Here is a 576,716-nt window from a genome sequence, read left to right as displayed (position 1 = left end):
CTTCCTCCCTTCCTTTGGAAAGGGCTCTGGCCTGTCTGACATGCTGCCCTCCTGTTGGGTGGGGCCACCCACTCTGTCCAAGCCAGGTGGCTGGTAAACTTCCTCCAATAATCCTCAAAGTTAAACAAAAATGGTGCCCAGGACCAAAAGGTACTCTTTCCTCAATTTAAAGAAACAGCCTTTAAGCATCCTGCTTTACAGGTTTCAAACGTTAATAGCACAACTTCTGGAACATATTGATTCAGGTTTAAAAGGAACCACCTGTGTCCAACATTTACTCAATGGAATATTCTGTAAGAACAGAGTAACTCAAGTAGAAAAACAATGTTTTGGTCTCTTTAGTCTATCACTAATCTCGGCCAAATCGACCGCTCCTGAATACAGTGTCTGTAAACAGGGAAACACAGTAAGACCACTAAGAGCAGGGGCTGGGTGCTGCCGGCATGTGGAGACACTCAAAACGTTGCTACCTGAGTGAGCTCTTGAAATCACAGGGAGTGTTCCAAGGGATATGGCTAAGAGGACAAATAATATCTCTTAGATGCAGAAAGACCCTCCACACTTCATAACTTTCCCATGGGGGAGCTAACAACATCAAAAGATCCTTCCAGCACCTAGACCTAAAGAGGCTCCAGCTCCAGAAAATCCGAATTTCTGGGTCTCTAATAGAGAAAGGAATGTGAAACTGTGTCTTTCTAGAACTGCCCCTGCCCTTGCCCTAAGAAGTATTTAACAGCACAGAAATGATTTAACAGGCATGCCAGCCAGAGAGCACAAATAAATAGTTCCACTTTCCAACAAAGGGAGTTATTTAAAGTCTCCATGGAATATCATAAAAAAATCAATGTCAGGAACAACACAGGCAATATTTTGGACATGATCTCAGAGCACTGTTTCAAACTCTGTTTCTCCCTGTGGTGGAAAGGACTGGCCACTATTTAATTGAGTGGCCTTGGGGGGAAAAATCACTTTGCTTCCTTGAGTCACTTTTCTTCAACCACAAAACAGGTATAAGACACATGGCCACCTAACCCCAAGGATTCTTGTGATGGTAAAGTGCTGAGAGTGAAATGTCTCAGAGAATGGAAATATTCTCAGCATAGAAGCCGTTAGTAAAATCTTGTATTCCTGATTTTGGTAACCCTATCTAATTGCTCAGATTTTAAGTTATCACTCTTTTCATTACAAAATAAAGACCCCTTTTAACTAATTTCTATGGTATGGGAACGGGTAGCGATTTTATTCTGCTGACCTATACACAGAAAATCTGCAACCACACAACGTTGCTATTATACAAACAGAAAAGTTCACGGCAAAGTTGGAATGGCAACAGCGGGACGGTGAGTATGAGATTGGAGTGGACCATGTCCTCACTAATAAATGTCAGTGTGATTTGAATTACTTGCTAAAGTACAGCTTAGACAAAGCCAAAAAGGAAAAGCAAAGCTTTCTCGATAAAATGGAATCCCAAAGCATAAATAAAAGATTCCACCTGAGAAGAATGATTTATTATTTCTCACTCAAGAAAAGGATGCACAGTCAATTCTGTGTGACCACGTCTCTTAAGTTGTTTGCTACTGGTTTATAAAAAGCTCACGCTTGTGTGTGCGTACGCACACACATACACACACCCCATGGATTCATAAATTTAACTAAAAGGAAAACTAGGTTATATACTGGTTACTTGAAATAAAAGTAGGAAAGCTTACTCTTTTCAAGAATTGACACTTCTTTGTCCCTTAAAAGGCAAATTACCTCATATTCAGGTCAGAAATACTGATGAAAGTTTACATTGGCCACAGATTTTGGGATTCAGGGAACTGAGGTTATCAGTTCTTGAGCATCAAAGTGAGGCAGAAAAGAGACCTAATGTCCAAACTTAAAAATCTATCATACTTACCATGTGTATGTGAATGGATTTATTCCGCATCAAACGAGTTTGAATCATGTCTAGTTCTACTCCTCTAAGCTATTTGATCAGAAGTAATGAAAATAATCATTTTACAGCACAAAGCCCTTCCTTCTCCGAGTTCTTCAAGCCACCAGAGATATGACACTATGAAAAATATTTACGTTTTTGTGAGGAAGACTCCAAGTACCTTTTCTAAGAGCAGCCATCTAGAAATGAAAGGCTACAATATATTTTCCTTTTTTTTTATCATACATGAACTAAATTCCCCCTTTTTTAAACAGAATTTAGACAGTTTTACAAAATCAATATCAGATTTCTGAGGAATTTTTTTTTAATGCACAAGTTTATTGCAGACACTCGACAGCACGGACAAAAGGAACGGAGATGCTGATGCGTCCTTGAGAATCACCCATGATTGGAATTTCAAAATTGCTCCCAGCCAGGTCCGTTTATCCATCACGATGCTTTCTTTCTTTTGTTTCCTCTTCTCGTTTTCTTCCTTTCCTTTCTCAATTTCAGCAACATATTTCTCAATTTCTTCAGGATTTAAAATCTTGAGCTGCTGGTCACGCCTCATGACAGCCCGCTAGATGTTTTTACCTCCTGACTGCACCACCTGGGGGGCGGGAGAGAGAAGAGCCTCAGACAGCCTTGCCCACCTCAGGACCAAACGAGCTTCTTAAATGGGCACCCAGGCACCCAAACCCAGCCCCGACACACTCGGGGACAGACCAACACACTGAAGTCCCAGCACCCGCAGCCTCTGCCAGATTTCTGAGGAATTCTTAAGGTTCTTATATTTATGAATCGTAAGTTGTGCCCAGCTCACTAGGTGATCACGCCTACTCTATAATATAGACAGGTAGAATAATTGGGATAAAATATTGGATCAGTGGAGAAGTCATTTGAGGGCTCAATGAGCATCTCTGTCTTGCATTTAAAAAAGCTAACCAATAAGAAGCAAATATTTCAAATATTTGTTGCATTAAACAAATACAGCCAACAGTTCACCATTTAAAACCTAGGTTACCCACCCACCATACAAACCCACCTGAGGAGCTCTAGCATACCTGTCAAGAACACAAGATTTCAATTTTCTAGAAGGGTTGACACTTAGAGGTGTAAACTGTGAAGAAATGTTGTCACCTCCCACACACACCAGGAAGCCTAGGCCCATCATGCCCCAGGCTCTGTTGCTCTGAATTCTCCTAGCTTGGCCTGCACAGGTGGACGTTTACATTCTGACTAGCGTGAGGATATCTGGCAAGTCCCTCTCTCCCCCACCTGGGATGTGAATCATCCATTTGTCCAGAGTCTCCACCCAGAGAGGCTCCCTGTCCACTAGTCACTTAGTAGCTGCTTCTTTCATCATATCAACTGTTGATGTGTCTCAGTGCTTGTATTCAAGTAACCCTTATGTTACTTCAAAACGGCTCCAAAGCGCAAGAGTTACTGATGCTGGAAGTTCAGATAGCCAAAGAGAAGTCCTGAAGTGCTTCCTTTAAGTGAAAATATATGTATATACAGGCATCCACTGGGTTTCTTGGAACATACCCCCTTGGATAAGGGGGAACGACTATATTTTCCCTTTTTATAAGGACACCAGCCATACTGGGTTAGGGTTCACACTGATGACCTCTTGTTGACTTATCTCTCTAAAGACCCCATCTCCAAATGAGGTCACAGTGTGAGGTACTGGGGGGTAAGATTCAATATATGATTTGGAGGGACATGGTTCAAGCCATAACACCATGCCTCTGGGGACCTTTAAAAAGAGGACAGGTAGCCTATGACCAGAAATGTCCTGGTTTAATCCTGCAATGTGACCATTTGAGGATATGCTTTTACAAAACAATTACAGGTCAAATCAGGACTCCCAGCATGCGATGTAAGGTGCAATAAAAATCTTGATTTCTTAACCCAGAGACCTGACTTGGTCTCATAAATTACAGCGGTAAAGGGGCAGAGCAAAATTTTGGCTACCTCCTTGGTCCATTTTCCAGTAGGGGGAAATACCTCATCATGACCCCTTCCAGGCTGCATTCTTGTTGCCTCAGCTTTTCATTTTTTTTATTTTTTTGTTCCACAAGTCCCAAGTACATCCAAGACAGCAGTACCTATGGGAAAATAATATTCTTTAACCTCTGGAACACTGCAAACTTTTTCCATCTTTATGTCATTTTATCTTCCCAGAAATTATGGAGACTCTGAACCTCAAATAGTCTCATGCTCATTTCCACATGAGGGAGCTGCAAGGCTAAACGTTCAGTCTAAGGTCATGTAATTAATTGATGGCAGTGCTGTGATTAGGTTTAAGTTTCCTGATAATCTATCAACTACAAGTCGATTTATTGAGCATCTCTTATTTGTTTAACATTATGCTAAGTATTGACAATTGAGACCTGGTGTCAGTCTAACTCAATCACTGATACTCCCGGTTTTCAATTAGAAGCCACAACACTCAAGGCTGGTGGATTCCTGCCCACTCTTAACTAGGCCATGGCCATCAAAGATCCCAAGACTTTCTTCCCCTTTATCTTGGCACAGTTACCGGCAGATCACCCAAAGGCCTTCACTGCAACCTCCCACGATGAACATTTTGAATTTCTGTATCCCTGCTCTTTGCTAGAACTGACCCCTCAACTCTCCTTGCTGTACCTCAGCAAGTGCTGGAGACTGTCTCTGCCCTCCCCTCCATACCTTGGAGGTGATGGCACTACAATTAGGATTAGTCATCTTGCCACAGAAAGCAATGTTTTAGAGTTTTCCTGTGTTCTCAAACCACCTTTACTTATTAAACTCAGGAATCAACTCAAAAAACAGCAGGGGTGCCTCTCTCATTTGGCCAAGGGCAGCCTTGTTCAGTGAGTGCAACAGTCAGGTTTGCTGCATAACAACCAACCACAAAAAAACCTCAATGCAAATCAACAAAAAGCTTTCTTTTTTCTCAGACATCTATGAGTTGGCAGGGGTTTGGCTACTGATGGAGGCTGAGCTTGGCTGGGCTTGGCTCCACCCTCTGGGTTGGGGTTAGAGCTCCTTCACACATCTCTTGCTTTCCCTGGACCAGCACTTACTGGAGGCATGTTCTTTCCATGGCTAAAAGCAGGAGCATAAAAGGGAAAACCTAGCCTCATAAGTCTGTTTCAAGCCTATGCTCACATCACATCCACAAACCTCCCACTGGCCAAGCCTAAAGTCAAGCAGTATCACATCACACCCACCAAAAGGCCATGGCAAAGGTATACAGATATACCTACAGGTATACACTGTGATGCTACTGCAAGGTAGTGCTGAATCAAACTTACAGTTGATCTACCCTGGTGAAGCGAAGCCCCAGTTCTTCAGGTTGCCCAGGATGGCTCACCCGCGGGGCACCTGCCCTTCCAGCAGCAGAGCTTTATCTTTGACCATGGAGCCGTTCCCCCTTCCCCTCTCCTCCCCAGATTCCATGACACCACCTTTTAAAAAGCGGTTCCTCCCTCCTCGTGCTGCTTTATTAAAAGCTTTCTGCCGGGCCAGGAAATTGAAGAATCCCACCTGCATCTAATCTATGATAATTTACTGGTAACCCAGCACAATTTGCTTTTTTCTCACTCTGTTGCTTGCCTGTTGCATTGTTGTTGGCCAAGTTCCAAAAATCATAACAGGAAAGGGGGAAAAGCAACTATTTAGAAGATGATTATCCAAATATCCAAGCCTTTCTCCAGGTAATGAATCCATATTGAGTGAGACCAGCATTTGGAACAATAATGTAAGAAGAAAATAAAATAAAAAATTCCCATCAAAGTAAATAGGTCCTACAAGTCTATCTTTGCAGGCCCACAATATGGAGCCTCATAGATTAAATCATTCACACCTCTCCCATATTTTCAGAGCCATTAACCATTGTGGACTTGTCAGAGTTTCAACAATGTAATTGTTTAGCTATAAATTTCCCTGCTGGCTGGGGCCTGAGGTTTCCAATAATCACAGGCAAAGGCCAAAGTCAAAAGACATAGAGCATGGGGGAAGGGAGAGAACACAGCTTGAGGATTTATTGAGGTGGGAGGACCTGAGGTGGCATAGAGAGAGGGAGAAGGCTGCCAGAAGCTAAGGATGGTGAGGAGTAGGGCACAGGACCACAGGGGCTCTAGGTGAGACTGCAGGTAAGGTTTCTGCTTCCCAAAAGGGTGAGAACAAGACTGAGCTGCTGGATCCCTCCCACAGAACCAATCCGGAAGAACCACAGAAAGAAGAAGCAAGACTGGATTTGGGGAACTAATATAAACACTATGGGGAACCCCTAGGTCAACTCACTACATGGTGGGGACCAACCTGGGACAGGAGGTATCAGTAAAGTCATGGAGAATAGGTTGAGGGAAAGCGGTCAAGTCCTGCTCGTGCCCGAATAACCTCGGGAGGATAGTCTCCTGTCCCACTACAGAAAGGAAGCCAGCAGCATAAGCCAGGTGGTGAGTGGGAGGTGGGTAAAACCAGGGCAGCGCCAACACCCTGTGGGGTGAGGAATTCATGAGAAAATGTGGACTGACCAGCTGGCCTTGAGCATTCACTCCTATCTCCTCCATGGCCCCCTCACCTCAGAATTCATGGATCGCAATCCAAAGCTGTGTTCTTCCAATTGATTTTGACTTCCACTCACAATGAGAAAAAACGTTTTACATGGTGACTCAGTAACTTATGCAGCCTTGTACACATGAGTGTCACAGATAAATTGTGTTTACTGTTGGGATGCCCTTTATATTTTTCAACATTTCTATTCTATTCTATTCTATTTTTTCTATTCTATTCCATTTTATTTCTTCTTCCTTCTTCTCCTCTCCCTTTCCCTATCTCCCCCTTCTTTTCCTTCCCCTTCTCCACCTCCCCCTCCCCATTCTCTCTCCACCCCCCTGCCTCTCTCTCTCCTCTCCCACCCCATCCTGGCTGACTCACTAAATTGATTTCATGACCTATTAATGGGTTATCACCCAGAGTTTGGAAAATTTATTCATAAAGATTATTTTCTAGGTTGCCTTTACAAGGCATTTAAGGGAGGATGCTAACCAAAGTTGTGGCCTAATGGAGGGGCAAAATATTGGGGTGGGGGGCTATCGTTCTGTGGGACCTTGAGCACTCTGCTTTGGAGCTCACCCCTACCCCTCTTCTAGGAGCTGAGTTTGAGCCCCTCTATCAATACAGATAAGCAGACATGATAAATCTTACCCCTAAAGGAAAGAACAATTTTAATACAGAATTCTATATCCACCCAAATCATGACTTAAATCTGGTGGCTCAATATATATGTTCTTAAGCATAGAAGGCTTTAGCAGGTTTGCCACACAAAGAACCATACAGAAAATTCAGGTAAGGAGTAAAACCAGGAGGTTTCTAAAAGAAATATGGGGAACAAGGGAATTCAAATAATTTAGTACAATTAATTGCTGTCTAAAAAATTAAGAAACAAATGAGTGTATCTATAATAACCCAGAACAGAAGTTTTAAACAATATCAAGAAAGAAATAATGGAAAGGGATGAGAGCACAGAGATATGAGAATGAGTTAACAGGTCCAACTTGTTCAAGATAAGGTTATAGGTGGATGCTAGGTGATAAGTAATAGGTAAGTGATAAATGGATAGAATATAGACAGATCCGAGATAGCTATAGGGATAGATAAATGTATAGGAAAGACAGAGGCTCTCAGATTAGCTAAAAATTGTTTTTGCGTCTATACCAACAATATGCAATCTCTGAGATTAATTAAAAGAAACATAAAGGTGGTTCTGGACAAATATGAATCCAAGGTCAGAGTATCAATTTCGGCATCTGACAATGGAATTCAAGACCAAAAAAACGAATATCAAGACAATAAAGCAAGCCCCATATAACCATCATTGAACTATATGAACCTCACAATGTGGATTATATATATCACAATATGGATTATATATCTATAATATATATAAAAACAATGATAAAACTGAGAGAAAGAAAACAAGGCAACACCCCCGACACACAAAAAAAATGATGCAGTCACATTTGTAGTTATAGCATTTGGTGGCTCCCTGCTGTCCTCAGAACGAAGTCTAATGCCAGGACTTATGAGGCACTACGTGATCTGCTCTTTCCAGCCCCATTCTTCCTGTGTCAGTCTCCTTAATAATTCCTGTAATGTTTTTAATTTATTTTTGTTTTTTATGTATACCTGTTCTCTCTTACTTCCAAACCTAATTAACATTTGTTGTTCTTCTACCTGGAACATCTTTTCCGCCACTGTACCTGGTTAATTCCTACTTATCTAAACCACCTGAGATTAGATGTCACTTCTTCCACAAACCCTTGAAAGCATTTGTTTTTTCACAGCACTCTTCTCCCTTGTAAATATCCTGTTTGACTGGGCATCTCCCCCACTAGACTGTAAACACTGTGAGGGACAGACAGGGTCTGTGGTGGTCACCGATGCCTTCCTAGTGCCCAGGACAGTGACTGTCATAGGAGGGAACTGAAAAAAAGTATTTGTACAGTAACTGAATCCAAAAAAGTACTTGTTTAGTAATAACAGATTTTTTTAAAAAAGGAAATAAGCCCAACTTCTGGTTCAACAAGGCAGAGTTAACGTGTGTGTTTATCTGCTTCTGGGATCCCCAATAAAATTCTCTAAAATTCCAGTAAAATGATTTTTTAATGCAGAAATCCTCCAGAACAAGGAGAATGTTATTAAAGATCGCTTATCGAAGTCAATAAAGATAAAGCCTGACTGGACAGAGTGGGTGGGCCTGGAAACCAACAAGAAGTATGATGGAAGCACAAACAACAGGGAAGGTCAGTAACTGAAGGTACAGAGTGTTTCAGAATATGGGGGCGGGTAGAATATAAGGCTGAGCATAGGGGGCCTGATTGACAGTCTTTGCAGAAAATATAGACGCCCCTGCCCCCCATCCTTCATTTAGCCCATTGATACCAAGAACCCACTCTACATCCAAGTGAAAGAAGAGGCTGACACTGTGGCTAGATTGTTCCAGAAGGGCCCTCAACTTAGAGGCAGGTAAAGCTGAGTAGCATTGAGATGCTATACTGAAAACCAGAAGATGAAGTGAAATTTTGAAGCCCCTCTTTCCAGTCAGTCACTTTCCCACTTTTTTCACCTACCTCAAACAGGCGACGGGGAGAGGCAGAAGAGTGCAGAAACCAACAAGTCCAGCAGAAAAGACCTAGTTTTTCTCATACCAGAGTGACTGTCAGATCACAATTTGATGAGGTCCACCACTCAACAGCCCCACCTCTGCACACTGGCTTTTTTCTTTAGCTTCTGCCCTTCATTCTTAAATTTAGGTAAATGGAAGAGGTTTCTACTCTTAGGCACTCGAGAAAAACCACAAACCTAAAATAAAGAGACCTAAAAGGAATTCACAGGAAGTAGAAATAAGGTAGGGAACAAAACAAATAGTTTTTAATGAGTATAATATTCTAGAAGAAATAAGAGAAGATTCTACATCCATGAAACAAGAACTGAGTGTCTGTGAAAGGGTTTTCAATAAAAAAGCAAGAGCTCTTGGAATTTAAAAATACAACTGACAGCTTTCCTGTGGTTTGGGACACACTCGCGCACGCGCACACACCCACACACACACAAATATGCTGTCTTACCCCAAATCGTCTCTCTGCTGGCCTTTGCCCAGAACTCCTAAACCAAACCTGAGTGTGTGAACGCTTTTGTACGTCAGGTGTGCTATCATGAGGAGGAGGAGGCACTGTGGGCCTGCTTATCCACCCGCTCCCAGCCCCTCATCTGTGGTGTCGGTCCCAGGCTCGGATTTCCACTCCAATCTGTTCATATCATTGATACTCCCGGGAACCCTCAGGAAAATAGAGATCAACATGGATGGACCTAGCAGGTATTATTACATGTGAAGTAAGTCAGACAGATAAAGGCAAATACCATATAATTTCACTTATATGTGGAATCTAGAAAACAAAATAAACAAAACAGAAACAAACTCATATACGCAGAGAACAAACTAATGGTTACCAGATATGAGGGAGTTGGAGGAATGGGTGAAAAAGGTGAAGGGACGGAGAAGTACACATTAGCAGTTACAAAAATAGCCACAAGGATATAAAATGCAGCGTAATATTGTCAACATTGTCAATATATGTTGACAATATATAGTCAATAATATTGTAATAACTACATATCATGTCAGATGGATACTAGAACTATGATAACTTCATAAATATATAAATATCAAATCACTATGTCATATACCTGAAACTAATATAATATTGTATGTCAACTGTAATTGAAAAATAAAAAACAAAAATGCTTGACCAAAAAATAATAAGCTTAGAAAGGTGAAGTGACTTGCACAAGATCACATAGGTAAGGGACAAAGACCCTAAATCCTAAGTTTCCTGATATCTCTTATTTGCTCATTGATCTGTTCATTTAAGAAACATTACAGCAGGTATAAAAAGATAATCATCTTTTTATCATCTTTTTATACCTGCACTTAGGTAACTCACAACCTGGAGAGCAGAGAAAGAGGTAAGTCCGGCTGTTCCAATCTATGCTAAGATGGAGCTCTACTCAGGGGGCTATGATAGCTCAGGAGGGGCAGCCAAGAGGGTATTATGCCTGAGCCGAGTCCTAATGGATGAAGACAAGAGAAGGAGAAGGGAATGGAGAGGACCCAGAGAGAGGTGAGAATGATCACTGTGCTTTGGGGGCACTACTGTGGGTCATGATGTCTGGACACTAAAGATAAAAAGGTGACAGAGAGTTGAGACTGGAGCATCAGTCAGGGACCAGATCAAGCAAGAGCTGGTGTGTCCCACTAAGGAGCCTGGACATCATTCCACAGACAGACAATAGGGAGACTTAAGGGTTTTGAACAGGTGAGTGACTCTTGTCCGGTATATAATCAATTTAGTGATAGAGAGTCCAAAGGCTACACAAGTAAGAAAAAGACGAGACCATTACATGCTGGTGATTATGTGTAAAGGAGGCAGATGATTTATGCTAATGAAGTAGAAGGAGAGACCATTTGAAAAAGGAGATGGTAATATGAAACAAGGTTGGGAATCAGAGTGTTGAGTTCAAAGGAACAACCAGAAGAGGCCTCTATCTCCGGGAAGTAGTGAGAGACAAGGAGAACGGTAGGGGAGAAAAGAACTAGTTGAGGTCGATACCAAATTGAGGAGGTTAGACATGACTCTACCTGTTGGTATTCTCTTAACTTTCCTCCTGATGGCAGAGGAAAAAGGAACCCAGAACTCTTGGTCGGTGGCTGAAAGTGAACCTCTACAGTCAGTCTCAGGACTTCTTTGAAATTTATGTTTCCTCTTTAAAATTCATGTGGATTCTACTTTACATAGAATCCATGTTTTAACACAAAAATGTTTTTAACTACTTTCTGGTTAAAACACTGAACCGTCCACACCCAAGAAACCCTACAGTCCAATTAGTATTCCAGAAAGACACCCCGTGGCCTCTCGTGGCCATGGCTGGCAATCCCTGAGGGGCATGGTGAGGAGCAACAGGAAGAAATGTGTTTTCTTCAGGTGAGCTGTGAGGTGAAAGAGGTATTGGGGAAGTTAAATAAAAAGAAGGGTGCCGGATGATGGGACAGTTTGAAATTGGTGTTAAAAAGCCAGGTAAAGGGGCTTTTGAGATGATTGTGATAGGTCTGAGACCAGAGGATGGGGGTGGTTGAAGAAAAAATGACACACACACGAGAAATTTTTGAAGATTTGATGGATGATTCAATATGGGGCAGGAAGGAGGAAAAGGAATCAAAGATAATTCTGACTTTGAACTAGGGGGACCAGATGGCAGGGCTGAAGAAGAGGAAGGGGAGAAGGGGGACTGTCTTCTTCCCAAGGATCGGAAGGAACATATTGACGTCAGCCAGCTGTGCATGTCCATGTGCATGACACACGTGTGGAAATGTGTTATGGATGGCTGGGCACGAGGAACAAGATCTAACTTGGAGCCACGAATGCGGGATCATTCCCACAGAGGCTGCCACCACAGGAGTGGATAGAAAGCCTGAGTGAGGGAAAGAAGAAACCACAGAACGTGAGGACTTAACTTTGGGAGATATGCATAGATGAGTGATGGAGAAAGACAGAGGGACCTCCAAGCCAGAAAGACAAAAAGGTGTATCAACCTAACATACAGACATAACACTATCAATTACAAGTAGCAGGAAAGAGAATCAAACTGGACAAAAAGGGGGAGTGAGAAATTTCTGGGTTAATACAATTGAAGAGTCCAGGAATGGACCCTGGCCTGGTATTAGATCCCAGAACTTAAATTATGCCACCAAAAGCCATCTCTATCCATCTCATCTCTCTTCTCCCCTTTCAGTGGCTTCACTTTCAGGCAGATTTTCTCATCATGGTGGCCCCCAAAAGCTCCAGGCTTTTATCCTCTCATCTGTCTCACCAACCCAGATGAATGGGAACTTCTCAGTTCCAGAAGATCCACCCAAAATTTCCAACATTCTGATTGGACCATCTTGGCATCTTTAAACCAAATACAATGGCCAGACATGGATCACATGCTCCCAAATCGCCACACCCAAACCTACATAAATAAGCACTGGGGAAGGGGGCTTCCCTAAATGAAAGACACTTAAGCAACAGAGAGAAGTTTCAATGAGACAGAGGAAAGTCTTAAGAAGCTGGAGGGTGGAGACAGGGTGGCCAAACATGTGAAATGTTATACAAAGGCCAAAGTGGGTGCAATAGCGACTCCACTGCCCTTGGGTAGATAGAAAATGGGGCAGCTCTTCTCTGATCTACATCTCTCTCCTGCCTCAGGAGCGCAAGTCTGAGGACAGTGATGCCCCATCCCCAGCTTTCCTCCCCCCTCACTCCCAGTCTGGCATCCAGGGCCCTGGTGCACAGCCCCCTACCACCACACCCTGCCAGAGTCGTGCCACAGCCACCTTGGCTGGGGCCCACAGACCTCTCGAGCAATAAAAAAGTCCCTCTGGCTTGACAAAGCAGCCTGGTAATATGAGAACCAGGTCCTTCCTGGCTGGACTTTCCTGCCACACACATCATACGATTCCTTCTTTCTCAGCAGGTAATTTTTCCAGGGAAAGAATTACCCCTTCCCTGTCCTTTGCCTCTGACCCACCAATCATTTGCAAAGGCAGGAATAAGAACGCTCCTTGGCTGGACTTCAGAGTTCCAATGCAGGCAGAGGAGCTAGGCTGGGATTTAACCAAGGACCCTGAGGGGGCTCATGGTATATGAATCATCACCCCAGCGCGCCCAGACATCAAACCACACTTCACCCCTCACTCTTTCCCAACCACTTCAGCTCATTGGCGGTTAAAGCAACATCACTGGCAGCAGCTCATCTGGAACATCCTGGTGTGCTCCCCTTTTCATGAGAGTGAACACCCTTTACCTCAGAGAGCAAGGAAGAGAGTCAGACAGAGACAGACAGATGAACAGGGAGAGGGGAGTCCAGCAAACAGATGAATATGGATTTTGAGCTACTGCGGAGGGAGGGGAGCCTGGGCAATCACGTTCAAAGCTGCACTCCAGCTCGGGATGGACCAACAGCAACTCCCCGTAGGAATCTGAGCGGGTCCCTTCTTGTGTGGCGTTGTGAAGCGTGTCAGCATTCCTGGGCACTGTCAGCCTCCTCCAAATCACCTGAGTAGGGGTGTGAATAGCAAGCTCTCACCGCCTTGGGCTGTGCAGATGGAAAAGGCTGGAAATGCTGTTCCAAAGGCTTCCTTCCAATGTGAAAAATCAAGGCAGAAATGCCTCAGCCTCAACTCCTCAAATTCTCTTGAAGATCAAGGGGCTGATAGCTAATCTATTATAAATTCTAATGCAGTAGACTTCCCTGGCCAGAGCCTCATCTCCTTCGGTGCCCCGAGCGTTAGCCAGTATTTCATCAAAACCAGCTCCCTTCCACAGGCTCACATCTGCTCCTCCCACTCACACAAAGAAGCTTCCAGCTGATGTCTTCTCCATGCATGTGGTACGCTTGCACACAAACATGTATACACATGCACACACACATGTACCCACACATGTGTGCACACATATGGGTACACTCACATACTTCCGTATGCATACACACACGTGTACATATATACACACAGCCAGACCCTATTCTCCTGTCCTGATTTATGACCCTATCTTGCCCAGTCTGGCTTAAAATTACTTTTTTCACTCTCAGAACCCCACAAAAGGATGCTTAACACCACCAGAATGGTAATATACATACACACACAGAACCCACATCAAGGAGACTCTGGGAGCTTTTCAGAGATATTTGTCTCCGAGAACTTGTCCCCTCCTGAGTTCAGCCTTGCCCCTTGCTGCACGGAGGCCTTACTCCCGAGTGTAATAAAGGTCAATCCCAAGCTCAGGAGCAACCCAGTCACTTCTACGCCGGTTCATTCACTATTCATTTCTCCACAGTGAAGATGTCCACCTCATCCACTTGGACACCTTGTACCTCGGCTTCAATACCTTCCTAGTCCTAATTCTCCCTCCTGTGAAATGGGTCTAATTAAACCCTGACAGGAGTCAGGCTGTGGGAATCCGTGTGAGAATACTGCCAGACCCTTTTGAAGAGGAGCGCGCGGTCGTCACCCTCAACCCCGCTGTGCTGATCCAGGAGGAGGGCAGGGCTCAGTCTGGCCTTGAGACCCTGTCTGGGTGATCAGCTTAAAAAAGCATTACAGTTTAGCAGCGGGGAAGGAGCACAGGGGAAACGGCACCCATAAAGACTGCGCGTCCAGCACAGTGTACCACGTGAGCCCGGGGTTCTCTTGTGCATAGTCATAATCCTGAAGGAAGTCACAATCCCTCACAGCAGTCTCTGTGTGCCGGGTGCTGTGTTTTCCTTGCACCAGCTCATTTGCGTGTCTTTACCCCCTCTGCGGAAGACACTGTATGAAGCCCTAGATTATAGATGAGGAAACAATAATAGAAAAGCTAAATAACTTGCCCAAGTGGTGGAGCCAGGCTGTGATTTTTTTCATTGAAACACCTTGCAGCAAGCAAGGGCATGAACAAGTGCGCTTGTGTGTGTGCCCAGAACAGAGCCTGGAAGAATACGGGTGGTGGATAACAGGCGGTTTTCTTCCATCCACTGTAGCATCGGGATTTTATCTAGATGTTCTCAGTTCTACAGTGCCCCTAAATTGCTTTCATAAGAATAATTTTAAATGTTTTGTTCTTTTGAGGAAACATTGCCATTTCCGGTTTCCGGACACCCTGCTGTTTTATGCAGAGCAGCAGGAGCAAGCCGGCCAGTGCTCACTCTGGTGGGCAGGCTCAAGCTGCTGTTTAGACACAGCCACCAAAACGAGGCAGAATGACCCAGAAGAGGTTAGTCTGCTGTTAAGAAATGTCATCAGCATGGAAGTGGAAAGTGGCTTTGTGTATCCCAGTCCACTGTGGACATCACTGGAGAGGCAGTGGGAAGGATGGAAAGAGGGGGTCAGAAGACCACCTTTCTAGACCGACCTCTTTCTCGCTCTTACCCTGTGATATCCAGATAGTTACTCTCTGAACTGGCTTTCTCACCTGTGACCTCTGAGGGCCCCCTGGGATCTAAGGTGCCCACGAGAGAGGCTATCTGTGTGCCTGCCACTCTCCACGCTCTTTTCACGAGCTGTCTCATTCAGTCACCACAAAAAGCCCACGAAGTAGAGGTTGCTATTCCCATTTTACAGACGGGAACACTGAAGCTCCAACGCTGAAGAATGTGATTCAGGTCCCAGAGCAGGTGAGCCACTGAGCCTGGATGCAAACTCAGGTGCAGCCATTCGGAGTTGTCTTTGAGTTAATGATGTTGCCAGATTTCTAACCCCAATACTCCAAAACACCTACCTGGCCTAATCCTCCCTCTCAGGCTATGCATCAGAGTAGTGTTGACATTATCAGCACTGCTTTGGGGGTGATTTTAAGTGAAGTGCTTTGTAGCTCTTCCCCCATTTCAGCCCACCCTTCACTTCACTGAGGCTCCACAAAGTCCTCAGGGCCTCTTAAGCTTTCTAAGGCGAAGGGGAGCCAGTTCATCGGAAAGAGAGCTCAGTTCTCTGGCACCCACAGAGAGACAATCGCACATTAGCCCCTAGGTGCTGGCCCGTAAGCTTTTCCCAGAACGGACCAGCAGTGGGAGTGAGGGAGGGAGTTTGCACTGCGCCCAGGCAGTTAGCTCTTCAGGCAGACAGCAATAATGGAGAACGTGATAAGCTGTCACTAGAAGCCAGCTCAGTTCTCTGAGACTTAATGGTAGAATAACACAATAGGGTCAGACTAAAAAGGTTCCCTTATGAAAATTTTATCAGCAACTTTGGTAAATGGCTATGGGAAAGGTGCTTTGCTCCCAGGCAGACCTGGGACCTGATTTTACAAGGTACAGGAGGCCTGAATTGCATCACCCCCACAAGATATTAAGGGCACTCAAATTGAATTAACACCAAATCAAGCCGGTGCACTTAACAATACAAATGCACTTAAGGGATGCCTCAGGATGATTTGTGACTAAAGAAAGCAAAGAAGAAAACGGCCTGCAAGCCACAAGGGTGGTGTTGTGTGTCATATACAGGAAAGGCCATAAGTAGAACTTAGAATACCGGAAAACCATGAACTTCAGGGGCTCTCAAATACCTTAGACCCAGCCGTAAAGTAGAAGGTCGCTTTTATAGTATGCAGAAACAACTGATAAATAAATTACAGCCAATTTTCTTAGTGGCATGGTCTCCATTACCTCTGACAGCGGTGTAACTACTCCACTAAGATGATAAGAGACAAATAACGGTGTATCAAGTAGCGCCCCAGGAAATTCTCTGCCAGTTGCCAGGTCTCTTCATGACAGTGATGACACAAAGATCCTCAGTGAGAGCCAAGTGACAAGAAGTGACAGCTTGCCAGGCAGACTGTGACAGGTCCTAAAAAGAATCAGCTGAAATGTCCCTGGCAGGTGGGATGCCAGAGTCAGGGCTGGCTCTTTGGTGTCTCCTTTTCCCATCAGCATTTGTTGGCACGCATTCTCTTGTCTTCATCCTTCGCTCTCGGTCTCCCTCACCCTCTCCCTGTGCCCCTGTTCCCACCCCCTCACCTCCTCTCCCAAACACACCCTGTCTGCTGAGCTGGAAGATAAGTGCACCATCTTCATAGACGAATGGCTCTTCTGAGATTCTCTTGGAAACTTGGATACATTCTGGGACTGGGGAGAATTCAGGGGGAAAAAATGGCCTCACAGGGGATTCCTTTCCATCAGGTGAAATACACACAAAAGCAGGCTTTTGTTATCCTTTCAGAAAAGAGCTGTCCCCTCACTGGGTCTTACTCTGCAAACAAGCTCCATTTAGGTTGGCGGTGGCCTAATTTTGTCAGAGTTAAAGCAATTGCTTGTCGAGTCATAAAGTGGCTGAGAAACGGGAGCAGGCAGGTTCGGTTTTTCACAACAGAGAAAGGAGTTCTCACATCCTAAGAAGGACTGTTTGTAGCCAGTGTGGAGTCTCAGCCAGGACTTGCTCAGTTGGAAGGCAGGCATTCTCAGAAGGGAACCAGGAGGAGAGGACAGGCTCCGTGTCTGAAATGAATGAGCTTGGCCCTTGCTCTGCAAGAATTCAGCTGTGTGACCTCATGGGATTGTTTCAAGGACTCAGAGAAAGTAATTATGGAAAAGATCTTGGGAAACTAGGAACCATCTACATATACAAGGCACTGTTATGAGGAAAATAATCTACAAAATCCTCATGCAGACCCACTTCTTATTAAAAGAGTTCTTGGTCTCAAGAAAGAATATTCAACCTACCCTGTTTTTCCATAACAGCAGCCTCGTTCAGATAATCAGAGAAAGAGAAGAGCTACCAAATATGAGTGAAATTTATACAAATTACCAAGTTTCACCATACCAATTGTTTTTTAGCTTCTCCCATACTGAATTTTAAAGCCAAAACAATTAATGCTATAATTCTTGGCATCTCCAAGCTCACCAAATATATCTGCAGGCTTGTGACAAGACCTCTTGCTTCTCGGAGTGTGAGCCAGAGATCTGCCCCATCTTCTGGTCGTCCCCGGTGAGATCATCCCCACCCGCACACCAGGTGGCGGTGTTCCAGGTCACACACTTGTCCACGTACTTTACTTCCACTCTGGGCAGCTAGAGTCCCTGCCCATGTCCTGCCCTCGGCTCGCTCTATTCCTCTACGTGATCCCTTATTTACTTACGGATCACTGTTTATTTTCTTACCAATCACTATTTCCATTTCTTCAAACAACCTCTTTTGAAGTTCACAAGTCATCATCCATCAATGCTCATCCAGTCAATAAGTAGCCTACTGTGTGCCCAGCATGGTGCTAGATGTTAGGAGTATAAGGGTAAATCAGATGACACCCCTAACTTCAAGGAGCTTCCTTTCTACAGCATTGTCCCTTTCTTGACCCCATTTTTGGTTTCTCTGTTTTGTTCTGAAATGCAGAAAGCTCGGTTGAGCATACTGCTTTAGTGAGTAAAGCCCTTTCATAAATTGGAAAGGAAGTAAAATTTGCGTTACCTAGAAGCTTGCACGTATACGTGGCTAACTCCATCCTTCAGGCCCACTGGGCAGATTTAATTTCTTTCTCACCTGGACTCCCATGGACTCATACATATGAGAAGTATGTCCAGGAAGTATCCAGTCACGTGTTATGTAAAACAGAGACATTTGATGAAGATACAGGATAAAGAAACATTGTACACAGGACAATGACATCTCTGTCCCCTTCAAAGTAAGCACCTTGGGACCTCACACAGTTCTCCCACCATCTCTTCCACTGTTCAAAACACCCTGCAAAATCCTTTGTTGGAATCGCCATCAACTGCCCTATCATATTTTCCTGAATCTCATCGACAGTATGAAATCTCTTCCTTTTCAAAGGTGAGTTTAGTTTTGGGAAAAGCCAGAAGTTGCAGAGTACCAAATCTGGGATATAGGGAAGCTGAGTCACCTGGGTGATTTGATGTTTCAACAAAACCTCTGCACAAGACATGATGCATGAGCAGGTGTGTTGTTGTGATGAAGCTGCCAATCAGCAGGTGCCCATAGCTGCAGCCATTTTCATCATATTGCATCTCTCAACCGACAAAGAACATGGAAGTAGTTACTCCTTATTAATTATTTGGCCTAGAGGGGTGTACTCGTGATGGACAACACCTTCCCAATCCAAAAACACACTTAACATGGTTTTGATCTTGCTGGGACTTTGCTGTGCCTTCTTTGGGCATGGAGAACCAGGCAACTCCCATTTGGACACGTGGGCCTTCTTTTTCAGATCGTAGCTGTAGACCCATGATTCATCTCCGGTTATGACTTTCTTGAGGAAATCTGGTTCATTGGGAGCGTTTTGAATCAACTGATTAGCAATTGCAGTACTATGTCCTTCTGCTCTGGTAGCAGAAGCCACAGTACAAATTTTGCCATGACACATTTCACGCCAAGATCCTGTACAATAATGGACACAGTGTTTTCTGGAATCCCCAGATCAGCTTCTAGTTCTCTCAGTGTTGGTCACTGATCTTTGTTGATCGCTGCCCTTACACATTCAACATTCTCAGCTGTGCTGTTTGTTGCAGGCCTTCCAGAACATGGATCACTTTCAACAGATCCTCAACCACCTTTGAAGCATTTGTGCCACACCTTCATTTGCGCTGCACTCATTGCTTCTCCCCCAAAAGCCTTCTGAATCATCTGAACAGTTTCCACGGAGCAACGTTCAAGCTTAACACAAAATTTGATGCAGGCTTGTTGCTCTACTCACTCAGTCATTTTGAATTTGATGGCTACATAGTACACAGGCTCACTCAATGGCATCTACTGCCCCCACTGACTAGTACAGTGAAGTCATCACTGTTCACTCATGCACATTCCAGTCCACTTTCCTCGGCTGCCAGGTCACATCAACGTCGTGCAAACTGTTCTTGTTATATCAACAATGGCTGGACTTTTTCCGGACAGACCTCGTACTTCTATTACACAATGTGTTCAGTTATTCGCTTATATGTCTCTCTCACTCCAACGTATTCTGGGTTCTTGAGGCTCATGTGCCCTGCCCATCTTACTCATGCCTATGTCCCAAGCACCCACAAAAAGGCTTGCTACTTAGCTGGTACTCAGGAAGCCTTTGTGGAGTGACTGAGTGAATAAATGAACTTGTCAGCCTTACTTTCTCTGTCCATGACCATTTCTCCTTTCTCACTCCTTTTCTATTTCCCTCCCACCTGTGATCTAGGGAGGCATGTAGGTCTGTGGTAACCAGCACAGGCTGTCTCTGGAGTGTTGGGGTTTGGCTCCTACTAGCTTACAAGACCAGATTGTTAAATATTCAGAGATTCTTTGAGCTGGTTTCAAACTGTTAATAAATCAGCCATGGTGGGAGTATTTGCACCATGGACATCAGTAAATGCTACAAATCGAGAATTTGGGGTTTGGTTTTTTTTTTGCTTTTATTGTTGAGAACCTGTTTGTCAGTAAGCCACAGTTCTGATTTAGCCAGACCTAGATTTGTGGCCCTGCTCTGCCACTCACTAATTACTTGATATTAGTTACTTGATATCTCTAAGACTCGGGGTCTCTCATCTTTAAAGTGAGGAAGATAGCTGGGGCTTGACAGGGTTATGGCGAGAATTAAATGACCTAATGTTTATAAAGTGCTTAGCACAGTTCCTCACACATAGTAAGTGTCCAGTAAAAGCAATATATTAGTATTAATTTTTCCCTGGCTTTCAGATAATGTATTCTTTCATCCAGTTAGTCATACTTTTTTTTTTATTTCCCAAAGGGTTTGGGACAACTTAAAAAACCAAAGCCGTAAAGTAGAAAATATAAATGAAAAAATCAGGATAAGGGAAAATAAATATCGTAATACAGTCAGAATCACAACACTATCATAATGGATAGAATCCACGGACTAAGCCTCACTGGAGTGTTAGCTGGAAATGTACGAAGGCGTTGCCGACAGAGTCACAAAGTGTGAGAGCAGAGGGGGCCTCAGAGATCTTCTAGTTCAATCCCCCACCTTGCAGAAGGAAAACTGAGGCAGGTAGGCAGGAAGGAATCATTTCTTGAATACTTGCAAGCCTGATGGCAGACACTTTTGCCTGCATCATCGCCGTATCGTTTCGATGTACGGATGAAGTCACTGAGGCGAGGGAAATGACAGGCCTTTCCTAAAGCCATCGGGTGCAAGTGGCAAAACTGAAATTGGGACCCAGGTTGGGACCCAGGTTTCCATTCCTTTCCTCTCTCAGGGAACCATGTTGTGTCCTCACTCCAGGAAGATCCGTGTTACGATAGCAGCTTCCTGAGGATCAAAAAGTCTTTCAAGATCCCACAGAGTCATACTCCAACGGAGAGACTGCAGGCTCTGTGACAGAGGGGACTTCTCCGGAATTTCCTAGGTCTGACTGTGACATATGAAAGAATGACAGCATAAGCCCAATGGCCAGAACAGCTGGTGTTGCATAAAACACACCCTCATTTTCAGTTGGCTTTGAAAAGAGAGCTGTGCTCTTAATCCATATTCATTTGTGGTCCACTCTGAAGTTCAGGTCTTTTACTGCTGTTCTTATAACTAGATTTTTTTTCTAACTTGTACCAATAGCTTCAACTTCATTCTTCACAACTTAGGAAGCCACAGAAATCAAATCTCCTCTCCCTTCCTCCTCATCTGAAATAAGCAGCACAAAGGAAGAAGGGGTTAAAAAGCAATGGGAGGGCAGGAAAGAGGCTGCGTGATCCACAAAGTGAATGAATCCACCGTTTATGGAGAGCTGACAGCAATGTCCCATTTATTAGACCACCACCCCTGTTTGGCAGCAGGCAGGCCAGCAGCCCGGCCTGGGGGGTCTGTTTTATAAGGATGCTGTTATTGCCCTCAAAGCTGTAGCTGACCTCACACCAAATAAACACGTCAGTCACTTCCCAAGTCACTGTTCCAGGTGTGGCCTGAAGGACCCTCCAGGCCATCACTCCCCCTGCCCCCACCTCCACTCAGAAATGGCTCCCCGAGTCCCAGCATCCATGCTAACAACCCTCTCTCTCTATCTCTGTCCTCAAATCATCTGTCACATCTGTCTAAAATCTCGTGAACTGGACCTGCAATGCCACCCAGTAGAGCGTGATCTACCAACCTTCAGAGAAACATCTGTTATTAAAGAAGGCCCTGAAGAGGAGAAAAGCCAACATAGAACTAAATACAAATTCTATTCTGTTCATATCTACATCTATATTTACACCTGTATCTATGTATATATCTCCCTCAAAGTTAGGCTGGCCACTCGGTGTTTTTCATTATTTCTTTTCCCAGTTTTAAAAAAAGGGTTTTGTTTTTTTTATATTATTTGTTTGTCACACAGCAGAATTAACTGCTCCAGACTTAATCCCAGGATTGCTTAACCACAAACATAGTCCAAGCCCCGCCTCTCTGCCACCTGTTTGGGTGAGCTTGACGAACACTGACTTGTCTCCGGGTGGGCCAGGGTTCCCCTCAGAAGACTCACGTGGATGCCAACCCCACCACTCACCCACTCTGTGACCATAGGCAATCATTTCAACCTTAGCCCTTTAAGTATAAAATGGCAATATTAACACCTGCATTACATTCTTCACATAGCAAGTACAAAAGTGCTTTACAAACGACAACGTGGTGGGAAAATGGCAGCTGTTGTCATTGTGATAAGATCGAAAGTGAGATGGGCATGTGTTTCATCAGATAAAATCTGGGCACTTGGTTCTGGAAGCTTTTCTTTTGGAGTGAGCAGTGAGTCCCCCGTGGAGACAGGAGCAGACACACTTGCCTCCAGGTTTGTGGAGGAGGCTCCCGCTTGGGGGGAGGGGAGCGGTGCGTAGGGAAAGCCCATAGCTTGCCTGTCTTCTGAGACCCAACTTGAAACCACACTCTTGAGAGAGTGCTGCCTGTACTCCCTGAACAAAAAGGATTCAAACACTTGGGCTTAACTCTGGGACTGTTTACCCAAGGCCAGTCCTGCCTTAGAACTGAGGAATTTATTTTCCTCATTACTTGAGGGAAATAAGCAGCACAGTTGAGACGACTGTAACTCTATTCTGAAGGCGAAACGACAGTTCCGTTTGCCCTGTGATTTATTCCCACCTCTCCTTCAGACTTCACCTGAAGTCTCCCAGTGGAAACATGGCTGGGAGTTGGTATCTTGGCGGGTCTATTACAGGGTCTTTTTGTGCTCTGCTTCTCAAGTTTCTGAGTCTGCGACCTGTGAAATACAACTTGCAAAGCTCCTGGTTAGGCAGAACCGTAGGAATTCACGACCTCCTCCTGCTTTCAGAACCAGGGAGACAGGCAGGCACCCACGTGGAGAAGGCCCTCAGGCTCAGAGAAACTTCTGGACTGGGTGAGGGTGACTCATGCTAGCCAGCTAGGAGGCCGACACGCCAGCCCGTCACTGCAGGCTCACAGGCGAGGGGCTGAAAAATGGAGGGAGCAAGGAGGCCGGCGAGCATTCTCACAGAGGATGGTGAGGGGAGCGTGGAAGGATGTGGTCATGGGGAGAGAGGAAAGAAAGATGAATGGGGCCTGAGTCAGTCATAGGCTAAAGCAAACAGGAAGGTTTTAAAGTGAGATTTGAGGAGAGGAAGTGGTTCCGAGCAAGGGAGGGAGAGTGTTCCAGAGATCTGTCTTGAAAAAGAGCTACTCTTCATTTTTTTGGATAGTCCTCCTCATGTGAATATTTCTTGGCGGTACTGACAGACGGGTGAACCAATTTTTTATTTTATTTTTTTAAATCACAACTGGCTCCAACTTTTCCCTAGAACTTGAACCAAAAAGGATTGAGACTTTAGGTTTGGAAACATTCAGTGGATTCATTTGTGTTAACTTGCACTGCTGCCTGCCGCTCTTAGCAAACACTGGGGCCACCCAGATGAAGCGAGCACAGCGAGGGGGTGGCCTGTTCAGCTGAGGTCACCTCTCTGACACCGGCCACTGCGCCTCATGTCCTGGGAGCATGATCCCAGGAGAGCTCCGCATCTTTCGAAATCTTTCCAAACTTCCAGATGTGGAGTTAGGATTGGCTAACTCCCCACCGGGCAGGAGGAGCTGTGTGTGGTGGGGGAGGGAAGCGGGATGGGGCTGCGGCCCTGGAGCAAGAGCACAGGAAAGACAAGGAGTTTTTGCTTGGCATTTCTGTGGAAAGCATCGAGACACAGCTCTAACCAAATAAAGGGCAGCCTGCCTTTTGCTTAGGGCAGTTGTAGAAGCCAAGAAACAAAAACGAACTTCATTTAAAGGACTTAAAAGCAGCAACTCTTTCTAGTTCCTTGGGGAAGTCCCCTTCCCAGGAGAGTTTATCAAAAAATGGTCTGTTTATATTGTGAAAGATAATAAAACCCTCTGACCTTCCAAAACTAAGAGACTTTGCTTTTGCTTTCTGTTTCATCACTTTGGGAACTGAAGCTTCAGGGGCCACATTTTTCTCGTCTATAGAATGGGATGATAAGCTCGTTCCCACCTCAAAAGATGTTACTCAGATGGTTTGAACTCACACAAAGATCTAGACATGTATACAAAAGAATATTATTCACAATAGCAGAAATTGTGACAGAATAACATCCAAATTTTGTTTCCTCCTGGTCTAAAACTGAACTTGGGCATGAACATTCTTAATGCTGGATCACTTTTTATTAAGCTAGAAGATAAACTATTTAAATAAAAATCCCAGTGTTTTTCTGTGCTGTGTCTATATTCCCTAGTATGAAGTTCAAACTCACTTCCACATTGCAATAAAATTCCAAACCTTGATATAGTGATACATTTTAAATGATTATTTCATTTTTAGCAGTTTTATTGAGCTATAATATGTTTTCTTATGCTAATTTTTGTCTTTAAGACTGCGCTGTCAAATACAGTAGTCACTAGCCCCCATGGCTGCTAAAATTTAACTTTGACTTAGTAATAACTTACGCAATAACAAATTTGGTTCCTCAGTCACACTTCAAGGACTCAATAGCCACAAGTGGCTGGTGGCTATGGATTAGACGGTACAAATGCAGACTATTTCCGTCACTGTGTGAAGTTCTTTCAGGCAACACTATTCTAAAATAGTGCATACTCACTACAAAAACTCAGAAAACACATAAAATCAGCAAAAAGATAAATATATTTCTTATTTTCTTACCACCTAGTGAATAACACTACCAATATTTTGGCAGATTCTTTACAATGTTTTTTTCCTGCACATCTGTTTTATTTTGTTCCGTTTACATTACATAGTTGTGACCTGTTCAATATGCAATATTATAGTCTGCCTTTTCCACCTTAAAATATAAGCATTCTTCCACATTTTTATCTACTTTTCATAAACATTTTCAATGGCTGCAGAATATTTTTCCAAGTAGAGTTGCCATCACCCTATTGTTAGGCATAGAGAAGGCACGTTTGCATTTTTTAATAAAATAAAGATACAATTTAAAACTGAATAGCATTTGCTAGTTTAAAGGGAGGCCAGAGAAATTGTTTCATTCTATGATCATTTCCAGTCAATTGCATTTTTCTAGGAACATACACAAAATCCAGGCACAGGTGACTGACATGCAGGAATAAGCCACCTCAACCAGTGGCAGCTTCCTGAGCTCCTAAAAATGGTGGCGGCCACCCGAGTGTCATTACACATCAGAACACCTGTCTCCCGCCACGTTAGGGCTGTGCTCAGCAGATGCTAAGTAAGGGCAACATGCTGCAGAATGAGGATAATCATCATGAAATTACACGTTTCATTTGCCAAAAGCTAAAGCAGAAGGATTATGCTCTCACATAGCATTCTTTCTGCAATCTACCTCGAGCCTCACAAGGCTGATGGGAGTAGCTGATGAGGTGATTTACCTGAAAGGGCCCCACACAGCGCCTGGCACACTCTCTCCAGCTTCCAGAACCTCACTCTGCTGGTCTCCTCCTTCCACGCTGGCTGCTCCTTCTCTGCCCCCTGTGCCAGTCCTATTACTTCCTGAACTCCGAGTGTCCAGGCCCCAGACTCTGCCTTTGGACCTCGCTCTACCTCCATCCTCTCCCCGGGTGATCTCAGCCAGCCTCGGGCTTTGGCCATCATGAGGACCCCTGAAGTCCTTCCTGCCCCCCGACACCAGTCTCATAAGCCCATCTTAACATCTCTAGGCTTCTCAAAATTAAAATGGCACTTTACCCCATTCTCCCCATCAAGCATACAAACAAAAACAACAAAATTCTCTGCCCCTTCTACAGCCCCATTTCCATAAATGACACCTCCACTTTTCTAAATGTTCAGGTCAAACACCTGGCATTCTCGTCGCCCTCATCTTTCTCCAACACCTAGTTGATCATTGAATCCCGTAAGTACTACCTTCCCCAACTCCACCACTCTGGCCGAGCCGCCCTACTTCTAACTGGCTTCCCTGCTTCCACACACGGCCCTCAGGGCGGCCTTGCCACCAAAGTAGTGGCATCTGCCCCACCCTTCCCAGGGTGTTTGGAAACGCGTGAGGGTTCTGGGGGGTTATCATACTACTGCTCATAGCCTGTAGTACCTGGGGAACCAGCATCCCAAATCAAGACGGTCCCTCACAACTAAGTGTTATCCCACCCCAAATGCCAATAGCTCCCACTAAGAAGCTCTGAACTGGAGTGATCCTTTTAGAAGTAAAATCAGATATATTTTTCCCTGTTCAAAACCCTCTGTGGCTCCCCATCCCATTCAAAATAAAATCCCAATTTCTAACCATGAACTAGGAAGCCCCCTGCTCTGCCCTCTCTTCCCAGCCCCCACCCACCCACATGGGTGTCTTGCTGGCCCTGAGGTGGGCCTTCACGCTGGCTGCTCCGTCCGCCTGGGGGACTCCCCAGGCCCTCCCTCTGCATGTGGGCTCTCCTGCCATCACCACCTATAGCAGACCTCAGCCTTAGCAGCCCATCGGGGTTGGTCCCCTTTGTTTTCTGTCTCTTCATTAATATTTATTAATTTCTTTATTTGTAATCTGTCCCCTCCATGTGATTGCAAACTCCATGGTGTCAGGAACTTTGAAGGGGGGGTGTTTCTTTTCTCACCACCGCCTCCTCCGCAAAATCTAGCCTCTAGAAATCATGACAATAGTAAGCAACCTTAGGGAGCTCTTCCCCCCTGCCAGGCTCTGTCCTGAGCACTCTCGTGAATTAGCCGTATAGCTTCCTAGTCCTACTGTAACTACTGCAAACGCAGTGGCTTAAAACAACACAGATTTTCTGTCCTACAGTTCTGGTGGTCAGAGGTTCACGATGGGTCTCAGCACACTAAAATCCAGGTGCCAGCAGGGCTGTGCTCCTGCTGGAGTCTCCATGAGCAAATCTTCCTGGCCTTTTCCAGCTTCTAAAAGCTGCCGGCATTCCTTGACCGGGCCCTTTTCTCCATCTCCTGGCTCTCCGGCCTCGCTGTGCATAGAAGGACCCTTTTGATTACATTGGACCCACCGGGATAAAGCAGGACAATCTCCCCATCCCAACGTCCTTAACTCAACCACATCTAGAGTCAGGTAACATTCTCAGGTTCCAGAAATTAGGCTGTGGCTGTCGCGTGGGGTCATTATTCTGTCTGTCGCAGTAATCCACTCTGGGTTGTTTGTACTCACAACACTTCTGGGGCTTTCTGTCTGTTAGTCTGGTTTTTAATATTTTATTTATTCATTTTTGGAGAGGGGAAGGGAGGGAGAAAGAGAGGAAGAGAATCATCAATGTGTTGTTGCCTCTTGCACGCCCCCTACTGGGCACCTGGCCCACAACCCAGGCATATGCCCTGGCTGGGAATCAAACTGGCCACCCTTTGGTTCATAGGCTGGCACTCAACCCACTGAGCCACACCAGCCAGGGCATTCTAGGTTTTTTTCCACACCACCAACCAGTTCTCTAATTCTCTGGACACCAGCGGGTATCTACAATGCAATCAATCCTGACAATACGCATGCGGCATCAAATCCCTCAGGTGAAGGGTGGAGTCCTACGAGACTGACACCACTTCAGTTGTCAGCTGCCAGTTCCAGGGTGTCACTGGTACTTCTGATTGGCCCCTTATCAGCTTTAATACTTCACTAGAACAAGTCACAGAACTCAGGAAGGCATTTTACTTATGATTACCATTTGTTATAAAATATATCACTCAGGACCAAGCACACAGAGGAGTCACCTAGGGCAAGGTATGGGGAATGGGCACAGAGCTTTCGTGCCCTCTGTGAGCAAGCTGCCCTCACAACAACTTGGTGTGTTTGCCAACCCAGAAGCTTCCAAATCCTCTAACTTAGGGGGGTGTATGGCCATCTCATTATGTAGATTTTAAGGATCGAATCTTTGGTCATTGGTGATTCACTCAACCTCTAGCCCCACCTCGTCTCCTGGAGGTCAGAGAATAAGGCTGAAAGTTCCAGGCTTCTGGTGACCAGCCCCCCCCTGAAGCTTTCTAAAGACCCACTAGGAGTCACCTCATTAAAACAAAAGATGCTTCTATCACTCAGGAAATTCCAAGGGATTTAGGAACGCTGAATAGCAAACATGTCCCAGAAACTTTATGAGGTGAGTAGGCCTGTTCTCCCTATTTTCCAGGTGAGAAAACTGAGGCAGAGTGGGTTAAGTCACTGTTCAAGATCACAGACCTAGTTAGTGGCACAGTCTGCCTTCCTAATCACCAGACTCTAGGGTTAGCACTCAATGCAGAGAATTAAAACTGGTTTTTCTCTATTTCTTGTACTTTTGCTATTAGGAATGAGTCCATCCCAGCTTAGAAGGACTCACCACCATCAGACAACAACCTGGAAGAGATTTCTAAATGGCTAGTGTGAATGGGGTTTTTTTGGAACCTTGAAGCCAGCTGTTTCCATATTTAGCCTTCCCCCATTCATTCTTACCCCTGGCACTATCAGGGACACCTAACAGCCTGTCGCAGTCAACCACCACTGATCAAGGAATCACCATGGTGGCCGAGGGGGAAGTAGTGGAGAGGTTTTTGGAGAAAACAAAAGGTGTTTATAAGAACTCACTATGTCTGGACTGTCCCTCCGCATCTAGCTGGTGCCCTCCTCCTAGTGCTTAAAAATTCCCTCTGGACGTCAGCACCTCTGCAAGCCCTTGTGGGCCTCTGCACATGAACTCGGACTCCTTCCTCCTGTCTGCCAGTGTGGGGCTTCCCGCACACCCACAAGAGAGTATCCGTCACAAAGCACCGATTGTTTCTTACTGATCTTTCCGCAGGGACTGTCTCAGGGTGACAGCACAAAGCCATACCAGGGTGCGGTTCCAGGAGCCCTGAACAGGCATCTCCCTTCGCCCTCTGGCCACACAGCACCAACCTTCGATATCCAGGCTGGACCTTGGGCTCAGGTTGTGGACCCAGGGAAGAATCACATCCCTCCACGCTCTTTAAGATATGAAGACCTCATCAGCACACTTTGAAAAACAGCACTGAGCCCTGAAGAAAAAGGAGGGCATGTTGCAGGAGGCAGGAAAGGGCTCCAGCAGGCAGGCTACAGGTGCTAGGAACCAGTGCCAAGCCCTCTCCCCCTTGACAAAGGCTGGCTCAGCCCTGGAACTAAAATGAGAGTGCGAACAGGGGCAAAAATTGAATGCACCAATTACATGACAGGCAGCATGCCCCCAGGAAGGGATGTCCGGATTTACACTCGTCTGTGGACCCGAAAATCTTCTGGTAGAATAACTTTGAAACTGTGCCTTAAAACTCATTGCTCTAAAATGCTCCTGAAATGAAGGTGTGCAGCCACGGTGAGGCAGCCAGCATCTCGGAGGCCTCCGCAGGTGCCAGACGCACATGGGGAGCTCTCTCTGGCCCAACACTGCAGCGACTGTGGACTCAGCCTCCATGACAAATAGTAGCTGCTGTCACCATTGATGGTGAGGGGCCGCACTCCGGAGGCAGGCTGACCAGCAGGTTGCTTTTTGGACAGGCCGAGGAGCCAGAGGGAGAGAGAAGAGAGGCCATCATTCCCGGATTGCCTGTGCTAGGCACCCCGCTGTTATTTACACACACCCTCACAGTGAGCCTCCAGCAAGGACAGGAAACTGAGGCTCCAACGGATGCAGCAACTTGCCCAATGGCACAGAATAGAGGTAAAGCTGAGATGGGAGCCCTTTTGCCCCCCAGACCCCAGGCCCATCCCTATTCATTACACTTCCCACCCTAAAATCTCTCAGACAGCACTATTATGAGGCAGGAAGTGGAAGAAGATTCAAGATGGTGAAGAAGGTGCTAGGTGCTCCCAAAGCTGGCCCAGTGGGCCTGGGGTGTGGTCCAGGCTTGGCTGGTGGTGACTTTTGGCAGTTCCCCTGAGCTCTACGAATTCAGGTTCCTCCTTGTCTAGAGTGGCACTGCCTGGAGATCTGCAAGAGGTCTCCCAGCTCTAAAACGCTATGATCTTCAGAACTGACACCCATTCATGAGGACTGGTCCAGCTACAACTCTGAGAAGACTTATTCCTGCGGATATGAGACTCAGAATGTTAAGACTTGGTGAATGTTACCATCCCGGCAATAACGTGTGCATAGAATGCTCTTGGCCGGGAGGGTGATATTCAGGAAGGGCAGAAGTCCGTCTGTGAGCAGTGGACGTAAATACAGCTGGATGGTGAGCAGGCTGATGGGAGGAAGGAATCTGGAAAGGCTCACGGTCTGTTTGAAAAGAAAAAGGGTTTTAATGGGACTTGCTCATTCAATCTGGATTTTAACAACTTCTCAAAATGTCACTCAGGGAGGAGAAGAGTTAGGGAAGAGGATTTGTGGGGTGAACAGAAAGGAAGAAAGAGAAAGTGATCAGAACAGGACAAATTCCGCCCCGGGGGTCACTGCTGGGGTCACTGCTCCTGTCAACTACGGGACACGGCCAACAACCGGCCTGGCCCCTGGGGACGGAGAGTCTTGAGTGACTCTCGAGATTATTTTAATGCCAGAAATTAGGTGTGAAAAGCAAACATTTAATTTTAAAAGTTGGAAAGCCCCAATGAATATAATGCAGGTCAGTTAGTTACCCATTCTAGGCCGCAGTTCCCTCATCCCTGGTGTGAAGAGAAGCGTGTACCTCGTCAGGATTTTGTGAGAACAACACGAGACAGCACATGCACCCAGCAGTGCCTTTGCCCTGACGGGCTGCCACACATCCGAGACAGGGAACAGCCCCAGGAGCAGCAGCCTCACAGCAGCAGCAGATAAGGATGGCCAGACGGCACAAGTCCAGGTTTCTCCAGGGACAGCCCGTGGTGGCCTGGCAGGGAAACCGCAGCAGGAGCTCGTGGCCAGGACAGGGGATGTCTCCTCAGAGCCTCTCCTCCTCCGCCTGCCCCCACCCCCTGACTGGCCCATCTGGGCAACTCAGAGGTATGGGGAAGCATCAACAAAATACAGGCTCAAGTTAGAAGATGAGAGATGTAACATGACTTATACTGCAAGACAACGAGTAAAATGGGAGGGTTAAGAACTCTGGGTTCATATTGCTGGGGTTGGATTTCAGATCCTTGATGGCACACTCTGCCTCGGTAACAGGAGAGTTTAATAAAGAGATTTGTTGAACAATAGCGTGGACTGGGTCAGTTCAATCAGTCAGGCAAACACTCTAGACCCCTTAATTTTGCTCCAAGTAGGCTCACAGGACAGCGTGGTGAATTCTTGGACAGGAGGAGGCTCAAGATCAGCAACTAATGTCAAAACCTGATGAGTCAATTGGTGTTTTTGCCTGACTCATAAGAGCTTATCCCTGGACACAGCACAGCCCCAAAATTCTGTTCCTCAACCAGGCACCATTCAGGTGTCCTTTTCCACTGGGGGCCTTGCCTCCAGGCACACACGCCAGGGCTGGCAATGTGCTAATCCTTCCTGCATCCCCACGAGGAACCCAGCCCAGTCAAAGACCCTGTGTCACAGATACGGAACAGGATGCGGTAATAAGACGATGTGCGGTGAGCAGAGCTCCTCCACAAGTGTCACCTTACTTCACACTCGTGACAACTGTGGGAATCAGGCAATAATAGTGATAGAGAACGTTTATTAATCTCATAATGTGGGCCGGGTTCTGTTTTAAGTGCTTTTTATGGGTTAATTACACAGGGACTGTTGATCCCTATTTTATATTTGAGAACACCGAGGCTGAGAGAGGCCAGGGGTGCCAGGATTTTAACCCAGGAAGTTTGACTGTAAATCACACTGCATCCTCCCTCCTCAGGGAACAAAGAACTTGATATGCTTGGATAAATGGTTTGGAGTTCATTTGGAAAGTGACAGGAATTATTTTTTAAATTTCAAATAGAATACAGTGATGGTCATCTATGCCTTTTAGAAAGAGTGCTCAGGGACCTGAAGCCCGAGAGGTCACTTTGGAAGCTGTCATGATGTTGGAGAGATGAAGGACGAAAGTCACCTGCAGTTAAGCGGAGATGGGAGGTAATAAAGGAGGGACAGTTCTGAGAGATATTGGAGGTAGAATGAGACCTTAGATGGGAGGAGGGTGTGGGGTGAGAGGGAAAATTTAAGAACCCTCCCAGATTTCTCCCTTGAAAAATGTCATATAGATGTGAGTCACCAATAGGAAAGAGATTACAAGAAGGTGACAAATGTAAGGGCAGTTGGAAGCTGTATATGGGACTTGATAGGTTCAAGTTACCCCTGGATATTCACATGGAAATGTCCCCTGTTATGACCTGAGTGTTTGTATTCCCCCAAAACTCATATGATGAAACCTTACCCCCACCAATGTGGTGGTATTGGGAGGTGGGGCCTTAAGGAAGTGATTAAGATTAGATGAAGTTATGAGGGATGGGCCCTCATTAATGGAATTAGTGCCCCAAAAGAGACATATGAGAGCTTACTTCCTCTCTCTCCTCTTTGCCATGTGAGGAGTTGGCAGTCTGCAACCTGGAATAAGACCCTCACACACCCTTTACCACACTGGCTCCTTGATCTTAGACCTCCAGCCCCTAGAACTGTGAGAAATAAATTTCTGTTGTTTACAAACCACCCAGTTTGTGGTACTTTTGTTGTAACAGCCAAAGCTAAGCCACCCTACTCCTCCCCAAGCAGGGTCTGAGCTGGAGATCATACACTTGCAAATCACCAATCTTAAAATCAGGAAGTAAATACATTGAAGTTAATGAGCTCATCCAGGGAAACTATTAATAATGAATAATAATAATAAAGCCAAGGATGTAGTCTTTAGAGCCAAGGCATAAGAGTAACTGCAGGAGAACCAGCCAAGGAGACCGAGAAGGAGTGCTCAGAGCAATGGAGAAGTGGGTAAGACTCCCAGGAAATAGCTGAAGGAGATGATTTCCAGAAGGGGTGGTTTACTGCATCAAATGTCAAGGTCAAGCAGAGGAAAACCTTGAACTTGGCCAATTTGAGGATCTTTGCCAGAATGGCATCAGTGGAAGAGCACAGGAGAAGGGCTCTCCTACAGGAAGCACTTGGAGTCTAAAGCAACTGGGGCTCTGGGGCAACTCTATTTGGCTGTCTTGGTAGATGACAAAGCAGCCACTGTTCTAACACACCACTCTCCATTACAACTCTCAATTCCCCACACTCAGGACCACATTTCATTGCTCAGCTGGTTTTTTCAGCATTCATCCACATGTTGGAGCCTCCTGAAAATGTTCCTCTTCCTAAAATATTCTGTCCCCATGCCCAACCCATTGGGAAAATATAAAAATTCGTGCACTTTACATGTAAGGAGAACTGAGTTCAAATCTGGCCTTTGCCCCTTGGTACCTGTGTGTCTACGGGTGGCAACCTATGCTGTGTGTGACACAGGTTGATAAGAGCTTTGCTGCAGAGCTGATCTGAGGAAGCAATGAGATAGCCCAGGGAAACCCCCTCGTTCCCAATAGGCTCAAAAATCAGTGTCCTCCTTTAGCTCAAGTCTCTCCAGGCCTCGAGAACAAGTACAGGCTGGGGAACAGTCTACCTACTCTTTTCTCAGAGAAGATATTACAAGGGTGAAGGAAGAGAGGACATCAGGTTGATGGGCACTTACAGAGTTAGGAAGAAGTCATTGAAAACAAGTATTTCTACCAGCTTCACCTCAGGCCGGCCTGCCTCCTCCTTGCAGCTGTCTGCAGTCAGCCAGCACCACTGAATGGCAGCAGTTCCACTCATTCCTTCACCTCTGGAAGAAGGTGCAGCAGACACTTCAGGGCCCACCTGTGGCCGAGCCTCAGTGCTCTCCAGCCGGACTTCCTGCGGCCAGAACCTGCACCTGACTCAGGGTTCCCTGTGGTTCCCATGGTTCTAAACCATGGCATTTTTCCCCCACCAAGGCATATTTGACACTGTCTGGAGACATTTTTTATTGTCACACCTGGTGAGGTAGGGGGTTGCTACTGGCATTTAGTGGATAGGGGCCAGGGATGCTGATAAATCTCCTACGATTCCCAGGACACCCCCCACAACAAGGAATTTTTGGCTCAAACTATCAGCAATGCTGAGGCTGAGAAAACTTCACACGGTGGCCACTAGCTTGATGATGCTCCTTTGGTGGCCTCCTTCCTGTGCCTCCCTTCCTTCTCCACTGCTCTCCAGGGACCTCCTGGGATCCTTTTTCAATGAGCCATTTGTACTCAAATACTGTCTCAGTGTTTGCTTCTGCACCACCCCCCCTCACCCCACCAGACATGCCTTGAGCTGTTTCTGGTCTGGTTTAGCAGGTGGAATCTATCCCCTATCCCCCACTAGAAAAAACACCCCCTACCATGAGGAAAAATATGTTTTGTATATATTTATAGAGAAAAGGCAAAAGTCCAAATGAATATCTTATAAACATTAACCTCTTAGAAGAGACGATGGAGAGTACTAGAAAAGAGCAGAGACTGGGTTTGGGCAGGCTACCCAGGAAGTGTCCTGGAGGACCTGAGTTTGAAGGAGGCTCAAAGCAATGAGTGGGGCGGGATGGGCAGCAAGAAGGAGGTTGGGCTTTCTGGGAAGAGAAAGCGCCCCTGTGAGTGCTCCCCAGATTCCAATCCCGGGTCCCAACCCCCTGGGTTTCTTCCCCGTCCAAGGCCAGGCTTGCAGGGCACCCTGGGAATTGTAAACACAATGTGCAACACCACAGGCTGTGCACAGGGCCCGTAACGCCCTCCTCTTCCCTCGTTGTGGCTGCAAATGTCTCCAGTGTGAGGGGAAGTCTTCGCTGGTGTCACGGCCAGGGGATTACATCTGCCTCCAGTTACAGGATGTATCACTTGCAAAGAATTCTTTCCACAATATACTCAAAGAACCAGAAAGAAAAAAAAAAGTATTAAATAGCTGGCTAAATTTGATCTATATTTTTCATTCTGTTTTTTTCCCTGTGGTTTTTCACAAAAGTCCGGTTTGACATGTCATTAAAAGAAAACCCGATGTATATGAGCAGTAGATTTAAAAAGAAAAAAAAAACACTAATATATTGAACAACCCCACATATACAATTTGGAAGAGGTAACTGGATCCCTTGCTCCGGCAGGCTGTAAACTGGGTTAGGGAGGGACATTGTTTTTCTTTTGGTCATTCTGCCAAGTTAAAAAGGAAGTTGGAGATTAGAACAAAATATTTAAATCAAAAATGAATCCTTCAATGAAAGTTGCTTGATCCCCTTTGCTGCCATCCCTTGCCTCCCTTCCCCCTTATTGGGAGCATATTTCTCTTTGAAAAGAAGTAGAGCATTGTGGCTGAATAGAAGGGGGACAGCCCACTGGGGAGACACATCAACCTCATCATTTTTAAAGTGGGAGATAAATGACCTAAGGCCCCTTCCCAATCAAATGCTGTTTCTGCACATTCTCAGGATAAATGGCACGGTTTTCCCTGGGGAGCAGCGAGGGCTCTCCCGCTCGCTGGGATTACCGCAGCTAGCCATGCATTCCAGCTCCGCGAACAAGAGTAAGTGCAACTAAAATGGACACCTGAGTGATGCCAGGTCACCTCATCGTGCTTTGAAACTCAAGCAAGACCTTGACTTTGCTTAATGGTGAACTTGTAGAATGGCCCGCATATTAAGATGCAGTGTTTTGAGTTCTTGACACCTCCCTCAAATTCAGTACAAGGAATGGATAGATAGCTTCGGTCCTGCAAGTACTATTGCAGAGAAAGATCTGAGAAAGGAAATGTAAGGAACAGAGCCACATCTGATATCCAAAGACGCCTCTTCCCCTGCACCCTGCCAGTCTCTCCTCAAAGGGATTCCCTTTTAGAAGAGGCCCAAGTAAATGTGGTCATCTTGGAGCCAAGACCACTTAATACATGCTGAAAATAACAGTGCAAAACTTATAATGTGATGGTACTTTCTGACACCAGGTTCTGCTTATTAGAAACATGGCTCAAAAAGAAACATGGTTCAAGAACTTAAGCAGGAAAAAATAGCAAGAAAGTGATTCTGGAAGAGCTCAAACAAACAGGGAATTCCAGAACTTCAACATTAGTAAATTGGCTGCCATCTTCGTAACTGGCTGGGTTCTCCACCAATACCTGTGCTAGTAAGGCGGAAGCCCAGCATTCCCCCTTGCAAGCCCTGAATATTTTAGAAGGAGGTTTTAAAACTGGAATACAGCATCATCATCAAATGACCTTGATAGGCCCGCCAGTGGGCATCTCCAGTGGTAGTCATTTCTGTTGTCTACTTTGCTCACCCAGAGCATGTGCTCAGCAGGAGGCAGCCGCTCATTTCCACCCGATTTGCGTGTGTAGGCCTGCGTTTCTTCAGCCTGATTTTTCTCAATGATCTATTAGAAATTATAACCAAGAGAAAGCTCCTGTCCCTTAGAGCCTTTCTTTTGTTCTGAGATGTAAACCCCCAAACCACTCTCATCCCTAGACAAACTGCAGGTCTCCATTTCATTTCTAGCTCATCTGCTTGATAGTTTTTGGATCATTCAAAAAACCTTTATTAAAGATGGCCATGTCCCAGGGACTGAGCCAGATGCTTTGCCTCCGTTGAATCACCTAATTCTTATAACACCTCACCCTCAGGGCTCATGGTTCATTTCATTTTGCACAGGAGGAAGCTGAGGCTCAGAAAAATCAAGTGACTTGCCCAAGGTCCCTGGGGAGTCAAGTGCCTTCACCTAATCAGCATCTTTGCTTGGGCTGCCCTTGCCTGGGAGCCCTTCCACGTCAGCACCATAACATCTGGCCTGGGGGGTGGGGGGGAGGTTGTCATTTGGGTTGTTGGCGCCGCAATTCCTTCAGGCCCAAATCCTATGGCCCTCTGAACGAGGGCTGTCTCCTTCTTACCTCATCCCAGTCACTCTGGCATCCCCTCCCACCTGTCTGGCTGGGGCAGCCCCTCTGTCTAACCTGGTTGCCTCCTTCACTCTGCATCCACACGTCAGGTCCCCTGGAGTGCAAGCACTGCCAACTCACTATTGCGAGGCCACCGCTTGAACCTCACGAGGCACCTGAGAGTCTTGCTCCTCCACGAACCAGCTGTGAGAGTCTGGCAAAATCATTAGAACTCTTTGACAGTTTCCTCACATTTATAATAGGCATCGTAATTCCAGTTCTATCTCTGGAACAAACTGACGTGAAGATCGAATGAGACTGAGAGTGTGGGCTTTGGGGGACACAATTTCCGTGCCAGATTTTATCTCCAAAATGGCCCTGACATGTCATTTTTCATCCAAATTTGCTCAAAATATGATGTTTCTCGCTCTGAATCCAAGGCTGAATTTTTCCTCCAAAATTTCCCCCTGTCCACAAAGAATGAAAGTTGGTCAATCAACTTTTCCCTGCAAAATCTGTGTTCAGACTTTGTGTTCCAGAAGGTGTGGCCAAGAATTATACTCAATAAGAAACTCTGCCTTTCTCATTTGTGAAATCACCAATAAGGAAGTCTTGATAAGGAGTCTTGTTTTTAATACCTACACATCATATTTAATTAATCCAATCCTAATTTTCTAGGTTAAGTCATAGTCACTGAGGTAGCCAAAAAGAGAAACAAAAACAAGTTTTGGAAGCATAAATTATTGAGAATACTTGTGCCCAGACTGGTCCAGATCCAAATCAGTGCCCAAAGCCTTCCACAGCTCCCCTTCACCTTGCAACAGAAATCCTGAATGCCCTTCCACTCCCAGCCTTAATCTGCCTCTCCCGCCTGAAGTTCCTTTTCTCTTACATGAACTATTTCCTCTAGCCTCTCTGCATTATTTGCTCTCTTCTTTTAAAAGCCTCTTTATTTTCTTCCCTCTGCATTTCCCCTCAGGGCTCACCGACCCTGAATGCCTCTCTCACTCCCCCTGACCTAGCCAGATCCATCTAGTTCCAACCCTCACTTCTTCCATGAAACCTGCCCTAACCGGGCCAGTCTGAAAAGATCTCTCCTTCCCCTGAGCGGCTGTGGCAAGCTCATGCTCTTACCATGTGCTGCTTTCTGATGCTTCTGCTAGTATCATCTGGAACTATCGTTAAACATCTTTCCTTTTCACATTTTCACATTCAGTGCCCCGTTCTGCCTTGTACCCCAGAACTAGCTAATGTAGCACTTCACATACAGTAGCCATGCACTGAAAACTTTTACTTAAACTTGACCCACCTTTGGGTCAAATTTAAGTAACAAGTAGTTGCACAGGCTTGCAAACTACTCTGATCAAAAGAGGTATTTCTCATGCATAAAGCAAGGAAATTGTAGAAACCCACCCCATCAAATATTTTTGGCTAAAAAGGAAGGAGTATCTTTCCACAGTCTCAACGGAAACCGTGCATGTGAATATGTGTTTGGGGTAGAGAAGTAGAGAGAGGCTTGTTAATTTTAAAGCCACATAGCATGTTTGGCCGACTATGACACCATTTGTGTATTTCAACCACGTAAAATACACCCTGGGATTCTGGACTGAGAAAAATAGCCATATAAGGAGAAAACAAGACATTCCCTATAGCTGCCCTTGTAAAACACTCTTATGATTTAACCCTCTGCTCGGACAGATCCAAGCTCCTGTACTTTGCAACTGTAAACAATCAGATTCCTGGGAGGAGCTCAGCGGGTGACCAGCACCATGGGGCACAAACCGATCACAAACAAAACCTGACAGGTCACACACAGGGCAGCGTGACCAAAGCTTTGTAGCCGCCTGCCAGTCTCTGGCAGTGGGCCGTCCCCAGCCTGAACAGGCACGGAGATGAGCTCCAACCCCAAGACAACTCCGAGCCCATTAATCCTTCTTTCCCTTAAGAACACAGGGATCTGGTCTGCCTCCACCTTCCAGGTGACAGTCCATCTATCCTTCCACTGGGGAGGTGGTGGGGGGTGGATCAGGAGAAGGAAAGGGGCTCCAGTCTGGGCAGCTGGAGGCAGGAGCAGATCAACTGTCCCCCCCTCAACCCCCCCTAGGGTTCCTGCGGCCCTGCAGTGCAGGGTGTGCCTGGCTGGGGCCTCTGCCCTGTGCAGAGGAGCGGCTATAGAGCCAGGGGCCCACAGAGAGTCGTAGATGCTTGCATTCACTCTCTTCTCCTTGATTGCTGTTAATGCCAAGTCTGTGAGGGAAGGTTGCTCTAGATGGCAAAACTGAGCTTCTGAGAGCTTTCAATGTTCTTCACATGTAATGAGTGGGACTATGGTAAGAAATAAAGTTTTATGCTGTGGCTGACACAGCTTAATTTCTGTGGTCCAGTATAATCTCCTTCCTTGTAGCGACAGAATGACCCCCAAACACCCACATGTGCACGCGCATGCACACACACACACACAGAGGAGCAAGGAACATGGCTGCCCAGCCAGAAACGACATCCCCCAGGTGCCCAGGCAGCTCCAAGTGGCCATGTGACGAAGTTCCAGAGACAGGGACATGAGTGGAAGTGCTGTGTGCAAATTCTGAGTCACAGCTCTGAAAAGGAGCTGCTTGCCCTTCCCATGGGCTGAAATGCAGATGTGGGAATGAAGATGAGGGCAACAAAACAGAGGGAAGCTGGGTGACTTTATGAAGCAGCGCCACCTACCTGCCTGGTACGGCCACCTACATCTGGACTGTTACCTGCAGAAGAAATAAACCACCTCATCTGAGCCTCTGTATGTTTCAGTGTCTTCAGTGTCTTTGTGACAGCAGTTTAGCCTACACCTTAACTAATGCGTGTGACTTTCTGCTGCCTCAGCTGTGTGCAAAGAATCCTGAAGCCATACGAGCTTGCACTAATTTAAAAAGCAGAAGGGGGAAAAAAAATCATAGCCAAGTTACATAACAGTCAGCAGTATTTAAGTGCCAAAATCACCTCCTCCCCGAGGCGAGGCTGGAACAAGCCTCATCCACACGAGGGAGTCCTGCACAGAGTAGAGCAAAGGCCACAGAATCTGGCTCCTTCCTTCCCATAAAAGAGCGTCCTGCCGAAAGTTGGCCTTCCCAAATACACTGCAGAGAATGACCCTGCAACTCTTTGAGCTGGAACCAGAAGCATTATTTGCACAATTGTCATTATCATTCCAAGAACGGCCTATTCAAACCTTTTTCCTCCCTGGTTTTAAAGCCTGCTGCACCTATCTGAAGACAGGTGTTAAGACATCTATGACTTTACATTTGACAATTTCTCCTGTGAATTCCATTTTTGCTCTTTTTGAAACTATGTTATTAGACACATACTACATATTAAAATTGTTATATCTTTATAACAATCTTTATCCCTAATCATAAATTTTGACCAAAAGTAGGGTATAAATGTAGCTCTATTAAATCTGTCCCCCCCCTTTTTTTGGCCCGATAGGCCTTTTTCCATTTTTATGCTTTTGTTCTTTTCTCTGCCTTTATGTTTTAGACAATTCTCTTAGAAACCACAAAGATTTTTTTTCATCTAAGTTAACAATCTCTGTGTTTTAAGTGACTCATTTGGCCCATTTATATTTATTTAGGATTTGTTTCTTCCATCTAATTTTGGGCTTTATATTTACTTTGTTATATATAGTTTTAACTTTCTTTTTTACTGCCTTTTAATGGACTGATCAAGTTTCAAGTTTTATTAATTCTCTTTTCCTATTCCACTGATTTAGTAGTCATACATCTCATTTGTATGTTTATACATACACACAAACTTTTTGCATGTTACCCTTTCATTTTTATCACATATACTTGACTTTAAAAAGTACGATGTCAAGTCAGCATCTCCACCCGCCTACGAATCCTCAGAGCTCCAGTCCTCTCTCTCTCCTGCACATTACCGTTGTCCACTATTTCAGTTCCACCTTATTTTATTTCCTCAGCGTTTGTCAATACTCTTATTCCTACAGACAATGCTCGTTTACATTTAGTTTCCCTCCTTGGATCTCACTCCTTCCTTAGAGCTTTGGTATAGAATCTTTTTGACTTTGGTTTGTGTTGCTGCTATAGAGAAGTTGCTGCCTGACCAATCCCCTTACCTTTGTAGGAAATGTGTATGAACTTTCTGGCTTTCTTGTTCTGCAATTTCATTGTAGTGGCCTTAAGATTTGGATATACACTTACTGTTTCAGCTCAGGTCTTGTTGTGCATCCTGAATCTTATTATTTTTAACTTTTACCTATTGTAAAAAAATCCTCAGTTGTTTTCTCTTTGAATAGTTCTCCCTCCTTATGTATTCTCGTCTTCTGAAACTCTTATTCTTTCTCATTCTGTCTTCCATATCCTTAATTACTCTGTCATATGTTTATGTCTTTGTGACACATTCTGAATTGGAATCAAGTCGCTCTTCCGGGACACTAATATTTTCTTTAACAGTATCTAATTCATTAAAATTGATGACTATAGTTATTAATTCTCAAAGTTTACTTACTTTTTTTTCAAATCTGTATTTTCTTTTTAATGGTACTTCATACATTTAATATATTTTCAATTATTTGTTTCACATCTCTAAACATTTTAAACATACATATAGTCCCTATACCATAGATGCATTATCTGAAGTTATTGATAATCTAATCCTGATGCATGTTCTATTTATTGATTCGCTCTCATTGGGGGTTGCTTCCTAGTGAATTTTGTAATTTTGGAGAGTAAATTCATCTTAGTATGGCTTTATTTATGGGAATTGTGTGTGGCCTAAACTGAGGTTGTGACTCAGCAGAGAGTTTTGTGTTTGGTTCCTGATTATATGACATCATGGCTTAAAAACACATTTTCATTTTAGTATCTTATCTCAAATGTTCTTAGACCACATATATGAGGTCTGTCCAGATGTTAATATAACAAGAACAGTTTGCATGACATTGATGTAACCTGGCAGCCAAGGAGAGTGGACTGGAATGTGCCTGTGTGAACAATGATGACGTCACTGGGCTAGTCATTGAGGGAGCATGTGCACGGTGTGGCCGTCACATTCAAAATGGCTGAGCAAATAGAGCGATGAATCTGCATCAAATTTTGTGTTAAGCTTGAACATTCCTCCACAGAAACCATTTGGATGATTCAGGGAGCTTTTGGGAATGATGTAATGAGTGCTGTGCAAATAAAAGTGTGGCACAAATGCTTCAAAGATGGTTGAAAATCCGTTGAAAGTGATTCACATTCTGGAAGGCCTGCAACAGGCAGAACACCTGAGAGTGTTGACTGTGTACAGATTGCCCTGCGACTTCTGGCTTTTCTCAAAACTAAAGTCACTTTTGAAAGGGAAAAGATTTGGACCATCAATGAGATTCAGGAAAGTATGATGGGGCAGCTGAGGGCAATTCCAACAGAAGATTTTGCAGTGTTTTGAACAGTGGAAGAGATGCTGGGAGAACTGTGTGAGGTCCCAAGGTGCCTACTTTGAAGGGAACTGAGATGTCATTGTCCTGTATATAGTGTTGCTTGTACCTCATATCTTCAATAAATGTCTCTATTTTTCATAGAATATGGCTAGACACCTTCTGGACAGGCCTTGTTGTATAACATAAAATCAAACCTCAAATACAAATAAGGCATTGGGTTCTTGGTTTAGAATTCTTGATTTACTATTGAGAGGCATTGGTTTGTATTCAGACTTCTGGTTAGGACAAATTTCTTCGTTGTGCCAATGGATTTCTTGGCAGTGCTTACATTTGGCCCATTATAGAGGCCACAAAATATAGGTGTCTGGGCCTCTATAATTACTTCCTTTTCCAACTCAAGTTCCCAAGGCAACTAATGCAGTCTCTGTCTTTAGACTAAACGTGCTGGCTTATCTTGGGTCAGCAGTCCATATCCAGTGCAATCAGCCACAGGCATGGTCAGGGTCTGGTAGCACTTAAGGAACTCCCTTCTGGGATGCTTTTTGAGAGAGAACTTCTCTAGCAAGAAGGCCTGGAAAAAAGGGAAGAAATGATCATTGGAGGAAATAGCTTTTCTCCAACACTTCCCTTGTGTAAGCTCTGCCCTCCCTGACCATGTAGCCTCCGCTGGGGCATAAAGTTGTTCAGGGTAAGAGTCTGAGCTGCCGTAACCAGGGAGGGCATCGATAGACTCCCAGGAAAGATCAAGGTGAGCATGTGTATGCATAGCAGTGAAATTTGTTTCCAAGTTAGATTAAATGTGGAAGTTACTCTTCCACAGAGCACCCAACCCAGTGCCTGACATAGTAGATATTCAATAAATATTTGTTGTAACAAAATATCAATCAGTTCCTCCACCCTATAGTAAGGAAATAATACTCCAACAGAGGCAGCATGCAGAAAGCATTCAAAGAGACAGAAAGCTGCAAGGCCATGCCAAGGGAAAGATAAATCTTTCCCAGAGAAACAAGTTAACTTGAAGCAGGCAGTTAGCAAAGAATGCTGGAGAAAAGTAACCTCTTTAAAGGCTCAGAACTTGGAGTGGACTTTGAGTTAGCACATATACAAGATGGAGGACGTTCTTCAGTTTGTAAATAAGAGTCCTGTCACAGATGGTGATATCCCACCCAGACCCTTACAGCGGGGATCATCTATGAACTTGGCATTTCAGTAAGCTAAAACACACCCCACAAAAATGAAGACAGTTCTCTTAGACATACCTGCATAAGAGACTTAAAAGGAAGGGAACTGAAAAAAAATTTTAAGTGACTCACTGTATTAGTTTTTTGTATACAATAATACCTATGTTAACTATACATTAAAAATAAATAGTTCAAATATTCCTGTGGAGTTCTTCTTTCTATGTTCTTTTTCAGTTTTGTTTTAACACCAAAGTTAATGGATCTCTACAGATGCCATTATAAATAGATATTTGGATGAGCTGAGCACAGTAAAGTTCGGGAGCTAAAAAGCAGTTCCCCTTACAGGATGCTGTCTTACTCAGGACTTCTTTTTAATAAATTTGCCACACATTAGATTCGGTCTACTAATGGAGTCTCCAAAATTTCTTTAGTAAAAGTTCCTAGGAGTAGTCATCTGGTTGAAAGATGGAGGCTAGCAGACTTGATCTGAATATCAAAGTGCATATCAAGTATGCTATGTTTCCATTCAAGTCGTATATTTATTAAGGTTGGTTTAGGGAGGAGGGAGGTTAGACTCCATTCCCCAAGCTCACCTTTGTTCCCAGAACCTTAAAACTGAATAAAGGATTCCACATGTAAAAACTCTGGAGAATAAAACCCATGGCATGAGACTGCTGGTCAAGATGGAGACATACATAGACACACTTCACCTCCTCATACAACCACAGAGAGAATTACAACTATAACTCAAAACAACTCACAACCAAAACTGTCAGAAAAATTGAGTTGTATGGAAGTCCAACAACCAAGGATTTAAAGAAGCCACAATCCTGCAGACGGGTGGGAGGCAGGCAGTTATGGAGATGGGTGGAGAGGAGTGGAACAGGGTGTGGTGCAGAGAGGTGGCCACAGTGGTGGCAGAAAAGGCAGCCCCACACTCACATGTGGTGGATAAAAATCGGGAGGGGTACCTCGGGAGTGAGCGATCCCAGCCCCAGACCAGACCACCAGCCCAGGGTTCAAGCGCCAGGAATATAAATCCTCATAACTTCTGGCTGTAAAAACCAGTGGGGGTTGGGACGGAGGAAGAAACTGCCAGATTTTCAGGAATCCATTTAAAGGGCCCACACTGACTTAGAATGTAGGCAAACACACCCACTCTGGGAGTCACCACCAGGGCAACAGCTGGAAGGGCACCAGTCGCATACTGGTAGTAGATGTAGTGAGTGGAAACAGGGCGAATGCCAGGCAAACCTCCAGAAGCCAGGTGGCAGCACTGTCCCCTCTCCGAGCCCTCCCACCACACAGAGCCACAAAGCACGTGAAGCAGTTTGCCCCACCCTGGTGGTTAGCTAAGGCCCCGCCCCACACAAATTACAGGTGCCTTTTCTAAGACAGGGAGTCAAAGCAGCTCTACCTAATACACAGAAACAAACACAAGGAGGATGCCAAATTGAGGAGACAAAGAAATATGGCCCAAATGAAAGAAGAGAACAAAACCCCCAAAAATGAATTAAACAAAAAGGAGATAACTGGCCTATCAGAGGCAGAGTTCAAAACACTGGTAATCAGGATGCTAAAAGAACTCACTGAGTATGGCAAAAAAATAAGGGAAGAAATGAAGGTTAACAAAGTGAAAGAAAGAAAAATCTACAGGGAACCAATATTGGAGAGGATGAAGCCAAGGATAAAATCAACAATTGGGAACACAAGGAAGTAACAAGTATTCAATCAGAACAGCAGGGAGAAAGAAGAATTCGAAAAAATGAGGATAAGTTTAGGAACCTCTGGGACAACTTTAAACGAACGTATCAACACCCAAATCATTGGGGTGCCAGAAGGAAAAGAGGAAGAGCAAGAAATTGAAAACTTATTTAAAAGATAATGAAAGAAAACTTCCCTAATATGGCAAAGGACATAGACGTACAAGTCCAGGAACCACAGAGAGTCCCAAACAAGTTGGACCAAAAGATGACCACACCAAGACACATCATAATGGAGATGCTAAAGGTTAAAGTTAAAGAGAGAATCTTAAAAGCACCAAGAGAAAAGGAGACAGTTACCCACAAAGGAGTTCCTATGAGACTATCAGCTGATTTCTCAAAAGAAACTTTGCAGGCTAGAATGGACTGGCAAGAAGTATTCCAAGTGATGAAAAGCAAGGACCTACAACCTAGATTATTCTATCCAGCAAAGCTGTCATTTAGAATGGAAGGGCAGATAAAGTGCTTCCCAGACAAGGTAAAGGTAAAGGAGTTCATCATCACCAAGCCCTTACTATACAAATGTTAAAGGGACTTATTTAAGAAAAAGAAGATCAAAACTATGAACATTAAAATGGCAACAAATTCACAACTATCAACAACTGAATCTAAAAAAAAACAAACTAAGAAAACAACCAGAACAAGAACAGAATCATAGATATGGATATTATGTGGAAGATTATCAACTTGGAGGAGGAAAGGGGAGAATGGGGAAAAGGTGCAGGGAATAAGAAGCATAAATGGTAGGTACAAAATAGACAGGGGATATCAAGAATAGTATAAGAAATGTAGAAACCGAAGAACTTATATGCACGACCCATAGACATGAACTAAGCTGGTGGGGGTGGGGGAGCGGAATTGCTGGAGGGAAATGGGGGAGCGGGCAGAGGGGGGAAAATGGGGGAAAATATGGGACAACTGTAATAGCATAATCAATAAAATATATTTTAAAAATAAACAATAAAACCCATTGCATGAAAAAGATGATTGCAGTGACAACCTAGAGACCAGAGAAGTTTTGTGAGGCAAACTTTTAGCCTGTTTGGGCTTTTCACAACACTCAAACTGCCTGTCTCCCAGGATCTGGGTAATCTCCATCAGAACCCACAACAGGAGGCTTCCTTGGTGACTTCAGTAGAATTCAACTATTGTCAGACCTGGAACATCTAATGTCAATAATGACCTCAACGTTGAACACTGAATTGCATTCCCAACAGTAACTCTTGCAGTTGTTCTCCGATGAAATCAAATTACTGTGGAAAAAAATGTGTGAGACTGCCCTTCCCACAGCGGGGTGAAAAGGGCAGCTTCCTGGGTTACCGCCCATTGAAAACACCATCTCACCAGCTTACAGGTGGTGTTATTCAAACACAAGAATGAGTGGAATGTGTCAAATCTGTGTGTCAAATGCGTGTCAAATTAGGTAGCCTCCCTCTTGAAACCATTAAATCTTTGCCTCTCATCGAAGTGGGAGTGGGGGCTCATAGACAGGCTGTCAGTGGGAACCCAGCCACATAACAACTGGCACCAAGCCTCTCGCTGCAGAAACAAGGAGGCGCTCGGCAGTGGCCAAAGGGGGTCACTGAGCCTTGCATGTTTTACCTTCCTTTCCCAGGTCATTCTTCCCAGAAATGCTACTGTGTGGCAGTTCCCCCTCTCCCAGCATTCCTGAAAATATTTACGATATGGGATAAGCACTCGGACTTCAATTTTATATTAAGAAGCATAAGTGAAAAGACTATTGTGCACAGATCGAGCATTCGGAACGCGGAAGCAGTTTCAGACTGGGATATGCCATTCCACCGCCCCCCACTGGAGCTCCCCGTGGGAGCACCACAGAGACCAAGAGACACTCTTGCTCTGGGTCCCCACGGCTGGATGTCAGCCCCCCGGGGGAATGTGAGTCTGGGACATTTCCTGAGTCCTCACTTGGTTTCCTTTCTCTGAGGCCCTCGGGAGAAATAAAGGAGGTAACAGTGTCACACCAATATTAACCTCTTCCATTCCATGATCCCATGGTACACAAGACATCTCGTGGCATCTTCGTCCCACCTGTGCAGTGGGCACTTGTGCTCTTGCTTGCCCAGCTCTGACTCCCTCTTCCCTGATAAAAAGCCCCTCAATTTTCTCCTGAAATGCCCTCCTCACTACCGTTGTTCATGGTTTGGGTGCCCTCCTCTGGCCAAGGGCTAAGAGCGTGACCCAGGACAGAACAACCGGAATTGCCCTTCTAGGAATGTGGAACAGGGGCAGGATTGGCACCTGGAAAGAAAAAGCCAGACCTCATTAAAGCTGGGATCCAGGCCCTAAAGAAACTGTCCATCAGTCCCCATTTTGCCTCACCCCTGCAGCTGCCCTGAGCTGCACCCCTTCCTCAGGTCCTAGGAACTCCTCCCTATCAGTTCCCTGTCTGCTTCTTGGAGCTAGCATGGACTTCTATGCCTTGCCACAGTGGGTCTTGGTACCCTTTTCCTGCACAGAAGAAATCAATTCCCAGGTCACGGGAACCATGTGGAAGTGGGGCGAGGAGCCAGCCTCCTGCTTGCAGCCATGACCCACCACAGCACCCCCCCAGGGACTCTCTCCTGGGCCGCTCGCCTTTTCCTCCCTGCCACATCACCCTCCCGAAGTTCCACATCATCCCAGCTCCAAAACCATCATCTATTTCAACTCAAGTATTTTTTTCCTTCTGATACCAGGTTATTTTCATAAATCTTTCATTTTAAAATAAATCTCAGTGTTTCGTTCACCGCAACATTTCTTAAATTCATTCCTCTGCCTTATTCCTCTGCCAACGTGCTCATTCCAGAGGGGGGCCCTTCCCACTTGAATGCTGGCAACATCTTGGCCTCTTGGCTTCCTCTCCTGCCACCTTCCTCTCTCCCAGAGAGAAAATGAGGTTTGGACTTGGGTGGGTTGAAAGCCCATCCATGCATGTGCCATGCATAACATTCCCTTCCTCGGCACTGATGCGTTCTCAGACAAAAAGGCCTTTGATAATGTTTCTCTGGGGGCCCACTTGACACCATTCTGGCCAAGTCTCCCTGCGGGAGAGTAGGCAGCAGTAACCGACAAAGGGCAAGGCCAGTCCCTGCCCAGGTCTATGGGCTGCTGCCTATACAGCCGAGCCCTGTGAGTTGCCACATCCTCACCTAACTCAGGGGGTGAGGGCATGAGCCCAGCGCACGGTATCTCTTCCACCTCAACATGTTTTACCTAATTGAGCCTCTACAAAAATGGCCCTGTTTGGCAGCCAGGGATCATACCCACCCCTCAGGAAGTGGTTATATATTAGAATTCAGGGTACCTCTTGCAGCTGGGAAACACATTCTATGGCTGTCCTCTAGGGGCCCATAAGAAATTCACACCTGTGATTTCCCTAAATCCCTCTACAGATCCCGTTGAGAAAGCAGCTCTCTAGTAATGAACAACCTGAGTTTTTCAGAAAGAAATCAAGGTACAACAGATTCGGGTAATTTAGCATATCACAATAAACACCGTGACTGAGGTTGCTTATCTTATCGCCGGCATGTACAGTGAAGTGTGGGCCCGCTGGTCCAGATACGTACAACCTAACACCTATTATTAGATCTGTACTGAACATTTTAAAGGTTTTCCTGGTATGGAATATTGAGTTTGCTATTCACTAGCAATTTCCCATGCTACTTAAAATTAGATGAGTGATTGACTTTTGTGTGGTACTCAGAAGTGGCCTGTTGTACAATAGAATGACCACATATGTGGAGCACGTGTTTGTGCTCCAGTTGGGAGAAGTTATTTTTATAAATGCAAGCTGAAGAACTTATTTTTAAATGAATTCTCTTAAAACTTAACATTCATTTTAAAGCTAAGCCCCCACTGCCATAAAGAGAGAGAGAATGTGGGCATAATTCGGGATGATTGCTTTCACGGCTATGCTGAATTTCGTTCTCTAAACGATCTCTTAAACTCCAGGCCCCGGCCTCGGAACTAGATTCGGTTCTCCTGTCTCCAGTATACTCTTGTGCCCCTGAAAAGTGAATCACGGGCAGAAGTTTCCAGTATTTTCGTTCCCTCTCTGCTTTGAGTCCATTAATCTTCATGTTGATTTTCCCTCCACCCTCTTGAAAAAAAAACTGTATGTATGCGTCCCTAAGACGGAAAGCCAGGAGCTGGTACCTTGGGGCAAGATCACATGAAACAGGAATGGCAAGAGCCTTGCCAGTGTGGTGAGCCACCTCCACAAACCATGGTCGGCATCTCGGGAAGGGAAGTGAGTCAGTCCTCTGAGTTCTGTGGCGACGAGCCCCAGAGTCTCTGTCACCCTCTTCCCTCCCTCTGGGTGCACACCCAACAACCGAGCACGAGGCCTCCTGGTGTGAGGCGCAGCGTACAGATGCTCCTTTGTCCTTACTACAACTATGCAAACTGTACCTTGAATATCAAGTGTTGCTCATATTCTTAATCTAAACCCTCTCAAATCAATACATTCTATTTTCAAGGAAGAGAAATTGAATAATACATGTCTACGGTGGACTATATCCTCAGGGTTTTCTTTTGAAGTGACTTCAGAACAGATGAAATTACCATTTACATATGTACATATAAAGAACAAACCTGTATATAACTCAATATGAATGTGCGCATTTAAATGATTGCAATTGAATGAACACAGGTGAATGAATCTATTCATCCAAACTTTCCACACACACACATACACACATGTATAATGATTATAGAAAGTCATTGATGATAACACTGCTACTGCTGCTGCTACCACTACGAGGCATCTGAAGAGTAACTCAAATTACCAGCCACAGTTGGCAGGAAGCTTAGGGCCTGATTAGATAAACATGTGCGTGGCACACACCGGTCCTGCAAACCTCAAAATCTTACCTGACTCTTCCCTCTCCTTTACTTTGTGCACCAGCTTTGTTCCCAGGCCCCGCTCGTTCTAGTTTCACGATACTCACATGCACCTCCCTACCTTTCCCGCTCCAGCCCCGGCTCTGTGAGGCCCTCCTGCTTCCTTCCCAGACCACAGCCCCACTTCCTTTCGGACTCAGAAGGTCACCACCCCCACAGGCAGGGCTGAGAGGCACAGCACTTTCGGGCTACCACCCCTTCTCTCACCCATGACAGACCACGTTAACTGATCCCAGTGCCCTGCCACGTGGCCACACAGCCCTTCTCAGCACAGCCCTCCAAAGTCACTGCCAGTTTATCAGAGTTCTTCTAGAAGCAGAATCTGTTTCCTGTCCCAATAAATCTGTCGAACGTTCTTCCAGCAGGACTGGGCATCGGCATCACAGCTGCTTGAAAGACACCTAAGATCTAACTCAAGCACGAAATATGAGCATTTTTCAATGTGCCATGAAAGAGTTTTGATGTGAGCTCTTCATTGAGGACTAAGTAAAACTAGTCCAAACCAGAAAATTTTGCACCTTCCAGACCTCCCCCCTCTGTCCCCAGCCAGCTCCTCACGACTTCCATTTGCACGCCAGGTACGTTTGCCCAAGACTAATACCAAGACAGGGATATCCTCCAAGAAGCAGATGTTAAGGTGGGATTAGATACGCAAAGCTTTACCAGGGCAAAGGCCTAGGAGTGAGAATGTGGACGGGGCCTGGACAGCAGTGCAGGTCTGACCCCATGACAAGGAGAAAGAGAAGGAAGGCTGGGAGCAAGCATTTTGGATAGCAGCGCCGTGCTACGGCAAATTCAGCAAGGCCTCTGGAGAGTCCTAGATCCAAAGTCACCCATCTGAGGAGCCTGGCATGTTACCACCCCTGCGCGCTGAGTCGTGGCTGAGAGCAGACCGTGGGGGATCATGCCTGGCTCCAGTGCAGCAGCTTCAGGGCGCAGCAGCCGGGGCCTCAGCCAGTGAGCGACTCTCCCTGCAGCCGGGGATCTGGGAGGTGCATTCTCAGAGCTGCCTCATGAAGTGACCGACTGCAGCTAGAGCGGCCGGCTGTAACAAATAAAAATACAGACCGCCAAGTTAAATCTGGATTTCAGATAAACAACCAATAATTTGTAGTCAAAATATATCCCAAATATGGATGTCCTATATGTTGTCTGGCAATCCTAAAGTAGCTCTTCTGGGTTAGGTTTTATCTGTGATGATCCTTTACCTCTTGAACTGGATCTGTAATTCAGCACAATCCTAACAGTTCCCCCCACCTCATTGGTCTCTTTCCCATCCAGTCATCTATCACCCATTAGTCCAGACTGTCTTTTTGAAAACTCTGTTCTGGTCTTGCCAACCTCCTCCCTCCCCTGAGAAACTTCCACTAGCTCCCACGGCTTTCAGAATGAACCCCCCACTCCTCCGGCTGGCATTCAGCTTTATTTTGCAGCACCGATTCCCACGAACCTTGACAACTCCTGAACTCCAGTCAGACCAGACCTGTGGTTATCAAGACCCTCCCTACAGTTCTAGACGTCCTGCCTTTGCTCACGGTAGCCCCCCTCCCAGGAACGCCCTCTCAGGAACAGCTTCCCCAGTTCTCCACTTTTCCGTTCAACCTGTGCTTCAAGTCTAGCTCAAATGCTGCTTTGTCCTTGAAGCTCTTCAATGCACACCATTGCCTGGCCCACAATTCCTTACACCTAGTGACACAGGAAAAAGCTGGAGTAACACGGAAAGACATAACCTGATATACCCTGAATGCTGAGCTTCCCATATAGAGGCGATTTTAGCAAACAACCTTGCCCAATTCCACGTGTGGCATTAATATCAATAGCTCTTGTGCATCCAAGGGGGTAAGTCTTACTTTTAGCCCCAGTGAAGATGTTTAATTAATCAGGACTGCCGTCCTTGTTTGCCCTTGACTAGGTTTCCCTGATGATTACTCACTGGAAAATTCAGCCCTTTAATGCAAACAATGTCCTGATTAATGTTTTGTGCCGTGTGCCAGGTTAGAGGAGCAGGTCCTTCATTAGTACGCCAGCCTGAACTGCAACGTTCAGTCCTGAAAACTCAAACCTAATTTCATACACAACTGTCTTTCCATTTTCTTGTATGTCAAATCTTTCCTTAACTCCCTTTCCTTCCTCCCAACTTTGATTTCGGGGAAGTTGGTATCAAGTGAATATAAAATATTGACTTATTCTGACCTCAGCGTTGTTTTGAGATTGACTGGATGGTGAAAATGCCTTCCATCCAGCCGCAGCGCTGCCTCTCCGCAGACCCCAGCCTGGGTGTGCCTTCCTTTTGTGGGTGGCACAGGTATTCATTCATTCAGTCTCTCTCTCTCTCTCCCCCTCACTGGAAAAGGGGAGGAAGTCAGATGATGAAATGAAAACCTTTAAATAAAATATCATTCACACAAAGGAAAAGAATTTTCCTCTGGGTCATTATCAGTGGAAACCCAGTGAAAAGATAATAAGCACAAGATTCCTGATTAATTAAACATTTGTGCTCATTGTATGCAATTATTCTGGGGAAAATCAACTCCGGGACATCTGTTTACTCAACCTTGGACTGAGAAACCACCAAGCTACCTCTGCCCTGCATCTCCAGGCACAATGTCAAGGTATAGAACTGATAACTCATCAGCCCCAGGCATCTATGCCCAGTAATTTTCTAGGTTGGAAAGAGATGACCACACTGCAAGAGCAATGAAATATGAAGGCTGAGCTAACTCGTAGAGGGTTAATTGGGGAAATCCAAAGTGACAATATATTAATATTAACATAATACATATATACCCATATACACACTTGTTTTATGCTACGGAACAATTAGATGATAAATATTTTCATGAATGCTTTTTGTTTTTTACCCAGTGAAACCACATTTCTAGTTTTTTTCCTTTTCACCCAGTGTTTTTAGGCCATTTGGGCTGCTGTAACAAAATACCACAGACTGGGTAGTTTATCAACAACAGAACTTCATTTCTCACAGGTTTTGAGACTAGACATCTGGGATCGGGCTTCCGGCATGGTGGGGTGAGAGCCACCGTCTGGGTCGCAGACCGCCGAATTCTCACTGTGTCATCGCCGGGGCTGGGCAGGAGGAGCAAGGGCTCTCTCTGGAGCCTCTTCTACAAGGGCACTAGTCCCAGTTACTAGGGCTCCACCTTCGGGACCTAAGCACCTCCCAAAGGCCCCATCTTCTAGTATCACCATCTTGGGCATTAGGATTTCAACATATGAGTTAGAGGAGTACCACAAACATTCATTCAGGCCACACCGCCCAGTTAGATCTCCCGTTTCCCTAGTTTTCATAATACTGTTTACCCCTGGATTATCTCCCTGTCATATCTTCCTCTCCTAGCCATTGGTGTCAAGGAATATCCCAGCTCAGTTTCGCAGGAGCCCAGAAGAGGAGCCCAGGAATGGGATGAAGTGGATGCTTCTCCCTTTGGCAGCTGATGAGCAAACATCATAACTTGTGAATTGAGGCGGATCAAGATTCAAGAGTAAGTTAAACAGAGTGGGAAACTGAGTCCCAGTGGGTCAAACGGGAGAAGACCCAGGACAGTGAAGGAGCAAGGGCTGGAATCCAGATGCCTTCAGCAATTGCCTGTGAACCTCTCATCACACCCAAGAACCCAGGAGGGGAGAGTCTGACTTCTCAGTCATAAAACCTCATCATATGTGATTAAATGAGTATAAAGGTTTGAAGAATTGCTGATGATTAGTTGATTCTCCCTGTCCACTCAGAATTCCATGCATCTGTTGAGACCCTGGCTCTAGTGGGCCAGGATTAGGGGGTCCTCCACTCTACCAAGTACAGAATCCAAAACCATTAGGGTCCCACATGAAGGGAGAGGTGGGTTGCTACACGCATTTCCCTGACTTGGTCCTCTCCAGGGAAATGGGTGAATTCATCGTACTCTCTTCGGAAGCACAGCAGCAAAGATGTGAGTCCAGAAGCTGGTTGATAATCTCCATCTGGCCACAGTCTGTGGGAAGAAGAGGATAGCAAGCAAGCATTAGGAACGGCTTTGAAAGCATCTTCAAAAACCAAGATGCCGACCAAAGGGTGAAACAGAAAAGGAAACAATGCCCTCCACTCCTCCCACCACAAAAAAAACAAAAAGAAAGAAAACAAGAAGTGACTTGGGAGTCCATGGAGATAGAAGATCTTGCTGGAGCGGAGTACAGCTGATGCAGATGGAGACTGTGCGGGGGATAGACATGACCACTTTCATGACGTTGTCTGCAGAGCACCAGATGTTAAAGGGCGAGACATGCCAACCTACTGGGCCTCCCAGGGCTGTCTCCGAGTGGCCCTAAACCTCAGGTGTCATATGTGTAGATATATACCTTTTCCACATATGCTCTTGCCATATTGTTTCTGCTGGTTGTGTCCAAAATGCATGCTCACAACTCCCTCCGGTCACAGGACTTACTGGAATGGGGTTACCTCTTGACATGTGCTCTAGGACCCAGGCTAGGGGGAATTGCTCAGGGTGCTGGTTGCACGGTGTGCACAGAAGATAAAATCAAACCCATCACAGAAAGTGGCCCAGCGTCCCTGTCCCAGATACTGCCCCTCTTCTGAACCTGTGCTCCTAAGTCTATCTCAACTGCTCTTGCTTTTGATGGTCTGAACATGCCCTTTGTGGCTGTCCCTCTATGCCTTGAAGCAGTCATGAAAACAGCCGATAAGACTTACTCCTGTACAAGGTAGTGGTTTTCATGGGGAGCCCAGCTCCTCGGAGGTAGAAGGAAAGTATGAGGTGTTAGGAGCTGGCTCCTCCCAGTTCAGAATAATCTGCTGTTAGAGAGGGTGCGCTAGGTTTGAGCATGTGGGTCTGGGCCAGGTGGAGAGAGGACAGGAGGAAGGCATTGATTTACTTTCCTATTGTTGCTGTAACAAATCACCACAAATTTAGAAGCTCAAAATAGCACAAATTTATTACTTACAGCTCTGGAGGTCAAAACTACAAACTACGTCCTACCAGACTAAAACCAAGGTGTAGACAGGGTTGCATTCTTTCTGGAGGCTGTAAGGGAGAGCGCATTTCCTTGCCTTTTCAAGTTTCTAGAGGCAGCCTGCCTTCCTCGGCACACGGTCCTCCCACCATCTTCAACGTGTATCACTCCAATCTCTGCTTCCCCCACTGCATCTTCTTTTTCTATCTTTGACCTTCTCTCCTCCCTCTTATGAGAGCCCTGGTGATTACATGGCACCCCCATAGAAAATACAAGTGATTTCCCCATCTCAAGATCCTTCATGTAACCATGTCAGCCAAGGCCCTTAGCCATGTAAGAGAGCACAGTCACGGGCTCCAAGGTTGGAGCGTGGAGCCCAGCGGGGAGGAGGCAGCATTCCTTCTCCCACAGACACATTTGAACATCAGGAGGCCTCCATCATGACTGACCAGGTGAATTCCTTGCTGATCTTGAGATGAACAGTTACTAGAACATGAAGAGTGAAAAAGAAAAATAGATTGAATAAGTCCCTGATTCATTGGTAGTGACCAATGAATCCCAGAAATTCATGAATAGCTTTGCTTATTCTGGAGGTATCCCTCCGGAGAAGGGCTGATTCCTTGGGGGACTTCAGACAAATACCTTGGCTGGACTGAACATGGCCCATGAACTCCATTTCTAGTCTCAGAAATGTATTCCCTCGGGCAAGGCCAGAGGTCATCCTGCCCTGTGTCGTGAGGAATAAATTAGGGTAGCAACTCTTAAATCAGCATGCCAAGGTTCATTGTTTCTCAGGATGTTAATCATGTTGCTGCACTAAAAATGGCTCATTGTCAAATTTAAACTAATTTGAGAAAAACACAGTTAAGGTCCCACCTAATTAAATTTATTTGAGTCAAAGAGATGTTTTAATTTGAGCACCTGTCAGAGCCTCAAGCAGTTTGTCAGTGTTGTTAGTCAGATTTGAACAAGCAGTTCAAATCACTGAGGAGCAATATAGAGTACAATATACCCCCGAATGCTTTGAGCTCGGAACCCCTTCGCAGCACAGCACCTATTTACGTCTTCTAGAACTTGCATTCTATGGAACAAAGCTTGAGAAACACTTAATCAGCATATTAACTATTTACCTAAATAGTAGGTAAATGATGGTTTCCCCAAAGTTTGATCAGGGTACTTGCAATTCAATATGTTAAAGGGTGTTTGCTACTCACCAACCTCCTGGATATGGGTGAAACGCTAGTATCCCAATGCTTCACTCTACAAAGGCCTCAGCTGCTGGAATTGAGGGGGACACCACACTCCATCAGAGGCAGCACACTCCAACTTTCTCCTTCACAGAGAACAAGGGGAACCAGAAAGAGAGATAAAGGGCCCATAGCAGCTTTACCATAAGTTTATACCTTTTAATTTGCACAAGATCTCAATTTCAGGTTCAGCAATAAAGTATCCACACCTGGTGGGGAAACAGAGCAACGGCTTTATTTTGTGTCTGAAAACACCTCCAGGTAGACAGCATACTTTTCCAGGGACTCTGACACAGGACTGCAGCCCCCTTTGGGGGTCCCAGCTGAGTCTGGGAGCAGTGTGGTAAAGGCATGAATGAGGCAGTTCCCACCAGCCACTCGCCTCTCCATGGACCCAGTAGGCAAGGCGGGCCTCCCCCTGCTGGGCAGCAGCCACAGTGACCCCACCTGTGGTTCCCCTTCCGCAGACATTACCATGGCATTTCCGTCCTCTCATTTTAATGGGTGAAAGAGATGGCAGCTGTGAGAACATGTGACAGGACGCTAGACCCCTTAAACCTCCCTTGAGACTTTCCTGGAACTGAGCCTGTAAATTCACTACCATCCCAAATGAATATTTCCCTTGTTTTGATGTCTGTCAGAATTTGGGGACCCATGCACCCTCGTCTGCTCTTTGCTGGAGTGCCCTCCAGTCATGACCTGTCTGTGCCTAGTGCATGTGCCTATCTGCCCCTGGTCCAGTGTATTATTCTAATACCTCTCTCTCCCAGGGCCCCACATATGCTGGCAGGGGAAGCCTCTGGGTTCCCCCCTGTATCAGTCAGGGGAGGCTTCTTAGGCTGCAGTAACAAACAACCCCCACATCTGTGGCTTCATAAAGCAAAAGCGTGTTTCTCACTCCTGCCACATGTTCGTCTCTCACCAACAGGGGGCTCTACTCCCCATCGACCTGACTCTGGGGCTCAGGCTAACCGATCCTATAGTACCGAGAGCTTAGCTAGTCACATAGGTCAGCAATTTGCAAACTTTTCCATCTCATGCCACACTACTTACTATAGTTCTGTGACACACCGAAAAGTATAGCATTATGAGCACATATTTTGCCAATCTGACAAAAAAAATAGGTATAATTTTGGTTCACTCACACTGGACGGCTATTGTGTCGGTTGTTGTCAAGTTTTTATTTGACACTAAGGAAAAAGATGTCAGTGTCCCTGACTAAATACTCAGGAATTGCACGTTTTAAAAAATTGTTGCGGCACACCTGTTGAGAATCACGGACACAGGGGAAAGGGAGGAAAATGGCAGATTCTGTACTACTCTCAAAGACTTTTGCTCACATTTCATTAGTCATATTTTTCAGAGCAGTTATCATTTGTTGAATACCTACTCTGGTATTCACAGTCATTTCATCCCCTCCACAACAAACTTATGAGACGGGTATTTCCCCCACTTTTCCAATGAGGGACCTGAGTCTTAAGAGAGACTAAGTAACTAACTGCAAACCTAACGAGTGGCAGAAACTGGCTTTGATTCCTAGTCCAGCCAGTTCCCAAATCCCTGCTTGTAACTGGTTTGGATTCCTCACTAGAGAACTTTCTCTGATTTCTGAGTTTGTTCATGTGAACAGCTTATAAATATATAACAATTAAATGAGATATATATTTAAAGGATCAATTATTGAAAAGGGAAAATATGAATGAAAGATGTAAAATATAGCAAAAAGCATGTAACAATTGGGGCAATGCTTACATTCATCTTTGTCATTCATCTGCTGTGAAATTGCCAGCACAGTTAACTACTCACACTTGTGAAAAAAAATGGCATTTGTTCAGTAATTGTTTTTTCTTCTTTTTTCCCTAAGCCTTTCTTGACAAGTCTCTGAATAATTAATTTACATTTTGAAGAGACTTTTCAGTGCTGAGCCCATGGATGACCCCCCTGCTGCCTGGGAGCCACTAGTCAGTGACATGAAGCTTCCCATTGGAGGTCGCTGAATTCTCACTCGGAACCAACAGAGTAAATTCACACATCTGTAATGCCTAATGACTTGATTCATTCACTTAAGCAGTTGTTAAAATATTTGCATTTCCAGAGTATTTTGATGTTTTCTAAGGAAAGCAAATGTTTCAAATTCCAACTGCTCAGGAAAATCCAGAATTTATGGTAACTGTAAACTGTAGTTGTTCTAAAACCACCAGTAGTGCTAAGAAGAAAAAAAAAACAAAAAAACAAAACAAAGGGAGGAGCCCCTCCTTCTGGTATGTATAATTTTGGTGTATAAATCAACTGATCAACTGACTTACGCATTTCCCTGGGTAGAAAAGAGGTTTGTTCTTCCTGCCCTTGCCTGTGAAAAAATGGTGGAAAACACCTGAAGTCTGAGTGCCTTCTGTCTTTCTAAAGGAATGTGAAGTCCCTTGCATAAGGAGTTGACTCTACTTGAAATGGCCCCTCATTCATCCACCCATAGATGTCACCCAGTTTACTTCCCGCAGGCACTAGGTAGGAGCCCCAACTCAGTTAGATTTGTCCCCGTCACTCATGCACATCCATCAGAAGGGGGTTCATTCCAGGGACTTGCCTCTGGTCCTCAGACAGGAGCAGCTGGAGAGAAGAGGCCAGAGCTCAGAATCCTTCCTCTAGGTGTGCAGGGGCAATACGGTGCAAGTCCATGAAAGTCATGGGTTGGGAGTCAGCTCCCAAATAAAAGGCTTTGGAGAGGGACTTTGAGCGAAAATTGTTAATGTTTTGCCTTTGCAACAACTTTGTTCCTACTTTCTTAAATTTATCCACTACTTCTTTAGATTTACTCAGTTTTCCAAATAGCCCAAATCATCGATCTCGGCTACATATCCCAATAACAAAAAGGCATGGCTAGAAAAAGATTTCTCTGGAGAAGAATGTTGGTGGGCCTGGGTGATGGCTTCTGAGTTCACACCATCTCTGAAAAAAGGCTGTTGTAGCTTTTCTCAGGACCCTGTTCTCCATAATGTGGCTCAATGGGTGTCATTGTCTTCCTGAATAGCATTGCAAGGAGTAAAAGGAAAGCCAGTCCTCCAATGAACTGAGGGAGCTGAAAGGCCACTGCATGGAGCACAGCTCCATGTGGTGCCATTCACACTATATTCTGTGCGAATAGTGAGGCCTGGGGTTATGCAGCCCCAAGTGGTGAGTTGGTTGGGGGAGGTGGTATGAAGGAGTCTTCGATTTATTTCTGATTATGCTAAGATTAAGGCCACAAGTATCTTAGAAATAATGACTTATTTTTCTCATCACTAGCAGCTTCTTTTACAAAATAGTCAAACAAGGTTCAAGAGTCAATACAAGAGGTTAACAAATATCACAGATGGATTGAACAATGTCTGGGTGGATATGGGAGATTAGCGCCTGACATCCATTCCGCCCTCCTTCTCACGAATCTTTCTGAACTGCAGAGGCTAGAAATCTCAAAACTGCCCTTACAGGACTCCCTTGAAACTAGCGTTTTGAGGTTTGTGCTCCTGCTTCTACTGTTCCAACTGGCAAACACTGTGCTGGGCTCTCAGGTTTCCTACAGAGACTCCCCAACTCTGGTGGCTTCATGCGGCAGGAGCAGTTCTTTCTGTGATCCAGGTCTGCAGGGCAGTTCTCAAAGCCACATCTCAGAGCTCGGCCTGGATCAGTGAATTGTATTCCCTGCTACTGAACCTGACTGATTCCATGTTCACCCGAACTCACTGAGAATCATAGAAATGAACATTGCCTTTTGAGGTACCAAAATGCTTTAATAGTACTCTTTAATACTGGTGCTGGTGCAATGAAACCAGTATTCTCAACATTGCAAGTCGAAAAACAAATAAGCATAGCTCTAGAAAAGCAATCAGAAAATAAGAATCAAGAATCTTACAAAAGCCCTGACCAGGTAGCTCAGTTGATTGCAGCATTGTCCCAACATGCCAAGGTTGTGGGTTCAATCCTGGGTCAGAGCACGTATGAGAAGCAACCAATGAATGCATAAACAGGTGCAACAACAAGCAGATCTCTCAAATCAATTTTTAAAAATGTTTTCAAGAATCTTAAAATGTCTATTTCCTTTGACCCAAGAATCCTTTTTCTTAGAATCCTCATTTTATTTTATTTTTTAAAATATATTCAATAAATATATTTTAAATATATATATATTTTATTGATTATGCTATTACAGTTGTCCCATTTTTTTCTCCCCTTTATTCCCTTCCGCCCTGTACACCCACCTTCCACCAGCATTCCCCCACTTTAGTTCATGCCCATAGGTCATACATATAAGTTCTTTGGCTTCTCCATTTCCTATACTATTGTTAACCTCCCCCTGTCTATTTTGTACCTACCATTTATGCTTCTTATCCCCTGTACCTTTTCCCCCATTCTCTCCCTCCCCCTCCTGCTGATAACCCTCCATGCGATCTCCATTTCTGTGAGTCTGTTCCTGTTATAGTTGTTTACTTACTTTGTTTTTGGTTTTGGTTTTGGTTTTCAGGTTCGGTTATTGATAGTTGTGAGTTTGTTATCATTTTACTATTCATATTTTTGCTCATCTTCTTTTTCTTAATAAGTCTCTTTAACATTTCATATAATATGGGCTTGGTGATGATGAACTCCTTGAACTTGACCTTATCTGGGAAGCACTTTATCTGCCTTTCCATTCTAAATGATAGCTTTGCTGGATAGAGTAATCTTGGTTGTAGGTCCTTGCCTTTTATGACTTCAAATACTTCTTTCCAGCCCCTTCTTGCTTGCAAGGTTTCTTTTGAGAAATCAGCTGATAGTCCAATGGGAACTCCTTTGTAGGTAATGGTCTCCTTTTCTCTTGCTGCTTTTAAGATTCTCTCTTTACCTTTCATCTTGGGTAAAGTAATTATGATGTGCCTTGGTGTGTGCTTCCTTGAGTCCAACTTCTTTGGGACTCTCTGAGCTTCCTGGACTTCCTGGAAGTATATTTCCTTTGCCAGATTAGGGAAATTCTTCTTCATTAAGTTTTTAATTTCTTGCTCTTCCTCTTCTCCTTCCAACACCCCTATGATTCAGATGTTGGAACGTTGAAAGTTGTCCTGGAGGTTCCTAAGCCTCTTCCCATTTTTTTGAATTCTAGTTTCATCATTCTGTTCTGGTTGAATGTTTATTTCTTCCTTCTGCTACAAGCCATTGATTTGAGTCCCAGTTTCCTTCCCATCACTGTTGGTTCCCTGTACATTTTCCTTTATTTCACTTTTCATAACCTTCACTTCTCTTATTTTGCGACCATACTCAACCATTTCTGTGAGCACCCTGATTACCAGTGTTTGGAACTCTGCATCTGATAGGTTGGCTATCTCTTCATCGCTTAGTTGCACTTTTTCTGGAGGTTTGATATGTTCTTTCATTTGGGCCATTTTGTTCTGTTTTGTTTTGGCGTGCCTGTTACATAGTAAAGGGCAGAGCTTTAGGTATTTTCCAGGATAGGGCTACCCACTTCTCTGCATTGTGGCTCTGTCTGTGTTGGAGGGATCTGAGAGGGAACAATGACACTTGCTCAGCTCTCAGCCAGCTTTCAGTCACTTCCTCTGCTACCCACAAGCAAATTGGGCCCTCTGGTTCTGATTCCTAGGTGGGTGGGTTTGTGTACGTTCTAGGACCCTGTGGTCTCTCCAACGAACTCTCCTGTGAGGCTGGGAGTTTCCTGCCACCTCGATCCACACAGGTTTATTCAGTCAGAGGCTTTGAGGCTTTATTTTCCTATGCTGGCACCCTGGGTCGCGCAGTTTGTCTTGCTCCCCAGTTGTTCCTCCTGGTTTTTCTACATGCAAATGTTGGGCCGCCCGGTCTGCCAGCCACCACCTTGCTGGGAGTCCTTTCCACCCCAGGTGCCCATCTCTGCCCCTCCTACTGGTCTCGATGAATGTTTCTTCTTTAACTCCTTGGTTGTTAGACTTCAATGCAGTTTGATTTTCTGGCAGCTCTGGTATTTTTTGTTTTAAAATTTGTTGTTATCCTTCTGTTGGTTTTGTGATAAGACAAAGTGTATCTACCTATGCCTCCATCTTGGTTGGAAGTCTCCTAGAATCCTGATTTTAAAATGTAGGAAAAAAGCTGTATGTACAAGAGGCCCACTGAGGTATTACTTATAATAGTTTAAAAGTAGAAACAAGCTCAAACTATGATCATGAGGAGTGTAAGATAATCACATGTTGGCCATAGTTGCACGAGGGTATGTTTACATAATTCTATTTAATTTTTAATCAAAGTAATAAATTTTTGTTTAGTGTGACAAAGAAATTATAACAAATAAAACATACATAGAAAATATAAAGTCAATATTCCAAAATGAAAAAATAAGTATTCTCTGGATGGGAAGTCCAAGCAGCATTTTTTTCAAAGTTCTTTCACTGTTATGGTTTTTTTCTCTAATTTCTTAAATGAAAATGTACACTTTTAAATAGAAAAATAAACTTTAAAAAAGTTATCTCTATGTACCAACAAAACATCTTTTGTGGTTAATTTTCTACCATTCCCATTCATCATTCCCCTCCCCCATCATCCAATATTTATTAAGCAGACCCTTTAATGTCACCAGACTCCACTGCCACACATTGATTTTTATGATCTTACTGGAAAACTGCTAGGTGCATAGAAAGGTATCTGTGCGTGGTGTCTGCATGCACATCATATATCATTCTGGATTGCCAGACAGCAACGGAAAAACACCATAAACACTAATTTTTACCCCTAGATGGTTCAGTAATTTGCTAAATTTCCTTGTAATTGCTTCTAATTATTCATTACATTAGAGTAGAAGGTGGTGGCTATAAATTTTCAATGAAAACAAAATTTAAATACAATGCATCTAAAATGTCTCTGCAAACCCAAGTGGCAACCTGATTTCCTTATTAGGGAAATCCGACAGACACTGGCAACACATGCTGCTTCTTAATGTGGCGGAGGAGACTGAGCTAAAAGAGCAACACTGAGAGTTTGATGCCAGCTTTGTGAAGAAATGCACCAGCAGCTCACCACCTTCATTCAGAGACAGAAGTATTGAGGAGCTGACCTCCTCCAGGGTGGTGAGTTTCACTGATCCCCTGCACCGCCCCTGTAAGATGCACATCTCCTGGTAATTCAGAGCCACTGTACTCATTACACCCTCCTTCTTTCCTCCCTCCTTCCCTCCCTCCCTCTCTACCTTTTTTCTTTCACGAAACATGTTATCAAGCACATTCTCTGAGCGAGGCAGCATGGGAGACAAGGAAGATTCTCTTGAAGGAGGCTGAGGGAAAGAAATCTACAAGTAAAACACCATAACCCAAGATGGGCCGTGCCTCCCAATGGCATGATTGCGGCACAGTCCCAATGCCAGCCATCTAGAAGGTACTGAACTCCAAACTCCATCTAGAAGATACTGAACAGTTTCATGGAGGAGGTGGCAACACAACTGGACCTCAAAGGACATTTAAAATTTGACAGTGTATGTAGCCATGTGGAAACCAGTATGGCAGTTCATCAAAATGTTAAACACAGAGTTACCATATCAACTATCAATTCCACTTCTAGGTATACACCCAAAAGAAGTGAAAGCAGGAACACAAAGAAATATTTGCATCACTACCATCCCCCTCCCTGTTCACAGCAGCATTACTCACAATACCCAAAAGGTAGAAGCAACCAAAGTGTCCCGATGGATGAATGAATAAAGAATGTGGAATATTATTCAGCATTAAAAAGAAGCAGAATTCTGTTACATGCCACATCAATGGATGAACCTTGAAGACATCATCCTAACTGAAATAAGACAGATAAAAAAGGTGACTGTCATATGGTTCCACTTATTGGAGGGACCTAGAATAATAAAATTCAGAGACAGAAAATAGAATGGTGATTGGCAGAAGCTGGGGAGAGGTGGAAATGGAGAATTACTGTTTCAGTTAGGGAAGATAAAAAAGTTCTGGAGATCGATGGTGGTGACGGCTGCACAACAATGAGAATGCACTTAATGCCGCTGAACTGTACATTTAAAAAGGATCAAAATAGGCCCTGACTGGTGTGGCTCAGTTGGTCGGGCATCATTGCACAAAGCGAGAGCTCACCAGTTCAATTCCTGGTCAGGACACATGCCTGGGTTGCAGCTGGTCCCCAGTAGGGGTGTGTGTGAAAGGCAACCAATCGATGTTTCTATCTTACATCGATGTTTCTCTCTCTCTCTCTCTCTCTCTCTCTCTCTCTCTCTCTCTCTCCCTCCCCTCCCCTCCCCTCTCTATGAAAATAAATAAATAAAATCTTTAAAATGAATAAATAAAAATAGTGAAAATTGTTGATTTTATGTTATGTATATTTTACCACATTAACAAAAAGTGTTAAAAAGAAACTCAACAGTTCAAAGAGGAGGGAGGATACAACTTAGAGAAAGAGCAGGAAGGTGGAGAGGGACGGGGTCCAGTAGGAACCACAAGGAAACCCATGTGGCTGAAAGGTACTGGGTGCAAGAGGAGAACAGCCACAATAGTAACGACAGTAGCAACCATCACTCTAACCTTTAAGGTACGTTTATTAGGTACCAGTCCCCTGCTACTGTTTTTGCTAGTTTAGCTCATTAAGTCTCCTCAATAATCCATAAAATAGGTACTTTTATTATCCCAAATTTAAAGATGAGAAATCTATGACTCAGAAAGGACAAATAATTTGCCCTGTAAGTGTCAGAGCCAGGACCCGACTGTGTCTGTCTGTCCCACGAGACCCAGCTGTGTGAATCTGCCTCCCACAGGCAATGGGGGTGGGAGGAGAAGTGGGTTGGACCTTGGAAACCAGAGTAAGGAATTGGGCCTTAATGAGTAAACAGAAGGAATCCAGGAACAAATTTTGAGCAGCAGAATGATGTAAAGAAACTAAATCTGGGAATAGTAATCTGGCAGTGAGAGAGAGGAGGCTAGAGGGAAACTTGGGATTTTTCAAGCAATAAATTATGATGCCCTGACTGGAGAGGCTGCCACTGTCAGAGGGAGGATGGACAGACACAGGAAGTATCTTCAAGAGCTCAGGAACACACTAAATGTGGAGAATAAGATCATTCCAATATTGTTTTGTGGTTTTGAACACTGGGAAGATAGTGTAGCTATTGGAAACAGGAGGCCCAGGGAGGGAAACAGAATTGTGAAGGAAGATAGTAAATTGGGGGCATTCTGAGTTGAAAATGTTAGCAGTTCTGATTGGCGAGGATGTTCCTCAGAAGGTTGGAAAATGAAAGCATCAGGCTTTAGCCTTAATCCTACAGATTAAGCATTCAGGGCTTCCCAAGATGCTGGCTGGCTCCTTGTCCACTCACCCTCCATCCATGCACACCAACCCCATCAATCACCCGTGAACAGATTCAAAGGAATATTAGACACTTGAGGAGATCTCAGACATGAATAAGAAACACAAACACGAATGAATGACCCCAGAGGAGCTGTAGATAATTCAGTGAGAGAAAATTATTCTCATTAATATTCTGCAAGAAATTTGAGACAAAACTGTATCCATGAAATGAGAAATGCTGCTTTTATAAAAGAACCGCCCAGCAATCTATTAAGAATTCTTGGAAATAAAAATTATCAGTGTCATATTAACAAAATTTCAAGAGAAAATCTGGAGATAAAGTCAAGGATACATCTTAAAAAGCAGACCGGTAGTTAACAACATCTAAGACACAATAAAAGAAAAAGATCAGATGCTCAATCCAAGAAGGCCAACCTCTGACCAATCAAATAAATAATACGAGAATGAAAGCTCATGCCTACGTATCAAGGGAGCCCACTGAGTTCCCAGCACAAGAATATATCCTGTAAGATGTCTACACCAAGAATGAAGAGATCTTAAAGTCTTCCAGAGCTAAAAAGCCCACCTTCATGGATGCCATGGGCCTGGGAGCAAAGCGGACAGTGAGGGCCATACGTGAGACACTCTCCAGGTGGGTCTGATACTATCAGCGGGTCAGAGTGATCGGGAATGAAGGCAAAGTGTTCTCCCTTCTCATCATTCCCTCAGGCTCCACAGAGAAGGAACGGACACTAGACCACTGGGGACAAGGATCTGAGTCACCAAGGTATCTCGGTGTCTGCTCTAAGTCCAGGAACCCCTGAGACGATAAGGTACCAAGACAACTTTTAGATTGATAGGTGGGAGGTGAAAACCCTTTCTGAGAAGGGAAACACTTGAGTTTCAGCTGAGCTTCCCACACTCTCGTAATTTCCTGTTCGTTTGTCCCTTCAATTAACTGTAAGCTTTGGGAGAGCAAGGCCTGTGTCGTATTTAGCATTTTTCACCCTGCACTTAGCCAGTCCTAGGGCACAGTTCAGGGAATGCTGAATGGCTGTATGGACAGATGGAGGAACAGATGAGTTTCTGCTTTTGTTGCATAGAAAAGATGACAGTGGCTGCTTCTGAGAAGTATGCGCATTCCACCCCATTATTAAAAGGAACTCTGCATAATTGGGCTCCGTTGTCACTCCTAACAACAGAGAAGACCATTTTGCCTGTCATTCTTCAGAAAAATTGTGAATAATAAGTTCATATGGATTATTAAAACTTCACCTCTAAGAGAATTACACTGCAAAAAAATTTAAAACACAGCATTTTTCATACCGCTACTGTTCCTCAGATTGCATCTCTCATTCCTGCTCCCAGGGCTGCCCTCCTGTGGCTGTTCTTCACCGTCTTTGCTAAAATTGACTTCTTTGCCTGTGGCTTTAAAATACATTGACTTGCACTGTGAAGCTTCCACTCAGATGCAGGATCTATATCCCTGTTTTGAAGCCCCATGTGGGGCCACCTCTGACTAACTCACTTCTACCATTCTTCCCCAGGGAGCCCACAGTACTACTCATCACACTGATTTAAAGCCCAAATGCTGTCTGAGAGAACCTTCCCCTGAAGAGCATTATATAAATGAAGGGCCAGTGTCCTTCAACCCACAGGCAAATATTTACCTCACGTGATTCAAGTTACTGGCCTCTGGCGAGAGCTTGAGCCTCCAGTCCTGCTCCCCTCTTCTACACGTGGATCTAGAGTGAGGCATTTCAGACCCCAGTTGCTGTTCTTCATGGCACCCCCCATTCCTCATGCTCCCTGAAGTGTTGCTCAAGGTCAATGATATTATTCGTACGATGATGTTAAGGAGAGTGTGGACTCTTTCTTTGAACTCCCATCTGCTGAGAGTTTCCTTTTTTGACCTAGACCCTGGAGTAATAAGATGGGGCAATAAATTTAGACAGTTCTACTCTTGGGGGAGAAGTCTACTTCTTTTACTCTTCCTCTTGTCATTAGCTTGGGCAAAGGGAATCCTCCATTGTGGTTCACTCTAACTCCCTAGATATTTAGACAAGGTTTTGTCACCAAAGTTACAGTCAATAGTAACTCTTATTTGTGTTGATTTAGCCTCTTTGCTTACATTCTCTTCAGGGACCTCAAAAGGAGGGACAGCTGAAGGTCTAGGCAAAATTTGAGTTTCAGCTTCCCATGTCTTGCCCATCTATGTCTCTCTCTTTTTTATAGGTATCTTTTGACTCCCCATTTTGTTGTAACTTACCAAGCCACTCTGAAAACGTCACGTCCTCAGTGTTAAAGAGAGGCGATCCCTTGCTTTACCTACTACGTGCATGAATCTGCCACAACTAGTCTCATTGTGACACGAAATACAGTCTCCTCTTCTTCCCTGCTGAAGTCCGATCATTCTTATGCGTGATTCTAGCAACAGATAACAATGTAAGGGAGCTGCCTCCAGTCGCACCTCACAGTGGCTCAGCATTTGGTGAGGAAGAAAGAAGGGGAGGATGATTATGTTCCTGTCTCCGGTCCACAGTTTTGCATAATCTGAAGATGATGAATGGCTGATCCAGAAATGATGGGCTGGTTTAGAGTAACCAAACTTGTAAGAGATGGATGTATAAATTAGAAAGCCAGTGCAGTACTTTACAACGGTAGATGGAACTTTCTAGTGACTCAGAGGTCATATCTCCTCTTGAGGGACCCACCTTTCCAAGCCCCAGCTGCTTAGAATACCAAAGTAAGATTCAGAGAGTTGACAGAAGCACATGCAGTCCGAGTGAAAGGAGATGACAGTCTGTGGGACTCTGTTCCATTTCCGAAAGGCCGGATGGATAACTCCTGGCTTCTGAAAAAGTTTATCTTATCAATGGCCAGATGACTGGAGTCCGTTAAATACAGAGCCTCCCTCCCTAGAAGAAAGCGAGACAGCGCCCTCACACTCAAGATGCTGGGCTCAATTTTCCCTGCATTCTGCTCATATCACCACCATGCTGATTAATTTAGCAAAACAAGTCTAAGAGGGTTGTTTTCCTCATAGATAGATGATAGATAGATAGAGATAGATAGATAGATAGATAGATAGACAGATAGATAGATAGATGTGTGTGCAATGGGAGGATGAGTGTGGTCTTTCATTTAATCACCTTCATTCAGAGATTGGCTCCTGTCTTTGCATTTCACCATTATCATGCCCATACGGAATATTCACCATGTTGCAAATCCCTGACATAAATTCCACATCTCTGTTAGTGACTGTCAAAAAAAACAACAAAAAAACCCCTTTCCAACTTCTACACCCAGAGTTCTAGTCCTGTCTCAGCCATTACTTCGCTGTGACTGTAAGTCACACACCTCACTGGAATAACATCTACATTAAGGGAGATGAAACCAGGTGATTTAGAAGGTCCCTTCCACTCTATAATTCAAGGGTTTTATGCCTGAGATCAGAGTCCCTCTCTTTAAAAAATCAAATGATCATATAACACAATGGCTCCTTCATATTTACTGGGCACAGAGCATATGGAAATTTGCACTAAAACTGATTGGAAAAGTTTTAAAAAATGACAAGGGGCATAAGCGTCAAGAACAGTCTGAGGGGACAAGTTCCGGGGCTCGACTGCATGTCGTACTGGGTTCCAAGCTGACCGCATTTACCGACCTGGTAAGCTGTTTGGGGTGGAGGGATAAAATTTACCAAAAAAGGCTTTAAAACACTTGGATGAAATGTACCATATAAGGACTAAATACTTTAATTGGGCCTTTTCTGTTTCATTATTTGCCAGTGAAACTAATCCTGCTGATCTCTAGATAACAGGGGAATTGAGACACAGAATTCCACACAGATAAAATCCAAGTATTCACCCTTGACCATTAACAAGTGTTATATGCATGAGAATCGGGGTATCCCATTGTTCCTTTGGAGCTCATATTTCACACACCTCCACGCGCACTTTACTGAAACTTTTACTGCAGAGCAGGGTCCTGTGGAAGGGAGCTGAGGAGGTGAGGGCTGCGTGCAAACACGCGGTGGGGAGTCGGGATAGGTTTACAGTAAGCACAAGCTCCCCACTGGGACTGCAGCCTTTTCCCTCTCACTCGGGGGAGGAGCAGAGGGGTCTGTCATTGAACTGGTGCTGCAGCCCCCAAAATCAATCCAACACTAATGAGGGCTGCCGCTGGGAACTGAGGAGAGCAAGTGGGAGTTCGCAGACGATGTAGCTGGGCTACATGAAGATGCAGTGGAAGCACAAGAAATGGCGACTAGCACTCCTGTTCACCTGACCTTTGAACACTGCAGACTCAGGGCTGGGTGACATGAGCCCGTGGTAAAGGCCCGAAGCAGAGGTTTAGATACAGGAGGCTTTCCTGGTTGCAATGAAGGTTTTAATTCGTCAGCCAGGGCACAACCAGCACGAGACATGACGAGCGAAAGAAGATGATTTTTTTAAGATGACATTCCCTTGAAAATGTTGAAAAACTCAGCCAGGGAAAGGAAAAGTAACATACATACAGCTATTGCTCATCCCTTACAGACCAAAAATCAAGAAATGATGGTACGCTTTACTTGCTTGACCTAATTTCGGCTTTGCTTTGTGCTTTCTTCTGCTTTGTTTTCATCTTGAGAGCCTGAGGTGAGTTACCAGGGCTGCACATTGGGCAACTCCAGGTAGTATTCCCCAACTACTCCCCAGTTCACCAAATGCCCCATGGCACCCTTAGCCTGAGCCACGGCCACACATTTGCGCTACCTGGCTTGTCCCTACAGGTGTCTAATTGGACGCCAAGACGTAGAACACCAAGATTTCTTAGTAAAGCTAGCCAAGGGTCTATGGACTACAGAATGACAGGGTTCTGCCCTGGTGGGTTGTTTGAAGCTAGGAGTTACAGGAGATGGTCTATGTTTCACTGGGAGTTATATGGGAGATTTTCCCATATTGTTATAGCAATTTGGGAAAATCTGGCCTTGGAAGGATGAGTTGTCCAATTGCATTTAAAATGGGAAACAAACTAGTTGTATTCATATATATGTACATACATACACACACATACATATAGCTGTATTAAGATATTTTTCACATGTCATACAACCTACCCAATTAGAGTGTATAATCAATGGCTTCAGTATATTTGCGGGGGTACAACCATCACCACAGTCAATTTTAGAACTTTCCAATCAACTCAACCACCCCCTACAAAAACCCTGTATCTTTCAGTAGGCGATCCCCCTCTGCCTACCCTAGACAACAATTAATGAACACTTTGTCTCTGTGGATTTGTCTTTTCTGGACATTTAATATTTCTGAACAATGACTATAAATGGAATCACCTAATATGGGGTCTTTTGTGGCTGGTTCTTTCACTCAGCATAAGGTTTTCAAGGTTCTTTCACGTTGTAGCATGAATTAGTATTTCATTCCTTTTCATGGCCAAACAATATTCCATTTTATATATATATATATACTAAATTTTATTCATCCGTTCATCAGCTAATGAACATTCGGGTTGTTTCCAATTTTTGCTCTCATGGATGATGCTGCTGTAAACATTGATGTATAGGTTTTTATATGGACATATGTTGTCATTTTTTGTAGTACGTATATCCTGAGGAGTGGAACTGCTGGGTCACATGGTCAACATGTTTAACCATTGAGAAATTACCGGACTGTTTTCAAAAGTGGCTACACCATTTGACATTCCCTCTAGCAATGTATGAGCATTTAGATTTCCTCGCATCCTCACCAACACTTGTTATTATCTGACTTTTTAAAATTACACCCAGCATAGTGCATATGAAGTTTATCTTGTGGTTTTGGTTCTCAAGATGTTGAGCATCTTTTCATGTGTTTATTCATTCTTTGTATATCTTTTTTAGAAAAATGTCTAAGCAAAACCTTTGTCCACTTTTTTTCTGACTATAATACACCAATTAGAAGCTAGTTGCCAATGCTGTGTTTGAAAAGTTAGTTTATGATTGGCATTTTCTATGTGCTTTTAAAGGATTGGCCTAAGAACTTCTGGTTCCCCCTGAGCCTCACTGATGGGCAAGGAAGGACCCAGTTTTCTTGGAGGTATAAGCTACCATAAGGGCTTCACCCCGCCAGCCCTCCTCCTTTGTCCATGTTTAATTGGGTTATTTGCCTTCTTATTACTGAGTTGTAAGAGTTATTATGTATTTACATTGCATATAAGATCCTCATCGGACATATAATTGGCAAGGTTTTTTTTCCTGTTCTATGAATCCTCTTTTCATGTCCTTGATAGTGCCCTTTGACACACAAGTGTTTTTAATTTTAAAGACATTCTATTTATCTATTTTTCTTTTGTTGCTCATGTTTTGGTGTCATATTTAATATTCCACTGCCAAGTCTGAGGTCACAAAGATTTACCCCTATGTTTTCTAAGAGTTTTATAGTTTATAGCTCTGTAACTTAGGTCTTTGATCTACTTTGAGCTAATTTTCATGCGTGATGTGAGATAAGGATCCAACTTAGTCCTTCTGCATGTGGTAGCCAGTTTTTCCAGCACCAGTGGTTGAAAAGACTATTCTCTCTCCATTGAATGGTCTTGGCACCGTTCTAGGTTTCTTCTTAAGATCTCTTCTAAGACTATAAAATAGATGCCCCCCCCCCACATTCTTAACCTTCAGAGGTCATCCCTCCCTTTAATCTCATCTAATATAACCAGAGTTCCTACTTTTCACAAATGAAGAAATATCATTTTTACAAGGGGTTTTCCCCCAACTCTTCCTGAGAGGCCCCGAGAAATGCTTAGGTACCCCACAGGTCTGCTGTGGTGGCCACTTGTCGTGAAATGCAGCCATCTCTCTCTCTTTCTCTCTCTGACATCCCCACCCCCTGCCCACCGTTCTGGGCCCCAAGCATCACTGCATGCCTTACTCCAAACTCCCAGAGCACAGCTAAGACTATGCAGCAACATCTCACACAATTTGGGTGAAGGCATAGGGTGAGCAGGAGGAAATCACAACACAAGAGACAATAACATACACTTGGATATCAGGTATTGCTTCCCTAGTTCCCACCCTCCTCGCCCATCCACAAAGCATTGTCAGGCTCTCGCCCACCCTAGTCCTCTGGTCAGCATCCTAGTGCCAATATCAACAGACATCCCCCAAACAAGTACATCCTTCACCAGTCTCCCAACTCTCCCTTTGCCTGAAGGAGAAGAAAACCTTTTTTTCCTCCAAGTCACCATCATTATAATCTTGCAATGATGTACCTCTGCTCATAGCAAGGATTTTAAAAATATAATGATGGACAGCAGTTTGGGTCCTCTTTATCTTTAACACCCTGTCCCCGGAAAAGATCTGGCTTTAACTTTGCAGAACTAAAAATCTCACAAAAATGCCATCCTTAAATCAAAAGAGCTGTCTGGCCCTGGTTGGTGTGGTTCAGTGGATTGAACGCCAAACTGCAAGGGGGTTGCCAGTTCGATTCCTGGTCTAGGGCACGTGCATGGGTTGCGGGCCAGGTCCCCAGTGGGGGGCATGCAAGAGGCAACCACACATTGATGTTTCTCTTCCTCTCTTTCTCTCTCCTTTCCCCTCTCTCTAAAAACAAATAAATAAAATATTTTCTTTAAAAAAAAGAGCTGTCTGCTCTCATTGTGATGTCAATGTCTACTTCTAACTAAAAAAGAAACTTCAGGCCATTTTGAAATTGCAAATTCTCATCCTCCTAACCCTAGTACGGCCACCAAACAGTACATCAAGTATTGGGGGACCCTGGTGTACCACGACTACTTTTGCTTATCTCTATTATTAATTATCCAATTAGAAATATTCTTAATTTTTTTAAAGAGGTATGTCTTATTTCTATTTTGGGCTTCAAGAAAATATACTCTTATCTTGAACATGCTATCTTTAAGCTTTTTTATTATTTCCATTATGTTTTTTTCTGGTAAGTAAGAATCACTTAGTAGTTCTAATATTGTTCCACCAAAACAGAAGGACAACCACATATCAATAGTCAAACTGGTGAAAACTGAGAATATCCAAATGCCATTAATAAGAATGATGTGAATATAAGTGACATCTATTTTTTTTTAATTCAGGTGAATTCTGAGTTATTTAGTCCAATATCATTTGGAAGGGAAATGGAACTAATTTTTTAAAAAATGTATTTTACTTGGGCTGCTATCAAAATAAATTTGAGGAAAATATGAATCTTGAAAGTAGAGAGTTAATGGTAATAATCTCCTAGATCTAAAAAAAATGTATTACAGGCAAATTGAATGCTGGTAACTCTGTTAAAATAAATAATGTTCCTTTTGTTCCAAAACAAGAATTGATCCTCCTCGATTCCTCATCATTAAATTCAGGGAAAAAATAGAACTATTTCCTATTCTGAGTAGTTTATATCCTCCCATCCCAAGTGCCTTAACAGAGAGCCCAGTATGAGGTAGAAACCTAAACAAGAAATTGCTGAATTAAATAGAGTGGAAATGCGAGTGTTCTGGAGTGTGAGTGTGTGTGCTTTGGGAGGTGAGGTGTGTGCCTTCCCACAGTGTCTAGCTCAGCTCCTCTGCGTAATAGGCTGTCACCTACTTCCTGTTGATTTTATGTGAATGGTTCTCATTACCCAAACTTTACAATAAAATTCTATAACGTTCAATAAAATAAAAACTTCTTGGACTGAATATTTTTAATACCCAGATTGCTTGCAAGATCCTCCAAGCTAGCCAGGATTTTGCAGGAATACACATGCAGACGTGTCACAGGGGAATGAAGGAGCAGGCTGCAAGGCCTGTGGAGGCAGCGTGTGTCTCTCCCTAGGGTCAGTGAAGGAGGTAGAAGGGGGCAGTTCAGCCCTCTCACTCCCCCTCGGTGCTCCCAGAGACCACCAACACAGAAGCTACATCATAAAGAAATGGCTCCCTGAGACCCTTTCCTTTCCAAGATTCTTCCATTTCCCAACTCCTGGCATCATATTCATTAAAAAATATTTCTTGAGCCCTTGCCTTGTCCTAGGCAATGGACACACCTAGGTCCAAGCATAAGCTCACCATAGAGCGTTCATTCAGGGTTCTAAGGCCAACAGTCTACCAGAAAGGTCAAGGAAGCACGGAGCACTGAGAAACAACAGGAGTTTGTCCTCGGTGGTATAACAGGGGCTTGAAATGCCACAGACATGGATGAGTTTGTTTACAGAGTTGAGGATGAGAAAGAGACGCTTCAGGATGAGGCCCCCAGGAATACCCAAATCTGACTGCTGACTAGCTAGCTCCCCAGTATCCATCTTCTTTTCTCTTTAATCGTTTGAATACTTTTTGTTTTTTACTTAATAGTTTGAATAACTTTAATAGTTAAAAGTCACTATTTCCTAGCTTCTGTTAGAGCTGAGAGGTCAATACAATGTAAACCAAGGGGTTCTATGCAGCTAACAGCAAGCCTCTTTGATGACTCATCTAGAAGGCAAAACAGTTTGCCTTTTCTCCCCTCCCCCTTTAATGATGCTTCCTAACATATGGTTGGGATGGCTACCATCTTGGATCATGGGGTGACCTTGAGGATGGATGCTAGGATGCTGAAACAGAACAATTGGTACTGGATCCCTATATGGCCAACTTTTGGGCTTCCTTTGTTCATGAGAGAACTGCTCTCATATTTTTTAATGCTACTGTTCCTTTTTGTTTTCTGTTAAGTGCATCCAAATTCAATCCTAACTGGAAAAGTGAGGCAGAAAAGGGTGAGTCAAGAATGAAGAAAATGAAGGAGCAGTCATTGAGGTAGAAAGGAAGACTAAGAGAAGAAGCCAAGGGGACAAAAGTACTCCATGAATAAGTGAAGGATCGAAAGTGCCAAATCTTCCTGAGAGATCACGTAAGGTAACACTAAAAAGTGTCCCTAAATATACATTGGACTTAGTGGCCGAATCATGGGTGACTTTTATGAGAACTTACAGGTCTGTGACTGAGGCAGAATCTGCCTTTGAGTGGGCTGAGTGGTAAGAGGTGAGGAAATGGAGGTCACAGGTAAGCACACAACTTTTGAGTGAAAGAGAGGCAAGAGAGAGAGTGGAAGCTGGAAGCGGAATGAATGGGGCCAAGAAAGAAAATTTCTGACAAGTGTCATGAGTTAGTCTTAAGAGGAACCAGATGACAGAGAGATGTTAAATATATCAAGTGGAGAGAGGTGAATCTTTGTCCAGCCCAGGTGCTATGGCCCCTCATTGTAAACGCCTCCTCACAAGTGCCCTCGGCTCCTTTTCCTGTCTCCCCTTGTGTCTGGGGCAAACCCCATTCCAGGATAAATCCGGCGATATCCATGCCTTCACCTGAGCCACATTTGGGGGGAAATCACACAGCTGAGCTGACAGGCTCCACCTAAAAGCACCCTCCCCCTCTCGGAGATGAGTATTTCAGATCTTGTTTCCTCTCCCCAGATCTCCACAGCTTCTTCCCCACCTTCTGTCTGTTGATGACCCAACCGCCAGTTGATTGGAAGAAAGAAAGCATTAAAGTTTTTTTAAGTGTTTCCATCTCAAACGTTTTGAAGTGGTAAACAGTGTGCTTTTCACCCACACCTCCTCTCATTCAGGCAATCCAGGATCCTCTTGTTGCCCAGAGGAGGCCTGTTGCAAACAGAAAAGTCAATTCTTTGTCTTTGAAACTTATTTTATAGGCAGGAATCTGGAGAGACAATTATGTGGGTTTGTAAGTTTACAAACTTTTTTGGTCGTATTGATCTTAGCCAGAAGACATATGGAAATGTGTGTGCGTGTTTTGGAATTCACAATGATGGGGCTGTGAACAGCAAGGAGGCAGGACAATGTGCGGCGTGAGTCCCACATGGTGAGGAGTTAACCTGTCCGCACAGCGTCCCCACCCTGGTATCTCCTTGCCCAGTTTTGATAGTGGGAGGCAAGGACCTGAGAAAGTATGGCCATCAGAGACTCAAATCTCTCAGGCCCGCTCAGGTGAGAGCTGATAACTGAGACCAGCAGAGGTGATAACTGAGGGCCGGGGGGAACTGTGAAAAGATGGTGGAAGAGGCAGAGAATGAATATCATTTGCAGTGCTGAGGCCAAATGCAACAACAGGGGCTGTCCTTGGTCCCACTAACCTTCCTCTTCTAAATTCCCGCTCTGAAAGTGAGACCCACTGGCATCCTGGAAGAGCTACTCCCTGGGCCTATATGGTAAAGTGGATCTGGACTCCAGGAGTCAAGGAGGTGGCCCACTCCATCCTCCCTTTAGGAAAAAACTTGCTGTTCTGCTGCTAGGAGAACCTCTAGTCACCCCATCTTTGGGATCCACAACAGTGTAGGAGCCCAGGCCATGCTTCTGTGGGTGGGCCAAAGCCAACAGTTGAGTGTCATAAGGGTAGTAGGGTCCAGCCATCCCTGCCTGAAACACGTCTTCTCTCATAGGCATCTCGGCCCTGGAGCTCCGCCTGGGGTTGTTAGGTAGAAGGGGTAATAAACTAAGGCAGGGAGGAGGAGGGAGATATGCTCACCAGTTGACTGAGCAGTCCTGAGCCTGGTCCGATAAGACTGCCAGGCGTACCGGACATCTCAAGCAAAGATAGCACAGGAGGTGGGGAGTCCTTGAAACTCTGTGTATTGGGAAAGGGAGCCTCTTGTAGCCATTTCATTAACTACGACAAAAGAGCCTTTACTAGCTGAGAAAGAAAACCTTTGTAGCTATACATTATTCCCAAGATTTAAAAGGGGGAAAAGGAGGGGTACCTACAAGCTGACTAAAGTAATAAACCCCTGAACCCCAACAGTCAGTTCAGTCAGAGGAGTTGAGTGCTCACTTGTAGTCTTGGCTCAAGTATACAGAACAAACTTACTAACAACGTCATTTCCTCTAATACGTAGGGCATTCAGACTAGCCAGGTGCCTGCTCACAGCTTCATGCTCTATGTGTTTCATAAACTTGCTGTCTCATTTCCACTATACGTGTTGTCTCTCACTTGAATTCATCTCCTGCAAACAAGACAAGATCCAAGGAGAGGCGACGATCCTCCTGATTCGGGTCTCCCTGGTGACAGGATTGGCTTTGTCTGATCTGCATCATGGTTTGAGTCTCTCCCTGTCTCCTCCTCCTTCCCTTCTTTGCCTCTTACACATGTCAGTCAGGCTGAAGGCTTTTCCTTCCAGTCCTGCTCCTCAGCCTTTATCTTTCATAGACGTTACTCAGTAAATATCTTGACTGCTGCGTCTCAGTGTCTGCTCCCCAAATGGCCCAAAGGGACACAAATCATTAAAGGAAATGAGATCCACGATGCAGGTGAACAATCCACTCACCCTACACCAGTTCACAACTAAACCTTGTTGGCTATTCTTTCTCATGCTTGATGCATCTATTCTTATGTCCCACTTGGATTACCTGGTTTGAGCCTTTCCTACAATTTGCCTTCATATCTGTTTACTGAAGTAGTGTTTTAAATCATTATAAAATATACAGTGTAGAAGTCAAACAATACAGAATGAAAAAACTATCCTTCTATATTCGTCCTAATCCTCAGAGTTAACCACTAACCTGTGTACCCTTCCAGGCTGACATGAATTTTTATAGACAAATCAGATTATAGTAAACAGTGTTCTGCAACCTGCTGGGTGTTTTTAACTTAACATGACTCTTTTGGATATATGCACACCTTTCCATACCAACACGTGTAACTCTACTTCATCCTTTTTAACAGCTGTTATCATTATTCAGTTAATAAGCCATGTCATTGAGGACCTTTGATTTCCGGTGTGTAGTTGTTATAAATAAGGTTGCATGAATCTCCTTGTATGCGTTTTCCTGAGAAGTGGGCCTCCATGTCTTCGTGCATCTTTTATTGGAGTGTTTATCTTTTTTAGACTGATTGGTAAGAGTTCCTTAAATGTTAAAGAAATCAGCTCATTTTCTGATACGTTACAAATATTTTCCTCTAGTTCGTTGTTTATCTTTTGACATTTGTGGAGTGTTTTTCTCTATAAAATTTAAACTCTGTACATAGTCAAATGTAGAAGTGTTAGCTGTGATGGGTTTTAGGTTTGAAGTAGTGCCTGGTGACCTCCTCTCTACCAATGTTATGGAAAAGAAACCACCTAGACATATTTCTAGTATACTCATAGGTTTCATTTTTAGCATTTAATTTTTGTATTTCTTGAAGTTCAGTTCAGCATAAGCAATCTAGTTTTATTTTTTCCAAATGGCTGCCAGGAACTCTAATACCATATATTAAACAATCCATCTTCCTCCACTGATTTGAAACGCTGCCTTCACCACACTCTATATTCCCACAGTATTTCTTAATTACTATGCTCTCGGTCTCTCAGGGTCCTTTCAGAACCTGTGTGAATCAGCCATATGTGGAAAAACAAATGAGATAAACAGCAGAATGGAAACACTGACTCCAATGTAAGTCAATAAGAAAGTTCTCCAAGGTCCTCATCATTTTTGCAAAGTGCTATGTCTGAAGTTGAATAAGATGGTCCACGTTTTCAGCAGGTGCCAGGCAAGCAAGCAATAGGGCACAGATCGGGCAACCTGCGTTCTTGTTGCCCTTTTCATGTGAAATCCTTCCCATTAGGGTTCTTGAAGTTTATGAAAGCATGGTAGTTTTTAATGCGTGCATAACTCCAGGGGAGCTTTGCACTTCAAAGCCTGTTGCTGTTACAGCGGCTGCATTAGCAAAGTGAGGGGGGCCGCTGCACATGAGAACTTTCAATGTCTTCTGACTTCCCTCTGCAGCAAGACGGCCTTTCCGAAGGTGATTGCAGACGGACGTGGCCCCGCATCTTTGAAGTATACTCAGTGCAGAATCAATTCAGGGACGCACAGATACTAGTTATCAGCTGTGTTTATTCACACCGCAGAGAAGGGTTTAATTAATTTAACACATATTAGTCAATTCTTTGCTTTTAAACTTTACCTTTGGCCCATCAGCAGATCAATATGTATTTTAATCTTCTCCTGTTTTAGAACTGGTTTTAAGACTCACAGCAGAGGCCCCGATTTCACAATCATTAATTGCTATTATCGGCCCCTTTCATTTCCTACACATCAGCAGTTTCTTAAAATTCTGCTTTCATTCCTCTGCTAAGTTATCCCTTCTTGTTCATCACTTGGTTCTGTAGTGTCTTTCAGCCAAGCCCAGAGTTTACAACTAGCCAATAATGGGAAGAAAAAGGACGCCCTGAAATTCTCCATTGATCAACAAGTCCGTCTGACTTCATTAACAGCTGCACACGAGACTCAAGAAGTGTTCCGGCCACTTCCTGATGGATGCTATCGAGCATTTCCAAGGCCCCAGGTGGGCCTGCCAAGGCGTGGAGGACTCATTCCTTTTCTCTTGCTTTTAAGTAAGTACTGAATTATCATCTTTGGACTCCAGTTATTCTCCATAACCCAGTATAGTTCCTTCATCCCCAGGCTAGGGCATCGGGAGAATCTAACCAACCCTCACTGCCTAATTCGGGCAAGTCACATGATCTCTGCGGGTCTAAAGATCCTTATCTGTAAAAGGGACTCACAATACGGCATTTTTTGGAAATTATCAGATAATATCAATAATGTATTTGGCACCAAGCTTGGCTACCAGGACACCTCCTACTAAGGGACTGTCCCTGTTAACCATGTTGGTATCACTGGTGTCTTATACACTAAACAAAGGGAACTGAATGAATGGAGAGGAGCATTCTAAATGGTCAGCTGTGTTCCCCCCTGCGAATGCATCTCTTACTCACTTAGAAAGAAAAGGAATTGGCATGACCCACCAAAAACAAAGCACCAGTCTTTCACCTGATGGGTGACGTTATTTCAAGCAAGACTATTTCCACTGGCCACATTAGCAGCCTCCCTTCTTGGGCTGCACTTTGTCTCCACCATTCCTTTGTTATTTTTATCGAATTTTATTCTAAACATAAAATCATACATGTTCATTGTAGAAAATTTAGAAATATATAAAAGTGTGATGAATAATATAAAAATTATTTTAAAAAATAAATATTATTCATAATTCTACTTCTGGTAGTATTTTGGTGTGTTTTTCTCTCAAATATATGCCAACATAGATATTTACATTACGCATACATGTAGAAACAAATCAAAATCCTTTTGCATACAGAAGTACTTCTACCTAAAAATACACTTGGTTCTTAAATGTAAATCCGTTTGTTCAAAAATCCATAGTGACTTTAAATTTATCACAACAGGGTTGTTTTGGGGTAAAATCAACCCCTTTTGCTCTTGTGTGGTTTAGTTCACATCTATGAAAATCTGCGAGTGGAAAGTCTAAAAAGAGCAGCTCCCACGGACAGTTTTGTGTCCTATATTTCTGATCAAACATCAGCAAGTGTTCTATGAAATGTGACTCTCAATATTGCACAATAGACTGTTATATGGATATAGAATTTATTTAACCATCCCTTATTTTGTTTTTACAAATAACCCTGTGATGCATATCACAGAAAATCTTAGTATATATCTATGGTTATTTCCACAGGAAAGATTCCTAGAAGTTGGATCAAAGATAACGAACTTATTAAAGGATTACGATACATATGGTCAAATGCTTTCCAGAATGTTAGCACTTATTTACATACTGCCCACAGTAGCGCTAGTGCTGACATAATGTTACCATCTTTTCAAAGATCCTCGCTAGTTACACAGCCATGAAGCCATATTCAATCCCACCCACTGGGGGGTGCTTTCTAAGCCCTGGATGTCTATGTCCTTTTTGACCAGAATAGGTGTTGGCCTACAAATCATCTGTGCCACTTTATATTTGTCCCAGAGCCCATGGCTTCACTGGCATTGTCTTCTCTCGTTGCCCATCTTGGCTCTGTTATTTCAAAGCCACACTGACGGGTTTTGCCTGCTGTGAGATTACGCTGCCATCTCTTTGATACCAAGGACTGCGGATCCCTCTGGTCTCTACTCTGCAGAAGATTGGAAAGGGCATTTACACTGCCTCAAAGTTGCTGGGTGGCAAGACGGTTTCTGAGCAGGCTTTCTGGTCTCCCTGCTTCAAATTTCCTCCTTATCTTGCAGTTGGAGGTAAAGACACAATGGTGCTTAGTTTCCAAAGACCAATACACACATATACACACACATATTTTAATTCTTGTCTCCCTACCTTGGGGTGAATGAAAGTAAATAAAGTGATTATTGTACACTGTTCTCATCTGAGGCAATGACATCCATCTCAATGGGCAGATTGTTATGAGTCCTTCCACAATTATCTGGCATCAGTTTAAGACATTTCCCAAACAGTACTCAACACAACTGTTTATCCAGGAGCAATTGCCTGTGGGACTTGGGGAGCAGAACAGACCATCTCTTAAAAAGCTGCTAAGTTCCTACTTGCTGCTTTCCTAGATATTCTGTATACTTCAAAAATTCTCTCTTTCCCTCTCACACACAATGCAAACTTATCACAAAATCTGTAACACAAACTACTTGAAATATAGGAAGCACTGCATGTTACCAGCACTCAAAACATTATGAGTCTGGGAAATTAACTACAGAAAATAATAGAATTTTTTAAGAAAGAAAACCCAGCTATTACTTGGAAATTAGAGATATAAGAAGAAAGAAATGAAAAAGAGTCCTGTTCACTTGGCAGGTGCTGTGTTTCAAGTACTCTGTGGTTGAGTTTACCGAGGGACAGAGAATTGGGGAAAAGAGACAGACACAACAACACGACCTCAAAAAGTATTCATTATCTACAGGGAAACAGAAGGGAGTCGAGAAGAGGAATCTATCAAAGAAGTAGGAGGATAACCAGGAACGTATATTTATGTGGAAGCTGGAACAGGAGCTTCAAGAAGTAGGAACAAGTCCATCGTTCTAGCTGCACCAGAAGTCAAGGAAAAAACTGACATGATTAGGTGGGATTTCTGAGTAGGAGGTGACTTTCAAGAGGAAATGGAAGTTAATGTTTCTTGAGTGACTTTTCTGGAGACGCCCAGTATTTCCTCACCCCACACCTCTTTCTTACAAAGTCAGCCATGTTCCCCTCAGTCTCTTCCCAGGGTTTCTGCTAAGCTGGTGACAGCACCTTGCACTGGCTCTCTCTGTACACAGGTGACTGCAGGCAGATAGGTCACAAAGAGTTTCAATCTAAGCTCTTTCAGGTTCTTAAACTGAAAACTTATGTGAACCAGAGCTCTGAAAGCCATTCCTGGACCATGTGGAAATGGAGCCTAGAGAGCCAGTGAGCAGGGGGTGAGGAGAAAAAGCAGAAGTGCCCGGAGCAACAATGACGAAAAGACAAGACGCCTCAGGACAGCAGAAATAGGCCGTGATGTGAGAAAGACACTGCTTCCGCCGCAGCCCGAGCTGCGCTGCTCGCCCTAGTGTTTGTGAGTGATCTCGCTTTCTTTCCAATAATTCTGAGTGGGATTTGGTGCCTCATAATCAAATTACCCCTGTGGGAGACAGTGACTATTCTGTGCCATTTAGCTGTTGTGCTACAATTCTCTCACATAATGTTCACAAGAACCCAGCAAAAAAGGTGTCATTATCTCCCTTTTCCCTGAAAGGAATCTGAGGTTCATGAGGTTAAATAATGTGCCTAAGGTCACACAGCTGCTGAGTGAATTCAGTTCTAAATTCTCATGCCACTACTCTGGGCCATAAACATGATACTAGCTCAATTACCGCTGATTGATAAGAAGTCCTCAGAAGCGCATAAAGGCTAGCTAGTTCTGTGCTGTAATCTCTTCCTTTATATTAAGTGAGAAACGTAATACCTGAATTTGCATTACTCACACATCAGCACTGGGCACGCTCCATAGACAGGAAGTGTGTCAGAGAGAGGCAGAAGCTTCACAAAAGAAGTTTGCATTCTCCCAGCTCATGAAATAAACTACAACTACAATATGAACTTTATCAGAAGTTCTTAGAGACTCTAACAGAAGATAAGCCTTTTCAGTTATTAAAAGAATTGAGAGCTTTTTATTGTTCATGAAAAAGACAAAACTCCTCCCTTTCAAATTATTCTACTTTATAGTACAATTCTTTCGGCTGGGAGGACAACTTCAGACACTTTTTCAAATAACCCCAACCATTTAATCTGTACCTTTAGGAAGTCATGCTGAGAGTACATGGAAAAGAGACAGACAGAGCCAGAAAAGGGGGTCGGCAAGGGGGGAGAAGGAAGAAGAAAAGGTAAGACATCGTTTCTGAAGTAGGTAGAAATTCCCGGTTTTTCTGGCCTACTTTAAAGTGAGCTGGGTATTTCTATCCACAAAGAACACTTACCATTGTCTAGGGGGCTACAACTTTGCAATCTTCTACTTGTTACTCCAGGCTGATCTTTCCACCCATTTGTCATCTATGTCACACATAAATCAGAACTGCTTCCATTAATTAGACACTCGCAGTGCAAGCTAGCATGCTATCTTAGTCAGCTCAGGCTGCCATAACAAAGTACTGTAGACTGGGCGGCTTAACGCAGTATTTATTCCTCACAGTTCTGGAGGCTGGGAAGACCGAGATCAAGGGGCCAGTCAACTAATTTCTCGCTGAGGGCCCACTTCCCGGCTTATGGAGGACCACCTTTTCATTATGTCCTTACATGACGAAGAGAAAACAATCTCTCTATTTTTCTGTCTTCTTTCTTCTTCCTTCCTCTTCCTCCTCCTCTTTCTTTTCTTCTAAAGTCATTTACCCCATCAAGAGGACTGCATCCGGGCAACATCATTTAACCCTAATTCCTCCCAAAGCCCAGTGTCCGAACCTATCCCCCTGGGGGGCTAGAGCTTTAACATGCAAATTGTGAAGGGTCACACTTCTATCTGTATCAGATGCTTTGAACTAATTACTAACATTTAAAAACCTGATGTGAGCAACACGGAAGTGACTGTCAGCCACAATATTATAACAGAATACAAATTACTGCCCAAGTAGAACGGCAAAGCTTGGACAAAGGCCAATGATAATCTCTAATTTGGGAAGTTAGAGAGAAGACTTTTGAAGAAGGTTTTAGGCCCTGGTAAATGGCTGTTAAGAATATAGTTTTAGTAGGTCTCTATTGACAGAGCATCCACAGGCATGCAAAGCACAGGCACGGAGGGAACGGCAGCCTTCCATGCAGGCTCCTGTCTCGGGAGCAGGGTCCAGATGATGAGGTGCTGGTGTGGGGAGGGGGATTCGCTGCTGCAACTGCCCCCCCACCTGAGCCATGTGATAAGGACACCCCTGGAAGTGGAAGCTCAACAATTTTGATTGAGTCCAGCTTAAGAATTGGTTCTGGAACCTTTGAAAGCTTGAAAATAACCTGTAATTTCAGAAATACAGTTATTGCTTTCATCAACTTTGGGGGCTGATTATACTTGTTTTTGGAAAAACACTTCAATAGACCTTTAGGTTCTTCAAAGGTAAAGCCAAGAGTCTAGCTTGACACATAAAATGGCCAGAAAACATTAACTGCTTTGTATAACTATAACTAAAACTCTATTATGTGTGCATTTGTCAGTAGGCTGTGGCTAGGAAGTAGGCTGGAAGGAAAGCTGAGATCCCTTCCCCGGCTTACTAACACCCATTGCATGGGCAGAAACCGGGACTCAGTGGAGGAGACCTGCTACAGAGCATACCCACTACGGGAAAGTAAGCCGGCCTCTAAAACACGGCAGCAGACCAGGGAGAGTCACTCAGTGAAACGGCTTTTCCTAGGGGCATTGGGCGTCTTTATATCTGTTTCCAGCTTTATGATTTTTCTTTTCTATGACAAAATGCCCTTCAGTTATTTTCAAGTCTTCATTAAAGCTGTGCTAAATACTACAGCCAGTCTTAGTAGAGATATTGAATTAATCATCAAGAAATCATTAAAGTAGTAAATTTTATGTTATGTATATTTTCGTACAATTTTTTAAAAACTGTTTAATAGTTTGGACCTGGCCAGGTGGCTCAGGTGGTTGAACTGTTGTCCCGTACAACAAAAGGCTAAGGGTTCAATTCCCTATCAGGACAAATACCTAGGTTGTGGGTTCGATCCCTGGTCACCATGTATGGGAGGCAACCAATTGATGTTTTCTCTCACATCAATGTCTCTCTCTCTTTCTCTCCCCCCTAACCCTTCCTCTCTCTTTAAAATCAATAAACATATCCTTGGATGAGGATTAAAAAAAACTCTTTAGTAGTTTAAAAAACTCCCACAAAGAAAAATCCAGATTGCTTCACTGGTGAGTTCTATTAAATGTATAAAGAAAAATTAAGATCAATCTTTCCCAAACTCTTTAAAAAAACAGAAGAGGAAGGACAATTTCCTAATTCATTCTGCGAGACCAGTATTACCCTGATAGCACACAAACACACCAGAAGAAAACTTTAGACCAATATCTCTTATGAATAAAGATGAATAATCTTCAACAAATCCTAGCAAAGGGAAGCCTTATAAAAAAGGATTGGAGACCCAAGATAGCAGAGGAGCAAGTGGAAGCTACTAACCTCCTCCCAACCTGAAATTACAACTAAATTGTAGAGAAATTATCCTCAATAACCAACTGAACACTAGCTGGAGATAAACCTTATATCCACGGAGACAGAAGAAACAGCTGCACCATGTGACTGGCACGCAGTGCAGCTGAAGTGCTGGAAGAATATTTTAGCAGCCAGTGGGTTCCCCCCAAGAAGTGTGGGATCTAAACCCCAAGCTGGGCTCCCCAGCCTACAGCACCAGAGCCAGAAAAGAACCCCAAAAACATCCAGCTGTGAAAAACAGTGGGGTTTCTGCCTGCCAGGAAGAGATGGCTAGAAACTGAGCCTCTTAAAGGGCCAATGCACAAAATTTCATTTGTAGCCACTTATCCTGGGCTCCAGCAGAGGTAGGGCAGAGTGTTCTAGAGACACTTGAGGAGAGTCTAGTGTTGGTGGCTCAGGAGAGAGAAGTGAAGGAAGAGCAGCCAGGATACCTGTGCTGAGTCATTCCCCATACTGCAGAAGCCATCTTTCCCAGGCAGAGCACTACCCTCCAAGTGGCATCAGCATACTGGGAAGCAAGAGCCCCACCCACAGAAATTACTCTGCCTCACCCTGCGGAGCTTAATTTGGGCTGCTGAGTACAGCTTGAGGCTATATCATTGGTTAGTTTAACAACTAAGGCAGATCTCTGGGAGTTCTATGAGACTTCAGCTGGCCCTCCCCAGGGCCTGGTCCTGATAAAAGCCAGCCTTGGTGTTCAGCCTAGTTCTTTCTGCACACAGACAGGCCCAGCAGAGAGAGCCACACACTGTGGACTGCTGATAGCTCCAAACAGGTTGACCAGGGCCAGTCACAAGCAGTATCTGACAAAGGTCTACACCAGAGTCTTTTTAGATCTACCTAATACATAGAAACAAATATAAAGTACAGGGAACTGTTCTGCATGGCATGAGGAATGTAGCCCAGCCCCTGATTCAGAAAATCCAGTGGGAAGCGAGTCGGCACACAGGACCCAAGCCCATGGATAGGTTCTCCCATGGGGAATCAGGCCTGCATTGTACCTAGGCCGCTATGAGGCTTGCTTTTGCTACAACTCCCTCACCCTGAATTGAGGCAGCAAATGTTTACTGCATATCTTTAAAGTAACTTCCTAAAATCTATGCTAAACCTCCCAAGGACGAGTGTAACCAGTTCAACCACTTTTTCCTTTGCATTTGCAAATATTGTTTTTCTTTGTAATAATTAGCAACTTCCTCTCTTTTGTTATCTGTAAAAGGTAATCACCTACAGTGAACCTGTGCATAGTAAATGAGGACCATCCTCGATGTAATGTGCCCAGAAAAGCAATAAAAGCCTGTCCAGGCAGGGGTCGGGGCCCTCTCTCACTTGGAGTGGCCATGCTGCCCCTTTTTCTCCACAGGACTTCTGCAGTCCATGTGAATTTGCTTGTCGCATCCATAACACAAGGACCCTGCGGGCTGGGGTCTGCATCACAAAGAAACAGCCAAAATGGGAAGACAAAGAAATAGATCCCAAATGAAAAACAAGAGAATTATCCAGAAATAGAGCTAGATGAAATGGAGGCAAGCAATTTGTCACACAGAGAGTTTACAGTAATGATTATAAGGATACTAAGCAGCATGAAAAAAGACATAGAAACCATAAAAAGGGACCAGTCAGTAATAAAGAATTCAATATCTGAAATAAATAATAATACATGGAAGGAATAAACAGTAGGTTAGATGAAGCAGAGGATCAAATTAGTGACTTGGAATACAAGGCAGAAAAAAACACCCAGGCAGAAGAGCAAAAAGAAAAAAGAATTTTAAAAAATGAGAACTTAATAAACATTTTGAACAACATGAAGCATAACACTATCGACATCATGGGAATACTAGAAGGAGAAGTGAGCGAGCAAGGGATCAAGAACCTAGTTGAAGAAATAAAGACTGAAAAACACCCTAATCTGGTGAAGGAAAAAGACACAGGAATCCAGGAAGCTCAGACTGAGAATCCCAAACAAGTTTGACCCAAAGAGGCCTACACTAAGACACATCATAATTAAAATGACAAGGATTAAAGACAAGAAGAGAATCTTAAAAGCCACAAGACAAAAGCAAGTAGTTACATACAAGGGATCACCAATTAGACTGTCATCTTATTTTTCAACAGAAACATTTCATGCCAGAAGGTAGTGGTGTGAAATAGTCAAGGTGATTTAAAACAAGGACCTACAACCAAGGCTACTTCACCCAGCAAGAATATCATTTAAAATTGAAGAAGAAATAAGAAACTTACCAGACAAGAAAAAGCTAAAGGAGTTTGTTAACACCAAACCAGTACTGCAACAAATGTTAAATGACAGAGGAAAGAAGAAAGAAGAAAGAAGAAAGAAGAAAGAAGAAAGAAGAAAGAAGAAAGAAGAAGAAGAAGAAGAAGGAAGAAGAAGAAGAAGCAGCAGCAGCAGCAGCAGCAGAAGGAGAAATAGTAGTAGTAGTAGTAGTAGTAGTAGTAGTAGTAGTAATAGTAGTAGTAGTAGTAGTAATAGTAGTAGTAGTAGTAATAGTAGTAGTAGTAATAGTAGTAATAGGGGGAAGAGGGGGAGGAGGGGGAGGAAGAGGAGAAGAACAAACAACAAAGAAAGAAAGAAAGAAAGAAAGAGAGAGAAAAATCATCTAACAATAAAATGGCACTGAATATGTATCTATCACCTGAAATGTAAATGGTTTAAATGCTCCAAGCAAAAGACATAGGGTAGCTGAATGGGTAAGAAAACAAGACTCATATATATGCTGCCTTCAATAGACACATCTCAAATCAAAAGATACACACAGACTAAAAGTAAAGGGATGAAAAAGATATTTCATGCAAATGAGAAAGAAAAAAAAAAAGCTGAGATAGCACTACTTATATCCAACAAAATAGACTTTAAAACCAAGGCTATAGTAAGAGACAAAGAAGGACACTACATAATGGTAAAGAGAACAATCCAACAGGAGGATATAACCCTAGTAAACATTTACACACCCACCATAGGAGCAGCTAAATAGGTGAAGCAAATCTTGATGGACATAAAGGGAGAGATAGACAGAAACACAGTCATAGTCAGGGATTTTAACACCCCATTGACTTCAATGGATAGATTCTTCCACACAGAGAATCAACATGGCGACAGTGGACTTAAATGACACACTAGATCAGATGGATTTAATTCATATCTTCAGAGCATTTAACCCTGAAACAGCAGAATATACATACCTGTATTTTGTCGTGTATAATGTGCACTTTTATGCCCAAATTTTTAAGGGAAAAGTAAGGGTGCAGATTATACATGGGTAGTGCTAATTCCGTATCTACACTGGTACATAAAATTTCTTGTACCTTGTTTCTGTTGTCCTTTGTAATTATTGGTTACATAAAATTTCTTGTACCATAATATGTTAAGAAATAAAAGCTAAAGTTCTGTATAATACAAAAAATGAATATCTAAATATAAATAAATACAAATTGAATTAAAAAATTAAAACAAAAGTTTGGGCCAAAAACATGGGTGTGCATTATACATGGTGAAATACAGTATTTTCAAGTGCACGTGGAACGTTTTCTAGGATAGACCACATGTCAGGACACAAAACAAGTCTCAATACATGTAAGAATATTGAAATCGTATCAAGCATCTTCTCTGACCACAATGTTGTAAAACCAAAAATCAATCACAATAAGAACACTGAAAACACGCAAAGACGGGGAAGCTAAATAACAAGTTGTTAAACAATGGGCCAACATGAGATCAAGGAAGAAATCAAAAGATACCTTGAAACAAATGAAAATGAGGACACAACAATCCAAAATCTGTGGGACACAGGGGAAGCAACCCTAGGAGGGAAATTCATAGCACACAGGCCTATCTAAAAAAGAAAGGTAACAACACTGAAAGGAACTTGAAAAAGAACAACAAACAAAACTCAAAGTGAGTAGAAAGAAGAAAATAATAATGATCAGAGCAGAAATGAGAGTCCAAAAATAGATACAAAAGATCAGTGAATCCAAGAGCTGGTTCTTTGAAAAGACAAACAAGATTAACAAAACCTTAACCAGACTCATCAACAAAAAAAGAGACCCAAATAAATGAAATTGGAAACAACTGACACCAAAGAAATACAAAGGATTATTAGAGAATATTATGAACGATATGCCAACAAACTGGACAACCTGAATGAAATGGATAAATTCCTAGAAACATAATCTTCCAAAAATGAATCAGGAAGAATCACAGAATCTGAGTTGAAAGATTACACCTGGTGAAATTGAAGCAGTGACCAAAAAACTCCCAACAAACAAAAGCCCAGACCAGATGCTCCACAGGGGAACTTTACCAAACATGTCAAGAAAAACTAGCACCTCTCCTTCTCAACTATTTCATAAAATTCAGAGGAGGGAAGGCTCCCAAACTCATTTTACAAGGCAAGCATTATCCTAATCCCAAAACCAGATAAAGACACTACAAAAAAGAAAATTATAGGCCAATACCCTGATGAACACAGATGCTAACATCCTCAACAAAATATTAGCAAACCGAATACAGCAATGCATCAAGAAGATCATACACCATGATCAAATGGAATTTATTCTGGGAAGGCAAGGATGGTACAACATTCACAAATCAATAATTATGATTCACCACATAAACAAAATGAAGGATAAAAATCACATGATTATATTAATAGATGCAGAAAAGGCTTTTGATAAAATCCAGCACCCAGTTATGATCAAACCTCTCAGCCAAGTGGGAATAGAGGGAACATACCTAAACATAATAAAGGCCACATATGACAAACCCACTGCCAGCATCATACTCAAAGGGCAAAAACTGCAAGTGTTCCCCTAAAGATTGGATACAAGACAGAGATGTCTGCTGTTATATTTAACACAGTACGGGAAGTCCTAGCCTCAGTCATCATTCAAGAGGAAGAAATAAAAGGCACCTTAACTGGAAATGAAGAAGTAAAACAGTCATTATTTTCAGGTGACATGATACTGTACATAGAGAACCCAAAGATTGTACTAAGAAATTACTAAAATTGATACATGAATTCAGCAAAGTAGTAGGATACAAAATATCCAGAAATCAGTTGCATTTTTATGTGTCAATAACAAACAAACAGAAAGGGAACTTAAGAAAACAATCCAAGTGACAATTGCTACAAAAGGAATAAAATACCTAGGAATACACCTAACCAAGGATGTAAAAGACCTGTACTCAGAAAAGTATCAGACACTGAAGAAAGAAAGTGAAGATACAAATAAGTGGAAGCACATCCCATGTTCATGGATAGGAAGAATTCACATCATTAAAATGTCCATACTACCCAAAGTAATCTATAGATTCAGTGCAATTTCTATCAAGATTATAAAGAGGTACCATATTTCACAGAACTGGAACAAGTATTTCAAAAATTTATATAGAACTACAAAAGGCCCCACATAGCAACAGCAATCTGAGAAAGAAGAGCAAAGTTGGAAGAAGCATGCTACCTAATATCAAACTACACTACAAGGCCACAGTAATCAAAAAAGCATGGTACTGGCAGAAAAACAGACACAAAGATCAATGGAACAGAATAAAGAGCCCAGAAATAAACTCATCCCTTTATAGTCAAATAATATTCGACAGAGGAAGCAAGCCCATACAAAGGGCCAAAGATAGTTTATTCAATAAATGACATTGGGAAAATTGGATAGATATGTGCATAAAATGAAACTAGACCACCTTTTACACCACACACAAGAATGAATTCAAAATGGATTAAAAACTTAAATGTTGGACCTGAAACCATAAAAGTCCTAGAAGAAAACATAGACAGCAAAATTTTGGACATTGCTTGTCGTAATATTTCATTGGATATATCTCCCCAGGCAAGGGTAAGAAAGAAAAAATAAATAAATAGGACTACATCAAATTAAAAAGTTTTTGCACAGCAAAGGAAATCAACAACAAAACAAAAGGACAATCCAAAGAATGGTAGAACATATTCACCAATATGTCTGATAAAGAGTTAATATTCAAAATTTATAAAGAACTTACAAAACTCAATATCAAAAAACGAAACAATCCAATTTAAAAAACAGGCCAAGGACCTGAATAGGACCCACTTCTCCAAAGAGGACATACAGATGGCCAATAGACATGAAAAGATATTCAATGTCACTAATCATCAGAGAATGCAAATTAAAACCACAATGAGATATCACCTCACACCTGTCAAAATGGCCATCATCAATAAATCAACAAACAACAAGTGCTGGTGAAGATGTGGAGAAAGGGGAACCCTTCTGCACTGTTGGTGGGAATGCAGACTGGTGAAACCACTGTGGAAAGCCTCAAAAATCAAAAATGGATCTGCCTTTTGACCCAGTGATCCCACTTAGAATATATCCAAAGGAACACAAACACTAATTTGAAAGAACATATGCATCCTTATGCTCATTGCAGCGTTACTTACAACTGCCGAGATATGGAAGCAGCCCAAGTGTCCATCAATAGATGAGTGGACAAAAAGCTATGGGACATTTACACAGTGGAATATTACTCCACTGTAAAAAGGAAGAAAATTTTACCTTTTGCAACAGTATGGATGGACCTGGAGAACACTATGCTAAGTAAAACAAGACAAATACCCTATGATTTCACTGACATGTGGAATCTAATGAACAAACTAAACTAACAAGGAAAATGGAGACAGACTCGTAGATGGAGAGCAGATGACAGCTAGGGGCGGAGGGAAAGTTAGGGGGTGGAGGAATTGAGCAAAAATGAAAAAGGACTCATAGACATGGACAACAGTGCTGGGGCCAGGGGGTATAAAGGGACTAAATGGTAATGGAAAACATACAAAAACATTAAATTAAAAAACAAGGATTCTGCACCACACTATGACCAAGTGGGATTTATCCCAGGAATGCAACATTGGTTTAACATGTGAAAATCAATGAATGGAACACATCACCTTAATAGAATAAAGGACAAAAACCACGTGATCACCTCAACAGATGTACAAAAATTGTTTGACAAAAAAAAACTGATCCTAAAATTCAGATGGAAATGCAAGAAATACAGAGTAGCCAAAACAATCTTGAAAAGAAAAAAATAAAGTTGGAAGACCCACACTTCTCAATTCACAACTTAACTTCAAAGCTATAGTAATCAAGACAGAAGACAGTACATTTTTATGCACTTATCTATCAAGACAGTGTGGTACTGGCTAAGAATAGGCATATATAGATCAATGGAATAGAGATAAGAGTCCAGAAATAAAGCCCTTATACTTATGGTCAAATCATCTTTGGGGAGAGTGCCAAGACAACTCAGTGAAGGAGGAACGCAGCCTATTAACAAACAATGTGGAACAACTAGACATCCACATGAAAGAGAGGGAGCTGGGCCTCTGCCTCCCGCTGCATGCAGACACTAACTCAAAGTGGATCATTGCTCTACGTGTAAGAGCTAAAACCCTAAAACTCTTAGAAGGAAACATAGAATAAATCTTTGTGAACTTGGGTTCACAAAGGTTTCTTAGATATAACAACAAAAGCCTAAGTGACAAAAGAAGAAAATATGTAAATTGAACTTAACCAAAATTATAGACTTCCATGTTTTAATGGACCTGTTAAATAAGTGAAAAGACAACTCACTATATATATAGTGATTATTTATACTCTGATTTGTACTCTGATTAACTTTATATATATATATATACATATATATATAAATCTCTCTCCATATATATAGATATATAGAGAGATATATATATCTATATATATGGAGAGAGAGAGAGAGAGAGAGAGATACTTCTATCTGGAATATATAAGGTACTCTCACAACTCAAAAATAAAAAGACAAATACACCAACTAAAAAACAGGCAATTGAATAGACATTCCTTAAAAAAAGATATACAAATTTCCGAAAAGCATATGCAACGATGCTCAACACCATTACTCATTAGTAAATTGCAAATCAAAACCACAATGAGATACCACTTCACACCCACTAGAAAGGCTATGGTCAAAAAGATGAACAAAAAAAAAAACCCAAACAAAAACAAAAACAAATGAACACTAACAAGTGCTGACAAGGAGGTGGAGAAATTGGAAAACTCCTGCACTGCTGGTGGGAATGTAAAATGGTACAATCACTTTGGAAAACAGTTTAAAAATTTCTCAAAAACTTAAACTTGGAGCTACTATATGACCCAGCAATTGCCCTTCTAAGTATGTACATGAGAAATGAAAACATAATGTGCTCACACAAAAACTTGACAAAGAATGTTCCTAGCACTATTCTTCATAATAACCCCAAAGTAGAAACAAGCCAAATGTCAGTCAATTTGATGAATGGATAAAGAAAAGGTGGCGTATTCATACAATGGAATGTTATTCCACATAAAAAGGAATGAAGTGAAGACATATGCTACAAAATGAATAAAACTTGAAAACAGCATCCTAAATAGAAAAAAGTCAGGTAAAAAAAGGAAATGTATGTGATCCTATTTGCATGAACTATTCAGAATAGGTAACCCACACAGATAGGAAGTAGATTCTGGTTGCCAGGGGCTGCAGGACTGAGGAATGGAGAGTGCCCGCCAATGGGGTGATGGGTATGGAGTGTTCTTTGGGGTAACGAAAATGTTTGGAATTAGAAAGTGGTGATGGCTGCACATCCTTGGGCTACACTAAAAACTACGTATGCATTGTATGTTGTGTGAAGTCTATTTCAATAAAGTTGTAATTTTTTAAAAATATAGGCATGTGCTCCTATCTGAACGCAAACTGTTACAAAGTAGATGAACCTAGTCAATAAGTAATTGTCAATTGTGAAAGTTTTTTGTTATAAAGTATCACACGGTTGGTACTCTGATTAACTTGATATTCTGAGAATACTGGGTTGGACTTCCTGAAGAGTTTCTCTTCTGGAGAACAGGGATTCTGCCTCCCTACAGATCAAAGAGAATACGAAGCCCCTCTCATATATATTAAATGACCTTGAAGCTGATAATGACATCCACGTGCAGCTGTACAGGTTGTGCAGTGACAGACTCAGACATAGGCGGTGCCCTCTGAAGCTGTGCTTGCTGGCAGCCCTGCTATATCCTTCCAGGAGTCTTGGACTCAAGAATACTTCAGTAAGAGCATCACTACCATTATCTGAAGGCACAGTTTTAATTGTGACTGTGACTGTGAACTCCGTTTCACAGTAATCTTTCTACAGTCCTCAGCCCAGGGGAAAACTTGAGGGCATTCACTTAAGGCGGTGCTTCTGTGACTATAAAAGCACTTACAATGAGCTCAATAGTCAGCTGTCCATCAAGGTCACTGAAGCAAACTTGCCTTTACACCTCAGGTCCTAACTGAACTGCAGGGAGTGTCCAAGTTCCAGAGCTTTCCATGCAGCTTTATTGTGGAAGCCTCTTACTTTAAGACCAGAAGTGAGTGTAGAAAACTATAGAAAAAATATATTTTACTATCGTTGGAAGAAAAGGGGCAAAAATTAGATGTCCTCTTATACACCCTATGTTTATTTCTTGTAAGGCACTTTTCACGAGGCATCCAACACGACTGCATGCATTCTAGACTGCATTTAAGATGTCCCCTCGTGCAGACACTGCGAAACAGGCGGGATCTATCGAGGACAGGACGCTCCCCTTTTATTCTCATCGTCAGTGAATATTTATGAATATCTGATGGCTCCTCCACTGTCAGCTGTGTCTCCCTCAGATCTCAGACTTTGCGTTTTATGTAGTTTGCACAGCAGCACAACATTTCCGGAGCCGCTTCCCTGGGAGGAGTCTGTCAACAATCAGCCTCTCACTGGCATTAACACGCAATAAAAGACAATGAAGCATGACTCAATTAAACCGCAAAACCGTCTTCCGACAACATGAACCAAGCAGTTTTCCAAACCTGCGAGGGGCTTCTGTTGCATGACCAGCATTAAGGTCAGTGCTTTGAAACCATCTGTCTAAGCACCTAACAAACCCACCACAAGACTTAGAGAAAAAGAGCAAAACTCTGTTTTATCTCCTTCCCATACTGTATCCAGATATTTTACAACTTCCAGTATACAGTATCAACTAGGTCTCACTACTGCAAAGATTAGAAACAAGTTTTCCCTCCAAAATATTGATGGAAATTTACTTTGCAAAGAAGGTACAGTTTGGAGACCTTTAGTGTCAGACCTGCTTAAAGCTAACATAAAGATTACGGAGGGAGTGGCTTGTGGGGCATGCGGGCACCCACGGTGGGAGCTCCTGGGACAGCCCCCGGGTTATCTACGTGTGCCTGTGGACCCATTCCACAGGCAGGAAAGCGTCTGATAGTAAAGTTGCCCCCAGTTTTTTAAAAAACATAGTAACATTGCCGAAGGTCAAGAGAAAAGACAGCTTTTCTACCAATACGTAAATGTACACATTTATGCCTCACTTAGCCACGAGGACTGAATATTTTCCTTAGAGAACCAAGGCTTTTGTTTGTTTGGGTTTGTTTTTGTTGTACTTGCAATATTTAACCCTATAGGTTTAAATCTTCAGTACTTTAGGTTTCATTATATTGAACCGATCATTTCAGCTAATACTGCTCTGGCTGAACTAAGCCATTAGGGGAAAAAACTATATGCCTTTACTGAAGGAAAGATAAAATAGATTCAAGTATTATACAATAACAATTTTCAAAGATTCTCCTGTTTGGGAAATTATTAAAATTCTCTCACTTAAATTGTAATAAAAGGCGTGGATAAGTGACCAGGGGCACATGTTGGACGCACGGGGTAAACAGGAAAGTGCTCTGGAACGTTTCAGATGAGATTACAAATCCCAAATCATCATTCTAAGCTATGATTGATATAAATTCTTTCAAGATTGAATTTCTTTTATAAGAAAGCTGTAAAACTGCCCACAAAAGTTTAGTCAAATAAACACAATCATTTGAAATTGACCTTAAAGACAAATTTAACAATTTAAAGCATGATCCCTTTTTAAAACTGTAGAAATTAAAATGCATATTGAAATATCAAGTTAATTAAAAATTACAAATAATGATGGCAATAGAGAGGGACTCAATGTCCCGATGTAGGCAGTCACTGTTTACTATATTCAGAAGCCAGGAATATAAAATGCAGACTTAAAAAATATTGGGAAATTCAAGTGATGAAGGTAACTGATAAGAATAATTTAAAAGAAGGAATGATTTATCTATTTGAAAATATTGAAAGAAATGTATTAATCTTGTTTAAAAAGTACTGAAAGCTTACTGGTTGTATTAGTTTTCTGTGGCTGCTGTAACAAACTACCACAATCTTGTGGCTTAATACAAATTCATTCCCTCATCACCCCGGAGCCTCCCGGGGGTCACTGTTTCCTGCCCTTTTTAGCCTCCAGTAGCGCCTGCACCCCTCAGCCCGGCCCCGTCCTCCATCCTCAAGGCACAGGGCTCGTCTCTGCCGCCGCGTGGGAGTGCCTCCTCCTCTGTAGTCGAGGCACCCGCTGCTCCCTTCTTACAAGGACACTTGTGGTTTCATTTCCGGCCCACCCGGATTATTAAGTTCCAGATCTCAAGATCCGTAACGTACTCACACCTGTAAAGTCCCTTTTGCCACATAAGGTAACATTCACAGGTTCTTGGGATTAGGGCATGAAAATCTTTGGGGTCACTACTCAGTCTACCACACTAGTCCAAAAAAGATATTTTATTTTATCCCCATCTCCATCCTAGGAGTTATACGAGCTAATGCTTTCTCAATCAGCGTTACTCAGCATATGTCATTACTTGCCATTGGGAAGGCACAGCTTGTTGGGGCCGGCTTACCATCAATGTCTTGCGATGGACGGTCTGTCTCCGAGAGCACACACAGTCTCTCAGCCCATGCTGGAGACACTGGGCAACATGATGAAGAGTTCATTTGAAAGACAGGTACCGACTTCATTACTCTTCTCATTACTAGTCATATGGATGAATGGATGTGTTCTATTTTGTCTAATTAATGGATAAGGGATCTAAATTTCCAACCAAAACATACTTCTCGAAGCAATTCCTAACTGGTCAGAACAATTTAAAAAGTTTTTCTCCTCTTGAAATATGCTAATTATTACTGGAAGACAGGCCTGGCTAAGTGGAAATTGGTACGCTTTGAAGTTACAGCTCTGGGCTTGTGTGGTGTTATGTAGTCAAATGTCTAACATTTTAGATGCTCAGCTATTTATCTACAAAATGGGGATGCAAATACCTACTCCAGAGGCTTATTGTGAGAACATCAGAGTTTTGTTATAATGAGAGGCACTGAATAGTTGCTCAATAAATATTACTTACTTTCCACCTTTTATTTCAGAGAAAGCGTCTGTAAAATAGGAGCAGTTTACCACTGTTCAGTACAGTCTACAGAATGAATTCAGATCTAACTGGTAAACATAGTGATGTAAAAATAGTAATGCTCTCATTAAGCACTCGATGCCAGCATGTGTTATAAATGTGAAAAATGCTGTCGCTAAGTTTAACAGCAGTCAGACAGTCGTAAAGTTATCAATCTTCTACTACTTAAAAGATTATCTATGTTATTATTGAACTGGCAATTCTTGCAATTTCCTAGGCCTGTTTGTATTTATTATTTCATTGCAAAATATTTATATTAAAAATACTGGCAAAGACTCAATAAATAAGTGTCACTTAGGTATCAAAATAGTAACTTTAAGAATCCTTTTAATAGTGATGGATGATACAGGTATTTTTCTAGATCACAGAAACTTAGTAAGAAAGTCCACATACTCAGGTGTAAAGTAAAACTTCCTTTCCCCTACAAAAGTATCTGAAGTCATCATTCTCCTGAGAAATGCCTACTTTTCACGTCCTTCTTAAGGGGGCAAAGAGGCTGACAGAGCAACTGTCCTTGGCAGCCCAACGCGGGTCTCCCACATGCAGCTACTGGTCACTGCGGCGCACTCGGAAGCAGTCTGAAGGTCCTCAGATCTCCGTAGGATGTGCTATTAAATCTTCCCCTCCTGCCGGGTCTGACTTCTGGGGGGGAAACATATGGTGTAAAATTACTGTATTTGAAAATGAATACTAATGATCACTCAGAAGGCTCATTCTCTATCTCTATGGCCTTCCCCATCCAGTTGCTTATAAACGTGACATGCTTTGATTTGGTTTAATAAGCTTTTTGAATTTATAGTTCAGAATTTACTGTATAAAATGTATCTGGAAAACTGGATACCCACACATATGAAGAGACAAATGCATTTATTTTCGGTGTTAGCCCATTAACAGGTTGTAAAATTAAGGCAAGACGACTAAAAAGTCTGTCCAAGGAAAAGTTTACAAAAGTTCTCATTCCTCTTATATTAGTAGGGTCTAAAAATAGATACGACACAAACATATACACACAGAGAGACAAGTGACACAGGGTAACACTTTATAGTGTGAGATTTGAAAGTTAAATAATGTTACATGAACTGAAATGCTGCATATCAGTTTCTATATAGACAATATTTCAATCATTGTATGGACTGGCAGAAAAGAGCTTAGAATGTGCAAAATTATTCTATGATCTATATAAAAACAATCAATAGCATTTTCTGTGTTACAATAAATTCGCAAGCTGAATTTCACACATTATATCACATAGGGCATAGTCTGTAATACTCAAAATCCAGAATGGTTAAAAAGAATTCCAAAGAAAGAATTAAGGGAAATTTGGTTAAGCGTGTAATTTTACTCCACATAAACAGCCTTCTAGGAATTTATATAACGCCAATGGCACCGACTCAGTAGCGTAAGGAATAGTACTGGACTGCGCAGGATGATAGTGGCAGCGCTGTCTTATTTCAGATGGCATCCACCGCCTGGCTAATTTGGCTTAGAACATAAGCAGTAAGTATACAAGTTCTACGTACCAAGACCAATTAAAAAATTATCAGAAGTTGGGTATATTTGAATCAGATGTCCCTGTAAAGTTAAGACAATACAGATTTCATAATACATACTATTATTTTCCAATGTCTCCACAATGAACTCCACAATGAAAAATAATATAAAGTATGGATTTTGTACCAAAACACTCTCAAAACTACAGTTCACAGCAGAAGTTAGTATCACTGGGAGTTAAATGATTAATACAAAAACAAATATATACTACAAATATTCTTTTGTTCTTCACTTACCATGATGCAAACTGCTAGGATTTAACCTTTAAGGGTTAAAAAGTTTAATCAATGTCAATGTCTGATCTTCCGAAGGCGATAAAGAACAGTCTGTCTAGCGATACTCAACAGAACATCACTTTGTCAAGCCACAAAGCGCCCAAAAGCTTGTCAAGTAAGTTCCCAGAAACCTCTTTGTGGTTAGAACTCAACTCCTTCCTGCCTGACCTATTATTTGATATTTGACCACTTGGTTGCAAGACACTTGCTCTTTCTAGCTGAAATGTCACTGGGGCATCTTGTCAGCTCCCCGACATCTCGGCCTGACATACGATTTTACTTTTGTGTGCTACAAGGCAGAAAATGCAGGGCAATGGCCTTGTTTTAAATTCTGTCAGCATCAAAGATGGGCGTCACTCTTGGGTCCTACCAACAACAAAAACAAAAAAGGAGTCTATTTTGAAGGTCAAAACAGCCATTACCTTGAAGTTTTTCAGCTTATACTAAACATATTACCTGCTATACGGGTGTGGGAACTGTCCTTAAAAAGTGTCCAAACCTACCACAGAAATCTTCCCAGCGCAATTGCTCTACTTTCTTATCAAATGCAGACGTGATAAAAGGGTGAGTTTTCAACGCCTGCAGGGACCAGATGCAGCAGTTAACTTAACTTGTTCAAATGGGCAAGTGGTATCATGTAGCTTTACAGGGAGCAACCTGACCTTCTCACATTGACCAGGAGTGACATTATTGTGGGGGAGGAAAAGCAGTCACATCATTTCTGTTTTGCACAACCTGCTTAAAGTTTGCAACTAAATGCTTGTCTTCAGCTGAGCTGACAAGAGAGAAGAGGGGGTTCAGTGAACCATGGCAGGGCTGCCATGGAATGACAGGAATCATCGGCATACATTTCAAATAGCTCTCTCAATCCTATTAAAGCATTGCCGTCCTGCTTTAAAATAGACAAGTATGAAACAACTTTGATAGATAGAGACTAAAATGGCTTATTGATTTTTTTTAAGTCTGAAGGAAATTACCCAAAATGTGTCATTCCTTAACATTTAAAATTATGTTACATAAAAATGAGCAACTGTGATAATAAATAAAACTTAGAGGGGAAGAAAGTTGGTTATTTCATTATTCAAGGAGGCACAGATACCTGTGCACATCCAGATGGCACACGATTTTTAAAAGCCCACTGCCACTTGAGTTGGAACAAAATTTAACTGATAAGAAAATCCCCCTTCCAAACAATTTTAATTGTACTGCTAACTTCCTGAATTTTTTTACATTTTATACAGTCATAATCCAATCTGAGGTGGCCTTTTGGCACTGGCAGACATAGTGACTGGAGAGGAGCGCGATGATGTCAGGGGCGCAGAATTCACAAATGTCTCCTTTAAGAAAGTGTACGTTGTATCAAGTTCAGCTTTCAATGGCAAAAAATCCCCAACACCAATTGCCTCAGCCTGAAGAGCAGCTCTTGAAGGAACTGAGAGATTTGAATGGTCTCGTGATCCTGCCTGTGAAATGGGGGGGGGGGGGGGGGGGGTGGAGCATAAACATAAATTGAAAACTCTTAAAATCTAAAATCATAAGCAAAGAAGTAGACTAATAATTACTGCAGTATGAAATGCCATTTGTATAATCCAGCAATTTTCAACCTTTTTTTTATCTCATGGCACACATAAACTAATTAGTCCAATTCTGTAACACAGCAAAAATATATATATTTCTCCTGATCTAACAAAGAAATAAAAACACAGCTATTGTTGTATTGGCTGTTACCATTTTTTTATTTGACAATCTAAATGAGGTCATTCCCCTTGACTAAACATTCAGGTATTACATCTTTTAAAAATTCTTGCAGCACACCAGTTGAAAATCGCTGATACAATCCATATGATAATACACAAGTATTAAATTATTTTCCAACTCTGATTGTATCTCTCATTCATTCTATGTCATAAACACTAAAACTTTTTATAAAACTTTTTAAAGTTCTTGAATCAGTGAATACAGTCAGACACTTTTACCTCTGCTTCCATCCGCTGGCAGTTTACAGAAACCAAGGTTAACAGTGTTTATCTCCTTATAGCATATAATGTATATGCTATATAACATGGAAAATTACAATGCTTAGAAAATGAACTATGGATATTTACATTTTTCAAATCCATCAACCTGACTTATTTAACTGAAAAACACAGCATGATGAAGAAAAAGTCAATCCCAGTGACTTCTAAAAAACAGCATTAGACATAAAGCTGGTGAGATAAACTTTTTGCCTTCACTTTTAATAATTACGCCACCATCTGTTTTAATAAATACTGTTCTGTTATAAGCATTTGGAAATCATGTATCAAAATATGGGATTGCAATATGAAAACAGTCTCAGATTTTAAAACATGACTGGTATGCAGAAGCTATTGGAAATCAAACTTAAGATACCCACACACGCATGCAGTACTTAAAAACAGGATTAATACTTTGATGAAGCTATATATTTAAGCCTTAACTAACATCAGCACTCAGTAGTGAATATTTAACGTGAACAAAGCCTTACTTGCAAAGCAGAAAGGTATTGTTTCACAGCATTTATAGATAGTGGGGAAATAGTGATCAACTGCATGTCAGAATTTTCCAGATTCCCAGCAAATAAATGTTGTCTATAAGTCTAGTCTAAACACCCATTTTACATTGCAGAAATTTTCAAATAAACATCTTTTTTGGTAGATCCTCTTACAGTGTTGACAACAAAATAGTGTGAACTCTATGTATCTACTTTATTATGTCATGTTCCACAAAATCATTTCTACATGTGAAAACAAGAAGGAAGCTATCACTAGTCTTAGAAAACTATTAGAAATTCAACTGTTGTATGTTACCATTTTTGTGGATTTTTTTTTTAAAACTACAACTGGAGAAAAATCAATGGTTGCATCTAACACCTAGTTCAGCAATTTTCTTTGATCTCTGTTCTTTTGATTTCTTGATACTCCACTGCAAGCCTACAGCTGACAGAAATCATCTCTTTATGCTGGAAGTTAAAAAACACCTGAAATGGCCACTTGGACGGCTTCATGAAGGAGGAGAAGGTTTAGCTTACCCCGTGAAAGGACGGAACCTGAGTAGCAGCACTGATGAGTCTTCATCTACACAACCTTAATATAGCGCTGAGCATATCAGTTCCGAACCAGAACAGCACAAAATAGATGGGGAAGGTTAAGAATAGTGTAGGAAACGGAGAAGCCAAAGAACTCATGTGTGCGACCCATGGACATGAACTAAGGTGGGAGGGGGGAATGCTGGAGGGAAAGGGGTGCAGGGTGGAGGGGATTGGAGGGGAGAAAAATAATGGGACAACTGTAATAGCACAATGGATAAAATATACCAAACAAAGAGCAAGAATAGAGACATCTCATTACATCAGAGGCCGAAGGGGCAATTTTTTTGCACCTTCACTGCTGTACTGCCACGAGAACCACCTTTTCTGATTTTCTTTTTTCAGCGGTGTGTCCGAACAGGCAGCATCATGACCTGATGGTGCCCCTGTAAAGCCAGCAACGCCATCTACTAACTTAACGCTGCCGAACCTGGGGGCAAGGGAAATGCTGGCAGAGCCGGAGACAGTGGGGCCTGGTTTTCTGCTTAATAAAACTTAGCTATAGCAATAGTACTCTTTATTATGATAAAAGAACACTGTTAGGCAATGCTTCAAAAGTTTGTTGTTGCATCTTTATACTTCAAGTGCGGGTCTGAGAAAATGATATATGAGAAGTGAAGAGCATGCAGAATCAGGCGAAAGAAGGTCAGGTATTCTCCGAGGGTTTTCTTCTTCTTGATGCCTCAGACTAGAGAAAGATAACTGTGCCAAACTGACCAATCCCTCCTGTTTTGCAATGTTAAAGATATAATTTACTCAAATCTATATTCTGTTCTTGAAGTTTCCTTTTTTGTTCTCGTGACTCCATCAACCTAGCACATCACACACTTGGAAGGCGGTCCTTCGGGAAGGTCTCTCACTGCTCCTTCTCCTTAATATTCTGTGGGTCTAGGCGCTCTGTCTACAAAGGGCCCCTCTTTTGTCTTTTCTCATCTTACTTTTTAACACGTCTATTTTCCACCATGTTGTCTGAAACCTTTTAATCTAATTTAACACTTTCTTACTAAATAAACTGGAAATGGGGTATCGAGTATTTCTCTAGTATTTCAAATCAGAGACTCTCTTTGTGTATCATGTCTTCTGACCTTATGTCCTAAACATAAAAATAACCTAAAAAGGTATTTCCTTAAAGATCTGCAATCCCAAACGGTATGCCCTCCACCAAGTAAACACATTCACTTCTGAGTAAATGAAAATAAAGTTTGCTTTGTTACTAGGGTCGTTTGTTACACTCCAATCTGATTTGAAGTCACTTCATAGCTTAAAAACAAGCCAGCAAAAATTCTAGTGAAATTTTTATTTCAGAATGTGATATTAAAAAAACAAATAAATATGAACTATTTTTCTTCTCATGAGTAATACCCAGAAATACATCATAATACTTTTAATATAACACAGAGTCTAAAAGACAGTTAAATAACTTTATATCAGAGACCATTAAAAGTTAATATTCACCACCTGATTTTATATTTTAAATCTGTAAAGTCTATGTTCATTTAAACTACTTTTTAAACTGCTGAGGTATTCTGGTAGTCTCTGCTATAAATCTACATTTAAGCAATTTTTCAAAAAGAAATTAGTTACCTGAAATAAAAGCTAGATGTCATGTGAATCTTTATGGAAGCACTTTTATTTACTCAATAAGCTGTAAATGATTCTATTTGAACTGTTATATTCCATCAGCTAACTATATATTCACAATACAAAATGTGTCCACTAAATTTCTGCATTTTAAGAATCTTATGAAATAGAGTAATTGGACATGTCCAATAGCCATTTTTCAAGTCTTTAATATCTTAGTTTTCTAAGACTGTTTTCCCAATAAAAAAGTAAATAAAGCATTAGTCTAATAATAAGATAATCATTCAATAAATTATCTATAAGTCAAAGCAATTTGCAGACCAAGGCTTCGAAACAATGACACTAACCTATTTCTCTCCTGTGTAGCATTTATGATCAAGTTTAGTGTTCGGGAGCCTAATGGAAGAAGTGAGGAGTGATATGACTTAGTAAGCTGGGTCGGGACTGCATGGAGATTATGGTAGGCACAGAGTATGTTGGAAAGAGTATCAGGCTGGAGATCAGTAGTCTGGCCTCCCAGTTTTGTCATGATCTAACTTGGTCATTCTGCAGCAGGCCTCCCTTCTCTTACCAAATGAGGAGCCAGACTATTCCCAGCTCTGAAGTTCTATAGGCGTATTGCAATTCCACAGGTGACAGCATGTAATACAATGTTAACAACCAGCTTTTGAGGATGACATTAACCAGAAATCAGAACTTCCCAAACATAGTATTAAGAGTTTGAAGGGCTATAGATAGGCCATTCTCAAGGGGAAGGAATACATACTGCACACGGTTCTAAAACCAGCCAAATGGATAGCAAGATCAGCCACAGTTTAGCTGCATTCGATTAAATTCTGTAGTACACTTTTTACTACTTCGGCCTCCACAATGACATTTTCAGTTCTGTAACTTACTGACTGCTTTTAAGTAGAGTGCGCAGCTCAACCCAAACTTTTGAGAAGGTCAAACTTGAAGAGGGGGTCAAAGTCCCCACGAGACTTTGACAGTGAGGCTCCCTCACCATTTCTGCCTTCGCTCCTAAAGGGTTCTTACCACTAGTTTTGGTACTCGGTGTCACAGTTTTCTTCTTCCCACATACATCGGGTTAGTTAACCAAATCCTCCTGTTTCCCAGTCCTGCCCTGCTGGCACCACAGGGCACTGCGGTTCGCACGAATAATCAGAGCTGGCAATAATCACACGTACAGTTTTCCCTTGTGGAATACTCGGTTATATATCTAACATAAATGCGCACACATACATAATTTATATATGTAATTCATATACCTAATATGAGTGTATATACATATGTGTGTGCACACACATACATGCACTGATATATAACACGTGAGCATATACACTTGCTATAGGGCATTCACATACATACATGTATGTGTGTATAAATATACACATTCATATATATACATGTACTACCACGTCATGGAATATTTATTCTTTGTAGTTATCAAGTCTAACTTTTGATTACCGATACCAAACCTATAGGGATATTTTATGCATTCTTCTCCCCTTGAGTCATTACAGCCAGTTTGGCTCTTTAGCTCAGTGACATCAAGGCATGTGGGGATGTGTGAGTCTATGGAGCGTTGTAAAGAAGTTTCTGAATAAATAGAAAACCTAAGAGGACTGGTTACCTACAGATTAAGAAGGAAGGGCAATCATAGAGGTAGAAACAAATTAGAAAAGAGGGGTGATGATAACAAACTTGATTTACATCACAACAATTGATCCTCAAGACGACATTCAGAACGGGTTCAAAAGCCAGAGTTCGAAACTGAACCTGTCTGGTTCAGCTTTCAGCCTCAACTTCTTGGGTATGATAGATCAACTGGATTAACAGCCTCGATTCTTCACGCTTCCTGATAGACATGCCCTTTGCCACGTGACAGCCCGGCTTTCTGCAATGTGGTTCACAAGCTCTTTGCCTCCCCATCTCTTCCCATCTACCATTTCCTCACCTGGACTCTGCAACCCAGGTGTGCGGGACGTGTGAGGCTGTCAACATGATGTTCCATAATGTGCACCCGCCTCCTCTCTGTCCGCTGTGCAAGACACCCTTCCGTCTTCAGACTCTGCTCAAGGCATCCCTCTTTGTGAGGCCTTTCCAGATCTTTGCCCCACCCTTCTCCAACTACAATTAGTTGTAATATCCAATCATACTTTTATATTTCTTCATGAGCATTTACTTTTTTATTTTTACTTACTTATATGCATTTACAACTCACCTACAAAACTATGAGCACCTAGTGTGACTGATTCCTGACTTTGTATTCCTAGCACTTAGCAGAGTATCTGGGACTAAATAAGATTTCTACTTGATGATGGCTGAATGAGCAAATCTCCTATTATTACTTCATGGGTTTGGCCTTATAGTATTTGGTCTATTTGGTTATTTTACGTATATACAGTTTTGTCCCAATTAAAAGTAGCACAGTAAAGTGGAAAAAATATAGGCTTTGAAGTTGAAGAGTCCTTGGGTTCCACACTTGATCCTGGCCTTCATTTAGGACAGGATCTTTGACAAGCTACTTCTGCAGGAGCCTGCATCCTTATCTGTAACGTAGGAAGACTAACCCCGAATAGGGCTGTTGTAAGGATTAAATGAAATAATATACACAAAAATGCATGGCACACAGTAGCTCCCCTTCTTCATCTCTCTTTCTACTCTTCTCATACGATAATAAATTCCAAATTCATAATTACAGCGAACACATGTTGCTCACATGTCAGGACCTGTGGCAGGTTTAGCTTTATAAGGCATTATCGCAGTTCCGACAACCAGTGAGAACGTACTCCTGTTGCCCTCATTCTACAGTTGAAGAAAGTGGGGCTCAGAAGGACAGAATAAATGGCTCCATTTTGCACAGCTTGAGGAGTGGAAGAGATGAACGTGAGTCTTGATCCCTCTAATTCCCCCTGCAGACCCATGACGACTACTTTCCCATGCCACCCACAGAGGATGCAGCCCCGGCTGACTTCCCATCCAGAGCTCTTCCACAAACATAGCGAGCGCTCAACAAATCTCTGCGAAACTAAAAAAATAAGTAAAAGTGTAATTATATTGTACTAGAAGCTAAAAATCAGTGTTTATACTTTTGATATTTTACTATAGTCCAAAATTTGAATATGCATGGCACTGGAATAAATAGCTTCTGTGGCATTTGCATAAAACACCAGTACTTGCCCTCCCATCGCAGGAGCCTCTGTGTTGGAATATTCAGAGGTAAAACTCAGCACTGAAGTTTTAAATTGCAATCGAGCATTTAAACTTTAATTTTAAATTACTTTAAAGATGTCTTGTGCCTGACAAGATAACAATTCCCATTTTCTTCTCTTGAAAGTTTCGATTTCCTGACATGACTGAGGTTGGAAAAAGAGTCAAAGAATTTTCCCAGATGGTTTTTCTTCTTTCTATTCCTACTTTCCTTCACAGCCCTGTGCTCCCAGCTGTTCCTGCCTTGGCAGTTTTGATACATCTAATGGTACAGAGTGCCAAAAACACCAGAAAATGTATGGGAGGCAATTTTTCACCTGTGTCTCAAAAATATATACTCCCAAACTCAGAATTTGAACTGTAAATATATCCATACACTCAACTATATGAAAAGGTACAAAAACTGAATTAATAAAACTGTATTTTGAATATATGCATCTTTACATACAGGCTGTGACAAAAGTGGCTTTACAGTTGTTCTATTAATGAATAATACGAGAGTAAACTGCATTTCACACGCTCACACCTGTACACCTCCTTTTGCCTCCCCCTGTAAAAATGCCACTGCAAAACTGAAGAGACAAGCTGATAAAAATAGGTGCAACACAGGATAGGCATAGGATGACTTTCTTAGCTTCAAAAGGCTCATGCTAATCAAGAGAAGAAGAACCTACTTAGAAAACAAGTAAAGGATAGTGTGTTTACTTAGATCGGGCTCAGCTGTAACAGAGAAGTCAAAACATCAGTGGCTTAAATACAATAAAAATTTATATCTCTCGCCATGGCTATCTGAAGCTATCAGAGACCTGATAGCTTCCAGGCTGCTTCGACCTTGAGCTTCACAGCCTAAGGATGTGCTTTCCATCTCAGGGCCCAAACTGGTTCCTCATGTTGCGGCCATTATGTCTGCATTCTGACCAGAGGAATACAATAAGCAACAAACACATGGGAAAGTGCTAACCTCATTCGTGGAGCAGAGGAGGAGGCACCTTACATTTAAAGACACATCCTAAAATCACCATACTCGTCCTTAACATCCCATTGGACAGAACTTAGTCAGATGGCTGACTTAGCTTCAAGGGAATCTGAGAAATGTAGCTTTATTTATTTTATTTTCTTCTGAGTGGCCCAGGTGATACTCAGTTTCTACTACTGAGAGAGAGATCAGGGCACCACTGGCAGCCTCTGCCTCATACACAAACTGGCTATTTGGTGGGGAGGGAGGAATATAGTAACAAATCAACACAAGAAAAGGTGCTAAACCTCATTCATACCTAAAGAAGTACAACACCAAACATGAGAATAAAAGATTCTCCTCACCGAAAAGACAGGCAAAAATGCAGATGTCTGACAATAATACCCCTTAGCTGAGAAAAGACAAGGAAGCAGACCGGCTCAGACCACGGAGGCAGGGCGCGAGCTGGCACGACCTTTCAGGAAGGCACCATTTAAATGGTACCTGCCCTTGGGCCAGCAATTCCACTGCCAGACAGTTCTTCTCTGGCTAAACTCACAAAAGTTCACCAGATGAGCATAAAGATGTGTTTACTGAAGCATTTTTTAATAGAAAAGTATTATTTTAATGAAATGAAAGGGTTCACAACAGAGTGCTATTTAAGTGAAGTATTACACAACCACAGAATACAACAATTCTTTACAATTGAGGTAAATACGTTAGTGCTGATACACAAATGTGTCCAAGTGAAAAAGCAGTGTGTGTGTATAAAGACAGAAAACTCATTTGTATTGAAAAGTAAGTGCAAACACACATATATGCATAGATATGCCTATTTTTTCTTACTGAAAAAGAAATCACAAGAAACTGTGAATTATCTTCAGGAGAAGGGAATAAACTGGAGTGAGGTTTAGAAGGAAAAAGCTTTGAAAGTTCAAATTTTTCTTCCCAGGGTTTTTTATCTTTAAAACTATTTGAACGTAACAAAGGCTATGAACTGGCAGTTCACAAAATTAAAAATACAGCTGATTAAAAATAAATGGGAAAACTGATAACCCCCCATAATAATAATCAAAAACAAAAAGTAAAATGAGATGTTTATTGCCAATCAAAACTGAATTTAAAAATGATGATATGATGTCAGTGAAGTATTCTGAAACAGGCATTCATAAACTGCTAGTGACTATGAACTGACAGAGCCATTTGGTCTATAATTTGGCAACTGTCTTAGATGGTTAATAGGATTGATCAAACAATTCCATTCATGATCAGGTTCTTTATATTAATAATAACAGACAAAAATGGAAAATAATCCCATATTCAACAATGGATATATGGTTAAGTAAGCTATAGCCACTTGATGCAATATTACGTGGCTGTAAAATTCATGGTTACAAACTTTTGAATAACATGGACAAATGGTTAGGTTTGACCAGGGATCAGCAGCCTATTCCTGTAAAGGGTCAGATCGTAAAGATTTCATGCTTTGCAGGCCCAGTGTTCTCTGTTGCAACTACCAAACTCTGCTGTCGTGGCCGCCAGAGCAGTCAGAGACAACACGCACACGAATTAGCACGGCCGTGCTCTAATGAAACTCTGTTTATGAACATTGAAATTTGAATTTCACATGATTTCCACATCATGAGATATTACTCTTTTTTCGACCATTTAAAAATATAAAACCACGCTGAGCTCGCAGGCTACACAGAAAAGGGTGGCAAATGGGCACGACCCACAGGCTGTACTTTGCCCGCCTCTGAGCAGACTATGTAAGTGAAAAGGAAATACACAGAATTACAGATGATGCTTGTTTTGAGATATTGGAATTGTTGAATTTTTCCCCTAAACTTCTGTATTTTCCAATTATCTATAATAATGTGCCTTACTTTTATAACTAAAAACCCTTTGTTTAAAAAAGACTAATTTTACATATACTAAAACCTGTATTTTAGTACAGTTATGACTCTGAACTGTGTGGTCAAATGAAAATGTAATTGGTTTGTTAAAGGTCTCAGAGGGTAGGTCTTTAACCGAGTGTTTTGTAAGTTTTGAAAAAATTTTAATTTAGCTAACACCACATTCTCGCTTCAACGTTTTCAGTTATCAGACTCCTCTCTTCAGTCCGACATTAAGTAAACACACACACAAATAACTTTATGGAGTAACTTCGCCTCCACTCTGTACTAACTCCTCATGCAGAGGGGCTGCTTTCAATCTGCGCGCCCTCGTTTTAATCCAAATAGCACTTCCAGCTGCCAAATTACAGCTTTTGTGGTCAGAACGTACACATGTCACACTCTCTCTGGGAACTATTAGGCAAAAGTTTTCTGACCACTTTTTCATTACTGAAGAATTTCTTCTTAAAGTTATAAACCTTTTTAATTCAATGTCAAAAATTTAGTAATAATCTGGAAGCTATAAACTTGGACTTTTAAGCCAAATGCTTTTCGCTGAGTGAAATAACTAACCTACGCTCAGGTAAAGAGAGAAGAAGGAAAGAATCTTCTAAAATTTCAAGTTGTTTGAAAGAGATGACTTTCCTAAATCTTACTAATATTGTAAGTCCCTATCAGTCACATATCTCAATAAAATGAGCAAAAAATCATGTCTTAACATTTAAAACCGTCGTTTTCTATGCCCTTTGTTCCCACGGCTGTTTTGAACCATGTTCCCTCGTTATTCCATGATTTCACACCTGAAATTCCCAGCATTTCTTTACAAGGTGTTGCAAACAGTCTTTATTTCCCCAGTGACCGTCCAGGATGTAAGTCCTATATTCCCCCGGGCTGCTGACCCTTTGACCAGTGGCACAGCTGGGCCTTTCTGGAGAAACTGGTTACCTTTAGTTAAAAGGATGTGGTCTCTATGTTTCTCAGTGAGACAGGACACTTCAGGTGTACGTCACGTCATGTGATCTGGGCTTCACATCAATGGAATGCCTTCAAGACACAACCAGCAGTTGGGAGCATGTTCCAAAACAAATAGCTTAGCAGGCAATGACATTTCCTGTACGTGACAGGAATGTGATTTCTGGTAGAACCGGACCATTTCCAGCAGTCTCAAGCCAAAACCATCTCTAGGGAGAACATCCTATAGAACTGTGAGAAAAAGGCAGCAACTCAAAATTCCAAAATAATATACCTGTAGAGTACACTTCAGGAATCTATTCCTTACATCAGCAATTTCCAACAGGTGCGCCACAAGCATTTTTAAAACATGAAATACCTGACTATTCAGTCAGGGGAACAGACCTCTTAACATTTAGAATGTCCAATAAAAAAATGACAACAGCCAACAGAACACTAGCTGTCTGATGGGAATGCCCTGTCTTGAACCATAAATATATAGGTCCTATAATAGAGCTGCACCTTACTGGTTACATTGCATAATGGCATTGTGTCTGATTGGTTAATTCTTGAGACCAGAAATCCTCATATACAAGCATAGGCACCTGATTTTTTAAAAAGTCACTTTGGATCAAAAAGGGTAGGTAATTACTATTATCATTATTTTTTTGTCAATCAATCAAAATTATACCACTTTCTGTCAGGTTGGCAAAAATATATATTTTTTGCTGTGCCACAGAATTTCAGTAATTAGTTTCCGTGTGCCATGAGATAGGAGAGGCTGACACCACTCCCTTACATGATCAATTCCATATGACAGACTTTTCCTGTGGTTGCATATGCATAAGGCATATCTAAACCCACATCCACCATTAGTATCCTAAGTTAGCCCCATTCAGTAGTTCTTTTAAGAGCTATCTATCAAGTGCCTACAACGTGCCAGCCACTGTTCCAAGCACTGGGATACAACAGTAAATTACACACATACAAATCCTCTGCCCTCGGGGAGCTCACACTGTCCTTAACTATGGGCATCCAGAGTCAGTTCTCCTTAAGTTACAATTTACTGAAAATTATGTAAGCACAGGAGTGCTGTTTCCCTAGTATTAAGTTTTCATGTACAATGGCACTGAGTGTGCCAGCTTCATTGTTCTGTGGATACAGATGAGTTCCCAGTAATGAGTCTCATTTCCCTGATTCTTCCCTGACTTGTTCACACAAAACCTCAAGTGCCCTTGTTCAGTCCCCTTCAAGAGTTGCCGGGTGGCCGCAACCCCTCCACCAGGTCCTGCCTGCAGTGTGTCAGAGGGCTCACTGTGCCATACGCGTACTGGCTCTCCGCAGAGCTGGCCATACTCCTGCCCCTCCCTCCCTGTCGCCTGAAACTGTGGCAACTCTGACTGGAAACCAGGGTCTCACAATGTCTGTAATACATACTTCTTTCAGCTTGCATCCTTTCTAGAAGGCCAGGTGCGGGTCCCTAGGCCACGTGGAGGACAGGCACCAGGCCACTGTGTTTCCCGTCTCCTCACTGGGTCCTGCCCACAGAACCTCCACGGGCCCTGCAACAATCGCCAAAGCCCTCAGGCACATTCACTCCCGAAGAGCCTGCACACCCGCTTTTCAAAAAAGCCTGGACCTGTTTAAAATGCATTTCAGACTCAGGGTAGACAGAGTATCCACAAGATAATGATAAAGTAAAGCTCTTTACTTAATTTTTCATCAGTTATTAAAGTGTCTCTTCACTTTTGCTGGCCTAAATACACTCCTAATATTTGTAAACAAGCCATCCTTTCAGACTTATACCTATTTTTTACTTCATCTCTTCCTTATCATATATTTGCTAATTATTTGAGAATATTAAAATTTGCAATATAAGATAGCAAAAATATAGGTGAAACATGTAATATGTGTTAAGCATAGAAAATGAATCAGCCAGTAGTCTATGATACATGGATGGAATCCATATGTTAAAAATTGATAGCAAGCAAGTACCCTGTCAGACAGGTTACTTATAGGTAGAAGAGATGAAAAGACCACATCATAACATAGCGATATGCCACCTCTAGACTAATGTCATCCTTAAATTGGCACAGAACTGCGGATAAACCCAAAGGTGCTGTCCAGTAGCCTAAGTGGCAAGCTCTGGCGATTGGCCACGGGCATTTGTCCTACATCTCTTCTGGAAAGCAACTGTGGGTGAGTGGCCCCAGGGACCTTCTGTCTCCCAAGCCTCTTGTTTCAAATCTCCACCCTGGTCCTCACAGTCACAGAGAGTGTGGAAGGCTAATGGGCCGATGCAGCCAACAGAGACAGGCCATGTAAACACTGTACGACCAAGGAGTCAGGTGGTATGGGCCCCCCTGCTGGCTCCCTACCACATCCTCTCTGCTTCTCGCTGTGTTTTCAACTGATCTGATAAACCCTGTGATTCAAGTATCTATCTTAATTTGGTCCAGGAGGCCTCTGGGATAACTTGCCCGCTAGTGTACTCAGAGACTAGCATTGCATCGAGGTAATTTCCCATGAACACCTTTGCTCCCTAGTACTAATCAAAAGGTAGACCCTGAAGCATGCCCTGCTTTCTCCTGTCTTGGGGTCTCTTTTTCATGTGGCTCTTTCTATTTAAAAGGAGGCTTCTTCACCAGGTTTTTACAGTCTCTCAAGACTCATTTCAGGCACCAACTTTTCCCCCAACTTTCCCTTCCATCTATCCCCTCACATGTGGCTCAGATGTCCCTTTTCTGAGTTACTATCACAACACACACATTTTTATAAACAGCACGATGTCACAGTGTGCTGTTTGCTTAAACCTGGGTGCTCGGTATGTAATCATTTAATTTTACATTTAAATTTAATTTAACATCACGTTAAATTAAAACTTCAAATTCCACTGCGCCGTTGTGCCAGCCACACCCCAGTGCCCAATGGGCACCCTCGCAGGCGTACAGTCCGGCCGGTTCTAAAGGACAGGGCTGGCTTTCGTTTTCTTTAACTCTCCCTTTCTCCAGCCCCTCCCTTCTAGAGTGCCGAAAGTTTCAGAGGAACCTCGCGTTCCTCTCTCTGTTTAGCTCTCTCGACATTCTGGTGAGGGCCGTTACAGCACCTCACCTCAGACCTCTCCGAAAAGCGGGAAAGGAAGAAACCCGCGACGAAAGTCGAGGAGAAGTTACCTTGGCAAGTGTCCATTGTCAAGGAATGCTTGCTCCACTAAGCTAGATTTTCTTTATCAGAGGAAAATACAGTGCTCATTCTACTACTTTAATTTTCCATTTTTATACTCTCTTAAGAAAAATAGAATCTTTCTTCTATAATCTAAATTTGTAGACAGTCTAATTGATGTAAACCTTCAAAGTTGCCTTCGGGTTGAACGCCTATCTGCTTGGGAAGAAATGGGGAAAAGAGGGAATTTACATTCACTTTGCTAAACATTAGCATCTTTTGTTCAATCACTGGAATGCAGGACAGCGAGGGGGAAACAGCCTAGCGAACAAGAGCTGACACACGCGGTATACAATCTTCTAAGGTGCTCCGATGCAATGAGGGAGAACGTGAACCGGAGCCGTATTTCACCTTCCTAACGGAGCTCCAGCCGGCGGGAACTTTGTGACAGGGCTCTGTCTCTCTGCCACACTTGACTGCCTTGGGCTGACATGCGGCTGTCAGACAGCAACCCTTTACCAGGCCCCTAACATGCTCCACAGCTTCACCCAATTAACTTGCTTTCACTTGACACGGCAGCAAAAAGCTTCATAATAGGTGGTCAAGGTGCATGGTGTCTGCCTGCCCTCGAACTGCTCGCACACAGCAAGATGTCTCGCTACTTTTCTTCTTGCCTGTGTGCTCACAACTAGCATGACTACCAGTTAGTCATTCAGATATTGAGTTGGACAGGAATCCAGGAAATATTACAGTGATGCATTAAGCTGCTCAGAAAACAGACTTCTGGAGACTAAAGCTAAACTTCAAGTAAGTTCTTTCAGCCCTTCTGAGAGGCAGATTTGATTTTTACCAAAATTTAATGTCAACCAGCAAACAACTTACAGGTAGTTTTTCCGCTGTATCTTTAATAGCAGCATAGCACAAAGATGACCGGGCGCAGGGAAAGAGCATCTCACACAGCGGGCAGAGCGAGTATGGCATTCAGCCTCTGATCCCAAAAATGCCCTTCTTTTACACACTCAACAACAATTTCACTATAGATTTTCGTCATGCCACTCAGCTTTCAGAAGAAATATACCATACTTTAAAATGTGTAGCTAAGAAATGAAAATTTTTATACTTATTTTGAAAATGACCTGAGTAATTTACACATTTTCTCTCATCTCCCATTATGTTCAAACCTAAGCATATAATCAGTTTTCATTAATTTGCACTCTAAAATCTGAAAATTATGATAAAGCAGTATTATATAAACAAAAAAGTAACATAAACTGAATCACCTTTAAAAACCTACATTTGTAAAGCTATATGATAAAGAGGTTACCAAAAATGGTACTTTATGATAGGGCTGTCATTGGCATCTAAATGCAGTTCCTTGTAGCTATTATTTAGAGTTATTTCAATTCCAAGAATCCTATCAGTAATCAAAGCCAAAAAACTGATTACAGAAATGGGAACCTTTCGCCTCCACCACCAGGAACAATCCTAGGAGAGATGTCGCACCGCCTCACACCAGACCAAGCACCTTGCCACTCACTCTATACGAGTCCGAAAAGACTCTATGTTTTTGGAATCAGGTCTTCAAGTAGCAATGCCTTTGTAACATGCCTTCAAATTGAAGGAAATCTTTCTCTACCAAAAAGAAAAGATGTGTATTTGTTGTTTTGAACACCACTCACTTCTTACCAGAAACTCAAAGCCGGGGTAAATCTTGACTGAATTCCTGAGCGACGAGGAAACCATGCAGCACCCATTTTACACATAAAGTCCTGCCAATGTTCCCGTCTACACCCACCCAGAACCTAACCCTTCTCCCTCGCCACCCTTCCTACCCTCACACAGACAGCTGTCACTTCTCACTTCGACTTCTCTAATGTGACCTATCACAATTCACTGCAAGTATTCAAGCATATGTCTGTCCTCTCACAAAAAGCTGTCACACCCCTGAGAGAAAGTCCCTTTCGCATCTCATTAAGGATGTAATAAAATATAATGCTTAAGTGAGGACTTTGGGTTCCCACTGCCTAGGTCCACACCTTGAACTCTTAGCATGACAGCTTCTTCTGAAAGGAGATTAACCTACTTTAGATAGGATAATGTGGATTACGTTAGTTAATATACATCAAGTGCTTACAACGGTGGCTGGCACATAGTATTCAATAAATATTGGTTGTTGTTTTATTCCTAATATTACACCCTTAGCCCTTGGTAAAGAACGTAGCACATAGTAAGTACTCAATAAAGGCTTGGTAAAGGAATAATTAGATATTCCTTTGATTATTGCTTCATTTCAGATAATGTAAAGGATAAAAACTGTCCATGAAGAATATGAGAGATGGATTTAAAACTTGGAGTTGTGATGGTATCATTTTTCTAGAAATAAATAAAAATTTTAAATACCTAAATTTTTAAAAATCAGTACGAATTTTGGAAGTTTATTGGATATTTGTTACTGAACAGATAACAGAAACAGCATAAAGACAAAAGACATTTTATTGTTCTATAGATATTTTTTATTTACCCTCCTATTTTAAGAATTCAATGGCTTGAATAATCTACTTGGAGGAAGATGTCATTACATAGAAAATTTTTAAGGAATGTGAGTAAGTGGTTTATTTGAAATGAAAGTTCTACTTGGATACCATTTTAAAAATGTTTTTAACTCCTTTTTTCCCCCTGACAGTAGCTTTACATTTTTCTATGCCAAAGCTACTGAACATCTTAACCAGTCTAGGAATTTGGATTGATAAAATAGGGGAGTATTTCCTGGGCTGAAATATACCCAAAGTGACAGTGTGTTGTTAACATGTTGTATGTCCTCTAAGTAAAGACAGATCAGAAAATAGATTTATTCTTTGCAATTACATATAATTACTAGTATTTTGTATATAAGCAAAAATTTGACAAACTTTCCAATTTAATTTCAGTTTATAGTTAATGCCCCTGAATAATGCCTTTTGTAAAACTTACCCACATGAAACTTACCAACTATATTAGTTTCCCGGGGCTGCCATAACAAATTACAAAACTGGTGACTGAACACAGTTTATTTTCTAACAGGTCTAAGAGGTGGGAAGTCTGAAATCAAGGTGTCAGCAGGGCCATGCTCCCTCCCAAGGCTCTAGGGAAGAATCCTTCCTTGCCTCTTGCAGCTTCTGGAGGCTGCTGGCCTCATGTGCTACGTAGCTGCATCTTCCCTCTCAGTCTGTGTGTGTCTGCATGTCCCTCCGAGTACGGCTGTTGGTCATGGATTTAGGGCCTACCCTAATCCAGAATGAACTCATCTTAATTTATTTGATTATAGCTCCGAGACAGTATTTCCAAATAAGGCCACATTCTGAGGTTCTGGGTAAACATGAATTTTCCAGAGGATTCTATTCCACCTACTATTCCACCAACTATTAACACAAAAAGGAATGAGTTAGTGTTACTATTCTTATAATCTTGGGCTCAGGGCACCTACATGGTTCTACATCTGACTATTTTAAATAACAGCTTAAATATTAATTCATCAGAGCCTTGTGGACTTCCTAAGACCAAATTAACTTTTAAAGATCATTGTTCATAAACATCATTTCTGGTGAAACTATATACTTAATCTTCATATGTTACTAAGCAAATGGAGCAAATATTTTATGAGATCTAATTATATCTTAAAGTGAACTAACCTTTTTTTCCTTCATTTCCAGTTGTAGAATATTTTACTTTCATTATGAACCAAGTATGTTCAGAAAGCAGTAGGGTGTTTTTAAAGAGTATAAATGATGCCATGATAAACATAAGCTTTCATCTAAAAATTTCATAAACAGCCTAAGAAAAAAACTTTAATGTCAATGAATGTTAAGGTCCCAGAATTTCTATAATATGTGTGCAGCTATAATTTCCTAGGAAACGCGTGAAGAAATGTAACAATGGTGATGCGCTCGCTTGTTGTTCCATTATCTAAATCCATGCCAAAGCAATTTGCTGTCTCTCCCAAATCCCAAAATAGACTGATTTGTTAGTATCACGACTTTCACTTTTTAAATCAACATAATTTTATCATAATAGGAATTATTTTTTAATAAGGCAGGTTAAAATGTTAATTTTACAACCTAAGAAATAAAACCTCTGTATTCAGAAAAAAGTATTAAACTGTACAAGTACTATCTCTTCCCATCAACAATAAGCCAGGCATTTAACAATAGATCTCGAAACCTAACTAAACGTTCTTCGAAGAACCTAAACGTTCTTCGGCAAAGATACCAAAACGCCAATCAGAAGGCCTCCTAATGCAAACTACAATGTTCTGTCTAGGATAGGGGTGTTATTTTGAGGTCTTAGTAGTTTCTTCCTATTTTGAGAACGAGTAAAAACTATAATCTATGCTCAACTGACTAGAACACAATAGAAATGGCACAAGTAATAATAGCAGGAACTTTACAGGTATCCTTTCCTTTAATCTTCAGACAAGCCTAGAGAGAGAGCTGCCATCCTCATTTTTACATATGAAACTGACGCATTCTTGAAGAGGTTGTTAAATTGGACCAGGGTAGCATTTTTAGCAGGAGGTGGAGCCAGGATGTGCATGACCCTGCTCCAGATCCTACACACCGGCCACCATCCAGGGCTTTTGGGTTGGGCTGCCTGTGTTCAAATCTCTGCTTCAGCACCTAGTAAGCCACTCAATATGGAGACAGTAATGGTGCCAGAAAAATAATGTATACCCACAGGGCTGTTGTAAGTATTAAATAAGTTAACACAATAGGTTCTGAGAAGGTTGTTTTATACATGGGAGATACTAGGTAAATGTTAGCTAATCTTCCCCTTCCTCCTGTTCCTGATCTACATCAACCCTCTAGCTCGAAAAGCAGATACACAACCAAGCCCTGTCCTGTTTCATGTTCATAGACTGTACGCTCACCCGGAAGATACTCCCCCCTGCCCTTCAGGGGGCTTCCGTAAGAAAATAAAGATGACTGAGGCCAAAAACGGAAGTGGCAGCCACAAGGGTTCACACAGAGCCAGCAGCAGCCCCAGTGCTCTGGCTTACTAGCTGCACAACGCTGCATACGGGGCCCAGCCTTCCAGAACCTCAAAAAAAAAAACCTTTAGCACACACACAAAAGTTAGAAGGCTATGTACATGGGTGTATATTGAAAACTATAAAGAATTACATTAACAAACAATATTATCATCATTAAGAAAAACCAGTTTGACTTTGAGTGTGCCTACGCCAGTGGCATCCTCTCTCTGCTCTCGTAGCGCTCCCCGTCCAGAACAGCTTCCTCAGATCCTACCATCCCGTCAGAACCAAGTTCCAACACAAGTTCTCAAAAATATTCCCTAACCATCCCAGTCCAAATACACCTATGTTTTCTGACTCCATGAGCATGTATCATCTTACTGCTTTATGTGAGTCCATCCTAATTCACCAGATTATCTGCTCCATCATATCAGCGACTCTTCATTATTCCCTTCTGTATCCAGTCCATGTGCAGATACAGCTCTCCTTCTTACATAAAATACAGGAAGGAAAAGAGCTCTAGAAGATTTTAGAACTCTTGAAAGTGTTCGGAGAACCAAGATGGAGGCATAGGTAGACACACTGCGCCTCCTCACACAACCAGAACTGACAGAAAATCAAACTGCAAGGAAGTCCCACACCAAGGAGATAAAAAAGAAACATTCATTCAGACTGGTAGGAGGGGCGGAGATGGCAGCCGGGCGGAGAGGACTCATGTTGAGGTGGCAGTACGGAGAACTGCGGAGTGTGGGACGAATGGGGCAGGCAGTCTGACCACTAGCAGACACTGCGGCCCCACATTCACGCACAGATAAACCGAGAGGGCCGGACTCAGAGTGGCGGAGAACGGGGCAGGCAGAGCGGCAGGTAGCAACCCGCAGCCCCACATTCACACACAGATAAACCAGGAGGAATGGCGGGGAGCAAAGCAGACTGCGCAACCCAGGGCTCCAGCGCGGGGAAATAAAGCCTCAAACCTCTGAATGAAAACACCCGTGGGGGTTGGAGCGGCAGCAGGAGAAACTCCCAGCCCGACAGGAGAGGTCGTTGGAGAGACCCACAGGGACCTAGGGTGTGCACAAGCCCACCCACTCGGGAAGCAGCACCAGAGGGGCCCAATTTGATTGTGGGTAGCGGAGGGAGTGACTGAAATCCGGTGGAGAATGGAGCAGCGGGGGCCATTGCTCCCTCTCGGCACCTCCCCCACATACCGCGTCACAGCGCAGCAACCAGCATTACCCTGCCCCCAGGATCACCTAAGGCTCCGCCCCTTTAAGTAACAGACACGCCAATACCAAAAAAAAAAAAAAGACCCAAATGGCAGAACACTTCAAAGCTCCAGAAAAAATACAACTAAGTGAGGAAGAGATAGCCAACCTATCAGATGCACAGTTCAAAACACTGGTAATCAAGAAGCTCACAGAATTGGTTGAATTTGGTTGGAAACTAGATGAAAAAATGAAGGCTATGCTAAGAGAGACAAAGGAAAATGTACAGGGAACCAATAGTGAGGTGAAGGACACTAGGACTCAAATCAATGGTGTGGACCAGAAGGAAGAAACAAACATCCAACCAGAAAAGAATGAAGAAAAAAGAATTCAGAAAAATGAGGAGAGGCTTAGGAACCTCCAGGACATCTTGAAACTTTCCAACATCCGAATTATAGGGGTGCCAGAAGGAGAAGAGGAAGAACAAAAAATTGAAAACTTATTTGAACAAATAATGAAGGAGAACTTCCCTAATCTGGCAAAGGAAACAGACTTCCAGGAAGTCCAGGAAACTCAGAGAGTCCCAAAGAACCTGGACCCAAGGAGGAACACACCAAGGCACATCATAATTACATTCCCCAAGATGAAACAGAAGGAGAGAATCTTAGGAGCAGCAAGAGAATCTTAGGACACAGTTACCTATAAAGGAGTTCCCATAAGACTGTCAGCTGATTTCTCAAAAGAGACCTTACAGGCAAGAAGGGGCTGGCAAGAAGTATTCCAAGTCATGAAAGGCAAGGACCTACATCCAAGATTGCTCTATCCAGCAAAGCTATCAGTTAGAATGGAAGGGCAGATAAAGTGCTTCTCAGATAAGGTCAAGTTAAAGGAGTTCATCATCACCAAGCCATTATTATATGAAATGTTAAAGGGACTTATCTAAGAAAAAGTAGATAAAAAATATGAACAGTAAGAATGACAGCAAACTCACAGTTATTAACAACCACACCTAAAACAAAAACAAAAGCAAACTAAGCAAACAACTAGAACAGGAATGGAACCACAGAAATGGAGCTCACATGGAGGGTTATCAACAGGGGAGTGGGAGGGGGAGAGGGGGGGAAAGGTACAGAGAATAAGTATCATAAATGATAGGTGGAAAATAGACAGGGGGAGGGTAAGAATAGTGTAGGAAATGTAGAAGCCAAAGAACTTGTAAGTATGACCCATGGACATGAACTATAGGGGGGGAATGTGGGAGGGAGGGGGTGTGCAGGATGGAGTGGAGTGAGGGGGGGAATGGGACAACTGTAAATAGCATAATCAATAAATATATTTTTTTAAAAAAGAAAGTGTTCAAAATTCATTGACTCAACAAACTGCTGTTGAGTACTTAGTAATGAATCAGGCTTAGCAAAATCAACAATGTAGTGGGCCTGAAGATCTTGATCTTGACCTAGTCCCAGGTGTGCAGGTCAGGTCTGATGAGCAGCAGTGATCAGTATACTCCCTGCAATATTAGTTGATTCTTGGGACCTGACCCTTTTTATCACTTTTCCTGAACTGTTAAGAATCACAAAGGAGAGGGTTTACCAATGCTCCCAAGATCTCTTCAAAACCAAAGACTATTCCTGGACTAAATGGGAACCTTGGAGAGAGCTGGAGTGGGAATGGAATAGTTCAATAACTCAAAAATAAATGTATCACTCCAAGTACAAAATAAATCCTATTATAAATAACTGGGGGCATCTATCTCAATTGTCCTAATGATCCCAAAGTAAATATATGATTTTTTAAGCTGGGGTTTATTCATTTAATAAATATTAACTTATTGCTATTATATGCTCAATTATTGCTTAATTTCATATCAACGAGCCTGTTTTTTTTAAATACATAGTGCTCTCAGCATTTACAGAAATAAAAGCAAGCACAATGTCTTAACATCCACTATATCAGCGATTTTCACCCTTTTCCATCTCATGGCACACATATACTAATTACTAAAATTCTGTGGCACACCAAAAAATAGGTATAATTTTGATTTATTTACAAAATAATAGTAGTAGTAGTAGTAGTAATAGTAGTAGTAGTAGTAATTACCTACCCTTTTTGCTCCAAAGTGACTTTTAAAAAATCAGGTTGCCTACACCTGTGTATAAGAATTGCTGGTACCAAGAATTAACCAATCAGATGCAACCTTATTATGAAACATGACCAATAAGATGCAACTCTATTTTATGAACTATAGATTTATGGACAGGTCCAGGACAGGACATTCACACTGGATAACTATTGTTGTGTTGGCTGTTGCCATTTTTTTATTTGACAATCTAAGGGAAAAGATGTCAGTGTCCCTGACTAAATAGTCAGATATTACATGTTTTAAAAACTCTTACAGCACGCTGGTTGAAAATCACTGCTTGATAAAATGTACTCCATATGTATCTGTGACGCTCTGAATCTATAAATAATTGTTTGTTTCTGGCACCGACCTAAAACGGTCTTTTAACATTTCCTTTTAAAGATTTCTACTCTTCTCATCCTCAAACTGATGAAACTGCCCAGCTGCCATCATGCCAATCAATGCTAAGGTCACTGAACTAAATGCATCAGTGACAGTAGTGACAAAGCTGTTAACAATGCTGAGAAACACACGTGTAGTATAGAATCATTACTATGCTGCCATGAACTTGATATGAAACAGGAATCTTCAAAGGGAAAACTAACATCAAATAGAGCTGACAAGACAGCCAGCAGTTTAACTCAGGATCCGCCTGCTTACTCAGTTTGGTTTGGGTTCAGCAGCTCCAGTTCAGGGTTTGGGGCTATTCTCAGGTGGGCTGACATTCCTGCCACCAGATTTTTATACTACCTTGTTTCTTTTTCTTTCTCCTTCTTTCTTTTTTTTATGTTTATCTATTTATTTGCTGTTTTACACTGCTATCATTGTTGCAGGAACTCTCGATCACAGTTTAAAATTTCAATAATGCCCTATATCTTTCTTTATATTTATTATGGTAAAGAAAAATAATTGTTTTTTTTTCTTAAGTACATGAAATGTCAACACAAAAGGATTATTTGTTGCAGAAATTATGATTTCTATGAATCTCAAAAATATATCCTACAGCCCCGTCATTACTTGAACTTAGAATTTCAAAGAATAGTGTTTTAATTTTTTGTATTATTTTTGAAGACTACAGATGTTCTAATAGTATGTACTGCACCATCACCATGATTACTTATTTATTGTACTCCAGTAGTATACTAAGTTCTGAAGGAGCTATAAACAAAGACACAATCTGTGATCTCAGGTGCACAATTTTAATACAACTACACATCGGAAATTTCTTTCCTTTTCTGTTTTCCTTCCATTAAGAAAAAGGGAGCGAGGGAGACCATAGAAAGGACATTTTCAATAATAACCTGATGTAACAGATGATCTTAGTGATAAAGAAATTTGAACGCACAGAGAAGGAGAAATAATTAACAGCCACAAGCTTGGCTTTTTGATAACTGGACTTTTAAACAGGCTGATGAACTTTAAATTAGGCTACATAATCTGGAATTTGTAATGGGACTTTTAACAATCTATCCCTATGTCTCAGGTATTCTGTTAACACCTAGGAATAGAACAATCTCCTATTCACATGGCACTTTTAATCTAATAGGATTAGTCAATTAACAATCAATCGCAATAAGGTATAATAATATAATAGGGTGTTTGGGGGGAGACTTGGGATATAAAACTTGAGAGAAAATCAACTACACAAAGAGTAGAAAATAGTATTCCATGCAAACAAATGAGCATAGGGAAAGGCTTGTGAGGTAAAGCACCTGGCACTAATTTTTACTAATTTGAGTTTTAAAAAAATAATCAAACTAACAGATTGGTAACTCTAGAAATATTATAACTGGCAACCTTATAAGTTCTTTTCATTTTGGTGCTTAAAAATGAATTGGCTTATTTTAGATAATATTTGTGTATTTTTGTTTCTAAATGACTAGTAGAAGAGAGGGTCTTGTCTAGGACGTCTTTCAAACTACACATTGTATGCCTTGATTTTCAATAAATGAAGAGCCAATTTGAATAAACTTAAAATTTTTTCTCTTTTAATATGAGATTTGAAACACTGTTGGTATAAGAAGTCGGTTCAGATGAAGGGAACTTACGGATCTGTTGATGATCATCTGAAATTAAGTTTCATGATTATTCTTTTTGAGGTGTCCCTTATAGCATGCATTTCAAAATCGGTGTCCTTGACGCCTCCTTTCTCTCCAATGACACACTATGGGTCTAAATTAAGTACGAACAAGACTAAAAACAAGTTAAACTACAAGAATGCTTAAAATCACAGTGGTGTCCAGAAGTGCTACACTAAGTAATAAATTAACCAAATGTTAAATCAGGAGTACTACCTATGAGCTCCCCTAACCAACATACTGACTTTCTGTGCATTCAACAGCTATAAAATATTCCATTTCAAAGGTGAAAATATTTAAATATTCATTTATCTATTAATCTAAAGCCCAGAAACTGAAACAGATGCCATTAATATCATTAATGAACTAAATCCTCTGAAACAACCTGCCAGATGGGTGAAGTGACATTGAAGTCACACGAAACCCCCTGAGAGGACGGCCTTTCATTTTTACCGACATTCTTCTAAAGGTTACTGAGTAGAAGGTTGTGACAGAGAAAAGTGGAAGAGAAAACATGTTTAGTACTAGGAGGAACCCTAAGAGATCATCTGATGCAATGCCCTCCTTCTGAGGCTGTGGGAGCTCCCAGACTGGGTATTCACCCTAGATCACACGCCTAGTGGGGCGGTGCCGGGAATACGTTTTAGCTTTTGATTCCCTGATCCGGTTCGCTTTCTCTCATACTGCATTAGGGGAACCTCTCTACTCCTCTGAACCTCAAGAATAATAGGTAGAAATGTTTAAGAGATAAAGCTATAGTAGCAGTGAGTACAAGTGAGTTGTGATCAGGAAGATAGAGAAAATCAGTGAATGTTTGATAGACTGGCCAATTTTTACAACCTAGTTGATTCCCAAATTCAGTCTGCAAGTTTGGCCTTATACAAAGCGTCCCACCCTTACTGTCAATAAGGGTTCCTGTGAATGTCTTTAGCAAGGGGGAAGCTGAGGAGTCAAGTCGGTTACCATTGCATTTCTGTTCCCTTGAAGATACCCTTCAGCCTTGAAAAAAGTGATCAAAACTGATTTGTAGCTTAATTAGGTAAGATTTTGAGATCTACAGGTAGATCAAAGACTGTGGATAAGAAACTCATGCTTCACTGTAGTACTCTGAAAAGTCTTTATTAAGTTTATGAAAGTCAAGTATAAGATTCAGAATGCAAAACATATGCTGACATACAATTTTATTTCTTCAAGGGTTAACTTATATGCTTTTACCCAAAATATGTATATCACTATTCTCCCCCAAAACAAGTAATATAAAGTTATATGTTTAATGACAAAAGTCAGAATTAAAAATCAAGATCTTATACAAAGTGTGCCCCAAAAAGTTTATGCACAGCCACTCCTTAGAACAGCCCTAGCCTACTCCAAATGAGAGGTGGTGAGCAAGCAGGCCTGCTCCACCCGCACCACTCCCACAGCAGCACCAAGGCAGCGGGTGCGTGCAGCCACACAAGGAATGTCCCTTGGGCACCAGGCTCTGGTAGCCGGAGGAAAATGTGTTGGTAGTCTCCACAGGTCTGAAACAATCGGAGAAACAGTTCAACAGAAAACCAAGAACTGAGGCAAGGTTAAACAGTTAAGATTCATCTCCTACACTGGGCCACTCCAGCAAGACTGGGAGAATGAGCTATTTGTAAAACATATAGAAGCAGAAACAGAGAGTCAAGCAAAATGAGAAAACAGAGGAATACATTCCAAACAAAAGAGAAAAACCTCAGGAAAGAAAAAAAAAACCTTAATGAAATGGAGACAAGCAATTCACCAGATAAAAAGTTCAAAGGGGATGGTCATAAAGGTGATCAGCACACTGAAAAGAACAGATGGACTTCAGTACAGAAACAGAAAATACAAAAAGTACCAAACAGCGGTTGCAGAGCTGAAGAATACAGTAACTGTACTGAAAAAAATACTAAAGGGTTCAACAGCTGACTAGATGAAGCAAGGGAAAATGACCCAGTGAACTGGTAGACAGGCAGTGGAACTCACACAGAGCATCAAAAAAAGAAAAATAATTTTAAAAAGTGAAGCTAGCTAAAGGGACTTAAAGGGACTTATCCCACATGAAATGGAATATGATTTGCATAATAGAGGCCCCATAAAGAGAAAAGAGAAAAAGGCAAAAACGTATTTGGAAAAAATAATGACTGAAAACTTCCCTAATCAGGAAAGAAGCAGATCTCCAGATCCAGTAAGTCTAGAAAGTTCCAAACAAGATAAAAGCAAGGAGACCTACTACACTTAAAATGTCAAAAGTTAAAAATAGAGATTCTTATAAGCAACAAGAGAAAAACAACTTATTACTTACAAGGGAACCCCCATAAGACAGTGAGCAGATTTCTCAGCAGAAACTTTACAGTCCTGAAGGGAGTGGTATAATATATTCAAAGTGCTTAAAAGAAAAATTTTCCAACCAAGAATACTCTAACCAACAAGGTTATCATTCAGAATCTAAGGAGAGATAAAGGGTTTTACAGACAAACAAAAACTAAAGGAGTTCATCACCATTAAACAGGCCTTACAGGAAATGTTACAGGGACTTCTGTAAGCTAAGAAGATAGGGCACTAACTAATAACAAGAAATAAGAAAGTTTTAAAAACTCACTTGTAAAAGTAAATGCATAGTAAAAGAACTGGTGCTTTGTGTATTTTATATAGCTTACATATTTAGGTTCTATGTTGGGAGCATAGATATATACAAATATCGTATCTTCTTGTTGGATTGAACACTTTATCATTATGTAAAATCCTTCTTTATCTTTTATAACAGTCCTTATTTTAAAGCTATTTTGTTTGATATAGATACTCCAGCTTTCTTTAGTTGTCCATTTGCACGAAACGCCTTTCTTCCATCCCTTTGCTTTCAGTCTGTATGCGTCCTTACATGTGAGGTGATCTCTTGTCAGCAACATATACATGGGTCTTGGTTTCTATCCATCAGCCACTCTATGTCTTTTGATTGGATAATTTAGTCCATTTACCTTTAAAGAAATTATTGATAGGTATATGTATATACTTTTGCCAGATGGCTTCACTGATGAATTCTACCAAATAGTCAAAGAAATCTAATACCTGTCCTGCTCAAACTCTTCGCAAAAATTGAAGAGGAGAAACACCCCCAAACTCATTTTATGAGATCATCATTATCCTGATAACAAAATCAAAGACACCAGAAAACATAAAATTACAAGCCAGTAACAGTGATAAACACAAATGAAAAAATTCTCAATAAAATATAATCAAACCAACTATTATAATACATTAAATGGGTAATATACCATAATCAAATAGGATTTATTCTAGAGATGCATGTACGATGCAGCATTTGCAAATCAATCAACATGATACATCACATTAACAAAATGAGGTATAAAAAGCCTATGCATTAGATGCAGAAACCCCATTTGATAAAAATCAACATTCATTTATGATTAAAAAGAAAACACCTCAACAAAGTGGGTACAGCAGAACATACATCAACATCCTAAATGCCATACATGACAAGACCACACATAACATCATTCTCAATGGCAAAAAGCTGAAAGCTTTGCCCTTAGATAAGGAACAAGACAAGGATGCCCACACTCACCACTTTTATTCAACAAGTACTGGAAGTCCTAGCCAGAGCAATTAGGTAGGAAAACAAAATAAAATACATTCAAATTGGAAAGGAAGAAGTAAAACTGTCACTATTTTACAGACCACACAATTTTATATAAAGAAAATCCTAAAGACTCGATAAAAAAAATTGAAACTAATAAAAAAGTTCATCAAAGTTTCAGGGTATTAAATCAATATACACATACAAAAATCTTTTGTTTTTATACATTACCAACAAACTATCAGAAAGAGAAATTAAGAAAATAATCCCATTGACAACCGCATAAAAAAATACCCAGGAATAAATTTAACCAAGGTGGTGAAAGAATTATACACTGAAAACTGTAACACAATGAAGGAAATTGAAGAAGAGACAAATCAATGAAAAGATATTCCGTGCTTACATATTAGGAAGTTAATATTGCAAAAATGCAATCCCTATCAAAATTCCAAAGGCATTTTTCACAGAATTAGAACAATCCTAACATTCATATGGAACCACGAAAGATTCCAAATAACTAAAACAAACTTGATTAAGAAGAATACTATGCACCCCTTTGTTCACTGCAGCATTGTTTTAAAAAACCAAGAAATGAAAACCACCTAAATGTCCATCAATGAATGAATGGATAAAAAAGGTGTGGTATATGTGTACAATGTAGTACTCAACCATAAAAGAAGAGTGAAATCTTGCCATATTCAACAACATGGATGGACCTTGAAGGAATTATGCTAGGTGAAATATGTCAGGGAAAGACAAATACCATATGATTTCACTTATATGTGGAATATTTAAACAAACAAACAAGCAAACAAAACAAAACTTATAAATACCAGGAACAGATTGGTGGCTGCCTGAGGAGCAGAGTGTTGGAGGCAAATTTAAATGAGAGATGGGATCAAGAGGCACACACTTCCAGACACAAATGAGTGAGTCACGTGGGCGCAAGGTCCAGCATGGTGATTATATTCAATCATGCTAGACTGTCAATGTGAAAGTTGCTACGGTGGTAAATCTTGAGAGTTCTCATCTCTTTTTCTAACTTTGCGTGGCGACAAACGGTGGCCGGACTGACTGTGCAGATCACGCGGCAGCGTATACAAATGTCGTATCGTCGTGCTGCACACCCGAGACTAATGTGATGCTGTATTTCCGTTATACTGCAATGGAAAAACCTTCATAAAGTAAAGCAAAAATATTTGTTGGAAAACACAAAAAGAAGTTTTAGTTTTAGGCTTCCAAGGAGCCATGAAATGTTTAAAAATGATTTTACTAAGTACAGAAGTTATCATGACATTGTTCGTTCTTTTACTTTCTTCTTTTTGTCCTTGAGTACGTGGTTAAATGAGGACTTGGATAACAGATGACTGGGTCTCTTCTTGATATAACAGGGACATTCAAACTTGTTAACAGCAGAATTCTTTCACTAAATGAAATCTTATTCAAAAATTTAATTTTTAAATGAAATGAAAGGAAAGTTACCCTGCTTGAAGTAGGGGTGGAAAGTCAAACAAATATGTTCTGTAGGCTTCCCCTACTCCCACTGCGAGGTGTTCCTATGAGACAGGGATAAATAAGGCTGTGATATTTACCAAACAGCTGTTTTTAATAAATGATAAACCCCCGTGCTTTCTTGCTTGCTTCATATTGAAATAGTAACCAATTTTAACTCTTTTGAATATCATTAAAAAGCATCGTTACACATCAGATGCCTTGTGTTTTCAGTGCCATTAAAAGAGGGATGAATGTGGTTATAAAAGCTGAATTATTTTAATAACCATATTTAGAATTTCTGGGGTTTTTTTACCTGCTTTAGGAAAAACACTAAGCATATTTTTAAAGAATTGGAGGAATTCATATTCAAATATAGTTCAGGAAATATATGTACATGAACCAAGGTATTAAAAAAGATTACTCCATAGGCAAAGCATGGTAATATTCCAAAATAATGAATACCTCCGCTTACACAGGACAAGATACAGAATATCTATGTAGATATATATATAGATCTAAGTTCAAAATTCCTTCTTAAACCTTTTGTTTTCTCAAAAAAAAATGTCGTTATCAAGAAAAACCAGTGAGGGTATACATCTTTACAACCACAAGAATCTATACTATATTGTATGTTATTTAATAAAATTTTTTATTCAGTCATAAACCACCAAAAGGGATAAAGAAAATAATGTATCAAAAACAACACTTTATCATGATAAAATCAGATATAATCTACACTGTATACAATGTACATGGCACATTTTTTCAACCAAATGCACATTTTCAGCTAGAAGTCATCAGAAATAAGATGGGGGAGGCTGGAAACTCAAAGCTGTCACCTTAGTTGGCCCCTTGCACTCTGGAAGGGTATAGTTCCAACTGGTGTCAGGCAAACACTGAGAACAAAGGAGATACAACAGAATGAGCTGAATTCAGAAGCCATCAAAGTATGCCCTAAGCCAAAGTTCCGGGAAACTAAGACAGCTGTTTCTCCCCAAATTCTAAGCTAACACAGAATCTTAAGAACAAAGGTAATCTGCCTAAACTTCAAACCAGTGTAACATGGAAGGGTATACACTTTCAATTCCCGGTGCACAAAGCAACTTGAAAAGGAGAAGGGAAGGTCCTTTTGTTCTAGGTAAAAGGCCTTAACCACAGACTAGTGAATGTGTCAGTCTTCACACTGTCATTCTTTCACTGAAAGAAAATAAAAAGGCTTTTTTTTGGCGCAGAAAACTGTAAAACTTTTATTCAAGTTTAAGTGCTCTTGTCTCTGAACAGCCTAAAGGTAAGTCAACATAAACTTCTTCATTCTTAACGTCTCCCTCCTTTTTCAGAACCTGGAATCCACTTTCCAAGAAAAGTGTCTGTTTCCATCTTTGGTTTCGAGCGTGGGCTTTGGACACACAGGCCAGGGTTCCAATCCGGTTCCCAAACGGCATGATGTTGGGTGAACTACTTACCCTCTCCGGGACTGAGCTGCCTCATCTGCAATACGGGGATACAGTGTTTTTCTCTTACAACTGATATGTAGGTTCGGTTAAACAAGAGATGGAATAAATATATATGTAATATATCTCTACAGTGTCTGGCAACTAGATGTTCCTGATACTATTTAGATTATGGGATCACTAATTGAAACTGTTCTGAATCAGTTGCCCAGCTTTCTCCTCAATACACACACATTGTATCATCAACACAACTTCACACATCCATTCCTCACAACCAATTACCTATGTATTAACTCTTAATTCAACTTGAACAAAAGTTTCCTTGTCCACACATGGCTTAGAGTGAGTCGGTTAATTGTTCAATGAGTCAACTGGTAGAAAATGATGTGCCTTGACCACCCACTTTGTTGGATTTAATGTCTTGGGTGTGGGAGATTTCATTTTAAAGAAATCATTTAGCTCTCTCTTGGGTATTCGGTTTGGCATAAATCATGAACTTTCAAGCAAAAGTTTCTTCCAAAATTATTATGAGAAGTATATGACTCCTTATGTTTATTGTTCAGCTGCCCACCTCTTTTGGTATTGCTTTCTATTTAATATCCACTTTTTAAAATATTGACAAATAAAAAACCATTCACAGCATAAAAGGGGAGTTTTAGACATCAAAAATACAATAGAACTGGAACTACTTTAAATGTGTAATTATAATATTTATGATATCAGTGACAATTGTATTGAAAATTCCAAAGTATTGAGACCATATAATTATTAAGACTTTTACTTCCCCTGCAGGTATAAATACATGAATCTAATAAACTTTCTCACTATGAAAAAACACACTTGTATTATATTAAAATATTTAAAACTATTTAATGAGGTTCGTTTCCTTCCAAAAGTAAACTGAGGTTGTGTCTGAACCAGCTTGAGGCAAGGGAAGTTTCAAACATAATGTTTTTAAAACTAGCCATTATTTCCCATGTTGAAAAAAATTGCAATTTTATTTCCTAACAGCAAATGAAACTGTCAGGAAAATTTAGGTGTAATAAAATTGGGTGGTTAAACCAACATGCTAGACTTGAAATAAAACTGAATTAAAGGAATTAAAATTAATTCTTATGTCAGTCAACTCTTTAAAAATAGTATTCAAAACTTACTGTTTTTACAAACAGAACTTCCTTGTTCTTGATAAAGTGCAAAGTTAACTATCTCTTTAATGACCACTAATGCTGCTGTTGTTGAAACTGTGCATCAAACAATATTTTGCATTAAAATGTGTTGCTTCTGGCAAATTTTCTGCCTACATAAAAAGTTGTCAAGCTGGGTGACTTTAGTGGTACAGAGTTTTAAAATGGTGGATTCAGTCCAAGGTTAGCTAATAACGGCTGACATGCCCTGGAATCTTGAGGCCTAAATCAACATTGTTTTCACAGCTGTAATTAAGCCACCTAATCAGAAGCACATTTTGACGGGACAGTTTCTGGAAGCCAGACATTACAATTTCTTATGCCTGGAGCGCAGCGGCTCATGAGAGGTCCTCATTTGATTTCAGGTTAAAAAGAAGGGGGGGCAGGAAAATAAAAAGACTACTTTTTTTTTTTTTAAGCAACATACAACTGTTGAAATGAAGCAGGCCTATGTGTTCATGCCTTGACCAGCCTTACATCCCACCCTCCTCTGGCTCTCTGCTGAGTCCCCAACTCTCCAGTGGCAGCTGCACACAGTGAGACGAAGGGTCTCTGCCAAGATCAACAGATGAGCTGGTCTAAACTGGCTCTCTGTGTGTTCTGATTGTAAATTGTGCGGGTGATGATTAGAGAACTCTAGCACAGGATGTCGACTCTTAAAACTGTCCAGAGAAAATAATTTTTTTAAGTTCAGGAAAAAAATTTGTTAACTTTTTTTTGTGGTTTCGTGCATAGTGTTGTGTCTAAAACTTTCATGTGATTCAAATGAATTCACCCAAATTAAGCAACTCTGTTATTAAAAAGGGAACAAAGAAGGCCACGGCTTGGCTCATGGAAGGGATCTTCACCTCTGGGTGTTTCTGCAACACCGCTGGAGAGGGTGGTTCCCGCCAGCCCGCCAGCAGTCCTGTGCTTCAACCACCTGCCAACGGAAGACATTCCTAAAATGATGACAATCTAGGCTGCGATGGTCACATTTTTCAAGTGACTGTTGATGTCTTTAAAGCAGCTAACTTGCCAGGTGAGGCTGTTTTCTGCAGGGTTGTTGCATTCTGTAACATTTAAACTTTCAACCCCAGAGGCCGCTGCAAAACTATCAATATGAAGGCACTAGTCACCAGAGTCTGATTACATTTAGTTCTGCATTTTAATTACATATGGATTCTATTAACTAAACCTTCTGCCTTATAGGCAACATTTTAATCAAATTACTATAATTTTCAAATATGTTACAATAATTTGATGAGTTAAAAGTTCACATTCCTAACATATTAAATATCAAAAAAAACTTTGCATAAAAAGGGAAATACTCTTTACAAATATGCTAATACATTTTCAGATTACTTTGGGGACTTTTGACTGACTAGTTACAAGATATTGTGAAATTTATTTAAGTTCTATACATTTGTAAATGGATTACTGGTGTTGAATATTACCAAATTCAAAATATAATTATGTTACCATAAACTTAGAAGCACAAACTCATTTTTTTGTTGTAAACTGAAACAAGAACAAAACATAGTTAGAAATTAAGTATTCAAAAATCAGAACTTACAAGTTCCATCAAAGAATTTTAGAGCTGAGGGAAACTATGGTAGATTTCATCTAGTTTAAACCCTTCATTTACAGCCAGGAAAAACCAAGTCCAAGGAGATTGTATGATTTCTTGCCTGAAGCTTGTGGTGAGTTGATAACAAAGGCTGTTCTGGAATCCAAGTGTTTTCTGATTCCCTGTCACGCTACTTGCCAATAGAACATGTTGCCATTCCGGATAAGCATCAGTAGAGCTGCCAGCCCCCTACTACCCAAGAACCAAAAGAAATGTTTTTTAAAGGTGGTAGAAAACACACGACATAAAATTCACCATTTTAACAACTATAAAGTGTACAATTCAGTGACATCAGCTACATTCACAGCGCTGTGCCACCGTCACAACTATCTGAGCTCTAGAACTCTCCCACCCCACAAAAAGGAAGCCCCACACCCACTGAACAGCCACTCTGCATTCTCCCCTCCCTTCCCCCTCCATCAACAACTCATCTGCTTTCTGACTTTATGGAGACCTGTGCCTGTTCTGTATATTCCATGTAAATAGAATCATACAGTACATGGCCTTTGGAGTCTGGCTTCTTTCATTTAGCTCAATGTTTTCAAAGTACATCCATGCTGTAACGTGTATTAGCGCTTCATTCTTTCTAGGGCAGAAAAGCCCTACCCTACCCTGGTGATTCCCTGAGGCCCTGCCCCACCCAATTTTCAGGCCCACCAAGCTGTTGCCAGTGGCTTTTCCATACAGATGGCTTGCCTTGGCCTGCACTTCAAATTTTCCTAAGTTAGTTCAAACAAGCAGTATCTGGCTTCAATGAGCCCTGTACCTCTGGCTAAGTTGCCCCAGGCCAAGCACCAGCAGCAGCCAGCCTTAGTTCACAGTTTGGCTTCACCTGGGCACCTCCAAGCCCAGGACAAGTAGTAGCCATCTGCAGATGCTTTGTAGCTTATGCTGTGTGACCCCAGACAGAATACCATCAGTGGCTGACCTCGGATGTGCCAACAACAATCAAGGCTCAACTATAACAGAAGGGTGTACACAGCTCACACAGTGGGCATACCTCAAGTATCGAGCTTAGGTAAGAGGGGAGGGTTGTGCCACTGGACCCTACAGGACACCTGTGAAATTAGGCCACTCTACTAACCCTGGGAGACATAGCAGCTCTATCTAATACATAGAAGCAAACACAGAGAGGCTGCCAAAATAAGGAGATGAAGAAACATGTCCCAAATGAAAGAACAGAACTCCAGAAAACAACCAAACAAAAGGGAGACAAGCAAGCTAGTAGGTGCAGAGTTCAAAACTCTGGTTATAAGAATGTACACTGAACTTAGTGAGAATTTCAACATCATAAAAAAAGGCATGGACCATAAAAAAGAACCAGTCAGAAACGAGGGATATAGTCATTAAAATAAAGAACAATTTACAGTGAATCAATAGTAAATGGATGAAGCCAAAAATCAAATTAGTGACTTGAAATATAAGAAAGCAAAAACATTCAATACGAACAGCAAGAAGAAAAAAGAATACAAAAAAATGAGGATAGCATAAGGAGACTCTAGGATAACTTCAAGTGTACCAACATTTGCATCACAGGGGTGCCAGAAGGAGAAGAGATACAGCAAGTAATAGGAAACCTATTTGAAAATATAATGACAGAAAACTTCCCTAACATGGTGAAGGAGATAAGGCATACAAGCCCAGGAAATGCAGAGACTCCCAAACAAGAGAAGCCCAAATAGGCCCACCCCAAAACACATCATAATTAAAATGCTGAAGGTTACAGTCAAAGAGAGAATCTTCAAAGCAGCAAGAAAAAAGCATAGTTATTGAGTTGGCCAAAAAGTTTGTTTGGGTTTTGCCATCAGATGGCTCTAGTAGCGCTCAGTTGTCTTTAACTAAATACAAAAATAACTTATCAAAATTGGTGGATTTTTGTGTAGCCATTTATTGAAGATGGAAGAAAATATACATTTTAGGCATATTATGCTTTATTATTTCAAAAATGCAACTGAAATGCAAGGAAAGATTTGTGCAGTATATGAAGAAGGTACTGTGACTGATTGAATGGGTCAAACGTGGTTTGTGAAGTTTTGTGCTGGATATTTCTAGCTGGATGATGCTCCATGGTTGGTAGACCAATCAAAGTTGATAGCGATCAAATTGAGATAGTAATTGAGAATAATCAACATGATACCATGGGGAGATAGCCAACATACTCAAAATCTCCAAATCAATAAAGTAATCATTGAAAGTGAAAAATGCGTCTTTTATTTTATGAAAAAACTAAACAAACTTTTTGGCCAACCCAAAACCTACAAGGGAGGCCCCATGAGACTGTCAGCTGATTTTTCCAAAGAAACTTTGCAGGCTGGAAGGGATTGGCAAGAAGTATTCAAAGTGATGAATGTGAGGGCCTACAACCAAGATTACTCTACCCAGCAAAGCTGTCATTTGGAATGGAAGGGCAGATGAAGTGCTTCCCAGACAAGAAAAAGCTAAAGCAGTACATCACCGCCAAACTTGTATTATATGAAATGTTAAAGGGTCTTCTTTAAGAAGAAGAAGAAGACCAAAAATATGAACAATAAGATGGCAACAAATACATATCTATCAACAATTGAATCTAAAAAAACAAAATAAACAGACAAGCAAAACAGAAACAGAATCATGGATACTGAGGATGTTTTGATGGTCGCCAGATAGACAGGGCATCGGGTGATGATCGGAAAAGGTAAAGGGATTAAGAAATACAAACAGGTAGTTACAGAATTGCCATGGGGATGTAAAGTACGGCACAGGAAATGGAGCAGCCAAACACTTCCATACATGACCCATGGACAGGGACAGTGGGGGCGGGGATGGCCTGAAGGGGTGGGGACAGTAGGTAGAAGAGGGAAAAGGGAGAAAAATTGGGACAACTATAATGGCACAACCAATAAAATATAATTTAAAAAATAATTTTAAAATAAAATAAATGAAGAATGGGTATTTTATAAAAAGAAAACTGAAGTGGAGACTTCTGACACTCCAACAGGCAACTAAAGCCCTCAAAGAACTCAATTCAGTGCGAAGGATAAAACAGCAGAAGCAGTGCGCACAAGCACAAGTGCTTGCGGCCATTCCCCAGGCAACTGACAAGGTAATAGAGCACTGGAGGGCCAAATGCCATCTGTGTTTTCTACAAACTTAATTGTAGCTGATTGCAATGATCAGAGTTTAAAATTTTCATTCTTGACACTCCTTGCTCAACCCTTGTAGTATTTCATCACTGAAAAAATAGAATTAGATAAATGTAGGATGGGGTAAAAGTTGGTTTGCTGTTGGTCACATAAAAAAAATATATAATAAGTAATAAGTAATAATACAAGGATAACTTTCACATAGAACTATAAACCTACTTTTGCCCACCCCGTATATTATAAATTTATATATAAAATGTTCATATATCTATGCATATATCTAATGTGTATGTCTAACATATACATTAGACATGTAATGTAGATATCTAATGTGTGTATCTAATATAAAATGTTTGCCTATTACATAAATAACATGTTTATATAATTATGTTGGTTATATTTCTATAAATATCAAATTTATCACATCATTCACCTATGGTCACAATCCAGGCATCATTCATGCAGCCTATGAACTGCATCATACAAAAACTAAAGTGCTGGAGAGGAGGTGTGAGGCCAATGGAATGTACATTGTAAGAAACTTTCACAAGTTTGGATACGTATGCCAAGGATCAAGGAAAATGTTTGCATGCTCACTATGCTGTCCCACCTTCTGGTATTTTATGTTTCCTTTATTTAACCCAAAGGCCCGAGTTGGAGGTCATGATAAAAATATGGGAGAATTTAATGAGCACCTAAGTAAGCAGTGTTTAGCAAAAGGGTAAAACAGATGTTATGGCAGCAAATGTCAGTGAATTTTGAGAACAAATAGAAAAAAATAAAATTTGCACTTTGGAAACGCAAATACATAAAGCAAAGGGAGTCGATGCCTGCAGCGCACCTGCAGGAGACACCTCCCTCAGCTCGTCCGCAGAGCCGAGTCTCAGCTCCCAGGGCACACTGATCTCGCCCCTCCTCCCGGTCTGGTTAGGTTTCGTCTCCGGCAACTCTCCGCCTCATTCACTCTGCTCCAGTCTCACAGACACACTTCCATTCCTGGAGCTCTCCATGCTTTCTCTTGTCGATTCCTACTTAATTTCCATTGCCTCAACTAAGATTTCAACGTCTCAGCGAGGCCACCCCAAGCCTAGGTGGGTCCCCCGCTGGTACCCGTGCGCTCTCAGCACTCTACGCTTCCGCCCGCGCACCATTCTCTTAATTCTCTGTATGATCGCCGTGCTCTCACTGCACTCCAAGTGCCGCGGTGGCGGAGATTTGTCTCAGTCTATGTCGCAGAGTCGCAGGAAAGTCTAACAGACAAAAACAGATCAGAGGCCTTGGGCGTGGACCGCACTGGGTTCTGGAGGAAACGTGGGAGTGCGACCTGATCGTCTGTACTGCAAGCCTCTACCATGCGCCTCGCTCGGCCAGCTCAGTCATGGCCTAGGGCTCATTTACAAAGTTATTTTTCTTTAAGGGCTAAAACTTCAATAATAAGTACCAGGAGTTAACTGAAATAAAGTATTTGAAAGTTTATGAAAGCAACTTACCTTAAGTTCTATCAATTCCTATGTCCATACAATACTAACAAATAATCTTTCCTCTGTCAGGAAAATGTAATAAAAATAAATGCGACAAAATATTATTTGAGAACTTAAGAGAAAGGGGAATCTTTATTTATTTTTATCTAAACCGAACTAAGGTATCTAACCCTTTTATAAACAATACCACTGACAACTATCAAACCTGGCGTAAGGATACGAAGATACCGCCCTTGCAAAGATACGCCAAAATGCTCCTCCGCTTTGTAATTTATTACTCTCTCATAAATAAAGCACAGTGAATTAAAAACATACTGCTCAAACAGACAGTGGTAATGAGGCAAGGCCACTGTGGCTCGCAGCATCATAACTCACCGTGAAGTATTTGGGTTTGGCACTCGGTGTCTCACGGATTGAAATATCACATGTTCCTCCACGGCTGTGGGTGTGCCGGCATCCGAACACCCACAAGCAGTTGGTTCTGACCGCCGTGCTGTTCTCTGCCAGGCTGTATGGGACTCCAAAGCCCTTTCTGGTTGCTACTACTCAAGAAAAAAGCTGCAGAGCAGTGCTCAGTTCCGGCGTCAAAGGCCAGCATACTGAGAATGTGAAAGTGCTGGCAAGCGTGCAACTGATGGGGGCTCTTAGATGAACCCCAGCCTCACTATTATATGTGGCTGAGTATAAAAATGAAAACGTCACCTCAAGAGGGTTACAGTTTTTAAAGATGACTATTCGTGTCTACAATATGATTGACCTCTTTCTTTGCATTTCAGCATGATGATAAATTAAGTTTTTGATTAATAATGAGCATTTATTTTTTATTTTTCTCTAGTGAAATGACCGGAAAGGATAGTAATGAGCATATACTGACTACTCTCAGTTCACTGAGTGATAACAGCAGCTAACGTTAATGCTGTATTTAGTTAGGATGTGCTAAAAGCACTGATCTAGTGGTTGTGTTAGCTCTTTTGCTTACTCATAACAAGATTCCCTCCTAGTTACAGTATCTCTTAGCTTAGCTGCAGTAAATATATGTAATATCAGACAAGTGTGTATGTGTAGGGGAGAGAATATTTACGAGCTCCTAGCACTGCTACAGATGCCACGTCTTTGTTTCGTGCCAGTAACCACTCTGTAATGTGGTCAACTTCAACCCGCTGTCACAAACACAGACACTGGCGCTCAGAGTGTTGTATGGGTGGTAACAATATCAGCACCCCAAAGCACCCGCAGGCCTGCCTGACTCCAAAACCTCACATGAGGTGGAAGGAGGCCATGGCAGGTGGGATGGGTCCTGGAGCTAGTTCATCTGAGGACGCAGTGAAAGAGTGGAGGGAGTGATCAAAATAACGATGCTAGAGAGACCACCGAACAAGCACATCAAGAGCCCAACAGTCAGAGGGAGAATCACATCAGGTTATAGAGCAAAAAGCAGGGACTGGGTGATACAGGAACAGACTGGGAACGTGTGAAGGGGGGTTGGAGTGACTGCTGCAAGCAGCCTTGGGCTCCAGTGGGCACAGGCAGGTTTGGAGAGTGGGACATCTTTGACCGAGAGGGTGCAAAGAACTATGTACTATGTGTAAGGCTTATTCCTCAGAACAAACTAAAATATGTTTTGATTGTTCTTTCCCCTTGAAAGCAACTTGACAAAATGTCAACTGCTATACGTTTTTCAAAAACTCCTGCAAATGTTTCATATTCACAGTACTTTCTTCCGACCATGCCATGCAGAATGAACTGCTCCCTCATCCACGCTCTCAAGGACTTCGTGCATGCCTGTTTTATGGTTTGCTGCTGTGACTGCTTCCCTTGCTAGAAGAGCATTCCATGAGGGCAGAGATCATGTCTTATCACCTTCAGACCCACAAAACAAACCAAATGTAGATAAAAACTCCAAAATGTCTACAATCATATTAAATGTAAATGCTCTAATAACCCAATTAAAACTTGACAATGTCAAATAGATAAATAAAACAAAACTATACCCTTCTATGAGACCGACCATAAATATAAAACATAGGTTAAAGGAAACAATGGAAAAAGATATATTATACAAACACTAGTCAAAAGAAAGCTGGATTGTGAGAAGATAACTGAAATTAATTATTAAAGTGGACAGTATAGAGATCAGGGCCAAAACCGTATTTCTGGAGGCCTATACTTCAGAAGGCCCTGAAACATGCTAAGTCACTCCCACCTTTAAACTGGGCTCCCTGAATCCTCCGAACACTCCACGCCTGTGACTCACACTTAACAGCTAAATCCTTGAGATAGTTGGTTCAATTCAATGATTTCTTCTGTCAATTTTGAGTTATTTATCCACCACTTATTGAAAGAGTCTTTGCTAAGGTTACCAAGGGCCTCCGTGATTAAATCCCAAGGCCATTTTCAACCCTCATTTCATGTGCTCCTCAGCAGCGTATTACACTGCCTACACGTTGCCCTCCTCAAATCCCACTCTGGCTGGGTGGCTCAGCTGGTTAGAGTGTCACCCCGATACACCAAGGTTTGTGGGTTCGATCCCTGGTCAGAGCACACACAAGAATCAACAAATAAATGCATAAATACATGGAACAACAAATCAACCTCTCTCTCTCTCTCCCTCCCTCTCCCCCTCTCTCTCACTCTCTCTCTCAAAAAATCAATTAAAAGGAAATACTTCAATGTCATAGCATTATACTTTCTGGGTTTTCCTCTTACCTCTTTGCCTGTTGCTTCCAGCCTCCTTTGCAGCCTTATCTTCTGCTCAAGCATTATATGTTGGAGTTTTTCAAGCTTCAGTCTTTGGCCCTTTTCTGTTCTAACTTTATAAACTGTCCCTATATCATGTCATTCTTGCTAACAGCTACAAGTTCCAGCTACATGATAAGGACTTAAAATTCATGTATCCATGGAACATCTTGCTTAAATTCTATATCAAGCAGCTTTCTTGACAGCTCCAGTTTGATGTTTCAAAAGTGCCTCAACACACTCGAAACTAAACTCACAATATTCCGTCCTGTTGTATTGCTTCTCTCTTAGTAAATGAGATCATTGATCCACTTCCAAAAGCAAAAACCCTACAATTGTCTGACATGCTCTCTGCGTTTGTTCTTCCCATCCAGTTGTTTCTTCACACCACAGCCAAAGTGATCTTTTAAAAAAGCAAATCTGAGCGTGTCACTCTGTCTTTAAAGTTTTACCTTGACTTTTCCCTTTCTCTTAGAACAAAGACAACAAAGTCTGACCTTTCCCCTCTCTGTGTACAGTTCTTCCCTCACACCCTTGCCTTTGTTCTCTTTCTTCCAGCCACACTGGTCTTTCTCAAGTTCTCCCATCAGAGTCCTCGCAGATGCTCCCACTCCCCTCTTCCTGATCTGATCCACCACTCCCTTCCACCCCTGGGGAACTCCTCCAGAGTCTCCAGATAGGAACCCAAACAGCACTGACCCAGAAAAGGCTTTACTGATACCAACAAGGTTGACGGAACCTCAACAGTATAACATTAACCACCGGGGTCAGAGACTTAGCAGAAAGGAATGTACACTTCAGAGAAAGGCTAGAAATATTTAAAATTTTTAAAAGTTTCCTCTTCATTTTAATTTTTCTTGGTGCACATCAGATATATTACTGTCTCATTAAGAAATTAACAAATTCATTTTGGAAATTAACTCGACTGAACTCATATTTCAGATCCCAAATAGCAGGTTTGTTCATTTATTGGATAAATTATCAGTATTTTTCAGTCAGTAAACATTCGGTGAACACCTACTGCGGGCCAGACTGCTAGAGTGCCTACACAGAAGCGAGGAAAACCCCTGAAATTGCTTATTTTTATGGAACTAATACTCTGCTGAGGGTAAGAAGAAAATAGATAATAAGCAAATAAATAAAATATACTACATGTCAATCGATGAGAAGTCCTATGGTAAAAAATGTTGATCAAAGAAGATGGAAGGTAGATAGGCAATCCCGGGCAGAGTGAGACAGAGCTGGGTGGGTGGGAGGGAGGGTGGCGGCCGGGTATGAACACCGTGATCGTCAAGGCTTCACTGGGACGCGGACACTGAGCTGAAGAAGCAAAACAAAGCTGTGTGCCCATCGGCTTTATGCCAACTCTTTTTCTGTTGGGTACACCATTTCAGATGGTCAGCAGCTGAACGGGAGGACGATTCTGCCTTTACTTACAAGTCACCCTGATCTACTGCGATCAAACAAAACAGGAAAAAGACATTCCCATTATTGGTGATCCTCTATCACTGTGGATATATCTGCCCTTTGAGAAAAAAAGTTTAAATGTTTATTTTATTCCCTTATCTCACAAATACATTCATTTTTTAATACTCTCCAAACACATATTTCACATGTAGAAAATTTTGTTTAGTCTTCAATGAGCCCAAATTTCATCACAGGCTAAAATTTGAAAATTTTGTTTAGTCTTAAATGAGCCCAAATTTCATCATGGGCTAAAATTTTAAGACATAAAATGACTGCTGAAACTGAATTTTAATCATATAGATGAATCACAACATGTATTTTAGCTAGGCATGTATTATGGATAAGTCTAGTTTTCTACAGAGAATAATCACATGTTCTAATTACCATTTTGGTTATACGCATAATTAAAAATATTCTGTCTTAATGGGGTGCACTGAATCTGCAGACAGTTGTGAGCTTTAATACGCACACTGCCAACCGGCTGCCGGCGGCTCTGCCGAACACAGAGGGGTCTTGATACAGTGTTTCAGCACCGGTAACAACACGCGTGTCTTCGTGTGTGATGCAATGGGAAATTAATTGCTTTTCTTCCTTCAAAATTTTCTCCACACTAATAATTTTGTATTTCTTGATTGATTGTTTACCCTAAATTATATGTATTGGCAAGTTATCTCATGAGCAATAAATATATGAACATAAATGTAACCCAAGATCCAAAGAAGAAAATACTGTAGGACTTACTGATTGTAAGCTTTCATTTTCACGTAAACAAGCTGTGTGAAGTTCTGATTTCAAAGTTGCAATGTGACTTCGATGGGATGTCATTTCCTTCTCTAATGTAGCAATTCTAGTGCTTGCAAGCTGGTAGACATCCATGAAACTTTTAATCATAGCCTAAAGAAATAAAAATAATGTCACATACAATTCCAATAAAGCTGTCCCCAAAGGAGAATTTCTGTAATTTGAGAGCGAAATCATTAAATTTTTAAAATAAACTATTTTTCATCTTTTTAAAAAATAACAAAGCTAAATCTCACATTTTAAATTGAGAACAGTGACTAGTTTAAGAAACTTTGGAAGAAAATAATTGAGACTTCTTTTCCAGACTATTTATTTAAATTAGATGTACTTTGATCTATTGTGCTTAAAATTTGGAATGCAGTTTTTAAAGATGGCACACTTACTTTCTTTGTAAAGCTAAATTCAAGTTGTAATTTGACCTAAATTTAAATCTTAAGGCACACAACAGATGGATATATGTGCAAAATATTTCAAAATGTGCTGAATTAGTCAAATTTTCAATCCACCTTTAAAAAAAAAGGTTTTAAACAAAAGGAGCTGACACAATCCTGTGATTTTTAAGAGTAAATAATATCATTCCTATACTGTAAGAAAAGCATAATTACATTCATTCATATAACAGAGAAGTGCCTTTGTATTATACTATATATAATAAAATAAATAATGCAACCAAGTGCTGCTAACTTTTTCTGTCCCCTAAATAGGATAATACTTGGGGGATGTTGGACCTCCCTATTACAGAATAATCATATTTTATGGACTTTTTCTTCTAAAGCAACCTGCAGTGAATTTTAAGTTCAAGAATATTATTACATACTTTTTAAAGTCTTCCAAAATACTTCAAACACATCAAAATAAAATCAAACACTTCTGACACATTCAAATATAATGTTATATTTACAAGAAAAAAAAGTTCCAGCCACAGTCTCAACTTAGTACAATGGTAAAAAGTCTGAAAATGTCCAAACTGTATTTAATCTGAACAGTTTAATTTGAGAAAGCTTTGAGAAACTAGATATTTGAGCAATTCTGAATGTATATGAACTAATAATTTGGTGAACAAAGGTAAGTTTCAACACACACCATGTCTGAGAAATAGAAGTAAGTTAGTATTTGTAGGTAAGGGATAAAAACTTCACACCTTTGTGCCAAATAAATTCCTATCTTCCCTCAAATATTCAGCTCAGACACCACCTCTTTCAAGAAGCCCCTTTGAACCCAAAAGCAGTATTTACCTCTGCTCTGGTTCTCTGTGGGTCCCTAACGCTTGCTTCGTCTATTACATGTATTGCTTTAACAGAACTGTATTAGTTAACACGACGAAGCTCTTCACTAGACTTAGAAGCTCCTGAAGGCTGACATCGTGCCTCAGCATCTCTGTATCGTCAGGGATGCTGCTGGCCCATGGTAAGCACTGTTTGAATGAATGAATAAATGAGATGCAAAACCACAAGCTGAAGCCACATGTTGGCATAAAATACCTTCTAGGAAAAATTTAAATGTTTGAGAAAATATAATCTTAAAACTTTAATAAATAACACATTAACCATACTTTGTTCAAGTCAAAAAAAGAAACAAAAACAGAGCTCTCGGCAAAAAGGATGGAGTACACAAAAGTGAATTCTATCGCCCACACTACCTAAACGTGGTGTGACCTCACGTTTGCAAACGTCTCACTCGTCCCAACCTACCTTACTTTGAGTAATTTCAAGGTAAGCTTACAACTAACACAAAATATTTCCCTAGGTTTCAAAAGTTTGTGAAAACCAGGAACTATAAAATCAGATCTGTTCTTTCCTATGCCAAGTCTCTCTCCACTCTTACAAATTCATTCATCTTTGCTGAGATAAAGGACCAGGAGTCATCAGTTCGACTTCATTTCTTTTCTTTTTTGTCCTCACTGCCACTTACTGGGCTTCATGCTGTTGGGCAATGCCACGCCATCTGTCTGAGCCCCCATCTCTTCTTTCCATGAAATGGGAAGAAAGTCATTTTCTTGCCTATTTCCAAAACTACTGTAAAGCTCAGATCATTAAAAATCTAATGCGAAGACATCCTCTTACCCTAATACGAGAAAGCCCTCAAAAAATGAAATCCACTGGGTCTCACTGGAGTATTACTACTGTTCTGTATTTGTGCTGTAGCAATGTGTACATCTGCTTCTGAATCCCCACCCTAACCTCTCACACTGCACATGGCTGAACGTGTAAGAATCAAATGACAGAAGTGTACTGCTGGTTGTGTTTATTAAATCCTGACAAGTTTCAGTCCTATCTATCAATGATACAAAACTTTTAATTGAAATTTTGGCTAGAAAATAACCAGCTTCCCTGAATCACTCAATTTCACTTTAAACTAATATATGCCATGTTTTTTCTAAATTTTAATGAATACATTTTATACTAAATATATTTTATATTTTTAACAAAGGTTCAAAATACTATTATGTTAGGAAATTTGCTTTGAAACTTTTTATGTGCACATATATAAATTTTTATAAACTTGGATCATTTTTAGAAAAAAGTTGATAATTCTGGAAATATTTCCAAACAACAATTTTTGTAACATTTTCTCTATAAAACTCCTTCAATAGAGTAGTGAGGGTTTGTTCTACAAATGTCACTTCACCTTGATGTGGCAGAGTTTGTTTTATATGGGGAGAGTTTTAAAAATACTTTCTAGATAAAATGCTTTTGGTAGTCACATGCCATCAAAGAAAATGTCTATAGATTTGGAACCTTTTTTCTTTTTGTTAAAGATAATCCCATAATTGATACTCAAGTTCAAGAATACTTTGTAGCACTTTTTCACAAGAAAAATAGCAAACCTTATATAGAAGATTTTAAAAACTTCTTATCTCATTGTAAACTATTGTAAAAATTACACTACGTAAAGTAATTTAATCCCTAAGTTCATTTACCCATACAGGTTACCTAACGGTTTATGTTGAAATACAAAGAAAGTAAATGAATGAATTAAGATGCCACTCATAAACCCTCTGCTTTGTGAAATCCTCCCACCTTTCCCTTAAAAAGCCCACAGAAAACATTAATGTCAGAAAAATAGACCAAGTGAAGGCACCAGTGACAATACATACCACAGAATAAAAATCTTTTCTTACTTAATTTTTTTTATAAAAGGCCCATCTATTGTCTGGCATACCCCTGGGATGTATTTGGTCTCCAGAGTGAGTTAAAATGGAAAAAAATAAAGAATTTTCACATATAGGTTTTATTTTATATTATATCTAGTTCTTTTAATCATCTTTACCTTTAGAGCAGTTTTAGGTTCACAGGAAAATTGAGCAGAGAGTACAGAGTTCCCACGTGCCCCCTGCCCCTCACACGCCCAGAGCCTCCTCCACTGTCCACGCCCTGCACGGGAGCCCATTTGTTACGACTGATGAACCTGTGCTGACACATCACCACCCCAAATCCACAGATTATATTAGGGGTGACTCTGTGTTGCACACTCTGTGGGTTTTGACAAATATACAATGATACATACCCACCATTACAGGACCTTGCAGAGTAGTCTAACTGCCTGAAAATCCTCTCTGCCCCGCCTATTCACCCCTCCCTGCCCCCAGTCCCTGGCAATCTCTGATCTTATTACTGTCTCCACAGTTTTTGTATTAAACTTGTTAATCATTCTCTTGAAAATCTTGTAAAACTCTCCGTATTTTCTGTTTTACGTTCTAGAGCTTGCTTAACCATGACACATGTATGTAAGTTCTAAGGAATAAATATACATATACTGGGGGTGCTGGCCCAAAGACGAGAGTAAGCAATCAGCACGCTCAGAGCGCACTCCTCTGCATCACCTGGAGACTAAACGGAGGGGCCCTCCCAGCGAGGTAGTCGGCTCTTCCCTTACTGGCACTGAGGCAGGTGGCAGCAGCTGAGTTTGTCCCCAGAGACCAAAGGAGTGAGTGACAGCCTAGAATCAGAAAAGCAGAGCAGGGCCTCAGGCGCCTCCACGTCCGGAGGCCAGTCTGCCAGCCCACAGGGCTTGGTAGCACGTGTGTCCTGCTTCTTTACCTCACAGCTATCGAGCTGGTTCCCGTCATCAGAAACCTCATCTACATAAGCACAGAAGCAACACCCCACTCCAGGATACCCAATCTGTATTGCTGCATATCAGACTACCAAAAAATTTAATGGCTTAAAACACTACAAATCCAGTATTTATTGTTTCCATGGGTCTAGCATGGGTTAGCTGGGTCATCTGCTCAGGGTCTCATCGGGCTGGAATCAAGGTGTCAGCTGGGGCCGTAATCTCATCTTAAGACTCAGAGTCGTCTTGTAAGTTGTTGGTAGAGTTTAGTTCCTTAAGGTTCTAGAGTGAAAGTCTCCATTTTCTTGCTGGCTTTAAGCCAGGGTCACTCTCAACTCCTAAAGATCGCCCCCAGTCCTTGCCAAGTGCACCCCTCCTTTCTCAACAAGGCTGTTTGCTTCCTTCCAGGCCAGCAGAAAAGCATCTCTCCAACACTCCACCTTCTTTTAAAGGCTCATCTGATTAGGCCAGGCCCATCCAGGATAACTTCGTATTTCCTGGTCTGGCGCCCCCTCCAGAGCAGGAAATTGCACAGCACACCAGGGGGAATGGTCTTGCAGGCCATGTTAGAACTCTGATTACCACAACCTAAATCATATGTCGTAATAAAAACTCAAAATTGATCACAGATTTAAATGTAAAACATAAAACCAGAAGTTTTAGAAGAAAATATAGAGAAAATCTTTAGCATCTAGGGCTTGATGGAGAGTTCTAATACATGACACCCAAAGCATAATCCACAAAAGGAAAAAAATCAGTAAATTGAACTTCATCAAAATTTAAAACTTCTGCTCTACAAAAACATCTTGTTACAAAGATTAAAAGACAAGTTACAAACAGGGGGCATCTCTGCAATATGGACACCTGACAGGGGAAAGTACTTACAACATAGACGCCCGTCTGTATTTGCTCACTGACTGTCATAGGCACACCAGGGATTCTGTGGCTATAGTACAGCCTGTGGCCTCAAAGGAGTAAATGCAATCTGAGGGATGTATGTACTCAGCTCAACTGTCCATTCCAAGTCAATCCCACAGCCCTGGCTGGTGTGGCCCAGACTGTGAAGCGAAGGGTTGCCAGTTTGATTCCCAGTCAGGGCACATGCCTCGGTTTCGAGCCAGGCCCCCAGTAGGGGGTGCTCAAGAGGCAACCACACATTGATGTTTCTTTCCCTTTCTTTCTCCGTCCCTTCCCTTCTCTCTAAAAATAAATAAACAAAAACTTACAAAAAAAAAAGTCAATCAGGGATATGAACCCCATATTCTACTACCAGGTATCAAATGAGTTGGAAAATGTTTGGGAGTCAATAAAACCTAGGCTTGGTCACTCAAACGTATTCTCACTTCCTCCATAGTTTCCATGCACCGAGGCTTGCCTAGACCCCAGTTATAACAACAGTTACTATGTGTCAGACACGGCATTATGAGCTCTGCATATTCTTCTAATTCAGGCAATAACCCTGTAAGACTATTACTCTACTTCACTTGTTTGTGTGTGTGTGTGTTGGTTTGTTTTTGACTGTCTGCTCTACAGTTTCTCAGTGAAGTCAGCAGAGTGAACCTAGGCCCTCCAAGTTTCCTGAAACTGCACAGCTGGTCTATCACAACACTCGCACGTGTCCACTTAATCCAGCTCTCTCCTCCACTGACTGCAAAGGCACAAAGGCAAAGCCATCTCGAATTTTGCTGTGAAACCAGGATTTCAAAGACCTCAAACTCAATTGTTATACAACATTAATTCTGAGCTACCAGTTTTTGCTTATGTAACCTAAATAAATATTTTACCTCACATAAAAGAACTTCAAATGATTTCTTAGGGATTTCATCCACCTGTGGAATGGGCTAAATAAGCATTTGTAACAAATTAATGAATCTCTATTCTATCCAAATATGTCACATATTTCTACACTCCCCCCAAAATATCTTTTAATTCTAGAAAATGTAATTTGAGAGAAGGCTGTAAGGTTATTTTAATGGGAAAAATTAAATTAAGCTTACAAATTATAGCAAATCTATTATCCACACAACAGATTCTGAAGAGAGAGAAAACCTGGAAAACCACCTCTGGTGCATTTCACTGACTTATGTGTGAAATGGCAGTGTGGCGTGCATACAGCAGCGTGACGCGAGGACCTGACAGCATCAGGGAGAGACCTCAGAAGCAGGACATCAAGTCAGTGATTCCCAAGTCCCACCCCCTCAGGATCGGCTCATCCGACACACAAACCCTGAGTAAGATCCATGCACACTGTATAGAAGGAACGGGACTCCAAGAAATTTCATTTAACCTACTAAGATTGGGGAAGACTTTTATCTTGCCATATCTGGAACATTTTCTGGCAGAAAAATGACCTTTCCTTTATGTAAAACTAGGATTTTGGTGAACCAAGATTTTTGCTCCCCTCTCTCATACAAAATGTTTTCTCATTCCTGGACAGCCAATTTTTGATCCTAAATGTTGTAGGGCAGGGGTGTCAAACTCATTTTCACCAGGGACCACATCAGCTTCGCAGTTGCTTTCAAAGGGCCAAATGTAATTTCAATTCCTTAACAGTTAAGGAGTAGTTTCATTTATACAGTCCTAAAATGATTTCAGCCCTTTGAAGGCAACCGCGAGGCTGCTGTGGCCCCCGGTGAAAATGGGTTTGACACCCCTGCTCTGGGGGTTTTGTGTGCAGTGCTGGAATTGCTGTTTTCTTTAGCAATTGGTCTGGCCCACTACTGCCCACTTAAGATCGCGCACTCCTACTCACTTAGTAAAAGGTGCGGTTAGAAACGTGTAACTAGATACTTGGTGCAATGTGCACACAGATGCTGAAATGCTTTCTAGTGGTGATGACAATAAGGACAGTAAATTTCAAGTTATTAGAAGCAAAAATTTAGTTGCAAATGCACAACTGAAGACAAGATAGATGTGATGTTGCATAGAGTTCAGGTATGTTTTTTGTTGGTGGTGGTATTTTATGTAGGAAAAAAAGAATCAAAGTTCATTTTTGCCTTTTTGCCATTTGCAATGGACCTGACTTATCGCATCATTCAAGCTTTTTGCTGGCGCCACTCTGCGGGATGTAAATACAGCAGCTTTTCAGGTATGAGAAGGAGCCTCCTGGGAAACCATATTCAGCAGAGTTGCAGAATACTTCTGCAGCAAATTTTTTAAAATGATGTTTTTTTTATAACGCGGTTAGACTCCTAACTTTTTTTCTGGCCTCCACTCAGCCATGGTCTATACAACTTAAATGTGCCAAGAACAAGACCAGTTCTTTTTCTAATGTGTTATTTCCAATCAGAATTGAATCAAAGCCAATCGTGAGGCTAAGTGCAGCTTCTAGGTTGACGGTGATCACTGCTATTGTGCTAACCGTTACAATAAAGACCAAAGGTATAAAAAGTGGCATGTTGGTTTCCTACAAGAATATGAAAAAGGGATCATCAAAATAATCAGATACTGGAAAAAACGTTTCTCTTGGAAACTACTGCATATGGACATGAAGCTATATAAAGGAACATCAATCTTAGGAAATTCTAAGAGGAATGAGTTTCTCAAAAGTACTGTTAAATCAACAGTAATCCTAGTAATGAGAAGAGGGGGAGGAGAAACTACCCTGCTTTAGGGACTTAAAAATTTAAGCAATATACAAAATGCCCCTCAGATGGTGAATTATAGAATTGGCGTTGGACTCACTAACCTGTTCCAAATCAGACTCCGACAAAGGAAGAGTTTAGTGAATGTAGGTACCATTTCCCGAGCACCTGCTACGTCTTGACACGACTGGAGTTTTATAAGGAAGTCATTAGATGGCTTCGGAGTCTATTGGCACAGAGATACGGGGTAGCACGGTATGCGGCCGCAGGTTAACTTTCCAGTCCAGTCGTGATGGTGTGTGCCGGAACTCAGGCACTCCAGTTTTGCTCCAATGTCACAATCTTAACATCTGGCACTGATACGTGGGGCTGTTTCTATCAACCTCTGATACTTACGAGCACACTCCCCGTGTACCGGTTACTTTGACTGTTCTCTAATTCTTATCAAGTAATAAATACACCTGTGCAGAGTGATGTGGACTCCTCCCCACAGAGATGGGCGATTTCTAGTTATACTAAGTACAGTATATACAAATCTGAGTGCATTCTTTTTGTCAGGGGCAGACTGTATACTTTCTAATCTACATACTTTCCTTGCAAAATAGGAATCATTTAGCACAGTTTTACACACAAAGCTACTGAGGCTCAGAATCCACAAACAGCTCTCTCTCGAGCACACCGCTAAGAAGTGGCACAACAGGAAATCAGGGGTCCATCTGATTCAACACCCCTGCTCTTTTCCTTAATGTGCATGCAGTTCTGCCTTTTAAAAAGGCCACAGTAGCCCTGCCAGGTGGCTCAGTTGGTTGGAGTGTTTTCCCATGCACCAAAAGGCTGCAGGTTCGATTCCTGGTCAGAACACAAACGTAGGTTGTGGTTCAATTTCCAGCTGGGGAACTGGAAATATAGGAGGCAACTGATCAATGCCTTTCTCTCACATCGATGTCCTGTCTCTCATTCTCTTTCTCTCAAAAATCACTAAACATATCCTCGGGTAAGGATTTCTTTTAAAGTGCCACAAAAAACCATCATTGTTTATAAAAATATAGTAATTAAATACAAAGGGCACAATAGATGAAAACATCAGTTCATTCATTAATGTATTCAACATATATTATTGAGTTAATTTATGGTCTAGGTACTGATGACACAGTAGTAAAGAAGACCAAGCCCTTTCCTCATGGGCCTTACATTCTAGGCAGAGAAATATTAGACAAATATACTAGGTCTTGTGCTATGGAGGAAAACAATGCAGATAAATAAAACTAACAAAACAAGGTTAGTGATACCTTCAGGCTCTTTCCTGATCTTCCCCGAGGGCCCAGAGCACAGACGTTAGCACTGGACGGGGACCACACTCGTGCGTGTTTTGCTCCTCTTGTATTAGAGATGAACATTTCAGGTTATTTTTATTTTTTAATTCCTCCTCCCTGAATGCACATTTGTCCTCTATCATCGCAATCATCTGTCAAGCACAGGGCTGGACACATACTTGTTCAACTTGACAAAATTAACAACATGTAATATGGGTATGGTTCTTCATTTTAGAGTTAGTGAGACTCAATCCCAATAACAATGTGGACATACTGAGAGTGCCTATTTATCCTCTTCAAAGGATTTTGGGGGCTTAACAAAGGGCACTTTATATTCCCACAATCTCTTCCTGACTCAGTCTTTGCGGAGATGAGCAGAGTGAAAACCAACACTTCCCACCTCGCTGTCCCATGACCCACCTAGAAAGACCAACTGCTCTAATTGAATTTGATGGTGTACCAAAGACACATCCCAACTTTGACCTTTTGGGGGTTCAGGTGCAAACTGTCTTAAAGGAGTGCTGTTAGCACAAAGAGAAAAGTTATGGAAATAAATGGCTTACAGGCTGAGAGAGAGTTGTCCACTAGCAAAGGAAGACTGCTCAGTCCATCGTCTGAGGACCCACACCTTTCAGAAAGTGCACTCGATCCAAGCCACTGAGGTAGAGGAAGTGCATCCATACACACACACACACACACACACACACAGTTGGATACTACACCTTTCCTCTCTCACATAAAACTGTTAGCTTTATTTAGGAACCTCAGCCAAGGACATCCATAATTCGCGTCTTTACACTAATTTAAACAAAGTTTCTAAAAAGCATTTAGCTGGAATTATAAAAATCTGATGCACTTGTCTGTGGTTTAATTACATCCAATATGAACAACTTCAGTATACCTAAAGAAAAGCAATCAGTACAGAGAGAAAATATGTTATGCTTTTGTGAAAAGCTAATTTTTATTACCATGACTCCATTCTGATTCTGATCTATCAGATTGGTTCGGGAATCCACAGGCTTCAGTCAGGGTTATCTACCTTTAATCCCTATAATCTCTGATGTATAACAAAATTCACTGAAGCATGTTAAACTACACGTCTGAAAAATATTATTACTATATTGTTCTTAAAAACAAATTGGTTCTAAGATGCTTCTGATATTCAACTAAATCAATGAATTCACTTTTGCGCATTATGAAGGAACAAATAAGATTTCCATGAAGTCCCACTGAGACCACGGTTTACTCACAGCATCACAGAGCCTGGGTAGCTGAAAAGGTCCTACCAATCATTTTGTACAACCTCTGTTTGCAAATGAGCCCACATTTGCAAACAGAGGTTGAACTGAATGAACTACCTGGAAGCTGAGACTCAAACCCAGGTACTTCCCATCTCTATTTTCTGAAAATAACATTTATAGGACAGAGGAATTTTAGCTACATAACCTTCAAGGTCACTTTGACGCCACCCCCTCTATGAAGCCTCTCCTAATTTTCCCAGCGAGAACGAATCTTTCTACTCTCAAAGCCGTGGTGCTTTATCTACGCCTCTCCTGCAGCAATCATGCTTTCCATGTCACACCACTCTGAAATTTCATCCCCCCTCCCAAAGACTTGAGTCACCTCGGTGTCCCAGAGCACAGCACAGCGCCTTGAACTTGGCAAGTGCTCAGTATACCACTGGAGGGTGTTAGCCATATCCAACGCTATATGATTAAGACAGCAAGCCATCTTATTTTTTAAAACCAATTCGCTGGTGAAATGCTCTCCAATGACATTTTTATTTTCCCTCTAGAATGAATAGAAAACTTTGAAGCAAAGGACATTGTGGGTCCTAAACCTTCTATGGGTTCCCAGGCATCGGGGCTGTGAGCGTCAGCCTGGCCCCCAGAATCCCAAGTGGCCTTCTTCTCCTTACCTAGGTCAACTGTCTGGATGCAGGAGACTGGCTCCTCCAGACCCTCTGAGAGTCTGCACTACCTTCTCTAACGGGAACAAATTAGAAGGATAGGTTTTTAAAAAAAAAGATTAGCAGGTTGAGTGATAAAGAATTTCACCCATTCTGCTTCCAGGATATAAAGTAGGAGGGGGGCCCCCCAAAAGAATGTCTCAGGGGATTTCTACACACATGGATCAAAATTGTGCCTTTAGTTTGCAAACAGGTATTAGACTCAAGGAAAAGAAAGCCTATTGGAGTCACATCCGACTTGCATGTAACACAACTGTTGAAGTCTCTTGGAGTTTGCAGGTGGCACAAACTGCTACACAATTCCTTTATGAGCCCCCTCAAAGAGCAAGAGAAAATAGATACTACATTTAAATTTCACTCAAAAACACCATCCCACAGGCTGAGTGTGCCTCACTCTAAGAAAAAGAAAGGCTCACACTAAAACAATAATGTTATCTGTGTGAAATCTGTTTCAGAAAGCTGATAGGAAGCCTTATTTGAACCCCAGAGCCAGATGAGTTTTGGAGCTCGGGTTTTTTGGGTTTGGGAAATACAGGGCATGTACCATAAACTAAGCCACACTTGGGGTCTGGGCAGCACGCTCCAATCAAAGACATTCTACAGCAAAACATTTCAATAGTCACACTGAGGGGGGTCAACTGAGACCAGGAAGAGCCCTGCGTAGCTGCTTCTCAGGTTTTGCCACAACATTGGGCCAGGCCAGGTTTTGCCTCCAACTCCTCAGTTTTCTGAGCATTTCGTTGCTACCTATCGCTCAATGCTAACAAGAAATTTAACCTCTTAATTTGCATAAATTAAAAACTTGGTGATAACATAAAAGATCCAAAACTTTCAAATAATATCTTTTCCCTTGATGAAGAATCATAACATTCCGTAAATCACACACACTATCCCGGTAATAATAATCAAACAAACCACTATCTGCCGAGGGTTTTGTGAAAGGCCCTGTACTAAGTGTCCCCAAAAGACTTGCCCTGTTTTGTCCTAAGGCATAATTTAACAAAGGTACAAGTTTAAAACCCGTGCTTTAATTTCCTCCTCAATTTTAGAACATGAAGTTTCTTCTTTTAGATTTTAAATTGTGTGGCAAAATCCTTCTACCAAATAATCACTCAACCACAGATCTAAGGTGTGGGGACTTTGTAAAACTTTATTTGCAAATATAGAACTTGTGCCACTTTTAAATATGTCTTAGGTTTCTTTAGCATCGGTTTGCTAACCCCCAACCCAGGCGCTCTCTTCACTTCAGGGCTCTGCTTTCTATGCTCTCCTTTTAAGCCCAGTGAAACCAAGCCGGGTTCATTTTGACTCCTATGCATTACAGACTCTGAATAAAATATTGTCCTGCGACAGTAAAGCAAATCTATTTGTTCGATGTGAGTCCAATAGCCCTCACTGAAGGAAGAAGTTAAAATACTAACATTTCACGTTTTCTTCAATGAGATACTTCTTAAGTTAGTCTCACCCCACAGAAGTTATACCTCTTCCTATAGTCAGCACTATGAGACTTTCGGCCATTGAAAAAAAGGTGGGGTTGGGGGTGCTACTACTACTATTAATAGAAGGCTCTGAAACTGAAAAGCATTTCAAGCTTTGAAATTACTCCCCCTACATTTCACTGGCTACATAATATGCAGCACTTATGCAACCTCAAATAAAATATTTCTTAAACTGTGAGTCTGACAACTCCAAGTTTAAACAAGTGGGGAGAAAAAGATTTACTACCATTTGAAAAGACATAGGATCACTTTTAGTTCTTTTTCAATTCAGTTCTTCTCTCTCTCTCTACATATATATGTATGTGTGTGTGTGTGTGTATATATATATATGGTATGTAGCTTAATATACATACATACACACTCCCTTGAGAGTAATAATAGTCTAATAAAATTTAAGGCATCTGTGAAATTACAAGAAATTACTTTTGTACCTAGTTTTCAACTGAATGATTTACTGCATTTCCCTTAATCCTTAAGTTGCATATTCATTGCTGTATTTTCCTCTAACTGCTGTCACTTAAATTGTCATGTAGAATAGGGCAAATCAGGGTCAGTTTATATAAGCGGCATCAATCTGAAGAACTTCATTAGTCTTTATTTCAAGGCATTATGCAAAGAAAACTGACATTAAGAGAGCCTTAACTGACAGCAAATGAAATCAATCAGCAAATCACTAGGCCATAATAAACTCACTCAGTTTGTAGATAACCCTTCCTTCCCCAGGTCTTCACTTCGCATCCATCAAACCCATTTCTGTCCGTGTAGCTAAAATGAAGAGCCATTCTGCTACAGCATTCGAAAGTTCAAGTGCTCACAGGCTTCAGTCTCTCAAAAATAAGCATTAACAGGTATTATGTAGTAAGGTTATTCTTATACTTTAATAGGCCTCAAAAAAGAAAAAAGATAGAGAAAGGGTCAAATTTGGGATTTAGTCTTTGCCTCTTAACATTAATGACAAAGAAATGTCATTATGTTCATATCATTCAGCAGTTCATCTGCTTTAAGCTAAATGGAACTAAAAGTTATAACTAAACACACCCCCCAGCTCTGTACATTCCTGTTTTGTGATTGTTTTTGTTTGTTTCTAAGTATGTCTCAGACATTTCACATACAGACAAACGTCATCACCATCTCAGAGCTGGAATGTGAAGTCAAAACACCAAATAGAAAAATAGTAGTAACACTCCAATTCCTCTGTGTGATAATTATTCAGGCGAAGTCGATGGCAGGCATTCGCCTAAGTGTTTGCAGTGGTTTTGTACTTAACTGTAAGGAAACACTGAAGTTGGGGAGCATTTCTTATTCTTCTGATTGTACATGTTGCTACTGCAGTGAACCTTGTATCAAACAGGTCAACAGTCAAAACCTCTGGGCGTCAAAACACTAATGTATTCCTCAGATATTTAGGTCACTTTCCCTGTCCCTAGGCTTGTTTGCAGTTCAATCCAACGTAGCTTACATTAATTCGGCACTTTATAGTGCAAAACACACACTCACATGCATGCTATCTGATCTCCACCAGCCTATGAGGGAAAGGGTGGAAGACAGGCTTCACTGTCCCCTCTCAGAGATGAGGAAGTGGCTCCGGGCTGGGGCGTGAGCTGCCGAGGGGGCTGAACTGCAGAGCCAGAGCTTCCATCCAGGCATTCCGACTCTCCACTAGGCTTTCTCCAATTCTACGTTGCTCGCCCCTTCCCCCAGCAAATAGAATTATTTTATAGCTTCCAAACACTATGCTCGTAAGAAAGCAATTCTCATTCTTATCAACATAATGTTTCCAGAAAAACTCAATGACGTACAGAAAATTGCACAGATTCTTGGTCGCCAACTTGCCTATCATCTGATTCACTTGCTTGTCTTTTACAAAGGCAAAATTCTCAACCTGAAACTGAAAACTAAGCAAGCTTACACCTGACCAAGGAACATTTATATGCAATATTTAAAGGAAAAAACAATTCAGAAAATATCTATTAGTGCTGTTTAATTTTCAAAGCTCTTTCATGCACATCATGGGATCATCACAGTCGCCCCAAGATGCGGCAGGGAACAGAACCATCACCTCCATGTCAGAGGTGAGAAGCCCACGCGGGAGAGTTCAGGGCCGTGAGCTCACTGAGAGTAGTGATTCTAGGGCAGAGCTCTGGTGGCACCTCCAGCTCCATCAGGATGACTCCTGTTTCATCCTTCGAAAGGACAGACAATGCTGTGTTCCATGGGGAAGACAACAATTAGATAAAGTGATGAGAACTCCTGCTACCTGTGTAATTTGTACCTACAGGGGGAAGGATTTCATCTGCTCTGTGACCAACCCCATTACTTTCGGGTAAAGTCACATAACCTCGTCAGCCTTCTGTGCGACTGACTCCGCTGCGAGTTTATTTTCTTCCTAATAGCCTTCCTTGTAATAAAGAAAAGAAGAAACGATACAAAGGCGGGCCCTTTGTGACTCACGCCTAGTTTTTAAAGAATTCCTATCAGATTTTACGTGGTGTCAGCTCAGATCACTGACACCAGTCAGTGCACAGGGAGTCATTAATTCACGAACATTCCCAGCGGAGTGAAGGAGGAAGGGCTGTGAGGCTCCTCAGTGCGAGAGTCCGTGGAGCGGGAGCTTTATGCAGATGCATCTCCTTGCCCTCATATGTCATCCTGTCATTTCCAAGAGGCAAAGAGAGATGGAGTCCCAACAGAAAAAATTAAAAACCTGTTGTTTCAGACGACTACTGTGCAGCAATAAAGCCCAAGATGCGGGATGTAAAATGTCTCACCTGCTAAATATTCTTTTAACAAAATTTTTTAGAACTCCTACCTTTAACAGATATTTCTTAGAAGTCTTAGTTATCAGGTAGGTGCCCAAGACTGTTTTCACAATATATGTGAAAAAAATACTTTTTTTACAGTGAGTCTTTTAAAATAAAATTTGAGGACTAAGAAAACAATGCTACCATATATCACCCAGTAAAATATCTGAAACAAAAAACATAATTTTACATTTTTACTCTCAAGACTCTGTCCTAACATTCTGACTGATGCACCACTACCACCACCATCCAAAACAGTGCACGTCCAAAGGGCAGAGGGAGGGAAGAAAGGAGGAAGGAGGGTGAGGAGACAGGCGTTGATGCCAAAACTGCTCTCAGGACGGACGTGCTAGGCCAATTCTGCAGCAAAGCCTCCCTGTTCATGAAAAACGAAAATATTAGGAGAGGATACAGATTGAGGACAACAAGGCAAAGCTCACAATGACTATAACCAATGTGTAAATGCTATTGTTTAATTATTTAATAATTACCATCCCAATCTGCAATACATCCTTAAAACCAGTCCTTCTGTACACACTAACACCCTGACCCACACGACGCTCCGCCCCCTTCAGCATGGCCGACAGCTCTGCTACCGGGAAAGTTTGAAGAAATAACATAAGCTTGTGTATTATCAAAGCTTCACAGGAGAATTCTAAAATTTTAACTAGCAAATAAAAATGTCTTTCAGACAATATTACACATTAGAAAAGTTTCATTTACTCTTCCTGGTGTCATCCTCACAGGAGGCCTCAAGTCGAGGACGTTCAGATTCCCCACCGGTGCACCGTACGTTCCGTGGAATCGCAGACTACAGCCGCCCAGCAGCTAGATGAGACAGAGGACGGCATTTTCCCACCGAAATACATTTCCTGCAGATGAACTGGATGCTACTTGTCTTCCCCTAACAAACAGCTCTTCTCTGGGAAGCACTTTCCAACCTTTGAAGAAAGTAGCCTTTCAACTTTCTGTTTGATTCTACAGCCCAACTCTGATCATTTTACTTTTAAATTAAAAGATATTTTGATTTTAGAATGTAAAGAGAATTATGTACATTCTCACAAAAAACAACTTTAGATACCCCCAAAATCTTTTTGATACCTTCATACAAAAATGATCCCACCTATCAAAAAGGTCAGATATCCAATAACCTCAAGCATGCAAAGCACAGCCGTGGACCCAGAAATAAACGTAAAAGACTATCTGTGAGACAAACAATTGTCACAAAATATACTCTTTACTTCACCACGGAGACTCTTAAGCTGAACCCTGTTAACTCGATAAATTAAGGTCCCAATGAAAACAGACATCTGAAAATCAGAGAAGACCTAAATTATAAAAGGAAGATAAAATTTTCTGTTAGTATCAGAAAATGAAGAACCACGCTCTCTAGAGAAACCTAAGGGACTCACAGAAGTCATTCAGGAGCACACTGAAACAGCCCTTTTCAGGGGCTGTCAGGGAGTGTGTCAAACCCTTAGCACGCGCTTACTCTTGGCGCAGCATTTCCCTAATGTATTCTACAGGAAAACATAAGCGGTCATGCAAAACTTTTTGCAAAAGGATATTTATTGCCACCTCATTCAAAACTAGAAAAATCAACTCAGGTATCTATCAATAGAAAACTGATTAAATATACTGTACTAGATACATAGAGTGGGATATAACTCAGTCCCCAACAATGAGGTAAATCTGCATTTACTGACAAGAAAGACACCTATGACATGTTAGTACATTTTAAAATGTTTACAAAACAGCCCTGACCAGTGTGGCTCAGTGGGATGGGCGCATCCTGCAGAGCGAAAGGTCGCAGGTGTGGTTCCTGGTCAGGGCTGGTCCCCAGTTGGGGATGGGCAAGAGGCAACCAATCGGTGTTTCTCTTTCTCTCCCTCTCTTTCTCCCTCCATTCCCCTCTCTCTAAAAATAAATAAAATCTTTTAAAAAGTGTTCACAAAACAGTGTGCCCCAATTATTGTTTAAATATATATACACATATTATATATACATGATATGTACATGAGTGTTTGTATTTATAATTAAAAAATAACTAGAAAAGCTACAAGAATATATAGCAAAATGTTAACACTGGTTATCTCTGAATGGCAGAATTTCACATGATCTTAATTTTCTTCTGTGCTTTTAAGACTCTAATTTCTTATCGTCATGACCATGTACAGCCTTTATAATTTTTAAAAGCTAATTTTCAATATTAGCAAAATTTTACAAAGCTGTAGTGTTTAAAGGCAAATGGCATTAATACCTGAGTACTTTATACTGTTGTTATATTACAGTCTAAATCTGTAATAATGAACCAGCATAATAAAAATTTTAAGTATATTATAGTCTTTTTATGTAAAAAACAGTTGACATATTTAGCAAATGGCTGATTTTCACATTTTAAAAATAATCAGATATCTGAAAATTCACTTATGTGATTGGGATAAGATGAAGAAGAAAATAAATAATACAATCATTCAAGTAAAATTGCCTAACATTTCCTTAATTTCTAACTCTGTCAAAAAAGGAGAAATTTCCTGCACAGCAATTCGAAGCCTGTTCGAAGCAGAGACCACGTGTAAAAATTTACCAAAGGTGAGTCTGATATTATTTCCTGACAGTTTAGTAACAGATAATTATTTCTTTCTTCTACACATAAAAAATAAGAACAAATTCCCTTCACGATGCTCCTTATAATTTAACTTTATAAATACGACAAAATAGCTGAAGAAATTTCTATGCCTGGAAAAGAAATATAAATGTAAAAAACAATGGTGCCCTGGGAGCCATGGGTGTAACACTAACAGAAGAAGCAGACCCGATAAGGGCTGCACACTGGCAGGCTGTTGGGTTAGGGGCGATTAAAGGATTACTGTATTTATTATGGTGAAGACTGTTGTTTAAAATCTTCATAAATAAGTGGTTTCACAATGAAGCCTTACCAATGAAGTGTTTATAAACATATATTTATAAAACGTACTACTTCTAGAGGTATAGTTATTATGCTCTAAGCCTTTAATACCTTTTATGAGATGGTTTGGGGGACTTTTCCTTTTTAAATGAAATAAACCTAGAAGTAAAAAAATTGATACCAAGTCTCTGAAAGGCGCACACAACTTAGGCGATGCAGCTTCCTGAGTCAGCCTGTCCAGTGTCTGAAATCAGGCATTCCTTCACCCACAGGCCCCAGGGGCCTTCTCTGGGCAAGGCACAGTGCTGAGCTCTGAGGACGCAGCAGTGAGCAGCACCACGGTCCTGGCCTCCTGGAGCATTCATGGCAGCGGAGAGCTAACAAATAAACACTGAGTGTTTACAATGTACCTGTCACCTGTTCTGAGCACTTTAGATGTAGTAACCCACCATGCAGTTTAAGTAACTTTCCCAGTTAACCTCTTTGGGATTCCTCTCTCTCCACTGTTTCCTCACAAATGAAACTGTACTCTACAGACAGACCCAACCTTTATTCTTTCTCCCCCAGCTGTCTCCTTCCTCTCTCTCTCTCTCCCTCTCTCTCTCTCTCTCTCTCTCTCTCTCCCTCCCTCCCCCCCTTCCCCCCTCTCCCTCTCTCAGTGACGGCTGTATAGGTTGGCCAAATGGTTCACACACGATCACAACTGCATGATAATCAATGAACGTGCACTCATTGAATACTCCACTCCACCAGCACTGAGTACAAAGCTAAACACTAAATACGCAGCTACACTTAGCACAAATACGCATATTTATATACTGTAAAAAGGTGAAAAGTAGAGTTCAGCAATATTAGCCTGTCAAATGGAAACATAATTTTTACCTGTGAATTTGTCTACAGTACAGCATAAACTATGACCTGTCTCATACATAGATGCAAAATGATTATTTTTGTAAATGTAAGAAAAACTCCACTAACAGATTTAAAGGGTTTTACTCTTACCACTTAACACAGGTGTCTAGAAATTTTAGTGTCGGGTTTTACCAGTGCCGGCTGTGCAGTCAAGTGTACCTAGCCTTACACCCAGGCTCCGGGCCCTGCCACACACTCCCTGCCGATTTAGGAGAGCTACCAAAACTCTCTGATAGTTACTGTCTTTCAATTGTAAAATGGAGATCATGCCATCTACTTGACAGATTCATCATGAGAATTAAATGAAGTCGTGTATTTAAAGAGCTAAGCATGATACCTGGTGCATAACATGGTACTGTTATTATAACTCAGGCCATCAGTTAATACAGGGCCTCTCTTCTCAAAGTACTCAAAGCACATCCCCAGCCACGTGTGTGCGGGTGTGTGAGGGTGTGGGTGTCTCCACATGCCTGAGTAAAACACTATTGTGGCCCAAACCATGTGCCCTTCTCTGCATGGAATACTAAACTGAAATATGTACCACTAAGTGTTTAGGTATATAGTAAAGTGCATTACTATTTTTACTAGAACTTGGAAAAATAGTAGTTTGAAATATGGGTCTATACATTTCCTTCTTGTCATTCACAAACGTCAAAACCACAGAGAGTTCATGGTTTGCCCCCCAAAATGGTATCCCTAGTATTTACTTTTTTTCTTTGTGGAGCACTGATTTGAGTATGAATAACAAATTAAATTAGGGTTTGGAACATGTAGAAAAAATTAATACAGCCTTACTTGCATTGACATTTGTATAAAATTAAAATTTCAAGGAGTCATACACTAAAGAATGAAAAAAATTATTTTAAACCTCAAAATGTGAAACATCAACTAAGTTTTAAGAGATATTTATCTTTTGAATACAATTTAAAAATCTACAGTGCTTCTGAACAAGGACAACCTCTTTTGAAATATCAGGCTCCTTATAGTTTAGATAATGTTCAGAAATTTTTCTAGTAAAGGCACTGGGCATTTTAAGGAGAATAAAGCAAATACTGAATGTTGTTTTGCCTAATTTAAAAAAATTTTAACCCTATGGGAAAAAATGACACAATAGTAAAGCATAGAAAGATACATGCAGCATCTGAAAATGATTGTTTTTGAAAATAATTTTCTTTATTAAGTTATTCTTAACATTATTCAAGGTTTTGTGAGTTGGTGCTTTGAGTTTCATAAATGAATTAACCAAATTCACACAGATTACAATATTCATTAAAACTAAACATTAAAGGGCAAAATACTTTACACTGCCAAATACAGTTCTAGATTTGTTGAAATTAAATAAACTATCATGTAAGAATGTTGGATGTCCTTGGGAATTAACATTGAAAATTTTCAAATATCTTTCCTAATAATTTTATCTAAACTGATTTATTTTAAAACAGTAAGAGCTATAAATTGAGACTAGCCTAAAAAGATAACAGCCTAGCATCTTATTGTCCTCTGTGTTAAACAGATAGTATTTTAAATCTGTACTTAGCTATAACAGACATATTTTCCTTGGTAAAAAAAAATACTTTTCAGGATTATTTAATAGAAAGAATTGAGGCTTTAAAAAATAAAACAATTATTTGTGAAATATAGTTTTATGTGATAGAAGAAAAATTATTTGCATCTCCATTATGTTTTTCACAATACTTTGAGGCTTTCATTCTCTCCAGTTAGTGCAATTTATTTTTCTACACGTCTCAGTAGCAAACAATGTTATTTAGACTCTAACCTGGCACGCTACAACCTCTGGCCCGCCCTTGAGCCCCTCCATTGCAAAGGTCTCCAGGTGCAGTTTGGGTAGCTGCAGGGTGAAGTCACTCCTACTTGCCGCAGTCCGTGACAGCGAGATCTGATCTCTGACCTAAAGGGAAAAAAACAGCATCAATGGTAATTCCCCTTCAGACACATTAACTGGGATGAACTGGGTCCCCTTGAGCCCACTGAGTGGACTTGCATTGATCGCTGGACCTGAAATCCATGAATAAATTTAGGACTAATTGATTTTTCGTTGCAAATAAATCTCTAATTCAGAGTGCTGGGGGAGAATGTTAAGAAGAAAAAGCATCCTCCTGCTTGAAATGAGGGAGGGAAGAAGAGTCACTGGAGCTCTTCTGATCAAGAGGTTTTGAATTATTTTTCACTGTTCCAGCCAGAAGAGAAAAAGGAAAGAAGAAAAAAATCCACAAAATCAAAAACAAACAGTAATCTCCTAATTATTATCCTTTCTTAATAACATGTTTAACTTAACTGGTATTAACTGATATATATTGGACAAGATAATTATTAGGTACTAGTCTTTAGAGAAAAAAACTTCAATAATATATACCCTGGAATAAAAATAAATATACTCAACAAACAAGGATACTTAAAAATATACTAGTAAGAGGTTTATTTGCCCTTTTAAACTTGAGTCTTATTGATTAAATACATATAAACCAACTCAGTCACGAAACTTCTAAATAAGGTAACGGATCAAATCAGTAGAATCTGTACTGTATTTTAAGTATTCAGAAAGGTAACAATATAAACATTTCACAGATACAGGAGAAACACCAATTCTCTAGCCAGTAAAGGAATCACATGCAGTTGATATTACACTGCCACCTTCTGGACAAATGAGAAAATACTCTCTACATAATACAAATACTAGGCAGGAGAAAATGTTCAGAAACACATTATTTTCATTTTTAATCCAAACTTAGTAAAAGCCTTAAGAATTCCAAAGTTTACCTTGCTTTTAATATCAGTGAGCTTTCATTTTTGATCACATGGATTAATGATAGGAATGTTCACATGTAGGCATATTTTCTAACTTTCCTTATGCCTGAATGGGTTTTAAAATTTATCTCTTTGCTACCATGTATCTGATACATATCATACAACTAGCTCAGGATAAACAGAGCGTTTATGGCCTTGACAGAAAACATAAAATTGGGGAGAACTATAAAATAACATCAATCACTCAAATAAATGTATTTAATCTCTACACCTGGGCAACTTCAAATGTAACTTGGCAATAATACGGGGTGGGGCAAAAGCAAGTTTACACTTGTGAGCACATAAAACACAGAGTTTATTCTTATATTAGTATTTATTAATTATTGAATTATTTTCCATACCAACAAGTGTAAACCTAGTTTTGCCCTACCCTGTATATGATAGAAAACCTGTCCTTCATTTTTCTGTTCCACATGGGCAGCTTGTAAAGCTGTTTGAATCATGTCTAATTTTATAAATGAACTATCATACTACATAGGGTTTCCTTAAACCAGCAAATACACACAAATATATGATGACATCTTTAATTGTTCATGCTAATTTATGGGCACAAAAAGCCTTATACTCCCAAGTCGATGTGAAGAATTTCTGTGAACAAGTGAATGTCAAAGTGCGTGCTGTGAAGCATGCATACAACGCGACTCTCACAGTGACGTGGGTGCCGCACGCACACTGGAGTCCCCTTTCAGAACACATATTTATCTGCAACAAACACTCCCGGTCAGAATGACAATGCTATTACACTTGCGTAACATGACAGAATAAATCATATTTTACAAATATATTTGCTTTAGTTTTATATTTTATATGTATGGATACGTTCTCATGTTTTGGGTTTTTTTTGTCACCAACGTGCTCACATAAAAAAAAACATTAATGTGGATTAAGGTACTGAGAATTTATCAACATCAAACCACTGGTGTTTTCCCTTCTACCCTTCTGAACCACAGTCAATAGATCTAAATATTTTACTGCACCCTGGCCAATTCATTGTTTGATGTTTAAAAACTCACCCAGAATCAAAGAAAATTTATTAAATTTGAGCCCCCAAATGAGATACTATTAGCTTTGAAAGTCAAGTTTAACTGCGATATTGATGATTCTCTTTTTTCTGTGACAAAATTCACTAGGGAAATCCTGGATGTCAAAGCACAAAAGCAGACTGCTAGCACGGGCAAAGGGGGTGGGGGCTGCAAGCAAGGCAGGCGTCTGATCCACAACAACGCCCGGCACTGGGGCCCTTTCGCCGGATTAGCACCGGGCACCACACTTCTTCCGTGAGGCTAGACACAAGGGACAGCAAGCCACACTGTATTCTCTAAATAACCTTTCTAAGCAAAAAGAAGGTGGGGCAGTTGGCCCTTAAAACTGTCATTTATTGTTGAATTTACATTTTTACTAAACATTATTTAATTCTTTTTAAAGAAATAACTCAAAATGTAGCTGTTTCACTAAATGTAATGATGAGCATGATGATTATGTGGATAATACGCACGTGTTAATACTTTTATGTAATTATAAAGTATCTGTTAATTGTTGACAGTGCCATCCAGAGACAGTGACCCATGATGATATTTCTAATTCTAATTTCAGAATTTTTCCACTTTTAGATTAGAGCAAAACTTTGAGAGCTGGCGTCTAAGCTGTTCTGCAAATATTTCTAGATAAAGGGTGTTTTTTAAGTCTTGAAAAAGGATTGGCTAGGAATTCTTTTATTTCAACGGGTAAAGGAAGTGAAAGCACTGTGTTGAGAGAATAGAAAACAGACACTAAGGGAAGGGGAAAAGTAACCACAGCGAAGGGAGGAGACGGCAAGGTGACAGGGAAAAAAACAGAGGGGAACTGAGCGACTACTCTGAAAGAATGCAAGAGGCAAGCGGAGTTTCCAGTGGGAACAAAGATAAACAGAGAAGACATTCAACACAGAGCATTAGAAAAAGAACTCTTCCCTTAATGCATTATTTGCCCATTAGAAAAAAAAACACAACAGGCAGACTGAGAACAAAGTAACTACAATCAGAAAAGAACTAAGTGGGATTTCTTTAGGAAATACTACCCATTGGATACAAAATGATTCCTTTCAAAAATGAGAATCTGAAGTAAGTTCCTTTACTGTCGAAAGTTCTGAAGTAACAATATTAGAATAGCAAAATTATTTGCCCCTAAAATGAAAAGCAGGTTCACCTTTTAAAACACACAATTTTTAATGTGAATTAAAACAATCACTGTCACCTGTCCAGGATTACATTATAATTTCAAATTGATTTTAAATATCAATTTCAAAAGATAGTCATTGATTCTGTTTACAGCACATCAGCATTCATCCTATAATTAAGATTCTACACCCTTTTCACTCTGATTTTATAGTTGTGAGCAATAAAAAACTACATACGAGGTCTGTCCGGAAGGTATCCAGCCACGTACTATGAAAAAGAGACATTTACTGAAGACACAAGATAGAAGATACATTGTACATAGGACAATGACACCTCAGTCCCCTTCAAAGTCCCCTTGGGACCTCACACAGTTCTCCCACTTGCCATTAGCTGCCCCATTGTATTTTCCTGAATTTTATTGACAGTCTGAAATATCTTCCCTTTCAAAGGTGATTTTAGTTTGGGGAATAGCCAGAAGTCGCAGGCGCCAAATCTGGGCTGTAGGGGGGCTGAATCACCTGAGTGATTCGATGTTTTGCCAAAAAACTGTACACAAGACGTGATGCATGAGCAGACATGTTGTCATGATGGAGCTGCCAATCAGCAGTTGCCCATAGCTGTGGCTGTTTTTCGTCGTATTGCATCTCTCTACCAATGAATAACATTGAGGTGGTACTCCTTATTAATTGTTCGGCCTTGAGGGGCACACTTGTGATGGACAACACTTTCCCAATCAAAAAACAGTTAACATGGTCTCTTGATCTTGCTGCAACTTTGCCACACCTTCTTCTTGATCATCTTTGAAGCATTTATGCCACACTTATTTGCAACGCACTCATTGCATTATCCCTGAAAGCCTTCTGAATTATCCAAATAGTTTCCGTGGAGGAATGTTCAAGCTTAACACAAAATCTGATGCAGATTCATTGCTCTATTTGTTCAGTCATTTTCTTTTAAAATATTTTATTTATTTATTTTTAGAAAGAAGAGAACGGAGGGAGAAAAAGAGGGAGAGAAACATCAATATGTGGTAATTGAACCAGCGATCCTTTGGTTCACAGGCCAGCACTCAATCCACTGAGCCACACCAGCCAGGGCTGTTCAGTCATTTTAAATGCGATGGCCACACAGTACACGTGCTCACTCAACAGCATCTACCGCCCCCACTGACTAGTACAGTGAAGTCATCATTGTTCACACACATGCATCCCAGTCTCCTATCCTTGGCTGCCAGGATCCACTGATATCACACGAAACCGTTCTCATTACAGTAACAATGGCTGGACTTTTTCCGGACAGACCTCACACACAATTCTTTTTACTTCAAAATAGCTGACTTCACTCTAACATATGATTTTTTCATAGTATTTTATAATTCCCAGTTGTCAAATTGTACATATTTTTATAACACTCTATAAAGGTTTAGTTTTACATTTTGTCAAAGAACAAAAAAAATACCTACATTACTCCATTCTAAAAATTAGTTTTAAAAAAAGTAGTTCACTTTTTCCCTTTCTCACCACAAACTTTCAGAAAGCAGATATTTGTAATAGATATGCTCTAAGAGATGCACAGAGAAAAATAAATGAAATTTTCTAAAAAGTCAAAAATTGCTACAAAATATATATTTATTTCATTATAACAATCAGTTTCAGAATTCAGTGATTCATAAGCTCCATGCGGTACTATTTCTATGGCTCTGATTAGCCCTTACTCACAAGACACTGATCTGCACTCTGACCCTAACACCAAAAAGCTATTTCTGCTAGATACATCAATGATGAAATTAATCATTTTTAGAAAAGCTACTCAATTCCCAATATTTGAAGCTGCATCTTTTATCATGAACAACTATAAATTTCTCTGGACCCAGTGTTCTAATTTTTTTAACTCATGAAATGTAGTACTAGCTATGTTTTTACCAACAGGATGCCACGGAAGAAGCAGTAAGTTGTAGAGATAAAAATCAGATACACTTAAGAACACAGGTAAGAAAATGTATGTAATGCCTGAATCTTGAATGCCTGGGAACAGTAACTGATATCAGGACTTTACATCATACACTTAATCCGTCTAAAATTGTATTTTCTCCAATCCATTATTGGCACCGATGATTCACAACAAATGTTCGTATGAGAGATATTCCCTTCAAATACAGACCTCCATGATACTTCCTGCAATCTCCATCCTCATCACTCAATTTCATGGTTTACTTTGCTTGCATCCCTGCCTTCCTTTGTCCCATCCAACCTCTGTACTTCCTTCCACATTTATTGATACCTGTTGCTTTCCCTTTCCTCTTCACTCTAATTTTTTATCCTATACACTAGTGCAGCTGACACCCTATTTTTCAACCCTACATACTGAGAGCAATGTATAGTTGAAACACTACAACCTGGGAACCCAATCCCGCCTATCACCTGTCACTGTAAATAAAGTTTTATTGGAACACAGCCATGCCCAGTCATGTGGTACTGTCCGAAAGCATGGTGCGACAACGGAAATGACATTAAAAATTGGATACTTATATATAAATGAATAGTTCCGTTTCTTTTTCCTTTTCCTTAACCACCGAATTAATAAAATGGATAGAGTATAGTACTATTTCTATTAGCAACAGTACCATTACTGCTTCCAAAACTACTTCATGCTCTCTGAATTACTCTCCACACTCGCTCACTCGATGCTGCTGGGCACTGTGAAGCCACTATTGCCATCCCTAGTGTCAGGCTACTGAGTCCTCCCGTGCTCTTGACAGGAAATAATAATGCCTCTTAATATCCATAATGAACAGTTAATAGTTGAGGAAATTGTTTTAGATTTTGGTACTGCTTTCATTTCCCTACCTAGAAAACAACACTATTTTTTCCCTTTTCTCAATCTCCTGTCTGGCAGTCTTAGCAAAAGTGTGTAAGTTTTAGAAAAGTAGTTTTGTGATAAGCAAAAGAGCCTATCATTTAAACATCCTTATTTTCCTTAGGAGTTTCACTAGGCCTGTGAGCACGTTCATTCATTTATGCTTTCTCTCACCCTGCTCCACTCCCCACCAACACACATACAGGTATGACACCGAGACGACCGAGGTTACCTGTGCAGCAATCCTCCTCACACACAGTCATGGCCTCGCATGGAAGATCCCCAAACTTTGATGTCCTGAGGCACCCGCAACAGCGCCTGCCGTGCTGCACACCGCGGCACTCTGTCGGCAGAAGCAGGCACCCCGTGGGTCTGCAGCCGGCACAGGCCCTCGGTTTGAAAAGAAGTGAGGAACTCTCCTCCTTTTTACTGGGAGGCTATTTAACTTCACCTACAACTCTGGACCAGAGCCAGAACTCTCCAATGACTGCCAGCTGCTGTCACCGGGAAATTGGGCAAAATCCACCGCCACAACCACTCCACACATTATAGTTACATCCCAATCGTAGAACTGAAAAACTGATCTCTTGAATCAAATTATGAAGCTGGCTACCTCCTAATTAAGGATCTGAAAAACTGAACCCTCAAATTAAATTATCAAACTGGAAAACAGAGTGATTTAATCACGGATATCTTATAGAGGCGCTAGTCAGCATGAAAAATCTGCAACGCCAACGATAGACCATAGAATGCACCCCACAGACAGACTACTGTGACCTTGAGCTACTAAAATACACAAAACCCATACTTGAAAATAAAGAAATTACTTATGAATTGAATTCTTATGGTTCTCCACACAGAGGTATTTTCTTTTCTAGGGTAAATTACTACAAAGGAGAAAGACAGATGAACAATAAAATTAGTTATTTAGATGTGTTTAAACTAACAACTGTTAGGCACACATACATGACATTCTGTAGTGTCTTATCTTTCATGTGTCGAGGTTTCTAAATCCCTCCTGAGCTGGAGTACCATTTGTAGCTTGGCTAGGTCAGAATGACACTGAATAATATGAATGGTGACACATAAGACAGTTATAGGGACACAGTTGTCATCACAAGCCAGCTGTGCTAACACCTGCATGTTCTGCACGGCTGATCTTCGCAACCAGGATCCCGACACTAAGAATGAACAGGGGGTCAAAGTTCATCAGGAACATTTAAAGAATCATAAAGGACTCACTAAAAATTGGATTTTAGAGGCAGGAGATCATGTTTCAACTTTTAAAACACTGTCCATTTCATACATTAAAAATTATTCTATGATCTTTGTATTCCTTATGAATGCAGTAAAAACCAAAGATAACTATGTATTATCAAATATTCTTGTTGGCTATTCTCAAGATTTTAAAATCACATTTGAAGACTCAGGTATGCAGTGACTTAATCTGTCAAAAGGATTTTGACTCTATTCCATAATCCACTCTAACAATAGGAGTAAGTTATCTTTCTAATTTTCATAGGCATCAAACTAGCTATTACCTATAAAGTCACTGTCAGTGTATCTCTCTTTCCTAGAGACTTTCCTGCAATTAAATTTAGGCTATCTCCTCTCGCTCTTCATTAGGCAAAGTACATACGCATGCTACTTTTAGCAATCAAGTACAGAATCCAAGTTATAGTAACAGCAAGGCTTACACTGGAATCTAGAGATAGCTTCTGTTATGTTTAGAGACTGGGTGATGGTAAAAGTTTGGCTCATTGAACACACATTCATTGAGTGCCTACTGGGTACCAAGCACGTGATAGATGCTGCAAATATAAAAATTAAGGAGACAGAATTCCATCCCTCAAGGACTTCAAACTCTAGTGGCATCATTAATCTCTCAAAATGCATTTCCCAGCTTCCCATTTATCTATAACGTCTTGTTTCTCCTGTCAATTGCGGTACTGCCTCTTTCTTCGCCAGAAAGTATTATGTTAATCAATCTCAAACCTTTGTCTTTAGCCCTGACTTTCCCCCTAAGGTTCAGACTCACACATCCGGCTGTTCACATTACCTTAAACTCCAGTAGTTCCAGCACAAAACCCATCATTGTCTCCCTCCTCCCTACTGAAAAGCAAACTAACTCGCTCCTCTTCTTGTACTTCTAAAGCCAGTTAATCACATTGCCCACCCTGGGAGTCATCCTCCCCTGCCCTTCTCATCCCCATATGCCACTTTATTAAATAAGTTTCATGTCCTTTCCTCAAAACCACTACCATCATTATCCTGGTTCAAAACTCACCTAGTCTACAGAGTCATGGCTCTTAAAGCCCCCTTCATTACACTGCATCCAGAACCCAAATTCCGTAAGGAAAACTGACCACGTCACCCCTGGCTTAAACCCTGGTTTACTTCCCTTTGCTCCATGATAAAGATCCAAAGTTCTTAGAATGGCAACAAACAAAAAAATCCCTCCATGACTTGGCTTCCACCTGCCTCATTCTGCCTTATCTCTCACACTCTTCTTACATTTAATGGTGAACTGAAGACATCTGGCTGTACGTGCTCCCATGCAATTGCACAAGCTACTCTCTCTGCTAGAAGGCCTTTCCCGTCGTTCCTCCCACTTCAAAGCCCCATCCCGGCGTTGCTTTTCTCCTAAGAAAACTCCTAGCCCATTCCTGGTTCTCTAGCATGTCTCATAGATGAACAACTCCATCTAAACAGATATGGAGCTTCATCGTATGGATGCATACTCACCGTGCTATACTGGAATTCTCTATGTCTCCATTTTAAGGGAATGGACTAGGAGGTATATACATACAGTCTATTATACATTCCCAGAGCAGGGTGCAGTTCCCGGCACATACTACACACTCAAAAGGCATTTGTAGGCTAAACTACTTATAGTAAATATTGTATTTTATGGTAAATTACAAGTTTTAAGTAACTTTACTACAGAAGCAAATCCCAAACAGCTTCAGCAAAAACTCCTGTGACTCCCTGGTTATTATTCCAGTGTCATTTCAGCCTGATAAATTTAGAGGATTTATAGCTGCAAGATTTTCTAGGCGGTCTTTTGAGGATTCTGAATCGTGACTTCCTGTCTTATCTTTTAAATAACTTACTGAAAAGGCATTTAACACCTCTCAGTAGAAGTTCAGTGGCAACTTCAAAGTCCACAGCACACTGTGGTCCCACACAGAAAACAACTCCCAAGCCGTGGTATTCGGCAAATACCTAAAAGCCTCCAGGGTCCAGTCATTCTGCTAATTCAACAATAGCAAAAAATTACAACCAAAAATGCTCAGATTCTTCTCTACATTCAAATTTTATCCAAATCTTTCACCCCCAGCTATACAGTAAATAAGGCATCTCTCTGCTAAGAACTTCAATAGTACCCAATAAATGTTTAGTTAATGTAATTTTCTCACAGCTAACGCTAAGTAATCTAGACATTCACCTAGCCATCCAGTCATTCATTACCCTATCCTGATAATTATTTCAATATGATTATACTTTCACTTTTTTACACACAGTACAAATACTTAAGCATGTTTGAAGAGGCTCTTAATTTTTGAAAATTTCAATTCCTGATAAGTCTATATTTTCAGTAAAATCAGAAGCCTACTAGTAAAGTTATTAGAAACATAAAAGGATATATTATTAGTGAGTGATATTAACAAAAATCTAGAGGAAAGTATTTCAAAAGCAGCAGATAAACTAGCAAAATTAGTTAGAACCAACTTTTTCAGAACTCTGGAAACTAAATTTTAGAGCAAGCAGCCAAAGCTTAAGAAAAAAAAATCTGTATCATAGCATTTAAGGAAATTTCTGTCAAAGCACTAGCAACCACTAACAAATTAACAGAACAGAGATTTCAGTGGCCACAAACAACAAAGAATACAGGCTTTACAAAACTACTTCAGAAAATTCACCACACCAACAACCACTACTACAGAATGCAGCAACAACGAAGGCTAGAGATGATAGAATCTGATTTCTAGAGTCACTGAACTGTAACATTCAAAATATCCATTTTTCCCCCCTCGGTGGTGTGGCTCAGTGGATTGAGTGCTGGCCTGTGAACCTAAAGGTCGCCAGTTCAATTCCCAGTCAGGGCACATTCCTGGGTCACAGGCCAGGTCCCCGCATGAGAGAGGCAACTGATCAATGTATCTCTCACACACTGATGTTTCTCTCCCTCTCTTTCTCCCTTCCTTCCCCTCTCTCTAAAAGTAAATAAATAAAATCTTTTTAAAAATATCCATATTTCAAGAAAAATTATGAATAAAGTACCACCCATACACAAGAAAAATGGAAATTAATAAGAACTGTCCCTGAGGAAGCCTACACATGGAATTTACCACTAAATAACTTTAAATGAATTATTTTAAATATTTTTTAAAAGTTAAAGAACCATGCACAAAAAACAAAGGACATACCATGAGAATGATGTTTTCCAAGGAAAATATAACTGAAGAGATATAAAGTATAAAAAGAAAACAAATCGAAATTTTGGAGTTGATACATTTAAGTGCTGAAAGGGGAAAAAGCTGTCAATCAAGAATTCTATATCCAACAAAATACCAAGTTAGTATTATTTCAAGCTAATTGTTGTGAATTATTATGTGAATTGTAATCCCAAGGCAACCACTAAAAAAATAATAATATGTAGTAAAACAAAGGAAGATGGCATCAAATATTATACTAGAAAAGTACTATCTAGCACACAAAAAAGGGAGAAGATTAATACAGAAGTTATGAAACAATATAGATACAGTATATACAGAAAAAAAGGACAAAAGGAAAAAAGAGCAGTGATCCCTTCCACTGAGAACGTGCTTTTTTCTGAGGAGCCACAGTTGTGTGGATGCGGTTAGACTTTTTACACGGGGACAAGTTCTTCCAGCATTTTTACCTGCACGTTCGGAGACAGTCGGGCGCATTGGTCCTTTCAGCAGAACCTGCCTTAGGCACTTAACCTTTCGTGGCTCAGGCACCACAAGACAAAAAAAAAAAAATGGCCCAAATGAAAGAACAGCTCAAAGCTCCAGAAAAAATACAACTAAGCGAGGAAGAGATAGCCAACCTATCAGATGCACAGTTCAAAACACTGGTAATCAGGATGCTCACAGATTGAATGATGCTCACAGGATGAACACTGGTTGAATTTGGCCGCAAATTAGATGAAAAAATGAAGGCTATGCTGAGTGAAATGAGGGAAAATGTACAGGAAACCAACAGTGACGGGAAGGAAACTGGGACTCAAATCAACGGTGTGGACCAGAAGGAAGAAAGAAACATCCAACCAGAAAAGAATGAAGAAACAAGAATTCAAAAAAATGAGAACAGGCTTAGGAACCTCCAGGACATCTTGAAACATTCCAACATCCTCATCATAGGGGTACCAGAAGGAGAAGAGGAAGAGCAACAAATTGAAAACTTATTTGAACAAATAATGAAGGAGAACTCCCCCAATCTGGCAAAGGAAATAGACTTCCAGGAAGTCCAGGAAGCTCAGGGAGTCCCAAAGAAGTTGGACCCAAGGAGGAACACACCAAGGCACATCATAATTACATTAGCCAAGATTAAAGAGAAGGAGAGAATCTTAGAAGCAGCAAGAGAAAAGGACACAGTTACCTACAAAGGAGTTCCCATAGGACTGTCAGCTGCTTTCTTAAAAGAAACTTCGCAGGCAAGAAGGGGCTGGAAAGAAGTATTCCAAGTCATGAAAGGCAAGGACCTACATCCAAGATTGCTCTATCCAGCAAAGCTATCATTTAGAATGAAAGGGCAGATAAAGTGCTTCCCAGATAAGGTCAAGTTCAAGGAGTTCATCATCACCAAGCCATTATTGTATGAAATGTTGAAGGGATTTATCTAAGAAAAAGAAGATAAAAAATAGGAACAGTAAAATGACAGCAAACTCACAGTTATTAACAACCACACCTAAAACAAAAACAAAAGCAAACTAAGCAAACAACTAGAACAGGAAAGAATCACAGAAATGGAGATCACATGGAGGGTTATCAGCAGGGGAGTGGGAGGGGGAGAGAGGGAGGAAAGGTACAGAGAATAAGTAGCATAAATGGTAGGTAGAAAATAGACAGGGGGAGGTTAAAAATAGTATAGGAAATATAGAAGCCAAAGAACTTATCTGTATGACCCATGGACATGAACTAAAGGGGGGGAATGTGGGTGGGAGGGGGTGTGTAGGGTGGAGGGGAATAGAGGGGGGAAAATGGGACAACTAATAGCATAATCAATAAAATATATTATTTTTAAAAAAAGGACAAAAGTCCCTTCTTACCACTAATTACATTAAATGCAAATTGATTAAATTCTCCAATTAAAAGTTGGAGCTTGGCAAAATATATTTAAAACCATGACTCAGCTACACACACTCTACAAGACACTTATCTGAGACACAGACAGGTTGAAAGTAAAAGGAGAGAAAAAGATATTCCCTGCAAACAATAAACAAAAGACAGCTGAAGTGGCTATAGTAATATCATACAAAATAGACTTAAAGACAAAAGTTTTTTGAAGAGACAAAGAGAAATATATAATTATAAAAGAGTCATTCCAACAAGAAGATACAATAATTTCTAAATATACATGCACCTAACAAAAGAATCCTAAAATACATGAAGCAAAAACTGACAAAACTGAATGGAGAAATAGTTGAACACTAACAGTTGGAGCCTTCAAAATACCATTTCATTAATGGACAACACAACTACATAAAAGATATCCAAGAAACTTGAAGACTTGAACAACACCGTTAACCAACCAGACACTGCAGACATATATAGAATACTCCACCCACAACAGCAAAATACACATTTGTTTTCAATGCTCTGCAACATTCACCAAGACAGAGCATATTCTGGACCACACAAAAAACTAGTAAGTTTAAAAGAATTGAAGCCAAACAAAATGTCTATTCAAACCATACAGAATTACATCATAACTCAACAGTAAAAAGTCATGTGGAAAATGCCCAGATATTGTGGAAATTAAACAATACAATGAACAAGTTACAGAAGAAATCACAGGGAAGTTAGAAAATACTTTGAAAGAGAAAAACAAAAACACCACATAGCAAAACATGGAATGCAATGAAAATGGGGCTCACATAGAAATGTACAGCTGTAAATGCCTACATTCAAAAAACAAAACAGAAGCTTTTCACAAAGATGGTTCAGAAAGTGAGGAAGGAAGCCTCTTCCCCTCCCAAAGCCTAAGCCAAAGCAAAGGCTTTGAAGGCAAAGAAAGCAGTGCTGATAGGCATCCACAGCCACAGAAACAGAGATCTGCCTGTCACCCACCTTCTGATGAACCAAGACAATGTAGCTCCAAAGGCAGTCCAAATATCCTTGGAAGAGCAACCCCGAGAGAAACAGGCTGGACCACTATGCCATCATTAAGCTCCCCTGACCACCGAGTCAGCCATGAAGAAGACAGAAAAGAATACACTTATGTACCTGGTGGATGCCAGGGCCAACAAGCACCAGATCAAACAGGCTGTGAGGACGCTCTGTGACATGAACGTGGCCAAGGTCAACGCCCTGATCAGGGCTGAAGGACAGAAGAAGGCATATGTTTGGCTGACTCTCAACTATGATGCTCTGGACGTTGCCTACAAGACAGGGATCATCTAAACTGAGCCTAGCTGGCTGATTCGAAACACAAAACTTTTTCATTTAAAAAGAAAGATCTCAAACCAATAACCTAACTGTCCATCTTAGAAAAGTAAAAAAATAAAAAAAAAAGAAAAACAAACTAAACCCAAAGCAAACAAAAAAGGACATAAGAAAAGATTGGAGCAGAGACAAATGAAATACAGAACAGAAAACCAATACAGCAAATCAGGGAAACCAAATGTGGTTCCTGGAAAAGATTAACAAAATTGACAAACCTCAACAAGAAGAAATTAATAAATTACTAAAATCAGAACTAAAAGTCACAGTAATAATAAACAATAATAAAAACAACTCTAAGTGAAAAATTGTATGTCAACAAATTAGATAACCTAGATGAAATAAACAAATTCCTAGAAAAATGAAAACTACCAAAACTGACTCAAAAAGAAACAGAAAATTTGCAAAGGTCAACTAAGTTCGGATGTCACCACACCATTTCCACTGTGCTGTGAAAGCCTGGACCCCCCTCTTTCTGTACTACTCCCAGTTTCTCCAAGACAGCAAATGCTACTACTCGACAGTCCAAAATGGCCCCAAAAATAAACCTGTGAACGTTGGCATGTCTCTTCATACCAACATTCTGCACCAACCTGAGAGCTTCCAAGGAACTCTCCAGGCCACTTCCCTATAACCCATTTATTCTCACCCAAATTCTGTGGAAAAGAGAAGTAGCCCAATAATCAATCAATTGGCCTTTACTACATTTTTACTTCAGGCTTTAAAAGTAATTGCTAATTTTAAAACCACTATATAAATAGAAATTCCCAAAGATATAAATCAAAATAATCATTAAATTTGAAGGGAAAAAGGCAGATGTGTACTGGCTGTGGCCCGAATCTGCAGACATCCTTCTGTCCTTCCTTCCTTCCTTCCTTCCTTCCTTCCTTCCTTCCTTCCTTCCTTTCTCTTTTTCTTTCTCTCTCCCTCTCTCTCTCTTTCTTTCCTCCGTCCCTCCCTCCCTCCTTCCTTCCTTCCTTCCTTTCCATGTGACACAAAAACAAGATAAACTGTAACCGCATGATTGCAATCACCTTGCTGCAATCAGTCTTTATCACATTTAACATACATGCTTTGCCATTCTCATAAGTAAAGTATAACATATATTTTATACTGATGATGATTTTTCTCTGACGTCAATATCCATTGCCTAAGACAGCCGCTATCCAACATTTTCTTCCTCTGGCTGGAAGATGAGCAAGCTATTAGATGTCAAAAGCAACGTTAACTATATAAAAAGGTATGCCATATATATATATATATGACATGATTGATTTTTCCTATCCAAATACAAAAGAAGTTCTAACCAAAAATGTCTCTTTTCCTACAAAACGAAATTTCGGATTTCTAGCACGTCTGTGTTTGATGTGACTGCATTTAGACTACCCTGGCTGTCTAAATGAGAGAAGGAAAAGACATAGTTTCAAACAATATTATTTTTAAAAATAGTATTAGGTATTTTTCCAAATGCTTTGGTGATATGAGATAATGCTAGTCACTTTCCATATTATTTACCAAAGAAGGAGAAGTCCCGCTGTTTCCAAAATGCTAAATGTATTAAATATTAGTTTGCTAATGTTTATTAAATATTGCCTTAAAAGGGTTAGTTTTATGCATTTTAAATGATTTACAAACTATATTATATAGTACATTTGATTGACAAAATTATTCTAAATATGATTCATTCATAAGCTCCATGTATCTTACAAGTACCAGGTATTTGTTTCCAACAAATTGTCAATCAGACAATAACAGAAACACAGAAATAACATTTCTCTATTTTTAAATAGTGAAATAGTAAACACATCTTTGAATCTGAAGTGCTAACAAAATATACAGCCAGTTAATATACAATATTAAGTCTGTAGTAATATAATAAAATCTTTATTATGCTGCTCATCACTAAAAGTGAAAAGTAAATTTACCATTCAGAAGTAATCAAATTTGAGAATAACGTAACATTATTAAATACATTACACTTCTACTTTAAAAACACATTCCTGTAAGAACATACATCACAATGTGAAAAACATGACTACCCAGTTGAGACAGATGAGCGCTGCCAAATACAGTACGTTAGGTCTCCGTCTATGTATGCACAGGTAGGGCGGTGGGTTTACAAGTGCTGAGAGGTTAGACAGTGTGGTCAAACATTTCATCATTACGAGACATGTAAGATCTTAATGACCTCTGGTTCACTCACCAAAGACCACAAATAATTCAGTACAATTATACCAGTTTGGGGAAGCCACCATGTTCATAGTTTTATCACGTACAGGAAGTGAATCCCGAAAAACTTGTGCAATATAGCATTATATAATACAAATTTTCAGTCATGGGAAAGGACCTTCTGTTCATTTATTTTGAAGGAAAGTGCAAAATGAACTAAAGTGCCATGCACTTAATAAAAGTGACTAGGAGAATGGTATCATAACACAAGTTGAACAATATTTAAGAACAATTACAATACCTTATGAAGCATATTTTCTACTGTCCTCATATGATTAGCAACGCATTCTTTGTCCCTAGAAAAAAATAAAATTTGGTGTTAGTAAAACCCAAGCCTTACTACAACTGATACACATTGTATATAAGTCGCCACTATTGAAAAATAATGGTTAGTTATCTCTGTACTCCTAGAAATGTGAAACCTAACTATATTCACCCATATATTTCCACATGTAATTCTTACTTTCAATTATATTGCCTGTCACAGATTACACGGGGGAAAATGTCAAGGATATCTTCAAAGTTAAAAGGCAAAAAAAGAAAGAAAAACAAAATCATAGTTATATTATTGATTTAAAATGTGCTGAAAAGGCTAAACTTTTATTCTTTTGATTTCTAATAAAAATGTTAACATATTACTGGTGGGGATATATTATAAATGGCCAGACTGTGCAACCTAACATTTTCTTCTGTATAGTGTTTTGTGCTACCCTAACTGCAAAAACACTGTCTGCGGCCTTGACTAGAACTATGCCAAGTTACTCATTTCTTCTGTTAGCTTTGTATAATGAATTTGACCTTTATAATTAAATAAAAATTTTGGATGAAAATACTAACATTAAACATTTAATGTTAAATTACAAACTGAAAACTGTAAGCTTGTATCAGTACTCCCAATTTCACAGTCAGGCCACATTCCTGAATGGGCAGCAATGCTCTGATGCGGTATGAATCTGGAGGTTTCCTAATCTTGCTTTCCTTAATCTCAGAGTTTTCAGAGCTGTAAGACACACTAGAAAGCACCTTCTCATTTGGCCTGAGGAAACTTAAGGCTGAACAATGAAAACAAAATGCTGATGCAGTAAAACTTGTATTATTTAAAATGACAAGTACCTATACCTAATATGGTGATGCAGTTGTTACACAGATTTACAATTTAAAAAAAAACTGTTGGTGGATATTCAAACATGCCCTATTTTGGCCTGGGATAAACTGATTTTCTCGCTATATATAAGCAATTTCCCAAGCCTACTGGCAAAGCTGCAGCTACCCTAAGATTGCAGATTCCCCATTCTACGATTTAGTCTACAAACTACATTCATATTTCAGTGTAAGAAATTAACAAGAGAGTTTGTCTCAAGTGTTTTTTAAATTAACATGTAAATTTTTCTAAGTACAAGAATCCAGAATTCCAAATTCAGAAAACACTGAGTTTATTAAAATTAAATGTTTCTTTAATCCATAAATAGATTTTCTTTAAGCCACGCTGTTATACAAAGGACTGCCTTAAAGTACTCCATGTAATTTAACGTGGGGAACAAACAAAAATGCCCAGGAGAACTGTTCAATTTGAACTTCACGGTGTATGTCAACTTGATTACCTGGTGAAAGGAAAACACTCTCATCACATTTACATAGATGCCCACTCTGAAAACTGTGTATTTTTTCTATTTAACAGATTGGAATATACAGCTATAATATGACTCTTCTATGATATTTGTCTTTATTGCACTTAAAAAGATGCTATAATATACATATTGATTGTATACTAACATTTTAATGGAAATATTACTTGGAATATTTGTATCATAATATATACAAAGAAAAATTTGGAGGGAAGTGGGGCAGAAGGGATTAAGAAATATGTAATAGAAGAAACTATGCAAAACTCTTCCATACAGAGTCTTACATTCATATTAATGAAAACATGGTTTCAAACATGTAACACACATCAGAGTCCAAAATGCACCTAATTAGAGCTTACGTAGACAACTTATACTTCTCTGAAGTTTCTCAGTAAAATATATATTTAGAATGTTGAGTTAAAGAGTTTTCTTTTTTGAGGATATATCAGAGACTTTCAAAGAGAGACAGCTGTACTTTTGTTTTCTAACACTGTATTATCCAGAGCTAAAACCCGGAGCATGAAAGTAAGAATTGATCTTTTGTCTGTTTTAAGTGATCTCCCCAAGGTCCAAATGCTCACTTGGCTGCCATGCGGAGGGCACTCTCTGCATCGTGGATGTTCTCCTCCAGTCGACGCTTGTCCTGCTCCAGCTGGGTAAGATGTCTATTGAGCTGACGCAGAGATTGATCTTTTCTTCTCAGCTCCGTCTTTGCCTCGGAGAGACTCTGCAAGCAGATAGAAAACAGAGTTACTTGTCAGCCCTGATAATTAACTTCAATTTATGCCATAGGCTATTAAACAAAGAAGGATACAGACTGACTGAGAAGTAGACTTGGGTCATTACACATCAAGGTTTAACAAATTTTCTGCAAAAATTTTACATACTTACTAATTAGAAATGATAGAACTGATAAGATTTTGAAAAATATTTAGCTACAATACACAACTATCTTATTTTTTAAAACACTGCAAGGCAAATACATTTTATTCTACTAAAAATATCTGCTTATAAAATTCTCCAGTCACATTTTCTTTTAATGATGAAAAAATAAAGTTTTTTGAGGGGAGCACATGAAATTTAGAGTCTATTTAAAACCAGAACTCTGATATGCCCAAAGTGTGTACATGATTGAGAGGTAGGTGGATTATGGTACCTATGGAAGAATAGGAATCCCATGATTTAAAAATACCACTACTGTCTTTACAAATATATCTGTAACAGTTTCTATAGACATGTCCATGGACAAACTGGACTCCAAAAATAAAATTCACTTCCTTCCTGAAATAACTCCCATGCTCAGGGAGGCAACACAATGATCAACACGTTTCAACAGAGAAAGTTATAAATAATACCTGCAGCTGCAATTACTTATGTTCCACGTTTTCCTAGTCACAGAAGTATAAAATCTGTTGACTGAAATTTGCTCTTTTCTTTAATTGGAAATATACTCTTAGCATGAAAATTTCAGGATGCAAGTATACAACTTTATCTTGACTTTAAGATCCCCCCTAGTCAGGATAAATCAGAAACTCACAATTCATAGGAAAATGTTCTAGACCACATTTAAAATTCTAAGATGTAAAACAATATAGGGATCAGAGTATTGGTACCACTAAAAATCTGGTCATTCCTTTGCCTATGAAATTTCCAAACTATGAGCTCAAATAGTTTTTCACTGAAAATTGTTGGACTGTGAGCTGAATAACTGATTTCATATACATAGTATTTTCTCCTTCTTGCTCAGAGTTTAGCCTCACGTTAGTCCACAACTATGCTTAAAATACCCAGTAAAGAATAACCAAAATGCGTCTGACCAGTGTGGCTCAGTTGAGTTGGGTGTCATCCTGCAAAGTGAAAGGCCGCCAGTTCGATTCCCAGTCAGGGCACATGCCTGGGTTACAGTTCAGTCCCTAGTCAGCACAAATGAGAGGCTCTCTCACATCAATCTTTCTCTCCCTCTTTTTCTCCCTCCCTTCCCCTCTAAAGAAAAATAAATAAAATCTTTTTTAAAAGAATAGCCAAAACGCAATAATTTCATTTTGAAACTCTCCTGATAGCATTCTCTTAATGCATTCACAATAGGCTGTATAAAAAACTCAAGCTGTCTGCACAGAGCTGCAACAATTCACTCCAAATGTCAGCGAATGTTAGTCATCATCAGTCAAATCAGGTATTCTAAAATGCTGAATTTTTAAATTCAGTATTTCACATTTCAAATAGTCAAGTTGCTATCAGACAAATATGTCAAAAAATTAAAAATAAGCAAATTGTGATTACTTATTAGATAGATTTTATTTTAAATCTTTAGTGTTAACAGATCTTTAAGAACATCCCACTATGGAAATAGTCTAATTTAAACCAACTTCAAAAAATATGACAAGGAATAGATTTTAAAAGCCATAGTAAACCTACTTATTCTGTGCCAATGTTAAGATGTTTAAAGGTATTGAAGTATCATGAGATTTCTTCATTAAAAAAAATAAAACCCATATTTGAATCTTTTTAAAGCCGGTACCTCTGACATGTTTCAGGTAATAAAAATTGCTATTTTTTCAGGTGTGAGGATAAAACTAATGATCCACCACCAGTTAGTTACACACAAAGCTTGAAATCTTTTCCTGACAGAAATAATAGATTTGTGCCAATCCATTCAAACTCTCTTGCTCAGTAACTCTTACGACTGGAGGTGCATGTTTGTGGGGGGTATTCGGTATATTTTCGCTAGCTTTGTATAGATTGAAGCTCGCTGGTCCAATGAGTTAACCCATGACTTTGGAATCATTATAAAACCACACTTGACTTTTCAAAAATCCTATGGTATCCTTTCAAAGAAGGTATAAGTCATAAAATTAAAATTTCTACTATATGTCTAAATCTTCTTTATTTTCATCTTTCGGGGGCAGTGGTGGAGAGCCAACCATCTCTCCTGAAGCTTGCACTGTTTCAGAGGCACAGCTGAAGAGCCCACTCTAAGACTGAAATTACAGAAAACGAACAAAACTGGTATAAACAAAGTGATATAGATTATATTTCCTTAATGTGAAAATGAAGAGATAAAATTTCTTTTAAAAAATCAACAGTGTGGTTGCTGGGGGGCGGGAGGTATAAGGGGCACTAAATGGTAAAGGAAAAAAATACAATAAAGATTAAATCAAAAAATAAAAATAAAAACTGTACAAAGAATGGAAAAAATCATTATATTTCTATAACTTATACATGCAGAATTCTCATTTTAAAGAGCCGAAGGACGTCACAATGGAAGCAATACAAATCAATGGGTCCATGCAGATGTACGTAAAACACCAAGACGGAAAAAGTGATTCAAGCTACTATGTCTTTTCTGTAATATTCACCTTTTTTGCTTTTGGTGACAAAGTGGTTATCTTTTAAAATCTTAACACTGGGTATTCAAGAAATAAAAATATATTGACACGTTTGTATATATGTATTACACATATGCACCTATATTGTATATATGTCTCATATATATATATGTAAAGTATACATATATAACTTTAAGTTTGCTTTCTGTTCTCCTGTCCAGGTCTATCTAATTGAAACCCATGATAAACGTTGCAGGCACTAATATTTCCAGCTGAAGGACGGAAACCAAGAGGCTGTGCCGCTCGGCAGCAAGGCAACAATGATAAGCAGCAGGTTGGCCACTAATTTCTCAACCAGGGTAGATAGTGGAAGTGTGATGTTCTGATATCCGAGAAACTGTTCAGGAGAGAATAGGATAAATCAAGTTTAATAACTCTGCTCCTAATTGTTCCCCCAATGCTCAACTCTAATTACTTGGAGAACTCTCCTGACTGTCACCTGATATTAAGTTGTTGGAGGCTGAGCCTGGAACAGCGAGATAATCAATAAACATTTAGTGGGGAGAAGAGTGAAGATCCTGTTAAGCAGTGGGAACCTGCAGCACCCAAAGCCCTTCTGCTCATGAGAAAACCTGTGGGACAGCCATAGTGATTGCAAAGCAATAATCCAAAGCACTGTTTTTAGGCCTTGAGGCCTTTAGGCAACAGTACATTTGAGGAAAAAAGGTTAACACGGTCACCCTAATTACAGCCCACTTTCACATACTTCATATATAAGCGAAGACAAGCCAATTAGGTAGAAAGGAAGATAAGGGAAGTTTTATTTGTATACTAATTAAACCCCTGATGAAATTAAAGGAAAAACATACAGCTCTGTAATTGTGTCTGAGAAAGGTCACTTCAGGTTCAGTTATCAGAACTGCACAGCCTTGAGATATTTCACTTAATCCACAATACAACCCTCATTTTGTACTCGGGTCTTAATATTTACAAAAAAATTTCAAAGCCTGATATTGCATTTATCTTTAAACTGCATTGTGAACAATTTTAGCTGTTAGAAAGTTAATGTGAAATACGATAACAAGAGTTTTTTAAAAGACAGAAAAATCGTCCAGCTATATAAAAACCATTGCCACAATATTATTTATCAAAGATTCCAAGTTTTCACTTTAAATCCAACATGTTTTAAAGCAAACCCTTACAACAAAATCCCCAAGTGAATGCATTTCAAGAACTATTCTGCAAGATATTTATTATATTTATTGTATTTCTTTTTAGATAATGATGTTATCACTCACCTTCATGTACACCTCTCCTAGTCCAGGGAGAAAAAGCCAAAGCTCTCACTAAACTCTTCTTATAAGAAGGTATTTTTATATCTGGTTGTTTCCCTAAGATGGTCATGAAAAGCAACTGACAACTAATGAAAGCTGGCAGGAAAAGAATGGATACCAAGGAAGTACAGTCACGCGCTGCTTAGCGACAGGGATATCTTCTGAGAAATGTGTAGTGGGTAATTTTGCTGCTGGGTGAACATCGGTGTGCTCACGCTAACCTCGGTGGTAGAGCCTACTACACGCCTATGTAACACAGCAGAGCCTGTCGCTGCTGGGCTACAAGCTGGAGAGTGTGTTACTGTACTACAACTGTAAGGCAATGGCAAGCATTTAAACACATCTAGCTATAGAAAAAGTACAGTAGAGTATTTATGTTAAAAAACGATATATCTGTACAAGGCACTTAGCATGAAAGGAATGAGCAGGACTGGAAGTGGCTCTGGGTCCGTCAGTGAGTGAGTGATGAATGAAGGTGACATTCACTCAGCCTAGGACATTCCTGAACACTGCACAGACCTTATAAACACTGTACACTCAAGCTACACTTAATTTATAAAACAACGTGAGAGTAAAGCCAGCACAAAGAAAACAGTGTGATCAAGAGACACAGTAACCACCAGAAGCATGGCTGCTGACAGGGTAACACAGCATAATGCTTAACAGCAAACTTTTTATGAGTATACTCCAAAATAACAATAAAGTATATTAAGTACATAAAGCAGTAACAGTCATTTATTATCACTATCAAGTCTTGTGTATTATACATAATCACATGTGCTATACTTTTTTTAGAAAAGATTTATTTATTTTTAGAGGGGGGAAGGGAGGGAAACATCGATGTGAGAGAGAAACGTTGAATGCCTGCCCTTCAGATGCACCGGGACAGGGAACCAAACCCACAACCCAGTCATGTGCCCTGACCGGGAATCGAACTGGCAACCTTTTGCTTTTCAGGATGACGTCCAACCAACTGAGACAAGCCCGTCAAGGACGTGCTATACTTTCTATGACCACAGCGCAGTTTGTTTACACCAGCATCATCACTAACACCTGAGGAATGTGTTGTGCCACAACATCATGATGGCTACGTCACTAGGTGACAGACAGTCTTCCAGCTGCATTAGGACCTCACGGGACCACCACCGTGTGGGCAGTCCACCCGTGACGGAAATGCAGGCACGTTCCACAGGACTGTGGTGACGTACAGGGAAAGCTTAAGTGACAGAATGTATGGTAGAAGAGAATGTTTAAAGACCCACACGTTTTTAAGTGTCTTTTTTTCTTATCTATAGTTTCTTAAGTTTCTATAACAACATATTACTATTGGACAAGAAAACATTATTTTTAAGTCATATAATTTCATATTTATAAAGCTTTAAATGTTTATTAAGGCTAAAAATTTTCAAAGAAATTATATATATAATTTGAAATTCTATTAATTTGAACCTATGAAAACATTTTGTGCAGTGGAAATTTTTGTAAATCACAGCTTTATTGAGATATAATTCACATACCACAGAACATACCCATTAAACTGTATAGCTCAGTGAGTTTTAGTATATTCACAGAGTTGTACAACCATCACCAAGTGGAGATCTTTTTTTGAAGGGTTTTTTTTAAAGCAAAATTTACCAAAACAACATGGCTACCTAAATGTAGTAACGTCCCATTTCAGCATACTCTAATTTTAAACTACTCAAGATATATAAATATATAAATATATACAACTTAATAATTTTGGTTTGTAACAGCTTCAAAAACATAAAATTTACAACATGAATTCCCTAATCAGAAAGTTTGACTGATACATGTAATATAGTACAAAAGTTAGTTTTCTGAAAACTGTGCATAATTCTCCAATTAATATTTCTGATGTTAAGGGAATCATCCAGCATACTTCTTTCCCATGAGGGCAGAGCACAGGAGAGCCAGCCCATAGGCCAGCTAAGAAGACCAGCCCCAGGGGACAGCGCTTGTATAGATTTTCCTTGGTCTAATGGGAAAGATCTATGGATCCACATTTCTACAGACTAAAAGCTAATGGCATATTCAATTTAGTAGAAAAGTTAGTCAAACAAAATGAAAGGCCAGACAACACATGTGTTATAAAGGACTATGCAACAATTCCTAAGGAAAAAAAAAAAAAACATCTTTAACATTTTTTTAATTTACTGCTGTCTGACTAGATGTTTTGAATTAACATTTTGAGATTGTGATAAATTGGGTAGAACATCTCAGGGCACTAAAATTAACGTTGGACAAAGGAACAGAACCATCGCCAGCCCTACTATTACAACGCAACAACTAGAAATTATACTAATTAAGAATTGAGTAGCGGCTGGGTGGGTCAAACTATGCAGGTTGCCACAGAAAGTATAAAGTTAAAATGATAATTGGGTTTACAAGTTATGGATAAAACTTAAGAATAACATAGTTAACTTCCCTAATTTGGTGAAGGAAATAGACATACAAGTCCAGGAAGCACAAAGAGCCCCAAACAAGCTGGGCCCAAAGAGGACCACACCAAGACACATCATAATTAAAATGCCAAAGGTTAAAGATAAAGAGAGAATCTTAAAAGCAGCAAGGGGAAAGCAGAAAGTTACCTACAAAGGAGTTTCCATAAGGCAACAAATTCACAACTATCAACAACTGAATCTAAAAAAACAAACTAAGCAAACACCAGAACAGGAACAGAATCATAGATATGGAGATCATTTGGAGGGTTATGAGCTGGGAGGGGGAAGGTAAAAATGGAGGAAAAGGTGCAGGGAATAAGAAGCATAGTTGGTAGAACAGACAGGGGAAGGTTATGAACAGTATAGAAATGGAGAAGACAAAGAATTTATATGCATGACCCATGGACATGAACGAAGGGGTGTTGATTGCTGGAGGGAAGGGGGTTACTGGGAGGAAAGGGGTGAAGGAAGAAAAAATTGGGACAGTGTAATAGCATAATCAATAAAATACATTTTTAAAAAAGATAGACAGTTTTTAAAAACATAGTTTATAACAAAGCTTGAAAGTCTATGAGATAAGCAACTAGAGAATTTATAATAAATATACAATAGTAAAAAATGCTACCCCCTCAAAGCTGGGACATTGGTTAGGGAGTAGAGGGAACAAGCAAGAAAGAAAAAGGACTCATGGACACAGACAACAGTGTGTGACTGCAGGGGTGAGGGGAGTGAGTGGAGGTGGAAGAGAATACAAGGGGGATAAATGGTAATGGAAAAAATACAATAAATATAATGAAAAATGTATAAAACTTACAAATAGCTTATTTCTGGAATTTTCCATTAAAAATGCTAAAATTAGGATAGGAATATATTTTGGTCTTGGTATTCTATATCTTATATGGATGATTTGAATTAAAAGTTCTGCAATTTTAAGTTACTTTCCTTAGGAACACTCTCTTGTATTATTTCCTAATAATAATCCTATACAGAAGGTAGGTGATATTTATAAACTGAAGCTGAAAATCAAATAACTTACCCACTTTAGGGGTTTAATAAACGAGTGGCAATGCTAGTTAGAACTCATGGGTCTGTTAGATAACAGATGTGGAAGTGTCCCATAAACTCTAAGAGGCTACATAAATTTACATAATTATTCTAACACTTTCACTTCTTCATATAGTGTCATTGTATGCTCTTTAAATCCTCACTTACAAGTGGCCACTTATGTTTCCATATTATTTCTACATCATCATTTATACATATACATATATAAATATAATTTTTAAGATAACTATTTCTATCATACTTGAAGAAGATAAAAGGAAATTAATGAAAACAAGGATAAAATTAAGTTACTTTTATAAGTAGACCTTACGGTATATTTTTTTTTTAATGGAGCAAATGAACAATAAAAATTCACCTTTAAAATTTCAGAGTATCCTGTAAGGTTTTGTTGTATAATGCTTTATGATTATTGGTATCATATGCTCACATGCTCCTTTGAAAATGTCCTCCTAAATTCCATCAATTTAGGAAGAAAGAGTTAATTCTCCCCAGTAAACTAACTGACAGGGATCAACAGTAAAATATAATGTAAAGAAAAGGAACCTCATAAAAGTGTTTACAATAGACTGAATGCTATTTTTTCTAAGCCTCACATATATAGTACAAAACTCTGATACACTAAAAGTGGTGGATAGTAATGAGGTACAGTGGGAGAGAAATAGTTAAAACACATTTTAAATAACGAAAAGGAGGACAATAAAGAGAATCGTGAGAGCCCTCTCAACCAGAAAAATACACCCAGAAACGTACAGAAAGAGAAGTGGCAGCTAGATTCTCCGTGGCACGCGCAGGCGAGCAGCAACGTGGCGGTAGTGCTTTCTCAGAGTAGGAAACAAACTGCCTCTGACTGCCCGGCAGACCTTAGGAGACCAACGAGCCGCAGGTGACAACCGTCACGATGCTGCTTTAGTGAAGTCAGCCGGTACCCGATTTCTACTTTCTCTCAGCAAGCACCTAAGAAATACAAGGGGACGGAAGCACACGGATTCCTCTGCTGGACCTTAATCAGCTACCGGCTACTTAGTAGGTTTGATACTCAGTGGGTTTGACACAACTTCACACAGTTAACAACCTATGTGGAAGTCTTAAAAGTTTGCTGAATTCCTTGGCAATAATTTAAATGAGTCAAGCTATGATTTAGGTTGTAGAAATAAATTTAGAATTAAATGCAGTTTTAAAATCATTTGAGAACTACCTAAAAAATTGTTTAAGAGGAATTTGAAAAATATGAATAATTTATAAGAGGCTTCAAATAGCTGAGTTCTCACATTTAATAAAAAATTATTGTTGGAAGAATTTTTCAATTCCTTCTGTGATGTAACAATACGGTAGGTAATACAATATAGTAATTAAAACACTCTCACATTGATAAATACACTGCACCCCGGCCCCTGGCTCGGTGGGTTGGAGCACTGTCCCATGCACCGAAACGGTTGCAGATCCGATCCCTGTCAGGGCACATACCTAAGGTTGCGGGTTCAGTCCCATAGGGGCACATATGAAAGGCAACCAATCGGTATTTCTCTTTCGTGTCAATGTTTCTCTCTCCCCCCCATCCTGTCCTCTCTCTCTAAAATCAATGAAAGCAGATCCTCAGGTGGGGAATATAAATAAATAAATAAATAAATAAATCCACATAATTTAAATGGCTACCTTAAATATGCTATATATTAAATAATATTAATCACAGTAAATCTAATAACAGCTGAATAAAAGTAAATATTAAAGAGAATCTGAAAGTCAAATTTAAATTAGAAAAACAGGTTCTTTTAGACTTAAATGTACATAAAACAAAGTCTGAGTTTTTTCTTGTAAGTATTTACCACTGATTGCTATCTGAACTGCACACACTAGGACCTTTCGCTCTCTGGAGCGCTCCCCTTCTTCATATGAGGCACTCGGCCTGTTCTGGAACAATACCTGTTATGTTGTGAGCATTCAATACATGTTTGCTATGCAAACTTCTTTACCCCAAGGCCGGGGGGGAAAATAGCTTGAGCAACACCTGTATCATCATACAAACATATTATATTCACATGAACTCATTTGGTCCTACAAAGTCCAGTGAGGTAAACTGCTTTCTCATCCCTGTTTTACCTGTAAGGAAATTAAGAATCATAGAAGTACATTTCCAAAGTCAAGTAACTACTAAATGGGTTTATGCCAAAATGTGAGCCCAAGTCTTCTAAATCTAAACCCTTATTCCTTATCCTGCACCACAATAAGATTAGTAACCAGCTCTCCAGATTTTCCATAAAATCCACTAACTGAGAAATCCTCACTGAAATGTCAAAATAGTATTTTACCTATTTAACAAATTCTCAGTAAAATCAGTATGGAATTTCATGCTTTCTACCTACCTGACATAAACTCCAATAAGGACGTTAGTGTAACTTAATAACGAACTTTCAATATCAAATATCAAAGCCCGCGCAATTCAAGACTCCCTGTGCGAAGGCAGGACCACCGTCCGCATCTACGGACTTGGGGTGGTAAACACAATGCAATATCCGGGTGATATACTGTGGAATTACACACCTGAAACCTGTTTAATTTCATTAACCAATGTCACCCCAATAAATTCAATTAAAATGATGTAAAAAAATAAATAAACATGTGTACTAATGAAATAAAAAATAAATATTTGCAAAGTAAGAATGAATTATATAGCAGCCACTGCAGTTCAGAATTTTATATAATCCAAGACCATATGGGCCGCTGCTTTCTTTTTTTAATCTTTCAAAAAGCAGTGGAGTTCTCTCTTTCTTTCCTTTATAAGTTGGCAACAATAGCATTGAACTTTCCCTGCAGATCTTGAAATTCGGCTGCCTAGTATAAGATCAACTTTTAAAATATTTATTACAAGATTTTGACACTATCATAACCATATATCAAACTTTACAATATCAGCACTTGTACCTAAAAGCCCCTGCTAAGGAAATCTTAGCTACTATGTAAAAAGCTATCAATGTGCCTAATTTAATCCAAATACACCACCCTTAAAGGACTGACACCACAATGACAATATTATAGTGTTACAGTCACAGAATTGGTATTTAGTACTGAAATCTGTTAATCAGAGGTATGAAAGTAGGGCTGTATTTGACCTAAGAGAGTCCCATTATACTTATTCTGAAAAAAATAAGGAAGAAGAGATGGGGGGAGGAAGTGAAAGAGAGATCAACAATTCAAATACAGTAGTCGTGGTGCCAGTCCAGGTCGTAAACATTTGTCTGCAGCACGCCTGTACAAGGTGACAGGAACACAGCGAACAGCAACAACAAACCTGCTGTTTCACCTGGTCGTCTGCACTTTCCACGTTTCTCTGAGACTGTAAATAGTCTAACAAGGTGGCAAAAGTGAAAGTAATTCTCTGTATTAAAAAAAATGTATTTTCATTCAACTTGGCCCCTGAAAAAAAAAAAAAACAACCTCTTCACTGGTGCCCAACCAAAGAAATGGCAACATATTGCAACATGGAAGAAAAACCAGCTGTTCTGGATTTGTTTGGAATATGTCCTCTCTAATTTACTCCCTGCCCAAGGGACTTCTCAAAGGCCTAAAAACAAATATAAACAGTTCACTGAATTAGGTAGACTGAAAGGGGTAAAAGAATGTAATGGCTTAGTCATTTTTCCACTAGTAAGTTAAAATATCCCCTGGTATATTTCTTAAGGAATTCCTAAAGCTATTTTTCTATATAAGAGTTTGACCTTATACACTGATCCTAAAACCTAACCTCAACATAGGATGTAATTCTACTGTATTTGTTCATTCAAAATATCTATCCATACCAAAGCCACAAATAACAACTATCACTTCCTACAGTTACCTTAGGTCCAACATTAATACTAGTCCTCTTAACAACGCTATGAGGCAAGTAATACTATTATTACCATTTTACAAATGAGGAAACTGAGGCACTATTACACATAGCCGGTTCAAAACCAGACAGTCTGACATGTGTAAATAAATACAAAGAATATACTTCTCTCAGAGATGACTTCCGATCTAAAAAGATGAGAAGAGGTTTCAAAAGCAGCTGGTATCAAAGCTACTCCGTCAGGGTTGAGAAGAGCGTTCTCAGCAGAATGAAACGCCACGTGCTGAGAAGTCCAGGCGGGGTACGGCTGAAGGACAGGTGCTACTGAGAGTGGCAGGAGAAAACACTAGAAAGGTACAAACGGGCCAGATTCGGTCAGAAAACTAGACGTTTAATCTTGCAAATGTTTATACAGCACTCCACAGAGAGTTGCATGAAGATATCTGGCAGGGAACACTGGAATTAGTGAACTCCCAACCCCCATCCTTCTTTCAATCAGAATCTGCTTTAATGTTTTCTGTGAGGTTTTGTATAAGATTTTGTTCAAAGAAGGGTTCTGTGGACAAGTACTTGCCAACTATTGTCATAGAAAGCCATGGGAAGCTGCCGAAGGATTCCCTGCCGTGGAGCAGCATTCTCTGATCTCTGTCTCAGGGATCATATATACAAACCATAGCTGCCAAATTAGAATAAATACAAAAGATCACTCCAGCCATGCTGTAAGAGCTCATTTATGTCTTCAGTTGGATTCTAGCAAAGGTTTAATAAGATTTCACCTGTGAGTATTACAATTCAGTGATATACTAGATTAAAAGGATTTTTAAAAGAACTGGCTTGTAACATGTAGTTTTCCTTAGTATGCTAAACAGTATTAAGTCAAATTCACTTCTACATTGTTCAGAGAGTATATATTAAATATTTACTTCATATAAAGGCAGTATCCTAGCTATATATTTTCTATTTCTACTAATAACTATATGAATTCCTACAAGTTATTTGAATCATATGGCAGCTATAAACTCTGAGTCACAGCAGAAATATATGATGAAAAGAATGTATTATTCTAGGAGCACCGAAAAGTTAATTACAGTTGAAGTTAGCAATTGTTTTCTAGGAAGAACTACATTATTTGGTCTACAGTTCATTTTTTATGTTTACCAATAATAAATTGGTTATTATGTTGGATTTTTTTTAAAGGAAGAAAAAAGGTGAGAAAAAAGTTACCACTAGCAGTCACCATTAAGTGAAGTTTCTAAATAACTGAAAGGGCTGGTATCAGCTTTCCCATTAGGCGATAACTGGACCACAAAAGTTATTTTTTTTTAATGTACCAGAGTGAAATATATAGCTTTTAATCCTTCTTCATTCCTATTAATTATATAAAGAAAAGAATGAAGCTGAGCAATACAGAGGGTATTAAAATAAAGATGCAAGGCTCACATCTAAAATAACCACAACTTCAGCAGCAGTTAGCAAATTCAAACAAAGTATTAGAAAAGAGCAGAAAGACGAACCCAAGCCTCAGTGTAATCTTTTGAGAAAGTGTGCTTAGCAAAACTTCTGTGTGTTTGGGTAGTAACAACTGGAAACTATACACACATACACACTTTTGGGGAAGTAACAATATAGCAAAACACTGTTTTATAGCTTTGTTTCAAATGCAGTTTTTCTGTGTAAGGGAGTGTGTGTGTGTACACCTGTATATATACATACTCAATAAATAATACCATTTGATTATAAAAAGTTTCCCATAAAGTTAGTACGATTTACATTTTTGATACATCTGTAACCAACCCATTCACCTGAAGAAACACACACAGCTGTTCTGTCCTCTAAATGAGCGAGATCACCATCTAGTGGTGACTCCTTGAAATGCCAGGCATATGGCTTATGGAGCCTAGGAAATACTTCATGGAATGTGGCAAAGAGTCTACAAACTCTAGAACATTCAAGTTTATTTAAAGAAAAAAGAGCATAACAAACTGAATCATCTTTTTCTTTTTATACTACAAAGAACTCTAGTGTAAGTGAGAGAAGTGCCAACTAGACATATGGCTCCCTGTTTTCAACCCTCCTACCAAAGGGGATAAAAGCTACAGGTGTTAAAATGTAAGGTTATACCAAATCCAGTCAATATGGCAAGAAAACAGATTATTCACCTTTTCCTTTTCTGTATTTTATAAGGTAAAAAAAATCCTTGCTGTAGTGGATTATGTTTCTTCCACATCCCTGAGGAGAAAGTAAACTCTCCTGTTGCAGTGATATCTATAAATGTTAGCGCCTCTTTTGGAAAGAGGATTATATGTTCCCCATACTATCAGATTTGGGAGTGCCCATGTTACTTTCTTTGGCCAAGTAAATGTGGACAGAAGTGAAATAATGTCACTCCTAGAAGAAATAGACGAGTGATGTTCTATATAGAGACCTTTCACCATAAGACCAACAGTGTCCAAGATATGGTCCACTCTATCAGCACTATTCATGGGGTGAGGAGCCACAAAGCAGAAGCACAGCTGATCCATGATGGGAATGGGTAACGTGTGAGAAGTCACTTGTTGCGAAGCCACTGAAATTTTTGGAGTCATTTGTTACCACAACATTACACAGGGTATTTTGACTAATACAATCATATTCCTACATCTAGCTATACACTCTAGAATTTATACAGCCATGAAATTGTCAATGGATACTTTAGAAAATTACTTTCTAGTATGATTTAATGTTGTATCACCAGTAGAAGAAATGAAATTTAATTAAATATTAAAAAACACAGCAAGTCATTTGATTTTGTCAATATAAAAATATGATAAAAACATATCAGTATCTTACAGAAAAATACTAAATTTGAACAGTACAAATTAAAATAAACTAATCTGTATAGTTATATTCTATAAAATAGTTTCCCCAAAACCTTCCCTAGCTTATATTTAGTATATGCATATTTTAATTTAATATTTCCCACTCTAAAAGATCTAAAAAGAAAAAATATGGCTAAGCAAGTTTTTGTTCTTTTTCTTTTCCTTCTTAAAAATAAATAATATTGACCTGATACATGGCTGGGCACTGTCCTGCAAAACAAAAGGTCGCGAGAGAGAACCAAGATGGCGGGGTAGGTAGACACACTGCGCCTCCTCGCACAACCAGAACTGACAGAGAATCGAATGGCAAGGAAGTCCGACACCAAGTAGATAAAAAATAAACATTCATCCAGACCGGTAGGAGGGGCGGAGATGGGCAGCGGGGCGGAGAGGACTCGCGTGGCTGTGCCAGGACCGAGACTGGCGGAGTGTGGGACCAACAGGGCAGGCAGTCTGACCACTAGCAGACCCTGCGGCCCCACATTCGCGCAGATAAACCGACAGGGCCGGACTCAGAGTGGCGGAGAACGGGGCAGGCAGAGCGGCAGGTAGCACCTCGTGACCCCACATTCGCGCACAGATAAACCGGACAAACGGCGGGGAGCAAAGCAGACCGAGTAACCCAGGGCTCCAGCGTGGGGGAAATAAAGCCTCAAACTTCTGATTGAAAATGCCCGTGGGGGTTGGGGCGGCAGCAGGAGAGACTCCCAGCTTCACAGGAGAGGTCGATGGAGAGACCCACAGGGGCCTAGGGCGTGCGCAAGCCCACCCACTCCGGAACCAGCACTAGAGGGGCCCAGTTTCACTGTGGGTAGCGGAGTGAAAGACTGAAACCTGGTGGAGAGTGGAGCTGGCGCCATTGCTCCCTCTCGGCCCCTCCCCCACATACAGCGTCATAGTGCAGCGACCAGCGTTACCCCACCCCAGTGAATACCTAAGGCTCCACCCCTTTAAGTAACAGCCAAGCCAAGACAAAAAAAAAAGGCCCAAATGACAACACTTCAAAGCTCCAGAAAAAATACAACTAAGCAAGGAAGAGATAGCCAACCTATCGGATGCACAGTTCAAAACACTGGTTATCAAGATGCTCACAGAATTGGTTGAATCTGTTCGAAAACCAGATGAAAAAATGAAGCCTATGCTAAGAGAAACAAAGGAAAATGTACAGGGAACCAATAGTGATGCGAAGGAAACTGGGACTCAAATCAATGGTGTGGACCAGAAGGAAGAAAGAAACATCCAACCAGAACAGAATGAAGAAACAAGAATTCGGAAAAATGAGGAGAGGCTTAGGAACCTCCAGGACATCTTGAAACGTTCCAACATCCGAATTATAGGGGTGCCAGAAGGAGAAGAGGAAGAACAAAAAAATAAAAACTTATTTGAACAAATAATGAAGGAGAACTTCCCCAGTCTGGCAAAGGAAATAGACTTCCAGGAAGTCCAGGAAGCTCAGAGAGTCCCAAAGAAGCTGGACCCAAGGAGGAACACACCAAGGCACATCATAATTACATTACCCAAGATGAAACAGAAGGAGAGAATCTTAGAAGCAGCAAGAGAAAAGGAGACTGTTACCTACAAAGGACTTCCCATAAGACTGTCAGCTGATTTCTCTAAAGAGACCTTACAGGCAAGAAGGGGCTGGCAAGAAGTATTCCAAGTCATGAAAGGCAAGGACCTACATCCAAGATTACTGTATCCAGCAAAGCTATCATTTAGAATGGAAGGGAAGATAAAGTGCTTCTCAGATAAGGTCAAGTTAAAGAAGTTCATCATCACCAAGCCCTTATTATATGAAATGTTAAAGGGACTTACGTAAGAAAAAGAAGATCAAAAATAGGAACAGTAAAAATGACAGCAAACTCACGGTTATTAACAACCACACCTAAAACAAAAACAAGAGCAAACTAGGCAAACAACTAGAACAGGAACAGAACCATAGAGATGGAGGTCACATGGAGGGTTGTCAATAGGGGAGTGGGAGGGGGAGAGGGGGGGAAAGGTACAGAGAATAAGTAGCATAGATGATAGGTGGAAAATAGACAGGGGGAGGGCAAGAATAGTGTAGGAAATGTAGAAGCCAAAGAACTTTTAGTCCATGGACATGAACTATAGGGGGGGAATGTGGGAGGGAGGGGGTGGGCAGGATGGAGTGGAGTGGGGGGGGGAGTGGGACAACTGTAATAGCATAATCAATAAATATATTTTTTTAAAAAAGGTCGCACGTTAAATTCACAGTCAGGGCACATGCCTGGGTCGTGGGTTCGGAGCCTGGTCAGAGCACATACGAGAGACAGCCAATTGATGTTTCTCTCTTGCAATGATGTTTTCTCTCCCTCTCTTTCTCCCTCCCTTCTCCTCTCTCTAAAGGTAAATAAACAAAGTACTTTAAAATAAATAAATTATATTTATTGACATGTTAAAATAGCAATGATATATTTCTCAATTTTAAAAAGGACTAGTCTGAGTTCCAAGATGGCAGCAGAATAGATGAAAGCTACACTCACCTCCTCCCAGGACCAAACTGGAACTAACAACCAAAATAGAGAACAATCAACCTGAATTATCAACTGAAGACTAGCTAAAGAGAAGTCTTGTAACAAAGGATTTACCAAAGAAGCCACATCGACACTGGTAGGAAGGACAGAGATGTGAAAAGAGCTGGCCCTGCTCCCACGGGCAGCAGCCTAGATGCCAGAGGGCTCTCTCAGCTGTGGGGGTTCCCCCTGAGGAGGGTGGGGTTTCAACCCCAAGCCAGGCTCCCAAGCCCAGAGCACCAGAACTGGGAAAAGGCGCCCACATAACAACTGGCTGTGAAAATTGGCAGGGATTCTGTCCATCAGGGAGAGACACATGTTTGCTAAAGACATAGGCACTCTCTTAAAGGGCCAACACATAAAATCTCATTCACAGCCACAAATCCTGGGCTCTGGCAGAGGAAAGGTGAATCAAACTAGAGTCAAATGAAGAGAGACTGGGGGGAGAGAGCAGAAGGGACAGCCACCAGGACCCCTGTGCTAAGCCACTCTCCCACACCACAGACAACACCTTTCGTGGGTGGAGCACTCCCCTCCATTTGGCATGAACCTAGGAGAACGCAAGAGCTCCACCCTCTGGTCTTCAAGTTGCCTGATCCTGTGGGAGCTTGTGCCCTGCTCAGGAGTCAGCTCTCTGGGCCAGAAGGTAGAGGTCTGGGCAGACTCATGGGGTGTTCGTACCTAAGTGGTGTAGCTTTGGGGTGGGGGCCATTCCTCACACTTTCTCCAGAAACTGACTGGTGCCTCCCTGTCACAGGACATCTGCTAGCCCCACTCTCTCAGCTCCTCGTGGCCCCACCCTCAAGCCTCCTGGTGACTCTGTCCTGTGAGACCTGGGCAGAATTCAGGACAGACTGAGTTGTGTGGCTCTGGGGTGGGAGCCACTCCTCCCAACTTCCACCAAGCCTAATTAGTGCCTCCACCTCATGGGAGATCCATCTGACTGATCCTCCCAACTCGCAGCAGCCCTGCCAGGCTGAGATTGGGCTCCTGGCAGAATATGGGGACAGACTGAGCTCTGTAACTCTATGACAGGGAACATTTCTCCACAGCACACCTGAGTGGTGCAGAGTCTTCCCTTCACATGGTCAAATCTGGGTCTGTCTGGGCCTGATAAACTCTGCTGGCCTCAACCTACTGACTCCCTTAGACCTCATCCCACCACAAAAGCGTGTGAGCACCCGGCAGGTGGCAGCTAGATTTGGTATACTCTGGGACATTTGCTTAGTGGCCTCAGACCCAGCACTAGCATCAAGTTTGAACCTGTACCTATCTGGTGAACACCACTCACCCCCACCTGGTGACTCACTGAGAACCTACCTACCTTATGCAACTCAAATACTGACAAAGGCTCTTTCAGTGACTGAGTCTACCAGGCAACTGGCACACAGAGACAGGTAGAGGTGGATCTCAGGGTGCCTTGGGACATTAGCTGACCTGCCCCAAGGCCCGGTGCTGGTAAAAGCCAGCCTTGGTGTACAGCTTTGTCCTTCCCATGCATACCCAGGACCAGCAGAGGCAGTCACAAATAGTGGATCGCTTGTAGCTCCAAACAGGCTGTCCAAGGCTACTCCCAGGCAGTATGTGACCATAGCCTGCACCACAGTCCCTCCCAAGAAGTCCCAGAACCAACACACCCAGTGGTCTGTTTCAAACATCAGGGCAGAATCCAAATAGTTTCATAGGCAGCATAGCCAAAGGGAGATCTCAGCAGGCACCAGACTTTGCTGAGGCAAATTCTACTTCATGTGGTCAGCCCCTGCAGAGCAGCTCAACAACTGTGTTTGGTATTGATCCTCATGTGCAGCCAGCCTAAGGGTAAACCCCACACACAAATGAGCCAATAGCAATTAAGACGGAATTACAACAGGAGGGCCCACATAACCCATAAAAGGCACATTCCTGGAGCAGTCACCTCAGGTGATCAAGGACTCTGTACCACTGGGTCCCATAGGATATCTACTACATAAGGCACCCTAGCAAGACTTGGAGTCATAGCAAATCTATCTAATACAGAGAAACAAACAAAAATAGTCAGCTAAATGGAAAGAAAAAGAAACATGCCCCAAATGAAAAATAGGGGAAATCCCCAGAAAAGAAGCTAAATGAAACAGAGGCAAGCAATTTATCAGATATAGAGTTTTTAAAAAATGGTTATAAGAATGCTCAAAGAACTTAGTGAGAACTACAACAGCATTAAAAAGCACATAGAAACCATAAAAAAGAACAAGTCACAAATGAAGAATACAGTATCTAAAATGAGAAATACACTAGAAGAATAAAGAGTAGGTTGGGTGAAGCAGAGGATCGCATCAGCAATTTGGAAGACAAGGTAGCAAAAAAAAAAAAAAAAACCAATCAGAGCAGCAAAAAGAAAAATGAATTTTAAAAAATGAGGATAGTTTAAGGGACCTTTGGACGACATGAAGCATAACAACATCTGCATGATAGGGGTTCCAGAAGGAGAAGTGAGAGAGCAAGAGCTTGAGAACCTCTTTGAAGAAATAATACTGAAAACTTCCCTAACCTGTTGAATAAAAAAAACACACAAGTCCAGAAAGTGCAGAGTCCCAAAAAAGATGAACAAAAGAGACACACAGTAAGTTACATCATAATTAAAATAACAAAAGTTAAAGACAAAGGGAGAATCTTAAAAGCAGCAAGAGAAAAACAGCTACCTACAAGGGAGCTCCCATAAGATTATCAGCTGATTACTCAAAAGAAAATTTTCAGGCCAGAAGGGATTGGCATGAAGTATTCAAAGTGATGAGCAGCAAACACCTACAACCAATACTACTTTACACAGTGAGGCTAACATTTAAATTTGAAGGAGAAATAAAGAGCTTCACAGATAAGAAAGCACTAAAGGAGTTCATTACCACCAAACCAGTATTACAAGACATGTTAAAGGGTGAAGAAGAAGGAGTAGGGGAAGGAGAGGGACAAAAAGGAGGAGAAGGAGAAGGAGAAGGAACAGAGAATATAGTTAAAAAATATTAAATTGCAATAAATACATGCCTATCAATATCACTTTAAATGTAAATGGTCAATACTTCAAACCAAAGACATAGGGTAGCTGAATGCCTAAGAAAACAATGCCCATATATATGTTATCTAAAAGAGACCCACCTAAGAATAAAAGATACACATGGACTAAAACTAAAGGGATGGAAAAAGATATTGCATGCAAATGTAAATGAAAAATAAAGCTGGGGTAGCAATATTTATATCTAAAAAAATTGTCTTTAAAACCAAGACTGTAGTAGGAAACAATGAAGGACACTACATATGATAAAGGGAGCAATCCAACAAGAGAATACAACCCTTGTAAACATTTACACACCCAACAAAAAGCACAAAAGCATGGAAGCACAAAAATATACAAAGCAAAGCTCGATAGACATAAAGCGAGAGAGCGACAGTGATACAGTCACAGCAGGGAGTTTTAACACCCTATTGACATCAGTGGGTGGATCTTCCAGACAGAAAATCAACAAGGAAACAATGGCCTTAAATGACACACTACATCAGATGGATTGTACTGATTTCCTCAGAGCATTTCACCCCAAAGATGACATCACAGAAATATATCTTGAAATACAGATATCTGAGACAAATAAAATAAGAACACAACAGCCCACACTGCGTGGCACACAGAGAAAGCAGTCCTAAGAGGAAAGGTCACAGAGCTGCAGGCCTACCTCAAGAAACAAGAAAAATCTCAAATATACAATCTAACTTCACACTTAAACAAATAGAAAAAGAACAAAGCTGACAAAATCAGTAGAAAAAAGCAAATAATAAAGATCAGAACAGAAATAAAAAAAATTCAGTCTGGAAAAAAACAAACTTTCAATGAAACCAAGAGCTGGTTCCTTAGAAAAATAAAGATTGACAAGCCTTTCACCAGATATAACAGGTGGGGCAAAAGTGGGTTTAGAGTTGTTCATATGGAAAATAATACAATAATTAATGAATAACAATACAAGAATAAATTAAAATGGTTTTGCATAGTAGAGGAAATCATCAACAAAATGAAAAGACAACCCACTGAATGGGAGAACATACTTACTCTGTGAAACAGAGAGTATGTTAAGTATGTATTACACACTTAACATACTTAACATACTCTGAAATACTCTGTGAAATAGAGAGTATGTTAAGTATGTATTACATATTTAACATACTTAACATACTCTGAAATAGCATTTTAAGTTAGTGATGGAACAGTGACATACACTAACCTTCTAAATAATGCTTAACCATGTTAATTAAATGTTTCATATAAACAGAACTGTTTAATGATTTACAATAAATAGCACCACATATCTGACACATATGACACATCTGATAAGGGATTAATTACCAAAATTTATAAAGAACTAATAAAAGTCAACATCAAAAAACCCAGAAACAATCCACTTAAAAAAGGCCAAAACATTTGAATAGACACTTCTCCAAAGAGGACATACACATGTCCAATAGACATATAAAAAGATGATCAACATCACTAATCATCAGAGAAACACAAATTAAAACCACAATAAGATGTCACTTTACACCTGTCAGTATGGCCATCATTAATAAATCAACAAACAACAAGTATTGGTGAGGATGTAGAGCAAAGGGAACCCTTATGCACTATTGGTGGGAATGCAGATTGGTGCAGCCAATCTGTGGAAAGCAGTATGGAGATACCTCAAAAACTTAAAAATGGAAATGCCTTATGACCCAGAGATTCCACTTGTGGGAATTTAACCAAAGAAACCCGAAGCACTGATTTGAAAGAATATGAGCATGTACCCCTGTGTTCATTGTAGCATTATTTATAATAGCAAGATTTGGAAGCAGCCCAAATGCCCATCAGTAGATGAGTGGGTCAAAACACTGTGGTACAGTTATGTAATGGAATACTACTTGGCCATAAAAAAGAAGGAACTAAACTTAGAGCTTTCCCACTAAGATCAGGAACAACACAAGGATGCCCTCTCTCACCACTCCTATTCAACACAGTATTGGAAGTCCTGGCCACAGCAATCAGACAAGAAAAAGAAATAAAAGGCATCCAAATTGGAAAGGAAGAAATGAAACTGTCACTGTTTGCAGATGACATGATAGTGTACATGGAAAATCCTATAGGCTCCACCAAAAAACTACTCAACCTAATAAATGAATTTGGCAAAACAGCTGGACACAAAGTCAATACTCAGAAATCAAAGGCATTCTTGTATACCAACAACGAAACTGAAGAAATAGAAATCAGGAAAAAAATCCCATTTGATATAGCAACAAGAAAAATAAAGTACCTAGGAATAAACCTAACCAAGGAGGTAAAAGACCTGTACTCAGAAAACTACACAATACTGAAGAAAGAAATTAAGGAAGACACAAACAAATGGAAGCATGTACCATGCTCATGGATTGGAAGAATCAACGTCATCAAAATGGCCATACTACCCAAAGCAATTTATAGGTTCAATGCAATACCTATTAGAGTACACATGACATATTTCACAGATACAGAACAAACATTTCAGAAATTCATATGGAACCATAAACAAATCCAAATAGCTGCAGCAATTTTGAGAAAGAAGAACAAAGCAGGAAGGATCACAATACCTGATATCAAACTGTATTACAAGGCCACTGTCATCAAAACAGTCTGGCACTGGCATAAAAACAGGCACATAGACCAATGGAACAGAACAGAGAGCCCAGAAATAAACTCAAGTCTTTACGGTCAATTAATATTTGACAAAGGAGGCAGGTGCATAAAATGGAGCAAAAACAGCCTCTTCAACAGATGGTGTTGGGAGATCTGGACAGCTACGTGCACAAAAATGAAACTCGATCACCAACTTACGCCATACACAAAAATAAATTCAAGGTGGATAAAAGACTTATATAAGTCGTAACACCATAAAAGTCCTTGAGGAAAACATTGGCAGGAAAATCTTGGACATTCCACGCAGCAACATCCTCACAGACATGTCCCCTAAAGCAAGGGACATAAAGGAAAGAATAAACAAATGGGACCTCATCAAAATAAAAAGCTTCTGCATGGCTAAAGAAAACAGCATTAAAATACAAAGAGAACCAACAGTATGGGGAAACATATTTGCCAATGATACCTCAGACAAGGGTCTGATCTCCAAAATATATAAAGAACTCACACGACTCTACTCCAGGAAGACAAAAAAACCAATTAAAAAATGGGCAAAGGACTTGAACAGACACTTCTCCAAGGAAGACATACAGAGAGGCCCAGAGACATATGAAAAGATGCTCAGCATCACTGGCCATCAGAAAGATGCAAAATAAAACCACAATGAGGTACCATCTCACACCGGTCAGAGTGGCCAACATAAACAAATCAACAAACAAATGTTGGAGAGGATACGGAGAAAAGGGAACCCTAGTACACTGTTGGTGGGAATGCAGACTGGTGAGGCCACTGTGGAAAACAGTATGGAATTTCCTCAGAAAACTAAAAATGGAACTGCCCTTTGACCCAACAATTCTGCTGCTGGGATTATACCCGAAGAACCCTGAAACACCAATCCAAAAGAACCTATGCACCCCAATGTTCACAGCAGCACAATTTACAATAGCCAAGTACTGGAAGCAACCTAAGTGCCCATCAGCAAATGAGTGGATCCAAAAACTATGGTACATTTACACAATGGAATTCTATGCAGCAAAGAGAAAGAAGGAGCTTATACCCTTTCCAACAGCATGGATGGAACTGGAGAGCATTATGCTAAGTGAGATAAGCCAGGCGGTAAGGGACAAATAACATATGATCTCACCTTTAACTGGAACATAATCAACAGAAGAAAAAAGCAAACAAAATATAACCAGAGACATTGAAGTTAAGAACAATCTAACAATAGCCAGGGGGGAGTGGGGAGGGGACAGTGAGGAGAGGGGATTACAGGAACTACTATAAAGGACACATGGACAAAATCAAGGGGGAGGGTGGAGGTGGGGGAGGGAGGTGGGTTCAGCTGGGGTGGGGTGGAGGGATGGGGAGAAAAGGCATACAACTGTAATTGAATAACAATAAAAATTTTTTTAAAAAAGAAGGAACTCTTTTGCAGTATCATGAGATGGTTTGTTAAATATACTCTACTAAACAAGGGTAAGAAATTAATCAGTTATATAACATTTTATCAAATGGTGAATAGATATATACGTGTGTGTGTGTGTGTGTGTGTGAATGAGTGTATACACTATGCATTTAATCACTACCATTTATCTAACTCCCTGGGGAAGAAGATTTCAATGATTTTTTTCCTTTATAGAAAGTAAGGGCTTCAGTACTTCTGACATCACATCGAAATACATATCCCTCTGACTCAGGGGATTTTGTCAAACCCCTTTCACAACTAAGGTACCTCTTTTCAAGACTTTTAGCCATGACACAGCAGAGAAGCCCTAAATCCACAGTCTTTACAGATAAATGATTTTCTAAATTCCACGGATTCTGTGTCTGTTCTGTGTCACAGGACTCAGATCAAAAAACAGATGAATTCTATTCCATCACAAAAGCGCTCTTGACGATTCTGGCCTATTTTGATACTCTGACTTTACTCCTGAAATAAGATAAAAGCACTATAAAGGCATTTCCTGTTTCATCCATCATAGTGATTTTTCTTGTTGGTACTCTTAACAATAATCCCTGTAGAGTATATATGCATCCCTAACTATTATACATTTTGGAATTTAGCCAGGTTTTTGCTATCAGACACAAAACCAACAAATACATTTTACCCTTTACAGTTTCAGGCATTCTAATTTTATAGAGGTTAATACTACCTTATTTTTCTAATTAAAACAGTGTAAATAATACTTGCCAGCATTCCATAATATCAAAGCACTACACAATCATTCATTAGGTAACCTTTTAATTGTGAAACACTAAAATAAATGCAATTTTTCAAGTTTAGTACACACTAGTGTTTTCTGAAATAGCATGTTAAGTTAGTGATGGAACAGTGAAATACACTAACCTTCTAAATAAAACTTAAGCATGTTAATTAAATGTTTCATATAAACAGAATTGTTTAATGATTTACAATAAATAGCCCCACACAGGAGTAAAATTACCTTTAACGTGATTTAAACATTGTCATGTAACCATGTCAGAAATACAAACTTATAATTAAATAATAACCTCCAAAGTCTGAGACATTTATCTTTATACTCATTTCATTACAAATATAATATTCTAAAGTTGGTTACTATAATTGATCACAGTTAAATTACATATTTCTGAAATAAAACCACCACTAAGTCTCAGATTAATGAAAAGTACAATAAATGTATTCAAAGAGTAAATACTGATTAGCCCTTTAAGTTATAATGTACTATTTACTAATTTTAAAATGGGCCCATTGAAACAAGAAATAAAGTGTTCTCAGAGTTAACCATGGACTGTTTAGCTTTGGTCATATTTACAGTGCATTCAAAAGAACTAGTTTTTCTAACAGAGAAAAATCTTACTCTTATCATCATCAATAAACATCTCTGGGTTCAGTTCCTTGTTGCATTAATGGCCAGCTCCACAACCTGGAGCAGATCAAATTCTCTATGCTTTGGTTTCCTCATCTGCACATTATGGGTAACAGTATTTATCTCAAAAATTACTCTAAAGATTAGATGAGATACTATCTGAAAATTACTTAGCAGAATGCTGAGAAAATAATGCCCAATACAAGGGCAAATGCTAACAAAATGTGCACGGTCCCTGATGCCACCGTCCATAATGGAGGTTTGTAAGATTACAGAGAACCTCTTCCATGAAACACAAGTCATAAGATGATAAAACTGCATGTTCATATTAAAGTATTTTTAGTATATTATCACTCCAATTAATCCCAGCAACTAAACTCTCATTGAACAATGGCAAAAATCAACTTCAGTCATTCTATATTTTATGTGGCATACCATAAATGGAATATTATTTACAAAATTCCAAATAGTTTACATATACTTGAAAACTCTGGTTTTAAGACTGAAACATGTATTTCAGACTAAAACATAGTTTCAGTTAAGGACGGAATACCAAGAGATCAAATGCCAGCCATAGCTGAATAAGGTCAAATTAGAAGAGAAAGAGATTTGACTTACATGTCTCTGAGAAGCCCACTGCAGACTTACATGGCCTATGATGTTTCACAACCAAAAATTCAAAAAATAAAAATCTGTATAGACTTATTTAATGAAAAGGAAACAGAGATCACGGGGAAAGTTGATTAAGATGAAAAGTAAAGGCACCCTAAAGAAAATTCCATGTAAGTAATATTTCTTTCCAAAAAGCAAGACAGACTAATAGGAGGCCAAGGCAGGGGACAAAAAAGAAATCAAAGCCAAATACCCAAACACCCTCTAACTGTAAGGGACTTTAATATTGCAACAAAACCAAGAAAGAAAGAAACCCAGAGAAGTTATATACATTGATATTCAGGCTACCAGGAAAATATTATTTCAAACATTTTTTTAAAAGGCAGTTTTGTAGGCCTATTGATTCCTTTTGTACATTTCAAGGTAAAATAGTTACTTTGTAGTTGACTCAATAACATAACAAAGATCTCTCAGGAATCAGGATTTAACAAGAACCCTCTCTATTTTTGAAAAAAAATCTAAAAAAAGTTACAGCTCAAACTAACTGAAATAAATGGTACGCAAGTACATGTGGTTAGCATACAATCTACTTATGCAATAATCCCATTTTTCTTCCAAAGCAAAGTCAATAAATCTTTCCTGCTGTGCTATAAACTCCAAGGTCATGGACAAAGATGTTTATTAGTATAATTACAATGTGGAAATAATGCCATTAAGCCTCCAGTTCTAGGTTTCATAAATTAATAGAAATGGAAGATTAAGAAAGTGTCAAGTATGGTTTTAATAGCTTAGACACTTAAAATAAAAAATCCTAGAGTAGCTCTCTTCTTTTACATGATCTAACTTCTGGTTTCACTTTAATTTGATCTTTGAAGTTGCTAACAATTTTTATTGCTTTCTTTTATTTTCTATGTTATTTTTCAATTACTATTTACATTCAACACTATTTTTGTATTAGTTGCAGGTGTACAGCAGAGTGGGCAGATAATCCTATACACAGTGATCTCCTCAATATTTCAGGTACCCACCTGCCACCAGACACAGTTACTGCAGTAGGACTGACTATATTCCCCGGGCTGTGCGTCACACCTCTATGACTGTTTTGTAACTACCAATTAGTGCTTATGAATCCCTTCACCTTTTTCACCCTGCCCCCCAACTGCCCTCCCACCAGTCTGTTCTCTATGAGTCTGTTTCTACTTTGTTTGTTTGAAGTTACTAACATTTTTAAAAAGTACTTGCAAAGCAGTTTTATGATCATAAAAATTAAGATATGGCCTTAAAAAAGGAAAAATATGTGGCCTTAAGAGAAGAGGGGAAAAGAGCCAAAACTGCTAAATGGCTGAAAGGAACTCATTTATAATATAATGAATCACTCAACTTTAAAGAAATTCTTCAAGAGGATCTCTGTGTTCAATTTCTGCACAATTCTTGAACAGTATTTGAAATCTATCTCTATAAAACTGCAAATATGCACAATACCAAGAGGTTCTTGATTGCCCCCTAATATCCAGTCTTCACTTTCTACTCCCAATAATCAGCAGAGAATCAGTATTTCAGAGGAAAAAAGTTTCTGACATTATGTTCAATGATTTGGGGTGCATGATTTCACACAAGAAAGAGAACTGCATTAAATGATAATACCAAATTCTCAATGTCTGCACTTCATATTAGTATGGACTTTATTATCATTAGAAATGATCAAAAAGACCATGTCGTGATTTGGGGGTTGATTTGTTTTGTTGGGGGGAAATCTCTTTTCTAATATGCTTTCCTTCTAACAATCAGAAAACAGTAGTACAGAAGTTAGAAAATAAACACCCCTACTTTCTTCTGCCTCTAGAGAATACATGAATCATAATACCACAGAGGTTGTTTATATATCTGGTTACAGCATATCTGAAATGTTTAAAGCTAAAGTAAATCTCAACGGGTTATCTAGATCTGGTGGATCTTTCATGTCTTACTTCTGAGAACTCTGCACCACCACAGAAACAAACAACAACAAAAAGCCCTTGGTTGTTAGGATATGTAGTTTAAACTAGATATTCACTTAATGCCTGAGTTACAAAAATATAAAAAACTGTTCCAAACAGCACTGCAAGGAGGAATTTCCTGGGTACTAACTGTATCATTGCTTACGGACCACTGATCTATTCAAATCTCAAATCTATAGGAACCCAAACTCTTCTACCGAAGACAACAAGTAAATTCATTATTTTTAACAGTCTACACCTACTTCCCAGTCTCACTCACTCAGTAGTGAGCTTCTTTAGATGCTATTTGCTATCATTATGATGCATAGCTCTCATATATACTTTAAACATAGTTTTAACATATAAGATCCAGCACAAACAATGTGCCTTTTTTATTACAAAATCATAAGCATGTAATTCTTTAACATACCAATATCACACTGAAGCACACCATATGACATTTTAGGTGAAGTGTTCAAATTAAAACTATAAATTATTACACCCGTATCATCTCCATACCAAACACACTTAAGTAGGCATCACTTTTGCCAGATCCTGTATATAATAAATAAATCTCTTGCATAACAAGTTTTGCAGACTCTTCTTTTTTAATATTTTTTGCTTTTTATTGAATTTAACAAAATTATACAGGTTTCAGGTGTACAATTCTACACACGTCATCTGTTTACTGTATTGTGTGTTCACCACTCCAAGTCTCCATCCATCACCAGTTATCCCCACTATACCTGCTAACACCATCCCTCCTGCCCCCCCCGTCAATCACCACACTGTTGCCTGTGTCCATGACTTATTTTTTCTAGTTTTGCTCAATCCCTCCCTCCCCAAGCAGACCAACCCTAACCTGACAGCTGTCAGCGTGATCTATATCTATGAGTCTGTCTCTATTTTGTTTGTCAGTTCATGTTGTTCATTAGATTCCACATACGAGTAAAACCATATGGTACTTGTCTCTCTCTGACCAGCTTATTTCACTCGGCATAATACTCTCCAGTTCCATCCATGCTGTCGCAAAGGTAAGAGTTCCTTCTTTTTTATGGCCGAGTAGTATCCCCTTGCATAACTGTACCACAGTGTTTCGACCCACTCATCTACTGATGGGCATTTGGGCTGCTTCCAAATCTTGCTATTATAAATAATGCTGCAATGAACACAGGGGTACATGCTCATATTCTTTCAAATCAGTGCTTCGGGTTTCTTTGGATAAATTCCCACAAGTGGAATCTCTGGGTCATAAGGCATTTCCATTTTTAACTTTTTGAGGTATCTCCATACTGCTTTCCACAGATTGGCTGCACCAATCTGCATTCCCACCAATAGTGCATAAGGGTTCCCTTTGCTCCACATCCTCACCAATACTTGTTGTTTGTTGATTTATTAATGATGGCCATACTGACAGGTGTAAAGTGACATCTTATTGTGGTTTTAATTTGTGTTTCTCTGATGATTAGTGATGTTCAGCATCTTTTTATATGTCTATTGGACATGTGTATGTTCTCTTTGGAGAAGTGTCTATTCAAGTGTTTTGGCCTTTTTTAAGTGGATTGTTTCTGGGTTTTCTGATGTTGACTTTTATAAGTTCTTTATAAATTTTGGTAATTAACCCCTTATCAGATATGTCATGGGTAAATATGTTCTCCCATTCAGTGGGTTGTCTTTTCATTTTGTTTATGGTTTCCTCTGCTGTGCAAAACCTTTTTAGTTTGATGTAGTCCCATTTGTTTATTTTTTTTTCTTTCATTTCCCTTGCCGGAGGACACTGCTGCATCTTCTTAGTAAGAGAGAAAACATGGTAAGTAGATTCATAGTGATTTACATTTTAGACCTTGAAATTAGTAACTTTCATGGTTCCCTGTTTATCCAATCTCACATCTTCAAATCTTTTTTCTCTTTCTTTCTTCTCATTCTCAATCTCATCTTTATGCCTTTTTAGAATCATGGCTTTCAATTCAGATGTTCCTAGGTGGTCCTAATTTCTTTAAACTTCACTTGACCATAATCTCCCTTCAGGTTATCATGTATCATCTTTTCTTTTTGTCATTGTTAATTCCTCAAAAGTAAAAATCTGTATCTACTTTCATTCCCCATCCACACACCAGATGTAATAAATAAGTAGGATTTAAAGTCAACAAATCTAAATAAAATTCCTACTTTAATACTTACTAGCTGAGGAAACTTTGTCAAATTACTAACATCCCTGAGTCTTACATCCCTAATCTGTAAAAATGGAAATTATGCTGCCTCTTTCACAGGTTATTGTGAGTACTAAATGTGGTGAAATATTTCAAATATCTAGCAAAGAGCCAGACATAGTAATCACTTAATAAACAAACTAAATGCATGCCATTCTTTGCCATGTGAAATTCAGCCTCTGAGTCCGATACAGTAGGCAGTTAGACATGAGCAGAGCAAGGACGACAGGCCAGGTACAGAAGACCACCAGGGCAGAAAGCCCCAGGTACGTAGCAATGGGAAAAACGGGGGTGGCGGGGGGAGTATTGTAGGGTGGGACCTCACCACACCCACCCCAAGGTGACCTTTCCCCCCTAGCATATCACTGGTCGTGTGGCTTGGACCCTCTCTTGACTGTTGCTCCCCTGGCATCTCACCAGTCATATGATAGACTAAGGGGTTAGAGGAGCAACAAAGGGAGCCAATAAATAGCCTCATATGCTTTCCCTTGCTTGACTTTCAGCAGTAAGCACTCAGGACCGTGAAGTTCTAACTCTCGTCAAATAATCTGAAGAACAAAGCCTCAGTCTGCTGACCACAGAGTGAGAGTTTTGGTAAAATTAGAGATGACATCTACACCTCAGTTGTGTTTCAGCTCCAGGCCTAGAAGAACCGCAAGGCCAGCAGAGCAATGCCATGGCTGACATCAGGACCAGTTGCAGTGGCTAATGACCCCCTATCCTGGCACTGACCAATCAGTAGAGACCACAACCCTGAAAGCACACACCTGGAAAGTTGATGAATATTCCATTGAGATCCTCCCTTGAGATTTCCAGATAAAAACGTCAAGACAAAAGACCCAGTGTGCATGCACACTCACACTCTCTCTCTAGAGCATGCCCATGCCTTCCCCAACCCCTTATTTACTGAGGCATGCTCTCTGTAAAGCAGGCCTGCCCCTTCCCTCCTCTCCTTCCCCCAGGTGCATTTCCATTGCCTTTCTTTCTCCTAAGCTTGGAGGGCCCCTCTGTTGCCACTGTAACTTGTTTCCTGAGCCCACGCAGCCCAGCTGGCTCACTTCTTCTACCTCTGTGACTTTCTCAATAAACTTTTGCTTGTATTTGAGTATCTGCTCTGGATTCTTTCCTAGCCAAAACTCAAGGACCAAGGTCTAACATCGGGTGCCATTCATCCTTAACAGTTCCACCATTTTCCTCACAGATGCAGAACTCATTTTGCCAGTGTCCAGTTCCCAGCTTCTTCTATATCAAGAAAGAGAAAACCCACTTTTGAACTGAGGATACGAAAACCCCAGTGGTTATTTTCTCAAATCAACAGAAGCTTATTTGCTGACCTGTTTTTAGAAAAAAGAAAATGTTACAGAGGAAAATGGAAGAGTTTTAATGTAAAACTTAACAATTCTGACAACCTACAATTTTCACTAATAATGTCATTCGGGCCTCTGTAGCAGCCTCTGTCTCCATGAGGGCCTTCTCTGTTTTGGATTACACTTAAGTATACCCATCTGTATTCTCCCCCAGTACACTAAGATGTACTTGGGAACAAAAATAGCTATCTGTTGAATAAATCTTGCTATTGAAAACTATCTTCTTTTAAAGAGTTTCTACATATAAATCTAAGCACATACAGATATATGCGTATTTTAAACAAAGTTTCCAACACAGATGCAAACTTACTACAAAATATTTCTGAGCACTGACATCACTGACCATGCTTTCAATGAAATTTTTCACATAAGACTTTTCTCAGTCCTATTTTTTGTATCTCTTTCCTCTTTTTCTTCCTGCCTTCCAAACAGATCTTTCCTATATTTGTCAGCTTTCTTTCACCTCTTCAAAATATTTCATCCATTCCGTACATCTTTGACAACACTTTATTACAACAACCAATTATATACTTCCTCATTCAAATTCATGATCATTGCAAATTAAAAAAAAAAATTAAAATCATGAATCTCTTGCATTTCCCAAACAGATCCCCAACCTTATCTATTTATATTAGAAATACTATTAATCCTACAAAGTAAAATATTAATTCCTCTGATATTTCTTTCTATTCCTATAGCTTCTCATATTTACTCTGTTGTGAGGCACTGCTATTGAAGATTTCTAAGAAAGAAAGGTCCTCACCTCAGATTTTTAAAAAATAGATTATAAGAAATAACAAGATTAATCCTTTTCTCTCATTCTGGCCCAGTGGAAAGCAGGTCAGACATACAGAATTCTAACACTCATTGCTCAGGCACAAAGTAAGGTTAGCTTAAAAGCAGGCCCACTTATTCAGCTACAACAAGCAGGAGGTTCAAGAATCGCAAGATCTTTGAACCAAGCAGCCTATTCAAACTAAAAGGAATAAAACTTAGAGTCCCCTCACCAGACTGGCTTAATCAGATTAAAAACACACATACACAAAATTAGGAATAAGGAGCTGATAACATCAGATATGTGTAAAGTTTTAATGATTATAAAGAAAGATATGGCATATTCCTAGGTATGTATGAAGTACATTCTCAAACTTGAATAAAATAAAAGATTTCTATAAAAATATATACTCAGGCAACTGATTCAAGGAGGCCCAAAGTCCAGTTTAAAATGACACTTCTTCTCCCTATCATTACACCGTTTTAGGAGAAAGTTCAACCACCACCAACATTAATAAAGGGGCATCAGCAGAAGGAAGATTTCCAGGAGCATGTATGGAAGGGAAGAACAGCTGGCAGAGGCAGCCCAGCAGAGGAGTGGTGGTCAACAGCCCAGAGGAGGCTGGAGGCTGGAAAGCACAGGCACTGTGTGGGGCAGGAGTAAGTCCAGGGGCTAAAGACAGAAATGACTGACTTGAGAGGTTGCACTCAAAGCGACCAACCACACCCACAGGCCCCTCCCCCAACCACGCAGGACACAATATTAACAGACATTTATCTACAAAAGAAAGAGAGAAATTTATTCCATAAGACAAACTAAAATGAAACAAGAACCGGATGAATTCTCTAAGGGAGAAATAGGCTGCTAGGTGTGCGAGGCAATGCCACAGAACAAAGCCCAGCGTCCTTATCTGGGGGTCACCCAGCCTTACAGCCAGCTCACAGCCCACTTACTCTAAAGAAAAGCCAACCAGTCACCAAGTTCTGTCTCTATGCAGAGCTCCTAATGAGCTTTTATTTTTCTTCATTCTTAAATGTCAAGAACAAGTCTTAATGATAAATTTGAGAAAAGTTTTGGTTTCAGTTACTAGGGCTACATAACAAAATACTTCGGCATGTATTTGGTGTAAAACTATTTATTAGGCTCATGTATTCTGCAGATCAGGAAATAAAACCGGGCAGAGCAGGGACTGCTCGTCTCTGCTCCCTGATAACTGGAGCCTCAGCTGAATGAATCATCTGCAGGCTCATTCATACAGGTCTGGCAGTGGGTGTGGGCTTGTTGCAGGAGACCTCAGCTGGGGCCGCTAGCGGTAAACACAGTTCGCTGTGCGACCTGGGCCTCCTCTGAGAACAATGGCTGGATTCCAACAGAGAACACACAGAGTCCAAAGAGAGCACAGAACCAGAGGACAGAAGGAATAGGCAAAAGACAGAAGCTTGTTGCCTTTTATGACTAAGTCCTAAAATCCATGCAGTGTTACTTCCTCCCTATTCTATTCGCACCCAATTTCAAAGAAAGGGAAATGGATTCCGCTCTTGATATGGAAATGGAAACGTTCTGGAAGCATTTGTGGGACCAGAAATATTGCTGTGGCCATTTTGGGAAATATCTTCCACAGCCTCCAAGTTGAAAGAAAGTGGTCAATGGAAACAGAAAAAAACTATAATTTAAGAAGATACAGAAACTATTTTTTAAAAGGAATGAAAAAATACCCCAGAGAATTAAAAGCTATTTTTAGGGGGGAAAAATGCCTACTAATATAAAACACTGAAATAGAAAAATTAAAAGAAACTTAAAAATTTTACCAGAATCTAAAGCAAAAAGACAGAAAACGTTATTTAAAATATAACCACCATGGAGGATTAAACCAGGATATTCAACTTTGCACAAGTTAATGGTTATTCTAGGAAGAGAGAAGGGGAGAAAAAAGAAAAAACAGGGAGAAGTGAGACTGATTTTGAAGCATCTACAAGTATTATTTTTACAGAGTAAAAATGTTAATCCTCCCACAGCTCTCCTGCCACCAATTCTGAATTGAATTTTGAGTAGACTAAATTACCAATACTCACTTGAAGAAAAGCATTTGAGAGCTAAACAGCTGCAGATTAAGACACTTACAGAATTATTCCAATTTTCATTTCTAGGTACTTTAACTAATTTTCTTTTTAAAAAAGTCTGTCACAGAGAGAAAATAAAATGCCCAAACTCTGAAAGAGAATGCTGTATTGGAAATACTATGAAGTTGGGCAGATGCTTAAAATCAAATTCTGACTCTAAAACCTACAAATATGTGACTTTGGGTAGATTTATTAATAACTTTGATCCTTAATTCATTGTATATTTATAATTTACATCTATGTGTTATTTTATTTTATCTTTACAGATAATTTTAAGGAGCACAGAAAATGTATATAAAGCAGGTAATCCATAATGGTTACTTATTGGTATGATTCAAGATCCTCATAGGATCCAGAAGTGTGATGGCCACATTCCCACTCTGCCTGTATCATCAAAGAAACATTCTCTGAGATAATGCTAGGATGACCGACCCACCCAATGCCGGGTCTCATCTACCTCCTTGTCTGTATTTTCGGTTACCAATTATGTGATTAGTGTTCTAAAGGCAGGAGGTGGTAGCATTCTGAATTCTGCAAAGGCAAACGAAAAAGTTCTATTTCTAATAGTGTAAACTGGAAAAATAGGCTCAAGTGAGATTCAGTCATAGATGAGAAGGAAGACTCGAGAGAGTTAGACAAAGCAGAGGAAAAGTAAATGCCTTTCACCTCTTTAATTATTTCTCTAGGTATAGTAAATGGTTACCACCATCCAAGCCTGAGAAACAAAAAGGAAACATTTTAACAACAGAATGGCCTAAAATCTCAAAGCCATGTATATAATGACTATCTCATAATAATTCTGTGAGCCATGTTGGAATTCAGGCAATGACTTGACCACCAGAGGCTGTCAAAGTAAACTGTATATCAAAGTATTGGGTTGGCTAAATAGGTTTGTTTGGTTTTTCCCGTAAGATTGCTCTAGTAGCACTTAGTTGTTTTTAACTTCATTTGAAACAATTTTATAGATTGTTTTGTGACAGCTGTCTTATCAGCGTGCATTTTTTAAAAGAACTTATCAAAACTGGCCCTGCCTAGTGTGGCTCAGTGGATTGAGCACCAGCCTGTGAACCAAACAGTCACTGGTTTGATTCCCAGTCTAGGGCACATGCCTGGGTTGCAGGCCACGTCCTCAGTAGGGGGGGCTTGAGAGGCAACCACACATTGATGTTTATCTCCCTCTCTTTCTCCCTCCCATTCCCTCTCTAAAAATAAATAAATAAAATCTTTAAAAAAATAAAAACTTATCAAAATTGGTGAATTTTTGTGTAGTCATTTTAATACTGAAGATGGAAGAAAATAAGCAATATTTTCATATATTATGCTTTATTATTTCAAAAAAGCTAAAAACACAACTGAAACACAAAAAAAGATTTGTGCAGTGTATGGAGAAGGTGCTGTGGCTGATCAAACGTGTCAAAAGTGGTTTGTGAAGTTTTGTGCTGGAGGTTTCTTGCTGGACGATGCTCCATGGTCAGGTAGACCAACTGAGGTTGACAGCAATCAAATCGAGATGTTAATTGAAAACAACCAACATTATACCACACAGGAGATTGTCAACATACTCAAAATATCCAAATCAATAAAGTTATTAGTGAAAATGAAAATGTGTCTTTATTTTACGGAAAAAACAGAGAGAATTTTTGGCCAACCCAATACAGTGATGAGTCTAGGGATAGTAAAAGAGATAGTAAAAAAGGGTTAGTAAAAAAGATATCAAATTGTACACACAGATATTTAACAGGACAGAAATCAACCAGTTGCCTACATGGAAACTACGCTAATAAAAGATTTTTATTAATTACAAGGAAAAAAAAAGAAAATCCTGTGAAATTCTCAATTCTAATCTAGACCTTAGCTAAATAAAGCACAGGCTTTGTCAGTTTAGACCAAAAGATCACGTGAATCAAAGTACTTGCCACCACCTGGGGACAGTGTACCACCAACTGCTGGAAGCGACCTAAGGCTAAGACCCATAACAAGTCATAAAATTGCTTTCTAACAGTATACATTACTATATGTACATGCATGTATAGTCTACATATTTACATATAAAATCAATGCAGGTAGAAATATAATTCTATGTAAAATTGTTTTATATTATATATGAACATATAAATGAAATATATATAATCTATTTATACAAAGTATATAATTGTATAGTATGTTTGTGTTTACACTTAACATACTATCCTAACATACGATACTAACATACTAACAGACACAGATGCAGTGTGTCTGTGTATGTATGTATATCTGTGTATACAGTTAAGTCCTCACTTAATGTCATCCATAGGTTCTGAGACTTTAAACAACATACAGGAGTGGGCAAAAAAATACATTTGCAGTTGTGAGTATGTGAAACACAGGGTTTATTCTTGTATTATTATTTATTAATGATTGTAGTATGTTTTGTATTACAATCACAAACCCACTTTTTCCCACCCGTGTATCTGTAGCACAGTAATCATAACAGCAGAGATGGCTCCCTTTACCAACTGTTTCTTACGTGCCAGCCCGTGCTGAGCATGTCACACGTATGCTCTCATTTAACTCCCCAACAAGAGGTTAAGTTGCTTGCCCAGGGGTAGATGGTGGCAGAGCTGGGGAGAGAACTAGGTGTTCCTGTTTCCACAGGCAGTCTTCTCCATCACACAGAGACCAAGCCATGCCACCAAACTAGCCTCAAACTGGCCGTTGGACGTCATCACCCTGAAGTTTCTGGTCTCTTTCCCAAGCTGAGTCCCAGCTCCCTGTGGGCAGTATAGGTGTGCATATAATAAAACAAATTTTACCACAGTCTTAATTGATACAGACAAGAGTTAAATTCCTATGACACCTCATCAACATTATAATGAAACGTTCAACAAAATGATGTTATTTGAGGACCTGCTGCATGTTTATGAATATAACTGAAAACTGGAAAATGAATGTGATTTTTCCATTAAAATTTTGATAATAAATAGTACAATTTCTTTTTGTAAACCTCAGAAAATAATTTCTGCTGCTTTGTAGCCTGAATAATTCAGAATATGATTAAGTGGCTCGATAGGGGAAAATCAGATTCATTGCTACTGAGTTTCCTTAAAGTGAGCAACATCTAACAGGAACACGCCCACTTTCAAGTCTAGGAGTAAAAATATCTGTTGTAAAACTTAAGAATGATTTTGTTAAAAGGCAAATAATTTTTTACTCTGTCATGAAAATACTATTACAATACACAAAGAAAACATAGCACTTATCAACTTTTCCTTTAAATAGGTGTGAAGCATTTTATTTTTCTTAAATATAAAATAAAAATTTCCTGCTTGATATATAACATTACAATTTTCAAAAATAACACTCTCTAAAGTTATTAGGGGCCCAACGAAAAGCCTTTTAAGTGATATTAACAAATGCATTTGGCTTTTACATAAAGCAACTTGATCATGTATATTGTCAGGTTCTTTGCAATTATTTTGTTTCTTAATCTACACAATACAAGCAATAATACTCATCTCTTAAAATGTTGTAACTGTTAAATAAAATAATACTAAGTGCCTTATAATGTGTCTAACCAAAGTGTATGCTCAGAAATGTTAGTTCTCCCTCTTTTTTAAAACTACACTACAAATAGCAAATTAACTTTACATAAAATTATTGGAATAAAAATCACCTATGTAGGGGGAAATTCATTGTTCTTTTTTATGTTCATTGCAAAACAAAACAGTTTATCTTTCCTCATCTGTCACACTGGCCAATGTTCTTGGTTTTGATTTGCTGTTACTGACATTTTAATGAAAATGCCTAATGATAGCTGAGGCTGCTGAGAAAGGGGCCAAGCAGGTGCTCTTGTACACCTGTCAGATGTACATGCCGACCTACATAAATATCCACAGCCTCAAAGCACACACACACCCCACTTAAACCATCTGTATTTTTGCACCAATAAATCTGTGTTTCTTGAGCTCTGCCCTGAAACTAAAAGCAGCTATGCTGTCAGGCTTAAATTATAAAATGCTCATCGCAATTTTAATATTAAAAAAATTAAAAAATTATTATATATTTTTCTGTTGTTCAACCTAACCAAAAATGGAAATAATTTTTTATGAATCCTTTAGCTTCCAGCTTGTACCTTCTCTGTTAAATTATTATTTTTTTTAAATGATGTGGGAGCTTTTGTTTTCTTGGTTCTTTTTTCTCTGACCTTGAAATATAATTGACTACTTTGTAAGTCTCAATGGTATAAGTCATTAGGAAGATAAAACATATATGGGATTAAAGTAAAAAAATGATAAGACTTTTAAATTAAGTAATGATGTTAATAATCCTACTTTATGAAATGGCTTATGAGAGATTTTAATTATTATTGTAATCAGGGTTTATCAACTAAATGTTTAAACTTTTTAAAGTAAATGAATTTTGGAGCTCTTATTCAAAAGTTTATTAGAGAAAATATGGCCATACATTGAAAATTATTAAATGACTTCATTACAACTATATCCTCAGAGTATGGCAAATAATTTTAATAATAATGTAAAGATTAGGACTTTTTTTAATAAAAAGAAAGTCAATATTCATGAAATGGGACCCTTTGCCACAATTATTATGACTCAAAAAAATCTTTGCAAACATGTCATTTGAAATTTGAAAACATTCTTTTTTCTTCTTGCTTCTTCTCTCCCATTCATAGTCTAAGTGTAATTAAGTTTTGAGAGTGAAAAATAATAAAGCACAGAGTTCATTTTCTATTAAAATCGAGACATAGGCGATAAAAATGCAGAGCAGCTGCAGAAGCTGAGGAATGATGCAGGGGCTAAGAAGAGGCCTGCGTCTTGGGGCCCTTTGAGGCTGTTAGAACTTGGTGGGATAGAAGCAAGCAGATGACAGAAAATGATGATGAAAGAGGCCGTGTGAGTCCTGGCGGTGTGGCTCAGTTGTTTGGAGTGTCGTCCAATAAACCAAAAGGTCATGGGTCAGGGCACATGCCTAGGTTGCTGGTTCAGTGCAAAGTCAGGGGTGTATGGAGAGGCAACTGCTCCACGTTTCTCACATTGATGTTTCTCTCCCTCTCTGTCTCTCCTTTCCTTCCCCGCTCTCTAAAATCAGTAAGTGCATCCCGGGGTGAAGGGAAAGGAGAAGGGGGGAGAGGGAAGGGGAGGAAAGGGAAAGGGAAAGGGGAAGGGAAGGGGAAAAGGAAGGGAGGAAGGAAGGGAGGAGGGAAGGGAAGAAGGGAGGGAGGGAGGGAGGCAGGGAGGGAGGGAGGAGGAAAGAAAAATGTGAATAAAAGCTGGATCAGAGTTAGACAAAGGAACTATTTGGGAGACTTGCTGTGAATAAATATTTTATTTTTTCCATAGCCATCCCCTTTTAACCAATGTCTAGGATTTTTCATGCACAGAATTATAAAACTGTGACAACTCAGCGAATATAAGGTTTTGTACTTGTTTCAGAAGCTCTCATCCATTACTACATCAAAAATGTCACCACTAAGATGCAGGTAGTCCTTTTAATTAAATTAAATATATCCCCACGAAACCAAAATACTACACTTTCCACATGGTAAAGGCTCAAATGTATGTATTAATTAGAAGACCAGATTTATTTTTTTTAAGACAGATAAATCAGGAGGTGACTTTTTAACTTTATAAATTCTTTGCTTTATCAAAAGATCCTATAAATATAAAAATATTTTAAAATTTTCTATAAGTAATCAACATACCAATTATGTTTCAGACGTGATTTAAGGTTATCAGAATTTAATAGATACCTAACTTTTCCCAGGAAAAACAAGAAACACCTATAACTATAGCTTTATTCTAAACCTAAATGATTGTCATTCTTAATGTCAAATTTATTAGAGAGAGCAAAATAAAAAAATCTGTTTTCATATAAGCAGTATCATTTCTTACAAGTCTTTCAGTTTCTCCCTACTCTAAAATATTTTTAAAGTAACACAAACCTAATGCCCATCAGCAGATGAATAACTAAGGAAACGATGTCACTTGTAGTATGAAGTCCTGTATGTAACTTAACATGATTAACAGATCATTTAAGGCTTGTTTAAGGCTCAAAGAGTGTAAGGCTACACACAACTGTGTCAAAAAGTTGGCAGGCTTTAATCCGTTTGCTTCCAGTCAGTGCCACGTGCCAACTAATACACCAAGATTCCTTCTTGGAGACTAACTCACCACTGGTTTCCCTGTTTCCACATAACCATGTGTACACACTGGCATGGAACCTAACAAGGACTTCTGGGATGACTGGTTAGAATAAGAGAGCTACATCCCTATTACGTTCTTTGCTATGGTACTGAAACCCAGTGGGCTCCTTCTAGGCCCCAGATTTCTGGGTTCTCTCTTTCTTCCCTTTTTATTTATGTTCACAAGCTAACAAATTCTTTCCTGAGTTCATCTTTCTTGTAATACCTTGTTCAAAGCAAAGTGTCATAACCAACAGACATAATCAATTCTTTCCAACCACTTCCCCTAGAACTACACCATCAGTAGTCTTAAATCATCACAAGAACCGTTTTCATAAATATTTTGCCACAGCTTACCATGAATTTCCATCTTTCCACCTCTGATGTGTTTCCTCGCCACAAACTGCCTGGTCTCTAAGCCACTGCCTCATGGTTTGGTAGTGGTTATAGCAGAAACCCATTTTAATGTACAAATTTACATATTAGCCCCCACAAGTATTTACCCAGAGGCTGAGACCCTCATTAAAGTAACTCTCTTTATTTTAATCGTTCTTTCACCTATTCCATTAACCTGGAGTATCTACCACCAAATAGAATTTGAGGTATATTAAGCATAAAAATGTAAGGCAGGGTCCAAGATAAAATTGTTAGTATTATTAGTTATTAAATTTAAATCCAAGCCTACTTGAAATCAAGAAGTAAAATACATTGGATATGTAGATTTTGTTGTCTTCTGAACTACTATACACCATATAAAATAAAGCTGCCTAACAAAACAGCCTCAGAGGTCCAGTGGTACTGAAGATATTATTAACCAGGTCAACAATATAAACTATCTCAAGAATAGTACTGTAGAGTTGGGGGCAGGGAAGAAAAACAAAGAGAGAAGTCTTTGGCTTGTTCTACTTTTTTCCACACTACATTTTCCATACGCACTTGTCTATAGTTACCAACAATAGAGAAGAAGCGTGATACGTCTAGCTAACTGTGGTTCCTGACTTGAAAGTGTGTTTCCTTCACAAACTTAGACTTCTTAGAGAATTTTATAACTATTACATTAGTTCCATTAATTCAGGATCAGCAATAGAATCACCTTATCTTTCCTAAACCTGTACATTTTAAGATTTTATCTTTGTCTTTGTCATTCTATAGTCTCATTACTATGTTTCAATGTATGTATTCATTTTTATTTATCCTGCTCATAGTACAATGTTACTCTTTCTTTAAATCTATAAAGTCTCTAGTCATTCTTGGTCAAAATATGAACTAGCTCTGATTTTGTTTCCATAAGTTTATTACACACTTTTTATTTTATTTTATTCCACTTTCATTCTTTTATTAAATAAGTCTAATTCGCTTTTTCTTTTCTGTTAACTTCCTGTTACCCACCACTTTGTCCCTCTGCAGAGCATTCTGAGTGACTTCCTCAACTATGTTCCAATTCGCTAACACCTTTACCTCTATATCTACCCAATGTTCAAACCATTCACCGAGTTTTTCATTTCAATGATGATATTTTCATTTCTGGCCTTGTAATTTCTATTCATGCCTTATTTCTCAGAACATTTAAAAACACTTATTTTAAAGTATCATTTAAAGTACCTTTCCACATCTTAAGTAGTATTCCTACCACCTGAGGTGCAAATTTGCTCATTTGATGTACAAGTCATTTCTTTACATGCTTTATAATACTGAATTTTCCATCAAAGTCTTTTGTGTGTTCTCTGAAGCATGCCTACTGAACATTTTCAAGTTTCTTCTACAAGCACACACTGGCTCTACAAGGGCTAGACCGTTTTAAAGCTAATTCTCAACTGAGCAGTCCTTGGATAAAGAAGTAACGTCAACTAAGACCCTACTTTGACGTATGGCACAGCCTGGGGTTCCAATTTCTTTGTGACTTTTTCCCACCCTGAAGCCTACATTTCCCTAATGTTATGATTATCAACTCTCATCCTCCAGCTAACTTTGCACACCCCAGTGAGCTATTTAAACTTCAATCCTTCTCTTGTTTACTGTTCAATATCCTCTTTATTTGTAGCATCTGAGCATTTGCTCACTTTGTTTTAAATTTGGCTAAATATCCCTCAATGCATTTGTTACATTCATCTAGTTTCCACTCCATGTGTTCAGAGTGAGAAGTCCTTTCACCTTAGCAAAACTTTGATAACCAAAACTGACAAGGACAGTATGGGAGAGATAAGTTACAAGACAACCATGACTAATTTCTCAGAACATTTGAGGAACAGATGTATTTTTACATCATCAATGCAGTTTATAAAATCATCACAACTAAGTGGGGCTTATTTCGGGAATGCAAGGCTGACTTCGCATTGTAACACTGACCAATGTACTGCACGAGTCAGCATACTGCACATGGGAAATACTTTGTGTGCCACACAGTCTCTGCACACAGTCTTCTTTGTTGGTTTGTCAGTTTTTCATGGTGCTTTAAACATGTAAATGCCATTCTTAGATCACAGGCCATACAAACACAGGCTGTGGGCCATTTTGCCAATGCCTTATATAATTCAACATGCTAACATAATTTCAAAAATTATATAATTATCTCAATAGATGTTTAAAATGCATTTGATAACATCCAAGATTTATTCATGATCTTTTAAATAATGCATAATATAGAAAGATAAGTCCCTTAACCCAATAATGATCATCAACTAAAAACCTGTAGCAAACTTCCTTCTTAAAGGAGGAATGTTAAAGAGTGGGAACAAGATAAGTATGCCTACTGTTTCCACTTGCACTCAGTTAACACTGTATCCCCACCAGTGCAGTCAGGAAGGGAAAAAATTAAAGGGTTAAAGTTTGAAAAGCAGAAACAAAACTGCCAACATAAATAAATAATTTTATGGTCTAATTAGAAATCCCTACAAAGTGCAAATAAAGTAGTATTCTATGTATTCATGGCCCACTACTTGGCTGACCTAGTCTCTAGGAACTCCTGGAGGAAGTAAATTAGGCAAGCTTTCTTCCAGAAAAAATTTCACATTAGTTTCTGTGTAGACACCACTGACCTAAGATTACCCCATGCAGATTATTAGGCAATCCTTAATGTGGGAGTCTCTCATCCAAGGCCCAATCTGCTGGTGGAGCCCAAAGCTTACTCTCCTACTTCCAGTGTTTGATTCTGTTCCCAATGCTAACTTTGATTTCCATTCATTAGGGTCTGTCGGTGGTGTTGTTTGTTTAATTCTTGTCCTTGGAGATTTCCTTTACTCTTAATACAGGAAGGGACTTGTCCACAGTCTAGCTGTGTTGTAGAGGAAGGCCTTCTTGAGCATCAAGTCCAAACTATGATTTATAAAAACTATTACATATAGAACAAATGATTAAAAACAAAACTCCAAATGTTAACACTGGTTATTTTCAGATAAGTTATAAGTAACTATGTTTTTCCTTCAGTAGTTTTCCCTATCTTTTATCCACGGCCTTATTTTTGTTTTAATAAAGAAGAATAAGCAATATAGTTTATTATTTAAAAGAAGTTATGCACAGGACATATTTAAAAAACTACTGTGAGGCCCTGGCCGGGTAGCTCAGTTGGTTAGAGCATCGTCCCAATACGCAAAGGTCGCAGGTTTGATCCCTGGTCAGGGCACATACAGTGAGAGAGAACAACAAATTGATCTCTCTCACTCTCTCCCCCCTCCTTTCTTCTCCCTTTCCCTCTCTCTCAAATCAATTTTCAAAAATTTTTTAACAACTATTCATTTATTATTGAAAAACAAAATACTATTTATCAATCATATACTTGCTTTTCAAACAGTCTTTTAATTAATGCTCATAAAAATCCTGTAAAATCCCTAATTTTGCAGAAGAGAAAACTAAGGCTCAGAAAGGTTAAATTATTTGCCCAAGTGACAGAACTGGGATTTGATTTCAGAAATGCTTGTTCCAAGGCCAGGGCTTTTTGTACTGAATCATGCTCCTCCCACAGGAGAGCATTTTCATATTGCCCCCTGCTAGTTCTAATTAAGAGATAGTAATTAAACAATTCTCCACTCCAGACAACAATACTTAAGCTGCTAGCATTTTAAAGAAATTAATACAAACAACTTTTTATCTGCTGGAAGAAACAACAACTAAACACAAACTACAAGCTGTTGTAAAGAGAAAAGACTCCGATATGACACAGTATTGTGTTTATTCAAAGAATGGTCAATTACATTACCTATCAATGGAACATGAAGCATAAAACTGTTGTTGTTGAGTGACCAATTTACTTGTAAAAATATTCAACTTGACTAGTAATCAAAGAAGTACAAAGAGTAACAATGACATATTAATCAAATAGGGAAAAAATTTTAAAAATAGTAATAGCCAAATGAGCAAACAGTAAAACTCTCATACATTTTTAGGAGAGGATGTAACTGGTAAAAATTTGCTGTAGGCCAATCTATAATATTCACTCTTTAAAACATAATGTAACTAGTAATTCTTACCTAGGAAATTATCCTGAGGAAATAATCACAGGTATGTAAATAAAGATTTAGCTCTGGGGTTGCTCATCTTAGAATTACTTGTAATAGCAAAAAAGAAGAAAAAGAAAAAGAAACTGGAAAGAATCTAAATCTACAATAGTAAGAAATTAGGTTAATAATTTTTAATAAAGTTTTGTATAAACTAAATCCCAGTTTCATTATTTATAGACCAAGAGACCCCAAGCAGCTCCACTGAGACCTCTCAATTTTACCAAAAAGCAATGGGAATAACCATAGTACCTATTTCACCAGGGTAATTTACGGATGATATAAAATTTCCGTGTAGGGAGCACAGCACAGAGCCGGGCACGTGCGAGCCGTCACTCAGTAGCATAAATACACGGGGGTTGGGAAAGCAGACGTGAACTCTTACTCCCTCCGTCCGCCTCTAATGGTTGTGCAAGTTTCGCAACCTCCTTATATCTCAGTTTTCTCAGCTACAGAATGAGAGTTTGTGTCAGGATTATATGAGATAACTGTTTAATAGTATTTAGCACAGTGCCTGACAAGCAGGAAGCTCTCAATAAATTTTGATTATTTTATTAGTACTATTAGTATTTAGGTATAGAATAAATATATATTATTTGTGTAATAAATTACATACTAACTGAGTCACTTACTGTATTAGGTATTACACCCAGTAGACAGGCTATGTAGTTTCATTTTGGTTTTCCTGGAATTAGTTGTCCCATTCCATTGTGTCTCACCTCACTGGTGAGAACTCCACAGTATTATAATCATCAACTAGAATACTATTACACTTTATGGCCAATATTTTTAAAAGATACCATAGTCCTAAGCCAATTAATGGAATTTTCTATGTAGCAACTATTTTATTGTAACTTTTCTTTTCCCTTCTGGAGAATTTTCCCACAAATAAGATGTCAAGGAGAACAGCTCTTCCTAACCAAACCTCCTTCATCCCCAAGCATGCACTCCTGAGAATCAGAGAGACCCAGACCCAGAACCTCTCCAAATAGAACAGATGTGTGGAGTTTCAAGGTCCAGAGGGCACAAAAAAGTAAAGAAAAACAAACAAGAAAAAAACAAGAAAGATAAATAAAACAAAGAAGAATATTATTATTTTAAAAAATGACTTTGTTTTACGTAGCAAGTAAAACCTACTTTTACATTTCCCATACATGTGAATCCTACTTGGAATTAAGGTCCCAGAGGCACATTTCACTCCATCCTTATAAGCTCTTAGAGGATAAAAATTTCGTATCTTGGGATCAGTTCCCTGCTCAGGAGATGGGCAGGATTCCCTCAAGGGCCCACACCTAGGGGAAACAAACCACGGTGCAAGGACTGTTTTCCTACCTTTACAGCTTCTCCGAGAGTTTGGTTTTTTTCCGCTTCCTCACTGGAATGCAATTCAAGCCTATAATTCAACTCCTGCAGTTGCTGTGCCTGTTCATTCAGTAGCATTTGTGCCTGCTGTTCCCGAAGTAATGCATTATTCAGTTCTTCGCATGCACTCTCAAACTTCTCATGGGTGATCAATTTCTAAAATAAGGGAAAACATTTAATTATCAGCTATCTGCATTTTGTGGCATTTATTCTCCAGAGCTGTATTTGCTAACATAAAGAGTATAACACAAACATTTGTAAATGTCTGATACATGACAAAAATATAATTTGTTTTTCTTAATTTCATAAACCAAGATTTTAAAAAAACATCACTTTGGTTTTTAAAGCACAACAGCCATACTTCCAAAGTTACCACATTTAGTTAAATAAAATCTTAGGAAACTTATTTCAAGTAAATCCACAATGCTCATTTTAAGTCTTTGATACATGACCATGTTATACAAAGATTATGACAGTGGGCCCTGGCCAGGTAGCTCAGTTGGTTAGAGCATCACCCCGATATGCCAAGGTTGCGGGTTTGATCCCCAGTCAGGGTGCGTACAAGAATCAACCAATGACTGCATAAATAACTGATGTTTCAAACTGATGTTTCTGTCTCCCTCTCTCTTTACCCCTTACCCCCATCTCTCTCCCTTCCTCTCTCTCTAAAATCCATAAATAAAAAAATTAAAGATTACAATTGTGGGAATTAAAGCCTTTAACAAGTTTCTATGCTTTTAAATGATTACCTGAAAGTCCGACCAGTGTAAGCCACCCTCCAGGTTTCCCTTGTAAACACCCCTCCTTGGAGAGTCCTTACCAAACCACCCCTACTGACTCACCACAACTCCCCCCTTCATATCACCTTCCACTTTCTTCGCAGTCATCATAGTTATCTAAAGTCATCTCACTTTTTCATCACCTGTCCACACCTGGCCACCAACCACACTGGGAAGCTACTTCATTCAGCTTCCTCACCCAACATAGAGAAGAGTGCCTGGCACTCAGTAGGTGCTCAAGAGAGATTTGTGGAATGAAGGAATATTCATATATAAACACCTGCACAATAATACACAACTCAATTTTTATATCATGACTACTTCGGAGAGCAGTGCACTCTGCTCTGGAATAACTAATGACAATTCTAGACAAGGGTCATCCCTTCAGGGATGTGGAATCCAGGGAAGAACCACTACTGTTATCTCCTGTTGAAAACATTTAAACAAAGGAAAATTAATTACAACAAACAAGAGATATCTTGACATCTTGATCTCAAAGTGAAAGGAACAGGAAGTTTTCACAGAAGGTAACCTGAGAAATACCGGTGGGAATATAAAGGACACTGTGCAGGCCACGTAATCACAGTACCTTTCATCAATTTAAAAGCAATACCTTTCCCACCATTGAAAAGAATTTGCAGTGAATTAATATCATTAACCACAAATAAAAAGGAAATTGATTTGGATTTTTTAAAAACTCTAGCGGGGCGCCGTGACTGGGCGGCTCCACGGGTTGGAGCATCATACCGCGCCCCTAAAGGCTGCGGGCTCCATCCCAGTCAGGGCGCGCACCTGGGTTGTGCATTTGATCCCCAGTAGCAGCATACAAGGGAGGCAACAGATCAATGTTCCTCTTTCTCTCTTCCCCCAACTTTCTCTCTCACCAGTCACCCCCATCCTTCCTTTCTCTCTCAAATCACTAAACATATCCGCAGGTGAACATTAAAAATAAATAATAAAAAACCTAATGGGGGCCAGGAAAAAATCCTATTGATTCTAGGCATCTGAAATATGTAAATTATTATAGTTGAATGTTGACTTTACCTCTGAATTTCCTAAATTTGAGACAAAAGTGGAAATATTCTTAGTTATAGTTTCCTCTTGGGCCAATAAGAGCCAGCATGGGATTCAGGCAGAGAGAAAAACCTGCTGGAACTAAGTTTGCGGATAAACTTATTACATGAAACTTTCTATACTATAATATGTAAGTACTCAGTTCTACTTTGGCACCAGGTATCTGGCCTGCTACCTCCTGGTAGCAACTGTCTTTTACGATTATTTGTCTTTTCAAAGGTGGATATAACACATTCCTCAATACTGATTAAGTTTCAAAACAAAAGTATAGCATAAAACAGATTCTTAATTATTAACCTAAGTTAATACAAAGTAATGAGAATGAACACACGGCGCATAGGAAAGATGCCTCATTTACTGAGTGTCAACTAGGAAAGACACATCTAATACACTGCTGATATGTGTGATATCAGCGGGACCTGGCCGGTACCAGGGGTGAGAGCAGAGCAGAGGAGGGGCTGAGCGAGGGACCTGCAAGGAAGCAGGGGCAGTATCGGTACCCCAGTAACCAAGCTAGCACAGCGCGTGAGGGCATGTGCTTCGCGGAGCATGCAAAAAGCTGGTGAGACGATTGGCTAAGGGAAAAGCCCTCCTACTCCCTTCCATCCCTGGGTAATGGCGAGCCCAGAGGACACAGCTGCACGTGACCACAGAAGGTCAACATGGCAGCCAGGAGGCCAATCCTATCAGTCTTGTCTGGGAAGAGGACGGGATTGGCTTGGCGGGGGGGGGGGGGGGGGGGGGGGGGGGGGGGCCGGACCCTCCTGGAGCAGAATTTGGGGCTGGGAATTTTAAACTGAGGGAAGGGAGAAACACCCTCTTCCTCTGGGATCCACCTGGCAGATGTGCTGGCCAGGGCTGCACCTCTTCCGGCCCTGGAAGCCACGAGGAAAATGCGGCACCAACAACACAAGCAGACCCAAGGAATGAGGCTGAAGCTGGACAGCAACCTGCTTAACCGCCTTGGGTTCCAAAGGTCAGATAAGGATGGAGCCTGGGGAATTTGGGGCCTTGTTTTGGACTTTGGTCCTTTTAAGAACAGTTGGGTTTGTGTTTTGCAGAAGCAACAAGCCTGGAGATGGGGAGTCCTCCATCCTCCCAAACTATGCAACATTCTATCAGACTTCTTTCCTTCCCCACCAATCTTTGCCTCTGGAACTTGTCTGTGGGTGGCAGCTGGACCCACTTTTGCTCAGTAATGCTTAGTGTTTAAATTTTAGGAACACATCTTCTTAACTCCCTCTTAACTACTGCCTCACTCTCCACATTATCCCATTACAATTAAACCTTCCACTTTTACAACACCAACTATAGAAGCTCCTCTTGGCACTCCAGTTCCATTTCAACTTCTTCATATCCCTCTAGTTCCTCCAGCCATAGCACTCTTCCGGGATGGGTGAACCAACATTTCTGTACTTCTTCTAAGACTTGTGTTATCTTGTTATAAACTGCCACTGCTTGCCAACGCACCACTCTGCCCTTCAGTCTCCTTGACATCTATAAATCAAGAGTCCCTGACATTTTGTAGGAATTCTTCCCACCCCTCCAGAATTTCTCCTCTACCAGAAAACTTAGCTAATTTTAACCTCTCTCTTGTCCATCTATCCCTTGCAGAGACTGCCTCAATTCCACTCACTCTCCTGCCAGTAAACAAGAAAACAAGTACAGCAATGTAGAATAAGGAAAAGAGGGTGTGTGAAAGCAATTTTAAGGAGCTAATAAACCAAAATATGATCATGGCAGCTCAGCTGTGTAAGAACAACTGTCAGTGGATGAACATGCTATTCCACAACACGGGGAGTACTGAGCAGCTTTGGCAGGCTGAATGGTTCCTTTTACATTACAATTTTAGACCAAACCAAACAAGTTACTATGTTGTCGTCCTACATAGTTTGCCTAAAATCAGTGAAAGATGCATGGTTGCAGGCATACCCTACAATTTTTTAAGAGGAAAATAATGTCTTCCTCCCTGATCTATTACATTTTTAATAAAATAATCCTTTATTATAAACACAACTGGGTATGAGCATTAACCACTATAGTGAAACGGTTAAAAATACGAGTTTTGTAGCCTGACTAGCCAGGTTCAAATCCTGTCATTTCCATTTACTGTGTGACTTTGGCAAATCACTTAGCTACTCTGTGCCTCATGTTCCTCATCCGTAAAATAAAGGTAATAATACTATTGAACTATTATTGATTTAACAGAAATAAATGAATACCCTCACGTGATTTAGGTGAATGCCTGATATATGAGGTCTGTCCAGAAGGTACCCAGCCATAGAATATGAAAAACATTTATTGAAGAAAATACAAGATACAAGGAACACTGTACATGGCACAATGATGTCTCAGTCCCCTTCACAGCAGGTACCTTGGGACCTCACACAGTTCTCCCAATTGCCATCAGCTATCCTGTTGTATTTTCCTGAATCTCATCGACGGTCTGAAATCTCTTCCCTTTCAAAGATGATTTTAGTTTTGGGAAGAGCCAGAAGTAGATGGGCGCCAAATCTGGGATATAGGGGGCTGGATAATCTGGGTGATTTGATTTGCCAAAAAACTGATGCATGAGCAGGCACGTTGCCCTGATGAAGCTGCCAATCACCAGTGGCCCACAGCTGTGGCCTTCTGAATCATCCAAAGGTTTCTGTGCAGGAATGTTCAAGCTTAATGCAAAATTTGATGCAGATTTGTTGCTTTGCTTACTGAGTCATTTTGAATGTGATGGCCACTCATGACACAGGCTCACTCATCGGGGTCTACCGCCCCCACTGACTAGTACAGCGAAGTCGTCATTGTTCACACATGCACATTCTAGTCCACTCTCCTTGGCTGCCAGGTTACATCAATGTGGTGCAAACTGTTCTCATTATATTAACAAAGGCTGGACTTTTTCCGGACAGACCTTGTATGGTTGACATATCATTAAATGTTAGAAATCAAAGCTCACTAACTTTGTGGACAAAAATGGGGCCACATACTAAACCTCCCCATGCAGGGGAGGCCTGCATGGGGAGCCTTGCAAACTCAGAGATGGTGAGTAACCACATACTATGACCTGACATTAAAACTCTGCAACTAAAAGTAGGTCATGGCAGGTAGTCATGTCCGACTCCTGTGGTGCCCTTGATAAAGGTCAGTCTTTACCTAACTGAGCCTGTCTATTGTCCTTTTGCATCTAAGGTACCTTACCTCTGAAATGTCAGGTTAATCTTCTCCAGACCCCTCAGGGCACAACTGCCTGCGCCAGGGCAGGAAACTACAGAGACCCTCATTGTTTTCTTATTCCCCACATCCCATTTGTGTGAGCTGTAAAGGTTAGTTATTAACTGTCCCGTACCCGCCAATGTAAAAGAAGCACGTGTCTCTCCATTTTACTTCTTACCCAATCCCAGGGATTTCCCCAGTTTGCTTTTTCCTGCCCTGTTAATCCACCATGGAGGGACTTCATGTAACCCTCCTCTAAGTCTCCTCCTTTGATTCAAATGTAGAAAATAACGAAATAAAGTGATAAACATTTTCTACAGATCTGGGTGTTTCTTACGTCAACAATTTTATACCTTATGTCAAAATATAAAAATTACATGTCTCATTTCCTCAGTTATTACTTCCATTAATTATATTTCTATTTCTAGACTTCAGCAGAAGGAAGTCACACTAAACATTTCCTGGAACATATTCTTAGCTTTTGGTGCAAGCCAGTTATTCACCCAAAGCTCTTACAAGAAGATTCTGTCACCTTCCAGCAACTTCAAACTCTCGTAACCTCTCTAGAAATTGAATCCTGACTTCTTCCAAACTAATCAAAATAAGATTTTAACCTATTTTCCTAATACTTAACTATGAACTAGAAAATCATATTGTATAGAATACCTAAAATTCTTCACATATATTCCAGGGAGCAACAAATATAAAGAATCTTCCAATTTTCAGGAAATACACTATTAGCTAAACCTTTCTATTTTAAATCTCGGATTGCTTCAATGGCTGTCTCTCCCCATGTTGGCAGACCATCTCAAGATCCCATAGTTAGTATGAGCAATTGAAAGCATATCAAAAGGAGAGAGACACAAACTGCAAAGGAACTGGCTTTTAAATGTATACACAACAGCTCCTTATGATTTAAGTATAATGGCAACAAAATTTGGGGGAAAAATTAAATGTCTATGAATGGGGGATAGTCAAATTTTGATATACCCATATTAATCTATGTAAAATAAAATTAATAAGTGACATAGGAAAATGTTTACAAGTGCTTTAAAAAAGTAATCTTTTAACTCTGTCTTCCCCTATGCACATACACACAGAGAAAATGGGGGAACAAAACACAACCACACTTCAAAAGTGATTGATTTGGCTTGTGAAGTTTGGAGGGATTTGAACTTTCTCCTTACACTTTTTTGTATTTTTATTTGTGACTATTATGTATTACCTTTATAATCAGAAAAAAAGGAAGCAGCTCATAAATTTTCTTCTCTGAGCAAAAGAAACTAAGATGATGAGGGGAAAACCGTGTGGTCTTTGGACATTCATCAAAAAGAAAACTACTGCTTATCTCCAGTCAGAAGGGAAATTCATGATTATCTGATGTGCGGAATTTATAAGAACTCTCCACCCTTTGAAGGTACAGCTGCTTGAAACAACACTTTACATTAGCAATTTACACTATCATAGGATTAATAGCTAAGCCACTATCTGCTGCCGTCACTGTTACAACAAATGTGAAAACTGCAAACTACAAATTAACCAAAGGATACATTTAAACTGAATTTAAACTTGCAAAATTTAGGTTTCCCAAAGAAGGGGGTACACAAAGTAGCTTTTTACTAGGTTTAAGAAAAATTTTATAACTATATTTATATTGCTACCAGCAGCTGTATACAGTTTTGAAGTTTCAGAATAATATTTTAACTCTGTATTCCTGTATCCACATGAACAACAACAACGATTGGTGAGTAACCCAACTGCAAACAGAGTATGTCGATCTGCATCCCGTTATGCTTCATGGATTTATACATTCCTGTCTTGATCTAATGTTATCTGCATATAGCCTTTCTTTTCTCTCCTGTGGTCTGCTTTCTGAAATAATACATATAAGTCCTTGACAGACAATAGACAAAATGAACATTTCTCTAGAAAAGCAACTTGATTTCATACTAATAACCTAATTTACTCAAAATATTGAATATCAAACAAAAAGAAAAAATTCCACCCCCTACTCCAAATATCAGGCTCCTCCATTGGGGATATTTTAGATTATTTATTATACATTTGGGGGCTTATTTGCTATAGCAGTTATGCTATCCTAACTTAATCTCTTTCTATACTTTCAGTCAGAGTATAAATTTTAACAGGATTATGACTTCTGCTGATACAGAATCAGTATTCCTTTAAGCATCTGGTATAATTTTTTTAATTGGGATATAATTCACACATAACACTGTTGTTTAAGGTGTACAATGTGTTAATTTGATAAGTGTATATGTTGAGATATGATTTCCACTAAAGCATTTGCTAACACCTCTATCATGTTGCTAATTATCATTGCTTTTTCATGGTGAGAACATTTAAAATGCAGTTTCCTACCAACTTTGAAGTATTTAGTACAGGTTGGAGTATTTCAGAAGGAAAGTGTTCTGAAGAAAAAGAAATATTAATGGGACTTAATTTTTTTAAAGATAATAAAAAATTAAAGAAAAATCTCTATATAAAACCAGAGGAGAGTTCACCCAAGCCATAGTTCTTTAAAGTATATATACTTACAGAGTGCTTAAATTCATTTAATTGTGTTTGGAGACCCTGGGCTTTATCAAGCTCCTTTTTCATTTCGGTCAAATTCCGTTTTAATTCTGTGACCTCTATGCGCAGGGAGCGGCGCTCCACTTCCACGGCGTGCAGCCTTTGCGTAAATCCAAACATTTGCTTCTGTAATGATGTTGTGCTTTTCTGGTTTTAAACAAGAGCAATTTTACATGAAGTAACTATAGATTTACTAATAAATCAGTAGCAAAAGCTTATTTTTTGTGACCAATAATTTGGCTTGTATGAAATGAACAACTGAAGAAACAATCTAGACGGCTAGAAAACAGAATTGACCATTGTTTACGTCTCACACAGTTCTGTTGCAGTACACTTAAAGAGCACAGTCGGTTCAGAACTCATGCCAGAACTCTTGTATTTTGATACTTGGAAACTTACTTGGAAGTAGTTTTATTTATAGTATTAAATGATCACAAGAAGCCCTGGCCAGAGTGGCTCAGATGGTTGGAGCATCGTCCAGAAACCAAAGGGTCAATTCCCAGTTAAGGCACATACCCAGGTTGTAGGTTCACGAGAAGGTAACCAATCAATGTCTGTCTCTGTCTCTGTCTCTGTCTCTGTCTCTGTCTCTCTCCCCGCTCCCTCTCTCCCTCTCCCATTCTCCCTCTCTCCCAAACCTTCCTCTCTTTCTGAAAGCAATGAGAAAAAAAGTGTCCTTGGGTAAGAATTTTTTTTTAAATCATATGAAAGATCACATGAAGTCCAAAGGAAATCTAGATATATTCATGTCCAACTACTTTAAACTACAAATAAGCCTGACTCAGAATTAAATTCACAAGTCCTAAAGTCCCCATTGAACACAATTTCATCCATACCAAAATGGGCACATGGCCCTGCAGTCCATATTTCAAGGCCAATGTGTTCACTTTATGAAGTCCACGGGCCAACCTCTGAACCAGGGAATCTTTTTCCACGTATGTAATACTCCGGCTACTACTGTGCAAAGGCAAACTCTCCATCGCCAAACTAATTTTATCCATGAGTTTTGCAAAAGAATTCTTGGCTGCACCGATAAGTAAATGTCCACAAATTCTAGAATTTGGATCTTCAAAGAAAGAAAAAAAAGACAGAAAAATGTAAATTGTCTCTTATTCATTTCACAATAATTCTAATAACAATATAATTTTCTCAATTTTGTAATTTCTACTCACCTGTAGAGATTCATTCAAAAAGTCCCCTCCCACTTTAATTTTTACTGTGAAAAAGAAATGCAGAAAATAGCCTGCCTACAAAACAATACATCTAAAGAAAATCTTCACGTATTTATTCACGGTATGTCATTCACACTGACCACTGTGATACTAAAAATTTACCATCACTCTCTTCTTTGTTTTAAAAATAATATAAATCCATTTTCTATTTCCAGCTACTGAAGCTTGTTATCTTAATGTTATACTATTTATATTCATAGACAAGAAACTATAATTTGCCTTATTCAAAGGCAATTAAAATGTTACAACTACAATTACTTATTTCCCCACAGGATTTTGGTAATCATCCCTCTCACTTTAATGGACTTACGGTCCCAGCATATCCAACATGGCCTGTTTACTGCCAGATTCATCAGGTCTGTAATTAATAATTGTGTTTCATGTTGATAAATAAAATTGTCAGTGCTCTTTCTACTAATTAGTATTCCAGATAACGGTTAATAGGTTTATTTATGCCTTAATAAAAGTCGTGTAATTTAGTTTTCCCTCTGCTAGGCAGGTCTTAATCTGTCATTACTTGTCTTATTATACCATCCGTGTAAAATGACAATCATGGGGAGATTATTTAAATTCAGTAGTATACCATTTCAAGAGCCTCTGATTTTAGATTTAATTTAAATCTTGTGTTTACACCAAAAGCACAAAAAGGTATATCTGGCATGTTTTATCCAATAAAAAATGTTTTATAATTCTAAGAATATGTGGAGATGATCAGTCAATGCCTTCTGCATAAACAGCCATTTTCACTAGAGCCCTATATTCAAACATTTGAGGCTTTATTTCTTTTTCTAAATTTGTATTTATTTCTTTTTTTTTTTTTTTTAGAGAAAAGGGAAGGGAGGGACAAAGAGAGGAAGAGAAGCATCCACGTGCGAAACAAACATCAATCAGCTGCCTCTCGTAGGCACCCCAACCCAGGACCGGCCACAAGCCAGGCGTGAGTCCTGACTGGGAACCTGACCTGCGACCTTTCAGTCCATGGAGATGCCTTCCCGCTCACTGAGCCACACCAGTCAGGGCAAGCCTTGTTTTACTTCTTTTATTCCTCCATGTATAAAAGGAAAGTTTTAAAATTTATGTAGCCATCAGAATTTGAAAACCATATTGCTTGGAAGTTATTCATGAAATGGATATTATTAATTGGATAAAAGCACAATATCTTCCATGTAGAATTTATTTCTAACTGTTACTGAATATATGGCTTCTAAGAATATATAGTAAATGTAAGTTTAATCCTATGTACCTCTCATAAACACACTCTCTGAGAGAGAACACAGATGAGGTATAATTAAAATACACAGTTCCTTTATTAACAGATTCCTTCAATAAATCATGAATAAAAAAGAATTTAATAGCTTTCTATACAGTCAACATATAATGCAGAGCACTGAGTTAAAAGAATTATTAAACTACAGTACACATTTAATAGGTCACTGTTAAATAAATAAATAAATAAATAAATAGTGAAGTTTATTTTACCTATAACATCCAACATAATACATCATTCCAGTGCCTAATATATGTATTTCCCCAACTGGCCTTGAACTCCTAAGCTGTGTCTTTTTTAATCTTAATAACCTCTTTTTACCTTTACTGTGCCAGTCTAGCATATGATTTTTATGTTTGTTGGATTAAATATATTTCTTTTTTACTTCCATAGAAACTACAACAATGCTGAATACAAGAACCCATTCAATACCAAGAGAAAGTAGTTATTACATTATGGTATGTCAAAAGTTATTCTTCCTAAGTAAACATTATTTATTGTTTTAGGAAATTTTCAGGAATATGAACGTAATTAATTTTTCACAAAGAGCTTTTAAAGGCAAAATTTACCTACAATTAAATTTTAATAAATGGTGTTTTTTGCAATATCACAGAAATGTGTTGTGTAGACACCAATCACTATGAAAGGTGGAATTAAGTGACAATATAATTCTGTAAGGTACTCCTCCGCATTTGTAAGAAGTAGGAAAGAGGCATACGCTCAAGTTCCTGACTGCTGACTCTCTACGAATTACAGAAAGAGCACCAAATAACTTATGCTTTGATGAGTAACAAACGTTTTCACAACACTCTTCACATTATATAGTACAGGGTACAATTAGTTTAGTATTAAATAGATGAAAAAAACAAAAACATCCTCTACTGATATAGTTGTAGAGTTATTTGTATAACAATACAGAAATAAGAGAAAGAAATAAGGTCACTAAAGTTGTTCATACTTAAGTTTATCTATTATTGCCCTCACAGGTGTGGCTCGGTTGGTTGGGTTTCATCCCACAGAGCAAAAGGTCGATGGATTGATTCCCAATCAGGGCACATGCCTAGGTTGTGGGTTCAGTCTCCAGTCCGGGCACATATGAGAGGCCGCTACCAATGTTTTTCTCCCCCTCTTCCTCCGTTCCTCGCCCTCTCTCTAGAAATAAATAAATACAATCTTTAAACTTGCCTAGATTATTTAAGTGTTGGACTTACTACATTTAACAAATTCTTGTTCATGTTAAATCCATTGTTAATCACTTGCCCCTGTTTAATAGCATGTGTGTTTCAAAAAAGAGGAAAACCCTACATTTTACCATCACTTTTTCAATATGAGGGGCAACATTCCACTTCTAAGCTTAAAACTTCACAACAAATTCATAAAGAATGGTTTCAACTAGCAGATCTAAACCTGTGGACTAGAGATCTCAGGGCAGGGGAGAGGGAGGCTGAAAAGTTATCTTCACCACTGTCAACTGCAGCAAGTATTCTCATTTTGATCTTTATTTATACCTGAAAAACGTACACAGCACGAATAGTATGTGCTCATGATAGTGTGAGCAATAAATTAAAAGCCCATTAAAACATTACAGAAGCCCACTGCTACTAAAAATACAATTATCATGCAGAGAAAGAGAAGTCTACAATATGTTTTCTTATTAAAGTGAAGTCGTCTCACTCAGAAAGATTAAGAAACACTCCTTTAATAAAAAATGAGTAATTATTTAACTAATATACATGTAAACATGCAATTAGCTATTTAATGTAATGTTAGTCATGACTATAATAATCATTATTAATAATATAATAATAATGAATGTTAATAATAATGTCAACAATGTTAACGTTAGCTGCATTTCAGTCCGACTCAGTATACATCGTGGGAATGTTTTGTCACCCGTGACATCTCCACTTCCCTTGCCGTCTCCCCCACGGCCTGTCCTCAATACTTCTGTAACTATTCAACAGCGTCTGTGGCCATGGCTAAACCTCATCGACACTCTTACAAGGGTCTCTCTACTCTTCTCCAGTCCTTCTCCTCTTCAATCCATCCTCCACTGTAAAGAAAGTGACTTGTGAAACACAAAAGGATCTTGTCACAATCCCTGCTTTTAAGCCACGCAGGCTCTCTTCAGATCTCAGAATACATTTCAGACTCCTTAAAACTTGCTCATAAAGCCCTACATGATCTGATCCCTGCTTACTTTCCCAGGAACACCTTTCACTACTTCCCTGTCTATAAGCAGCTCCTTTCAAGGGACCCCAACACATCACAATCTTAAAACATTCCTCTAAGCAAAAATAATGCTTCTGTCTCCAAATTGCTAAAAACTGGGAAATATGAATGTGGACATCAGTTTTCGAACACGGGAGCCAATCATTATAAAATGCTTTCTTCAAAGCAGTGTTCTATCTAAAAATTTTTTAAATCTTATAAAAACAGCCCAAAATACTATTCAAAAAAGTAATGAGAGAATTTGTCTGACCATATTTTAAAACATCAAGACATACTCACAAAAACAGCAGTAAGATGCTGGTACTAGAGGGGATTACAGGAACTACTATAAAGGACACATGGACAAAATCAAGGGGGAGGGTGGAGGTGGGTTCAGCTGGGGTGGGGTGGAGGGATGGGGAGAAAAGGCATACAACTGTAATTGAATAACAATAAAAATTTTTAAAAAAAGAAGAGATAAGGAGACTAATGAAGTAGACTGCAGAGAGAGGAAACAGATCAATGTACTTAAAATAATTTTATATATACTAAGTGGTATATCTCAATTCAGTGGGGAAAACATGGATGGTGGAACTGAAAAGAACTGGGACTAGCTGGTCATCTGAACACAAATAAACCTTAACCATTTCTTAATTACTTACACCAAAAATAATTCTAGATAAATGCAAGTTTAATATAAAAATTGAAAATACTGGACTAAAATGTGAGCAATACAACCCTGAGCTAAGACTAGACTGTCCAAGTAAATCACCAAAAAGAACACTATAAAGTAAATGATTAACAATTTTATCCATATAAAAATTAAAATATAAACTGTAAAAAGATATTTACATTATATATGTCAAAGTTTTAATATGGGTGGTACAAAAGTTCTTATAACTCCATAAAAGACACCATCATATAGAGACATAATGAGATAATTTGTGAAGAGTACAAATGGGTGTAGAACAAATGAAGATATGAAACATCACAGTGAAAAATTGTCCATGTGTCCTTTATAGTTATTCCTGAAAATCCTTCACACTTTTGTGCCCATTATCCCCTCCCATCTCCCCTCTGGCTATCCCTTTGTTCTTAATTTCAATGTCTCTGATTATATTTTGCTTGCCTGTTTGTTTTGCTGATTAGGTTCCAATTAAAGGAGAGATCATATGGTATATGTGTTTTACTACGTGGCTTATTTCACTTAGCATAATGCTCTCCAGTTCCATCCATGCTGTCACAAAGGGTAGGATCTCCTTTCCGTCTGCTGCATAGTATTCTATTCTGTAAATGTACCCTAGCTTTTTGATCCATTCATTTACTGATGTGCACTTAGGTTGCTTCCAGCACTTGGTTATTGTGAATTGTGCTGCTATGAACATTGGGGTGCATAGCTTCTTTTGGATTGGTGTTTCACGGTTTTATATATAATCCTAGCAGTGGAATTGCGGGGTCAAAATGATGTTCCATTTTTAGTTTTCTGAGGAAATTCCATACTCTTTTCCATAGTGGCTGCACCAGTCTGCATTCCCACCAACAGTTCACTAGGGTTCCTTATTCTCCACAACCTCTCCAACACTTGTTGTTTGTTGCTTTGTTTATGATGTCCCCTCTGACCAATGTGAAGGGGTATCTCATTGTGGTTTTAATTTGCATCTCTCTGACTGCTAACGATGCTAAGCATCTTTTCATATGTCTCTGGAACCTCTGTATGTCTTCCTTGGAGAAGTGTCTGTTCAAGTCTTTTGCCCATTTTCTAATTGGGTTGGACAAAACCAAGGGTGCGTGGAATCAGGGGAGGGATGTGGGGATGGTTGGGGTAAGGAGGAAAAGGTGGGAAGAAAAGCCAGAAAACTGAACAACAGTAAAATTTAGAAGTATTTAAAAAGAAGAAAAAAATCATAGAAAATGTTTCTATTGTTTTGTAAAATGAACTAATTTTTAAAGCTTTTAAAGAAATTGTAATTAGCATCAAATTAAAAAAAAGAGGATTAGTGGCACATTGTACCTTCTACCTCATCTGTTTTAGAGACAGTGCTGTAATAACCACTGCCTTCTAGGACTGTTTATCATGTCAGTAATTATGATGATCACAATGATGATATTAATAAAAACAAGCCTTGCTATGGTCATACTTAAAAAAAAAAAAAAAGAAAAATTGTAAGTAATAATATAGTTTCTTTTGCCTTTCAAATCTATAAAGATGAAAAAGACTGTCAAAACTTTGTATACCAAGGGCATTATGAAGAACTCAGAGCTCTCAATACTGTTCATGGGGGTGAAATGTAAAGCAATTTTTATAAAAAACAGACTGGTAATACTTCCCTACTATAAAATATGCAAACTAATTTCTTGGGAGTATAGCCAAGGAAATAATTGTGTAAGTGTAAAATGATTTTAAACACAAATGTTGATTACAGCACAGTTTACTATTGTTTAAAATAGTGAAAAAATAAGAAAAACACCAGTTATCCATCAATCAGGAATTCAAGTAAATTCCAGTGTGTTTTCACACTGTAATTACAGTATTCAATACAACTTATACCAAATGTGGGTCAGCATGTGACCAAATGCAACTACTGATGCACACTGACTTTACTGACATGAGAAAGACATTTACTTTCCATTGAATAGACTAAAGGTACAATGAGACATAACTGCATGATTCCCTCATATAAAACTGTGTGTATACATATATGTTTCTACACATGCGAGGAAGATTTGTACAAATCACCAGTGGTAACAATGATTAGGGATAGTCCTCTGGGAGATTTTTATTTCTTCTGTTCAGGTTTCTGTAGTGTGTGAAATTTTTACACCAAACATGAGCACTTTTACAGAAATAAAACTATTTTTATAAAGCCCTATGTACTGTCTTCATCATTCATTCATTAAATAGCTAGCTATAGAGTAGCTCATGTATATAAAGGCACTGTGTTAGGCAATGGAGATGGGGGACCTACAACACTGATTGATAATCAGTATGTCTTGTTCCTATCAGTGTTATTTATAAATAATACTATAGGTATAAATTCCCGATAATAGAACTTACCCAAAAAAATATCGTGACTAAGATGATATTTGGGGAATGATTATCTAAAGCAGGGTTCTTGGTCATTTCTGTGTTGTGGATTCCTTTAGTAGTCTGGTAAAACTTATGGATTCACTTCTCAGAATAATACTTTTAAATGCATAAATCAAAATATAGAAGATTACAAGGAAAGAAAATTGTATTGAAATGTAGTTACCAAAAATTTAAGTTTATTAATGTAGTAAATTTAAGACAACACATTTACAATATAGACTAATTAAAGTTAATGTAAAAAAAAAAAAAGACATAGCACAGCGAAAATCATTACGTAGCCAAACTAAGAACATTCAACTATGAAGTGATCTTCAAGAAGGCATCATGTATTTCATGATGGACATCAAATTGTTTTTTATTTTGTTATATTTAAAAGCTATGAAAATCCTGATTCACAAATATATACTGCTACAAATGTAATTAAAGTTTCTATGGTTCACTTTATAAGGTAGAGGTAGGCTTCTCTAAAATGCCAGAATTCCCCAAGGCTTTTAAATTCGAAACCTACTGTGGTAAATTTTTTGTCCTGTCAGTGAGTCCATCTTTGGCTTAGGTCAACATATTCAATACAATTTATACCAGAGAGAAAATGGGTCGTGAATCCTTGGTTCACATGTGATGCTATGGCATGGCATTGGAATTTACATAGTCATGAACACTTCCAATAATAAATTCTCCATTCAAAAGTTGTTCTTAAAAATTATGACAGGTAGACAGATCTTCCAAACAAAATATCAACAAAGATATTGTGGCATTGAACAAGGCCCTAGATGAAATGGACTTAACTGATATATATAGAGCCTTTCATCCCAAAGAAGCAAAATACACTTTCTTTTCAAAAGCACATGGAACATTTTCAAAGATACACCACATGACAGGACACAAAACAAGCCTCAACAAGTTCAAGAAAATTGAAATCATATCAAGCATTTTCTCTGACCACAAGAGACTGAAAGTAGAAACAAACCTCAAGGAAAAAACCCCAAAACACTCAAAAACATGGAGATTGAATAGCATGCTATTAAACAATGAATGGGTGAAAAATGAGATTAGGGAAGAAATCAAAAAGTTTCTGGAAACAAGTGGAAATGAACTCACAACAATCCAAAACGTATAGGACGCAGCAAAGGCAGTCCTGAGAGGGAAGTTTATAGCGATACAGACCTACCTAAAAAAGACAGAAACATTTCAAATAAACAACCTAACCCTACAACTACAAGAAATTGAGGAACAACAACAAAGACAACCCAGAGCAACTACAAGGAAGGAAATAACCAAGATCAGAGCAGAATTAAATGACATAGAGACTAAAAGCATAATTGTAAGGATCAATGAATCCAGGAGCTGGTTCTTTGAAAAGATAAAATTGACAATCCTTTAAGCAGGCTCATCAAGAAAAAAAGAGAGAGGACTCAAGAAAACACAATCAGAAATGAAAGAGGAGAGACTACAACTGATACCACGGAAATACAGAGGATTGTAAGAAATTACTATGAAGAACTATATGCCAAGAAATTTGAAAACCTAGATGAAATGGACAAATTTCTAGAAAAATATAACCTTCCAAAACTCAATGAAGAAGCAGCAGAAAGCCTGAACAGACCAATAACAGCTGATGAAATTAAAACAGTAACCAGAAAGCTTCCAACACACAAAAGCCCTGCACCAGATGGTTTCACAGGAGAATTCTACAGAGCATTTAAGGGAGAGCTAACCCCCATCCTCCACAGATTATTCCAAAAAATTCAAGAAGATGGAAGACTCCCAAACTCTTTTTATGAAGCCAACATCATCCTAATCCCAAAACCAGATAAAGACATAACAAAAAAAGAAAACTTCAGGCCAATATCACTGATGAATATAGATGCTAAAATTCCCCCAAAAAACATTGGCAAACCGCATCCAGCAATACATAAAAAAGATCATACACCATGATCAAGTGGGATTCATCCCAGGGATGCAAGAATGGTACAGTATTCGCAAATCATTAAACATAATACACCACACAAATAAAAGCAAAGACAAAAACCACTTGATCATATCAATAGATGCGGAAAATGCATTTGATAAGGTACAGCACCCATTTATGATAAAAACACTCAGCAAAGTTGGAATAGAGGGAGCATTCCTCAACATAATAAAGGTCATATATGAGAGACCTACAGCCAACATCATACTCAATGGACAAACTTAAGAGCTCTCCCACTGAGATCAGGAACAAGACAAGGATGCCCTCTCTCACCACTCCTATTCAACATAGTATTGGAAGTCCTAGCCATAGCAATCAGACAAGAAAAAGAAATAAAAGGTATCCAAAATGGAAAGGAGGAAATGAAACTGTCATTGTTTGCAGATGCCATGTTAGTGTACATGGAAAATCCTATAGACTCCACCAAAAAACTACTTTACCTAATAAATGAGTTTGGCAAAACAGCCGCAAAGTCAATACTCAGAAATCAAAGGCATTTTTGTACACCAACAATGAAACATCAGAAACAGAAATCAGGAAAAAAATCCCATTTGATATAGCAACACGAAAAATAAAGTACCTAGGAATAAACCTAACCAAGGAGGTAAAAGACCTGTTCTCAGAAAACTACACAACATTGAAGAAAGAAATTAAGGAAGACACAAACAAATGGAAGCATGTACCATGCTCATGGATTGGAAGAATTAACATCATCAAAATGGCCATACTACCCAAAGTGATTTATAGATTCAATGCAATCCCTATTAAAGTACCCATGACATATTTCACAGATACAGAACAAACATTTCAGAAATTTATATGGAACCATAAACAAATCCAAATAGCTGCAGCAATTTTGAGAAAGAAGAACAAAGCAGGAGGGATCACAATACCTGATATCAAACTGTATTACAAGGCCACTGTCATCAAAACAGCCTGGTACTGGCATAAAAACAGGCACATAGACCAATGGAACAGAACAGAGAGCCCAGAAATAAACCCAAGTCTCTATGGTCAATTAATACTTGACAAAGGAGGCAGGAGCATAACATGGAGCAAAAACAGCCTCTTCAACAAATGGTGTTGGGAGATCTGGACAGCTACGTGCACAAAAATGAAACTCGATCACCAACTTACACCATAGACAAAAATAAATTCAAGGTGGATAAAAGACTTAAATATAAGTCGTAACACCATAAAAGTCCTTGAGGAAAACATTGGCAGGAAAATCTCAGACATTCCACGCAGCAACATCTCCATGGATATGTCCCCTAAAGCAAGGGAAATAAAGGAAAGAATAAACAAATGGGACCTCATCAAAATAAAAAGCTTCTGCATGGCTAAAGAAAACAGCATTAAAATGAAAAGAGAACCAACAGTATGGGAAAACATATTTGCCAATGATACCTCAGACAAGGGTCTGATCTCCAAAATATATAAAGAACTCACACGACTCTACTCCAGGAAGACAAAAAAACCAATTAAAAAATGGGCAAAGGACTTGAACAGACACTTCTCCAAGGAAGACATACAGAGAGGCCCAGAGACATATGAAAAGATGCTCAGCATCACTAGCCATCAGAGAGATGCAAATGAAAACCACAATGAGGTACCATCTCACACCAGTCAGAGTGGCCAACATAAACAAATCAACAAACAAATGTTGGAGAGGATGTGGAGAAAAGGGAACCCTAGTGCACTGCTGGTGGGAATGCAGACTGGTGTGGCCACTGTGTAAAACAGTATGGAATTTCCTCAGAAAACTAAAAATGGAACTGCCCTTTGACCCAGCAATTCTGCTGCTGGGATTATACCCTAAGAGCCCTGAAACACCAATCCAAAAGAACCCATGCACCCCAATGTTCACAGCAGCACAATTTACAATAGCCAAGTACTGGAAGCAACCTAAGTGCCCATCAGCAAATGAGTGGATCAAAAAACTGCGGTACATTTACACAATGGAATTCTATGCAGCAAAGAGAAAGAAGGAGCTTATACCCTTTGCAACAGCATGGATGGAACTGGAGAGCATTATGCTAAGTGAGATAAGCTAGGCGGTGAGGGACAAATACCATATGATCTCACCTTTAACTGGAACATAATCAACAGAAGAAAAAAGCAAACGAAATATAACAAGAGACATTGAAGTTAAGAACAATCTAACAATAGCCAGAGGGGAGAGGGGAAGGGATAGTGGGGAGAAGGGTTTTTAGGAACTACTATAAAGGACACATGGACAAAATCAAGGGGGAGGGTGGAAGCAGGGGAGGGATGTGGGTTTGGCTGGGGTGTGGTAGAGAGTTGGGGAGAAAATGCACACAACTGTAATTGAACAACAATAAAATAATTTAAATATAAAGAAAGAAAGAAAAGAAAAAAATTTTTTCTCACTCCTTTAAAAACAATACAATGAGTACCTGGTATTTTTAAAAATCCAGGAAAATTACAGGCAACCAATCTTCATCAAAAACTTGTTTCCTGGGGAAATAAGCTTAGATTGTAACAAGGAATGTGTTTGTCACGAACAGATCTGAAACCCTAGGAACATTCATAGAATCAGAATGTTGGAACTGAAAGAGAACTTAGAGGTCAATTTAAGATATTAGGGAGAGGTTATTGCATTCTTCTCAAATGCTATTACGTAAATTGTCTCAGGAGATAGGGATTAACAAATCTTGCTATAACTGCTTTGATTTAAATCAAGCCAAATAAAATGATATTGTCACATGAAAAAAAATTATGACAGGTAAATAAATTTTAATTTAGAAACCAAAATACTGTACACTGTAAAATTTTTCAACTTTCCTATATGCTTGAAAATTCTCATAATAAAATGTGTGAAAAATATGAAAAATTGCCAAAGTACTAATAAAAAAAGTCACAAAATAAAAAAAATTCAATACTTTAATGTGGCTCCTCAAATAGGCACTAGTACGTGAAGTACCAGAAATGATACATGGTCAGCTTGGACTGTTTCAATTTCAGTTATAAGTAAAGTTATATAAATAAAAACATCCTCTAAGTTACTTCTTTTCAAACTTTACTGTGCACATAAATCATCTGAGGGTCTTGCTAAAACGCAGGTTCTGATTGATTAGCTCAGGAGTGGAGTCTGAGGTTATGCATTTCTAACACTTTGCCAGTCAAGGCTGCTGCTGCTGTCCGCAGACCACACTTGGAGCAGCAAAGCTCTTTTTACTGTATTATTTGTTAGGGTTCAATAAAGCCTTGAAGCTTATAAATACATACCAATAACTACCTATTAATAAAAAATATCTTTACTTAATGCTTTGAACTTCCTAGGAGTGAAACCTCAATGTTATGCTGAATACAACCTAGATTTCTGAGTTTTGCCTGAAAGGGTTGCTATGACCTCTAGAAAGTTAGCTCAAAGTGTACACAATGAAAAAACTTCTGAGTAGTAATAGCAGGGGTATGTATGTTTTGGTCATCTATCTTGTAGATAATTAAGATTCAATTATAATTTAAATGTGTAAATGTGTCACAAAATGTATTAACATTCTACTCAAATCCATATGCTTCTGATATTGTTCAGAGATATTTTAAAGTAAATTGGCATGTTTGTTTCTATCTTGAGAAATTCAGTCTAGAGCACTCATTTGAAAATATTCAGATACTTAAAGGGTTCTTTAGTCCATTCCCATAATGACTGATACTCCAGACCTTCAGTGGAAGTAACATTCTCCCCTGTTTGAGGTAAATGATCTCTTGCAGGCACACCATTTGGATACCTGGAAAAGGTAATTTATCTCAAGTAGGCAAACACTTTAATGAAAGCAGGAAGGTTGCCACCTGTCCAGTATTTACAGAGACAACACGGACACTGGGGTCCTTGCCCACTGTCTATCACGACATCGTTAAAGTTTAAGAAGGTAGCAGGGGCAACTACCTTCAGCACTTTCTAAGCAGTGAACTTAAGCTAATTAACATATTGAACTTGTAGTTTCATGACAAGGTTTAAGGTAAAATACCAGTATTGCCCAGTATTACTTTAAAGTGTGAGACATCAGTATACACAAAAAAGAGATAAAACAACAAATAGTTATTGGACAATTACATATACAATGGAATTAGCTAAGCTGGTTACATTTATTCCTAATGACCCTCTGAGCCAAATAAAATGATATTGTCACATGAAAAAAAATTATGACAGGTAAGTAAGTTCTAAGAACTGTCTTTTTCAGAATTTCAGAATTTTCAGATTATTTCCTAAAACAACTTGCCATTTCACATCCCCAATTCATTGAAAGAATTAAGATACTGCACATAACATTAGATCACTCAAGAGACATGAACTGATTACAAATCAAAGCTGAACTGATACTCCTGATGCCCGTGGTATGATGAAAACACCCTATTGTGAACTGGTCAAATAAATTATAGAATGAGTAACTAATAAATACTATCCAGGCATTTAAAATCATTCTCTAGAAAAATATTAATAGAAATGGAGAGAAATCCTCAAAAAATATGACTTCTTTTAAACTAAAGCTATAATAGTATATCGTAGGCAAAGCACAGCATCACTTCTGTGATATTCTGCCCAAAATGCATAAGCTGAATGTCATGATTTGGAAACAAATCAAAATGGAGGGTTATTCTACAAATAAATGGCGTATAATCTTCACGGTCATGATGGTCACGGAAAAAACGATAAACTCTTCCGTGCAGCGGAAGACGAAAGATACATGACTAAATGCAACACAATTCTAAACCAGTGCTTTCGCTGTGAAAGACGGTGGGGACTAGCATGGAAGACAGAATGGGGTCTGAATGGTAGTAACGTGTCAGTGTTGGTTTCCCGATGCTGGTCATTGCACTCTCGTTAGGAACAGGAACGTTTTTGAAATGCACGCTAAAATATGAGGAAGTAATGGGAAATCACGTCAGCAACTTGCTTTCAAATAATTCAGGAAAAAAAAAAGTTCTCTGTAGTGTACTTGCAACTTTTCTGTAAGTTTAAGGTTATTTCAAAATATTTTTTAAATAAAAATATAAAACAGTATGTGGTCTATGATATTTACAAGATTTATTAGTCTGCTAGTGGACAGATGGGTGGGGGGCAGGATGGATGAGAAGGAGGAAGGCAGGGTGGGTAGACAGAGAGATAAAGGGATAAAAGAGATTGGAAGGACATATACAAAAATATTAACAGTAACTATTCCTGTATGATGGGAAACTATTTTTCTGTTATTGTTCTTATCTTATTATTTCCAAGTTTTCTGAATTGACCAATTTTCTTTTATAACTGGGGCAGTAGACATGGAGGCAATTTGTTGTCTAAAATCTGAATCCTCTCTATTGTAGACATTGTTGATTAGCGGATCCATCCCAACCACAAACTCTCCCTTCTCTTTTGCCAACTTCCAGCCAGCCAGCTAGGGATAACCATGCGATCCAGGTCAGGCCTCCGAAACAACAGCAGAAAGCTACCAGGGGGCTTGCAGGGAAGCTTTTGCCTTGCTGATATAAAGGGATATATTCAACAGCCATGTTTTCATATTTTAACAGCTTTCTCAAAATATAATTCACACACAATACAATTCACCCATTTAAAATCTACAAATCAGTGGTTTTTAATATATTCACAGAATTGTTTAATCATCATCACAAATAATTGTATAACATTTTAGTCACCCCCAAAAAGAAACACTATACCCATTAGCAGTTATTTCCCAAGACCCCCAACCACCTACCCAGCATTAGGCAGCCACTAATCAACTCTCTGTCTCTAGATTTACCTAACCAGGCATCTCAAATATAGGCATACCCTGGGGGTATTGTTGGTTAGGCTCCAGACCACTGCAATAAAAACGAAAATCACAGTAAAGCGAGTCACACAAATTGTGCTGTAGTGCACATGAAAGTTATGTTTACACTGTACTGCAGTTTATAAAAAATGTACAATGGAATTATGTCCAGAAAAACAATGTGTAGTGTTTAACCTTAAAATACTTCACTGCTGAAAATGCTAACCATCCCCTGAGCCTTCAGTGAGTCATAATCTTTTTGCCCGGGAAATGTCTTGCCTCCCGTTCACGGCTGCTGACTGATCAGGGTGGGGGCTGCCGAAGGTTCAGATGGCTGTGGCAATTTTTTAAAATAAGGCAGCAATGAAGTGTGCTGCATGGATTGACTCTTCCTCTCACGAACAATTTCTCTGCAGCGTGTGATGTTGTTTGACAGCATTTTACCCACAGCAGACCTTGCAAAACTGGACTCAGTCCTCTCAAACCCTGCTTCTGCTTTATCAACTAAATTTACATAATATTGTAAGTCCTTTGTTACTTCAACAGTCTTCACAGCATCTTTACAAGGAGTAGATTCCATCTCAAGTAACCACTTTCTTTCCTCATGTGTAAGAAGTAAGTCCTCACTGTTAAAGTGTTATCATCATGAGACGGCAGCAATTCAGTCACCTCTTCGGGCTCCACTTCTAATTCGACTTCTCTTGCTATTTCCACCCCCTCTGCAGTTCCTTCCTCCACTGGAGTCTTGAACCCCTCAAAGTCATTCATGAGGGTTGGGATCGACTTCTTCCAAACTCCTGTTAATGCTGACATTTGACCTCTTCCCATGAATCACAAATGTTCTTAATGGCATATAGAACGGTGAATGCTTTCCAGAAGGTTTTCAGTTTACTTTGCCCAGACCCATCAGAAATCACTAACTATGGCATCTATAGACTACAAAATGTGTTTCTTGAATTATAAGGTTTTAAAGTCAAAATTACAACTTGAACCAAGGGCTGCAGAATGGATGTTGCTTTAGCAGGCATGAAAACAACGTTAATTTCGTTGTACATCTCCATCAGAGCTCTTGGTTGACCAGCTGCATTATCAATAAGAAGTAATATTTTGAAAAAAATCTTTTTTCTGAGCAGTAAGTCTCCACAGCGGGCTTTAAATATTCAATAAGCCATGTTGTAAACAGATGTGCTGCCATCAGAGCTTTGGTGTTCTATTTATAGAGCATGGGCAGAGTAGATTTAGCATAATTCTTAAGGGCCTTAGGATTTTCAGAATATTAAATGAGGATTGGCTTCAACTTAAAGTCACCAGCTGCATCAGCCCCTAACAAGAGACTCACAATGCCCTTTGAAGCCTTGAAGACCAGCACTGACTTCTCCTCTCTAGCTATGGAAGTCCTAGATGGCACCTTCTTGCAATACAACGCTGCTCCGTCTACACTGAAAATCTGTTGTTTAGCGTAGCCATGTTCATTCATTATCTTAGCTACACTTTCTGGATAGCTTGCTGCAGCTTCTACATCAGCACCTGCTGCTTCCCCTTGCATTTTTATGTTAGGGAGACAACTTCTTTCCTTAAAGCACACGAAGCAACCTCTGCTAGCTTCAAACATTCCTTCTGCAGCTTCCTCACCTCTCTCAGCCTTCATGGAATTGCAGAGGGCTGGGCCTTGCTCTGGATTAGGCTTTGGCTTAAGGGAATGCTGTGGCTGGTTTGATTTTCCACCCAGACCACTAAATCTTTCCTTAACGGCAATAAGGCTGGTTTTACTTTCTTATAATTCATGTGTTTACTGAAATAACACTTTTCATTTCCTTCAGAAATGTTTCCTTTGCATTTACAACTTGGCTGTTTGATGCAACAGGCCTAGCTTTCAGCCTGTCTCAGCTTTTGACATCCCTTCCTCACTAAGCTTAATCATTCCTAGCTTTTGAATTAAAGTGAGAGCTGTGCACCTCCTCCTTTCACTTGAACGCTGAGAGACCATTGTAAGGTTACTAACTGGCCTGATTTCCCTATTGTTGTGTCTCAAGCAACTGGGAGGCTCAAGGAGAGGGGAACAGGGAACGGCTGGTCAGTGGAACAGTCAGAATGCTCACAACATTTACTATTGATTAAGCTCACCATCTTATGTGGGTGCAGTTTGTGGAGCCTCAAAACAATTATAATGGTAACATCAAAAATCACTGATCACAATTACCATAACAAACATAATAATAATGAAAAAGTTTGAAATACTGCAAGAATCACCAAAATGTGCCACAGACACACGAAGTGAACGAATGCTGTTGTAAAATGCAGGGTTGCCACAAACCTTCGATTTGTGAAAAACCCAGTAAATGCAAAGCATAACAAAGTGACCCATGCCTGTAAAGGGAATCATATAATATGTGATGTTTGGTGACTAGCTGCTTTCACTTAGCATAATAATTTCAAGGGTCATCCATGTTTGGTATGTATCAGTACCTCATTACTTTTTATGGCCCAATAATACTTCATAATATGGATATTTGTCCATTCCTTACTTGATGGACATCTGGGTTTATTTCTACTTCTGGCTACTGTGCATAATGTGCAATGAACATTCATACAGGTTTTCGTATGGATATATATTTTCATTTCTCTTGGGTATATTATGTCTAGGACTAGAATTGCTGGCTCATGTGACAACTCTGTTAACACTTTCAGGAACTGCCAGACACTTCCAAAGCAGCTGTTTCACTTTTCACTCCCAACAGCAATGTACAAATACCTTCATACTATGTCCTTCCACTTTCCTTCCTGCCAACAGGTAACCCTGATGCCTGAAAGTAGAGTAGCCAGCTTAAAACTAGGAGGCATGAACATGAAGATGCCAAGGATGGCAGAGCAGAAAGACAGTCCAGACTTCTGCTTTCGTCCAGGTTTCCTGTTACTTGAGAGGAAAAACCTGTATATCATTGAGCTAGTTAAAGTGGGGTCTTCTATTAGTCATAAACAAAGCAAACCTTTGATGCCCCCAAACGTAATAACCTTACTATACTCAGAGGAGGAAATTTCTCCTTGATCTTCATATGCTAATTTATAACAAAACCATGTTTTAAAAAGTTAGAGCTGCATGAGATATGTAAATTGTCTTGAAATTTTAAGATAAACTATGGTATTTTCATTGGATCTACTCAAAATTTTTATGAATGTTCTTTATTATTCAGTTAATGCAATAAATCTTATTAATAATTGATTATTTGAACTAAAAAGCAAGCAAAATAATAAACAAAGACTACTGTATTTCTGGACTATAAGATGCACCAGACCATATTGCAGGTTTTAGAGGAGGAAAACAGGAATAAAAAAAACGCGCTACACCACCTACCCCCCCACCCCAGTGAGCCAGGTAGGCTACATTCGGACTATAAGATGCACCCCCCTTTTCCTCCCAAATTTGGCGGGGGGAGTGTGTCTTACAATTCAAAAAATACGGTACTTTAAGCACTTTAAAAATTAAGTCATTTCATTCTCTAAGTAACACTAAGAGGGTTTAAATAACGCGCCACATCACACAGCTAGAGTCAGAACCAGTATTCAAAGCCAGGCAGGATCTCTGGTTAACCCTATACCATCTTGTCTCCATTGTAGAGAATGTCGGAAATTTCAGAATAGAAAGTTAATAATTAGTAGGCTAAAAATGTGTACACGTAGATGGGAGTGTGTGTCTGTCATTAAGGTCATACACTACTCTCACGGTGAGATGGGTGCTAGGGAACAATTTTGTGCAGCGCCCTCTCTACGCCAGGTACCACACAAAATTTTAGAAGTATTATCTCATTACATCCTCAAAACAACCAGAAAGATGATACCATCTCCATTCATAGGTAAAGAATGTGAAGCCCAGTAAAGGTCAAGTAACTTGCCCAATTTCATACCACTACTAGCAGAGCTGGATATAAAATCAAGCCTACCTGTTCAAAGCTAATGAATAGAGAGCTCTTTCTACTATAAAATAATCCTTACCCATTTAGTTTATTCATACACCTAAATTATAACCTCACGATTACATACTCTGTTATGGTTTTACATTTGTTACCCTCATTAACATCTGTTGATAACCTCTGATATACTTTAACTGTTGGAAGATATTTTCCCATCTTTTCTGCTAAAACATCTAAAATTCCTACTACTAGCAAACACTTAAGAATGAAAGTGTCACCTGAGAAGGATAATATATTAATCCCTCATCCTGTGTTGAAAGAATAAGCCCAGAGAGTTAAGCCATCTCTGCAGAAGGCCCACGCTGATCACTCTGCACTAGCCCGGTAATGCTCAGGTATCTACCTGTCCAGATCGCATCTCTTCCAATGTGCTCCAGGGCTGCGATACATCAGTTGTTCTCCCCCTTACGCAGCAGTTTCTTTCCCCTCCCTAAGTAGTGTTCATTAGCCAACAAACACTTAAAGCCTTCCCTAAAACTAAGTCTCCCTGAACTTGCTATATCCCCAAACTATTAGAGGCACAACCAGGTTCTCATCTCAAAGGCAGCTCTGTTCCTGCAGATTGGCAGGCACTTAAAGACACCATTCTTGGTCTATCTTCTATTTGATAAGTCTTATTCACATATACTTTTATCGGTGCATCAATAACATTGTGTCAATATTTTAACTTAAAAATGTTGCAAGGGAACATATGCTCAGGGTGGGGAATCACTGCCTACTTTTATAAAACCTCTACAATCTGACCCCATGCCAATGATCCAAGTTATTCTCCCACAGTTCCCCAATATGGTTATTAGAAAATACATTTCAGTAATCGCCATCGATAAGCCAGGCCTGTTAGGCATGGATTTCCCTTCTCATCTCTTTAATGTCCCTTCTTCCCATTCTATCTCATTCCCACTTCTGCAGCTCTGCTTATGCTACGCACTTCTGAAGGCCATCTCTCCTCTCTAACTTACTATCATTCCAGACCCAATTAAATTACTAAATCCACCTAAAGCCTTCCCCATATTCATACGCCCACACTGCACTGCAGTTCCTATGGATTTTTATGGTTAAAGCCTGTACTGCCCCATCTAATCCTTCAATACATTTTGCCTAACCTGTTCATGAATTGTCGTTCTTGTTCTATAACCACTGAGCATATTTTCCAGAGGGCCAGATTGAGTCCCATATATTTCTTTTATCTCCTAAAGTATATACAGCACAGTAATAAAAAAACATGTTAAATAAATAATATAAAATAATTGAAAAAAAAATTAAAGCTTAAAAAACCAATCTATTTTTATGTGTCCACATACCTACAAAGAATATGACTAACACAAATCATCTGTTTATTAAAATAAATACAAAAACTTCTATTAAGTTTTTTCAAGAATATTACAGTTTTGCTTTGAAGCAATGGTACCAACCTTCTCAAAATATATTTATTCAGACTTTTATTTAAGTCTCCAAACTGAGTATGTCGAGGCTTTGCCAATATATTAAATATGCATATTGGTTACCAACATCAATTACCACAATCTAAAAATAATCTCTGAATCATAAGTTTCCTTCTACAAGAACCTAGGTTTAGGTTTAGGTATTTGAAATCACAATAAATGATCTGTATTCACATAACAGTGTCTAAAAAATAAAATTACATCCAAAATTATTATTTCATTAATGTTTACAACATTTCACTAAGTAGGCAAGTATTAAAAACTTCAGTTGAACTATTAAAATGTCTGAAATGACAATAATTAGTCTAATGACATAGCTTAACCGATAGGTGACCGTATGTTATTCTTGTAGCATAGAAAAATTAATTTTCATTGAACTTTTCACACAAACATATTATGCAATCTCAGCCATGAGAAAATAAACTTGAATCTTAGACCTTTGGAAATTACAAATTATAGGAGGTTCCACATGTGGTAGAAAGGAACAGACTATTTAAATTAACTCCATTTAAAATTAATTTAAAAACGTAAAAACATCACCAAATGAGAAACAAAAATTTTCTGCTGGTTCAGTTGTTACTCAAACTTCTAAAATTTACAGGCAGAAAGAGAAATGAAGAAAAAACAGTATTATTTACAAAAAAATAAATAAAAAGAAAAAGCTAATGATGAGCAGGAAAATCAGATCACAAAGAAAAAAAAAAAGGGAGGTGTCTACATTCACCTAAAAATTTCACTTAATTTTCACTTAATAAATAAGGACAAAATTGCTCATCAAAATTGACACTAATTCCCTACATCATTAAATATAGATTTAACAATCTCCCTTACCTGAATAAAACAAAGATGAGAACAAATATATTTTCTTCCTAGATTGTTTATTAGAATTTGTACCATAAAGCATTTCTAAACATTTGCTTTTAAATGTATTTTGAGAAGACCTAAAAGAGGGAACCATACCTGTTTTACTAATGACTTCCTGTAACTCGGCCGTAGAAGCGATTATTGCAGCAAGAAGGTCAGAACTGGTGAGCCAGCTGAGTGCTTGCAGACAACGTAACTGCTCCTTTTGATGTTCTGCAACAATAGAAAAAAATCCATTATGCAACGCTACAAAAATTTATTAAAATCCATGTTAAAAACTCATAGCCATGTTCAGCTATTTAAGAAATAGATCAAAACTTAATAGAACTTTGCCTAGTGCACAAAAGTCTAACAAGAATGTTAGATTTCATTGACTTTATTTGTTTACATATGATTATTAACAGACATCAAAAAGAAGAGAAATTTTCTTTAGTTCTACTTATATTTCTTATATTACTTGCTTTTCAGAAGTTAAATTGAAATCATTGTTTCCTCGGAACAGACATTCACAAAATGTTAGCCGGAAAATTTATATTTGTCTCATTTTCACTGAGTTCTTCATTAGATTTTTAACTGATCATTTTATACTGATTCATAGAAAGTGAAAATAAATTATACTGCTAATTAATTTTAAATAGGGCATAGTCTCTGCACGGACTTAACTGAAAAACTGCTGTATAAACTCTACTGTGAAAAGAGCATTCAAGTCTGATAAAGCCAGACAAAGTTGAAATTATACATATTTGCTACTTGCTTTATAATTTAATGTTTACAACAAAAAATCAAAACTTAGTTTATACATAAATATACATGACAACATATTAAATGAATTTAAGTTTTTGCATAATGGCGAAACATTCATATTGCATTCCACCTGCATTCAACTTAGATTTTTAAAAGCACACATTATCTTACTTGGAAATTTGTGCTTGTCTTTGGGCTCCCCTGTGCACACTAACATGCCTATGCCTTCTTTGAAACTTTCCATCCAGGTAAAAAGAGAGGCACATGACTGGCCCAAAACCTTGAGCCTGTGTGCTGCCAAAATTGCAATAACACCTTTCCGGAATACACGTATCAATCCTTTGAATGGCTTTTTTTTCATCTTGGCTTCCACTTGCTTCTTTTCCTCTACAGTTGACAAAGCCTGGGCTAGAGTTCTCACTTCCAATTTGAACAATTCAAAGGTGGTGACCTGCTCCTGGAGAAAATCTCTCTGTGTAGATAAGGCACAAGATCGGCTATAGAGAGGATATAAGGCACCAGCCATCAAGGCACAGGCTGCCAGCAAGGATGTTTGCTCCTTTTGAGTCTGTGACAACACATTCTTGATGCGTGAATTTTCAAGAACCAACTGTTCATGTGACTTCTCAATATGGTTCAATTTTTCCATATTTTTTTCAGCAATTTCTTGAAATTTCTATAAGGAGAGAAGTCAAAATATGAAATAAACAGGTGTTTTATTAATTCCTTTCTATAGAAATAAAAACTTTTGCTGACAACTACTTCTTCAAAAGATCCATGTTCTAAAATATCCAACAAATACATATTACGACGGAGCAATAGTGAGCCAAACAACTTAGATCTGAGTGTGCACAGTAATTTTTTTAATTACTTTATTGTTGTTCAATTACAGTTGTCTGCATTTTCTCCCCACCACTCCCCCCTACCCCAATTTTTTTTTAAGATTCTACCTGTTTACTTCTAGAAAGAGAGGAAGGGAAGGAGACTGAGAGGAAGAGAAACATCAGTGTGAGAGACATCAATCAGTTGCCTCTCCCACGCCCCCAACCCGGGGCCTGGCCCGCAAAACAGGCACGCACCTGGACAAGGAGCTAAACTGGCAGGCCGGTGCCTAATCCACTGAGCCACACCAGCCAGGGCAAATGTGCAGAGTAATTTTTAAATCCTCTTACATAGTAGCTTTATATAAAGTAGAACACTTACATTTAAAAGTACTTCATAAAATTCCTGTACATTTATGAATACACATACTTAGAAAATCTCTACTTTTCCATTTCTCATAATTTTTCTTCTCCCATTCTTTAACTTTTATTTCCTGCTTTTAAACAGAAATTACACCACCAACAGAGGCTTTCCTATATAAGAGATGACCTTGCTTTTGCTAAAATAAGCAAAGGGTTAAATCAATGATACAACAAATAGCACTTGACTGTTTGCCATTTACTAGATAAGAAGGAACTGATTCAAAACATACTCATATTTCAGTTTCCTTCTTACCATCCCAAGACAGAGAAGGCTGGACAAAGCACAGCTCCAGTGGGGGGAGGAAATACTCATTGTAAGCAGGGCCTCAGCAACAAGCTGATTCTTTTTTCCTAATCAAGGTACTCACATTCCTAAAACCTAGTTTGGAACACAAAGAAATTTTAACTGCAGACACCATATTTTAATCACTAGAAAATAAACTAGCTCTCTATAAAATCTAATGACCAATCATTAAGGAATTGCTGATGTAGAATAAATTCTAGAACATAACAGATCCCAATTTCCTTTACAGATTCATTTATCATTCAAAAAACATATATTGATTAGTCACTAAATTCCTTGTGCCAGGAAAACAGACAAGTAAATCAATTACTCTGGTATAATGTCAAAATAGAGCTATGCCAGATTGCCAGAGGTACACAAAAGGGAGTTGACACAAAATGATGTTAACAGGCTTTTGGAGGGTTATGCTAAAGGACATGTAGGAGCCATAGCTACATTATAATAATTTAACCTAATCCTTATAAATCAAAGGTGCTCTAACAGCTTCATGTGGATCTTTAATTAACCAGGTGATCTGCCATGACTTGACCATGGAGGCCAAGGGGGTTCACTTTGAAAAAGGGAGTCAACCAAAGACAGAATCATGTTCCGGATATGTATGATAAAGTGAAGTACTATCTTCAGTATATGTGGGCATTAGGAAAATATTTCTCTTTGTATTATTGGTTCCGATGCACTCTGTCTAAAATTTGATCTTGATCTTTGGGAGAGGTTTAGAATGAGTGTGTGTGTGATTCAAGTGTTACCCATGAACAACTAAAAGAATCAAAAGTATTTCTAAAACTGACGTTGGCATAAAGACCCGAAAGTGGTAAGACTTGGATGAAATCATACAAACTCTTGACTACTCTGCAAGATTTGGTATCAAAGTCTATCATGGACAAGGTTGATAGGCAGTTGTAAAAAGAATTCAAACTTGTTAAGTACACTGCTGAGAAAAGTAATTCCCGAGGCGGGAGAAGAGCTTCCCAAAGGTGTACTGTGAATTAAGTACACTCTGAGGTACAGCCCTGAGTGCGAAAGAGTTTAGGAAGCATACAAGAGGCTGCTCTCTGAAGGATTAGACTTCTTCTAGTCTTTCTCTGGGTAGGAGAAAAATATTATATTTTAGACATTGTTTTAAATGTTTCTATACTATAATCCCCTTGATTCACTCTAACTCTTCTCGAAAGTCCGACCTGGCCATTACTGTGAGAAATAAAGAAGTTGTGGCTTGCCCTAACCACATCCCCACTGAGAGCCACGCTGCGGTAGCAGTCAGTATTCGATCACTGGAATCGCGCCCCAGAGCTCCGTAGGAAGGCTGGTAAAGGAAGTGGTGACCCACTCCCAGCAGCTGAAAAAAGCAAGAAACATACTAGCCAGGTGAACTGCCTGGAAGCTGATGTGAAACACCCTTTTAAGAGAGGCAACTTTTAAGAAAAGGGAAAATTGACACTTGAATTTTAACTACAGAAAGCAGGAAGACTAGCACATAAAAAAGAGCCAGAAAACAGGATAATGTTTTCTGAGGAACTGCAAATAACTCACTATGTCTAAAGAAAAGAGAAAGATGAAAATTTAAGAAGTAGGTTGATAGCAGATAATTCAGCTAAGGAAATTAAACTTTATTCAAAAAGCTGTGAGAAGCCATAAAATCCTGGATCAGCCTCTCTGCTTCAGTGAACGGACGGGAGGGTCAGAAACAGGAAGACGGCCAAGGGAAACCGCTGGACTTGCAGGGAGCAAGTAGAAATTACAAAGGTTAGTTCCATATTCTCTCCCAAATCAATTCCATCAGTTCAGTTAGAGGAAAAAAGGAAAATTATAGAAAAATCTAAGGTAAAAGAGGCATACCAGTCATAGCAACATAATAAAAATAAAACTGAATCTAATCAGGTTCCAGGTGGCTGCCTATTTACATATTCATGGATCTCAAAGTTTCAGGCTGAAGTGTTGTTTCAGCAAAAATTACTTTGTTGAATGAAAAAAATGGTAAAATAATCAATAAATATATTTTTTAAATGGTAAAAAGATATATTTTCTCATGATATTTTAAATCGAAATACTTCAAAATAATATTCAATATCATTGGTCAAAATCAAGCGGATTGCTGAAGGATAGCCCATCGTGGAAAAGACTGATTAGTTTTAGTGCATGATAGACCGCAAACTCCCCTGCCGTGCACTTCCAATTCCACAAACCATCAGGTTAAAGCTGAAAGTGCTGTAGAGAGGCAGCCAGAAACTGACAATCCTAGGATGAGCATGAGAAGGTTAGCTAAAGCAGTGCTAGCCCCTGGCCAGGTGGCTCAGTTGGTTGGAGCATCCTCCCCTTACACCAAAAAGGTTGTAGGTTCCATCCCCAGTTAGGGCACATACCCAGGTTCAATCCCCAGTTAAGGCAAGTACAGGAGACAACCAATTCATGTTTCTCTGTCACTCTCTCTCTCTCTCTTTCTCTCTCTCTCCTTTTCTTTCTCTCTAAAATCAACAAACATATCTTTGCATGAGGATAAAAACAGAAGTAAATAAAATCTAAAATACCAAAAATACCCCCACTTCTCTCCATTTAGAGAAAAACAGGAACATGCTGGAATGTTTTTAAAATACAACTGAGATTCCTGACTTACACAGCCAGCTTTCATTTTAGGTTACCCTGTAGAAGTAGTGGCAATGTAATAAAATGGTTTTTGAAGAGCTTTCTGTCATTTTATGGCTCCAAATTTTGGTTGTTTTTAGTAACTGTATTTTTAAAAGTACTGATTAATATTAACTATTACCACTATGGATGATTTCATGAGACTTACGTCATTTCTATTGTAAGAAAGAGATGTCATTCACAATTGCTAAAAGAATAAAAATAAGATGAAGAATACATGTGAAGTCTGTTGATAAATAAAAATTAAACAATCTCTGAAGACCGTTTGTTGAATAACCACTATTGTCTTAAATAATTCTTGGTTTAAGTAATTATAATCAAGATACCCAGTATCAATGCTTATTTTTAAAAATCAACTAGGCCAATATCAATCAGATAACTGGGATTAGCAAAGTAGGATATTTGAATTAAAGATTTAAAAATAATGAAACTAAAGTTTTTAATTTTTAAAGTTCTTATTGACAAATGTTATGACAGTTTTGTTCATTTCTGAGTCCCCGGCATCTCCACTGAAATCCGGAATCACAGACCTGACTGTCCAGCAGCCTCCTCTGGCCAGAGAGCTCACCGCCACCTCAAGCAGAATTACCCAGTCCAGTACTGTTGATTTTCCCTCTAAAAGTGTTCATAATAGCTCTCTTTGTATCAATAAATGGCACCAACATCCACTACATTATTCACTTCAAAGACATTAGTCAGTCTTCATTCCTCCTTCTTTCACCCTATCCTCTGCAGTCCCAAATCAAAGCCATTGGCAAGCCTGCATGCACCCGGGCCCATCTCCCCGCCACCGCCCCAGTGCCAGCTGTCATCACCACTAGCCATCCATGCCCTTTTCAATGCCACTTCATAATCCGTCAGTCCAATCCTACTGCTTAACCTCTTTGTCTTTACTGAACCAAGGTTCCCTGCTCAAGTTACTACATCACCATATGCCTTCTCCTGGAAAGGCTTCACCTTCTCCCACAACCCTCCACTTGGGAAAGGAGAGAAGGATCTGCTCTTTCATTTTCCAGACATGAACCTCACACCGCTTTTCACAATTTAACCACATCCTCCAGCACCCCCAGGTCATTTCCCTTTCCACTCCCCTAACGTAATTCAAATTCTTAAAATATTCAGAACTCATTTCAGGGTCTGCCTATTCCATGACACCTTTTACTATCATTCTCACTCACACACTGGCTTTGACCACCTCGAGACTTAATTAAACCACTCAAGTGTGTAATTCCTACAATGCTACTTATATCTTGTGTCTATATCTCCTCTCCCTCAAGTACAACAGAGTGTTACTTCCTAAAGGCCAGGAATTATTTACTACAGTGCTCTATGCCCTATAGGTACTTAATAAATATAGAGCAAATTAAATAATCCTTTACAAAATGTTCCTTGGTGCTTAGCACAGTGTTTTGCCCATAAAAAGTACTGAATAAATGCCCAATGAATAAAAAGTTTTACAGACTTAAGAACAAGAAAAATATAATTTAAAAAGATATCGTTTCTGAATATAATTTGGAACTTATCAACATGTCAGAATTCTGTGTTAAATTAACTCTGATAGGCCACAGGGACCTTCAGAGGTACTGCATTATTTACTGTGAATTATTCTTGAAGAACAAAGCTTGTTTGATGGCAAGACTAGAAACAGCTATAAGAGCAAATTTTCCTTTAAAAAAAAATCCTGTGTTCTTTACCCAAGGAGATTAAAGGCCAATATTTTTAAAGCAAACATAGGAACATCGCCTTCAAATGGGACAAAAGCATTCCTGGTACTGCAACCCTCCTTAGTGGGTTTAATTTCAAAAATAATATTCCAGAATTCCCCCACTCCCCCCAAGAAACAGTCTTATCTTGCAATATGTTTTAAAACTAAAAATATAGAATAGATACCCTTTACACATATTCCCTAGTCATATCAAAAATACTATATAATTTCATTAGCTTTCCTTTACTCTCTGCAAATTCAAAGTATACCCAAAATGCAGGGAAAAGACAGTTTCTTTCCTTAATAAATGACACACTTACTTCCTGAAATACACAAGTTTTCAGGGAGGCCTTGCTGGCTTACAGCACTCCATGAACTTGGAGACTTTGAGCCAGAAACTAGACACTCCCCTAGGGAGTAAAATTCTTTATCACTTTTGCTTGCTGAGTTTCTGTTCTTTATGTTGGCAAAAAGACAAATTGCAAACTGGACATTCAGTGACACACAGACATGAAAGAACCTCACTTAAAATGTCTTATTTTCATAAGTTACATATCTTGTCTTTCTATACAATGAAAATACTTTATAATACACATAAATTCATCTGCTTTTCCTATGATGTAAATGTTTCTCTGTTAAAAACAAAGCATGTGCTGTAGAGAAATTGGAACCCTCATACGTTGCTGGTGGGAATGTAAAATCATGTCAGGAGCTTTTGAAACCAGTTTGGCAGTTCCTCAAAAAGTTCCTATAGACCTACCAATCCTGTAAATTGATTGCCATATATATATATATACACACACACATATACACTCTAACCCCGTAATGATTATTAACTTGAAAATACTATCTGCATTTTGTAAATTTAGCATGTCAAAAATGATATGTACTCCTGTGTTTACTCTTTTGTTTCTAAGGCAAACAAATTATAAAATGCTCTTTGTAGAGCCAAGCTCTCAAAAGAACAGAGTTCTCCGTACCATTAGACTGAGAGTAAATGTGTCAATACGGGCAAGATGCTTGATTTGCTGACTGTTCAAAGATACTACTTCAGACTGCTGCAAAGTACGCATTACCTCTAAATTCTGACCTGTCTCTCGTCTCCCCTTCTTCTGGGTTTTCTGATCCCAGGTTGGCTCCAGTCTCCTTTTGAAGCCTTCAAACTCCAACCACCTCCTCTTCTAAGTTTATAGCATTCTCTTAGCAATTAATTACACACAGCCTTATAAGAAACCTTATATCATTTAATGTTTCATGTTTATTTAATACCTCCACAATTAAATTTGGCACTTTTTGAGGAAAAAACTAAGTATTATATCTCTTAGTACCACAGCATGAAACACAGGGTCACATATCTGGTATATAGCATGGAAAGTATTTATTAACATTAACTACATTATATAAAAGTTTGATAGTCTTTCCTATAGTAGTAATTTGGCAATAGAGTATACTAAAAATTCAGTATCAGGAAAAACGTCTGAGAGAGATAGACATAAAGAAACTACCATTTATGAATTGCTGACAACGTGGCACTGGTTAGCTTTTTCATGCATTACCGTGTTTAATTATTAATTAATCCAGAATCACTCAGAAATGTAAGTACAAGAAATATGAAACTGAGTTGTCACTACATCTATTTTCAGATATTACTTTATATAGAAAATAGCACATACTTCTCTTTAAAAAGTGTTGTATAGCACAAAAAAGACTGAACGCTAAAGATGAAGATAATGTAATAAAGAGAGCCTTACGTTCACTTTGCAATTTCTAAACACCAACCAAGGTGCTAAGCATTTTACATCTGTTATCACCATTCTAATTCTGTCCTAGAACTTCCTCGCTATGCAAACAAGTGGTATCAGCTCTCTGAACCTTAGTTTTCCACATCTGCAAAATAGAAATGATGCTTAAATGATGCGCAGCTCCAGTACGAAGAGGCATGCAAGGTACACAAAGCACTGAAAAGAATCTACCAAACATTATGCAAATTGACCAAATAACATTATTATTTAAAAAAATTTCTAGAGCAATTATTTGAATAGCAGTCAGAGGACTTACCAGTATTTCATTATAGGTGCCTACTCCAGCCAACTCACAGTCCATCAGAACATGGTGTGTATGGGATTCTGTCTAACTCCCTGTGAATTATTTCAGGCAGACATGTATGCCTACCCTCCAACAATATAAACAAGCTGCACTTTATCCCTGAATAGTTTTGGAATTCAATTAAAAGTTTCAACATCTAATAATAGTTTTATGACTGCCCAGATTTCTTGCCAAAAGTATAATGTCTCCCATGATGTAAGAGGAATAAAATGCAATATAGTATAATGTATCTCAGTTTCTTTGGTTTTTGTTCCCCATTCTAAACTCACTTAATTTTACTAAAATGTCAAACCTAAAATGTGTACAATAAACATTGCATCAAGGCTTAATTATACTTAACTGATAGTGAAAAATCTTTATTTCTAGAAGGGAAGTTCTTGTTCCAGTAATTTCATCTTTTTCAGGTAAAAAAGAAATAAGCACATATATACTAAGCCTGCAAATGCAAACTTGGGAAGTGGAATGCAATGTGGCACTGAGCCCAGATGCTTCAGCAGGCATAGGTGTGTGAGATATATTTATACAAAGGCTCCGAAAGCATGTAAATTCAAGAAGTACTCAACCATGTGGCTAGCACATTTCGCTCAACGCTACAAACATGCTATGATGCTAGAACCAAACTTTCTGTTCTACCAGTTTCATTTATCTGATAACAATTCCACTAATTGTTTTAAGGCCTAATACACATTCAAACATCTTGCAAATAACTTGACTGCACTTTTCAGATAAAAGTAACTCAAATCCAAAATTTGTTTTTTGTTTAACTAGCTGTACTTTACTAACCACTTCTTTACAATACCGAACATTAAACACAGGGATCTGTAGAGAAGTCATTTGTTTTCTAGCAGGTGGTCTCTATTAATGGCTATGTTCATCTGACACCAAACAGCCACTACAACACGCAACCCTGTGCAAAACCTGTGGGCTTCCTCCCTCATGACGTTATCAATGTAGTTTTCGAAAATACATTAAGTACTATAAAATGAGAATATTCTTATTTGCATTATAGCTTTCAGGGAAAAAGGAGAAGTATATAATTCATCATAACAAAATTTCCTAAAATAAAATTTATAGGTCCTGTAATATACATTACAATAGCAGTTTATCAAATATAATATCCAACTGAATTGCTGCTGTGTATTCAACTACATTTTATGAAAATTCAAATATGTTCATAAAAAATACAGGCTATATGCCAATATGTAATATTAATGTAATTTTAAGAATAATGAAAATAATACTTTTAATTTGCACACCCATGGATCAAAGCCTAGGGTATTAACCATTACTCAGAGAAAAGCCTTCAGTCAGGGCTTCTTTTAAAACATTAGCATTTGTGATGACTGATGCCCTTACTTCAGAAAGGGAATTGCTATGCCTTCCTGCAGATTTACAATAAAAGAAGTGAGTTCCAAACATTTAACAGAAAATGAAGTTGGAAGATTCACGTGACCTGATTTCAAGACTTCCTAAAAAGATACAGTAATCAAATCAGTGTAGTACTGGAAAAAAGAATAGACAAATAAATAAAAGATGAGAAAGATGGAAATAGATGGGACAGATGAGGAAGTCCAGAAATAGACTTACAAAAATACAGTAAATTGATTTTTGACAAAGGTGCAAACAGAGAAGCACAGTCTTTTCAACAAATAGTACTGGAGTAACTGGACGTCCATTTGCAGAAACAATGCACATCAACCTATACCTCCCAGCTTCATAAAAGCTAATTCAAAATAGATCAGAGACCAATGTGTAAAACCTAAAATTATAAAACATCTATTGTAGAAGAGAAAAAGGAGGAAATTCTAGTAACTGCGTACTAAGCAGAATTCTTAGATACAACACCAAAGGCACAAGCATTAAAAAATTGGTAAATTGGACTATATAAAAATTTAAAATATTTTCTATGCCAAAGTACTATTAAGAGAATGTGAGAAAATATTTTCAGATCATATATCTGACAAACGACTAGTATCCAGTTATACAAACAACTCTCAAAATACAGCAATAAGGAAACAAGCAACCCAATTAAAACTGAGCAAGCAATATATATGAATAGATAATTTACCAAAGATATACAGATGGAAAGTAAGCACATGAAAAAATGTTCAACATTACTATGAATTAGGGAAAATGTAAATTAAAACTAAATGCCATACCACTACACACCTACTTGGCTAAAAGGAAAAAAGAAAATGATGGAACCACACACTGGCACAGATGCAGAGCAACTGGAACTCTCTAACCATTGCCACTGAGAACACAAAACGGTACAGCCACTTTGGAAACCAATTTAATAGTTGTTTCTTATAAAGTTAAATATATACTTACTGTATACTGTATATACTTACTAGGTTACTGTATAACCTAGAAATCAGGCTCCCAATTATCTACCCAAGGGAAATGAAAACCTATGATCACAAAAATCTATCTGTGAATGTTTAAAGCATCTTCAGTTGCGGGGCAGAGGGGAGGGATTGAGCGAAAAGGAAAAAAAGACTCATGAATATGGACAGCAGCATGGTGACTGCGGGAGAGAAGGGGGTAGAAGGGGACTCGATGGTAATGGAAAAAATATACAATAAAACATTTTATTGGGAAAATAAATTAAATTAAATTCAAAAGTAAAAACAATGAAAAGGCCCATCAGCAACTATCTGGATAAACTGTGGTACGTCCACACAGTGGAGTATCACTCAGCAGTAAAAAGGAACAAACACTTGTAAACACAACAACATTAATGAATCCCAGATATATTTTTCTAAGTAAAAAAAGCCAGACCCAAATGGCTACATGCTCTATGATTCCATTTATATAACATTATGGAAAAGCCAAGACTCTAGAAATGAACAACAGACCCATAGTTTCTGTAAATGGTCAACTGTTTTGTTTTGTTTTCTCACAAAGGGAGGGAAGCTATTTAATGAGGAAAATAAGGTCTTGAACAAATTTTGGAAACAGTACATGCAGGAAGAAAATGAGGCTTCGGCCACTACCTAACATCACACACAAAAATACTGAGATGGATACACATAAAAGCTAAGACTATAAAACTTCTAGGAGAAACAATAGATTATCTTCACAACCCTGGTATATAGAAAGATTACTTAACACATAAAAATAAATACCCCAAAGAGAAAAAGATTTATAAGTTAGACTTCGTCAATATTTTAAAACTTGTGATCATCAAAAGAAACATTAAAAATGGTAAGTGAAAAACTGAAAGAAAATATATGTGATACATATATATGAAAAAGGATTTATATTTTAGAACATATAAATAACTCTTACAAATCAATAATAAAAACACAAGCAACCAGGTACTTGAATTGGTATTTCATAAAATAAGATATATGAATGGCCATTTAAGTAAATGAAAATGTAAAACATAATTAATCCCTGAGAAAATATGAATTAAAACCAAAAAAAAAAACCATAAAAACAACTAGAATGGCTAAAATTTAAAAGACTGACAATATCAAATGTTGCGAGGGTTTAAAACAGTGGAAACTCTCATATATTGATGATGGAAACGTAAAATGAATCAATCATTTTGGAAAAACTTTGACAGATATTTGTAAATATACACCTAGCCTATGACCTGGAAACTATACTTTTAACCAAGAGAAATCAGAACATATGTCAACAAAACACTTGTACAATAACATTTGTAGCAATTTTATTTGCAATAGCCAAAAACTGAAAATAATCCAAATGTCCATAAACTCACAATCCATCAAATTGTAATGTAATTATAAATGGAATAGTACTCGACCACAAAAGGAAATGACTTTTGATACAACCAACAACATGGATGAGTATCAAAAACATTATTTTGCATGAAATTAGGTATTTCACATAAAACAATGTTTAATAAAATTAAATTAAATTAAAATGTCAACCACCCAAAAGTACTGAACGACTCCTTCAAAGATGAAAGTAATCTATGATGTTGCTCCCCAGCCTACAGAGAGGGGAAGCTGACTGGAAGTGGGCAGGAGACTTTGTAATAAAAATGCTTTACGTCTTAAGTGGGGTGATGGTTACATAGGTGTTTCCATTGATCAAAACATCAAACTGTACATGCAAGATTTGTTCACTGCACTGTATGTCAGTTACTTCCAAAATAATAATTTAAGTCTTTTATTTCAGTAGTAGAAAATGCAGGGCTTATCACTAGGCACCCTTCATACAGTGAACAAATGGCTTCTTTAAGAGAGTATATTAATTCATTCAAATTCAGAGAAAGGCATAAGTTCACATAGGGCCCTTAGGTTTGGAAAAACAGAATGGTCTTATTTTAAGTAATCCAAAACTGTTTACTGGCAAACAAAAACATGTACATGGTTTCTTTTTTTTAATTATACTAGTCAATATCCACCTGAGTGGAACAAATAAGAGATTAAATGCTGAATCAAGCATGGGAAAAATATACAATCTTCTGGTTCCTAAGTCCTTTATCTTGAGAATACGGGACCTACCATTAAATTAAATATGACAAAACCATATACACTATCATTCGTTATTCCTGATTGAGCAGGAATTACACTCAGCAATACAAATCACGTTGACAAAAATTTGTGTGGGAAACAAAAATGGCTGGATTAACTTCCCATAACTTCTGGCCTCAATGGAATCCAACCCAGAAGACAAAATCCATCTCACAGTCAATTATTTTGCTTCAGGTCTACAACTACAACTCTAGTTCTTACACAATGTTAGGAGATATAACAAATTTCAACCCGAATGAATTAAAATGATGGTTCACATTGACACCCTTACAAGTGAGGTAAACTGGATTTAAAAAAAAAAATACCTGCACTAAAACTGATAATATTTTACCAAACCTCTTAACCCTTTATTTTAAAAAGTAAATAAATGAAATACAATTTTTGCATTTAATTGATCAATACATTGAGATATTTTAACCAGCAACCCATCTACTTCCAAACTTAAGTGAAAGACAATCCTTAACACTCATGCACACACAACACATATGCATTTATGTGAGTGTGAGTTTGCATGATCACACATCTCACTTGTGCCTGCAGAGTGGCATGTGGTAGTCAGGAAGTTTTACACTGACTTGACAATGGTATTTGAAATAAAGATGGAGCACCCATTTGCTTAAGTCCTCTGTGGAGGGAGCATACCTGTGCCCTCTTCTGCACCTCCAGGAGGAGCTCTGAGTACTGCAGCTCCAGCTCCTTCTTTTGTTTGTGCCAGCAGCTCTCCTGGGCTTTGATCTGCTCTGCCACTTTGTTGAATGTGTCTTCCTGGGTCTGCTGAAGCTCTCTCATCGTATCAGACTTGTTTTTACAGATATACTCTAGATGACTTATCTAAATGGGGAAACGCAACAGAGAGTAAGCTATGCTGACAAACCATTTCCACGTAGCACCTCCTCCAAAGAGCATCCAGAATTTTCTAATATATTTTATTCCTTAAGATTACATAATACTTTAAGTTGGAAGAATATCTTAACTTCTACATCCAAAGCTCTAGCTGTTCAGATATCTCAATGGGAAAGAAAGTATTTAAATGAGATTTACAAATCTACAAATATTTTGTATATAATAAAGCAGAATTTTCCAACCATTAATGATACTTTGAAACTGTGAAAATCTACTAAGACAACACCATCTCAAAGGGTTAAAACATGGACTCATTTTAATTATCGGTAATTTTCAAACCCACGATACGCACATTCACAATAATGAACAGCATCTGGGCCTCCCAATGCCTCTCATTTCCTCAGCCCCACTTCTCAGTGCCTATGGCAATATTTGCCAATCAGACCAACGGGAAATGCTCTCTCTCACCCTAAAATTGGCCCCGGATTAAAAAATAAACTTTGGGGAACAGTTCTTTTTTCATGTCCCTTTAACAGCAAATGTCACTGCAACTAAGATCTGGAAACTGGACCACGTAAACATAGTTCTGACCAGTTCAATAGATGAGAATCAATATCTTTAGTAGTGACATATGTTGGTCTGCTAAGCTATTTTGATTTTCTATAACCAAAAGAAGGTTTTTAAATTTTTTTTGAAAGACTGAATTTCTAAGCTTGTGAATGATAAAGTGACTATATGAAAGTCTACCATTTTCTCCTACAATATATTCATATACTTCTTACAGTCTAAAGCACTGAATGGGTTTGGTAATGCACAGTTTGTTATACTTCAAGAAATTTCATAAACATAATTTAAAATTTTTAACTGCTTTTAAAGTAACACCTCATTATATCCTAAGCAAAGAATTTTAAGATCATGTTTTTGAATAACTGTATCTTGTTTCTATTTTATGCTATCATAAAGAGTTGGTTTATTAATGTAAATGGCTAAGTTCTTTGAATTGCTTCATCAGTAAGATTAATTTATTTTCTTTTAATTAGGTCCCTGTGGCTAATACTGGCTAGTAGTATTAGCATGTCCTGCACAGAAAGTGGAGCTTAGAGACTTCATACAGACTTCAGTCACATTTACATGCCCACAGCAATGGCATCAAACTGAGTTGTAGACAAGCCATAATTAATGGTACTGAATTATTAACAGCCAAATTCTTTTTGAAATAAGATGAATGTCAGCCCCTCTTAATGATACTCTGATGTGGACAAATGTCACTGAATTTAATAGAGGTGTCTGGTGCCTGAGGACAGTTACCTTCTCATTAGCCCTGTTGAGGTCTGCGATCAGGGCATCAACATTCTCCTGCAAGACTGCACAAAGCTCAGACCAGGAGAATTTATCCAGCATGCCTTCTGGTTGTTTTATGAGCACACAGCCTGCTATCAAGTGCTGATACAAGGTATGAAGGAAGGTTAGCTTCTCCTGTGAGGAAAAAAAAGTAAATGAATTCCCGTATATAAACACTCTAAGAAGTAAAACACATAATATACACAGTAAAGAATTTATTTCAAAAACCTAGAAAGGAATTAAAACACTCAGGTCTCAGAATACTGTTACTTGGTGACTTGTTTTTCAAAACTAAGCATCAGATAGCAACTGAGAATACCTTACTCTTAGTATTCAAGATCAAAATGTGAAGTCTAGAAGCCGAAAGACCAGGGTTCAGACCCCACCTCTGCTACTAACGAGGATGTGATCTTAGCAAGTGAATGCTCAGGCCTCAGCTTCCTCAGTTGTAATGTTTCTAAGCTCTTCTAACTGAAAGTCTGTGTGGTACTGATAATTCTATAATTTCATATTTACATTCACTAAAACAGATGTTAAGTCAAAAACACCGTAACAGACAGCAGAGTGTTACTCAACTCTGTCAAAGAAAAAGGTACACCAATGTCTGAACTTTACAGGTTCACAATTACTCAGCTTTCGTCCTCCTCCAGGGATTCCAGTTTACTTACCACTTACAGGAAATCTATCCCGAGCCCCTTAGGCAAAGCAGACAGTGATATGAAAGATAACGGAAGATGGGCTCATTCGTTTCCCCACTTATAAGTTCATACAGTGTTCGGCACGAGGGGCACTTGTAGGTGTTTAAATATTACAAAGTAACAGTCAAAAAATGGACATAGCTGCCCAAGACACACTTTCAAAACTGTCCGATTAGAAATTGTAAAAAAAAGTTCTTTAAAATTACATTGCAGGGGGCAGGGAGGATGGAGACAACTGTACTTGAACAACAACAAAAAATAATAAAATAAAATAAACCATAAAAAAATTGCATTACATTGCCATTGCAATGAAGTACACTATCCAGTGTTTAATGACCCAGAAATATTCTGCTGTAGAATTTGGTAAAACGCTGATCCCACCTTGAACACACAAGGAGAGTTTACTGACTGAAGTGCCCGACGCTGTCTTCACAAGGCGTTTCATCTATACGGTCCCAAAGAGTGGGACTCAAGACAAGGAACTGTGAAGCTGCAAAATGAGTATTTTATGTGCATAAGATAAGTTCCCTCAAGATTTTTTAATGTATCAGCAGAAAAAGAAAATTTGTAAAAGGAGAAATTTTATCAGGAACAAAATAGAAATTTTAACCTTCTAGGTAAGAAAAACTGAATATACAGCATATGTAAAGGTTTATAATTAGAATTTGTGGGGAAGGTTTTCTGATATATATCAAAATGTGTATCTTAATCCTCTCTATATGCCCCTGTACTTTTTTCCAATTTAAAAACTAAAAAATTTAAATATGGAATTAAAATCATAAACTTGAGTGAGGATATCAGAAGAGTCTTCACAGAAATCCATGTCTCTTTCTTTTTTATGCAATCAAAGATGTCTTTTGCATTTCCAACGGGGGTAAGATGTTTAAAAATCTCATTAAATATAACTAAGCAAATGTAATATTCAGGCACCTAAAAGCTCCCCCTGCACATTTTGCTGTTGAATTCATCCTCAAGGATAATTCACTGTGTCGCCATTATGTCCTTTTTGCTTGGGCTGTGATAAACCATGCATGACAATCATCCCTTTGGCGTGAAAAGAGAATCTCGAGATCCAAAATCAATTCACACATGTTGAACCCAACCACACTGTTGTAGACATGCTGACTTTACAGTACAGTCAGGCTTCCAGTTTCCTTTAATCATTATCTGATGTGTAGAACAATTCCAGTCCCTTCATGTGGACACAATTTAAATCCCAGACTGCAAGAAGAGGGGAAAGAATGTTTCCTTTTTACTTTCTTGGCATGCATTTCATATTTGTTGAAGTAATGAACTCAATATGCAGGACAACTCAGATAAACCAGTTTCACACAAGCTACACTAGCTCCACGTCCCATGGGAAGAGGAAAATATAAGGTAATCCATTCACACAGCTCATACAGAATACGAAAGTTGTGTCATATTTTAAGAAGTCACTAATAAATAAAAATGGATAGCCCACTCTATAGGGCATCCAAATAAAGTTTTAATTTTGTGGGATTTTGTATTTTTCTAAATTGTGATATAGAGTAAGGAGACTGTCTATCACAGTAAATACTATCACTGTTTTGCAAATAAGGAAACTCAGATGTGGAAAGACTAAGCTGTGTGACTTGTCCATATTCACGGTTTGTAAACAGAAGTACCGGGATCCAAGTCCTACTCTTTCTGATTAAAAAAAATATTATTTCCACCATGCCAAGCTACTGAACTACTGAAATTAAAAAAATAATTGTGTCATTGGAAATCAGGCCAACCTTGAAAGAACTGTTAGAAGCACAGCTGCTTGAGATACGATGTTCTTTCTCCACAGAGAAAACCAGTGGTACAAGTGACAGGAGGGTTAATCTACATTACTTCTCTCACAAAACAGGATGACACAAGAGTAATGGAGTGACTGATTTTTGCAGCTGGCATGAATATTTCAAAACAGTCAGCTCAGAACAGTTTTTTAATTAAACCAAATTAAGAGTAAAAACAGGCATTTGATGTATGTAAATTTACAAAACTGAGATTAGTGAAAGGCCTTTCCTGACAGTCCTCTGGTCTCAGGTAATACCTCGGTCTCCTTATGGAAAGCCTGGGAAAGCTTCTGCAGTTCACAATCAGATTGGGCTGCTTGCGCCTTTTCTTTCTCCCAACAGTGCAGCACATTTTGTAGTTCCACTTTCAAAGTGCTGATTAGAGCCTCTCTATCTGCACACTTAGTGCGCAAATGACTTAACTCCTTGCTGACATCAGCCAGTTTATCCTGAAGGTCCTATAGGAGACACCAAAAACACAGGTTGTACGATGGGCAGCCAATATATGGGTGGGATTCATTATAAAGTGCATAATGAAGACTTTCAAAGCTTTAACATAAACGAATCACAAAGGCAAGCATTTGATTATAATGCTAAACATTAAAGGATTTTACTTGAGTATATTGTCTAAGCACAATACTTTAGCTGCAAAATTAGAAAATTTGTTATTTTAGCATTTAAACATAAAGTGCTAATAAGATAGCTTATTCCAAAAAGCTCCTTTATTTCAACGTACTATTAAAAAAATAACTTGGTGGTTCAGAAAAAATTTAAATAATATTTTAAGAATAAAACTCTTACATTTATAAAAACATTTCCTTCTCCATGAAATTCCAAATACTAATACAAAAAAAATGTGGCATAAAATTCTGCTATGCAATTTATTGCTTAACCTTAAATTCTATTAAGTATGTAAAGGACAAATGCAATATGAACCAACACACAAAAAAATTCAGCAATACTAAGCAACTCTGAGAGTTGTTTCTATAGAGAGATTATATACTATAGTTTTGCAAAACTGTAGTACATAAAAGTGGCACAAAAAATAAAACAAACTGTTTTCCTGGACTTGAGCCAGGTGTGGTCTTGGCCCATTACTAGGTATGACGTACTAAAAAACAATGGCTCCACCCAAAAATTATGAAATCTGACTCCAAATACTGATGTGCTTATGAAAAATGTTTACTATGTATCTAAGGGCGGACATTAAATCTTAAATCATTTTTTGAATCCATGGTATTATAATTAAGCCTAGGAAATAAATTTTCCCATTAACCAGAACAATTTCTAATCAAGTTTTATTTTTTAATGCAAAAACAGTCTTGTTACTTTGACCAACAATAAAAAATAAAAATTGTATCCGAATGTACTGAATAAGAAATAAGAAGCATTTTCAGATATTCTTACTTTAAAACTTTCCCTAAGTAATTACATTTGTTTCTTAATACAAAAGGAAAAAGTTATTTAAAATCATAATACCTTTATATTTTTAGTGTGGGCTTCTATCTTCTGTTTGGTAGAATCAAGTTCACTAGATGCCTTTTCCTTAGCATTGTTCACACTGTTCAGCTGGTAAGAGGAAATGTAAATAACTTCTTTATATTTTTCAAGGATGAGTAACTCAAAATGCAATTTTTCAATGTTTTTTATGCAATTACTTACTATAAATTTCTGAATAGTAATTGAGAGTCTTAAAAATTATTTCTTTTGGTTTACTATGTAATTTCTGTCACAAGCCCACAGGGCTCAACAGAAAAGAAAGCATTCAAGCTTAAAATGTCAGTGATGTTACAGTGTTTTTACTAGATGTCTGGACAAAGGATTTCATTCTTACTGTAAACAAATATAACTTTATTCTTAAAATCCTACTGGGCCAAAATGCCAGAAGCAGTGGCATCTATAAGGAAAGAAAAAAGGACAGAGCAAAAGACTGTTCCTTCTATACATCATGAGGGTATTCACTGGTCTCTCGCTCCATATGACAACTTCAGGGTCGGTCACATGCAGTCCTACTGGGAAGGCTTGTGGCAGGTCATCAGTTGGTCCTGCTCTGCTTGTGATTTATTTTCTTTGACAGTTCATTCTTCTTTCTGTCAGACTGCTCTTTTTGCTTTCTTTGCAGCCACCCCCTTGGTCTCCCCACTGCTGTCTCTGGCACTGGTTCACAACAAAGCGCATTACTAAGCCAAAGCCTGCTGAGTCGACTTTTCAACTGTGCTGAGAATCATGTGACATTTATCCTCCCAAATAACAATTCGCTGTGGGTAATATGTTCCTAGTTACCCTGCAGCTTCCAGTCCGAGGCCTCAGAAGAGTTTCATAAACTACTAACAATTCAGGTTGTCTTGCCTCACTGGGAAAGACTTAGCAATATTTATTCTTCATAGAAATTTCATTAATTCAGTGGTCACTTTCTTTTATGCTTTTTGAACAATTACAAAGGGAATTAAGAAGGCTCACTTTTCCTTCTTTATTCACCTTATTAAAGTAATATAAGCCCCTTCTGAAATGTGAAATGTAATAGGTTCACAGTCTTTGAATTATATTAATGAAACAGATAAACAAAAGGATAAAACACTAAATTCCATGCTGTGTAGATTTTTTTTGGTTCAAACAATCTGTTTTGCTAATTGTATTTAATGTAATTACTTTATATTATCTAATTTGACAAACTGTGATTAAGCAAACTCTTCAGCTCTTAAAGCACAAATTCATAAAATATTTTAATAATCCAAGAAAATTATCAACCCACACTTCAAATAATACAAATGAGATAATAAATAGAAGCATGGGCTTTTTCAATCAGCAAACCAAAAACTTCCAGGCTACATCAGACAGACAATTGTTTTCAAAAGCATCTATCAACACTTTACTCACTTTAGAGAATGAAAATTAACATCTCTTTTTAATTCAGATTTCCACAATTTGTAGAAATCCTAACCTAGAATACTGATAAGACCTAAATTTCCACTACCTACTCCAAATTTCATAAAAACACATTAAAATTTAAATATAACACATGTTACAGAAACTTAAATGACTTGCAAAAGTTTTGTATTAAATTAAAATAAATAAATTTTGAAGCTCAAGAGTGACAGACTCTTTACAACTTTAAAAATAACAGTGTGACCTAAGTTCCAAAAACATAAGTGAGACACGACTTTAGGCCACACTTAAAGAACAATGACAGACAATTTATTATTTTTTGTATCTGTGAAGCTTCCAATTCAATATTCCCAATTTTTTTGACCTTTGTAACAAGCAAGGGATACGTACTGCTGCAGGCCGAAGGCTATATGTGTGGAGCCAAACAGTGCAAGTGTTACCTCATTAGATGCCTCTTCCAGCTTGTTCTGGTAATCTGTCAAGGTACGCCGCAAAGTCTCAAGGACAACAGAGAAGCTGGGAGGTTTAGCTGTGTCCTTGTGGATGCCTAGAGAAAAATAAAGGATGAAAGTATACCCTTAAAGTCAGAAGGAAACAAAAGCAAAGCAAACAACAGATAATTACAATCAGATACGGCTGAAAAGACTTTATGAAATAGCACAAAGTCATTCTCCAACATACACTGCTGTATACTCAGATATTAATAGTCTTACTAAACAAGTGGTCAAATTAAGTTCATAATGTCAAGTTCTAATTTATGGCTACTTTGTACCTCACAAGGCCCACACTATGGCCGGTAGTGAGGTCTTTTTTCCCCCCATCTCCTAAGTAACTGAAGTGTTTGTACACACCTGTTAGCCAACAGTTAAGCAAACAGTCTCTACGAACATTGTTTGGGGGAGTTATACACACTTACTGGTCCTTGTGTTTCTGATCAGTCAGATCTATTGTATTTAAACATTAATTTCCAAACCCAAGAGCACATAATTTTCTGTTATGCTTGGAAATATTCTTCAATCCTTAAAATTCTCAAGTTACAATTTGAAATAAATAATGAATATGCTATTATCTACACAGACCCACATCATGTTTCAATTAAAACCCTTAAAACTGATACTCACTGTAAAAATATGAGTATTGCCATGTTATACCTCAAACTATTTTAATTTTGTTGGGCCGTAAGTTTGTTGAGCTAATCAAGGTTACTTGGTAAACTATAGTTCAAAATATTAATCCAAAATAATCAAAAGTTTAGTTTCAAAAACCACTTTAACCTTATTGCTAATTGTACTACTCTTTGTAAAAAAACAAATAGAAAATTCAAAAACATTCTTATTATTTTTCTTTTCCTACTATAATTCTCCCTATATTTTACAATCTAAATATTCCAATATTTCAGTATTTTGTATGTGTCCCAACTGGGGGCGAACCTGCAACCCTGGCATGTGCCCTGACCTGGAATCGAACTGATGACCTTTTGCTTTGCAGGACTACGCTCCACCAACTGATCCACTATGGTCAGGGCAACAAAGATAATTTTTAAAATAAGCATTCATAGAATATGTTTTATTACTCATTGATTCATTCAATCAACTAATTTACTGAATTCCTACTACGTACTAATCCAAGCCATTAGGCACATGGAAGTCAAAAAGACTGGTGCAGTTCCTGTGCTCAGAGAATCTGCAGTCTAAGAAGAGGAAGAGACACAGTAAAAAAATAATTCTACTAAAGTCATTCATCCATTCTCCAAGTATTCAAGTGCTGGAACTTAGGGGGAATAGGGAAGAAAACAGTAATGAAAGAAAGAAAAAAAGGGGGGAATATTTGGTTAATGATAGACCAACTTTATTCATCTCAGAGTATTGATGATATTTAGTGTTTCAATCTTAGACAAAATTGTATTAATAAATTTATTAGATTCATTAAAGTATAATTTGAATAGTATCTTAAGTATGGGTATATTTCAGATTTTCTTAAACAGAAGAATATTTAACTTAAAAAATACAGCAATATGGAAATGACACATATCCCAGCCAGGGAAAAGAAAAAAAGACACTTCTCGAAACCGCAATAATGGAGAGGACAGTATTTATAATGACTGTAAGTTGGAAAGACAACTCATTAAAAATTTTATTAAAGGTCTTCCCAAATATATATTTTTAAAATTGCTCTCTTGCACAAGATAAAAACATGTAATGTATAATTCTTTTCTTTTGCTACTATACAAGTAGGCCATGAATAAATCATTCAAGGACACTCGGGAAATCTGCTAGCTTTTACAATAAGGGAGAAAACTTCCTCTTAGAAATTCAGAGTAAAATCATCTTAACGTGAGTATTGAGAGGTATGGAACAAAATGTCCTCTTCTTACTGACCCATGCACATTCTTATATTTTACATAAAATTAAGTTGAGTTTCTTTGCCTGAAAATGTTTATACAAAGTTCAGTTGAAATACAAAGTATGTTTTATATCCCACCCATACCTATTATGAAAAGATACACACTCCTGGCTGGTGTGGCTCAGTGGATTGAGCGCCGGACTGCAAAGCAAATGGTCACCTGTTCAATTCCCAGTCAGGGCACATGCCTGGGTTAAAGGCCAGGTCCCCAGTAGGGGGCATGTGAGGGGCAACCACACAATGATGTTCCTCTCCCTCTCTCTCTCCCTTCCCCTCTCTCTAAAAAATAAATAAAGTATTAAAAACAAAAAAGATGGGGGAGAACCAAGATGGCGGCGTACGTAGACACACTGCATCTCCTCGCACAACCAGAACTGACAGAAAATCCAACGGCAAGGAAGTCCGACACCAAGTAGATAAAAAAGAAACATACATCCAGACCGGTAGGAGGCGCGGAGATGGGCACTGGGGCAGAGAGGACTCGAGTGGCCGTGGCGGGAACGAGACTGGCGGAGTGTGGGACCAACAGGGCAGGCAGTCCTACGACTAGCAGACCCTGCGACCCCACATTCGCGCACAGATAAACCGAGAGGACCGACTCAGAGTGGTGGACAAAGGGGCAGGCAGAGCGGTGGGTAGCACCCCGCGGCCCCACACTCATGCACAGATAAACCAGGACAAACAGCAGGGAGCGAAGCAGACCTCGTAACCCAGGGCTCCAGCGCAGGGGAAATAGAGCCTCAGACCTCTGACTGAAAGCGCCCGTGGGGGTTGGGGCGGCAGCAGGAGAGACTCCCAGCCTCACAGGAGAGGTCATTGGAGAGACGCACAGGGGCCTAGAGTGTGCACAGGCCCACCCACTCGGGAACCAGCACCAGAGGGGCCCAATTTGATTGTGGGTAGCACAGGGAGTGGCTGGGATCTGGTGGAGAGTGGAGCAGGCGCCATTGCTCCCTCTCAGCCCCTCCCCCACGTACAGCGTCACACCACAGCAACCAGCGTTATCCTGCCCTGGTGAAGACCTAAGCCTCCACCCCTTTAAGTAACAGCCAAGACAAAAAAAAAAAAAATTGGCCCAAATGACAGAACACTTCAAAGCTCCAGAAAAAATACAACTAAGCGAGGAAGAGATAGCGAACCTATCGGATGCACAGTTCAAAACACTGGTTATCAAGATGCTCACAGAATTGGTTGAATTTGTTCGAAAACTAGATGAAAAAATGAAGCCTATGCTAAGAGAAACAAAGGAAAATGTACAGGGAACCAATAGTGATGCGAAGGAAACTGGGACTCAAATCAATGGTGTGGACCAGAAGGAAGAAAGAAACATCCAACCAGAACAGAATGAAGAAACAAGAATTCGGAAAAATGAGGAGAGGCTTAGGAACCTCCGGGACATCTTGAAACATTCCAACATCCGAATTATAGGGGTGCCAGAAGGAGAAGAGGAAGAACAAAAAATTAAAAACTTATTTGAACAAATAATGAAGGAGAACTTCCCCAGTCTGGCAAAGGAAATAGACTTCCAGGAAGTCCAGGAAGCTCAGAGAGTCCCAAAGAAGCTGGACCCAAGGAGGAACACACCAAGGAACATCATAATTACATTAGCCAAGATGAAACAAAAGGAGAGAATCTTAGAAGCAGCAAGAGAAAAGGACACAGTTACCTACAAAGGGGTTCCCATAAGACTGTCAGCTGACTTCTCAAAAGAGACCTTACAGGCAAGAAGGGACTGGCAAGAAGTATCCCAGGTCATGAAAGGCAAGGGCCTACATCCAAGATTACTGTATCCAGCAAAGCTATCATTTAGAATGAAAGGGCAGATAAGGTGCTTCTGTGATAAGGTCAAGTTAAAGAAATTCTTCGTCACCAGTCCCTTATTATATGAAGTGTTAAAGGGACTTATCTAAGAAAAAGAAGATAAAAATTATGAAGAGTAAAAATGACAGCAAACTCACAGTTATTAACGACCACACCTAAAACAAAAACAAGAGCAAACTAGGCAAACAACTAGAACAGGAACAGAACCATAGAGATGGAGATCACATGGAGGGTTGTCAACAGGGGAGCGGGAGGGGGAGAGGGGGGGAAAGGTACAGAGAATGAGTAGCATAGATGATAGGTGGAAAATAGACAGGGGGAGGGTAAGAATAGTGTAGGAAATATAGAAGCCAAAGAACTTATAAGTATGACCCATGGACATGAACTATAGAGGGGGAATGTGGGAGGCAGAGGGTGGGCAGGATGGAGTTGAGTGAAGGGGTGGAAATGGGAAAACTGTAATAGCATAATCAATAAATATATCAAAAAAATTTTTAAAGATGAAAAAAATGGTTAAAAAAAGATATACTTACTGGTCCCTTAAAACAACAAAATGCTTATAAATAAAAAGAAAGGGAAGCTCAGGACCCAGGACCTTAGCGACTGATTTAATTTAATCTAATAATATTCTAATCACTTTGCTAAGGCCCCCCAAAACAATTGACTATTAAAGCTATCCTATCAGAGTAAAGTCTACAAAATTAATGGTTGTTATAAAAAACTATTTTTTAATTTTACTGATTATGCTTTTATAATTGTCCTGATTTCCCCCCTGTGCCCCCCTACATCCAGCACCCCCCACTCGTCAAGCAATCCCCCCACCATTGTTCGTGTCCATGATTGATGAATACAAGTTCTTTGGCTTCTCGATTTCCTATACTATTCTTAACATCCCTCTGTCTATTTTGCACCTACCATTTATGCTTCTTATTCCCTGTACCTTTCCCCATTCTTCCCCTTCCTCCTCCCTGCTGCTAACCCTCCATGTAATCTCCATTTCCAATTCTAGTTGTTTGCTCAGTTTGTTTTAGTTTCTGGTTTTTTTAGGTTCAGTTGTTGATAGTTTTGAGTTTGTTGTCATTTTAATGTTCACAGTTTTGATCTTCTTTTTCTTAGATAAGTCCCTTTAACACTTCATATAATAAGGGACTGGTGATGAAGAATTTCTTTAACTTGACCTTATCTGGGAAGCTCCTTATCTGCCCTTCCATTCTAAATGATAGCTTTGCTGGATAGAGTAATGTTGGATGTAGGTCCTTGCTTTTCATCACTTTGAATACTTCTTTCCAGCCTCTTCAAGCCTGCAAAGTTTCTTTTGAGAAATCAGCTGATAATTCTTATGGGAACTTCTTTGTAGGTAACTGTCTTCTTTTCTCCTGCTGCTTTTAAGATTCTCTCCTTATCGCCCAGGCTGGTGTGGCTCAGGGAACAGAGCGCTGGCCTGCAAACGCAAGGGTCGAGGTTCGATTCCCAGTCAGGGCACATGCCCGGGTTGCCGGCCAGGCCCCCAGTAGGGGGCGGGCAACAGGCAACCACACATCGATGTCTCCCCCTCTCCCTCCTTTCTCCTCTCTCTAAAAATAAATAAATAAAATATTTTTTAAAAAAAGATTCCCTCCTTATCTTTTATCTCTGGCAAATTAAATACAATGTATCTTGGTGTGTTCCTCTTTGGGCCCAATTTATTTAGGATTCTCTGAGCTTCCTGGGCTTGTATATCTATTGCCTTTGCCAGATTGGAGAAGTCGCTTTCATTTTCTTTTCAAGTAAGTTTTCAACTTCTTGCTATTCCTCTTCTTCTGGCACCCCTATGATTCAGATGTTGGAATGTTTAAAGTTGTCCCAGAGGTTCCTAAGACTCTCCTCATTTATTTGAATTCTTGTTTCTTCATTCTGGTCCAGTTGGATGTTCATTTCTTCCTTTTGTTCCAAATTGTTGATTTGAGTCCCGGTTTCCTTCCTTTTTTTGGTTCCCTGTATATTTTTATTTCACTTTGTACAGCCTTCACTTCTTCCTTTATTTTGTACCCATACTCAACATTTCTGTGAGCATCCTGATTACCAGTGTTTTGAACTCTGCATGTGATAGGTTGGCTATCTCCTTGTCACTTAGTTCTTTTTCTGAAGTTTTGATCTGTTCTTTCATTTGGGCCATATTTCTTTGTCTCTGCACACCTGTTACATTGTAAGGGGCGGAGCCTTAGTTATTCACCTGGGTGGGGCAATACACTTTGCTGCATTGTGGCACTGTGTGGAGGGGGGGAGGATTCAGAGAGAGAAGAATGCTGCCTGCTCAGCTCTGGCCCCACTTTCAAGAGACTGGCAATTTCTCCCTAGGTCACAACCTCCACAGGTTTGAGTCTATATTTCCCCACGCTGGAACCTTTGGTTGCATGGTCTGTCTCACTCCCCAGGTGCTCCTCCCAGTTTATCTGCACCCAAATGTGGGACCACCCACTCCACCAGTTGCTGCCTCACATGTCCCCTCCAGTGTCCTCTCCACCCGGGCCGCCATTCTCTGCCCCTCCAAGCAATCTGGACTAATGAGTTTCTTACTTACCTCCTTGGTTGTCAGAGTTCCATATAGGTCTATTTTCTGGCAGTTCTGGGTTTTTTTTTGCTTTTAAATTGGTTGCTTCATTCTCTTGGTTGTGGGAGGAGGTGAAGGATACTACCTACACCTTCATCTTGGCTGGAACTCTCCAATAATGCACCCTATTGGTATTTCTTAATCCCCTCGTCTCTACACCCATTCCCTCACACCCCCATCCCATCTGGCAACCATCAAAATGCTCTCCACATCTATGATTCTGTCTCTGTTCTTCTTGTTTGCTTAATTTGTTTTTTAGATTCAACTGTTAATAGATTTGTGTTTTTTTGCCATTTTATTGTCCATAATTTGATCTTTTTTCTTAAATAAGTCCCTTTAACATTTCATCTAGTTAATAGTTTGGTGATGATGAACTCTTTAGTTTTTTCTTGTCTGGGAAGCTCTTTATCTTCTCTTCAATTCTAAATGTTAGCTTTGCTGGGTAGAGCCATTGTGGCTGTAGGTAGGTCCCTGCTTTTCATGACCTTGACTATTCTTGACAATATTTTCTAGCCTGCAAAGTTTTTTTAAGAAATCAGCTGACAGTCTTATGGGAACTCCCCCATAAGAAGGTAGTTACTTCTTTTCTCTTGCTGCATTTAAGATTCTCTCTTTAACATTTGCCGTTTTAATTATGATGTCTGGGAGTGGACCTCTCTGCACCCATCTTGTTTGGGATTCTCTGTGCTTCCTGAATTTACATATCTATTTCCATCACCAAATTAGAGAAGTTTTCCTTCCTTATTTTTTCAGAGATTTCCAATTTCTTGCTCTTTCTCTTGTCCTTCTGGTACCCCCATAATGTGAATGTTGGGCCTCTTCAACTTGTCCGAGAGGCTATTTATACTATCCTCATTATTTTGGATTCTTCTTTCTTCTTTTTGTTCCGATTGGTTGTTTTTGGCTTCTTTATGTTCTTTATCATTGACTTGATTCTCAGCTTCATCCACTCTACTGTTGTTTCCCTAGAAATTGTTCTTTATTTCAATTAGTGCATCCTTTGTTTCTGACTGGATCTTTTTTATGCTGTTGAGGTCCTCACTAAGTTCCTTGAGCATCCTTATAACCAGTGTTTTGAACTCTGTATCTGATAGATTGCTTATCTCCATTTTGTTCAGCTCTTTTTGGGGGAGTTTTAATCTCTTTTTCATTTGGGCCCTGTTTCTTTGCTCATTTTGGCAGCCTCCCTGTGTTTCTATGTATCAGGGAGAGCTGCTGTGACTCCATGTCTTGGCAGTGTGACCTAATGTATTAGGTGTCCTGGTGGGTCCAGTGGCACAGCCTCCCCTATCACCCAAGTTGGGTACTCGAGGTGCACCCTTCATGTAGGCTGAGTTACCCTTCTCTTATTTGAGCCTTTGTTGCTACTGGCATATCAATGGCAGGGATTTACCCAGGCCAGATAGCAGAAGAGATTGGTTATGGCCACTGACCACCAACCTCGTTTGTTCACCGTCCTTTGTTCAGGATCCACTGTGCAGGGTCAGGGTGGTGATGCTCCAACATGGTCTATAGTGGTGCACCGGCCCTGGAGTTTCCCAGATGGTGCAGGCCAAGGTCAGCCTTGACCTGTGTTTTGCCCGGGGCCACCCTGCCTGAGCCATAAAGCAATCTGAGAGGGCTGCTACTTGTACTGGGTTTGGAGATTCCCAGGTTAAGGCAAGCTGTGAATCTAGGCTGGCTGCTGCCAGTGCAGGTCCTGAAGCTCACTGAGGTCAGCTGTTGCTTGTTTGAGAGGCTTTAGGAAGTTTTGAAGCATGAGCCAAGACCAGCCATTCATATGGAAAAGCAGCTTGGGTGGGCCTGTAAGTTGGGTGGGACAGAGTCTATGGGGATCTCCTAGATGGGTCAAACAGTGTTGGCCAGGTGGCACCAGCCTGTGGGCTCTGTGGGTGCAGGGTTTAGAAAAGGGCCAATGGCCTCTGCTCACCCTGATGCCAGACACTTCAGTGTCTCACTGTATATCACTGGTGCCTTTCAAGCTGCTACCCTGGGTGCTGGAGCTCAGAGGGAGTGAATCTGTTTAGGTGAATCCATCTGTGGGTTCTTTAAGAGAAACTGTTTGGGGCTCCAGAAGTTTCTTCCACCAACTCATTCCCCGCTGTATGGGCTGAGGTCGGGCTGGGACTCCTCGCTCCCGAGATATCCCTTCTGAATTTTTATACACCAGACATGAGTGAGGACCATTTTGTTCTGTGTCTGCACCACACCTACCAGTCTGGATGGACGTGGTTTCTTTAATTCTATAGTTGTCAGACTTCCATTCCACTCGATTTCTGACAGTTCTGAGTGATGGTTGTTGTATATTTTAGTTGTACGTAATTTTGATGTGGTTGTACGAAGAGGCCATAAACGACTTTTCAAAGGTCAAAGTCCAAAAGACAAAGGACTGAACTTTTTTTAAAAAAGGTACATTATAGAATATGAGTGGTCATTTTCATCCTCACAGTAGGAAAAAATCCTTTTATCTAATCTTGTTCTTTTAATTGCATCGTAAAACACAGAAATTAACATTCAAATGGGTTTTATTTTCAAATGAAAAAATCCAAACATTTAATACAATGATGACTACGATAATTTCTTTTTCATTTTAAAAGCACTAAATATAAACATTCTGTGGGCCGTTATACTTTTGAAACTGAGACTTCATTCTGTATATTAACTTGTCTTATTCACTGAGACCAAAAACACTTTCATCATCTTGCAAACACTGGTGCCCATTGTGGTGTTTTTAAGGGAAATGCCTCATAACTCTTCTATGGGGTGTACTTAAGTCCCCTGTGACAGTTCAAAACACAGGTTTCTGAAGGTTTAAGAAATGCTTTGGTTTGGGGAGTCCCAGGCTCTGTGTGGCCTGATAAGCTCCATGTAGCTAGAAGACTATGGACAACTGGGAAATGATGCCATTAGGCTGAGTTCCCTGAATTCAGTGAGGATGATGGCATCTTGGGTGCCACAAGCCAAGGGATAACACTTAGCTTCCAGAGACAAAATAGACATTGTCACCATAATAGGCAGTAAGTCACAGCAATAAACAAAACCCACGGAGATGACAGATTTGACTAACTGATCATGGTGTTCCTAGGACTAAAATAGACAGGCACTCTACCTAATTGTTACCTGACTTGTATAAGAAACCTCTAGGTCTGATTACCAGAAGTAGGACTTAACAAAAACAGGGTATTGGCCCTCAGCCAATTCTTAGACAAAAGCTAGTTCAGACCTAGTACTCCCTAAATAAAGAGCATGGGTCCTCAAAGAAACATGTGACCCCTTACCAGGGTAATCATGTACTGGTGAAGGGAAGTTAACCACACTTATCAGGGGTAACTGGACACTGGATCTGAATGGACTCTAATCCTAGACACCTAAAATGCATTGTGGTTCACTAGTTAGGGTAGGAGTTTATGGAGGTCAGGTGATGACCTAAGTTTTTGCTAAGTCTATCCCCAGTGCCTAGGAGATATCTGAACTCACCTCTTAGTTTTCCCCCCAGTTTGGAACGTGTAGTTAGAAAAGACGAATGCAGAAACTGGCACAAGGTCCGTATTGGTTACCTGACCCATGGAGAGAGGGACTTACAGAGGAAAAAAAGCAAGTGGAAAGTAGTAAATCAAAAGCAATGCCACCTTCCTTGAGAGACTACAGAGATTACTGCCTCTGCTAAGGACTTACAAGGTAAAGGGGTGGTTATTCAACTCATCTATCTGGCTTGTGCAGAATACACATGGATTTTCAAGAACGACAGTAAATTACTGCATGTCTAATCACATGTGACTCCAATATAGCTGGAGTTAAAGTAGTTTCATTGATGGAGCATATTAGTACATTTCCTGGCAAATGGAGTGAAGCAATTTCTTTTATCCTTTTAGTAAAAAACACCAAAACAGTTTCTTTCAACTGGCAAGGCCAGCAATCTACCTTCACTGCCCTACCTCAGAACTATATCAACTCTAGCCCTCTGTCATCACATAGTCTGTAGAAATCTTGATCAACTGTCCATTCCAGATAACATCACATATTCCACTTAGTTCTCTACCAAGATATCATTCTGACTGCTAGAGTTCAAGTAAGTCAAGTTTGGCAGGTCCTTGTAGAATAGTAGTGAAGTAAAATCCTCCCAGTAGACGGAACTTCAAGTAATGAATCTGACTGTCATTTTGGCTGAGATAAGACATGACCAAAGGTACAAATATACACCAATTAATGGATGTTAGCTAACAGTTTGGCTGAATAGTCAGGGACCCAAAATGAACACAATTGGAAAATTGGTAACAAGGTAGTCTGGGCAAGAGTATGTGTGTGAACAGATCTCTTCAAACAGTCCCTGTGCCCAGATCAACTTCAGTATCTTAATAATGAGGGGACCAAGAGGAAGCATTCTGTGGACGTCAGCCACCAGTGTCCATACAGCAAGTGTAATGGCCCAGTAAAGGACAAACACGGAGTCAAGGCATATGAATAATACATGAGCTCAGCAACACAGACTTCCATTCACCAAGTCTGACAGAATTACAACCCCTTCCTCAGTTGATGCCAAACCTATCAACAGCAAAGACAAACACTAAACCCATGATAGGGCACTATTGTCTAGGTGGACCAGCCAGCCCCGTGGTGGCAAGTCGCTTATACTACATCACTTCCATCATGGAATGAGCAATGCTTTATTCTTACTAAGGTATACATTACTCTGGATACAGATTTTCCTTCCCTGATCATAATGTTTCTGCTGAAATCACCATCTGTTAATTTAAAAAGTACCTTGTTCACCACTAAGTATTCCACATAGCATTGCTTCTAACCAGGGAACTCATGGTTTACCAAATAAAGTATGGAAATAGGCTAATTTTCATAGAATTCCTATGGCCTTCCGATGTTTCTCATCCCTCAGAAGTAGCTGGCATACAGAATAGCGGAATGGCCTTTTGAAGATTCACGATACTGCATGGATGGCGACACTTTGTAAGACATGGATAACGTCCCCAGGAGACATGTGCTCTGAGTCAGCAATCAATGCATGCTGAGTTTCCCCCACAGCCAGGGTTCACCGATTCTGGAATCAGATGTTAGAAAAAGGGGTGGTTTGTCTCACTATTATACCTAACAGTCCGCTAGTGAAATGTCTGCTTCCCCTCTCAGAAACTATGGACTCCACTGGTCTAAATATGAATTCCAAAGGGTGAAATGCTTCCACCATGGGACACAGCAATGACTCCATTAAAATGGAAGCTAAGAATGTTACCTGGTTATTTCTGGACTTTTTTTTTTTGCCAGGAAACCAAAAAACAAAGGACAATTGGTCTTGATCATCAAGGGAAAATTGGTCTTAAGGAAGAGTATGTCCAGAATGCGAGACAGCTCAGAGGAGATCTTAGTACACTCATGTTCTGTGAGTAAAGTTAATAGACCAGCAATCCCACTTCTGGGTATACATCCAAAAGAACTGAAAGCAGGGCCCTCAAGAGATGTCTGTACATACACATTCATAGCAGTGCTGTTCATAGTAGCTAAGAGGCGTAAGCAGCCCAAACTTCCATCAGTGGATGAATATATAAACAAAATGTGGTGTATGCATACAGTGGAATATTATTCAGCCTTAATAAAAAGGAAACTCATGTCACCCACTATAACATAGATGAACCTTCAGGACATCATGCTAAGTGAAATAAGCCAATCACAAAAAGACAAATACTGTATGATTCTACTACATGAGGTATCTAAAGTAGTCAAACTCATAAAGACAGAAAGCATAATGGTGGTTTGGCAGGCCTGGAGGGGGAGGGAAAAGGAGACGGGATGGTTAATTTGTGTGTAAACCTGACTGGGTCATGGACCCAGATTTTAGTTAAGTATTATTTCTGGATGTGTCTCCAAAGATGTTTCTGGAAGAGACTGACATCTTAATCAGTAGATTAAGTAAAGCAGATTGTCCTCGCCAATATGTGTGGGCCTCATCCACTTCTTTGAAGGCCTGACAGAATAAAAGGCTAAGAAAGAAGGAATTCTTTCTGTTTTTAAGATGGACATCAGTCTCCTCCTGCCTTTGGACTCAGACTCTCAGTGGAACACACACTGTCAGCTCTTCTCTGGTTCTTAGAATTGCCAAGTGAGACTAGAACTAGACCATCAGCTCTCCTGGGTCTTCAGTTTGCCAATGGCAGATCTTAGATTTCTCGCCCACCATAACCATGTGATTAATGACCCCACTGGAGAATGTTGAGTTACTGAAGTCTCTCCCCTGGATTTCACAAGCTGAAGCTATGAGCACGGTGAGGTAGGGCAAGTTTGTTTTGTTAACCTCAGTGAATTAGGAGAAGGGAAAAGGAAAGGAGAAATTGGCAAATGACACCATAGGAGACCCGTGTGCCGCTCCTACAGGCATTCTCAGCTTGTCAGTAACTCATTAATCTCTAGTTAAAATGTACCAGCCATGAAGTTCACCAAAACAATTAAAATTCTCAAGGAAAAACTTGGTATAGGCAATAATTCTTTATTACAGGAAGAAAGGGAAGCAGAAAAGTCCAATTTCTTGTCCTGATTTCCCTAACAGCAGTCCCTGAATCTGCCCAATTTCTAGGTTATATGTACATACCTAAAGGCATCAAACACTGCTACTGTTATTTCCTAGGGTCCTTCCACCTCTCCAGGAAAAAGAAAAAGAATACCTCTGGAATATTATAAATGACTTCCTCAAGGAAAGAAAGGTTGAAGAAGGTTGGAGGGCTCTGTCTCAGTCAACACAAAAGTCAACCACCCTGAGGAGGATCCAAGACTAAGCCACAAGAAAAACTTTCTTTTATGAACCTAATGAAGGAAAAGTCACCTTCTATATTTTGCTAGCATCCTCGAGCAGAGGTGAACTATATTAGAAGAAATACTTGAGGCAGAAAGACTACATGGGTTCAAAGTGGGAAAAGATTTCTCCCCTTACACATCCTACTATAAGAATTTCTATGAGAAACAGGAACTACTATAAAGGACACAGGGACCAAATCAAGGGGGAGGGGGGAGGGGAGGAGGGGGGTTCGGCTGGGGTGGGGGGGAGGGATGGGGAGAAAAGGCACACAACTGTAATTGAATAACAATAAATTTTTTTTAAAAAAAGTAATAATAAACAGACTGCTTGTTGGGGAAAAAAAAAAAGAATTTCTACGAGAAAAGAAATGAGGTATGAGCAACTAGAGCGCTTCAACTTCGGCGGAAAGTAGAAATAGGAAATAAATATCCTGGACCAAATAAAGTGACTCTATCTTCTCTAATGATGGTAGGCAATCAAGGTAACACTTCTGGGACCCATGTAAGACTGTACATCTTTTCCACTGGAGGTTAATCTTCCTGGTGGCTCCTCACAGGTTGCCACCCAAAAGGCTGCTTTTATACAGAGATTCTATGACTATCTTTATAACCTCAAAATTTTAAATGCAAATGTAATGTAGATCTTCAACCTGATATTCATTCATTCATGTTCGTATTCATATCCAACAAATATTTAGTGAATACCTCTCTGGGCCAAGTATTGTTCTAGCTGATTAAAATATATTAGTAAATAAAAGAGACAAAGATCCTTGCCCATTTAAGACCCTTTAACCTATAAAAATTAACCAGTAATGGTTAATTTTCTGTGTCAACCTGACTGGGCTAAAGCATGCAAATATAACTTGGAAAACATTATTTCTAGGTTTGTCTTTGAGGGTATTTTGGAAGAAATTAGCATCTGAATAAGTGGACTGAGTAAAGATTTGCCCTCGCCCATGTGGGTGGGCACTGTCTAAGCCACTGCTTCCCCAACCCCCTTAACAGACCAAAAACATGGAAGAAAAGCGAATTCTCTTTCTTCCTGAGATGGGACTTCCATCTTCTACCCTTGGACATCAGAGCTCCTGGTTCTCAGGCTTTCAGACTCCAGAACTTACACCAGCAGCCCCAGGTGCTCAGCCCTTTGGACTCAGACTGAATTATACTATCAGCTTTCCTGGTTCTTCAACTTACAGAAGACACATCATAGGATTTCTAAGCCTCCATAAGTGTGTGAACTATTCCTATAATAAACCTCTCTCTATATGTACACACACACATAGAGATACCTATCTATATGTATACAGATAGGTATAATATATAATCTATATTATATAAGATAAATAATAGATATATATTTTCATCTACACAATATATACATTTATATAGGATATATACACATACCTTATTTGGTCTGTTTCTCTGAAGAACCCTGACAATACACGTATAATGATAAATGCACCAAATAATGTATTATACCACAATAAGTGCTATTGGGGGGAAAAGTAGAGCAGAAAAGGGACAGAGGTAGTGAGACAAGTGGCATGGGAATGGGTGGTGGGTAAGCTTTCTAGAGAAGGTGAGATTTGAGCATAGATGTAAGGAAGATGACAAAGAAAGATGTGCAGATACCTCTTACCGAGGTGAAGAACTTTCCCGGTAGGAGAAAGGGTCAGCACAAAGGTCCCCAAGGCAAGAGCACCTTGATGTGTTCAAAGTATATAGGAGGCCAGAGTGGCCCAAACAGAGGGAGGGAGACGACGAATAATAGGTCAAAGGGATGATAAGGAATAGAAGCAGGCCTTGTAAGGTCTTGCACACCATAGCTAGCACTTCAGCTTCTACTCTTAGTGAAATGCAGAACGCAACAAGGTTTAGGGCAGAGGAACGACATGCTCTAATGTAGGATTTCAAATGACCGTTCTGGTGGCTATACAGAAAACAGACTACGGGGAAGCAAGGTGGAAGCAAAGAGAACAGGTGGTAAGAAAGAGAGGAGGTGCAGAAGGCGTTTAGGAAATAAGGTGCAAACTGTGACACTGATCACTGGGGAGGACATCAAGTTAAACCCTCTACCTAAAGAAATTCCTAATATCTTGGACTAACTGAAACTTTGCCTTATCTGCTACGTAAAGATAAGGTGATAGTTACTCTTGCTTCAGAAATATTTCTTAATATAGAGGATCACCAAATCTAAAGGGAACAGAACATCTAGCAACTGCTGTCAACTCCAGACTAAAATTCACTCAGTAAAGTAATTTTCATTAATTGCATTTTAAAGAGCAAGTCTTTTGACTAAAGAAGGAAACAATTTTGTAACTATTCCTCTAAATTTCTACCATGGATTAATTTTCCTAAAATGGAAATGGCAGGGTCGGGGGGGCAGTATATATATTGAACTGAAAGGTATGAAGATGTAATAAAAGGGAGTAAAGCACTATTGCCATAAGTGCAAAACAGAGGACCTCTCTGGAAAGCTCTTCCCAACATAACTGAATTAATTTTGCAGCAAGTTCTAAGGCTACACTGCATTACATAGTCAGAATATGACCCTATTTGAAATAGTTTTTCTCAAAGATGTATATGCACTATGAGATACTACACACAGGCACATGTACACACGTATATACATACTGTACATCCTTCAATTAGCCTAAGATAAGTTTTAAAATTACTTATTTAGGAGAAGCAAAATATTTGGCCATCTTAGTGTAGCTAAAGCCAGGCCTAATTCAGTAGGCAATCTTAACAGTTTAGATTCTTCCATAAAATATTAAGCAATAAAGCTTATTATATATGCCCCTCTTGAAGTAACAAAAACCCAACCTCACTGGTGTAAACAGAGAGAGAGTCCATGACACGTACAGAGGGCCATTTCATGGAAGTCAAGGGCAACAATGACAGCAGGTCCCAAGCAGCTATGTGAGTCAAGGTATCAGCAGGTAAGAAGATGACGCACTCAGAAGGATTCATCAGGAGAGAACATACTGAAAGAGACTATTTACAGAAATGTAGACAGATTAAGAGAATTAATTTAAAAATATGATAGGGCACCAAGAACTATCAAGAGTAGAAAATCAATACCATTCCTAAGTGTAAAGGGTCAAGGTGACAGAAGGCTGTCACCATAGGCCATGCGATCCACAGCTGTGGAAGAGGACCTGCTTGTCAGGAGGGGGTGCTGCTGAAAAATGAAGCCACTGCCAGAAACACGCTGGACCAGAGGAAGCAGAGGAAATGAATACCCTGACTTTCTTTTTCCTTCCTTTCTTCCTTTTACTCTGCTGGCACACCCAGTGTCCAAATCCAGCCAGAAGCCAGAGGCCAAAGGAGCCCCGATCACACAGTTTATAGAGGTCAGCCACTACAAGGCAAAACAGACCGGAGGAGAATGGTTCTTGGCAGGTAAAACTGTGAATACCCTGCTCAGTATGGACACAAACACTACGCTACAATGGTACAAAAATCATGAATTCAGCACACAGTCCCTTTTCCAGAAATGGTTTCTCTGTAATGTATACAGTGTGCATATATATGGGAAACTAGGAAATTTTAAAAAATAGTTACTAAAAGAATAAAAAGAAAAATTTTAACAGAAGACAATTCTTTTTCTGTAGGCTTAGTAACAGCTTGTGAGTTGCTTTGTTATCAAAGATTTCATTTTAAAATTCAAGTGAGACATGACTTCATTATTCTTAGTTTTTCTAACTCTGAAATAATATTTAAAATAATGTTGAGATATAATATGCTATTAGAATAATTTAATCATTTTTAAAGATTCTTACACCATTACACAATGATACATCTCAATAATAAAAACAGTACCATTGTAAAAGTAAATTTTATCCTCCAAAGCTTTATCAAATATATTTGAAAACTGGATATCCATATTTTTATTCCACTTTTATATTCCTTGATTTTTTTCCACAGTAACAAACCATGAAACAAAAAGAAGTTATACATTAATTTCATAAAATTACTACTAAAAAATATGAAGGATAAAAGCAGACCCAGAAGTAGGTAATAGCAGAGCATATTCAATTTCTAATAGTTTACCAATAGAAATTTGCAAGGTCATCAGGCAAAAATGGGCCTTGATCACATCCTTTTGCTCTTTCTAGGACTACAAACTTGCCTGAACTTGAGAGTTTCCTAAAGAACTCAGTTGCCAAATATGTTTGATTCTTTTTAAAAAACAGAGCCCTGGCACTCAATTTTAAAGTGTAAGGAATTTCATCATATGTGCTTTTTGAAGACTATCACTGGGTCGGAACACAACTAAATAATCCCAGGCTGACAGTATGGCGAAGACAGCGGAAGTAGAGACGTGAACGGAGTTCAGCCAGAGCTACCACAGCACCTGAAATGGCAGCGCACGAAATTCGAGGCAGCAGAAATCACGCACAGCATTCACCAGCCAACTAACGCTCTCGCTAGTGCCCAAAATGTAACTACCGAGTATATAATGTTTATAGTTCTTTACCATAGGAAGTGTGCTAATACTAAAACCAAAATGTCCTACCTAAGCATTTTCACCTAGAGAGAATATATATAGGGCAATAGGAAATGAAGGAGAAAACCAGCTCCGAAAGCCACACGGAGAGTATGCGCTGTTACAGCCTGTGTCCTACATAACCTTTTGAATGCATGACCTTTAAGTTGCTGAAGGTTGCCTCAGAATTTGGCTCAGTTTGATCGAAACATCTGCTCCCCTTGCAGGTATACTGTGAGGACTCTTCTCTCAGTTGGATTCAGAACACAGCAAGTGAGCCCTTGTCTGTCCAATCACACAGACCCCGACGCTTGTAAATCAAGTTCGGGAGGACAGCAGCAGGTCCACATCCCATCACCCTCTCTCAGCCAGCGAGGCCAACTGACTGCTGTGAGGACTGCTCTTATCATGTCATCAGATCAAAACACGGGGAGATGAGGGACCGTAGGAGGCATCTGCAGAATTCCCAAAATGTAGTGACTTTGGAAAACTGACAGATGCATCTGTCATTTTATACCTTCAACTAACCTGATGTCCACTGGCCCGACACAGTAAAGCTGTCCAAGATCGATTCCAGTTCTTTCACGTTATTTTCACACGTCTCTACTAGAAAGGCCTGGTGCTTCTTAGCCTTTTAATTAAGAAGAAAAAATTACACATAATAAGGTCACATATAAGAGCTGCAGATTTTTTATGTGAACATATGTAGAACAATTAAGGATAAACAAGCTAATAATTACCCCATTCAAGTGTATTATTAATAAACCTCTTTCTGTCTTAATCATATCTTTTACTTGGTTTAATGTAATACTGTATAAGGTCTCAGTAAAAATTTACTGAGGCCTTGGTGCCTGACACTATTCCAAGTACTTTATATACAGTAATTCTTTTTATTCTTACAATAACCTTATGAGGGAAGGACTATTATTATACCAATTTTACAGATAAGAAAACTGAGGCACAGAGGAATTAAGGAACACTTTAAAAGATCATGCTGGCACTCAAGTGGAAAACTGTCAGATAGTGGTCAAGAGTGAATGTAGTAAGACCAATTACAAGGAACTGTATCAGTCTACTTAAGAGGTGATGGTAGCTTAGGCTAGGGTCTTAGGAGTGAAAAGGGGGTTTTATACACTAGAAAGACACGTAGAAGGTAGAAGGACCAGACCTTGCTAAGACTGGATTAAGTTAGACGATGTTGATTGGATTAGACTTGACTGGATTGGACTGGACTGGATTACACTGGATTAGATTATTGGAAATTAAATGGGATATAATTTCACTTACATGTGAAATCTAATGAATAAAATAAACAAAATAGAAGAGCCCCAAAGACACAGAGAACAGACCAACAGCTGTCAGAGAGGAGTGGGTTTGTGGGACTGGGTGAATAAGGTGAAGGGATCAAGCAGTACCAATTGGTAGTTGCAGAACAGCCAGAGATGCAGATTGCAGCATGGAGAATACGGTCAACAATGTCAAGAGAACGGCATACGGGGACAGGGGGGTGGTTGGGGCAGCGGGGCACCGCTAGGTAGACTGCATGGTTTTCTGGCCACTTGGCTGTATATCTGAAACTGGTGCAGAATAGAATTGAATATAAACGGTTATTAAAAAATTAAAAATAGAAAGTAAAAAAATAAATTGGGAAATGTCACTCCTCCAATTTTATTCTTTTTCAAGATTATATTGGCTATTCTACACATCTTGCATTTTCATATGAATTTTAGGATCTGCTGTCAGTTTCTGCAAAAAGCCCTCTGGGATTCTGATAGAAAATACATTTAATTTATACATCTATTTGAGGAGTACTAATATTTTAACAAGTAACAACATTAACTCTTACAATCCATGAACATAGGATGTCTGTCCATTTACTTAGGTCTCAGTTTCTTTCAGTGACGATCTGTAGTTTTTAGCATATAATGCTTGCACTTCTTTTGTTGTTATTCCTAAGTGTTTCTTTTTTTTTATGGTACTGTAAATGAAATTATTCCCTTAATTTCATTTTTGGATTGTTCATGGCTATTACACAGATAATTGATTTTGTATATTGATCTTGCACTGTATCCACAACCTTGCTAAACTCATTTATTAATTCTAATAGTCAATAGTAGGGTGTGTGTGTATACTCCTTAGAATTTTTAATATACAAGATCATATCATCTGTCAAGGGAGTTTATTTCTTCCTTTCCAAAATGTATACCTTTTTATTTTTTCTTGCCTAACTGCCCTGGCTGGAACCTCCCGTAAAATGCTGACTAGAGAAGGTGAAAGTATAAATCCTTGTCTTGAGCCTGAGCGTGAGGAACAAGCATTTAGTCTTTTGCCATTAACTTTGATGTTACCTGTAGGCCTTTTGTAGATGCTCTTTATGAGGATGAAGAAGTTCTTTCTATTCCCAGTTTGTTGAGCAATTTTATCATAAAAAAATATTGAATTTTATCAAATGTTTTTGTCTATTGAGATGATCATTTGGCTTTTGTCATCCTGTTAATAAGTTCTATTGCACTACCTGATGTTCAGATGTTAAACCAGTCTTACATTCTTGGGATAAATCCCACTTGATCATGGTATAAATTTTTATATCTTGCTGGATTCATTTGGCTAGTATATTATAGAGGATTTTAGCATCAAAAGGGATAGTTGTCTGAGTTTTCTTTCCTTCTGATGTCTTTGCCTCATTTGGGTTTTTTTTTTTTTAAGATTTTATTTATTTTTAGAGAGGGGAAAGAAAGGAGAAAGAAAGAAACATCGATGTGTGGTTGTCTCTCGCACATCCCCTACTGGGGACCTGGCCCACAACCCAGGCATGTTCCCTAGACTGGGAATCGAACTGGCAACACTTTGGTTCGCAGGTCAGCACTCAATCCACTGAGGCACATCAGCCAGGGCTGCCTCATTTGTTTTTAATCAGGATAATATTAGTGACTTCACAGAATAAGACAGAGTTGCCTCCTTTTCTGGTTTTTGAAAGAATTTGTAAAGAATTGGTGTTAAGAATTCACTGGTAAAATTATCTGGGCCTGGGCTTTACCTTGTGAGAAGCAACTAGATTACTTAGTCAATCTCTTTACTTGTTATAGGTCTATCCATATTTTTTATTTCTTCTTTATTATTTTTAATAATGTGTGTCTTTCTAGAAATGTGTCTATTTCATCTAAATTATCAAATTTGTTGGCATGTGTAGTTGTTCACAATATTCTGTTTAATTTTATTTCTATCAGGTCAGTAGGTTGGGTTCCCTCTTTCATTCACAATTTTAATAATTTGGGTCTCCTCCCTTTTTTCCTTGGTCAGTCTAGCTAAATGTTATTAATTTAGTTATTTTATTAAAGAATCAACTTTGGTTTCACTGATTTTCTCTATTATTTTTGTATTATTATTTTATTTGTACGGTAGTCTGTATTGTTTCTTTTCTTCCATTTGTTTTAGGTTTGGTATGGTCTTCTTTTTCTAGTTTCTTAAGATGGGAGGTTAGGTTATTAATTTGAGGGGTTTTTTTTAAATATATGTGACTACTGCTATAAACTTCCCTCTTAAGCACTGTGTTAGCTACATCCCATAGCTTTCTTATGCTGTTTTAATTTTCATTTACTTTCACAGTATTTTCTAATTACCCCGTAATTCTTTTGACCCATTCGTTATTCCAGAGAATAGTTTAATTATCAGATATTTGTAAATTTTCCCAATATTCTGTTATTTCTATTTAATCCCACTGTAGTAAGAAAAATCACACAATCTTTGATTTCAATCATTTTTTAAGTTATTGAGGCTTGTTTTATGACCTACCACGTGATCCATCTCTGAGACTATTTCATGCACACTTGAGAAGAATGTGTATTCTATGGCTGATGAGTGGGGTATTCTATAGATGTCTGGCTTGTGTCTAGTACTGTTCAAGTCTTTTTTGTCTGTTGATCTTCCAAGTTGTTCTGCCCATTATTGAAAGTGGAGCATGGAAGTCTCCAAATATTATTGCTATTTCTTCCTTCAATTCTGTCAGTTTTTGTTTCATGTAAACTGGAGTTCTACTGCTAGTTCTATAAGCATATATATGTACATATATGTTTACATGGTTTGATATTCCTGGTGGATTAACCTTTTTTATCATTATAAGATGTTCCCCTTTACCTCCAGTAATACTTTTCTTCTAAAGTCTATCTCTTCTGACACTAGTATATTCATCCAGTGTTTTTGTCTGTCATGTGCATGGTGTATTTTTTCACCCTTTTTCTTCCAACCTACTTGTGTCTTTTATTATCTAGTGTGTTTCCTATATACAGTATGTGGTTGGATCTTGCTGGGTTTTTTTAATCCAATCTGACAATCTGCCTTTTGATTAGATTACTTAAGCCATTCATATTTAAGGAATTATTGATATGGTTGTATAGCCATTTTTCTTTTTGTTTTTATATGCCTCATTCCTTTCTCATTCCCCTGTTCCTCCTTTACTGCTTTTGCATTAAATGGGTATTTTCTAGTGTAACATTTTAATTCATTTAATGATTGCTTGATTATATTTTTTTTTAGTTTTTTTCCTTAGTGGTTTCTCTAGGGCTTATAATATATAATTCTTAACTTATCAATCTCTACTTTGGATTTACACTAAATTAATTCCAAAGTTACATAAAAAACTCATTCCTATACAGCTCTCTTCCATTTTCTGTGCATGTTATTTTACAAATCCAACAATATATTGTTATCATTACTTTATATAATCTTAAATCTTTTAAAGAGTCTGAGATAAGAAAGGAAAGCGTATCTATATTCCTATATTTCTAAAGTTGGCACTGTAATGAAATAACAGTGAGTATATGTGTGTGCATGTAACTTGTGAATATAATGCTAAAGTTTCAGTGGAAAGATAATTATGTGATAACACTAGGCAAACACTGAATAAGAAGACCTAGAAAAGATTAAAGGTTTAAGATATTAAAACATTTTATAGGGAAGAACTTTTGGAATAATGAAGTAAGGAGCTTGGTGAACCCTCTAGATAGGAAAACAATTTAACTGTTGAAAAAATTTGTTTACAAATCATATAAACTATGGAAATTGTCCTAAGGGCAAAGGAGAAACTTTCATTCAAGAAAACTAACTAATCAAGATGGTGGCGTAGGTAGAAACCCTTTGCTTCCTTGCACAACCAAAAGGAGGATAACGACCAATCTAAAATCAATAAACAACCAGAAGTGCCAGAAAATCAAACTGCATGGAACTCCGAGAGCCCCAGAGAGCCCCAAAGAAGTTGGACCCAAAAAGGACCACACCAAGGCACATCCGAATTGCACTAGCCAAGATTCAAGATAAGGAGAAAACCTTAAAAGCAGCAAGAAGAAAGGAGAGAGTCCCTGACTCAGCAGTTAAGAGGTAACAGCCCATGAAATTCAGGGTAGCATGTAACAGTAAGCAGGCACCAGAGTACGCCACACAGAGAGCTCGTGGCTTTCTAAAACCCCACATCGACAGCAGTGAAACAACAAATTCAACTACAGAGCAAGGAATATCAACCCCTAAACCAGAACACATTGACTACCTTCAGTTGCATGGAGAATGTATATAAAACTAGATCACTTAAAAATGACCCTTTCAAGTTTAACCTATCATTACCTTTCTATCTGGGCAGAATTGATTTGGCCACCACTTCTTAGTATTATAACTTAGTATGACAATTAAAGTATAACCTCAAGTTTTTTAACAAGGAGAAAATCTACAAGGGACTTCCCACTAGACTTATCAGCTTATTTCTGAAAGAAACCTTGCAGGCAAGAAGGGTCTAGAAAGAAGTATTTGAAGTCATGAAAGGTAAGAACCTACACCCAAGATTACTCTATTCAGCGAAGCTTTCATTTAGAATGGAAGGGCAGATAAAGTACTTCCCAGATAAGGTCAAGTTAAAGGAGTTCATCATCACCAAGCCCTTATTATATGAAATGTTAAAGGGACTTATCTAAGAAATTGAAGAAGATCAAAAACAATGAACAACAAACTTACAACTATCAACAAATGAACCTAAAAAAAGAAAAACAATGAAAACAAAAACCAAGCAAACAACTTGAACAGGAACAGAATCAGAGCAATGAACATCACATGGAGGGTTTTCAGTGAGGAGTGGGAGGGGAGGAATAGGGGGGAAAAGGTACAGGGTAGAAGAAGCATAATTGATAGACATAAAATAGACAAGGAGAGGTCAAAAATGGCATAGGAAACAGAATTCAAATAACTTATATATACAACCCATGGACATGAACTAAGAGAGGGGGAATGCTGGAGGGTTGGGGGGTGCAGGGTGGCATGGGGATAAAGGGGGGAAATTGGGAAAATTGTAAGAGCATAATCAATAAAATATACTTAAAAAAAGAAAACTTACTGATCAGCAAATTAAAAACACCATCAGAAAGATAAAGACAACTCATAGAATGGGAGAAAATTTTGCAGATCACATACCTGATAAAGGAGTTTTATCTAGAATATATTAAAAAACTTTTATACCTCAACAATAAAAAGATAAAACCCCAATGGACAAAAGATCTGAACAGAGACTTCTCTAAAAAACACACACAAATGGCCAGTAAACAGATGACAAGATGCTCAATATTATTAGTCATCAGGAAACTGCAAATCAAAACCATATTGTATAATATACACTAGGATAAATATAATAAAGAGCACAGATGACAATTGTTAGCAGAGGTAATTGAAGAATTATAATTCTCATACACTTTTGTTGGCAATGTAAAATGATACTGCCACTTTGGAAAACAATTTGGAAGTCCCTCAAAATATTAAAATTGGAGTTGCCATATGACCTAGCAATTGTACTCTGAAGTATACACCCAATAGAAATGAAAATACGCATGCACACAAAAACTTGTACATGAATGCTAGTAACATTTTTCATAACAGCAAAAAAGTTGAAGTAATTCAACCGTCCATCACCTGATGAAGAGATGAATCAAAGTTGATATATCCACGCAACAGAATATTATTCAGGCAGAAAAAGAAATGAAGTGCTGATTAATGGTACAACATGGATGAATTTCAAAAATATTAAACTAAGTGAAAAGAGCCAGACACAAAGGGCCACATAGTGTATGACTCCATTTATATGACATGTCCAGAATAGGGAGATCTGCGGAGATAGAAGGATTAGGGCTGCCTAGGGCTGGAGGGGTTGGGAGAAAATGGGGAGTAAATGTTGGTGGGTATGGATGGGGTTTCCTTTTAGGGTGATGGAAGTGTCCTCAAATTGATTGTGGTGATGGTTGTACACTCTATGAACGTAGTAAAAACCATTAAAGTGTATACTTGAAATGGTTAAATTGTATGGTGTATAAATTTTATCAAGCTATTCAAGAAAATCTAAATTTTTTTAAAGAATAAAATCTAAATTTCAGTAAGAATGTATACTATCTTTAACACTCATCAAAACTCCTGCATAGTTAAGATTATTAGCACCATATTACAAATGAGCAAACAGATTCAGACGGATAATATCACCAGGGGTCATATAACAGTTAGGAGACAGGACTGGGATTAAAACCCAGGTCAATCTGTCTCCAAAATATCTGTTCTTCCTATTACACCATGCCGTCTGAGGTTGGGACTTCATCGATATTAAGGGACAAAAACTTAGAGAAAAATAAATGGAGAAATCCAGACAAATTGCATACTTGGAGTCAGCTCAATATAAAGGTTCAATTAAATTCCTACTTCAACAGTTCTTCTTTTTCAGTACAGAGGATCAATCCTGACTAAAACATGAGCTAAAATTGCAACACCATTAAAATTTAAAATAAAATTTAATGTAAAATTAGCCAGGAAACATTGACTAGTGTAAAATTTTTCAGAGAATGAAGAAGAGGTCTGATCAATGAGAAGGCCTAAGAAGAATTAAGTAGGCTTTGAAAGCTGCTATTAAAATTAGCAGTGTTATAATTTTGTACAGACATGTCTGGCTAAGAGCCTTATAGCCAATAGAAACTTAATAGGTTTATGAATCAACTAAAAACCAGAAACACCATCCTTATTTTACAGCTGAAAAATTTCTTTTCCTAATAAATTGCTTTAGTTTTATAAATGAAACTTCCATTCTTCACTCATATACCAAAAGCATTTGTTTTGTTTTGTTTTTAATGTGGATATACTTATATTTAAATTTCATTCCCAAAGCTGTTAGTTCTATTAATAGCCTTTGGGTGAGCAAGAAATTCTAGCATGAAAAGAGAATCCATCCCCTAAATAAACAAAACCCTTGCATTAAAAACAAAATGCCAGCCAAAGATAAAAAGGAGGTTTCTAATTTTTAATTAACATGTTTTCCCATATGAGATAAAGAATATGTTTGGGTGAAATGTTAAATTGTTGATTCAACAAATCCCATGAAATTACATCCAAAGAAGTTACTAAGGTGTTTTTTGGTTTTTTTTTTAGTAAAATCAGTACTTTGGCAACAGTCCTGAACACTTTTTAACTCTAGTAAGTTTTTTAACTTTTAATTTGAATATATGTTAAGCCATTACGAAGGAATTCTGAGTAAAAGCCGGGGAGCACTGGAACCTATACATCACATCACGTGCATCCATCCGCTCCACGGCTCTCACATTTTCATCCTATCTGCTGCCCAGTACCTACCGCACACACCCAGTGCACTTTTAAGGCCTCAAGGAGAGCTTGCTCAGCCAATCTGGTTAGCGTTCGTAATCATCACCACCTGCAGCTTTTCCTTGGCCATATTAATGACGGCTAATATCTCTTCATAAAACCGTTTACAATTTCTATCCTCCGTGCTTGCCTATGCTGTTTCCATGGGTGTGACCATTCCATCATCCCACTTATTTATCTCATATGATGAAAGGTCACCCTCCCTTATGTAGCTTTACAATTAGTTTAACTTTCAGTAGACTCTACCTTCCAATCTGAATACAGGCCTTGACACAATGCCCCCCCCCGCCCCCCCTTGACACAATGCCGCCCCCGCCCCCACTCTTTCACACACACAGAGACACACACAATAGCATTTTACTTTTCACAAGTCAAGAATGATATTTGAATTTTCAAAAGTTAATAATATATAAGAATAAATTTCAAAAACCTTCATAGTCATATTATAAACTTAGAAAGCCAGCCATAAAGTTAACATTTAAATAAACAAACACACACATTTGATGAATACTACTTAAAGCATTACATTTTTACAGAATATTAAGAGAGACAAAGTGGTATTTATGTTATAAAAAACAGTGCTCTTATATAAATACTACTCCTATTCTGGGTGAAAACAGGAATCAACAATTCTTTGATAAAACTTAGAACGGCATATTTTAAGCCCATTAGTTCCAGATGCCTCCTGCAAAGTCAGAAACATGTCCTTCTAAAGCAAACCTGATAGAGTATTTGAAGCAAAATATTATCAGGAAACATTAACTTTACCACAAAGCATAGTAATCAAAGCACTTTCCCAAATCCTATCTAACGCTAGCAATCATTATTATTATATAATCAGCCAAGGCCCCAAAGTATAGGGAAAAAATATATACTTGACCATTTTCAATCACAAGTTCTTTAGAGAATAAAATATTCTTTGAGCAAAACCTCATGAGAACTAGAATTCCCTTTCCAATATATGGTCTCTCCTAGAGCTGTAACTAAATATTACTGAGTGGCAGAAAAACAAATCTCAAGAAATGATGGACTTAAAAAAATTTCATTGTAGAAAGCACAAAGCAAGTTCTAATAATACCAATTTGAAAATGATAGCTCCCCAGCTTCAAGAGAAGCAGATATAAAAACTCACAGTAATGACTAAAAGACCCAACTGGATCTGTGGAGCCTCTGAACTTTAATAAGCGTGATCACTGAGCAGCTTAAACTAGAAATTCGGTTTTATTTAGCACTTGATTAAATCATTATTAAATTCATAGATCTTGAAATTAATAGTTCAATTTTAATCAAAACTTTGAAAGTAAAATTCAATACTGTATTACACGGAACATGAAACTAATTTTGTTAAATCCTTAGATGTCCACTGTTGAAATTTTATTAATTCTACGACATTAAAGATAAGATATGCTATTCATTTACTAATCATATTTTTAATTATTAATTTCATTAATATGAAAGCACAATTAAATTCAGCTGGGTTTATACTTTGGACTTTTCCAAAATTATGCTCTATGTTTGCATTATATCTCCTGACACAGGGGAGCTATCACTTTCCAAGTGGTTTATTAACACTTGGTGTATCCTGGCCAAGGTGATCTCTAAGGCTCTAAAAAGCTGTAATACACTACAATACACAGCTGTTATTTTTAAGTCTCAAAACTTCCTGAAGTCTTTGCATATTATTAATAATACTTTTATCTCACTCGTAAACCTACAGAGGAAAGAGGCTTTAATTTTCGCTTGCCATGCAACAGAGAAAATAAAATCCAAGACTTGAATAATGGCCATGAACATGACCTAAACTAGAAAACAAGCTGTTACCTCAAAGGGAGAGAAAAATTACCTGTAGGTAATTTCTGCTTCCCACCTATATTCTATGAAATACTGAAACCATTATGGTCAAAAGAAACAGAACTGTGGGAAAGACACACCGGGGTACACAGGGTTATGAAATGTCACTGAAACAAAGTTTGATTTCCAAAACAGAAGGTAAAAGCTTCCTAAGTCATTTTCTCTTTGGTCAAAAACAATTATGAATTCAAAGCAAAAATAACAGCCAGACTTTGAGGATGCAGAAGTAAAATAACTCCATTTTCTGTGGTTTAAACTTTTTAATTTGATAGATATTTCTTTACAAAACAATTTTTAAAAATTTCCTACTGCCCCTCAAAGGCCACCAATCTATTCAAAGAAAAAAAGGCAATAAGGGATTATGTACAAAAAAAAATACTTTTAGAAAAAAATGGTAATTTTTTTATAAAAACAAAAACACTGTACTTAGTACTTAATGTAGTACTATTTCTTTTAAATAAATATTCATTAAATAAATTTAAATTTTCATATTATAGTCAGGTAAAGAGCAAGAGTGACAATTCTAATTAGCATAAACCAGAACAAGTTAAAAGAGAAAGATGATAGTGAAGGGAAAAAAGGAGGAAAACAAACCAAAGATGGAAGAATATAAGACATAAAGCCAGGGGCTTAAGAGACAGGAAAAACGGAGAGGAAACTATAAATAGTTAGGTTGAACCATACAAACTGGAAATCATTCAGTCTGCAACCAGACTAAGTTTCTTGAACATCCCATTAGCTCCTCAGCACCAAACTATTCACAGATCTTCAACTGCTTTCAGTAATGTCTCAAACTTTGGAAAAACAATCCACAATCTTCAGCACTATGATCAAACAACAGTGTTTTATAGGATGAGTGCCAAGGGCCCAAACAAGCAAAAGGAGGTTGCTAGTGAGCTGCAACTTGCCTTATTGGAGACCATTGGTAATTTACCATTACCAAATTGTGAATGGTAAAAGGTAAAAACCTGCTGGCACCAAGTAAATTTTTTTAAGCACAAAGCACCCGTACCCTCAGTGGTGAATTAGTTCAGTCTTCTTTTTATTTTCTGTCTACAGCGTGGAGTGCTAGGGAACCAGAATCGGAAGGATGCATGCAATCCGTATTGCTGTCTTCACTGTTACATTGTTACAACTCTGGCTCACTTTCCAAACTGAGTACAGTGTCTAAGCCAGCACACCAAATCCAAGGCTCAGCTCAATGACTCTGACGTGTTTTTACGCACCACTGACTCGCCCCCCTGACTCAGCAGTTAAGAGGTAACAGCCCATGAAATTCAGGGTAGCACGTAACAGTAAGCAGGCACCAGAGTACGCCACACAGAGAGCTCGTGGCTTTCTAAAACCCCACATCGACAGCAGTGAAACAACAAATTCAACTACAGAGCAAGGAATATCAACCCCTAAACCAGAACACATTGACTACCTTCAGTTGCATGGAGAATGTATATAACACTAGATCACTTAAAAATGACCCTTTCAAGTTTAACCTATCATTACCTTTCTGTCTGGGCAGAATTGATTTGGCCACCACTTCTTAGTATTATAACTTAGTATGACAATTAAAGTATAACCTCAGGTTTTTTAACAAGGAGAAAAAATACTCATTTCCCTCCACAACTGATATCACTAAGAGTTGTGGGATATAACTGAAATTGAAGTAGCTACGTCTCTGAGGTAGGGGTGTGTGTGTGTGTGTGTATGGAGTAAGACAAAGAGGAAATAGGATATTACTATACACTTTATGCCCTCTCTGTTATGGTTCCCAGCAAACTGCAGAGTAGGAGGATATTGCATCAACCAAAGAAATCCACCTAATAAATGTTTCTGAGGCAAGAACTAGAGTGTAATCCTGGTATGTAAGATGAATGAAGCTAACCTCAACGCAGTCACAGTTTTTAGGACAGATAGTACCCACCAGCTTCTGGTGCATGTTACGGTGAAAAAGCTAAGCAAAGCACTAAAGATACAACCCATGGGGCGGGGGCAGAATTCCAACATTAGGTGGAAAGTAAAGTGGGAAAGATGGGAGCACAGAAATTTGCACAGGTTGCAAGGCCGTCAGCACGCGTTACAGGACGCACAGGAATTCGTTAATAGAAAAAAGAGAAGGAGTATTTTAGTCAATGTGGGTTAAAAAAATGAAAACCTGAACAAAAGCAAGAAGATATGATGATACATCATGTGTTCAGGAAGCCAAAGTACTCTACTGTGGCTGAAGTAAGGCAATGGAAAAGAAGAAGCTGGAAAAGTTAACATGGAGCCAAAGAAAAGGGCCTTAGACAAAAAGCTGGACTTCGTTCTGAGAGCAACAGGCAAACACTGGTGGTTTCTGAATAAACAGTGGACAAGAACAGATCGATATGTTAGATACATCTGGTGACGGTGTGAAAGCTGGTTCATTGCAGAATGGAGACAAAGTGACCAGGTGCAAGGAGCCTTCTAATCATCAGACCCACTAGTTCTAAACCCCGACTGCCCCGTCCACCCAGGTGACGTTGTTTATGCACCTATAAAAATAAAAAGATAAGTAAAAACCACTGAGTAAATTTTAAAACATTCTATAACTCAGAGTTTACATATATTTGATTAGTTTTCCCAATAATTCCAAAGAAGAGGTCTTATTATGTGCATCTTAGTTGTAGTAGGCATCTCTAATTTTGAAATTTTGTATCAATGTCACTAAATTACTTTCATACTATTATCATGTGGCCTGCCGTGAGGAAAAAAAACCTGTTAAACATCAAATGTGATCCAATAAAATAATTGCCATAGGGTATTTTATCCTTACCATTACAAGTTCTTCCTGTAACTCACTGCAACTTTTTTCATTATACTGGAGTCTCTTTGAAAGGTCTGTAATTACTTTCTTCTGTTCCTCAATCTCTTCATTTAATTTCTTGTTTTTGGAGAAATACTCTCTTTCTAATCTGAAAAGTTAAAATGTCAGAGCAAGTTTTTCAAATATGCTTTCATAGAGTCCTATTATACACTTTTAAGATAAGTGGCAAATGTACTATACATCATGTTTTCAAGACAAAAGGCTTTAATAGGTCACCTCTCGTTTTTTCAAATAAAAAGGGTTGCACGTTCTTAAATGAATAATACCTCCCTCCCCTTTTGTTAGCAGGTACTTGTCCTATACCCATTGTTATTAGCAAGATATATTCGGTGTTGATTTGGTCTCACTGTTATTTTTGATGAACCAAACCCACACAGCACAGTTGGAATTAGCTCAGAAACTGCCTCAAGACACAACAGTCCTATCAAATAATTTCCCAGTTAACGTGTAACAGTAGAAATGGAGCCAAGGTTTTATTCCTGAGTGTCCATGTAAGTGGGGCTGGAGTGGCATGGAAAATCCTAAATAAGAATAATCAAAAATCATTCATATTCACTGGGAAAACACAGGAATTCTTTTCAAAGGATACGTTTACCCATTTAAATTTTGTTCAGTGTGACATTACACTCTATGTATGTTCTTGCATGGACATATGATGAAAAGTAGCTTGGAATTACTTTAGTCTAAAAATTGTAGATAATCCACCAAATGACTTCAAACTTCTTGACACTAAAACTGAATGACTAGCCATCTGAACTATGCAAGAAGGTAAAAATCAAAAGAAGGCATTTTCAGAAAGCAGGCTTTAAAATTTTCCTTTAATGTGTAAATTCTCAAGAAGCTACTTTACATGGGAGTAATCAAACAAAGAAGGCACAAAATCAGCAAACAAGACATCTAATATAGAAGAAAAGTAGAGGGAATTCCAAGGATGATGGTGAAGGGAAGTCCCAGGATGACTGTGAAAAGGAAGCCAGATAGCAATTTGTCCAGAATGGAGAAAGGTTAGGGTTAGAGTTAGAGAAAGGAAGGAAAAAGGAAGGAAGGAAGGGAGGGAGGAAATGAGTAAGTGCGTGGTGTGTGGAAGAAGAATACAATAGAGATAAATAACAGCCGTAGATAACATCTAAAGGTGGAAATCGGTGGGGAGAAAATGCACACAACTGTAATTGAACAACAACAACAAAAATAAATAAATAAATAAAGGTGGAAATCAAAAAAGTGGCAGAATGTGAATGTTATTTAGAAACGTGAGGTTAAATATCAGAGGAAACATCAGTAAGAATTAAAGGTGACTGCCTCGAATGAGTGGGAACTGGTAGCAGAGAGCCATCAGTATGAAACTACTATTTTTCACGAACTTAACAGTACTGTTTTGTATGTTAGACTATGGCCAAGTATTAATTTGTTCAAAATCAGACTCTAACTAAAAATTTCTGTTACTTAGCAAATACAGAACTAAATGCAACTGTTATTCAGTGCTATTTCATAAATAAAATCCAACCTGAGTCCACTGAAATGTGGACCATCCCCTTGCTCTCATGAATTTCAGGCATAACCCAAAGAAGCTGGCTGCTGCGTTTCTGCCAACAGCCCCACCCACAGGGAATGTAGGGCAGGAGGACAATGAAGACTGATGGAAGGCCCTCCCTCTTGGAATTCCAACAGAGAAGAGTTGGGACTTGAAAGATGGGGGTTTAAGGCAAAAAAAGGAAAAGGACAAGGTGGAAGTAGGAAAGATACCTTCTTTCCTACCAGATTCCCACTCTAGTTTAAGAAAAACAAAAAAGCTCAGCTAAGAATGTAACAACAGTAAAAGAAAGCTTTAACAAATAGTCATCTTTGCACTATCTTTTGCCAAGAAAGAAAATAATAATAATGCTACTAAATTATAATACCTTTGTTATTTTTTAAAGCTTTTATTTATTGATTTTTAGAGAGAGGGGAAGGGAGGGAGAAAGAGAAACATCAATGTGTGGTTGCGTCTTATGTGCCCCCCACTGGGGACCCAGCCAGCAACCCAGGCAGGTGCCCTGACTGGGAATTGAAACGGCAACCCTTTGGTTCACAAGCCAGCGCTCAATCCACTGAGAGACACCAGCCAGGGCCTACTTTTGTTATTTTTATACTTTTGAGTGATATATTTAGAAAAATTTTTTTAAGTTCCTAAATTGAATGTGATGAAATAAACAAACTTAGATTCAGTCCACTCTGTAGCAGATCTTTGACTAGTGTTGTTTTAAATTGAATTTAAATTTAACTAGATTTAAGGATTACCATGATCTCCTTTCCCTACCATTGCTTAGCAATCAGTTACCACAGTTAATGAAGACTTGACATGTTGAAAACTCTAAAGTAAAAATAGTGAAATACTGTAAGTTTTAGATGGAAAAAAATTTAGAACTAAGGAAATTTGATTACAGAAATATAGAATATATATAGTCTATCTAAAATTATATATAATACATATTTGTTAAAATAGCCTATTATCAAATTCTCAGTTAAGCTCTTTAAACATATATATAGTCCATTTAATACGTATGTATACATTCCACCTAAAACAATTTCATGCAGGGATATTCACTATTACGAAATGAAAATGTTGACCAAAATTATAGCTGAAAAATACACACTCCACTTTTTTCCTCATGACTTTTAATGAGAGCCTGCCTAGATCTACCTGGAAGGGAACAGAAGCTTAGGAATCTTAGCTAATGGCAAGGTTCAGTCAGCATTTTCTCTATAACCTTGTCATTGTCATTCACTAAAAAGTTCTATGCATCAGGTAAAACAATGTTCTATACCAAAACTTCTCACTCTCAAAGCTGTAAATTAAAGATATGATTTATCCTAAAGACCCCAAATCTACCAAGTCTTTTACAGTACATTATCCAAACCTTAGAAATATTGACATTTTGAAAATTTAATACTTGAGGATTTGTGACTCTAAAGAGTTTTTAAATATTTTTTTAAAGTACAGTCTGAAGAAGAATCAGAAGTACAAAGAGAAAAACGAAGTAACTGATGCAGCCATCCCTCATGTCGTATCATTCCTCCAATAATGGAAGCTAATTAGAATGGAAGCTGCTGTCATGTCACATACAAGGGAAATGAAGATGGGATGGGGAGTAAAAGTCACAGTAACTATCAATAAGTAGTGAGGTTTCATTATTATTTAATTTTTATTGTTTATTATCATCAACTTTTATTATCATAGCATGGTTATATGGATGAAGAACAGGCAAAGGACATTTTGTTAAAGCATTTAAGATTGTTAACTGGTGCTTACTTAGAATTTGTAACTAATATTTAGAATTGTTAGCTGGTGCTTACTTGGAATATAAAGTTTGAATAAAATTGTTCAAGCACCAAAACACAAATAATAGCAAAACAAACTTAAGGGAAAAAATTGCTTTGGGGTTCAACAGGAAAGAACTTCGGTTGTTAGCAGACATCTTGAAATTTCTCTAGTCCAGCATTTGTAGGACTCTGTTTTCCCTCAATAGCCATGACAGAATCATCCACCCTCTATTTTGAACTTCCCCAGCCTTACTAGTACTGCAAAGAAGCTTTTCCGTTGTTGGAAAGCTTTAACTGCCAGGAGTACATCCTGACTGGTAACAGTTTCAATTGTAGGTCCTAATCAAAGCAACAGTAAAGAAGCCTGCACCACATCCTACATAAAAGCCCTTCAAACATGTTTTATGTAAACATGCAGCTTGAGCAATGGTTCAAAGGAAATAAAGGAAGATTAGTTCACAGAATAACATTCAGAGAATGTCGATTCAGACCTCTGGTCAGATGGAGGCATAGGTAAACACACTGTGCCTCCTCACACAACTACAGCAAAAATTACAACTAGACTGCGAAACAAATATCACCCAGATTTGTCAGAAAATCGAGCTGTATGGAAGTCTGACAACCAAGGATTTAAAGAAGCTACATTCATCCAGACGGGTAGGAGGGGCGGAGATGCAGAGAGGTGCAGAAGACAAGAGTGGCATGGAGAGGCAGCAGAATGGGTAGCCCCACATTCATGTGTGGTGCATAAAAATCAGAGGGTGTATCTCAGGACCAAGCAATCCCAGCTACAGACCCCCAGCCCAGGGCTCCATCACCAGTAAGATAAGTCCCCATAACTTCTGGCTCCAAATATCAGTGGAGGCTGGGGCAGCTGAAGAAACTGCAGGATTTGCAGGAGACTCCTCTTAAAGGGCCAACAAAGGTCTCAGGACTTACGCAGACCCATCCCCTCTAGGTTTCAGCACCAGGGCAACAGCTGGAAGGGCACAATTGGCATACAGGGAGAAAGTGAAATGACTGCCCAGAGAGTCAGAAGACAGCTTCCTTCTGGGAAAATCTCCAGAGGCCAGGCAGCAACACTGTCCCCTCTCCAAGCCCTCCCACACACAAAGTCATAAGGCAGTGAAACCGGCTGCCCCGTCCTGGCAATCACCCAAGGCTCCACCCTACACGATTTACAGGTGTCTTTTCTACAATAAGCCATGCTACTAAGACAGGGAGTCAAAGCAGCTCTACCTGAATACACAGAAACAAACACAGGAAGGCTGCCAAAGTGAGGAGACAAAGAAACATGGCCCCTATGAAAGAACAAAACAAAACTCCAGAAAAAGAACCAAAGGAAATGGAGATAAACAAACTATCAGATGCACAGTTCAAAACACTGGCTATCAGGATGCTCAAAGAACTCACTGGGTACTGCAACAAAAAAGACCCAGGCAGAAATGAAGGTTTCATTAAGTGAAATTAAGAAAAATCTATAGGGAACCAACAGTGGAGGGGATGAAGCCAGGAATCAAATCAACAATTTGGAACATAAAGAAGAAAAACATTCAATCAGAACAGCAACAAGAAAAAAAATTTCAAAAAAACTAGGATAGAATAAGGAGCCTTTGGGACATCTCCAAACTTATTAATATCTGAATCACAGGATGCCAGAAGGAGAAGAAGAAGAGGAAGAAATGAAAACTAATTTGGAAAAATAATGAAAGAAAATCTCTAATCTGGGGAAGGAAATAGACATACAAGTCCAGGAAGCTCAGAGAGTCCCAAACAAGTTGGCCCAAAGAGGACCACACCAAGACACATAATAATTAAAATGCCAAAGATTAAAGATAAAGAATCTTAAAAGCAGGAAGAGAAAAGCAGAGAGTTACCTACAAAGAAGATTCCATAAGACTGTCAACTGATTTCTCAAAAGAAACTTTGCAGGCAAGAAGGTAGTGGCAAGAAGTATTCAAACTGACGAAAAGCAAGGACGTACAACCAAGATCACTCTATCCAGCAAAGCTGTCATTTAGAATGGAAGGGCAGAAAAGTGTTTCCCAGACAAGGTAAAGCTAAAGGAGTTCATCATCACCAAGCCATTATTACATGAAATGTTAAAGGGACTTATTTAAGAAAAAGAAGATCAAAACTATGAACATTAAAATGGCAAAAAACTCACAACTATCAAACACTGAATCTAAAAAACCAAACTAAGCAAACAAACCAAACAAGAATAGAACCGTAGATATGGAGATCATGTGGAGGTTTATCAGCTGGGGAGGGGAAGAATGAGGGGAAAAGTACAGGGATTAAGAAGTACAAATTGGTAGGTGCAAAATAGGCAGGGGGATGTTAAGAACAGTATAGGGGAAGTAGCCAAAGAACTTATACGTATGACCCATGGACATGAATTAAGGGGGAGATTGCTGGAGGGAATGGGTTACCAGGCAGAGGAGGCAAAAGGGGGGAATACTGAGACAACTTTAATAGCATAATCAATAAATATATGAAAAAAATGTAGTTTCAATCCTCTTAGAGGAAGCAAGACAATTCAAATAAGAATTACTGGTTGAAAATATTATAAACATTACTAATAAAGGTAATCACAGTGAAAGACAAACTTTTTCACACTCTGTTTTTCAAGGGTCATCTTTATGATTTTTGCCATACTCATAATAACTACTACTATTTGAATAATACTTTTCTTTTACTTGCTTCTTAAGTTAAATGAAATATTGTAAAAGGAATCTGTATATTACTACTGTAAAATGAAAATCGTGATCTATTTGTCATAAATAGAAACAAACATTAAAAATAAATACAGACAACAAGCAATATGTCAGAGGAGTAAGTGGAAGTTACACTCTGGAATTACAAATAAATTGTACAGAAATCATCCTCAATAACCAACTGGACACTAGCTGGAGTTAAGCCTTATAACTATGGACAGACAGAAGAAACCACTTCACCACAACAAGACTGGTAGGGAGTGAGGAGGAGCAGGAGAGGGCTGGCTGAGCTCCCACAAGTGGAGCTTAAGCAGGAGTGCTAATTGTAGCTTGATTAGTTCAATGACTAATTAATTTAGCAGCTAAGGTAGAAAATCCAAAGAAGCAGCCAAAAGCGAGAAGACAAAGAAATAGGCCCCAAATGACAGAACAAGAGAATTCTACAGAAGAACTAGATGGAATGGAGACAAGCAATTTATCAGATAGAGAGTTTAGAGTAATGATTGTAAGAATATTCAACAGCATGAAAAAGACATAGAAACCATAACAAAGGATCGATCAGAAATAAAGAATGCAATGTCTGAAATAAATAATACACTGGAAGGAATAACAGTAGGTTAGATTAAGCAGAGGATCGAATCAGTGATTTGGAAGACAAGGTAGAAAAAAACACCCAGGCAGAGCAACAAAAAGAAAAAAGAATTTAAAAAAATGAGGAGAACGTAATAAATATTTTGGACAACATGAAATACAACAACATCCACATCATGGGAATACCAGAAGGAAAAGAGAGCAAGCAAGAGATCAAGAACCTATTTGAAGAAATAATGACCAAAAAGTTCCCTAATCTGGTGCAGGAAAACAAAACCAAGTCCAGGAAGCTCAGAGAGTCCCAAACAAGTTGCACTCAAAGAAGCCTACACTGAGACACAACATAAGTAAAATAACAAGGCTTAAAGAAGAGAATCCTAAAGGCCACATGAGAAAAGCAGGTAGTTACATACAAGGGAGCACCAATAGTTGGTCATCTGATTACTCAAAGAAACATTTCAGGCCAGAAGGGAGTGGTGTGAAATATTCAAGATGATGAAAAGCAAGGACCTACAACCAAGGCTACTTTACCCAGCAAGGCTGTAATTGCAATCAAAGGAGAAATAAGGAGCTTCCCAGATAACAAAAAGCTACAAGAGTTTGTTAACACCAAACCAGTACTGCAACAAATGTAAAAGGGCTCACTTTAAGAAGGAAAAGAAGAGGAGGAGGAGGATGGCAACAACAACTACTGGAGGAAAACAGTCTAATAATAAAATGGCACTACATACATATCTATCAATGTAAATGGCTTAAATCCTCCAACCATAAGGCAGAGGGTAGCTGAATAGATAAGAAAACAAGACCCATAGATACGCTGTCTCCAAGAGACCCATCTTTGATCAAAAGATACACACATACTAAAAGTAAAGGGTGGAAAAAGATATTTCATGCAAATGGAAAAGAAAAAAAAAGCTGGGAAAGCAGTACTTACATCCAACAAAATTGACTTTAAAACCACAGCTATAATAACAGACAAAGAAGGATACTACTTAATGATAAAGGGAACAATCCAACAAGATATAACCCCAGTAACATTTATGCAACCAACATAGGAGCACCTAAATAGGTAAAAGCAAATCTTGATGGACATAAAGGGGGAGATCAACAGAAATACAGTCATAGTTGGCAATATTAACACCCCATTGACTTCAATGAATAGACAACCCAGGCAGAAAATCAACACGGAGACAGCAGCTTTAATGACACATTAGATCAAATGGATTTATTTGATATCTTCACATCATTTCACCACAAAGCAGCAGAATATACATACTTTTCAAATGCACATGGAATGTTTTCCAGGATAGACCACATGTTAGGACACAAAACAAGTCATGATACATTTAAAAAGACTGAAATCATATCAAGTACCTTCTCCAACCACAATGCTATGAAAGTGGGTATCAGTCACATGAAGAATACTGAAAAACATGCAAACACATGGAACCTAAATAACATATTATTAAACAATGAATGGGTCAATCAGATCAAGAAAGAAATCAAAAGATACCTTGAAACAAATTAAAATGAGGACACAACAATCCCAAATCTACAGGACATGGGAAGCAATCCTAAGAGGGAAATTCACAGCACTGCAGGCCTGACTTAAAAAAACAAGAAAAAGTTTAAATAAACAATCTAATTTTACACTTAAAAGAAACTTGAAAAAGAACAACAAACAAAACTCAAAGTGAATAGAAAGAAGAAAATAATTAAGATCAGAGCGGAAATAAACAAAATAGAATCTAAAAAAAAATTTCAGAAGATCAGTGAATCCAAGAGCTGGTTCTTTGAGAAGATAAATAAGATTGAAAAACCTTTAACCTGATTCATCAAGAAAAAAAGAGAAAGGACCCAAATAAATAAAATCAAAATGAAAGATGAGAAATAACTGACACCAAAGAAATACAAAGGATTGTGAGAAAATATTATGAACAACTATATGCCAACAAAGTAGACCACCTGGATGAAACAGATAAATTCTTAGAAACATGCAATCTTCCAAAAATAAATCAGGGAATCAGAGATTCTGAATAGATAGATTACATCTAGTGAAATTGAAACAGTAATCAAAAAACTCCCCCCAAAAAGCCCCAGACCACATGGCTTCACAGGTGAATTTTAGACCAAATGTTCAGAGAAGAACTAGCACCTCTCCTTCTCAAACTATTTCATAAAATTAATAGAGGAGGTAAGGCTCCCAAACTCATTTTACAAGGCAAGCATTATCCTAATTCCAAAACCAGATAAAGACACTACAAAGAAAAAAAATCATAGGCCACATCCCTAATGAACATAGATGCTAAAATCCTCAACAAAATATTAGCAAACTGAATACAGCAATGCATCGAAAAGAACATACACCATGATCAAGTGGCATTTATTACAGGAATGCAAGGTTAGTACAACATTCACAAATCAATCACTGTGATTCACCACATAAACAAAATGAAGGCTAAAAACCACACAATCGTTACAATAGATGCAGAAAAGGCATTTGATAAGATCCAGCACTCATTTATAATAAAAACTCTCAATAAAGTAGGAATAGAGAGAACATACCTAAACATAATAAAAGCCATATATGACAAACCCACTATCAGAATCATACTGAACAGGCAAAAACTACAAGCGTTCACTTTAAGATTGGAAACAAGACAGGGATGTGTGCTTTTACCTCTCTTACTCAACACAGTACTGAAAGTCCTAGCCACAGCAATCAGACAAGAAGAAGAAATAAAAGGCATCCAAATTGGAAAGAAAGAAGTAAAAAACTGTCTTTATTTGCAGGTGACATGATACTTTTCCTAGATAATCCCAAAGATTCCATCAAGAAACTACCAGAACTGATATATGAATTCAGCAAAGTAGCAGGATACAAAATTAATACCCAGAAATCAGTTGAATTTCTATATGATAATAACCAACTAACAGAAAGGGAAATTAAGGGAACAATCCCATTCACAATTACTTTAAAAAGAATAAAATACCTAGGAATAAACCTAACCAAGGATGTAAAAGACCTGTACTCAGAAAATTGTAAGACACTGAAGAAAGACACTAAAGATACAAGTAAGTGGAAATACAACCCATATTCATGGATAGGAAGAATTAACATCATTAAAATGTCCATACTGCCCAAAGCAATCTACAGGTTCAACACAACTTGTATCAAGATTCTGATGAATATTTCACAGAACTAGAACAGGTATTTCAAAAATTTATGTAGAACCACAAAAGGCTCCACATAGCAACAGCAATCTCAGAAAGAATAACAAAGTTGGAGGAATTACGCTACCTAATATCAAACTATACTATAAGTCCATAGTAATCAAAACAGCATGGTGCTGGCATAAACAGACACATAGATCAATAGAAGAGAGGGCCCAGAAATAAACCCACACCTTTACAGTCAAATAGTATTCAACAGAGGAAGCAAGCACATACAATGAGCTAAAGATAGTTTATTCAGTAAATGGTATTGGGAAAATTGGACAGATATGTGCAAAAAAATGAAACCAGACCACCTTCTTACACCACACACGAGAATAAATTCAAAATGGATCAAAGACATAAATGTTAGACCCCAAACCATAAAAATCCTAGAAGAAAACAGACAGCAAAATCTTGGACATTGCTTGTAGCAATAATTTATTGGATATATCTCCCCAGGCAAGGGAAACAAAAGAAAAAATAAACAAATGGGACTACATCAAACTTAAAAGTTTTTGCACAACAAAGGAAATTATCAGCAAAGTAAAAAGACAAGCCATGGAATGGGAGAACATGTTCGCCAATACATCTGATAAGGGGTTAATATCCAAAATTTATAAAATATTTGCAAAACTCAACACCAAAAAAAACAAACAACTCAATTAAAAAACGGGCAAAGGACCTGAATAGACACTTTACCAAAAAGGACATACAGATGGCCAATAGATAAATGAAAAGATTCTCAATATCACTAATGATCAGAGAATGCAAATTGAAACCATAATGAGATATCTCATACCTGTCAGAATGGCTATCATCAATAAATCAACAGACAACAAGTGCTAGGGAGGATGCGGAGAAAGGGAAACCCTTTTGCACTGTTGGTGGGAATGCAGACTGGTGCAGACACTGTGGAAAGTAGTATGGAGATACCTAAAAAATTTAAAAATGGATCTGTCTTTTGACCTAACAATCCCACTTCTGGGAATATATTCAAAGGAACCCAAAACACTAATTTGAAAGAACATAAGCACCCCTATCTCCACTCATTATTTACCATCACCGAGATATGGAAGTAGCCCAAGTGTCCATCAGTAGATAAGTGGATAAAACAACTATGGGACATTGACACAATGGAATACTACTCGGCCATAAAAAAAGAAGAAGAAAATTTTACCCTTTGTGACACTATGGACAGACCTGGAGAACATTATGCTAAGTGAAATAAGCCAGTCAGAGAAAAGCAAATTCCATATGATTTTAGTCATATGTGTAATCTAATGAACACACTGAACTAACAAAGAAAATGTGGACAGACTCATAGACGGAGAATTGATGACAGCTAGTGGAGATGGGGGGGCAGGGAGGTGCGGGGGTGGAGGGATTTCGAAAAAAGAAAAAGGACTCATGGACATGGACAACAGTGTGGTGATTGCTGGGAGGAGGGGGGCGTAAGGGGACTAGGTGGTCATGGAAAAATACAATGAAGATTAAATCAAAAAATAAATACATACATACACACATACATAATTCTCATTGCCAACAACCTATTATCATGTCCATACCAGTGGTGGGAAAATAGGTGGGAATGGTTTAAAATGTTTACTGTTGACTTTTGGGGGGAACATATTTCAAAACTACAAATTTCTTAGGGCATCCCATAGAATATTATAGACAAAGGCTTTTGGATTAAAAAAGATTAAAAGTAGTAGGAGACAGAAGATCATGGCCTGCCACTTATTAGCTGTGTGTTCACACCCTGGTTGAACCTCAATTTCCATGTCTGTAAAAAGAGGTAAAAAGAGCAGCTACCTTATAAGGTGTTACGTAAATGAAAGGAAACCATGCAGTTCTAGCATGAAGTGAGCCACAACGCTAGCCACCAGCACCACTGTTATTACTCCTACTATTATTTCCGCATTTTGAGAAAACAAACATTACCCATCTCCACACAGACTATTTTAGGGGGCCTAGAAATCAAGGTCTTTAAACATACTGTATTACTTCAGCAGATATAATACAAAATACAATTAATATATTTACTTTCTAGTGTTAAGAACTACATCTCTGAGACTACTTGGAATGGCCATGATACTTAAAAATCCAAAAGAGCATTTCCATATTAACCTGCACAGGGATGTATAATTATAGTTTATGAACTACCACTGACATTCATGGAGCTACATCTAAAAGACTACACATTCACACACATAGGTTCCCTAAACTCTTTATGTTAATTTAGAGCATTTTACAGTAAGACACTTACAAACTTAGCTTTGCAAAGCTCTCTTGTGCATTATGCTTTTCTCGTTCATATGCACTTTCAACTTCTTTGAATTCATTCTTGATCATTTCCAAATCAGCAACAGCTTCTGCTTGGCTGGCCTTTTCCACCTGCAAAGCTCCTTCAAGGTCTCGAATCCGCAACTAGCAGATGACAGAGAAGTAATTAAAGCAAGCAAGGGAATGCTAGTAGCATCAATCTCAAATTGAGTAGAACACTTTATCAACAGCAGATTACCATTCATCAAAACACTTCTTTCTTCTTTGACATAAAAGGGGAAGTAAACAAAAGACAGTTCATTCTCTTTTTTAACAAATTTAATGGAAGGGAGGAAGATGGAACAATAGAGCTAACTACACTAAAGGAAAGGGATAGGCTAATATAATACAACCTGCCCCCATCCAAGTGCCTAATTTTGACTTTCTAATCCATTTGGATACTTCTTTTATAAAATGTAATAAATTATAATAAATTAAGTGTGTTTTTTAAACTAAAGGGAATTATGCTCCCTCTCTTATGAAAAATATCATAGGTTTTATAAGCCTAAGAAAATTAACACATTTTTTATTTCTGGAGATTTCTTATTGTTCAGTGAGGTTTTTTATTATCAAGTAGTACTATTTGACTGAAATATTTATTGGTATGGTAATATGATATCAGGGAGTTGCTTCAAAAATAACCTGAGGGCAGAGGAGTGGGGAGGGTAATAGGTAAAACACACCTGGTCTAAGGTAAATCCTAGAGCTAAGTGATGGGCGTATGGGGGGCTCAGTGCACTGCTGTCTCTCTTTTTGCACATATTTAAGGTTTTACATAATATAACATTTTAAAAATCGTATTCCCTATCTACACCAACAATAGAATAGAGAAAGTGCCTTCCCATAAAAGAACAGGCAGCTATAAAAAAGGGAGCAAAATAACTTTTAAAAAAGAAGTTTTCTATGCAGTGTAAATATATACTGAAAAGAGCAAAGTCCAGATCATCATATATAGTATGATGTATTTCAAGTCAACAAATGAAAAACATGAGAAAAGTAGTAGGCAAGAGGATGGTGTAATGGGAGAGAGAGGAGTGAAAGCCAAAGCTCTGGACCATTTAGTATGGTTTTGATTTTTGAACTATGGGGACATTTTGCCTTTTCAAAAAGTTAAATTAAAAATAGTTTGTTAAAATTCAAAAAATAAAGGGGGATTGAAAAAATGTTTCACACTAGACAGGAGATAGGCTGTAGAACTACAGACTCAGGTTTGCACCCCAGCTTTTAACTTCTGCACCCCTGCAAATTAACTTATGTGACCTGGGCATACTACTAAAACCCAAAAGCCTGAGTTTTCTCACACGTAAACAATAAGCAATAATAGCAACAACAATAAACAAACTATCTACAGGTTTGCTAAAAAGATCTAATGGGATAATTAATGTATTTAATATTAAATCATTTCTTTAATAAATGTTTGAAATTTTTAAGCACTTGGTATGTGCTAGGCAATGTGCTAGTGCTCAGATATATATAATAATCATGAAAAGATATATTCTTAGCGCTCACAGCCTGCAGGAGAGAACAGACCAGAGGAGCGTGTGGTAAGTGCTTCCTGTCACAGAGGCAGGCACAAAGGGCCATGAAATTAGAGAAAAACTGTGAACTCTGCGTGGCACAAGCCTCGCAGAGATGGCAAAAGACAACGTGAATTAGGAAAGATGAACTTGCCAAGAAATGAAGCTAGGACAATATGAAAATGGTTCGTAAATTAATCTATACAGATAATAATCACAAGAAATCTTCATTCTAATTATGCAGATATATTTTGGAATAATTGAAACATTTATTTTTACCCTAAAGTACGGAAGTAGAATAAATATGTAGATACAGCTTTGTAAATTTTCAAACTTGGTCTTTTAAACTTTATTTTTCTCTGCTGTTTTGTCTAAATCCAATGTTTACAAGTAAAATAAACATAGGAAACATTTTCTTCTGACTACATTGTTATCGTCTTTCACAAATAAGCACACTCAATCACAAATGATAAACCAATCCAACTGAAAGAAAAATTGACTTCAAATGAACAATTCTGAATCAAAAATTTTGAAACTACTTACTCATTTTTGTAACACAGTATCCAAGCAAATTTAATGAGAGAACACTTCACACATTTATTTAACTACAGTTTATGACAAGATGGTGATTGATTACAATTATCCGGTGGTCTCATTTGCTTTTACACTAGTCTGAAACTAAATTTTACTACGTGTCCCTCACTGATAATACTTGTCAATATTTATAGAGATAAGGTTCAAATATAAACTTTTGCTTTTTTCCTGCCATAGTGTAATCAGATATTAATTGGAACTACATAATTAAAAAATGCATGTAATAATTTCCATTTTTAGATTTACTAACTATTCCCAGTGATATAGATATAAAGAAAAACTTAATTTTGAATTATATTACTTTCATGAAATTAAAACTTCAACTTTATTGCTTATTGTTACCATTTTGGATGATCCAATAATTTTTTAAGAAGAAAAAGTTTATCTTATACAAATATGCATAATATACAGACACATCAAATACTTGCTTCTGAGAATTTTGCAGGTTAAAGGGTCATTTCATTAAAGATAAAAGTTTTTAAAAAGTATAAAACTCTTACAAATTTAGTTACATCTCATTTAAAGACATTAAAACAGTAAGATGAACCTGCAAATTTCTAGTAAGAAAAATTTAATATAGGGGAAAGTCTAAGTCTTCAAAACAAATCCAAATGAAATTAAGGACCGTCAGACTCACGGAACTTTACGTAACACTTTATTCACAGAGTGGGCTATTTGCAGCTCAGACTTGGTCCATGGGCAGTGCTTTGCCCACCACCAGTTAAAATGCATAGCTTCACTTAGGAATTCCTTCTCATTCTCTAGGAAAGGGAAAGGGGTACTTTTCTCAGGATGCCTTCATTTAATTCCCCTCTCAGATTTAATCCTCCTTATTATGTTCCTATAGTACTTTAGTATTTCATATTTCTATCTATACATCTATCTATATATCTGTATCCATATAGTACTTCTGGTAATGGAATGTAAGTATCAACAGAAGCTCCTTGCCTTTTATACCTTCAGTTTTTAATACACTGATAGGCACTATACACAGGATATTTTCAAAAATAAATTCATCCCATGGGTGTTTATAAAAAGAACACTGATCAGCAGATCCTTCTGGGCCAGATGGTAAATATCCTGGACTCTGCAGGCCATGAGGGTCTGTCGCAACTACTCCACTTCACCACTATAGCATAAAAGTAGACAAGACAAAAATTCACAGGAACAAGCACTGAAGTCTGGCCTGTGGGCTGCACTGTGCAAACGACCCCCTCTAATACAGTAAAGACTGTCCTCAACTATATCCTTACAGTAAATAGGATAATGAGCGTCTTATCAATAGGCTACCAATTCTAAAGGCACACCTTCGTTCTCTGAACATAATGCTGTTTTTTCCCAGCTTAGTAAAGTCCATACAAAAAAATTGTTTAATGCTACTATCCACTGATTTCTGAAAAGAAACCTTGCAGGCAAGAAGGGACTCGCAAGAAGTATTCAAAGTGACAAAAAGCAAGGACCTACAACCAAGATTACTCTTTCCAGCAAAGCTGTCATTTAGAATGGAAGGGCAGAAAAGTGCTTCGCAGACAAGGTAAAGCTAAAGTTGTTCATCATCACCAGGCCCTTATTATATAAAATGTTACAGGGACTTATTTAAGAAAAGGAAGATCAAAACTATGAACATTAAAATGACAACAAACTCAACTATCTACAAATCTAAAAAATAAAAACAAAAACAAACTAAGCAAACAACTAGAACAGGAATAGAATCATAGATATGGAGATCATGTGGAGGGTTATCAGCTGGGAGGGGGCAGGGGGAGAATGGGGAAAAGGTACAGGGATTTAGAAGTATAATTGGATAGGTACAAAATAGACAGGGGGACAGGGGGACATTAAGAGCAGTGTAGGCAACGGAGAAGTCAAGTAACTTATATGCGCAACCCATGGACATGAAGTAAAGGGGGCGATTGCTGGAGGGAAGAGGGTACCAGGCAGAGGAGTGCAAAGGGAGATAAATTGGGACAACTGTAATAGCATAATCAATAAAATATACTTTAAAATGTTGTTTACATTTTACCTGAATAATTTCAGAGTTAAATTTTGATTCCAAATGTGCTGCTCTTTCTGCTTCAATATTTTCTTCTAATTTCCTCACTCTGAGAGTAGTTGCCTAAAAAGAAATTAAAAGTTTGTTTTAAATAAATATCAGCATTTAAAGTGGATATGGATGACTATAATCTAGAGTTGTAATTAACACTTTAGATTACCATGGCCTTTTTTTTTTTTTTTTTTTTACTTTGCAGGAGTGTAAAAATCATGTCCCAGAAGTAGGCTCCAGAGATTGCTTTCTTCTTCCTTTTTATTAAGATATAACTTACATGTAATAAGACACACACATTGAAAGTGTATAATTTGATACGCTTTGATAGACCCACAAAATGATTGCCATAATCAAGACAGGAAATACTTCCATATCCCTTGAAAAATTCCTTGTGCCCCTTGGGAATTCTTTTTTCCAGCCCTCACCACCATATCCCTATCGCGAAGTAACTGCTGATCTTCTTTTTGTCACCATAATCAGCTTATATTTTCTGAAATTTAACATAAATTGAATCATGAAGTGTGTCCTCTATTATTTGGCCTCTTTCACCAGCACGAATTATTTTGAGGTTCATCCATGTGGGGACATGTAACAACAGTTCATTCCCTTTCACTGCGAAAGTGTCAACTTTAGTATAATCAACAAAATATATTTCTTTAACAAGGAAATAAAAAGAAAACCTAGAAAATATATTTACAAATCATATACTGATAAGCGTCTAGTATCTAGCATACTGTATTTTTCGGACTATAAGACGCAATTTCCCCCCCAAATTCGGGAGCAAAGTGGGGGTGTGTCTTATAGTCTGAATGTAGCTTACCTGGCTCGCTGGGGGCGGGGATGGTGGGGGTGGGTGGCGGTGGTGGAGCGGGGTCACAGGAGGCAGGAGCAGGGTCACCACTGCAGGAAGCCAGTAGCGGCAGGAGTGGGGCATTGCTGTGGGCCCTGGGCTGGGAGGAGGGGGTGTCCAAGCAGCATGAAGCAAGGGAGGCAGGAGCGGAGTTCCAGCTGCAGCATACTATAGTGCTAGAGAGGAGGGTACAGGCGGTGCAGGCACCTTAGGAGAAGAAAGCCTGCGGTGCCTGTAGGTGCCTCCATCATGTGACTGGTGTGTTCCCCCACTCCATTAACATCAACATAGGCCAATTCCACTGCAGGGTCACCTGTCAATGTGGCCCTGCAGCTGTTACAAAACTACAACTCCCATCATGCTTGGACAGGTTGGGATGATGGGAGCTGTAATTTGGCAACAGCTACAGAGCCACACAGGTTGTGCAAAACTGCTGTCCCCACATGAGTGTGGCACAACCTGTGGTCCTCCAGCAGCAGATCCCCCCATAACAGTGCACCATCCACTGATGTTCTCAGCTACAGCGCCCCCATAACTATGAAGGACCAGTGCTGATAGTTCTGTCATTACTGTATTTTGTTGTGGAAAGATACAATAGCGTACCGTAGTCTCCTGCTGAATCTACTGTAATTGTGGGAAGATGTCAAAGCAGAAAAGGATTTCTGCTTTAAAGGATGTCATTAAATATTTTACCACATTTTTTGCTTCAACATTTTTTTTCCTATTTTCTTCCTCTAAAACATAGGTGCGTCTTATGGTCTGGTGCATCTTATAGTCCAAAAAATACAGTATATAAAGAACTCTTACAACAAAAAGACAAACAATTCAATTTTTTCCAAATGTAGATTTTATTTTTTTATATTCCTTATTGTATTTTTCCATTATTCCCTTTATACCCCCTTATACCCTCCTTTCCCCTGCAATAGCCACACTGCTGTCTATGTCCATGAGTCCTTTTTTCCTTTCTGCTCAATCCCTGCACTCCCTAACCTCCCCCCACAAAGCAATTCAATTTTGAAATGGGAAAATGATTTGAATAGACATTTTTCCGAAGAAGATGTGCAAATGACCAGTAAGGACATGAAATAATGCTCAACATCATTAGTCATTAAGGAAATGCAAGTCAGAACCACAAAGAGATACATCTTCACACACAGGATGAGGACTATAATTTTTAAAACAGGAAATAACAAGTACTGTGAGGATGTAGAAAAACTGGAAGCCACATACCCTACTGGTAGGAAATGTAAAAAGGTGCCACCACTATGGAAAACTTTTTTGACAGTTCCTCAAAAAAGTCAGAGTTACCATATGATCCACCAACTCCATCCCTGAGCAAATACCAAAGAGAAATAAAAACATGTTTAAACAAAGATGTATACACAAATGTTCATACAGCATCTTTCATAAGAGCCAAAGGTGGGAACGGCCCCGATGTCCATCAATTGACGAATGAATAAAAAAAATATGACATATCCATACAATGGGATATTATTCAGTCATAAAAAGGAATTAAGTCCCAATATATGCTACATCTTAGATGAACCTTGAAAATGTCAAGTGAAAGAACCCAGAAACAAAAGACCACCTATTGTATGACTTCATTTATGTGAAATGTCCAGAGTAAGCAAATCTATAGAAATAGAAAGTATATCAGTTACACTTCGCCAGTAACTAGGGGCAAAGGGAAGAATCAGCACTGATGGCGAATGGACATGAAGTTTCTTATTGGAGTAATGATAATGTTCCAGAATTAGACAGTGGTGGTGTTGCACAACTTTGGGGCTATACTAGTAACCACTGAATTGTATACTTTTAAAGGGTTAATGTTATGGTATATGAAGTATATCTCAAAAAAATAAAACAATTCATAAGTGTAAGAGCCAAAGACAATGTCAAACAAGTGACAGCCACTTAAATCAAGCCTCTTGATATCTGGAAAAAAGTTCCCTCTCAGTGCAGGCTTTGAATCCTTAGAACAAGGGGTCCCCAATGGTTGTAAGCATACAGCATGGTACCTGCTGCAGCAGAGAAATTATTATGTTTAGCCAGATTAAAATGAGCATTACCTGAGGTAGGCCCAACATCAGTAAAAACAAATCAATAAATAAAAATAAACACCACAAGATGAAGTTCCTGTACTTAAAGAATTAGAGATTAGCCCTGGCTGGTGTGGCTCAGTGGATAGAGTGCTGGCCTGATAACCAAAAGGTCGCCAGTTCAATTCCCAGTCAGGACACACGCCTGGATTGTGGGCCAGGGGCAACCAAGTGATGTTTCCCTCACACATCAGTGTTTCTCTCCCTCTCTTTCTCCCTTCCTTCCCCTCTCTCTAAAAATTAATAAATAGAATCTTTTAAAAAATGAATTAAAGGTTAAAGTCAACTTTCTCAGTATTCGGTATGCCCATTTTAGGTTCCATAAGTCAGAGAAAGTCTAACCAGTCACAATAAAATAGCCTACAGACATGGAGAATAAAGGATTAGAACAAGAAAAAGCTAACAAAGGGCAGAGAGAGGAAAGAAACCGGTCTAACAATGCTCGTATGTTTTTTTAGATTTCAAAAAGCATACACGTAAGTTTCTCTATCAAAATAGTAGTCTTATACATTATGAAAATATGAAATAGTGATTCTATGATAAAAGAATTAAGTCTTCTTTTCATTTCTTATGTATATGTTGTGATATTAATTAGTTACCACATTTTTACTCCAAGAAGAGGTTTTTCTCCTATCTAGATCAAAATGAAATGGGTTGAAATAATCAACCAGAGATCACATCTATACTTTCATACTTTCCTACTTTGAATGAAATAGCCAGAAGAAAACAAGTTTAAAAATTGTTTTTGTTATTACTAAAATTATCAATTCATCAGTACAGGAAGCAAACAAAATCTTTAAATCTTTAAACAAAGACATTCCAAGAGTGGCGTTTGTTGTTAGACATTATTAAATTGAAGTAGACCTCCTAATAAATATTCTAAACCTTCTAGTCTGATGAATTAATTCTTACATCCAGCAGAGGGTGCTAGAGGAACATCAACATGCTATTCACAAAAATTTTTCCCAATGATACCGCAAAACGTAGCTAGTACGACAATCACAGCGGTCTCACTAGTATCTAATCCTAATGTAATTGACAAAGCAAGGGCAAAAAGCATACTGCAATTCAGGTTAAAATACAAAATCTACACAAATTCATATATACCACAAGTCAACTACACACAGGTTTGCCTGTAACACAAGCAGAGTTCCTTATGTAGCACAACAGTCACAAAGCTAATCCTTTATTAGCTGTTCCTCTTGTCCTTTCGTGCTGCTATACACTGCCAGGAGATTTTTATTTCAGTAAATACTATGTGTTCGTCATACCTAATTTTTAAAACTTTTATGATGTCTCATTAAATCACATTAAGCTCAATTAGATAATCTCCTCCATTTAAGCATTCATTATCTGAGAAGGAACTACAGAGACTGATGTCTCCCACCCAACACTCTGATACACGCTGTTTTATCATAACAGGGCACGAGCTGCAGGCTGCAGTTCCGCAGCAGAATTAACCAAACACGTCAAGACATTTGTTCTCCACACCACATTTGCTCCCCCGGCTTCCATGGGCCTGTTCCAAAAGTTTCACAGAAGTTATGAAACCATATGTATTCATTTGCCGAAAGTCTGGGCAAATAGCTCCTACGACATTCTTTTCCCCTCAAATAGAATATATTCAGCTTAGAGGATACATGTGAACTGAAAGGAATTAGTCAAGCAGTAAAACTTGGATATACGAAATTTAGCCCACTAAAATGGACATCAAGAGAAATAGGGGACACTGCTTCCTGCTCATCGCCAACTCCGTGAGCTCCCCAGGATCCTTGCAACCAACCCCACTGGCATGTCTCAGGCTGTTTGACAAAGCTGCTGAGGAAGACCAAGCCACCAGACAGTGAGGTGCCTGGCCATCAACAGCCACTACAAACAAGGGACCCTGGGGAACAGACATACAGAACCACCTGGGATGTTGGACCTCCAAGGTGGGGCCGAGTGCAACGCCTGAAATAAGCTGAAAGGGACTTCCAAGGAAGAGCCATGAAAGCTTACACCAACAAAGTAGAAGAACTGAAGAAAAATATGGGACATAGGGGCCAGAGTTTCACCTAAACTGATAAGCTGTTTTTCTAACACCGGGGATGAAGTGCAATAATGAGATTAATGCTCTTTTTCAACACTGTTTAGGGTATGGCTCTAACAGATCAGGGGCTGACATGGTTAAGGACCTTGCTTGAGTAGTTTAGATGAATTAAAAGTGCTTTAAACAAAAGAAAAGAAAAACAGGGGAGGAAATATCACACTTTCCAAACAGTTGCGCAACGTTTACCCCAGATGCCAACAGCTATCTAAACAGCAAGTGGCTGTTTCCCTATTTTTGCAGGTTTTTATCGCCTGTTATTTCCATTAATGGATGCTTTTGGAAGCAACCAATATAGTAATAATCCATCTTCAAAAAGATAATTCTAAGGGACTGAATCATCACAGACTGATTAAGTCTATAACGGTTATTTCAGTGGTAAGTATATTTTGTCATATTTTAGTCTCCATAACCAATTTCATATATATGCATTAACAATTAATTATAATACTTATCCCCTCCCTGTATACAGGAAAATGAGTAGTTACTGTACTTGAGCTCTTAAACTGAAGATCTCAAAGTATTTTTATTACCAAAAAAGACATCCTAAAGGGTCAAAGTCTCTAAGTATTTGACAAGCATTTGAAAAAACAGAAGCATCCTAATATCATGCCCCTTAACCCGAGTCATATACTGGGAGGGGGAAGGTCATACCTAAGAAAATCTATGAGTCCTTTGCCAGTTATCATCCTTGGTCTAATCGAAGAACTTGAAAAGGAGTATTATTAAATTAGTCTGGCCTTTAACACGGACTCTTTTTTAAAGTAAGCACTTAATATTGCTAAGTGCCACATGTATACAACAGCATACTTCCATTAATGCCATTGGCGGTATCGGTCCTGCGATTGAACACTGCTATCCCAGTTTTCAAAGAAATCGCATATGTATTTTCTCACTTCACACACCAGTGCGGTATGTTTTACAAAACAGGTCAATAAAATACAGCACATAAACGTAAGGCACTCCTATTTGAAGATTTGGTTGGGGTTTTTTTAGTAGCTCTCTTTCTTTGCCTGTTGCCAGCACACTCTATGAGAAAAACAACTCTAGTCAGAAGTAAAATTAATGCTTCTTTTGTGACTTGGAACTGCTGTGGGAAAGTGAACAGCTGACCTCCAGATCAGGGACATCCAATCCACTGAATGCTACCCTCACAGAAATCCAAACGTTAAATTTATTTTCAATCTCATTAATCAAATGCTCCTTTGTAAAAATGTTTCAAAATTAAGAACAAATGAACAGGTTTGCAACTTTTCATGATAAGCTCATTGATACTTACTATATAGATCAACCAAAAAGGAAAATGGGACATTTAAATAGCACCTGCAATATGCCAGATACTATAGTAGGTCCTCAGCTCTTAATTATAAGGCCAAAAGGGGTGTTCACACACCAATAGCATTTCTACTTTAAATAAGGAAAAAAAGACCTACCTACGTCATGGATGAAAACTGGTTTGCCTCTACAGGCCACTCCTTATACTTCTCTGCTATGAATTACAATTAACTCATAACTGTTTTATTAAAGGCTAAGTCATACTTGTTTTCCAGAATCCTCTGGGTTATTTTTCATACACAGGCTCGCTCAAAGCAGTCCGCACTCTAAAATTATACAGCACTTTGAAGAAATAGCCCATTGTGCAAATATTCAGAGCTCTTTGTGCCTATCATCTTAACCATGGGTAACTGTGCAGCTTGAGGAGAGAGACCTCAAAGTTAGTCACCGAGGAGGGCAACCATCAGAGCCTTAGAAGCTTCAGAAGGGACATGTGAGGGCAGCAGGACCAGAGCAGTAATTGGGAAACACAGCAATGTCTTTATTCGCAAGGAATGAATAACGAAGTATACCACTCAAGACTGTAAAAGGGTTAATGGAAGAAAGGTTTCTATTATTTTAGGTATAATAAAAGAAACGAAATAGGAAAATAGGAAATTTCGGGAGCAGAATTTGTAGACCACAAATTCTGATTAGCATGGTAGTAAATTAATTTGGCATCTTTCAAAACCATCTTTACCTTTTCTGGCAACAAAAGCATCAGCATTTAACAAAATTTTTAATGAACCTATGATCTGATAACCCATTATAAACACAAATACAGAAATATATAATACTTATAAGCACAATTATATAACCCAAGTGATTTCATCATTTACCTACTTTATAGCTAGTAATCAACACAAATAGCTGTTTAAAAATAAATTCCTATAAACACACGACTGCTTTAAAAAGATGAATCCGATGACATTTGCCTCCACAGACAATACAAAGAGTAAGATTCATTTTCCTTTTCCTTTTTCGTTTGAGTGTAGTATACGTGTAGTGAAGAGAGCTACATTCTACCCTGCATGTCACCGCAATATAGAATGTGACTGACAGAGGCAATTCAGCATGTATTTGCAAAGGCTGTTCGCTCTGCTGAGTCTTCACAAGATTCTTCAGAATTAGGTTTGCATCTTCTCTTTTCTTATTGCGTTAAGCTTATTTCCCAAGATAAAAAAAAAAAACCCTTCCCTAGTTATAAGGAGGGTTATAAAAGCCATGGATATTTCTTTTCCAGTTCACTTTTCCCTTGGTTCTGTGGTACCCAGCACCACATTTATAAAATTGGACTGGGAGTTTGTTTGCTTTTTTTAATCTAAGAAACCATTGATCCATGTTAGATGATTAAGCCACACAATGGTATAGAGCTTATCAGATTTAAAATATATATATATATAAACTCCTTTGGCCCAGGCACATAAAGAAATCACTTTTTCATGAAATGCAACTATTAAAAAACTTCACTAAAGTTTAAAACATTTATTAGGCTAGATGTCTGCTATATCTGTTGCTTTAGTCTGATAGTACTTACATTAAATAATATATTCTAGTACATTAAAATGTTAACAATCTTCTTCTTTATTATTATTCCATATTACATTAATCCTTTTTTTAAAATATCACTGACAATTACTTAAGTAGTCAGAATTACTAATAGTTAATGTCTCCACAATTGAATGTAAAAACTAGCATAAAATACTCTCTAGAAATTTAGTGTCTCTTATTATGTCATCATCTGGGCAAAGAGTCAATACGAAATACATTCACTAAAACAAAAAGCAGCCCTGGCTGGTGTGACTCAGTGGACTGAGTGCCAGCCTGCAAACCAAAGGGTCGCCAGTTCGATTCCCAGTCAGGGCACATGCCTAGGTTGCTGGCCAGGTCCCCAGTAGGGGATGTCCAAGACAACCACATATTGATGTTTCTCTCCCTCTCTTTGTCCCTCCCTTCCCCTCTCTCTAAAATTAAATAAATAAAATCTTAAATAAATATAATATAAAGCTTTAAAGGTGTCTAAACATGAAGAATCATAAATAAGTCAAAGGCCTCTACCATTCCACTAATAAAAATCTTACAAAATGAATCAAAAGAGATTATGTGGACGATCCTCAAAGTTTCTAAGTCTTCAAAAGCAGAGACACGGTATTATCAAAAGTATTTACAGAACAGAGCAGCTAAGAAAAAGCACAAAATAAAAATACTCTAAAAAATTTTTAACAAGAGTTAAAAATTTAACAGTTTAACAAGAGTTTTATCAATAACAACAAAATCACTGTCACCCAGTACTTTTTCATACCTGTAGGCCAGTTAAAATGTTTTTAGTAATGACCGTAGGGTTTTATAGCATATAATGTGATTTCTAAATGATTTCCTTAAAGTTCTAAGTATTTTCAGAACTTTGTTCCTTGTTTTGAGTATTAACTACCTCTGTATAAGACTTCGGGACAGCGAGGTGCTTGTGCACATGCAGAGCTGGGCAACAGCAAGAATGGCTGGCACGCACTGGGCTCCGTCACCATCCCCGTGCTGCAGAGCATTTCTTCCCGAGTGACAGCTCTCCCCACAACCTCAGGGCTTTCTATTCTAACAACCCAGCCCCAGTGTGTCCTCTGTACCCCTTCTTACAGACCGTTATGCTACACTCACAAATACATCCGATATGCTGCCATATGTTCCCTTTGTACCAAATTTTGGAGACCATCTGTAGGTTCTCTGTAATTAAATGCTATGAAGAGCTTATATCCTTATTCGCATTACTGTGTTCTTTTCCCCAAAAGATGGGAAAAATATTTCATCTGTTTAAATATTTCTACTGTTACATATGAGGCTCCTTGTTCAGGGCTACACATATGTGATAGGACCTTGAGTCACTACTTAATCTGTTTCTTCACCTGTAAAATTACAGAATAGTATCAACTTCACAGCGTTGTTTGGAAACAAAAGATGAAACTAAAGCAACTGCTACGCTGCCCTTTCGCCACCAGCCCTGTGCTACTGTTCTAGCTTCTGTGACATGCACGGTCACATGGTTGCTACAAACTATAGGGAATAACTGACTTCATTAGAGGAATTCGTGTACTGTAAATAGTAGAGTGACAGTTGGTATAAGTCAGTTAAAATACCAGCACCACGGCATTCCAGCTTCAATGGCTTGCACCAGTAGTTTCCAACCTGCACTTTGAACGTAGGCTGCTGCATCCATAGGTGTTCCAGACAAACTCCCCAGGCCCAATGTCACTCTGGGAGTGGCTCTCCACCCAAACCTGCTACAAAGTAGCCACGGTTCAACTCCACCAGACTAGGAGGCCAGAGACTCCCTCTATTCCTTTTTTAAGTAGGCCATCCACAAACTACATATTTAAAATGATGATGTAGCCCTGGCTGGCATGGCCCAGTGAATTGAGCGCCAGCCTGCGAACCAAAGGGTCGCTGCTTCAATTCCCAGTCAGGGCACACGCCTGGGTTGCAGGCCAGGTCCCCAGTAGGGGGTGTGGGAAAGGCCACCACACACTGCTGTTTCTCTCCCTCTCTTTCTCCCTCCCTTCCTCTCTCTCTAAAAATAAATAAATAAAACCTTTAAAAACAAAATAAAATGATATGAAGTATGATGATATATTCCTGAATTTATTGGCCTGAGAAATGTTCAGCATACATGACAAATAAGCTTAAAATATTATTTATAATATAATCTCATTTTTTATTTGTTCTCTAACCTTACATAAAATTAGACTATGTGTGGTAAGAGTGTGAATAATTTTATCTTTGCCAAGTTCACATGTGACTTTATCATTAGAAGTTCCTATATACCTACACCCACTTTCCCCCATTATGGATGTCTTATATTCATATGGTACAAATAACCCATTAAAAAATGGACAGTGGATCTAAAGAGATATTTCTTCAACAATGCACAAATAAGAGATAAGCACGTGAAATGATGTTCAACATCATTAGACATTAGAGAGATGAAAATTAAAACCACGAGATATCATCGTATACCCACTAGAGTGCCCGTAATAAAAAGACTAATAGTAATAATTACTGGTGAGGATCCAGGGAAATTGGAACCGTCATACACTGCTGGTGGAACTGCAAAATGGTGCCGCTGCTGTGCAAAACAGTCTGACAGCTCCTCAAAAAATTAAACACAGAGTTACCCTATGACGCAGTAATTCCACTGGTAGTGGTATATACAATATACACCCAAGAGAAATGAAAACATGTCCACACAAAAACTTGTACACAAATGTTCATACAAGTATTATTCCTAATAGCCAAAAGGTAGAAACAACGCAAATGTCCATCAGCTGATGAAAGGGTAAGCAAAATGTGGTGTGCAGCACAATGGGGTATCACTCAATAACAAAAAGGGGTGAAGTACTGAAGCAACACAGATGAATCCCAAACACATGCGAAGTGAAAAAGAGTCCATCACTAAATAGAAGAGAAAAGGAAACAAAATATAACCAGAGACATTGAAGTTAAGAACAATCTAACAATGGTCAGGGGGGAGTGGGGAGGGGACAGTGAGGAGAGGGGATTACAGGAACTACTATAAAGGACACATGGACCAAATCAAGGGGGAGAGTGGAGGTGGGGGAGGGAGGGGGGTTCAGCTGGGGTGGGGTGGAGGGATGGGGAGAAAAGGCACACAACTATAATTGAATAACAATAAAAAATTAAAATTAAAAAAAAAAGAAAAAGAGTCCATCGCAAATGACCACATATTGTACAATTTCACTAATATAGAATATCCGGAATAGGCAAGTCTATAAAAGCAAAATGTAGATTAATGATCTATGAAGGCAGAAAGCAAATTAATGGTTACTCAGGGCTAAGAGAGATGGTGAAATAGGAGAGTCACAGCTAATGGGTATGGGGTTTCTTATGAGGCGATGAAAACATTCTAAATTTGAGTGTAGTGATTGTTGCACAACTCTGTGACCATACTGAAAACCACTGAACTGTACTCTATAAGTAAGTAAATTTGTAGCATGTGAATTATAACTCTAAGTTGTTTCCTTAAAATATCATTCATATGACAAGTTTAACATCCAGGCATCCACCTGCACCCCAAGTAGCCAAACAATACCTCTCCCTGACCACTGCACAAACAGGAAGTTTATTACCTGGAGAATGTGAATCCTGAACCAAAGGCTCCACAGATACAGGAATACACACGGAGGGGGCAGAGAGAGGTGTACACAAGACTGAAACCAGGGCAGAGTCTGCATACTGAACAGTATGATACCCAGATCCTTCCTCCAATGCCTGCTTCCATTTATAATCACCAAAAAAGGAAACTAGCAGATCACCCTTTGCAGAAACTAAAGAAATACAGAAAAAAGACCTATGAAAATTATAACACTTCAAAATTTCCCAATAAGCCCTGGCTGGTGTGGCTCAGTGGACTGAGTGCCAGCCTGTGAACCAAAGGGTTGCCAGTTCAATTGTCAGTCAGGACACATGCCTTTGTTGTGGGCCAGGTCCCCAGTAGGGGGCACTTGAGAGGCAACCATACATTGATGTTTCTCACCCTCTCTTTCTCCCTCCCTTCCCCTCTCTCTAAAAATAAATACATAAAATCTTTTAAATAATTTTTTTAAATTTCCCAATGAAATATTTGGCACATGTCTCCTTATCATCCCTACAGCAAGGCTTCCTAAGACGAATACTCATACATTCAACTGCCTACTCAACATCTCCACTTGGATGTCTGACAAGCATGTCAAAGTGAACATATCTGAAGCCAAACTTGTGATCTCTACCTAATCTACTCCATGTGCTTTCTCTGCCTGTTGAGTAAATGAATGCTAGAAAAAGGCAATGCTATTTATTCATGGTTTACTCAGAAATACAGAAACATAGAGATAAATTTACACCCTTTACTGTAAATATTTTTCTCATTTGTTTATTTGTCTTTAGTGGGGGATTTCACTTACATATGACATTACTTTTCATAGTCAAGGCTATAAATCTATTTCCTTATGACTTTGTTCCACCATTTTTATAATTAGTAGTAAGTAAATGATATAGCACTAAGAGAGCGGAAAAATTAATCTACATTTTCATCTTAGTTTATCATCTTTAGTATTTCACTCTTTTTAACTGGAATTTACTTTAGAATATAATGTAAGATAGGAATCTAATTTTATTTTGTACCAAATAGTTAACCAATTGTTTCAACACAATTCACTGAATAGTCTTTCCTATCCTCACTATTTGAAATACCTTAATATGTTAAATTTTAATAAATATTTTACAAGTCTACTATTGCCTTCCAATTCTGTTCCATTAAAGTCTGGTCTTACTACCTATTGAATGGGAGAAGGTATTTGCCAATGATACATCTGATAAGGGGTTAATATCCAAAATTTACAAAGAATTCATACAACTCAACACCAAAAAAAAACAAACCAACTTTAAAATGGTCAATGGATCTGAATAGACACTTCTCCGAAAAGGACACGCAGATGTCCAACAGAAACATGAAAAGATGCTCAACGTCACTAATCATCAGAGAAATGCAAATTAAAGCCACAATGAGGTATCACCTCACTCCTGTCAGAATGGCCGTCATCAACAAGGGATGCGAAGAAAGCAGACCCCTCATGCACTGTGGGGAGGAATACAGATTGGTGCAGCCATTACGGAAAACAGTGGGGAGCTTCCTCAAAAAATTTTAAATGACCTAGCATTCCACTTCTGGGTATATACCCCAAAATACCCAAAACAATTAATTTGAAGGAATACATGCACCTCTATGTTCACCGCAGCATTACTTACAATAGCCAAGATATGGAAGCAGCCAAGTGCCCATCAGCAGATGAGTGGATAAAAAAGTGGTGGTACATATATACAATGGAATATTTCTTGTTCATAAAAATAAAATGAAATTGTACCTTTTGCAACAATTTGAATAGATCTAAAGGGTATTATCCTGAGTGAAATAAGTCAGACCAAAAAAAGGTGAATATAATATGATTTCAGTTCTCTGGAACCTAAAAAAACAAATTAAACAAATAAAATTGAAACAGACTCATAGATACAGAGAGCAGACTGACTGCTGTTAGAGGGGCGGGTTGGGGCATGGGTAAAAAAGACGAAGGGATTAAGAAGTACAAAGTGGTAGCTACAGAGCAGCCACAGGGATGTAAAGTAGAGGATAAGGAACACAGTCAGCAACATTGGATAACTATGTATGGTGCCAGGTGGGGACGGGAAATATCAGGGGTGTCACAGTGTAAAGTGTATGACTGTCTGCCCATATCATACCAGGTGCTGTACACACCTGAAACTAGTAACAAAATACGACCGAGTGTAAACTGTGATTGAAAAATAAAAATCAAAAAAAAGTAGTAATAAGGAAAAAAAGAAAGTTTGGTTTTAGAGTTATTATACATGTTGGCCACTCCACAATTTTTCCCCTTTTTATAGTACCAGTACCCTGGTTTTCTCTACAAGAATTTCTTATTTGGGCTCTAATTTTAGTAGAATTGAGAGGGATTTATTTGGGACAAATTACTTCTTTCAATCAAATGTTCTCTTCCTGGGATTTAAATCCTTCATAAAGTTACAAAAAGAATGCAAATCATTGATACCAACCAGTTCACCCAATTTCACCCATCATTTCTGCTCTGGAGACCTCTGGAGATGGTCTGGGACTCACACGCTCTCTGAGCCTGATTCCTCAGCGTTCCTTCTGATTCTGTTTTAGGTTAACCAAATTTGGTTTCTGTTGCGTACAACCAAAAATGACAACTGATACATTACAAAGCTTTACAGTAGAGATTCACTTCTGGTAATATAAGTCCCGACTCATAACTCTTATCAAAATGTTTTAATATTCTCATCTGGCTGTTTAGTCTTCCACATGAATTTTAGAATGTCTTCCCAAAATAATTCCATTCAAGTTTTTTTTTAAGATTTTATTTACTTATTTTTAGACAGAGAGGAAGGGAAGGAGAAAGAGGAGAGAAACATCAACGTGTGGTTGCCTCTCACACACACACACCCCACTGGGGATCTGGCTCACAACCCAGGCATATGCCCTGACTAGGAATTGAACCAGTGACCCTTCGGTTCACAGGCCCACACTCAATCCACTGAGCCACACCAGCCAGGGCTCCATTTAAGTTTTTATTGGAACTGTTTTAACCTATAATATAATCCAGGGAGGATTCTTGTTTTTACAATGTTAAGTGTTCACAAAATGTCTTGCCATTTTCTTTTAAAACTCTCAATTAAATTTCATAATTTTTAATGCATTTGTTATTAATTATATTCCTATTTTTGTCACTGTGGTAAAGAAAATTTTTTAATATTTTATTCTCTGATTTTTGCTAAGAATGTAAACATAATTATATATTATTTTCTTTCTGGACTCCCAGTTGAATGTTCTCACAGTATTAATAATTTTAAAGTTGACTTTCTTAACTATTCAGGATTATAAACATATCTACAATAATAAGGATCATACCTTCTTTTCTCCAAAAATTATACCTTTTTTAAAGGTTTTATTCACTTATTTATTTTTAGAGAGAGGGGAATGGAGGGAGAAAGAGAGTGAGAGAACCATCAGTGTGTGGTTGCCTCTTGTACACCCCCCATTGGGGACCTAGCCCACAACCCAGTTGTATGCGCCCCAACTGGGAACTGAACCTGTGACTGCTTGGTTCATAGGCCAGCACTCAATCCACTGAGCCACACCAGCCAGGAACAAAAATTATACATTTATTACTGTTCTTACATTTATATTCTTCTTTGGCTAAAATTCCCAAAATAATGTTAAATGCAGCATTGAGTTTAATGAGAGTACCTCCAGGATTTTATCAGTAAATACTCCTTACAAAAATTGTTTACCTAATAATTATAAATTATGTTTAGGACAAATTCTCTGCCTATTAAAGTATTTAATTTCCCACAAAGCAAAAGGAAATGTAATAAAGAATTGGAGAAAGGCTCCGTTCCCAACTCCCACCCAACCCTCCGGAATGGGGAGCAACCATGGTGGCGAGGGGGTGGCCCCGGCCCTCTCGTGCCCAGGGATCTCTGGTGGCCAGCCACATCCTGCAGAGTGAAGACTGAATTTCAGGGTTGTGGCAAAACATCTGAAGTTTATTGCCAGGACTGTGATGGCGCAGGAAGTGACCATGAAAGGTGCATACAGGACCCTAAACAGAATCCTCACCACTGAGGAAGGACATCAGGCAAAGCCAGCACTCACTACAAGGAGCTGACGACAGAGAGAGAGAAAGCTAGGAAACCTGCCGGAGGATCTACAACATGGAAATGACTCGCAAGATCAACTTTTTGGTGCCAAAGAATCAGGAGGACCCACGGCAGGGGTGCTGAGGCCTGTGGATAGGAGGACCAGTAGGAAAACCCCCATTCCGTTGTGACTCCAACTCTTTTCTTTCTGCAGCCCTATTTTCTCTTACCACTTTTACAATAAACTCAATCACCTATATATAAGGCCTGCATAAGTAGAAACAGTCTCGCTAGTCAGCAATGGACCTTCTCCTTTATTAGGTGAAAAAGAAGCTGAGTCAAAAGTGGCCCAGGAGTAGAGTGGTGACTGCCAAGGGCTGGATGCGAGAAGAGACGGGGAGTTACTGTTCACCGGGCGGAGTCTGAACTGGGAAGATGAAAGAGTGCTGGAGACGGGTGGTGGTGCGCGGTTACACACGGCGCGAACACACTCAGTGCCACTGAACTGCACACTCACACGGTTATTAACATGGCAGATCTCAGGTTATATGTACTTTATTATAACAAATTTGTAAAGTAAAAGGAATTTAAAAAGAAATAGAATTAACAAATTCAATTTCTCTCAAGATTAACTAAAGTGATTATCAGTAATAATAACTCCAAAAAAATCGTATTTTTATTTTTCGCCTGTAAACTAATGCTCCTTTCTCATCTAGTCTTACCTGAGAAGTATTCTACAAAGTCATGCAGCTGGTAACAATGATTCATACTACAAAATTAGAGTTTAACATTATGTATCAAAATCTTCTCCTACGCTGCTTCCTCAATCTCATAATACAAACAGTTACCCTAAAACTTTCCAAATATTCCATGAAAATTAATGTTAAAAATGAACAGATTTTTAAAATTAGGAACAAAATGTAACTTCCTAAGATACGACAGTTTTCAAAAGACACAAATATTCAATATAAATAATGCTTTAAAAAAGCAGTTTCATATTTTATTGTACAGTAAAACCTCCTCTAACTTGAATTGCTGACTGGACAACATATACACATTATAAGAGAATGAGAAACTATACCTCAAATTCTTTTCGAAGGCGTTCCTCTCGCTGAGTGCTTAACTCAAGCTCACTCGTTTGTCTCCGTAAAAGGTCAGAGCAGTCCATGTGCTCCGTTTCTAACTGTTCCACTTTCTTGTGCATACTTTGCACAGCATTGTCTTGTTCCTGAAAAATATTTCATTTTTGTGTCAATACAATGTATAAGCCAGCAATGACTTATATTTATTCTATAGTAGACAATGAGTAACTAAATCTGTGCTTCAACCAAAATAAGAGGTTAATTCACACAGCCAAGAGAGGTCTAGATATTGTCCAGTAGTATTTCACAATACTCATGTATTTAAATTTTCCTTTTCTTTTCTTTTCTTTTTTTTCTACAGAGTGGGGAAGGGAGGGAGGAAGAGATGGAGGGAAACATCAATGTGAGACAGAAGCATCAATTGGTTGCCTCTTGCACATGCCTCAACTAGTGACCAAACCCACAACCCAGACATGTGCCCTGACCGGGAATCGATCCCACGACTTTCTGGTCTGCAGGACAACACTCAACCAACTGAGCCACACTGGCCAGGACAAAATATACCTGTATTTTAAAAGCACTACTGGAGGTTTACAATTTTTTTAATCTGATTAATACATATTACAAATGAAATGTGTATAGCTTACTAAAATGTTACGGTAGTTCAAATGAGCCCTGAGGATATTTATGTAATGCTATAGTTCAACTGCTACATATAATGTTTTCCCCTCATTAAAATGTTAAAGTATCTAATAATAGAAGTGGATATTGCTCCTTTGCGTGATAAGGAATGATCGGCCTGAATGCCTAGTAATGACCCATGAGAGGTTTTTATGTGAGCTGATGGCACTGCATTCCTACAGCTCTTAAAGTTGCATCCACTAGATGGCTGTGTTTCATTTTCTCTCCAGTTTTTAGCTTTGCAAATCTTTGTCATACCACCGAAAGAAAATAACAGGCACTCTTCTACTTAAATCTCTCCATCTGCATTTCCAACTAAACTCAGAAATCAGAGTTGAATGTTACAGAAGTTAAAACATAAAGTTCACATACATATATCAAAGGTATTTTCCACAGTAACTAATCTAGATATTCTCCATTCTAACTTAAGATCTTTGACAAAGCCCTTTTCCCACCTTTGCCTCATCAGCATAATCTTATTCTGGGACATTAACATGAAAACATGCATGTTTATACATACTTCCACATACTCCCTAGCCACTCAAAAGGTATTGCTAGAATCTGAGTAAAAAGGCTGCAAACACCAAATATAATTCTCTGTAAAAAGATTCTAGTTTAGAACGCACGCAGCAGTATAGTCCACAGTCAAAGGATGAAGAACAAACTTTAATTCCTCTCTCCACACTTATAGCATAAAGTTATTTTTCTATAGCTGGCAACACATGAACTCAAGAATTACTTCCTTTAGGTAAGGAATTTCTTAATATAAAGAAGCTCATCTACCTGCACATTTCAACCTGTAAACAATAGATGAGAAAGCTGTGTGCCAGAGCAACAGTGTGCCAACACTGCCTGCCACCAGCAGACAGCACTCTCCGTTACCGTAATCGCACTCCGGAGTTAGAAACAGAGGGCAATGTGGTCAGCCGTATGTAATCTAATCTCATCCTAAGACAAGACCGTAAGATACTGTTGTGACTCTACAGGATAGATTCCTTCCGTCAGTCAATAGTGCCAGCATTAACTCAAATTCACGGTTATATGTCTTTGATTTACAAATACATGATCTCCAACTTTTAATAACCCATTTAGAGTACTGTGTATCCTTTAAAATGAATAAACAGCAATTTACATTGTTAATCGCAAAAAAAAACCAAACCCAACAATGTTGAAGTCTATATCCAAAAGATGCTTATGTCCTAGTTGATGGCACTTATTTCAAACAATATTTATTAAACATAAAAGAAATTATTCAGAAAGTATGAGATCTACTTATTATAAAATGTGACTGTGTTTCCTACTCTACTGATAGCACAGAAAAACAGCATACAATCATTACAAATACCAGTACTCCCGATGAAGAGCATGCCCATCGTCCCTACAGTCTGAATTTCGTCCTATCAAAACAGAAATCAGTGGTCGATCAGTTGGGAGTTATTAGGCTTATTTTGGTGAGATTTTAACTTTATGATTTAACCTGCATTAAATACTACTTACCAACTAGCATTTTTTACTCTTCTGTTCCACGTTTTCTGCTTTCTCTTAGTTTATGCTAATATTTTTAATATACATGTTAATCTACCTATTGGTTTTTGTCTACATGTCTTTGTATTATTATTTTTATAACTTTATTTTTATTGTTGGCACTACTACAGATGTCCCCTTCCCCCCTCTTCAGCCACCTCCAGCCAGCCCCAGCTGCCCCCTTCCCTCTGGCCGTCGCCGCCCTGCTGTCTGTGTCTATAGCTTGTGCACATATGTTCTTTGACAAGTAGCTTTTAAATAAAGGTCTTTCAAGATGCAGACAAAATGTTGACCTAGCAATTACAGTTTTAATGCAGAGGTCAAGTGGTCACTAATATTATGTGACAACTACTATATATTCCTGAATATGGATATAAATGCACATACACATATACACAGAGTTTTTATAGAAAACCACTTTCTCAAATAGTGGGGAATTTTAGAAATTCTATTCATATAACACAGGAAATATAGTACATAATCAAGTTAGCTAATTATATTAAGCCAAATTACACTGACTTTCTAATGTTAAACTCACTTAATATTTATTATATAAAGGCTTTTTATATTTTGCTGCATTCAGTTGGATTATATTTAGTATAATTTTTTTGTAGCCATACTCATGAGTGGGATTACCTATAACTATCTTCTTGTATTGTCAGTTTAGTACCACGATTTGTCAGTTGAGTATGTCATCAAGACTTTTCCATTCTCCGGTGGAGTTTATGTAAGACTAAAATCATTTGCTCCTTAGATGTTTCTTTTTATTCACTGGTAAAGCAATATGAGGGCTTGAAATTTTGTCAATGAGTCAATCAAGTTTTCTACTTTCTATCTGTTCTTAAGTCATGGGGCAGAAATAAATATGAACATTGTTGGAAGCTTCCATAGCAGCAGTTACTTATATCCACAGATCACACCTGCCAGCTCCGTCCCTGACAAATGCCCCTCTCCATCCCAGAAAAACAGAGAAAGTTTACTAACTAGAGAGGCTGGTATATGACTTAAAAGGTTCTTAAGTCATAAAAATCAGACACTATGGGGGGTCAGGGTGAGATACCTTGCTGGGTGGCTCAGCCAGTAAGAGCATCATCCCGATACTCCAAGAGTGCAGTTCGATCCCCGGTCAGGGCACACACAAGAAGCAAAATGAATACACATATAAGTGGAACAATAAACTGACATCTCCCCCACTCTCCCCTTTCTCTCTCTCTCCCTCTCTCTCTGTCTCTCTCTCTCTCTGTCTCCCCTCCCATCAATAAATAAAATTTTAAAAAATTAAGAGATTAGGTGAAATCCAAATAGTGGGTGGTAAGACCTCACAGCTTTCTCTCCTCAGCTCCCTGAACACAAATTCCTACACTTAAGATTCCATAAGGAAGACACTAGAACATTCCTTTGTTGTGAAACTACTAGTCCAAGAAAAAAGAGCTATAGATACTGGCAGTTTTTAAATTCCCCAATTTTTTATTGGATGACACTGGTTTAAAAATGTATATAGGTTTCAGGTGTACAATTCTACAATGCATCATCTAAAATCCCCCAGCGAAATGGAAGCGTTCCACATGCACAGAGCTTCCTCTCAGTGTTTAGTGCCTCATTCTTAAATAGAAACACACAGTCAAGGGCAACCAGACATTTCAGGAAAGGTTCACATGTGAATTAGTTGGTAGAGACAACTACTAACTAATAGGGCCAAATACTGAGAAAAAATAAAGATAACCGAACATCCAATTCTTTGTTCAAATGGATTTTCAAAGCCATACAAAGTTTGCTAGACATGACATTTCAAGTTATAAGAATTACAAAGAAAAGTGTCTGAGTTTAAAGAGTCAATTACCTATAAAAAGCAAAAATTAATATCATCTATTTCCCAGTACTATATACGATTTTGTTATTCATCACAATTTACAAGGATAAAATTTGTTTAAATTGTCGGAATGTGAGAATATAATATTTCTAAAACTTTGGGTTTAATGAGTAATTAATTAGTTAATTAAATTAAAACAAAGCAAAGATATGAGTTTTCTAAAAGCAATTTCAAAATAGGTAACTTGGTGTTATTTTTATATTTGACTTAAGGGTCTCAAGTCTATCAAGTTTTCTTTATGTGGAAAGCATACAACTGAAAATAAAACTTACATTATCGGTGGAATTTGAACTTCTGTTGTTTTAATGATCTTTCACTATGTGCCTGAACTGTTAACACCAAAAATAAAAATGATGATTCAAAAAAAAAAAAAAAAAGAAAAACACAATCAAGGGAAGAGGAAAAAAACACCAATACAAGTATGACTTACATCCACAGAGAGTCCAAATAAAATATTCATAAATGTGAAACAAAAAGAGTCTACTATAAAAAGGTACAGTCAAGAACAAGAACAAACTCTTGTCCTGGCCAGGTGCACAGCTGATTGGGGCATCGTCCCATACACCAAAAGGTTACAGGCTCAATCTATCTCTGGTCAGGGCAAACACCTAGGTTTCGGTTCGATAGGGGCACTTATGGGAGGCAACCTATCACAACCAATCAATGTTTCTCACATTGATGTTTCTCTCTTTCCTTCTTTCTCTCTCTCTCTCCCCCTTTCTCTCTCTCTCTCCTTCTCTCTCTCTCCCCCTGCCTCCCTCCCTCCCTCCCTCCCTCTTTCCTCTCCCTCCCTCCCTTCTTCCTTCTCTAAAATCAATAAACATATTTCTGGTTAAGGATTAAAAAAAGAAAAAAGAACTCTTGGAAATTAAAAACCCAAAAACAAAACTGGAAATTCAATACATAGGATACCATATAAAATTGAGGAACTACACCCAAAAAATAGAGTAAAAATGTAAAAGAAGAGATAATAGAAGTAATATGCACTACAAGAACATCAACTCTGCCAAATAAATCTCTCAGTCTAATCCAATTCCAACCAAAATTACAACAAGGTTTGTGGGGGGAGTACAAGAAGTCAATCCTCAAACTCACATGGACAGTAAAAGTCTCAAAATAGCTCTCTTCCTCTCCTCCCACAAAAATATCAGGAAGAAGGAGAGGGGAACTTAACCTTCCTACTAGAGATCAAGAAATACTGTAGATCTGTGATAAATTTTAAAATTTAGTTTTTTTAAATCCTCAACTGAGGATATGTTTTTTTTTTTTTTAATCAATTTGAGAGAAAGAGACAGAGAGACAGTGAAACATAGTTGTGAGAGAAAAACATTAACGGGTTGTCTCCCATACACGGAGACAGGGGATCAAACCCGCAATGTAGGTGTGTGCTTTGACCTGGGATGGAAACCGCAACCTTGCAGTGTACCAAACGATGCTCCAACCAACTGAGTGACTCGGCCAGGGCTAAAAAAATGTAGTGTTCGTTCATAAACAGACAGATATATGAGTGGAACAGAACACGCACCCAGGAGCCAAGACTTAGACTTAAAGAAACTTGATATTTTGAAAGAGAAAACATTATAAATCATTAAGTGGTAACAGAATAGACAGTTGAATAACTGGTACAGGGATATTTGGTTATCCACTTAGAAAAAAACTAAAATTGGGTCCTATTTCATGCTATGTAGAGAAAAAATATATATTCTTTATGGCTTTAGCTTACAAAAGACATAAAAAGCACTATCCATAAAGACTAATAAATTCTACTACATTAAAATTTAAAACTGGCCCTGGCCAGGCAGCTCAGTTGTTTAGTCATCCTGATAGGCCAAGGTTGTGGGTTCGGTCCCCAATCAAGCCACATACAAGAATCAACCAATAAATGCATAAGTACGTGAAATAACAAATCAATGTTCCTCTCTCTCTCAAAAAAAATCAATAAATAAAATTTTTTTTTAATTTAGGGCCATACATCAAATACTACATAAATTGTTTCCACACACAGAAAAAGATGTTGGCAACGTTGATATAAATAACCAAGGACTAGTAACCAGACATATAAAAAGCTCCTATAAATTAATAAAAATATATTATAAAAGTTAATAATATAAGCAATCTATAAGAAAAATATATAAACTGGCAGTTCACAAAAGAACAAACATAAATGGCCAATAGACATAACATGCTAAATGTCAAGGAAAGAGAAATTTAAACAAGAATGAGATACAATTTCATATGCATTCTATTACAAAAAAAAATTAAATCTAAAAACTACCAAGCGTTCAGGAGGCTGTAAGAGAAAAGAAACTGTTCTCTCACAACGGTACGACCATTTAGAACAATTTGGCATATGCTTTACTTCCTAGTAAGTGCATAGGCACTAACTACATACCCACATTTTAAAAAATATTTTGATGTTCACAGAAGCACTATCTGTAGTAATTAAAACTTAGAAAGAACTTAAATCTCAATCAATCAAGTAACAGACAAATTAATTATGGTATATGCATAGGCTAAAATACAATAAAGAAGTTAAACTGAATGAACCAGAGCTACTTTGTTAACTTGGATAAATCTCAATAATAACAAGTGAAAAGGAAAAGCTGGACAAAAATGCATACTGTATGACATTCTATGTATACTTTTAAAACAAACAAATGATAAAACAATACTGTTAAGGTACACAGAAAATTAAACACCAAATTCAAAATGATGCTCATCTTTTGGGGGTGGGGTAGTGGTGAAAGGGTGAAGTAATTCAGAACAGTCAGTCTTCAATGATCTAACAATTTTGTTTTTAATTCTGAAACAAAGATGACAAATACGAAACATAGATGGTATATACTGGCTATAGTGATGGAACTGGTTGCTTATATTGGATATTGGTTATATTAATCCCTGTTATTTTTTGTGTTCAAATATTTATTTTTTAATTATATTTTTTCCATTACCATTTATTCCTCTTTCCCTCCCCACCTCCTCCCCTGCAATCACCACATTGTTGTCCGTGTCTATAAGTCCTCAAATATTTCAGTCAACAGTTTTATCAGTACAACCCAAGTCTGGGGTACATTGTTACACACAAGAAAATTCAAAAAGAACCATAAAATACCTCATGCAGCTATACATCAAGGTTAATTTTCCTCCTTCCAAGAAAATGTTTTTGATTTTGTCAAAGAATGTATTTTCTAACCCACATAAAAGCTACCTGGATCCTTACAGTGAAAATGTGTGTGTGTGTGTGTGTGTGTGTGTGTGTGTGTGTGTTTAACAAATAAAATCATTAGGATGTTGGTAATTGGGGGAGTTTTTCTTTTTTCCACAAGAGGGAGGTGTTGAGCTTAAAATATTTTAAAATAGGGCTTGTTTTTGAACTAACTTAACATTATAGGAAACTACATTGTGCTGCTAGAAAATAAACTTGTTTTCTTTCCACTCTTCCAGAAACATAGCCCAAAAGTATATGATTCTTCATATGTATTCAGATAAACAATATTTCTCAGACTCCAAAGCATGGTTTCTGTTCTGAAGAATTGTAGAAGCAGAGTTAGAAATGTAAAAAACAGAAGTACTCCTCCTTCCTAGCTTACAAAATATATCAATACACCTAGTTACAACCTAGTGCGTGTTTAACTCCTGGAAGAGCCAGAACAAGCTCCTCCGCTCTAACTTCCCAAAGCCAGCACAGTTCTACAATCAAAAAGTGTTTGCTGCTGTAAAGTATAAACTGGGACTACTTTATATAACATATATGATAAATCTTAATGATAAGCTTACAGACCCAGCAGTACTTCTAGGCATGGACACAACTGAGTCACTTCTACAAGATATGGACAAAAATACTAGTGAATTATTTATAATTAGAACAAAAAACTTTAAGGAAAATATCCATCAATAAGGAATTCCTTAAATATATTAGGAACTTCCACAGGACAGAATATCATGCAAACACAGTAAGAATAATGTAAGGCCATCAAAAGATGGACATCAACTATTATTGAGGCATATAATTTCACTCATGCAAATACAGTAATATATGTTTATATATCCTTAGATGGGGAGTGGTATTGAGGGGAAAGGGGGCAAGACTTTCACCTTCTGCTTTTAAATTTCCCTAAGGGGCATTTTTACCATGAGCACAATATACAGTAACTTTATCAACTGAATATTAAGATATCCTGTCTGGAAAAAACAGGCAATACTAGTGCCATTTTCTATGCCATTTGCTTTTACAGGGCACCAGCTCACAGCTTCCCAGGAAACTGCAAAGAAACACTCCTTGTTATCCAAATAATTTAAGGCAAACTCTACTTAAACACTTCCTTTTCATGTAAGTTTCTCCAGGCTACCCCTAGATCACAGCTGTGCTTACCAGGTCAGTCTCGGGCAGCTGGCTTATCACACAGCCTACTGATGCCTAAGCCTGATGTGATGCCTTTCCACTCCTCCTCCTCTTTCTTCAGTTTATGGTATGATTTTCAATCTACACTTCCCATGCTCTTTGCCATCACAAACTCTCCCGTTCCTTAATAACTAGATACATAAATCAATGAATGAGGAAAGGATCATTTTATTCCCTGGTTGAGTTATAGAATTTTGAAAATAGATTAAAAACAAAAAAGTATGTATTGATCTTTTAAAGGTTTGCGATACCGCTGGCACATAATACTTTGAAATAAGATGGAAAAATTATACAGGAAAGGGCATGGTATTCTTTTTAACTTTTTAAAACTTTGTATTGATTTTTGAAAGAGAGAAACATTGATCTGTGACTCTACTCATTTATGCATTCATTGCTTGCTTCTTGTATGTGCCCTGACCAGGGACTGAACCCACAACCCTAGCATATCAGAATGATGCTCTAACCAACTGAGCTACCCAGCCCGAGCCAGGCCATGGTATTCAATGGTTTAAAAACAAAGCGTTCCCACTGCATGTACCACACTGCCTATAATAAAAAAGTTTATAGCAAATAAGCATCTTCAAAGTTCACAATGCGATTGTCTGGACACTGTGCTGTACATCTGAAACTAATATAAAATGGCGATGATGTAAACTGATTTTTTTTTAATTTTTAAAAAAGTCACAGTGATGTCAGGTACAGTATGGCAACTATAGTTGAAAATATTGTGTTGCCTATTTGAACCATGCTAAGAAAAGAGATTCTAAAAGCCTCATTACAGGAAAAAGTTCTGTAACTATGTAGGGTGACAGGTCACAAAATGGTCACAATGTATACAGATAGTGGATCTCTATGTTGTACACCTGAAACGAATATGATGTGTATCAACACACCTGAATTGTAAAAATATGAATAATAAAAAGCCCTAGCCAGAGTGGCTCAGTTGGTTGGGCACTGTTCTGCAAAGCAAAGGATCACCGGTTTGATTTCCCATCAGGGCACATGCCTAGGTTGTGGGTTTGGTTCCGGGTCGGGGTGCGTGCAAAAGGCAACCAATTGATCTTTTGTCTCTCACATCAATGTTTCCCTCCCTCTCTTTCTTCCTTCTTTCCCCTCTCTCTAAAAAGAAATAAAATATTTTTAAAAAACTCAAAAGACAAGTTCACATTGCTATTGCAAGGAGAAAAAGATAAAAATAAAACAAATGTTCTTTTTCAATAAAAACAGTAAATAAATAGAAGTAAAAATAAAATTATATACACATGTTTTTTCAAGATCAACAAATATTTTACTCTAAAATTACCATGGCTTTGATTTGTTCTGAAATTTCAAATATATGCCAAAGACAGAGAATTTTTGTTTATCAAAAGAGGTAATATGTACAAACAAATGATGAAAACTATTTTTAAATGGGACAACTTGAGGTGACTACACTAAGAACTCCCATTAATATTCCAGAGAAGTGCACCTCTACCCAGTGCTGCAATTGCTGGAAAGGAAAGGGGATACAGCATAAAATTAAGATTTTCTTTTTATAGTGGGTCTAAATAATAAAGCCCAAATGTGAGAAATATGAAAACAGCTTTCTGTTAAAAGTGGGATTTCATTTTTAAAAAAAGGTTCTTTAAGTCTTATTTTAAAAGCTGAATTCCCTTAGAAAGCTACACAAAGAGAAACTGCATGATGCTAACACCTGATTGACAGACAGGAGCCTATACCCATCAACCACCACCAGACAGAGAGTTTCAATCTGTTTAAAAAAGACTTTTATATATAGTTTCTTACATTTTCTGCATAAAAGGAAAGCAGTTTTCCTCTGTTAATATAAAAAGGGTAAGACATGGAGAGAGCGAGCTCTGAACATTTCAGTTACCTATAAAAAACTTGTCTTACAAATGGTGGTATAATTACAGAGTACGTTCCCCTGTTCTTCTCTACACATCAATAAAGACTAATAGTACAAAATTTCAAATTATTTGAGTACTCCAAAATATAAAGTCTTATGTAACCACCTACATTCTGAGATTTATAGGATTGACCAGGAAACTACACAGAAATCACATCATCCATATTTTTTCTTATTTTTAAATACTAGTATATTAGTTACGGGTGTACAACCCTGTATTTACAGAACTTACAAAGTGATCACCTCCAGAACCTAGTTATACATACGAAGTTGTAACAAAATTATTGACTGTATCCCCTGTGCTGTCCTTCACATCCCTGGGACTATTCTGTGACTACCAATCGTACTTCTTAATCCTGTCACCTTTTTCACCCACCTCGCCAACACCCTTCCCATCTGACAACTGTCAAAATGTTCTCTGTATCTACGAGTCTGCTTCTGGTCTGCTTGTTTACTTTGCTTTTTAGATTCCACATATAAGTGAAATCATCTGGCATTTGTCTTTCTCTGACTTACTTCACCCAGCACAATGCCCTCTAGGTCCACCCATGCTGTTGCAGGTGGCAAGACCCCACTCCTTTTTATGACCGACTCACATTTCATTATATCTTTGCACCACCTCTTTATCTGCACACTTACTGATGGACACTTATGTTACTTTCATATCCTGGCTGCTGGAAACAATGTTGCAATAAACATATGGATGTTACATCTCATCCATGTAGTGTTTTGGGTTTCTCCAGATAAATACCCAGAAGTAGAGTGAGTTGGTGAGTTCTTCTTTGTCTCGTTACAGCTCATTTTAAAGTCTATTTTGGTTTTTTTTCATTTGTTTGTTTGTTTTGCTTTGGGGGTGGGGTTGCTGGGAAGATAGCCCTCCATTGGGGGTGAGAAGGGGTGGGCTGGGGGAAGGCGTGGGTGGACACAGGCGAAGGGCTGATGTCTGCAGAGCCCTGAGACATGAGGGGAGGATGAGAAAACAAAAGGTAAAATCCATTTGACTACCAGAACGTTGAATTCGGAAAAGCTGATGTTAGGACTCCCTGAAATGCTGTTCTATCCACACATCCACCAGTCTCTGCCAAGTCACCAGTCTCTGCCAAGTCGCCAGTCTGTCTGTAGAGCTTATGCCTGAAGGCCTATCCAACCTAAGAGCAAGAAAAAGGGGAGCATTGTCCAGAAACAAGTTTGCTTAACACAGTGTACTTCCAAGCAAGGAAAAAAAGGAGAAATTTTCTGGACCTGTCTGGGTGCATGTAGGGGCGCCACTGCCCCCAGGCCATCTGGAAGGGCAGAGGAGGGGCAGAGGAGGTGCTGCTATACCTGCAGCTGCAGCAGAGCCTGCTGGCTATAGCCAAAGACTCCGCCCCGGGCTTTGGAGTACTCTGAGCCACAGCAAGCCCGCTAAGCCCGGGTTAAGAATTCTGCTCGGACATTCACCCCACTCTGGTCACACTGGGGAAGCTGGCTGGGCGGCGGCTGGTGTGGTAATTGGGGATGGCACTTGCTACTGTGTATACAGACTGACCTGGGAAAGAGTTGACAGGGACTACAACAATGATGATGAAGATGAATCTAGTGACACTACAGAGATTGGGGTGGAGACCTGGAAAGGAGCTAATACTTGGGTGGGGCCCAGCTAGACTTCAGGGTGACTCAAAGGCCAAGCCTGAGATGGGCGTGGAACTCAACAGTGGTCCAGATGCAAAAATGAAAGCACACTCATGAGCCCAAAGAGGAGGTGGCCTAGAGGCCAAGGCCAAGGCTTTTTCAGCACCCTGAAGGAGCTGGCAAGTGCAAAGGTGGACAAAGGGGCCAGGTTGGGTACCATCTCTGGGACCAGGACCCTTGAACTGAGTTTACCCTGCCCAGGAGGCAGGGGTGGAGGCTGCCACCCCACCAGTGGTGCACATATATGGCTGGGAGCAGGACAAGTGGAAAGTCCAAGAGAAGAGCCCGACTAAAGTACCAGGACTCCAGCTATAGCATGGCCTGTTCGCCAGGGCAAGTTCAATTACCCCTACAAAACTGATGATATTCTTGGTGCTTCAGACCTTCAAATGGTCCTTAACATCCTGGAAAGAAAAAGTGATCCTTTTATTCAAGAAGTAGTCTTGGTCACTCTTGGTAACAATGCAGGATATTCATTTAACCAAAATGACATTTGTGATCTAGATGGTCTCCCAATTATTGCAAAACTGATTAAAAACTAAAGATCTTACTATTAGGGGAAAGGCTTACAACGCCCCTAAAAATTTGAATGTGAATGCTGAAAATCAGGGCAAGTTTAAGACATATGAGGTCTTTCCAGAAGGTATCCAGCCATGTAATATGAAAAATAGAAGATAAAACACTGTAGAAGAAGAAGATAAAAGAAGATACAAGAAACACTGTACATAGGACAATGATGCCTCAGTCATTGGCACCTAGTAGGCACCTAGGGACCTGACACAGTTCTCCCAATCACCATCAGCTTCCCTGTTGTATTTTCCTGAATCTCACTGATGGTCTGAAATCTCTTCCCTTTCAAAGGTGACTTTAGTTTTGGGGAAAAAACAAATCTGGGCTGTAGGGGGGCTGAGTCCCCTTGGTGATTTGATGTTTTGCCAAAAAAAACTCTGCATGAGACATGATGCATGAGGGGCCACGCTGTTGTGATGAAGCTGCCGATCACCAGTTGCCCACAGCTGCAGCCTCCGGAATCATCCAAATAGTTTCCAAAGAGGAATGTTCAAGCTTCATGCAAAATTTGATGCAGATTCGTTGTTCTACTTGCTCAGTCATTTTGAATGTGACAGCCACATAGTACACATGTCACTCAAAGCTGTCTACCGCTCCCACTGACTAGTACAGTGATATCCTCATTGTTTGCACATGAACATCCTAGTTCCCTGTCCTTGGCTGCCGGGTTACGTAGATGTTGTGCAGACTGTTCTCACTGTATTAACAATGGCTGGACTGTTTCTGGACAGACCTCATGTATCATCAGTCAAATGTGTGATGACACCATGATCTGTCACTTGGACTGAGCTGTGCAGATGGCTGGGCGAAGACTGTTAACCAACACATGTGACTAATCATTACCAACATTTGCTTCCCTATTCCAGATTTTTCGGGTTGTTATTCCTGGGAAATTACTTCACCAAGATTTAGATTATGAAACTAATTATAAATGTTACTGACAATCCAGCCATGACAAGAGAGCTGATCAGTTGTAAAGTACCATCAGAATTTATTTTCCTTTCGAATAAAGAATGGGACAGGAGGATTCTTTTAATATCCTAATTCTATTTGAGAATATAATTGACATCATGAAAAACGAAGGGCCTCTTGCATCATCCAGGAAGGAATTCAGCAGAAGTTCACTCTTTCCCTTATTCAAAGAATCTAGGGTGCATATGAAGAAAATCAACGCTTTGGCAAATCACAGTGATCCGGTGGTGAAAGTAAAAGTTCTCGAAGTATTGACCGAACTCTGACTGGGGGTCTGTCCCAAACAGTATCAAGATAATTCTTTTAGGTTACACTTGGGAACAATACATTTGGTAAATTCTTTGTTTTTCACTGGCTTATATAGCATAAAGATACTTTATTACTTTCAGCTGCTATTTTGTAATAATGAATATCACAGATCAACAGTGATGCTGGTTGTGATGGTTGGTTTGGGGCTGGACCATTTTAAGGATGCCAAATGAACACTGGAGCTGGTGCACAGAAAGCACTTATTGATTCCATCTTACTTCCTAGCTTGAGATATTTTTACTCTTTACCTAAACTGACAGCAAACTAATCATGAAAGCCTGACACATATGTATTGGTTTAGGTTTGTTAATCTTAGACTTGTGTTTCATCAATAAAGTTGTGTTTTAACGAGAAAAAAAATAAAAAATAAAGTCTATTTTGTCTGGTATCAGTACTGCTACTTTTTTGTTGTTTCCATTTTCATGAAATATCTCTTTAATTTCCATCTCTTTAATTTCAGTCTGTGTGTGTCTTTCAATCTGAAGTGAGTCTCCTGTAGACAGCACATCTAAGAGTTTCCCTATCCATTCAGTTACCACGTGTCTTTTGATTATAGCATTTAATCCATTTTCATTTAAAGTAATTGTTGATAAATGTATTTATTGCCATTTTTTATTCATATTCTTTATCTTTTTTTCCTTCTTCTTCTTAAAGAAGAACTTTTAATATTTCTTGTAATATTATTTTTGTGGTGACGAAGTCCTTTAGCTTTTTGTTATCTGGGAAGCACTTTAATCTGCCCTGCGATTCTAAATGACAGCTTTGCTGGATAGAGTAATCTTAGTTGTAGGTCCTTAACTTTTCATCACTTTGCATATTTCATGCTAACCCCACCTGGTCTGCAAAGTTTCTGTTGAGAAATCAGCCTAAAGTCTTATGGGGGCTCCCTTGTACTGTCAAGATAGTAGATAGGTAAACACGGTCCTCAGAACCCCCCATAACAACATAAAAAATTAAAATTAAACTATAGAAAAACCATCATTTAGAACCATCTGAAATCTAGCTGAACAGAAGTCCTACAACTAAGAATATAAAGAAGAAACTACATTGAGAGTGGTAGGAGAGGCTGCAAAGTCACCCCTTAAGGAGCAAGGGGTCCCAGCCCCACATCAGAAACCTCAGCCCAGGGTTCTGGGCGCTAGGAAGAGAAGTCTGCATAACTTCTGGCAGTAAAAACCGGAAGAAATAGGGGCTGAGTGAGACAGAGGGCTTCTGGAGTCCTAGGTATTCCGTTTTAAGGGACACATACTGCTCACTCTGAGCTCTAACTAGGGGACAACAGCTGACGGCCAGAGAAATAAGAGGAGGAACTGAACTGTCAGGTTTCAGGGTGAGGGCTAGAAGGGCAGCTTTCTCCCAGACAGAAGTGCTGTCAAAGGCCATTGCTCCTTTTCTGATCCCTTCCCCCACAGAGCCCACAGGCCTGCACAAGATCGGAGTCCATCAACCTTGCTCACGCTTTTTTTCCTGCCCTGGTGATTACCTGAGACCTCACCTCACCCAACTTGCAGGCCCATCCAAGCCATTTCCAGTGGTTTTTCCATACAAATGGCCTGTCTTAGCTCATGCTTCAAATACCGTCTACACATTTAAATACAGGTCTCTGAATCATATTTTACAAGTTTCAGGCTTCTGACTGGTAGCACTGAGTATTTCTGAGTGTTTAGAAATGAAGGGGTTATTTTCATTTACTTATGTGTGTTTTGTTTGCTTGAGGTAGCCTTTAATATAATTATTAATCACTGCTCAAATGTCATCCTCTCTGTGATGATCTCCCCAATCTCCCAGTTAATCAATTTCTCTTTTACAGTCCCACAGCATTTTATTCAAAGTTTTATTACATTACAATACATTTCCTCTATTTACGTGTCCATGTTGAAAAATGAAATATCATAATCATACCATATCTAATCAATTTGATATCCTCAGCACCCACGCAGACACTAAGAACACCAAGAGGTGGAAGGAGTCATTGCTACATCTTTCTGGATCCTCCAGAGGAAGTGACTGGGAAGAAAAGCACTGCCCAGTTACCAAAGGTCTGGAAAAATGTGGTTTCATTACTGTTTTGAATACTTACATACACAACAAATTGAGTATTTCCACTCTTCTCTTTCAGCTTCCACTCCTAAAGAAATGAGGTACCTCCTATTCTCTGGCTGCCTTTTCTTTCAAAGTTATTTCTAACACAAAGCTACTCCTAAACTTAGGAATGTAGAGCTTTGTCATCTATATAAAGACTAATTCAACTTGTCATGTTGTGTAGAAAAACTGTTTACCATCACAAAATAAGTAAAAGAATGATGAAAATTTATTTGAAATTTTAAGTTAGTTGGTTAGTGAATTCAGTTTGAATTTGTCCTCTGTCCTTCAAAATAACTTACATATAATCTCCTGGAAAAATGCAAAGTACACCAGATTGAGAATGTGAAGACTTGTATTCCTTCCCCACATTAATTACTCAGTCTGTGATCTGAGTAATTAATAAATCTCTATCTGCTCATCTATAAAGGGGGTTGGATGTAATCAGTGACTTTCAAACTGGACTATCTGAAACCCTGAGAATTCTGTGTGTTGCAGGGGAGAGGTTAATAGAAGATGATTAATAATCTGCATTATACTACTTAAAAAGAGTTCAAAGCCCTGGCAGGGTGGCTCAGTCGGTTAGAGTGTCATCCTAATACACCAAAGTTGCAGGTTCGATCCCTGGTCAGGCAGGCACATACAAGAAGCAACCAATGAATGCATAAATAAGCGGAACAACAAATTGATGTTTCTCTTTTTCTCTCTCTCTCTCCCTTCCTCTCTAAAATCAATAATTTTTTTAAATAGTTCAAAAATCACTGTACGTATTCTTTAATATCCAAAATCCATTCTATTTTTTCCCAAAATTTCAACATTTTAATTTTACTTTTCAATTACAGTTTACAATCAATTTTATTTTGTATTATTCTGAGGTGTACAGCATAGTGGTTAGACACCATTCTGTTTCTTTATGCTGTTAAAGACTGCTAACAGTCTCACATTTTAAACTGGAAAAATAAAACACAGAATGTATATAAATGTCCCTCTGAAAAACACATAATTTATGCAATGGAAATCACCCAGCTCTGATGACCTTCCAGAGATCAAAGACTAGGAATTATTTTCCATTTCAGCAAGGCAGTCAGCAATAATTCAGCAATTACTACACTAATGTAATTTTTAATATCATAAGCATTAAAGATATATTTAAGGAACTGTATTATTACTTTTAAAATACCTGTACTATAAATTGTAACTCTCTTCTTTCTGCTTCCCATTGTTCTGCTTGTAATCTAAACTCCTCCAAAGCTGTCTCCCTGATATGAGACTCCATTTCATTCTTCTCCTGCTGATGTTTTTCCAACGCTTCCTTTATACGAATAAAATCTTGCTTTACTATTAGATCAATAAAAGTTAACTTTCTTCCTTTATCCCCAATTTAAATATAAAAAGGACTCTGTTTACCTATCCTGTTAAAACTCATTATAATTTATGTTAAAATATTAATAGAACTATTATATTTTGATCATCAAAATACAGATCTGAATAAGAAGCGAAGTTTACCTACTTACTTTAAGCAACATTTTATAAATACATTTGTAGGCATATATTTAAACCAATTTTTCAGAAAAGTTTAACTTCTGAGGTTTTAACGAAATGTATTATATGATAGACACAAAAACAAAATACATAGATTTTATGTAATATATATGCAAACCTATGTGTAAAGTAGATAATATGAAAATCTCTAATTACCTATGAATAAACTATTTGGATTATTTCTGATAGTATATATATAATCGAACAGAAAACACTGTATTTCAAAAGGGAAGAATGAAGGAGTTTGTGCAATAAATCACGAGAAGGAAATTAGAGAGTAAAGAATTTGAAAAGTCAGAAAAAAATTTTTTTTGAAGTCTTGACTATAACTAATTTCTAGTTCTACAGATAAACAATGTTGGCAAGAGTCTTTTCTTTTTGGGTTTTCCTGATTGTGCTACATTGACAAGATCTAAGGTGGTTCAAAATCTTAAAATCATAAATGCAGGTTTCTTAAGAAACCAAATTTTCTAACCTGTAGGATTCAGAACTCAGTCCCCATTAACACAAGGAGAAAGATTCTGTGGTTTATAAGAGAGAGAAGGAAAACCTGGTGTGCCCATCTAACAGTAACTTGGAGCTGCACAATAAAGACCACCCTTACAACTTGCACTAATGGGAAGCCATCCCAAGAGCCTTGAGGCTCTTTCCCCCTAGGGCTAAACAGAGACTCCTACTCCAACTCAAATTCCAAGGGCTACTCCTAGGGCTACTCACACTCAAATTCCTCAACAGCAGATCAGTTCAAAGCCCCTGGCATAAAATCAGAGTTCTCCGTCAGGTAGCTGATCAAGATCACATTAACATTGTAACTTGGAGTACAGGCTGACTGACTGTAAGGAATGCTGCCACCATTACCCTTCTTTGGCTCCAACACATTTTAGGTGGGGAGGGCTATACAGGGCCACCCAGGGACTTGTAGTACCAGCTGCCACCTAAACTTCCACATTCCAATACTAAAGGAGGCCCTACCCAGAGATGCCAGGCACCATTCTAGTAGTAGACAAGACGCAAACTATGACTATTGCCAAAGAAGAAATCAAAAGATCTGCTGACAATGTCTGGGAATGCTTGTGTCAAAACTTTATATTTAGTAAATGCTTTTGTAAAATTATTTTTAGTGAAGGTTTATTTCCAGAATTCTGAAAAGCAATTTACACCAGTGATAAATGTAAAGTATTTTTATCATGTTTTGTTGGGGGTTTTTTTAAAGTTAAACTGGTATTTCAAAAATATGGCAAATATAGACAATTTCAAAATCTATCTCCCAAGTGGCTGGCAACCTCAGCCTTAAACCATTTTTTTACTTTGGAGAATAAAAAGGGTGGGAGCAGAAAATAAATATCTCATAATAATTTTATAAAAAGTCACCAAATTATTTATATATCATACTATACAGATAATAAGCATACATCAGATACATATTTTTCTATATTTATTGTATATTCAGATCAAATGTAGGGCCCACATTTCTAAAATTCCAAATTTTCATGCTGCCAGACAAAACGGGCTATAGGTTTTTATATTCTTGCAAAATGCCCCTATCATATATACTTATTTTTTACATTTGATCAGAGATTTCAAACTGTTTCTCACAAAAGAAACAGTATATATGTTAATGTATTTTAAAGCATATTACAAGACAGACCTGGAAAAACTAGCTTAAAGAGGAAAGAAGAAAGAGAGAGAGGGAGGTAAGGAGGGAGGGAGGGAAAGAGGGAAAAAGGAAATCAGATTTTCTTGCTTTCTGATAGTTATTTTCCTTTCCAAGGACAACTTCAAATAATGTATGACACATATCAATGAATATTATATATATTAAAATTCCTTTATAAGAATCTTTTACCTGTAGAGTTTTCTCTAGGTTGCTTTTTTCTTTCATAAGTAAATCATATTCTTGATTGCAATTTTGTATTATATTGTCTCTTTCCTCCAAATCACATTCAAATCTTCTGCATTCTTCTTTCCATTTCTGCTGGGAAGTCTGAAATGCTTTCTCAATCTCATTTGCCCTTCTTTGAAGTTCTGTATTCTGAGCTATTAAAAATATAAAAGAATAACAGGTAAATTTACAAGCATAAATTAAATCCCTAGAGTTCAAAAACACAGGGCTTAGAGCCAATTTCATTTACAGCATGGTCTTAGGACAAAACCTGTGACCACTTCAGACCAGTAAACTCTTGAAAAGCTCACTGTCCCAGAACCAGGACTCTACCACTTTTTCATCTCTTCTTTTCCTCCAGACAAAGGTGATTTTGCCATAAAGTGATATGACAAATTCCCAGAGACATGCCCAGGTTTAGATGCACCTCTAGCACCAGCTGCCACTCTCTTTCTCCTATTCAAGAAGATGAATCAAATGTTTGTTTTTAAAAATACTGTGACATATAGGGCTACTATCTTATTTTATTCTATTCTATTTTATTCTATTCTATTTTTATCCTCACCTGAGGACATGCTTATTGACTTTAGAGAGGGGAAGGGAGGAAGACAGAGAAGATATACATCCATCTGTTGCCTCTGCTGCCCAGGGACGGAACCGACAACCTAGGCATGTACCCTGACTGGGAATTGAACCTTCAACCTTTCAGTTCACAGGACGACGCTCCAACCCACTGAGCTACACCAGCCAATGACTACTCTTTTTAAAAGATTTATAGGTTACAAATTTTGATATTTGGCAACAAATCAGTTGTAACACATCTTACACATGAGACTGTCACAAAATGGAGGCTGGGAACCACTGCTACAACCCTTTAAAACGGTGATATTTACTATCCCCAAATTAGGCTCGAACCCGGCTCATCCTAACAGTCCCTCAACAATAACGAACACCTCTCCACCAGGGTTGCTGGCTCTGTTTCAGCATCTAGAAAAGAAGTAATGAAAGGCTTCCAGGTCTGGCTCCACCACCTACCACCTGACTACACCTCTTTGACTCTCAGAATAAACTGCCTCCTAGTTAAGTTTTTATGAAGACCAAATGCGGAAATATGAACACACTTGTATGCCACAATCAGTAGTATTGCTTTTAAATTATTTTGTGTTTTGAATGGATCACATATTCCAAAGGTTCAAAATTCAAAGGTATAAATGGTACAAAAACATCTCCCTCCCATCTGGGTACTTGCACTACAAGCCATTATTCCGAGGTCTGGCAGCCTGTATTGCGTGTAGGAAGTTGGAGGCCGTTTTGATTTCTGTCCTCTGCATGTGGCTTTTCTTTTCTTTTCTTTTCAAAAGTTTTGTAATCTTCTCTTTGTCTCTTTTTCTAAAATTTCATAATGCTATGCCTTCAAGTGGGTCTATTTCTTTCCATTATGGCGAATATTTAATGGGCCCTTCAATCTGGCAACTCATACATAACCTTTAGTTCTGACATGTTTTCTTAAATAATTTCATTGATGACTTATCCTACTCGGTCTTCTCTCATATTATTCAGATTGCTCCTCAAAGTTTCTTTTCTTTCCTTTCCAATTCTATTTTTCTACCTTTGTCTTTTAACACTATTTTCTAGGAGATTTTTTTCATCTTCATCTTCCAATGCTTCTATTGACATTTTTCATTTCTGATTTCAATTTTTAATTTCTAAAATCTTTCTTTTTTAATGGGATCTGGTTCTCGCCTCACAGATGGCATATATTCTTTTTCAGCTGTGAGGATATTAATGCTACTTGTTTGTTAAATCTTCTGAAGAATTTCTGATTCTTCCAAGTTCATTTTTTTCTCTCCGTTTTAGAAGCTTTCCTTAAGTATCTGGTAATTCTTGGTTGTTGACTCTTAATTAAGAGTAACTACAGAGCGATACACCTTGTATCCCTCCTAGATGCTGAGCTTGAGTGTGGAGCTCGACACCTGTGATCTCCATTGGAGGAGGATGTGTCTGGGCCATTTATCAGTATCACTAGGTTTTTCTTCTCGGCTTCGTCAGGTGACCCACAGAAAAGTCTTCCAAGCTCCTACATGGAATGCAGAAATCTGGTGACAGCTTTTGGCGAAGCCAATAGAAAAAGGAAGCTGGCCCTGGCTGGTGTGACTCAGTGGACTGAGCACCAGCCTGTGTCTTGAAAGGTCACCAGTTCAATTCCTGGTCAGGGGACATGCCTGGGTTTCAGGTCGGGTCCCCAGTAGGGGGCGTGTTAGAGGCAACCAATTGCCATTTTTCTACCTCCCTTCCCTTCTCTCTAAAAATAAATAAACAAAATCTTTTTTTTAAAAAAAAGAAGCTGGAAGAAATAGTTCCTCAATATTCAGCTTAAGTATGATATCTTCCTGTTTTTCCCAGTCTGGAGACCCTCTATTTTATCAACTCAGAGATTACTCCTAAGTGGGAACAATCCAGAGTAGCATGCTCATGGAAGGGGACCTAAAAACAGACAGCTACTTCCAATTCCAAATTCCAAAGGTATCTAGTACTTCCAGTTCCTAAGTCTTTTGACTCTGACAAGTTGTCTGCCAGCTTTCCACATTCCTGGTTTAGGATTCTAATATCCCAGGTCTGCTAAATTAGTTATCCCTCATCCATTTGCTTTCCAGTTTCCAAAATTTTCCTTCTTGTCACATCTCTTATTCTCTCTATCATCATGGGATTATCTTTTTTTTCATATCCTCACCCAAGGATATTTTTCATTGCTTTTAGAGACAAAGGGAGAGGGGGGGAAGGGAGGGAAAAAGAGAAGGAGAAAAACATCAATGTGAGAGAGAAACCGATTGGTTGTTTTCTGTGCGTATCCCTACCAGAGACAGAACCTGCAAACCAAACATGTGCCCTGACCAGGAACTGAACCCAGGACCTTTCGGTTTGTGGGACAATGCCCAACAGAGCCACACTGGCTAGGGCTGGGATTATCTTTTTTAATATCCCCTAACTCCATTAGGTTGTTTTTTATTCTACCCTCAACGTTTTATCATGAAAGTTTTCAAAAATGCATAAAGTTGAAAATATTATACAGTGAATACCCAATAAAATCACCTAGACTCTATGACTGTCAACATTTTGCTACAGTTGTTTTATCACACATTCATCTATGCATTCATGCATTTATCCATCCATCAGACCATACTTTTCATGAATTTCAAAGCAAGTGCAAATATATTTCACTCCCAGATAATTCAGCATTCATATTGTTAGCTAGAATTCAATATAGTTTAATATTTTTGAGGTAACATTCACATATAATGAAATGCACAACTCTTAAGTATACCAAAGAGATTTGATAACTGCCTACACTACACTCACATAACCCAGACCCCAATCAAAATATAGGACATTTCCTTTAACCGGAAAAGTTTCCTCAAACCTTTCCCCAGTCAGTCCCTACCACCAACCTATCACAGAGGCAACCATTATTCTGATTTCTTTTTCACCAACAATTATTTTTCTCTGTCAAAGAACTCCATATAAATGGAGTCATACAATATGTCCTCTTGTGTGTAAACTTCACTCAGCATAATGGTTTTGAAATTCATTCATGGTATTACATGTGTCAGTAATTGGTTCATTTCTGTTGCTAAGTAGTATTTCATTGTATGAATACAATGTAAATTATTTCTTCATTCTCTTGTCAATGGGCATTTAGAGTTTGCTTTTTCCAATTTGTGGTTGGCATAAAGAAGCTGCTATAAAAACTGGTGTACAAATCTTTGGTAGACTAATGTTTCTCAGGGAGTAATACCAAAGAGTAAAACTGCTGATCACAGGATAGAGATATGATTATTTTAAAGAAACTGCCAAGCCCTGGTCAGATGGCCCCATTAGTTGGAGCATCATTCCATATACCAAACGACTGCAGGTTCGATCCCTGGTCAGGGTGCATACGGGAGGCAACTGATCAGTATTTCTCACATCTTCCTTCCTTCCTTCCTTCCTTCCTTCTTCTTTCCCTCTCTCCCTTCCTCCCTTACTCTCTCCCCCCTCCCTTACTCTCTCCCCTTACTCTCTCCCTCCCTCCCTTTCTCTTCCTCTCCCCCCTCCCCCCATCTCTCTATCTCTCTCTCTCTCAAATCAATAAACATACCCTCTGGTGAGGTTTAAAAAAAAAAAAAAAGAAAGAAACTGCCAGTTTTTTTCCAAAGTAGTTGTACCATTTTACTTTCCCACTAACTATAAGGGCTGCAGTTGCTCTGCATACCCATTAGCATTTGGTATTGCCAGTTTTCTCAATTAGAGCCATCTGACGGGTATGTAGTTACAGTCACAGTGGTTTTTAATTTGCATTTCCCTAATGACAAGTAAGGTTAAACATTTTTCATGTGATTAATGGCCATTCCTCCATTTCTCTGTAATGTGTCTGTTGAAATTATTTGACTTTGGGCAAGTAACCTCCCCTCTTCCCTGGATTTCAATATCCTCAAAATTAAATTAAAGCCATTAACTTTAATTTAATTACTTGGTGCCTTGCAGTCCTTTTATTCCTAAGTGGTATAGTTATTAAATGCCAGAAGAAATCAAAAATACTTCTGACCAGTGGCAATAACCAAAGACATCTGGACAAGACTAGGGTACATAACTTTTGCTATATTTATAACTTAACATTTGTTTAGCCTCAAGCAGTTAACAAAGCACGTTCATTTTCTTATTTCATCCTTAAAACAACTTAGGTTCAAATATCAGTAAATAAGTGGTAGAACCAGACTCAAACCTAAATTTTCTGAATTCATGTTCAGTGTTCTCTTAATTAAAACCTGTTCTGCATGAAAATATTTGTAGCAACCTTATTCTTAGTGACCAAAACCCAGACACAACCCAAATGCTCATCAATAGTGTGGTGTATTCACACAATATAATACTAAACATCACTATGAAGATCAGGAAAGAAGCCAGGTACAAAAGAGTACATAATATGTGAGTCTATTCACATAAACCACCAAAAAAGAGCTAAATTAATCCTCGTTATTAAAAATTAGGACAGTAGTTATCCATGTGGAAGCACTTCTGGTAATTTTATATTCCATGATCTGGGTTCTTGTGATTAGTTTACACATATGTAGGCACATTTCTTTAATATATACTTATGTAAAAAGATTTTAAAAGATGGTCATTTGCTATATTAAGAGATAACTTTGAGAGTTAAATAAACTGCCTTTTTCTTTTCCAGGCACCACACTCTAACCCAGTGGTTCCAGAACCCAGCTAATCAACAAAATCACCTACAGTGCTTCTTGCACATCCAGATTCTCTCAAGCTGGAGATTCTGATTCAAGACTAAATATGATAGAAGGCCTAAAATACATGGTTTTGGTTTTTTTTTAATCTGTGTGACTCTGCTAATTATTCATGGAAAAGATGCCCTCAAAAGTGATTAACAGAATTTTGAACCCCTTCTTCTATACATACGCAACATAAAAAATTAACGTAAAGCAGATGAATATTCACATAATTGCCAGAAGATTTTATAAACACCTAGCAAAGTCTGTCCATCAAAGGCCAGTCAATTAATCAAACCTTACTTCTGACCCTCTATGGAATGCATATACTGCACTAAGCAGTGATATGCAATGGGTCACAACTCGTAACATGGGGAGAAATGGAAGTAGTCTTACCACAGAGTTTTTCTTGGATCCTATGTGCCTCAGCCAACCTTTCTTCAGCAGTCCGTCTTCCAAGGCCTGCTTCCTTTCTAGCAACAGCCAGGTCGTATTCCAAACTTTGTCGCAATGCTTCTCCTTTTTCAACCTCAGATCGTAGCTTGGCAATCTGGCTCTCATAGCTTGCCAGCTAAAAACAGATTTCTGGTATCATGAACCAATATTAAAATATGTCTCCAAGATTATGAGATCATTCACCCAAACATTTATATTTCTTAGAAAAACTTGTTTCTATAATATTTGTTAAGACAAGAATTTATAAACTTACAATTTCTGAAAGACTGTAGGAGAAGCACTAGCCTTACTCACCAAATGACAATAGTAATTTTCTTATTTTAGGGAATACAACAGAGGAAAAAAAAATTTATTCTTATATGAACTTCTTGTAAAAATAAAGGAAAATCACAAGCTTTAATTAGATGATAGTCATACCTAAGAAATGGAAAAAATGGATGTCCTACAGTAAGCATTTAAAAAATTCATTCTCGCCCTGCCTGGTGTGGCTCAATGGGTTGAGTGCCCACCTGCAAACTGAAAAGTCGCTGGTTCAGTTCCCAGTCAGGGCACAGGGCCAGGTCCCTCTTTGGGGGCTTATAAGATCGATGTTTCTCCCACACATTCATATTTCTTTCCCTCTCTTGGTCTCTCCCTTCCCCTCTCTCTAAAAAATAAATAAATAAAATCTTTTAAAAATAAAAAAAAAATTCATTCTCTCCTCCCTCCTATTGTCTATATGAAATCAAGAAACAAATTGCATCAATATACAGTTTGGTAAATATTGTCTATGTTATTTCACTTGATTATGACATTACTGACAAACTATAAAGAAATAAAAATGCCAACTTCTCAGGGATTTTAATGAACTAAAATCTAATCTACCTAATATCTAGATAACTAGATATCTAATGACTACATTTAATTTACCTAATGTCCTCCCATGAAATAATAGGATAGAAGATAGGTCTAAAAATTAGAGCTAGATGATTTATAAAGTCATTTCCCACTCGAAAATTCTAGGATTGAATCAATAATTCACTAAATAATATTAAACATTTGCTCAGTGCTAAGTATGGTGAAAGATATAAAATCAAATATTATAGGGTCCCTAATATGAAGGAATTCAATGCTATAGAAGGAAAGGCATATGGCATAAGCTTTATAAAAGAGGCAAAAAAATGTTACAATACTTCAAAGAAAAGCAAAATCATTTATTTCTGGTGTGAGAGAAAAAAAGGTAGATAAGAGAGAATGCTAGAAAACTATCATTTAGGAAATCATTGAGCTACATCAAATAAAAGACACAATAATTTCTGTAGGACAACATCAGAAATTACTCAAATGGCTATTAAAATGTAGTATAGCAGCAGTTAACACTCCTTTCTATATATAAAGAATAAAATAATTTCAAATTTAAATTCCTAGAAAATCAAATGCCTTCAAAACACTATATTTACAAAATAAGAATTTACAAATATCTTTTAATAGTTTCACAAAAAATCACAGAACAACCTTAATTACAAGGAGAGGAGTAGAGATATCTGGTCAAGATGGCGGCATAGGCAGACATGGCTCACCTCTTCCCACAACCAAGTCAAAATTACAACTAAAATATAGAACAACCATCACTCACAACCAACAGAAATTGAGTTGAATGGAATCTGACAACTACGGAATTAAAGAAACCACATCCACCCCAACTGGTAGGAGAGGTGCAGGTGCAGAATGGACTGGTCCCTCACCCACATGTGGTAGATAAAAATTTGGGAGGGATATCTCAGGAGCAAGGAGTCCAAGCCCCACACCAGGCTCCCCAGCCTAGAGTTCCAGAGCCAGGAATGTAAGTCCATATAACTTCTGACTGCAAAAACCAGCAGGTACTGAGTTGGTGGAAGAAACTTCTGGAGCCCCAAGCAGTTCCTCTTAAAAAACCCACAGACACACTTAACTACTCAGACTCACTCCCTCTGAGCTCTAGAGCCAGGACAGCAACTTGAAAGGCACCAGTGGTATTCAGGGAGAAACTGAACTGTCTGGCACCATGATGAACAGAGGCCATTTTCCCTTTTCTAAACCCTCCTGCCACAGAGCCCGCAAACTGATGCCATGTCTGAGACTCCATCAGTCTGGCTAACACTGTTTGATTCACCTAGGAAATTCCCAGAGACTCCACCCCACCCAACTTACAGGCCTACCCAAGCAGCTTTTCCATATCAATGGCTGGTTTTGGCTCCTGCTTCACAACTTCCTAAATCCTATCAAACAAGCAACAGTTGCCCTCAGTGAACCCCAGGTCCAACACAAGCAGCCGCCTGGCTAGGTTCACAGCTTGGCTTCCCCTGGGAATCTCCAAGCCCAGCACTAGTAGCAGCCATCTCAGATTGTTTTATAGCTCAAGTAGGGCGGCCCCAGGCAAAACACAGGTGGGGGCTGACCTTGGCCTGCACCATCTGGGAAACTCCAGGGCCAGCACACCCAGTGGACAGCCACAGACTACATCAAAGCACCATCACTCAACCCCTGCACAGCTGTTCCTCCACGGAATTGGGGAGATTGGTGCTCAGTGGTCACAGCCAATCCCTGCCACTGACTGGCCTGGGTAAATCCCTCCCATTGTCTGCCAACAGCAACCAAGGCTCAACTACAAGAGAAGGGTGTACTCAGCCCACACAGAGGGTGCACCTTGAATACTCTTCTTGGGTGATGGGGAGGCTGTGCCATTGGACTCTACAGGACACCTACTACATTAGGCCACACTACCAAGACACAGAGTCAAAACAGCTCTACCTGATACATAGAAACAAATACAGGGAAGCTGCCAAAATGAGGAGACATAGAAACATGGCCCATATGGAAGGACAGATCAAAACTCCAGAAAAATAACTAAGCAAAATGGAGATAAGCAATCAATCAGATGCAGAATTGAAAACACTGGTTATAAGGAAGCTCAGGGAAGTTAGTGAGGACCTTAACAGCATAAAAAAGATCCAGTCAGAAACAAAGGATATACTAATTGAAATAAAGAACAACTTATAGGGAAACAACAGTAGAGTGGATGAAGCCAAGAATGAAATCAATGATATAGAACACAGGGAAGCAAAAAACAACCAATCAGAACAACAGGAAGAAAAAAAGAATACAAAATAATGAGGATAGTATAAGTGCCTCTGGGACAACTTCAGGCACTCAAACATTCACAATATAGGTGTGCCAGAGGGAGAAGAGAAAGAGCAAGAAGTTGGAAATCTACTTGAAAACTTAATGAAAGAAAACTTCCCTAATTTGGTGAAGGAAATAGACATGCAAGTTCTGGAAGCACAGAGGGTCCCAAACAAGTTGGGCCCAAAGAAGATCACACCAAGATACATCATAATTAAAATGCCAAAGGTTAAAGATAAAGAGAGAATCTTAAAAGCAGCAAGAGAAAAGCAGTTAGTTACTTACAGGGGAGTTCCCATAAGACTGTCAGCTCATTTCTCAAAAGAAACTTTGCAGACTAGAAGGGATTGGCAAGAAATAGTCAAAGTCCTGAAAAGCAGGGACCTACAGCCAGGATTACTCTACCCAACAAAGCTATCATTTAGAATGGAAGGGCAGATAAAGAGCTTCCTAAACAAGAAAAAACTAAAGGATTTCATCATCACCAAACTATTACTAGATGAAATATTAAAGGGACTTATTAAAGGAAAATCAAAACTATGAACAATAAAAGGCAAAAAATATAAATCTATCAACAATTGAATCTAAAAAACAAAATAAGCAAACAAGAAGAACAGAGACAGAATCATGGATATGGAGAGTATTTTGATGGTTGCCAGACAGGAGGTGGGTGTGAATGAATGAGTGAAGAGGTGAGGGCATTAAGAAGTACAAATAGGTAGTTACAGAATAGCCATGGGGATGTAAAGTACAGCACAGGAAATGGAGTAGCCAAAGAACTTATATGTATGACCCATGGATATGAACAATGGTTGGGGGATTGCCTGAGAGAATGGGGAATGCTGGGTGGAAGGGGGGCAAAGGAAGGAAAGTCAGGACAACTGTAATAGCATAATCAATAAGATGTAATTTAAATAAGTAAATAAATGACTACCTCAATTACAAATTTGAGAAAACTCCAATGTTTGTTTTAGGATCACTCCATCCCTCCTGCCCACTTCCTCTCTTCCTTCATAGGAATAAAGCTTTAACATTTGGTCATTCCTACTTGTGCCAGTCACTTACCTGTTTGCCCTCAGATCCCTTCCTTACCCTCCTCCAGCTCTGCTCTGCACCATAGGAATTACATCTTCAGGACTGCTTGACAACCGGCTTCTCAGGAGGTTTGGCCAATGAGAGGCACTTGTGTACGTGTGGGCATGAGAGGAAAAGCAAGCAGGGTATTTCTCCCTCGAGGTCTACCTGGAGCAGCATCTCTGACTTCCTTGTGGCTGCAAATCCTTCTGAATAATCCCTCCTTCCCTGGCCCCAGCTTCCTCTAAATCATATGGCTTTTATCAACCTTAGGAGTAGAAGAAGCTTGCCAATGCTGCTACCCTCTGAGTTGGTAATATCCCCTGTTATCTTTCAGCTCTTCTCGTACCTGTGTAATAGATTCCCTTTACTAATGCCCTTTTTTTGAAAGACCTAAAGTGGTGTCTATTTATTTGACTGGATGCCAAGTAATATTGTTCTTGGTATTAGAAGTGGTCTCAAGATGGGTTTCTGATATTGGAGTGGTGAAGATTTATAAGCCTAAATACAATGAAGAGCACTACCTGGAAATGGGATACTGAGGATCCAAACATATAGTGGGATCACAATTGTTCTAATTATCATGTACAGTTGTTTAGAATAAAGTTGAAGACAAGCCTGGGGGAAATGAAGTAGCAACTGCATTTGACCATTATAGCTGTAGTTTACTGCAAGACCTGTGGGGTGGAAAGGCTGTATTAGAGAACTTACTAAAAGTAAGATAATAATCTCAGGGTTTTAGAATCTCAGCTCAAGGTAGTCAGAAAACCAGAGCTGCTACATCAACTTTAAAAGAATCTCTATTTCTCATAGCCCCATTGCATACAAGGCTAAAGACTAGACAGAAAGTCTAATTACAGAGAATGTAGAATTACAATACACATTGAATAAAGAGCCTCACCAAGTTTCTAGTGTTAAGACAGTAAGTATAAAGTGGACACTAGGTAGGAAGGAAGGAGATGGGTAAGGGCTTTTGGAATTATATACACCTAAAAATTATGAACTCCCAAATGCCCCCCTGAACATCCCTTGCCAACCAAAGCAGCCTCTCCACCCTGTCTGAGGTAACTAGCCTTCCCTTGCTTCAAGACTTAGTAATGACCACACCTGAGGCAACTGTCTTGCAGGAGGATTTGCAAGACACACCTCCACCACTTTTTGTCACCACAGACAGACTCAGAACTTACTTTGCCACAGGAGAAATGCAAAGTCAGGTCCAGGAGAAAATAGCTTGTATAACAGAACAACTGCAAGATCCTGCTAATCTTGTATTAGCAGGAACCTGAAGAACATATATTGGATTGATTTGGATTTAATTAACTAGCTTTAATACTTTGCTTGGATGGGTGACTGTAAATTGATTTTAACAATCATTTAATAACATCGAAATGCCAGTACTTTCCTGACATAATATGGACACTTAAGGACATGAGAATAGTTTTATTATGAGCAAACCAAAACTTCCCCTTTCCCCTACTACATCCTCTTTTCCTAATTAAAACACTGTAAACTACATAGAGAAAGGGCAGCACAAACATCCTTAGAAAGCTCTGGTGGCTAACCTTTATGTGCCATAGATAATAGTGGATGATAGAGATTATGGTGGGATATGCCAGATATGCCACCACTGAGATGAACATCGCAATTTCGATTGGAATGATGGACTTCCAGAGTGGCAAAGGCCAAGAGGTAGCAATTAACCACTAGGTAATAAATGCTGAAGAGTAAAGGTGTAGGCTGCCAATCATTTGCCCATTGGACCTCAGATCCATTCCCTAACCCCTTCTTTTGTTCTATTCTATGTTATCATAGGAACTGTAATTCCCATGCTCCAGTGCCAAATGGCTCTATTTACCCCAGTGTCTCTGGCAGTAGCTGCACCTTTTTTGAGGTTCCAGGTCCCCATCCCTTCCCTCTGACATTCCAACACTGGCTGAACAGTCCCCACCAGGGTTCTACCTCCCACAAGATAGCCCCAACTTCTGAACTCTGGTAACATCATCTCTTCCCACTGGCCCTCTGGCCTAGAGGTGGTGATGGCTTCCTGAAATTAGAATCTCTGGGTGGCCTCATTCCCTCATTCCCTGTTTGGATTCCTAGGTCTTCCATCCCCAGTACAGACAATTCCCTCTATTAATGCCCTTCTTTTTGCCTGATTGGACCTTATTTGATTTCAGAACTATCCACATAGTGGATAAACACATCCTCTGCCCTTAAGGTTGTTTTCTCACTTAAGGTTCAACACATGCACTAAAACATACAATGGCAGCAAAATATCTCCCTACTTTTAAAAACATATCTTCATTCTTTTCAGTCTTGAATGTTATGACACCCTTCATCCATTTCACCCAACCAACCTCCGCACCTGCCTCTTTATGTGTCAGGTTTAATTGTTCAGTTTGTTTGTTTTTTAGATGCCATACATAAGTGAGATCACAGAATATCTGTCTATCACTGTCTGATGTATTTCACTTAGCACAACACCCTCGAGGTCTATACAGGTTGTTGCAATGGCATATTTCATTCTTTTTTAATGGTTGAATAATATTCCATTGTATGTATATGAGGTCTGTCCAGAAAAATTCCAGCCACTAATAAAACGAGAACGGTTTGTGATACATCAATGTAACCTGGCAGCCAAGGAGAATGGACTGGAATGCGCATGAGTGAACAATGACGACTTCACTGTACTAGTCAGTGGGGGCAGTAGATGCTGTTGAGTGAGCATGTGTACTGTGTGGCTATCACATTCAAAATGACTGAACAAGTACAGCAATGAATCTGCATCAAATTTTGCATTAAGCTTGAACATTCCTCCACAGAAACTATTCGGATGATTCAAAAGGCCACAGCTATGGGCAACTGGTGAAATGGAACTTCATCACAACAATGTGCCCACTTATGCATCCCATCTCATGCAGAGTGTTTTGGCAAAACATCAAATCACTCAGGTGACTCAGCCCCCCTACAACCTAGATTTGGCATCCTGTGACTTCAGGCTTTTCCCAAAACTAAAGTCACCTTTTAAAGGGAAGAGATTTCAGACCATCAATGAGATTCAGGAAAATACAATGGGGAAGCTGATGGCAATTGGGAGAACTGTGTGAGGTCCCAAAGTGCCTACTTTGAAGGGGACTGAGGTGTCATTGTCCTACGTACAATGTTTCTTGTATCTTCTTCAATAAATGTCTCTATTTTTCATATTACATGGCTGAATACTTTCTTCAAAGACCTTGGATACTATATTCTCTTTATCCATTCATCCACCAATGGCCTCTTAGTTTTCAAAGATATCTTGTGCTAACCTAACAAAAAGATAGAAACAGAAGCAGAGATACATAGAACAGACTGACAGGTGTCAAAGGAGAGGTGTGTTAGATAGCTGGGTGAAAAAGATGAAAGGACTAAGCAAAATAAATAAATAAATAACACATAGACACAGACAACAAACAGTATGGTGACTGCCAGAGGGAAGGGGGGGTGGTTGGAAGAGAGTAAAGGGGGGATAAGTGGGGGTGGAAAGAGGTTATACTTAGGGCAGTGAGTGCATGATGCAGTGTGCAGATGGTATGTTATTGAGTTGTAACACTTGAAACCTGGTATAATTTTATTAACCAATGTCACTCCAATAAGTTCAATTTCAGGTAATAAAATAATAAAAATAAAGATATTTTGTGTCAATCACCCAGCATGATGGGTATTAGCATTAGGAGTATCTAATAAGGCAAATATATGGCCTTAGTTTTTAGACAGTTTTATTTGTCTCTGCTGTGCATTATAAAGGCCATATTCAGAGATTAAACAGCTAAAAAAATACTACATTATTTGTTTACATGAGTAAAATCATCTAAAGAAATAACTGAAACAATAAGGATAAATAGTAATATAAAACTGGAGTTGAACCAATTCTAATTGCCTATTTTGAGAAAACTCTTTCTTATCTGAAATAATTTCCCATCTCTTTAATGTGAACACATCCTTCAAAACATTTTGATTAAATAAAGACAATAAATAGTGTGTTCTGCTAAGACAAATCTGATGACAACTGCAAATATACATTAAAGTATATTTAATATAAATAATAAATGATTATCATGGCCATAATGTACATTTGTTTTTAAAAATAAGTTTTGGAAATTATCTACATTGGCATAAATTTAACAAGTGCCACTTTACATTTACTATGCAATATTGTAACTAAATAAGGCAATTATTTCAATTACCTCATTTTAAAATTACCTCATTTGCCACTAAAAATACAAATAAAACAGTTACATATGCAGCGCTTGTTATTTGGATCAGAAACCACTCACTGTTCCTTAGACACCCAGAAAATATCATTTTTCAAACAGTTATTCAACACACAGCCACTAAGGTATAGAGACAAAGTATGGTCACTGCTTTCAGCTCTAGGACTAAGGAGGTGCAGGTCAGTGTGAAATCAACGTTTTAACCCTACAATATCAGTAACCACCACAGGTGGGAGCGCAAAGAAGGGAGTGATCAGTGTCACCTAGGGAGGCTTTAAAAGGTTTCCTGATGAAACAGCAACAGAATTTAGTGAAAAGGGAAGGAAAACACACTATTTATACTTAAGTGTCAGTAAATTATAGCTACTATTATAATGCACAGGCACTTTATAAAATTCACTTAATTATTACAACAACCTTTTGGCACCAGCATTTCACAATGAGAAACCAATGATGTACAGAATAAATAACTCACTCAAGGTCACGTATCTTATAAATGGAAGGGCCAAGAATGAGTCCAAATCTGTGAAACTCAGTATTCTTTCCACGACACCAGGCTGCCTAAGGTGAGCTTTAAGGGTGAGTAAGTTTGCCCGGCCAGTGTGGCTCAGTTGGCTGGGCATCTTCTGCAAACCCACAAACCGGAAGGCCACTGATGTGATCCCCGGTTGGGGCACATGCCTGGGTTCAGAAGGCAGTCAGTCGATCAGTGTTTCTCTCACATCGACATTTCTCTTCCTCTCTTTCTCCCTTCCTCCCCCTCCCTCGAAAATTAAAAAAAGAAATGAGTAACTTTTTTTAATACACTATTTGTATTTACTGATCATGCCTCAGTGAAGGTGGAAAAAACAAGAAGTGGTGGGAGGTGTGCTGGGATTGCCTTTTCTGCCTGGTGCTAAATCCCACTTCACTTTTTTTAACTTTATTTTTATTGTTGACACTACTGCAGATGTTTCCATTTCCCCTACCTTTGCCTGCCTCTACCCAGCCCCCAGCCCCTCCCCCCTCTGGCCATCACCACGCTGCTGTCTGTGTCTGTGTTATGCATGTGTGTTCTTGGGCTAATCCCTTCCCCTTCTTTCATCCAGTCCCCCCTCCCCGCTCCCCTCTGACAGCTGTCTGTCTGTTCCACGTATCCATGCATCGGTTTCTGTTTCGTTATGCATATTTTGTTCATTATTTCCACATATAAGTGAGATAATGTGGTATTTATCTTTCTCTGACTGGCTTATTTCACTTACCATAATAATCTCCAGGTCCATCCACTCTGTCACAAAAAGTAGGAATGGGTAAGATTTAAAGCACTGGCTGGGTTGCTCAGTTGGTTAGAGCGTCATCCAGATATAACAAGGTTGTAGGTTCAATCCCCAGCCACATATACAAGAATCAACCAATGAATGTATAAATAAGTGAAACAACAAATTGATGTTTCTCTCTCTCCCTCTCTCTATCTTCTCTGTTCCTCTCTCTCTCTCTAAAAGTCAGTAAATAACAACAACAAAAAAAAAGAATGAATAAGATTTAAAAGGAGAAAAAGTAGAAAACAGAAAAAACACAACTGACAAAAGAGACATAAACATACAGTTCATGACTGAACTTACTGGAAAAAATAACTACTGTCCTCGGAATATATACATACACATATAATATATATATTTGTATATACAAGGTGGGCCGCAAGAGTAGGTTTGCAGTTGTGAGTACGCCAAAACATAGTGTATTCCTACATTATTATTTATCAATTATTGTATTATTTTCCATATGAATAAGAGTAAACCTACTTTTGCCCCACAATGTATATACACACCCTAATAAAATAAAAGATATAGTAACATAATAAAACAAAAAAACTAAAATAATTTATGAGTTATACTGAGATTAAAATTTTCATACTCAAATCTCCTTAAGAAATTGTTGCAGGACAGACCAAAAGGAACCTACATTAGGATTTCAAAAATGTCTAATTTATAAATCTTTTAGTCACCAAATGCATTTATCAATTAATATTTTTTAAAGATTTTTTTTTAATTGATCTACCTTTAGAGAGAGGAGAAGGGAGGGAGAAAATGAGAAACACCAGTGTGCAAGAGATACATCGATTGGTTGCCTTTCTCACACCCCCAGCTAGGGACCTGGGCCACAATCCAGGCATGTGCCCTGACTGGGAATCAAACCAGCAACCCTTTGGTTTGCAGGCCGGTGCTCAATCCACTAAACCATACCAGCCAGGGCTCAATTAATATTTTTGATCAAGTTTACCCATTATTAAATTTAAGGCAACATATGAATAAATATAACATTAAATTTCTACTTTAACAATCTTATACAATTCCACTATATATTTTTTAAAAACATCTGTTTTCTTTATAATTCCCTTTCTAAGCACAAGGATGTTAGAGTGAGAAATGTTAAGTGTGGATTTTGTAATATAATCTAAGTTAATTAAACTCGACTTTTAACATTATTTAAGGGGAAAATAAATTTTACCTCTGCATTGTGCTTAGTTGTCATTTCCAATTTTTCCTTCTTAGCCCGGTGGAGTTTCTTTCTGAGGTCAGCAGCAATATCCAATTCTGTTTCACTTTTAAGCGTTTGCTTTACATCAGACGAGGCATTCTTCAACCTATAAAGTGAGATCATAATAAAATATAATTCTCCATAAGTATATTTCCAGCACTTCTGGTATTTCTAATAACTTATTTTTCAAAAAAACACAGAGAACATGATATGGTCCTTGCCCAAAAGAAACTTACAGCCTAGTCAAAGATGTTGATGGCGAACGCTAGGCAGGAACGCACAACACTCGTGACTAGAAACAAAGCACTGTCCCCTGGAAAACACTACGCGGCTCAGGATGGGTACTGACAGGCTGCCTGATCCTGTCACAAGGCAGGCAGTTTTGCGAGAGCTTAAGTTCTTTCCTTTTTACCTTTTTGAACAAAATATTTTACTTATTGCAAATGTAATACATACTACTAAAAGAAAAAGTATAAATGAGAGAATACAGATTTCTGCTTTAAAATGGCAGACTAGCCCTGGCTGATGTGGTTCAGTGGATTGAGCACCAGCCTGCTAACCAAAAGGTCACCGGTTTGATTCCTAGTCAAGGCACATGCCTGGGATGCGGGTCAGGTCCCCAGGTGGGGGTGTGCGAGAGGCAACCAATTGATGTTTCTCTCCCTCTCTTTCTCCCACCTTTCCCCTCTCTCTAAAAATAAATAAATATAATCTTTTAAAAAATTAAAAAATAAAATGGCATACTAAAGCACTCTACTCTCTCCCCAAAATTAAAATTTGAATTAAAATAACAGCAAAGAGCATTTAGAGGCATAAACTCACAAGAAAGAGCACAGGAGATGAGTCAATAGCAATAAAATACTAGAAGCTGGAAAGCAGGTGGACAAGTGGTAACTGATTCATATGAAAGAGTTAAATTCAAAGTCAACAGTGGAGAAAGCAACCTAGTAAACCTTTGATTTACACCAAAGTCCCAACAAGCTCAGTTCATTGGCAACACCTTTGAAAATGGAGGTAAAAGTAGAGCAGAAAACAGGAGAATTGGTTGAAGGTCTACCAAAGTAATAATGACACCCTCAAATCCTCTACTCTATATGCCATACAACTGAGCACCAATCTCTTCCCCACTCTGGAACAATAAACCAGGGGTTTATTCCCTGCACAGGACAAAACAGATCTCTGGACTGGAGACATCAGATACAAATAGGGTAAGGGATCCATACTAAAAACAAGAGAGTCAAATAAAATTTATATAAAAATGAGAGACCTGGTCTTCTAATACTTCTTGTCTAACACTTCTTGTTACCCTCTCACATTGGTATTTCTCCCTTTCTCTTTCTCCCTCCTCTTCCCACTCTCAAAAAAAAGTAAATAAAGTCCTCTTTAAAAATTTATGGTATATTGATGTATATTTTCAAAAAGATTTTATTTATTTTCAGAGAGAGAGGAAAGGAGGGAGAAAGAAGGAGAGAAACATCGATGTGTGAGAGATACATCGATTGGTTGCCTCTCACACCCCCAACTGGGGACCTGGCCTGCAACCCAATCATGTGCCCTGACTTGGAATCGAACCGGCGACCTTTAGGTTCACAGGCCAGCACTCAATCCACTGACCTACACCAGCCAGGGTTATTGATGTATACTAATATATTAAAATGCTCTCCCCAAAAACTGAAAGGCAAGATACTAAATAATGTGAAACAATATTCGAATTTTTTAAATATAATTATATATTTATATGTTCCTAAGATATGAACAAGTATATACCAACATGTTATTAGTAGTTAACTCCAAGTAATAGGATTATAAATAGTTTTATTGTTTTTTCATTTGCATTGTTTAATTTTTCTCAAAATGGCCCTATTATTTGCACTAAAATGCATATATATGTACATGTATACATATATAAAACAGAATATCTGAACAAGAAGGAACCTTGAGCCATATTTCTCACCTGCGGTGGTGAACAAGCTGATAAGACCTTACTCTTGACCCTTGCCACATTCAATGAAAGAAAAAGGCCTCTTTGAGATGAAATAATAGCAAAGTAAAAAGTTAATATCTTATTTATTTAAACCGTACGCTACTCCAGAAAGAAAGATTTAAGGCAGCTTCTAAAGATAGGTAGAAAATGTTTATATAGCAAACTCTATTTATAGGTGAAGTACATTTTAGTCATGGTACTTGCCCCGCCCCATCATCTTTGCTGACAGGTGATCTATTTAAATCAGTTCTTCTCAAATTAAATATGAGCAAGGACTATTCAGACTAATCCTACCCCATGCCTCATGATTCTTTTTTTAAATATATTTAAATGGATAACTAAAAAAGAAATTTTAAAAACATAAAATATAACCCCAAGAGTTTTATTATTAGAGTCAACAAACAGAAAAGTACTGTTACATGATTATAAAAGTTTCTAAACGATAGAGAACCAAGATGGCGGCGTAGGTAGACACACTGCGCCTCCTCGCACAACCAGAACTGACAGAGAATCGAACAGCAAGGGGGACCAACACCAAGAAAATAGAAAATAACCATTCATCCAGACTGGTAGGAGGGGCGGAGACGGGCACCGGGGTGGAGAGGACTCGCGTGGCTGTGGCGGGACTGAGACTGGCGGAGTGTGGGACAAATGGCGCAGACAGTCCGAGCACTAACAGACCCTGCGGCCCCACATCTGCGCAGATAAACCGAGAGGGCCGGACTCAGAGTGGCGGAGAGTGGGGCAGGCAGAGCAGCGGGTAGCACCCCGCGGCACCAAATTTGCCCACAGATAAACCTGACGAACGGCGGGGAGCAGACCGCGTAACCCAGGGCTCCAGCTCCAGGAAATAAAGCCTGAAACCTCTGATTGAAAGCGCCCCTGGGGGTTGGGGCGGCAGCAGGAGAGACTCCCAGCCTCACAGAAGAGGTTGTTGGAGAGACCCACAGGGGCCTAGAGTGTGCACAGGCCCACTTACTCGGGAACCAGCACCAGAGGGGCCCAGTTTGATTGTGGGTAGCAGAGTGAAGGATTGAAATCCGGAGGAGAGTGAGGCGGGCGCCATTGCTCCCACTCGGCCCCTCCCCCTCGTACAGCGTCACAGCTCAGCGACCAGCGTTACCCCGCCCTGGTGAACACCTAAGGCTCCGCCCCTTAAAGTAACAGACGCGCCAAGACAAAAAAAAAAAAAAATGGCCCAAATGACAGAACACTTCAAAGCTCCAGAAAAAATACAACTAAGCGACGAAGAGATAGCCAACCTATCGGATGCACAGTTCAAAGCACTGGTTATCAATATGCTCACAGACTTGGTTGAATCTATTCGAAAAACAGATGAAAAAATGAAGCCTATGCTAGGAGAAACAAAGGAAAATGCACAGGGAACCAATAGTGATGAGAAAGAAACTGGGACTCAAATCAATGGTGTGGACCAGAAGGAAGAAACAAACATCCAAACAGAAAAGAATGAAGAAACAAGACCTTGGAAAAATGAGGAGAGGCTTAGGAACCTTCCGGACGCCTTGAAACGTTCCCACATCCGAATTATAGGGGTGCCAGAAGGAGAAGAGGAAGAACAAAAAATTGAAAACTTATTTGAACAAATAATGAAGGAGAACTTCCCTAATCTGGCAAAGGAAATAGACTTCCGGGAAGTCCAGGAAGCTCAGAGAGTCCCAAAGAAGCTGGACCCAAGGAGGAACACACCAAGGCACATCATAATTACATTACCCAAGATTAAATGCAAGGACCTACATCCAAGATTACTGTATCCAGCAAAGCTATCACTTAGAATGGAAGGGAAGATAAAGTGCTTCTCAGATAAGGTCAAGTTAAAGAAGCTCATCATCACCAAGCCCTTATTATATGAAATGTTAAAGGGAGTTACCTAAGAAAAAGAAGATCAAAAATTGGAACAGTAAAAATGACAGCAAACTCACAGTTATTAACGGCCACACATAAAACAAAAACGAGAGCAAACTAGGCAAACAACTAGAATATGAGGGTTGTCATTAAGGGAGTGGGAGGGGGAAGAGAGGGGGAAAGGTACAGAGAATAAGTAGCATAGATGATAGGTGGAAAATAGACAGGGGGAGGGTAAAAATAGTGTAGGAAATGTAGAAGCCAAAGAACTTATAAGTATGACCTATGGACATGAACTATAGGGGGGGAATGTGGGAGGGAGGGGGATGGGCAGGATGGAGTGGAGTGGGGGGGGAAATGGGACAACTGTAATAGCATAATCAATAAATATATTAAAAAAAAAAAAGAAAATGAGAAAACATGTAAGCAGAAAAAAAAAAATAAAGCGCATCCTTTATATATTAAAAAAAAAAAAAAAAAAAAAAAAAAAAAAAAAAAAAAAAAAATAAAAGTTTCTAAACACTTTCAATTTCTGTACTTATTTCTTTGTAAACCATGCTTTGGGTTGCACTCTGCAAGATGGCTCCATTTTATATTATGGACTCAGGTTTTTATACTATTCATATCAGAGGTAAGTAAACCAAAGGTAGGCACCTCACCCAAAAGCAGGTATCAAAGATACAAAAAAAAAAACGAGCAGTAGCAATTCTTGGAATGTAAATCCCAAGTAAAGAAGCAGTCAGCTACAGGAGCTAAAACTAAAAGGGTGCTTAAACAGAAGTCATGAGCTAGAGTTGAAGCAATGAGGAAAGAAGAACTAGAGCCACAGAGATCACGGCAAGCCAAAGTAATCACCATGCAGAAATGTGAGTAAACAGAAATATAAGGAGAAGAAAAGATGTAGAGAGGTAGAAAAGAATAAGCAACTATCTAGGGACAAAAGAAAGTACAGACACTTTGACCTTTGTGGACTGAGTTAACAAAAGAGCACAAAGAGCATACAAAGTATCCAGAGGCATCATTGCTGCTCCTCCAGCCCCACGAAATTTCTACCTGCCTTACTTGTACCATGAGAATTCTTACAACCAGCCCCTCCCACCACTTACTTCTCCCTGCTCCTTGCAAACAAAAGCAAGCCTCAACTACAGGAAAAGCCTGGTGGCTTACCTTTGGGCATCACCAGTGACATTACTTGAAGCGTTTAAATTCATGATAAGTCTTCCAACTCTTTCAAAATACCAGTTTCTTAATAATATACTTTGTTATTGATGATTAAATTGTCCAAGATGTCTGTGGCTTACAGGTTAGATGGACTGAATTCTGTTAAAATATTAAAAAATAAAACAGTAGTTAATATTTATGAATCCTGAGGCTATGGGTGATTTTTCTTTTGTTCTTCAATTTATTTGTAGTTTTAAATCATTGTCTAACAAACATATAAGTACTCATATTTTTAAACACTATGACTTTTATTTTTATATAATTGTTTTTAAATAAATGTTTTATTTCTTTTTTAAAAGATTACAAGCAAAAAAAACAAAATGTTAGAAAGATGTTCCTTCCTATAAGAACACAGTAATGCTATATTTTCATTTTCAAACAGAAAGAAAACATTATTATACAAAAATAGTGACAAAATCTTCTTCAACTGGAAAAGGAATAGGTAGTGGCTTTCTGTAGAGCATAGAAATCAGTTTGAAATAAAATGGCCCCAGCTGGTGTGGCTCAGTGGATTGAGTACCAGTCTGAGAACCAAAGGGTTCCATTCCCAGTCAGGGTACATGCCTGGATGTTGGGAACCGCCCTGCCTGGTTTCTGAAACTGTAACCCCCCATAGCTAAGGTTGAGTGAGAGACCTTGGGACAATAAGACACTAGGGAAACAAAGCTTATCTCCCTGGGAGCAAGGGACACAGGCCTCTGCTCCCTTTAACTTCACCCTACTTGACCCTGGGCAGATGACTGGTTAGTCAATGATGAGTAAGATTCCTCAAAGGAGGGACAACCTAAGACAGGCATGTCATAAAGAGGCCCTCAGGGAAGGACTTGGGGGGCTATAGAAAAAGGGGGTGATGGATCCTCACCCCTCAGCTTTGACATAGCCTGAGTCCTCATTCTCTCTGCAAGAAGTCTCCTAATCTCTTGGCTGCCTTACTTCCCCTGCCTGACTTAAGCCTGAAACACTGTCAGAGGGCGGGGCAGCCCAAAGGAATGGGAAGTTCCCTGGGGCAATCAGGCCTTAGAAACAATGCACAAAATTCTGTGAAATCTGCTTTGCTAAGAATGGCCTCAATTTTCTGATAAGGATCCAAGCAGGAAATGACTTTGTTTCCCCAAGTTTTATAGCCCTTTAGCTAACTGACCCTGCCTCAGAATAAGCCCTCATAGTTCTTTGTTTGTTATCTATTGTTTGATCCTTACTTCCTGACAATGACTGATGAGCTTTACCTGTATTCCTGTAGGAATTAAACGCAGTAAAAGCCCATTAAGGAACTTCTCCTATTCCTCAGGAGAACTGGGCCTTCTCCTCTTGGAGATTGGCCACCTCTCCTCCCCAAGCAGATCATGTCTTGGAAGACTTAGTCTCATCCACTGTAGACGGGAGCTCTGCGGGCAAAGCTCCCCACAACTGGGTTGCAGGCTAGGACCCCAGCAGGGGTTGCATGAGAGGCAACCACATATTGATGTTTCTCTCTCTCTCTTTCTCCCTCCCTTCCCCTCTCTCTGAAAATAAATAATTTTTAAAAAATAAAATAAAATGAAGTCCAGGGTCATTTGGGAGTTCCCAAAGACTTTTGAATGAATGAATTTTAATGCAATGTGACAATCAAAGGCCAAAATGCTCCCAAATAAAAGATCTCATTTTCAAAGGCCTTTTTCTGAGGAATCAAAAAGGAACAAGGCAAGAGGAAAGCATCAGTAACTGGTACTGGCCTTCTCACAGGGAACCCTCTTCTATCGGACATACTCCAAATTATACAGAGCCAACTGCTTAAAGTTACTTTACTAAAGCATGAAAAATTCTCTGGGTAAACATTTTAAAGACAGATAACTGTAACTAATTAAGTCCACAAAGACACAAATATCAAGATCCCACAAGTGTCTCACCAGCAGAATTCCAATATCCTAGATAAACAATGAGCTATAGACTCAACAGAGATCTGAGTTAGGATTCCAGTAAGTATCTTACAAGTATGTGCCAGGGGGCAGGTCACTCACGCTCTCTGAGCCTGTTTACTCAATCATAGGCAGCAGATGACTATATCAACCTCACTCATATATTTCAGATTTAAATAATACAAACAGCACACAGACAATGCTCACTTGCTATCAATTTCTATTACTGAACGCAGAACCCTCTGAAAAAATATACTGATCCCTGACAAAGGAAGGGTGTAGGTGATACAGGAGGTGATTTGGTCTGGAGGGGACATACAATAAAGGAACTGTTTAGCCCTGGCTGGTGTGGCTTGGCTGGTTGGAGCCACCATCCTGTAAACTAAAGGGTCATGGGTTCGATTCCAGGTCTTGGCACATGCCTGTTGTGGGTTGGGTCCCCCAGCTGGGTAATGTGGGAGAGGCAACCGATCTACATTTCTCCCTTACATTGGTGTCTCTCTCTCTCTCCCTCCCTTCCCCTCTCTCTAAAATCAACAAGGACGTCCTTGGGTGAAAATTTAAAAAAGAATTGTTTAGTAAAATTGAGAGTAAATAGGGACATCTAGAAGACCAATAAAAGGCCAAACTGGTCCTGTCCCTGCTCTCACAACCCTCAGAGAGATCACTGAAAAAGAAACTCAAATAAACCAACTGGGATGTAGATTCAACCACGTCCTGAAAACTGACTAATGGCTCTTACAGACAGACACCAAAGGGTCTTTAAGACAGTCCGTGGTTCCTGCAGCTGACAGCAGAGTAGTTCAACCTAGGATAAAGAGAATGTAATTTTTATCAAGGTGGGAGGGTGTGGAGAAATTCCATTTCTCCAGGGACCTAAAAAACTAAGTTGGAGAGTAGCGGCAGGTAACCAAACAGCACTGCTATCCGTTTCCCGAGCACCCACTCCAGTGCCGAGGACCGTGCTTGGTAATTTCTATACAGAACTCTGATCCTTACAGCACTGCAATGTAAAGGTTACCCCGCTGTTCAACAGAGAAGACTAAGACTCAGAGATTAGAAGTGACCTGCCAAAACTCACAGTTATAGGACCAAGATTCCAACTCATAAATATCTAACTAAAAAGCCCAAGCCTTTTGTACAAGGCCACAGTTGACAGTTATTTTACCTGAGGTTTATTATCCTCACTTCAATCAAGGAAACTCTTTTGATTCAGAGACTAAATGACCTGCCTGAGGGCAGGCAGGTACTAAGGAGGAGACACTAGGGTTTTAATCAAGCCCTTCTGATACTGAGCCTCAAAATCTTTTTACCTTATTACCACATGCCTCCACATTTACTCCAGAGAAACTGCCTTCAGAAGTAAGAGTTAGAACCTACAAGGAATGGACTCTTCTATACTCGAGTAATGTCCAAGGCTCAAAAGTATACATAAAAGTAGGTATATAAAATGCTTGTTTTGTGAAAAGATTAAAACCACATGCGTCTGTGCCTATGTCACAACAGGCACAAACAGAACCTCTATCTCACAGGCAAGGAATTTACAGAGTTAGGACTTTAATACTGTCCACTGTTTTTGTTTTGTTTTTATCTTCGGCAGAGAAGTATCGGACGAGGTAGAGTACCTAATTTTAATAAAGTTGTTTGATAAAGCTCAAATGAAGAGCAACATCATTTTTCAGTGTGTTATTTTGATATCTAACATCTGCAATTCTGAGTGATCCTCTAGCAAATGTCCAATAGCTCAGAAGCAAGTGTACTGAATTTCCAGATCATGGATACAGACCGTGAAATAGGCAGGTGGTCCCCACCATCACTGCCTCCGGTGTTTTTCCTCTTGTATAAAACCCTTGCCGTTGTGGGCAGAACCTGTGACTTGCTTCTAACCAGCATAATATGGCAAAGATGAGGGAATGCCACACCCATGATCACATTATGTTATATCACATACCGTCTTTGCTAAATGAAGTGACAATCTCCTCCTGGCCTAGAAGAAGCAAACTGCCATGCTGTGAAGTGCCCATGGAGAGGGTCACACAACAAGGAACTGCAGGCAACCTCTACCCCACACCAGCAAAAAAGCCAGATCCGAGTCATACAGGGGCCAGCAGAAAATACGTTCTGCCAACAATTCAAATGAGCTGGGAAGCAGATTCTTTTCTGTGGAGCCTCCAGATGAGAACACAGCCCAGCTGGTGCCTTGACTATAACCCAGTGAAACTGAAGAGGCCCCACCTAAGCTGTGCCCAGACTCCTGACCAATGGAAACTGAGAGATAAGAAATGGGTGCTTTTTTAAGTCACTAAGTTTGTGGTAGCTTTCTACACAATAGAAAACTAATATGGAGAAGAAGCTTGAGAATGCTCTCTCAGGGTTAAAAAAAAAAAAAAAGAATTTGAGTGACGGTGTGTGTCTTTATTATCAAGTCTCTTTGTTTTTCAATAGCTTAATTTCCTTATTAATTTAAATGAGAGAGTCTGTATAAATCCTAAGGTTACTGAACTAGACAACCACGAGCAATATTTGCAACAAAAAGAACCACAAAATACACATGAACGAGGGCAAACCACCAACAGCCAGAAAGCCTGTTGAGCCACAAGAGTCAAGGTACCTATAGAGGAGAAAGCGAAGGGAAATAACAAGCCTGCATTGGGTGAAACCTCCAAAGAGCCCCAGATATTTAATGAAAAGCACTGCAGGCTAATTTGAGAGCAGCAGATGAAAGTGGGTGACGCATGAAACAGGCATACCATAAGGGTCTTGAAAGAGTTGGTACAGTCTTTCTCATGAACTTTCAAAACGGAACTCCCTGACAGAAACCCACACTACAGAGAAGCTACTGGAGATGCTATTTGAATTGAGCACGATAGGGGAAATAAAGACAAAGCAAAGACATGGCCCAGACAATGCTGTAGAAGACACAGGGCCAGGAGATCTCAGAGAGCGAGCCACCACACTTTTTAACATTCACAAAAAAAAACCCACCCAAGACAGGGTTCTATGACATTAGAAAAGCTTTCCTGCACCTTGCCCCATTCTCAAAATTCAGGGAAACTAATCTTCCATAAAAATAAGAAAAAATAAGCAACAGAATAGTGCAGTTAAACCCCACACGAAGTTGATGTAAGAAAAGGGTAACGAGCCCTGGCTGGTGTGGCTCAGTGGATTGAGTGCCAGCCAGCAAATCAAAGCTTCGCTGTTTGTTCCCAGTCAGGGCTCAAGTCCCGGTTGTGGGCCAGGTCCCCAGCTGGGGGCGTGCAAGAAGCAACCACACGTTGATATATCTTTCCCTCTTTCTCCTTCCCTGCCCTTCTCTCTAAAAAATAAAGAAATAGATAAAATCTTTTTAAAAAATGAAGAAAATGAAAAAGTGGAAAAATTTTAATTAAAAAATAAAGAAAAAGATCAAAAGGAATCAAGAGAAAGTGATGAAATATTGAAAAATACGCAAAGAATAACCAAATATATAACATGAGCCCCTGAATAAGATCAAAGTAAGAGAACAGAACAAACACTAAAGACTGTAAAATTCAAGAAAACTTTACTGGAATACAAAAAGATTTTAGTCTACATTTTGAAAAAACTGCGTATCTGAGAAAATTGACCCAGCACAACCAACACAAAGACACATTCTAGGATAATTATTGAACTTTAACAAAAACTTGGACACAAATGTTCATAGAAGCATTACTTATAATAACCAAAAAGTGAAAACAACCCAAATGTCCATCAACTAATCAATGGATAAATTATGAAACATTATTCAACCATAAAAAGGAATAAAGTACTGACGCATACCACAACACGGACAAACCTTGAAAACATTGTACGTGAAAGAAGCCAATATAAAAAGCCACATATTGTAGTCCATGTATAGGAAATGAACAGAATAGGCAGAGCAAATCCATACAAAGTAACTTCATGGTTACAGAGGGTAGGGAGAGGAGGGATTGGAACTGACTGCCAATAGGTACCAGTTTTCTTTTGGGGGTGATGTAAATGTTCTGAAATTAGTAGTGATTGCTGTACAACATAGTGAATATACTAAAAACCACTGAATTGTACACTTTGAAATGGTGAATTTTGGGTTATATGAATTATATCTAAATTTTTTTTAATTCACCATCATAAAAATACCCTATCTAAAATGTCCATTAAAAAATTATTCTCCTCCTCTCATTCTCTCTGCCGTTAGCTTTTGAAAACACACGGGTTCAAGAACCTAACTCTGTATGTTTTAGGATAACTACATCAACAAAGTGGTTCAATTTAAACTACAATGGGATTTCCATGCTATTAAATATGGCAGAGAAAATGTAGCAAAATCTCCATTTTCTCCTACAAGAGTGAAAAAAGAGGACAAGGAATCGCAATGAAAGTAAAGTAGCTAGGTCCAGTGATAAATATGTCAGTGGAATAGGTAACTAAGTCAAACAAGCTCCAAGTCCAGGGCCCCTGGGCCCTAACCTCTGGTCCCTTCTGGGTTCTTCCACAGCAGCGTCTGGCTAAAATACTCCAAGAACTTCTTCCTCCAGGTGGGCGGAGAGGCCCAGTCCCGGGAGTTGAAGGCGTGTCCCCACTGACAACACCAACAGCCCTAAGTGCCAAACTGACTCGGATCCCCCCTAACACTCACTGCAGCCCTCCCGTACTGTTCCTTTCTACACCTCCCTGCCCAAGTAGTTCACCTGGAAGACTCCCCCACCCCGTGGTTACCTCGAGGGGGCTCTCGTGGCCCAGACTGCACACCCAAGACCCCAGGGGAAGCTTCAAATCTCAAAGATAGAAAGAGGCCCGGGCTGATTGCAGGGGTCAGGGCAAAAACTGTTTGAACTGGACGGACTCTAGGACCCAGGGATGGCGAACAAACAGCAAAAGGGGACAAGGGGGGGAACAAACCCCAAGGAGACGGTGTTTACAACGGTCACTTCCGGAGACTCGACTTCCCTCGTAGACCTTCGCAGACTTTCGCAGGCCTCTGGCCCCGCCCCACCCCCTTCCTCCACCTCCCGCCGCCCTCCCTCCAGGATACGCACTCCGAGCACACCCGGCTCTGATTGGAAGAGCCCTGCCCGCGAAGCTGCGCGGCTTCGCTTAAAGGAGAGCACACGCATGCGCTGTTGCTGGGGAGCGGGCGCTGGGGACCCCGTAGTTAGGGGCGCCTCCCCCCCCTCAGGAGAATGCAGAGGCCCAAGCTCCAGTTTGGTGTTCTCGGGGTGGGGGACCCAAGCCACCGCTTTAGAAAGCCCAAAGAGCTGTGTGAAAAATGCAGATTTCTGAGCCCCTTATCCCTCGCCCAATTAAGTACGCATCTAAGAGGTCAGATCCGGATCCTGCATTTTAAAACTAGCTCCCTTGCTGATCCTTAGAAGCAGAGCAGCCCCTCGGGGCGTGATCTAGTGGTAGGGCCAGGGGGAAAATTCTCCCCGCTTGGTTTCAGCTTAAGTGGCTTGTTTCCCTGCTGTTTAGATCGCTCTCCGCTAGCATTGCATTTCTTGTCCCCTCCTCCCATCCCCATTGTATCCCAGCTTGTGGTTGTAAATTGGGCCGGAAGAATGCGGGTCAGTGCACTGATGCTGTTGCAGTGCCTTCCATTACAAATATTACATAATGGGGCACTTGGTAAAAACGTCCTTGGTTCCTTAGCTTTTGCTCGGTCTCTCCTACCCACATTCCTCTCCCAGCCCCAAGCTCACACGCTCTCACGCTCCCCCCCCATCTCCCCCCACCCTCGCACATACACACGCGTCCTTCCTCTTGTTGATAATTTATACTTCGGTTTTTCTAGCTGCTTCACAATCTGCTGCTGCCTCAGGGACATTGGAAAGCCAAATCTTTTGTTCCTTGGCTTTTGAAAACCTATTCCCCAAAGAATGTTGCAAATTAGTGGGATTTTAATTAAGCATTTTATCTTCACCAGATCACCTCCTCCCAGAAAAAAAAAAAAGTTTAATTCAAGATGATCCTTTTATGCTAAAATCGTCCCCTTTGATTATAATCAACCTGAAACCAGGTGTAGGGAGGGGAAAATCTTTCCCTTCCCCCTCCAGAGAACCAACGGCCATAAATGCGAATATAGATTGAGTTTAAAACCTCTTTGATTCTTGACTGAAACTTCAATTGGTTTCAGTTTAATCATTCAGATTTTAGAAGGAGGCCCATCCCACTTCCTCATAATTTTTACCAGAAAGAGAATAATTGCTTCAAAGGAAAGAGCTTATGGAAAGAACAAAATAGCCCACTCTAACATTTAGAAATGAAATGGAAAATTACAACAGACTAATGTGATTAAGATATTTTAAACTTTCCAAGTTTTAAATAATATTCATAAAATTTCTTACTTATTTTTAGCAAAAATCACAAAATTGAATACTTTGTAGCAAGAATAGACGTCAAATGTACAATCTGCACACTTCACCCCTCCCAGAATTTTTTATTGTATTCCTTTGTCACCATTTAGTACCCTTATACCGCCCTTCCCAGCCCCCTCCTCCCTACTCTCTACCCCCAACCCCGCAATCACCACACTATTGCCCATGTCCCTGAGTCCTTTTTCCTTTTGCATACTTGTTTTTAGCAATAAATATGTGCAGCATGAAGACTTGCAATCTTCACTTACTTGTTCATTTAACATTTATGTAATACAGACTATATATATCCAGCCTGGCACTAGGTAATAGGAATGTAGGATATATAATACAAATACAGTGGTAATTAGAAATTAATATCAACCTTGAGCACCCCAAAAGACTTTATAGAGAACTTTGAGCTTAGTCTGGGAAAATGGTTGGTTATAGATTTCACCAAGCTAAGAAAGAATCGGAGGATGTATAAGCTACAAACATCAGCTCGAGAAATAGCTGGAGGCATTTGGAAAACTGGAAGGTCCTCTGCCTGTGGTCTCTGTGTGGAGTGGAGTGGGAAATAAGATAGGAGGCTGGAGCAGTAAGCAGAACCCAGTGACCGGAGGCCTCCTACCTAGTTCATGCTTAATTTATCAAGCAAGGAAGCTAATGAAGGGTGTCAAGTTGAAAAGTTACAATAATTACATGATAAATCTGACTGTTTTACAACACTTGGAGCTTTTCTAAGTTTTTCTAGTGGTTACAAGGTCAATTCTCTGTTGTCTCTTACTTGCTTAACATGCAACTCCTTATGAAAAGTTGTATGTTAAGATGCTCTCTAACCCACATCTCTTTTAGCCTAAAGAGTTACAATACTGGCCTCCTTCTTTTTTCTGCCAATCCTTTAGAGATACCATCCAACTCATCTCTACTAGCATTCCAAACAAACAGCTTCCAAAATCAATAGTAACCTCATTATCAATCCCAGATCCCTGAAATCACTGTGACCCTCCTCAGGCTTCTCTTCAGCATAGATGAGACTCAGCTTCTCCAACTCTGACCTTTTTGCTGCTGCTCTGGGAATCATTATCCCTTTCTTGCCCCTCAAAGTGGTATTTTCTCAGTCTCTGCCCTCAACCTTCACATTTTCCCATGTCCCACACTCCTCCAAGTGTGAACTCCAGGTCCTTAATTTTCAGTTCTTTTTTGTCCACCTGACATCCTAACATCATAAGCTAAGCTCTGGTTTTGAATTTTTAACTCCAAGGTGAATAGTGCCATTTTAATGAATATTGAATTCAGTACCACTAAACCTTAATTATCTTTCCCAACTTCTCACTGGAGCCGTCAAAACTACTCCTCTACCTATTTATAAAACTTCGAATCTCTTAGACACCCAACCCCCTAAAAAAAAACTCAGAAATGTTCTTTTCTCAAGCTCTCAGTTTCTAAATCTAAGAATCAGCAAGTCCTGCTTTTTCTCCAAGTTTCCTGTCTTTTTTCCTGTGTCTACTTCCAAATATCTTCATTTGTTTGTTTCCCTGTCATCTGATCTCCCCAGCTTGTGGTCAGGACCTTCACTGTGGTCTAATGCAAGTCACTCACCTCCCCCTTCTGTGCAAATTCTCACCGTTTTTACAAGTTGACAACTAAAATCTATGGCATTTTTAAACTGGCAAATATGAGAGGAGAGGATCAAAAAGTAGAAATTCTCATAGCAGTATTTTTTCTGGTATACAGTCAGGCAAGGGAAACAAAAGAAAAAACGAATAAATGGGACTACAAAAAGTAGGAAAAAATCAAAAGCAGGCCTAAAGGCGTATGTGGACCTTTCAGAAACTAAGGGAGTGTTCTGTGTTCATTGTATGCATGTGAGCCTTAGGGTTTTTTAAGCACCAGATGAGCCACATCCTTTTGACCCTTCAATAAGCACCCCCAGGAGGCTCAAACACCAGGTGCTTGACAATTAAACTGCTTTGGTGTCAATTCCTAGAACTGCAAGGCCTTGCCACAATTGTTGCTCTCAGTGGCCCTGGTCCTTTGTTCCTTCAATCCCCATTCTGTATGCTTAAATTACCTTCTTGATCAATTCTTTTAATGGCTCCTCAGTTCTTACTGGATAAAACCCAAATGTTTCCCTCACCAATCAAGGGCCCCAGTCTTGTCCCTAAACTGCCTTTCTAGCCTCGCCTTCACTCTCACAATAAATCTCCCCTCACATTCACATTAGAATGGGAGATACAAAATATCTAGGAATAAATGTAATAAGAGGTAGACATGTATTAAAAGTTTAAAGCTATGTAAGTTAATATGAAAGATTTAAATCCAGATAACATTTTTTTACTGACCATAAAATGTGTCAAACACTATGATAAGTAGTTTCACATTCTACTTTTTTCAAAAATGAAAATATCTATTATTTACTCCAATAATACATGGTCCAACTTAAGAAATTGGGGCAACTGTAGAAAAGCAAAAGTCTCCCTAAAGTCCTACTTTCCCAACCTAACTATAAAAACAGACTCATAAATACGGAGGACATTTTGATGGTTGCCACATGGGAGAGGGGTTGGAGGAGATGAGCGAGAAGGGAAGAGATCAACAATTACAAATTGGTCTTAGAGCACAGTCATGGGGGTGTCCAGTACAGCATGGGGGATATAGTCAATAATGTTCTAATAACTAAGCATGGTGTCTGTTGGATACGATGGATGGATTATCAGGATGGTCACTTAGCAAGTCATACAATGTCTCATCACTGGGGAATGCACCTGAAACTGATACAATATTATATGTCCACTGTAACTGAAAAGTAACAAGCGATTTAAAATAAGTAATTTGCCTTCATCTAATTATTAATGAAGTTTAGTAACATCTAGAAGCGCCACTTGCACTTTGTGAGATGGGAGACATGAAACCTACCACACCACCTCAACCATAAGAAACCAGAGAGAATGTGCCAGGTCTAAGATTTTAGTTCATAACCTACGATGAATAATAATAAAGCAAGAGCCAAGTGTCTGTAGGTAAGGTACATTCTTTAAAGATATATATTGTTATATGTTGGGCCTATTTATTCTTATTCCTGGCTGATCTAAAGAGCACAATATGGAAGCAGAAGTGTTAAGACAATGATGGAAGGACTAAAATTGGTATGTATGACAATGTGAAGCAGTTACTTCAATATGACTAGTGATATTCTTACAAATTATGGGCAATAAGAAAGTGTTTTTCTTCCTACTTGTAAATTTAGACTAACATTCTCCAATATTGATTCTTAATTAATATAAGTGTATACATTTCCAATCTTATTGTTATGTACCCAATAGACGTCCACAAAAATTAAAGAGGGTACGTGTATTTATATCTGGCGGACAGATCTAAAACAGGTCCGGGTTTGTTGACAACCTGCACAGGACTGCTAGACAGAATTTTATCTCCCAAAACCCACCTTAGACTACCCTGGTGAAGCTTTGAGGTGAGCTCATTTAATTTAGAGAATCATACTTCTGAGGAAGAGAAAGTCTCCTCCAGTGAGACTGTCCTCCACGGCTAGAAGTTAGATTTTGCCAAAAGAAAAAAAAGGCACAATGGCAGAAATTAGGGTGGCCCTGAGGACTGAGGAGAAAAGTAAGATCCAAGCGAGTCCATAGTAGACCCCTAAGAAGTATATACTTTAGTGGGCACTTTTGTCTCCAAATGTATACACTCAGTGTATAAATGTTAAATGTGACTCCCAGAAAAATGAACAGCCTCCCAGTCCGAGGTGTAGATGGAAGGAAGTGCAGTTCCTGAAAGGAAGCCAGGGCTGCCCCGCAGTCCCCTACTCTAGTCCTGTAGAAACCCCTCGAGGAACGAGGAACGTCACAGTTGATGGAGGAGTATGCGCCCCACGTAAAGGAGTTGCAGGTTGTGTGTGAGCAGCCCACAGAGGCACAGAAGGGTTGCAGGGCTTGCCAACAGAAAATCAGGGGACCCCTCAGAAGCAACTAAGACAAATCCTTCATTGTTTTAAAAATATGCTTGAGAAGCATAAAAGAGAATAAAAGTTTGGCATATATGTACCAGTATTTCTGGATTTTCTGTCCTATTCAATGGATCTATCTAGCTGTTTCTTTTCCAATGTTACGCTGTTTTAATTATTGTACCTTTATTGTCATCTCTGCTCATTTTTTTAGATTTTTTTATTTTTAATTTTTCATCACCATTTATCCCCACAAACCCTCTTGTACCTCCACCCCCCACCCCCACCCCATCACCACACTGTTGTTTGTGTAGCCCTGAGTTCTTTCCTGTTTCAGAGACTGTAACCCCCCATGGCTAAGGCTGACTAAGCCACCTTGGGACAATAAGACACTAGGGAGACAAAGCTGATCTCCCTGGCAGGGACACAGGCTTCTGCCCCCTTTAACTTCACCCTGCTTGGCCCTGGGCAGATGACTGGTTTATGACTGGCCAATTTGGTAAGATTCCTCAAGGGAGGGATGACTTAAGACAAGCACAGTCACAAAGAGGCCCTCAGGGAAGGACTTGGGGGGCTATAGAAAAAGGGGGTGATGGATCCTCACCCCTCAGCTTTGACATAGCCTGAGCCCTCATTCTCTCTGCAAGAAGTCTCCTAATCTCTTGGCTGCCTTACTTCCCCTGCCTGACTTAAGCCTGAAACACTGTCAGAGGGCGGGGCAGCCCTAAGGAATGGGAAGTTCCCTGGGGCAATCAGGCCTTAGAAACAATGCACAAAATTCTGTGATATCTGCTTTGCTAAGAATGGCCTCAATTTTCTGATAAGGGTGCAAGCAGGAAATGACTTTGTTTCCCCAAGTTTTATAGCCCTTTAGCTAACTGACCCTGCCTCAGAATAAGCCCTCATAGTTCTTTGTTTGTTATCTATTGTTTGATCCTTACTTCCTGACAATGACTGATGGGCTTTACCTATATTCCTGTAGGAATTAAACGCAGTAAAAGCCCACAGAGGAACAGGCTCCTGGGCCTTCTCCTCTGGGAGATTGGCCACCTCTCCTCCCCAAGCAGATCATGGCTTGGAAGACTTATTCTCATGGGAGATGGAGTCGGGAGTGGGGGAGGGGGCTCTGTGACAGATGAAAGTGCCCACACTTTCTCTTTTTTTTTTCCCTATTTTTTGCTCAGTCCCTCCACCCCTAACTTCCCCCCCTCCCTAGAAATTTCCTTGACCAATCAATGCATTTATTAAGATTTACTAATAAATATTTAATGGACACTTACTATCTTTTTAAATTTTTAAACATTTTATTTATTTGTTTTTAGAGACAGAGGAAGGGAGGGAGAAAGAAAGGGGAAAGGAAGAAGAGGGAGAGAAACATTAATCCATTGCCTCTTGCATGCTGCCAACCAGGGACCTGGCCCACAACCCAGGCATGTGGCCTGACCAAGAATTTAACCAGCAACGTTTCATTTTTCAGGATGATGCCCAACCCACTGAGTCAGCAGTCAGGGCTGGACACTTACTATTTGCTTGATGTTGTAGGTGTTGGGCATATAAAGGTGAACTATACACAGAAAAATGTCTGCTCTCGCGGAGCTTATATTTTAGTGAAGCGGACACAGGCAGGAACTAAAAGGAACATAATCCTTATCCATATGTCATTATTATACCATCATGGGACCAAGCATGCTTTTTGTCTCCATGTTAAGTAATCTGACACCAAGCAAAAATAATTTGCCCATCTTCTCCAGAAAACACCTATTTCTGGAAGGTAACACTGTAAACTAAACAGCTTATTTACCAAGACTAACAGTTTTCTCATTAAGACTTGCTTCAAGACCTTCCTCCATACTGTGCGCAACAATACAACCATCCAAATACGTTCTTAACTAGCACAACTCACCTTTAAAATTATCCCTGTATCAGGCTCTTGTCTAATTTCCTCATTGCGAGGCACTACTTAGGTGAGTTTAGGAATGACCTTGATTCCTAGATAAGAAGAAAAGCTAGACACTCAGAACTTTGGACATGACTTCAAAAGTCTTTTTTTTTATTTTATTTATTTATTGATTTGAGAGAGAGAGACAGAGAGAGACATCAATTTGTTGTTCCACTCATTTATGCATTCATTGCTGGCTTCTTGTATGTGCCCTGACCAGAGATTGAATCCACGACCTTAGCATATCAGGATGATGCTCTAACCAGCTGAACTACCCAGCCATGGCACTTTTTAAGCTATCGTTACAGTTTATAAAGATGTTAAATTCAACACCATAATACACACACACACACACACACACACTGCTCTATTTAATACTGATGAAATTATATTACAATGCTATATCTTAAAGCTAGTTAAAATCCTCAGGTTAATCATCTATTGGCATACTTATATATTTTTTTATGTCTAAATGCTTAAATATAAAGGCACATAAAGATAAATTTAAATGTTTTATTTAAGGCCCTGCACGGGTGGTTTAGTTGGTTGGAGCATCATCCTGATGTACTGAGGTTGCAGGTTCAATCCCTGGTCAGGGGACATACAGGAATCAACCAATGATTGCACAAATAAGTGGAGCAACAAATCGGTGTTTCTCTCTCCCTCTCCTTTCATCTCTCTCTCTCTAAAACCAGTTTTTAAAGCTTTTATTTAAGATAACAAAAAACGTTGCGTGCTTGTGTATTCAGTGCTTGTGTATTCTTTATAATTATAATAGGTAAATTATAATATGGATGGAAAATGAAAAGTGAAATAGAATCTGTGATTTCTTTCTATAAAACAACTTTGTTATTCTAGCTCAGATAAAAATATTCTGTTAACTCTCTAGACTTTTGGTATACTTCTCAATCATTTTGGCAGGAAGTTAAAAAAATTTAAGTTTCCAATAAACATTATTACTTATTGTTGTTGCTTTCTAGTTATTACCTTAGTTATTCCTTGCCTTTGAGTAATATGACTTATGTTTGTCTCTTCTATCAGCTCTTGAGTTTACCTATCCCAAACTCAGGTCCCAAATTCAGAATAACTAGACTGTTAAGCTTTCTTTTCTTTTTTAAAAAGAATTTATTGATTTTAAAGAGTGCAAGGGAGGGAGAGAAACAGAGAGAGAAACATCGATTTATTGTTCCACTTACTTATGCATTCATTGGTTGCTTCCTTTATGTGCCCTGACTGAAGTTCAGACCCACAACCTTAGCATCAGGACAACACTCTAATCAACCGGGCTACCGGGCTAGGGCAGGCTTTCCTATAAATCAAAACTCTCTCTGAGTTTACTGGAGTAGCCACCAGTTCACCGATAGGCTTGGTCCCTCAACTTATAAAAGAAAGGTAAAGGAAATAATTAGCCTTGTTTGGCATTCTTCAAATTTTAATTAAGTTAAAACTGTGTGACAACTCTTTATTGAATTTAGAATAAAGATAGAATTTATCACTTTGGCTGGTGTGGCTCGGTTGGTGCAGTGTCCCATAAATCGAAGGGCTGCAGGTTTGATCCCCAGTTGGGGTGCATACGGGAGGCAACCAGTCGATGTGTCTCTCTCTCTGTCTCTCCCTTCCTCTCTCTCTAAAAGCAATGGAAAAAAAGTCCACAGGCAAAGCTTTTAAAAAATAACAACAAAAATAAAAAGTAAAATTATCAACATTTTTAATGACTGAGAACTTCTTGTGTTCTCAGTCATTAAAATATTATATAGTCATATTTAGTTAATATGAAAACATTAATTTTATATAAACTTAAATATTAATTTAATATTATCACACCACTCCAAACCTACATGGTTTTGCCATGATTCATGATACTGGACCCCATAATTATTTCTCCTTTGCCTGAAGATGAGATATTATGGTCAATTGGCAGAAAGCAATGAAGTAACACTGCATGGCCACAGCTATAGGAAGACAATTTTCTCTTGGACCCTAGCTGTCTATTATCATTCTTCAACACAGGAACCCAACAGAGAAGCTCCAGCTGTACCCTCAGGCTATGCTCTCTCTTCTTGTGACTACGTTAGACTGACCCACCTACACCTATTGACAATAGCTGTCCACTTTCACAGACTGACCCAGCCTGCCCATAATCTCCAGCAATAGTGGACCACTTCTAAAGACCCCTTTAGCAAGTTTCTTCACCCCTGGCAGGCTGTGTGGCTGTGTGTGTGGTAGGCATGTCTACTTTGAAGAGATCTGAATCTCAGTCTTGGAGAAGTGGGAGGTGGGAGAAGTCTCCTCTCCTAGACCTTAGTTCCTTTCTTGTTCTTGCTCAGCAGCCGAGAGGTAGTAGCTGCTTTTCTGCACCTGCTGATCTGGGTCCCTTAGAGTTCTCTTTATCTTTACCTCCTACTAGTTAATAATTTTTTATGTTAAATTTTCCCTGTATAGAAAACTGATATGGTTTCTGTCTGCTGACTGGTCTCTGACAGATATATCTTAGAAATGTACTTTTATTCATGCTCAAAGAGTGGTATAATAACTGTCTCCAAAAAGAGTTTATTTCCAGGCTATTAAGTTCCAATGCCTTTGTCAATCAGGGACCATCATAACACACTGCGGTACAAGTGAAAAAGCCTTGGAGTCTCCTTTCTGTTCATAATATGTTTCTATTTTTAGAATAATCACTGACTGCATTCTTCAATATTAATTTTATGTTACACCTCAGGAAAGAATTCTACTCACTTTTATTCTGACAGTGTTCTGAGAGATTTCATTTTGAAGGAGCCTCAGTGAAAACAGCTCTTGTGCCCTGATGGAAAGGACCTTACCCATGACTGTAAACAATAAACACTACGTTTATCCTTAGAACCACCTCTCTCGAGTAATGACGTTTAAGTCACCCCTAACTTACTGGAAAACTGTACTGTAGTGACCAAAAACTACAGGACCGGGAGGACACCGCTTGCACCTAAGACTTCCAGACCAAGAAGATGACTGCGGGAGGTAGATAGCTTCCATCCGAGCTTCACCGAGTAAGATCTACATGGCAGGTATCAGACTGCCGTGCCTTAATCAGCATGCTTTCGTTCCTTACTTTCCAGGCTGGTTTCTTCCTTCTTGGTTGCATTAAGATTTTAAATTGTTAGCTCTAATACTATAGAGAGAAAGGAAGTGGAGGGAGAGAGAGAGAGAGAGAGAGATCAATTGTTGTTCCATTTATTTATGCATTCATTGGCTGCTTCTTGTATGTGCCCTGACCAGAGATCAAACCCAAAACCTTGGCCTATCAGGACGACACTCCAACCAACTGAGCTGCCTGGTCAGGGCAAATTGTCTATTCTTAAAAACGCTGATGCATCCCTAGTCACTCCTTGGTAAAAGTCCAATGCTTGATTACAATTTTCCTGCGATTTGGGTAAAACACAAATCCAAACCAACTCTTGAGTTTATATTTCCATTGGATATCATTCATTTTTTTCTTTTTATATTAGTAAGAAATCATTTGATTTCCTGGGCAATGGTATCCTACTACTAAGTGACTTTTCTGAGAATACCAATGGTCAGAAATCCCCTAGCATGTTCTCCTCCAAAGAAAGACTATTTGGTGACTGTGTAATAAATAATTTGGCTGACCTTCATTCCCAGTTCCGAGGTGATAATCTCTATACCTTAATAATTTCCTGAGTGTTAGGAGTGTCTTTGTCCTTCCTGGTGGACCCCTCAGACCACACCTGAAGGGTTTAACTACTGGGCTGACTCAGATAGGGGCTGGCCCTGCTGAAAGACCAACCATGTGATTAGAGGATTGGGGCTTTGACCTATGGTGACAACTTGTCCTCTGGGGAAGAAAAACAGCCTGCAGATTGAGTTCAATCACATGGGCAATAATTCAATCAATCATGCCTGTGTAACGACACTTCAGTAAAAACTCTAGAGACCGAATCTCAGATGAGCTGTCCCGGTTGGCAGTACTCTTTGAATATTTTCACACTTTGATGCTGGGAGGGCAACACACCCCTGAGGATGATTCACATTTGAAGCTTCACATTTGAAACTGTCCCAGCCTCCACCCTGTGCATCTTTTCTTTTGGCTGGTTCAAATTTGTAGCCTTTTGGTATAATAAAATTGTAATCATAATTATAGCACTTTCACTGAGTTCTGTGAGTCTTTTTAGAAAAGTATCAAACCTGAGGGTGATCGTGGGAACCCCTCAATTTGTAGCCAACTGATTAGAATTAAGAGCCACCCTGGAAACCCCAAACTTGTGGCTGGTATCTGATGTGAAGGCAGTCTTATGAGAACTGTGCCCTCAGAATGTGCATTCTGACAAATTCATTACAGTGAACTTTTGTAGGAGATAGCCTTTATAGCCAATGGAAATAGACCTTGGAAAGGATTTAAAAACAGATGGAGTGTATACAGACTATTTTACTTTTATAGATTATGCAAGAAAGCCACACGAGGGGACAACCACAAGCTCTTTTACTTTAGAACTACTTAGTAATCTCTTTATTACAAATATTATTGCTTGAGCCCTGACCAGTGTAGCTCAATTGGTTGGGCATTGTCCCACCAAGTGAAAGGGTGGTGGTTCGATTCCTCGTCCAGGCACATGCCTGGGTTGTGGATTTGGTCCCTGATCAGGGCACATACAAGAGGCAACCAATCAATATTTCTCTCTCACATCGATGTTTCTCTGTCTTTCTTCCTGCCTCCTTTTCTCTCTAAAAATAAATAAATAAAAATCTTAAAAAAATAAATCATTGTCTGATACCAATGACACTTACATAATGTTGCAAAACATTGCCACACCATTTGACAACTCCATAGGGATATTGTCACCAAACAATACCATTGGCTGACCCTTGCATCTGGTATCAAACTTGCTGCACAAAACCTGACTGCTACCAGCTTGGACAGAGATTTGTCATCTTGGTTAACAGATGTGTGCTTTCCAGATAGGCCCCGATATTATCCAGGGTTTATATCAGCCCACAAGTTTCCCGTCCAAGAAAAAAAAGCTTTTAAATAATTTAATTCAACACAGAGGAAAATTAGGCTTTGATTTGAGTTCAAAACTTTAAAAATGGAACGAGAATTTTTGCACTGCCTTCTTCTGTACCAAAAACTCTTCATTTTATGCTTTCCAGGAGCCTGAAAAGTAACCCTACATGCTTGGGTTCTGAAACCAGTACCACCAGATTCTGTGTCTGAGGCCATGGAGCTCCGCAGCTAAGAATGTCATGAAATTGCATAGGCGACGACGGTTCATGATCCTGAGTCATTAGGTGCAACGTTGGCTTCTGAAGGAGACCACGTACTGTCTACGGGAAATAATGTTGTGCATGTTTCTGCAGGTTTCTCTGGGACCTTTATATTACTAAAAAGGCCTGGAAAACAAAGAAAGATAACATGAAATGAAATAATTTGTCTAATACTCAAAAATCTGGATCTGTGGGATCTTCATAGTTGAAATGGAATCTATTCTCTCTTAGTTTAATTTAGACACATTTACCCAAATTACATTAGCGTGTGTTTGTACTGCAACGCTCAAATGTAAAACTCCGGAACCTTAACTGTTGTTGAGTAGTCACTATGCCTCCTGATGACCTTCTACCAAGAAAGAACAAAATAATGTTGACACTTGCAGAGGTTAGAACAAGTAACATCAGAAACTGCCCTCAACTGCAACCTGCCACACGTGGTACAGATCCAGACTGATGATGTCCCCCAATGACAATGGCCCCCCAGATTAACCTGCAGGATGATAAAATAATAGAAGGGAGGACTGGAAATTTAAGCTAACATGGTTCTTAAGTCCCTGTGTTAATAACAAAACAAAAATATTAGCTCTTGATTGGAAAATATAATATGAATTAACTAAACAGCTTATTTATCAAAACTGCTAGCTCATCAGGATTCAGTTCAAAATTCTCGCTTCACTGAGCCAGCTAATCCAGAGCTATTATATCGTAAACTGTGCTCATTCCCAGTCAGTGCCCTGCCTTGCAAAGCCTGCCTTAAATCTCACCCAGCCCAGACCCTAAATAAATCTCTGTAAGTTCCTTTCTTTAATTTTCTCATTGTGAGGTACCCCTTAGACTCTGTCATGGTGACGCTTTCCCTTTAAAAAAGTAAAATAAACTTAGCACTCTTTGAAGTTAAATTTATTGGGGTGACATTGATTAATAATATTATATAGGTTTCCACTGTACATTTCTATGATATATGTCCTGTATATTGTATTGTGTGCCTGGCACCCAAAGTCAAATTATCTTCCGTCACCATATATTTCATCCCCTTTACCTCTGACTACCCCTCCTACCCTCTGGCAACCACCATACACTTGTTTGTGTGTACGAGCTTTTGTTCTTTTCTTGTTTGTTCATTTGTTGCTTTCAGTTTTATATACCAGATATGAGTGAATCCTATGGTTCTTAACTTTCTCTGACTTATTTCACTCAGCATGATATTCTCAAGGTCCATCCATATTGTCACAAATAGCAGTATTTCATATTTTCTTATGGCTAAGTAATATAAATTGATCTTTTTTGATCAACAGGGTTTTTTGTGTACGTGTGTGTATGTGTTTTAGAATGAGTCAACAGTTGGTACAGGCAATAAACAAGTTAAGTTAAAAAAAAATAAAGCATGCCAGATGGGGATAAGTGCTACGAAAAAAATAGACAAAGTGGGAAAGAAAGCACATGTGAGTGGTGGGGGGTAAGTGGGTTGTTCCAATTTTAGATTAGGTAATCAGGGAAGGCTTCCCTGAGCGGATGACATTTGAGCAAAGACCTGTAGGTGGTGAGGGAGAAAGCACTCAGCTGCTTAGAGAAAGAGCATTCCAGAGAGAGGGACTAGCAATTGCAAAGAGCGAAAGGCAGGATTCTGCCTGGCATGTAGAAGCAGCAACATGGAGGCTGTTAGGATGTGAGGAATAAAAGGTAATAGGAGGGAAACAGGTTGTATAGGGACCTTTTTCTAAATGAGATGGGCAACTTTTCGGGTGAACTTTAGAATCTCTTTCTCAAGAAATTACATGAAATGTTTAGATTACTTATGGAATAATTGACATTTTTATGGTATTGAGCATCCCATCCAGAAATGTTGTACCTTTTCATTCTAGTCTTTCTTTAAAATCCTTCAGTAAACCTAAATAATGAAAACTTGTTTTGTTAGTAGTTGAGTGTTGGTAGTTATAAACCACTTCTGTTACCTAGTTGACTGCATTGGATAGAATTCTCAGAACAATTTTGAATAAATGAGGTAATAACTTTTGTCTTATTCATAATATGAATGTGAAAAAAATCTTACATTTACTTCCTTTACATATAAATATCACTGATTACTTACTGGAAATTGTTTATATTAAGAAAGTATCTTTCTCTTTTAATTTTCTATTTTTTAAAACCAAAACCTATTTTTGCACCTGCAGTGAGCACTGTAAGTGGCATACTGAACAAGCAAACCTTAAACGAGCAAACTAGTGGGACGTAATCAAATGCACCTTCACGTCCTTTCCATGGTCCCTTTAAAGTGCACTCAGGGTGCGGTGTTTTCCATCTCCTTAAATGAAATGAAACTCAAGTTTGGTTTTTCTGATCACTCTTAGGAAATCGAAAGTCCAGACCTCGTTGTAGGAGGTAAATTTAATGAAGTAATTAGAATATCTTTTCCAATATATTAGTTGATATGCAAATATCCCCCCCACTTTTTAAAGTTCTCATTATACCACTTCACTTTTATGAAACACCTATATCAGTACTGTTTTTGCTCACTGAAAAAAAATACAAAGAAAAATTTGCTTTTATGGGAGAAGGTGAAGATGGCTTTCAGCTTGTTTTGCAGCAAGCCACTGTAGAGGCAGGGGGCACCCCAGCAGCGAGAGTGGCCCCACCATGCTCCTTCCCCGGGACCTGCACTCAGCATCTCAGTATCAAGCTGCCAGAGCTTTGAAGCACGTCTGTGAGCACCTGTGCTGTATCTGGATTTATCTGGGGCCTCCTTTAGCAAGATATGTCCTAAGGCAGGGGTGTCAAACTCATTTTCACCAAGGGCCACATCAGCCTTGCGGTTGCCTTCAAAGGGCCAAATGTAGAGCTCCTTGCCCCTAGATAAGGAGTAGTTACATGTATACAGCCCTAAAATTACATTCGGCCCTTTGAAGGCAACCTCGAGGCCGATGTGGCCCCTGGTAAAAACGAGTTTGACACTCCTGTCCTAAGGTATCAGAAAAGACTAAGAGATTTCCTAAGGGTGTTATTCTTAATGTAAAATGACATAACTAAGTGCATTTGGTATGATTCAGTAGGTTATTTAGGGGGTCCGGGGATACTCAAAATTGTTTCCATATAAATTAATGGTAATTGCTTTGCTTTACTCCATTTCAGCTTATGAAAGTTTTCATAGGAATGCTCTACTTTCAGATAGCAAGGGAAATCTGTATATTAATATGTAAATCAGCATTTAAAAGTAAGACTTCTACATCCACACATCTTTAGGTAGGGTCTGGTTTTAGGTGGGATACTTTTTTTTTTTAGGGAGTGGGGAAGAGAGGGAGAAAGAGAAGGAGAGAAACATCAATTGGTTATCTCTCACATGTGCCCTGATGGGACAGAACCCACAACCTAGGCATATGCCCTGCCTGGGAATCGAACCAGTGACCTTTCGCTTTGCAGAACAAGGCCCAACCAACTGAGCCACACCTGTCAGGGCTGTGATACCTATTTTTATGGGAGGAAATATAGGCAATTTATATACAACTTTATCTCTCTTTTTGCACTCATTTCCCAGATGGAGGAGATTAAAAGGGAGCAGACATTTTATACTTATTTTCTTCTATTGTAAGATGCCCTCATACTCTCTGGGATTCGAAAACTAGCATGTGTATGTGTAAATTTTTTAATTAAAATATTACAAATATATATAGGAAGGAGTATGCATCATACATATGGCTCAATAAAGTTTTACAAAATGAGACTACTCATATAACTAGCACCCAGATCGAGAAACAGAATGTTGCCAGGCTCTGGAACTCTCCCTTGTGCCACCTTTTAGCCACAGTGCTTACTCTAAATTCAATCACTATGCCGACCTCTATCAATAAGGTAGTTGTTGCTACTTTTTGGATCTCTTTATAAATTGAATAGTAAAGAATGTACTATTTTGTAACTGGTTTCTTTCACTCAGTGTGTGAGATTTACATGTTATTGAAGGTCAATAAGTCATTCTTTCATTTCTTGCTAGATAATATTCTGTTGTCTGAATATATCACATTTATTTATCCATCCTACAATTGCTAAACATTTGGGAACATCCTACTATTGCTAAACATTGGGAAGTTGGGCTAATATGAGTAATTCTGCAATAAACATCTTGTACATGTCTTGGTGTGCATATGTGTATGTATGTTTTTGTTGGGTATATATCTAGGATTGGAATTCCTAGTCAAAGGGTCCAGTAAATGTTTAAAGTTTATTTTTCTGTGTTGAAGACTTTTGCAGATGCTTCCGAGGCTCCTTGCTGGTATTCTCTACCTACAATTCTTATGACATGGGCAACAGAATTGCTGTTCGCTGCTCTACACTCTGCTCCTGGTTTTTCAGCGGAACTCCACGTGGTCTCCCTTTCGAAGTCTCGTTGCCTTTTAGGTGAGTCTTCCTGGTCAGGAGTCAGTAAGGATTGAGTCTGCCCCACCCGCTCTGGTCCCCTACCACAGGGGATGTATGTCAAGTTCTCTAAGGGATCCTATTCAAGTCCCTGACTTTGGAGTCAGGAGGAACTTTCTACCTCTGTTCCGTGGTGCATTGGAGGCACAAAATGTACCATAAATTTTCTAAAGATATCTCTTCAGAATTGTCCTTGAATTCCACCAAATCTGATCTTTTTTAATGTTCTTAGAGCGGGAATGGTGTCCAAGAAGAGTTATTATTTCTTTGAAAATCTGCGGATTGGTCTGTCTTCTGGCTCACTTTGGTGCTGATCCATCATTGCTCAGTACCTCAGTTAAAACTTCAAGTTTAATATCCTACTATGTAATCATTTTTCTACTTTGCCCTATTAACATGACAAGTTACATTAATATTTTCTAACTTTAAGTCATTTTTACAATCCTAAAACTACTTGATCATCACATTCAAATTTATACTTATTGTATTTGTAATAACTGTGGATTTGAGTTGCCATTTTTTAATGTTTGTAATTATATTAATAAATGAGATTGGGCTATAGTTTTTCCATGTTATCTTTGATATGTCTTACTGTTAGCATTATACTGGATTTGTAAAATGAACTAGGGATCTATTCATATTCATCTTTAAATACTATAAGAATAACCTTTTCTTTTAAAGGTTGATAAAACTCAACTTTAAATCTTCTATGGTTGGTGTTTTGGTGGGTGGAGGGAGAGCTTTAAGTTGAACCAACCAAAAGGGAATCTAGAAAAAACTGTGGAAGAATTTGGGGGACCATGTTGGAATTTGATTATTCACATGTAGGGGGTAAGAAAAAGAGAAATAAAATTACTACTGTTATAGGGACCTCTCCCATCCCCGTTAATCATAGAGAACATACTTGCATTGAGAACTGCATAAGGCAGAGTTCCTTGTTACTGTCAACAGAGTCTTACTCTAGATACTTTCAAGCAAAAGTTTACTGAACAATTGGAGGGGCAGGAGGAAAGGCTCTCGGCTGAGTACGGTAGACAGTTGCATTGGTGGCCTATAATGAACCTTGCCTTTAGATGGTGAAACCCTTGTGGAGGCCCTGTCTCTTGAAACTGGAATGGCCCTGTGACTTGTTTTAGCCAGTAGAATGTAATGAAGTGACACTGTGCCAGTTCTGGACCTAAGCTTTAGGAAGCTCTGGGAACATTTGCTCTTGCCCTCTGCAGAAGCTGTAGGAAATCAGATCCCCTATGGGAGAAACCAGATGCAGAAACTGCATGGAAGATCGAGGCTCAACACTACCTATTAAAGACCTGAGGAGCCAACTCTAATGTGAGAACCAAAGGCTCCAGACAGACGACCCACGTTGAGCACCTTCAGCCAGCCTCTAGCTATTTGAGTCACCCTGAGACACCAGGCATGTAGGTGAAAAAGCCATCTTGGATGGCCCGGCCCCTGCAGCACGGCAAGGAGCAAATACAGACTATCCTAGCTGTGCCCTGTTCAAATTCCTGACCCACAGAATTATGAGAAATAACAGCACAGTTGTTGTTTGAAGCTACTAACTATATTTTGTACTAATTTGTTATATTCCAATAAATAACCAGAGAAAGCTTCCAAGCCCTGAAGGAAAAATATCCAAAACCATACAACAAATTGACCTGGTATGAAAGTTGGCACCACCACTGATCTTAGAAACATTTTGCCTCTGTGGGCACTTGTGCCAGCTTCCCACCTGGGTCCTCGCTTCTGAATCAAGGTTGTATAAATGTTTCTGCTTCGTGGAACTTAGGTCACAGGTCTAGAAACAAGAGAGGCTGAGGAACACAGGCTTGGGGATTCTAATTTGAGAAAGGAGATTCTTACCGTAGGTAGAGAGTTATCAAAATCTAAAGAAGCCATTAGAACAATTCTAAGCACCTGAAAATTTTTTAACCCTAAGAGCTGTCGTAGACAGTCAAAGAGTTTAATGGTCACACCCAAAGCCGTTATTTTTATTTCTTTTATGGTTTATTTTATTTGTCTGAAATTAATAGTGTATTATTCTTATATTCTTCCCCTATCCCCACCCCACCTCTCATTTCAACGCCAACAGATTAAGGGCAGATGTCAGAAGCAAGCTGCAAGAGCACCGGAAGCAGCCCTCACAGGTAGTTCTGCAGAAAGGTGTAAATTTGGGTAAAACTTTAAGGTTGTTTACAGGCTTCATAACAGCTTAACTTTTCTTGTGCCCTCCACAGTGGATTATTTTGTCCTTGGTTTTAGAAAACACCCCATGTTTTTTCTCACTTCCATGTTTAAGCAGATTTATTGAGGTATATTCTATGTGCCAGAAAGTTCTCCCATTATAGGTGTGCAATTAAACAGGGGCAGGGGGGTTGCTGTAAATTTATAGAGTTGGGCAACTGTTGTCATAATCCGGTTTGATAACAGTTTCATCGCCAGAAAGTTCCCTCATGCCTGTTTGCAGTCCCTCCCCGCTCCCACCTCGACACCAGGAAACCACTGATGTGCTCTGTGTCTGTAGATTTGCCATTTATTGACATTTTATATAAATGGAATGATATGACAATATCACTTTCATTTTTAAAAGAAAAATATCTGTATTTGTTTTTACATAAGTAATACATATTAGTTCTAGAAATTTTAGAAATACAAGTTTAATATATATACCGAGTGTAACCCCACTACCAAGAGGTAATGACAGTTAATATTGTATACTGGTATACATTTTAAAAAAGAGAGAGTAAAGTCTAAACCTCTTATTGTGGTCTACAGACCCTGCATAATCTGGAGTCTTTCAACATCATCCAATGCCTTGTCCCCACCTCTCCGCACTCCAGCCAAGAAGATTTTATTTCAGTTTCAGGAACATCCCAAGCTCTTTGCACACGACATTCATTTTGCCTGGCACTCTCCCTTCACCCCTTGAACAACTAGCTCCTTCTTCTCACTTAAGGGACAGAATGAACCTCATCTCCCTAGAGAGGCGCTCCCTGACTGCTCTACCCAAATTAGTCCCAGACTCGCCGTCCTCTTCTGTGTCTCCTTCATACTGCTTGATTGTCTGAAATGATCTGAGTCATCTGTCTGCTTGCCTTTGATTTTCTCCTCCACTTGATTATAAATTCCATGAAGACGGAATAGCCAATATCAATTATTTTTAGTGTCGTATCCCTACCTCTTCTCCCCAGGCAGGAAAATGTTCGTGGAATGAATGAGTTGAATAACGTTACTTATCTTCTCTGTGCCTCAGTTTCCTCATCAGAAAACGGGAAAAAAATCACACCTTTGTCATAAAACTTTTGTGAACACATAAATACCCAGCAATTTATTATCATTATTATTAGCATTATTTTGAATTTTGGGGGAAAACTTTTTTGATTGCTTCATTCCCTTTGGACTTCTCAGTTTTATTTTGGTTTTATGATTTCCTTCTCTTTGCTCATTCTATTACTTTGGGTTGTTGGAACCTATCTCCTTCAATATAGCCGGGGTACTAAAAAGGCCTAGAGTCTCATCACTCTACGCTCTGCTCTGCCTAGAAGACCAAGGTGAATTCACAGTGGGGCCCACAATTAAGAAGACAGGGAGTAGGTAGATATCTTAGACCAACTACTCCATGCCTTCAAGAAAAATGGTTCCTTTTTCTTATCACTCTTTTTCTTGGCTTCATCTTCCTGAGCTTCTTCTCAACTCCAGAGAAAAGTTTTCCTGACCCTTAGAAATGACCAAGTTTGATCTGTTTGTCATGAGGTTAGAGGCTTTAGTGATTAAAAAAATACTACAGTGTTACCTGAGATTCAACCCAGCAGGACAGATCCAAGAGTTCTGCCTAGGGAATCAAAGACAGGATGCCGCAGCAAGGAACAGTGCGCGGTGTCCGACCTGCTCTCCACGTGTCTGTGCACGAGGTCTGGCCACAGACTGCTGCCCACAGCCCAGATTCTCCTGCTCACTCTTTCTTTCCTACAGGGGCATGGCCAACACGTAGAATACGCTATTTTTTCCCTAATTTCCTCTCTATCCCAAAGACCCTACTCTCCTACTGGCTAAGTTAGGACAGGAAGTGTTCATTTTAGGATGAAAAAAAATTCTGGAGACAGGAGGAGTGGTGATGGTCGTACAACAATGCAAATGTACTTACTGTCGCTGAACCGCACACTTAGAATGGTTAAAATGGTGAATTTCACGGTATATTTCACCATAATAAATAAAGGAGTATTCTTTTTAATGCAGCTACCCTAGTTTTTGTAAAAAGAAGAAAAAAACCTTTTGAAAGCTTTATGGTGCCACACTGATAGTATTTTAAAACAGGAAATAAAGATTAAAATTCAATATATCTTTGTACTTTCTGTTCTACCCTAACCAGGAGGCAAGAAGTAGGAATGGGTAAAAAGATACTGAATTGAACTTGAGGGGCTTGACCAATCTAAGTTGGAATGAAGACACTAGACTGAATGAAAAGCTGAGTTTTGCATCCTTGAGAAATAATTCTATGACTTAAATTCCCCTTTACCCACAATGCCGGGGTAGAAAACACATGGCAGTTCTTCAGCATTGCTCCTGCACAACCATTTGCCCAGCCGTGCAACAGCCTGGGCGATTGTGCCTTTGGTCAGTGTAAATCCGCACTGGAACTTCCCGATGAGCATGCTCCTACTTTCCTTCTCTATTCATATGCTCTCGTGCGAAATTAAAGCTATAGTCTAAGTAGTTTATGGCATTTAATTTCTATACAAAGAGGAAATGGATAGTTGCATTAAAAAGATAAAATTCTATATGTGTACAAAGTCCTCAAATAACCGTTCTGGCATTCATTAGCACGTATGTTACAAATGGAGTGGTCTAAAACCACTAGCAATGCATTCCTTACTCATGCCATTAAATTAGAAATTTTATGATGAGAAAAGTAAGCTTGAGTAACTGCATGCACTCTAAATAATTCTGAGCCCCAGTTGTCCATGTCACTGAAACACTGAGGAAAACAATTTCTAAATAGTCAGTGGAAATAAAATTATAGCCTAGTTTTCTTAGTTATATATTTATATTTTCTCAAGTATCTCTTCTATTTTTATATTGTTTAAAATGTTTCATTATATCTTCCTTTACAAATATATTTACATAGTTTTTTCTAATACCGTTTATTTAATATTGCTTAAATCCTATGTACTAAAACAACTAATTTTTCTGTTTATAGCTAACTTATAATATCAGCATGAGGGCAATATTACGTAGAATTGGAAACCTCATACAAAGTTTCTTGGGAAAAGGTAAATAAAGGTTCCATAGAGAGGCAGAATTCAATTCCCTTCTCTGAATTTTGAGAGCTGTTTATTTGTCACTGTATGTTGGTATTTTGGGGTTTTTTTTTTACTTCTTCTCTTGTTCTATAAATATTTTTGTACTTTGAATTTTTGGGGAAAACTTTTTTGATTGCTTCATTCCCTTTGGACTTCATTCCATGTGGGGGGCGGGGGTAGGATAATATCTTGGATGTTCAATAAGTATGTGCAGTTGAATATATATTGATTAGGTAACACACAAAATGGGAGAACTACATTACCCAAAGATAAATTACTAGCTACAAATAATGGTTCATAAACATACTTAGGCAAGAGAGAAGCTGGGTATATAGAGAATGTACACGAATTGTACCCAGAATAGAGAAACAGGAGAAGAATCCCAACAGAAATTTAAGAACTAAGAGGGAAAAGAAGCAGTGAAAATTAAAAGACAAGACTACTTGGGCAGGGAGTTATAGGCTAAACCTAAAAAAGGGATTCCTTTCTGCCTCCAGGAGATAGGAGAAAATGAGCTTGCATAGTGAGTTCAATGAGGCCAACACGTGATTTAAGAATCACATTATTAACTAGGATAAGAGGGACAGAGGAATTGGACTAAAACATAGCCTAGCCCTCCAGGCAATAGAAGCATTTTACTACTCTAGTAATTAGGGATTCTGTTTTGTTTGCATAGCTTACTTAGTGTGGTGGTTTATCTTGTGTCAACTTGATTAAACTGGATTACATTTCCCCAGCTCCTGTTCCCTGGAGGGCTCCAAATTAGAGTTGGCAGAAGAAGAACTTGAGACAGATTTGGAAGGTGGAAGAAAACAAGCAGCCATCTTAACACTCCAAGTTCACTGTGGTTAGATGCGGAAGAGTCAGAGATAGGGAATCAGAAGGGCCCAGCTTGCCCTCTTTCTCCTCCAATACACAGCTGGCTTTTCCTCCCAACTCCCGACCCTGTGAACCAACAATGACCCCAGGCCCAACACCAGATGGGCCCGCAGAGGTGCTAGCTGAATGGAGCACAACTTCCCCTGGACCTCCCCATAAGCCTTCTCCATACGGACCTACTTTGGCATCTGGGCATGTCTGGTTTCTCAGATTGACTTGTTAGTTACTACCTCTCTAATCTTCCAATATATGTCTTAGATCTTCACTTCTGCAGTTCCTACTACAATTGTGTAGGTCTACGTCCCATAAAAGAAAAGAGAAATTCTTCTCCCATAACTTGTGGTGGTTCTGTTTCCCTGACTGAAAAAGTTTTATTAATTTCAGAAGAAACTGAACTCACTAAAAAATTCTGAAATAATGAGTTTGGGTTTAAAGTCTCCATTTAAGATTCTTTTGCTGTTTGTAGCAGAAATATATGAAATTAGGAGGACCCTTACAATCTTCTGGCGTGAAGCATGAAATGACTAACTCTATTAGACATCTGATCTCAGAGATCATCCAAACTAATTAGAGAGACATAAGATTTACCCAAACGGATTATACGGATATTTATGCATAAGTATGGCAGACATCATTGTTCTGCTAACTGAATGTCTATTCATAACCCCTTTCACACTTGTACTTTCCAGTTAGAAGTGGATATGTAGCAGAATTCTGTCCAGTGAGACAAAATACGAAGTCACTGGGCACGACTTTTGGGAGAACTTTGCTTTCCAAATAAAAATAGATAGATAGGTTTCCAGTCAAGATGGCAACATAGATAAATGCAGCTCACCTCCTCACACAACCACCTCAAAATTACAACTAAATTATAGAACAATCATCATTCAGAACCATCAGAAATCGAGTTGAGTGGAAGCCTGACAACTATGGAATTACAGAAACCACATCCATCCAGACTGGTAGGAGGGGCAGAGACATGGAATGGCTGGTCCCACATACATGTGTGGTGGATAAAAATTTGAGGAGGATAACTCGGGAGCAAGGAGTCCCAGCCCCACACCAGGCCCCCCAGCTCAGGGTACCAGTGCCAGGAAGAAAAGTCCCCATAACTTCTTGCTGCAAAAATGAGCAGAGTTGAGTCGGTGGAAGAAATTTCTGGAGTCCCAAGCAGTTCCTCTTAAAGAACCCACACATGAACTTACTCAGACTCACTCCCTCTGAGCTCCAGCACTGGGGTAGCAGCTTGAAAGGCACCAGAGGCATACAAGGAGGAACTGAAGTGTCTGGCATCAATGCAAAAGATGGGGAACAGCTTTCTCCCAGACAGAAAGGTGGGCAGAGCCACAGAGCCAGCAGATGGATGCCAAATCTGAGACTCCATATGAATGGCTGGTCTTGGATCAAGTTTCACAACTTCCTAAATCCTTTCAAATAAGCAATAGCTGGCCTCAGTGAGCTCCCAGCCCCTCTACCTCTTACTAAGTAGCCCAGGCATGGAACTAGCAGCAGCCAGTCAAGATTCAAAGCTTGGCTTCACCTGGGAATCTCCAAGCCCAGCACCAGTAGCAGCTATCTCAGATTGTGTCTAGCTCAGGCAGGGTGGCCCCAGGCAAAACATAGGTGGGGACTAACCTTGGCCAGCACCACCCAGAAAAACCCAGGGCCAGCACACCCAGTGCACAGCTACAGACCACATTGGACCACCACCACCCTGCCCATGCACAGCTGATCCTCCACAGGGGGTTGGTGGTCAGTGCTCACAGCCAATTCTTGCAACTGACTGGCCTGGGTAAATCCCTCCCATTGACCTGCCAACAGCAGGTCAATGACCAAGGCTCAACAACAAGAAGAGGGTGTAATTGGCCCACATGAAGGGTGAGTACCCAGCTTGGTGATAGGGGAGACTGTACTCAGCTTGAGTGGTAGGGGAGGCTGTGCCACTGGACTCTACAGGACATCTACTACATTAGGCCACACTACCAAGACAGAGAGTCATAGCAGCTCTACCTGATACATAGAAACAAACACAGGGAGGCTGCCAAAATGAGAAGACAAATAAGCATGTCACAAATGAAAGAACAAATCAAAACTCCAGAGAAAGAACTAAACAAAATGGAGATAAGCTATCTCTGAGTTCAAAACACTGGTCATAAGGATGCTCAAGGAACTTAGTGAGGACCTCAATGGCACAAAAAATTCCCATCAGAAATGAATAATACACTAATTGAAAGAAAGAACAATTTAGAGGGAAACAACAGTGGGGTGGATGAAGCCAAAAATCAAATCAATGATCTGGAACATAAGGAAGCCAAAAACAACCAATCAGAATAACAAGAAGAAAAAAAGAATACAAAATAATGAGGATAGTATAAGCAGCCTCTGGGACAACTTCAACAGTTCAAATATTAGCATTACAGGCGTGCCAGAAGGAGATGAGAAAGAGCAAGAAATTGGAAATTTATTCAAAAAAATAATGAAAGAAAACTTTCCTAATTTGGTGAAGGAAATAGACATGCAAGTCCAGGAAGCACAGAGACTCCCAAACAAGATGGATGCACAGAGGCCCACTCCAAGATTCATTATAATTAAAATTCTAAAAGTTAAAGATAAAGAATGAATCTTAAAAGCAGCAAATGATGTTAATTACCTACAGGGAAGTTCCCATAAGACTGTCAGATGATTTCTCAAAAGAAACTTTGCAGGCTAGAAGGGATTGGCAAGAAATAGTCAAAGTCATGATAAACAGGGACCTACAGCCAAGATTGCTCTACCCGGCAAAGCTATTATGTAGAATGGAAGGGCAGATAAAGAGCTTCCCAGACAAGAAAAAAACAAAGGAACTCATCATCACCAAGCCATTACTATATAAAATGTTAGAGGGATTTATTTAAGAAAAATAAGATCAAAAGTATGAACAGTAAATGGCAATAAATACATGTTCATTATTCAATAAATAAATTGAATCTGAAAAAACAAACTAAGGAAACAAGAAGAACAGAGACAGAATGATGGATACAGAGAGCTTTTTGATGGTTGCCAGATGGGAGGGGGGTGTGGGTGAATGGGTGAAGAGGTGAGGGGATTAAGAAGTACAAATAGGTAGTTACAAAACAGCCATGGGGATGTAAAGTACAGTATAGGAAATGGAGAAACCAAAGAACTTATATGCGTGACCCATGGACGTGAACAATGGTGGGGGGATTGCCTGAGGGAGTGGGGGGTGCTGGGTTGAAGAAGACAAAGAGGGAAAAATGAGGACAATTATAATAGCATAATCAATAAATCACCCTGATTGGATTAATTAAAAAAAAAAAAAAGATGGACATGGTTGGCCTATCCCTTCATCCTATAGACCTTTTCTTCCTACCTAAAATTCCGGTGAGGTTTCCAGAAGAGCAATCGTCTGATCGTGAGCAGACCAGCCAGCACGAGCAAAGGTCTAGTAACCCGAAGAGACACCGGCCCTGAAACCATCCAGCTGCAATGCCAGCATCTAGCTCAACTTCTTTGTATAAGCCACTGCAGCAGAATTTGTTTACTAAAGCTGACTTTTTTTGACTGTCGTAAATTGTTTATTAGGTAAGAATCTTACAAACATTACTTATATTAGTGGTAACGGTGGAGCTGGTGAGCATTGCACCTTCTCCAAGCTATAGGGCAAGAACCACCAATAGTGTGGTGGAACCTGTGGCCCGCTGGTGGCACCCGTCGCATCTCCCTGTGCTTGTGGACTGCTTTAGTGATCCACTGGGTGTCAGGATTCCTCCTGATAGGCTCATGGAATGGATCAATGAGGATAACCTTGAAGAATCTGTACGTGGAATCTTCCCCAACCCAGTAAGAATTCACGATCTCGGAGCCCCACGGTGGTACCCAGCTCGCTCCTCGGCAATAGACTGAAGGTTTCAGGCAAACCTTAGCCGGTTAATGCCACAATGGACAGGCTTGCCATAGGTTGCACCCTTAGGGAGAGAGTGTTTGCGGCCACCACAGCGCACACAAATCCTGTATATAACATAACCTTGCTTGGCCTTGTATCCCAGCCTGTACACTGTACTGGCCCTGGTGGGGCAGGGGCCCTGTGGGGCACAGACTGCTGGCGGTACTGCCAGCAGTGCACCCTGAGAAGGAAGTGCATCACATTGGACTGCTTCTTCCTCCACAGTTCCTGGATGTACTGGTAAGCGCCCATCTTGGCTTACCCGATGGCTGCAGCCAGACAGAAAGCTAAAGCTGAAGGATTTTTTAACTGAGACAATATGTCAATTTAAAAAGAAGTACTACAGATTGCTGGGGAGAGGCGGGTAGAGGGAGGTGGAGAAGGGCACAGGGGGATAAATGGTGATGGAAGGAGACTCGACTTGGGGTGGTGAACAGACAGTACAGTGTGCAGACGATGTGTTGTGAAATCGTGCACCTGAAACCTGTATGATTTTGTTAACCAGTGTCACCCCAATAAATTCAATAAGAAGGGAAAAATGCATACTACAGAAAGTAGTGAATATAGAGTTTTAGAATAGGATAATGAGGCTAGGAAGACAAGACCTAAGAGGTCTAAGTTTGGAATTTCAAAGGAAGAAGAAAACAGTGAATAAGTAGGGAATAATTGAAGGACATTTCTTAAGGAGATAATGGTGTGAAGAGAGACACAGGGAGAAAAGAACAACTAAACCAGTATCTGAATTCACGCATGGGGTAATGAGTTTGTATCCTGGGTTGATGAATTGCGAATATGAAGAAAAGAAAGCTACTAGGGTAATGTAGTGACAGGAAGTATTTACCAAAGGCCTGTTACGTGCTGGGCCCTGTATCCTTGGGACACAGTCATAAAGAAAACAAAACCCCTTCATGGAGTTAAATTTCATTGGAGATGAAAGTTAAGTTGTGAGTGATGATGGAGGCAAACTATTTTTTGTAAACTTCTTTTTCCCCAGTAGCTTGGTGAGCAAGAGGAGAAAAATAGGTCCACTGGACATTACACATAAAACAAATATGAGAAGTCTCTTAAAAATGGAGAGAATACAGACTGGCTAGAGACCTTGGGACCCAAGGGGTGGCACAGTGGTGAGTTCCCTGCTGGGTTTTTGCCTCCTACATCTTGGACCCGGTGCTGGAGAAGCCAGCAAGTGGAAACACCAACAGACACAAACAAAAGAAAACACAAGAAAGGCCTGCTCTCTCCAGCTAATGAACCAGGAGAGAGGCAGCCTAGAAAGATAGAAAAGTTTGAGACAGTTACTGCCTCACTTTAACCAAATACCATGCAAAAAACTGTGGTCCCACATCCATGATAAAAGAAGGAAACATGAAACATCAGGAAGGAAGAATAATGGAAAAAGTGAAAACATGGGTAAATACAATAGACTTCACCTCCTCTCTTTAGTATTCTAAGTTACGTTTGATGGCTGATGCAAATATGATAACCGTGTCTCATGTGGTTCTTACTGTATGTAAGGGAAATATTTAAGAAAATCATATTATAAATGGTGTGGGGCAAAGAGACTTAAAGGTAGGTAAGGTTTCTACCCTTCACACAAACTAGTAATATGTCAACAGAAGTAGGCTATGATAAGTTATGTATGTATAATGTAATAACTAAAGCCACAAATAAAAAATGTACACAGCCCTGACCAGTGTGGCTCAGTTGGGTGGGTGTCATCCTGCAAAGCGAAAGGTCACGGTTCCATTCCAGGTCAGGGCACATGCTGGGTTGCAGGCCAGCCCTAGTCTGGCACATAAAACAGGCAACTGAGCGATGTTTCTCTCTCACATTGACGTTTCTCTCCCTCTCTATCTCCATCCCTTTCCTTCTCTTAAAAAAAAAAAATAATAAAAAATCTATACAAGGAAATATACTCAAAAACACTATGGATAAATGAAAATAGGATTCTAACAAAAGATCAAATAACATAATACAGGAAAGTATGGAAAAGTAAACAAAGAGAAAAAACAAAAAAGTACCAGAATTAAGCATTTACATATCAATAATTACATTAATGTAAATGGTCTAAATATACCAATTAAAAAACAGAGGTTGGAACGTGGATTAAAAAATATTTTCCAACTATCTGCTGTCTACCAGAAATACCTCAAATATAAAAACACTTAGAAAAAAACAGAAAAAGTCATACCATGAAAACATTTATTAACAGAAAACAGAAATTGCTGCATTAAACAGATAGAGTTCCAAGCAACAAAAAAATTACCACAGAGAGAAATATTAAGTAATGATAAAAACATCCATCACCAAGAAAACACAGCACTCCTAAACCAACACGTGGATATAGGGAACAACAGACTGAGGATTGCATAGGGGAGTTTGGGGACCTGGGTAAAAAAGGTGAAAGGATTAAGAAGTACAAAATAGTTGCGGGGATATAAAGTACAGCACAGGAAATGCAACAAGTAATATTGTAATAGCTATGCATGTTGCCAGGAGGGTCCTGAGTATGTCAGGGGGACCACTTTGAAAGTATGTGACTGTCTGGCCACTATATTGTACTCCTGGAACTAATACAAAATAATATTGAATGTATACTGTAATTGAAAAATAAATTTTAAAAAATAATAATAATAAAAAGGAAAAATAGCAATCCTAAATGTATATACACCAAACAACAGAGTATATACAAAATATGCGAGGCTTCCCTGACTTGTGTGGCCCAGTAGGTTGGGCGTCATCCTGCAAAGTGAAACCTCACCAGTTCGATTCCCTGTCAGGTCACGTGCCTGGGTTGTGCGTCTGGTTCCAGTCGGATAGAGGCAACCGACTGATGTTTCTCTCTCTCTCTCCTTCTCCCTCCCTTCCCCTTCTCTAAATATAAATAAATAAAATCTTTAAAAAATATGTAAAGCAGAAACTGATAAAATTGAAAGAAAATTGATAAATTCACAACTATAGTTAGAAACTTCAACATGTCTTTCTCAACAATTGATAGAACAACTAGACAGAAAATAATGCAGGATATACAATGATTCAACAAAACCATCAACCAGCAAAATATAATTGACATTTATTGACTATTTTACCCAACAAAAGCAGAACATCCGGTCTTTTCAAGCACCATGGAACGTATACAAGAAAGACGATATCCTGGGCCATAAAACAATCAATTCTCCAAAACTGTAACAGAACTGAAGTCATAAAAGTGTATTATTTGTCCTTATTTGCAGATAACATGACTATTAACGCAGAAAATCCCAGGAAATCTACAAATAAATAAATAAATAAATAAACCTTCCCAAACTAATAAGTGAGTTCAGCAAGGCCTCAAAATACAAGATAAACATACAAAAATCAATTCTATATACTAGCAATAAACACATGGACACTCAAATTACAACTACAATAGCTCCAAAAAGTTGAATACTAAGTTATAAATCTAACAAACCATAGTGGGGCTTGTAGGCTGAATAGCCCAAAATGTTAATGAAAGAAAATGAAGACACACTAAATTAGTGGAGAGACATACTGTGTACATGGATTAGAATACTCAACCTAGAGAAGATATCAATTCTTCCCAAAATCAATACATAAGTTTAACATAAATCTATCTATATGCCAGGAAGAATTTTTTTTAAAAGGTATGAACAAGCTTATTCTAAAACTTTTATAGAAAAGCAAGGAACTAGAATAGCCAGGAAAAAATTGAAAAACAAGAATAAAGTTGAAGGAATCACTCTACTCGATTTTATATTTTATTTTAGAGCTTCAGTAATCAAGCCAGGGGGTCAGCTCTAGCCCAGCGGCTCAGCTTGTTGGAATGTTGTCCTGTACACCCAAATGCTGCAAGTTGAATTCCTGGCCAGGGCACATGCCTAGATTGCAGGTTCAATCCTGGTTGGGGTGTGTAGGGGAGGCAACTGATCGATGTTTCTCTCTCACATTGAAGTCTCTCTCTTTCTCTCCCCCTTCCTTTCTTTCTAAAATCAATAAATATATACTTGATTGAGGATTAAAAAAAAAAAAGACAGGGGCTCAGACAGAAAGACATAAGGATCAACTGAACAAAATAGAGAAACAAGCCCACACAAATATGGCAAAATAATTTTTGACATGGATAAAAAAAAGAAGCAATTCTATGACACAAGGAAGTTTTTCAGCAAAGATGCTGGATATTCATATATAGAAAACAAAGAGCCTCCATATAAACCGAATGCCTTCCAAAAAATAATTCAAAATGGGTCACAGATTTAAATATAAGATGTTAAACTCTAAGACTTATTTTTTTTAACTATAAGGCTTTTAGAAAAAAAAATAGGAGAAAATCTTTGGTACGTAGGGACCGGTGAAAGAAGGGTTCTTAGACACAGCAACAGACAATCTATAAAAGAAAAAGTTAATAAATTGGACTTTATCACAATTAATAACCTTTAGTTTGTGAAAGGTCTTGTGAAAAAGATAAAAAGGCACTTGGTAGATTGGGAGAAAATATTTATGAATCACACCTAACAAAGAATTCTTATTTTTTAAAATTTTATTTATTTATTTTTAGAGAGAAGGAAAGGGAGGGAGAAGCTGAGGGAGAAAAGCATTAATGTGAGAAACATCGATCACACATAGTTGCCTCTCCTATATGCCCAACTGGGGACCAAACCCACAACCCAGACATGTGCCCTGACCTGTGAACCGGTGACCTTTCACTTTGTGGAATGATGCCCAACCAACTGAGCCACACTGCTCAGGGCAAAGGATTCTTATTTGGAACATATAAAGAATGCTCAAAACTTAACAATAAAAAAAAATCCAATTAGAATATGGGTAAAGGACATGAAGAGATATTTCACCAAAGATGATATACAGATAGTAAATAAGCCCATGAAAAGATGTTTAATATCACACCTATTACAACAGTGAAAAGAAAAACATAGTGACAATTCCAAATGGTAGTGAAGGTGTGAAAAAAACTAGGTCTCTCATACATTTATTGTTAGTGGGAATGTAAAACGGTGCAGCCACTCTGGAAAACAGTTTACGGGTTCTTAAAAAACTGGTTAGTCCAGAGACATTGAAGTTAAGAACAATCTAACAATAGTCAGGGGGGAGTGGGGAGGGGACAGCGAGGAGAGGGGATTACAGGAACTACTATAAAGGACACATGGACAAAATCAAGGGGGAGGGTGGAAGTGGGGGAGGGAGGTGGGTTCAGCTGGGGTGGGGTGGAGGGATGGGGAGAAAAGGCATACAACTGTAATTGAATAACAATAAACATTAAAAAAAAAAACTGGTTAGGCAATTACCATATAACCCAGTAATTGCACTCCTGGGTATGGGTATAGATCCCAGGGGAAAGGACACTTACATCTACACAAAACATGTACACAAATGTTCGTAACAGTTTTGTCTGTAACAGCAAATATCTGGAAACAACTAAAATATCTTTCAACAGTTAATACTTAAACAGACTGTGTACATCTATACCATGGAATCTATTCAAATATAAAAAGCAATGCACTATTGATACACAAAACTAGCATGAATTGCAAAAGCATTAAGGTGAGTGGAAAGCCCGTCTGAAAATGTCACATACTATATGATTCCATATGTATAATGGAAGGAAATGACAAAATTATAAGGATGGAGAAATGATTAGTGATTGCTAAGGGTTAGGAATTACATTATAAAATGGAGGGGGATGGAGTGGAGTGACTAATAAGTGGTAGCACTTAGAAAGATATTTGTGGTGATGCAGATGAAGAAAAGAAAGCATTGTAGGGGCCATGTATTAGAAACACACACACACACGGTTGAGAAAATGCTCCAAATATTGTATTTCTCCACTCGGCCTCTTCCTAATAACGTTCTCACACCTATATACACGAGCAGATTTTCCTTGCCTTGAAAGTTCACCTTCCCTTGATCCTTCAACATGTAAATCTATTTTTTTCACTTTTTATTTTGAAATAATTATTTCACAGGAAGTTGAAAAAAATAATACTGAAGGTTCCTGTGTGCCTTCGCCCATTTCCTGCAATGGCTACAACTAACTATAGTACAATGACAAAACAAGGAAATTGACGTTGGTACACTGTGTATGTATAGTTCTGTACCATTTTTATCACATGTGTAGATTTCTGCAATCACTATGACAATCAAGATACAGAACTGATACTGATGGACAGCCTGCCTGGACTGTTGGGAGTGGGCCGAGGGCGGGGGAACAGGAGGGGCCACCAGTGGAGATGGAGCTGGGCCATGGAAATGGAACCTGGGAACGGCTTCTACACGGAGCCACGCTCCTCCAGGATGGAGGTGAAAGGTTTAAGCACTGATGTGTAGCCAAACAATACCTTTGGGAACCACCCAGGGCCAGGGCAGGGGTCACTGAGTTCTACTACCTCGGGCAACACTGCGTTGTCTGGGCAACCAAGTGTGTGCTCTGCGGGCACTCTACTCCAGGTGTGGAGGTTCTGCTCCTGGCTACACATGCCCCGCCCCTCCTTCTGAGGCCACCCTCAACGCTGCCTGAGAGGCCATGCGGTGTTTCCAGGGTCTTTTTACTTAGGCTTCGGTTTTGTCACTCTCCGTTGGTTGGCCCCCAAGTATGGGTAGTTTGCTGCATGCATGGGGGTCTAAAGGGAGGGGTGGGAGCAGCTGAGAGTGCCAGCGGAGTCTCCCCCATCCCAGGGAAACAAAGCGACAGAGGGAGGTTCTTACACTGGGCACGGGCAAGGCTAGCAAGGTAATTGGGTAAGAGGGGAAAAGCCTTCCTACTCTCTTCCAGTACCAGACTGGGGGTGGGACCAGGGGAAGGCAGGCACACGCACAACAGCAGTCAAAATAACAGCAGGGGAGGTGCTGGACCGACGGCCTGACGGTCTAGCCAGGGGAAAGAAAAGATTGGTTGGTAGGTGGACTCACCCAAATTTAGGAAGTTAATTGGTCATTCTGAGAAAGCACCTGTCCTGTCATACACCCAAAGCTAGTATAAACCCAGGGGAACAAGGAAACGATCTCTCTTGCTGCTCATTCACTGCTCATTACCTACACTGCAACAGTGCACTGGCCTATCCTCTCCATGGGCCATGTGACCTTAGCAATCACGTAGCCCATGGCCTCCGGAAGGGAGTCTCTCTTATTCTGACCTCCTGGAGCATTTCCTGCTGTGTTCACGGGAACTTTTGGCCCCAGAAGCTGCATGGCCAATAGCAGTACCAGCTGCACATGTACCCTCAAGGAGGGAGCCTGAAGCTGAACAGCAGCTGGGAACAAGGTAAGCTCCCTGGATGACCACTTAGCAGCCACCTTGGGCTCTGAAGGACCGTACTTTAGAACAGAGCGGGATCTCTGAGCACTGCCTTTTGTTTTGGTCTTACTGAAGACGGCTGGGTTTTGTCTGGATTTTTGGAGGTGAGCTATAAGATAGGGAGTCCCCCATTCTTCCAGATTGTTCAGCATCTGAATAAAAATCTCCTTCCTTTCTCACCAGCCTCTGCCTCTACGGTTTGCCTTTTGCGGTGGTGGGCAGTCAAATCCCCATTTTTGTTCGGTAACAGAACTACTTCATCACCATGAACATCTCCTTACTACTACCACTTTATTGTCATGCCATCCCCTTCCCTTTTACAATTCCTAGCCCTTAGCAATCACTAATTTTTTCTTGCCCTCAGAATTACCAAAGGCACAAATATAACGAAAGGTATTATCATTTTAGTAGGCCTCATCACCAGAACAAGGAATGGTTCCACTTTCCAAGCCACACCTCTCAGGTACCCAAATCAGGAAGTAAGAACATGCAGGAAAGTAAAAAGAATATATAATAAAGAATATGAAGAAGATGAGAAGGGAAAAAGGCACAAACAACAACAACAAAAAAATAGGCTGAAGAATAAAGAGGAGAGTGGTTCACAAATAAGTGGGATAAGAGAAGCCATAGCTGAACTGGATGTGGAGATGTAAGAAAGAAGCAAATCGAGTGTCTGAGATGAGAAGTGCTTACAGAGAGGTCGTACAGTAATGCAAAAAATTCTACTCAAAACAGTCAAGGCAGTCTTCAGAATAGGCACCAACGGTACACCCAAGGCTACATCAGTCTCTGTCCTGGCCTAACTTCTTTCCAGCTCATCTACAAAAATCTACTTATCCTCTTTAATGTTTCCCTGTTTCTGAGTACAACCCTCCTCATTGGTAAACCATCTCGCAGTGTATCTAATCCCTGCCTCACAAACTGGTAAATCTTGATTTTTTTCCCCTCCTAAGGGGCAAAGTTCCAAATACTTATTGGTTTCCAGGGAAAGCTGGGCTTAGACCAGATGTATGACAGTCTCTTTCTGAACTAGCTCTTTGATTAATGCTCGTTGTCCACCCCATATCCTTTCTAGCTTCCCTATCACCAGGCTTAAAATATCACACCTGAGAAAACAGTTCAACAATTGCCAAGTATACCAATAAGTTGAAGGCACATTACTAATAATGTGTCTTAGGGTGGGGAATGACATATGTTATATGTCAAAGATGTAGAGGAAGGGATTATCATTGTTAAAAGTTTTGGGTTGTGTTAAATCTGATTTAGAATGATTTCTATTAAAATTCTTACAATGAATGAATTTGTAGTCAATGAAAAATGTCAGTGGTTTTAATGAGTTAAGTACATGCAAATTTCACGAAGTCAAAAGAAATATAAATATCCTCAAACGTCTTCATATCTGCTTTCTCACCCTCGAATGTTTTCATACCTGCTATCTCAGCCTAAAGAATGAGGCAGTCCCTGTCAGCGTTTTTCATCTGTCCATTCCTCTCGATCACTCAACAAATATTTGTTGAGAAAAGTTTCATTGAGTGTCTGCTAAATGCCAGGCACTGATCACAAACATAGTGCCTACTTCTGAGTAGTTTAAAGAGTAGTTAGAAAAATTGTAAATAATTATGCCATAGTGAGTGAGATGAGGACAGGAACTTTTGCAGAGTGATTTTTGGGTTGAGTCCTTCAGGGCTAAGAAGGAGTTAAACAGAATGGGCTGGTGGTGGTGACAAGCTAAGGGATGGAGTGGGGTAGAGGGGGATTGTTAGGAAATTTGAAGCTGGGAATACTTTCAAATCCAAAGGCAGAAGGTGGAAGAGTGCTGGGCTGCATTTACTTCCAGCATCTTTTTCTCATTATACTCTTCTGCCTGCAGAGCTGCTGGCCCCCTGCTCCACCTAGAGGTGGTGTGGGATCCCATAAAGGCGGGAACTGGAGAACAGGCGGGTGGAAGATTGCCTTGGCTGCCTGACGAGATCTGTGCTTCTGGGCAAGCTGCTCAACTTCTTTGAGCTTGTTTTCTCATCTGTAAAATGGGGACACTAGCACAGGGATTAAATGAAAGAATGTGAGTCAAGCTTCTGCCTCAGCGCATCTAGATCTCCTTTCCTCCTCCCTCTTGCTTTGGTTTTGGAAATCCTGTTCTTTCTCCTTACAACTTTCTCCTTGCTCCTTTAATCTCTATCCTGCTATACTTTTCCTGGCATTCCCCTAAGGCTGGCTATGGGGGAGGGTGCATCAAACAGGGCTAGAGAGGAACACAGGCTCTCAGTAGTTCAGAAAAAGCATTCCAAGTGGCTCTGATGAGCCCAACCCTTTCTCTTCTCCTCCCCCTTCCATTCGGAATTGCTGCTCACAGGGATCTTGGGCTTTTGTTCTCTGGAGGCTAAAGAGATCACCTGTTTTTCCTTGACTTATTGTTTAAAGGGTATCAACCACAGTAGAGACTTTTCAAATTGAAATCGCCAAAACTTAAAGAGAGCAAGAGCTAAGTTTGTACTTAAAAAAAAAAACCCACTAACACTAAAAGATCAGTGCTTTTCCATTTCCCCTCTACTTTTCATTTCTTTTTCGAGGACCTCCCATTGCAGAAACCACTCCCTCTTCTTGGTATTATCATTTAACACTAATAAATGGTTGTCTCTTAATATTAATTATGATTTATCTATTATATGTCTGTCTTCCCTGTTTGATTTTAAGTTCCTATAGTCTGCAGTACCCTCTGTATCTGTAGGCTGCTTCTCGAAGTTGAATATGCCTAAGAGTCACCTGGGGATCTTGTTAAAATGCAGATTTTGATTTAGCTGGTCTGGGGAGGGGCTGAGTTTCTTCATACAAGCTCCCTGGTAAAGTAATGCTGCTGGGCCTGGACCATGCTTGGAGTTGCAAAGCCTAAGGGGCTAGAACAAAGGAGGTGCACAAGAAGTGGTTGCTGGATGATGGCTTTGTCTCTCCTACACAGTGTCTTGGAATTTCCTTTAATACATCTTTCTTCACTTTTCCCCGTGCACGATTTATGACTAACACCTGACAATTATTCTTTTGTGTACTTAGCTGTGCTCTTTCTTGCCTTTTTCATACTTACGTCTTACCCAGAAATGGATCCCATAGGGCGTACAACAGTAGCCTCCAGACTCTTTCTATTGTCATCTACTTTGTAGCAAGCAACAATGACTTTTTAAAGAATCCTCTTTACCCCCTTCTTGCTCAGCAATGTATACTAATAGCTCCCAAGTATACATCATATCAAACTCAAAGTCAGGATGAGAAGCTTCAAGTCATTTCTTCAGTCCTTCCCTCTCCCTTGCCAGTCATTCTCTTTCTGCACCATTTGGAATCCTCTGCATATTGCTGAGGTATGATTTAGCCTCTTGAAACTACTTGCAGGACATTTGGCATTGGGAATGTCTGCTTTCATTCCTTTTAAAGGCAAGTGAATAAGCTTTCAAAAAAATTATTTTCAATGTTTACCCACTTAAAGCTTTTCCTGATTTATTCCTGGTTGTGAGTCCTTCATTTAAAGGAGCTACGCACTATTATTTATATATTTAATATTCTATGCTTTTTTTCATTTTCATTGTTTTAAATGTGAAGTATTTGTGCTTGTTATTCATGGTTGTATGCCCAGCAACTAAGAGTGCCTGACACAGGGTAGGTACTTTTTTGGGGATTCAATGAAAGATAAAACAGAAACTTAAGATTTTTATTATTATTCAAAATGCCTTATTTACATTTGTAAAAAGTATTGGCCAAAGGACCAAAAAACAAAGTAACTTTAGAAATCCCCCGATGAGTGTTTTAAGAAATAAGACATTTTAGCTTTAGTAACACTTCTACACTACCACTTACCAGCCGCCATTCTACTAGGGAAATAAAATTTAGACGCAGCTAAAATTTACTTAGGGCCCAAACCCACATCCTATCTAAAAAGCTTATGCTTTCCTGTCTTTACTTTCTAATCATCACCTTTTGCATTCGTTAGAACTCCATTTTCTTAACAGTTCTTGGTGCTTTAAATTCAAAAGAAAAGAAATGGGCTTTCTCATACTACAATATCAAGGAAAAGGAGATTGCGAGGCCTGCTCAGCGAGGTGTAAGAGGCCTACAAGCTGCACTCTGCAACCGCCTCATGCTCGGATTTCATCTATGGGTTTTTGTACAGTTCTTCTTTGGATGGTGCAAACCGCGCAAGTGCAACATTGAAGGCTTTCCACCCTGGGAAACGATGCAAGAACATGCAGCGTAGACTGCCAGGTTCTCCTTAACACACAGCCAAGGGCTGGAGGCCCGGTACCCGCTCTCAAAACCCGTCCACAACAATCGTTCCCTCCCTCCCGGCCTTTTACATACAGTACACATACAAATACACACGCAGAGCAACCAGCAGGGGCGGGCCGGGCCTGACCACTCCACACACCGCAGGGGGGAGCCTCAGCAGGCCGATTTATTTTAGCCCAACACCTTTTCCATTCGCATACGTCTCTTCCTCAGCTTGGCTGTAACTACTAAGAAAAAGAGAACTTGCGCGTCTACGGTCTCCTGTAGATCTGCTTGGAGCCACACATCTAGGCTGGTGCTGGCTACTCCCCCTTCCTCGGCGAGCAGTTGGTCCCACCCCAGTGCTAGCGGGCGACGAGCGGGAGCAGCGCGGGAGCAGCGCAGCGACAGCGACAGCGGCGGTTGCGATTCCCAGCCGTTGAGACGCCTCTGCGGCAGCTGGTGGCGCAGGTGGCTTACGTGGACACGGGCAGTGGCGGCCGGCCCGCCACCGCAGCCTCAGCGTCCGCAGCCGCGGCAGGTGAGCGGGCGGTGGAGGCTCGCCCCGCCCCCGCCCTCGGTGGCCTCGCTCCGGCAGTAGCTGGTAAGTGGCCTCGGCCTCCGGAGAGCGGAGGGGCGGGCGGCGCTGGGCTGCGGTCCTCGGGAAGCAGGTTGTAGAGGGAGTGGTCGTGTATGGATGGGAAGAGAAGATTCCCCTTTCTTTTGCTGTATTTTTCCCCATAGACTCCTCTCTCTTGGGGCTCAAACCCTGGGGGGAAAGCTAGAGGAAAGATGGGGTGGAAGAAAGGATTGGGGCTGAGAAGCATCTCTGCCTCAGTGGGTGGCGTCTTTCGGTCGTAGAGCGTTGGACCTGCTGAAGCCTGGGGGGTAGCTCTGGGGTTGTGCAGGCCGCGCACTCGTGAGCGAGGAGCGGGAGGCGCCTCTCCCCTCACTCTCCCACCCCCACTCCTCTGGGTCCTCCCTCGGCGGTCCTCCCCCTCCTCCTTCCCTCCCCGTAGGCCCCTCCCTCCGAGTTTCTTAGCTTTAACCGCCCTCCTCGCTCTCCGTTGCAGGCTTGTTGGAACACCCCTAGGCATCCTCGGGCTCCCGGTGCCCCGGAACCTCGGTTCCAGTCAGTCCAGTCCTGCAGCATCCCCCACGCCGTCCATACCTCCGCTCCTTCTTTCTGGTCTTCGGCCCCAGATCCCCGGCATCGCCCCTCACGAAACATGACTCGCGATTTCAAACCTGGAGACCTCATCTTTGCCAAGATGAAGGGTTATCCTCATTGGCCCGCTCGAGTAAGTGATTTGCTAGCCTTCGCTTTTAGCGCTGGTACCTTCCCTAGAGGCCTACATGCTACCTTTTCTCATAATTTTTTTCTCGTGTCCTTTCTCCCTCTGGCTTTTCTGTAGTCTCATTTGTAATCCAACCTTTCATTTGCGTTTTTTGGCCAGTAACCTGTGATGTAATTGTAAAAGTCTAGGTGTTTCTGCATACTTTGTGCATTTCCTTACGGCTTGTTTTTGATATACTCTGCCAGGTTTTCCTAATAGGATATATTTAAATGTGATGCCAGTTAATGTTGGTGAAAATAATTAAGTATGTATTTTATGTTTAAAAATTAATGAGACATTGACATTTTCTTGATATCGAGTAAAATGCATAATAACATCAATTCAGTTAATGCAAACCCTTGGATATCAAAGAACTGTAAGTGGTTAAACTGAATTTACAGGTATTTTTCATGTTTGTAGTCGATGAGGGCTTCTGGATTTGCTTGTTTAAACATTTTTTAAAATTAATTTTAGCGAGAAAGAGAAACAAAGATTTTGTAGTTCAACTTATTTCAGCATTCATTGGTTGCTTCTTGTCTGTGCCCTGCCCTGGGATGAACCCCCAACCTTGGTATATCTCAACCTTGATGTCTTGGGATGACTCTAACCAACTGAGCTACCCTGCCAGGGCTGGATTTGCCTATTTAAGAAAGAGATGTAGGACTAAATAGTCATGAAAATTCTCCAGTAAATTAGCTCAAAGGAATAAAAAATACATTATTCATGTATTTTGCCTTATGACCTTGAATAAGATACGTTACCTCTTCGATTGTTTCACAGGGGCAAAAGGATGAGTAGACCTAGACCCCTGGGTGCACATCTGGTGGTACAGAGGTGATTAAGAGAACCGAGAATTTTTTGTGCCAGTTAGGAATTCAGATTGTCTTAAATAAGCGCCATGTTCAGAAAAAGAGATGTTTTTGTTAGTTTATGGTAGAACTCAGGTTCTAAGGTAATGATGGAACCTAAAAAATGTTGAGATCCATTAAATTAGTAAACTTAAAAATTCTCCTTAAATATAAATGTGATATTCTAAAGTTGTAATTTCCATAAATTTACTCTTCTTTGTGGAATGAGTTCCTTAAAGATAATTAAAATTATGGCAGCTGGAGGAAACATACCTGTTGGTTACAGAGAATCATGGAGTGAGTTACTGAGTACTATCCCAATGTAAAATGTTCAGTTTCTTGATTTTTCCCATCTAACTCTTCACATACTCAGGTTTACAATTTCATTCCCCAATCTGGAAAATTTTTTTCTCCCAGTCTATCAAGCCTACCTTTGCAGTGGAATCTTCCTTGAATAATCCTTTATCATAATTCTTATCTATATACTTAACATTCTAATCTATTTCCTTTCTGATAATGTCTTATTTTAATTCTTGCGTGCACGCCCTAACTTCTAAATAGATTGTAAGCTTCTTCAGGTCAGTGGACACAAACTGAGTATCTTCCAGTTCTTTATACCCTTGTAGTCCTTAGTGCATAATCATGCACTTAGAAAACACTTTATTTTATGTTTAAATAGAGCGCAGGGAAACTTGGTTGGTTTAAGGCCCCTCCAAGATGGTTTTCTCATGGTTTTAGCACCCTTATTTATTTTGAGGTGTTATGAAGTCTGAGGTAATGGGATACATCTATCTGTATTCAGATTTCTGTGCACGATACAGTTAAAAGCCAAATGAAAATGTTTTAAAAAATATCAACAACCTCATCCTCCCCACATGCTTTAGTGTTAGGTAAGAGTCAATGCTGATAAAAACAAAGTAGCCTTAGGAGGGCTAGAGTTGTTTCCTTCTTTATTTTATAAGTTCTATATTTAACAAGTTTATTTGTACAAGTTTATTTGTAAATGGATATTTCTCTTTCCTTTTCACCTTTTTTCTTAGAAGCCATTGAATCTGGTTTGATGTATTATCTAAGTCCAAGAATTACATTCCTCTTTCTGTCTTCTTTCCAATCGCAAATTCGAAGTCTTTGCTAGGTCTTTGCTAGAGAATTTAGAATATGCATTTAAAGTCTTAGCAGTGACAGTGACAACCATCTGTTTCTATTTTGATTTTAACATTTTCTGTTTCCATATCTCAAAGTTCATTAATTAATTTGTACTTTTACTGATGTTGAGAGAAAGATAGGGGTAGAGAGATAAAGAGAGAAACACTGATTTGTTGTTTCACTTATTTATGCATTCATTGGTTGCTTCTTGTATGTGCTCTGACCAGAGACTGAATCCACGACCTTGGTGTAGTGGGATGCTGCTCTAACCAACTGACCTACCCAGCCAGGACAAACTTCATTAATTTCTATGTCTTGACATTTTTATAATCCTATGCCTGTACTAATTGATTTTAAAGCCGACCTAAAACAATTGCCTAACATTTATTAAACCCTGTAGGTGCTAGACATTTTTGTAGAGACTTTTAAAGCTGTTTGCTAGCTGAAAGAAATATATGAATTGGGTTGACAAAATATCCCTTAACTTAAGGCTTCTAAGGATTTTCACAATTTTGGGGGCCTTCTCACAAATCTGAAAGGACTGGTGAAATAATTATCGACCAGATAGGTGAGGAAATCAAAGTCCCTAAGGGCGTTGGGTAGTAATGATTCTTTGGATACCTGAAAGCTTCAGACTGCCAGTCAAATCATGCTCTTGGTCTGTACTTTTCTTTTTTTTTAAATGTATTTCATTGTTTATGCTATTTCAGTTTTCCCTAAGTTTTCCTCCTTTACCCCCTGATCCCTCAGGCAACCTACACTGTTGTCTGTGCCCATTTGTCATGCATATATATTCTATGACTACTGTATTCCTTCCCTACACTGTGCTTTACATCCCCACTGACTATTCTATAACTACCAATTTGTAGTTCTCAATCCCTTCACCTTTTCCTCCCATTCTTCCAGCCCCCTTTCCCATCTGGCAACTATCAAAACATTCTTTATATTTATGAATGTTTCTGTTCTGCTTGTTTGTTGGTTTTATTTTTTCATTTCAGATGTTGATAGATATGTATTTATTGCCATTTTATTGTTCTATTTTTGATCTACTTAAAGAAGACACTTTAACATTTCATATAATATTGGTTTGGTGGTAATGAACTCCTTTAGCTTTTTCTTGTCTGGGAAGCTCTTTATCTGTCCTTTATTCTAAATGATAGCTATGCTGGGTAGAACAGTCTTGGTTGTAGGTCCCTGCTTTTCATCTCTTTGAATTATTTCTTGCCAGTTCTAGCCTGCAAAGATTCTTATCCTTATCTTTAATCCTGGGTAATGTAATCCTTGGTGTGTTCCTCCTTGGGTTCAACTTCTTTGGGACTCTCTGAGCTTCCAAAGATTCTTTTGAGAAATCAGCTGACAGTTATGGTGGTTCCCTTGTAGGTAACCTACTGCTTTTATTTTGCTGATTTTAAGATTCTTTCCATGTATTTAACCTTTAGCATTATAATTATGATGAGTCTTGGTGTGGACTGCTTTGGATTCATCTTGTTGGGACTCTTATCTGTTTCCTGGATTTGCATGTCTATTTCCTTCACCAAATTATGGAAGTTTTCCTTCACTATTTTTTCAAATACATTTCCAATTCCTTGCTTTCTTTTCCTACCAGCACCCCCATGATGTGATTGTTGGTGTGCTGAAGTTACACTATCCTCATTTTTGGGGGGTTCTTTTTCCTTCTTGCTTTTTGATTGTTTTTTTGCTTCCTTATATTCCAAATTGTTTATTTTATTCTCAGCTACATCCACTTTACTGTTGATTCCCTGTACATTGTTCTTCATTTCAATTAAAATAACCTTTATTTTAGACTGCATTTTTAAAAATATATTTATTGATTATGCTATTACAGTTGTCCCATTTCCCCCACCCCGTTCACTCCACTCCATCCTGCCCACCCCCTCCCTCCCACATTTCCCCCCTACAGTTCATGTCCATGGGTCATACTATAAGTTCTGTGGCTTCTACATTTCCTATACTATTCTTACCCTACCCCTGTCTATTTTCTACCTACCATTTATGCTACTTATTCTCTGTACCTTTCCCCACTCTCTCCCCCTCCCAATCCCCTATTGATAACCCTCCATGTGATCTCCATTTCTGTGGTTCTGTTCCTGTTCTAGTTGTTTGCTTAGTTTGCTTTTGTTTTTGTTTTAGGTGTGGTTGTTAATAACTGAGTTTGCTGTTATTTTTACTGTTCATATTTTTTATCTTCTTTTTCTTAGATAAATCCCTTTAACATTTCCTATAATAAGGGCTTGGTGATTATGAACTTCCTTAACTTGACCTTATCTGAGAAGCACTTTGTCTGCCCTTCCATTCTAAATGATAGCTTTGCTGGATAGAGCAATCTTGGATGTAGGTCCTTGCCTTTCATGACTTCAAATACTTCTTTGCAGCCCCTTCTTGCCTGTAAGGTCTCTTTTGAGAAATCAGCTGACAGTCTTATGGGAACTCCTTTGTAGGTAACTGTGTCCTTTTCTCTTGCTGCTTTTAAGATTCTCTCCTTATCTTTAATCCTGGGTAATGTAATCCTTGGTGTGTTCCTCCTTGGGTTCAACTGCTTTGGGACTCTCTGAGCTTCCTAGACTTCCTGGAAGTCTATTTCCTTTGCCAAATTGAGGAAGTTCTCCTTGATTATTTGTTCAAATAAGTTTTCAATTTCTTGGTCTTCCTCTTCTCCTCTGACACCCCTATAATTCAGATGTTGGAACGTTTAAAGATGTTCTGGAGGTTCCTAAGCCTCTCCTCATTTTTCTGAATTCTTGTTTCTTCATTCTTTTCTGGTTGGATGTTTCTTTCTTCCTTGTAATCCACACGTTGATTTGAGTCCCAGTTTCCTTCACATCACTATTGGTTCCCTGTACATTTTCCCTTGTTTCTCTTAGCATAGCCTTCATTTTTTCATTTAATTTGTGACCAAATTCAACCAATTCTATGAGCATCCTGATTACCTGTATTTTGAACTGCGCATCTCATAGGTTGGCTATCTCTTCGCTACTTAGTTGTATTATTTCTGAAGCTTTGATCTGTTCTTTTCATTTGGGCCATTTTTTTTTCTTGGCATGCCTGTAATATAAAGGGGCGGAGCCTTAGGTGTTCACCACGGTGGGATAATTCTGGTCGCTGCTCTGCCACACTGTACGTGGGGGAGGGGCCAAGAGGGAGCGATGGCACCTGCTGCACTCTGTCCGATTTCAGTCACTCCTCACTCCCTCCGCTCTCCACAATCAAATTGGGACCCTCCGGTGCTGATTCCTGAGTGGGTGGGCTTGTGCACCTCTAGGCCCCTGTGGGTCTCTCCAACGAACTCTCTTGTGAGGCTGGGAGTCTCTCCCGCTGCTGCTTCAACCCCCATGGGTGTTTTCAGTCAGAGGTTTGAGGCTTTATTTCCCCGTGCTGGAGTCCTTGGTTGTGCTGTCTGCCTTGCTCCCCCACCGTTCCTCCCAGTTTATCTATGTGTGAATGTGGGGCCCCCCCGGTCTGCTAGCTGTCACACTGCTTGCCCCGCTCCATAATCTGCCTCTGCACTGGGTCCACCATCCGCCACCTTGCAGTGAGTCCTCTCCGCCCCTCCTACCGGTCTGGATGAATGTTTCTTCTTTATCTCCTTGGTTGTCGGACTTCCATGCAGTTCAATTTTCTGTCAGTTCTGGTTGTTTTTTGTTTTTAAATTGTTTTTGTCCTTCTTTTGGTTGTGCAAGGAGGCACATTTTGTCTACCTATGTCTCCATCTTGGCCGGGAGCTCAGACTACGTTTTTTTTTTTATGCTGTTGAGCTTCTCACTAAGTTCCTTGAGCATCCTTATAACCAGTGTTTTGAACTCTGCATCTGATACAATGCTTATCTCTATTTTGCTTAATTTTTTTTCTCGAGTTTTGTTCTGTTTCTTTATTTGGATCATGTTTCTTTGTCTCCTCTTCTTGGCAGCCTCCCAGTGTTTGTTTCTGTATGTTAGATTGGAGCTGCTACGTCTCCCAGGTTTGGTAGTGTTGCCTAATGCAGTAGGTATCCTGGAGGGTCCAGTAGCACAGCCTCCCCTGTTACTCTTGCTGGATACTCAAGGTGCCCCCCTGATACCCTCCTGTTGTAGTTGACCCTTGACTGCTGTTGGCATGTCCAAAGTCAGCCACCACCTGTGTTCTCTCCAGGGTCACACGGCATAAGCTACAACCCAATCTGTAAATGGCTGTTACTTCTAGTGGGCTTGGGAGTACCCAGGTGAGGCAAGTCTGTGAACCAAGGCCAGTTGCTGCTAGTACCGGCCCTGGAACAACTTAGGGAGAGGTAAGGGGCTCACTAAAGCCAGAGGCTGCTTACCTGAGAGAATTTAGGAAAATATGAAGCATGGGCCAAGACAAGTCACTGGTATGGAAAAATCCACTGGAAACAGCTTGGGTGGGCCCAAAAGTTGTGTGGGGCAGGGCCTCCGGGAATCATCAGGGTGGGGCAAACAGTGTGAGCCAGGTTAATGGAGTCCCAGATATGGCACCTGCCTGCCAGCTCTATGGCTCTGTACCTCTGTATGGTGAGGGCTCAGAATGGGACAGTTGCCTCTACCAGCTCTTCTGTCTGTGAGAAGGTTGTCCATCCCCACTCCACCCCAATCTCGCCCTGATACCAGACAATTTAAGTTCCTTCATGTATGTCTTTGATGACTTTTAGTCTGCTGCCCTGTGCTGGAGCTTAGAGGGAGTGCAAGTAAGTATGTGCATGGCCCCTGAGAGGAACTGCTTTGGACTGTAGAAGTTCCTGTCTTCCACAACTTCGATTCCTGCTGGTTTTTACAGCCAGAGGTTATGGGGACTTCTCTTCTTGGCACTGGAACCTTGGGCTGGGGATCCTGGTGTGGGGATATCTCAGGATTCCCTTTGCTCCTGAGATATCCATTCTGATTTTTATCCACTACATGAGGGTGTGGAACCAGCCCATTCTGCATCTCCGCCCCTCCTACCAGTCTTGATGTGGTTCTTCCTTAATTTTGTAGTCGTAGGACTTCCATTCAGTTTGATTTCTGATGGTTCTGAATGATGGTGGTTCTATAGTTGTGATTTTAACGTGGTTGTATGAGGTGGCAAGCCGTGTGTATCTATACCATTGTCTTGACCAGAAGTTTCATGGTCTTTTCTTCAACATGGTAATAATGCATGTAAAGCATAGTAGGTCCTCTGATGGTCTGCTCCCTTCTTAATAAAATCGGTTGATTTTATAATTGAAGTGTCTTTGAAATTAGGAAAAAATGTTACTATGAAGTTTAAATAAATAATGAAATAAAATAGAAATGCTATTAAATTAACTCTGAGATGTCCTTTCCCTTTATTAATAAGCCAGAGTAATAAGTATTAAAGATATGTTAGATATAGCAGCACCTGATGCTTTCTTCCTTACTAGATTAAGATTGAAAGGGAAATAAAGGGAACTTCTGGCCAACATGGAGGCATAGGTAGGTACACTTTGCTTCCTTGCACAACTAATAGGACAACAAGTTTAAAAACAACCAGAACTGCTAGAAAACCAAACTGTATGGAAGTCTGACAGCCAACGAGTTAAAGAAGAAACATTCATCCAAACTGGTAGGAGGGGTGGAGATGGGCAGCTGGGACGGAGAAGACGCGTGGCAAGGCAGCGGCTAGAGGACTGGGCATGCCAGGGAGCAGCAGCTGGTGGACCGGATGGTTCCGCATTTGCTTGTGAATAAGCCAGGAGGAACAACTGGGGAGCCATAAAGACTGCACAATTCAAGGTACCAGCGCTGGAAAACAAAGCCTCAAAAACCTGACTTTGAACCTGTGGGGGTTGCAGTGGTGGGAGAGACTCCCAGCCTCACAGGACAGTTTGTTGGAGAGACCTACAGGGTCCTAGAACATACACAAAATCACCCACCTGGGAATCAGCACCAGAAGGGCCTAGTTTGCTTGTGGGTAGCGGGGAAAGTGGCAAAGCCGACAGGAAGTCGAGCAAGTGGCATTGTTTCTTTTCTGATCCCTCCCCCACAGACAGTGTCACATCACAGCTTGCCCCACCCTGATGAATACCTAAGGCTCCGCCCCTTACTGTGTAACAGGAGCGCCAAGACAAAGAAATACCACCCAAGTGAAAGAACAGATCAAAACTTCAGAAAAAATAGAACTAAGTGATGAGATAGTTAACCTATCAGATGCAGAGTTCAAAACACTGGTCATCAGGGTGCTCACAGAAATGGTTGAGTATGGTTACAAAATGGAGGGAAAAGTGAAGGCTACGCAAAGTGAAATAAAGAAAAATACATGGGGAACCAACAGTGAAGGGAAGAAACTTGGACTCAGATCAACGATTTGGAACAGAAGGAAGAAATAAACATTCAACCAGAACAAAATGAAGAAACAGGAATTCAAAAAAATAAGAGGCCTAGGAACCTCCAGGACAAGTTTAAACATTCCAACATTCAGAATCATAGGGGTGTCAGAAGGAGAAGACGAAGAGCAAGAAATTGGAAACTTACTTGAAAAAATAATGGAGAACTTCCCCGATCTGCAAAGGAAATAGACTTCCAGGGAGTCCATAGAGTCCCAAAGAACTTGGACCCAAGAAAGCACATAATAGTTATAGTATCCAAGATTAAAGGTAAGGAGAGAATCTTAAAAGCAGCAAGAGAAAAGGAGACCATTACCTTTAAAGAAGTTTCCATAAGACTATCAGCTGATTTTCAACAGAAACCTTACAGGCAAGAAGGGGCTGGCAAGAAGTATTCCAAGTCATGAAAGGCAAGGACCTACATCCAGAATTACTCTGTCCAGCAAAACTATCATTTAGAATTGAAGGGCAGGTAAAGTGCTTCCCAGATAAGGTCAAGTTAAAGGAGTTCATCACTAAGCCCTTATTATATGAAATGTTAAAGGGACTTATCTAAGAAAAAGAAGATGATCAAAATATGAACAGTAAAATGACAAACAACTATCAACAACTGAACTTAAGAAATAAAAACAAACTAAGCAAACAAGTAGAACAGGAACAGAATCACAGAAATGTGATTCTGTTCACATGGTGGGTTATCAGTGGGACGGGGCTGGAGGAGAATGGGGGGAAAGGTATGGGGAATAAGAAGCATAAATGGTAGGTACAAAATAAACAGGGGGAGGTTAAGAATAGTATAGGAAATGGAGAAGCCAAGGAACTTGTATGTAGGGCCCATGGACATGAACTAAAGGGGTGGGAATGCTGGTGGGAGGGGTGTTCAGAGTGGAGGGAATTAAGGGGAGAAAAAAAAGGGACAACTGTAATGACTTAACCAATACAATATACTTTAAAAAAATAAAGGAACGGGTAACTTACGTCATTCAGCCATGTAGGTATAAGGTCTTTACAGAGTATGTTTCAGACTTTGAGAAAAACTGCTTTAAACTTTTGTTATTGTCTGTTTTTACATTACTCCAATATTTGTATAGCTTTCCTGCAGAAAAATGATTTTAGGGTTTTGAACAGGTTTAGACTCCATTGTCTAAAATGCTTAGGGTCAGATATGTTTAAAAACTCAGAATTTGGGGATTTTAGAAAGGTGATGATGGTACATATATACCATATATTTTCCTCCTGATAAGGTCTGGGATGGCACATAATAAAATAACACAATATATTTGCAGAGAAGCATCAGTAGAAACATAAAATGTGGTGGAATAGCTTCACTGTCAGACAAGGTTTTGCCACCACATGAATTTTTAGAAGTATCTTGGTTTTTAGAGCTTCTTGGGTTTCAAAACTTAGGGATAAGGGATTATGAACATGTAGAACTGGTTCACTTTATATCAGACCTCGTTTGGATATTTTGTTACTAGTTTATTTTCTTGTACTGAGATGTGTACGGCTTTAAATATTTTAAATTTCTGATCTTTCTTTTAGGTAGATGAAGTTCCTGATGGAGCTGTAAAACCACCCACAAACAAACTACCCATTTTCTTTTTTGGAACTCACGAGACGTAAGTCCTTTTAGCTCTAAAGAGGTTTTTGTTTGTTTGTTCATTTTTCATCAGGGTCATTGGACATAGAGCGAGAAACAGGTAGAGATTAATTCAAATGGAGAATAGTAAAGGAATAGAAAATTTAAAATCATCTTTGAAGTTTGGAGAAAATCTTCAAGTCTCCCCTTTAAAACTTATTTTTAGGGCAGAAAAATTAGACACTGTAGGATTTGACTTTTACTGGAAGACATATTTCCTGAATCATAAAAGCAGGCTGTATATAGATCCTGTCAGCAACTAGAAGAATGGATATGAGGAAAAGTTTTAATGCATTCAGCCTTCATATTGAATATAAGAACTTTTTATAAGGACAACCTGGCACCTTATTTTAGGCTTTGTTATATTAGCCATACAAACAGTGTATTGTGGGAAGGGTGAGGAACAGAAGACATCTGGATTGTTCCCTCTGTGTGTATTTATATGGTCCTGAGAGCCATGGTGACTGATCTGCTGTCCCTGGTGGGTAAGTGGCAGAAAACCTGATTAGATGAAACAATTCTTCAGAAATTACAACTGAATATTGAACTGTTTACTTCTAGGTGCATAGGATTACTCCAGGGGCTATCTCATTAATTTCAGAAAATAATATCCTATATACCTTCAATTTAATAGCCTTACAAGTACTATATGTAGTCTCATTGGTTTTAGAACTGAAGTTTAGAATTTGCCATTTTGGTAAAGTATGCTCTTCTTGGGACCAGGAGAAACAAGGTGTTGATATTCTAATTAGAATTATTTATTCCTAAGAGTCTACAGTGGCAAAATTTGGTTTAATGTTGCTTAGCCATTATGTGAATCTGTAATTTCTTTTTACAGCTTTATTGAGATATTATTTGTGTCAGAAATTTTACTTGTTTAAAGTGTATAATTCAGGGGATTTTAGTCTACTTCCCTACCCATTAGAGGACATTCTCCATTCCTTCCCCAACCCTAGAAGCCACTGTTTTACTGTATGTCTATATTTGCCAATTCTGGATATTTCATATTACTTGTATCTATCATAGAATGCCATGTAATTATTTTCTTTAAAATACAGTTTTTTGAATCCAGAGTTGAATTGGGCTCTATAATTATTCCTGAGTTGGATTTAGGTGTATCCTATATATAACAACAGTTAATTTTGTAAGAAAAGAATTTCTGATTCCGTGGGATAATATACCATTTTAAAAAGTCTTCCATACATTTATTAGGGAAAGGTATCTTTTAATGAAATATTCGTGTACTGTGTATTGAAGCAGGGGCTTCCAAAAATTATGGTACCAGGTCAAGTGCACCAGCATCATGCGAATAGACATGCGAATTCTTGGGCCCACCTTTGACCTACTGAATCAGAAACTGAGGTGTGGGTCCAACAATCTGTCTGATGAGCCTCCTAGATGATTGTGATACATGTGAAGTTTTGGAAACACCATTAAAATAATGCGAGTAGACATTCCTTAGAATATTTCAGTTTCATAAGTTTAGAATTCTTTAATTTTTCTGAAATGGGACAGATTTTGTACCTGTATGTATATTGGGTTGGTCCAAAAGTTTGGTTTTTTCCATAAGATGGCTCTAGTAGCGCTTAGTTGTGTTTAACTTCGTTCATTCAAAATAATTTCGTTAGGTTATATTTTGACAGCTGTCATATCAGTGTGCGTTTAAAAAAAACTTACCAAATTGAGTTTTTGTGTAGCCATTTTAATATTGAAGATGGAAGAAAATACTCAACATTTGCAGCATATTATGCTTTATTATTTCAAGAAAGGTAAAAACTCAAATGCAAAAAGATCTGTGCAGTGTGTGGAGAAGGTGCTGTGACTGACCTAACATATCAAAAGTGGTTTGTGAAGTTTCGGGCTGGAGATTGCCCCCTGGACAAATGCTCCATGTCAGGTAGACCACCTGAAGTTGATTGCTATCAAATCGAGACATTAAGAACTATCAACATTCTGCCACGTGGGAAATAGCCAACGTACTCAGAATATCCAAATCAATAAAGTTATTGGGGAAGATAAAAAAACGTGTCTTATTGGAAAAAACCATACAGACTTTTTGGCTAACCCAATATATCCTCATAGTTTTATAGAATGTATAGTTAATTCATGTTAAATTTAGACAAAGAATGATCATACCCTCCCCAGTGTTTAAAAATGAAAATTTTTACACTGTATCTAAATTTTTAATCAAACTACACCAAATAACCAAACTTTCATGAGCATAGTTTGGTTAATGAAAATAATTGGTAATATTTAAGAAATTAGAATATATTCAAGGCATTAAAATATAATTTTAAAGTTAGCTAATGGTAATACACTTTAGTTTTAGAATGCACTTATAATGTTTTACACCTTTAGTGTTCTTACAAGTATACTGTATCTTTGGAAAGACCATGCTGCTATACTTGTCAGTTTGTTGACTTAGCATTTTTTGTACTTCAGGTTAGTTTTTAGAAACTAGATCTCCAATGGCTTGCCGCCTCCTCTCCCCTCAAAAGTTGGGAGGGTGGTTATTTGAACCTTTCCATTTGGATTTTGCAAAAACAGGAGTTTACTCGAACTGCCTAATAGTTAGGGAGATGGGAAAGGAAGAACTAGAAGACAAAATTGCAATTTAGAATACAGTCCTTATTCATAATTTTTATATATGTCCTTATTTTTTAGAACACATTGTTCATTCTTACATTAAATTTAGATGAAGAATGATTATACCTCCCTTAGCATTTAAAAATGAGGATTTTTACATTGTGTAAATTTAGATATTTTTACTGTGAATTTAGAGCAGAGTTCTTTTGTAACTTTTTAATGAAAATGTCTGAATTTTCTTAGTGTTTTATGACATCCACAGTAAATTCATCCAGAAATCAAGTTTTGAATATTAGGCAACAATAAATGTATGTCAACTGTGACCATATATTAGGTATCTTAAAACTAACGTCTTCAAAACAGATTCTTAATAAATGAATGATACTGATGTGAACCTAATGCTTTACTGGAGCCAAAAGTCTTAGTGTTTTCCTTGGTTATTTATTACAGTCTTTCCCCTTCCTCCTCACATCTGGACAGCCACCGAGTCTTGTTCTCTTCCTCGAAAGTGCATTCTGATCTGTCTACTTTTCTCCATATCCTCTGCTACAACTCCAGTCCATGCCACAGTTACTTTTGGAAATAGTGTGCTAACCCTATCTTGATCTCAGTCTCTGCTCTTCATATGTAGAGTGATCTTTATAACACAGTCAGATCCTGTCATTTCCCTGTCCATAAACTTTCAATGGCTCCCTTACTAATGTTAATAAACAAACCCTCCAAATTTTGTCTGCAAATGTCGTTTATAAGACCCTATATGAGTTAACTAGCCCGTGCTTATTACCTCTCTAACCTCATCACATTTTTTTTTCACTGTTACATAAATATATTGTCTTAGATCTTTTTTTCGTGTTTTCCCTTTTGTTGGGAAATGCCTTCAGATTTTTTAAGTTTGGACCTCAGCTCAAATCTTGTTAGTTGGGGGAATAATGTTCTATTTCTCTATAAAGTTTAGACAGTTTAAGTGAAGATGGTGTTTTTACTATTTTCATTTCCTTACTGTTCTTTTTTTTAATACAGTAAAGTTGGATGCTCAGTTCTAAAAACTTGGAAACTGTCCATCACAGGCTGTTTTAAAACCTGCCTAATGTGCAGTGTTAAGGAGGATAGGTGAATGGGGAGGTACTGATGGTGTCTGATTTTTCATATAACCTGTCCACAAAAAAGGAATAAAGGAATGAATCATAAAATAGAGTTTTCGTCTGCACTCGTTTTTTTGTACAGCTTCTGTAGTCTAGCCAAAGCAGCACGTGTTGGTGTGGGATTTTGTATAATTTCATATAAGTCGTACACCAAATAATGAAGAGAGGAACTTTTCATCACCTCACCTATGAGGTAATCCACCTATGGTTATTCACCTGTGTGTACCAGCAGGTCCATGGCACATAGATGTATATTCATTCAGTTGTCTCTTGAATCATACTCTATTACAAAAGAATGCATGCTGTTATAAAATATAAAATCTAGTTATAGACCGGTATGTTTCATATTTTATGATTTAATGAGTAAAGAAACAGCAGCTTAGAATCAATTTTTTATAAATAGAACTGGCTGTTTAGTAATTTTTAGCAACAAGTAAATGAGTTTTGAGTCTGGTATCTTGAGCTCTGATAAGCTTATTTTTTAGATTTGACTTCTGTTTTGCTTTAAAGGAAGAATTCTAGGTGTGATAACTGAGCTTTTGTGAGGGATATTACTAGTGGGTATACACATTGTTTACAAAAAAGTAAATTTAGAGAAGTAGCTTCTTTTCTGTACACTTACAATCTGTGAAAATTGGAATACACAGGAACACACTTCTGGCTTTTAGGAGTATGCCATGTGACAAACACTCTTGGAGGGTTTAAGTTCCTTCAAAATTATAAAATTATTACCGTAGTCAACGATTTGTTATTTTCTTAGTATAACTTACATTAACATTAGCCTCGGTTCTTAGGGGCTTTGACATTGGTATTTGAAGTCTCAGTTGCTATGGCATCAGTATTAGTAGATGTGTCAAAGACTACAGTGGTTAAAGGAAACCGTGAAACCTTTTTAAGAAACATTGTAAAGAGTCGAGGCTCTGCTATTTAATAGCCAGATGCCCTTGCCTGAGTCAATTTATCTTTCTGGCCATTAGTTTTCTAATCTTTAAAATGAGGATTTTTGTGATCCCCCTAAGGTTCCTTTCAGCTCAGGAATTTGGTGGATAACTTACTTTGAATTACTGTATATCTTTTCATTGTTAAAATTCAAAAAATATTTTATTGTTTATGCTATTACAGTTGTCCCAATTTTCCCTCTTTATCCCCCTCCATCCAGCACGCCCCTCACTCCCACAGGCAATCCCCCCACCTTTGTCCATGGATTATGCATATGTTTTATTACTAAAAAATTTTTAAATGACATAAAAGTTCTCTACAAAAGAAACATTTTTATAGTTTTTAGAGACAACCCCTAAATGTGTTAATGTTTTGATATGTTGTCTTTGAGATTTGTATGTCATTTTAAAGTGAAGTGATTTGAGGAGTGAATCAGTCACGGCTACATAAAGTTGTGCTTTTGGGGACGAGGGCTGGCTGTCTAAAAACTAATCTGGGTCCCGTTCACCAAAGCTTTGCGATTGCATCCCCGGAGGTGTCCATATTGTTAGTATTTTTTATTAAAATGTAATTGACATAATACTTCATAAGTTTGAGGTGTACATGTTGATTTGATAGATTTATGTATTGCAATATGATTACTATCATGTTCTCTAATACTTACATCATGTCCCCTAATTATTTATTTTTCATGGTGAGCACATGCAAGGATTCTTTTTTTCATCCAGCGTGTTTTATTTTTGTCTCATTAAGGGGTTTCTTAATCTTAAGCATATCCTTTGATCCAATGGTACTCTTCCCCCCAACAGTTCTACTTAGAATTCATTGTGAAGATATGTTACAGAGATTGAGCAATGTGTTTATTTAATACAGCTGCATCATCATTTTGTAATAGGAAATTTGATATGGAAATGGCCCAACAAATTAATTGTGGGATAGACATTTAGTGAAATAGTATGTAACTGTTAGTAATTGTTGATATGAGAAGGTGTTTGTTTTAATTTGAAAAATATTTATGGATGAGTATGTGTCATATATGTTAAACTTACATATTTATGTGTATATATCTATACATGTAACTAAAAAGTGGCTGAAACAGTAGCTATCTGTAGTTGATACAATTATGGATCATTTTTTGTTTTCCTTGCTAGGATATGGTATTCACTGAAAAATACTTCTAACAACTTTATTGAGATGCGCTGTAATTTATATTTAAACAATTCATCCATTTAAAGTGTACAATTCAGTTGTTCTCAGCATATCCAGATAGCAGTGCAGCCATTTGCACCCTTCTAGAACATTTTTATCACCCAGAAAGAAACCCTGTATCTATTTTCCCCCAATACTCCCTCCTGTCTTGCCCTAGGCAACCACTAATCTATTGCCTTTTTGGACATTTCAAGTAAATGGAACTATGCAACATGTGGTCTTTAATGACTGGGTTTGTTTACTTGGCATGTTTTCAACGTTATCTGTATTGTGGTATGTGATAGTACTTTATTTCTTTTTATTGCTAAATATTCCATTGTGTTGATCTACCATATTTATCCATTCATCAGTTGATAGACGTTTGGATTGTTTCTCCTTTCTGCTATTCTAAATAGTGTTGCTGTGAACATTTGTATACAAGTGTTCGTGTGGACATGTTTGCATTCCTTTAGGAGGAGAATTCCTGGGTCAAAGGGTAACTTTATATTTAATCTTTCGAGGAATCACCAGACTTCTAAAATCAGTGATATCATTTTACACTCCTACTAGCAATGTGTGAGGGTTCCAGTTTCTCCATATCTTTGCCAAGACTTTTTATTATGTCTTTTTTATAGCTATCTGAGTGGTTGTGAAGGTAGTATCTCATTGTGGTTTTGATTTACATTTCACTGATAGCTAATAATACTGAGCATCTTTTTATGTGTGAATATTTTTTTTAACTTCTGTGTACTACATAAAGATGGAAGTGATGCCAACAAAAACATTGAAGCTATTTAACAAATCAAGGTAGTGCAAAGGATAAAATGGCGGGAGCTGATCCGACTTAGAAAGGAATGTGAGTTTGCCGAAGCTTAGAAAACATGCTCACTGCGTATCTTAGGTATGGGATCAGAAGGCGGCACTGTTCCAAGTACTCTTGATAAGTTTTACAAAGAAACGAAACACTAAATCAATGTTTCCCATATTTTAAATTACAGTGTACTGTATATCTATTAGTTTTACTATTTTTTCTCGTTTCTTTGTGCACTGTCAGTAATAAAGTTTAAATTTTTGACAATATTTAAAGGTTATGGAACCTTTTCTTTCATTTCTTCCATTGTTAAGATTGCCTGCGGAGTCATTTTTATGGGCTCACTGTTAGGCAAAGTGAGGACTGTCTGTTTTGAGAATTTAATTTGTCAAACCTATAAACACTGAATAACATGGTGGTAGAATTAGTCTTCTCTTTGAATAGCTTTTAGGTTTAGAGTCATATCTAAAAATACCCCATGTATGAGGATTTAAAACATTTTTCTGTAATTTTATTAAGTATTTAGATACCTTCCACTTACTGAATGTGCTGATGCCACCAATTTTGAGCCCTTTGGAGACTCTGCACTCTTAAGTCTGACTTTCTGCATTGCTGCTTGGCATCCAACCTTTTCAGTCTTCTTTCCAGCTTCCAAATCCCTGTTGATACTTGTCTCTCATTGTCTTTGGCCTTAGGAGTTGTTTTTGTAGAGTTTTAGGAGGAATTTGTGTTGAATTGCTTTGTTTTAACTGAAAGTATATTTTATTTTTGTTAGAGGTTCAACTCAAGTCATTTACTTGAATTTGAAACTATGTAGAAGGAATTGTGTTACTCTTTTAACTAAATGTGTTAATTTTTCTAATTTGATACTATGGATAGGAATGAATGATACCTGTTCAAAGTCTGAATTTCTGGATCAAATGTGATGATGATTTAAATGTGCCTTAATTGATGTGCAGTTAAAATTTATGGATACAATGACTTCTTCAATTACAGAATTTAAATAATAAAGCTGACTTTTATATGTATTGATTATATTGAAAGAGCTCTACATCTCTTTTTAGTTGAAATTTTATCTTAAGGTCTTTCCAAATATTCTAACTTGAACGTTAATTATATAGTCTTTAGGCCCCCATTCTTAAAGAATTTTCAGCAGATAAGGAATTTCGGATGTATACATAAATTAACAATTCATAATTTTGAATTGTAGCACATTTTAAAAGAAATGAGTAATAATTTGGTTTCCCGCTTGCTTTGGAGAATACATATTACAAAAACCTCATACATGCTGTGCCTCTACCTTTGGAGAATTGACAGACTTTCACAGAACTGACTGACATAGGGAGATAAGAGAGGTCTGTTCTGGAGAAAATCTGAATGCATCTCTGTATGCACGCACAAGAACATTTAGAATGTCTTCATTGGCAGATTTCATATTTGTGAATTCGCCTGCTCACTAAAATTTATTTGTAATCCCAAGTCAGTATTTGTGAAGCCTTTGCAGTCATGTCAGTGTGCAAAATGGCAAAAAAACCCGAGTAACTTGATGCAACCATTCCTAGCTGAGACTGAACAAGGCAGTGCTTTTGCCTTTTTCTTTCAGTTCTCATACTGTAAATAAGTGTCCTTGCATTGCATGGTTTTTGCATATTTGTGTATTTTGTTGGTCATTTTGCTGTTTATAATGGCCCCCAAATGTAGTGAAGTGTTGTTTAGTGTTCCTAAGTGCAGGAAGGCTGTGCTCTTCCTTATGGATAAATTACGTGTTAACATAATATAATCTCTCTCTTTTCTAAGGTTTTATTTATTTATTTCTATAGAGAGGGGAAGGGATGGAGAAAGAGGGGGAGTGAGACATCAATGTGTAGTTGCCTCTCACGCCCCCCCCCCCCCCCCCCCCCCCGACTAGGGACATGGCTTGCAACCCAGGCATGTGCCCTGACTGGGAATCGAACCGTGCCTTTCTCTTTGTAGGGCAATGCCCAGTTCACTGAACCACACCAGTTGGGGCTTAGCACATTTATTTTATTATAAAAATGTATTTCTATATGTACAAATACAAATATAGTATATGCATACATATAGTAATATACCTTATTGACAGTGTTTTGTGAGTTTATGTGAAATAAAGTTATATTTGGAATATATTTAAATGTATTGATGAGTGCAGTCATGTCACAGTTTTCATTTTTGTGCATTTCATATTGTAAAATACATACAACAGAATTTCCCATTTTAACAGTTAAGTGTACAGTTCAGTGCCCTTGAGTACATTCTCATTGTTGTGCAACTTCCTCTTTTTTAAATAGGATTATGGATGTAGGAGCTTGTGACTGAATTTAATAAAAGTATTCAGAATTAAATAAGTATTTGTCTACCCTTTTATTTATGTAACATTTTAAAAGCATTTTGGATTAAGAATTTTGATAATTATATCTTAATGGCAGTGCTGTTTAATAGCTTACTACATTTTGAGATTGCTTTGTGCTCATATTTTTCCCTCTCCTTTTTTAGTGCTTTTTTAGGCCCAAAGGATATATTTCCTTACTCAGAAAATAAGGAAAAGTATGGAAAACCAAATAAACGAAAAGGCTTTAATGAAGGTTTATGGGAGATAGATAACAATCCGAAAGTGAAATTTTCAAGTCAACAGGTGCGTCATATTACATGATATTTAGTTTAGTATTATATATACAGTATTGGGGAATAATCACTATTCTAGCTGTAGGAAAATAAAAATATAAGAACTGTGTCCGTTTCAATTTAACTTATTCTGGTGAGGTTGAATGTTGACCTTTCATATCTAGATGAACTGATGAAAATATTAACTGTATGGTTAAAAAGATCTCAGAAAACTTGGATAAATTGTTATTTAACTGTCTAAGACTTTATTTAACATATCATTGAATTTAAAGCCAAATTATATACCGTTCTCTTAAACTTAGATCTATTATTTGAAGAGTGTGTGTTTTCTTACTCGTTTTAATAATTTATCTGTGAAATCCTATCAGAAAACAATCCTCAGATGGTTTTAATATGTGACAGAAGTACGCATGGCACTGTGCTTTTTACTGTTTTTCATGGGACCAGAGTTACTGTTAATTTATGTTAGACTTGAGGTAGTAAACATTAGAAGAGTATAAGTAAACCTAAAGAAGAAGATAGCAACCAAATGAAAATTTTGCAATTCTCTGCTTTTAAATGTCTTTTTTTTTTTTTTTTTTTTTTGGCATGTGCCATACTTTCTCTTTGCTTAGAAAACTTTTCAGATGCTGTTTTATCTGGAACGTTTAAACCTTTCATTGATGCTTTAGGGCTTCATTAGATAATCCTAACTGCTTTTTATTACCATCCAAAGCTTATTGTTAAAAACTAAATATCATGAAACTCACACTTCTGTACTTAACTGTCGTAGACTCCTGACTCCACGAACAAGGTAGTTGTACGTCCTATGTGCCTGGCATTGTTATGTGTGGGCAGAAGAGGTATTCACTGAATACTTAGTGCATGAATGTAAGAGTGAGCGGTTTCCCGTCATTGTTGCCTTGACTGTGTAAAGAGAGTCCAAAGAGGTTGAATTGTTCCTGAACTCACACTGTATAACTTGATTTGAATCACACGTCCTAGACCGTACCTTCAAGGTCTTTTCATCCTCCAGATTGCCCAGCATGGACACCCTGTCCTCTGTTTCTGTCTACATACTTAATCTTCAGATAGTTTTCACCATATATACTTGGAATCTCTCATTTCACAATGAAATTTTTGATAGGTTGTATTCACGAAACCCAACACTTTTCTGTCTTTAACAAAAGTATGAATGACTGCTGGTGTGATGTACTCTGTGTTCCCGGGCCAAACACATCCCCAGTGGCACATTCCTAGAGTTTGGGGGAAGTGGTGATGCCCAAACTGAGGTAAAATGAACGAACAAAAAAATTGGCCATTGTAATGTACTGAAATTTCTATAGTGCTGTAAGTACTTTGGAGGCATTTTTACATTTTTTATTTTAACTTTATAATACTTTTCTGGCTTATCAGCATTGCCTTTTTACAAAAGAGGAAATGGGTTTGCAGTTTGAAAGACTTGCCAAAGGGAACAGAGCTAGAAAGGGGCACAGTTTGGATTATGATGCTATCATTTTGTAGATCTGTGCTTACCCTCATCTCCCAATGTGAACTGTGTCGTCTGTTACTTGTTTTTTTTTGGTTGCTATTAATGCAAGTCTAGGGCCCCTAGATCACGCTTAAGTATCTGTCACCTTTTAAAACTTAATGATGCTTACTGGACTCCCATTTAGTACCTGGTAAATCAGAATCACTTAAGTTTGGGTCTCAGAAATCTGCATTATAATAAACTAAGTTCAAGTTCTAGATCGATCAAAGTCTTTAAAGCTAAGGCTGTATGTCTTAGAGTACATAGTTTCTCTTTCTAGAAAGTTTTACTAATTGATTACAGTATAGGTCTCTGTTCTAAATCAGCTAGCTTATCTTATTGGGTATTTGTTGGTTAGAACATCAAAATGGTATTCTTTGTGAAAGTACATTTCATCCTCACTCTTTTATCCTCTGTACTTGTATACATTCAATTGTAGAAATACAGTACCTTATAGTTGTTTTCTAAAGATAGTAGTAGCTTTTGAAACTTTTAAAATTGTATGTATTAAAAGTGCCCTGTGGAGTAGGAATGAGGGTACTTCTCTAATCTTACAAACAGGCTTTTGATTTTTCACTGGTAAAAGAATGAAAGTTGGTAAACTTATTTTCTTAAATTAATACATTCAATTGTTCATAGGCATCAGCTAAACAATCAAATGCATCATCTGATGTTGAAATTGAAGAAAAAGAAACTAGTGTTTCAAAGGAAGATACTGACCATGAAGAAAAAGCCAGCAATGAGGTATGTTTTAATTTCTCTTGTATTCTAAACCCATTTTTGTCTCAAGGAAGAAATTGTAAAATGATCACTTAATCACAAAGTAAAAAGTAATGTTTAAAGTAGTTGGGTAATGAAAGAGAAAATATTTAAGGCTTATTTCCTTGTGTAAGTATTAACTACTGTATTGTAATTTTTGTATCTTTAAGATTTGTGGATGTTTTTATATGAAGTTATTCTGCTGTGCAAAACATGAAGTCCAACTATAGGAGAGTAGGTTACTTTTAGGAATATTTTTAAAGCAAGGTATTATGTGATGGTACTGGAAAGGGCATTGAACTAGATTTTTAAAAACCTGGGTTTATTTCCGACTCTGTATTTGATTATGAGTGGGGAGATTCATTTAGCCCTTCTAGTCTGCATGAAATGATTATGAGATGATCTCCAAAGTTCCAGCCACCTCTTAAAATTCAGGACTCTACTGTAGAAAAAGTGGTTTCATAAATTTAAATTATAAACTCCCTGGCGTACTAGCAAGTGTGACTTTTGGATTTAATCTGACAGAGGAAGCAATTTTTTCTTTTTGTCGAACATACTGGCTATTATTGTGACTGTATAATGATAATATTAAGACTTTTAATGTTCATAATTTCAGAGGTCAGAGAAGCAAAATTAATTTTCTTAGTAGTTTTAATGAAACGTGACTTTTTTTTTTAATCCTTATTCGAGGACATTTTTCTTTCCATTGTTTTTAGAGCGAGAGAGAGTTGGGGGATGAGCAACATCAGTCAGCTGCCTCCCATAGTTTCCCGACTAGTGATTAAACCTACAGCCTAGGCATGTGCCCTGACTGGGAATCAAACCCACAACCTTTCTGTGCATGGGACGATGCTCCAACCAACTAAGCCTCACTGGCCTGGGCTGTGCTTGTGACTTTTAGTTTAAGAAATTTTCTTCCAGTCTTGGCGGTAATTTATTTATTTATATTTTTTTCCTAGGATGTGACTAAAGCAATGGACATAACCACTCCAAAAGCTGCCAGAAGAGGAAGAAAGAGAAAGGTAATTTAACTGCTTAACCACAGGGATCTTAAAATAATTTTTTAGTTGGATTAAGGAAGAGCAGATATAATGAAACATTAGCATTTAATTTAAATTTTGTTTTTCATTCTAAATCTTTTAATTTTTTAAAGGGTAGGTTATGTTATCAAAACTGCTTCTTAGTGACTTGACATACTTTTAAGTTGAATGGTAAAAAAACGCACTATTTTCTTTCCTTATAATGATGGTATTTCAAGTTTATCTTTATAAAATTGGTAATACCTATTCATAAAGTTGTTTATAGAATTAAATGAGTTAACACATGTAATATTTGTAATAAATCCTAGAAACAGTAAGTGCTAATATGTGTTGTTCATTATTGTGGTGTTATTCTCAGAAAACTGTTGCAGGAAATGAGGGACAGTTTTGGATTAGGTATATTGTAATGCTTTCAACTACTGTGAGTTTCTTCCTTATATGAAGTTTTGTTCATCGCAGCTTTTCCTAATCTGTTTTTGTCTCAGACTGTTGTTATATGCCAAAGATATAAAGAAAATTAAGAGTTCAGTATCTCAAGAGGAAGTAAAATAGGAAAACAAAAAATTTACAGTGGCTTTTTATCCTGTGTGGGAGGTATGTGGAAGAGGATTATCTGGAACGACTTTAACTTATAGGAATGATGGGAAGCCATTGAATCATTTTAAATGTTAGATGCCTCCTCTTTAAGCAGTGTGAATAGTGGGGATTGGATTTGGTTGGTGAGGCCAGTTTACTGGTTAATTCATTCAGATTTTAGTATTAACTTCACCAGCCCACACAGAGAATTCAGCAGTGATTTAAAAAAACGAGGCCTCTGTTTTCATTGAACTTAGATTTTTGTTGAGACAGACAATGAAATACATAAAACAAGAGAGTTTAAGGGGGGAGTCATGATCGGGACTTGGTAACGAAATTAGGGGAAGCCTTACTCAGAAGTAAGCCTGAGATTGGAAGGACCAGTGGGACTTTATAGCAGGTGTTTGAAAGTGTAAATGAGAGATGGGATTTAAGAGCACTTTAGGAAGTAAAGTTGACGGTTGATTGGAAGTGGGGTCTAGGATGACTCTAAGGCAGGGATGTCAAAACTAATTTTCACCGAGGGCCACATCAGCCTCGAGGTTGCCTTCAAAGAGTTGAAAGTTATTTTAGAACTGTATAAATGTAAGTACTCCTTAACAGTTAAGCAAGAGCTCAGCGCTGCTGCCAGAGGGTGCCGGGCTGGATTTGGCCCGAGGGCCTTGTGTTTGCCACCTGTGCTCTAAGGTCTTGGATGACTAGATTAGATACTGAGAATATCAGAGACATTGATTTGGGAGCAGAGACATGGGAGGAGGAAGTGAAATACTTGTGGAAATAAGGCTCGAGGTCATGTGTGTGTGCACATACTGTTCTGACTCTAAAGGGGTGAAAAGGTCAAAGTTAAAGATGCCACCATGGACATAAGGATAAAATAGTAGATGAAGTTGTCAAGGTAGAAAGTTTACTGAGAAGAATATAGAAATGAGAATCCTGAAGGAATATAATGGAGATGAAAGGTTGCTTTGTGAAATTACTGCTGAGAATGAACTTTTGGAAGAAAACCTAGGAAAGGAAGGACATCAAAAGAACAGAATTTTAAGAATGAGGGAGTGGTCACAGTGCTCCAGTGTGGAGGGGTCCCAGTAAAATATGTAACATGGTACATACTTAAAGGACAAACAGTAAGGGAGGATGGAGTGTGTTGGTGAATAAAATGTTTAATGTTAAAGTTACACTGTACTTTTGAACAAATCTTTGAAGGAAAGGAAGAAGGAGGTAACGGATTTGCATGGTGGAGGGAGCAAGTTCAAGATGAAAAAACAGTAGAGGAGTAAAATGTTCTTTGCCAAACTAGGAAAGATCCAATATGTGGCAAGATAATAAATTATTGTATGTAAGGACATGCTAGATGAGAGGCAAGGGAGGGCACATTTGAAAGAGTTGACTTACCACAGAGATGGACGTTTAAATTTTTCATTTTTAAAAATTCTGTATTGTTCAATTAATTGTCCCCATTTTCCCCCCATTATTCTCCCCTGCCCTCCCCACCGCCCACCTTCCACATTGAGTCCTCTCCCCTTGTCTTTGTCCCATGGGTCTTTCATACATGTTTCTTGACCCTTCCCCTTCTTTCCCCCCCTTATCCGCCTCCCACCTCCCCTCTGGTCACTGTCAGTTTGTTCTTATTTCCATGTCTCTGGTTCTGTTTTGCTTGCTTGTTTGATTTGTTGATTAGGTTCCACTTATAGGTGAGATCACATGGTATTTGTCTTTCACTGCCTGGCTTATTTTACTGAGCATAATACTCTCAGTTCCATCCATGCTGTTGTGAAGGTTGGGAGCTGCTTCTTTCTCTCTGCTGCGTAGTATTCCATTGTATAAGTGTACCACAGTTTTTTGATCCACTCACTTACTGATGGGCACTTAGACTATTTCCAACACTTGGCTATTGTAAGTAGCGCTGCTATGAACATTGGGGTGCATAGGTTCTTTTGAATTGGTGTTTCAGGATCCTTAGGGTATAATCCCAGCAGTGGAATTGCTGGATCAGAAGGCAGTTCCATTTTTAGTTTTTTTATGAAATTCCATACTGTTTTCCACAGTGGCTGCACCAGTCTGCATTCCCACCAACAGTGCACTAGGGTTCCCTTTTCTCAAATAACAACAAATAACCAGCACTTGTTATTTGTTGTGTTTCATTCTTTTTAACATTGAAAGGGGAGGATGGAGAAGGCTATTAAAAATTTCTACAGAGACTTGAAAATTAAGGAAATTTCTTCCTGCTGGCCTCAGTCTCCCTTCTCACACACCCAATTCAAAGCAAGACTGCATGTATGGTACAAGGTGGGAAGAAAGAATGGAAAGTTTGTACTACTAAGGGGAGAAGAGGAGGGTATAACAAAAGACAGGGTGAATGATAAATCCCAACTGAGGCTGCATCAAATGAGTGCATGTTTTGTATAATTTTTTCAGGAGGACTCAGCAGCAGGGAGTAGTAAAAGCAGAGAATGTAGAGTTTTCTAGCAATTCTGTTGGAGATTTGTGAGACAGACGCAGCACTACATTGCATAGAAATACTAGTCCCATGAGGTGTGTGTGTGTGGGGGGTGCTTTAGATCATGAAGGGAGTAGAGATAGAAAGTGGGGTAATAAATGGAGAGAAAATCTGTCAGTGTGTTAGAGGTTTCAGTGAGATCAAGTAAAATATGGGAGAAATTAATTTTCAGTCAGAATATTTGCATTTAAGATACATAAATATATATGCATCTAACAACATAATAGTCCTTTCTCTGGATGAAATACTTTTATTTTCATGAGAAATGGATTTGACTTGACTGATTTTGCCATAAGTCAATAAAGAAAAGTGTTAATAACATTTTTATTTATGGTATTAGTATGGATGAATTTTTACCTCTTACTGGTATCTCCTCAAAAGATCCATTCTACCTGTAATTCTTATGTGAGGTCTTGATTTATTTGCAAAAGAAGTTGTAAGTGAAGAGGTTTTATTTTGGACCTGGCCCAGGTGGCTCAGTTGGTTGGAATGTCGGCCTGTACACCAAAGGTTGTGGGTTTGATCCCTGCTCAGAGTGCCTGCTGGAGACACCCCATGTTCCTCTCCTCCCCTTTCTGTCTCCCTGTCCAAAATCAATAAGCATGTCCTCAGGTGAGGATTAAAGAGGGGTTTTATTTTGAACTGAAGAGATCATCACTCTGAATTGAATATTTAAGGAATTTTTGCCCTCCTAAATGTCTCAATAGAAAAAGAGCTCTCGTAGTCATGAGTTTGCAATCTTTGATGTCTGGAAGCTGCCTGGCACCCTACCCCAGAGCCACTGAATCTAGACTGGGGCAGGAGCAGGTGGTTTGTAAATTCTTAACATTCTAGAAATACAACCTGAGTTAATGTTTAGGAACAGTTTCCTTGAATAATTCAAGGATTATGTTAGGTGAGTTGATTGACTTTTAATAATGGTTTGAATATTCATTATTTTATTCCAATTATGAAAGCAAAAATAATGTCTAAAAAATAACAAAAAAGAAATGGACAAACTCTTAGAAGTGAGATTGCTGAGTCAAATTTGCATCTTATCATTGCCAGTATTTATTCATAAAGATATTTCAGAAAGGTATTACCAGTTTATTGATTTCTTACTGATCATCAGTAATCAATACATGAATGATTTTCCACACCTTTATGGATATTGGGCATCATTCTGTAAATGCTTGCAAATCAGGTTATTGAGTAAAAGATTTAAAATATTTTCTTCAATAACATTGGATTGTGCTCAGTTTTGCTTTATTGCCTTGATTTTCCTTTCTCTAGTTACTGCTGAATTCTAAATAACTGGGGGCGGGGAAGCAACTCATAGTGTTCCCCCCCTTCTCTGTTCTCTTCACTGGTTCTCTCCTCTCTTTTCCACTATGATCAAGATTGTACTTCCCTTCGAATTAGTGGTTCCTAATCTTTGTTCTACTGTAATAACTTGAATCAATTAAATTAAGGGTCATTGGGATTTTTTAATTTTCTACTTCATAGTAAATCGCTTTATGGAAAATAGGAATACAGGTCTCAGTTCAAAAAGAAAATGTATACATATTAACAAAAGTTTAAAAGTTAAGTATCAGCAACTTTTCTTGCCTTTTCTAATATTAGAATATTAACATGGGCCCTGGCTAGTGTGGCTCAGTGGATTGAGTGCTGGCCTGCGAACCAAGGGGTTGCTGATTTGATTCCCAGTCAGGGCATGTGCCTGGTTGTGGGCCAGGTCCCCAGTAGGGGGCACATGAGAGGCAGCCACACATTGATGTTCTCTCCTCTTTCTCCCTTCTCCTGTCTTAAAATAAAATCAATCTTTTAAAAAATAAATTAATTTTAAAAAGAATATTAACTTGGGTTCTGTATGATAAGTACACAATGTACTAGTATCATTTTTAGCTATTTGAAATACATTTATAAGCAGTGTGGGTTGCTGCAGTGTAATTACTTCATACTTTGGTCACCGTTTTGCTATTGAGAATATTATCTTTACTTTTCTAAAGGACTATTTTAGGTTGAGAATATCTAAAAAGTTAAGTTTTTGTGTTTCTTTGAAACTGTTCACTAGAATTATAAGCTTAAGTTTAAGGATCTCGTGTGATGAGTCAGCTGTTGACAAATAAAGGTGCTATGGAAATTATGCTTATATTCGAATTTGTTATTTTAGAGTGGCATATTCTGGTCATTGACTAAAACTTGTAATGCCTACTATTTGCTATATAAGTTAATTAACCCTTTGTGATTCAGGCAGAAAAGCAAGTAGAGGCCGAGGAGGCAGGAGTAGTGACAACAGCAACAGCATCTGCTAATCTAAAAGTGAGTCCTAAAAGAGGACGGCCTGCAGGTAAGACTGTTAGTGCGTAAAACTTGGGCTCATAGTTACTAGTACAGATGATTTAAGTGGTGTGCCTCAGATACTTCGGAGTAGTTGGGTAGACAATGGCTATATGTAATACAGACATTTTAAAGGAGATAAATTTAGTTTGTGTTCTGTGTAATGAAGTATTTAAATTTGAAATACTTGCTTTGGGACTTTACATTTTCTGTTTTATCCCTATTATATTTTCTCCTAATAGTGGCAAATGAGGCAGTGGTGAGATTTAAATGACATATATGATGAGTTTATTTTACCTCTTACTTTAGACAACGTAAGCTTTGCAGATGGAGTTATAATGAGAGCAAGAGAAACAGCATTTGAGTAATTAAAGCTATTAATATTTTAAATTAGTACATTCTTTGTTTAGGACCCTTAAAATATGCAGCTATCATCAGCATTAAAATCGGGTGTAAATTTCAAAGATGTAAATATACACATAATATTACAATAGGTATATGAATATTGACTGTAAGTGCTGTCATAATTTTGTTCTATTCTGTTAACACAGAGAAGGATGTTCTTTTAATCCCTCTCAGCCATACTGAGAACAAATTGAAAATTACTTTGTTAATCTACCTTATGTTAAAATATGTTTAAATTTTCTGCTGTTGCTCATTTGAATCACTGGGGGTGGTTATCTTTAAAACTTAAAATAGTAGTGTCTCTGATAAACTACTGATATTCTTAGTATACAGGGACAGGCAAAATTAAGTTCACAGTTGTTTGTATCGTGATGATTATTACAATAGCTTTTTTAACTCAAAAGAATGTCACAGTGGGCTTTGAGGTACAGTTTCTTCAGTGCTCAAATTGCTGGCCTTCATTATTTACACATTCTTGTAGTTGACTTGCTATAGTCAAGCACGCTTTAGCATAGAGTTCTTTATTGTCATCAATAAACCTATTTTTGCCCACCCCTGTATATCATTTATAATCTTGATGTGAGATTTGCTTCTTGAAGGGAAAAACTGGTAGTTATGGAATTTTTTTTTTCCTGTGACGGTTAGCTACAGAAGTCAAGATTCCGAAACCAAGAGGCAGACCCAAAATGGTAAAACAGAACTGTCCTTCAGAGAGTGACATGTGAGTTCATTTTAAATGTGTAAATAATTATGAAATAAATTAGACATCTGACTTTAAGCATAAATCTTCATTTTTACCATTTTTATTTTACAGGGTATTCTGTTTTTCTAAAAATTACGGGAAAGACTTCTGATATATAGATAGATAATGCAGGGTAAAATCTGTAATAGGGAATATCGGCAAAACAGTATGTTTAAGGAAATTCTAGACAAAGTATTCTTGAAGTAATCCCACAAACCTTTAGCTCTTGCAGAATAACTAAGTTAAAAATAATGCTAAAAATTATTTTTGTAATGTAAATTAAAAAATTTAAAGTATTTTAGAATGACAACTACTTTTAGTTATTGACAAAATAATCAGATTTTCCCCACCTATGTTCACTTTTCTGGGTAGAAACTTTGCCAGAAACAATGTATATTTAGACAAAGACAAAACTTTAAAATATAGTGGCACAAAATTACAATATAGTTTTAACTACTATGGTGAAATTAAGTTAGGTACATAGGCAGGCGACTGTTTTAGTTTTAAGGCATACCGAATAAATCTTACTCATACCACCCCTTAGCTGTCTTAATCATGGCACCAGACACATGAAAGTCTAGGATATTTCATGATCGACATAAGGACTTGCTCTGGAGACTTAGGAACTGAAAACACAAGTCATGTGCTCCCCTCTACCCTTTAGACAACCATGCAGATCTACGATAGGGAAACACCATAAACTTCCATTTGGAGAGGTTTAAGAGGCTCATGGCATTGTTCTAGGAAATCTGAAATTATGCTGGGAACATGCCCTGGTGTCCCACTATTTCTTAGGTATAAGGAATATTCCCTTGATTAGGACCCAGTTTCCCTTGAGTATCTTCCTGGTCTGTTTCTCCCCATGGCTTTTAGCTGATTCCTCTGAGAGTTTTTTACTTTTCCAGTTGTACCTGAAAAGGTCATTGGAGAACATTATCCTCCTTATCAGCTAGAGCAGTTCTCAGTCTGCTTTCAGACTATAAGGAGTTGGAGGCCCGAAGTTCCTTTTTAGAGATCTCCCTTACTTTCTTTGATGTTGGCTGGTATCACTTTTAGTAATAATATTTTATTGTTGGTGTGTGTGTGTGTCTGTGGTTCATTCCAGCCAGCTTCATGGGTACTGTGGTTCACTCATGAGACTTTCCCCAGACATTATCTTTTTCTACTTAATTACAGGCACTTTGAGTTCGTAGGTTATCCTGAGAAACCACCCCTCGGTCTCTTTTCCTAGACAGTTTCAAGATAGCTGAATTTGAATTCTTAAAAGACTGGCAGCTTACCTGATTTGATTTACCCTAGTCTTTTAATTTGAAAATGTTTTACAGGATAGAGGTGACTATGAACACTGAAAAGCATGGAATTTTTAAGTTCTCTTTCCTTCACCTTCCATTATTTCTTGAACTCATCTTTCTTGAAGTACCGATCAAATTTATCTTGATAACAGCCACCTCACGATCCCTGCATTCTATTTTGAAACCTCCTTGGCCAAAGCTACCAGTTCACTGAATGTATTTTGTTACAAGTTGTCATATGAGACAGTTTTACCCATTGTATAGTAATATATGAGAGTTCAGTTTCCCAGCCTCAAAAGTCAGTGTCACATGTTTTACGTTTTTGTTACTGGTTTCAATTTCTGTGTACTAACAGCTTTTTGCTGAGATGATGGATACCCCAAAGTAGCAGTAGCTTATTTACTATATTTATTTTTAATTCATGCTGTATGTAGGCCTGGCATTGGCAGAAGCCACTCTTAGTGGCATATCTGGGCACAAACTCAGTGGAGTACACAGCTAAACTATGTAACCTCTTGAAACTTCTCTCTTACCATGAGAACATCAAGTATCTGTCAATGATAGCTCATAATCCTCCTATAAAATAAGAAATACCTGTATTTGTTATAAGGTATTTGGGGTGTGTTTGCTTCAGTTTTGCTTATATTAAGACTGAAGGAATTCACAAATACAATTTTGTTATTGTAACTAGACCTATTAAAAAGAGAAATAGTAACTGTGGGGAAATCTGTTTTTCGTGGAAGGTGGTACGTAAGACCATTGGGAAAAGATTTATTTGTAGTGAGCAGTGATCATTACATTTATGGGAATTACCTGCTTTGGTTCTGTTCATAAAACTGAAATAATCCAATTTCTCATGACTTTATGAATACATTTTGTAATGATTTTTCTTCTTTAAAAACTGCTACATGGTATTCTACAGCTGTTTCAGGTATTATAATTCCTAAGATCCATCCTACTTACAGAGACATCCTTTTAACAACACGGTCTTCTATTGTTTTGTTCATGGGCAAATATACTGGTTAGAATACATTGCTAGAAGCAGATTTGCTGGGTCAAAGGTTGTTTGTATATTTAATACCTGCTTCCTTCCATCGGGGGGACAGCATTTTGGGGGAGGCAGTTGGTCAGTATCTATTAAGAACCATATAAATGCTTTTTGTATTTGACTCTTTTCCCATCTCAATGAAATGGATTATCATCAAAATTGTCACGTTTGTGGAAATATTGAAATAATTTTATTTCATGCTTTTTCTTCCAGTGATTAAAAGGATGAAATCCATTTGACATTTGAAAATAAGCATACCTAGTGATAGTTGTGTGACAAAAATTTCTAAAGAGATAAAGGATGATTTTTTTTTTCTTTTCCAATTCAATAATCAATATCTTAAGGGTTCAAGGAAGCACTTGTCACCTGGTAAGATCTCACCTGGCTAATTATTGAGCTTTTGCACCATCATTTTCTAATGAGAAAAGGAATGGGTTGGAATAGATGATCTGAGGTCCTTTCCAGCTCTCAAATCCATTGGTGTAATTTGTTTAATGTGAAAATTTCAGTAAAATTCTTGAACAGCAAAAAGGTTAGTCTTTACTAGCTCATCCAAGCTTCAAGTTGTATCTCTTTGTGCTTTAGTTGAATATGTAGCGTAGATACCATCTAACGGCAATGTTAGGGTTTTTGAACAAGTTCGGCAGTCTATCAACTGGAGCTTTTTATCTTGAAAAGAGTATCTTTTTAAATTTTAAAAAGACCATATTTGATCATATGCATTTCACTTCTGCAGTTGTATTTTTGCCCATCTACTTTTTGAACATAATTTCTTATAAATATGTAAAGGCCCAGGCATCTCACCTGCTGTATCTACCATCTTACACAATTCTATAACCCCAGAGTCAAGAAAATAGTAACTTGACAAGTAAGGTAATACTTGAAATTTTTTTAAGTGAATGATGTGGAAAAAGGGGGGGGGGTAGGAGATCACTTGACCCCAATGCCACTATAATTTTTATATCTTCTAATTTGTATTAAAAGGATGGTCTTTCCCTTCTGTGATAGGATGATAAAGACTTTCTATTAATGTCTTTAAATTTAAAAATTATACCTTACTTAATGTGTTGATTGGGAGAGTATGGTTGAATGATAAGTATTAATGACACATAAAAGTTCATTTTTCATTGTTGCATTCTTTAAAATAGTGTAACTGAAGAAGACAAAGGTAAGAAAAAGGGGCAAGAGGAAAAACAACCTAAAAAGCAGCTTAAAAAGGATGAAGAAGGTCAGAAGGAAGAAGATAAGCCAAGGAAAGAGCCAGACAAAAAAGAGGGGAAGAAAGAAGTTGAATCAAAAAGGAAAAATTTAGCTAAATCAGGGGTAACGTCAACCTCTGATTCTGAAGAGGAAGGAGATGATCAAGAAGGTGAAAAGGTAGAACATTTAACTATCAGAATGCTTATTTTTAGTTTAATATGTAGCTCTTATAGTTTCAATACCTATGAGAAGGTCTATACATCTGATTAAAAGTTAAACTGAATTTCTTTACCTTTCTGAATAAACTTGAATTATATATGTTAAAAAGCGTACTTTAAACTTTAAGTTATTGTACTTTCCCTTTCTTACACTTTGAAATTATATCAATATTAAATGCTATAAACTTCTAATAACCCCACCTATGTAGAAGAGCTTTGAAAGTAGAGATTAAGCCAGACAGGCTGTGAATAGTGAAGACATGTAAAGGAGGTACATCTGTATGTAGATTATTTTTTATTTGCCCCAACGAAATTCTTACCACTCTTTAGGCCTATTCTCTACATTTTATCGGTGGTACTTTATTTGGATGCCATCCTTGTTTAGGAATTTCATTTAAGCTATGCATCCTTTTCTGTGCATATAGCCTTGAGGCTCTGTAGTCCTTGCCTGTAGATCTTTTGTTTATTTTTATATATGATTATTTAATGACTTTAGAAGCCAAAAAAATTTAATTGGGTAGGTTGAGCTGTGTAGTTGTAGGTAAACAGGTACTAAAGACAAAATAGCTTGATAATACATTCTTTTTTGTTAATTTTTTAAAATTTTATTTATTGATTTTTAGGAGAGCACTGTGGAGAGATGGCGGGAGAGAGTAGCATGGGGGGAAGGAGGGAGAATGAGAGAAAAACGTCCCTTTGTTGTGCCACTTCCTCATGCACTCACTGGTTGATTCTTGTTTGTGCCCTGACTGGGGATCAAACCCACAGCCTTGGCATATTGGGATGACACTAGAACCAACTGAGTTACCTGGCCAGGGCTCACATACTTCATTTTAAGTAAGGGACATCACTCCTAATAGCACTGTAGGAAATATATCTTAATTCCCAAAATCATCAAGGAAAATAAATTTAGCAACAACATGTAGAATTCTGAGATTTAACTAAATTCATTCTAATTCTAAAAACAGAAGAGAAAAGGTGGAAGAAACTTCCAGACTGCTCATAGAAGGAATATGCTCAAAGGCCAACATGAGAAAGAAGCAGCAGACAGAAAACGCAAGCAAGAAGAACAAATGGAAACTGAGCAGTAAGTATTTTTTAATTCTAAATTTTGATTTCTCTTTAAAACTAGCATGACGTGTTTAAACAGTGGAATCTCATTTCCCAGACCTTGAGCAGCCTCTTAAAGAAGTGACTCTTTTCCATGTGAGAAGAAAAAATCTTCAGTGTATGTAGATGATCGTGTTTCAGGCTCCATTCTTTTCTGAGTAGGAGGATGAGATTCACTGAGGGCAATCACTCTGTGAACTATTTCTAATTTAATAGAGTGCACATAAGATTTAACTGTTAGTGGCTTTGTAGAAAAAGTCTTCATCCTCTACTGTTTATTTTTATAGTATTAAATACAGAAAGAGTGGAATGAAAGAAATATCCTTATTTGTCATACCACCAGCAGGCCTCCCTCAAAAGACCAGCAAAAATTACAAAAGCACAGTAAAAGCCCAAAAGCCAGCATATCTAAAGGCTGACAGGGTTTGCATTAGATATGTGCAATATAAATCAAGTTCAAAGCTGACTCCTTGTATGGTTTTATACTTGAAGACAATATATACTTAACAAGGGAATTTCCTTCCCCTTTAATTCTATGAAGTAATTTTATTGTAAGGAAAATAGCAATGGCTTCATGTGTTACATTTGTTTTCCAAGTTATCTTTAAACTGTCACTTCTGAGTTCTCTCTGAAAAACATTTCTTTGTGAAGCATCTTGCATTATTCTGACTAAACTTTTTTGTTTTGGTGAGGTGATTTTAAAAACATGCTCTAGGTCACTAAGACTTAATGATAAATAGTAAAATTCTTACAGGTATTCTTAAAATTTTGTACTTTCTCTTTATATAGTAAATTTGTAAGCCAAAGGTCTTTATTTATAAGCATAGCATTTAACTATCTGCTTTCTTAGTTTGGAGGATATATAAGCAGTTTCAGCTGCTTGAGGGAGTAATAAAAACTGATCTAAGGCTCAGAAATGTTACTCCCGCTTATCTGTTAGATGACTTTGACCATTTTTGTGAATATCAGTTTTTTCTTAACTGTCCTTTTCAATCCTATCACTGAAAAGTTGTTGCATTGTTTGTTGTTTTTAACTTTATTGTGCTCTCCAAATTAAGATATAAAATTAGCCATTGCTTAGTAAAAATATAGCCCAATCCTTCCTTAATAATCCAAAGTTATCTTTATGTGTTTCAGTTCTTTTAAATGTCCTCCGAATGTAACTTTCTCAAATTCTAATATTTGTGTTTTCTTTCCTTCTCCTGTTATTACAAAACTTTGTACTTGGACAGTTTTGCTCTGTAAAGCATTTCAGATGCAGCTTGTGTGAAATGCATTATGCAAAATAAAGTTTATTGTATTGTATTCCCAGCCAAACAACATGTAATCTACAGTAATAAAAAATATATCTCATTTTGGGCTCAAAGCATTAATCCAGTTACTGAAAAGAAAATGCAAGTGGAGCAAACAAGAGATGAAGATCTTGAGACAGACTCATTGGACTGAATTTCCCCCTCCCCCCCTTTGATGGAAGAATGTTCCAGATTCTAAATTGAGGACTTCATTAATGGCATTATTACTGTGTTATGATTGTTAATTTCCTGTAAGGTACACACTACATACTAAGGTCGGCAAAAGTTTTTTTCCAAGCTTAAAATGAAGCTTTGTGTATGAAAATTAGAATAAGCTGAAAAGATGGTGGTTGTACATTATTTCCTTTAGAAAATATAAAAATTTTGTTTTGAAGTTAGGTGTTAAACTGGAATAGCTATTATACCCCAGAGAATGGGGCAGTTGTGCCCTTCCCTTTACATTCCTTTGTTGTTTAATTCTTTAGAATCTTAATTGTTTTTTTAATCCTGAGAGATTAAACATAGCCTTGTTAAGAAAACAAAAATGAAACTGTAACCAAAATTTTAAAATAAAGTTTTTTTTAAAAAATAACCCTGATTTTTAGATATTTTTTGTTCTTGTCTATTTGAATTGGTTTATAAGGCTCAAACTCTAAGCCAAGGTACTAGAAATTAGTTAGAATTTATTTTTAAGTCATTTACAATAACTTGGTACCTTTTCATTTATGAAATGGTATGTAAATGTTAGTGAATGTTTAAGCTCGATATATTGGCAAAAATATTTTTATAAAATAGTACTATCTTTAAACAGCTTATTTAATGTTGAAATCAATCAAACTACCTACCCTTTGGAGACATGGGAACAATTAAACCAGTCTTTTATCACGTTATTTCTTTAAGCCTCACGTAGAAGTTATGAAACACTTATAGGCACTCTCTTCTCACTGTGGCCTGTTTGTCCATTGACCGTGACACATTGGTCTTATAACGATACACCATTTATTGCTGGAAAAAATTTACCATGGTGACCGTTAACAATTTTATTTATGATGCCAATGAAAAATTAGATTGCTAGATTACTTTAGCATGTTTTTACAAGTTTTGCTTATATTTATAGCAGTTAATGCTATGGCACTGCACAGTTCTAAGAATTACAGTCAGTTACTTGTAATCTAGACTACTTTTTAAAGAAAAAGATTGTAATTTTTACTTACGGGATTGTGAGCATTTGGTAATCAGTCACAAAGTTCCAATGTTTTGAAATATCTGTGTTAACATTTGATAGGCAGAATAAAGATGAAGGAAAGAAGCCAGAAGTTAAGAAAGTGGAGAAGAAGCGAGGTTAGTTACTTTACTTTCTAAGATGTACAGTTACACATAGAAAGGAAGTTATACAGATACTTAATTTTTCATGTGTAGGTTTTAAAAGGTCATTTTATGTTCTTGAAATCTTACAAATAAGCTTTTCAAATCTCTAATGGATTCTACGTACATTGCATTGTATTGTACGTATAACCAGGTGAACATGCTAGGGAGTCATGTTTATTATTTTAATGCTCATTATCTGATTAATTCAGATTAGTGATGTAGACAGACTATTAATATTAAGAACATTCTTTTTTAATTACCAAATCTTTCCATTATACTTTGCTAATGTTACACAGAAATACTGGTTTTGGAAAAACTATTTACTGTTTCACATTTTAATTTATAGAAACATCAATGGATTCTCGACTTCAAAGGATACATGCTGAAATTAAAAATTCACTCAAAATTGATAATCTTGTAAGTGTTTAATACCTCATTTAAAAAATACAATGCTGCTTTTATAGCTTCATATTTTCTCACATGGTTTTATAAGTATTTAAGATAAAAGGGACTATCACTGGTTGTTCTGTACTGCCTTGTTTGAAATTTTGAACGTAATCTTTAGGAATAGATTACAGAGGCTGTGGTAATTAACAGTTATGAAATTACTGTTTTGTGAAGGATGTGAGCAGATGTATTGAGGCCTTGGATGAATTAGCTTCACTTCAGGTCACAATGCAACAAGCTCAGAAACACACAGAGATGATTACAACACTGAAAAAAGTAAGCAATCTTAAATCTTGCAGATTTTAAAATTTTTCTCAAAACCACTTCATTAAAAAGTAATGTTTAAAAAATCAATTAGGAAAATAACTATGAATGCATATTTTGTTTTCTCAGATTCGGCGATTCAAAGTGAGTCAGATTATCATGGAAAAGTCTACAATGTTGTATAACAAGTTTAAGAACATGTTTTTGGTTGGTGAAGGAGATTCTGTAATCACACAAGTGCTGAATAAATCTCTTGCTGAACAAAGACAGCATGAGGAAGCAAACAAAACCAAAGATCAAGGGAAGAAAGGGCCAAACAAAAAGCTAGAAAAGGAAACAGGTATGTGGTAATGAGTACTTTTTTAAAAATGGTTTTGATACATCATTAATACCTTAATCTACATTACACTACAAAAAAGTCTTTTCTGTACTTAGCATGGAATGTAGTCACATCAACCTTATAGCTTGTTTTTCAATAAGCTATTGTAGTATTACAATAGTAAATACTAGTGTTTACTATTATTAGACTGTTGAACAATGTGGGGTTTAGGGGTGCCAAAGCCCTTTGCAGTCAGCAATCTCCATATAACTTTTGACTCCCCCAGAACTTCACTACTAATAGCCTACTTCTGACTGGAAGTCTTACTAATAACAGTCAACTAACACATTTTGTGTATTATATAGTTTAGTATATTATAGTATGTAGTATAGTATGTAGTATATTATTATAAAGCTAGAGAAAACATTAAAAACATAAAATGTTTACAGCATTTATTGAAATACTGCAATTCAAAGTCATGTTATTCAAAGGTCAACATTATTAGTAGCAATTCTTTTCATTTAAATTAGGAAAAATTCTTACCTACATAAAATTTGAGAGAAATGAATTTCCTGTGTCCATCACCCAGCTTCAGCAGTTACCAGCAAATGACTATTGCTGTCTTATACCCCCATCAAGTTTTTCTGTGACACCCCAGCAGATTATTTCAAAGCCAGTTCCAGATATGCCATTTGAACTATAAATATTTTAAGTTGTATCTGTGACGGACTCTTAAAATAGAGCCAGTACCATTATCTGTTCCCCAGTTCTGTGTTATTAAACATCTTAGCAGCAGTTGCTTAATGTAGAAACCAATACTCAAAAGGAGCTGGATTTTTTTTTTTTTACTCATGTATTAGGGAATGTTATATATGTGTCCTTAAGAGATTTTTTTAAAAAAAATACATGTTATTGATTATGCTATTACAGTTGTCCCATTTTTCTCCCTTTTATTCCCCTCTATCGCCCTCCCACCAGCATTCCCCCTCTTATTTCATGTCCATGGGGAGATTTGTTAATAAGATTTACATGGAGGTGCTCATTGTTTGCTTAGTAACAGGGCACAAAATGATGTTATTTAAGAAATACTTTTTTTTACATTTTCTAAAATACCAATATACAAGATTTTACTGTGATTCATTGTTTTTTTTCTGAGAAATATAATGAATCATAATGCTCCAAACAGTTGTACCACCCTGTTTCTGATCACAGTAATAAATGGAATAATCAGAATAATGATCTACTACTTCCTATACCCACAAATATACGTAGCAACCCTGCTTCTTAGTATGTGCCTCAGCTACCTTAAGGATTACAAATGTAAAGGATTACATTAAGTATTAGAAATTTCATGTTGTATATTTTGAACTTGATCAAGTATTATTAGAAGCTCTAACAGTTTTTTCACTGGAATCCTTGTAAAGGCTCAAAGACTCTAAATGGAGGCTCTGATCAAGACAGTAATCAACCCCAACACAACGGAGACAGCAATGAGGACAGCAAAGATGAGGCCAGCAGTAAGAAAAAGTGAGGACGTGTTTCAGTGGGTCGTAATGTGTGTGTTTGATTTTTAAATCACATTGCCGTCCCAAGGTTCAAATATAAGGGATTATATTTTGACCACTCAGTTCCTGAATTCAGGAAACAAGATGCAAATCAAAAAGGCAAAAATGTAAAACAATTATTTACAACTAATTTGTCTGTATTCAAGGTTAGAGAGCTGGCCTGAATCCAGTTTTTAAAAATTTACTGTTCTTCCTTGGACTAATTTCACTTAATACACCTCTAATAACTCATGTTTGTCTTTTCTAGAATTGTGACAGGATAATAAAAATTAGATCTAGAATCTCAGGCTATTTAGTATTATGATACCCGTTCTAGATTCGGAAGCATGGTTGTCCAAGTCTTGGTTTGTTCCACTATATATTAATATACTAAGCCTTGGAATCAAGCATACCTTCTAATTCTGAAATTCAGGGAAATCCTGCATGGTGTGGATCGTCCTTTCTTTTCATCTAGATTTGTAATATGCTGGTATCACAGGTGTTAACATTTTCAAGTTCTTTAAAGAGAATTCATGTTATGAGTGCCAGCCCACAAACTCAGGTTTGCAGGCCAGCACTCAAACTGAGTAGCTGGTTTGATTCCCAGTCAGGATACAAGCCTGGGCACTGTGGGCCAGGTCCCTGGTTTAGGGGCATGAGAGAGTTAACCAATTAATCTTTCTTTTCCTCTTTCACTCCCTTCCCCTCTCTCTAAAAATAAGTAAATAAAATCCTTTCAAAAGAATTCATTTTAAAGCTGGAAATGATGGAAAAAGCCGGGGCCATGATACTGCCCTGAGTTATTGTGCTTGATCTGCATATATTTGGGGAGGTTGGTAGAACACAGTACAATAAGTTTCAACCAAAAATAACTCTAAATATTTGGTGATTTAAAAAACGTCACACACACATTAATACCTTTCTTTCTCTCTTGAGGAAAAATATCCCCTAACCCCAGTTGTCACACTTTTCCCCCCCACTTTTCTGTAGGCCATCCAGTGAAGAGAGAGACCCCGAAATATCTCTGAAGGATTCTACGCTAGATAACTAAGTTGACATACCTGGAATATAAAGAACATTTGAGAAGTTTGTAATGGTTTTCATTTGAGATATTTAGACTGTTGAAAGTTTTAAATTTTTATAATAGGTTTTGATGTTTAAAACTTGTTTTGGGGGGCAAAAAAACCCTTTATCTTTGTTTAAAAATAATTAAATATTGGTTAAGTGTACTTGTGCAGTATTAACAACTACATTATACAGTAAATGTGAGGGAAGATCCATTTAGGAAATGTTGGGTTGCTTTTCCAGACATTGGTTGTAGCATATTTTCAATTAGTGTGTGTATGTTAATGTGTAATTGATAAAAGTTACATTTTTAAAACTGCTACTTGTATAAAACCTTTACTCTTTCCCCAGATATTGTGGGTTTTGTGCAGTTTTTACAAACCTTGGATTTACCAGACTGTCTTTTCACTGTTTGTGGTTTTTGTAGAAGTTATACATTTTTATGGTAGATAAAATGTTACTTCTATATAATTACTCCCTTCTCTCTAAACTTAACCTCAGTCTCCATTGTGCTACATTATCCTGCTGCTTTGTAACAATGTGTGGTCTGTATGCCTTTTGTATGACAACTAGATACCCAACTGACATTGAACTGACAATTCTTCTACAAGGTACAAAACTCACGTTAACTTTAGAAACTAATTTCATTCTGTGGCTGGGAATTCAGCCGTCACAGGACTTTCTTGCAGAGAGCAGAACTGGTGTACATAGGAATGAATCTGGCCCTACGGGTTCAGCCATCTAAGGTCCTTTACAGGCACTAGTAGCTGAAATTGAAAACTAAGTGATAAAAGTTTATTTTTGGGACATTTCTGAATTTTTTTAAAAAAGTCATACTCATTTAAGAAAGTCAGCAAGTAGTATTTTTTTAATTGGAAAGCAACCCATGATGTTTATGAAGTGAATAAAAGTAAATACTATATAAGGAAACTAGCCTATTTGAAAACATGGCTATATCAGAAGGGAATTTTTATTTCTGCATTGTACATGTGACAGGACTGCAAAAAGTGGAAACATTAGTTTCTCTGAGGCAGCAGGCAAAGTAAAGGAGTAGTTTGAATAGTCTGTATATTCACGTATTTGGGCTAAATCTGAGTGACCCAAGGTTAACACAAAAGATTTAAGGCTAACTGTAAGATCGTATTTCTAAGATGATCACATAATTAGGTCAGTTGGTGGTTTTTAGTAGCTAAGACTGTTTATGTTTTGAAACTATGAATACGGAAAAAGGCTTTTAACACTCAAAGTGTTTGCATGTGGCATAGATTATATGTTTTGACCTCAGATAATTTTGTTTTCATCAATAGATGGAAAGTTGAATTATTTCAATAATTGGAATTTTAATTTTGAGAGGTCTTGCAATGGAACCTAGGACTCAGTGTTATGAGGAAACTCTTCCTATTATATCTGTTGGTCCTTAGGACAACTAAAATTTGGACATTATTCTTGTTAAGCCATAAGTGTCAACATGTAAACTTGTTTTGATTAAAGAATTTTTTTAAATCAAACTATACTAGTAAATGACTTCTTTGCTATTTACAAATGTCTTGGGAATTCTGGATTGGCTTCCAAGGGAGTAATTTCTTAGTTAATCTCACCATAGAGATTGTGTTGTTTGGAGAGACTAGGAAACTAATAAGCTCAGAATGATAAAAATAAAGGAAATGTTATTTTTGGTTCACCCTCCCTTTCTTCTGTGACCCAACAACCTACACAGTTTACCAAGAATCACAAAATGTTCTGATTATGTGGCATTAAAACACAAGTTGCCTTCTCTATCTGAACCCTCATTTCGAGACATTTTTCTTTGTCAGTATTCACAAAACCTTAGAACTCTTAAAAGTCTATAAATAATCATCAAGAATGTTCAGAAGCATTGGCTGAATTTAAATTATGTATTTGGTCAAAACTCCACAACTGGGAAAGTCATTCAAGAGATAATTTAAACGAGAGAGCTAAGACCACTGCCTCGGCCCCCAAACTCACATTTTTTTAAAATATGTGTACACACCAACTATTTCATTGCTGTTTTTTAAACCACTGGATGTTTTACATTGGAAAATGTTTAAAAAGAGTAAGTGATGCATGACTCAGCAGAATCAGTTGTTGAAAGTTTTCTCAGCTCAGGAGAACCTAAATCAGAAATTTCTATGTGTAAACAGCTTGAATGGAGTACCTTACACCTTGTAATTGCTATTATGTTGTATGGTTTCAAATAGTAGGACAAGAGATTGATTGTAGTATCCCCATACACTTACCTGGTTGAAGATGCTGGGTCAAGATGAGGTGGCCTCTATAAGAGCAATGGCTTTCACAGGGCTCTGAAGGTTTCTCTAGCAACTTACTTTGTTACACTGGCCCATGATTATACCTTAAGAACCTGCTAAATAGGCAGAAATGTATTCAAATTTGTGCTGCGTGATTCTCCAGCCTTAGAGATTGATAAAGACATTGTGATGAGTTTGGGAGAAAGGTCAAATTATCCTTAAAAGGTAACAAGCCTGAAAAGGCTGTTTACAGAAATGGGCACTGCTTTTCTAGACTGTGATTTTGTGCAGGACTATATATTAAAGTCTAACCCATTTCTAAATACAGAGGATATTGATTAATTCAAGTTCACAATGTTTTCATATTTGCTTTTCTTCATTAGATAAAATATGTAACTTCAGTCACGTCGTGTTGAATGTTGAAATTTGCAGCTATAAAATCCCTGATACACGATATCTTTTATGCCTGTTTGGAAGCTGGGAGTTTCTTATGGTATGAGACCTGGGTATCTGATATACAATACACTGGCAAATTCTGGAAGTGATCTGGTTAGGTTAGCCTTTTAGATTTTACCAGGAAATAATAGATACCTGAGAGCCTTGTAACGTTGGTGAAAAGGTTCACCTTAAGAACCAGCAGGATAATATTCTAAATAAATGATAAAACAAGAATTCAGTAGTAAGTATTAACTGACCACCTTTATCCACTAAAATAAACTGATTGGCACCACACATGGATTAATGTTCTGTTATAGTTCACTTTCTAGAATTTTTGTTGAGAATATGACATGACGAAAAAGAATAAAAGTAAAAAAAGACCCCTGTATACAAAATAAAGAGCTGTAAGGAATGCACTTTAAAAATAAATTCATTTTTACCTGAGGAACTTTGAGGACTTGGGTAAATCTGGTTTCTAACAGAATTTTAAATCATTGGAAACATGAAAGTAAAAATTTAGGCAGTAAGATAAACCAACCATGTTGGGACAACTTATTTATGTTGATTCTCTGGCATATTGACTGAATCGGTGAATAAGAACACCGCTATATATACTAGAAAGAGGTTCTTAATTGAACATGTCGCATTTAAGTCCATAAAACATTTAATGTCAACATTTTAAACACATAGGCTTACAGGCTTCATCAGTAAATATCTGTTCTTACCCATCCAGGGAGTGTGGAATTCAGTTGAATTTATAAATGTAACCTAGAAGAAAGTGAAATTTTAAATGACAGTTTAATTTTCCACCAAAAAAGAGAGAAAGATTTCCAAAAACATTTCAGATAGCTACAATTTTCCCTGATGACCTAAACCTCAGAACTTATCACACTTGCCCTCTGGCCCAGAATGAGAGAAGAGAATTATAGTAAGGGGGCCAAAAGAATGAGGAGTTGAGCCAGAAAAACTCTTGTTTTCTTTCTGCATATAGAATATTGGGTACTACTGCCCAGGAATAAGTGACCCAGAGCTAATAATCTATAGGATCTTAAATTCCCATGTCCCAGTAGTCATATTCTGTAAGATTATTTTTTAGTAATAAAAATATTAAATTGATGTACATTTTAAACTCAGCATTTGTGATTCCCAAAAGTTGTCAAGAAGTAAAGCTTCAGCCCTGGCTGGTGTGGCTCAGTGGATTGAGCACCAGCCTTCGAAACAAAGGGTCACCAGTTCGATTCCCAGTCAGGGCACGTGCCTGGGTTGCGGGCCACGTCCCCAGTGGGAGGCACACAAGAGGCAACCACACATTGATGTTTCTCTCCTTTTCTCCTTCCCTCCCCCTTCTCTAAAAATAAATACATAAAATCTTAAAAAAAAAAAATGAAGCTTCAATTCAAATGCTACTTTTATAAAGCTATGCATATCTACTCAAGATCTCATATTTATTACTCATGTAGTGAGTCTCATTTTCAAAATATGTCCACCACTTGATGTATCATTAACTGAACCCAATGACTAGGCAAGCCACAGACTGGGAGAAAATCAATACATATATCTGACAAAGGATTTGTATTCAGAATATATAAGATAAACATTTGAAAATGGGCAAAAAGCACTGAATGAGAACTATACTTTGTAATAAATACTAAAGTGTATTTCTAAGCATTTAAATACAGTCAAGTTACTTTTAAAGGAAATTTGTAATTTGAACTTTGTGGGGGAAATGGGGGTAAATTTTGCTGATTGTTTCAGGTTGGTCCTGTTCCTACAAGGGCACATTTTCTGTTATTAATTAAAGGTTCCAGGATCAACATAAGGATAAGCGAGGAATTCCCCCAGTTTGTTGCCTTCTGAATCATAGTGGAGCATTCGGAAGCAAACATCACAAAAGAAACACGGGTCATCTGGTGCAAAACTGTCATTGTTCGTCACCCATCTGTAGTTAAAAACAAAAAATGCATCATCACAATTAACTTTCTCAGGTGTAAGTTATGAACTGTAATGATATATAAATATAACACTACTACCTTCTCATCCTATCTAATAATTATAATCCCTCACAGGATTTTCTGTACATGTATAGATACAGATTTATCCCTGTCAGTACTCTACAAGGCAACTAGCAGACACACTGGGGAACGCTGTTTCTCTGGGAGACTGCTTCAGGTACACAGGGGAGAACACAAGTCCACCCACTTCCCATGACATACCCATCCAAGGAACCGTCATATGGACATAATCATTTTCTAAGAGGCCATCTTAAAAAACAATAAATTAGATGCTATAGATCTGATAAAACCTTTGCTTAATTTATCTAACTGGTAAATGAGTGTTTTAAAACTCCAGCTGTTTTACTTAGAATTCAGGATAAAATGTTGAAAGAGTGCATACAAAATGGGAAATACGGGCAACATTATTCAACTGAAATTTTGGTTTTTGACCGGAGATGTTATTAGTCACAACTGAACATGCTATTTTTCAGTTTACCTGAATTTTGCACCTCATGGAATGTTACCTACCCCTGATTTCCATTTTGATCTAATAACTCTGATTTATGTTTTCCTGTTTATCATTGGAGAAGCACATTGTGGTACAGAATCCAAAACAAGATACTAAATTCTCCTCCTCTGGTTTGTTGGCTGATGCACAGTTAAAGAAACACTCAAAACATGCATAATCACAGAACAGAAATTTTATGAAACACTATTTTGACCTCTACATATGAGATGCTGTGTTACTTTCATTGAGGAGAAACTAGATGAAACTGATTTTGTAAACTGCAGAGAGGAGGCAGGAAGAACATGGTTGAGTATTGAACCATTTCAATAGTTGACCATTCAACCAATTCAGTCTGACCTTCCCCTGGACTTCTGTCCGCTACACATGATAATTTATTTCCTTATTGTTTAAAAATGTTGTTGTAACCTAAAGTAATCTGCGGCACTTCCCTAATAAAAAATCCTTTATATTATTTATACCTTAGTGTAAGTCCACAGATACAAAACAGAAAACTGAAGTACCAAAAATCAAAAATATTTGACTACTAAAAACCAATACGTCTAAAAAAAATATATATATATATATATATATATATCACTTACCTAGCTGTGTACATTTTACAGACAAAACATTTTCTAGTCCATAGCCAATGCTTCTTGATAAGAAGGGGATAAAGTTTCCTATCCAAGCAGTCGTCACAATGCACAAGCCTTTGGTTTTGAGAAAATAAGTGAAGACATTAAAGTGCAAGTTTTAGTGATTTGTAAAGAATCCAATACATCTGCACCTCAGCGCTAACAACGTATGTAGATACATTTTTCATTTTTTTTTTGCTCACAAAAGTTTTACATGTAAAATGACTTTACACCAGGTTGACCAAACAGTGTTCCATAAAATACATTCACCCACAGAGCATTTTGGATCACACAGTGCCTCCGATAAAACCTCCCAAACCCCTTCACGGTAATGTGCACTGTGACCACCTGAGCGGGAGATGCTGTATGCAGCATTTCTTGAATGTATTCCATCAGAGAATCCTTGCTTTACTCAACACTTAGTACACCTTTTTATAGAACACAGTTTGAGCAACTAACTGACCTTATTTAAGTATTTTATCTAGCTACTCTCCTGAGATTGACTGACAACACAGCTCTTAATTACTGTCCTCTGTTCAGATCCAAATCTAACTCCTGGTATAATGTAAATTGGTAGGACTTTAGTTTTAGGTATCAGAATTAAGAAATTGTGAGTGGAAATTAATCTCCACTGTGCTACTTATCAGCTGAGTGGGTACGGGTAAGTCCCTTAACTGTGCTGGACCTCAGACTCTTCACCTGAAAGAGGAAGGGACTGCTCAGGGTATTCTAGTGATCTCTGGTATCAGACAATTCTAAAATTTGATTATTACTATTATTTTTTTCAGCAAGAAAGGGCAGCAATATCACCATCAGAAGTTGACCAATGAACTATTAACAGTTTACTAATTAATAAACTGTGGAACGGCACTGAATGACTAAATCAGCCTGTAAGATAAAAACGACTTTTAGTCTAAACTATGTTCCAAGTTGCCGTGAGTTTAAGGAATGACACTGTATGTAGCAATATGCCTACACAAGAAATGTAAGGAAAGTAAAAGCAGAATTGCTTATATAAAATTGAAAGAACACGTTATGCAAGAAATAAGTGTATATAATTTTGAAAGTCATATAAATTTACGAGGTTTATGTGTTCTCCTGGCTTTTGCTGCAAAAATTCTTCTCAAGGGGCAATTGTTATATTCTTAATTGTTTATTTTTAATTTAGGTCCTCAACATTTCTTAGAACTACTATAACTTTGGTTAAATAGATACTTAATGTTTAAATTACGACAAGTTAATACTACCAACCACCTAAGGTACATAAAACACTGTGTTCTTTTTACTGTGTAACACTTTCTTTTCTAGGTCCTAATTCTCATGTTTGCATCTGCTGAGCTTTCAGTGTTCCTGTCACCAGTTCAGTTCCCACAGAATAGTAAAAATATTCTCCATCAGTATGCACCGACAGGAGGTCTAGTAGCTCTGGACACCCTTCCCGAGTCCTCCATCCAGGATTAAGCGGTTCTCCCCCTGCTAGACAGACATCGTTCTGAGATTTCCCTTTCCTGTCATTCTGAGGGCTCTGTTTACATCTTAGCTATTCTCTTTTGCATTCCATGTTTTTTCTTTTTGAAGATTCAATCATTGTGTGAGGTACCTCAGGTAGCTTCCCTCAGAATCAGTGTATGGGAGGAGAGATTTTTGAGACCATTGACTGAGATTCGAAAGATGGAAGCAAGGACGTTCTGAAGCATTAGTTCCTATTATTGGTATAATAAATATATGGGTATAACATTGCTGCACAAGAAAAATTTAAAATGGTCTCTCAGAAGGAATACAAATGGGGAAAGAGCAGGGCTCATTCCAATATATTGTCCTTCATAAATTGATTATTTCCTAAATAAGGAAATGAAAAGACTTATTCATGAGAAGAGAGAAGATACCATCTATATAAAATTATAACTAATCTTAAAACCTCATTTTAAACTATTTTAGACCTTCCCACTTTAAATCTTTATGAAATCATTAAGACTTATTTTTCAACTATTAGAATTATTTGTCAACTATTAGAATTATTTTTCTCTACCCCAGTTCCCTTTTATCTCAAATTTTGGCAAAAGGCATGAATCTGAGAAATAAACTGCAAATTTGTAACGTGCCTGTATGGTGTACAAGGTGGATGACTACTGCCTGAATAAAAGCTGTCTAATATACAAATGGCGATACTTTAAAATACTTATAGATTTTTAACCCTCTAATAAACAGTAAAACATTTACTATATATTTTCAAAAATACAAACGAGAGGATACAAAGTTGATCACTGGGTGGAAAGCACTTATTTTTGCTGTTTCCAAGCCGAGCTGCACTGACAATTATTTTTACTCCTCGTATTCAAACCAAAACCTGTGCTTTTATACTGTGAAATAGAGAAAACAGAATGTTCTGAGTACTGCCACTTACCTTATGTCAGTAATGACAATCACATGTTCACAGTCTCCCTGGTGACAGTATAAGTAAGGAAAACCCAGTTTAATGTGTAAGTCATTGAAGGTGAAGTCTTCCATTTTCGCAGCCTGAAACTTCCCATAGCCTCTGTCATGGGACTCTGACCACTCAATGATTGTGCTGGGGAGGGGTAAAGGGCAAGGACGTATCATTACTCCACAGAAAATTAAAATCGACAGAAAACGGGTTGTGACTGCAGTATTTCACAAAACCTGGCTCCCCCAGTAAACTGGACAGTTCCCATCTCAAGATGAAAACCATAGTGGTTGATACACGTTGGAATTAGGAATTCTGAATTTTTGTTCAACTGTTAGAGCAGCAGTTCTCAAAGGGTGGTTCCTAAGACCCCACAGAGGTTCGTGAGGTCAAAATTATCTTTACAGCAATCCTAAAATGTTACCACTGCCCTTTCAGCTCTTATTCCCTCATAAATGACCATTTTTCTGGAGGTTACATCACATGGGTAATCACTTGGGACTAAATGGAAAATGTTTAACAATGCCACTTTTCTCACCATTTTATTTTGTTCTAAAAGTTTTATTTTTTACAAAAATGTTACCATTGTTAATGTTTAACAGCATTATTTAAATTAGTCAATATTTAAAATATTTGAGTCTGAACTGTTAATATGATAAATATTGATAGCTATAACCCACATGAACAAAAGCTCTTTGGTGCCCTCAATTTCCAGTATAAAGAAATGCTGAGCCCAGCAAGACTGAGAACTACATTAGAATATAAATGAAAATGCCTATAATGAGAGAGAATTTACATACATACTCAAATACACATACATATTCTCTCCCTCTCTCTCTCTCTCTCTCTCCAGTTGCTAGGACACAGATGATAAAAGCTCGGTCTAACTGGCGTGATGATTAGACACAGACGTTTCACGCTCTGTACTGAGGAAACCATGTAAGTCACCTAGGGCAAACAATCGTGTGCACTGAACAAGCAGAAAAGTAGTGAAAGATTAACTTCCTGCTGTCACCTAATAAATACAAAGAACAGACATTAGTAAAGTGTTTAAGTGGGATTTAGTTCTTTTTTTCAGATGTATCTAAGGCTCAAATAAGACTTAACTATCATTTCTAAAATACTTAAAACAATTCTGGACAGTTGGCAAAGATCCTGAAATGGTTGACGTATATTTTTGGTAGGAAAATTTTCTTGGAATAAAAATTTTGATTAACTTATTAATACCTAGACCAACTTTGAAAACATTTTAAAAACTGAGAGGTAACTTTTTACCCCAAATCAAACAAAACAACCCAACACAATAATTCCTGGGCAAAGATCCTTCACAGACCAGTAAGAGGATTTGTGGAAATAATACCATTTTGAAAGCTATAAATCAGAAAGACTTTGAGATGATTTTTGGAAACTATACCTGCTCAAATCTCTGCACTCAGGGTACCTTTTATCATTGTAAAATGTTCCTTCAAAATAAAAGAAGGCTGATTTGTATAGGTCCTATAAGAAAACAAGATGTTATTGAGAGAAAGCAATTATAAAATTGTTCTAAGCAGTGATTAAAATTTTGTATGCCATAAAATCACAAAATGTTTAACAATAACTTTATAAAACTTCATAGAATAGGCTCAACTCATTCATTAATTTGTTTAATATTTCATGGAAACTCTTATGTAAAAAAATGTTAGTTACCAGGTGTCAAGGTATAAAATTTTATCCATTGTTATTTTACTCATTAGGTTTGATATAAATTTGTAGTCTCCTGAGATTCATGAAAGAAATCCAAATAGAAATGAAATATTATTTTATTATACACAGCAGTGAGTTATTTTATTTTTTAAAGATTTTTATTTATTTTTAGACAGAGGGGAAGGGAGAAAGAGAGGGAGAGAAACAGTCAATGTGTTGTTGCCTCTTGAGCGCTCCCTACTGGGGACCTGGCTCACAACCCAGGCACGGTCCTGACTGGGAATGGAACAGGTGACCCTTTGGTTTGCAGACCGGCACTCAATCCACTGAGCCACACCAGCCAGGGCATTATTTTAGATATTAGGACTAAAAACTAAACAGTCATATCTTCAGTGTTTCCCCAGTGTTAACAACAATAATCATGGAGTTATGTTTATCTGTCATTTTTAAAAATTTTCAACGTGCTTTTATAAAAACTCCCTATTTATAGTTTCAGTAACTCTTAGGCAGGCAGAATGTGAATTTCTAGTCTTATTCAAGCAATCTGGCCCAGAGTACCATAGTAGTCCTTAGGCTGAACCCTTAGGTTTCTTAACTTTCAGTGTACCAGACTTTCCATCAGAGAGGTGGCTCTTAATCCTGACCGCGTAACAGAATCACAAAAACATCAAAGACCAAGTCTCATCTCAGATGCATTAAATGAGACTCTCCAAGGACGTGGCTCGGGCAACAACCGGGGTTGTTTCAAGCTCCCCAAGAGATTAAAACGTGCAACCAGTGCTGAGAACCACTCTGTCAGACTTGTCTTTCACCATATGCTTAAAATTAACTCCCTGGAAGAGGGTTAAAAAGACCTGTTATTTTCCTTAACCTATACTTCCTCCTTGGACCTGTTTCCTCACCTGTAAAATCAGAATAACACCTGGCATGCTGTTACAGGATTGTGATGAGAACCAAAAGCAATTTAAGAGATATATAAGCTTCAGATACTAAAATAATTTTACCTTAAAATAACCTAAATTCTCTACTTCTTTAAAGCTTCTGTTTTTTTCTTAATTGTCTTCGTTCCCCTACTTGCAGATCACCTGGCATTGGTGTCAGACACCCTTATAAGGCTGGTTTTGCTGTTTTTCCTTGGGCACCTCACTAAATCTCCCTGACCCACTTTTTCTCACATTTCTGTAAAATATGAATAAAGCCATTACCTTCTTCCCAGCTGACTGCAGAGACAAAAGGCTATAATGTACTATAATGCCATGTCTAGCTGCTGTTAAAACTCAAAATCTGCCACTGAATATATTCTAAATCTTCAAAGAGGTCCACTAAGGGCCCAACATAGGGGTTCTGAAAGAAAATACTGCCTTATTTTGGAAAAACGAAGTTCAGTGTATATAAAATCCTGTTCATTACAAAGTATATCTATACAACTTCATTTTAAGTTATTTAGGAAACAATGCTTTGACATAACTGTAAATTAGAAAGGGAACTTTAAGATAACAAAAACGTTTTCCACTTAAATCCTAAGTCATCCATTAAAAACTTCTCATCTCAGTATACATGTATACAAATGGTTAAGAATAGAAGATATGAGTAATCTCAATACAAGTAGTTTTCACTTTAATGCTAACAAGTGATACTAACTAGTTTCCCTATTCTGTCAGCTACTTTAGCTGACAATGTTCCCAGATCGGGTGAGAGCAGAGGATCAACCAACCAACATGGAAAAACTAGTGTAAGAAGCTATTTCTGTTATCAATCTAATATAACCTGAGTCTACGGGTAGTATTTCCATTTTATAAACAAAGTCCCCATCAATAACTAACATGAGCATTTGGACAGTCATTAGTTATATACAGTTTTAGGCATCAGCAGGCCATTCACACTCCGCTATCACTGACATAGGCTACACTGAACTACAGAGACATTCCTAGGATCTGCTGTGAGGAAAGTGGTAATGGGATAGAGTGCTGGACAAGCTGGGGTAGGGAGATTTTTACAACTTGAATTTACGTCACCATTTTTCCTATGCCAAGGCTTTATTTATAATAAGTCTATAAAGTACTTTCTTAAGTGTGCCTCTAAGAAAAAGTCTTAAGAGATTATTGGCACCCCCCAAAAAAAACAAACAAACAAACAAAAGGACTTATTGGAGTAATGTAGAAAAGATCAATAGAATCAGACATTAAAACACGATGAACCACCCTGAATGATGTGACTCAGTTGGCTGGGCATCATTCCACACAGTGAAACGCCACTGGTTCACTACCAGGTCAGGGCACGTGTCTGTGTTGCAGGTTCAGTCCACATTTGTGTTTCACTCCCTATCATTCTCCCTCCCTTCCCCCGTCTAAAAATAAAAATAAATAAAAAATATTTTTTAAAAAAGCATAATTTCAGGACTTCCATTTTGTTAGGTGTGTAATTGGCATGACATGAAAAGGTAAAATATTCTATCAAAATGCTGAGAAGTGTTGAAGGTGGGTGATAGGAACATAAGGGCTCATTATATTATTCTTTTCTTTGTGTGTATGTTTAAAATTTTCCAAGGTAAAACTGAAAGCCTGTGCACCAAGTAAACAAAAGGGTAGGGAAAAGGTAGTCTCAAGCCAGGCATAATGACAACTAGGCAAAGAAAGTACAAGGGGCTTTGAAGGCGAGTTGACAAGGGTCTGAATCCAACTTCCACCACTGCCACTGAACACAGACTAGTCGTGACTATGCTCGGACCCACCTTTCTCTTATTGGTACTATGGTCATTCTTTCCAAAGAGAGAATATTGCATAGATGGAGGAGGCAGAAACAATGTGACAACAGACTTGTAAACATTAAAACAGGGTAAGAGGTTATGTAGCCCCATTAGAAAGCTGCTAAAGGCATCAGCACCAATATACAAAACAATAAACAAACCAGCTGAGCTAAAAATACTTCCTATGGTTCCTGGAACTAAGACCAATTCCCAGATCTGACACAAACCACTTTGAGCAGTGGTGACATAATTGGAATCAGAGAATGAATTCAGATTTTTCTTATTAAATTGATCTTATAAACTTCATAGTTACAAGGGGTTTTTTTTGTAGGCTTGAGAAATTTTGCAGATTGCTTCTTCTCTAACAAAAACAGACTCACTCTTATTTCCTGGTCTGCCTATAGCCTTAAAATTCTACTTCTTTCTCTTTATTTCATTTTTTTAAATATATTTTATTGTTATGCTATTATATTTGTACCATTTCCCCCCTTCACTCCCCTCCTCCCTGCACACCCCCTCCCTCCCACATTCCCCCCTATAGTGCATGTCCATAGGTCATACATATAAATTATCTGGCTTCTGTATTTCCTATACTATTCTTACTCTACCCCTGTCTATTTCCTACCTACTATTTATGCTACTTATTCTCTGTACCTTTCCACCCTCCCTCCCCCTCCCAATCCCCTATTGATAACCCTCCATGTGATCTCCATTTCTGTGGTTCTGTTCCTGTTCTAGTTGTTTGCTTAGTTTGCTTTTGTTTTTGTTTTAGGTGTGGTTGTTAATAACTGTGAGTTTGCTGTCATTTTTACTGTTCATATTTTTTATCTTCTTTTTCTTAGATAAATCCCTTTAACATTTCATATAATAAGGGCTTGGTAATGATGAAATCCTTTAACTTGACCTTATTTGAGAAGCACTTTATCTTCCCTTCCATTCTAAATGATAGCTTTGCTGGATACAGTAATCTTGGATGTAGGTCCTTGCCTTTCATGACTTGGAATACTTCTTTCCAGCCCCTTCTTGCCTGTAAGGTCTCTTTTGAGAAGTCAGCTGACAGTCTTATGGGAACTCCTTTGTAGGTAACTGTGTCCTTTTTTTCTCTTGCTGCTTCCAAGATTCTCTCTTTCTGTCTAATCTTGGGTAATGTAATTATGATGTGCCTTGGTGTGTTCCTCCTTGGGTCCAGCTTCTTTGGGACTCTCTGAGCTTCCTGGACTTCCTGGAAGTCTATTTCCTTTGCCAGATTAGGGAAGTTCTTCATTATTTGTTCAAATAAGTTTTCAATTTTTTGTTCTTCCTCTTCTCCTTCTGGCACCCCTATAATTAGGATGTTGGAACGTTTCAAGATGTCCTGGAGGTTCCTAAGCCTCTCCTCATTTTTTTGAATTCTTGTTTCTTCATTCTTTTCTGGTTGGATGTTTCTTCCTTCTGGTCCACACCGTTGATTTGAGTCCCAGTTTCCTTCACATCACTATTGGTTCCCTGTACATTTTCCTTTGTTTCTCTTAGCATAGCCTTCATTTTGTCATCTAATTTGCGACCAAATTCAACCAATTCTGTGAGCATACTGATTACCAGTGTTTTGAACTGTGCATCTGATAGGTTGGCTATCTGTTTGTTGCTTAGTTGTATTATTTCTGGAGCTTTGATCTGTTCTTTCACTTGGGCCATTTTTTTGTCTTGGTGGGCCTGTTATGTAAAGGGGTGGAGCCTTAGGTGTTCACCAGGGCGGGGTAACCCTCTTTGCTGCGCTGTGATGCTGTATGTGGGGGAGGGGCCGAGAGGGAGCAATGGCTGTCTGCTCCACTCTCTGCTGGATTCCAGTCACTCCCTCCGCTACCCACAATCAAATTGGGTCCCTCTGGTGCTGATTCCTGAGTGGGTGGTCTGGTGCATGCTCTAGGCCCCTGTGGGTCTCTGCAATGAACTCTCCTATGAGGCTGGGAGTTTCTCCTGCTGCTGCCTCAACCCCCACGGGTGTTTTCAATCAGAGGTTTGAGGCTTTATCTCCCTGCGCTGGAGCCCTGGGTTGTGTGGTCTGTTTCGCTCCCCCGCTTTATCTATGTGTGAATGTGGGGCTACAGGGTCTGCTAGCCACCACCTTGTGGGGTCTGCTAGCTGCAGCCTGGCCTGCCCCATTCCACAATCTGCCACTTTGCTGGGTCCGCCAGCCGCCACCTTGCCATGAGTCCTCTCCTTGTGGCTGCCCATCTCTGCCCCTCCTACCGGTCTTGGAGGAATGTTTCTTCCCTATCTCCTTGGTTGTCAGAGTTCCATACAGTTCGATTTTCTGTCAGTTATGGTTGTCTTTTGTTTTTAAATTGTTGTCCTTCTTTTGGTTGTGTGAGGAGGCACAGTGTGTCTACCTATGCCTCCATCTTGGCCAGAAGTCTCCACTTATTTCTCTTTAATTCTAATATTTATCACCAAGAGCCCTGAGATGGCAAACCTGAAGAACCCAAATATCTTAAAACCATTTCGACATAACTCAAAAACTCTGGAGTGAAATCTGTGTGTGAGTCTTGATCCTGTCTGGTCTCCATGCCAGTCACCAGAAAGATAGGAGCACAGCCAGTCCATGGGGCAGAGAGACACCCCAAATAGTTTCAGGATGTTGTTATAAGCACTGCAGTAAACAAATGAGATGGTGCCAGAGTAGCAAAGAGAGGAGAGTCAAGGAAAAATTATATGTAGTAAGTTTCAGCTGGGTTTGGAAATATGAATGTGAACTCACCAGCTGGACAAAGGAAGGGAAGGGCTTCCCACTGCATCCAAACACAGAGAGGCACAAAAAGGTATGGTATGCTTGAGGAAGACAAACACATTCATTTGTGGCCGAAGCATAAGGTCAAAGAAAAACGGGGTGAACAGCATGAAACGTTAAGTTGGGACTCATCACTACAAAAGGCCACAAATGTCTACCTAAGGAGTCTGGACTACAGGCAATGGAGACCCACTGAGATTTTTAGACTGAAGAATGATACAACCGATTTCTTTTTAAAGACTTTTCTCTTAGAACACTTTTAGATTTACAACAAAATTGAGAGAGAGGTACAGATATTTTCCATACCTGCCCACATACAATAGAGCCTCCCCCATTATCAACATCATTCACCAGAATGATATACTTGTTATTAAGGATGAACCTACACTAACACATCATAATCACCCAAAGTCCATAGTTTACCCTAAGATTCACTCTTAGTGTTTGTTTTGTTTTGAAAGGCAGCTCGAGTGTTATGTATAGGAAGGGCTAAAGGTGGGAAAAACAGTTAGGAAGTCTCTTACTAGAATAAACGGCAATGGAAAAAACAGAGTTTGGAGCTATAATGGCATAATAAACAAGAATAAAAATGGAGAATGTTACCTGAAGAGAAGGGGAGGTGATAGAACAATGAGTTTAATTTTAATTTAAACAGTGAGGTTTCTGTGGTTCATTCATTTATTCAGCAACTATTTGGGGACTTCCTCTGTGCCACACATCATCAAAGTAAGAAAGATATATACATCAGTGAACAAAACCAAACTCTTACCCTCCGAGTTTATACTCAAGTTAAGGAAGACAGACAAATATATAATATGATAGTGCTATATATGATATGTAGTGGTGAGTGCTATCAAGAAAAATACACTACAGAGGTTCCTCGAAAAATTAAAAATGGAACTGCCTTATGACCCAGTGATTTGACATCTGGGTATACATCAGAAGAAACCCAAAACACTCATTCAAAAGCACATATGCGTCCCCATGCTCACTGCAGCATTATTGACAACAGCCAAGATACACAGGCAGCCAAGTGCCCATCAGTAGATGAATGGATAAAAAAGTTGTGGTACATACACACAGTGAAATATTACTCAACCATAAAAAGAATGAAATCTTACTATTTGCGACAGCATGAATAGACCTACAGGGTGTTCAGCTAAGAGAAATAAGCCAGACAGAGAAAGACAAATACCATATGATATCACTTGTATGTGAAACTGAAACATACTTACAAAGAAAACAGCCAGCAGACGCCAGAGGGGATGGGTGTTGGGTGCAGGGTAAAATAAGGTGGAGGGATTAGAAGTATAATTGGTAGTTACGATGTAAGCACGAGGATATAAAGTACGGCATGGAATATAGTCAGTAATACTGTAATAACTATGTATGATGCCAAGTGGGCACCTGAATTATCAGAGGGAACACTTTGTAACCTATATGAATGTCTATCTGCTGTGCTATTCACCTGAAATTAATACGAAATAGTGTTGAATGCAAACTATAATTAAAGAAAATAGAAAAGAAAGAAAATGACAGCATGACAGGGGAAAACAATACCAATCTGGATGCTGTAGGTAAAGACCTCTCTGTTAAGGTGACATGAGTCCAGGAAGAAACAAAGGAGTGAGCCACCTGAATATCGGGGTGAAGAACATTCTAGGGTGAGAGAAGATACAGAGGCTCTGAACAGGAGAAGCTTGCTTAGTATATGTGAGAATCAGCAAGGATGGCAGTGTGTCTGAAGGCAACAACTGATGAGAGGGTATCAGGGCATGAAGTTGGAAGGCAGAAAGGATCAGATAACAGACATTATGAGGACCACAATCAGGACTTGTATTTTATTCTAGATAAAAGAGGAAGCCTCTGCAGATCTCACTGATACTTTAGAAATGTCATTCTGGCTGACACAGAGGATAAACAGAAGTATGGAGAGGCAGCAGTAAGCCCTGTCAGTAGGCTACTGTAGCAGTCCAGGCAAGAGATGAAGGTACCTGGAAAGGGCCAGCACGGCATAGGCAGAACTTAAATGTATTTTGAAAAGTATAGCCCTGGCTGGTGTGGCTCAGTGGTTGATTGCTGGCCTGCAAATCAAAAGGTCACTGGTTTGATTCCCAGTCTAGGGCACATGCCTGGGTTGCAGACCAGGTCCCCAGTAGGGGATGTGCGAGAGGCAACCACACACTGATGTTTTTGTCCCTCTCTTTCTCCCTTCCTTCCCCTCTTAAAAAAATAAATAAATAAAATCTTTAAGAAAAAAAGAAAAGTAGAGCTGAAGTACTTGGTGATGCCTTCAATGTGGGAACAAAAGGAGGTAAGGACGACTCCAAGGTTTTTAGCCTATGTAACCAGGTGCACAATGGGCAAATTCACTGAGATGAAGGCTCGGGGAAGGTATAGATTGGATGATGAAGAAGAGCTAGAGTTTGCTTTTTTAATTTTTTAAAGATTTTATTTACTTTTAGAGAGAGGGGATGGGAGGGGAAAAACAGAGGGAGAGAAACATCGATTGGTTGACTCTCCTATGCGCCCCCTGTGGGGATGGACCCCATAAAGCAGGCATGTGCCCTGACTGGAACTGAACTGGCCACCTTTCACTTTGCAAGGTGATGCCCAACCAGCTGAGCCAAAGGGGGTCAGGGTTGGAGTTTGCTTTTGAATATATTAAGTTTGAGATGGCTATTAGATATTTGATAAAAACTGTCAAGGAAGCTGTTGGATATATAAGTCTGGGGTTCAGAGAAGGTGTTGGGATTGGATATGTGCATCTGGGAATCCTAGTATTTATAGCTGTGAATCTGGACACGACCACCTAGGCAGTATACACAGAGAAGTCTGAAAATTGATTCATTTGGCTTAATAGCATGTATAAGTCAGAAAGATGAGAAGCATCCACAAAGGAACTGAAAGTCAGTCAGAGAGGAAGAAAATCAAGTGGGTATAATGTCCTAAAAGACAAGTAAAGAAAGTGTTTCAAAAAGAAAGGAATGTTCAATTGTGTCACACGCTGACAAGAAGTCAAAGTGAGAACTAAGTTTATGGTGGCATCAGTAAAGCGATTTTGGTGGAATGGTGGGGAATGCCATTAGCTGGAGGAAGATAAGCTGTCGAGAAGTGGTGTCAGGGTGGGAGATATATTACAGCACCTTCTTATAGCAATGGAAGAGATGACAGAATAAAAAATCTGATGGTGCAGGGATAAGAGGGGATAATTATAAGAACCAAGTCCTCGGTTATGCAATCAGGGGTGGAACCCAGTGGACACACAGACTGGCCTTACATGGCAGCCAGTCTGGTCCATTCATTGTCAACAGGTGGGAAGGGAGGGTACATGGGCAGATGGGTAAATCTGGGTGAGAAATGATGGAAAATTCTTTTCTGATAACTCGATTTTCTCCAGGAAATAAACAGCTAAAGATAAGTCATGAGGGAAGAATGTTGGCAGTTTCAGAAGGAAGAAAACAGTTGCTTTGAAAACGGGTAGTGTGAATAGACCAGTAAAAATGCCAGGCAGCACTGAGGCTAAATAGAAATGTCCAGAGGGACTGAAAGTAATGGTTTGGAAATCAGGAGAGAATGTGGCTACAGAGAGATTAACAAAGATTTGAGAATGCCTAAAACCATGAAAACTGGGGGAAAGATCAGGAGAAGAATCAAAATAAGAACAACTAAGGTAAAACCTAAGTCATCACTTATGTGCCTGCTGACACAGGAACCAGCAAAACAGAGATTGTGATGGCTCTCACCCATACTCTATCTCCGTTCTATTTGATCCAAATATCTTTTTACTGTTCAACAGGAGGTGCTGCCCCTCTTAGGTGGGCCAGTAAATCTGAGGGCCTCTGCTACTTGTACCAGGTAACATAGTTAGCTCGAGCTTGCCCATGATGAAATTCAGGAGGATCACAGCCCTACTACTTTACTGGGCAAGGGATCCCTTCTAAAATCTTCGTGGGTAGCCAGCCTACCATTCTGCTCCTTTCCATACTTATCCAGTGAGTAAGTAGGGTTTCTCTGAGAGCATCACCCTGGGAAACTCTAGCAGCAAATGCTATGTTCCTGGTTGGTACTGGTCCATGAACTGACAGGTCCTTCTACGGGCAGGGAGATTCTCGGGCAGACTCCAGCCCTCCGCTGCGGGGCAGTTATGACAAACTCATGCAGAGTTCGAAAGAAGAGAGACTGACGAGCAAATTCAAATGCTAAGTGAAATCAAGTTGTATCAACATGGAAAAGAGATCAATGACTTAAACAATTAGGTGGCTCTTATAACCTTTGAAGAAGAGTATACAAACAATGGCTGAAAATGAATAAGATTTGAGGAAATCAAAACTGAGTATAGCCTAATCTTTGAAAAGGTCTTGATGATAAAGAACAGGGACAAGACAGGCTTTGAGGGAATGGTCTAAAAGAAGAAAGAGGAACTTCCAGCCAAGGTGGAGGCGTAGGTAGACACACTGTGCCTCCTTGCACAACCAAAAGAAGGACAACAACAAATTTAAAAACAAAAACCAACCAGAACTCATAGAAAATTGAACTATATGGAAGTGTGACAACCAAGGAGTTAAAGAAGAAACATTCATCCAGACCAGTAGGAGTGGCGGAGATGGGCAGCTGGGCTGAGAGGACTCGAAGCAAGGCTATGGCTGGAGGACCAGGGCGGGCAAGATGGCAGCTGGCAGACCAGGTGAGGCAGTGGCTCACAGTCTGGGTGGTCCCACATTCACGTGCAGATAAACTGGGAGGAACAACTGGGGAGTGAGATAGACTGAGCAACCCAGGGTTCTAGGGCAGGGAAATAAAGCCTCAAAACCTGTGACTGAAAATACCTGTGGGGGTTGATGTGGCAGCGGAAGAAACTCCAAGCCTCACAGGAGACTTCTTGGAGAGACCCACAGGGTCCTAGAACATACACAAGCCCACCCACTGGGAATCAGCACTAGAAGGGCCCAATTTGACTGTGGGTAGTGGGGGAAGTCACTGAAAGCCGGCAGAGAGCAGAGCAAGTGGTAATGTTCCCTCTCAGACCCCTTCCCCACATACAGCGTCACAACACAGCTACGTGGATTTCCCAGGCCTGGTGCACACCTAAGGCTCCGTCCCTTTCTACGAAACAGGCGTGTTAAGACACACACAAAAAAATGGCCCAAATGAAAGAACAGTTCAAGAAAAAGTAACAACTAAGCAACGAAGAGATAGCCAACCTATCAGTTACACAGTTCAAAACACTGGTAATCAGGATGCTTCAGGAACTCACTGGGTACTTCAACGGCATAAAAAAAGACCCAGGCAGCACTGAAGGTTGCATTATATGAAATAAAAAAAAATCTAGAGGGAACCAACAGTGAAGGGAAGGAAACCAGGACTCAAATCAATGGTTTGGAGCAGAAGGAAGAAAGAAACTTTCAACCAGAATAGAATGAAAAAACAAGAATTCAAAAAAATGAGGAAAGGCTTAGGAACCTCCAGGACAACTTTAAACGTTCCAACATCCAAATTATAGGGGTACCAGAAGGAGAAGAGGAAAAACAAGAAGTTGAAAACTTATTTGAACAAATAATCAAGGAGAACTTCCTCAATCTGGCAAAGGAAACAGACTTCCAGGAAGTCCAGGAAGCTCAGAGAGTCCCAAAGAAGTTGAACCCCAGAAAGCACACACCAAGGCACATCATAATTACATTAGGCAGGATTAAAGATAAGGAGAGAATCTTAGAAGCAGCAAGAGAAAAGGACACAGTTACCTACAAAGGAGTTCCCATTAGACAATCAGCTGATTTCTCAAAAGAAACTTTGCAGGCAAGAAGGGACTGGAAAGAAGTATTCAAAGTCATGAAAGGCAAGTACCTACATCCAAGATTGCTCTATCCAGCAAAGCTATCATTTAGAATGGAAGGGCAGGTAAAGTGCTACCCAGATAAGGTCAAGTTAAAGGAGTTCATTATTACCAAGCCCTTACTATATGAAATGTTAAAGGGACTTATCTAAGAAAAAGAAGATAAAAAATATGAACAGTAAAATGATAACAAACTCACAGGTATTAACAACTGAACCTTAGAAACAAACAAACTAAAAAAACAACTACAACAATAACAATCACAGAAATGGAGATCACATGGAGGGTTATCAGCCGGGGCGTCAGAAGGGGAGAGAGGGGAAAAAGGTACAGAGAATAAGTAGCATAAATGGTAGGTAGAAAATAGAAAGGGGGAGGTTAGGAATAGTATAGGAAATGTACAACCCATGGACATGAACTAAAAGGGGGGAATGCAGGTGGGAGGGGGTGTGCAGGGCAGAGGGGAATAAAGGGGAGAAATGGGACAACTATAATAGCATAATCAATAAAATATATTTTAAAAAATAAAAATAAATAAAAGAAAAAAGCATGCTAGATAACCATTACTTCCTTGGCTTACTATAACTATTTCCCCTTGCTTTACTGGGGTAAAAAAAAAAAAACACCACCTTACTTTGCTGATGTGTTCAGGGGCTTGGTCAGGAGTACTGCTGAATTCCCCACCAATCTGGAGGTCACTGACACAGCAAATTGAATCCCTTAGTTCTGTGAGCTTCTGACTGCCCAATACCAGCACTGTCTGGTATGGTTTGTGTTCTTTGTGCTAAAAATTAAACAGTAAATAAGTAAGTATCCCCTTACAGACAAGCAGTTAAACTATCCTATCATGATCAGATATGAATTGTTACTGGTTTTCTTGATTTAAGTTATGCCCATAACTTGGTGTTTGATGTTTCTTAAATTCTATATTTATCTCTTTGACATTCGTTAATTACAGGTCCAAACCAATGGCCAAAGTTATTTACATCTCCTCTGTGATACACGGCCTAAACTTTGAAACCAGCTCTTTCATCTAACTCTCACATACCAAGCCAACATTTCACCTATCCTAAATCAAGGACCAGGTACAGATAACTAAGGACAACCCCCATGCCCCAGAGCCCACTAGAATTTCTCAAACTAGCCAACTCAAACTGTTTGCTCTGCTTGCCTTGTCTTTCTTGCTGAAACCCTAATAAAGGCTGTGGCCTGTGTCCTCCCTGCCCTCCTTTCTGCCTCCAGACACTGGTGCTTTCCCCTGTGGTTCTGCACAGCATGGCATAACCCCTCTCTCAGGAAGTATAAGCAATAAAAATCTTCTTTCAATGGCATTAGCCTCTAGTGTTGTCACTCAGTCACTTCTGTAAATTGTAATCTGTGGGTATAACTGAGACACTGGTCCAATGATCTGAACGTTTGTGTCTGCCCAAAATTTCCATATTGCAATCCTAGCACCCAGAGTGACGGTGTTAGGATGTGGGGCCCGTGGAAAGTAGCTGGGTCATGAGGGTGTTCTCATTAGTGGGATGGTGCTCCTATAAAAGAGATCCCACAGAGCTCCCTAGCCCCTTCTAGCGTGTAAAGTCTTCAACCCAGAAGAGAGCCCCAACCTGACCATGCTGGCACCCTGATCTTGGACTTCCAGCCTCCAGAGCTAACAAAAATAAATTTCGGTTGTTTATAAGCTACACAGTCGGAGTCATTTTGTTACAGAAGCTGGAATGAACTAAGATACGTAGCAATAGAACTCGTTTAGTTTAAGCTAACGTTTATAATCAATAAGCTACTACAATGACATTAGCATGAAAAGCCTGTGGACTATAACTTCATCTGCAACACTGTCTTTTAAAATCTCCTAGAAGTTACCACACTGAAGTCAAGCAATCTATTCACTACCCTAATGTTATAAACCCAGCGGTTCCATTTTATTGGTTTTGTTTTGTTTGGCAATTTGAGATCTTCATCAAACAAGGCAATTAGTACTAACTATATCCCAGATGCTTCATAAAAGCCTATTTATTCCCAAGTACAGTTTATGTACAGTAATAGTTAAATTAAGCCTTATCAAAGTTCACGGCATGGATATGAAGAATAAAAAATACATACACTCTGTATGAGATAGTTCTTTTTATCAGAACCTCCTAAGAATTCCTAGATACCCCTTACCTGTTGATTTTCTGCATTTTCATCAAAGAAGAACTGTCATTAGTTTAACAACTTCCCACATATTCTAAACTGGTAAATAAAAGTCACCCCACTCCTTCTAGGGGGGACAAAACCCTCAAGACATGATAATAATTAGAATCACTGTGGATTTCTATATACTTACAGTTGCTTCTATTGCAGAAACCAAGGTATGCATTCTAACACTGAAACTGCACTCCTATTCATCAATAGATTATTTGAAATTTGACCTATTTATAATATTCCTTATTAAAACAAAGAACTGAAGACTATAAGCAGAATGCCAGAATAGCATTTGATGGCATTTATTTTGAACCCTAGGAATATGGCTCTTCAAATAATTAAACCATCTGACAAAAGTCATTCATATTATCTGTGAAATCCAAAAGATTTTACTACTGACCTTATGAAATATAACAGGGTACAAGATATTGACAGATAGGATAAGTTCCCCTTCTTCTATCATGTCTGCTGGATTTTCAGGCTTTTTCCCCATGGCACGTGACTCCTGGGGGAGGAAAACAAATTAATAAAGAGATCTTAAAATCAGACGCTGTGACTCAGGTGAGAGTCAGTGTGGAACAACGGCTATAAGCAATGACTGAGCCAAACAGCCCTGACTCTAACTCCAATTCTACTTCAAGAAAATTGTTAAGACCTCTCTAAGCTTTAGTTTCATCTTCTGTAAAACACAGAAAATACTTATTTTATAGAACTGTTGCTGGGAATGTGTACATAAAGCATCTAGCAAGATGCCTGGCACTAAGGGCTCACCAATTGATGATTAAAAAGGAATACCAGGAATAACTAGTGTTGATATCACATTGACATTTACCCTTAGTAATCTTTTACATAACTCCTCACATATAATTATGAGAGACATTTGACAGATGAAGATGAAGCTCAAAGGTAACACTAAGAAAATAAGGAGAACATATGCAGAAGGAAAGAAGGGAAGCAAAATAATATACCACAAATATTCAACTATATACAAAGAACGCAGGAATGTGGAAATTGAGGAACAGAGATATACATGGCATACAAACTGCTAAATAGAAGTTATTATTTTAAATTAAATGGACTAAGCGTTCCTATTAAAAAAGCAAAAGACTGGCAGATGGGATAAAAAATTTGATCTATATATATACATTCCCTAGAAGAGAATAACTTTATTTAAATATTTTATTTTATTATTAGTTTTTCATCCTCACCTGAAAACATTTTCATTTGCTTTTTTAGAGAGAAAGGAAGGAAGAGAGAGAAACATCAATGTAAGAGAAGCATCAATTGGTTGCCTTTGTTAACACCTAGATGGGGATTGCACGTGCCCAAGCCAGGACCAGGGTTGAACCCGCAACCCTCTGGCTACAGGAAAACACTCCAAGCACTGAGTCACACCAGCCAGGGCAGAGACACTCACTTTAGATATGAAGACACAAAGAGGTTGAAAGTAAAAGGATGTAAATAGATACTCCCCCCAAATAGTAACCAAAAGAAAGCTGGAGTGGTTATATTATTGTCAGGCAAAATAGACAATTAAAGGAGGTTACAAGAGACAAAGAAAGACATATATTGGTGAAAGGTGCAATCCAGCAAGAACATACAGTAATTATAAACATATATACAGCTAAAAGAAAACCCCACAATACATGAAGAAAAAAATTTACAGAACCGAAGGGAGAAACAGACTTAATAGCTCTACAGTTAATAGTTGGAAATGCCAATACTTCAAATTCAATGAGTAGAAAAATCAGAAAGAAAATTAGTAAGGAAACAGAAGACTTGAACAACACTATTGACCAATGAGACCTAACAGATATAGAGAACACTCCAATGATAGCAGAATACACATTCTTCTCAAGTGTACAAGAACCATTCTCCAGATAGACCACCAAGTCTTCATAAATTTAAAAGACTAAAATCATAAAAAGTGTCTTTTAAAAAAATGATACAAGTTATTTTTTAAAACTTTATTTATTGGTTTTAGGTAGAGAAATGAAGACAGGAAGGGAAGTGGAGGGGGGGAGGGAGAGAGAGAAGGAAACATCAAATTGTTGTTCCCCTTATTTATGTACTCATTGATTAACTCTTGTATATGCCCTGACCAGGGATCAAACCTGCAACCTTATCATAATGGAACAAAGCTCTAACCAAATGAGCTACCTGGCCAGGACAAAAGTATGTTTTCCAATCACAACCGATGAAACTTGAAATCAGTAACAGGAGGAAAACTGGAAAATTCAGATATGTGGAAATTAACAAACACACTCAAACAACCAGTGGGTCAAGAAATCATGACAGAAATTAGACAATACCTTGAGACAAAAGAAAAGGAAACATAACATAAGAAATGTATGAAATGGCCCTGGCTGGTGTGGCTCAATGGATTGATTGCTGGCCTACAAACCAAAGGGTTGCTGGTTCGATTCCCAGTCAGGGCACATGCCTAGGTTGTGGGCCAGGTCCCCAGTGGAGGAGCATGCAAGAGGCAACCACACACTGATGTTTCTCTCCCTCTCTCCTTCCCTTCCCCTCTGTAAAAATAAATAAAATCTTTTTTGAAAACCCTGAAATACAGCAAAAGCAATAATACAAAGAGAAAAACTTAGAGCTATAAACACCTACCTTAAAAAAGAGTGTAGCAATCTGAAAGTCTACCTTAACAATCTGAAATCAATAACCTAAATGTAAACAAATAGGAACTAGAAAAAGAAAAGCAAACTAAACCTGAAGCCAGCAGGATGAAATCAAAACTGACTCAAGAAGAAATAGAAAATGTAAATAGATCTATATAAGTAAAGACTGACTCTCCTATCGAAGAAAAAGTCCAGGACTAGATTACTTCACTGGTGAATTCTACCAAATAGCAAAGAAATTTAATAACACCAATCATTCTCCAAGTCTGAAAAAGTCTTTAGAGTTGAGGGAATACTTCCTAACTCATTCAGAGGTGAGCAAACTTTGATACCAAAATTAAACAAAGACACTACAAGAACACTACAGACCAATATCCCTCATGAATATAATTGCCAAACTGAAAAAAAAACTAGCAAACTAAATTCAACAGCATATTAAAAAGATTATACACCACAAGCAAGTTGGACTAATGTACAGGATCAAGGATAAGTTCAACACATACAAATCAACCAATGTTATATAGCACACTAATAGAATGATGGGGGGGAGGCCAACATCATCATCTCAGCTGACACAAAAGAAAGCATTTGACAAAATCCAATTCTCTTTTTACATTAAAACTCTAAAAGAACTAAGAATAGAAGGGAATTCAACAATGATAAAGGCCATATGTGAACAAGTCACAACTAAAATCATACTCAATAGTGAAAGACTGGTGCAAGAATGTGTACTTTCCACTTCCTTCAACACAGTTCTAGAAATTCTAACCAGAGCAAGGGGGAAAAGGGGAATAAAGGAAAAAAGGAAGAAAGAACAAGTGAACAACTGAATTGGAAAGAGATAAAATTATCTGTTTGCAGAAACATGACATGCATAATCTTCTATGTACAAAATCCTGAAGAATTCACACAAAAAAACCCCCTGTTAGAACTAATAAAGAAATTAAACAAAGTTGCAGGATATAAAACTAAAACACAAAAATCAGTTGTATTTCTATACGGTAGCAATGAATAATCTTTGAAAAAATATTAAGAAAACAATTCCATTTAAAATAGCATTGAAAGGAATAAATTTAACAATAGACATGAAAGACTTCTATATAAAAAAAACTACAAACCTTGCATCTCTGCTCATGGATTGAAAGGCTTAATATTGTTAAGGTGACATACTACCCAAATGATACATAGATTCAATGCAACCCCTATCAAAATCTCAGCATTTTTTTTTCAAACATAGAATAACCCATCCTGAAAACAGTTTTGAAAAAGAACAAAATTGAAAGACTATCATTTCCAAATTTCAAAAATGATCACAAAAAGCTACAATAGTCAAAACAATGTGGTATCAGGATAAAGAGACACATAGACCAATGGACTAGAGAACTCAGAAATAAAGTTAATATGCAACTGACTTTCAACAAAGGTGCCCAAACCATTCAATAAGGAAAGAAAACTCTTCAACTTGCGCTAAGAAAAGTGGATATCCATATGTAAAAGAATGAAGTCGAACCTTTACCTCATAGCATATACAAAAATAACTCAAAATGGATCAAAGGCTTACACTAATAGCTACAATCATAGAACTCTTAAAAGAAAACATAGGGGAAAATATTCAAGCATTGGATATAGCAATATTTTCTTAAGTATGACACCAACTACACAGATAATAAAAGAACAGATAAATTCAATTTCACCAAATTTTAAAACTTTTGTATGTCACACTATCAAGAGACTGAAAAGACAACCCATAAAATGATTAAAAAATAGTTTTCCATTATATATATGGCAAGGGTCTAGTATCAAAAATATACAAAGCCCTGGCTGGTGTCTCAATGGACTGAGAACCAAAGGGTCGCTGGTTCAATTCCCAGTCAGGGCACATGCCTGGGTTTCGGGCCAGGTCCCCAGTAGGGGGCGCTTGAGAGGAAACCACTCATTAATGTTTCTCTCCCTTCCTTTCTCCCTCCCTTCCCTTCTCTAAATATAAATAAATAAAATATTAAAAAAAATATATACAAAGAACTCTTACAATTCAACAAAGAAACAACTCAATTAAAAAAATTGATGAATAGCCCTGGCTGGTATGGCTTAGTGGATTGAGTGCTGGCCTGCGAACCAAAGGGTCACCAGTTCAATTTCTAGTCAGGGCAACATGCCTGGGTTGTGGGCCAGGTCCCCAGTAGTGGGTATGAGAGAGGCAACCACACACTGATGTTTCTCTCCCTCTCTTGCTCCCTCCTTTCCACTCTCTAAAACTAAATAAATAAAATCTTTTTTAAAAAATTGACAAATAATTTAATAGACATTTCTCCACAGAAGATATACAAACCAATAAACATGAAAAGACTGCCAATATCACTAATCATTAGGGAAATGCAAATGAAAACCATAATGAGATACCATTTCCCACCCACTAGATGGTTATTATCAAAAACCAGATAATGACGTGTTGATGAGGATGTGGAGAAATTGGAACCTTCCCGTATTGCTGGTGAGAATATAAAATGATGCAGCCACTGTGGGAAACAGTTTGGTGGTTCCTCACAAAGTTAAAATAGGATCACCACATGACCAAGCAATTCTCCTCCTAGGTATATACTGAAAAGAACTAAAAATGAACTCATACTTGTACACTAATGTTCACAGCAGTATTATTTACAATAGCCAAAAGGTGGAAAAAACCCAAATGTCCGCCAACAGATGAATGGATAAACAAAAGGTGTTATATCCATACAATCAAATATTATTCACATATAAAAAGGAATAAGTTCTGATACATGCTATAGCACAGATGATCCTTTAAAACATGCTAATAAGCCAGAAACAAAAGGACAAATATTGCATGATTCCACTTATATGAAGTATCTATAATAAGCAAATTCACAGAGAAAGTAGAACAGAGGTTACCAGGAGGTAGTGGAAGGAAAAAGGGGGAGTTATTGTAATAGTCACAGAATTTCTGCTTGGGATGATAAAAGATTCTGGTGATGTTCACAAAGCATTGTGAATATATATGCCACGTGAATGAATATTTAAAAGTTGTTCAAACAGTAAATTTTGTTACATAAATTTTAACACAATAAAAAATAAGCGAGAAAAACCATACATACCGCTATACACTGTTAAGTGCCCAACACCGTGTGGCACACTGTAGATTTTCAAGATGTCTGTTAACACACTCCTCATTACCCATCATCTTAAATTTTCTAAGAGCTTTACACAAGAGATGATGGATTAGGGAAAAAAGTAGTGAAACCAAGTTCAGGAGCAGAACAAACGTACTGAGAATAGAGTGGTGAAAAGGCATGAATTTAGCCTAACACAGAGAGCAAGACCAAGCTAAACCCAAAAGATAAAGACAGCCCTGATCTGCGTGGCTCAGTAAGTTGGGCATCATCCTGCAAACCTGAAGGTTGCTGGTTCAATTCCTGGTCAGGTTACATGACTGGGTTGTGGACCAGATTCCTAGTTGGGGACCTGTGAGAAGCAACCAATCAGTGGTTCTCTCACATACCAATGTTTCTCTCTCTTTGTCCCTCCCTTCCCCTCTCTCTAAAAATAAATAAATAATAAAATGTTAAAGAAAAAAAAATAAAGACAGATTTGAGAGTTAAATATGCCATCACCTAAATTCTGAGGGTTGTCATCTTCTACTACTTTCCAACCCCAATAGTTTCTTTACTTTGCTTTCAACTAGGTATAAAGCCACCATACAGTCATCACTAATACTCACCCAATGACAGACTTTGTTTCATGGGAAAAGGTAAATAAAATGACTCTTACCATCTCGTATGCAAAAGTTTCTTGTCTGCACACCCGATCTATCGTTATTGTTTCTTCTCGATGTTCCAAAAGCCTCTTTCTAACCCTATCATAGATACAAAGAAAATCAAACTTCAACATTCTTTACTGGGGCTTCAAATGCATCTTTAATATTTAATTTTTTTATTTTGAACGAATTTTAGACTTAAAAGCTGCAAAAAGAGTACAAAGAGTTCCCTTATATCTCTAACCTGGATTCCCCTAAGTTAACATCTTATGTGACCATAGAATAATTATCAAACCAGGAAATTAACATCACTACAGTATTATTAACTACAGACATTTTTGGAACTTAACAAATAATTAAATGTAATGCCCTTTTTCTGTCCCAGTGTCCTGAGCAGGACACCACATTACACTTCTCACGTCTTTTTCCTCCAGTCTTACAGGTCAGGTCAGCAGTCTCCCCTTGCCTTTCATGATCTCGACACTTCTGAGGAGTTCCGTTCAGTTATTTGGTGAGAGCCCTACACTTTGGGTTTGACTGCTGTCTGCCAAGCAGCAGTCAGTGATTAGAATAAGCCCATACATTTTTTTCAGTTGACTTTATATACTTCTTTTAATATATTTTATTGATTATGCTATTACAGTTGTCCCATTTTCCCCCCTTCACTCCCCTCCTTCCTGCACACCCCCTCCCTCCCACATTCCCTCCCTACAGTTCATGTCCATGGGTCATACATGTAAGTTCTTTGGCTTCTACATTTCCTATACTATTCTTACCCTACCCCTGTCTATTTTCCACCTACCATTTATGCTACTTATTCTCTGTACCTTATCTCCCTCTCTCCCCCTCCCACTCCCCTATTGATAACCCTCCATGTGATCTCCATTTCTGTGATTCTTTTCCTGCTCTAGTTGTTTGCTTAGTTTGCTTTTGTTTTTGTTTTAGGTGTGGTTGTTATTAACTGTGAATTTGCTGTCATTTTATTGTTCATATTTTTTATCTTCTTCTTCTTAGATAAATCCCTTTAACATTTCATATAATAAGGGCTTGGTGATGATGAACTCCTTTAACTTGACTTTATCTGCCCTTCCATTCTAAATGACAGCTTTCTTGGATAGAGCAATCTTGGATGTAGGTTCTTGCCTTTCATGACTTCAAATACTTCTTTCCAGCCCCTTCTTGCCTGTAAGGTCTCTTTTGAGAAATCAGCTGACAGTCTTATGGGAAGTCCTTTGTAGGTAACTGTGTTCTTTTCTCTTGCTGCTTCTAAGATTCTCTCCTTCTGTTTCATCTTAGGTAATGTAATTATAATGTGCCTTGGTGTGTTCCTCCTTGGGTCCAGCTTCTTTGGGACTGTCTGAGCTTCCTGGACTTCCTGGAAGTCTATTTCCTTTGCCAGATTAGGGAACTTCTCCTTCATTATTTGTTCAAATAAGTTTTCAATTTTTTGTTCTTCCTCTTCTCCTTCTGGTACCCCTATAATTTGGATGTTGGAACATTTCAAAATGTCCTGGAGGTTCCTAAGCCTCTCCTCATTTTTTTAAATTCTTGTTTCTTCATTCTTTTCTGGTTGGTTTCTTTCTTCCTTCTGGTACATATAGCTGATTTGAGTCCCGGTTTCCTTCCCATTGCTATTGGTTCCCTGTACATTTTCCTTTGTTTCTCTTAGCATAGGCTTCATTTTTTCATCTAATTTGCAACCAAATTCAACCAATTCTGTGAGCTTCCTGATTACCAGTGTTTTGAACTGTGCATCTGATAGGTTGGCTATCTGTTTGTTGCTTAGTTGTATTTTTTCTGGAGCTTTGATCTGTTCTTTGGGCCATTTTTTGTGTGTGTGTCTTGGCACGCCTGTTACGTAAAGGGGTGGAGCCTTAGGTATTCACCAGGGCAGGGCAACCCACAACACTGTGCTGTGACACTGTACATGATAATTATTCTATGGTCACATAAGATGTTAACTTAGGGGAATCCAGGTTAGAGATATAAGGGAACTCTTTGAGATGAGAGGGAACAATGGTGCTTGCTCTGCTTTCTGTCAGATTTCATTCACTTCTCCCGCTACCCACAAGCAAAGTGGGCCCTTCTGGTGCTGATTCCCATATGGGTGGGTTCATGTAAGTTGCAGGCCCCTGTGAGTCTCTCCAAAAAACTCTCCTGTGAGGCTGGGAGTTTCTTCTGCTGCCACCTCAACCCCCAAGGGGTTTTGAATCAAGAGGTTTGAGGCTTTATTTCCCTGCGCTGGAGCCCTGGGTTACGCGGTCTATTTCACTCCCAATTTGTTCCCTCCAGTTTATCTGTGCACGAACGTGGGACCACAGGGTCCGCCAGCCACCGTTTTGCTCGAGTCCTCTCCATCCAGCTGCCCGTCTCCACCCCTCCTATCGGTCTGGATGAATGTGTCTTCTTCTACTCCTTGGGTGTTGGACTTCCATACAGTTCGACTTTCTGTCAGTTTGGTCGTTTTTTGTTTTTAAATTGTTGTTCTTCTTTTGGTTGTGCGAGGAGGCACAAATATGTCTACCTACACCTCCATCTTGTCTGGAAGTCGACTTTATGTTTTTTTTTTAATTTGTTTCATTCTTGTTTATTCTGCAAGAATATTACAAGAACACCCCAGCTGGTGTGGCTCAAGTTGGTTGGGCATTGTCCCGCAAACCGAAAAGTTGGTGGTTCAATTCCCAGTCAGGGCACATGCCTGGGTTGCAGGTTTGACCCGCAGTTGGGGTACGTTAGGAAGGCGATCAAAGTTTCTCTCTCACACTGATGATTCCCTCCCTCTCCTTCTCCCTCCCTTCCCCTCTAAATAAATAAATAAATAAATAAATAAATAAAGTTTTTAAAAAAGAATATCACAACAATGATGATGTCCTTCACTCTACCATCATGAGGTTCAGGATGTTAATAATAATACAGGATGGGACAAAGGTAGGTTTACAGCTGTTCATATGGAAAATAACACAATAATTATAAATAATAATACACAAATGAACTCTGTGTTTTGCATAGTCATAACTGTAAAACTACTTTTGCCCCACCCCGTATGTCTTATTACTGGTAATGTTTACCTTGTCTGCCACGTTCCTACACTTGAAAGATACTTTTCTTTTGTACTTGGTAAGTATTTGGGTGAAAAACACTTTGAAACTATGCAAATCTTGTTTTTCCTCGAACTTTCATCCAGAAATTTTAGCATTCACAATAGACTACTACCGTGAATGCTAAACATTTATTACTATAGTTTGCCTAGTGGTAATTCTCTATTTCCCTCATTCTACATTATTCATTGATATTATGAGGAAGACCTGTTTCTTTTCTCCCATTTTATTTAATCAATTATGTTAAACTCATAGATATTTATTTTATTCTGTAGGTTAAAATTTAACACTATCATTATTTTGTCGCTCAAATTGTTCTACCTTTGGCCATTAGGAGCTTCTTCAGGTTGGCTCCTGTTTTTTCAACAAGCTGTTGTTGTTGTTGTTGCCTATCCTTACTTTCTGGCATGATAGGAAGCTCAAGGCCCATCCTCTATTTTCCTGTCTCAGCCCTGGAATCAACCGCTTCCCCGGGAGCCCGAATTCCTTTATTGGAGACAGGGGTTTGGAGACCAGTATCCGGGCTCCAGGCATTCTCACTGTTACTACAGTCACTGTTTCTAGGCTTCGCAGCACAGGCAGGAAACACATCTATACAACTCATTCGTGTACAAATATCTGTATTTTTCCACCTGTTTTATATTTAAAACCATGAGTTAATACTGATACTTCCAATCCCAAACTAAAATCACAGTATTCATCTTAGCCTTGAACCTTTCCTTGTTTAAACTTCTTTCTCTACAAGTAAGAAACCCAATTCCCATTGTTTATGACCCATTAACTTAATTCTAGAACACACATACTTTCCAAGTTGCTAACCTACACAGCTATAAGAAACACTAACTCACAAACAGTTATTTTTGTCGTTAGCCTTACAAAACTCAATTAAGATATGCTTCGGTACAGAGCTCAGATTAGTTCTTTCTTCCCCATTCTCTTCAGTGTAATTATGTCATTCTTTTATAACACTGCTAGGCTCACTTGTTGGTTTTGTACTCTATTTTGAGCTGCCCAACCCATATCCTGGTGATTTTAATTACCTGATTACTTTTGGGATATGTGAAAAACATGTGAAGCATCCCTATGGTTCTAAAAGTCAGAGTTATAAAAAATATACTAAGAGAAGTGTCATTCCCTCTCCGTCTCTCTACTAACCTGTTCCTATATCCTCCTTACTTTCTACCCCCCTAGACAACTAATCTCTATAGTTCTGGTTTATCCTTTCCATTTCTTTGTTCAAATAAGCAGATACCTAGGGTGTTCTTATATTCCTTTCTGTATCAGTCTGAGTTCAATTAGGAGAAAAAATTGAGCAGTAAATTGAACAGAGAAAGATTAACCTAAAGAACTATTAACTTAACAGAGGACTGGAGTAATGCAGGACTGGCAAGTAAGTAGAGTGCCACAGAATAAAAATAGCAGACATAAAGAGTACCCTATCCCTTCGTCTGAGAAAGAGTGCCCAAGAAGTCTCCTTCTCTGCCCCCAGGACTGAGCTCCAGACCTTGCTGGGGAGGGTAAGGCTGTTCTCACTGAATGGCAGAAAAGCTGCTATGCTGCACCATCAGTGGGTCCTGCTGGAAATCCATCTTTAAGAATGCCAGAAAAAGCTGTTTAGGGGAGGTCTCGAGGGGAGTGGAGTGGCAGGGAAAGCACTGGGTGTTAATGAACAATGGGCACTCTAGGAACTGGGCACTGGGGAAGCTGTGTGCACTGTAGGATTCTGCTGAGTCTGCGCAACCAGGAAGCAAAACTCTTTCTTCCTGCAAAGTCTCTCCTGTACCCTTTATTGACAAAGTTTATTACTATGCCAGTTGGCAAAGGAAAAACTTTAAAGGGCCAAGACCCATTTTAGAGAGCAGACAAAAAAAAGATAAACTTTTAGGTGAGAGACATTAAAGTGACACCTGGCAAATGTTCTTTCATACATGAAGGGTAGCAAATGCTTCTGGGCTTTGCTTTTTCCATGTAACAGTATTTTGAAGAAATCACTCTATAGGTTCAACTTTCCTCATCCTTTAGTATAGTTGCCCAGTAATACTCCATGTTGTGGATGTCAGTTTGTTCAACACTTTCCTATGTATCTATATTTAGGATGTTTCAAGTATTTTCTAGTTATAAACAATGCTGCAATTACTAACCTCATACATAATGTATTTTCATAATGCTGGAGGTCTATCTTCAGTAAAAATTGCTAGAAATAGGACTAATGGGTCAAAAGGTGTATGACTATGTAATTTTGTGTTAGGCATTACCAAATTTCTTTAGAGAGGGTTGCAGCAATTTGCATTTCCATCAGCAGAGTTCCAAAAAAATGCCTGTTTTCCCAGAGACTCATCAAAAGTATCATATTTTTAAATTTGTGCCAGTCTGATAAGATATCTTGGGGTCATTTAATTTGCATTTCTTTAATTATGAGTATGCCTGAGCATTTTTTCATGTTTGAGTCATTTTTATGTGTAAATTATTGGCTCATATCTTTTCCCCACTTTTTGTTTTTAAATAATTTATTTAAAAAAATTTTTTTGTGCCCTGGCTGGTGTAGCTCAGTGGATTGAGCATGGGCTGTGAAGCAAAGGGTCACGGGTTCAATTCTCAGTCAGGGCACATGCCTGGGTTGTGGGCCAGGACCTCAGTGGGGGCCACATGAGAGGCAACCACACACTAATATTTCTCTCCCTCTCTTTCTCTCTTCCTTCCCCCATCTCTAAAAATAAATAAATAAAATCTTTTTAAAAAAATTTTGTTTTTGTTTTGAGAGAGGAACGAAGAGAGGGAGAACGGTGAAGAGAGACAGAGGGAGGAGAGAAGGAAACATCAATTTGTTGTTTCACTTACTTATGCATTCATTGGTGGTTTCCTGTAGACCACCCCATTTTTGGTCTCTGTCCCTCCACTTTTAAGGTCTAATATACACAGTGAGGCAAAAGCAGGTTTACAGTTTTTCATATGGAAAATAATACAATAATTAATAAATAATAATACAAGAATAAACTGTTCCATGCACTCAAACTGTAAACCTACTTTTTCCTAATCCGTAATTAGGGTTATTCGCTCTTGTGGAATGTTATATTTTCTCCAAGTTGGCAGTTGTCTTTTGACTTTATTCATGGTGTTTTTTTAACATGTAAAATGCTTTATTTTTATGTAGTTAATTTTATTAATCTTTTTCTTTCATTGCCTCTAAATTTAATCACACTTAGAAAGCCATTCAGTATACCGAGGTTTGTATGTTTCATTCTGTATATTCTATTCCTAATACCTTTGGAGTTTATTCTTATGTATATCTAATGTCATACTAAATTTCCATACCTATTTAAATATTACTGAACTCTTTCTTCTATTCCACTGGTCTTTTTGGCTATTTACAAGCTAGCATACACTGTTTTCATTATAAAGACTATAGTAATTCTAGTATCTGGTAAAAATCACTATGCCCTCACAATATTCCCCCCAGAATTTTTCCTCATTATTATTGCATATATCCCACATGAATTTTATTATCAACTTGTCTAACTCCATAAAATAATCAATACTGCTGGTATTTTTATTTGGATTACACTTCATTTATAAATTAACTTAGAAATAAATGCCATCATTATGTTTAGTATTCCTACCCAAGAACAAAAGATCTCTTCCAATTTTTTCAAGTCTTTTTCTCAGGCTTTCAGGAATGTTTTGAAATCTTCTTCACCTAAATTTTACTCATTTCTTGTTAAGTTTATTCCTTAATATTTAACCTTCTTTTTGACTACTGTTAATAAGATTTTCTTTACCATTCTGTCCTCTGGTTTTTTTTTGTATGTATGAAGGCTATTGTTTCAATTTTCATCCTGCTATTATACTAGATTCTTGTTTTTCATGTTTCACATCTGTTTCAGTAATGATTTCTTCAGGATTTTCCAGGTACACTATTATATCATTTGCAAACAGAGGTAGTTTATCTTCATCTACTCTTGCCAAATTACATAGTTAATATGTATAGCACAATGTTGCAAAGTAGTGGAGATAATGGACATGCTTGCCTGTCCACTTTTCTTTTAAACAAGACACTAACTCTACAGCTACAGTATATATATTTTACCATATTAGAACAGTAACTCTACGATTTCCATTTCCTTGAGAGATTTTTATCATCAATTGGTGCTGAATTTTGTTAAAGGCTTTCTTAGCATCTCTGGAAATAATCAAGTGATTTCCCTCTGTAGATTCATTAATATAATATATGATATTAATAGATGTCCTAAGGTTGAACCAACCTTGCATTCCTGGAATAAATCCCACTTGGTCCTGGTATAATTTTTTCTTTTTCCTTTCTTTCTTTCTTTCTTTCTTTTTTTTTTTTTTGAAAGTTTATTCAAACTGGCGACCGTTTGGTTTGAAGGCTGGTGCTCAATCCACTGAGCCACCCCAGCCAAGGCAAATTTTTACTTGATATGGTTGGTGTTCGATTGTTTTTTAATATTTTCTGAGTGTTGAGTGATATTAGTCTCAAGTTTTCTTTCTTTATAATGTCTTTATCTAGTTTAAGTATCAATATTATGTTTGCTTCATAAAAAGAATTAAGAAAACTTTTTTCCTTTCAAGGTCCTAGAGCATTGGGACTATCTGGTCTTTGAATGTTTGGTAGAATTGTTCTGTGAAACTATCTAGACCTGGAATTTTGTGGGATAGTTTCTTAAATAACTTACCCTATTTTTCTATGAAAACTGTCTAATATGGTTAATTTCAATAATTTGTATTTCCTTAGGAAGTTATCTATTTCATTAAGTTTTCAAATTTATTTCTGTAGAGCAGGGATCAATAAACTCTTCCTTAAGGGGTCAAAGAATAAATATTTAGGTTGTGAGCCATATGGTCTGTTTCACAACTTCTCAACTTGCCACTTTAGTACAAAAGCAGTCACAGCCAATAAGTAAAAAATATTTAAAAAGAAAAAAGAGCCTACCTACCTGTCCCAATAAGCCTTTATGTGAAGGAAAAAAAGCAGGTGGCCAGTCAGTGGGCTGCCGACCCCTGCTAAGTAGTCTCTCATAATTAAAGAAATTTTTCCAATGGTTATTTCATCCTCATTTTGTATGTCTGTGCTTTCATCCATTTTTTCTTTTGTTCTTAAGATTTTATTTGTTTATTTTTAGAGTGAGGGGAAGGGAGGGAGAAAGGAGGAGAGAGACATCAATATGTGGTTGCCCCTCGTGTGCCCCACCCCCTTACTGGGGACCTGGCCCGCAACTATGCCCTGACTGGGAGTGGAACCGGCTACCCTTTGGTTTGCAGGCCAGCACTCAATCCACTGAGCCCCACCAGCCAGGGCTCTCTTTTTCTTGAAGGGCTCTAAAGTGCCCCCTTATCATCTTTTAAATAATGCAGTGAACAGTGCTTTCTTGGCTAGAGAAATGAGAAGGATGAGCAGACTATTTTAACTGAAATTGCTATTGCATTAAAAGTAATGTTGCTGAAGCTTTTGGGAGGACAGATATGTTTCAGCAGCACCCAATAGTAACAATCACCTGTCCTTTCCTAGAAATTAAGACCTTCTCTTTAAGTAGTCAGAAAAATTCAAAAGTGGTAAAAGTCGCTTAACTTGCCATGGATATATCAAAGGATAATCGATCTATATCAACTGACATTTTCCCCCTTTACATGCATAAAATGGTTCCACTAGCTCCTTTGTTAGACAAGGAAAAAAGTACAAAAGATTTATTTTATGCCATATTAAATGGGTCATGTACTTATATTTTGTTTTTATTTTTATGTTTTTAAATTGTTGGTGAGAAGGAAGGTTTAGAAAGAGAAAGTGTAGAGATATAGATTTTGGCTTTTGGTACATGTCTAATTTATCTGTGGTTCTGTTTAGATAAATATTAGTTATTTTAAATATGATAGTTTCAATGTACATCAAAATAATCCCCCTGAGGAATGCTGTACTAACTCCTTTCACATTAGATTATATAGAATTCTACCAACATTTCCTATGGAAGGGATGAGAGGACAACCAAGGAGATCCAGTTGATCTAGTAAAAGAAAATAGCCAGGGGAAGCACTGTGAAAGTAGTCTACGAATTACTATTGAACATGGCTTAATAAAATCATTGTAAGCCAATTACTATGTTATTAACTATAACAAAAAATAGTATGCTTTGTTATAATTATCATCAGCCAACCTCTAAAAATCACTTTTCTCAGGTTAATGGAAATTTCATTTGTTCCACTCATTCCATAAATACCTAATGACTCTCCAATTATGTGCCAAAGTTCTAGGAATTGGGGATATAGTAGTATGTGTGACAGATATAACTTATGAAACTTAAGCCTAACCAGAAAAATACAAAATTAAACAGGTATATTTTAAGTTTGATGAGTATCTTAATAGAGAAGTATGGGGGCTCCAGAAGCATAAAAGGGGTTCTAAATGAAGTCCTTAACCCGTCAGCTGACACTTGAAGGGTAAGTAAGACCAGAAGGACAGGGACTAGTAAGTGCTGCAGGCAAAGGCCAGGACTGAGAGCACATTCTAGGAACTATAAAAGAAATGTAATGTGGCTGGAACTGAGCAGAGAAAGAGCTGAAAAGACCAGCAAGATCCATTCTGTAGAGGCCCTGTGAGCCACTTATGAACTCAGGACTTCTGCCTAAGAGCCATTGAAAGGTTTTCAGCAAGAGTGACACAATCAGATGTGTGTTTTAGAAAAATCCAACTAATCAACAATAGTTGAAGAGCACCAACTGCAGCAAAACAGTATGATAGGCTTAAGGGCAACTCACAAATGAAAAAGTATGGGATCCTTCAAGGCTCCATTAAAAAAGACTTTTAAAATGTTAGAAGATTCCTAGACATTACAAGTACACATACTTCTGAGGGAGAGACAGGGCTGCAGTAATGTGGAAAGTAAGCTTAGGGCCTCAGAGACTGGGTAGGTTCCAGATGGAAGAGGAGCCATGTGTGTCCTGAGCCATTCGAATGAGAAAGTGGTTGAAAATGAATCTAGAAAGGCAGATTTGAGGTATATTATGTGGAAGGCTTCAAAAGTCTATGTAAGGAGTCTGAAATCTGTCCATAGAAGGAAGAGCCACTGACAATTCCTTAGCAAATGAGCATGTTCAAATGACAGGGTGATGAACAAATCAGGAGAAAACACAGGACCCAGGAAAGCCAAGACCCTTTCTTTCACAGTGCTCCAAATGTTACTAACGTCAACACAGTGTTAGCAGCAGCGAAGGGAAACAGATTTGGCAGCTATTACAAAACAAACCAAGGCAGAGTTAAAATGCCTGCCTGAATTTTTAGACTTTATTGTGCTTGTCTTTTAATTCCATTTTTCTAGTAATTCATTTTTATCCTATTTTTATAAAAGTGTGGCTCTGTCAAAAGTTAAAAAACAAACAAACTGGTCTTTCACCAGATAGTCTGAGAGGTACTAACAACAGAGTATTTAGCTTGCGCCTGAAATTAACTAGATCATCGTACCTTTGTAAATACACGTATAAAAATAAACACAAATCTGAATATGGACTAGTTATTAGAGATTATGCATTTGCTATTAATTTTCTTAGTTGTAATAATACCACTCTGATAATGTAGGGAATGATACTTGTAGGAGCTACATGCTATCTGCATCTTACTGACCTGGGTTCAGCAATAGAATAAGACACACAGCAGGTATCTCACAAACATAACAGTTAAAGCAAACATAAGTAAATGTTAACAATGGTTGAATTTAGGGGGTGGGATGACAACAATTCTTGAATAATGTTGAGAGATATTTAAATAAGTAGCATGTAATGGCATATAATAAAAGTAAGGTTTTTCATACCCCAAAGTCACTAGGTCACTATTCTCTGGGATGACTTCTGGGTCCTCCTCTTCCTCAAGGCACTTCAGTTTGTCGAGGCTAAAATAAAAAATAAAAGAGGAAAAGCAATCATGCATCTTGTGTACAGAAAGTCAGGGTAGTATCCTAAATACATGGCGGAATAATTAGGAAGTCAGATAAAATCCAGCAGGCAGCTCAGAGGAGGCCAGAATTCAAGGCAAAGATTTCTGTGCGGATATTCTATACATAAAAGCATATACGGTCGAATGAAAGAGGCCAATACTGTGTTAAGTGAGTAAAAAAATATTTTAAAAAAGTTTTATTTGTATTTTCACCCCAACTAAGGCACCTGGGGAGAAAATTTCAGTAATAGCATACCTGGGAGGTCCCCCAAAAAACCACAGTTAATCAAGGTTTTAACACTCCTCTTCCTGCCTTACTGTTCCTCTATTGTCAAAGCATCTGTCAACCTCAGGTACGCGTCGCTGTTACTGATTGTTTTTCTACATTAACATGCAGTTCAATAGTTAGCGAATAAAAAAATTAATCTTTCATGCAGCTCCTTCTTCCCTTCACTCCAACTTGTAGAAATTGTTTATTCCCATCACCAGTCCTCTCCCGATGTTCCGGGAAGTGTACCACAGGCCCTCGCAAGGAAGGATCCCAGGGAGCACAGGAGCAAGGCTGCACCAGGGTTGGCCCCAAGCAGCAAAAGCTCCTCCGCCTGCACTCACCCGCAAACTGCCCTCAGCTCGGCAGCCGCCTCCATACTGCAGCCCAGATCCCGAGCCACGGCGGCATCCTCCCAGGCCGAGTCGGCGACCCCTCCTCGTTCAGGCAGCTCGGATGCCGGCGGCTCCTTCAGCGACAAATCCCCATGCCCGCGCAGCCGGCCACGCCACTGCTCCCCGAAGGTGCCCACATGGAAAGCACGCGTGTTTAGTTCGGGAACCTCGTACTCTGGAAAGTTGCAGCCTCCACTGTTAGGGACTGGGACCTGCCCGCTGCTCTCCCCGCTGCACATCGGAACAGCCGAATTGCTTTCAGCCATGTTCCCTCCACTCCCTTCCCAGCAAAAGCCGGAAGATCAAGGTCTTGCGGAGCGTGATGGGACTTGTAGTTGCACGTGGCCCCAACCTGCGAACCGCGGCACTGCGCGGGCCGGAGCGTCAGACACTACATTTCCCGTCAGGCTGCGCGCCAGCGGCGCCGCGAGCTTCCGTGTACTGGGGAGTTCGCATTGTTCTCCGCTCCGGGCGGTGTGGGAGGCGATTACGGTTTTCCGTCCTCCGAAGCCTTTGGGGTTCTGCTACCGGCCCCCACAGTTAAGTAGCCTCGCTCTTCGCTGGGTGGGGCGGCCTCCACACGCCTTTGGGTCTGGCTCTATACCTTTCCTCCGCCCCAGGACGCGGGACTTTTCCTTCTCTCCGGCGTTGGTGGGCCGCTGTGCTGCCTCACTGCCTCGGAGCCTGAGAGACGGGGGGGCGGGGCCGAGATCGAGGACCCTCTAGAGCCGGCTCCTGCAGCGTGAGTGTGTGTGTGTGTGTGTGTGAGTGTGTGTGTGTGTGAGTGTGTGTGTGTGTGTGTGAGAGAGAGAGAGAGAGAGAGAGAGAGAGAGAGCGTGCAGTTACACACACACACAATGGCGTTAAGTGTCTTCTCGTCTACTGTGCATCAGACACTATATACATCATTAAATCACAATGTTTTTAGGGTCACTGTGTAACTAACTTTTGAAGACGGAGTTAACTATTAGGATATGAAAGTAGGATTGGAACTCAATCTGTCTCGCTTCAGATTGAGACCCTCCAACTCCTAGAGGCCCCAAAGGAAGGAGCAGGACACACAGAACAAGCCCTAATTATTTATTACAGACTTGTGCAACAATCACAATGAATCTGAGACCATTTTCACCGCTCCCGAAAGAAACCCTGTACTTTTTAGCTATCTCTGCCTATCCTTCCACTTCCTCCAGCCCTGGCCAACCACTAATCTTTCTGTCTCTGTAGATTCACGTATTCTGCACCTTTAACGTAAGTGGAATTCTGTGTGTGGTGTTTTTGTGACTAGTTTTTCCACTTAACGTAATATTTTCAGTATTTATCCATATTGCAGCATGTGTCAGTACTTCATTTCTTCTTATGGCTGAGTAATACTGCATTATATGTATACTGTATTTTGTTTTTCCATTCATCAAAATGTTGTTTGCATCTTTGGGTTATTATGAATAATTCTGCTACCAAATTATGTATAATTTTTGTGCAGAGATATATTTTCACTTATCTTGGATATATGTATATCTGTATCCACATATCTAGGAGTGAAATTACTGGGTCACATGGAACCTCGATGTTAAATAATTTGAGTAAGTGCCCTACGGTTTTCTACATTAGCTGCTCCATTTTTTACTCCTACCAGCATTGTATGAGGATTCTGATTTCCCCACATTCTTGACAACAATTGTTATTATCTGATATTTTCATTATAGTCATCCTAGTGATAGGGGAATTCAAGAATTTCAGATTTTAGCCTGAGCTAACGTTGGTAGGGTTAAGTGATTAATGCATGTGGAAATCTGTTATTCCAGGAACTGGAATACATTACCTAAGTGACTCCGGAGGTCCACAAGCAATTCAGCCTTTGTGCCCCAGGGGGTCAATAAGCAATGGAGATAGTATCTGAGCCAGAGTGTTCCAGGGAGGGAATGCAGATAAAGAATTGTTGATGAACAGATAAAGAAATACTGGGAACTCTTATCCCATTAACCTTTTTTCTCAAACCCCTTACCTACCCTTTGTTCTTATAAAAAGGCCAGTTTGAGATGAAATGTTAAGATGGTTTCTAAGCATACATAATCCTCGGGCTTCTCAGATCACCAGCATCTGAATAAAGCACCTATAAAGATTCAATCCTTGTCTCTACTTATTGGTTCTGGTAGTGACAGAAATCATGGATGCTGACTTTTCCAGTTTCACTAGTGATTATGAAATGGTATCCTGTGGTTTTGATTTGCATTTCCATGATGACTAATGATATTGAGCATCTTTTGCTTATTGACCATTTGTATACCTTCTTTGGAGAAATATCTATTCAAGTCCATTGCCCATTTCAAAATGAGGTTATGTGTTTTTTATAGGAGCCCTGGTATTTATAAACATCTGTTGTTTTTGTCTGCCTAATATTCTGTTTCTTAGAACTTACCTTCTTGTGATCCTCCTAGGGCTGCCAATCATAGAGCCCTTCCTACTCTGGCCACAGTGTTGACTCAAGGATGAGCAAGTGACTCCACTAAGCCAATCAGAAAAATCCTCCTCTGCGATTTTATTTATAACTAGAAACTCTCCCTCCCAGAGCATCTAACGATGTGCCCTAGACATAGCCTGTGTTGACTAGTGGAAGAGTTAGAAGGAGGGAAGCCAACAGTTTAAATGAGCAAAGGTAGAAGATGGAGAGAGGTCATGTGACTTGGAATGATTGTGGCTAAGGTCATCTCCTCTCTAGACTAGTGCACACACACACACACACACATGGCTATTTTGAGTTGGAATCTCAACCTAAAGACTAATAGTCTTCCCCTGGGCCTGTAAGACTTGGTTGGAACCTCTCCACAGGGGGAGCTCTCACTCTAGAAAATGAAGTCACTTCAGGTGAGAACTCTTCACATATGAGTATATCTGGAGATTTAATAATACCAGTTTCAGGAGTAGAGACCACAGTGGTTCTTGAGCAGCAGGGGGTAGGGGCAGGACCAGAATGAGCACTGCAGGGGAAGGTGGTTAGTTGTCACTGTGAGGTGTGGCATTGGGTAGCAGCAGCTTGAGGCATTTGTAGTGAGTGCCAGAAGTAATCACAACACAGCACTCAGTTGAGTCTTACCAATAGCCAGTCCTTGCAATTAGGCTGGAGGGCCAGCATATCCAGTGCAGCATACAAATTATTTTGAGCTGAAGGCATTTGAGAATAGGCTACCCCACCCCTGCCCCAACCTTCCTTACCTACCTAAATGGCAAGCCTTCCTCAATTGTCATAAAGCCCCTCTCTGGAAATAGGGAAGATGGACCTGAAGTGAGCACCACACCTAACAGATGTCATTGTTATAAAACTCCCATCTATTCTCCTAAGGGCCCATTTATCTTTCCCAAAAGTCATTTGTTCTCTCTTAAGTGTCCTTTCTCCCCCTTCCCTATGTAGAAGTCATTTGTTTCCCTGTAAGTGCCCTTCTCCCCTTCCCCACCTCCTATTAAGATGGTAAATAAGCTGAAATTCTAAGGGCCTCCTAGAATCACATTTTTCTGTGATCTTTTCCATATATCATACATATGTGAATAAAAAATCTATCTATTCTCTTGCTAAGCTATCTTTTGTTGGTTTAATTCACAGGCTCCTAATGATGGAATCTAAGAGGGTGAAGGAATAGTTTTTCTTTCCCATCAAGGCCATGGCAAAGGCAGCTGCTGGCTCTGTGGCAGATTTAGCAGATGAGAGTATTGCTAGATCTGGCACTAGGACCAAACAAGAACAGAAAGGAGGTAGAAAGATCCCAGGTGCCAGTATAGGTATAGTCCCTGTGATTCTGGGTGAGCTTTATACAATTCTTGAGGAAGAAAAAATCCCCTAATTTTCCCAATTGGATGAGACGTGTTAATAAGCCAGGATAGGTGAAATAGGGAAACTGAGACAGTTAAATGGCCAAGCAGTTTACAGCAATCTAGTAAATTGCAAAATCCTACCTTTCATAACCAAATTGTTATACTTCGCCCTAAGCATCTCAGGATGGTTAGGATGGTAGATAGCTTGAATCACCTTTCTCAGGGAGATTTAGATAATAGATAATAGAAATCCAATTGGTGCCATTTGTACCAGCCACACCCAGGGATGGGTGAAGTCAGGGAAATAATTCTCATTTTGGGGCATCAGTGGGGAAGCTGGTGAATATTCTATTGAGATCCTCCCCAAAGACCTCTAAACTTCCTACCTTTAGAGGACAGATAAGAGCTCTCATGACAAAGGCCTAGCATGGGTTCTCTGGAGCACACCCACACTTCTTTTCTACCTCAGGCGTGCATCTTTACTTTTCTCTCCTAGACTCGTAAGGGCCCCCAGGAGACTGGCAACCAGGGGAGCAATGAGCTGCAGCAGCTTGTCCTGGACTAACCCCTTGAACCTGTCTCCAAGGCCCCCTTTTCTCTGACTTTTCCGTGAGCTAATAGCAGCCCCACCTTGGCTCACTTCTTTCCTATAACATTTCTATTATGGGAAAGGGACTCACCCAGAGAGGGTCTGCCTCAGCCCTCTCCAGCGACATGGGGATTGAGGTGTTGGCATACTTGAGGGAGTGACATAGGTACAGTAGGTAACAGGATAAAGCCCGCACTATTTCCTATCACAGCACCATGTGCTGAGCAGGCCTATGACCTTGTTAAACATGACCCATTTTATTCTTCAGAGCTATGTCCCCAGGACTGGAACTGGAAATGACTGGGAAGCAAGAATAGAACAGAACTGTTCTGTGGCGCCCCACAGCCACAGGCAAAAGACAATATTGGAGTGAACTGCAATTTATGCAAAACCAACTGAGACCTGTGTTGCAAGCCCCCAACAGCCCAGGGGCCACACAACAACAACCCTCCCCACCCCTTCATAATCCGATTATGATCCAATACAAACTCAGAGTCCCTGCAAGTCATTGCTGGTGCATCTCCACACATTGCCCCTTTCCACTCTTGTAAAGTGAATACAAACTTTGCTCTCTGCATTTTCTTCCCTTTGTGAATTCTTTCACAGCCTGCTGCACCAGCCACCCTAACGGGAGGGACTCTGAGTAGTGACACAAATCAAGATCATGAATTGTTACCTGGCTATTGGTTTCCCAATTCTGCTTATGCTCCATGGGGCTGGCATTCCCTCCAGGTTCAGAGAAAGTCGCTGTAGAAGCCAATAGTTAAAAACAGTTGCTGCCACACAATTTACAATAGCCAAGTACTGGAAGCAACCTAAGTGCCCATCAGCAAATGAGTGGATCCAAAAACTATGGTATATTTACAGAATGGAATTCTACACAGCAGAGAGAAAGAAGGAGCTTATACCCTTTGCAACAGCGTGGATGGAACTGGAGAGCATTATGCTAAGTGAAATAAGCCAGGCGGTGAGGGACAAATACCATATGATTTCACCTTTAACTGGAACATAAGCGATAGAAGAAAAAAGCAAACAAAATATAACCAGAGACATTGAAGTTAAGAACAATCTAACAATAGCCAGGGGGGAGTGGGGTGGGGACAGTGGTAAGAGGGGATTACAGGAACTACTATAAAGGACACATGGACAAAATCAAGGGGGAGGATGGAGGTGGGGGAGGGAGGTGGGTTCAGCTGGGGTGGGGTGGAGGGATGGGGAGAAAAGGCATACAACTGTAATTGAATAACAATAAAAATTAAAAACAAAACAAAACAAAAAACAGTTGCTGCCACAGCCAACTCTCTGGTATTTCTAGTGAGAAGGGAGTAGGGCAAATGCCTAATCCTCACTCACCCCTTAGACATTGTGAGGCTTTTGGAAAATACGTAGTAGACAGCTCCTTTCAGCAAAAAGTTTGGGGACGACTCCTTGAAGATACAAGAAGGAGAATTTTTTTTGCTTGGTATTGTTCCTGGATTTTCTGCTTCAACCATTACTGTTCAGGTGGAGAATTGGTTTCCTGAAGCCAGGAGACCATGTGGGGCTTGCTTTCTGCCAAAGAAAGGAGTAGAGAAGGTTGGAAAGGGAATGGTGTAAATAGAAAAGACAGCTGGGGTACTCTTAGTCATAAAGGCAGTTAACAGAATAATAATAACCATTAGGGAGGAATAAGATTTATAACCATTCAAAGGGCTTACATTTATTAAAAAGAATGTTAACAATAGGGGGAAAGCCTGAATCTAGTGTCCTCTTCCCTTTTAAGCAGAGACCCTTTTCAAGGCTGACAGCTATTAACAGGTCTGTATTTGCATAATGGTTTTCTTTTTATTTTCTAAGTCACCCCCAACTAATTGCTTTAGGAAACCTCTCCTGTTCCTCGTTCTCCCATCACCACCACCTCAGTTCCACTCATATGTAAAAATTAGGTAACTGGTTTTTTCCAAGGACAATGCCAAATTTACTGCAGGGTGTTTTAAATCTTGGGTTAGCAAACAGAGTGAGAAAGTCCACTGGCAAGAAATAGAAAATCAGAACGAAAAATGTCAGAAAATGTCCTGGCCCCTTTGGGTTACAGAGACTGTGAACTTGCAGAAATGTGAGAGAAGCTGTCACTTTTTTTGGAGGAAGGTTTGGAGCAGGACATGCATGGTCTGACTCTCAGGAGATGAAGCTAGCATCATCCTCAGATTCTACAACCAAACATTCTTTTATTTACTTAAGTTACCTTAGTGCCTCTGGTTCATTGATGTAAGTAGAATAGATCCTGAAATAGATCCTGAATAGATCCTTTATACCTGAAAATGGTATAAAGTGACTGAAGGCTTGAAGTTGTGGGATCAGATAACAAAATACTCCTTGATAAGACTCAATCCTCACCTGGAAGAAAAGCATCTTTCCACTGTACAGTTACTTTCCCCGGCTTTCCATTCTGTACCCTAGAGTAAGTCTCTGAGCACAGCTCACACTTGGGAGGGGAGACTCCATCTCCTGGAATGGGGAGTAGATACACAATTATTTGGAATTCAATAAGAGAGATTTGTTTCTTCTCCATTTATTTAAATATTCAATCTTTTATTTATACGGTATGGACTCATATTTATTTTCTGCTTTGGGTTATCATCCAATACTACTGTGTTAACCATATGTTTCCCATTCTTTGTGAAACATGTGGGGTCTTGCTGAATCTGGAGAGACTGTCCCTTTCTGGGCTGGCCAATACCTAGAGATAGTAATGGACTCTCCTTTGTGTGGGACTTTCAAAGGTAAAGCAACCAATCCAGGGCCTGCATCCCTACCACCTTTACCGGGTTCTCCAGGGACTACTATTCCCCTGCTCCAATCCTCCAGGTCCAGGTACCAGACAGCTAGGGACAGCACCTATGCCCCAAAGCTGCTGAAATTAATCAAACTAGCCAATCCTAAACGTACTTATGCCTTGTGTGTTCCTTCCTATAAAAACCACAAAAAGGCTCCTGCTCACATTTCCCAATTACTCCTGCCTCCTGATCAACCTCGGTGCTTCCTCATGTGGCTCCCCGTGGCACCCAGTGCTGCCTCCTCTTAGAAACTTAACCAAATTATATATATATTTTTTATTTGATTTTTCTTTTAGTTATTATTTTTTCATTGCTCTTAGAGAAGAAGGGAGAGAAGAAGAGAGAGTGGGAGGGAGAGAGAAAACCATCCATGTGAGAGAGAAACATGGATTGGTTGCCTCCTGTACATGCCTGGACTGGGGATTGAACCCGCAACCTAGGTATGTGCCCTGACTGGGAATCAAACCTGCAACCTTTTGTTTACAGATGATGCTCCAACCAACTGAGCTGCACTGGCCAGGGCAAACTATATTTTCAATACCAGCGTACCGATCTATTAGCCTACACCATACTTGAATAGCTTATAATTTAAAACAATTACTATTTTTTGTTGTTGTTGTTCAAATTGTTCCAGCTTTGGCCTTTGGGAGTCCTTTCAGATTGGCCCTCTGTCCCTTTCACATGCTCCCTGTCCTGTTGTTTTTGAGCACTTCCTTACTTTCTGGCACTACAGTTTGCTCCTGACTTGTATAATCCTTACCCAATGCCTAGAATCAGCCATGTTGCAAAAGAGTCCCAGTTCCTTTTATTGAACAATGATATTGTCATTGTTTCCTTAAAATAAAGTTTTATTGGAACACAGTTATGCTCATTCACTTTCTTATTGTATATGGCTGCTTTTGCATTACAGTTGCAGAGTTGAGTAGTTGCAAGAGATTGTATGGCTTGCAAAGCCTGAAACATTTACACTCTGGACGTTACAGCAAGTTTGCTGGCTCCTTTTCTTTCTTTTCCTCTAAAATATTTTATTTGTTTATTTATAGAGAAAAGAGAAGGAAAAGAGAAAGAGAGGAAGAGAAACATAGATGTGTGGGAGATACATCCATCGATTGCCTCTTGCACGCCCCCAGTTGGGGACCTGGCCCACAAGCCAGGCATGTGTCTTGACTGGGGATCGAACTGGCAACCTTTTGGTTCTCAGGCCCATGCTCAGTCCACTGAGCCTCACCAGCCAGGGCTGCTGACCCCTTTTCTAGATGAAAGTGGCTATTGTACTTATTTCTGGAAGGATACAGAGAGGTAGGTCTTACGAAAGTCCAAAACATGAACCAAAGCATTCATAGGATCTAATAATAGGAATCAACACGCCATTTTCTTCCAAGGCATTTTACATTTTATTTCTTTCCTTTCCAGCAAGTGTTTCTCACTTCATTATGTACACTGCTATATTGTTGGGGGTCGGGTGGGGATCTCCCCTTCTAGCTAAGTTGAGAAAGGGGAAGATTTCTAATAAAGCAGAATGATTAGAGCTAGAACCATCCCCTGGGATGGTAAAGAGAGACAAGTATATGTCATCATGCAAGCTAGGTCCAGAAAAAAAAAGAAAAGCAATTTCTTCTCATTATAATTATTCTTTTGCAATTTGTCAAATTAATGCCATTTCAGGAAGAATATTCTTTCCCTGTATGTGATTAAACACTGTGGCTAAGAAAAACTTATCTTGGAGGGTGTGCCTTGCTTTTTAGGTATATATCTGAGAATGTCAAGTGCATCTAACACGAGAGATTATGTCACTCTCGGAGTTAGCTGTGACTAAGAAAAGTACAGCCTCTCAGGTGCTCTAGTTAGGGGGGGAAATGCTCTCATTCTACAGGGAGGGCAAGGGGTTCCTGAGGGAGTGGGTGGCATGGGGGCACCTGACCGAGGGCTTCAAAGAGAGGCTACATTAGCTGGTTGAAGAAGAAGGGAGAGAGGAAACATTGACATCAGACTCCCTCCTTTTGAAGATCTAGTCTGGAAGGCTTTCAGACTATTAGATACTAATAGAAGAAAGAATAAATTCCACCAGTTGTGGTCTGACGTCCGATGATCGACCTCTGTACTTCACTTACAGTACAATGTGTGTCTGGTCGGGGAAGACTGAGCAGCAAAGATTTCCCGAAAGGAACAGTACGTGCTGTCCAATAGCTTAGGGGGTTCCAGCAAAGAGAGGACAGGAGGCCCAGCTGCAGCATCAGGGCACAGCCTCCCAGCCCCAGAGACAGTTGGCCTGCCTTCCTCTTCAGAGCAGAAAAGGACAGATCTGCACTGCTTTGCCACACATGCTTCATCTTCACATGTTGAAGAAGGGCTCTTGACACAGTTGCCAGATTTAGCAAATGAAAAACAGAACATCCAGTTAAATTTGAATTCCAGAGATAAATAATGAACAAATGACTTTTCAGTATAAGTTACCCTGTTCACTACCTGGGACATGCCTATACTAAAAAAATATTGTCATTTATTTGAAATTCAAATTTAACAGTCCTGTGTTTTATTTGGCAACTCTGATCTACAGTATACTTTATAACCTTTCAGGTCTTCTCATGGAGCTATGAGAAACTTCCCTCTGGATCTCCTGAGAGACAGCAAAAGCTAGAGGCAAAAAAAGAGAGGAGAGGATTAGCCCAGTATTCCTTGTCTGGGAAAAGACCCACATACCAGGCCATGCTAAGCCATTGGCCAGCACTCAGAGGGTCCTGTCCTGACTCCACTTCCGGTCTAAGTAGATGTTGCCGTGGAGATGAGCTGCGGGGGGGCTGCAGGGGCACACAGAGAGTTTGTTTACATGGAAGCCAGTGCGTCATTAATATGTGTAGTGCACATGTCTGCTGCAAGGCCCCCACACGCCCATCCTTCTTCTCCCTTATCCCCGTTATCCACTTCAGGGGGCCTTGTTTTCTAGTACCCCTTACCTCAATTCAAAGCTGGTCCCTCACCTCCCTTAGTCTCAAGACTCTCAGATACAAATTTTTTACATTTGGGGCCCACTTAACTGTTTGCTGATACCTCCTGCTCCTGTCAAGTTGAACTTCTTGCCTCTCTCTTTTCCTGCACAAATGTGGTCACTCTCTTTCTCTGTCATCCAAATTATTTAACGTTCAACCAACATCTCTGTTCTAAGAAGTTTTTCCCACTTAAATCCATACCATCCTGTGCAAATTTTGTAAACTGTCCTGTATATTTTATTAGCTCAAAAGTTTAAAGAGGCTATTTGTTTTTTAAGTTGAAAATAAAAATTATAGCACTAAATTAGTGATTTTTAAAAATCATTTATAATGCCAACACCATAAAATAATTAAAAATTTTCTTTCATAATCGAGATTTTATTGGTTGTTTTGAGGATAAGTACACACACATTTTGATTTGTACACAATTCTTAACTTATGTACCAAAAATGTAAAATTGTGTAGTTGTGATTCTTTTCTAAACAGTTATTTCAGTGACTTTCCAGTTTAAAATTTGGAGATTAATTTTCCTTAATAGAATATCAAGTACTGGTATCTTCAAATGTTGATACACTGTTATATCAAAGTCCATATATGCTTCTTATTTGAATGATACCGATTTTACTTAATTATAATTATCTTCTTTCACTTGAGTGTCTGAATGGATTTTATCATAATCAGATGGCATGGAACACCTAATAGGGGCTATTGTTCTTTTAAAGAGGGGCACACTGGCACTGGGAAGGATGGAAAAAAACCATAAAAATCCTGGCCTGATGCTTGGGGAAGTCAAGACTTCCAGCCTCATATCTTACATTTTCCACAAGGGAGGCTTCTAATGTTCAAAGTTACAGTGAATTTTTTATTTTAAGATGACTTAAGGGTATGCTATTTTATTTGTTTTCTTTTCTTACTGTTTTAAAGGAAAAATCTTTATATCCTTTCAAAAATAAAGCTGAAGGAATGTTGTTTAAATGGAATGAATACACACACATAAGAAGGAATAAAAATTCTGCCTCCCAATCTGTGTGTTAGGTTTCCCTGCCAACAGTGTTTTGCTTTTGCGCCAGCCATAAATCTCTGCTCATATCTGTGTTTTTAAAGGTACCTACGCTCATATTTTGAAATTGCTGTGAGCAGTTAGCTATTAGAGTATCACTACCCATGTAAGAGGGAGGTGAAACAAAACATTCTCTCCTTATTTTCTTTTGCCAGCAAATATCTGACTCACAGACCAATTAAAAAAAAAAGTGTTGTGTTTTGAGCCCTGTATCTTACTTCGATGTTTCCTTGCAATATATTCTTTGAAAACTTATTTACATTTTAAAAGATAATATTTTAATTAAAAACATAAATATAAGTTTTCAGTGAAAAGTCCTTCTCTCAGCCTTTTTACTGTCTTTTCAGTTCTCACCACCCCATACCCAACAGTAACCACTTTTACCGGATGTATATAACTTTAGTTTTTTAGTATAAATGTGAACATTATGAATATATATTCTCATTTTACCCCATTTAAAACAAAAGACAATACTGCTCTAAATGTTGCTTTTGAAAACTTAGTATTGTATCTTAAAGATCTTTCATATTGGTAAATAAAACTTCATTCTCTTTACAGTTGCAGAGTCTTCCATCAGGTGGACACACCATATTTATTTAGCCAGTGCTCATTAGTTTACACATAGATTGTTTTCCATCTCTTAATCTAACAAACAATGCTGCAATGAGTAATCTCACACACAAGTCATTTGTGAGTCATAGCACATGTACATCTGTAGGATAAATCCCAGAAATGGGATTGCATTAGTTAAAGTTGCTTAGTTAAAGCGTTTGCTATTCTTGCCGTGTTTTTACTTTTAAAGCTGTACTACCCTTATTCTCTTGGTGAACTGATCCTCATTCTTCAGTACTCATTTTAAACTTGAAGACATCCTGACCCCTTCTGAAGAGAGTTATTTGCTCCCACGTCTGTGCTCTCATTGACCCATGTTTGTGCCTCTATTACAGCTCTTAGCCCTTTGTATTAATTATTTATTGATATGGCACTTAACTTCACTGATCTACGAGGCTGAAAAGCAGGGATGCTGTCTGCTATATTTCTGGAATCCCAGGACCATGGATAGTGCTAAGTGTGTAGTAAATGCTCCATACGGATAGATGGATGGCTGGATGAATAAATAAATAAATACGACCAAAGAAATTACCATTACTAACCTAGGGCAAATATCAATGTTAATTACCAGTTTACATTGTTATGCTTTAAGATTTGGTCTGGCTAGGTGGGTTGACTGGAAGGGAGGTCTTAGAGTAGAGGCAAGGCACATTGAGTTCAGATAAATAACCAAGAATTGAGATCTTTACTGGATAAGGTTCATATGGGTGAAAGCTCCAGAAGATCTATCACTTAAGCAAAAATCAGATTCATTGTGGAAGCTCACAGAGAAGACAGGGCGGAATAGCCGAGTCTCAGGAAGGGTGGCAACAGGGTCAGTCCTTCAGAAGCAGGACGAGCTTCTGGGCTTCTCTTCTGAGCATTGTGAGAGGGGACTTAACTCTCACCACCTTCTGTCTCTGTTTAAGTTCTCAGAGTTCCCAGGAAAGAACATGATAGGTCAGCATAGCTAAGGACAGATTCAGTAACATAAGTATGGTCTTTTGAGAAAACATGTGCCAGGAAGCCATTGTAATTTTTGAGACGAGAAGGGCCCAGGTGACAACGTAGTGGGCTTCCTATCAGATGTGTGTGACAGAATGACAAGGAAGCCAGAGAAGAGTAGAAAGCAGGTCAATGGGGCAGGGAGTCAGGTAGGAGAGCAAGCAGAAGCCCAGCCATCAAGATCTGGGCAAAAGGTCGGGATCAGACTGGCAGCCAAATGTGGAGCTGGAGTCATCTGAGCACATCTGGCCCCAGGTCAAGATTGACTCTGGGAATAGAAGAGGACGAGCTTGTCCTTGGGAAATGAGTGGGGAGCCAGTGGAAAGGGTGTGCAGGCTGGAAACCAGGCTGGGCCTGCGTGCATCATTCCTCCATGCAGAACTTGGAACAGATTTCTCTTCACTTACCGGCCGACTGACACAATGAGGGACAGGCCCACTCTGCCTAATCCCAACGAAGTGCACCAGCGAAAATGCTCACCTACTGCATTGTCTCTCAACTATTTCTGCTTGTCACTTTGGGCCTCAAATCTGACTTGCATACTGATGCGACTGAGAGAAGGGAGGATGCTCTTCTTCATTTTGTGCCTGCCATGTTCCAGCGAAGCAACAGATCTTATGTGCATTATTACACTTTAAAATATCATCAAAATAGCCCTGTGAGGGAAGGATTAGGCCCCTTTTTTTATAGATGAATTAACTTGGACCCACAAAGGTGTATTAGTCCATTTGGGCTGCTAGAACAAAACACCACTGAGTGTCTACTACAAACATTTATTTCTCATAGTTCTGCAGGCTGGGAAGTCCAAGATCATGGTGCTGGCAGATTTGGTTTCTGGCAAAGGCCCACTTGCTAGACAGCTGTCTTTTCACTGTAACTTCAAAAGGCAGAAGGGTCAGGGGAACTTTCTCTGTGAGGCCTCTTCTTTTCTTTATTTTTAATTGTTTTTTAAAAATTTATTGATTGATTTTTTAGAGAGAGAAAGAGAGAGACATCAATTTGTTGTTCCACTTATTTATGCATTCATTGGTTGATTCTCATATGTGCTCTGACAGGGGATCAAACCCACAACCTTGGTGTATCAGGATGCTCTAACTGAGCTACCTGGCCAGTATGTGAGGCCTCGTTTATAAGGTCACTAGCGCTGCTCTCATGATCTAATTGCCTCCCAAAGGTCCCACCTCCTAATACATTGCTTAGAGAGTTAGGTTTCAACATGTGAATTTTAGGGAGACACAAACATTCAGACCATAGCAGAAGGTACAGTAGTTTAAACAAAGTTCTCTCTAGCCCCAGTGCTCATATTTCCCTCCAATGGCAATGTCTAGCTTCTGTTGGGTCTCATCCCATGCTCCCTGGGGCCCGTCTTGACAGTGGCTGCGTGGTAGCCATGATGTCACGGGCAATGGACTACATTGGATTCAGGAAACCTCAACTTTGGGCTGCTCTGCGTTATTAATTAGGTGGTGGCTCAGTTTCCTCATCTATGAAATGAGGGGGTTGCATTAGCTGACAGCAAGGCTCTTTTATTGCTCCCAAAACACCAGGCATCTGACGTCATTGCCTTTGAGGCAATGAGAGATCACTACTGCTTTAGAGAACTTTATTTTGGTCTGTACTGGTGCCAGATTAAGTTAGCTTGTGAGAAAAAACAAAAACAAACTGTATTATTGGCATTTAAAAAAATTCCTTAGCTATTTTTTCCACATGATACATGATTCAACAAAAGAGAATTGGGTACCCACATCAGTGTGGTCTGGCATTCTCAAGGAAACTTTGAACTTGCCTATACAGTGTCTCAGGTACATTGCCGCCTTTACTTTTAGCGTTGGTCCATAAAAGTTATTTTTAAACTTTCTTCCCAATTTTGGTAGTGAAAATCATTTTTCAACCTCATGAGATTCTTATTTAGAACTCTAAAATGTAAACCAAATGTAACTGGATGTGGGAAAACAAAAAGTTATTATATCAACAGTTTTAAGAAATCCTTTTGGGAAAAAAGTGGTTTTTGTATTGGGAAAAAAAACTTGCATGGATAGAAAGTCAGACTTGCAGTTTTGCACACTAGAAAGGAACAGACATTTGGAGGTGGAGGGATTGCATAAAAGACAACAGAGAGAGGGCTCGGCGATCTAGTGTTAGGTAGGAGCTCAAGGTCCCTGGAATTGGTGGGAGGATCTTCTTAAGAACGGCTGTGTCTAATATTCAGTCTTAAAGCGTTAGGTTTCTGTGATAGAAACTTGTCATGTAAGCCCCGGCCAACACTAAGCTATTGATTGCCGAAGCATCCATTTCAAAGACATCCATCTTGAATGTACATGTCGCCCGTAAAACAACTAGATAAGAAACCAGGCCACCCCACCCGTGAGGTTCCCCTTTTAGAAAGCCTGGGTTACCCAACTAACTGACCACTTGAGTAACCCCACTTTTTTCTTCTCACACCCTAATTCCCACTTTTATAATTTAACTTTGCCAATAGAGAGCAAACACATGAAACTCTAGCACTGTACCTTTGACTTTAACAAAGGCAAAGCCCCTGGTCCGGACTCGCTCAACGTCCCCCTCTACCCACAACTTCACGTGTGGCCTCCTGCTGTGCTGTGTACCCTCCAGGATCTGTAAGTAATAAATCTTGTTTTCCAAAGTTCTCCAGTGACTTCTTTTTACTTGGGTGCTTCTTGCAATCATAAGAAGCACGAGGGGAAGTTCAGCCACAACATTGGCCCTGCTGGGAAAATGTCTGTGGGGGCTGGTACAAGTAGTATGGGCCCAGGCGAGTGCCCCAGGCATTACTAACCATAGGGTGAGAGCGACAGAACAAAATCCTATCCATCTCTCCAACTTTGCAACACACACACCACCCCTTATGTGAGTGGAGCTTTTCGTGTAGGTGGGTGGAGGTGAAAACTAAGGGAAAGGACTGGGTTCCACATAAATAAATTAATTTACTGAAAGAAGAAACTATCACTTATCAAGTGGTTCTAGGTCCCAGGCAATACACTTGGTATATTTAATCTTCTAAACAATTCTAGAACTAGGTGCTATTATTAATCTCTATTTTAGAGATGATAAAAGTAAATACTGGAGAAAATTCATAATGTGTACAAAGTTGCCCAAGGAGCATGTGGTGAGAACTTGAATTCAGATTTGTCTGATTCCAAAGCCCATTTCTTACCCTGTCGCTAGCCTGTGTGGCTGCTCATGTTGGACAGGGGTCTAGTCATTGGGACTACAGAAACTTGAAATTAGAGGCAAGCCATGCTTTCCACTCTTCTTTACTTTCTTCTTCCTGAGTTTGTCTTGCTTTTGCAATTAAAAGATTTTGCATTTCATAAACAAAAGGAATTTACTAAATATAAACACTGCATGGATTTCTGTTAATAATACATAGCATTTTATGGTATCACATAATTTACAATCTGCTTGGCATTGTGCTTTATAAGTTAGATTGATAGTCACATCAAATAAAGCAATAGAACATAGTGGTTAAGAGTAAAGGTCTGAAATCCTTAGCTAAGACACTTCCTGACTGTATAAAACCTGGCTAATTACTTAACCTATCTGTGCCTTCACTGTCTCACCTATAAAGTAGACTTTATTGGTTAGAGTTATATATTTTTAAAAGATTTTATTTATTTTTTAGAGAGAGGGAAAGAAAGGGAGAAAGAGGGAGAGAAAGATCAATGGACTGCCTCTTGCATGCCCCCAAGTGGGGACCTGGCCCACAGCCCAGGTGTGTGCCCTTGACCGGCAATCCAGCCTGGTACCCTGTGGTCCACAGTCAGGCGCTCACCGCACTGAGCCACCAGGCACAGCACAGTGTTACTATATTGTACTTTCATTTTCTACCTAAACTGAATCACCCACCTTGGTCATTGATTTTTTCTTTCTGCGGAAGTATCTTATAGCAAATTTGAAATTGCTGTGGTATTTTAGAATCAAGCTCCATCCTCGTGAGAAGACTTCTCATGAAGAAATTGTACCCATTTGGGGTTGGAGCCATTATTTTCATTCATTCACTTATTCATTTTTTCATGCAGCACCTTTTTAAAAAATATTTTATTGATTATGCTATTACAGTTGTCCCATTTCCCCCCCCTTCACTCCCCTCCACCCTGCACCCCCCCCCACATTCCTCCCCTTTAGTTCATGTCCATGGGTCATACAGGTAAGTTCTTTGGCTTCTACATTTCCTATACTATTCTTACCCTCCCCCTGTCTATTTTCTACCTACCATTTATGCTCTGTAGAATAATATTGTAGCATATGTATTCTCTGTAGCATACATATCTCTTTCCCCCCTCTCTCCCCCTCCCACTCCCCTGTTGATAACCTTCCATGTGATCTCCATTTCTGTGGTTCTGTTCCTGTGCTAGTTGTTTGCTTTTGTTTTTGTTTTAGGTGTCGTTGTTAATATCTGTGAGTTTGCTGTCATTTTACTGTTCATATTTTTTATCTTCTTTTTCTTAGATAAATCCCTTTAACATTTCGTATAATAAGGGCTTGCTGATGATGAACTCCTTGAACTTGACCTTATCTGAGAAACACTTTATCTGCCCTTCCATTCCAAATGATAGCTTTGTTGGATAGAGCAATCTGGGATGTAGGTACTTGCCTTTCATGACTTTGAATACTTCTTTCCAGTCCCTTCTTGCCTGTAAGATCTCTTTTGAGAAATCAGCTGACAGTCTTATGGGAACTCTTTTTCAGGTAACTGTGTCCTTTTCTCTTGCTGCTTCTAAGATTCTCTCCTTCTCTTTAATCTTGGGTAATGTAATTATGATGTGCCTTGGTGTGTGCTTCCTTGGGTCCAGCTTCTTTGGGACTCTCTGAGCTTCCTGGACTTCCTGGAAGTCTATTTCCTTTGCCAGACTGGGGAAGTTCTCCTTCATTATTTGTTCAAATAAAATTTCAATTCCTTGTTCTTCCTCTTCTCCTTCTGGTACCCCTATAATTAGGATGTTGGAACGTTTCAAGATGTCCTGGAGATTCCTAAGCCTCTCCTCATTTTTCCGAATTCTTGTTTCTTCATTCTTTTCTGGTTGGATGTTTCTTTCTTCCTTCTGGTCCCCACCGTTGATTTGAGTTCCAGTTTCCTTCCCATCACTATTGGTTCCCTGTACATTTTCCTTTGTTTCTCTTAGCATATCCTTCATTTTTTTATCTAATTTGTGACCAAATTCAACCAATTCTGTGAGCATCCTGATATTACCAGTGTTTTGAACTGTGCATCTGATAGGCTGGCTATCTCTTCGTTGCTCAGTTGTATTTTTTCTGGAGCTTTGATCTGTTCTTTCATTTGGGCCATTTTTTTGTCTTGGTGGGCCTGTTATGTAAAGGGGCGGAGCCTTAGGTGTTCACCAGGGCGGGGTAACCCTCTTTGCTGTGCTGTGACGTATGTGGGGGAGGGGCCTGAGAGGGAGCAATGGTGCTTGCTCTGCTCTCTGCCAGTTTTCAGTCACACTCCCCACTACTCACAAGCAAATTGGGCCCCTCTGGTACAGCACCTTGTTTTCAATTTTATTAAGAAATAATTGACATATATCACTGTGTAAGTTTACAGTACACAGCATGATGGTTTGACTTGCATATATTGTGAAATGATTACCACAATAGGGTTAGTTAACATCTATCATCTCATATAGACACAATAAAAAGAAAACAAAAATAATTTTTGCCTTGTGATGAAAACTCTTAGGACCTCCTCTCTTAACAAATTTCCTATATGTCATACAGCAGTATTAATTCTAGTCATCATCCATACATTATATCCCTAGTACTTAATTTATCTGACAACTGAAAGTTTATTCCTTTTGACTACCTCCCTCCAATTCCCCTTCCCCTACCCCACTCCCGGTAACCACACATCTGATCTCTTTTTCTGTGAGTTTGGCGGATTTTTGTTTTTGTGCTTAAAAACTCTTTTTGAGGTCTTCTTATTTGCATAGCATTCTGGGCATCTAAACAGGAAGGACACTGAGAAGCCCAGGGTTGTGTGAGGAACATAAAGTATGTATTGCATAAGTACAATACAATGTAGGAAGTGATAACTGCCGTAAGAAATGAAGAGATAAAGTACAATGAGAGTTCAGAAGAGGAGGAGGAGGAAGAGGTTGACTTTTAACCTTGAAAGTTTAGAAAAAACTTTGTAGGGGTAATGGCATGTGATCTAACCTTGAGAAACACATCTCAGACAAGGAAAAATCTAAGCAAAGACACCCAGCTAGGAAAGCACAGGACCTGTGCAATGCTACTTTTTGCTTTACGACCTTGGGTTAAAAGACAGGTCATATTTTAATAAAATTCTGAATCTACAACCTATTTACTGTGAAAATGCCTTTTTTCTCTCTTTGGGTTTGTTACTTCCTCTCATGGCAACTCCAAAAGTACATCTAAGGGCTTCGTTTCACTTATTATTTTAAGGGGAGAGGTCTTAGCAGCCTGTTGTAATTTTTGTTTACAAAAAGGAAGAACTTCGGACCTTGCTGGTTGCCCCCACTAAGTGACTGCCCATTAGTGGTTACTCATGTTTTGGAACTCTTTCTCCCTAGTGTTAGGTTTATTTCGATGGCCCCACGCCACTGCAGGCTTGGGTCTCAATGTTGGAGCTGTTTAATTATCCAGCCATTTAATTCACCCTCCCCGCCAAACACACAACTTACATACACCCATGCACATACATACACACAGCCATTTTCCCCGAGGTTCAAGGCAGCATCGCGGCGGCTGAGTCAGGGAGGGTCCCAGTCTTACTTGTGGTGCCTGGGACCGGCTCTCTTTCCAACCCTCCGTGTATTAATTACTGTGGGGCTCGGAGGAGGGAGACCGCTCTCTTAATATAAAATCATACCCATTTCCAGGATCAAGATGAGTGCTATTTCTTTTAGAGTGGGAGCTCCCCTTGTTTAATGAATGATTACAAAACTTCTTTCTTACTGAGCTTAGCATAAGCTCAACATTTTATATTTTCTTTCAACATGATTTATACTTAATAATTACAGATTGAGCAAGAAACAGTAAAAAGAACTCTTTCTTTTAAAAAATGTGAGTGCTTTGAACTTCCACACTTGGTTGTGAAGGAACCAAATGTGGAAGTAACTGGTTCTATACTTTCATTTCTACTATAAACATTTCTAAAGCTGAATAAAATATAGGAAACAACTGTTTTCAGGCATTAGATAACAGATAGCATGGGCTATAGTTGTATGCCAACTATAATTGAAAAACAAATTAAAAAAAAGTTATGTTAACACTTAAAAAAAAAAGTCCTGTTACTTATTCAGTCGAGGTAAGCTTGCCTTGGTCTGGCAGAGCATGTCTCGGTTATATTAAGACATCACAAGAGTGTTGCCAGGTGTCTTCACGCCGCACTTGGAATAACCCCAAGAGAGCGTACTCGTAAGTGGAAACGCACGCTGTGTTCAGTCCCGGGCTGGCCCGGGAGGGTCCCCATGGGGCTGAACACATAGGCCCAGATTTAGTTCCTCTAAAGATCTGATTAGGAAAGAAGACAGCTTGTGATGAAAACCAATCTCTTGGCAAAAACTGAACATTACCATTCAGAATTTACCAGAACAAAATGACTATACCATATGCTGTTCCCACCCCTTGGGAGCCCTTTAAATTACATCTTAACGCATGAAAAAACTCTCACTCCTGGGAGACTGAGAAGGGCAGTTGTTCCTTAAAGGACTCCAGATAAAACATCCAATGAGATAAAAGCCTGAGCCAGCAATTAGGGAGGGCATGTGGGATTTGGTTTCTTTAACCAGCTTGACACAAAGCAGTCCCCATTGGAAATCTCAGATCTCAGAACCAAGCTCAGTTGTTTGCAAGTGCAAGCTACATATACCGATGCCAATTTCAAGGATGAGGCAGAGTGGTAAAAAGCAAAACAAATGATGATAAATCATGAGGCGTTTTTGCCATTCCTAGATGCAGGTTGGTACAGAAAGATCTTTTGGCTTAGGTCACTGGGCCACTCTGGGTCAGCCTCTCTCTTCCCCAGTCATTCTCTTTGGTTAAAGATGATGCTGTCTGGCTCAGTGAGCTATTGTGAGGTTTAGAGAAAACACATGCAGGGAATCTTGGCATAATGCCTAGCTCTAAGCAGCTCAGTGAATGTAATAAATACTTTTAAAGTATTTTATTTATTTATTTTTAGAAAGGAGGGAGAAAGAGAGGGAGGGAGACATTGATGTGGGAGAGAAACATCATTGGTTGCCTCAATCGGTTAACTGGGGACCTGGGTTGCAACCCAGGCATGTGCCCTGATTGGGGATTGAACCAGCGACCCTTTGGTTCACAGGCCAGTGCTCAATCCACTGAGCCACACCAGCCAGGGGGAATGTAGTAAATATTATATGTAACAAAATGTTCATCAATATGATATGTTGAATTGGAAAAAGTAAATATTACATGTAAAGCATGTGTGAGTGTTTTCTGTGGCCCTCTACATGGGGAAGTGGTCAGTCACATTCCAGGATCGGTTCCCAGAGGGCTAGGAAAGAGCAGGCAATTCATCATAGGAGAGATGCACTTGCCTTCGTCAGGGGACATGGAGGCAAGAGATCCCCAGCGATGGGATGGGGGTGTACTGCTTATTCTTTGTCCCCCTAGATCCATTATTCTCCCCAGGAGGCTATCTTCTGAGAACACTGTTATTTGAGCTCCCTTGCTGGCCAGCCACCAGCTGGATTTCGTTAATGTGAGGCACTGGCAGGAAATCACTGAGTAAGGATCTTGTGGTATTTCTTCCTGCTCCCTGCCTTGGTGTTGAGTCTTTGGCAGCATCTCTGTCCTTCCAGGACTACGCTATGGCCAGGCAGCTCCTCTTTCACAATCTTAGTCCTCACTGGACTCTGGTGCCACTGTTCCCTTACCCTGTCCTCTCACAGTTTTCTACTGCTCCAAATCTGCACGACATCATTCCTTCTGTATTCCATTGACCCTGTGCACACCTCCGTAAGTAGGCCCTCCGTTAGAGTCTCTTTGTTTGAACCATTTGGGGCAAATGCTAATTTCTGCTAGGACCTTTTCCGATTAGGAGTCTCCAAGGATCTCACAAGTGTATTCTCTGGAGAAAGATAAAACTTTAATTAATCTGGCAATTCCAAAGAGTGACAACTAGTTATTTGTTACAGTGCAAGTAATAATTTTCCTGGAAACATTAGGAACACAGGTAGTAAATAGAGGTGACATAGTAAAAGCCCGAAGTAGGAGAAAGAGATAAGTTGCTGACAGCTGGCAGTAAGCCAGAGCTGGGACAAAGGAGGAGCGGCCCAGCTTAACGTGAATTTTGAAGTTTGAACTATTACATGAGACTGAATATTAGAAACTGACCTAAGAATAATTAGAAAAGCCATAGGGACTGCTTCAGTTTTTATCCAGGGGAGGAGGAAGAGCAAGTCCCAACAAGCATGTTTGAAAGGAGAGTGGGAGGTAAATTTGCTTTATTCTTACGTACCAGGGCCTACTGTTCAATACAGTGCTTACATAGTCTCAGCGGTACGAGTGACAGCTGTAGCTCTGGAAAGGTTTGTTTGTACAGCATAGGTTTTGCAGGCGGGGCCCCCCTGCGATTCGGCTGCAAGCCTTCACAGCCCTAGCCTTGTTACCGAATCATCAACTTTGTCCTACTGGGGAAGCAATGCACCCGTTCATTTCCTTATCATTTTACAGCCAGAGGATGTTTCCCTCCTATTTCTTCGCCCTAGTATAATCTTTTGCAAATGCCACATCGACTTGGAGATGTATATTAATATTCTTACATGGCATCACGTGATGAGTCACCACAGCTTTATTAGTCTAACTACTGGTCTGCGCTCTCCGGTTAGTAGACAGGGAAGAGGAGTGCTGCCCCTGCTTTGATTGCTCGCGGGAATCAGTGGTGCATCTGTATGTAGGCGGGCAGTGGCTCAGAGAAGCCCTACCTGGGGAAGAGCTGTTGTAACCCTAACTCAACTCCATATAGTGGCGGTGTTTTGTGCCACTTTTCAGGGGATGATACTTAGCTTTTGAAGCCCTGAAATTCAGTTGTTAGGGCATCCAGAGGTGTTTGGATCTTTGTGGCTATGTCATCTAGGTGTCAGAATAGTAGGAATCCCTGCCCTGGCCCATGGGCTGGGGGCTCACTGCCCTGCCCTGTGCTGGAGGCACCAAGTCAGTTTCTGTGTCTCTAACTCTCATTCACACTTCCCTTCCTGACCCAACCACAACCCGAGAGACATGCTCTCTCTTTCGACGTGTTAGCAAAAACACTTCTAGTTACCGTTACCTTTTACTGGTCTGGGAATCTTACCTTTTGTCTCTTTACCATCACTTTGACTACCTCTGATAGAATTCTTTCTTTGCTTATATAATCCAGCTTCCAGATGGCAGATTTCTTCCAACTTCATAGAGAATCCTTATTTTGGGTCATGTCTGCCACCTATGGATGCCAGATGGGAATGCATGAGCCACTTTTTTGTTTTCCTTCCTTCCCTCCTTCCTCTCTCTCTCTCTTTCTTTTTGTATAGTATTAAATTTTTTCTCTTAATTTTCAATTACAGTTGACATTCAATATTATGTTAGTTTCAGGTATACAGCATAATGGCTAGACATTTACATAACATAAGACGTGATCACCCTAATAAGTCTAGTACCCACCTGGCACCATATATAGTTACATTATTATTGACTGTATCCCCCGTGCTGTACTTTACACCCCCATGACTGTTTTGTAACTGCCAATTTGTACTTCTTAATGACTTCATTTGTTTTACACAGTCCTCCAAACTCCCTCCCACTTGGCAACTGTCAGTCTCTTTGTTCTCTGTACGTGTGAGTCTGTTTCTGTTTTGTTTGTTCATTTATTTTGTGTTTTTTGTTCCACATATAACTGAAATCATATGCTATTTGTTGTTTTACTCAGTATCGTACCTTCCAGCTCCATCCATGCCGTCTAGGACTAGTTCTTGCTGAGTGCAACACTTCCTCTTGATTTCAGGCTTCCAAGCAGAGGGCAGATGGTTATCTCCCTGCTGATGGTTCTCTAAGTTGTCTCTATCCTCTGGACCTCATGTGAAAGGTTATGACTTTTTAATGGTCACAAGTTGGACCTGACTAGCTCCATCTCTAAAACCTGAGCCTCTAAAAGCCCGCACTCTGACCACAAACTCCAGCCCTTCCAGCCAGCTGTCAGTCCTCCACTTCCGCAGCTCCCAACCCTCAACTTAGGGGAACTTTGAAATACCTTAAATTCCTCTATCTGCCCCCTCCTGGCCACCTTCCCTTCCTAATCCACAGTCTGAGCGACTGTCACTTTAACTGCTCTCTTACCAGGCAGCTCAAGGCTCCCATCCAATTGTCCTTCTGCACCTGCCTTGCACTTCACAAAGCCAAACCAGCATTGACCTTTGCTTCCACACATGGGCAGCCAAGTTCTGCTGAAGGAAAAACAATCATTCAGCAGATTGAAATCACTTCAAATTTATAATCTTTAATTTTAACTGCACTCATCTTTCAATAATTCCTCTACCTGATGACAGTCAGCTCCCCTCCTATTTAGCAGTTAGAAATTTTCGCCATTCTTCTCCAGGCCTCTAACTCAACCCAAACTCTGTCTCCCTCAGTTGTTCTTATTTATCTATTTCATAGATAAAATAGAGGCTATTCAGTCGACACTTACCACCGGTGCTTCCCGATATAAACATTCATTCACAGCCACATACATCCTTACTTCTTGCCTCCTCTCTCAGAGGAGCAGTTGTCTCCCCGCTACAGCATTTTAGGGCTTATTTTTATACCCGGGCTCTGATTAGGTGTGGCTTTAAAAAATCATTTGTTTTATTTCTAACTGTGGCAACCTTTCTCTGCTAGCCCCTCCTCTTCCACCTAAAAAATATGCTCAAAAATAAAACCAAAGCCCTCCATTAATGCTACATTTTCTTCTACCTATAAGCCCCTCTATCCTTCCATTCACAGTTAGGCTCCTTAGTCTACACTCATCTGTATTCATCTTTCATCAGTTCTGCAACTTACTACCATTGTCTCCTGCCCCCAGTGTTCCATTGAAATGATTCTGGGAAATGTTATCTGTGTCCCTCTTGGAAAATTACATGGACTTGTATTTGATCTCAATACAGAAATTACCATGGTTGGCCACATTTTCGTTAGTGGGCTTTTGTTGTCATTTTGGCTGCCCAACATAGAATCATCTTCTTCGGCTGAATGACTTCTCCACTCTGGGAAACTTGGAGGAGGCAGACATTATGTCTCCCAATGCAAACTTAAAGTAGAGTCGTTTCCAGCCTCCTTTGCAAATGGGGCACTACCTCTGACCTAGGCTTGGTTATTGTGATACGTCTACTCCAAACATTGAGTCCATAGCTAGTGATGCAAATAATTGGAGACAGCAGACTTCTCTCGAGTGGTGGAGAGCACGGCTGCAGTATTTACTTTCTTCTCATTCAGGCAGTGCAAGTAGACCAGACTTCAGAGGCCGCCACTGTGGGGGCCTCACCCAACCAATGCTGTGGTGTGATTTGTGATTGTGATTCTGACTGCAGAGCCTCCGGGTATTCCATGTGATTCACTGTACAACCCGATATTTTAACCTTAATATTTTCCCCTTCCTATATTTAAATCAACCAGAGTTGGGTTTTGCTGTTTGATTGCTTATTTTGGGGGGTTTGTTTATTTCTGCTGTTTGAGATTAAGAACTCTGACCAATACAACTTCATTTTTGCAATACTCCTTTTGATGAATTCTCCACTCCCATTTACTTCTTCCTCCAATTGGCAACCATTCTAATGTATTAATATGTATCTTTGAATGTGAATATGTCCTTATATAATATGTGATGTTTTTGTGTGCTTGTTTTTCAATTCACATAAGTGGTATTTTGCCAGGGACCTTTTCCTTTTCTAACTTTTAAAAACTGAGCTCTAAGTTAAAAAAAAAAAATCTGTTTCTGTGTATCTAGTATGTTGTCTTTAACCATAGAGTTGTTTCCACCTTAAATTTTTAAAACTCCTCTCTACCATATAAACATTGCAATGAGTATTTTCGCCTGTGTGAGAATTTCTCTCTCTGGTATAGTTTACCAGGAGTGGGGTTGCTGGCATATAAGGATTATATTTACTACATTTGATTAAGGACTGTCATATTGCCTCCCAGAATAGCCACAGGAGTCACCTACTTTAGGAGAATAAAAAGTTCTCCTCGACCCTCAGGGTCCATGGGTGGGTCTGAAAAGTAAGGTGACAAAGACAGATTAACAGGAGAAAGTACACAACCTTTATTGAATTTTTACACGTACATGGGAGCCTTCACATGAAAAAAAAACCGGTAGAAGTGACCAGAGCAGGAAGCTTTTATACCTTTTAGACAAAGAAACAGTGCATTTGTGAAGAATTAGGGAGAGAAAGAGGTTTGGCTTAGGAGTGATAAATAGTGAAGAAGTAACTAGCAGGATAGTGGTTAGTTTAACCAGGTTTGTTTGTACAGATTTCTGAATCCCTGTTTCTGGTGATAAGAATATCTTCCTTCCTCTTGGTACAGGGAGGGTACCATCCAATGGGAGTTTTGTGAAGTGTTTCAGGGAAGAAGAGGAAAGGTGGGAGGTCCCAGGGATCTCGCTTTTGCCTATTTCTCAAATTCCTTCAACTTAAATCTTCAGCGTGCCAAGGTGCCGGATGTTGGAGCAGCACGTCCTGAACCCCATCATCACCAACAGTGTTCCCATCCTTTACAGCCTTGCCAATAGTTATTATCCATTATTCTATTGCTTAATAACCTAATGTATATGGAAATTTTTGTTTTTATTAAATGTATTGGGGTAACATTTGTTAATAACATTATATAATTTCCAGGTGTACAAGATTATAATGTGGCCTCTGTGCACTCTACTGTGTGCTCCGCACCTAAGTCTAGTTTCCTTCTGTTTGTGGCAAATTTTTAATAGCTGCCATAGAAACCTAAAACTAAAACTTACTTGTTTGTTTGTTTGTTTGTTTGTTTGTTTATTAAGTGTACACCTGTGGAACCACCATCTGGGACATAGAAGTTGAAGGAATGCACCTGGAAGCGCTGGGGCAGGAGAGTGGGAGGGGCCTGACGCAGACGCCCTGACAGCAGAGACCTCCAAGCAGACATCCCTGGAGGGGGCCAGAGCAGAACACGAGGGTAATGATCGATGCCCCAGGGTGCCTGAAAATAACTAGGCGGCTTTGCAAGGAGATGATTGACATTGTAAATGTGACTTCTAGTTGTTGTAGTTCTAGATTGGAATGGGCTGGGAATGTGTTAATTCCTTTCTGCCTCCACCCTAGGCTATATAGCTTAAGAACTAAACCTCATACATGGTTGTATTTCTAGCTCCTGGAACATTTCCTGGCCTAAGATAAGAATTCCCTACATGCATGTTGAATGAAGAGTGCTACATTCTCTTGATTTATTCTCTGCCACCTATAAAATAGGTTTTCTCCTATGTTGAAATGTTTAATTATTTTTTTTTTGAAATAAACGATAAAGTTTTTTTTTTTTTTAAACGATAGAGATTTATTCGAGAGTCTTAGAGTGTGCAAACTGGAAACACAGCTAGGAAAAAAAACAGAAGTGTTCCAAAGAAAAAAGAAAAGTTAAAAGTTCTTGTAGTAAAAAGTATGTTCTTGAGAATTATCAGTCCTGCATTCTTAGCCCTAGGATTAGTCCAGGACCATTGTCCCTTAGATGTGAGGCAGTCAGGGTGATGGATGCCGGGTCTCCAGGGGAAGGGTGCCAGGAGGTCCGGTCGGCGCCCAGCTGTCTGGATAACGGGTGGCAGGTGGATGTATATGTGATGTGAGTCCTCTCAGGGGCCATCAGGTGGCCTTGACATACCAGTTCTTCGGTGGGTAATGAGAGGGTTACCTGGAGGTCCTGATTACGTCGACATTGACACAGGATAGACTACTGGTTTATTGTAAAAGGATGTAACTCAGGAGCAGTCAGATGGAGGAGATGCATAAAGCAAGGTGTGAGGAAAGGGCAACGTGGAGCTCCCCTGGCCCCTGCCAGTGTGCCACTCTCCCAGGTCTCTGTGTTCACCAGCCTGGAAGCTCAAAATGGCTTTTATTCTGCCTTTTGCCTTCAAGTCCCAGCTAGCACTAAATTCTAAACTTCACTACCAAGCTTGGCTAAGAATTGTTCAATACTCAGCATCTCAATTTAAGTCCCCCACAACTTGGTTTCAGTTTTCTCCATCCTGGTCTCACAGTACTTCATAATGTGTACCTGCAACATTTGGGCTTTATGATATGACCTCGAGTCACAAGGCCTCTGGTTTTGGTGAGTGGTTCTCATCATGCCTTTCCCTGGATAAGACCTCCTCTACCCCTATTCAGCCTTGGGAACACCTACTCACCCTTTGAGACCACGTCAAATATCACCTCCACAAGGACAACTTCTTCAATCCTCCAGGCAGAATTAGTCACCTCCTTTTTGATTTACAGAGCACATTATTCTCACTCTAACAGCGCTTACTTTGAGATGTAATTTCTCTCTCAACATGTTTCTTCTGCATTGAAGGGAGGCCATCTCATCAGTGGGTTTATCTGGGTGCCCACTGATTAGCACAGTGCCTAGAATAGATGGATGGATAGATAAATAGATACACAGATTTTAAGGAATTGGCTTACATGATTGTGGGGGCTAGCAAGTCTGAAATTTGTAGGCTGGAAATTCAGGAAACAGGTTGTGTTGCTGTCTTGAGTCCAATGTTGGCAGGTCAGAAGAGCAGGCTGGAAACTCAGAGTTACTATGTTGCAATCATTTTCTAAAATTATATTTTATTGATTATGCTATTACAGTTGTCCTGAATTTCCCCCCTTTGCCCCCCTCCAACCAACACCCCCTACTCCCTCAGGCAATCCTCCCACCATCGTTCATGTCCATGGGTCACGCATACAAGTTCTTTGGCTACTCCACTTCCTATACTGTACTTCACATCCCCATGTCTATTCTGTAACTATGTATTTGTATTTCTTAATCCTGTCACCTCTTCACCCATTCTCCCTCAATCCCTCCCATCTGGCAACCATCTAGTAACTAACTTTTTTTCTCTTGCTGCTTTTAATATTCTTTCTTTATCTTTAACCTTTGGCCTTTTAATTATGATGTGTGTTGGAGTGGGCCTCTTTGTATCCATCATAACTGGGACTCTCTGTACTTCCTGGATTTTCATGTCTATTTCCTTCACCAAATTAGGGAGGCTTTCTTTCACTATTTTTTCAGATAGATTTCCAATTTCTTGCTCTTTCTCTTCTCCTTCTGTCACCCCTATGATGTGAATGTTGGACCTCTTGAAGTTGTCCCAGAGGCTGCTTATACTATCCTTGTTTTTTTGGATTCTTTTTTTTCTTCTTGATGTTCTGATTGGTTGTTTTTCACTCCCTTATGTTCCAAATCATTGATTTGATTCTCCACTGCTTCATCCACTCTACTGTTTTATCTCTGCAAATTGTCCATTATTTCAATTAGTGTATCCTTTGTTTCTGACTGGATCTCTTTTTTGCTGCTGAGGTCCTCACTAAGTTCCTTGAGCATCCTTATAACCAGTTTTGAACTCTGAATCTGATAACTTGCTTATCTCCATTTCGTTTAGCTCTTTTTCTGGAGGTTTGATCTCTTCTTTCCTTTGGGCCATGTTTCTTTGTCTCTTCATTTTGGCAGCCTCCCTGTGTTTGTTTCTATGTATTAGGTAGAGCTGCTTTGACTCTGTGTCTTGGTAGTGTGGCCTAATGTAGTATGTGTCCTGTAGGGTCCCGTGCCACAGCCTCCCCTATCATACAAGCTGGATTCTCAAGTTGTGCCCTTCATGTGCCTACATCCTTCTCTTGTAGTTGAGCCTTGATTGCTGTTGGCAGGTCCATGAGAGGGATTTACCCAGGCCAGTCAGCTGCAAGGACTGGCTGTGACCACTGACCACTAACCTCTACCCTCCATGGAGGATCAGCAGTTCTGGGTCAGGGCAGTGGTGCTCCAGTGTGGTCTGTAGCTGTCCACTGGGTGCACAGGCTCTGGGGTTTCCTGGGTGGTGCAGGCCAAGGTCAGCCCCCACCTGTGTTTTACCCAGGGCCTCCCTGCCTGAGCTGTAAAGCAATCTGAGATGGCTGCTACTAGTGCTGGGTTTGGAGATTCCCAAGTGAAGCCAAGCTCTGAATCTAATCTGGCTGCCACTGAGGTTCATTCCAACCAGCTGTTGCTTGTTTGATAGGATTTAGGAGCCAAGATCAGCCATGCTTATGGAAAAGCAACTTGGGTGGGCCCATAATTTGGGTGGGGCAGAGTTTCTGGGGATCCCCAAGGCAGGTCAAACCGTGTTAGCCAGGTTGTTGGATCTCAGACATGGCACCAGTTTGCAGGCTCTGTGGGAGGAAGGTTTAGAAAATGGACAATGGCCTCTGCTCACTTTGATGCCGGACAGTTCAGTCCCTCCCAGTGTACCACTGGTTCCGTTCAAGCTGCTACCCCAGTGCTGGAGCCCAGAGAGAGTGAGTCTGAGTAGCTGAGTCCATCTGTGGGTTCTTTAAGAAGAACTGTTTGGGACTCCAGCAGTTTCTTTTACCGACTTAGTCCTTGCTGGTATTTGCAGCCAGAAGTTGTGTGGACTTACCTCTCTGGAACCCTGGGCTGAGGGGCCTGGTGTGGGGCCAGGACTCCATGCTTCTGGGTTATCCCTCCTGAATTTTTATCCACATGAATGTGGGACCAGTCCATTCTGCATCTGCGCCCCTCCTACCAGTCTGGATGGATGTGGTTTCTTTAATTCTGTAGTTGTCAGACTTCCATTCAACTTGATTTCATGGTTGTCAGACTTCTATTCAGCTCAATTTCTGATATTCTTGAGTAATGGTTGTTCTGTATTTTAGTTGTAATTTTGATGTGGTTGTGTGAAGGGGCAAGCCATGTCTGCCTACACCACCATCTTGACTGGAAGTCTATGTTGCAATCTTGTGGGAAAATTGCTTCTTTGGGGAATCTCAGTCTTTGCTCTTAAGGCTCTCAGCTGATTGGATGAGGTTTTATCAAGGTAATCTGCTTTACTTAAAGTCAATTGAATATAAATGTTAATCACATGTACAAATACCTTCACAGCAATATCTACACTAGCCTTTGATCAAACAATTGAGTACCATAGCCTCACCAAGAAGACACATAAAGTTAACCAGCAGAGTGCTCAAATAAATGTTTGTTGTATAAATAAATGAATAGATGTCCAACAACGGTCACAAAAGTTCAGAGAAGAGAACAATGGGCTTTGGCATAGGTTTCCAAACTTACACTTGTCTTGACAAGTAATCAAATAATCATACTTTGTCCATTAAGCAGGTGGCTATGAGAACATCAGAAAAAAGAAAAGGTAGGCAGATAGATTGAGAAAGAGAGAAGATACATACATTTGTAAATCAGACAAACCTAGATACATGGACAGGTGCATTCTATCCACCCAATTACTTTTTTCCTAGATAAGGGCAATTATGATATTAATAAACTTTGATCAAAATTACTTCTTTATTTTATCAGTAAATGCTGTGGCACCAACAAAAACACTTTGAGACAAACAACAATGCTTTGGACTAGTTCTTGGTACAGACTGAAGTGGTTAATTCATGAGTATCGTCTCCAGGTTTTGACGAAGTTGTGAAGCCGGCAGGGTGCAGGAAGGAGCGGGACTGAGGTGCACAGGTTAGGGACTGGAGGGGTGAGAACAGGCACTGCTCTGACCCCATCTCCCCTTATCAGATGGTATTTCTCGGGTTAGGCTTTTTCCTTCAAGTGGCTTAAGAGGCAAGAGATGAAAAGATCCAGGGCTTTTTCAGGGAACAAGTTTCCTCACCTCTAAAATGGCCATAGTAATAGTTAAAAATATTAGGGTGAGCCAGATGGAATTAGTACTATTCAACCATTTTTGATTTATGGAACTGGAGATTTCATATGATTCAGCCAAATAGATCAGATGTTAAGTGAGAAGTAAATGGGATGCAGGTACATTGTAGGTGACCAGTAACTACTGGCTGTCATCTCTATCGCCAGACTTGGGCTTGGGCTGGAGGCTGAGGGGAACTCTGGCCTGGAGGGGCGAAAGGCAGCAAGACTGTGGTTCCCCCCACAAATATCCTGGTCCAGTGCACTGAGTACAAAGAATCCTGGGGCAAAAAGCCGAGGCGAGCGTGTGTAAATAAAACCCAAAGCCAGTGGATGAAAGTCCTTATTTGTTCAGTAGCCCTGCCTAATGTGAAGGTACTGAGGTAAAAGAAAAACTGACTGATTTTCTTCCTATTATACCCCTGTCTGCACACATAGACGCAGGAACCGAAAGGATCGAAGTTACCAAAGGCAGGTGGCAGCAGGAAAAAATGAGAAACAAAAGGGCAGGGAAATATTCAAACTCTTTAATCACCCTCCTCAATTAGTCACATCAAAATTAAATGACTACTCATTGGATAAATGGATGAACATCTCATTTAATTCTCATAACATCTCTGTTGGTATTACCATTTCTACTTATAGAGGAGAAAGGAGATTAGACAATTTTTCTAAAATGATCCCAAATGGAGTCAAATGTTATTTACCAGCAGTTGTTAAGAATGCTGGCAGCTGGCTTTTAGCACATTTCTTCTGTTGATTTCAAAAAGTGTCTTGTAATAAAAAAACAAAAAAATGACTGCCTGGGGGAGGGGGACCTGGATGAAAGAAAGTAAAGGGATGAGCCACAGATCATGAATGCATGACCCACAGACACAGACAACAGGGTGGTGATGGCCAGAGGCAAGGGGTGTGGGGGGAGGTGGGCAAAGTGGGGGTTGGGGGTTTGGGGAATGGGGACATCTGTAATAGTGTCAACAATAAAAATAAAGAAAAAAATGACTGCCTGGGTAGTCTTACAAAAGCACATTCGGTTTCATGTTTTATGCTCAGTTTCCCCAAACACCATGTAGGAGGTACTTTTCAGACTGACTTTCTTATTGTAGTTGCCAGCTGTTTCTTCTGCCCTTAGAATTTTTCATTGAATAATTTAGATTATTGAGGTTATGTTCACATTCTCTAAAAAGTCCAATTTAACAAGGGTGAGAATGGGGGAAAAACTTTTCTGCACTAAGGTTAGAATCTAATAATCCTATTTGTGGTGTTAAAAAAACGCAAACTGCTGGCACATTCATTTTTTCCATCCAGGAAGAAAATAGGAATGTCCAATAGTTTAAATTGGGTTTTTATAAAAATAAATCTGAAAGGAACAGATTTCCCTCTTCTTTTGAAAAACAGCATTCTTTTCTATTTATAGCAGCCATGCTATCTCATTATGTAAACTTGGGAAATTACAGTTAAGTAGAAAGAAAAAATAACTCTTTCAACTCTCTCCTCCGTGAGAGAGCCACTGGAGTGAACCGTACAGTGTATGTTTTCCTCCAGCCTGGAAAGGAGGGTTTTGGTTTTTTTCAGATGGAAAGAATCCTGCTGAAAAGTAATCGCATCAGTGATATGATTGTTCAGAATCAAAGGGAGAAAGGTGAACTGGCTGGGAAATCTTTTCATGCTTTCTATCCTCGCTCTGATATAATCACTTCTGAGTAACAGAGGACCGTGTGAACTGTAAGATTGCTCCATGATGCTTACAGGCTCACAGAGACACAACCTTTTCACCAGAGTTACCCCATTAATTAGCAGCACTAGCCCAAGGTCAACTTCATTTGGTCTTTTCGCAGGTGGGCATTCTCCTGAATATTAAAGTAGGGGTCCTAGAGTTTGGAATTTAAGGTGTTTTGGGGGATAATTTTGACTTAAATGCAACTGATTTCCATGAATGTTTGTACTAGTACAAACGTTTTGGGAAAGTAGAAGTGAATAAAAGATGATTTCACTTTGAAATTGAGGAGGGGACTTTTGATGTGATTAAAGAGAGGAACACAAGCCCGGAGGCTGGTGTAGTGTGTGCTCCCACCCAAATCCCAGTCCTGGGTGAGCTGGAGGAGCTAGCGTGTTGAGAGACTTCAGGGCTGGGAGGCCCTAGAGCCGATGCTGGCACAGAGGAGGGGCAGAGGCCAGCCTGCTCTGGCACCGGGGTTAGATGTGGGAGATAGCACACTTGGGGCTGGCTTTGGCCATCCCCCAAAGACGCCATTAGCAGTGGCAATGGGGAAGATCCTCTGAGTGACGCAATAGGCAGGGTGTGTCTACAAGTGAAAGAGGAGAGGAAGAACCTGGAGCCAGCGGATTGCTCCACGTGAGCCTTCCTTTTGAGGAGTCCCAGAAAATCAGAAAGGAGGTAGAAGGAGGATTTTGCCAGGAAGGTTAGAGATCCTGTCTGAGTAAAAAGGCAAAATCAGTAACCAGGCATATTCCTTAGGAGCTGCATTTGGCTGCTAATACAGAGACCGGAAATGACAGAGGCTTAAACAATGTAGGCTGGGGTGGCTTCATAGTGTCATCCGTGTCCCAGGTCTGTCCAAGCTTTTTGTTCCACATCCTTACCCAGGAGCACAGTGGTTTTCACGGCTGCATGATGGCTATTGCAGCTTTTCCTATCCCATCCATTGTGAGGGGGGAAGACATGAACAGGGTATACTAATTTACTAGGGCTGCCATGACAAGTATCACAGACTGGGTGGCTTAAACAGAAATTCTTTTCTAAGGATTCTATTTATTTATTTTTAGTGAAAGGGGAAGGGAGGGAGAAAGCGAGGGAGAGAAACATCTATGTGTAGGAGAAACATCAATCGGTTGCCTCTCACACACCCCCAAATGGGGACCTGGCCCACAACTCGGACCTGTGCCCTGACTGGGAATTGAACCAGCGACCTTTTGGTTTGCAGGATGATGGCCAACCCACCTAGTCACACCAGGCAGGGCAACAATAGAGATTTTTAAATCAGAGATCTAGAGGCTAAAAGTTGGATATCAGGGTGGTGGCAGGCCTAGATACTTCTGAGGCCTCTCTCTGTGGCTTGTAGATAGCCGCCTTCTCTTTGTGTTCTCACGTGGTTTTTCTCTGTCTCCCTCTTTGTGTCCTAATCTCTTTTTATAAAGACTCCAGTCATATTGGATTAGGGTCCAACCTAATAACCATTACTATTCTAAAGGCCCTATGTCCAAATATAGCCACATTCTAGGGATTAGGGCTTCAACATAGGCATTTTGGAGCGGGACACAACTCTGCCCCTAGCAAAAGGAAAAGCAAAAGGGTATGTCTCAGCTAATCAGCCAGTGCTCTTTGCTGGGCTTTCCCTGAAGTCTCAACTCACAACCATGTGCATCTCACTGCTTGTGTTTTGTAAAGAGGTGGGAAATATACCCAGTAATTTTTTTACAGCTTGATATATTGCTGTACTTACTAAACTTGGGTTTTGGTTGGTAGAGAAGGGGGAGATGGGCATATGAAGGATCAAGCCAGACACATTAACTGTGTTGAAGTTAATGTGACTTCATTCATGGCCATATAGTAATATGGCTCTGTAACCTATGGCTTATGTCTGTGCACAATGTGTGATACATTATTTGACTCTCTGGGACTGATATTGGGGAGTTGGGGCCTGTGCTGTATAGTAGGCAGTGTGGTGGCTGGCCGTCTGCCATAGCCCTCAGTGTCTCTAGCGGAGTGAAGCGTGTGTGGCTGCCTTTACAAGAGTGATGTGCTTTAGGCTGGAGAGAAGAGCAGCCAAGGAAAAGCAAGAGAGAGAAAGAAGAGAGGAAGTGTGGGAGTAGGGAATAGGATGAGGACAAGAGGAAAGGATAGAGTGTGAAAACAAGTGCTGGGATGAGGAACAAACAGGTCCCCTTTCGAGACACTGCAGTGCCCGGCCACCAGTGTTGGGCGAGAGAGTGATAGGGACAGTGAGGGGGACAGACTGATCATCCAGGCAAGCAGTCACTCCAAATGAAGCCTGAAAGGAAACGGCAGCAAACTGAAGAGAATGAGGGGGTGTGTGTGTGTGTGTGTGACAGAGAGAGAGTGGGGGAGAGAGAGAGAGAGAGAGAGAGATCCGGATCCTGAATAAGCCCTGGGGCAGCGTGGGGCCAGCCCCTGAGGAGCGCCAGCTGGGGGCAGCCCTAAAAACCCGGCAGGCTTGCTGCAGAAAGCTCCAGCTCCTCAGAGAAAAGGAAATCCTTACAGTTGGTACTAACATCTGGTTTTCTATGAGCTTGCTCAGTTCTGAGACATCGATTTTCTATGCTCCTAAAGGGTGAAATGATGTTAAAGATGACATTATAAACATTGGGCTAGTTCTGCTCATTTCTATCAAGGCCACTGCCTGTGATCCCAAAGTCTGTATGTGCCCCCAGTCCTTGTACATAAGTTAGTCACTGAGGTTTTAAATGAAAAGCATTATTTGATTTCTGCTGCTAATGCGGCAATGCCCTTCCACCAGCTGAGGCAGGCAGAGATCCCTAGGCTGGGAAGGAGGGCCGTGTTACCATGGCGATGAGATGACTGGCTGCGCACTGAGCTAAGCACCCTTTGTAGAATAGAAAGAAGTTGTTCCTTACTCTCATCTCTGATGAGTCAAAGCTCACTTACGTAACACCCTCGGTCTTCATTAAAAACTGATATCTCCTACTAGAGAGAAAAGTAAGAACAACGGTGGGAAGGGGTTGATTTTCCACTGACACCATTGAGGTTTTCTGGTTTTATGCTTCTAATTAAGATATCGGTCTCTGCTGAGGTATGCATAACGTGGTTAAATTTTAAAGGGCCAGCCAAATTTTGAAGGGTGCGATATACTAGTAAATTGGGTTATTAGCTATATAACATTGAACAGTATATGCAACCTTTTGAACCTGAGTTAGAATACGTGTCTTACTTTTAAGGTTGATACTTGGAAGTAGAGAACATTCCTTTACATGTTTGTTGACACATTCCCGAGGGTATTTTCTTTATATCTCCAGTGCTTGTGGCAAGTGGTGTGAATATAATAAATGAGTGCTTAAGAAAATCACTCATGTGGACACTCATACATCACTGGTAGGAATACAAAAGGGTATTGGAAAACAGTGTGTGGCAGGTAAACATACATTTACCATATGTAATGGGTAATTTTCCGTGTCAGCCTGGCTAGGTCACGATGCCCCGTTGTTTAGTCAAATACTAGTCAAGATATAGCTGTGAAGATATTTTTTAGATGTGATTAATATTTATCATCAGTAGACTATGGGTAAAGCTGACTACTCACCATAATTTGGGCGGGCCTTATCTGATCAGTTGAAGGCTTTTAGAGCAAAGGCTGAGCTTTCCCAAAGAAAATGTAATTAGGCCTCAAGATTGCAACATAGAAACCCTCCCTGAGTCTCGCCTGTTAGCCTGCCTGCTGATTCGGGACTCAAGACTGCAACATCAGCTCTTACCCTTCTTTCCCCTCTAGATAGAAGGATGGATAGATGTAATTTCCTATTGGTTCTGTTTTCCTGGAGAACTCTGAGTAGCATACAATTCATCAATCATAGTCTTAGGTACTTACCTATAAGAAACAAAAAATTATGGTCACATTAAGACCTGTATGTGGATGTTTCTATCAGTTCCATTCATAATTGCCAAGAATAGAAACCAAATGTCCTCCACTTGGTGAGTGGAGAGACAAACTGCGGTTCATCCAGGCAATGGAATATTAGTTAGCAATAAAAAGGAAACGACCACTAGTACGCACAGTACTCTGGATGAATCTCAAAAGCATCAGGCTGAGTGAAAGAAGCCAGAATCAAAAGTATCCAAAGTCTGTATGAGTTATTAAAAATAAAATTTTGGGAATGGCAAACATATGTGGGTAGAAAAGACATCACTGGTGCCAGGCCTGGAGCTGGGGCTGGCACGGCCAACAAAGGAACGTGAGGAAATGTGTTAGGGTGGTGGAATGTTTCTATATCTTGCTTGTGCTTACACGACCATATGCATTTGACTCCGTACACTAAATAGGGTAATTTTATTGTAGGCAAATGAAACCTCGATGAACCTGACTTTAAAAAGAATAGTCATTTTATGGTCATTCTTATAGTCTTTTATCCTGTTGGAAGATATGGTAAAGAAATTAATTCCAATAAATCATCGCTTTTTTTCAAGGAGACAGAAGTATTTGATGAAGTATTATTATGTTTGCTATAACATAAAAGAAAAATGTTTTCTTGGGTAACAAAAATTTTCTGTAAACTAGAAATTCTAATTTATTTGAAATTTAGTTATAGATTATTTTAGAATAGGAGCATTTTGTAATTATTAAATGTAGTGGAAAAATCAATACATAATTGTTAGATTATATTTAGGCTTAATTGAGGGTAAGTTTAATAAACAGCAATTTTCTTTTAAAATAGCTATGTTCTTTGGCCTAGTGGTATTTACTTAGTGTATTGTAAGAGAACAATTAGATAAGAACATAGGACATTCATAAAAGTGTTGTTTATAGAAGAGGAATATGAGCAATAACCTAAACGACCACCAATATAAGATTGGTAATATAAGTGATGCATGTCCATCAAAAAGCTATAGCCCTGGCTGGTGTAGCTCAGTGGACTGAGTGCGGACTGCAAACCAAAGGGCTGCCGGTTCGATTCCCAGTCAGGGCACATGCCTGGGTTGTGGGCCAGGTCCCCAGTGGGGGCCATGTGAGAGGCAACCACACATTGATATTTCTCTCCCTCTCTTTCTCCCTCCCCCTTTCTCCCTCCCCCTCTCTCTAAAAAAAAATAAAATAAATATAATCTTTAAAAAAAGCTATAGTTCTGTATTTGTTAACACAGAAGGAGGGCCATGGTATGTTAAGTAAGAAAAACAAGCTAAAAAAACAATGTATGCTATGATTTCTTTCTTATTTATTTATTTATTTATTTATTGGATTTATTGGGGTTGCATTGCTTAATAAAATTATATAGATTTAAGGTGTACTATTGTATAATACATCATCTGAATATTGTATTGTGTGTTCACCACCCCAAGTCAAGTCTCTCTCCATCACCATTTATCCCCCCTTTACCCTCTTCTGCTTCCTCCCACCCCCATTTCCCTTTGGTAATGACTATGCTGTTGTCTGTTATGGGTTTCTTAAAAAAAAATTCCCTGTGTATGTTCATATAGTTTGTGAGTATACTTAGAAAAAAAGTTAGAAACATAGAAGGACTAAAAAATCTGTTTCCACTCTGTAAAAGAAAACAATCTTTGTGTACTGTTCCCCATCCATCATCAAAGCATTAAAAAATGAAAATAATTATATGGGCATCCTGTCAATGAAAAAACAGGTGTATTTATGTAAACATAGCTAATTCATGTTTTAGTCTTTGTAAATAGGAAGTGTATGACAGTAAAGGAAGAAATTGGAGAGGGGTGCAAGTTTCACGGCATAAAAGAAAGACATATGGAAAATAGCACAATGGCCCAATGATAGTCGATTTCAGAAAGTGTGAGCAAAAATGAACTCTCCGAAAGTAAGTACTGCAATTAGCTGGGCCAGAAACACACAAGTCATTCCATAATGAGTAATAAAAAGGGAGCCGGCATGACACAAATACCAAGCTGCTGAAATATAAACAGTGAAAATGAGTAGCAAAACTGATCAGAGAAGATGCAACAAAAAATTAGTGATAAAACAGTAAACAAACATTTTGCTATGAATTTTAAAATTTGCCTCTTTAAAGGAAGACCCAAAAGCAGAACTATAAGAACTTGTGGAGGGACTTCTGGTCAAGATGGAAGCGTAGGGAAACACAGCTCTCCTCCTCACACAGACACATCAAAATTGCAACTGAAATATAGAACAATCATTGCTCAGAACTGTAGGAAATTGAGTTGAATGGAAGTCTGACAAGTATGGAATTAAAGAAACCACATCCATCCAGACTGGTAGGAGGGGCACAGACATCCATGTGTGGTGGGTAAAAGTTCAGGAGGGCCCTGGATGTGGCTCAGTGGACTGAGTGCCAACCTGCTGACTGAAAGGTTGCCAGTTCGATTTCCACTCCGGGTACATACCTGGGTTTTGGGCCAGGTCCCCAGCTGACATAGTGTGAGAGGCAGCTGATTGATGTTTCTCTTGCATATCAATTGTTTCTTTCTGTCTCTTTCTCCCTCTCCTACTCTAAAAATAAAAATAAATAAAATATTTTTTAAAATTCAAGAGAGGTATCTGGGGAGTGAGGAGTGCCAGCCCCACATCAGGCCCCCCAGCCCAGGGTTCCAGTGCCAAGAGGATAAGTCCCCATGAATTCTGTCTGCAAACACCAGCAGAGATTGAGTCAGTGAAAGAAAATTCTGGAATCCCAAGAAGTTCCCCTTAAAGGCCCCACAGATGAATTTACTCAGACTCACTCCCTCTGAGCTCCAGCATGAGGGTAGCAGCTTGAAAGGCACCAATGGCATACAGGGAGAAACTGAAGTGTCTGACATTGAGGTAGGAGTTGGGGAACAGCTTTCTCCCACACAGAAAGGTGGCCAGAGGCCATCGTCCTTTTTCTGAACCCTTTCCCACAAAGCCACAGAGCTGGCAGGCAGGTACCATATCTGAGACTCCATCAACCGGGCTAAAACTGTTTGCCCTGCTCTGGAGATCCCCTGAGGCTCCATCCCTCCCAACTGATGGACCCAACCAAGCTGTTAACAGTGGCTTTTCCATATGAATGGCTGGTTTGGCTCATGCTTCACAACTTCCTAAATCCTATTAAACAAGCCAGACTCACTGAGACCTCAGCTCCAAGCCCAGCACTAGCAGCAGCCAGTCTAGGTTTGCAGCTTGACTTTGGGAACCTCCAAGCACAGCACAAGTAGAAGCCATATGTAGCTGCTTTATAGCTCATGCAGGGAGGCCATGAGCAGAACACAGGTGGGGGCTGACCTTGGCCTGCACCACCCAGGAACCCCCAGAGCCTGTGCACCCAGTGGACAGCTACAGACCACCCTGGAGCACCACTGCCCTGACCCAGAACTGCTGATCCTCCATGGAGGGTAGAGGTTAGTGGTCAGTGGTCACAGCCAGTCCTTGCAGCTGACTGGCCTGGGTAAATCCCTCTCATGGACCTGCCAACAGCAATGAAGGCTCAACTACAAGAGGAGGATGTACTCAGCCCACACAAAGGGAACAATACGAGAATCCAGCTTGCATGATAGGGGAGGCTGTGGCACTGGACCCTGCAGGACACCTAGTATATTAGGCCACACTACCAAGACATGGAGTCATAATGGCTCTACCTAATATATATAAAATATATACAGAGAGGCTGCCAAAATGAGGAGACAAAGAAACATGGCCCAAAGGAAAGAAGCGATCAAAACGCTAGTGTTGGGGACGACCCTGCCTGGTTTCAGAAGCTGTAACTCCCCCCATGGCTAAGGCTGAGTAAAAGACCTTGGGACCAAAAGCCACTAAGGAGACAAAGCTTATCTTCCCAGCTGGGGTGCGCCTCTGCACCCTTTACTTCACCCTGCTTGTTCCGGGTAGATGACTGGTTAGCCAATGATGGCTAAGATTCCTCAAGGGAAGAACGACCTAAGACAGGCATGGTCATGATGGAGCCATCAGGCAAGGACTTGGAGGAGCTAAAGGAAAAGGGGGTGATGGACCCTCACCTCTTGGCTTTGACATGGTCTGAGTCCTCATTCTGTCTGTAAGAAGTCTCCTAATCTCTTGGCTGCCTTACTTCCCCTGCCTGACTTAAGCCTGAAACAATGCTGGAGGGTGGTGCAGCCCTGGGCAGACATGGGCAGTTCCCCAGGGCGATCAGGCCTAAGAAAGAATGCACAAAATTCTGTGAAAACTGCTTTGCTAAGAATGCCCTCAATTTTCTGATAAGAGTCCAAGCATGAAATGACTTTGTTTCCCAAAGTTTTATCGCCCTCTAGCTAACTGACCCTGACTCAGAATAAGCCCTCATAGTTCTTTGAATGTTATCTATTGTTTGATCCTTGCTGCCTGACAATGATTGATGAGCTTTACCTGTATTCCTGTGCAAATTGAACCCAAAAAAGCCCACTGAGGAACAGGCTCAAGGCCCTTCTCCTCTGAGAGACTGACCACCTTTCCTCCCCAAGGCGATCATGTCTTGGTAGACTTATTCTCATCCACAATGGATGGGGGGGGGGGATCTGCTGGACAAAGCCACCCGATGCACCAGGAAAAAAACTAAACAAAATGGAGATAAGCAATCTATCACATGCAGAGTTCAAAACACTGGTTAAAAGGATGCTAAAGGAACTTAGGACTTCAACAGCATAAAAAATAATCAGTCAGAAATGAAGGATGTGCTAATTAAAATAAAGAACAATTTACAGGGAATCAACAATAGAGTGGATGAAGCTGAGAATAAAATCAATGATTTGTAACAAGGAAGTGAAAAACTGTGAATCAGGATAACAAGGAAAAAGATTCCATAAAAATGAGAATAGTATAAGCAGCCTCTGGGACACCTTCAAGCATTCAAACATTCACATTATAGAGTGCAAGGAGAAGAGAATGAGGAAGAAATTGAAAATCTCTTTGAAAAAATAAAAGAGAACTTTCCTAACTTGGTGAAGGAAATAGACATGCAAGTCCAGGAAGCACAGAGAGTCCCAAACAAGATGGACACAAAGAGGCCCGCTCCAAGATTCATCATAATTAAAATGCCAAAGGTTAAAGATAAAGAGAGAATCTTAGAAGCAGCAAGAGAAAAGCAGTTAGTTACCTACAGGGGAGTTCCCATAAGACTGTCAGCTGATTTCTCAAAAGAAATTTTGCAGGCTAGAAGGGATTGGCAAGAAATATCAAAGTCATGAAAAGCAGGGACCTACAACCAAGACTGCTCTACCCAGAAAAGCTATCATTTATAATATAAGGACAGTTAAAGAGCTTCCCAGACAAGAAAAAAAACTAAAGGAGTTCATCATCACCAAATCATCATTAGATGAAATGTTAAAGGGACTTATTTAAGAAAAAGAAGAACAAAACTATGAAAAATAAAATGGTAATAAATACATGCCTGTCAACAATTGAATCTAAAAAACAAACTAAGCAAACAAGAACAGTGACAAAATCATGGATATGGAGAGAGTTTTGATGGTTGCTAGGTGGGAGGGGTGTTGGGGGAATGGGTGGAGAGGTGAGGGGATTAAGTAGTACAAATGGGTAGTTACAGAATAGCCTGGTGGATGTAAAGTACAGTATAGGGAATGAAGTAGCCAAAGAACCTATGCATGACCCATGGACATGAACGACCATGGGGGGATTGCCTGGGTGGAGGGGGGACAAAAGGGGATAATGAGGATGACTGCAATAGCATAACCAATAAAATATAATTTAAAAAAGAACTTATGGAGGTAACGGTGAAAAGCAGGAGGAAATAAAATGAGGGTTAGGATTTTTTCTAGAAATGTCAATAGTGGAAATATATTAATATATTTCATCATATTAATAGATTTGAGGAGAATCATATAACTATCTGTAAGATCCTGAAAATATATTGATCAAATTCAACAACTATGCTTGATAAAAGTAGTGAATAACATAAATCTAGATAGATATTTCCTTAACATGGTAAAATAGACTGATCGCAGCACTAAACCCAACATCATGTTTAATGGCAGAACTTAAAAGCATTTCCAATTAAGTCAGAAACAAGATAAAAGATGTCCATCTTTACTGCTGTTGTTTAACGGGGTGCTGCAGATTTTAGCTAATGCAATTAGAAAAGAGAAAGAACTTAAAGGTGTAAAAATTGTAAAGGAGAAACTAAAATTACTACTATTTGCAGATGTTATAATTGTAGACTTAATAGATTTACATATATTTACAAATGATAATCAGACAAAAGGAGGAACAATGCCATTCACAATAGAAACAACAGCAACAATAATAAAATTAAATTACTTAGGAATTAACCAAACAAAAAAATGTGTAAGAATCATGAAGAAAACATTAAAAAATTCTTAAAGATAGAAAAGAAAATTTGAACAAATAGCAGGACAGAGAGTGTTCTTGATGGGAAGACTAAGCGTTATAAATATCTTAATTTTTCCTAGGTAGATTATAAATTTATTTCTACCCCTTCCCCCAAATTTCAATAAATTAATTTTGTTGTAAATATTTTAATTTTGAAAACTTGATCCTAAATTGTATATTTGAAAAATAGCTAGGAAAACCTGAAAATAAGAACAATGATAGAGGGAGAGAGAAAACTGGATATTAAAACATAGTATAAAGCCTAATAATACTGGTGTCTGGAAAATATAAAGTTACTTCTACACATCACATCTTATCCCAAGATAAATTCCAAATGGATGAAAGATTTAAATGTGAAAAATAAAACCCTGAAAGTTCTGGAAATAAACAGAAGGGATTCCTTTAAAACCTAGGAGTGAGCCAGGCCTTTTGAACTATGACTCGAAATCCAGAAGCCATAAAAGAAAAGTTTGATAAATTGATAACATAAAAACAAAGTTTACATGAAAATAAAACTAAAAGCAAAAAAACAAAACAAACAAGCAAAAACGTACATAAAATTTAAAGACAGACAACTGGGGAATAACATTTGCAACTCATATTATAGATAGTGAGCTGGTCTTCCAAGTATGTAAAGAGCTCCTACAGCCCTGGCTAGTTAAGAGCATCATCCGGATACTTCAAGCTTGTGGGTTTCATTCCTGATCAAGGAACATACAGGAATCAACCAATCAGTGCATGAATAAGTAGAACAATAAATCCATGTCTCTCTCTCTCTCTCTCCTTCCCTCTCTGTCTAAAATCAATAAACAAAAATTTTAAAAAATGGAAAAGAGTTCCTAGAAATCAAAAAGACAAAGAGTAGTAATCCAACAAAAGAATGAACAAAGAATGTGAACACCTGAGAGATTAGCGAAACTCCCAGTTTGATATGGTGTTCCGTGGGTGCAGCTGTGTGGGAACGGTGTTCTCCTACGCTGCTGGCAGGAGTGTAAAGTAGTACAATGCATATGGGCGGGATTTGGCAATACCTGCCAAAATAACTAACACGTATAGTCACATACAGCCTTTGATCTAGCATGTCCACTTCTAGAAATGTATGCAACAGATATTCTTGGGAGAAAAAAAAGATGTCTATGCAAGGTTCATTATTGCATCATTATTTGCAAAAGTAAAGGGTAGATAAAAAGATTTATCAATAGCAAATTGGCTAAATACATACACACATATATGCAAACATAAAATGAAATGGAAAAGAATTAGGGAGTTGTCTCTGCTGTTGTGCCACTTTACTGAAAATAATAATGGGAGGGTGGAGGTGGAAGAAGGTATGGGGGGATAAATGGTGATGGAAAAAATAAAATTAAAAAAATAATAAAATAATAGAGGGAAAAGTAAACATCATATTGGTTGCTTTTGGTTTTGCAAAAGTGACAGGTGGTTAAAATGACTTTTATTTTAATTTTATTTTTTTAATTAAGAAACCAGGTAACTAGAGAAATAGAGCAGGGTTTTTTGTTTTTTTTTTTAGATTTTATTTATTTACTTTGAGAGAGAGAGGAAGGAGGGAGAAAAGGAGAGAAACATTAACTGGTTGCCTCCTACATGCCCCCAGCTGGGGACCTGGCCTGCAACCCAGGTATGTGTCCTGACCAGGAATTGAACCAGCAACCTTCAACCTTTTCATTTGTAGGCTACTGATCAATCCACTGAGCCCCATTAGCCAGGGGTAAAATGACTTTAAATGGTGGCAGCATTAACCAGTTTTTTTTTTTCCCTTGGTAAGTTAACAGCGCTTCTGTAAGTGACTTACTTTAACTGGGGCTGCCCTTGCTTTTAAAAAGCTCCAGCTCCAACCTCGACTAATTGAATCAGAAAGTCTTTTGGAGTTTAGGCTTTTGTTTTAAATCCTCTTAGCAAACCCCTCTCTCTTCTTTCTCTTCTTTCTCTTCACTAAGCTTGAGAAATGTAAGTTAACGAAGCGTCTGAAGCTCGTTATGTAACCTTCCTTCCCTACAGAGACAACTACTACCCTGATTTTCTTTTTTAAGATTTTTTAAAAATATCTTTGTAGGCCTTTTGACTTAAAATTTTTGTTCTCTTCTTTACCACTCTCCAAACACACCTAATAACTACTAATTACTTACAACTAAAGAGCAGCTGTATAGTCACTTCCTATTCTGAACAACATCCCTAGACAAGGGATAATTGTAATTAGGAGCTGTTGCTTCTACTAAACTTTGCTCATAAACTGATGAGTTAAATGTAAATTCACCCCAGGCTAGACTTGTTATTTTAACCTTCACAGCTATTTCTGTCCCATAATATTATCTGAGGAATGAAGTTGAATAAAGATATTTTGAAAGTAAATAAAGGCTGTTAGGTAGTGTTGACATAGTTTGGGTTGTCCCAACTCAAGGTATATCTCTAAACAAATAAGCTTCCTACGTAGCTTGTGGAAATTAAGGACGTGTGGTCACTATGGGTTGCTTAGGGTTGTTCTAGCTCTTATGGTGAATGAACATGTGTAATTGATAGGAGTGGTTGAATTCCATGGGTAATTGCTATTTTAATTAAGCAATATATAATTCTGTGTAAAATTATATGCAAGTTAGACATTTGACAGTTTAAAAAAAAATTAAGGTAAAAGCAAAAGTTTGTAACCAACATAAATGATTGAAAGACTATAGGGAATTTTATTTTCTTTTTTCTAAAGATTTTATTTATTCACTTTTAGAGACAAGGGAGGGAGGGAAGGAGACAGAGAAACATCAATGTGTTGTTGCCTCTCATATGTCCCCCACTGGGGACCTGGCCCGCAACCCAGGCATGTGCCTTGACTGGGAATCGAACCAGCGACCTTTTGGTTAGCAGGCCAGTGCTCAATCCACTGAGCTACACCAGCCAGTACAGGGAATTTCTTTTTAAAACAATGATGTGAATAAAAATAAAAAGGATGATGGGAAAGATGTCTATGATGTTGTGGCAAGCCATCCACTAGATTTAGTTTACTTAAATAGATAGATGTGTAGTTATGAGAGGGAAGGGGATCTAAGTATGTGACCTCAAAATATGCCACTTTGGCATATTTATCTTGAGCTGAAGACAGCTGAGAATCAAAGAAGCCTTCTTGCAGCTTCCGTTACCCTCTAAAAGCAGAAACTTCTGAGAAATGAGCATGGCCATAAATCCCCTCACCCAGAGGAGTTTTATGGCCATAAGAAAATGGAAAGTGGGCACCAAGATGGACCTGCGCAAACAAACCTCGCTAAAATACCCCTTATCTTCTGTTATTTCCCCCACATATTTACTTTTCCACAATTTACTGCCCTTAGAAGCCAACAACCCTTTTCCTTGGTCTCATCGCTTCTCCACACAGTTACTGTCCTTGGTTAAAATGGTATGTAAGTGTCCCAGACTGCCCATGTCTTTGGGATTTTCATTTTGCCCCTGCAAGTCCTCCCTTACGCATGCATGATAAACCTTTTCCTCCAGCTAGTCTGTCTTGTTTTCAGTGTAATTTGCCGAACCTCATTAAACCTAAAAGCGTAGAGGAAAAAGACTTTTTTTCTACAAGACTGAACACTAAATAATTATATCTTAAAATGAACCAAAGGCTAAATTTAGTTCAGAAACTAAAGAAACTTTATTTACTAAAAAGAAAACTTGGGTGGAAAAATATTTCTGTGAAGATTTGACCACTCAGCTGAGTGACAAACAGAGTAGTCAAGACTATTCTTCTCTTATTTTAAAGGAAACTGGAAAAAAAGTTTTGGTTTCTTTCTTTTGTTGTTGTTGTTGTTGTTGTTGTTGTTTTTAACAGTTGGAAGTAGGCTTGGGTTTTCTGCCACAACATGTAAAAATCATATCAAAGTCCGTGGCAGAACACTGCCCCAAACCCCCAAGTTGTCAGCACCCTAGTCAGCACCCACGTGGGAGAGCTCCTTTGACAATCGGGAATTCATTCTGTAGCACAAGTATTCAGTCAGACCATCTTGTCTGACCCTCTCAGTGGTTTCCTGAGTTGAAGCCAGTAATGCAAACAAACAAACAAAACAAAACAATAAAAACAGAAAACAAAAAAATCCCCCTAAGTAAACAGTGGCATCCTGGTTCACAATGTGGCTTCTCTGAAACTGTTTTGCACCCTCCCAGGATTTTCTGAAATCAGCTATGAGTGACTTTTGGCTTTTTAAAAGTGAATTGAAGCTATGAAATTAAATCTGAAGGAAGTTATTTTGAAGGAGAATTACTATTCAAAGTATATGTGGAATAGTGATAACATTATGAAAAATGGTGTATTGTCTCCTAAAACAAACACTTTCACTAATGTTGTCTGAACAGTTATTGGGTGTTCAGGGTCCAATCTTATCTTCAGCAAGGCCAAGACAAAACCCAGTGTCCAGAGATTCTGTCCCACGTTAGAGACCAGTCCAGCACTTGCAGGCTTGGTGTGTGTTTCCAGCTGTAGTCCACTGCTGTGCTGCGGTATCTAGGCTCGCTCCTGGAGCCTGCATGTGGAGCCCAGAAGGTCACGTGGCCCTAGCAGCCGCAGGGCCATCCAGACAACAGGCGAGGGCACAATGTGAGTTCAAGTCAACAGGTGAAAAAGAGAGATATTCTTTGGCCCCCTGGGTTTATATCAACTTAGGCTTGGGACAGACCAGGTACCTTTTCAAAATGACCAATGAACTTCCCAGGCTTTTGCGGATTTGGATAGGTCCACACCCCCTAATCAGACTGACAGGCACCTCCCCCTGCACCCTCCAAGCACCGGTACTGGAGTGGGGGAGGGAGGAGTGTTAATCCCCTTGGCAGAGCACAGTGCTGTGATCCCCTGGAGTGTCAAGTTGTAGCTTCCTGTGAAGCAAACAGGGTCATGCTCCCCATTTTTAAAAGCTCGATGTCTACTTCTATTTGCTCCCATTTCTTTTATAAGTATCTGGTTAAATACCAACAGTAACACTCTGACTGGGGAATCTAATCTGCAACTTTGGCATATTGGGATAATGTCTAACCAGCTGAGCTATGTGGCCAAGGCCAAACTGCAAAGTCCTAGAAAAGATAAATACTCATTTGGATGTCTTTTAACCAATGATATATTCCCTTGCAGGTCAGATGGGACATGTTGCAGGCACAAACTCTCTGCTGGATCTTTATCCCCAGTGTTTCCAGGCAAACATTTCTTGGCGGTGCCCATCAGCAATGCTTCTCTATCCCTGTCTCATCGGTCTGTGCTCTCCTTGGGCAGGAACACTACTCCAGGTCACCTTTACAGGTTCATCAAAACAATGCTTGCCATGTGCATGTTTTAAAAGGCTTACAGACTTTAGCCCTGGCTGGTGTGGCTCAGTGGGTTGAGTGCAGGCCTGTGAACCAAAGGGTCACTGGTTCAATTCCCAGTCAGGGCACATGCCTGGGTTTTGGCCCAGGTCCTCAGTAGGGGGCACTTGAGAGGCAACCACACACTGATGTTTCTATTCCTCTCTTTCTCCCTCCCTTCCCCTCTCTCTAAAAATAAATAAATAAAATCTTTAAAAAGAAAGGCTTATGTACTTTTTTTTTGTTCTCACCTAAGGACATTTTTTCATTGCTTTTAGAAAGAAAAGAAGGGAGAGAGAGAGAGAATGAGAGAGAAACATCAATGTGTGAGAGAACATTGATTGGTCACCTTCTTGTACACACCCTGACTGGGGATCAAACCTACAACCTGGGTATGTGCCCTGACTGGGAATCAAACCTGTGACATTTTGGTCTACGGGATGATGCTCCAACCATCTGTGCCACAATGGCCAGGGCAAGGCTAATATACTTTTAAAAGCCTGTTAAAATGTGAATCTTTAGGAAATTATAAAGAACACACACAATTGAACTAAGTACTAGGATGTCCATCACATTGTTGTTTAAAAATAGGGAAAAACTGGAAACGAGTGCCATGTCTAATAACTGAGGATTGGTTAAATATAGTAAATCAAAACAATGGAATACTATATAGCTATTTAAATTGATGCTATAGAAGGGAATATCTTGATTTGGGAAAGCTGTTCATGATTTATAATGTTTTGTAATGAGAATAGATTATAAAAATTCATTCTTTTTAATACTATTGGAAACTCAGGCATTTTTAAAATCCTCCCTTGAGGATATGTGTATTAATTTCTTTTTTAAAGAGTGAGAGGAAGGCAGAAGGAGAGAGAGAGAGATACACACACACACACACATTGATATGAGAGAAAAACATCAGTTGGTTGCCCCCTGTATGCACCTTGACTGGAGATCAACCGGCACCCTGCAGCCTGGGTGTGTGCCCTGAGCAGGGATCAGACCCACAAACCTCTGGTGTGCATGACAACATTCCAACCAGCTAAAGCACCCAGCCAAGGCGAAATGTGCCCTTTCCATGATCCTCTTTTTATAAATTGATGCATGTAAGTAGTAATTTTTATTACTTTATTTTTTAAGTTTTTCATAGGATAAAGGTCTGGAACAGTAAATTCCAATGGATTTTTTAACTTTGCTCTTAAGAAGTCTAAGATGCCAAGAGGTGCTTTAGGACTCCATTTGGAGGTTGTGCGCCAAAAACCCTTGGGCTTCAGACCACTATCCTCTAGTTTTAGAATCTGTTTTACATACTAGTATCCTATGCAAGAGTCACTGGAGAAAAAGGTTTTGCAAATTTGAAAAATTTGCTAATCATTGATATACACTGTGAGAGTAAAAGTAGTTATTGCTCAATGTTTTTCTCAGTTTTTCATTTAATCACTCAAGTCCCAACTGACCTATTAGCAGGCAGTCCAATTAACTCAGGAATAATTTTCTTTCCTTTTGTACTCATCTGCATTTTCAGATTTTTCTATAGGGCAAAATATAGCTTTTGTAATAAGAAAAAAGGCATTTTAACTTTTAATAACCTAAGAGAGAAGAGCAGTGTTCAGTCCACTTGATAATGGCATTTCAAGATGTTACAACAGCAGCGTGCCAGGTGAAAGGTGCTGTGAAGGGCGTTCTAGTCACTGAGCAGAGCACAGCGGTTTGTTTGTATCCGTGGGTTTACGTGTTTCCATAGTAGCAGCCTGCCGCAACTGAGAACAGGTGGGTTGACTTTTCTGTTGAATATGCACTCTTACTATCTTGTAAATTAAGTTCTTGCCCTATTTGTCTGTACTGGAGCAAGGGCGGGAAGAATGTGAAGCAAACCAGGGTACCCAAATAAAACATAATCAAAGCAAAAGTGTAAAAAAGGTTGTTTAAAAATCCCTTTGTCCAAGTGAAAGGGTAACAAAGTATTGTCATGGGCATTTCTGCAGTTCCCAGAATAGATGGGAGTATTGCATCTTGTTCGTTATTTGTATATGTAAATAAAAAAGTGATTTACTAACATCTAATGAGTCTTATCCTGTTAAAATTGAAATGACTCCTTAAGCTTTTAGTAAATTAAGAAAACACTGGTTCGCACTCAGCTTTCAGGGGTCATGATGAGAGGAGTAAACGTGTGGAATTGGTGAAAGCACATCTATTTACGTTGGAAATGTTTATCTTTTACTTCCTGCCATCAGTGCCCATATCCTTACGGCAACCTAAAAGCTTTTTCCCATTCATTTAGCAATTATTAACCATGAGCTTCCTAAATGCAAGATTAAATATCCGTTCAGTGCGAATCGTGGAGTAAGCATTGTGCTCATCCTGCTCATAAATTCAAAGCAGGTCAAAGTAAGTGTAATTGTCTCTGACTCAGCTTCACAAATGTGTACTTAGTCAATTTGGGACTTTTTCTCATAAAAGTGACTCAGGAGCCCCGACTTCCTTTGGTAAAGGGTGCAAAACAAAGTTGGCTATTTGGAGACAACTTCTCTATAATTTACCTTTTCTTTCTTCCTTGTAATGAAAAAGCATCCTTCTTCATTATCTAAACCCAACCCCTGCATTTCTGGTCTCTTCACCGTGACCAGTTCAATCAATCTTACCCATCACACTTTGTTGACTTCATGTGATGTATTTCATCGTATGGCTGGTAGAGGGATTGAAAGTTAAAGACAAAGCGCTGGCCCCCATGCAGCTCACACAGTGACCAAGGTAAGTGGGATGTAAGTAGGAGGGGTAGTCGAGGAAAGGCTTCCTAGGGAGATTTGGGCTAATGTACATCAGGTCTTGTACCTGATTCCTGTACAGGTTTTAGGACGAAGATACAAAACAGTTCAAAATTAATGTAACTAAAACCGAACTCTTATCTTCCTAAATCTGTTCTATGTTTCCTCTTTGGGGAGCCGTTGTCTGCTGTTGTCTCCATCTGCCTAATCAACTGAGACGGAAACTGAGCACCAGCCTAGATTCCCTTTTTCCTTTTTTGCTGACCTTCTGCAGAAGCTGGAGCTAGCCTGTTGGGGTTACCACACATGAGGGCGGCCCTAGGATTGGTGGATCTCCAGCCCACTCAAAGCAGGAGGGGTGACCTGGCTGGGTGACTCAGTTAGTGGGAGCATCATCCCATACACCAAAAGGTTGTGGGCCTGATTCTCTGTCAGGGCACATATGTAGGTTGCAGGTTCCATCCCTGGGCGGGGCACATACGAGATGCAACAGATTGTTTCTTTCTCATATAGATCTCTCTCTGTCTGTCTGTCTCTCTCTCTCTCTCTTTCAAATTAATGAACATATTCTGGGAGGATTAAAAATAAAAAAGAAAATTTTAAAGGAGGAGGAGTGTTTTCCCATGACCACAAAACTAAGGGGAGAAAGAGTCTCTGTCAATGAGGTCGAGTTTGCAGCGAGAGAAGTGGGATTGAGCACTGAAACTGGAGCTTACGACGATGGCAAATACTGGAAACAGGGGTCAAGCTCGGTAGCTGGGAGGTTTGGAATGAAGAGAGTCTAAGGACTGAGCACCGGTCTGAGAAGAGTAGGTGAGAGTGAGATGTTTAATGCTGAGGTGGTAGATCTTGGCTTTCCTTTTAAGTAGTACTAAACTGTACTACTAGGTAGGTGCGGTGGCGTAAACAGGATCTCTGCATCCTAAGTTGAGGAATTTAAAAGAAGTTCTCTGGATTGGTGATTGGTATATGAACACACAAATTTTGTTAAAGTTGAGAATCATTATGTGTTCCTCTCCCCCCCAACAGAATTTAGACATTTCATTTATATTGAAATATATAAGCATACATTGATTTCTTAAACATTTGATATAGGTCCAAAGATCTTTCCTTTGAGTTTGCTCTTGGAATGCCCATGCACTTTCTTGCTTGAGCTACCCCTTAGTTTCCATTATCACAAAGTTCTGTGGGACAGTGGTGGCTGCCATCCAAACACCGAAACGCCGTGCACAGGCCCTAATGCTCTCTTTGCAGCCCGACCCTCGGTCAGTCCCTCGTGCTCGCTCTAGGCTGAGGTCAGGCTAATGGTATCGCTTATAGACCTAAATGTAACAGTGCTTCATATATCACTGTTAGTACATGTTCCCTCAGTGGAGTGCCCTTTCAGTCCAGAAACTCAGAAGGGGGCCTGCTCAGTTTCTCCTACTCAGTCTTTTATGATTTAACACAGTTGACAAGTTTCCTTGTCCGTCCTGATTCTCCCAGGCATAGACAGTTGCTCCGTTCTCTTTGTTCTAACAGCACTGCATCCACATTCTACAAGCACATCCACATTCTTCTCTGGAAGACTGAGCTCATGAGGGAATGCACAACACCTTACCCATCTTTATTGCTGACAGCAAATCCAACTCTTGGCATATAGTAAGTTCTTTTTTTTTATTTTAAATTTTTAAATTTTTATTCAGTTACAATTGTCTGCATTTTCTCCCCATCCCTCCACCCCACCCCAGCCAGTCCCACCTCCCTCCCCCACCTCCACCCTCCCCCCTGATCCTGTCCCTGTGTCCTTCATAGTAGCTCCTATAGACCCCTCTCCCCACTATCCCCTCCTCACTCCCCTCTGGCTATTGTTAGATTGTTCTTAATTTCAATGTCTCTGGTTATATTTTGTTTGCTTTTTTTCTTTTGTTGATTATGTTCCAGTTAAAGGTGAGATCATATGGTATTTGTCCCTCACTGCCTGGCTTATTTCACTTAGCATAATGCTCTCCAGTTCCATCCATGCCATTGCAAAGGGTATAAACTCCTTTCTCTCTTATAGTAAGTTCTTGATCAAGGTTTATTGGATCAATACTGTCTTTATAGTAGCTCTTTAAGGGTGTGTTTATATTATGCAATAATATACTATGTGATAACTAAGTTCCTGTCTTGGGAAGAAATGCGCGAGCATGACTGAGTGGGGAAGAGTGCTGTGATTGTGGGCATGGGGAGGGGCAGCCTTGTGTTTGCTGACCCTAGTCTACATCATACCTTTTTTGTTCCCTTCGTAGTTACTGCACAATGCTATAGTATTTGGTTCTAGTCTAAATGATTCCACATGCAGGGACACAGACTGTCTACCCTAAATAATTTGACTGGCTAATATGGATTTCTCATTTGTGTATATAGGCAAATCAGTTATTTGAAACCCTAGCTACATATTCGAGTCATCTGCAGAACTTAAGCATTTTTCATTTCCCGGGCCTCACTAGAGACCAGAATCTCTGGAGGCATCAATATTTTTAAAGAGCTTTCCAGATGATTCTTTTTGTGGGCAGGGTGGCAAAGCACTGAGTTACATCCTGTTTGCATCTTGTCATTATCCAGCTCATATGTGAGTTTTTCTTAGTCACTTGCATCCAAGACAGGATAATGGAACATATCAAGCAGCTGTTGTTACCCGTGAAGTTAAGCTGCTTCACCAGCTGTGTTTGCTGCATGACTAGTGTCAATCAGAGGAAATGACAAAGGTCAGCATCTGTAGGTTTGGTATCTTTGGTGAAAAAGAAGTTAAGCTGAAATCGGAGGAGAGTTCCAATCTATCAAATTGGCCATTGATAGTACTTTCATGTGCCTGCTACATGCTCACCACTGCTGCCAACTGTGGGGGAAGGCGGAAGCCGTAGAGATGTGGTCTTTGTGCTCAAGGAGGAAAGGCGAAGGGGGAAGATGAATGGTGACAAAGAGGTCCCTGTGTTCTAGGCATAATGCTTGGCATTTTATGTCATTTTATGATAACCTGGTAAAGTAGATGTGACTATCATCACTTTACACATAAGAAAACTGATTCTCTTCATACCTTATTCCATAAAATGGAAATGTTAATTGAGTTTATCTCCTTTCTTTTTCTAAAAAAACTTTTTTCTTTTATTGATTCTAGAGAGAAGGGAAAGGAGGGAGATAGAGAAGGAGAGAAATATCGATGTGAGAAACACTGATCGTTTACCTCTCGCACATGCCCTGACCAGGGACCAAACCCGCAACCCAGGCATGTGCCCTGACTGGGAATCAAACCAGTGACCTTTTGCTTTGCAGAATGATGCCCAACCAACTGAGCCACACCAGCCAGGGCAATTTTACCTCCTTTCTTGAAGATTAAATGAGTTAATAATATGTATTAAGCTCTTAGCGTCCCTGCAACATACTAAGTAGTCAATAAATGTTAGCAATTATTACTATTGACTGAAGTCTCGGAACTAGTAAGTGGCAAGAGAGGTAGGATTAAAACCCAAGGCCATCTGATTCCAGAAGTTATGTACTGCAATATGAAGTTGCAATAGATACAACACGTAATGAAGTTTCAATGGGAGGTCGAGGAAAGAGCATGAGGTCTGCACAGTCGTACTCAGAGAGGGAGGCCACTGAGTGTGGGGCACAGAATGTAAAGGTTAAAAATCTGGAGGTTTGGGTGGTGGCCATTGTTGGGCTTTGGTTTCTAGGTTGCAGAGGATGAGGGGGCCTGCAAGGCTTCCTGGAATCCAGCACTTCACTTCGGAGGCCCAGATTCAGGCCAGCAAGTATGTGGAGGGTGGGAGACAGAGTTGTGGGTAAAACTTGCATACTTCTCAGTGACACAAACCGATGCATTTTCTGAAGAATGAATCCCCACTGTCTTTGACAACTATTCTGCCAGTGTTACGGTAGAAAGAAAACCAGTGAATCTGAGCCTTTGTTTATAGCTGGTCAAGAAGATGCAGAGGAGGAAGAGACTTTCCTTTATCCTTCTAGTTTCTTTTAGCTAGTCTAATAATTAAATATAATGAGACAGATTAACAAGAGGAAAATAACTAAATTTAATGACATACTCATGTATGGGAACCCCACACACTTAAGAACTCCATACCTGTGGGGAACTTTTATGAGTTTATTTGAGCCAAACTGACGACATGCTGGGAAGCAAGATCTCAGTTGCTCCGGAGAATGACAGTTTAGCAGTTCCTTTATACGTTTGGAACCGAGGAGAGAACGTAAGGAAGATTACATGAAGGTGGGAGAAAGCAAGGTACAGGATAGTTAGTTAGCAAGATTATGTGTTCCCTCAAGGGTGGCTATGCCTGTGAGGAGGCCTAAAAAGGGAAAATTATTCTGGCATCTCAAAGATGTGTCAACCTAGATGCACAAGAACAATGGACAGGGCTTGCTTAAGGAAAAGATAAATCTTTTTATGGGCCTGGGGCATGACTTGCCCCGTTAGGAATTTATCATTAGATCAACTTATGAGGTTATTTTAGATCAAGGTTATTACAGAGCCCCTTTTTTGTCTACACAGGAGAGAGTCAAAGGCCCCACATATGTGGGAGGTTAGAAGCAGACAGTCAAAATGAGGTTTTTATGGCATTCTGAGCTAAGGATGAGACAGGAGTCTGAGGCTTTAGAGGGGAGGAAGATCACTGCACGATAAGAAAAGCAGATGTTCAGTAATTAGATATTTGCTCTGCTCTATCTAAGGCAATAAAATATTACCTCTGGTAATCACTCATTATGGGAAAGGCCTAAATTTTAAATTCCTTTAAGGGAGAAGTAAGTTTCTTGTGAGCCCCCCGGGTCTCAATTGCCTTCAGCTCATAATAATTCACATGCCAAAGAAGCACCTCTTGGGGAGGTGGGTTCTACACCCCTTCAAAGATGATGACAGATTACACACCCGCTATCCTATCTGCAAACAGATATATTCTTGGTTTGCTTTTCTCGTGTAGGTCCTGAATCTTCTGAAAATGTGCACGCAAAGTGGTATCCCGAAGTGCAACATCATTGTCCCAACACTCCCATCATCCTGGTGGGAACTGAACTTGATCTTAGGGCTGACAGACATGACTGAGAAACTGAAGAAGAGGCTGACTGCCATCACCTGTCCCCAAGCCTTAGCCATGGCCGAGGAGATCTGTGCTGTAAAACACCTGGAGTGCTAGGCTCTCACACAGCAAGGCTTCTGGACGGTATTTGCCGAAGCCTTTCTAGCAGTTCTCTCCTACCACCTGTCAAAATGATGAAGAGAAATTGCCTGCTGTTGTAGACATCTGAGCCCCTTCTTCCTCACCCTGTCCGCCTAGGAAACTTTGTATGAAACCAAGGATCCTTATGACTTTGATTAAATTTAGCTTTAAACCCTAAAAATTCCCTCCCTCTCCACCCCCTGCCCCGTCATGCCCCAGAGACTTAGCCTTTCCCCCAGATAACCAGCTACCTCTGAGGCAGCAGAAGAAATAGCCTGGACCTAACTAATGGTCACACAGTCCAGAACTCTGGCAGACAAAAGACAACATCTGACATAAGTTATGTTTCAGCTCCTGAGCCCTAAGATGCAACAACCCCTTGGGTACTTTCCCATGAAACTGGACAGAAGGACTCTAAAACAGACTTCAGAACTGTCCTCAAGACCTGAAGAAATGATTTATTACCCTTATCTCACTTCCAACCAATCAGCTCCCAGCACGACCCTGAACCCCTAGCCCATAGTGCCTTGTGATTTTGTCCTATATAATCTGTAACCTACATACCACTGGGGAGTTCGAGCTTTTGAGCATTACCTTCCCATTCTCCTGAATGGTGCCATTCATCAATAAAATAGCCAATCTCTTTTTAAAAATTATATCTTATTGATTATACTATTACAGTTGTCCCGATCTTTCCCTCTTTGCCCCCTCCACCCCCTGCTCCCTCAGGCAATCCCCCCACCATTGTTCATGTCCATGGGTTTCATATAAGTTCTTTGGGTAATCCATTTCCTATATGTACTTTACATCCCACGGCTTAAAATAGCCAGTCTTTCTCCACTGCAATTCTCAGTGTCTGGCGTTTGGTTCTTCTAGCCCCAGGTGGGTGAACTCTTTATGTTCTATAAAACATACACTTTGCTCAAGAGTGGTTGTTACCTTTGCACTCAATGCCAACTTCTCATTACAGATAAATTTTTCCATAAAACCATGTTGAATCGATCAATAACTTTAAAGTTTTATTTGTTTAAAGTGCAAGGGTTCAAACTTTCAAATTCTATTAAAATTTATCCCTAAAATGAAAAAAAACAAACCCACAGCAAAAACCCTGGATTGAAGTCCTGCATTCACTATGCACTAGCAAACTGACTTTAGGCTAATCATGTCTGCAGTGGCCTCAACTGTCTTCATTTGCACAAAATACTAATAATAGTACCTATTTTGTGGTTTCTTTCTTTTTTTAAATAGATTTTATTTCTTTATTTTTAGGTAGAAGGGAGGAAAAGGAGAAAGAGAAGGAGAGAAACATCAATGTGTGGTTGCCTCTTACGCATCCCCACTAGGGACCTGTCCTGCAACCCAGGCATGTGCCCTGACTGTGAATCGAACTGGCGACCCTTTGGTTCGCAGGCCAGTGCTCAATCCACTGAGCCACCAGCCAGGGCTGTGGTTTATTTTTCTTGCAAAAATTAAATGTGATCATCTATGTGAAAAGCTTATGGTAGCTAAGAAATTTGTTTTTAGTTAGTCAGGGGAAAGAATTGGGGGCCAGGACTTAAGAAACATGGGTCCTAATGTCGCTTCTGTTACGACCTAGCTACGGCACTTTGGGAAAATGCTGACATCCTTGCTTTCAGGTCTCCTTTGTGAAGTCAGGTAGCAGCAGGGTAGGCATTCAGTTAATGTTGGCACCATCTTTCTCCTTCCAATTTCTTATAAAACAAGATAATTGGAATGAGTTACTGGTTCCCAATTCTGGTATCAGAATCATCCATGGAGCTTTTAAAAAACAACCGATCCCTGGCTGGTGTAGCTCAGCGGACCGAGAGCGGGCTATGAGCCAAGGAGGCGCTGGTTCGGTTCTCAGTCAGGGGACATGCCTGGGTTTCAGGCCAGGCCCCCAGTAGGGGCCACGTGAGAGGAAACCACATATTGATGCTTCTCTCTTCCTTTTCCTCTCTCTGGAAATAAATTAATAAAATCTTAAAAAAGACCAAAACAACGGATAAATCAGAACATGTGTATTAAGAGGGTCAGGTGACCTATGAGATTCCTTCATGGCCTAATGATTGGTTGTTTTTAATCTGATGAAGAAAATATGACTTGTATTTAATTTTAAATTGTATATTCTCATTCTTCTACAAATTATTTGATCTCATTTATAATGTTTTGAAATGTTAATAAAAAAGAAAACAAATGAGGATCAGGAAACCTTGAAGGGTTGTTGTGGGGCTGGAATGTGATAACGCAGGCAGGCCCCCAGCATAGTGCCTGGGCACGGTGAGGCTCTCAGTGGCAGCTATTGTTAAGTGGATCAACTCTAGCTCTCCCTGAAAATCACTTTTTAAAGTAGGTTTGGAGAAACATTGGACAGCTGACTGATGCTGCGTTCTCCAGGACACAAGTATTCTATATCACTGATGAAGGGCAACTGAAGGAAGTGTAGAATGGTGGGGGCAAAAGACTTTCCGGTGGAAGCGGACACTTTGGGTAGAAGTTCCCAGGTCTGACTTGGTGTGTCTGGGAGATTCAGGAGACTATCCTGAGAGGTAGTAGGTGCTGGGAAGTAAGGGCAGATACAGAGGCCTTCAAGACTGAGTAGAGAGGGTAAATTGGGAATAGAAAGGGCCTGTTGAAGTTTCACTTGCTGACTTTATGGCTATGGCCACTTCTCATATATTCACGGAGCTCCCTATAAGAACATCTGTACTTCCAAAGCAATTTTAAGGGCATGCAAGGAGCTGGGAAAGAGAAGACACCGGGAAGCAGGCCAATCTTTGTTTTCTTCTGAAGGAAAGAGAGTAAAAAGAAAGTGTTTGGGATAATGTTCCTCTCTGACACAGTGTGTACCTCTGAAGGGTATGATGCAAATTATCAGTCATATGTTTGTGTTCTGCATGCATGTTGCTGACAAGCCCTTTCCCACCTCCAGGTCCCCCACCACCCCCACCCCGCCCAGAATCACAGAAGCCCATGGCTCTCTAATGATCCAGGTGTGCACAGGGCAGAAACCACCTGAACAACTGTTGGTTACTTTTAAGCTAGCTACTGCAAAGAATGTCACTGCTCCACCTGAGAACCCAATGTGACTTGTGACAAACTTCCACATTGGCCTGGCTGTCCTTATCTTTAAAATGAAATCCTTGCCCTGGCTGGTGTGGCTCAGTGGATTGAGTACCAGCCTGCGAACCAAAGGGTCACCAGTTCAATTCCCAGTCAGGGCACGTGTCTGGGTTGCGGGCCAGGTCGCTAGTGGGGATGTGTAAGAGGCAATCACACATTGATGTTTCTCTCCCTCTCTTTCTGTCTCTAAAAATAAATAAATAAAATCTAAAAAAAAAATAAATTGCTACGAGCAATGTCTGAGATTTGAAAAAAATCAAATCCTTTATGTTACCATTTGTATGGTTCCAACTCAAACTATTTTCAAATGATATGTAGTCTGTATCCCTACACCAGGCACACCTTTAGGGGAGGGTCCACTGGGCTTTTCCCCTTCCTCTTTTGCCTCTAAGATTTTACAAGAGCCTTGAGGTCAAGGACTGAGCTTCAGTCTCCTTCACCTGCCACCACACCTGCCACAACATTAGCTACTGCACCTGGCGCAGACCGCGTGTGTCACACCGATAGCTGCTTCCACTGGGGTTCTAACAGCGGGCTGGGTTAACTCAGTGCAGACAAAACGTACCGCCTCGCCATTTATAATGAGCACTGAGCTCTCTCTTCAGGGAGAGTGACTAAATCTGAATCAGCAGCCAAACTCCTACTCCTGCAAGTTGGTGATTGTATTTTTTTTTTATCTTCAAGAGATTGCTCAGAAGAATGTATTACAAATTCTACCCACAAAGCTGTGTAGAAATCAGAACAGTAAAATGAAGTCACGAATGTGTAAATTATGTGCATGTGTGTGGCATCCCACGTTTCCTGGCTACGATTTGGCACATACTTTGGTATTTTGTGAGTGTGTTGGTCAGGGGGATGACCAACACACTTAACTGAAACTACTCCTTTAGTCAGACCTTGCTCATTGCAAACCTTCCTCGGAAATATAAATTGGAGTGGCAGTGAATGTTAAAAATAACGTTAAGGAAGTTTTTTCTTCTAAAGCTAGGGTACCTTATTTTTGATACGTCCAGGCATCCCTTGATGAACAAACTCCCAGTGTGACCCTCACTGTGCAACCCTTGGGCAGTGTTTGTCGTTTCCGGTACAGGCGGTCTCTGCTTTTGTTCATGACATGATCTCAGAAATGTGCTTCCAAGTCCAGTGCTTGAAAGTCAAGTACCAGACTCACATGGTATAAAGAACATTGCATCCCCAGAGAGCGACAAAAACCTGAAGTTGATGGAGGGGATTCTTTCCTTGGAAACAGGCTACTGGGCATGAGATGGAGGCTCAGGGACACCTGTCAGGGTAGGAAAGGCAGGAAGGTGAAATGGAGACAGTGCACTCAGTCACGTGATGCTAGATGGACTTCCCAGAGCAGGGCAGGGTGGGGTGGGCGTGGGGGACAGTAAGCTCAGGGCTGCAGATGTTAGGCCCTCTGGGGCCTGGGGTCCCTTCAGGCAAAAGGTAGGGGCAGAAATGTGATCATGTTAAGACCTGGAGAAGGGGTTTCTATGTTGACACCGTAAGTGAAGGCAAGAAACTTTCCCGGACACCTTGCCTAAGACTCACACTCCACAATGACAGGAACTTCCAGGTGATTTTGTCAGGTAATACTTTGCAATCATCCTTGGCCTGTTGAAGGAGAGGGACTACATCCAGGCAGATGCTCCAGCAGTATGAGTGTATTAAGTCAAAGACACTCAAAGGCTGCTGTCTTACTGGTCTGTTCAGGCTGCTTTAGTAAAACCCCACAGCGAGGTGGCTTATAAAGGACAGAAATGTATTCCCCTCAGCTGTGGAGGCTGGAAGTC

The 576,716-nt window shown here is 39.3% G+C and overlaps 3 protein-coding genes, 2 long non-coding RNA genes and 3 pseudogenes across 16 annotated transcripts; 5 read left to right on the top strand and 3 right to left on the bottom strand.

Moving 5' to 3' along the window:
• Window positions 1-98,989: 98,989 nt before the first annotated feature.
• Window positions 98,990-392,951, bottom strand: CCDC171 (coiled-coil domain containing 171). 5 transcript variants are annotated; one of them, XM_071221606.1, is made up of 26 exons: window positions 392,862-392,951; window positions 386,014-386,166; window positions 380,970-381,105; window positions 369,958-370,132; window positions 364,262-364,452; window positions 362,054-362,185; window positions 344,886-345,032; window positions 328,216-328,308; window positions 324,026-324,186; window positions 311,885-312,023; window positions 299,104-299,206; window positions 280,915-281,021; window positions 279,068-279,157; window positions 277,846-278,046; window positions 275,056-275,223; window positions 273,547-273,735; window positions 260,566-261,070; window positions 259,747-259,863; window positions 238,675-238,904; window positions 237,803-237,985; window positions 230,154-230,339; window positions 183,756-183,901; window positions 181,791-181,845; window positions 165,569-165,700; window positions 144,690-144,842; window positions 98,990-99,343 (listed from the first exon to the last, which is right to left on the bottom strand). In XM_071221606.1, exons 2-26 carry the CDS (start codon window positions 386,055-386,057, stop codon window positions 99,290-99,292), a joined length of 3,837 nt encoding a protein of 1,278 aa, XP_071077707.1. In that variant the 5' UTR covers window positions 386,058-386,166; window positions 392,862-392,951; the 3' UTR covers window positions 98,990-99,289. The 5 variants fall into 5 exon arrangements, with proteins under 5 accessions (XP_071077707.1, XP_053780610.1, XP_045049586.2 ...); XM_053924635.1 differs by lacking the exon at window positions 98,990-99,343 and adding an exon at window positions 101,591-101,990; XM_045193651.2 differs by lacking the exons at window positions 98,990-99,343; window positions 392,862-392,951 and adding exons at window positions 101,591-101,990; window positions 392,679-392,847.
• LOC112302741 (small ribosomal subunit protein bS21m pseudogene) lies at window positions 341,684-343,948 on the top strand (annotated as a pseudogene).
• LOC112302755 (armadillo repeat-containing X-linked protein 1-like) lies at window positions 346,378-358,748 on the top strand (annotated as a pseudogene).
• A 26,712-nt stretch (window positions 392,952-419,663) lies between the features above and the next one.
• Window positions 419,664-420,249, bottom strand: LOC112302812 (large ribosomal subunit protein eL15-like; annotated as a pseudogene).
• Window positions 420,250-431,910: 11,661 nt separating this feature from the next.
• PSIP1 (PC4 and SRSF1 interacting protein 1) lies at window positions 431,911-473,280 on the top strand. 5 transcript variants are annotated; one of them, XM_024558263.4, is made up of 16 exons: window positions 431,912-432,158; window positions 432,628-432,855; window positions 442,756-442,832; window positions 452,033-452,171; window positions 454,311-454,415; window positions 455,390-455,452; window positions 460,776-460,872; window positions 461,913-461,988; window positions 465,498-465,726; window positions 466,736-466,854; window positions 469,455-469,510; window positions 469,884-469,954; window positions 470,159-470,260; window positions 470,378-470,588; window positions 471,992-472,094; window positions 473,102-473,280. In XM_024558263.4, the coding sequence occupies exons 2-16, from the start codon at window positions 432,784-432,786 to the stop codon at window positions 473,160-473,162; spliced, it is 1,581 nt and encodes a 526-aa protein (XP_024414031.2). In that variant the 5' UTR covers window positions 431,912-432,158; window positions 432,628-432,783; the 3' UTR covers window positions 473,163-473,280. The 5 variants fall into 5 exon arrangements, with proteins under 5 accessions (XP_045049677.2, XP_024414031.2, XP_024414032.2 ...); XM_045193742.3 differs by lacking the exon at window positions 471,992-472,094 and having other exon boundaries at window positions 431,911-432,158; XM_024558264.4 differs by lacking the exons at window positions 469,455-469,510; window positions 469,884-469,954; window positions 470,159-470,260; ... (1 more) ...; window positions 471,992-472,094; window positions 473,102-473,280 and adding an exon at window positions 468,245-469,216 and having other exon boundaries at window positions 431,913-432,158.
• A 4,236-nt stretch (window positions 473,281-477,516) lies between these two features.
• SNAPC3 (small nuclear RNA activating complex polypeptide 3) lies at window positions 477,517-515,165 on the bottom strand. The gene is made up of 9 exons (XM_024558340.4): window positions 514,711-515,165; window positions 513,977-514,054; window positions 503,079-503,163; window positions 497,063-497,167; window positions 495,110-495,259; window positions 482,858-482,940; window positions 481,423-481,587; window positions 478,986-479,093; window positions 477,517-477,820 (listed from the first exon to the last, which is right to left on the bottom strand). The coding sequence occupies exons 1-9, from the start codon at window positions 515,025-515,027 to the stop codon at window positions 477,673-477,675; spliced, it is 1,239 nt and encodes a 412-aa protein (XP_024414108.2). The 5' UTR covers window positions 515,028-515,165; the 3' UTR covers window positions 477,517-477,672.
• Window positions 515,166-515,200: 35 nt separating this feature from the next.
• LOC123479533 (uncharacterized) lies at window positions 515,201-564,233 on the top strand. 3 transcript variants are annotated; one of them, XR_006655169.2, is made up of 3 exons: window positions 515,201-515,300; window positions 541,625-541,779; window positions 563,632-564,233. It is a non-coding gene; the product is annotated as an uncharacterized lncRNA (long non-coding RNA). The 3 variants fall into 3 exon arrangements; XR_008426878.1 differs by lacking the exon at window positions 515,201-515,300 and adding an exon at window positions 520,393-522,410; XR_008426879.1 differs by lacking the exon at window positions 515,201-515,300 and adding an exon at window positions 530,057-530,231.
• Window positions 564,234-565,172: 939 nt separating this feature from the next.
• On the top strand, window positions 565,173-572,105 carry LOC123479528 (uncharacterized). 2 transcript variants are annotated; one of them, XR_006655164.3, is made up of 3 exons: window positions 565,173-565,610; window positions 568,127-568,246; window positions 571,561-572,105. It is a non-coding gene; the product is annotated as an uncharacterized lncRNA (long non-coding RNA). The 2 variants fall into 2 exon arrangements; XR_006655165.3 differs by lacking the exon at window positions 565,173-565,610 and adding an exon at window positions 566,013-566,591.
• Window positions 572,106-576,716: the final 4,611 nt, after the last annotated feature.

Source organism: Desmodus rotundus, chromosome 1 (genome assembly GCF_022682495.2).
Source record: "Desmodus rotundus isolate HL8 chromosome 1, HLdesRot8A.1, whole genome shotgun sequence".
Classification (NCBI taxonomy): domain Eukaryota; kingdom Metazoa; phylum Chordata; class Mammalia; order Chiroptera; family Phyllostomidae; genus Desmodus; species Desmodus rotundus.
Note: the sequence above shows the minus strand (reverse complement) of the source record. Positions and strands in the feature narration are given on the sequence as shown.

Coding starts and splice junctions, on each gene's coding strand:
- SNAPC3 (XM_024558340.4), bottom strand. CDS start 515,027: ATGGCTGAAAGCAATTCGGCTGTTCCGATGTGCAGCGGGGAGAGCAGC. Junction 503,164..513,976: donor AGTGACCTAGTGACTTTGGG/GTATGAAAAACC, acceptor TATCTATGATAG/GGTTAGAAAGAGGCTTTTGG. Junction 482,941..495,109: donor CCCCTGAACACATCAGCAAA/GTAAGGTGGTGT, acceptor GTTTTCTTATAG/GACCTATACAAATCAGCCTT.
- CCDC171 (XM_053924635.1), bottom strand. CDS start 386,057: ATGAATTTAAACGCTTCAAGTAATGTCACTGGTGATGCCCAAAG. Junction 362,186..364,261: donor ACCTAGAGAAAACTCTACAG/GTAAAAGATTCT, acceptor ATTCGTATAAAG/GAAGCGTTGGAAAAACATCA. Junction 278,047..279,067: donor CCCACACTAAAAATATAAAG/GTATTATGATTT, acceptor TGTCTCCTATAG/GACCTTCAGGATAAACTGGC.
- PSIP1 (XM_024558263.4), top strand. CDS start 432,784: ATGACTCGCGATTTCAAACCTGGAGACCTCATCTTTGCCAAGATGAAG. Junction 432,856..442,755: donor ATCCTCATTGGCCCGCTCGA/GTAAGTGATTTG, acceptor TCTTTCTTTTAG/GTAGATGAAGTTCCTGATGG. Junction 455,453..460,775: donor GAAGAGGAAGAAAGAGAAAG/GTAATTTAACTG, acceptor TTTGTGATTCAG/GCAGAAAAGCAAGTAGAGGC.